This window comes from Anopheles stephensi, chromosome 3, assembly GCF_013141755.1.
Source record: "Anopheles stephensi strain Indian chromosome 3, UCI_ANSTEP_V1.0, whole genome shotgun sequence".
NCBI lineage: Eukaryota > Metazoa > Arthropoda > Insecta > Diptera > Culicidae > Anopheles > Anopheles stephensi.
The window spans coordinates 13,812,021-14,245,857 of NC_050203.1; the positions used below are offsets into that span (position 1 = coordinate 13,812,021).

The 433,837-nt window shown below is 46.4% G+C and overlaps 40 protein-coding genes and 1 long non-coding RNA gene across 76 annotated transcripts; 19 read left to right on the plus strand and 22 right to left on the minus strand.

Annotated features, from left to right (window-relative positions):
- The first annotated feature begins 2,074 nt into the window (after positions 1 to 2,074).
- Positions 2,075 to 50,499, plus strand: LOC118514339. Of its 3 annotated transcripts, XM_036061155.1 has the most exons (14): positions 2,083 to 2,168; positions 2,278 to 2,425; positions 3,968 to 4,854; positions 37,177 to 37,338; positions 37,426 to 39,505; positions 39,573 to 40,031; positions 40,106 to 40,238; positions 40,314 to 40,685; positions 40,756 to 41,079; positions 41,156 to 41,342; positions 41,462 to 41,621; positions 41,688 to 41,814; positions 42,822 to 42,976; positions 43,111 to 50,499. In XM_036061155.1, the coding sequence occupies exons 4-14, from the start codon at positions 37,232 to 37,234 to the stop codon at positions 43,309 to 43,311; spliced, it is 4,305 nt and encodes a 1,434-aa protein (XP_035917048.1). In that variant the 5' UTR covers positions 2,083 to 2,168; positions 2,278 to 2,425; positions 3,968 to 4,854; positions 37,177 to 37,231; the 3' UTR covers positions 43,312 to 50,499. The 3 variants fall into 3 exon arrangements, with proteins under 3 accessions (XP_035917049.1, XP_035917048.1, XP_035917047.1); XM_036061156.1 differs by lacking the exon at positions 2,278 to 2,425 and having other exon boundaries at positions 2,075 to 2,168; positions 4,419 to 4,854; XM_036061154.1 differs by lacking the exon at positions 2,278 to 2,425.
- Positions 50,500 to 52,161: 1,662 nt separating this feature from the next.
- On the minus strand, positions 52,162 to 52,873 carry LOC118514345. Its single transcript, XM_036061164.1, has 3 exons — positions 52,651 to 52,873; positions 52,378 to 52,464; positions 52,162 to 52,293 (listed from the first exon to the last, which is right to left on the minus strand). The coding sequence occupies exons 1-3, from the start codon at positions 52,747 to 52,749 to the stop codon at positions 52,267 to 52,269; spliced, it is 213 nt and encodes a 70-aa protein (XP_035917057.1). The 5' UTR covers positions 52,750 to 52,873; the 3' UTR covers positions 52,162 to 52,266.
- Positions 52,874 to 53,119: 246 nt separating this feature from the next.
- LOC118514342 (regulator of G-protein signaling 7) lies at positions 53,120 to 56,793 on the minus strand. Its single transcript, XM_036061159.1, has 5 exons — positions 56,295 to 56,793; positions 55,467 to 56,185; positions 55,060 to 55,173; positions 54,835 to 54,960; positions 53,120 to 54,733 (listed from the first exon to the last, which is right to left on the minus strand). The coding sequence occupies exons 1-5, from the start codon at positions 56,748 to 56,750 to the stop codon at positions 54,406 to 54,408; spliced, it is 1,743 nt and encodes a 580-aa protein (XP_035917052.1). The 5' UTR covers positions 56,751 to 56,793; the 3' UTR covers positions 53,120 to 54,405.
- LOC118514346 lies at positions 56,794 to 61,647 on the minus strand. The gene is made up of 4 exons (XR_004906594.1): positions 61,412 to 61,647; positions 60,262 to 60,709; positions 59,973 to 60,185; positions 56,794 to 56,890 (listed from the first exon to the last, which is right to left on the minus strand). It is a non-coding gene; the product is annotated as an uncharacterized LOC118514346 (long non-coding RNA).
- An 829-nt stretch (positions 61,648 to 62,476) lies between these two features.
- LOC118514343 (islet cell autoantigen 1) lies at positions 62,477 to 64,722 on the plus strand. 2 transcript variants are annotated; one of them, XM_036061162.1, is made up of 5 exons: positions 62,477 to 62,609; positions 62,670 to 62,835; positions 62,927 to 63,444; positions 63,524 to 63,802; positions 63,866 to 64,722. In XM_036061162.1, the coding sequence occupies exons 2-5, from the start codon at positions 62,772 to 62,774 to the stop codon at positions 64,463 to 64,465; spliced, it is 1,461 nt and encodes a 486-aa protein (XP_035917055.1). In that variant the 5' UTR covers positions 62,477 to 62,609; positions 62,670 to 62,771; the 3' UTR covers positions 64,466 to 64,722. The 2 variants fall into 2 exon arrangements, with proteins under 2 accessions (XP_035917055.1, XP_035917054.1); XM_036061161.1 differs by having other exon boundaries at positions 62,524 to 62,835.
- Positions 64,723 to 65,514: 792 nt separating this feature from the next.
- On the minus strand, positions 65,515 to 70,030 carry LOC118514341 (armadillo repeat-containing protein 8-like). The gene is made up of 8 exons (XM_036061158.1): positions 69,776 to 70,030; positions 68,883 to 69,303; positions 68,111 to 68,796; positions 67,741 to 68,040; positions 67,423 to 67,605; positions 67,216 to 67,359; positions 66,976 to 67,133; positions 65,515 to 66,896 (listed from the first exon to the last, which is right to left on the minus strand). The coding sequence occupies exons 1-8, from the start codon at positions 69,797 to 69,799 to the stop codon at positions 66,851 to 66,853; spliced, it is 1,962 nt and encodes a 653-aa protein (XP_035917051.1). The 5' UTR covers positions 69,800 to 70,030; the 3' UTR covers positions 65,515 to 66,850.
- Positions 70,031 to 70,347: 317 nt separating this feature from the next.
- LOC118514344 (coatomer subunit epsilon) lies at positions 70,348 to 71,748 on the plus strand. Its single transcript, XM_036061163.1, has 4 exons — positions 70,348 to 70,623; positions 70,700 to 70,974; positions 71,058 to 71,223; positions 71,294 to 71,748. The coding sequence occupies exons 1-4, from the start codon at positions 70,525 to 70,527 to the stop codon at positions 71,666 to 71,668; spliced, it is 915 nt and encodes a 304-aa protein (XP_035917056.1). The 5' UTR covers positions 70,348 to 70,524; the 3' UTR covers positions 71,669 to 71,748.
- On the minus strand, positions 71,693 to 75,127 carry LOC118514340 (valine--tRNA ligase-like). Its single transcript, XM_036061157.1, has 4 exons — positions 74,930 to 75,127; positions 72,670 to 74,855; positions 71,950 to 72,606; positions 71,693 to 71,866 (listed from the first exon to the last, which is right to left on the minus strand). Exons 1-4 carry the CDS (start codon positions 75,027 to 75,029, stop codon positions 71,816 to 71,818), a joined length of 2,994 nt encoding a protein of 997 aa, XP_035917050.1. The 5' UTR covers positions 75,030 to 75,127; the 3' UTR covers positions 71,693 to 71,815.
- Positions 75,128 to 75,404: 277 nt separating this feature from the next.
- Positions 75,405 to 78,536, plus strand: LOC118514348 (vacuolar protein sorting-associated protein 53 homolog). Its single transcript, XM_036061167.1, has 4 exons — positions 75,405 to 76,315; positions 76,389 to 76,899; positions 76,969 to 77,247; positions 77,326 to 78,536. The coding sequence occupies exons 1-4, from the start codon at positions 75,526 to 75,528 to the stop codon at positions 78,458 to 78,460; spliced, it is 2,715 nt and encodes a 904-aa protein (XP_035917060.1). The 5' UTR covers positions 75,405 to 75,525; the 3' UTR covers positions 78,461 to 78,536.
- A 1-nt stretch (position 78,537) lies between these two features.
- LOC118514354 (calmodulin-beta-like) lies at positions 78,538 to 79,605 on the minus strand. The gene is made up of 2 exons (XM_036061176.1): positions 79,476 to 79,605; positions 78,538 to 79,391 (listed from the first exon to the last, which is right to left on the minus strand). Exon 2 carries the CDS (start codon positions 79,029 to 79,031, stop codon positions 78,579 to 78,581), a length of 453 nt encoding a protein of 150 aa, XP_035917069.1. The 5' UTR covers positions 79,032 to 79,391; positions 79,476 to 79,605; the 3' UTR covers positions 78,538 to 78,578.
- Positions 79,409 to 85,758, plus strand: LOC118514355 (serine-rich adhesin for platelets-like). Its single transcript, XM_036061177.1, is given in 4 exon segments — positions 79,409 to 79,770; positions 81,405 to 81,830; positions 81,940 to 82,862; positions 82,864 to 85,758. Coding segments are annotated over 3 exon segments (3,927 nt in total). The 5' UTR covers positions 79,409 to 79,770; positions 81,405 to 81,721.
- Positions 85,759 to 87,088: 1,330 nt separating this feature from the next.
- On the minus strand, positions 87,089 to 88,836 carry LOC118514352 (telomere length and silencing protein 1 homolog). Its single transcript, XM_036061174.1, has 4 exons — positions 88,578 to 88,836; positions 88,399 to 88,513; positions 88,173 to 88,330; positions 87,089 to 88,110 (listed from the first exon to the last, which is right to left on the minus strand). The coding sequence occupies exons 1-4, from the start codon at positions 88,703 to 88,705 to the stop codon at positions 87,624 to 87,626; spliced, it is 888 nt and encodes a 295-aa protein (XP_035917067.1). The 5' UTR covers positions 88,706 to 88,836; the 3' UTR covers positions 87,089 to 87,623.
- A 95-nt stretch (positions 88,837 to 88,931) lies between these two features.
- LOC118514353 (protein FAM207A) lies at positions 88,932 to 89,802 on the plus strand. The gene has a single exon (XM_036061175.1). It carries the CDS (start codon positions 89,024 to 89,026, stop codon positions 89,741 to 89,743), a length of 720 nt encoding a protein of 239 aa, XP_035917068.1. The 5' UTR covers positions 88,932 to 89,023; the 3' UTR covers positions 89,744 to 89,802.
- LOC118514351 lies at positions 89,753 to 91,322 on the minus strand. Its single transcript, XM_036061173.1, has 5 exons — positions 91,214 to 91,322; positions 91,034 to 91,152; positions 90,780 to 90,967; positions 90,076 to 90,713; positions 89,753 to 90,004 (listed from the first exon to the last, which is right to left on the minus strand). Exons 1-5 carry the CDS (start codon positions 91,249 to 91,251, stop codon positions 89,824 to 89,826), a joined length of 1,164 nt encoding a protein of 387 aa, XP_035917066.1. The 5' UTR covers positions 91,252 to 91,322; the 3' UTR covers positions 89,753 to 89,823.
- Positions 91,323 to 91,468: 146 nt separating this feature from the next.
- On the minus strand, positions 91,469 to 93,629 carry LOC118514349 (armadillo repeat-containing protein 6 homolog). 3 transcript variants are annotated; one of them, XM_036061168.1, is made up of 4 exons: positions 93,311 to 93,629; positions 92,937 to 93,240; positions 92,399 to 92,870; positions 91,469 to 92,329 (listed from the first exon to the last, which is right to left on the minus strand). In XM_036061168.1, exons 2-4 carry the CDS (start codon positions 93,219 to 93,221, stop codon positions 91,695 to 91,697), a joined length of 1,392 nt encoding a protein of 463 aa, XP_035917061.1. In that variant the 5' UTR covers positions 93,222 to 93,240; positions 93,311 to 93,629; the 3' UTR covers positions 91,469 to 91,694. The 3 variants fall into 3 exon arrangements, with proteins under 3 accessions (XP_035917061.1, XP_035917063.1, XP_035917062.1); XM_036061170.1 differs by having other exon boundaries at positions 92,937 to 93,230; positions 93,311 to 93,624; XM_036061169.1 differs by having other exon boundaries at positions 92,937 to 93,255; positions 93,311 to 93,624.
- A 209-nt stretch (positions 93,630 to 93,838) lies between these two features.
- Positions 93,839 to 97,204, plus strand: LOC118514347 (presequence protease, mitochondrial). 2 transcript variants are annotated; one of them, XM_036061166.1, is made up of 2 exons: positions 93,839 to 93,982; positions 94,049 to 97,154. In XM_036061166.1, the coding sequence occupies exon 2, from the start codon at positions 94,057 to 94,059 to the stop codon at positions 97,102 to 97,104; it is 3,048 nt and encodes a 1,015-aa protein (XP_035917059.1). In that variant the 5' UTR covers positions 93,839 to 93,982; positions 94,049 to 94,056; the 3' UTR covers positions 97,105 to 97,154. The 2 variants fall into 2 exon arrangements, with proteins under 2 accessions (XP_035917059.1, XP_035917058.1); XM_036061165.1 differs by having other exon boundaries at positions 93,926 to 93,982; positions 94,023 to 97,204.
- Positions 97,205 to 97,648: 444 nt separating this feature from the next.
- LOC118514350 (peptidyl-prolyl cis-trans isomerase FKBP8) lies at positions 97,649 to 100,826 on the minus strand. Of its 2 annotated transcripts, none has more exons than XM_036061171.1 (7): positions 100,714 to 100,826; positions 99,896 to 100,297; positions 99,442 to 99,822; positions 99,142 to 99,309; positions 98,991 to 99,080; positions 98,785 to 98,925; positions 97,649 to 98,718 (listed from the first exon to the last, which is right to left on the minus strand). In XM_036061171.1, the coding sequence occupies exons 2-7, from the start codon at positions 100,271 to 100,273 to the stop codon at positions 98,638 to 98,640; spliced, it is 1,239 nt and encodes a 412-aa protein (XP_035917064.1). In that variant the 5' UTR covers positions 100,274 to 100,297; positions 100,714 to 100,826; the 3' UTR covers positions 97,649 to 98,637. The 2 variants fall into 2 exon arrangements, with proteins under 2 accessions (XP_035917064.1, XP_035917065.1); XM_036061172.1 differs by lacking the exon at positions 100,714 to 100,826 and adding an exon at positions 100,404 to 100,661.
- Positions 100,827 to 101,032: 206 nt separating this feature from the next.
- Positions 101,033 to 102,305, plus strand: LOC118514358 (transcription factor BTF3 homolog 4). The gene is made up of 2 exons (XM_036061180.1): positions 101,033 to 101,144; positions 101,231 to 102,305. The coding sequence occupies exon 2, from the start codon at positions 101,273 to 101,275 to the stop codon at positions 101,768 to 101,770; it is 498 nt and encodes a 165-aa protein (XP_035917073.1). The 5' UTR covers positions 101,033 to 101,144; positions 101,231 to 101,272; the 3' UTR covers positions 101,771 to 102,305.
- Positions 102,306 to 103,338: 1,033 nt separating this feature from the next.
- Positions 103,339 to 105,723, minus strand: LOC118514357 (eukaryotic translation initiation factor 3 subunit J). Its single transcript, XM_036061179.1, has 6 exons — positions 105,472 to 105,723; positions 105,156 to 105,241; positions 104,796 to 104,900; positions 104,392 to 104,704; positions 104,176 to 104,315; positions 103,339 to 104,087 (listed from the first exon to the last, which is right to left on the minus strand). The coding sequence occupies exons 1-6, from the start codon at positions 105,485 to 105,487 to the stop codon at positions 104,025 to 104,027; spliced, it is 723 nt and encodes a 240-aa protein (XP_035917072.1). The 5' UTR covers positions 105,488 to 105,723; the 3' UTR covers positions 103,339 to 104,024.
- Positions 105,724 to 105,907: 184 nt separating this feature from the next.
- On the plus strand, positions 105,908 to 106,722 carry LOC118514359 (60S ribosomal protein L29). The gene is made up of 4 exons (XM_036061181.1): positions 105,908 to 106,057; positions 106,132 to 106,191; positions 106,306 to 106,370; positions 106,482 to 106,722. Exons 2-4 carry the CDS (start codon positions 106,155 to 106,157, stop codon positions 106,608 to 106,610), a joined length of 231 nt encoding a protein of 76 aa, XP_035917074.1. The 5' UTR covers positions 105,908 to 106,057; positions 106,132 to 106,154; the 3' UTR covers positions 106,611 to 106,722.
- LOC118514356 (E3 ubiquitin-protein ligase TRAIP) lies at positions 106,707 to 108,437 on the minus strand. Its single transcript, XM_036061178.1, has 2 exons — positions 108,051 to 108,437; positions 106,707 to 107,981 (listed from the first exon to the last, which is right to left on the minus strand). The coding sequence occupies exons 1-2, from the start codon at positions 108,161 to 108,163 to the stop codon at positions 106,754 to 106,756; spliced, it is 1,341 nt and encodes a 446-aa protein (XP_035917071.1). The 5' UTR covers positions 108,164 to 108,437; the 3' UTR covers positions 106,707 to 106,753.
- Positions 108,438 to 109,198: 761 nt separating this feature from the next.
- LOC118514389 (glutaminyl-peptide cyclotransferase-like) lies at positions 109,199 to 111,814 on the minus strand. The gene is made up of 3 exons (XM_036061266.1): positions 111,176 to 111,814; positions 109,602 to 110,391; positions 109,199 to 109,520 (listed from the first exon to the last, which is right to left on the minus strand). Exons 1-3 carry the CDS (start codon positions 111,257 to 111,259, stop codon positions 109,333 to 109,335), a joined length of 1,062 nt encoding a protein of 353 aa, XP_035917159.1. The 5' UTR covers positions 111,260 to 111,814; the 3' UTR covers positions 109,199 to 109,332.
- Positions 111,815 to 115,601: 3,787 nt separating this feature from the next.
- Positions 115,602 to 131,232, minus strand: LOC118514374 (organic cation transporter protein). Its single transcript, XM_036061236.1, has 7 exons — positions 129,922 to 131,232; positions 122,796 to 123,027; positions 122,463 to 122,721; positions 118,048 to 118,240; positions 117,546 to 117,979; positions 117,120 to 117,468; positions 115,602 to 117,042 (listed from the first exon to the last, which is right to left on the minus strand). Exons 1-7 carry the CDS (start codon positions 130,413 to 130,415, stop codon positions 116,838 to 116,840), a joined length of 2,166 nt encoding a protein of 721 aa, XP_035917129.1. The 5' UTR covers positions 130,416 to 131,232; the 3' UTR covers positions 115,602 to 116,837.
- Positions 131,233 to 138,349: 7,117 nt separating this feature from the next.
- LOC118514365 (uncharacterized protein K02A2.6-like) lies at positions 138,350 to 143,429 on the plus strand. 3 transcript variants are annotated; one of them, XM_036061208.1, is made up of 3 exons: positions 138,500 to 139,253; positions 139,325 to 142,349; positions 142,436 to 142,664. In XM_036061208.1, the coding sequence occupies exons 2-3, from the start codon at positions 139,373 to 139,375 to the stop codon at positions 142,513 to 142,515; spliced, it is 3,057 nt and encodes a 1,018-aa protein (XP_035917101.1). In that variant the 5' UTR covers positions 138,500 to 139,253; positions 139,325 to 139,372; the 3' UTR covers positions 142,516 to 142,664. The 3 variants fall into 3 exon arrangements, with proteins under 3 accessions (XP_035917102.1, XP_035917101.1, XP_035917100.1); XM_036061209.1 differs by having other exon boundaries at positions 138,350 to 139,253; positions 141,294 to 143,429; XM_036061207.1 differs by lacking the exon at positions 138,500 to 139,253 and having other exon boundaries at positions 139,325 to 142,261; positions 142,436 to 143,429.
- A 1,745-nt stretch (positions 143,430 to 145,174) lies between these two features.
- LOC118514372 (ankyrin-3) lies at positions 145,175 to 150,744 on the minus strand. 2 transcript variants are annotated; one of them, XM_036061231.1, is made up of 8 exons: positions 149,233 to 150,744; positions 148,275 to 148,438; positions 148,089 to 148,204; positions 147,649 to 148,011; positions 147,418 to 147,571; positions 147,155 to 147,333; positions 146,972 to 147,075; positions 145,175 to 146,905 (listed from the first exon to the last, which is right to left on the minus strand). In XM_036061231.1, exons 1-8 carry the CDS (start codon positions 149,407 to 149,409, stop codon positions 145,892 to 145,894), a joined length of 2,271 nt encoding a protein of 756 aa, XP_035917124.1. In that variant the 5' UTR covers positions 149,410 to 150,744; the 3' UTR covers positions 145,175 to 145,891. The 2 variants fall into 2 exon arrangements, with proteins under 2 accessions (XP_035917124.1, XP_035917125.1); XM_036061232.1 differs by lacking the exon at positions 149,233 to 150,744 and adding an exon at positions 148,532 to 148,707.
- Positions 150,745 to 150,993: 249 nt separating this feature from the next.
- LOC118514391 (eukaryotic translation initiation factor 3 subunit I) lies at positions 150,994 to 152,729 on the plus strand. The gene is made up of 3 exons (XM_036061272.1): positions 150,994 to 151,149; positions 151,377 to 151,603; positions 151,669 to 152,729. The coding sequence occupies exons 1-3, from the start codon at positions 151,147 to 151,149 to the stop codon at positions 152,420 to 152,422; spliced, it is 984 nt and encodes a 327-aa protein (XP_035917165.1). The 5' UTR covers positions 150,994 to 151,146; the 3' UTR covers positions 152,423 to 152,729.
- A 383-nt stretch (positions 152,730 to 153,112) lies between these two features.
- Positions 153,113 to 156,620, plus strand: LOC118514390. 5 transcript variants are annotated; one of them, XM_036061269.1, is made up of 2 exons: positions 153,113 to 153,450; positions 153,650 to 156,620. In XM_036061269.1, the coding sequence occupies exon 2, from the start codon at positions 153,989 to 153,991 to the stop codon at positions 155,045 to 155,047; it is 1,059 nt and encodes a 352-aa protein (XP_035917162.1). In that variant the 5' UTR covers positions 153,113 to 153,450; positions 153,650 to 153,988; the 3' UTR covers positions 155,048 to 156,620. The 5 variants fall into 5 exon arrangements, with proteins under 5 accessions (XP_035917162.1, XP_035917160.1, XP_035917161.1 ...); XM_036061267.1 differs by having other exon boundaries at positions 153,113 to 153,398; XM_036061268.1 differs by having other exon boundaries at positions 153,113 to 153,398; positions 153,653 to 156,620.
- Positions 156,621 to 158,269: 1,649 nt separating this feature from the next.
- On the minus strand, positions 158,270 to 167,626 carry LOC118514371. Of its 3 annotated transcripts, XM_036061229.1 has the most exons (6): positions 167,458 to 167,626; positions 166,116 to 167,027; positions 161,482 to 161,832; positions 161,093 to 161,404; positions 160,369 to 161,010; positions 158,270 to 159,857 (listed from the first exon to the last, which is right to left on the minus strand). In XM_036061229.1, the coding sequence occupies exons 2-6, from the start codon at positions 166,191 to 166,193 to the stop codon at positions 158,967 to 158,969; spliced, it is 2,274 nt and encodes a 757-aa protein (XP_035917122.1). In that variant the 5' UTR covers positions 166,194 to 167,027; positions 167,458 to 167,626; the 3' UTR covers positions 158,270 to 158,966. The 3 variants fall into 3 exon arrangements, with proteins under 3 accessions (XP_035917122.1, XP_035917123.1, XP_035917121.1); XM_036061230.1 differs by having other exon boundaries at positions 161,482 to 161,826; positions 166,116 to 167,626; XM_036061228.1 differs by having other exon boundaries at positions 166,116 to 167,626.
- Positions 167,627 to 168,587: 961 nt separating this feature from the next.
- Positions 168,588 to 169,345, plus strand: LOC118514410 (U6 snRNA-associated Sm-like protein LSm5). The gene is made up of 3 exons (XM_036061291.1): positions 168,588 to 168,760; positions 168,873 to 169,069; positions 169,164 to 169,345. The coding sequence occupies exons 1-3, from the start codon at positions 168,715 to 168,717 to the stop codon at positions 169,203 to 169,205; spliced, it is 285 nt and encodes a 94-aa protein (XP_035917184.1). The 5' UTR covers positions 168,588 to 168,714; the 3' UTR covers positions 169,206 to 169,345.
- Positions 169,330 to 170,238, minus strand: LOC118514400. Its single transcript, XM_036061280.1, has 2 exons — positions 170,101 to 170,238; positions 169,330 to 170,019 (listed from the first exon to the last, which is right to left on the minus strand). Exons 1-2 carry the CDS (start codon positions 170,119 to 170,121, stop codon positions 169,390 to 169,392), a joined length of 651 nt encoding a protein of 216 aa, XP_035917173.1. The 5' UTR covers positions 170,122 to 170,238; the 3' UTR covers positions 169,330 to 169,389.
- Positions 170,239 to 171,259: 1,021 nt separating this feature from the next.
- LOC118514397 lies at positions 171,260 to 172,406 on the plus strand. Its single transcript, XM_036061278.1, has 3 exons — positions 171,260 to 171,630; positions 171,708 to 171,794; positions 171,876 to 172,406. The coding sequence occupies exons 1-3, from the start codon at positions 171,362 to 171,364 to the stop codon at positions 172,300 to 172,302; spliced, it is 783 nt and encodes a 260-aa protein (XP_035917171.1). The 5' UTR covers positions 171,260 to 171,361; the 3' UTR covers positions 172,303 to 172,406.
- A 1,089-nt stretch (positions 172,407 to 173,495) lies between these two features.
- Positions 173,496 to 197,942, minus strand: LOC118514363. Of its 6 annotated transcripts, XR_004906596.1 has the most exons (10): positions 197,767 to 197,924; positions 195,561 to 195,684; positions 178,935 to 182,145; positions 178,284 to 178,838; positions 176,839 to 176,898; positions 176,299 to 176,571; positions 176,035 to 176,214; positions 175,543 to 175,951; positions 173,954 to 175,441; positions 173,496 to 173,872 (listed from the first exon to the last, which is right to left on the minus strand). XR_004906596.1 is itself a non-coding variant. In XM_036061201.1 (9 exons), the coding sequence occupies exons 3-9, from the start codon at positions 182,004 to 182,006 to the stop codon at positions 175,437 to 175,439; spliced, it is 4,554 nt and encodes a 1,517-aa protein (XP_035917094.1). In that variant the 5' UTR covers positions 182,007 to 182,145; positions 195,561 to 195,684; positions 197,789 to 197,942; the 3' UTR covers positions 173,496 to 175,436. The 6 variants fall into 6 exon arrangements, 5 of the variants coding, with proteins under 5 accessions (XP_035917094.1, XP_035917096.1, XP_035917093.1 ...); XM_036061201.1 differs by having other exon boundaries at positions 173,496 to 175,441; positions 197,789 to 197,942; XM_036061203.1 differs by having other exon boundaries at positions 173,496 to 175,441; positions 178,362 to 178,838.
- A 639-nt stretch (positions 197,943 to 198,581) lies between these two features.
- Positions 198,582 to 199,541, minus strand: LOC118514403 (uncharacterized protein KIAA1143 homolog). The gene is made up of 3 exons (XM_036061284.1): positions 199,321 to 199,541; positions 199,131 to 199,251; positions 198,582 to 199,058 (listed from the first exon to the last, which is right to left on the minus strand). The coding sequence occupies exons 1-3, from the start codon at positions 199,423 to 199,425 to the stop codon at positions 198,868 to 198,870; spliced, it is 417 nt and encodes a 138-aa protein (XP_035917177.1). The 5' UTR covers positions 199,426 to 199,541; the 3' UTR covers positions 198,582 to 198,867.
- A 253-nt stretch (positions 199,542 to 199,794) lies between these two features.
- Positions 199,795 to 204,998, plus strand: LOC118514364 (dosage compensation regulator). Of its 2 annotated transcripts, none has more exons than XM_036061205.1 (5): positions 199,795 to 200,553; positions 201,148 to 201,321; positions 201,401 to 202,941; positions 203,009 to 203,505; positions 203,581 to 204,998. In XM_036061205.1, the coding sequence occupies exons 1-5, from the start codon at positions 199,958 to 199,960 to the stop codon at positions 204,760 to 204,762; spliced, it is 3,990 nt and encodes a 1,329-aa protein (XP_035917098.1). In that variant the 5' UTR covers positions 199,795 to 199,957; the 3' UTR covers positions 204,763 to 204,998. The 2 variants fall into 2 exon arrangements, with proteins under 2 accessions (XP_035917098.1, XP_035917099.1); XM_036061206.1 differs by lacking the exon at positions 199,795 to 200,553 and adding an exon at positions 200,572 to 201,021.
- A 1-nt stretch (position 204,999) lies between these two features.
- Positions 205,000 to 292,229, minus strand: LOC118514368. The gene is made up of 11 exons (XM_036061223.1): positions 292,077 to 292,229; positions 290,173 to 290,656; positions 266,400 to 266,475; positions 250,389 to 250,406; positions 217,995 to 218,578; positions 211,368 to 211,563; positions 208,228 to 208,372; positions 208,033 to 208,146; positions 207,509 to 207,957; positions 207,264 to 207,436; positions 205,000 to 207,200 (listed from the first exon to the last, which is right to left on the minus strand). The coding sequence occupies exons 5-11, from the start codon at positions 218,127 to 218,129 to the stop codon at positions 205,386 to 205,388; spliced, it is 3,027 nt and encodes a 1,008-aa protein (XP_035917116.1). The 5' UTR covers positions 218,130 to 218,578; positions 250,389 to 250,406; positions 266,400 to 266,475; positions 290,173 to 290,656; positions 292,077 to 292,229; the 3' UTR covers positions 205,000 to 205,385.
- A 2,010-nt stretch (positions 292,230 to 294,239) lies between these two features.
- On the minus strand, positions 294,240 to 295,986 carry LOC118514388. The gene is made up of 5 exons (XM_036061265.1): positions 295,810 to 295,986; positions 295,452 to 295,704; positions 295,291 to 295,388; positions 295,103 to 295,228; positions 294,240 to 295,031 (listed from the first exon to the last, which is right to left on the minus strand). The coding sequence occupies exons 1-5, from the start codon at positions 295,924 to 295,926 to the stop codon at positions 294,279 to 294,281; spliced, it is 1,347 nt and encodes a 448-aa protein (XP_035917158.1). The 5' UTR covers positions 295,927 to 295,986; the 3' UTR covers positions 294,240 to 294,278.
- Positions 295,987 to 296,669: 683 nt separating this feature from the next.
- LOC118514384 (sialin-like) lies at positions 296,670 to 298,766 on the minus strand. The gene is made up of 5 exons (XM_036061262.1): positions 298,590 to 298,766; positions 298,344 to 298,518; positions 298,151 to 298,270; positions 297,540 to 298,086; positions 296,670 to 297,444 (listed from the first exon to the last, which is right to left on the minus strand). The coding sequence occupies exons 1-5, from the start codon at positions 298,616 to 298,618 to the stop codon at positions 296,849 to 296,851; spliced, it is 1,467 nt and encodes a 488-aa protein (XP_035917155.1). The 5' UTR covers positions 298,619 to 298,766; the 3' UTR covers positions 296,670 to 296,848.
- Positions 298,767 to 302,808: 4,042 nt separating this feature from the next.
- LOC118514381 (sialin) lies at positions 302,809 to 308,253 on the plus strand. Of its 2 annotated transcripts, none has more exons than XM_036061255.1 (5): positions 302,809 to 303,389; positions 306,169 to 306,346; positions 306,514 to 306,633; positions 306,716 to 307,262; positions 307,327 to 308,253. In XM_036061255.1, exons 1-5 carry the CDS (start codon positions 303,361 to 303,363, stop codon positions 307,938 to 307,940), a joined length of 1,488 nt encoding a protein of 495 aa, XP_035917148.1. In that variant the 5' UTR covers positions 302,809 to 303,360; the 3' UTR covers positions 307,941 to 308,253. The 2 variants fall into 2 exon arrangements, with proteins under 2 accessions (XP_035917148.1, XP_035917149.1); XM_036061256.1 differs by having other exon boundaries at positions 306,172 to 306,346.
- A 7,461-nt stretch (positions 308,254 to 315,714) lies between these two features.
- On the plus strand, positions 315,715 to 321,748 carry LOC118514396 (dual specificity protein phosphatase 18). The gene is made up of 3 exons (XM_036061277.1): positions 315,715 to 316,341; positions 320,272 to 320,518; positions 320,596 to 321,748. Exons 1-3 carry the CDS (start codon positions 316,115 to 316,117, stop codon positions 320,923 to 320,925), a joined length of 804 nt encoding a protein of 267 aa, XP_035917170.1. The 5' UTR covers positions 315,715 to 316,114; the 3' UTR covers positions 320,926 to 321,748.
- Positions 321,749 to 372,366: 50,618 nt separating this feature from the next.
- On the plus strand, positions 372,367 to 406,203 carry LOC118514366 (PR domain zinc finger protein 1). 13 transcript variants are annotated; one of them, XM_036061212.1, is made up of 6 exons: positions 392,527 to 393,080; positions 398,524 to 398,748; positions 398,815 to 398,931; positions 399,853 to 399,891; positions 399,993 to 402,606; positions 402,691 to 406,203. In XM_036061212.1, the coding sequence occupies exons 1-6, from the start codon at positions 393,051 to 393,053 to the stop codon at positions 403,119 to 403,121; spliced, it is 3,456 nt and encodes a 1,151-aa protein (XP_035917105.1). In that variant the 5' UTR covers positions 392,527 to 393,050; the 3' UTR covers positions 403,122 to 406,203. The 13 variants fall into 13 exon arrangements, with proteins under 13 accessions (XP_035917107.1, XP_035917106.1, XP_035917108.1 ...); XM_036061222.1 differs by lacking the exon at positions 392,527 to 393,080 and adding an exon at positions 394,305 to 394,644 and having other exon boundaries at positions 398,527 to 398,748; XM_036061214.1 differs by lacking the exons at positions 392,527 to 393,080; positions 399,853 to 399,891 and adding exons at positions 372,367 to 373,846; positions 382,098 to 382,134 and having other exon boundaries at positions 398,524 to 398,931.
- Positions 406,204 to 415,669: 9,466 nt separating this feature from the next.
- Positions 415,670 to 420,036, plus strand: LOC118514402 (protein lin-28 homolog). Its single transcript, XM_036061283.1, has 4 exons — positions 415,670 to 416,307; positions 419,311 to 419,414; positions 419,482 to 419,657; positions 419,729 to 420,036. Exons 1-4 carry the CDS (start codon positions 416,223 to 416,225, stop codon positions 419,862 to 419,864), a joined length of 501 nt encoding a protein of 166 aa, XP_035917176.1. The 5' UTR covers positions 415,670 to 416,222; the 3' UTR covers positions 419,865 to 420,036.
- Positions 420,037 to 433,837: the final 13,801 nt, after the last annotated feature.

Consider the following 433,837-nt stretch of genomic DNA (forward strand, 5'->3'; position numbering starts at 1 on the left):
TGATATTATTTTTCAATTAATTGTGAAAAGCCTGTACAACCAGGCCAGGCCCAAAGCGCCAGGCTGTCCACCGTCCGACCATAGTTTGAAGGCGTGCACCCGTACAGTACAGTGCATCTACTATTTTCCCTGAATCGCGTAATCTGCCTTCACTGGCCTTGACACTTCTCTGGCGCTCTGATGTCGGTTCCTGGAAAATGATGCTTACCATTAGCAAAGCATTGCTCCGAGCAGAACAAGCCACAATGTACCCAGCGTAGCGCCCATCAACCGCCCAGCGGTTGCAGCGAGACATAAAAAATCCGGTACAAATTCTTGGGACATTCGTACATTAAAAGCTCTCCCCCCCATCCGTAACTTCCAGCCCCACACAACCGCACAATCATCAAGAGCGGTGAGTACGTCTAAGAAACTCGAGAAAAAGCAAAGTACCATTCCATGATTTACGCGCATACTTTTACTACTACCGTGTGCCTCCACACAAGTGCCGAAGTTGCCGATCCAGGCTGCAGAACGAAACAGCACGGCCTCGGCGGTGTAGTAAAACGCGAGACATTTGTATCGCTCAATTTTTGTACGCTAAAATTGTCGTAATTTGCCGCCCGGGCCGGAGAACACCATCCCGTTTGCCGGTGAAATCATTGAAGGACATTAATCACACGCCGTTGAGATGCGGTGGCTTTCTTCCGAAAGGAAGCTCCATTGCTTGGAGCCGGCTGTGTCTCCGGCTCGTTGTAGGTAAATGTTGAGACAAACCGACCCGCACTGTTTATCATTTGCACCAGGAAAAAGTAAATATCTTGCTTGGAGTCCTCAATTAAAACAAAAAGTCGGGAAAAAGAGAAACTTGCCTTAAGTCGCTACCCTAAAACGGAGAGTAAAATATTGCAACAAGACAAACATTGTAAGAGGAATCCTTGCTCAACCTTACTATTTTACATCATGGTCTTTATCTTCCGAACTCGTTCCCACGTAATCCCTTTTCACAAACGATCTATCATCGGTGGAGCGCCTAAGAGCGCCGGGAGCGCCCAGAGCCCTGCATGCTCCATCGCAATGTTTGCAAAGACGCACCAGGCCGACCCAGCACCGATGTCTCGCAATATCTGTCTGGTGCAGCCGTGGGACGCCGACCGCCATTCTAATCGACGGAGAACAGCCGATCACCACACAGAACCCCCGTTTTTATCTTCTTCCTCACACGGAGGAGGCGCTGTTGTTGTTGAGGACTCACACCGGCAGTGAGTTTGAGATGATAAGCGAGAAAAGGCGAAGGAGAAAGCTTTGCCAGCAGTAGTGGTGGTGGTAGTGGCTGGTCCCAAACAGATGCCCCACCGAATTCGCGACCCATGGCCACTACCACTGCATTCTGACAGTTATATTCCACCATTTGTTTTCTTTTCCACCTTCGCTTCTGCACCTCTTACCTTCTTCGCTTAGCCTCGAGCTGTGCCTCAACCCCACCGACGAATCTCTGCGTGGTGCGTGTGTGTTCACCATTTTTCCCGGGCCGGTATTTCTGCGAACAACACCACCGAAAAAAGCTTCGCCGTGGAGTGAAAGCTTTCGGGAGCGCGCGCGCACGCTCCCCATTTGTGTGACCGAGACAACGCATCCCCGACTGTTTTCTTCCGTTTGAACTTGACGCTTCAAAGGCTTTGGGTTGTGCAAAGCACGCACACACACACACACACACCACTGGAGCGGACGGTGATAACACAGACTGTTGGCTGTGTGGGTAAAAGCTTCCTAGCCTAGCCGGATGAAGATGCCAGCTGTGGAGACGGTACACGCTACTACTACACAATAGTACGCACACTCTAGCACACACACGCACGCACACGCTCGTTCGCTTTTCCGCTACGATACCGCGTCTGGCCGAAAGGTGTACCGAAAGTGAAAGCCAAAGCGAGAAAGGCTTGTCCGGCGAGATTGCTTGCGCCGCCAAAGCAGGACAGCATGCGCGTCCCGAACGCAGCGGGCACGAACGAGCCCCCGAAATCGATCGTCAGGCTGGCAAGCGAACCCCGAACCCGAACGGCGACAGGACCGACAGGACCGAGAGCGCGTCAGAGCTTTGTACGAGGCACAGCCGCTGACCGAGTGCAGTGCGTAGGCGGTTGTCGTAGACGTAACCACCACGTGCTACGGGTCTGTCTGCACGCACGGTAAACTACTACTATCCCTCCCCTTCTCTGGCCTTTTGCTGCTGGTTGTGCTGGTGCTTGCTGTGTGTTTCTGGCTGGCTGCAGCTGCGTTTTCTTACTACTACTACAGAGACCACCGCCATCGCCGCCATCCTGTCGACCCGTTCGGTTCGGTCCGTCACCGAGCACCGGGAGCAGCATCAGTTTTTGGGGCCCGATCGCGCATTAGTGCTGCTGCTGTGTGCTGACCAGAGAACACTTGCGAACAGGATAGATTGGTGTGATGGATTTGTTTTTTTGTCTGTGTGTGTGTGTGTGGCTGTGTTCTTTCCGCCAGCGATTCTCGCGTACTTGTGATGTGAAGTGGACCTGACGGAATAAGGAATAATTGCAGCTGTGTTGTGTCTATCCGGTTAAGAGAGCACAGTGCTGGACATTACTTTAATGGCGGTGACTTTCAAAGGAAAAATGTATCTTAACTCACAAAACAAAAGTTTGACTAATCTCTTAAGGGTGTTAGTATACAAAATAGTAGAAATTCTCCACATCTTGCCCATCTTCTGTGTGTGTGTTTGTGTCTGGATTTTAAAGTGTGCATACGTGTGTATACAACTCCAAATACCAGCTCTGCTACACCTGGCCACCAATTTATCGACCAACTTAACCTCCGACGGCCGGGGACGATAGTGACCTTCTAAATACGCTGCTGCTGCTGCTGCTGCTGCCGCTTGCACGAGATGCTTCGATCCCGGGGAACTTTAATGGGGCGAGATACTCGCTGGCCCGGCTCGGCTCGCCTCGCTGGCTTTTGACTGTTTGCCGTTTTGCCCGGGGCAACACGTGCACGCGCGCCATTCGTCCTTCGGCGATGGGCAAATAATGCAAATGCAGCAGCAGTGTTTCTGTGTGTGTGCGTGTGTCTGCAAGCGCCAGATGCTGCCCAGTTGCATCGGGCTCGCAATGTCTCTCGGAATCGGATTATTTTCATTTAACCGAGATCACACTCATTTTGAGCTTATGTCCTACGCGTCCGAAAGCTGGACTAATTTTTCCAATGTTACATGTATAGGTGAAATGATTTTTTTTTTCGCAATCTCTACAAACGGTTGCCATCTAAACACCCGAAAAAATCCCCCGTTTACAGCTATTTTTACGTTCACCGACCGACCGATATTCGCCGCTCGCCTCAATGGTAGAGCAAATATTGATTTTTTGCCTTTGCTTTTGCTGCCCTCACAGCTTCCATGGCAATAGCCCCGCGAGAAGTAGCTTGCTAGATTGTTTGTCCACCTGACGAGGATCGTCAACTCGTCAAGGTGTGCGATGGTGTGTGTGTGTGTGTCTACGGATGAGCGCGAAACAGAAGGTTACTAGAAAGGACAAACAAAACAAATCGATAACAATCCATTCACAACGCCAAGCCCGGTACGCCGCGGTCCAGAGGGAAAAAGGGCTGCTTCATGCGGACATTCCCGTTCATCATCAGGATTCGTTCGTGCGTTCGTTAGCTAGCCCTACGGTGCAGGGACTGAATGGAATAACGACCTGACGGTGAAGGTGGACGAAACCGATCACCGCCATTGTTAGGTCGGAATGGGAATAGGAGCACAAAAAAAAGCACTGATAATAACACATTCGTTACATCAAGCACGCCGACACACACTGCTTCGCGAACTTCCAGTGACAAATAGTGAATAGGGACCGAATAGGGATTTTCGTTTGTAGATGAACGTACGGATATTCAATATCTCATCTTGTTTTTATCAGCAACAACTCGTCAACAGTTTTCTAACGCAAATTTTTCCTTCACTTTTCCACAGTTTTAGTGCACCGATTTTTTTATCTCGCACATTGCACATGCCAGCCCGTATTTGCATCCGTGTTTTGTTGTGTACACTTCGGTCGTGTTTTGGAGCGTTTTGTGGCGAAACGAATTAACGAAGTCAGGAAAATAAACCCCCCTCATCCTAAATGCTAGTTTGGTAAAAGGCTCGCACAAAGTCCCTAAGCATTATTGTCACGAACCGGTGTGAGGTTGGAGCAAATCACGTCACGCACCCAGCTAGTATCCTTCCGCGCAGCGTAGGTCCGGAGTCCGGCCGAACACCAGTATTGGTTGTGAAATCGTGTGAGTGTTTTTGTGTGCTTTAATGCTTGTGTGCGTGTGAGAGTGTGTAAGTGTGCCTCCCCTTTCCCAAAACCACCTGTCCGTGTCTCTACCCATACATAGATATATCTCATGTGAAAACCATCTTGTGTTATGGGAAAAAGGTGTTAAGAAAGTAGGATTTTACATTGCGGTTTGTGCGTGAGTGTTTGTGCTTTTAAGAAGAAGAAACCAACGACAGTGTGTGACAGGCAAGTAGACAGGTGAAGTACCGCCACCACCACCAGCGGCTGCAGTTGCCACTTTTCAACGGAAAAACCTCAACAACAAGGCCTCAACGACAACAACTAACCACCCGCACCACGGCCCACCTTCCGCTCAGCTTGCGCGATAAGGCTGTAACATAACGAGCTTTCGTTGGAAATGAGTCGAGTTTTTGCCACGCACCCAAACTACCGATCCGTTAGTCGATTGTGGCTGAACAGAAACGGCTGAAAGGGGCGGGTGCGGTTTTTTGTGCGACAAGCTTTTGTAACAACGGAGCATCCCTTGGCAGCAAACAAAAAAAAAACAACAACCTCCCCGGGAAAAGAAAGAAAGGTAAGTGTCACCGTGCACCGTCATCGAGCAAATGATTAACCGGAAAACAAACCGCGTCAGCAGGAACGTGTGAACGATGGGAGGGAGAGAGAGAGAGAGAGAGAGAGGGATATAGCCGAAACCGATTGACGTTTTGATGAAATGAATGGAACCGATGGAAGGCAAGCAAAACAAATGCCTGCCTGCAAGATGCCAACAGCACAACAACAACTACGGTGGCCAAGAAAAATGGCAAGCACCGGGACGCGGGTGGTTTTTTTTTTGGTGGCCCACTATTATGTAATGACTGTACAAGGGAAGCCTACGATGTCTTGAATTTTTGGCTGGTCCATTGTTTTGTTGGAGCTTGGGCCGAAAGATGGAGCTTTTGCCTGGTCTTGGAGTGAGCCGGTGAAACTGAATCCTTACCAACAACTTTTTGAACAATGCATGAGAGTGATGGTTGGTTCTTTATTTGCACTGATGCATCCTACACAGCCTTACAATATCTGGTTAAGTGTATATCAATATTTGGACGCTCTTTCTAAGTTCAAATGGACATTTTTGTCTATGGGCTGCTCTAGTGAGCTTCTGGAACTACAGGCTTCAGGGATGAGACATTGCAGGCAAATCTGTTCATGGATCATAAGTCATACATACAGGCAGGAAGACTCATTCTTTAGGGTTACTCAAGCAGTAGATATCGCATCTCATGTATGAATGTAAAAAATAACCATGGATGGTATAGAAACTACATTAAGAGAACTACCTGATAGCTGAATTGGAAACCGCTGTTCTGGTGACCGAAGCGACAGCAGCGCCGGTCTTCACACGACAAGACTGGGATTTAAATCCCATCCGGACCGTCTCCCTGCACGCAGGACCAGGACTACCTTGCTACGGGTAAAATCAAGTCACAGAAAGCCAGAAACGGCAGGCCGAGACCTTTTCGAGGTTTTAGTGCCACCGAAGAAGAAGTTCCTGGGCAACCCTTGCACAAATGAAAGCTGAAGCACAAATGAATTAGCTGGGACAGAACACAAATTTGCGTTAATAGATTCTCATTTCTGGGGCTTCAGCGATCAGTTACAACTTAAGCTTGACTATCTCCTCCACTACAGGTTTCTCGAAAAATTCTATGGAAATAATATTGCGCCTCGGAGACCTCCTGTAGCGATCTCCACGATCTACGAGGCGTTCATCTTAAAAAAATATATTGCAATCAGGTACTAATGCTGAGTGATTGTCACATGGACTCCTTCGTATTAAACAAAAGCGGACAGTATCGTTTAACAATGTTATCCAGGACATCCTTTAGACCTTTAGACGAATGCTATGACCTCTGGATCCAAGTTACACATATATTAAGCCATCGTAAGATAAAGCCGTGGGTCCCCAACATCATAATCATTTCAAGGATTATCACAACACTGTTAGCTGCTGGAATTGGGTCCCTATTTTACGTCCTTAGAATCTTTACTCCTTACTCCGTACAAGAACCAGGGACCGAATCCCATACAGACCGCCTTCCCGTGTGAAGATCTGACTAACTAGCTTTAGAAAGTCTCTTTACCTTTCAAGTTTGTAGTGCTAAAGAAGAAGTAGGATACTCCCCACTTACTTACATGGTCCAAATCTTGAAACAATTGCATTGGACGGCCATGATGTGCCTCTCTTCTTCCAATGTTCTCGATGGATTAGGCTCATAGTTGTTCCAAATATTTTATTTTTTCCATATAAAAGACGCTGGATAGTTGGGTGGATCGTTAGGACTACAAATCACGAAAATCAATCAATTTTGCACACAATTGACACACGTTCACAAAAATACCCTGCAGTGAAGCTTCTTTCATTTGAAGACTACAATCTGAAACTGAAAATTAACACCGGTAAAGCACCGTTTGGTACGAGTGATTTCTTTCCTGGCACACTCACTTGAGCAAATTGAAACAATCGTACAAAAATTCCAAAACCCCCGTCGAATTGCTTTCTTATGTACCACTTGCATTTGTTTGTACCTTCTTTTTTTTGTGAAACAATCTCAGCGTACAGCAAATGGCCTACGGTTGGAAGGAATAAAATACCATTCCAGAGCATCCGACGGTTGGGAAACATTCCACCGGGAAACAATCTTCTCCACCGTTCCAAGTTTCAGCCACGACGGTGTGCCTTACTCCCGGGCACTGGAGTACACTCTCTGTGTGATGTGAAGCCTGCCAAATCGGATATCGGAAAAATCACACACACACACACACACACACACACACACACACACACACACACACACACACACACACACAGGCACATGTGTACTCCAGTGTGCTCAAACAATATGTGCATTTTCAAAAAACGAACCACCAACGAGTTGAAGGTACCTTGCGCCTGGTTAAAGAAGACCACTACGCGTACGTGTGCCCGGTATGCTCGGCGCAAGGTTCATTCTATCCTGTACGACTGCCGAATGTTCCACGTACACCGCCACCACCTAACCCGCCACCTCTCCCTACTTCGGACACGTTAGAACTCGATTTGGGGAAAATAAATTTCCCGAGCACAATATTAAGGCAGACAAAACGAGCAGCAAAACCACAACAACGACAAAGGCAAAAAAAATGCACAGGCACAACTAAAAGTACTAAGAATATTGCAAATACCCCCTTCTCCCCTTTTCGTTGCTGTTGCCCCACTTCCTTTCACTGCCCATTTTTCCTGAGCAGCCGCTTCGAGTATAGCAATATCGGGCCCGGGTTTTTGGCCATTTCCTGAACCGAACGGAACACACCAACACGATGTATATGTGTATGTATTGTGAAGCTACAAATGGAATTACGGAATTCGAACAATCCCAGGCGTTCCGAAGGGGTTTGCAGTTTGCAGTACATTTTATCGTGGAATTTGTACCCCGCAATCTCTCGAAACCTCCAAACCTCCATTAGGTAGTAGTTCGAGCGTGTCTGATCATACGTGTGCATACCGTACCACCATGCCGAGCTCTCTCTCTCTCTCTCTCTCTCTCTCTCTCTCTCTGACACAGGGAAAAACGACAACGGCATCTACCGGCATCCCGGTCGGATGCAGCCATTATTATTATTAACCAGAAAATGTTATTAGCATGCAAGAAGGTTGAAGTTGACTCAACTGTTACGGATCAATTAGGGGTTCGGTTGGCAGAAGTAGTAGTCACAACAGCAAAATGGATAATTTATTCCACCGAATGGCACATACATCACTACGCTCGTGACACAACGCGACACGTACCAATCAATGGTAGCAGAATCAGCTTGATTATTAGTTATTTCTGGGGAACAGAAACATCAGTTCGGATGCTTTTTTTTTCTCTCTCTACTCTCAAAGTCTCTACCTTCGTCAAATGCTTTCCCCCGAAATGCCCGGTTAATTTGAGGGGTTGACAATTTTTAGAATATTTTTGGCAAAAACTTTTTCCCTCCTCAATAGACCGAATTCGAGTCATTTGATTAACGACACATTACGACCCGAACGAGCTCCAATCGGGAGGGGTCGTTATCATCCCAACCGCAAACGGTGGTGGTTTTTGAGCTTTCTTTTTTGTGAGCGTCTACATCGGTTTTGGGCTAATATTTTAAGACGCTCGTTCTGGTGCGTGTTCGCAAGCAGCAGCAACAACAACGGCAGGCTCTCCGGAACCATCGAATAACAAAACGCTATGAATAGAATACCTTCTTTTGATCATACTGTGTCGAGGCGTTTGTTTGTTTTTTTTTTTTGTTTTGATGTGTGTTTCGAACCCACCCCGCAAAGAACGTCACCCATTGTTGGAAAAGACTTTTCATTTTCGGGCAACAGGCCTGCCTTATCGTGTGAAGGAAAACATAACCGAAGAAGTAGTAGTCGTCAAATATATTGCTATTCTGGCTCCTTCTCTTCACTCTCTCTCTCTCTCTCTTTCTTTCGAGAAATAGAGCGAGAGCGAGAGCTTTAAAGGCCTGCGCGACTGCGATTGCGAAGGGAATATGACCAACCTGCCTGCCTGCCTAAGATGATGGCAAGACAGCAACACAACATGACCTTCGCTAGCCCAATAACCCTAACCTTCAGCAACGTCCAAAAGCACCCATCGCTCGCTTGCCCGTTCCCTTGCCCTCCATCAAAAACCCTCCCAAACAGAACGAAAATATCGCCCAAAAACACGAGCAAACGAGAAGGAACGCTCGCATGAGCAAAAAGTGAGACCACAGTTCCAGTTGCCATTTTGCCCTGGAGAAGAAAGAGCGAGAGACCGAAACAACAACCCAAAGCAAAAAAAAACCCGAACAAAACCACCCGAAAATTAGGGTGCTTTTGAACCTAGCGCTAAAAATAGACACATTTTTAGATGTTTCCGAGCTTTTCGGGGTTTCGGCTTTACGTGCACCGACCGACCAGGCGTCTCCATCACAGGATTACTAACCACCGGGCGCCTCCATGTCGATTTTATGGATACCCGGGATACGCGTTCATGCAACGATGTGGAATCTTATAACTTTTGGGCCAAAACAGCCTCAGAGCGGAATGGCCGAATATTGGGAAATCAATGTGGGGAAAAGAGAAAAAAAAGACCAACACTTACCAAGGGGATACATTTTTCCGAAACAGGCTTTTCCTATCCCATTTCCTTTGGAATCGAAATGATGGAATGTGAACGAGAAAGGAGAGCTCGTTAACAGAGTGGTGCAGCTTAACAACCACCCGGCCGACCTCGTCTAGGTTGATGGGTTGTGCTGTCCATTCCGGTCTGGTCCCCGCGTTCGTTTAAGTGGAAAATCTTGACATGAATGAAATGAAGTGCTGTTTCCGCTTATAAACTATAAACATTACTAAGAGCATTGACAAACATTTCAGCTTGATGCGCAAACCAAACTTTAAACGCCTTTTCTTGAAGGCAAAATAAAATCCTTCTCAATGTGTGAATGTTTTCTACCGAAACCATTTCCCTACCAAAGACGTGTGGAAGCGAACGCCGAAAAAATGGACGTAAAACAGATTACTTCACCACGGTTGCATTCCGATGTCAGTTTAAGTGGAAACGAATTTTCATCATCCACTGTGTGGTATCTGTGTGCGAAAAAAGCGACCAATTTCAACTGAAAACAATACACTGTACCGTAACCGAACGAGAGAGAAAACCCGTGGGAAAACGCCAAAATAAGAAAAATATCATTAAACACATATCACAAGACACTGGCAGCATGAATTCGACCGGAAAATCCCAAAAACCAACCTTACACACTGACGGTTCTTTGGAGCGCTGTACCGTACGAGCCTCTGTACCGGCACTCAACAACTCAACAATTTCCCACCGGTCAGCTGGACCGCTACCTACACCAGGCCACCGAAAACGGTCCCAAGCGTGACCGCGCCCTTCTGTCTTCGTTGACCCCCGCTACGCCAAGTCCCAAAAGTAGCTTTGTTTGTAAATCTACGCATCTTCCGCGCCTTTGATGTAGCGCACGGTGGTCGGTGTCGCAGAACGATCCGCAGCACTTGAACCACGTCCGTAGTCCGGGGGAGCGCGAGAGCGTCGGGGAAAAGTTTGTTTTTCTTTTATGATTATTGCGTACACCATCACCACCGTTTGGTGAGGCGCGTTTGCCTCTTGCTTTGCAATTTTAAACATTTGCAACAAGCACGGCAGCCGCTGGCTGGCGCTCTGGTCTGGTGAACCGTGAAGGTGAAAAATTTCCTCCCCACCGAAGGGAAAAACAAAAATTCTAGAGTGAAGACGCGAATTGGAAAAGCAGATCGTGGTTAAACTTTTTTTTCTCTCTCTCCCTCCCAAAACAAGCGTAACCAAAACCGCCGGCACGTTCCGTTCTTTTTTCCACCAGCATAAAACACATTAACCAAAAAGCGGAGAGGCAAGCGAAAAGAAGCAGCACTCAGCGATCCTTTTTTATGCCTTTCAACACTGACGGGAGGCGTTTTGGATGCGGGGGGTAGGCTGGTTGGTTCAGTCTTCCCTTGCCGAAAGCAAATAACGAGCTGGAAACATATTTCACAAGCCAACCGTGCGTTTGATGGTGAAGAATGGCAGCACCCGGCAGCAGGCACAACCAAATAAGCGTACACGCACTCACACAGTGAATTCGCAGCACGCATACAGAGAGAGAGAGAGAGACTAGCCGCCATTGCGTGCCTATCGGTGTGTCCTCGGTGTGTCCTGCGGTGCGGTGTTGTAATTTGATGGGAATAAATTGATTTCGTGTCAATCGAATCAGACGCCGGTACGGATCGTGCGTGCGTGGACGGACCCGCTGCTGGATTGGGCGCATTGTACTAGTAGCAGATAAATTGGTTGATTATTTACTGGTGCGGTGTTGCCGTTCGGGCTGCTGGTGGAAGCGATAAACCACAGTCCCTTTATCGGTACCGAGCCGAGCCGGCCAGTCCTTCCGAACGCTTCTTAAACGAACCGATATTGTGTGCTCGATATGATGACATTACTTCCATCCATGATGATGGGGTTGATTTATACACTGGCTACAATTGTATTATCACTAAAGGATCTACTCCTTTCTAACAATATTACTACATTTACTACCATTTTCCCAACAATAATACACTCCTACAGACACTTTTGCTTGTATCAGCTCAAAAACATTCAACACTCTTCTCACGCACACATTCTGCCTGCCAAGCTTGACACACATCACACATCAATCATATTTACTTTTCCACTTAAATAAGCGAAAGGAACAAAAAAAACCCAGACTTGAACCATCGCTATTGATAATGCTTTACAATTTGGCTTTCCCGGGAAGCTGTTTTTCTTGGAACTGGCAATGATAACACTTTTGTCACAACACCAATCACACACACACATGCGAACGGGCCAATACACACTGGCAACAATCGAACAAATTTCAAACGCTGCGCTGACGGAAGCTGACTGCCGCCAGCTCTCGAGCATGAAAGTTAAAGCCACCGGTTGACCTTGAAGCTGGTCAACGAACTGTTTGCTATCTTATCTTTTGTATTGTTTTATATCTCTAAGTAATTATTTCGTCTCGCTCATGCGGGTCACGGCAAGCAACGCCGAAAGGGTGCGAACGCTGATGAGCTTTCGATGGAGACGCATGGTCGTTTGTAGTATTTTCGTGGAAAAACAACACAACACGCCTAATAGATTGGTCCGAGATATGTGAATGTGAAGAGACATTCATTATACCTAATCTGTCGGTCAATGAGTTTTATTCTTACCACACACCGCAATGGCGAATAAAATAGAATTGCTACAATAAAGGCCCCCATCTAACCAATAGAACTGCGCTCTGCAATATGCATAGGCTCTTTGTATTTCGTTAAGCTGCTTTCCATGGAAAACGCTCCCGCTGCCTTCTAAACCCCGAGTGCCGTTAATGAGCAACTTTTGAGCACATATTGAAGTACACATATTATTTGCATCGCACAAACTTGTGCCCCACAAACTACCCACACACACACACGGTACCGATAGATAATGCACATCGCAAACCGTGAACCTGCTCTGCTGCTGGTGCTGGTGCCCTGCTACCGGCTATGAAAAATTGATAAAGTTTTCAACACTCCAAAGTCACCGGGCCCATATTGCCTCGTGGACTGTGGCATTTGCACTGCAGCACGGTGCAAATGGTGGTGGAGTTTTGCAATTATGAGCACCGGCCAGTATTGGCCCTTTCGCCGTCGAGAGTTTTGTCGATCGTATATGAGGACGTCTTATGTATGTGGATCGGCGTGCAAACACACACACATACTGAATTGGTAGTTCTGGCTACTGACTTCTCACACCTTTCCTAGACACAAACCCACACACGAGTGTATGTGGTTCTGGGTTCGATAACGATGGTGGAAAGATTTATAGCATTGCAACATCGTCGCGCTTTGTGAGCAAGTTTTGTGCAGGGAAATGTTTGAACGCACGAAACTTACCCTTAGACAGCTTTTCATGTGACATTTCTACAGAACCGGAACCGAAGTTAAGGTTTAAGTTCAATAGCTGGAACGAATCTTGCCCTCACAAGTGTTCCCAAAGCCTCCACTTATTCAGTGTAACAGAGCATACTGCAGCTTTTAAAAATCTACTAAAAATTTAGAAAATATTCCCAAACAAAATTGCTTTCCTTTTCCTAGTGAAAAAACACTCCACCACACACTCGGTTGAGGTAAAGAAATCTTTCTAGCCCCGTTCCACACGCCACCATCGTGTATGGCGTGCTGTTGACAGGAAGGCATCCCACCACAGACAGCGAGCAGAATCACATCCTGTCGGTTTCCGTTTTGCTCTTGTAATGTAAGGACATCGCACGATATGCATATTGAATTTCGATACGTGCAGGATTACATTTTTGCCATCATTAGCATACAGGCCGATGGTCCCATCGGGGCGACACCAAAACCCGAACGCTCGCTTGCCATCGTATCGGCCGCGCCACGGCAAGCCACGACAGCACAAGACAAAGACACCAAAGGCTTAAAGAAGGTTAAGGAGGTCATCGCGAAAGGACGCGAGACCGCGTTGTCTTTCGTCTTTCGGACCACAATTGCCTCCCGGTGCTCGGGTACGGGTGAAATCCTTTTCCTCTGAATATCCCTCCTTTCGCAAGCCCTTGGCGTAAGATGCTGGTTGGTGCTTTGCATTTGCGATCGTCCTCCCCGATTTCTGATCGATCTGCGCGATTTCTATCCATCTCGGCTATCATGTTTCCTTATTTTTTGTTTCTTTTATGCGCCCTTTTGATACACCACAAAATGGCGACCACTCTTAAGTGCGGCGAACCGGCCCTTTTTTTCCCGAGCGGACGTCGTATCCGCCGGTTTATCTGACCTAAAGGATCGAACGGATTGGTAATCTTTTCCGCAAGCAAACAAGCGCCACGGACTGGAAAGATGAGTTATCCCAGACGTAGCGTTGAGAGCCATGGCGAATGTGCTCTGTTTGTTACTTTTACGAGATACACGCCATTTACGCTATTGGCTAACGAACGAATACAACGACACCAGCCAGGATGAATTACGACATCTTACGATAGGGAAGGATAGTAAGAGTAGGAAGAGCAACTGTAGTACGAAGAACAGGAGAATGCAAATTCAGTATACTTCACCACACGCCAGCTTCCAGCTGCATCCTATCGTATCCCGTGCTAGAATTGATTATCCTCGTTCGACGGGGCAGATGTTTGATGCACAGCCTTGATTTGATACTATGGATTTGGAGTTCTGTTGCTTCTTCTTTTCCCTCAATTCTTCTAGCCATCATCCTTCATGCGGTCTGCGAGGAATGTCGAACGGCTTTTTCTCCTTCCGGCGGCATACTACAGGAATTTCACTTTAATAGACTCAGCACAGTGAAGCTGAACTGTAATGCGATACTTTGTAGTGCATTCACTAGTGCAGTGTGAAAATACTTCGCAGAGACCGAAGGCAAATTATTCCACGAAAAGTACGCCACTCTGCTTTCCATCTTCGATTGAAATGTTGATACTGCCATTGGTGATTGATTGATGATGAATCATTGGTGAATAAAAAAATTTAAACATAAATTCCACCAGTATCAACCCATTGTCACTAATTTCACACTTAAAGTTCATTACTCTACCAAGTACCAGGCGCCTCCATCGATTTTTTCCATAGAAAAAATGTTTTTTTTTATTAATATCGTAACCGATATCTGAGGAATTTAAATAAATAATTGATTCTGTTCCCTTTTTTCCCCCTGGCAAGCTGGTTTTATCACTCACGAACCAACATTTTCATTAAGCTGATGGAATGCCGTCACTTAGTTGCAATGTTTCACATTCCAATCATACTTCTCATTTTTATTCGTTCACCCATGTCCACGACTCTTTTTGTTTGATATTTATCAATTTATTTAAAATAGAATCAAAAGGTTCGGTGAAATATTGCATCGGAAGCTGTATAATTTTTTTAATAGTTTAGAATACCATCACAATAAGGAAATGAAGTAAAAAACTGCATTCCAACGATTGATAATTAATATTGCAGTGGTAGGACGCTCGTTATTGCTTCAGAGTGACGGTTTCGATTTCAATGATGAAAAACTTAATCAAAAACTCGTTGTTCGGAATAATAAAGAACAAAGCTACAAATCAGTTGTTCACAGGCAGTAGCATCCATCGCAACATGATCGACTCAAAAATGGAATTTGAACGATCACCACTGTGTGTTTCCCGCTCGATATTAATTTCCCTTCAGGGAGACTACACCTAATTGTCATACGAAGAAATACATTACGAGCGATTCTATTGCAGTTGTACCATTGCTACAGCTGATTTGTCTCTGTCGACGTGTGTTTGTGTGGAGTTCATCATCGTCACCACCACCATCCCTTTCTAATTGCGATCGATAAGCTCGTTGTCGCTTTGTGTCCTGCAGTGCTCAGCCTGATCCAGTAGCCGATTATGCTTTACGCCGCGGCGATAAAGAGACAGTTTGTATGACATGGCAAAGGAACGGATCGATTGCACATATCCTTTTAACAAGCTCACATTTCTTCCAAATCCACTGTGGACCTAATTTTTAACCTAAAAGTTTTTTAAAACGACACCGTTCTCTAGACAAACAGAAAATAGCAATCACCCACAGCAATTCACTCAAACGCAGGGAGAGAGAGAGGGAGAGAGAAACGATAAACGATTCCGATTCAGACGAATAACTTTCATTCGCCATCACGCAAACCGTTTCTCGCTTCTGTTTGTTCAAACAAAATTACACTCGCTGCTGCTGCCACTGCCTTGGTTCTAGCTCATATTTACTGCTGCTTATGGGGGGATTTTAAATGCATTTTAATCGCTCAAAATCATCGTCAACACGAAGGCGAAGGAAAAATGGTAAAATAAAACTCCTTTTAATTTACTTTGAAACCGATTAACGATTTGTTTAACCGCGAAAAAACCCACTCTTTTCCCCATACGTAAGCACTACAATTTCATTACAATGTGACAGGGAAGAAAAATTCACACCATTTTCTTGGTAAGATTGAAACCTTACCAGTTCTGACCACAGCTCAAGTTCCCTGTACTAATTGAACCCTTTTCCGGGTAAATGCAAATACACACCAGCGAAAACGTGGCAACAACGTCCATTTCGAAAAAAAGAAAATGGTAAGCTCACTTCCCACTAACGATTTTAACCATTTGGGAAGTCCAGAGTGTTCATTCGAAAGCCGTTCGACAGTTCTACCCACACATTCGGCCCTTTACAGGTGCCACTTGTTGTGGGATTTTAAATACTACCACCGCAAAGATTTCTTGCGCACCCGAATTACGTCGTCATTTCGTACACTTTCGCACGACCAGAAAGCGCGCAAAATACGTGGGCTGAAAATGGGCAAGTAAAAGAGAGAGAGAGAGAGTGAGAAAAAGAACCATGCATCGGAAAACAAAATATTGACACTCTCTTCTCACAGCAAACCAGCTCGTGCCGTCCCACAGATTCTAATTGAATTGGTCTGATACGCAATTCATAGGCAGCATCATTCGCGTCACCAAAGTACGATGCTCCTCCTTGGGGGGAGTTTTTTTTCGCATAATTTTCCTTCCAAAAATTTTCCATCAAACCGAAACACCTACACACGTACAACAGTACGCGGCATACTAAATGTGCGCAATTTTCCTGCAAACCACCAAGCCGGGCAAAGCATAACAATCAAATGATTATGATTTACTTTTCTCGGGTTTCCGGGCGAGTGGCAGTTAGGGCCGCGGCCATCCTACAGCCCATCCAATGTCGATCAGCGGAATCAGTTTATTGTTGGTGGTTTCGCACGCGCCGTTATAGCGTGTCGGTGTCGACCGTTAAATCATTCGGAACATCGTGTTCAACTACTCCGCGTGCGTTCCGTACGGGTGAAGAATATGACACCACCGAGAAGGACCTGTGACAATTGTGCCGATCCAGGGGGAAGCATGAATGCACTGGAAGTGATTTATGGCAAACATACACACTCGAAAGCACGTGCACGTCTAGGAAAGGTACGCGGAATCGTTGGATGGGGAGTGGACGATTCATTAGACCGTTTTTCACTCATGTTTCTCATTTCACTGCAAGTGCGTACTTGGGTTTGTGTCTGTCAGAGCTAAAAGCTTCTGTCCATTGACACATGAGTCTGTGATATATGGTGGTGCGTTTAGTGGTTTATAGTTCTGCACTTCCTCTGAATAGAGTTAAACTCAATTGACTCGAAACGAGTTCTGTGTCGAGCTTGAGCATTTCACTTTACAATAGTTTGTTGGATTGTTTAAAGTGTCCTTAAATTATGGTGAAAGCTTATGTTAGGATTTTTAAGGTTCGTCAAAATAATCAGCGCTGGTAAAAAGTCTTGAAATAACTGCCTTCTTGCAAAAGGCCTTATTTGAGTTTATTATGACTTCAAGCCGCTCAACAATCATCTTCTTTTCTGGCTTAACGACCTCTTAGATCATGCTTACCATTTATGGCTTACTAGATTTGTTGATACCGCATAGCTGGATAGTCAGCCCTCACTATGGAGGGAACGGGCCAGATGAGATTTGAACTTTGGTCCTGCTGTGTGAAGACCGGCGCCGCTGTCACATCTACCATCGGGCCGCCCCTTATGTAAATTATGTACTAATTAATTGATTAATTAGTAAATGAAGTCAAGCTCGTAAGTTAATCGGAGACTAATTAATAGGAGACACTTCTCTCTCTCTCTCTCTCTCTCTCTCTCTCTTCTTGGTCTAACAACCTCTTAGGTCATGCCTGCCATTTCTGGCTTACTTGACTTAATGATACCACGTAGTTGCATAGTCAGTCCTCAGTGAAGACTGGCACCGTTGTCCTTTCTACCACCCCAAGCATATGTTTAGGCTCTTAGTTATTGTCCATTGCAGTAAATTTACCAGTCGTCTATGAGCTACTAGAAGATGTCACTAGAATGATACCGGGCAACCCAGAGCATCAATTCCCTTATATCATTCCACATCGGGGATGAAGATATCAGTAAAGTATCCAGCAAAAGCGATATAAGGACTTTAACTGGCAGATAAAGCGTAAGACTTGAACAATTCTAGAAATTGTTGAAAATAATAATTTTCCACAGAATATTCAAATTCCAATACGCACATGCCCAATCCAAACGCCCGATCTACCTGTTGATAGCTGCTTCGTGTGAGCAATGTTGAAAGTGATGCTTAATTGTGTTTCTGAACAGGACTTCTTCCTCAAAGGTTTTCGTCAAAATTGCTCTTTAAGAGAGAAAAAAAAAACCATTTGATTTCACTGGCCCTCACACTGTTGCTCGCACAACCGAGGCGAGCGCTCAGCAAAGCGCAAAGCAACAAACAAACAAACTTATTAACACAATTATTTTTCCACTCTTCGAAAAGTCTAATTGCAAGGGCTTCGGTTTCGCCCTGCGCCAAGTTTTGCACACCATTGACCTTCCACTCCCCCCATTCCACACCTGGTGTTCGAAAACTTCCCGACACACACACACACACCCGCCGAGGCGCTAACGCTTCTTCATTCCAGTTCTCACCGAACGAATAACTTTTCAATTATCGCATGCTTGGTACGATTCCGACTTTCGTTCACCTTCTGCGTTTGTTTTTGCTGTTTACCTCCTAGTCGCCACCGTTCCGCCAATTTCCCCACCCACCCACCAATTGAACTTTTTCCACCTTCCTCGCTTTTCTCCTTCGCACAGCCACATTTTTGGAACGTTCTGCCGGTAAATCACGCACAGTGCCACTCGACGGTTAAAGATGTGTTTCTTTATCTTGCGGAAATCCGGTAAGCACCTCGGATGAGTGTAGACCATTTACCAAAGTACCATTCGTTTTGAGCTAAAAGTCTTTGCAGTTTAAAAGCCCTGCATAGCGTACCTGTTGAGAGAGAAATAATTTAATCTCATTTTAGAACACGATTGTTCCTATCCGGTTTCTCAAACAATTTATCTGTACTTCCATGTAATCGGAGGAGCTCTAATAAGAAAAAGCCCCAGGCAGCATCGCCATTTACAGCTCTTAACCTCAAATTTTCTACTAACCTACGATAGGTAAGAGAGAACACTCCACTGCTCCAAAAAGCCTCATTCCTCCCCAAAACAAAACAAAACACAGTAACCTGAATCCACACGCCTTCTAATCCAATCCAATTAAAACGACTCATGCCGAAGCAGAACCAAAGAAAAAAAGTTTTCCGGGAGGCTCGTTCGGCGGACTGAGCCGGGTCATTGACATCGGTTCACTGGACGAAAACTAATACCGTCGGACTCGGCAGGGAAGACCGCACCCGGACTCGTTTGATTGATAGTACGTGACGTGATGGCCAACGAGGAGATGATGCGAAAAGGACCAGACACATATGCCGTCGGCTGCTGCTGCTGCTGCTTTGGAGGAAGCATACGGACGATTGGATATTGGAACAGGAGGTTGTCTGATGATAGATTGGATTCTATCATTCTTCCCATGCAAGCCGACATCAGTTGCGGGAAGGAAAACTCAACTACAACTGCTTCACAATTGCGCCGTACTTGATTTCGGTACCGCATGAAAAGCTTTGCGCGTGTGTGTGTGCTGATAATAATGTAGAATGCCTCTCGGCAACAATGCAAGCCGTCCCCGATGATAACGATGTTTCTAATGTGCCCCCGTAGCTTCTAATCTAACAGCAACCAAGCGAGCATCATCTGCGCACTGCTGCTCGTGTCCTTGAATGTTAGAGCTTTGCCGGCCAGGCAAGTGTGCGAAAAGCACACGCTGGACGACTCCAGGAATGTGGGCACGGGACAAGTGAATCCCAAATCCCAATCTACCCCGTCCAGCACTGGAACGAGACCAGAATGCAAATGTCGAGCTTTATCTACCGCTCGCCAGAAAAGAAAAGGGGTTCGCCACCAGTGTTCTACTGCTTGCCCCGTAGCTCAGCGGCAAGGATCAGCCGACATGGATCGTAGAAGAAGAGGCGAACACAAAAAAAAAGAGCAAAACCGCTCACAGAACCATGGACTATAATTGAAAAAGGTCCCGGTAATGCCTCCGACGTCTGAGTGGTGCTCGGTTTATGCACGGTCACTGTTCGCTTGTGCGAGTGCGTTCGGCCGAATTTTCAGAGGCTTAAACCCTTTTTGGGAAAACTACAGCCGGCGTGCTTGGGAAGGCGGGCGAACAACACAACAATGTTACGTACTTTCTTGGTTTGCAAATGGGTACGCTTTTAGTGGGTAGAAAATTTCAACAACCAACTTACCTTGCGAGCATTGAAAGGGAGTGTCCGATTGCGTGATGCATGGCTAACGATTGATCAATAGCGAGGGATTCCTTGTTAGACCATTACACTTGGTGGTCCTACGGCAAAAGCTGGCTATCGGGCCTGTGGCCCAAGTGAAAAAGCTAAAACGAAATCCTCATTTTTCGGTTACCTCTACAGATGTGTCCTTTTCGGTCGCTTTATACAAGCGCGCCAACATCAAACGAGTAGGGAGGCGCCTGTCGAAATTAAACTTTCTACCTTCGTTTGCAAAGAAAAGTAAAATAAATACACCAACAGGAAAGCTGACCAGGTACGCACAGTCGGTCCCAAAATAAAGAATCCGGTGGTTATAAATCTTCTGCAACAAGATGAAATAAATCATTCGGAGCTTATTTTGTCATGCTTATCATGCTGGTGACTTACGGATTGCATACTTTGAGGCGAATTTCTTGACAGAATAAAAAATGCTTCCCATGATCACGATCAGGTATAAAAAGAGTAAAAGAAGAAGGCTTGAAAAGTTCGAAAGACGTATTTGGCTCTACAACCCCGAGAGGAGTTGGTCTAACATTTCTGGCTTGTTTGACTTCAAATTGACTGAATCTGCATAGTAAGTCCCACATACTGAAGACCACCCAGTTGGGGAGAGACGACACCGGACCACTATAAGTTGGATCGCCGAAAGCTGGCATCAGAGGTGTTCTAGAGTGTTGGTCAATAATTGAAGTCATTAAATGTAGATTGGGTGAGATATCTGATCCATCAGAAATCTAAGGAATGTTAAATGACACATGGAGCTCAGGTGTTCACAATTAGTATAATTACTGTTTAATTTTATTCATCTCTACTGTAACTTCCACACAATCATTAAACCGAGACCTACTGTACTTTTAAGGTACCTAACCGCGTGCTGCCGAAAAAGAAAAGAAAACATTTCACCTCAAAAAACCCAAACCCGCTTTTCATGGTGCGCCTGACGAGGGACGCTCGGCGAAAGGCTATCTAAATAACACACATACATACACAAAAACCCCGGCAGGCTTTACCCCCTGATGCGGGCACCTTGACAGGTCAACAGAACATGCTTACCCTTACGCACCGAAATTCCCTCTCACACACACACGTGTCTACAAAAATCGCCCAAAACTCCATGATAACCTTATCTTTAATCTTTTGGGCTTGGGATCTGTGTTTTTTGGTCCCACGTTTTTTTTTTTAACTCTACCGGACACCTCAGCCGGTTCGTTACTCTGAAAGCACCTCGTGCAAGCACCCAAAGAAGATGGAGGGAAAATCAATGCTGAATAATGTTCGTTCCGGTCCGTTGCAGGACAGCACAGTAGCGTCGCGCCCGCCTCGATTTTGATGGTCAGGGCCAATGTCGAGCCGCGCATGTTTGCCATGGTGATGAATAGGTGACATTTTTCCCCCATTACCGGGACCGAGACCCCGGGGGGGGTGCATTTTCCTTTCCATTTTTTTTTCTTCGTTGTTGGTCTAATAACAAGGATTTTCGGTACGGCTATGCCCTTAAAATTCCATGAACCACGTTGACTTATTTTTGGGCACACGCGGCAGAATCAGATGTCGGTTTAATCTTATCCACCTTGCCTTTTGCGGATCTGCAGCCGGGGTCAGGAAGACCCGAAGAAGAAGAACAGCATGATGATGAGCATCATTTTTAACGGACACCATCCCAAAACCCTCGCCTCCAAGTTCCGTCACCAAGCGGGGACAGCTTTTCGCCCCAATCGTTAGCTTCCGTGCGCGTGATGACGCAAAAATTAGCTACCGATTTTTCTGGCCCGGTATATTCTTATCTTACCCAGCCGATCAGCACGCACACGACCATCGAACAATTGGGCCGAAGTAAACAAAAAATGGCGGCATGAAAAGAACATCCCAAACCGTGCAAGATCCACCAGAGAAGAGAACACGACAGAGAAAGTTTGTCTGAATAGTAACAATTATCGAACCGAGTAAAGCAGGTTGAACTATTCCACCGCTCATCAGGACTGCTCATCATCACCAACGTCGACGAGCACCGGTGACGGCAGCCAAGGCTCTCACCTTCTGACAGACAGCCGGACAAATGAACCTCGACAAATGGTGACCATTTCATCGAACCTCGGACAGTGCCGGACGCGAGTGCTTCGAGGAGAAAAAAAAAACCCATTCAGCCCCAATCATGATGAAACTTCGCCAATTTAACGTCCTGTCGAATTTGCTGCGAACATCACCGAGAGCACCATTTCATTTCATGAGCTGACATTCCGACTTCCGATGTATCCGGACCTCTGCCATTGTGTGTGCGGGGTAGGTTGCGTATTGAGGCATTATAATGAATGTGTAGGTGTGTGGGTGTGTGTGTGTTTTTTTTAGAAAATTAATTTCCACTCTCGCCCCATTGTTCTGTTCATAATCAGACGATCGTTCGACAAATTGATGCAAACTGTCACTTCCCGAGGGGAGGAATTGAATATTTCGCCTCCACAACAGACTGACTCATTTGTAAGGCCAAAGACCGCTTCTCTTTAAGTACGACCGGAAATGGTACGAAATCACACAGGACGTTAATATCCAAAATATGACCCAAAGTTTAAGCTTCCTCTGGGGGGGACCTCTCGGCTGTGAGGTTAAGTGAATCACTGACACACCATTGACCGTTCGCTTTTATAGCCACAACTTCCAGCACAAGACCGCACATCAGTAAGCCTGCATCTTTACACACACACACACACACACACACACACACAACAGATCGCCCTCATCCGACCGGTCAGAGTACATAAAAATCCTTTTCCCCGAGGATTCACCATGGAACTAACTTTTTTCATTTAACTCGGATTATGAAGCATTTAAAATGAATCCTCGCTCGCTCGCTTGGTCGCTGGTCCAGAGTTGAGGGAAGCTTTTCCGTGAGCACTTACTATACTACACGTGCTTTCTCTCTCTCTCTCTCTATGTCTATCTCTCTCGCTCTATCTCACCAGTCACACATCGAGCGTAACACTCGACTACCAATGCGATTGTTTCAAGTACGCGCGTGAGTGATTTGTCACACACACACAGATCCGCCGTCAGCGAGAGTCAATGTCGACATTTTACGACGTAATTCAATCAAACTGCGTCTCCATGCCGTGCGGTCTCAGGCGTCGCGCGAACGTTGCAAAAGAAGTTCAAAGTAAACGCGCGAGTACATAAACAATTCTGCTTTACTGCCGCACTGTATTTGCTCAACTTTGCTCGTTCGGTCATCAACTAGCGTACACACACTTTTTGGCGGACCATCGTGTGTTGGTCAAGGTGCCCATTGGATGGATGGAAGATGCAAGGCATCACGTAAACAAAACAACGCACGTGTGCTGTGTGTTTGGCCGACTGCGCAAATAGCTGACATTGAAATGCCGCAACAACATCACCCAAATGGTGAGGTCTTCCGGCAGTTCCCCTGTGCCTGCAGCGGTTAACCTCAATCCTTGTGACAAGTTTATCTACTCACGGCAAAATTTGATATAATTAATTTCGATCCTTCCATCGGAACGTTCCCATGGGTCGCCCAGCAAGCTTAAATCGAAAGTCCAATTTTCGACTTACGATACCCATGGATAGGTGGGGGGGTGTCCTTGGCGGTGGTGGGCCTCTTTTTCCTAGTAAATTTACTGCATTCAATTACAAAACCCCCCCTGCACATTCTGCTCATTTTCTGCGGATGGCACAGTTCACATGGCGGCCCGGTCCAGAAGGTTCCAACAACCCGCTCGGATGTGAAACGATAAGCCTTCCCACCACGAGAGCAGCTCGAGGTGACATATCCGATGGTCGTTCGCTCCGCAAGCCTTGGACACACTGCCCTTACACCAGGGAGGTGCATTTAGATGTGAAACTCGGTAATCCACACTGTAGGCGTTTTTGTTGGTGGAATTCAGGGGGAAACTTCTGACCCCCTTTCACCGGCTGATGGCTCACAGCATCAAGATAACGATTTCTAACTGGTCCCAATGGTGCACTCCGGTTCCAGGGGCGCCAGCCAGCCCTCACACTACTCATAACTCATCAACACGCTCGACGACTAGTTGGTGCTTGTTGTCTTTCCCCCGATTCGAACGAACAATGTCAAGGGTCATAGAATCATCGATAACCACACGGTACTTTGGGAACTTGGGACCCTTCCAGAGAATCAATCGACGTAACTTGTGGCTGCACTTACTCCTACCGACATGCATCCAGTTTCCGTTCCGACGATGCACCCCAAACATGGATTGGCAGTTAGCAGGTTCCAAGTAAACATGTCAGTAATTCCCTCCTGTACCACCAAGGGACAGGAAGTTGAAGAAAAGCTCTGGTAATACTTGTTCTTCCAGATGGCAGGATGTATGTTTCCACCGTGTTCCCCCCAGTTTCCCCGAAACAAATGTAGGACTTCCCTTAGCTGAAAACACACACACACACAGAGCTAGACTAACAGCTGATGTGAATGATAAATCCCGATCTGGACAAAGTAATTACACGCAACTCTCTGGCCCACAACGGCCCCGTTAAATGTCACGACCCAGGACAATTGGTCACGATAAGGTGATAATTACAGATTCTACGCTAAGCTCTCGATACTAATCACAAATTCTTAGTAATTTTGCTACAATTCTGTTGTGTGTGTATGTGTGTGTGTTACCCACACAAAAGCCCATACAGTCAGTGAATATACCAACCCAAACTTCCAACACACAAAAGTGGGCCAACCGGGGTGCCCAGTACCGAGGATGCAAAAAGAAAATTAAACCGAATTTCCAAAAGTGGGGTTTCACCTGTTTCAATTCGGTTCAAAAAGCTAAAACCCGACACAAACGATTCCATGGTTCACGTGCCAAAGATTCTTTTGGATGGCCTTTTCCCACAATGCGATTTCTTTCCGCCACAAAAGCGCCATTTTTTAATGAAAGCAAAGGCACAGCGTGGAAAGCGCGTAGCAGGCACGTGCCGCATCTTTCCTGCGGGAGCGGCGGGTCGCTTTTGCCCGGCGGTTCTGTAACATTCAACCGTATAGCCCTTGGGGATGCCCTTGAGGAGGAGAAAAAAGTTAATTTCTTTCATTTTGAAAACATTAAGATGGCTGGGAGTGTTATCCATCGCCCGGCCTGCGGAGAAGCTTTAGTAAAAAAAGAAAACGGCAAGATCTTAACAGCAATGCGAAGACGGCGTGTAAAGGTATATAGCTGAATTCCCTTTTGTAATTGTTAAAGCATGCAATGAAGCATTGTTAGCTTAATCTAGAACAGAAAGCAATTACTACACGTGTAAAAATCAACCAATAAATACTCCGTACAAGTCTCAAGGGATTGTCATATACATTCATAACGTGACGTATGTGAAAAGTGGCCTCCATTGTCACCACGAAGATACCTTCTTCTTCATGCAAAGATTTCGTGAACATACTTGATATGGGACTTGGCAAGCTACCTTTTTTACGTCTTAGCATGCAGTGGTCCTTAAAATTGCTCAGCTACAACTTTAGCCTTGTGCTGTATCCATATCTTAGAGGCGATTGAAAATTCTAGGGCTGAAAATGTTCTAGAGAAGCCCTAAGACCTAAAGCGATCTAAGATTAGTGAAATTTTAAACTACTTGAAAGATGCGATCCTTCATAGCTGCGGTAGATCAATACACTAAAGCGTTGAAAAAATGTTCCAATTGCCATAAAAATTGTTAGTAAAGGTCCTCAGCAAACCCTAACTGAAGTCACTGGATAAGTGTTTCTTTAGGTTCCATTTATTTTTGATCGATCATGGCACTAACTAGCCATTAAAATAATTATGAACTTGAACCAGCTAGTTCATCGATTTGTTTCTACCTCTATTTCTTCAACTATCTACAGTATAAGATACCGCCCTCCATTACCTGCGAAATAATGTCCATAATCCACCAGCAAAACCTACCTAGAGACGTGCACCATTTTTCACCAACCAACCATCCAAAAACCCAACCGAAATTCCTAAAACACGACATGTGGATAAGATCGTGATCCCGCTAAAATTGAATGTCACTCGACCAGGGATGCTCGGACGGTCATGTGCGATGAGTTTTCATTTATCCCAGGGATGTTATCCACCCGCGTAAAGACACATGCTCCCGGTTCCAGGTACGAACCGACCAAGCTGTCCAGCTACAGCTACGCCGCACACCCAGAAAGAAAGAACCCGCTAGACTCAGCCCTAAATCCCATCGTCGACCGGGGGGGAGGGCATCGGCCTGGCTAAACCAAACCAAACGTGACGTAATGAAGCGAACCAAAACGTCCCCAAGTTCGCCAGAAAAAAGGGTTCTCAGTGTCAAGGTACTACACTGGAACGCTGGGTGTGTGTGTGCTTTGGCCTGCCCTTAGATGGATGTTTCTCTGATCTTTTTCGCTTCAATTCACTAAGCTGGTGGGCTTGGTCATCATCGACAAATGGGGTGTTGTTTCGCGCTATCCTTTTTGGTGCTTTGCCTTCCTATCAGTTTCGTTGTCTCCGTTGCAGTTGTAAGCCGGTACTGAACTGAAGATTTTCTTTTGCAAATAAATTTAAACAATAAAAGCTTTAAAAGCCAACCTCACGACTAGTCTCGCCCAGATGACAGACCTGTCGCACTAGGAAGGCTAAATATCACCAGCAAACAGCCAATACCATCATGCATTCGTGCCCTAGCGTGGTAAGAAAATGTTGATCTTTCGCCATTGAACGCTCGACGCGTCTGGCGTACGACAGAAAACATCGATTCTGTTGACAGCGACAAATAAAACGCGAACGTGCAACCATTCCCGGACGTCAAACGCCGTTTGATTAGTCCTTGTACAGGTGGAGAAAAGCTCGCACACACACACACAGGAGCACACAAAGTCAGCCAGCATGTAACTGCCGTGGCCAATCACCTCAAGTTGACGTAAGCTGTAGTACTGTACTACCGGCATGGGGATGTTACTCGATATATTACCCACCCCGGGAGTTTCTGCCACGAGTTCTGAGTGCGAAGAATGTGCTTGTCCTTGCCAACCCACACGCCCGCGTGCCCGGAGACCGCCTGGATGCCGGCACGTGTCGGCCCAGCCAAAGGCGAGGTAAGATGCACCCCAGTTGCCAGCTTCCCATATTTCTTTAACCAGCAAAACCCCGGCACATACTATCAGGCTCGCTTCACAAACCACAACAAGGCGCCGCCGGGCGTCCGAAGGCGTACCAGGGACCGTGCCACAATTTCACAGCCTGGTGAGCTGGGGTTTTTTTTTTTCCTACGTTGCCGTTGTTGTTTTTATTCCTGGGGCGTACTTTATCGTACCCTCCTTACGTTATACTACAGCCCATTTTCCACTCAACTGCACTCGAGAAGCCATTTTTCATTTCCTACTCGACGGCACCCGGCGGGACATTTTTATTTTGCACCAACGCCGTTCGGTCGTCCGCATCGAGCTGTCGCTGTCTATTGGCCGGTGCGTGTGATACTCCACGTGCCTCTTCTGAGTACGCTATTGTGTACGCCTTGCTACGGGCTGACGTAACTGAAGGTCACGATCAACAGCATACGCGTCGGGGCAGACACAGCAGCCGGGAGACCATAGGGTGGAAATGTATTGGTCGTAAAGTTTAGTCTAACTGTACTACCCAAAAGCTGTTGTTTGGCTACTGGCTACCTACGCTAATGGTGGCGCTGATGATACTCCCCAAGGACCAAACAGTCATCCCAGTTAGCCATTTCCCGCCATCTTGTTCTTGCGTCTCGGATTTACGTGCTCAGCGTGGGTTTGTTGCCTACGGGCGACATGCCTACTTCACCGTGAAGTGTGTGAAGCAAGCGCACTCGAGCTGCTCCAGCACTACACCAACCACAGTAAATCGATCTTGTGATGAGCAAATGATGATTGTGATGGAAGGTGCTATACGATACCGATGGCACAGCTTTTCCAACGCTCATTTCTTATTACCGACACCTGCTCGAGTGGTTAAGTTCGATCGGATTTCCCGTACGAACCGACCGTACGGCCCGAGATGTCCCGAGATCAATTCGCGTGCGTGCTGCGAAAAAAGAAACATCTATAAATCTTTAAGCTCTATTTCGTTCGACAGCTCTGAACGCACCAAACAGGCCGGCCGGAATATGAAAGGCTTACTGATGGACTCTTCAAGTAAAAAACACGTTTTAACGAACCAGTCATCAGGCTGGAGTCCCCAACGGTACAGGGTTGGAGTAAACGATACGAACGATACATAGTGCAGCGAACGGTTTTGTAGTAAGCTCTTTTGATTGCACGCTGTTGGAACGATGTGCACCGGCATTAAGTGCATCGGCATCCAATACGTGTGTGTTTGTGAGGATGTTTCGAAGCGATAATGGGTTTCGATTGTTTCGTTTTCGTTGATTGTGGGAGATGGGTTTTTCTTTCTTCTTGCAGAGCAAAAATCGATAATGGTCTATTCGGAAAAGCAATATCGGCTTAGTCTGTGGGATGTTTTGAGCGTTTGGGGAGCAACCAACTTTGCTGGGGTCTTTTAAACAGCTTTTATACAGCTTCAGAGGATGAAATTTCACAGTTAGTACTTCTTGAAGTGGCCTTCAAGCCGGGTTGTCTTTTTCTTGTATCTGTACTAATACTAGGGGCGGTCCGGTGGCCAAGGTGACAGCGCCGCCGGTCTTCACACGGCAGAACCGGGGTTCAAATCCCATCCAGACCGCCTCCCCGTACGTAAGGCTGACTACTTTTCTACGGGTAAATTTAAGTCACAGGAAGCCAGAAATGGCAGGCCGACACCTCACGAGGTTGTAGTGCCAAAGAAGAAGAAGAGAAGTACTAATACTAACTTTTACTTGCAAGTCAGCTCCAACGAGTGCCTTGTGATTGTTAAACAGCTTTGAAGCTGCTATTACACACGATGCTCTATCTAAACAGTTATAAATATCAATTCTGTTTCAAGAAGCTGTCTCAAATAGAGATAAATTTCTTTATATCTGACTGACTTCAATTCAAATCGCTCGATACAACCAACAAACAGTACCATTCAAAATGATAGCCACCCCCCATAAAGCTCCTCCATTGATAGGAAGTATTTTCCCCTGACAGCGCAACAAATCGAATGAACAGAAAATCAATGAAATTAAAACACCTTCGTATCGGCGTACGATAAGCGTGCTTTGTTTACGCCTCAATGGAACACGCGCGTGCAAAAGTGCAAACAACACAGAAAACCGGTGGCAACAATTGCGGAACAGCGACTAACGACTTCTCTCCCGTTAGCTTCACTGTCATCGCTATCGTAGGTCCTGGCTGAGATGCCTCAATAGAACATCGATTCAACACGGGTTTCCGAAAGGGAACTGAGGCTCGGGAGCACGTCAGAGCGCTCACGTGAAGTGAAGAGTTATTTAAAGATTTCCCTCATGTTTTACCCTTTGCGTGATGTTTTGTCCCTTCCAGTCTAAACCACACACACACACACACTCACACGTCCGCACACACCCTCCATCGTCAACGTCAAATCAAAACGTCAGTCAACCGGCACCGACAACGACGATCACACACACACGCCCACTTCACGCCACAAACATGGCACACATGTTTCGTTCCCCGGTAAAACACCAGCAGCAATGGCGGCGTCGTCGGCAAGCTCCCAGAAATAACCTACAAAATTCATTGTTTCAGCGTCTGCCCGGCGGCTAAAATGGTGGCTGTGGTAGGCTTCGTTTTTGCTGAAACCCTTTCATGGTACCGGAATGAATGGTGCTTTCATCCGCTTGGGACTACATCTTGAAAGGCATTGTTGTACTACGATTGGGTTAAAATTCTTCCCCCGCCCTGGGACCGCCCGAACCACTCCCCACCAACACCAACCCTAGCGAGGGCAAACGTCACCCGGCAACCATCAACTTTGCGAAAGATCTTCATCAATTGCTACCGAAACTTCTAAGAAGAAGAAGAGTGCGTCTTCACAAGAACCGGCACTGGGGCTCCGAGGGGGGGGTTTTCCGGGATAGGAACAGCCAAACCAGCGGCGTCGTCGTATCGCTCTAAATCGCCAACTCCTTAACCTTGCGAGATTAAGCTCACCACTTAACTTTCGAAAACGAAATTATCCTAATTAAAACGACACTTCAGACCACATCGCCCGGGCAAGTTGTCCTGAGCTCTACCAGCCTGAGTTTCCACCGCTTCCACGGAAAGTTGCTTGCACACCCCACCAACCGGTACCCGCTTTCCCGGCAAATCAAGCGCTGATGAGCGTATTTGCCTCGCGACAGTTGGGCGGGCGGGCGCGACAATTACTTCCGAGGGCCTCATGCCGCCAGGGATGAAATGGGTGAGAAAATTTAAACTTTTACAGACTTGTGGACGTAGCCATCGGGTTTGTGGGGTGGCTTGGCGAATTGATACAGTGTCCGTGTCACTGGTGACATTTTAGTTCTTCAGGCTGATCGATGAGAGGGTGAATAGTGTTGGCCCGGTGCTTCCTCACGGGTACTGCCGCCATTTGTTAGGGATGAGCGGATAATTAAAGAGATTGTAGAGAAACGATATTTAATCATAAACTATAAGAATTATAGCCGCCAACTTCATTTACATACTAGGTAGAGGGCCAATATCGGGGGAAAATGGAGATTGTTGGAGAGATAGTTTAAATGAGCTCCAAGAAATGAAGAACCCAAAACAGGAGTTTAAACAAACTCCAAATCTTTAACAGGATTTTGGAAATGAACTTCTCGATGCCTTTCAAGACGAAGAGAACTCTTTTTATACTATCTCGGAAAATGTACTCCACCTATAATATAAACTAATTCCATCCGGTTAAAAACTTTCATTCAAATTAACATCTAAATATTCATCCAAATATTCATCCCCGCGAGGGTTTACCAAATTCTTACTCCAAATTATTATTAATTATTTCTCAACCACAAAACTAAGCACAAAAAAGCCCCGCCAAGCCCCTGTTTAGCCCCCTTGGCGGAGGGGACCAAATGTTAAGCGCTTTAAACGCAACATTTAATTACTTCACCCAGACCAGTCCAGCCCAGCGCACACAGTCCAGCACAGACGGTCGGTGTAGTCGGACGGTGGCGAAACGACAGCGGGTGCGGTTTACACGCTCCCTAAAGCATTGCCAGACATCCAGACCCATCCCCATTGGCCGGTTTCTGCACAGGCTAGCTATCATCGCCTTCCGTCCCACCAAACTCTTTCCAAAGAAGCTCAGTGAAATGTGAAATAATTTCAAATATTAACAAGGCTTCCGGAAGGCAAGCAGCCAGAGTGGAAGAAACGAAAATTATGATGACAGCGCAATTTGCGCACTTGTCAAGCTTTTGTAAGCGATTGACATGAACGGTGGCCACCACCATCAGCCTTCTCCATCCTCCGCTACAGTCCTATCGCTCGCTCGCCCCAAAGGTGGGCGCTCTGTGTGACCATCACGTACAACACGTACACCAGCAGCAGCAGCAGCAGCAGAGTGCTGGGCCAAGTTTCTCGAGGCACAAAGTTTGAGCACAGCCATTTCTGGCTACGTTTGCTAAACGCACAGCGCTTCCGACCGGCAAGTGGCAAGTCCGGCCAAGAATTTACTGTTTGTTTCTAAAAATGGTCCATACCAGCACACTCGGTCGGTGATATAACTCGTAAAAGAACTTCCCGCGCAGCATTTCTTCGTAAGAGTTCCTTAGGGCAGAACTGTCCATCGAACTTGGGCGGATAACTTCACCTGCACCATGTCACAGGGGACGAACGGTGGTGATAACGCATTCCGTTTTCGTTATGCATCCATGATTCCTGGGAAGGGTTTGCGTCGGTACAAGGGACGGTCTCGTATCATCCTATCAGCTGCGGTAACTCCACATACAGCAAACATCTGTCACTGTCACTTGACTACAGTCCGGGGTAAATTGGATTGTTAGCTAAATCGTGTACACGACAAGTTGTTTCTCGCAGCACACTTTTCCCAACACAAATTAGAGTAAATTTAAGAACTCTTCACTCGGTCCTTCAGGCATTTAAAACATATCGAGACTAACATCATCGCCTTTCGAGATATCGTGTACTTAAGAACGCCACCCCACTCACACACAATTACACACATTTTTGCATTACGCGATTCCTGTCCGGTGTAGCACGATTGATTCCTTCAGCGTACTCCAACTCTCCGCCATGCCGCCCCCGATTTGCCAATTGAAATCCTTCCATCCTGCCCGAGATGACAGTTATTGGAAAAAGGGTTTCAAGCACACGCGATTCGAGATATTGCCAAGTGCCTTTCTCTATCCGCTCAAGATACTTGCCCCCCCCCCTCCCTCCCGCCCCCTCGGGGAAGGCAGAACAATCCATCCCGACGACGGATGGCCCTTTCTCACTCACTCCTTCCTATCACAGGAATCGCGAAACGAGTGTCTTCGGATGCCAATTTCAAACCGATACCGGGGATCGTCGTCGTATCGCCCTTCTGCCCTTCATCATACGGTGCCGGCCCGCATAACGCAATTCAGGATTAAACCGTAACGCGATATGCTAAAATCTTCCCTCCCTCTCCCTTGTCCCCTTTCAGATCTTGCCCCTGCTTTCCCCCTGTTCCCCCTCCGCCACAATCCCAGCGCTGAGGAATGTGAAGCCCGCTTGGTGCACAACTCTCGAACTTTATCGCACTCGATGGGATGATGATGACAGCGCGTTATGTTACGACGGGGCGAGATCGGGTAGATTTTGCCGAGGTTGGAACCCGAGCGTCCCGGATGCCAGGCGACGATAATAATGGTGGTGTCTTCCCCGGGAGGGAACTGGTGGAAGACCAGTTACAGAGTTGGAAATGGAATTCCCTCTTCATTTTCGCCACACAAGGGTCACAAAATGGTGGCAGAGAGAAGACGCGAACAACAGCAACAACAAAAAAAGAACACACACACACACACAACACGCGATCCACTCAAAGATAATAGATTTTCTTCCAACTCAGAGGGCGTGAAGGAGAATCCTGGGAAGGGAATAGGTGGGACGGAGAGGTAAAAAATCAGATTCGGTTCCCTGGTTTTCCACACCCCCAGAACCAATCCTCCAAATTTGGTTTTGCCAAAAAAGCAAACGGAATCCGAACCGAAAAACACTCCTATCACTATCTTTTCCCGATCGTTTATTCGTGGGCATCATCACCAGGATTTTTTTCTTTTTTTTTTTTTTGGTTTGTGCCTCCATCTTGGACCAACCGCTAAATACCCAACCGACAAACCAACAACCAAACTGGACAAACAAAGTGGTCATAGAGAGGGAAAAAATTGACTTTCTCACCATCTCGCACCCCCATGCGATGTGAGGGACGAATATGAAGAACGCTAAATATCCTCCCCTTCTGCAGAAGGAACCTAGGACAACGGCATCAAATTAATATTTCCTTTCTTCCTTTACACGATGCAAACACTGGCAAGCAGTCGAGCGGTGGAAAAGCCCCACACCACCGAAAAACATCGATCGATCTGGCCAACGAGGGAAGGACAAACTTTGCTGTTGAAAAATACCTTTCCGTTCCGTTCCACTTGTTGGCCGTAGTCTCCATTTTTTTTTCTCCTCCCAACGATGATAATTTCCCATTTTTCTGCCTAGCCGAGTTTTCGATTCCGATACGCCGAAACGCAATGGACCGTATTACCAGCGCGCCCAGCGGTCTGCCTGGGGACCTCATTTCGATGCTGATTTATTTGCCGGCGCGAAAAGTTGTTAGAAGGCGCGCAGGGTGAAAACGTGTTGCATGCTGTCAAGACTCGACACGAGCAATTTTCGAGAATGTTTTCCTTTTTTTCTTCTTCCTCCCCAACAACTGTAGTGCAAGTGTGGTTGGAAATTTTACAGTAAGAAGAACGCTTCTTCATTCTCCTTCAGGTACGGCTCGGTTGTCTAGCAAAACGATGTGTGAGTAAATTTTAATTCCAGCTTCTGAGATGTAAATGATGTACCGATTTGCATATCACACACACGTACACAATCACATATTTAGTTCATTATCATCTTCCGATCGGATATCGGACCACACCTCGAACAATTTCAATTTGCACTTTACATCGCCCAACACATTCAAACCTTCCAAGGAATGTTTCCTGTTCTTAGTGTAAACATTATCTAACCCTTACTTCCCGGAATGTATCCTGTTGCTTTCCGGCAAAGCACGATGTCCCATTGCGTTCCAGACGCCGGTTCCACTTTTCCGTGGAACGAGTCCAAACGAAACAGATTCTGCTTGGGGACGAACGGCTGGCGTACGTTCTGAGAATGTACCATCCATGAAATGTATGATAATCCGATAAAGAGTTCCCACTAACGTGCATATCCTGCGTAGTTCTTCCGGTAGTGCTATGAAAAAGGGGGAAACAAAGATTGGACCACTTTATCGGTTAAGAATTAAGCATAACTAAGTGATTAAGAAGATCACCCCAGGTTATTTTATGTTTTCGGGGTTTGTAACTGATAGAATTCGGCACGTCTTTTCGCTGTAGGTAGATGGCTTAACTTGAACAGCCCGGAGCGTTCACAGGTAGTTATTGAGCAAGAGTACCTTCTTCAGGGGACAGTTCTCAGAGTATCTTTATTCCAGAAATGCATTCCGAAACAAAAGCGGTTAAGACCATTCTCAGACTTCAGGCATTCTTCTTACTAAGGCTCAGAGGATAGATATTCCAAAGAGATGTTTTACTAACGAACAACTCTTGTGGAGATAAGGAAGCTTAAAGCTTTTTTTCCAACACTTAAAAGCTTTAAGATTCTAGAAGAAGATCACTACATATTATCAATGTCTACACGTACGCGTTTCTATACGTCCTTGAAGCACGGTGCCTCAAATTGGCATCGAGACGTCAGACAATTTTAAACTACCAGACCTTGTCCTTGTTATCGTACACATCTGCCATTTCTTTATCCACATGAAATCCCTTAAAATTCGAGCCGCTTGGAGATGTCTAGTGTCAATCGCTCACTCATGCCCCGCAAGGGTCTAGCTAAGATACAGTACTGTCTCAGAACTCAGAATTAACCCACCTCTTCTTCTTCTTCTTTCTTGGTCTAGCGACTTCTGAGGTCATACCTGCCATTTTTGGCATAGCCTTATGGTTACCGCTTACTTGGATAGTCAGTCCTCACTATTCGGGGGTCGGTCCAGATGAGATTTGAAACCCAATCCTGCCGCGTGAAGACTGGCGCCGCCGTAGGCCGACCCACCTGTTATACTAGTTAATTATTTCTAAGGTCCGAAACTCCAGTTTAAAATTTTTATCTGCCCCTTTCTGACGGAAGACTTTCTAAATCATCTCCCGTTGTCTCTCACATCCATTTGAAGAACTCACAAGGAAACTATTAGCAATATCGCTTATCGGGAGTTGACTCATCATACTGCATAAGGCTATTTCAATTGTTCGTGTGTGTCAGAGCTCCACAATAGCTCATCGAGTTGTAACATCGATAACGCCATACGGTTCACGTACAACAAGAGCAAGATATCATCCTCTAGCCCCATATGTCATAACATAATCGATTCTTCGCTTGGGTGATTGCGATCGGCCGAAAACCCCGAAACAAGGAACCATAAGGTTTGTGAAAACATAAAGAAATATTAAACACACATACGGACTACATGTTTTTATATTGTCCTCCTCAGCACGACTCCCCAACGCCTAGTCCGGTGGTGGTAATTTGGTAGCCTAGTCGATTGATCCGAAGTGATGAAGAACAGAAGCGATCACACCAGACGAACACACCGAAGCAAAAAAGCTAGAGAGTTTTCCTCCAGTACAAGGTGTGATGTTGCAATCACGCCGGCTTGAGATTGGTGAAGCAAGCAAACGAAGCATTTCATCAGAGCGCAGCAAAAAAAAACCCCCAAGCATGGCATCATGTTTAAGTGTGCCTACTTACAGCCATGGGTGGATCGTCTCAATATGTTTCCCTTCATATTTTTTTGTTGTTCTGTTTGCTCTCCTCGATGTCTCTACAACGGGCGGTCTTTGAAAGATGCTTGTCAGCGCCACACTGCATGTGATAACTTTCTTTCGCTGTACAATGTCATGCTTTAAGCGACAGATTTCTCACTCAACGACAATGGCTGGTGCAGCAGCACAGCAAATCGTGCGCTGGCAAACATGAAAGCGAATTTCCAAGATGGAGAGGAGATGGGCCGGGCTCACTCACTCCCCGATTCGCCCCGTCGATTCGACCGCCAGATGTGACGATCTCGCTGCTCACCACTCATACAGCACACTTGAACGGGGTTTTTGCTCGCGTGTGTGTGTGTGTGTTTACATGGCGGGCCTATTACACAATCGGTTTCCATTGTCAAACATCATTGTCAAGGCTGCCTGCAGCAGGATGCTCGCTCGGATGATAATATTGTCCATAAAGGGGGTAAATGAACGTCGCGCGTATGTGTGTGTCGACGTACAAGATCCGTAATCTGCTTACGTTATGAAGTGTTATGGAACGAACCAGGATGAACATGTTGTGTCACCGGCAGTAGTGTAAATTTTAAACACAAAGGATCAGTTTTTAGAATCCTAGATAAATAACAAGCTTCGGTGCAACTTCAAACACACCTGCCGGGAAGCGTTATCGTCTTCACGCTTAAGCGGAAGAACTGGTTAAACCTCACACAGCTTCATAACTCACGCACAACGTACGGCGACAACAATTCGTGCCGCTTATGGCTTGATGGGAGTACAATGCACAATTGATGAACTGCCCAGCTCCGACCAGACGAAGTGTCTGCTTAACCAAGCCACGTTGGATGTCCAGCACTTTGAGTCAGCGCACCAATGCCTCCCAACACACTATCACGCGTCTCCTAACCGGACCGCATTCTAATCATTGCTAACTCACTCTCGGAGCTCGATCTCTTCTCTTTCTGCTGTTCGTTACGCTGCTCAAAACACCCAGAACGCCAGAACACGCCGACCTCAAAAGTCGTGCTACAGTGTCACGCTGTTTGCGACGCCAGTCCACTAAAATAACAATCTAGTAGCTGTGGCATTAATTTCTCTTTCACTCCTTCCTTCACACGCCATTTTCTCTTTCTCGTATCGTCACCGGATTTTACACCCTCTCCGCCCCCATCACCCGCGTGGAATGATCTTCATTAGCAGAATCTGTGATTCCCATTATCAACAGTAACAAACGACGACAGCGGCCTCTGCGATGGCGTCGTCGTTCGCTAATTGCTCCTACGCGCCCGATCCGAGCGGCAGTGATGCGAATCCATTCAACTACGGCGAACGCAGCCTGCTAGACGATCGGGACAAGCGGTACGTTAAAAATGTCGCACGATTCGCTTTTTCTGGCGATCCTGCATTAGAATTCTAACCGCATTCTAACCTCTCTCGCAAACGCAGCGGAGTGACGCGTGCATCCAGCCTAGCCCTTCCGAACCACACACTGTTAGATCTGTTGGAGCAGAAGCAGAAACTGTACGACACAATCCACCTAACGCCACCGCCGAAAGGCAATGGTACCCGGCGCCATTCGTCCGATTCGTTCCCGATGATCGAGAATGAAAACTTTCAAATCCCGCAGCGGCAGAGCAAAAAATCGGCCCAAGCACTAACGCCCGGCCCGCTCGTTCCACCGCCCGTTCCGAAGCGAACGTTTCAGGGTAACTTTCCCCGTAAGCCACCCGACTCTTTCGAGGTGCAGAAGCGAGCCTCACTACTCGCACTGGATAGCTATCAGCAGCAGCAGCAGCAGCAGCAGCAGCAACAACAGCAGCAGCAGCAACAGCAACTTCAAGCACAACAGCAACAGGTGCAGCAGCTACAGCACCAACTGCAGCTTCATCAGCAACAGCAAGCTCAACAGCAGCAGCAACAGACCTACGCACAGTTTGCCCGTGCCGAGCGTATCTGCAAGTCCGCCTTTGAGGATCAATCTTTCAGCTACTATCCGGCCCCGAAGAGTGCGAAGAGTAGTGGACCGAGTGGCAGTAGCGTCGGTGGCGGCTCCAGCAACGGCACCTGTCACAGTGTCAGTGCGACCAGCTTCGACGATCTGGCCGAACCGGATGACTTTGTGCTGTTCAGCAAGAAGATGGCCTCGATCGAATCGAACCGTTCGTCGAGCGATTCGAACAAATCGCAAACCACCATCGACACCGGGTACGTGTCGGCCAACGAAACCGATCGGTCCATACTGACCGGTGGCAGCTGCTCGTCGGCGAAGGGTGGTGCGTCCTCGTTTCGCAGCCGGTTCTCGTCCGAGGACACCCAGTCCTCGCTGGATAGTTTTCTCTCGTCCGAGTTACATCGTACCGATACGATCGATTCGCTACCGCTGAACGATTCACCCTTTAGCCTGAAGAAGAATGTGTTCAATTTCGATTTGAAAACGTCGTCGCTGATTCGCGGTAGCAGCACCGTTTCGCCGAACTCGATCGACGAAAAGCTGGACAACTGTTCGCCCAGAAGCATCGAAAGCAAGGGCTCCCGGAAGCTACCGACTGTGCCGACGCGCAAAGGTCCCGCGAGTGGTATCGTGATGCAGCCGAAGCTGCCACCACCGGGTGTTGCTGGTGGAGGTAGCAACAGTCGCATGACACCACCACTGCCACCGTCACGGTCCCAGCAGGCATTCGAAACTCGGAAGCTACAGAAACTACAGCAAGCTCAACAGCAGCAACAGCAAACGCAGCCCAACAATGTGGCCTCGGTACACAAAACGGCTTTGGAAAGTCTGCAGGAACTGTACAGTAGACCACTTGGCATACGGCGCAACATACACCGGCCACCACCACTAAGCCAGCAGCAGCAGATGCTCGGATCAGCGAAAGGATCGATGCTCGGTCAACGGCAAGACTCCACCATCTCGAGCGATAGCTTCTCCATTACCTCAAGTCCGGGCTTTCAGAACAAAGCGATGGAGAGTTCACTACTGCAGCAACACACCGCCTCCAAGTTTAACCGTTCGACGATTCGCGGAAAGGTCAACATGGACACACCGACCAGCAGTATGGGTGGCCCGAACTCTACCGCTCCCAACAATCTGACGGCGATACTCAACTCGGCAGGATCCACACCAGTAGGAACCAATGTGACTCCTGCGTCCATCACCCCGGGAGCGGTTGGTGCAACGAACGGCACCGGCGATGTCATGGGAAGCATCGGTGTTACCACCAGCACGATCCGATCCGTTCCGCCGCGTGTAAGCATGCGGCAGGACTCCAGCATATCCAGTGACAGCTTTAGCCAAACGTCTAGCCCGAGCTACAACTCCAAAATCATGGAAGCGCCACTCCTATCGCACGCTGCCAAGATGCCGAAGGTGTCGAAACCGATCGCGAAGAATCTGGACGAAATTACCAAGGAATCACCGGCGGACGTGAATGGGACGGCCGCGATCATCAAGAGTGCATCTACGCCGGCCAGCCTGCAGACGATCGTTCGTCTTTCCAACGGATCGAACGTTAGCCTACAGCATAAGGTAAGCGAAGATGAGTTCATCAATCTCGACCATCTAACCTCACCAAACTGTCCAATCCTCGTTACAGAAGTTTCAAATTTTGAAAGCACGCAAAAACTCCAACCCTTACGTCACTAGCGGACGGTTAAAGTTCCGCCTATGCCAGATACTGTTGAATGCCGTCGGATTGCTTGCGATAGCCGGTGGACTAGCGGCCTACTTTAACGCCTACCCCACGATCAAGTTCGTGAATCAAACCATCACCCGGACAGCCGTTCCAGCATCCTCGCCGGGAGGCGGTGTACCGGCCGGTCCTGGCGTGGTGTCATCGGTACCATCCTCAGGTTCTGGAGCACCAGCAGCTACCGGGACACCGGGACGAACCACCGCACTGGATCTGGCCGGTGGTTTCCGTGGTGATCGTAATCCGGCGCCCGGTGTCTGTTTACCGGTGATCGTGAAGTTTTGCCAGCAGCATCGGGTCCCCTACAACTATACCGTCTTTCCGAACTACATTGGACATTTCGGCCAGCCGGAGGCACAGATCGTAAGTAGCAAATATGTTGCGTGTCGTTGTACCTAGCCCAGCATCTGATGTAACCCTGTGGTTGGATGTTTCAGGAGATCGATCTCTTCGAAGCCCTGGTCGATGTGCAGTGTTACGAGCTTGTTCCACTGTTCTTATGCTCTCTGTTTGTGCCTAAATGCGGTAATTCCGGTGCAACCGTACCGCCGTGTAAAAGTTTGTGTACTGGTAAGTGAACCCCACCCAACATGGTCCGTGTCCGAACTGTAGACTATCACAATACCTCCGTCCTTCATCCAACAGAAACAATGCGTCGATGCAGTTTCTTCTTCGACGTGTTTGGACTGGAACTGCCAGAGTATTTGCGCTGCTCGATCTTCAACGATGCCGTATCGGATCAGGAGGAGTGTGTCGGGATGGCTGAGTACAAGGAATCGATTATACGATCCCGCCGGCCCATGGCCTGTTCGGGCTTTCTGTGCGACAAGCGCCGTTGCTTACCGAGCGAGTGGAAGTGTGACGGGCATGTGGACTGTCAGGATCAGACGGATGAGGCGCACTGTGACTTCTGCGGTGATGATGCTATCCACTGTGGAGAGGGACAGTGTATGAGCCAAAAGCAAGTGTGCGATGGTACGAAAGACTGTCCGTACGGACAGGATGAAAGGAATTGCAGTAAGTCTCGCAAGCGCTCCAAACGCTTCTTGGGGGAGATATTAATTATTTTCCATTTATCTATCTAAAGTACGTCTAAGCGAAAGAAATGGTGATCTTGGCCGGGGAACACTGGAAGTCTACAAAGCGGACCTGAAACAGTGGGCACCGGCCTGTGTGAAAAACTGGGATCCGGCGACCTCTCCTACCATGATCTGCTCCCTGCTAGGGTACAGCTCCGTCAACTCTAGCCGTACCGCAATGCGAGGATCGAACCGGACGCTAATCAGCACCAAAGATGCCTCGTCCATGTGGCGCATGTATCAGAAGAAGGATGTCAAACTGATCAAGGAGTTTAACAGCTGTGACATCAACTCACGGTATCCGGTGGCCGAACTGACGTGCTCTAACTTCGGTAAGGAATCGAAGACATCTTGGGGAGATAAACTATGGTTGCTCACTGTGCTGATTGATGTGAATCTTCAAAACAGAGTGCGGCAAAGTTCGGAACAGGAGAAACAATAAGGCAACGAAGCGAATAGTTGGTGGATCGACATCGAGCCCAGGCGACTGGCCATTCATTGCCGCTATCCTGGGTGGACCTGAGGAAGTGTTCTACTGTGCCGGTGTACTGATCGCCGATCAGTGGGTTTTGACGGCTTCGCATTGTATTGGCAAGTAAGTATTGTGTGGGCTTAGTCTATCTTTCACGTGATATTACAAGTAATGGACATTATCTAGAAGTTATCAGTAGTCTATATGCAATAGTGAGTTATATTGTACATATCTCCCACCAGTCACACGATGCGCAACGTCAACGATTGGACGATCCAGCTGGGTATTACGCGACGACACTCTCACACCTACTACGGCCAGAAGGTGAAGGTGAAGACGGTTATACCACATCCGATGTACAATCTGCACATCCCGCATGACAACGACATCGCACTGTTCCAGGTAGGTGATGTAATGCTCTGAAGAGCGTCTGCCACTCATACTGACCACTTACTTGTCCATCTCTAGCTTGCCACCAGGGTAGCATTCCACGAGCATCTGCTTCCAGTCTGCCTACCGCCACCACACATACGCGAACTACCGACCGGCATCAACTGCACCGTTGTAGGATGGGGCAAACGAGAAGAACGCAACTGTAAGTACAAAAAATCTTCCCTCTCAAACTGTCATCGCACAGGAAGCAACACAAAAGCTAAAAACTTTGATGTTTGCATCGCGGAAAATAAAGTTTTCCTTTGCTTTGCTCACTCTCTAAGCTGCAAGCGGGCACAAGTTCTGAGAAGCGTAAGCCCATCCCCAGAGCAAAAACTATCCCACAATAGAATGTAACTCATGGGCTCGTGTTACTCAATTGTGCAAAAGCATTTTTGCTTCCTATGCTTCCATCTTGGTCGTCTGTGGATAAAACTTTAAATCTTCCTTCCAGACTTGCGGTAACAGAATGCGAAGAAAGAAAACCAATGGGGTTTCTCCCATTGGTGTGCGTTAGCGCACAAAAAGGCAAACAAAAGAATCAAAGCTAAATATCTGGCAGGAAAACCAGCGTGTCCATTGATTGGAAACAGATGAATGAAATTCAATTTCCGGTCGATACATTTACCCAAACATTGTCCCGGCATTGTCGCCTAACACCGGAGAAAGGGGGACTGCCATACTGCCGGACACGGAAAAGTCAGTGGTTTTTGTAAATCGTGTGACCTGTGTGGCACGTTGCGTTTTGTATATCCCTACCGATTTTAAATGTTTTGAATTAAATGGAGAATAGATTTTCATATGTATTTTGCCAGATTTGTTAAGCTTTTTCCAAAGCTACAAAACTGTTTATAAGAATAAATAGTAGAAACCCCCAAAAGAAATACTTGGGTATCAAAGGTATCAGCAAAGTAAATCCATTTCACTCTCCTTATACAAGTAGCTAAGCTCCTATTCTTGCAGGAGGTGCGGTGGTAGATGTATTAGGGGCACCGACCTCTACACAGCAGAACCAAGGATCAGATCCCGTCTGGACCGCCTCAAAAAAATGCCAAAGAAAACCTAAAAAAAGACCTTCCGAGATTGTAGTGTGCTACAGAAGACCTCTTCTTACTCATAGCTCCAAAATCTGTATTTAGGTACTTACAGAGGTGTGTACTCTCTTTTCAGCAACTCCTAATGGTGCATCGTACGAACCAACGCTCAACGAGGTAAACGTGCCTATCGTAAGTCGAGATTTGTGCATCGATTGGCTAGAAACGTTCAACGTGACGGAGGGTATGATTTGTGCCGGCTATCAGGAGGGTGGCCGAGATGCTTGTCAGGTAAGTGTTCTTTTCATTCACTAATGTTTTATTACTTTGAAAGTTAAAGCATCTCTGTAACTCCATTTGTGGAGTTGAGGTTTTGTGGAATACATTGCTCACCTTTCTTACCACCCTCACCTTCCTAAATCCAGGGTGATTCCGGTGGTCCACTGCTGTGCCCGTATCCGAACGAAAAGGACCGCTGGTTCGTTGGCGGTATCGTGTCCTGGGGTGTCCGGTGTGCCCATCCAAAGCTACCGGGCGTGTACGCCAACGTGCCCAAATTTATACCATGGATTCTGTCGCAAATCAACAATCATTCCGTCTTGCAGACCGATACCATTGGGCGATAAGTTCCCCGTTCCCCAACGAGATGGTGATAGGAGTAAGTGTGTTTTTGCAGAAGGTATGCAAGAGACTAGTAGACTGGCAGGCAAACGGTTTTTACGTTGATGTTGTACAACGGCGCCGAAAGTTGCTAGTGATATTTGACCAACACTGGTATACTAAACCAGAAAAGAATAATAAATACGAACGCACCTACGCTACTTCGTAGTAAAAGGTCCTGTCCGGCCATGGTTGCATGAATGTCGCTTCAGGACAGAATATCCCACCGGAAGCAATGAATCATTTTCCCACTGGTCCGACGTGTTGCGGTCCGCTTTGTGACCAGCATCACTGCTATCCCTGTTACGCAACAACAATATCCGGCCACCGTCAACCGTATCTGTCAATCAATGTGTGCCATATCAAGTGTAAAGGCCATTCCGACTGATCGGTCGCCAAAAAACTTTTCTTTCTCCCTACTCTGTATATTGCTGTTGTTGTTCAAATATCACTAGCCACAAACGAGGTTGTTGAGTTTTTGGGGGAGGGGGGAATTTGGGTCCTTATATACGTTCTCACCAAAGCGAAGAACACACACAGGCAGACGGCACGAGTCAATTTATGGAAGGTGATCTTCGTTTTAGAATTGAGGCGGAAGGCAACACAGCAGCTCATGTGAAACTCAATGACAATAATAACGATACTACTTATACATTTTGCACACGTTAAAACAATGCACAGAGGATGAAATGGCGCAAACCGGTGACAATAATACAAAATACCTTTGGTGATAGAAACAAACAGAAGAAAGAAGAAAGAAGCACATCTATTTTGATTAGTAACATCCGTTTTTGGGTAGAGTGTGACAATAGAGACAATAAGCGTGACCGTGAGTTAAACTCGCCGGTAAGGAAACGTTGGACAACGAGGGTATTTTATTCATTTTCCCGCAGGTGGAAAAATGTGGTGGAAATATATTTGTAGTGCGTATTTAAAAAAATCCACACAGTTCTAAAGTTTTAAAACAACTAGAAAAAAGGGAAAGCGAGACTAGCAGATGGTTGACCACATTTGTTGGAAATATTTGTTAGCTTCGGTTGTGGAACGCATTAACTTACAAGAGTATAGTGTTAGAACATTAGACAGGTTCATTTTAGTTTTAGCCCTTTTTTTTGTTAAAGCCACATTTAATACCGTTGAACGTATTCCTAAGGATAATGATCCTGAGTCCTGAGAGCAGAAGGGAAAGGCATGCGACAAATACGATTATATTCTCTATACAATCTACAGAGCATCCCCAGCAGCAAGGTTACATACAGCCACATAGTTTTCACGCGTATTACAACTGTGCTGAAGCGTTACATTATTATAATTAACCATTATCACCTGCACCTACATTACTGCATAGCATTATCGACTGTTGTTGCATTTGGATGAGATTTAAGGGATGAGCAAAGAGGCGGCAGAAATAGATGAGGGCCATTATTTATTGGAATGTTGTACGTTGGCAGGTATGGCTTGAAGTTTTGCAGAGGATGAGATTCTTAGGATGGTTCCAGTTCAAGGGAGGTGATTTGGACGGTATGTCCCGTCAAAGCAGGGTGATGCGTGTCGGATAGGTGTGATATTTTAATCACCTAAACATTATTTATTAAACACCCATTTACCACACCGAATGTGTATGATTCAGCGATGAAGTGGTAACGTTCATCCTTGTGTTTAATGTTTATTGGAAAATTATTTTTTTATTTCACTTAACCAATGAGCTAAATATTTAAGCAAAGAAGAGAACGCCCATTTTGAATGTCATTCTGGTGGGTGTTTTAAAAATGAGAGAACTTCACATTGCAAGGTAGCAAAAATAGACATAGTGAGTTCCCCTATACTCTATGCCATTACTAAATGTTGTCCTTTGTTCGTATATAAAGTGCATTTATTTACAAAATGCTTCAGCTTTCCACATGTTTTTATTGTTCGGTAGACTTTATGCACAATAGTGAACCTGGGTGGAGTTAGCTGATGTTTTATGATGGCTAGAGCTGTGCGTAACCCACAAATTTATTCCTCAGAAGGCAAACCGAATAAAGTTCACCATGGACAATAAACTACTAATCAAATAATCGACTTACTAAAAACTCAACAAGCTGCAAGTTGCAAACAGCTCAAATGTTGCGAGTAAGATGGTAGAGCAAGGTTTTGGAAGGTTAAAAAGGTATTGACAATTTAAAGAAGCAGAACCATAAGCCAGGATTTGGTGGATAAATATTTTCCTTTTATATGAAACAAACAATCCACAAACGCAGGGACAATAAGCACACCGGAACGAGAGAGAGAGAGAGAGAGAGAGAGAGAGGCACAGAGAGAGAGACAGAGTATAAGTATTTATGGAAGATGAATTTAGCATTATTCAACCGAGTGAGTAGCATTAATTAAAGTAATATCCGGTTCCACCTAAACACTAAACCCCAAGCAGTATTTCGCCCGGCAAAATGGCAAACCACCTGGTCGTGTAAGAAGCAGTCGCCAAAAAAACCCCCCATTTGTGCTTTTTACTGATTCCCATAAGAACGAACGTAACGTACACCATTGACGGGGCAGGAAATTGAAACTTGAAACATGTTACAATTTAGTAATATTGTCGCCTAGTGATGAAGACTCGTTTTTTACTCATATATATATACATATACATACTCTCCACAAGCGATGGTCAGTAAAGGAAATAGGCGGCCCAAACCATGTGCTGCATATAGTTGTGCTTTTCCTCGGGTAAGCTTTTGTGTGTAGACAGACAGAGTCCGGGCCGGGAAAAGTGTCCTCACCACGCACGCACACCCATCCACAACACTCGAAATTAGTGTGAATGTATGCAACAACAACAAAAATTGAATGTGTAAGCTAGTGTGCGAATGTGTTGTGCAAGTCGCTTAGAATTATGTACAAATTTCGAATTAATCATATCCGTTAAGCAGGTGTAGCTTTAGACACAGGAATCTATATATATACATATTGGGCGAATTAAGGCATTTGTAGCGAGTGATATATTGCGAAACAAAACCACACACAAGTAGACCTTTTATCAAAACACTGAATGATAGAACTTTATGGTAAACCAACACACACACACACACAAAACGAACAACTTAATGGCCCTTAGAACCCAACGCAGAAAAGAACCCCCACGAAAACTCTCCCACTCTCTCTCTATCTTAAGCAACCCCTACAGTAAGGACAGTTGCGCATGTGTACGTGAGTGGGCTGCTAGCTAATAAATACATCATAGGACAGCTCAACATAATATTTGCATAAAGGCGGACTGCATATGCGTGGCTTTTCGACTTATCATCGGCTAAAATGGACGAGAGATTCTCCAAAAATTTTATATACACACCCCCCCAACCACGCGCAAACTTAAATAAGGACAAGCAAATTAAATATACTAATGGTAACACACACACACAACCAACGGAAAAACAAAAAAGAGAAAAGAGATTTTAAAATTTTTCTAGTATCGCGCACACGAACTCATCATTTGAACTGGTATACCTTATATCACCATACCATATGCATGTGTGGAAGGAATTAATCGTACCGCAAACGACATGGAGAAGATGTCATAGTGTGGTTTTGGGTTTTGTCGTACAAATCTACCAAACCGTGTGAGTGTATGTGTAGGGGAGGAAGTGAGCAAACTTATGCCAACTCTTAGTAGCGTAGTAGTTAAGTAGTTGCCATTTATCCGTTAGCTAAGCGTAGTGCAACTAAAACACAGCACCTTTTTACACCGTGGCTAGGAGAACGCTTCCTTTATTCTACCACACCTTAGGTCCTGAGCATCTTAGGCAACAACAACAAAAAAAAACGAGGTGGAGATGAGACAATACAAACTAGCACACGTTTTAAGGACAAGCACCGACAGTTTCACCTAGGGCTGAAATAATGTAATGGCTTCCAACATTTTAAAAGAGATTTTCTTTTACGACTACGATAAAACGGGGAAAACGTTTGACTAGAGGCATAGTGCAGTGCTAGAGATAATTGGAAACGAATCGAAGAGATTAATTATCAATGTTAGAATACAGAAAAACAAACAACAAACAGCAAAACCCTCAAATTGCTCCGATAGTCAACAGACAGCAAACATCAATACGCTCAAAGAAGATAATGCACCATGCACAAATAATAGTGACAATAATGTAAAGCTTTTTTGGTAAAAAAAAAGGAGAAACCATAGATCGGTGATTGATTATTTTGTTTATAACAACGCACAAGTTCAACGTCATTTGTACTAAGTTTAAAACGAACTGTCAAATGAACTGTCAAATGAAGTGTTCCGCTTCTTTGCTATGCATGATCCGTTTATATTAGGTTGTTGGGTGTAGTTTTGCTTAGATGGCCGTAGCCTGGTGTGCTTTTATTACAGAACAGAAAGATTCAGCAGTACAGCAGAAAAACCTAACTAACCTTATTACTTGATAAGAGTTAATAGTAAAAACACACACAAAGCACAGTAGATGGAAAACCATAATTAACGTACCATATATATATATATGCGTGGGTTTCAGCTTTAACTATGTCATAGAGCAACAAATAGGACAGATAGATAAAATCGGCCGATCGTGGTTCACCGATTGACTGTTTGTAAGACATGTACATCGCCTGCCGAACACAGATACAGAATACAGCTACATCAATAGCTCAATAGTAATTTAAATTTTCACCTAGTCTAACACAATAGGAACCAAGGGGTTTTTATGTTTTAGCTATCTATCTGAACGCCCTCGGTACATATCATGGTTGAAAAAAACAACACGATGTAACACGTCAGGATTGTATTTTTTTTTTTAAATAATTTTTCCCTTTCAAAAACATACATACAAAACAATTCTGCATATCCAGAGGAATGGCATAGGAAGTACTAAAATACTAAACTCCTCAAATCGAGCGTGTAAACTGTACGTTAGTAGTGCGGTAGTGTTAATACTACTACTAATACTACTACCACAAATTCCAAAAAAGTGCAGCTAGCTAACACAACCATTATGAAAGAGAGAAGGAGAGAGAGAAAGAAAAAAGCTAACACACACACACACACTAAAAAAAACTATTCATGCGAATCAAATAGAGAGAAAAGAAAATGATAGATTTTATGTATTTCTTCATATACAGAGAGAGACAAAAGCATATCTTTTTAATAACAAAAACAAAACGTTTAAAAATTTAACGAAAACCACATATATGTATAAAAGAAAGTGAAGATATATAAAGAGAGAAATCGAGAAATACAAAACAATATTCCCAAATGAAGCAAACAATTAAAGTGGCGGAAAAGATGGAGCTGCACATGCGCGTGTTGCACCGAATGGTTCCTCATATAACCATTGGGTTTGCGTACGCGCACATAAATACAATATATACTTATACATATACATATATACATATACATACATATAGGTCACTGTCCTGTATTGGAGGTTGATTAGGGTCTGAATGATAAGTATAAAAAGGTTCCATAAAAATATATCGTATATCTATACATATATATCTGTCATACAGAGACTCGAGAGCGCAACATACCCAAATGGAAGACCCTCTTAGAAGGTGTACCTTGCCGTTAGCAAAATGGACAATACTTGCTTTTGTGTTTTGTAGTACTGTTTAGTGTTAAGTGAGATTGGGGAATGGTTTAACACAAACGCAAACAAAATCCAATATCCCAAAACTAGTGAAAAAGTGTGAGTGTGTGTGTGCAGATTAGAAACTACCCGGTTGTACCTTTGTACATCCTACCATGGCAGTAATGGGGTGAGGTGGGGGGGCAAACTTTTGCTACAGGATCATTATTTGAACGCAACGCAAATACACGAAATAAATCCAATCGGATCAGTACAATAAAAGAGGCTTATTGAGGATGAGATAGGACAAAGAACGAGACGTGTACTAACTGTGCGCCATAGTAAGGCTACCACTAAACATTGCTCCAATTACCGATACACAGCGTTTAATCACGGGTTGAGTGAGTTTTGTACATATTTGTTGTGCTTTTGTATTTGAAAATAAAAAAAACAGCAAACAGCAGCTACAGTGAAGAGCAGATTGTTCCCGCGTTAACTAGGGGTTATCCTTTTCTGCTTGCTGCTTTCTAGCGTATCCGTGCTAACAACCACCATTAAGCGCAAAATTGTAACGAAAAGAAGGATAGTCCGTTTATGTGTGAGCATATCATGCTTTGCTTTACGATTGCTTATAGGTTGTTATGTTACAAGAACAATACTCTATACAGTGCCACGAAACGGAAATTGGCACTTCTTGAAGCCGAACGATCGAACTAGTTTAAGGTCGAATTTTTTTTAACCTGGGGTTTGAAAATCTAGATTATTTTTTTACACACATTTTTTTCCATCATCTTATCAAAATTTGTCGATTTAACTGGCCCAAATAAATAAAATAAAAAAACAGCTGATTTTATGGAATTTACCATCCAAAGGGAGAAGTAGAGTGACATTGGAGATGGTTTTTTTTTCAAAAATAAATTATTTTAAAAATCCATTATGGTTTTAATTTATTTAAACTTCTAATGCGATTTTCTGCTGTTTTTGATTTTTTTTTCTAAACTACTGTTTTTAATGGTTAAAAAATTAAAATAAATTTACAGTATTTTTCACATAATTTTAATAATTACCATCAAAGTCTAATTCAAAATAATGCCAACAAGTGGTCCGGATTAGTAGCTTAGTAGAACATCAAAGTTTTGAGAGAGAAATGGGGAAAAAACGATTGTCCAGCACAAACCTAAGAAAAACAATTGTTCATTTTCAGAGTGTTCTGTTTGAGGCACTGTAGATTTTGTTTTAATAGCGGTGTACTAAGCATGTGCGCCTGTATGTGTGCTTATTGTGTAGAACAACCTAGGTTCAAAGGTAGAACAGCGTTCCTTTCCAACTAATAAAGAGATATCAAACGAGGAACTGTTTAAAACTTCCCCGAAAAAATGGTTTTTATACGAAGAAAAGCAACGCACACACATACACACCACATTTAAAATTGTGACAGGAAAAAATATTAAAAATCACAGATAGTCTAATTTGCTTATGGGGGAAAAAAGGAAAGTTCCGGCAAAAGCAGACACGTGACGGAATTTGATTTTCATTTAACTACTTCCCTATCAGAACATTAAAATAGCTTCGTTCGTAAGTTAAAAAACAAATAGCAAAAAAGAAAATTATAAATCTTTGTGTGTTTGAGCGTACGTGTGCATATAGATCGGAAGAATGATGAATGTGTATTTCCGTTCCTTCGGTATCTTTCTACTTCCGGAACAAAAACATTTAGTAAGCCAAGTACTATTCGCTTTTCTTTATTAATCCTGTGTAATTGTATTCCTGTCGGTGCGTGCGAGTGAGTGTGTTTGTGTATATGTAAATGGGTGTTCATCAACTCTTAACGAACCACGTGTCAATTCTAGTGTGTGGTTAAATGCTCTACACTCACACACACACAAACATACAGATAGTAGCCTGTCGGCAGGAAAATCCATTTTTGGCTGGAAAAAGCATCAATAGACAATAGTATTAGGGTACAGGATCACGCCGGGTTGCCGCGCCGAGAGTGTTATGCTTCCTACCCCGTATAGCGCATCTTATGTACGAACCACGAGGTTTTCAACTTTAAAATAGACAAGTGAAAGGACAATAAATCAATTATCTAACTCATTGCCGGAAACACCTAACCACCGGAGACGATGGCGAATTCGATTGCAACGTGTAGCTACTACAATCATGAATTTAAGGCCAGTAGAGCAAGTAATTAAAACCGTTTTTGTGTTAAGGCACACACCAGAAATGATTGGTGATGTAGGGATGTAGAGGGATTACCAGTAAGCTGTTGGATGGATGGATTCATTATCCCAAGGACAGTGTAACTGTTTAGAGAACGCGTAGTAATACAAGGGAATGCGGATGAGAGAGAGAGATTGGTTTTACGCCAAATAGGATGATTATATTATATGAAAACACAGAAAAAGAAACACCCTAACACATACACACACCTCCTCCAGCTAATTATGATGAGGATAGTAAGATTAATAAGGCGAAAGTGTGTACTGCCCTTACCTAAATGTGTGCGTGTTGCCAAAGCAGAAACAAACATTTAAAAAAATTTAAATTAAAAAAAATCACACACACATACACACCACTAAAGCAGTTCATTAACCGCTTTCCCCCCACAGTGAGAAACAAATAAGAAAACAAAAGTAAACTTACCGCTATTGGAGTGTGGTGGGGAAAAACACGCACACACACAGTAGAATGCTACTTGTATACAAACTAAACTAAAAAGCCTAGCAAAGGGCACGAACATGAGAATGTATGTAATGTTTAAAACAAAGTAAGCCATCACAAACAAAAACTAAAACAAAAAATGTGCAATGACAATAGACACGAAACAATTGAAACAAAACAAAAACTAATGAAAATAAAATTGTAGAACGCTTTTTATGTAAGAAAACAAAACTGGCCGCGCGCACGTCGTCGTGTGGTGTCTTTTTGTGTTCTGTTTTCTACCATCGAAGTATATCCGAAACGGTAATTTAGTATACGCGATGGGACTACGTTCTTCTGTGCTGTTAAGCGAATGGCAGCTACGACTAGACTAAATTTAGTGGCCAATTTGATTCTTTCTTTATCCGTACTAACAGCAAAGCTGTATGTGCTGCTGTTTGCTAATAGCAATCGTGCATCAAAGGAAGCCATCGTTGATCGTTCGCCATTTTTTTAAGTTTCAACTGTCAACCGTCATGCCTGGCGGACGGGCTGGTTTCAAATGAGAGAGGTCTGCTCCATCCACAGTTTCTTTGCACCTTTTTAATAACGACACTCAAATTCCGGGGATTTAACTGCGCTCTGCGGTTTTTCAAACGATTTATTCTCTACACCAAGTAACGTTACATTTGCACCACATCTTTCCACCATTCAGGATACTTTTCTTTACTTATCCGAAATAGATTCAAGACCCTAAAACAACGAGAAAAACAAAGATTAGCAAACGATATGTTCTGACTGGAAAGAGATAAAACCCCCGGACTCCGCTTTACTTACGTTACACTGGTACGGGTTGCCGGTCAGTCGCATATCCCTGGTGTACATGAGACGTTCCCATCTTTCATCCGTATTACGCCGGTACGCCTGCAAAATAAGCATAGATGTACGAGTATTATTATTTTAAACTCGCACGGAATTCTGCGTCCTCGTCGTCGACCAGCTCCGGCACTCCGGAGGGCATGTTATGTAAAGCCCCATTCAGCACCCACACCAGGGCGAACCGCTACGAAAGAAGGCGCAATTCTACGACCGCTGCACCCATTTACTTACATTATCGAGTGTCAGCTTGTGCAAGCCGTACAGAGCGAACCCGGGAACGGACAGCACGGCCGTAATGATCCCAAACGAGGGCAAAATTTCGAACCACATCCTGTGTTTTGATTGCGCTTCACACACACAAAACTTCCGTGGAGTCGAGTTGAAAAGCACAGATTTTTTTTTTTTTTTTGTTCCTTCTGTCAAACTGACATCCCGTGCCCAAGGTGGTTAGAGAAACGTAAGGCGTACCACGATGCTGCATGGGATTTTTTCAAGCGTTTTCAAGGTTTGCTGTTGGTAGGAAAATAGGATCCCAGCCGGCATGCCTTGTTTACCCTAGCGAGAAGCCACTATAAAGCTATTGACGAGCTCATCCACGACAAAATGAAAGGATTTAAAACAAAAATTAACAATTTATTTTGTGTAGGCATTTTTCAACTTTTTCATCAAAGTAAAATCACACAACGCCGAGCATAAAACATTCAGTTTCTCATTCTCGTTTATTCCATTATAATATAATGAACTGTTTTCGTGTTCCTGTGTTCTAAACGGGGGTTTGTAATGGTATTGTAACATTTTCTTCTATACTCCCTCGTGTTCGGGTGTTATTGTTTTTTTTTCTTTCTTCAATCAATACTATAATGCTACTACAGTTGCTAGTTTTTGCTATAATCTTCTCACTTATGTTTCCACACTGTAAACTCCTGCCGTCCTCCCGTCGGACCGCATCTGGACCTGCTAATGCTTTCCTTTAGGAATGTTTACAGTTCAGGCTATGTGTGTGAGTGTTTGGGTGTGTGATTGTTTGCTGATAATGCTTATTGGATTTCTTTCTATGCTTTGCCATGGTATTTTCGTTTAAACCTCGTATCCTTCTCATCGTTGGCAGGCTTACCGATGTTTGGTTGTGGATGGGTGGGTCTGTTGGGGTTAAGGGACGATCCATCGATCGTGTGTCTATGTGTGTATATATGGTATATATGTATATATATTTTTTAGTATAATAATATTTGCTCTTGTCTTGTTGTTGCGTTTCCTTTTTATATCTATATGCATTGTATCTGTTGTATAATTCTAATGGCATTGCTACCCGTTCTCACTTCCAGTTTCAGCTAGCGACCGACCGCTCCTTCCTCTTTCGTTTGCTTGCTCTTTCCTCTTACATACTACAAGTAGTTCACTAGTTTCCTCTTTACCAACTACATGAGATACATCATTAATGCTAAACGCATCTGTAATCGCGATGCGTACGAAATATACGCTATCGGTTCGATGAAATTCATCAACAATTCCTTCGTTTGGTTGTATTTGGTTGGTTGGTTGCTTTGCTAAATGGTATCGCGCGAGCGCGCGCCCGCGCGGCCTGCCCCACTGTCTGGCAATTCCGTTTACGGTAAATGGCATCAATCAAACGCAACGCGTGTCGCGCATCGTAAATGTTCTCGGGGAGAGCTTTTTGCTTTCTGTGTTGCACTTAAACTTATCAATCAGCTATGGCGCGGTCACACTGAGACGCTAAAACAATCGTTCTACGAAATGCGACCGTCTTCGATCGGTTCGCAAAATATAAAAAGCCCATCGTCTCCATTCACCGGCTATTACACTCTATTCTACTTTAACCTATTCATTCGAGGAGTGCGATATCTGCTGTACCGGAACACGTTCCACGCTCAACACATCATTAAAACTTGGCTAACGGAACGCCTTTTGTCGCCTCGAAGAAAATTTCCCCACCCGGGAAAGCCTCGCCCATCCACCAGCGGGGGTTTAGCGCTTCACACCGAACAGGTTCGGTATGGATTTAATCTTCTTTTTCGATCCGTTCAGATACTCCTTGTACATGTCGGAGCGCAGGTAGCGTGAGTAGGAGTCGCTCTTCATCAGATGGTACACGTGGGCGGCAGCGACGTCGAAGCACCAACGATTCGGTGGTGCCGTGCTGCTCACCGCTTCCCGTGCCAGCTCCATCGATTTCGAGTCCACATTTACCGGGCACGGTGCGTCCGGTGCAAGAAACTCGAGATAGATGGCATGGGCCGCTTCCTTCACTTTGGACTGTGGTTGTGCCTTCATGCTCTGTACCGACTCCCAGAACCTGTGGCAAGGTGGTGGTGATGAGCAAAAACCGAAAAATATTAGTACATCGTGCATCCCATCCATTACCGGCTACAAACGTCTGCATTCAAAGGTGCTTACTTTAGATTTTCACCACTAAATTCTTTATCCAGGAACTTGGAAAACTGTTCCCGACCGACGGGATCGTTCAACAGTTCGCGCAAGCTAAAGCCCCACCGCTTTACGCGCTTTAGCGATACGTCTTTGCTGTAAAAAGAGAGAAGAGAGAGAGAGAGAGAGAGAGAGAAGACAATGAGCAGGATAGAAGGAAGTTCACACCATCGAAGAGCACGCATCCCAACTTACGCAGTTCGATCGGCGTCCCACATTTCGGTATTGTCCGTAATCCAAGGGTTCGGTTGATCGGGCGGGTTCAGAAAGCTGTCGTAATCATTGTATTGCTCAAAGTATGAAGTGTAGCTGTAACGGAAGGAGGAACACCAACGAGAAGCTTATTACATCTGCCAAATGTTACAGTTACAGCGACAAACTGTCGCGCAAAGTTAACACGGAAAAGAAGAGGGAAAATATGAAGCAAAAGGATAGCGAAAGGGAAAGGAACCATCATACAACAAAAACCATCGTAACACATTCAACCTTAAAAGTAGAAATAAAAAACAGAAGAAAAAAAAGCATATGAAAAACGGCCTTCATTAATTTTCGCCGGCAACGGCCTGCCGGCCCGACACCCTCATGCATGCACACACACTTACGATTCGGCCACTTTGGAGATTTTGATCGTGCGTCGCTCGAGCTTCAGCTTTAGCAGCTTGATCTGGCGCGTCAGCTGCTCCACCGGATTGCTATTGCCGGCGGTGCCGGACGAGCCCGACCCAAGGCTGGACGCACCACGCCGGTACGCCTTCTTGATGTCGACCTCGGTCGTGTTGACGCAGCCCGGCATCGGTCGGTGCACGTCCCAAAATGCACGCTCCTGCGAATCGAGCACCTTGCGCTCGAGCTTGTCCCGCTTTTTGTCCACCTTGCTTTGGGCTTCCGCCTGCATGAAGATAAACTCCCACTTGCGGGAAAACATTTTCTGCAGTTTGGCCAAATTTTCCGCCTCGTAGTCGGCCAGCTCCAGGCGCGTTTTGTTCTGCATCGTGCGCTTGCACAGGTACACGGCGTAGTCGGTGTTTTCCGGCTCCCAGCAGTTCGAGGGCCAAAAGTAGGGTGTCTGGAAGCGGTAGAACGTACCGTCGTTCTTCACCGTCAGCTGGTGATCGTCGATCGGGAAGAGGTAGCCGTGTGAGGCGAGCAGATGCGCCAGGTGCAGTGCCTCGTTCACGTCCTCTATGCTGAGATTCTTCATGATCCACGCTATCAGATCGGCACCAGTGAATACGGACGGTACTTTGCTCATGAAGGCTTTGATCGTGCGTACCGAGACGCCACCCTCCTCACCCTGCATCCGCTCAACGATCGCTTCCATCTGGTGTGTGTGTGTGAGAGAGAGAGGAAGAGGACGTCCCCAAAAAGAAAATGGAGGAAAGCACCGAATTAGTAATACTCTCCCCGACAACGGGCAATTCCTGTCTTACCTTCTTATACACTAAAATGTTCGGTGCATCCTGATTCAGTGCCGCCTGGGTTGCCTGAGCGTGGGAAGGTTGACCGCTAGCCTTACCGGACGACCCACTCGTACCAGCGACACCCGTACTGGTGGCCGCAGTAGTCGCTGTCGTCGTCGTCGTCGTCGCCGTCGTCGTCGTTGTTGATGATGTTGCCGTTGTTGCTGTTGCATTGCTATTACTACTGCTTCCGGTGCCGCCACTACCAGGTGGACCCGCTCCCGTACTATTACCCGTACCACCCGGTAACACCGGTGGCACTACCACACTAACTGCCACCTCACCCTCACCCTCCCCGTCCTTTGCTCCCTGCTCCCGGTCCCGATCCTTGTCCTTTTCGTTGCCGTTAACGTTCATCTTTTTCGGTGCACTTATCACTACTGTCACTGCCTTGTCTTTATCAACTTCCGTGGTCATCGTTACCATCGTCCCCCTCTCGCTTCTCCCCCCCTCTCTCTCTCTCTCTCTCTCTCTTTCCCGTTCCCGTCCTCCCCGCCCTGACTGGTTTAGGTCGCCAACGGTCTGCCGAACCGGATGTGCTTAATCAAATAATGCATTTTTTGAATCTGTAAACGAGGAAATGGAAGTTTTAGTTGGGAATTGGCCTTTCTGTGTGCGTGCCTTTTCGTGTGCGTGTGTGTGCGTGTGTCGAAGAGGAAAACATGTAACTCTCGGATAAGTGAAGTATGGAAGCGAATAGGTAAAACAACCCATCCGCCACCGCAAGCACCCAGCGTCGACCAATTACAGCACACACACACACACACTTGCAAACAAACACACCATTCCTTCCATCTCTTCTTGATAATGGCTGGACCACTTTCCAGTTCTACAGCTGGTACAGCAATCAAAATATGGAAAAACCGCGCCACCGGGCCCGGCCATTTGATTGAGGTGAAGTTTACGATTGTTTTATGGTCTCGCGCTCGAAATTGGTGGTTCGATAAGATTCACCGTAAAACCGACCATCCACATCCAACCAACCAGCACCATTCGTTCGATCGTTCGGAAGCTGTGCCGATCGGCGCACCATGGACCGATCGAACTGGAGTGCACTTATAAATAACTCATGACATAATTGCTACAGCACGCCTTTGCTGAACAACATGCGACAAATTCCAATAGCCCAGTTTTTTGTATGAAAAAAGGCAAATGTGGTTTATTCTGTACATGTGTTTTTAATTTCTAGTTCGAATGCATACGATCAGCCATACCCGTTCAAACGATGGACAGAAGGTTGATAAGCGCAAGGAATGAAATCATTGAGTATTTTTTTGTTGGTGTTCATTCTTAAATCAACTTGGCCGAATGATTGTACAGAGCAAAATATTAAATCAATTTGATAAGGCTATGCATCAACAACCCGTTGCTTAATCACGGGTTTGACGCTATGGTGGGAAAGTGAAGGAACTTAAATGGTTGATTGGCTTCTCTTCCGACTTCACTTTCCTCCATTATTTCGAACAATTTTAGATCATTCGATGTAACTCGTAGTACAACATTCTCCATGGGGATCCTTTCAGGGGTGTGAGAAGATTAAGATGACGTCCAAGCGAAGATTTCGGCTTCGGGAAAATCGATTCCCCACAGCACTGCTGATTCTTCTTCTTTTATGTTCCTTTATCTTCAGATAGTTTAAGCATTGAACAACAAATTAAACTCGTGGGACGGCTTTGACTAGTAAAAGTCGCGTTATGAGAATGACGGCAGACGACCTTCGCGCTCTGCTCTTTTAAAGTACCGTCCACCGTGACGTCCGCCAGATATAGGCCGGGAGGATACTGGATTGGCCAAAGCCATCGCTAGACTGTGAGTGTGATTGACTTAAGTAAAAGAACGCAAAACCTTCTGAGTAAAGCAGCTCCAAATAAAGTTACAAGCTACTCCACCACCATCAATCAAACATTGTCATTCTTTGATCTAGAAAGATTAATCAAAGCAACCATAGCAACGATCGTCTTTCCATTTATTCCCCTGAGCAAACGGACGCGTCAAGTCGTGAGGTCGACCGGTCCGTTCTTCGATGTCCAAGGAATGTCACAAAACACTCCCACTGCCCCCAATTCAGGGAGGAAAACAATTTCATTGATGAGGAAGAGATAGAATGCCTTTTTGCAAATGAAATCTGTATTACATTCCTGCCAATAAGTTGCTGTACGGGTAGTAATTGCTCCAAGAAAAGCGTTGTACTGGCGGCACGAGTCTAATTATCACCGCGCCAAGATCTTGCACCGCACCAAGACCTCCCAGTTCGTTTGCATTCTCCAGCTCTTGTTGTCGGTCTTTACTGTATTTCCTTAAACAAGCGCAAGATTTACGTTTCGCTGCTGTTGCTGCTGTGTAATCAATCATTCCCCGCCAATCTTCAGTGATGACTTCGCCGATGACACGCGGTCACCGGCAAAAAGTCTCCTCGCGTCGGCAGCAGGTCCGACGATGACTACAACGGCGACCAAACAAATCGTTGGTGGTTTTGCCGCGGGGCCAACAACATACACCGCACATGTAGTATGCTTGTGTGTGAGCAGAACGCTCGCTCGAGTGGGCAGTAAAATCAACAACTTCGCTTCCTGACTTCCCTATCCTAGCAACTGCCTAGTTCCGCCGTTGTTTTTTTTTTTACCCATGCGATCCTTTTGATGCGGTCACATAAAGGACTAGTGCTGGGCATGCTAATGCCACCTACGATACTACCACCGGCGGCTAGACTTGGAGTCGCCAGCTGTGTGTGCGTCAACGCTGTACGGCGGCGGGTGGGTTGCCTGAATCTGACAAGGTGGACAAAGGTTAAATTGCCGAACGAAACGGGGACAGCGAGACCACCTCCCCCATCCAAGAGGGAGATTTAAATTGCACCACCTCCACGCTTCGTCCAAACACTTCCGGGTGACTCCCGTGTATGTACGAAAGAGGCGAACGAGGTCCTGTCAAAAGTTCACCCACCATCATCAGGCTGCAGCAAGCGGACTGGTTTGCGGCTTCGGACTTTTCAGTGTGGTCGGTCGGGGTTTTCTCTCTCCATTTTCTTTCTCGGTCCAGCAGGGTGAGGGGGTCAGAAGCGGAGAAAACACGCTCCCGGGAAGATGATCCCCTACTACCTATACACACACATGAACGGTGATTTTTTTGTTGCTCCCCCCTTTTCTTCAACGGGAAGGTTTTCCACGGACGCAAACGCTCGATGGATACTACTTGGATACAACAACAAATGCGATCTGTGAGCATTTGCTTCTCTTCGCTACGACGGCGTACGGATCTCCGAGGTGAGTAAAAATCCATTCTACGGTGAGCGAATTCTGTTGCTCACCTCACTCGCTTCTCACCAGCATGCAGCCAGCTCGAAGGAAGCGTGCAATAGCTACTCTCGTCCTTTCTGACGTCCGTCCGTATGTACAAACTCCTCCTGTGCTAGCGCCTCAATAGCGTTGGGGGGGGGGGGTTAGTTTGCTTTTCCTACCGACCGAATCTTTTCAGCAAAACCGTTTTATAGCTGTGCTCGCCTTTTTTTTTTTTGTGCTGCCCAGATTCTATAGGCTTTGATGGTCGTCAGCGGACGTCCTATCTTCTCTCGGTCCTATCTCTCTACGAGCACACATACACAAATCGTACACACTCCAGCTATAAAGCAAGAACCTGATTTATGCTTACACATCCCGCGTTTGGGTCCTCTCCGCGACCAATATGACCGATTGCCTGTCGGCCTTTTCTTGGATGGGTGGTCCCCTCTCCCATCTGCCCCATAAGCCGGAGAGCAAATCGTTTTCCACAGCCTGCCGCTTTTCGTCCTTTTGATTCCCAATTCCATCCCATTCATTTGGGATTCCTTCCATGCCACGCCGTGGGTGTTGTATTATGTGTGTACTTGTAGGATTTTTGGTGGGATGAAGGTTCGAAGGATTTGGTTTTTTGATTTGATACTCTACTTTTCCATACTCACTTTTTTTGTGTGTCACTTTTCCATGGCAATCAAACGATGCTGTTGCTATCGTGCCTCTCGCTTCCCCTCTCTCTCTCTCTCTTTCGCTCTCCCTCTCTGTCTCGTATCCTGGGACGCGCGTTTAATCGTCCTCGCCTGCTTCGCTACAACTTCGATGCCGATTGGAAAGCGTCGCTGCCCGGTGTCCTTGCATACCGATCGTCGTCGTCGTCGCCGTCGTCTGGGTTGAATTATTTGCGCTTCGATGCTCACCTTTTTGCCGTGGCGCTTTTCACTTATGTACTAAACACACACACACAAGCACGAATGTGATATGGAAGATTTCTCATTAACACTTTGACTTTGCACGTTCCGGTCTCCGGAAGTTATTTGCGGCAACTTTTCATTCGCCCATCGCACCACTCATCGCTGCTCCATTCAAGAGGCTGCCTGCTGCTGCTGCTGCTGCCTGTTCAAACACGACCAAAAATGAACCTCACTTAAGAACTACTTTTCACACGGGTTTTCCTCGCCGATCAGAATTTTACCACCCACCCTCCCCCCTATACGGTTTTCATCTCAACCCCGTCGTGCCCAGAACCGAGTCGTTCCTTTCACTTTCTTAGAACGATTCATCACGTTCTGCTTGGTTTTGGATCACTTGAGCAGCATGATTTTCTCACTTTCCCCTCCCCCCCGCCTAGAATTTCCTTCCTTCTCTCCCCTCCCCCAAACAAGATCTTCCTCTATCCGTTTGGGTTCACTCGGAGGAAAATTGAAGGTTCACACTGCACCGATCTGGGGACAAGGTTGAGATGAGTTTTCCACATTCTCACGCACTTACACACGCTTATTACACATTTCACGGTGGTCGCTTGACGCTTTTCCTCACCGACCGAATCGCCCCAGCGAGGTCAGCGAAGGGGTTGCCAATAAACAATGATCACTATTAAACCATAAATGCACACCGCATCGCATTTCACGTCCAGCAGCGAGACCAGCCAGTGTGTGCATTCAAGCGCGGCACGAAACATGAAACGCTCCTCTTATCGCACACCAACAGCACTCCGACGGCAGCCAAGTCCTGTGGACCGACCGAACCGCCCGCGTCCTGTTTGCACTTCTTGCGCTTTGCGCTGGTTCGTTCGCTGGCTTGCGACAGATAACTTACGGTAACCTTGCTGGCTGGCGTAGATTTAACCGAAACAAACGAACGATGGTAGAACTGATTAGAAGTCACCAGCAGAGACAGAGCACACAAACAGTAGCACAGGTTGAGAAAGGAAAGCGAGGAGATAGTTTCGTTACAAAATGTACATTTACGAAGGAAATAGTGAATGCGTGAACTGCATTCTGTGCTCTCCCGTGCACAACACAACTGGAAAACGGGGAAGCGTTTTTCTGCAGCTGTCAACGCGGAAACGCATCCCGGGGACCCAAACAACAGAAAAGGGACGACGTTCGGGCGGGTTGTTTTCGTACCAACGAACGTCATTTAAATGTCTGATAGCTGGCCTTGTTTGGCGCAATGTGCTGCAAGGGCGCAATGTTTGATGCAACAGGGGTGCGGTTGGGTTTTTTACCGTATTTTCTTACAAGCTTTGAGTAATTTGACTGAGTCGAGTATTTCGGGTGAAATTTGGTCAAGTAAACCTGAAATGAAATTATTGTTCTGATAAGATTTTACTTACCATTAATTCTACTTCTCTGTGGCTTGTTGCGAAATGATTTACCTGGAGATAAACAGGGACAGCCCGAGGCGGCGCCCGGTGACCGAGGCGGTAACAGCGCCGGTCTCCACACAGCAAGACCGGTTAACGACTTTCCAGACCTGCTGCGCGAATGCAGGAATATCCAGCTACGGCTAAAATAAAGTCATGGGAATACAGTACAAGGCAAGCGCAGGCCTCTCGAGCTTGTAGAGCAAAATAAGAAGAGGAAAAACAGCGGAGGTTTTTGAACAATGATCTTGATGTGGGAGATTATTCTTTTTGGGGGATCGCGTTTTATTAATTCATTTGGAAAGCAAGACGCTTCTTTCTGCATGTTCTAGTGAGTGCGTTGCACAATCTGAATGATGAGCGATGAGCCACAATCGTTGGCTTTTCATAACAAAACCAAGCTATTCCAACAGCCCAACGCCAGTTGTCATGTCAACGACACGTGCTCTTCTGATTCAACGGTTCAATTCAAATTTGAAAAATCAACCCAACAGTTCGGTGCATTTGCGCATACGCAAAACTCTCCTCTTATCAAACAACGTATTTTCATCCGAACCTACGAAAGGATTTGGAGGGAGGAGGAGGAACCCTTATTGCAACCTGTCACATATTGCATTGTGGTGCTGTGAAAAATCGATATTTCCGAGGGTAGGAAAAATGAAAATAACATCACACTGTCAGTTCGGAGCGTACTAAGTTTGCAAACAGCTTTCACCATACAAGAACAAACAACAGGCGGACCAGCAACTAAACGAGAGTGAGAGAGCGTGTGGTTAACGTTTTGCGAAACTCCAGTCACAGCATTCCACAATGCTAAAGTCCGAATTTCAGCACCAGTTCTGGGTGACAAAGAAAGCGGTACAAAGGAAATTAGGTGCGGCGGCATATGAAACAACACACGTCATGCTGAAAATTTATCGCATGTCTGTATACTAAGGTAGATTCCCTCTTTCCACTCTCCGTAGGATCTAAGGAGGATGAAAACATTGTGGCATCCGATGGGGAGCTGGACTCGAAGATAGAACTGTTCCGGTCGGTGGCAGAAAGCTGCAGCAAGCTGTACCGTATAATCGATCAGTATCAGGAGCGGGTATGCATACTGGCCCAGGAGGAAAATTCGCTGGGCAAATTCTTGCGCGAAGTCAGCAAGGAAAGTCCCACCACCGGCAAGATGATGTCCACGACCGGGAAAGCGGTATCGTACTGTGGACAGCAACGCATCTCGATTCGTGTCCCACTGTTGCGCCTGCACCATGACGTACACACGTTCAAGGGACGTGCGATTGCGGACACGCACCACACGATACAGCTGATGGAGAAGGAACGGACCGAGTATCGGGCAGCGTTGAGTTGGATGAAGTCGGTTAGCATTCAGCTCGATCCCGACACTGGCCGAGGGTTGGAAAAGTTCCGCAAAGCTCAGCGACACGTCAAGTCGGCGAAGACCAAGTTCGACAAGTACACGCTGGACTGTTTGGAGAAGGTAACTCCCGTCGAGGTTACAAGGCCGTTGCAGTATGACGCATTTCACTCCTTTCCCATCCCTTTTGATTCGCGTGTAGATTGACCTTTTGGCCGCGGCAAGATGCAACATGTTTTCGCATGCCCTCGTCGGATATCAGAATGCCATCCTGCAGTTCGCGAAAAAGACGGACGAAACGTACAAGAACACGCTCAAGAACCTAGCTAAAGATCCACACTATAGTTTCTCGATACTGAAGGAATTGACGCAAGCAAACCCAAACGCAGAGGAGGAACGGGAAGGCGATGCGCCGGGCGAAGCTGTTGAAACTCAACCCGGCGAACTACCGGCCGATGACGATCAGATGCTTTTCTTTAAGGTACTCCAACCATGGAATGGAACTGAGGAAGAGGTACAATTTTTCCCATTTTTCCCTCCCCAGGACGACTACAAGGACGACGTGGGGACGACAGTGGCGTCAGAAAAGGAAAACGTTCTCAAGGATGTAGCATTAGAAATCGATGCGCTGCTGTCAGGCGTTCCGGACCTTACTATCGGTGCAGCTGACCCAGCACTTGCGAGCAAAACGCAGGACACTACTACAGCCGCGACGGACCTTCTCGGTCTTAACCTGGATGATGAGTTTTCCGACTTTATGTCGGCACCGGCACCATTTTTGCCTTCGGCGCTACTAACGAACTGCATCCTTACCGATGAGGGTGGGTTCGATTTTGGCGCCAGTCTGTCCGAGCCCGCGGCCGACCCTTTGCAACCGCTGCACGATCCCGAAACGAACGGTGGAAAATCGTCCGAAAAGGCGTCCGACATTTTTAGCAGCCTGTTACAATCGTTCTCCAAGCAGGGTGGGACCGATTCTAGTGCCGCCGGCACGGTGAAACAGAGCAAGCCAACCGGTAGCAACAAAACGGCAGGAAAAGATCTTAGCGGCTGGTATCAGCTGTTTGCCGAACTGGATCCACTCTCCAACCCGGACGCTATCCCGTCGAAATCCGATGCACCCAACAACAGTATGGCCGCTTGAGTGCATCTGCCGCGTTTGGGGCGTGTGAGCGTCGTGCTTCATTTCTTTTCCACCTGCATTGTGTTACTCAGCATTCGTTCCGTTTCGTTGTCCGTTTTGTACCGTGTGTTTGCTTGTTACTCGTCGGGTCGGGTGTGTACCTTTCGGTAGAAGTACTTTCCGTTCGATCGCATTACATTTACGATTGCTATACTTGGCTGTACTTTTATCCGAAGGTGAAAATAAAACAAAGTGTCTACTTAAATACAAACAGAAAAGTACTAACCGTCTTACGGAACTGGTTCATAAGCACAACAGATAGTTCAAGGTTGTGAAATGGCGGAAGAAGATGCCCCAGAACTGCGCGTAATATAAGCTTATAAAATCGGTCTCATACGAAGATCTTTCCCAACAAATTCCCAGCTTTAACTCTCAATGTATGGTAGAAACTGTAGTAAAACACGCGCACGTGGTCCTTCCGGCTTTGATAACCGTCAGGATGTCTGCATCGCCAAACAGCTCAGCTAGCTCGGGGTTCATTATCCTTCTCCAAACGCCCTGCACACACACACATCGCCAAAGATAGTCCGTAGCACTCGCCGCTTGAAAATGTGCCAGTGCATTGGTGTCCTCCCCAGCATAGTCCAGGACTGATGCCCTTAGAGGACTATCGGCTGTATCAGTGTGCGATATATGACGCATTTCTTGCGGTGTAAGAGTCCTCTGGATCGCAGGAGTCTGTGGAGCCCGTAGTAGGCACGATTCCCCTGTACAATGCGCCTCTGGATTTAGCTGCTTAGGGTGTTGTCCGACATTTGAGGCGGTCTGGTGTCCGAGGCGACAGCGGTGCCGGTCTCCACACGGCAGGATCAGGGTTCAAGTCCCATCCAGACCGCCTCCCCTTACGTAAGGCTGACTATTTTACTACGGGTAAAATTAAGTCACAGAAAGCCAGAAATGGCAGGCCGCGAGACCTCTCGAGGTTGTATTGCCAAGGAAGAAGAAGAAGGATTGCACATACCTTCAATAGTCCGCGTCTTCTTTCGGTTCAGCCTTGATCGTTTCTTTTGATGGTTTCATCTGTTTTATTGTGTGTGTGTGTGTGTGTGTCTCTCCTTGCTTTTCTCCTGTTCGCGTGACTCTCTTCCTTCCTCCCTTCTCCTCCTCTTCTCCTTCCTTCCTATCGCACCTTACATGGCTCACCCTCCACCCCCCCCCCATTTTGCTACACAAACAATCGTTCAATGTTGGGTGTATCGAAATGGAGGGGGTGGGTGGCATGTGTTCCCTGCTTCCTCCTACAACAACGAAAACGAAAACAACGATCACATTCATTCCATATACACCATATTACACCTGGAAAAAGTTTTGTTTTTTTTTCGGTTGGGCTTGCCAGTAGCCAACACAAAAAAAACCAACGCACACCACCATTCCTCTACACATCGAGCTCGCTTGCAAAGTAGTTGTAGTAGTTCTTGCAAAGTAGTTGTAGTAGTTTTTCCTGTTTGAATGAATCGATCTCGATCGCGTTTAGGGGAAAAAAAGTGCTGTATGTTGAGCGCCACACCGCACATCCTTTGCGTTCTCTGTCTCTCTCCTTGCCATTTAAAGAAACATGCTTCGCCGTTTAAATTCACTGGTTTGTTTCTGTTGCCCGGTTAATTTTTGACACCGTTTCCTAAATAAATTAATAAAATTAGAGTAAACTTAACAAGCGCTCGGCGACATCGTATTCTACTCTCCTGTTGGCTTAGCTTTTGTGTGTTTGTGTGTTTGTTTGTTTCTGTTTTTAACCATATTTAGCTCCTAGTGTCGACTTGCTTCTTTCTTCGTTTTCTTTTGGCCGTTTTTCTACACCGGACTCTTTTTATATGGAAGGAGCGTGTGTGGCGCACGTAAAACGTTAAATCTGCGGGCGTGGCGGATAGCTGCGGAAGGAACCTATCGCTACACGCCGCTCGAATATCTTTTCCGGTAGTAAACAAGGTGTCAATGCATGCATGTGTGTTTCTTACCACCTTACAATCGTTACTAGAAAACTGTTCCTCCTCTCCCAGCTGAGCAGCGCTCCCCGATCTGTTTGTAACCATTGCGAGAAAGGAAAAACAAAACGCTGCGAAGAAAAATGTCTCACACAAAGGAGGGCTATTACAAAAAACCTTAATGTCCGACGAAATGTCCCACTAAAATGGTCACCACCCTAATAAAGCTTTTCGCTAGGCGAATGGCGTATGGTTCAATTGTGTTGAATGGGTGGGGGTTGGATGGGTGCGCCCTGTTTTGATGTGGGGAGCGCCCAACTATTAAAAAATCTACCCGCGCGAAAACAAATCAGGAGACGACGACCGAAGGCAAGGAAGGAGAAACATAATAGCAGTAACAAAACGATAACAAAACAAATAGCTTTCAATGGTCTTCGGAGTAGTCAAACCTTAAAATTTCATCCCGTATGCTGTGCAGAAAAGAAAAAAGAAATAGGAAAAGCATTAAATTAGACCTTCGTTGACGCACAAGATGGCACATCGCCTTACTCCTCATAGAACTGCGAGTGTTGCGGTGTCATGTGTAGCAGCTGTTCGAGATTTTCGAGAAAACCCCACTGTCGCAGTATATGCTGCCGGCCGCTCTTGCCCAGAAGGTTTCGCACGACAAACACGGCACCCATCTGCAGCTTATTGTCGTTGGCGACCTGGAGGAAAAGCGAACGAAACCCCGTTATCGTTAGATTTGCGGGAACCACCCAAATTGGGTCTCTCGAAAAGCTTACTCACCAAAAAATCCCTAATCTTTTTGACAATCTTTTCATCCTGCAGCACATAATCTTCGTCCCGTGCGCCGGCCGTAATGTTTCCGATGATTATTATCGCCTGCTCCTTTACCTCCGGCGGGTGTGGATCATCCAGCACGAGACTCACCTGTCCGAGGGGGATAAAAGGATTAGCATTTTGCTTTCGTGCCCATCCGCCGGCGATACTTACCGCCCGCAAAACTTCACTCGAATGTTCCGACATGATCGTTTCGATGTGGAGCGTGTTGCTCAGCAGGTTGCGCAACAGGCCGAGCGTTTTCATAATGACACGCTCATCCCGATCGCCCAGCAATTGAAATATCCTATCCGTTCCTAGTGTGTTGATGATTTTTGTTTTAACGTGCTGTTCGGCCTGCAACGACAAAGCAAGAACCATTTACTATATGGACCGGTGGTACTGTGATGGTTACCATAGTGCAAAATAGTCTCTAAACTGAGCCAGCGAATCGACCGAACGAAATCTAGTAGGCTGCTTCTGGTGACTTACCTGAAAAGCCATATTCATCAATGCCCAGCTTCCGTTCAATCGGAGCGCCGGATCGGGATGTTTGGTAAGCTCGCACAGCATCTCGACGGCACCGGATTCAAGCATTGGTTCCTTGGCAGGTGAGAATTCTAGTAGCAGATTGCAAATCGTCGATGTGACCACCGTTTGCAGCTCGAGCGAGGGTTCGCCGGATAGCAAATCCATTAGCGGGCGCCACACCGAATGATCCTGAAACGTGGTTCTAAGTAGTTGCACCGAACGGGAAAGCGAATGAAGACATCGTACCGCTGACAGTCGAACCTGCAACAAACAGCCATGTGAACAAACAATGCCTTAGCCTATCCATACCACGACGACGGGGCCCACATACCTCCGGACAACCATCCTTCAGCCCATTTAGCACCTCCTCCATCAATCCATCCATCTCGATGATGCGCTTCCGGATTTCTTCGTCGTTGGCCGCCAAAGAAGCAAAACACCGGAACGCACCCTGTCTCGACAGTACCGACGGACATTTGATCAGATTCGCGAGCGACGCTATCAGATGATTGCTGATCGCCGCCAACCGCTGCAGCTCGGAATCGATTTCCGCCAGATAGGCGAGTGTTTCGGCCGCCGTCGCCCGGATATACTCGCCAAACTCGTCCGAACAGAGCCGGGCCAGGCAGGGCAACGTTTTGTACACGATCCGATAATCGTCCGCCGGCAGGGAACCGGCCCGGTGCAGATACGTGAGACACCGGCTGGCGGCCAGCTGTACCTCGATGTCGCGCGTCCGCGAGAGGAGCGCGGTCAGTATGTCCAGGATGGAGCGTTCGGCGTGATACGTCGAGTGTACCAGGCTGGAGACCGATTTGTTGGTGAAGCACATCGCTGCCAAACATTTCAGTGCAGGTACTTGCAGCGTCGTGTTGTCGCTGATCATGAGCCGCGCGAGAAACGGTATCACATCCGCCTGGCATAGGTTCTTCTGTTGGTGCGAGGAGTGGCAGAGAGGAACGAAAATGTTGACCACGTACATCTGGCACGCAAAGCTGCTCCGGGGTGAAGCAATTTCTAACAAAATAAAGAAGACTAATCAGTGAAAACGGCTAGGAAACAAATTCCGACCGCAGCAGGGGGCCGGCACACGGGCTACTTACGAATCAGGCGCCTAATGTTGTTTATGTCCGAGTGGAGAAGATCCAACGGCGCGAAAGGATACTGCACGATCGTCTGCAGTGCACCGAGACACGTTTCCATCAGCCGTTCGTTGGTGCTGGGATCGAAGATGATCGTTATCAGCACGTCCACCGTGTTGAAGCGCATCAGCGAGTGGACCTGCTGCTCGGTACCCTTGGCCAGCGAACCGAGCACGATGCCGGCATCGATCCGCAGCTGCAGCGGCTTCCCGGCATTGCACAGCAGCGCGATCAGCCGCGGCACGATGCCCTGCGATATGATCGATCCCTTCTTTTTGTTCGATCCGATGACGGCATTCTTCAGACAGACGATCGCCTCCTGACACTTGCAGTTTTCCTCCGAGTACAGCTCATCGATGTAGGAGCGCGAATTTTCCACATCCTAGCGCGGTGACACGGTTGATAGAAAGCAAAACCAGACAATATAGCGCGCGCACACACGGACACAGATGTTTCTCGATAATTCTCGTACGAACTACGAGCATCCCAAAGAGAAAGTAACGCAACCCTAGCTGCGTTTGTTTATGGGCCAGTCAACCTCCGTGTATTGCGCTGGGTGAGGTTATAAAAAAGCGAACTAACCATCGCAGTGCACTATGTTTTTGTCATTTTCCCTCCGACATACCCCACCCACCCATCCTCCCCGGTACCTTCTCATCTTTCAAACAAGAGCAATGAAACTTTTCAACCTTCTACCCGCCCAAAAGCACTTCGTAATCACTAGGAACGATTCGTCAGCGCGGTGCCCGAGCACCGCACCGTGACCGCAAACGATTTGCCAAGCGGCCGCCGCGCGTATTACGCACCAAACAGAAAGACACCGGAACCGCGGAATTCTCGGGTGCTGCACTTACCATGAAGCAGGTGAACGGTTCCATTCTGGTGTGTTGTGGGCTGATTGAGTGCACTCCAAAACCGTGCGTGAACCGGGAGCTTACGGCCAGAACAGAAGCCGGACAGAGCAAAACGGGGCCGCTGCTGGTGGTGCTGCTGCTGCTGCAAAATATTTTCTGTTGCGGGTTTTACAAGGGAAAAGAAATCCAAAACACACGCAGTTTAATTTTTCACATTTCTCGTTTGACAGCCGACACACAGCATTCGAAGGAGGGGTTGGGGTACAGGTGAGTGCGAACGGGTCGTGACAGCATCCGAAACCGACCGCCATTTCGGTGTTGGAGTTTGACAGCCGTAGCCGGTGTTTGTGTTTGTACTAAAAAAGTGGAATTTTTAAGTTTTTTTTATTGATGATGGAGGCCTGATCGTATTGCGGGAATTTTTAAGTTGATGGTGATAAATTTTATCTTCGGTTCCTTGCTTGGAAAATCTTTCCGAATATCTCTTGTTTGGTTGCCCGCTCATTGCCTCTTTTTGATAGGCTTATCCCTATAATGTGACTAGTGTGAAGTTTTGCTAATTGGGTCATTCGTGTCAACAACGTTGGTCGACCAGTTTTATCACGGCCGTCACAACATTCTACGCGACCCCACCGGAGCTATTCCATGCCAATCTTTCCACGTCATTTTCAACCAGAATTTTGCTAAAAATTCACCAAAACTTTTGTTTAAAATAAACAACATTCCCAGCGCTCTACAGCAGCCTCAGCATGAACCGCAACAACGAAGTGTCGGAATTGATCGACGTGGAAAATGCATTCTACATCGGCAACTACCAGACGTGCATCAATGAGTGTAACAAAATTTCGGTGCGTGTAGTAATACGGTAATGTCGGCAGGCTCCCACCCACTAATACTGCTCTTCACTCTCGCTCCTACCCGTAGAAACCGTCGCTCGAGAAGGATATCTACATGTACCGGTCCTACATAGCGCAGCACAAGTATCGTGTGGTGCTGGATGAAATCAAACCCGGGAACGAGACGCCACTCCTGGCGCTGCGCTATCTGGCCGAGTACCTGTCGAACAGTGGACGGAAGGAAGCGATCGTGTCGATTTTTGATGAAAAGTTCCAAGGCGACATCAACGAACTGCACGTCGTGTGGATCATCGTTGGAGCGATCATCTACTGCAACGAGGAAACGTATGAAACGGCCATGAAGTAAGTGTGTGTGTGTGTGTGTGCCGCCGCTATTTGTGGCATCAAATCCGATTCTTCTAACTACTGTTTTTTTCCGTCCCCAGGATACTGGTAGGAAACTTCAACCTCGAATGTCTTTCTCTGCACATGCACTGTTTGCTGAAAATGTCGCGTGTCGATCTGGCCAAGCAGGTTGCCACAACGATGCAGGAAAAGGATGACGATGCGACCCTTACCCAGCTGTCCCAGGCCTGGCTTAACATTCAAATCGTGAGTATGAATGTTTTGGGCTGCAACGTAGCGCCCCGCTCACCGTTCCGATCCGGTTAATTGTTTTCAGGGTGGCGAAAAGCTGCAGGATGCATTCTTCATCTTCCAAGACCTGTGCGACAAGTTTTCGCCCACTCTGCTGCTGCTGAACGGTCAGGCCGTGTGCTACATCGGACAGCAAAAGTATGACGATGCAGAGCAGGTGCTGCGCGAATGTCTCAACCGTGATCCCAACAACTACGACACGTTGATCAACCTGCTAGCACTGTCCCAGCAAAGGGACAAAAACAGCAGCCAGTTCAGTCGCTATCTGGCCCAGCTGCTGGACGATCACAAGAGCAGCAGTTGGGTGGCGGCCTACAACAAGCGGTCGGCCGAATTCGATCGCCTGGTGCTACAGTTTGGACCGTCCAATACCAAATCGATCGATGAAATAGTCGCTTAAAAGTGCACCACCTGTAATCTTTTGTTATCGACACGTATAAATTTAAATGTATTCCAACACTTTACTGCCACTAGGCACAATCTACCACTTTTGGCGTAACTGCACCATCACTGACTAGAGTACCGGGCTTTCGAGAACACCCAATTTTCAGGACACCATTTTAAGCAGCTCTTCCTTCTGTTGCTGCAACCGGTTCAGCTGGGACAAAACGGAACAAATAAGGCGTACGTTAATACTGGCAAACAACAACCAGAAATCGAACCTTCGCCGAAATCAATTACCTTCTCCTGGTGGCGTTTCTGTACACTTTCGCTGGCCGATTTTTTGTACCCTTCATTCCCGATTGTCCTCAGAAGCTTCTCTATTTCCGCGTCTAATTTCGCTAGCATCTTTTTGCTTGCCTCTCCAGCAGCAGCAGCAGCAGCAGTGGGTCCTTTGATCAACGATTCAGCCACAATTCCAATGATGCAGTGATGGCTTGGAGCACACTTGGCCACAAAGTGTGCATCGTTGAAGGTGCGTTCGTTGCCATGCAACACGATACCATTGCAGTGTGTTAGCTGCTGTATCGTGTCCCGTTGGGTGTCCAATAGATCGGCAAGCCCTCGTTCCTTTGCGTGTACGTGTACGATCGGATTGTGCTTCCGCGCGATCGGTGGATTGTGTTCGTTTTTCGTCTGTCTAACGTGCTGACATATGTTCAGCAAAGCATCTATACTTTCTTCGAGCGACGGATCTATCCAGCTCGTAACGCTCGCCAGCTCGTTTGCCACCGTGCTCGATGGGGCTAAATGCTTCAGCAGTTCCTGCGCTAGGTACGGAGTGAATGGTTCCATTTGAAGTAGACCAACGGTAAGGCAGTATTTGAGCACGGCACAATGCAATAGAGCTGCGTCGGTTGTAGCGCAGCCTTGTTTCATGTTGATCTTTGTCGTTTCCTGAAAGATACATTTTTAAGATTAAGACCCAACAATAAGACGCACTCGATTGATCGTACTTACCAGATAAACGTCACAAAAATTGGTGTAGAAGAACGTTTTCAATGCCGCTGTAGCCAGATGAAAGTTGTAGCCCTCGAACGCCTCCCGACACTGTTGCACCGTATTTCCTAGACGGCTCAGTATCCAGCGATCCATTAAAGTTAACCGGTGTGCCTGTTTCCGCAATGCTTCGCACGTTTGTTCGACCCGGTTCAACGTCGCATCGTACCGTTCCGTACAGGCCAACGTGTATCGGGTGGCTTGCCAGATTTTGTTAAAAAACAGCTTGTTCGTGTACGCTTCCTGCACATTAAAGTGTATGAAATGATTTTTTACATTCGATGAACACAGCGTAAAGCGTAACGCATCGATACCGCACTCCGGTATACCATTTGGGAACATTTTACGCTGTCCAGCGATTGATTTGGACAGCTCGCTCTTGGACAGAATGCCTTGCCGGTGTGATGCTTCCGCTTCGGCTTGTAATTGATCCAGCGAAATGCCATGTATGACATGATCCGGTTTTATCACGTTCCCCAAGCTTTTGGACATTTTCCTTCCAGACTCGTCGCAAATGATGCCGTGAAGCAGTATTTTACCGAACGGTAACGTTCCGGTCAATTCCTGCCCGAGCATTACCATACGTGCGACCCAGAAAAATAGTATATCATGTCCCGTTTCCATCAGCTGGAGTGGGTACAAGTGTTGGGAAGGGTTTTCGGGCCATCCGGTCGATGAAAAGGGCAGCAGCGCTGAAGAAAACCATGTATCGAGTACATCGTGATCCTGCTCGATGGTAATTGCGTCCTGTGGGACGTTCGGTAGCATTGTGGCACACTTTGCGCGCGCTTCATCCATCGATCGTGCCGCTATCCACTGCTCCTGTGCCTTGCCGTACCGAACAACGAACGCCGGAATGCGGTGACCCCACCATAGCTGCCTGGAAATGCACCAATCGTGACAATTTTCCAACCATCGGAACCATTCCCTTTCGAACGCTTTGGGGACTAGCGCGAGCTGGTTATCGCGTACCGCTTCCATCGCTCGCTGTGCCATCGCGTGACACCTTACGAACCATTGCGGGCGCAGCAGTAGCTCCACCACATCTTTCGACCGTGAGCACAGTGGCAAAAGCATCGCGTGAGCCCTTACACCACGCACGAGCGACAGTTTCGTTAGATAGTCCATTAACGCTTCCCGCGCCTCGTACCGGGGCAGTCCCGTGAATGGGCCGAAATGTTGCTGCACAATGCCTCGCTCATCGATCACCTCGACCGTTGCCAGATGATGTCGGCGGCCCATCTCAAAGTCGAACCGATCGTGGGCCGGCGTTATCTTGACCGCGCCCGTTCCAAACGACCGATCGACCGCACTGTCGAAAATGAGCGGAATTTCCTCCTTTCTTACCGGATGCCACAGGAAGGTTGCTCTGTTTCGTAGATGCGAATAGCGACCATCATCCGGATGTACGGCAACCGCCACATCACCGAGAAACGTTTCCGGGCGTGTCGTGGAAACGACGATCTCTTCCGTCGATCCTTGCACCTTGTACGCTATGTCCACCATACGGCCGAAGGTGATGTTTTTTCCGTACCCCGGTACTGCTATTTCTGTGGGACCGGCAATTTCCACATTTTCTACCTCCACGTCCGAAATGGCGGATTCCAATGTGCAGGACCAGTTGACAAGCGATCGATCGCGGTAGATTAACCCTTTCTCAAACAGCTGTACAAACGCTTCCTTTACCGCTACCGACTGGTGGGCATCCATTGTAAAATACTCCTTGCTCCAGTCCATCGAACAGCCAAGCTTCTTCAGCGCCATCCGGATGCTTTCTTCCTTTTCGCTTTTCCATCGCATTACTTCTTCCAGAAACTTTTCCCGCCCGAGCTCGTGACGGGTAATGTTCTGTTCTTTGAACAGGCGTTTCTCTACGACCACTTGCGTTGCAATACCGGCATGATCCATGCCCGGAATCCAGGTTGCCCGTGCACCCAACAGTCGTGCCTGCCTGGTCAATGCATCCTGTACGGCGCAGGTCAGTGCATGGCCCAGGTGAAGATCACCGGTTACGTTTGGTGGTGGTAGAAGTAGATTAAACGGTGTGGTTGTGTGCCCTTTTGGTCCATATTCAGCCGGAAGCTGCGGAACTGTGCCGGATGTACTGCTTCTTTCTACGTGCGCCGGTTGATAGGCGGAAGCAATATCTGTGGATGAAGGAAGATCAAAATAAAAGCACTTTACAAGAAAATTTTGGGAAACATTGCGTTGTTTTTCTCACCGTGTGCAGATCCGTATCCTCTTACGATAAAACCTGTCGTTGTGCGACGACCACCCGTCCAGCGCAGCACCAGATTTCGACGACGCAACACACGGAGCATTGTAAGCTCCGAAATAGTTATCTCATTCGCGAAGGCAATTGCGGGTGTCGGCGCCGAAAAGACCGGCCCATATCAAAACATTATCCTTGTGTTTACACATTTTGACAGTTACGGCATGCGCGTTCCCGAGTGATAAAATGTTATCATGTTGTTGAAATTATGCAACTTTTCTTTTTATTTCTTATCTGTGAATGATGACCTCATTATTCTCTTTGATAGTATTTACACTTTTCATAACAAATCGGACACCTCCCAGCATAATCGTTTGGCAAGATCATGATCAAAGCAAAAGTAGGTAGGCTCTCCTTATTACTAACCTTGGATCACTGGTGCGCACCCTCTCTCTAGCTACCTTGGTCTGTGAATTGCATTTTGTTTTGACAGCAGCACTGTGTTGATATTACGTGTAGTTTCAGCTCCTCCTGCAGTGGAACGGCACTCAATTAGCTGGGAAAGAAAAAACAACTGCAAATTACAGCAAAACACACATTCCAGCATGAATTTGGTGGAGGAAGAAAGCGATCCGAAAAAGGATCACATTAACGAGATCATCCTTTCGGAAGATGTGCAGCGCGCCATCGAACAGGTGCTGCAAAGTTCCGATCCGCTCGACCAGCCCGATTTCAATCCGACCGATTACATCAACCAGCTGTTTCCGAACGAACAGTCGCTGTCCAACATCAACGAGGTGATCGCCAAGATGGAATGCGACATTAGCCTTATCGACGACAATATCCGCAGTGTGGTGCGGGGTCAGGTGAACACGGGCGAAAATGGGCGGGTTGCGCTGAAGGAAGCGCAACAGTCGCTGACGCAGCTGTTTTCCCTCATCACCGACATCAAGAGCCGGGCGGAAAAGACGGAAGACATGGTGAAGGAAATCACGCGCGACATTAAGCAGCTCGATTCGGCCAAAAACAATCTTACCTACGCCATCACCACGCTTAACCATCTGCACATGCTGGTGGGCGGGGTGGAAAATTTGAAACGGCTCTCGGAACGTCGCCAGTACGGAGAAGTGTTAAACCCGCTGCAAGCCATCATAGAAGTCAACCAACACTTTCAGCAGTACTCGGAGATATCGCAAATTCAAACACTCTCCGCCCAGGTGCAACAGATTCAGTCGGAATTGGCTACCCAAATTACGGATGATTTTAAGAACTTCTTCTCACCGACGAGCCACAGCAATGCGAACCGGATGACGCTGACGCAGCTGAAGGATGCGTGCCAGGTTGCATCGGTGTTGGATAAACCGGTAAAGAAAAACATTCTTAAGTGGTTTATAAGTAAGTGCATGCTTTAAGTTTAATTCGTGCCCGCTTTGTTTGAAATTTGATGTCCTTGTTTTTTTCGTTGCAGACCTTCAGCTCCAGGAGTATGTGCAACTGTTTCACGAAAATCAAGACATCGCTTGGTTGGATAAGATCGACAAACGGTACGCCTGGGTGAAGCGTCATTTGTTGGATTTTGAGGAAAAGTTTGGTACCGTGTTTCCCACCGATTGGGAAGTGTCCGAACGCATTACGGTACAGTTTTGTAGCGTAACGCGCGACGAGCTGTCGAAAATAGTGGCCCGTCGCCGGACGGAAATCGATGTGAAGCTGCTGCTGTTTGCCATACAGAAAACGGCCAACTTTGAACAGCTGCTTGACAAACGCTTCAACGGTACGACGCTCGTTGAGGCTACCAGCGAAGAGGTGCGGCAGGAGCGCGGCTCATTCACCAATCTCATCGGTAGCTGCTTTAAACCGTATCTGGATATATACACCGATAGCATCGATCGGGAACTGGCCGCACTGATAGAACAGTTCGCACAGCAGAACCAGCAGATGGTTGTACCGAAGGAAATTAATCCAGGCATCATACCAAAGTAAGCCATACAAATCTCTGACCAGCAATCAATCGATATTAATCGCGCCCCTCTCTTTGGTCTTTGCAGCTGTGCAGATTTGTTCGTGTTCTATAAAAAGTGTATGGTGCAATGTATGCAACTAAGCAATGAAAAACCGATGTACGATTTGGTGCTGCTCTTTAAAAGGTATCTCCGCGAGTATGCCATTAAGGTTCTGGAGGCACGCATACCTAAACCGCAGCCACCAAACTCAACCACATCGTCGATAAGCTCCAGCATGTCTCTACTGACGAAAGACTTCCAGAATCTGTCCACTGCAGCGGGGCAGGTGATTCATAATTTCCTGAAAGAAGGTGAAACGCCCAGGTATTATTCTACACACAAAAAGCACATATCGCATGAACAATATTAAACAGCACAACACCCATATTGTTTCGGTTTTAGATTCTCCTCGGAAGATATGCGCAAGATTTGCTACATACTGGCCACCGCCGAATACTGTCTCGAAACAGTGCAACAGCTGGAGGACAAACTGAAGGAGAAAATCGACAAACAATACATAGCGAAGGTGGACCTATCGGATGAGAAAGACGTGTATCATCGAATAATTTCCAACTGCATCCAGCTGCTGGTGCACGATCTGGATGCAGCGTGCGAACAGTCGCTCCTGCTGATGACCAAGATCGCCTGGCACAGCATCAGCAACGTGGGCGACCAAAGTGGCTTCGTTAATCAGATCATCACGAATCTCAAGCAAACCGTGCCGGTGATTCGCGACAACCTAGCCAACAGTCGCAAGTATTACACCCAGTTCTGCCACAAGTTTGTAAACTCATTCATTCCAAAGTACATCAACACACTGTATCGGCTGCGGCCGACCTCTTCCGGATCGTCGTCCGCTTCCGGATCGGCGGCACTCGTGGCAAGCGCTTCAAGCTCCAGCATTTCCGAGGGAGCAAACGGCGCATCCACCGGTGGCAACATACTCGGCTGTGAGCAGCTGCTGCTCGACACGCACAGCCTGAAGACGGTACTGATGGATCTGCCCTCGATCGGATCGCAGGTTCAACGGAAACCGCCCGCCAGCTTTACGAAGGTGGTGGTGAAAGGCATGGCCAAGGCGGAAATGATAATTAAAGTCGTGATGCAACCCATCCATCCGGCATCGCTCTACATCGAGCAGTACTTAAAGCTGATGCCCGAAAGTAATGTGGTCGAGTTTCACAAGATACTGGAGATGAAGAATGTGCGCAAAATTGAGCAGCAGCAGCTTGTCGAAGCGTACAAACGGGCATGTCCGCAGCACCAGCAGCAGCAGCAGCCGCAACATCAGCAAACAACTGCGTCTTCCTCTGCTTCCGGAACGCTCGGTGCGAGTGGTGGTGAAAACAGTGGCAGCGCTCCACAGACAAGCGAAACAATTTCCGGTGGAAATTCAACGCAGTCGCAGCAGATTGCTGCTGCCGCCGCCGCAATCAGTGGCGCCGGTTCCAGTATTATGGCGTTGGGTGACTCCCTGATGGACAAGGGAAGAATTAAGAAGATAGAAAATTTAATCAAAAATCGGCTACCCAACTAGTGCGTGACCGATGTATTTATAATGATTAGATATCGGCGGGATAACCATAGGCTTAACCGGGCTCGATGTTAATAAATTAATCAAACAAGAAACTCGTTTTATTGCCGCCTTGTATCGTTTACTTCATCAACATGTAAACGAACTCTTCGTAGTTGATCCTACCATCCCCGTCGATATCCGCCTCAGCAAGCAAATCCTGCAACTCCTGTGGTGTTAAACGTTCGCCAAAGTTTTGCATCACATCGGACAGTTCCTCCACCGACAGGAAGCCGTCCCCGTTGCGATCGAACACTTTAAAGGCCGCGTACAGCTCCTTCTCGTCGACCGGTTCACGCGATTTCCGTTTCATCAGCGCCACAAATTCTTCCCACTCGATACGCCCATTTCCGTCCGAATCGACCTCGTAAACCATTTGTTCGAGTTCAGCCATCGTGGGGTTTAGCCCGAGCACACGCATCAGATCACCGAGCTCGGTTGTGGAGATCGACCCACTGCCGTCACGATCAAACATTTCAAACATTTCGCGAAAATGTTGTCCTTGCAGCTCGGAAAACTCAGAATCGGTCATCATTGTTGGGAAAATTTGGAAGTGTTCGAGATAATTTAGAATTTTGTGAAAATTAATCAAACCAACTGATTGAGATGGAAAGCCGGAAAATTTGATTTCTTGATGCCAATGAAAACAGCCTACCTAAATCGTGCTTCGTTTCGCTTAGTTCACATTAGTTCTTTATCATTTAGCGACGATACATTCATACACATTGGCAATAATAGTCATCGAATTAAAAAAGGATAATTTTAAAATTTAAAAAAATGCTACGTGTCCACGAACCCACGCGATCTCTGTCCATTGTATGCTGGCTTCGTTAAAATCCAAGCCCCGCACGAACGACTATAAACAGGCCGGGGACGGTGTATATCGCAGTGACAGCTGAAAATATCAACATACAAAAAAAAACATCACACACACAGAACACCAGGGCCAGAGCGTGGTGAACTCGATCGTCTCTCGTACCAATTTTAGAGATGGTAAGCGCACTGCTCTGATTTTTGTGCCCGTTCCGGAACGGGTTGAGACTGCCAGGAACTCACACACAACCCTCCGAGCAAACCGTGCATACCTCGCGAACCGCCGTCGGACAGCGGATTCGATGTACTTTGCTGCTGCTATACACATCCGAAAAGAAGTGTCCGCGGTTGTCCCAGCAACCCCCTTCTTACGAGTTCAGCACAGCCGTGCCAGACAGACGGAGTGTTACGGAGCCAGCATACAGTGTGTTGCAGAAATAGTGGCCCAACATCAATAATTGGTGCGTGCGTAGACTGACCGTAAGCAATATGTAGAGGGGATGCGTTGGTTAAAAAGGGGTTCCGAACGGGTGATAGTGCGATAGCCGATGTCGTCTGCTGTCTGCTGCTGTTGTTGCTATTGTTGGCGATTTCTTTTCGCGTAACGTCTTCTCGCTCTGAGTTGCTCAATGCGATGCTTCTGCACCAACCCACCCCCCCGACCATCTCTCTTGCTTTCCGTTATACTCTCTGTTTCGTCCTTGCAAAACCCCATCATTGCACAGCATCCCCATCGTGGGTGTGAATGTGTATGTGTAAAGGTGAGAAGATGGAAGGGGGGGGGGGGTGGGGGATATCGAGCGTACTGACCTATGCTCCGAATGTCAAGTTTTGTTTAGAGAGAGCGAGAGCGACGTTTCATCTCTGTTTCGCAACATAGCCGCCGCCGCATATGTGGACCACCGTCCATTCGCGAACCCGAGAACCCGAGAAACATACCGTGTACGCTTGGGCAATCGTATACTCCGGTTTTGTCATCAAGTCCCCAGTTAACCTTTGTCGCAAGGCACAGTCGGGACAGTGTGCGCCGTGGGATGCGTCTACCGTAAGGGCAAGGATTTTGCAAAACGGGGTACGGAGCATAATTCGTACGCCAGTACGGTTCGCGGCGGTGGTAGTGACATATGTGTGTGCAGCGGATGTAAGCGAGTCCTACTTAGCATGAACAAAGGAGTCGATTGAAGATCTCAGTAGGCAGCAGCACTTGTGTCGGTTGCATAGCAATCAGATGATCAGTGGATTATGATTGAGACGTTGAGTTTTCGAAGACGGTACGGTAATGTGCAAGATGCCAACCTTCCACGGGGGTTGGAAAATTTAATGTTCCGATTCAAGGGTAAAAAGTGTTGAAACCACTAATCTCATTTCCGTTTCGGTGTGCCACGACAACTTCCGTACCGTTTTCCAACCAAGCATGAGAACATAATTGAACGTATCTTAATTGAATTACTTATCGTGTTTATCTTGTCCCACCATTCTTCCATGCTGCGGCAAGAGCATCGCTTCCCCGTTGGGTCAAACACAGAAGCAGCACGGTGTTTCTTCAGCAGAATGGTTGTAAAGCAAGTGTAACGAAAGTTGTGTGAAGCAGTAGCCTTCGTTTTCTTACGGATTTCTTGCGAACGAAGAAATCGTTCGTTCGTTCCCCTAGCAAAGCTCTTCTACTGCTCGCCCTATTGTTCTACGGGGCTGCTCGTGAATATATGAGTGTGTGTGTAGTGGTAGTAGTAGTAGGTTTGCCGAGGGTGAAACAATCGGCAAGGTGGGCTCATTCTCACTGAGCATAATTTAGTAGCACGAGAGGCTAAACACTCCACCGCCATACTTCGTTCATTCATGCGTTCGTTCTGCGTTGTGTGCGTCGTTACGGCGTAGCCTTGCGCTCCTACGCCGCCGCGAGAATTGTTCTTTTGCTGCTGCTGCTGCGCCGGTGTGTGCGTGACTACACTATCAGCTGATGTTTCGCTCCGGTGAAGCTGCTTTTTCTAATTTCAGACAGAAGCGAAGAAAAATGTGTAACCCCAAATCTAATGTAAATCCAATTTCTAGTTTTTACTGTATTTTTGTAATAGTTTTTTTTAAATTCTTTTTCTAGAAATTCACCTTCCGCCACTGACCGATTCATAGCGAGCTGTAGTGCAAACAGTCCATGGCATTCGCGTTGCGACGTAACTAGTGAAAGAGAAGAAGACATCAAGGAGAAACCCAAAAGTTCATGGACGATAATCCATTTTTGTAAAAGAAGACAGCGAATTTGAAAAACACCACTGTTCACCATACACACACAGCTTCTTCGAACACCGCTAGAAGACGACGCAAATACACGCGTACAAAGGAAAAAGATACAGGTAGTGTTTGCAATCGAAGCATCTCAGTAGGCTCCGGGCGGAACACGGCGCGCAACTGCTAACCATGAATCGAGATTGCCATGCATCGTTCGGTGGAGGGCTGTCCAGACTAAAGGGACAGGCATGGAAAATATTTATCGACAGATCCGCCAACGGTTCGTCCACGCTGGATGGTAAGTATATGCGACGGAGCTCTTCGTGCCTTCGTGTTACTCATATGTGCACCTGCATGTACTCATACGTGTAAATTACATCTTTTGCGCACTCAACGTGCCTGTGTAGCGGACGATGACGACGATGGTTTAATGGGTGGCGAGCTGCTTGCGAAGATGGCGAAAACGTTCGCCGGTGTTTCGGGGCCAAACAATGGGCCAGCATATAGCAATAGCAGCAACGCGAAACATGCCGTCACCGCGGTCGAATCTTTAATTTCTCGACCACTGACGACGGCCCGGCAGCGGGGAAGTGTAATGCGCCTTGACAAAGCGGATATGGGCCTGTACGGCATCTGCCCCGAGACGGACCCATTCTACGCGGTAATCTGTGATATCTGCAACAGTGTGGTCAAACCGCAGGGTTTACAAAAACACATGACGAACCGACACCATTCGCTTATCAACCACACCGCCAAGCTTAACGCCAACGGGAGCAATAGTGCCGGCACGGTCTCACTGGCAACTGTTGGTGGTAGCAACAGCAAGGGCAGTAATTCCCTGTCGGAACAGCAGCATCTAAGCAACAGCTACGCAACGACGGACAAGACTGAAGGCATGATTCGCACCGGTAGTGACGCTTCGTCGGGTGGTCGCACGGACAGCAAAGCAAGTTCCTACGGTTCACAGCAGAGCGATGATGGAGCAACGACGCTGCACGAACCATCCTCCAGCGGCTCCGTAGTGCCACCGGTAAAGATACGGTCGTCGGGCAGTGGAAAGGTGAAGAGTAAAAACGCAAAGAATGCTTCCACGCACGGGGCCGGAAGTGGTTCGTCCTCCTCCACCTCCTCCAAATCGTCTGCCGGATATGCTGCCAACAGCAACAACAACAACAACAACAACAGTTCCCTTTCGTCCTCGTTTTCGAAAGCATCCATCTCGACCGGGAGCGAAGGCAATGCCGAGTTTGGGCGTGAATTTCCGGCCGGTGGAGCGATTGGTAGCAGTGGCGTTCCGCTGGTGCTGATGAGCAACTGTTCGGGAATGCTGGAAAAGAAGGCAACGTTTGCGATCGGTAGCAATCCGAACGTGCCTGGTGTGGAAAGCCAGTGCTTCCGGTGCAGCAGCAACAGCCGCAGCAGGGGTGGCGAATCAGTCGACGAAATCATCCTCGAAGCGTGGCTCCAAACAAGCGTCCTCTTCCTCATCCAGTTCCTCACCATCGTCTTCGTCGTCGTCGTCCTCATCTTCCTCGTCTTCGTCGAGCTCTTCTTCCTCGTCCTCGAGCAGCAGTAGCAGTAGCAGTAGTAGCAGCAGCAGCAGCAGCAGTAGCAGCAGCTCTGCCAATGTCCCACAGCAGATCAAATCGTCCTCTGAGCGGAAGAACGATACGCGGGCACGCGAGTTCGATCCGGATCGACATTGCGGCGTTGTGACGCCAGACGGTAAACGGCACTGCACGCGTCCGCTCACCTGCAAATCACACTCCATATCGCAGCGCAGAGCAGTGCCGGGCAGGAGTAAAACGTTGGACAAACTGATAGCGGAAATGCGCGGACATGGCATGGCAGCTGGCAGTGCTTCTTCTTCGACGTTAAAGGACGACGCGGGTCCTGCGGCTGCGTTCCTGGATATGATGGAAACGAACAGCAACAGTTCATCTGCAGGATTCGATGCAGCCACAGGTGAAAGACGTGGCCCTGCGCCAGGAGAGCACCCCGGACGAGGTCCTGCCACTGCGGCGGCAGGAGGCTCTGCCGGTGTTGATTCGTCGTTAGGCCGTGGGCACGGCACAGCGACGGGCGAAAGTGGTAAAAGTTCGCATCACTCGTCCTCCGCCGCCTCGTCGTCGCACGGAACGTCCAGTCAAAAGTTACCATCAAGCGATCGTTCCAAGCACAAAACATCATCCTCATCCCGCTCTCACAACAGCAGCACGTCGACCGGCAGTTCCCAGTCGAAATCGTCTGGCGTGGTGCATCATCGCACGAGCTCGCTCAAACATGGGCAATCGCGCGAAACGTCTGCACAACCGGCGCTACCACCACAACACGCCCAACAGCAGCAAATGATGATGCCGAACAGCAATGCCGATATGCTGGGCGCGCAATTTCCCAGCGAAGAACAACCGGTCGGAACAACGGGTGCGCACGATCACACTGCTATCGTGATGGACGCCAATACGAATCTCCTGAAGCTGTCGGTCGATGGTGGCGATGGTACGCAGCAGCAGTACGGCACGACCAATCTTATGCAGGCCGACGGGCTAACGGTCACCCTTCCCTTATCTGTGATATCCTCAATGAATCTGGCCGGCACCAGCTTGGTTAACATGGCGCACGGTGGCACACCCGGTGGCGTTGGCGACGTTGGTTCTGGTGCCGTGGTCAGTGCTGGCAATGCGACAAACGCGATGCTACCGCCCGGAGTTGTTGATTGCGGTGGTACGGAGCCACAAGCAACCGCGTTCATTCCCAACGAGCTGATCGATCAGCTACCGCTCGTTGCGTCGAATGGGAGCGAACTGCACGATCCTAGCGCTGCTTACCGGTTAACTACCCACGCGCCTACGGGCACGGTTACCGGGCAGAGTGCGAACGGACTACCCGATCTGAGCATGCCGCCGTACAGCGATCAGATTAATTACACGCTGCAAACATTTGCCCACAATCTGGCCCAGTCGGCCGACGCTGTACAGCAACAGCCGCGTCAACACCTACCCGGTGTGCAACCGCAGCAGACGGATTTGGTGGACAGCATCGACGACATCGTGCCGACCATAAATCTTCTGCCGGCGGCGTCAAATCCGCTAGTCATACCGCAGCTGCAAGGCGATCTGGCCGATTCCATCATACTAACGCCCAACCAGCTGTCCAGTCTGTCGCTAGTCGAGCAACACTTTATCGACAACATTTCGGGCCTGAAGGCGGTGTCCGAGATTGATCCGCTTACCGTAAACGGTCCGGTCGACATATCGAAGCTGATGCTGCTGAAGAAGGTCGACGAAGAGTTCCTTAAGGAAAGGCAGCTACAGAAGCAGCAGCAGCAGCAGCAGCAGCAACAAGCCTTTCCCCACACACCGGAACAGCACGATGAGGCTCGCGGCGTTAGGATGTGGTACAGTGCGCTACCGAAACCGCTGCACGTGAACAACTTTCAATTGCGCCGTCTTGCCGGCGGGTACGTGACGAACCGGAAGCTGCTAACGATTCGCCGTAACCTGCTGCACGAAACCGTCAGTCTGGATGGTAAACGATTGATGTCACCGAGCGGCACAACCACATCCGGCACCACACCGCATTCCCCGCTCGGTGCTAGTGGCACGCGACCGGCTGGCTCACTGATTGGGGGTCGCACCGGGAATGATATCTTGCTCGCTTCGCTGGCATCCCCGACCGGAGCTGGCAAAGGTAAGCTTGGAAGCGATCAGACAGGCAGCAGCATGAACGGGAGCGGCATCGGTAGTCCTACCGGTGGAGGCATCGGTAGCGCCGGTACGGCGTTGAATCGCAACAACAGCTCATCCAATCGTGGTCAGCGTCGCTTAATACTGACACCCCAGCAGGGCGGCCGGTCGGAAAAGTTGTCCTGTCTGCTCAGCAACGCTTACTTCAAAAATCTCATCTCCTCGATGCAACAATCGAAAGAGCTGCAACAGCACAACAATGCTGCTGCTGCTGCTGCTGCAGCTGTTACTGTCGGCAAAGCTACCGACGAGGATGGCGGTCCCGCTGCCACCAGCATCATAACGGCGCCGACAGCGGACCAGCGGACAGCGATGCATGCGTTGAAACGGAGTGCATCATCGCTCACAGCACTGTCGAACAAAAGGATGAAGATTATCAACAACCTGCACAACTCCACTGCACCTCCGTCGATTCTGCTGCAGGCAAGTGGTGGTGGTGGTGGTGGGAACGGTGGGAAAAACAAGTCTAAAGTATTATAATCACTACTCATGCTGATCCTTACGATGATGCGAACCAATCGCGCTGTGGATGGTTCCGGTGGCAGGACAGGACAGGACAGAACTGTTTTCTTACGTATGCATTAAAAGAATAGACTAATTCGTGATGCCTGGACGTCAGAGTGAGAGGGTCCGATAGTCGCTAACTGAATGGTGGAAATGATCCGGGAGAAGAGAGGCATTCTTATACAAAGATCCTAGTCGTAGCCATCTCAAAAATGTGTCAAAAAGTACTTTGAAAGGATGAGCTGGAAGAAACTCCTAGCTTAATTGAGAACATGGAAATAGGAACAACTTTTCCACTCATCCTACAAGTTAGCAGCCGATTCGATTCGAGCCAAGCAGGATTCGATATACTCCCAACATTAGTCTATTCGTTTAATGCAGGCGTCAGTATGTCGTTGCTGTTGTGCGTGTCACAAAACCCAAAGAGGGAACGGAATGGAATGCTTAAAATGTGGGGGGAGAGAGAGAGAGAGAGAAGACATTAGTGAATTGTGCAGGAACTATTGTAATTGTTCTTACTGAAACACGCTTACACCCTCGTCTAAGCTATCCAGCCGCAAAACACACCAAACGACAGACATATATTCGCTACTCAAGGAAGAGCAGGATGAACCATCTTCCTTCTCACTCAAAATCTGGTTACATATACAGTACCAGGATAATATTACCCCCCGCTAATGGCTTTGGAACACTGAATCCTTAAGAAAATCGATCAAATGTAAAGGGGAAAAACAATACTTCGCTCCTTCCGGCGTTACAACACCACGTGTTACGTATAGGTGTGTCTGTATTGTGTTTGTGTTTGTGTGTGTATTGTGGAAATAATGACTGTAACCAAGAGGAAGGAGGGACAACTTTCACTGTGTTTGTTGGCATGTACGTGTGTGTGTATGGCTGTAAATAGCATATCGCCAACGCAACGCAGCGACTACTGGGCTACCAAGATGGTGGTTGGTGTACACGGTTTGTCCTGCAAACCGTAGACCTGGACGAAAAGTGAGGTTCGCTGCTTGCTTCTCGCCTCGGAGAAGAACGTTTCAAGGGAGTGTGATAGTTAGATTCATATAGGATACGTAGGATTCACTGTAACGTACTTTAGGGGCTACAATGCGCAAGACTACATAATTATTAGGTGTAAGTAACGATTTAAAAACAACAACTTAGTTATCAAACCAAACACAGATACCTAGACTACGAAGAGAAAACCATAGACTGTGGACACATTCTGTTCTTTTAGCATTGGTTGAGAAAATTGCCTGATGATTGGATAATGGCAAAGGAAAAAGGGAAACGTTTCAAAAAAGGGTAGTGGCACATGTTGGTGTGTATTGAATTCTTCTACAGTTGAGCTTTGGAGTGGAGTAATCACATGACAGTGAAAATGGATACCACAACGAAACGGGGGAAACATATAGCCTACAGAAGGAGAATAGGAGTTAAAGGTCCCCTGACGATTCTCCCGTTCCTAGTATCTAATACGCACGTACCGTATATCGAAAGACTTCAACGCAGGGCATGACACGAAACTGCGGATCGGAATAGGGAAAAAAGACCTGCGGTATCTAATCTAATTGGCTGTAAGTGAAGATGAGAAGCACTTCATTTGCGTCTGACCTGCCTCGAGTATTGGCTACCCATTGCTGAACAGTCAGTTCCGTTTCCTTCATACGGATTTGAAGTGTGCAAAACGTTACATGTTCTTTGGCAAATTCATCTTCAAAGTGTGTTTCAATCATCTCAACTTAAATGCTATTAATAAACGGTGGTTCATTATAAACTTTAACCATGGTGTGCGTGTGTGTCTGTGTCTGTTTATTCAACATCCACGACTCTTTCTTCCCTCAATGACGTCGGTATTGCTTTTTAAACTTATCGAAATGATAATCGTCGGTCGCTTTTTTCGGCACACGATCCTCACCACGCTGATCGCGATGTTCCTCCTGGTAACGGCGCTTCGTCGGGGCCGGATTCTCGATCCGGTAACGGTTGTGCTGCATAAAATTAACGGCCATATTCGACGGGACAAAGTGCGACGGTAGATCTTTCTTCCTTTGCTGCTCCTGCATATACTTGAGCTTGGCTTCTTCCGTTGCTTCAATGTTTTTAATTTTCGCCTCAATGCCAAGATCGATCTCCGGAATGCCGCTCAGCATCTGGTTCGATAACATCTCTTCCGAACGCTGGGACGACGTTTGGCTGAGATGGGCGGGCAGCGAAAGCAGTGCGGCCTCCTCCGGGCTCAGATACTTGGCGGAAGACTCACCCTCCGCTAGGTTGTCCTGCTCTTGCGCGATGCCCTTCCGTTTGCCCAGCTCCTCTTCAATGTACCTGAAAGCAGCATGCAGAATATATGTTGTTTCGTGTTCTCGAACAGACCCGATCAAACTCACTTCATCATTTCCTCATCCTCGTCGCGTTTGTTGGTTTCCGCCGAGAACTGGGTACCTATGCCCGTGTCGTACGGATCTTCAACGGCAGCTTTCAGCTTTCCAGCCTTAAGCGCTTGCATATTCACCATACCGCCAGTTTTGATATTGAACGGATCCTTCTGCAATATGAGACATTTTTTATTTTAATACCATGAACGTAAAAATGTTGCTGAAAAGTGCGACGTACCACTGTCACCTCTTCTTCGATTGATATTTTTTTACCAGCGGCCAAGCTGAGAATGTTAACACCATTTCGTCTGTTACGTAGTCTCTGTCGTTCTTTGGTTTCTTCCAATTTTGACCTACAAATAATGATTAAGTTACCTTAGCTCTACGCATGATTTTATAAGCGATATGGCTCCGTACAAAGTATTCGTTTCCGTGTCTTGTTCGTACTCATCGTCCTCACTGTTGGATGGTTTCCTTTGGCGGAGTTGTTTCTTGCCCTTCTTTTTAAATTCCACCTTCACCTGCGTGTCTTCACTTTCAGACATTTTTACTTAATCGGTCGTCAATACTTAAAATAGGCGGAAAATATTGCGATACAGGAAAATTCTCTGAAAGAAGCGCAATATAAACAAAACCTTCGTACTTTTTGCACCAAATCCAAACAAAACAAAGCTTCGTTTTGACAGTTGGCGACCAAGGTTTGTACACGCTGTCAGCTCGGTGCTGTCAAAGTTTCGCTTCATAGCCACCCTGTACTCTGCCGATCAACAACACGCATGGTCCCCGTTGCAGCACATTCAAAACAAACCATTTCGTTCTCTGCGGGGTACTAACAACGTGTAGCACAGCCGATCGCTTGCAAAATGGGAAAACTTAACAAAAAGCTACCGAAACCCAAGCTGCCTTCGAAGCCCACCGACGATAGCAGCAAAGTTAAAGGCCCTTTTCCCATCTATCGTACAACACCGGTGCAATTAAACGGTCCCGAAACTACAAGCTTTAAGATCATAGAAAGCAAACCGAAGAAGAAGGTCAGTGCGGCGAAAACCAGCGCACCACCGGCAGATAAACCGTCGAAAAAAGCCGCCCCATTACCCGACGAAGAGCCCGAAGATAATGGAGTGAAAACAAAAAAGCTTCGCAAGCTAACCATTTCACGTCTATCCAAGAAGGAAAAGAAACAATTCCGCAAGGAGGAAATGCTGAAAAAGGTCGAGCTCACGAAGCAAGCCTTCAAGCAGGATAAGGACCGTAAGAAACGGGAACAGACGGCTATCACCGGCGATTTGAAACCGTTGCTGGATGCGCTACCCTCGCTAGAATCGCTGTTTGAGGTAAAATCGGCCGCAACGCTCAGGACGGGTGTGCCCAAGTACGACAAGAAGACGGAACCCAAAACGAAGAAGCAGCGCCAAACGGAACGACGAAATCAGAGCAAGCGTGAGTTTATGAAACGCTGCCGCACCATGAAACGAGTAATGAACGATAAAGCGTTCCAAAAGGATCCGAAAAAAATGGTCGCTGCGCATATCAAGAATGTACGCAAGGAACAGGTGGAACGGTTAATGAAAAGTGTTTCGTGACCGGCGCTGTAGTGTAGTTGTAAGGCACTGAAATATATATAAATTCGTTATAATACAAACTTTTGTTCTTTTTTCGTTTTTTATCTCGTTAAATGCTCATCCGGCAAGGCAATGATATTTCGAGCAACTTTTCGAATATCGTACAGAAAACAGTGCACTGACAAGCTTTCCGACACGAGCATAAGCATCAGCGGAATTGGTGTCTTCTGTTGCCCGAACAACCTTTGCAGTTCGGTAAAGTGGGGCATTGGTTGAGATGATCTGTGTAAGAAAAAAAAAGGATTTTATGTTAAACACGCACTATTTTACGACCGTCCCGTCCGTTCCATTACCTGCGCACAATAATTCTAGCAATCGGCAGAGGGGGAAGAGACTTTTTGAATGTTTGAGACTCGGTGGCGAACAGATCAAACGCGAGCCGTAAACTACATTCTCCTTCCGGCTCAACAATGTCCGATGGGCCTTCCTCGATTAAACTGCGCACAATATCAAACCGGTCAAACATCCGGCGAAATTGTTCGATTCGTTTAAATCCATCATTTTCTCTCTTCGTCGCTGTGTTTTCTGACCTTTGTCTCTTACTGGCCGGTTCGTCCCTATACTGCTCTTGGTAGGACGATGGCGATGGCGGTTTTCTGATAATATTAGAGTATTTTTTCATCGATCGCTTTACCGTTTCGTACAGTTTCGAGTCTTCTTTGGGAATTGTTCCACCGTCACGTGGATTTGATTGATTCAGCATTTCGAACAGATTTCTCCACACACATCGTTCTTCGGCACTCGGTACATCCGATTGCACAGCGGAATACTTACGCGCTGGATCGTACCGTAGCACGTAATAGCTAGCCCGCACTAGCATGGAATAGATTTGATACTCTTCCAGCGTGAGTGTTTCGGGATGGCCAAGAAACAAGCTATAACCCTGCTCGATGGACACCACCATGCTGTTCCATCGGACCATCAATCGATTCTAAAAGTAAGCGAGCGACACAATCAAAATTAAACCGTTTTCCCAAGCACCCGTGACGATTCTTACCATTTCCATGAGGAACAATCCTTCGTGACTGTCCACGTACTTTCCTGTGGCGTCTTCATATCCAAACGATTGCCATTTGCCTTCTAGCTTCGTAATGCGGATCCGGCGTTGATCGTTTTCCCAAACCCCTTCCGAGATGCAGCCCGATTTATTCACCCTTTCCTGCAACAGTAAGCACCGGAACTGGTCTGATAAGAGGAAAAAAGGTCCTAACTATAATAAAATTGCGTGTAATGGTTGTTATTCTGCATTACCTTTCATTCGCTCTAGATCTGCTTGGCGCGTTTCATCAAACTCTTCCAGAGAGACGAGCCGATTAAATTGCGCCTGTACTTCATAGATTTCGGTATGATGCTTAACCATCTCTTTTCCACTGAAAAAGTTCGAAATAAAGGCTCAAACATATGCTTGCATCGCACATTTGCGTATGTTACCTCAAGAGTCCTTTTCTTTCTCCGCTGGGGGAATCCATTCCTTGGCCGTGAAACCCGTACGGAGGGTCGCTTGGTTATGCAGGCGCTTGCTACGATCATATGTGTTTTTGTAAACAAACGATGACATTTACTCTCACGCACACACGCAAAGAGCTTTTTTTTAAAGCGCATTTCCAAAACACACAGAGGACAAGAACAAGGACTCCTTGTTTCCCAATGGTTTTCTTTCAACATTTTAATTTAAAACTCAAGCTCTTTTAGTAGACCAAACAACTAACACGCATTATTATTTAAAAGGCGCTAAATGAAACAAAAAATAGTACGATGTTGTGAGTTAATTTAGAGAGTGAGAAAATTTACCTTTGCAGTGGCAGTGAAAGCTTTAACGATACATGGTGCATGGTGATTAGATTGCTTAGTACATAGTACAGTGTATATGCTTGATGAGTGATAAACCAAGAACAATTTGGTAGCACCTAATTTAGTCATTCTTGATCTGAATGTCCGACGTGGCTTTCCATTCTTCGTTCAGCAGCACCTTGCATCCCAGATCCCGCAGCGCTGACTTCACATCGTGCGCAATGCTCGGATGATCGACGAGCGCCTGATTAAGTACGTCCTCTACGCCCTGTGCCACGAACGTGTCGCACTGGTCGCGGGATCGCGACACCATATTACGCACCGCCCAGGCCGCATTACGCTGAACAATCTTGCTCGTCGGATGGATTTTCATCGTCTGAATAATTGTCTCCGAGATGCCCGTCTCAAACAGTGCCTTACTATTGGCAGGCTCTCGCAAGGCCAATGTCGAGATACAGGCCAGCGCGTGCCGTGCAAATGTTTCATTATCCTTATGCCGGTTCAGGGCCGATTCTAGCAGTGGGGCAGCACCGCACTGCACGATGTGTTGCTTTACCGCGTCATTGCCGGCGAGCGCTTTAAGCAGCTTGCACGCTTCGCGAATGATTTTGATCGATTCGGGAAACTCTACCATCGCGTCCAGAATGAACTGTAGCCCACCGGCTTCCTCGACCGTTTGGCAGAACTCGTTGCGCACCGTTAGGGAGGCGATAGTCAACATCAAGTCACTGATCAAATCGGGGTCCGATTTGCACTCTACGAACGAGCAAGAGAGAGAGGAAGAAATACAATTTCAAAAATACAATGCTTTATCCCCACACTTACTGGTGAGTAGCTGCGTGATCTCCGTCAGTGCTTCGGCAGCTAGCTGGCGGGCATGTTCGTGCGCCTTGCCAAACTCCACCCGTATATCGTCGTCCAAGATCAGGTAACGGAACAGCGTGCACGTGTTACGGATCACTTCCGTTTCGGGCCGGCTAAGGAACGGTTTCAGTGTTGGGATGGTTTGATTTTCTTCCATAATAAGCTGACGATTCATTTCGTGCAGTATGCACGCCTTTTGTAGCCACTTCATCAGTTCGCATGCGACTTTTGGCTCCGGGGAGGCTTTTAAAGCCTTCAGCACAACGGCCAACGATTCGTGGTTGAACACGTCCGGCTGTTTGTTGATGATTGCGTTAGCGGCAGTGAGTAGTTTCAGCAAAACGTCAGCATCTAGCTTATCTTCACCGTTTAGCTGCTTTACGATCAACTCGTAGGCACCTAGTTTCGCAGCCAGCACACGATGGGGAACGCTCTGTAAAGAAGACGATTGCGGGGATTGCATTGTGTGTTTGAGTTTTTTTTTCGGTTGGGGTGTTACCAGCTTGCATTCTTCAGTGATCACAGCTAGAAGCTCGGATACTTTTTCCGCATTAGCATCCTTCTCTTCGGCAAGTCGTTTCAGCTCCTCCACGCTTTCGTTCAGCAAAGGCACACCCGTGTCGGGATTAACGTTGAGATCCTTAATAATGTTGCCCAGATGAATGCCTTGGGCTTCAAACTGTTTAATCGTTTCCTCTCTTGCTTCCTCGATGGACATAGAAAACTCCACAATGTTCTCCTTTACCACATCGTCGAATGTTTCCTGCGTGATCACCTTAGCCATTGGAGCTGACTGCAAAAAACTTCAATCGAGAAAGCTGATCATTGGATAAGTAATCGACCGAGGGAAGAAACACCCTCACTACACCTTACCTTTTTAGACGCAGTCGAAATCGGTGCACAAAACGAAATGAGAAAGCAAACTGGAATGACTCAGTGTTCGCCCACACACGAGCCTCGAGCACTCTGGCGGTGGTGATCAATGTTTCGGCAACAGCTGGTTAGGGAAATGTATTTCTGTGCCTGTAAAATCGTCAGCTGTGAGCCGTGCACAACTGGCGACACATTAAAATTGTAAATTTTGTGAAAAACACACGGTGTTTTACTACCAAACAAAGGCTCACTACAACTTTCACTCTCTCGTCTGCTGCGTACGAATGGACGAAATGGGAAGAAAGGAAGAAACACGATCAAAACAATGCAACAGTGACAGTTTGCGTGGATGCATTTGGAACAAATGCGGTTTTGGAACACGTTGCACTATGTTTTGACGAAATTTGAATTAATGGGACGCGGAACAGCAAACAATTTCCTTTTCTATAAATTTGAGGCATTCATTGAAATTGAATCATTGTTAAAAAAATAAGAACTACTAGTTTTCATTCAATTTTCCTCTAGTAAAAGAAAATGCCCAAATTTGAATCTCATTGTGGCCCAAAAGTGACAGCTGCATTCGCATTCTCACCTGTCAAATGCGCAACCTTCCAGTCTTGTTATGAAATTGCTCCGTGCACAACTCTAGCAGGTTGCGTGCGAAAGAAAAACGTAAGTAAAATCCTAATTTCTCGTGCCACTCCCTATTTAGTTCCAATTGTATGCCCCCGAATACAGCGCCCACAATGCTGAGACAAATATCATCGATGAAGCGAGCTTTTTCCAGCCGCCGGTGGCTTTCCTCGACACCGGCACCGAAAGTAAATCCGGCCATCCTAGCGAACATCAAAGCTTCCGATCGATACAAACCGGGCAATCGGTACAATGGGTTTGTTTGCACCCAGGCACAGTATATTGCCGATTTCAACATGACGGCGTACATGTTTCAGCATGAGAAAACCGGCCTCCAGTATCTGCACATTGACCGGCAAGACACGAACAACGTGTTTTCGATCAATTTCCGTACAACCCCGTTCGATTCCACCGGACTGCCCCACATCTTGGAGCACAATGTGCTGTGCGGGTCACAAAAGTTCCCGGTGCGTGATCCTTTCTTCAAGATGTTGAACCGTAGCTTGGCTACGTTCATGAACGCTATGACCGGGCCGGATTACACGCTGTACCCGTTCAGCTCGACAAACGAGATTGACTATCGTAATCTGCAGACCATCTACATGGATGCCGCCTTTCGGCCCAATCTTAAGTATCTGGACTTTCTGCAGGAAGGATGGCGTTTAGAGCATGCCGAGCTGAACAACCCAAAGTCGGAGTACGTGTTCAAGGGAGTCGTGTACAACGAGATGAAGGGAGCATTCTCGGAAAATTCGGCCGTATTTGGGCAAAAGTTTTTCAACAAAATTTTACCGGACCATACGTACGGATACGTGTCCGGTGGTGATCCGCTCGATATACCGCAGCTGAAACACGAAGATTTGGTAAACTTCCACCAGAAGTACTACCATCCAAGCAACGCACGCATCTTTAGCTACGGTTGCTTCAATCTCGACAAAACGATGGCATTTGTCGATGAGCAGTACCTGCGGGATTTCGATCGTATCGATACACGGTACAGTGTGATACCGCCCCAGAAACGTTGGACCAGGGCGAAGAAAGAGCATGTACGGTGTCGGTATGATAATATGGGTGCACCGCTAGAAAAGCAAAACCAAATTGCCATCGGCTACCTGATGACGGACATAACCGATGTGTACGAAACGTTCCTTATGCACATTCTCACGGAGCTGCTGGTGAAGGGACCGAACTCGTTCTTCTACAAAAGCCTCATCGAACCGAACATTTCCGGCGGATACAACCAATTGACCGGGTTCGATTCACACATCCGCGATACAATGTTTGTGGTGGGGCTGCAGGATCTGGCGATCGATGACTTCGAAACGGTCACCAACATATTCGACCGCACGGTGGAGGAAATCATCGAGAAAGGATTCGACCCGTCACACATCGAAAGTGTCCTGCACAGCATCGAACTCTCCATGAAGCACCAGACGAGCAAGTTCGGACTCGGGCTGCTGTTTAATCTTACCCCGCTCTGGAACCACGATGGCGATTTGGTGCGTGCAATGAACGTTAGCGAATCGGTACGGCTGTTGCGTGAAAACATTGCCAGCAATCCGAAATATCTGCAGCACAAGGTGGAATACTATTTCCGCAACAACAAGCACCGGCTTACGATGACGATGTCACCGGACGAGAACTACGAGAAGCAATTTTTGGATGCAGAAAGGAAGAATTTGCAGCACAAAACTGCACAGCTCAACGAAACGGACAAGCAACGTATCTATCGGGAAGGAATCGAGCTGTCCGAGTCACAGAAAGCACACCCCAACACGGACATTTTGCCCTGCCTGCGGTTGAACGAAATCGAGCAAAAGGTGCCGGAAACGAACGTGGAACAGCAGCTCGTCACGAACGTTCCGACGCAGCTGTGCCGGGTGGACACGAACGGTGTCGTCTACTTCCGCGGCATACTGGATGTGAACGGGTTAACGACGGAACAGAAGCTGCTGCTTCCGCTCTTCAACACGATCGTTACCCAGTTCGGCACGAAGGGCATCGACTACCGGGCGTTCGATCAACTGATCAGCTCCAAAACGTCCGGTATCGGATTCTCGACCCATCTGGTAGAAAGCGTGCACAGTATGCAGCAGTACGAGTTTGGCCTTTACTTCGGCACCTACGCACTGGACAAGAACGTACCGGACATGTTTGACATCTTCCGTCGCATTTTCAACGAGCTCGAGCTGACCGACGTCAGCCGGTTCGAGATGTTGCTGGAAAACTATCTTTCCGAGATGTCGGTCGGTATCGCACAGTCGGGACACATGTACGCGATGCAGAACGCGAACGGTTTGGTAACCGAGTCGGGCCGACTGCGGGAACGGCTAATGGGCATCGAGCATTTGGCGTTCATGAAGGATCTAGCCCAACGCCATTCGGCCGAAGAAATACTTAACAAATGCCGTTCGATTACGAAGCTTTTCGAGGAATCGGGCATGCGGTGTGCGCTTAACTTCACGCCCACATCGGAAGAGCCAACCGTGCTGAGCTACCGCACGTTTGTCGATAGTATTGCACTTCGCAGCTCGGCCAAAGTTTGGAACGTTTCCGAACCGCTCGAACAACCGTCCTCGTCCGCTACCTGTCGCCATACGATCATGAACATTCCGGTAAATTACTGCGCAAAGTCGATCGTGGCAGTGCCGTACACCCACCGCCATTACGCACCGCTGAAGGTGCTGGCCAAATACCTGTCGGCGAAATATTTGCTACCGGTGGTGCGGGAACAGAATGGTGCGTACGGTGCGGGAGCTAAAATCACGTCCGACGGTTTGTTCAACTTCTTCAGCTACCGCGATCCCAACTCACGCACGACGCTCGATGTGTTCGATGCTGCGTACGGCTGGAACGTGCAAACTGTACCGAAAATGGATGAACAAACACTGTTTGAAGCGAAGCTGGGTGTGTTGCAGCAGCTGGACGTTCCGATTGCCCCGCTCGAACGTGGTATGGATCTGTTCCGGCAAGGCCTTACCGACGAACTGTTCGGCAAGCACCGGGCTGCTGTGCTGGATGTGAGCAAGGAGCTACTGCTGGAGGTGAACGAACACTATCTGAAACCGGGCGCTGTAAAGGTGGTTGGAAAGTCGGTACTTGGCCCCGACAATAAAACGCTTCCCAAGGACGGTGAAACGTGGACAACTTTTGCTTTGTAAGGCGTGCGGCGCCAAACGTGTATAGCTTGTAACATTGGAGTGAAAGGAAAAAAAACAATATGAAAATAAAACTGTTATAAACAGACTCGATAAATGGAAACTTGCGCGAACCCATTCAACATTCAACATGTTTTCTAAAAAACAAATTGCAATCCTATCCCAGGCAGCCCTTTCTTCTTCCTTGGCACTACAACCTCGAGAGGTCTCGGCCTGCCATTTCTGGCTTTCTGTGACTTAATTTTACCCGTAGCAAAGTAGTCAGCCTTACGTACGGGGAGGCGTTCTGGATGGGATTTGAACCCAGGTCCTGCTGTGTGAAGACCGGCGCCACTGTCACCTCGGCAACCGGGCCGCCCCAACCAGCCAGCCCAGCAGAAATTTAGGAGGATGCGCCTTTGCAACAGAGTTCCCCGAGAAGAAGTTTGTTCCAATAATTCTAATGATCCCTTCTACATACAGAGGGAAGAAGACATAAGAGGAAGAGGAACGATAGGATGGAGAGCACTAGGACGGAAATTGAAAAACAAATTTAATTTTTACATGGGTTGATTTTGTTTTTTTTTTTTTTTGCATAATTTACTTTCATGGAAACAAACTAAAGAAAACACTAACAAAACTTTGCAGACAAAAAAAAACCGCTCTTACCGCTCGTGTAAGACCCTCTACACGTCTCGCTGAAGGGGAGTATATATATGTATATGTACGTAAGGTATGTATGCTACCGGAAAATCGTTGCTAATTTTACGTAGAAAAAAAACACCACCCTTCCCTCCCGCCACCGTTCCGCGTCGTGTTCCATAAATGCAGGATACAAACTGTGGAATGATGTGTGTGTGTGTGTGTCGTAGGTTTTATGTTATTCGCGTTTCATACTTCCTCGGGAAGAGGTACGAAGATTGGAAGAATTTTGCCCTAAATCTGCACGATCGCTGCGTGTCCGTGTGTGTTTAAAAAAAGGAGGGGGCATTGAAGACGGACAAGGTTAGCCCAAGGAGGCTGGCTTAAAAATCGTCAACTAGTGTGTGTGTGTGTGTGTGTGTGTGTGTGTGTGTGTGTAAGCATTTTTGTTCGCATTTTCTTCGCACCGAAACCAGCTGTGTTGATTAGCTTTAGTTTAGTAAATCGTCTGCTTTCTGCTGATCGGTCCCAATAACAAACAGCTTCACGGTCATATCCTTCTTCCAGTAACCCAAAAAAAAGCTCCTAATACCCAGCAATGTTTTAGGTTAATGTGCGCCATTTAAATGCTGCTCCAACCCCGGGGAACCGACACCCTTCCCTAACACGCTCCCCCAATTTTGTCCCATATTTCAACACGTTTGTTCGGGAAGTGAGCCGTCTCGTACGCTACCGATTGCTAGGTTAGAAAATCAAGCTAGCGCACGTTTGCCCTTCCATCGATGACGCAGGTCCCGGATGTAGTGTCGCGGTTGCACCTTACTCTTACAGTAACTCTATAATGCGCATCTGTAGCTTCTGGATAAAATAGTAGCTGTATAGGCGTCGGGGCACGTTAGCGTTAGCGAGTCGTGTCTAGGGATTATTGTACCGGAAGATCGCGACACCGACCACACCGATCAGGATGGTGCCCACGAGGTAACCCCACATCATGATCTGAGAAGTTGAAGGTGAAATGAAATGGTTTTGTTGCTTCTGCTACGATAGTTTCCTTCCCATTACCTTGGACGATTCATTGCTTTGCACGGTTGGTGCAGCTTTTGTCTTTTGCTCTAGCTTCTGCGCCTGGCCCAACATCTTCTGGTACAGGTCCCGCTCATTGCGTGCTTCGCGCTTCGACTTTAGGATCAATTTGGATAATTCCTGTCGGCCAAGCATTAGGGAAAGCATTAGGAGCATTCCGAGGATGAATCGATCGTCTCACTTACCGACTGTATTAGCTTATCGTCAACATCGATCGTTGCTGCTTTTTGCAGCAACGTTATCGCACCAGCAGTGTCTCCTTTTGCATCCAAAATCTGTGGGAAAAAAGCGTTGCACATTATATGCTGTAGGGAGCTGTCCCGCCATCACACTTACCTTGCCCTTGCGAAACAAAGCCTTCGCATTGTTTGGCTGGCATTTTAGCACATGATCCACCGACTTGAGGGCAGCTTCGTGGGCCGAGATTTTAAGCTGAGCCAACGCGAGGTTATTGTACACTTTCATACGATCTTCCAGCAAATCCTGCAGCTCTGCGGTGGACAACTGATAAGAAAGAATGTAAGGGTTAAAAAAAACGCGGCTCTTACAGCGATCTTACAGAGCATGTAGGGCTTGCTTTCACAGCGATAAGCGAAAGCGAGCTGGGTTTGTTGTTTCTCTTTCCTAGCCCCTTACCTCAACCGAGCCTGCGCCCGATTCCATCATACCGCCGGCACTGACCGTATCGTCCAGATACTCCAACGCTCGCCGGTAGCTCTGTATTGCCAGATTGTACTCCTGCCGCTTCATCCAGTAGTTACCGCGTAATCGCTTCTTGTTACCGATCTCCTTTCGGGACGTGTACGTTCGCGCTTCGATGTCGCTTTCTTCTCGCATCGACACGAGCGTCACCGTGTAGGTAATGGTTGCATTTGGCGGAACTGTCCGTATCACCGGATCCAGCTCGGTAGGGTCTTTCAATCCGAGCTCGCCGTACGCGAAGCGAGGATTTACAATCACTTCCGCCACTTCTCCCTCGTTCATTAGCTTCAGCGCCATATCTAACCCTTGCACCACCTACGACGGAATTAATTATCGTTGTTAATGCGTAGAATGCGTTTTGTTATCATTCATCGATAATCCCACATACCTCTACGTCGTCGATTTGCACAACAAGATTAGTTTGCTCCTCCACCACCGTTCCATCGTCTAGCCGCCCGGTATAGTTGATCGTTACCAGGTCTTTACTGTCGGGCCTCAGCTCCGAGTGTCCCTTTTGCAGCACCTTCTTCAGCAGCGTTCCATTGCCCAGTATGTCCATGCATTCCGATTCGGGTTCGTTTTCTTCCGCAGCCGGGTTCGCTTCACTCTCAAGCTTTCGTTCTTGGTCGGTTGCCGCGTGCCCTGTGCCGGGTTCTTTGCTTTGTGCAGGTGCGGACACCACCGAGGAAGCCAGCTCTGCCCGTTCCTGTTCGTTTAGGTTCGAAAGGTCTTCGAAGGAACTGCTGCTTGACTTTTCCGCATCCATGATGACTCACGTAAAGTTGACTGGCTGTAGGCAAAAGGGGAAAACATGCATAGAGTAAGCACGGTTTAGAAAGCTTCACCAAGTGGTCACTATTATCACGGTAATCTGTAGCCACAACCACCGATCGTACATTCGAGAAAAAGATAGAAGGCCTTCACTTCAGATCTAACAAACGAACTGGACATCGAACGCTATTACAACAGCTTGGGCAAAACAGGCTTTCGCTGGCCGTGGCCTCTATCGAACATTCTCTGCGCAATGACGTCGTCAAAAAATGGCACTCGAAACACGGATGGGTATGGTGCAGAATGATCGTATTGAGGAGCACCAGCAAAACATGCGAATAACCGTAATCTTTCTCTCGAACACTCAGTTCACTCTATTTGAGCTGATGAAAACACGCAAAATTAGCAAATAATTAGCACCGAGTGCCAACATACCTTCTACAAAACGAAAGTTTTTCTGTCCGCAGTGTTTGAAGAAAAACAAATGCTAATAATGGTGCAGGCTTGACATACTCGATGAAACAGCAAAACAGCAATAATCGACGAAAAGGAAAATCGATTAAAGTTTCGGGAACAAATTGAAACCGAATTCTCGCTACTTTTTGTGTGTATTTTATCACAATATTTTTTCTTGATCATACAACTGTTTTTCTGATGAAAAAATCTTTCAATTGATGCATAAAGTAAAAAGTATAACCCCAAACGTGAGTAAATTTAAAACCGTCAATTTTCCTATCGTCTGAATCGGAAGACCAAACGTCTGCCGTGTCCCAAACGTCTGCTGTCAAAGTAACGTTTGTGCTGTCAAATTTTTCCCGTAGCTGCGGTTCTGTCTCTTTCGACGGCAATTGCCTCAATTTTCACATGTGCGTTTCTGCTGCTCCGACCGAAAAGTACAATTTTCATTGATTAATTGTTGTTCCACCCTTTTCCCGCATATCGTCATCTGTAGAGTGTAAAAGCGACGCGCCGGCAAGTGGTATTGACTGCAAAGATGAATCCGGAAAAGCTGAAGAAAATGCAGAGCGAGGTGCGCATCGGCGGCAAGGGCATGCCCCGCCGTAAGAAGAAGATCGTCCACACGAGCTCGGCCGTCGACGACAAGAAGCTGCAGCTGTCGTTGAAGAAGCTCGGAGTCAACACGATTCCCGGCATCGAGGAGGTGAACATGATCAAAAACGATGGTTCCGTGATCCACTTCAACAACCCAAAGACACAGGCATCCCTGGGCACCAACACGTTCGCCATCACCGGTCACAGCGAAACGAAAATGATCACGGAAATGCTGCCCAACATCATCTCCCAGCTCGGACCGGAAGGTTTGAATCAGCTGAAAAAGCTGGCCACGGCGGCCGCCGCCGAGGAGGATGACGATGTGCCGGAGCTGACCGAAAACTTTGAGGAGGTGTCGAAGAAGGAGGCGGAGACGAAAGAAGCTGCTGCTGCCGGTGCATCCAGCACTAAGGCGCCAGAGGTTCCAGCTTCTTCATAAGCACACAAACACACAACCCTTACACACACACACAAACCGATAGGCTCGCTGCTCTTAAGTAATACAACCTCCCCCTTTTGCTCTAGTATAACCCGTTTCGTTTTCTTTCCGATGGGTGCGCGCCACTGGACACTTGCAAGCCGAACGAACAAGCCCGCGCAGTAAACAAAACACATCTCTTTGCTCGCTTAAGGTAATGAGCCTTCATCTCCCATCACAGAGTAGTACATGGATTGCAGTTCTCTTAAAAATCATCTTCGCAATGTGTATGCTTAATAACACAACACCTCCCCCCCCCCAACACACACACACACGCACTACGCCTAATTATATTTTGGATAGTGTTTTTCTCCTATAAGCCATGGTAATGGAATTGCTTTGTTGAACAACCAAGTTGTAACGGACGGAGTTCCGTGGCTGAAATGTGTATGTTCGTCGAAAGTATGGTGACATTTTAAGAATTAAAAAGCTAATGTGTAACTATCTCCTCCGTCCGTCATGTGACGACGAGTGTTTCGAGGTAGGGTAACTGTAACCGATGGTATTTACTGTTCATTTACTATGGAATAGGATAATGAGAAACGGTAGCGAATAAGTGCGCTGACTGCCAAACACTAGCACCTTGTCGGGGATGGTGTGGTGGAAGGCGTTACCCGCGAGCGATCTCAGATGCTGGAGTCGTTTTGGCCGAGCCTGCATTGGATAAAAGCATCGAGGAACTGGTATTTCTATTATATACTTTTCCGCCAGGGTATTGCGGATAGAGAAGAAATGGGGATAAATGATAAAAAAGCGGTCGAATTGTAGCGTGCCAAAAAGCTAGGTTATGTTGCGAAGGTGGTGAGGCGCACTATAAACAAAGGATTGTTCCCTGAGTTGGTTTGCTGGTAGATGATAACGCTATATTAAAACTTTAAGAAACGAAAGGACTAGGAAATTATGCAGCTGTCGATAGTTAAAACTGTTGCTAACTCTGGCTAGCTTTGCTGCATTAAACACATTGCATTCCCCCAGCAGAACGATCTGTCAACTCGCAGCATGGAGGTTATGTACACCCGGCAATCAATAATGCTAAAAATAGTTTGCTTACTTTGCAGCGTTCATTCCATTTACTATGGTAAAGCAGATTGTAAAGCGGTAAAGAAGCTGCACATTTGCACCGCAATCGGAAATAGCGGTTAACCACCAATCCGAACTACGATGAATGTTTTCTTGATAAGAACAACCACAAACATACGAGCGATGCTGATTGTTATGATTGTTACGAATATGTGTACGAATGCGTGCCTGACTCTATGTGTGTGTGTGTGTGTGTACTTAGGAGCAGAAGCTATTACTTCCGCATTGGGACTCTGCGCGCGTTCGCAAAGGCTGGAAAAGAGAAAGGACATGTGGTCCGACCCATATCGATTTAGTCTGCAACATGCTGCAGAGTAAATCTCCCTTACACTTCCGGAAAAAGATTCAGAGTCTTCGTTCGTATGTTGTTTTCCAAACCCGCTCATGGTCAATCCCATCGCCGCTCGTCATTAGTCATCATCTGTAGAATAATGCGCTAAAGGAACAGGTCGCATGCGATCTCCTCCGTTTTATTTACACTTCAAATTGGTCGTCTCTGAATTTTCAGCAGCGCTTTCGCAAGATTGTTGTTGCGTACGCTAATGCAATGAATGGAACCACTTACACACTTCATCTAGAACGAATCCTACAGTAATTGCCAAACGTGAAGGTAAGTATAATTCTGGCTGCGGTTGATTAGTATCGGTATGTAACGGTATCAATGACCCCCTTCATTATTATTATTTTATCGATGCGTCTTGGTTTGCTATCCATTCACTATCCTATTTAAGAGGGGTGTGTATCCTGGGTGCTTCCCCGACTTGCTCTGAGACTGTCATGCAATTAGTTATCAAAAAACGAGTTGAAATGTAACAAGACTGTATCGAGTAACACTGAGGATATACACAGCTAATGTAAATAGTCTTACCCTTATTACCCCCTACAGTCGTGTAGTTCTTGTGTAGTTTCATGTATGTGTGTGTGTGTCTGTTTGTATTTTCAAATTCTCCTAGCCACGTCTCCTCCCCCCGCCTCCCCACAACACAGCGAGGGGTTGCGATCAACTTCTTCCACGACATTCCGACTCCGAGACCCGCGGCGATGATGGCGATCGTGTGTTGTTGTTTCTGATGACGACGGCGTGGGCATTATTGATGCTGTAGGTTCCAACCGACATGTGCACCAACATGCACCGTTACATAAAATCATCGTAGTCATCGTAATCATCATACTTTGTGGCATATTCGTTCAGCGTGGACTGAAAGGGCGAAAAGGAGAATGGCATCGTTAGTAGCCGGTTTCCATGGATACGCACTGCTGGGATGATGATTTTAGAAGCTACTTACATTCTCGCCTTCCACACGCAACTTCGCTTTCACCTTAATGCCTTTGGTCTTCTTTGGCTTGTCACCTTTTTCGACCTTCTGCTTTTCCAAGTACAAGTTGTCTAGGGTAGTTTTAGCTTTCCTGATGTTGTTTGATGATACTGTAACAAAGTGGCAGTGAAAAACGAGACAATTCATCAAACATTCACCATGCCCCTCCATCGCGTGCATACTTACAGCTGGCAAAAAGTTTAAGCAGGAGCTCTTCTAAAAATCCTTGATACTCGGGGTCCGCACGGTAGTTGGAAAGCTTTTTGCTAATCGCTTCCGCTAGTTCGCTAAATTCCTCCTTTGTGGTCGGATGCATACCATCGATACCGTTGCCCGATGACATCGGCCCAATGCCGAGCGTTTCCATCGCCGTTTGAAGGTCATTCTCTTCCTGGAGCTTCTGCAACCTTCGCTTTTCGGCCAATCTTTGTTCCGGTGTTAGGTTAGCTTCCTCCTCCTCTTCGCGTTGAAGCCGTTCCAGTTCTTCCTTTTTTAGTTTCTAAAACGAAACAACATCAAACAAAACGCGCATTAATGCACTGAACCCAAGGCGCACAATTGCTTATTCAATTATTGTTTTTTTCGAGAACCTTCTGTGGGGCAGCTTTCTTCGGTTTGGCATTTTTAGTAGGTGTATCTTCCAGCTTCGGTGCATCCTTCTTCTCCTCCTCCTCGTCGTCATCCTCCCAGTTGTCCTGTTAAAAGTGGAAGATAAATTACATCAAACAGTTCGTTGAATCACAATTTTCGAAAGAGTGTGATTTAGTGAGCAGAGCGACGAACTAACTGCCGCCTGTGTTGGTACTTCTCATAGGTAGTAGTAGGTAGTGGGGCAACCCATTGCTTAACAGTCACGGTAAACTGGAATGCAGCTCCCAATTTACTTTCTACTGGACCAACATGCCACGCATGGTACTACACGCATGCACGTTTGTGCCAAATCCACATACCTTTACATCATCCTCGTCCTCACCAGCCCACTTGTTCACGTCCGCCTTGGCAAACAGCTGCTCGGACTTCTGTTCCGCCAATGCTTCTGAAAAGAGGATGCAAGCCACACGTTACGTTTGAGGTGATGTATTTATAGTCGCGCCACTACGGATGCACTGTCGCATTGTGTGCCATTTTCAAACATTGCCACCGTCGTCGCACAATTCGATCCTGTGATATCACCGTCGTGGCACACTGGTGAAAGCACGGAAAAACAATGCACGTAGGATGTGGAAAACGCAAAAAGCACGAACACGAACACGACTCTGAACGTACCCCAATCTTCCTCCATCGTGCGACAAGGGTTAGCAACTCGGCAGTTGAGCTCGGGGTTACACACTATTATTCGCCAGCGAATTGTTGTATCTTGTCCTTCGAGAAAACCCTTCTCCAAGCAGAGCAAACGTCGTGGATAACTTTGCCCTTCTTTTTTCGATTGTGTATTTTTTACATCTTCTTGACAACTGTCGAGCGGAGCAGAATGCACGCGTTGGAACGGTTCCGTCGATTGTCGCGTGGTGCTCTAAAGTAAATATTCAAATGAATCATTTCTATTGGAAAAACGTATTTCAATCCATTTTTATCGATCTTAATTAGAACAATATGTGTTTCATGTAGCGAAAAACTACCAACAACTTACAAGGCAAACTCGTAATATATTCAAAAAGTTGTTTATATTTGTCTTCCAAGTGACCAAACATGCGCGAACAATATTTTGTGCCAGAGTTGAAGTGGAAACTGACAGTTCAATTTCCGTGAACGTGACGTTTGAAACGTCAATCGTATCTGGCTCTCTTTCCGGTTGCCAGCTTTCGCTTGGAAGGTTGTTTTCGGTATCATCAAAAAGTATTTTTTGATCAAGGTACGTGTAAAATAGCGCAATTCTCGTGCCCCTTGTACCATCTGATCATTAATGAACCACTCTTCTTCCCGTAGGTGTAAGTGAACAGCCAGCCAAGATGGCCAAGTCCAAGAATCACACCAATCACAATCAGAGTAAGTGAGACGTCCTGCCGTCTGTGTGCCTTTCTGACGATCGGTGCCGGAAAAGCGAACTCCCGGCGTATCGCTGAAAAACACATTGCATTAATTGCTGTTTTTATCTTACAGACCAAAAGGCACACAAGAACGGTATCAAGAAGCCCAAGCGCAAGCGTCATGAGTCGAAGCGTGGTGTAAGTAAACCTTGATTAGCAGGATGTGTGGTGGTGGTGTACACGATGCGTCGTGGAAGATCGCAGTGTTTGTAATCCTGTACCCGATTGTTTTCTTTTGACGTTGAACAGATGTGCCAGAAGTTCCTGCGCAATCTTCGGTTCTCCAAGAAGGGTAACGTTTCGCACGAGGAGTCCCTGAAGCGCGCCGAAGAACGTAAGGCCAAGTTCGCTGGTCAGCCCGCCCCGGTGAAGCTGTAGAAAGTACGGAGAGCTGTGTATCGTACAATTTTCCATACAAATGCGAACGACATGGGCGGAGTGATTGTGTGGGCGTGAAGAAATAAAGCGAAAGCGTTAAAAGGACAACAAATAGTTTATTAAAACACTCTTTAAAGACGCGCTTACTCAAAAATAGAATCTAGCCCATCTAAATTAACTAAGTTAGCTCCCTTCTCGGGGCTCATCACCGCTGAAGGATGCCTGGTAAGCTTGCCAGCCTTAAGCCGTGCCGTAACGGTCGAAGAAGTCAAGGTAAATCGTGGTCCAGCCAGTGCGGTGCTTTCCTCCTCTTGCTTACTTACGCGACTGTTCTCATCTTGCATGGTGCTGGAAGATTTGACTATCGAGGCAAGCCCAGAACTTGACTCAGGTATTCTCTTTTTCGAAAAGATGGAGTATTTGACGGTAAGACCACCGCTCAGCTTTGGTTTCTCCGTAGCACTAACACTGGATGAGGCAGCGCCGGCCGGGTTGGCGCTTAAACCACCGCGCATGAGTGGCGCAAGCCCTATGCTGCTAGTCTTAACACGAAGATACGGTGAAGTTGAGTCTATAATTTTACGAACCTTCTCCGACAAGGGCGTACTGTTGTTGAGGTCCGGCATTGGACGCTTCCGACCAACCTTCGGCCGTTGGTCTGGTGTGTTCGGTATGGTATCGTCCGGCGAACCAACACTTTCGGTCGACGTATTGACGCATCTTTCTGTCGCCTGTTGTTTTAGCAGATGCTCCAGGCGATATATCTCACTATCGGACGTGGCTAGCTTATCTTCCAGCGCTTTGTTTTTTCTTCGCTGCTCTGTTATGCTATTCTGAAGATGGCTTATACGCTCCGATTGAGATTTTCGCTTCATCTCTTGCGCTTGTAGCTCACGTTTCAGCGCTACGGCTAGTGTGATGGCTGCCTCACGGCTCATATTATTCGTGAGCATCTGTTCCACCTCTTGGACGGTATCGTCGAGTACTTGCTTTACCGACATGTACAGTTCTAGCTTCCTTCGCATGCCCTCCAGCTCCTCCTGCACCTTTACCAACGTTTTTCGATCGCCTCGCATCATGTCCAGCTCGTGCTTCAGCGCAAACATAGCCGTATTTTTGCTCCGTATCTCTTCCTCCAAGCCCAGTAACGTTTTTCGCATCTTTTTCTGTTCGTTTTTATGTTGCGCTGCATTTGTTTCATAAGTTTTTAGCGATTTTTCCTGCTCGCGTATTTTCAGCGTAAGATTGTCCAGCTTTTCCAACAACGAGGCACTGTCTTCGGTCGTGTCAAGATTGGCCGTTACATTGAAGTACACTTTGATTAGTCTAGCGGCTGTGCAACGATCACGGCACTGGGGACAGGTTTTGGATCTAAAACGGACACGGTTTGAATGAAACAGAGAACCTTCCCGCCGGCTTACAACCTTCCGAGTCTCTTACCTTTCAAGCCACTGTAGCAGACAGATGTGATGGAACATGTGGCCACACGGTGTTATATTTACTTCGGCCGATGGTACAAACATATCCGAACAGATGGGACACACTAAATTCATCTTAAAGCTTTTAATTCACGGTAAAAAATAAGTAAAAAAGATAAACACGGCATTCAAGCGCGCGCGCCCGTTTCGTTTGGAATAAACAAAGTTTTCTTCTTCGTGTTCTTCTTTACAAGCTGACGAGGTCCCGTGAGTGCTATAGCCTGCTTTGCTTGTTTTAGATTGAAGGTTGTTTGAGGTTGTATGAAAGAAAACGTAGCATATGATAATAAAGTTTATTTTCCAACAGTTTGAACACATTTATTATCATATTTTATTAAAAATAAGAATTTAAGCACGGCTAGCAGCCAATGTTTTGAACAACTGACAATTTAATTTTAATGTTGTGTCATCGCCGGTTTACAGTGCTGTGCCCAATTCTTCTCATCCAGATGCGAAGACAACAAATCCGTGTGCGTTCACAGGAAACACTCAGCGCTTCTTGTTTGTTTGCCGGTAATTTTAATTGTGATAACTATTTTTCTTTACGTACTAATCGAAATATGTACTGAAGTGTGTGCAAGTGAGTGTGCTAAGCAAAGTGAATAATATTCAACGGTGGAATGGAATGATGTACCAAGCTGCAACAGACGGAGTCCCGTTCGTCCTAGATCCGCGATAGTAGAGGTATGTGGTTCTTGGAAATGAAAGCTCGAAACAAAAGGAATGCAAAAATGATATTAATGAATATTCATCGAGCGAAACAGCATCCAGAAAGGGTTGTGCTCTTTCAGGACGAATGATATGGCGATATTGATCCGGGCGGTCATTATGCAAATTAGACGAGCATGATAAGGCTAGGTTATGGCGACTTCAGGCTGACAATCTATAATCGTCTTTTGTTGTCTGCTTTGTGAAACACTCCTCGTTAAATTAACACACTATAACTTCCAAGAACCGAACATTCCCATAAGCTGCTGAGGACTTTGGACTACGACGTGCCTTACTACGAGGTCTACTGGAAGGTATGACCGAGGTTTGCGAGCTCCTTTGAGCTTCGAAACGAAGGTCTTGCAAGAAAACGTACTAAATCATTGAAACAGTAACCAAGGGTTGGACAAACACACCAAATAAACAGACTAGTTTATTGAACTTCCACAAAACAAAGCAAAAACGTACTTTAAAGCAATGCTACTAGACACGGTGAGATCAAGTTGTACACTGTGAACGGTATGTGCGAACAATCGTTACTGCAAGCATGTTTGCACCGATCGACCATATTTACTGTTACAGAACGTTAAATGTTCTAGCATAAATATTCGCAAAATAGCATTCACGTTCTTGATCGTCGGCCGGCTAAGGTTAGCTTCGTTGTCTTCCGGCTTATGCCAGTGCTTGGGAAACGGAACTGGAATCAGATGTAGCACTGGGATATCTAAAAGCAAGTAAGAACATTAATTGGGATGAGTTTTAAAGACCTTTAGTTTCTTAAACACTTAAACCATGTGCGTCGTACTTCTCTTCAGGAACGGCAGATGATCATCTTCGATGCGATTGTAGAGCGTTTGGTCGAGAAACATCTCGCTACTCTTGGGATCCTTCACCAGCAGCTTGTTCTGTCGCAGGCTGCTCTCGATTTTGCTTAACCGCCGGTGGTAGTTGCGCGTGTTGGGAAAGAAGTTGTAGAACTTCGGATCTTCGCTTCCAATCAAATCCAGCAGCACCAGCAGCTGGACGCGATCAATTTCACGCATCGATTTACCCAACGCCTTCGAAACGTACGGAGCCGTCGTCCATTTGGTTGCCAAGTGCTTCGATCCGTACAGCGAGTCCGTTGCGGACCACTTGCGGAACGCTTCCTCCCCGTCGAAGAACAGCAGCATCAGGCTGAGGTCCGTATTGTTGCGCAGAAGCTTCAGTGCCGATTCGGTCGTTTTCGCTAGGTTCAGCATCATCGCACAGGGTACGGCCGAATCGACGGCACCGACGAATGCATGCTCTCGGAAGTACTTACTGTCGTAGTGGCAGGCGAGCGCCAGGTACTTGTCGGCCGCCGGGTTCAGTTTGCCCACGATGTTGGTGAACTTGAGCATTCCAAAGTGGGGCGCTTTCTGGTTGAACTCGTCCAGCTCCACGGTGAAGCCGAGCGCTTTCAGTTCCTGGACGATGCTACGCCTCACCTCGCTGTGCGTGGCGGTCCCGACGATTCGGGGTTTAAGGATGCTTTTGAGCATGCTGTCGAAGTGCGATTCATTCGTTCGGGTCGACACGATTCGCATCTGTTCGAGGGTTAGCTGACCATTGCTCTGGAAAATTGTGGCAAAAGTTACATTTGGTAAATACATTTGAATTAATAACTTCGAATGAAAGGTGCATCTCAATTGCACCATTATTAAATGTAAAGCTACTGCAGCAGAACGGTGCAGTATCACAACAGTTTTGAGTGCATTGAACTCGTTTGTTGTGATAAATAGCAATTGTTCAGAATAGCTATTCAATTTATGCATTTTATTCTATGCTAATAGCACCGGGAAGGTGGTTGGGCCGCCTTTGTGTACGAACCGAACAAAACAGTACCGGAATACTCGGACATACTACAATTACATCATGCTGTGCCATTCTACTTTCACTGCAACAGTTTCCCATTTATGTTATGTTCAATAAACTCTTGGAACTACTGGTCACATGCTGTCGGTGCCGGAAGAAGGATTAGCTACCTCTGCTGCAGTCAACCCGAACAGCAGGTTCGAGACTTAACTGCCCTCCCCAGTGGAGCCTTTTAATGATGATGCATGTATCGGTTGGTAAATCTTTGCGGGTGTTCCCTTTATCAGCTGCAAACCAGCAAGCTTAAGGTGGGATTATTTAGCAGAAAAATAAAAGGTTATTGATTTGAAAAATAGGTTATGATGAAAGCTGTTAAGAAACTAAACTAAACAGCTTTGCCATCTACTGGGACAAAGAACAGTGAAGCACCACGGTGAGCAGGTTGATGAAAGTGAAACACGGATCTATATACTGAGCTGCGCAAACTGGCTCAGACCTCGCTCCCCACCAGCAACAACAACGCCACCTAGAAGCTGTACCTACCTGTTGAATCGGCAATATCGTGAAGGTCACTAGAAGGCAGGAAACGATTCGTAGCCACTCCATTCCGCTGCTGGTGGTGAACATTTTGGCCGTTCGATTTGATGTCGGTGTTTTTTGTTGGGAGTCTCTGTGGAGACTGTTGACAAACTCTGATAACGCGCCGCTGGTGCTAGTTCGGTCAACAGAATCTTCTTCAACACCGTCACTTCACAACTCACTCCTAATCTATGCTGCTCATTGTTTGTTTAGTTGTAACTAAATTTTAAGCTAAAAGCTCCCTTTTCTTAGACTGATGTTCTCCTCCCAAGACTTGTGCTGTGTGACGTAGCAAAACTGGTACTGGTACAAAAGCACACAAAAATCACCGACCGACTGACGATCGTGACTCGAGACTCACGAGTGAAAGTTACCCAACACAACCGACCGACCGACCGACCGAGCGCGATGACGTGCAAACAGTGAATGGAGCACACTCGTACAACGCCACCACTCCATCGCACGTACGGTCGTGCTACGGTGGCATGCTGGCTTTGCTGGGGTGTTACTGTAATACCGTACCACCCCCGGAAACCCAAACCCCAAACCCTCGGGTGGACACAGTTTTATGTCTTGCTTCGTCGCTGTGGGGCCTGCCGGGTGGTGATGCATACGAGGAATTTCCAGCCGCTTCACCAGACACAGCTTCCCATCGTTCCCAGCGACAGTGCGGGATAATTTTTGTCAGCAGATCTGTTTTGTTAATTATTATTTTCTACCGTAAGATTCCGTCCATTCGTTTGGGAAATATTACAGCAACAAAAAAAAAAAAAGGTGCTCTGAAAAAAAGGTGTCTGTTTGTTGCAGAACTCACACATCGAACAGCACGCATATAAATGGGCACGCACTGTCAAACCACATGGGACACGTGGGTGCGCTCAGCCATGCATTATCACATTTTAAGGACTACAAAGTGATAACGAGAAGAGCAGAGAGCGGCGACCACGACAAATAGCGCATCCGTGCGGGGCAGAGAGAGTGAGAGAGACGAGATTATCTTGCAGCGATTGAAAAAGCAGGAACTTCACAGAAGCAAACCTAGAGGCAAACAGGCTTAGACGGGAGAGAATATCGGAAATCAAGACGCCAACGCCGTCCCGGCCGGGGCAAGGACGATATCATGGTATCTTAAAATCGAACATAACAACACGCGCCCACCGCTCGCTCCGTGTGTCGCAAGGATGATGAACTGGGGCAAGGACCGATAGTTCCGCCAAGTTGACCAAGGAGGCGACGTGGCGTGGGCCTAAAGAAGGCAGGGACGATGTGGAATTGTGGAAAACAGATTAAAGGACGATTCAAGGATAACGCCAACCATGTCGGTCGGAATGTGAAACCGGGAGGCGGAGCGAGATGAGAGCTGTTGTTGTGGTCTTGCTGCTGATGATGGACGGTAATCGGTGTTTGGAGCAAGTTTCGCCAACTGCTCCACACGCCGTTGGAAATCCTGGCAAATCATCTGTTATCGATGCAACAAGATGAGCCGGTTTCTATGTGATAAGATTAGTATTGTAAGAGGTTCGATCGTGCAATTTTGTTAATTGTTCGAGGAAAGGGATAATATGTCGCACAATTTGGAAGGATATTGTGGGGTGGGTTGTTTTTTATATGATTGTAAATAATACAGGCAAAAGTAAGCACCAGCTAATTAAGTTGATTCGCAATCAATTTCAATTGCTTTCCATGGTTTCGCTAGCGATAGCGCCGTTATCGGTTTGAATGTCGATAACGATAATGGAGGTGGTGGCACGTGCTGTGGGAGGAGACTGGTTGATTTCCGCTTCGTTTGTGTGCTCCAATCAAACGACTACCACCTACCGTTTTACGACAAATTAAATGTCATATCCATTACTTTTGTATTCCTTTATATTGCCTGTCGCGAACACACACAGATGGGAATGGGCGGCAACATTGGGCAGTTTGAACTAAATGGGACCCATTTTGCTATTGATGGCACGCACAGGATGCATGAGAAATGTGTCTGCTGTACTGTCGTACACATTTCTGACGATAACAGCGGAAAGAACCGGGATATTGCATACGTTTAAGCTGCAGGATTCGAGAAAAGTATGCCTAAGTGTGGGGGATTTCCAGGACATGTCTCAATTATGCAACACAAAATGGAATCTTCGTATGCGTAAGTCCTCTGGTGGATGGTAGGATTAAAAAGGAATTATTTACTATGGATCTTGCATTCGGTTGGAGCGTCATGACCTATTTGACCAATCATTTTCGGCACTGAAAATATGGTACCTAGCACGCAGAAATATGGAGTAAATTCGTACCTAATGCACCGAAAGTTTTGAGTGTTAACATTATTTTTATAATAAATAATTTGCAAGATGATTCAGATGTTTCCATAGTTTAGAGCAGAACAAATTGCTTTATTTTAGATATTCCATGGAGCAACTATATGAAAGTTGTATAATATTTTGTCCACTCTGGAAAGAATAAATACGTACGAAAAATCGCACATCTCATTACAAAATTTGAACGGATGCACAGTCCCACACAGACCTCGCCCCAGTTGTGCACGGACCGGTACATAATTTGTTGACCAAAAATTGAAATGATTGTCAACAAACCAAAATGCAGCTTCCCGAAACCGAACCGGATGTAGGTGGGTGGCGTGTGATGTTTTGCGTGTGGAACTTGTAAAACAAAAGACGCATTTTAACAGCGACATGACTTTGCAACCAATGAAAAGTGTTATTCTCCCTCCCTGCACCCCGCAACGATTTACCAGAGGGACCGTTGTGCGAACTATCCGTTATTTGCACCCGAGACGGTGTGCAACGAACTGTAAATTTATGTAAATGCTTTTCTCCCTTTGCTGGACGGGCCCAACTGATTTTGTTTTTGTTTTGTGTGGCTGTGGCCAAATGTTTGACACACCTGCCCATTAACGGTGGAACGGTTTCAAATTTCTGTGAGGGCTGAGAGATGAAATATTTTGTAGAAGATGTATTTTGTAGATACGGGGCGGTCTGGTTGCTGAGGAGATAGCGGCGCTGACGCTGGATCACGCGGTAGGATCGGAAATGAAATCCAGCTAAGGGTAAAATCCAAGGGCTTGCGCCCGGGAGATGGACTTGCCTGTCTCCTTTTCAACCTGGCGCTAGAGAGAACCATCCGCGACTCGGTGGTGGAAACTTAGGGGACAATCTTCTATAAGACAATCCAGTTCCTGGCATACGCTGATGACATATACATCATTGGTTTGAGGCTCGCCTATGTAGCAGAAGCTTATCAAAGGATCGAGCGTGCGGCACAGAACCTCGGGTTGGAGATTAACGAGGCGAAAACCAAAATGATGGTGGCTTCACCAGCGGCCCTGCTAACAAACACTGATTTACGCAGGGGTGATGCACAGATAGGTGACCGCACCTTCGCAGTCGACCAAAACTTCACCCATCTGGGGTCAAAAGTCAACACCGACAACAACATTGATATTGAGTTACGCGCAAGGGTGCTGGCTGCCAACCGGTCATACTACAGCCTGAGGAAACTGCTCCACTCTAAATGCCTGTCGCGACGGACGAAGCCGGGATTGTACAGAACATTTATAGTCCCAGTAATCACATACTTCTGAGACATGGACTCTGTCCAAAACTGACGAAGCCCTCTTAGCCGCGTTCGAGAGGAAGATGCTCAGAAGGATTTTTGGCCCCGTATGTGTGGAAGGACAATGGAGGGGCCGCTACAACGATGAGCTCTACGAGCTGTACGATGATCTTACCATCGGGCAGCGAATTAGACTCGCCAGGCTCTGGTGGGCTGGTCATGTCATGCGAATGACACCGGACGACCTAGCCCGTAAAGTTCTTATAGGCCGTCCACACGGAGGCGTAGTAGGCCCAAATTGAGATGGAGTGATGGCGTTGATGCGTCCGCCAGAATGGCCGGGATAACGGATTGGCAGACGACGGCGCCAAACCGTGAGTGGTATCGAGAATTGTTGCAGCAGGCCAAGACCGCAAAGCGGTTGTAGCGCCTGATAAGTAAGTAAGTAAGTAAGTAAGGGTAAAATCAAGTCACAGAAAGCCAGAAATGGCTGGCCGAAACCTCTCGAGTAGTGATGGGTCATTCGACTCTTCGGACGGATCGACCCGGAATCGCGGTCGTTCCTATTGGAATCGAGTTCGACCCGTAGGTTCAGGAAGACCCATGGATTAGACCGAACTGGCCAAACTCACGGGTCGACCAGAATTCGTTGAACCCCCGGGTCGACCGAACTCGTTGCACCCATGGGTCGACTCGAACACGTTGGAACTAGGAGTACGACCCGAACGATACCGGGTCGTTTACGCACGGCTCCGACCCGGTAGGTTCGGGTCGGCCCGCCCATCACTACTCTCGAGGTCAAAAAAGAAGATAGAAACGTACGGCATAAGTTTCTCTTTTGACATATTGTATTTTCTTGATACGGTGATCGATTACATTGGATAAATTACAACAATTTTACCTTCACAACCTGGTTTTTGTTTGTTTGTTTTTCTAACTGTTTGCCCGAATCCTCCGTATCACATTTAAAAAAAGCGTCGTTCCACTTTCGGAACGTTACGATTTCGAACTGTAACGACGATTGGTTTAAGGATTACCGAATAAATAAAACTTTTCGCAACATACCCTAATGTCTGTCGGCCCCCTCTGTGGGAGCATCTTTTTGTGAAATCTGTATCTGTTCACGTCTTTCTCACGTCTACCGTGTTCCGTAACGCGTTTCGTACGTAGACGGTTGAAAACTTTCTTCTTTAAAACATCTACTTTCCTCGCACTCGACAAGGATTAGCTTTTGTTTTGCCGTTGGATCCAACAGCCTTACGACTAACCCATTTTCCGTACATGATTTCGCTACCCTAAATACGTATCTGTATCATAAATTAGCTTTTCTATTCCCTAGTCCCTAGATAGTGAGTACTCCCCTATCAACGTTAAATACAGAGCGGCGATCGCGATCGATGCCACCGGGAAACTCGTAATACTTTGCTCGTTTAGTGAAACAGTCGTTTCCCTGATGATCGATATTCCCCGGGGGAGGGCAGATTGCGTTCCGTGGTGCCCTAGTGGAGATGCTGCAGCCCTTCCCTACGCTGCTATCGGCGCTTGCAACAAGTAGAAAAAACAGTAAAATGGTCGCTTCGCTATTCTGATGTGACGCGTAATACTTTTCGATGCAACAATTTTGGCCACTCTGTTTGCTTCTTTTATGGCGGTGTTCTCTCTTTCTCTCGATAGAAGTTGAATCGTTCTTGGTTCTTCGATGTCCCGAAATTAGGAACTGTTTCGCGTTTGCTTTCTTCGCTGCTTCTGACCGTAAGCAGCAGCACCTCGCACTTGTTCCCACGACCTGGGCTCCAATGCTTACATACCAACTATTGTGTCAAGTGTGTGTTACTTCTCTCTGAAAATCATCCGATACGGTTGACTAGAATTGTACCACGACGCTGACGCTTTTTAAAACAAAACACAATACTAAAACATATACATTGCTTCAGACAAACTACAATTAGCGATCCGCGTACTCCCGGAAGCGGAATGAGCTTTAAGGCAGGGCGGCCCTCCTCTTCTCTACCATTAGAACAGTTCGGTAGATTCTCGAGGACGGGTAGGAACCGTACAGCTTCTACACACCGGCCGACATCTGTTCCTCCTTGCATTGGGCCAGCGAGCGAACCGATACGCGCGATCGTATCGAACGGTTGAGCATGCTCGACCGAAGTTCTCCACGAGTCGACGCTCGCAGCGAGGCTCCAATCGAAGTCTTCGATGTGGCACGGGTAAACCGTTCCACGGGCAAATCATCACAGGTATCGACGTCATCCACTTTCCTGCAAAACGAAACGATCGTTTACATTAGAATTGTTGCGGCATTCGGTCTCTGGTAGTAGCCGGGTCGGTCACTTACTTCGTAAGGCAGGGGAAGTCCCAAATCTTTTGCCCACGTCCAAATTCTTCACCATCGGCAAGCGTTTGCGGCAGGTCGTGTCCGAGTGTTTCGGGCAGCAGCAGGGAAAGCAGTCCCCCGAAAATACCCAAAATGCCCAGCACGATCAGTGGCAGGGAGGGCGAGATGTTGGCCAGATACACGACGAACGGTGCCACAATGCTCGCCACGTATCCCATGATGTGGATGAACGCGACACCCTGTGCCCGGACGACGGTGGGAAGCAGCTCGGCCGCATACTGTAGCCCAATGTTGTACGAAATGTTTACGCTGAAGCGTCCCAGAATTGCCAATGTAGCGGAGTATGCACCTGAGGAAGGAGAATACGAATGAGAGGATTGTTCAGTATTACTGTGAAAGGCAAGCAGTGGAGCGCATAAAACCTACCCATCGGTACCATGGTGGCAAACAGACTGAACAGCCCGCTGGCGACCATCGTTCCGCAGGCTAACCATCGCCGTCCCCAACGATCCAGCGTCAGAGTGAGGAAGGTATCGGCCGGCAGCTCCGTCGCGGCAGCCACCGTGAACGTAAAGAACAGATCGAGCCCGAGCGAGCCGACGTTACGCACGTGACCATCGAACACGAGCGAGATGGCCATCCAGATGACAATCAGCAGAATGGTGATGTTGCGCAGGCGCGGCGTCTTGAACAGATCCAGTACAGAGTAGTTGCTATTCGCAGCCTCTTCCTCCTGAAGCCGCACGCAGCTGTCACTGAACTCCTGATACACCTTGGCATCGATCGTCTTCTTGTTGATCGTTTCAAACTTCTTAAGGATTCCGATGGCTTTGTCAATCTTACCCTGCGAAACGAGCCATCTGGTGGGGCAGCCAAGAGCGGGGAATTAGTATACCGGCAGTTGAACGAGGAGCTGTGCGGAGCTTACCTTGCCGATTCCGGTACCAACAGTGGGGTAAGGATGGCCAAAGCTAGCGGTGCCGATGTGACAATAGCGAACGTTTTCCAATCTGCCAGATAGTACGCAATCCAGGGCAATGCGCAGGAAGCGGTCGTGAAGAACAGCGCGATCGACATGTTTGCGACGAAGGTGCGCCATTTTGGGCCAACGTATTCCAGAACTGTAACGAGCGAAAGGGGGGATTTTTAAAGCTGGGATATGCACAAAGAGGGAAAAGCTCACAAGCCAGCAGCCGACAGGCGATTAGAATGGCCTACACCTACGGCAGTGCAACCCATTGACCATTTCCTACTATTTGCTCTGGATGACAAATTTAATCGTCGACAAGTGCGATAAACCGGGACATGCAATATTCATGAGCGATACACCTTTCCACCGCACGGTGTATGATTGATTGAGGGCAACAGGTGTAACCTGTTTAACGGCACGCAACGGTCCCACATCTGGGCAAATGAATATACATCATACACCGGCGGCGTCGGCATCCATTACTATCAGCGAAGGTGCAACTAATCACAACTTTAAACTTTTGTGCCCGCAGCAACAGGGCGCACTTTTTGCTTGGCATTCAGGAGTGACAAACAGACTCCCGCTCCTGTTTGAGTGAGTGATCTCGGCTGCAAAATAAGTACCCAGCGAGTCATTCGCTCCCGCCGGTCACCGTTTGCGTGGGCAGTGTGAATAAAATGTTAAGGAAATGCTATTTCGCACACGCACTGCTCCATCAATTAACATGTTTATTTATTCCGTCACATCATTCGATGGAAGGTCGGTCTGTGAGCTGTGTGTGTGTTTTTTTGGGCCATAGCGTATCCGTGTTACTTAAATGTTCATTCAGCGTTAATAATTCGCACTGACGCGGCGAGCCTGTTGTGGTGGACTGCAATCTGCTGCTGACACTGGCAGGCCAAACTTGCTGGTGAGGGCGACCGCGGCTGATGTACTTAAGCGGGCTGGCAAAGTAACGTCCAGAGGCGTTATGCTAATTGGAGCAAGAACAACACCATTAGAATTAGAACTTGCTCGCTGGCAAGTGCCATTACCAGGCAGGCGGAATAATATGGCAATCCGGAACTGCACACCTGTTGCCGATGCTCGGTGGATCATCAAGCTAATAATTGGTTGCCCGTGCGACCTGTGCTAGATTCCCGTGTACCGGCGACTGCTCGCTGGGTGGTTTTATAATCGAACTCGCTCGGTTTTTAAATTGGCAATTCAAACGCACGTTTTGCTACAAAAAAAAAAATGGGATGTAGAATTATGGATGATTGCAAGCGGCTGACGGGGTTTCATTTCTGTTGCTAACGCCGATCTATGCGGTGACCTCAATCAAGAACACAACTTGCTCACAGTTGGACATCGAGAATGAGGTTGCGCTGGTTTGCTAGAGACCCGTGGAAGGATGAGGCTGTTGGATATTGATGTTGGATGAGGCTGTTGGACGGTGCAGTTAAAGATCAGTATTCGCACTGTGGCTGCAGAGTGCTATAAACTAGGCAGGATCATACTATTAGCATGACAAGCGGTGAAAGGTGGACACCGAAGGACAGTCCAGCCCGCTGTCTAGATAATCTAGACAAATAATGACTTCAGCAACGGCCAAACGGCAAACAAGAACGGTTTCCGATCGTATCTGCTTTAAGGGTGTGTCAATGTTGGAGGGTTTAAATTTTAAACTTGAAACAATCAGGGTTGTAGTACCTAAAAAAATCCTCCCCAAAAATCTACGTTCGTTTTGTACTGTTTTACATCATAAATTAGAATGGTGCTCGCTCGATACTCAAACCACTCACCGACCGACGTTCTTTGTCTTGACTCGGTCGTGCGGCGCCCGCTTCTTGTACGGCCTTCGTGGTGGAGCAAGAATTTAGCACCAGGTTTTTCCCGCCACACCAAAGAAAAATAATGAGGTCGCATCAGATGTACCGATGCAAAGGAGACCAATCACGCAAGAACCAATGCTTCAATGAATGATCAAGATCAAGTAAATCAAGTGCCACCAGGGGCGGCCGCCTGGTGGCTAGTGAAAGGATTGTGGAGCGGGACAGAAAATTTAAATGATCATCAAGAAGACCCCCCCCCCCCCCCCCCAAAAGCTGCATGGGTGCAATAATCGAAGAAGCTAGCGGCTCCAAGTAAGCCGCTACGTGTAACCTTCCACGAGCGCGATCACAACGTTTTGCACTTGGCACTGGTGGACGGCCTACCAGTAGCTACAACCAACCAAACGCTGCTGCCGATGGCCTTGAACAAGGCAGCAGCAGCAGCAGCACCGGCTCCAGTCTCCATCTGGCGGTGTTTTTACGAAAAAATTCGCGGCCACCGAAACATTCACATTCGAAAATGGAGCGGAAACCATAAAACCGGAACGAAAACCGACTCAACAAAATGGCTGGGACACAGTACGATCAGATCTGCTAGCCCACAAAATCGAACAACGTGAGGAACAATTTGCGATAAATGGTGTGTGTGTGTGTGCATCAGAGGAAAAGGCGCCAACTTCAGGCCATAACCCTGCGTTGCCCTGCGAGGCTTTAAACGGTCACCGAAAAAGCAACCCCGCGGGGGTTAACCTGCCAACTGCTGCCGGATAACCTTGGTGAGATTGTAAGTTACGGCGTTGACATTCCTTTAACTGGGACAGATGTAACCGCCTTTTTTTCTCTGAACGTTCGTGAACTTGAGCGTGCAGAGGTTTAGGTTAGTGACCGCAGGTTACCGTGCAGATACCTCCGTAGACATGACGGAGACATTCGTGCCAAGAGGTGTGCGCTCCGGAAATTGACCAACGCACACAGTCGCAGGAGGACAGAACGCAGGAGGCTCCGGAGTTCCGTAGAGCCACTGATGTCTGCTAAAAAAGAGATCATAAACCGATGCATGGAACGATTATACAATCGTGACTATTACGTCGCACTGTACCCCTGGGAGGCCCATGCGTTGGTAAAGCTTTCCGCATCTGCTGACCGGCGGCAGCAAGTGGTCGCGTAACAACGCTACGTAGCATGGCCTTTTTCTTATAAAAAAGGGCTATGAGAATGGGATTGGTTGGCTGCCCGTTCTTGGCATTGTAATTATCGCAAACTTATCTTACCGTACGATGATGAAGTCATAGCTACGCTTTTAAAACATGTGTGTGAGTTGAAGGCATCGGTCGCGAGATAAAAGTTTTGCACTTTGTTCTGTCCATTTACATTGCGCTTACGGCGGGTAGTAATGGAGATGTAATGTTTCCACCATTCCCATTCCATTCCGTCAGATCCACTCAATTTGTCGTTAAAGGTGGCCATTTATAATAAGTTTGGTGTTATCATAAATCTACCGAACGGTGTAAACTACCGCAGCGAATTAGAAGTCAGTTCGTGCGGCCCTTTTCTTCACTCATGGCCCTTACGTTCGTGAGGAACAACACAGGTGTAAGAAATATTTATTACCTGCTTCATTTGCTACAAGTCTCCCGACTCGAGTCGTTACAGATGATCAATTAGGTTATCGTTAAGCGCAGCTTAGCAGAGATATTGTACCGTCGCTGCGGGACGATTATCACCCTTTCATTAGCGATTCCACGCGATCGTGCCCGTTGTTGCGATTTACAATCAAAAAGCGCTCACGATTTCGATTTCTATCGTCGGTAGCATTTAGGTGTAAAATTGTAAACCTGCGGTGTAATTAATTGCTCAATAGCACACGATCGTGCTACTACTGACTAGGTTAGATCAGAGAGAGAGAGAGAGAGGGGGGGAAAACCACTGTAATCAGGTTAAACACATACTTCCGATCACATTCTTGGGCATGATCAGTGTACGTTGTGTGCTAGTTCTGCTAATCTTAACAGGCCAGCACGGGGTGGTGAAAAACGCTACCAGCTCTATATCTACGATACGAGAACCAATTAAATCTTGTCGTTATGATTCATTTATATGATCAGAATTACAACGTGACATTTTTATCATAATACATATTTCTGGCCAATGGTACTCCACACAGGCCGGTCCAGTAGCCACACATTGGTATGCTCACTAGCCACCATCTACACTGTTGCAAACAGTTCGTGTTTCCATAAATCCTCCCCATTCCAAGGCGATCGCCTTCAATTGCCCACCGCACTGCCACCACCGCGTTGGCGCTAGATCCCCGTAGCGGATGAGCATTTATAGGCTCCGCAAGAATCAGGGGGGCAGAGGAAGCTAAATACATATAATAAGGTCGCATCAAAGTGCAAACCGTATGCGATGTGGTGGCGATCAATCTCACGCGACTGTTTGCCGTGGTCAGGTTAGAATTAGTTCGGACAAGCCGGCCCCAGACTATTAGTATTCAACGCCACAAGCATCAGGATACGCGTGCAGGTATGATGGATGGAAGTATGGAAGACAGCTTACCTAAGATGTACATCATGGTGAAGCAGTTGTCGAAGGCGAATCCGACCAGAAACCGGCACAAGCTGAACTGCCAGAAGTTGCCGACGAATGCCGTAGCGACACCGGCTACAAAACCGACGATATTGCACCCAGCCAGCGCGGGGATGCGTCCGTAGCGATCCGCAATCCAGCCGAACAGCAGACCACCGACGATCGCACCCAGGAAGAAGATGGACTGGGCCAACGTCGGAAGGTAGGCATGGTCACAGACCCACTCGAACTGTGTGTGTGTGTGGAAGAAGGGAAGAGAAATTAGTTTGACTCACGCATGTTGCTAGGCCCGCTCCTACTTACATCAGTCGCTGCCGTCTGGTACGGTACATCCGTAAAGTTGTACTCCCATCCGTTCCGGCAGGGTTGCGTCGGCCAGGACGGATCTGCCTTGCGTATGTTGTTGGCAAGCACCTCCGTGAAGTTAACGGCGTACATCGTACATTTGCTGTAGCTGATCGGTTCGCTTCCATCGCCGACACCCGGATCCAACCCGGACCCGAACGGTTCGTCGACGGGAATGGCTAACGCACGTCTGTGGAGAGGAAACGATGAATGGCAGGATGTTAACGAACAGGATGCTAGCGGCGGGACAGGAATTATACTGGTTACTAGCGTTGGTCACGCGTGTTTCTTCCTCCCAATCATCGGTTAGGCATACGAAGATGATGGTGATGATCATTGCGGACCAACCAATTCGCAAGAAACGTTCACTTCTAGCACCCGTGCGCTCTGTGGCCCCGAACAAAGAAACCCGACCGTTGGCCATGTTGCTTGCCTGCATCCTTGAGATGCTACGAAAGTCATTGATCCATGGACTCCTATACACGGTGGCTCTCCCGGCGGGATTTTCGCGCCTTCCCTTCACTACGTTCTAACCAGTCAATGAACCATGAACGTGATGGTGTGTTCCAGATATGGGATAGGTTGGGAGGAGGATTTGTTAGCCAGCCAGTTGTTTTTGTGTTCTTCTGCAGGCTCACCCCAACGTTTGCTCCTCGTCAAATCGACAGGACGGACAAGTTTTATTATTAGAACATAAAGCTAACCAGAGTAAAAAACAAAACAGAGCGGGAACCTGTTACAGACGTTTCGGGAAGCATGCCAAATTATAGTTATTGAATCCGCGTTTTTTTTTTTGTTGGGCCAATTGATTTCGCACACAAGTGATTGAAAGCTTCCTCTCGATTGCTTGATGATGATTCAAATCCGTTTGTCTTCCGTTTGGCCCAGTGGGTAGTAAGTCACATTGGAATGATTCATTCCATCATCAGAAACCACCATGAAACAAATCAAACAAATCCAATCAATGCTCACCTCCAAGCGCCATCGCATGACCGTGTTCCGTTTTTGCCATTATTTCTCGCAAACCGGAGACACCCGGTAGCACCCGGAAGTGTGGAAGAGTTCTTCGCAACCACCGGGGCAGCAGCAGGCAGATCCGTAGAAACGGGCACAAACGCCATTTTAAGGTTATGGCGAACTGGGTTTGGCCTGGCAACAAACGCGGTTTATGAGCGTCGGATAATTAATGTTCCTTTGTCGCTGATTTGACGGCGACAGTGCACCCAAATGGCTATCATTTATGAAAGCCTCACACGAAATTTTGTGGGACCGAATGTGCGAGAACACTGTAAGCCGTTAAACAGGTTTAGGATGGAAGTGTTTGTCTCCATCATAATACTTTTTTTTTGTTTCGTCGTTGGACACGTTATTAATCCTTAATCTCCCGTATCGAGGGAAAGGGAGCCAGGAAGCATGGGCCTTTTTAGTATGACAAATGTCGCACGTTGAAAGGCGCGATTGACAGGCAGCATAAATTAAAGGCATGGCAAGTGTGTGTTTTGTGCCTCCAATTAACCAGTTTACTGAAACTGTCTGTTAGATGTTTGTCTAGTTTTTTTCTTCTAAAAGGCTCAAATTATCCCCAATTCGTGACTCAAGATCATCAAGAAGTGGGTAAATTAAAAAAGTAAATGAAACTGGTTGAAAGAATCAATTTTTTGCGTCCCCGAAATCCCTCCCGGCACCTTGGTCAAGATCATGCACACAGAATCGTGATCGTGATTGAGATATGATCCAACACAGATCATCAGTAGACACCTGTTCCCACTTCACAGTAAATCATGCCCTTACGCAAGACCAAGAACTCATAGGACACATTGGCACAAAACACGGAATTGAATTTGAAACTTATAAAAAAAATAAGCTTGAACCGGATTCTCGACAGGGAAGTAAGCGCGCCGACGACAACTTCCGAAACAAACGATTTGCTTCGTCCAGCCGCCGGGGAACACACCATTGCGATCCCTGGCTGGTGGTTTTGGTCCGGCTTAAAACCGCTGCACGGACACCATTATTGAGGAATGGATTTTAATCGAATTTCAAGGTTTATTAGCACAGAACGGACGGCATTACCGCAGCCAGCGGAACAACCTTTGAAGGGAAGCCCTTTTTCACGGCTACGGTCAAACCATTAGGAGCGCGGTGCTGGTGGTCGTTCGCGGTCGGCGCGATTTTTTTTTCTCCTTTCCGTTGTGCCTGTGTGTGTTCGTTTTATTTCCGCATATTCTACTGCACGTTGCGTGTCCGTGTTCTCTGAGCGGAGGTCCGCTTTGTGAGACGTTGGGGCTGGTTGGTTGGTACAAAGTGGATTGTTGGGCCGATTGTGTGCTTCTTTTTTCTTCTTACTTTTGTTTATTAAATTTTATGCTACCGGTTTCGGTGTCATAGAACAGTTCTATTGACACCTAATGCTATTAGCAGCCCTTACAGCATAGCGCGATCAAGCAGCTAGATATGGATGATTTATCATATCCGTTGCAAACGGCGAGCTGGAACCTGCCGATCATTCAGACGAGATTGGTAATTGTTACGAAATTCAACCGTGCTCTTGTGTTTGCGCTTTCGGCGAAGGAATACAATTTGCATTTTTTTTTTCAAACACCATTTAAATGGTGGACGCAATGTCACAACGATCTTTGCCACAACAAAGAGCCGAGATGATGTTGTTTGGACTTGGACCATCGCCAAAAAAAAAAAAAACGAAAACAGTTTTTGACTGCCGAAAACCTCGTACCGCTAACTTGTTTGGTGGATCTGGTAATCAGGTAGAATGTGACTTTGGGGGACTTACATGCCGCTCAATCGAGACGAGTCGCATTTTTTGTTCGGCTTGAAGACATACGCCAGCTTAAGAGCAATCCTTCAACGACGGTTGACAATGTTTTTTGAGCCAAACATGAATATCCGGTTTTGAACATTGTTCTCGTCACATCCATTTTAACTGTTTGTTATTCTCGTTAGGACGTATGCTCGTATGTCTTTATCTATATGAACTTTAACCGAAAACAGTTTCTGTCAAACATACCATTCATCAGAATTGTCTTAATTGTCGCGAGTCCTGATTTGCCACAAGGAAGAAACACATTCATCGGCGTTCTGACCTCCGGAGATGGTTTAAGGAAATCACGAAGTTCACGACTCTCGATCATCACCTGCTGTCAATCAAACAGCATTCATTTTTGAGCGTCCTTTGGTAATGAACTTTCGGGCACGACTTTACTGACGCACGCAAAGCACGAGCAAGGTTTCCCCAAAGCTGATCCTGTAACCGTACACCTCCGTATCCGGGGCAATGCGTTGTTTGAATGACGTCAGCCCAAGCAGGGGATGTTGGAATGCAGGATACAAGAGGAGAAAAAAAAAATTATCTAACACCCTGAGTGAGTTACCGGGGCATTCCATCAGGTCAGGCCGTTATTGCCCGTCAATCGATTCCGAGCGAATACCTTTTACCTGTCGGTCGCTGTCTGCTTCCTGTTGCCATTTCCGGGACGTTCGTTTCGTGACCGGGTGGTGTACTAATGGATCGATCTCGCGCGCTTGGGTGATCCGCAGCTGTTCTATTATGACATCCATCATTCTTCGCCACCCGATATGTCAGATGCTCGTGAACCAATTTCGATCTAGCACTTCCTAGTGGATGAGCACCATTCGCCAGTGTGCTTTACCTTTACCACGTGACCGACCATGACTCGGCTGGGTTGGCTGGAGGTAAGCGCTAAATAGACCGATTGGACAAAGTTCAACTTCCTTGTGTGACCGGAATTCCACCAGCACCTCGCGTTACGTCATTACGAGGGCGCTCACAGTGCGCTAACCCACTGTGGTTCATGTTTACATCGATTACAGTAAATTGGCCGCTTACAAAACCACGGGTGGGGGGTCACGTACTAGAAGGGTTCCAATTCTAGCGGGCCCGTACTACTACTGGACTTGACTTACTCACCTCGGACTTTCACTCGCGCGCGCGCGCGTTCGCTTAAGTGTGGTAGCTTGACCCTCAAACCGCAACACACAACTCCTGACAATGGTCCGGATTTCCACCGGCATATACCGGGGGGGGGGGGGTACGGTGTGGCCGGTTTTTCTACTCCATAAAACATCGCACATTTCAACGGTCGACGCCACGAGCGCTCGGCAAGTTCTGCGCACTGCAAACATTCTCACACACACACACACACACCCAAGTAGTGGTGCACAGTTTAATTGCGACCTTCAGCCTGGCGCACGTCAAGCCGTTCTCAATTTTTCGTCTTATTCTACCAAACGCAAGCTCATCCATTTATGAGGCGTATGCTTGCGCAGGCTGAGCGCATTGGCAAGAAGCGAAAAAATGCAACCATGCAAACAATGTAGAAGGCGTAGTAGCACTACTGGGCTACTGGTTTAGCTGCACATTTGCGCTACAACATAAACACCACAGCGAACACACACACATACTCTGTTGAGGTGGAGTTCTTACATTGCTTTAAGAAGGATTAGAATTGAAGTCTTCTAATTTATGCGCACAAGAACAGTGGATTAAACAGGGGCATAGCATTGGTTGACATTGAAAATTCTGCCGCTAGAGCAAAAGGCTCTTGACTTAACTCCTGCAGAGTGTGCCTGTCGCTTTTTTGTGTACGGCAGCTCGAAATTTTGCAATAATCTCCTCAGCTAACGCCGGGGGTTTTCTAATACCCCGTGGGGAGGACTGTAACACGCTTGCTTGCAGTACACTTGCGAAATGTCTATTTCACAACGAGCATAGATAAATGAGGCCATCTTGTTTCTGGTGGGGACTTCGTCCACGCGGGACTGGAGCGTAGCAGTGGTCAGTATGCGCTTTTACCTATATATCGCGATAAAATCAAGCAAACCGTGGTGGTGCTGGTGTGGTGGCATTCGCCGCCCATGCCTACAATTTAGCAGTCAGTTGCACCGGCCACCGTTCTGGCCTTAACCTGGGCGAGGTGGTGGATTCAAGCAATTCGCGGCACGCAATTCTGTAGGAATTCTGTTGGGTTCAATTACGCTCCCGAACGACCACCTGCACCAACACTCCTTAGATGCTGCTGCACCTGTCACCGCCGAACGGTGGTGGAACACACGCGCTCTCGACTAATCCAGTTGACCTTTATAATGCGTCGCGTAATGGAGCAAACAAGCACATCCGAATGGGGGAAATATTAGTTAAGATGATTCGACACTTATCGCAAAACCGCAAAACAAAAACCCCCTCGTTTGAGGAAGGCTTTGTCCATTGATCGATCGACTCAATCAAGCCTTGACGGGGGACGGTATGGCTGTCCCCGCACTGGCAAAATGCGTCTTTGAACTTCAATTCTGCGCCAGCCTAATTAGCGTGATCCGTTGCAATGCTTTACCGCACCAGCCGAGTCGCACATTTTTGTCGCGCCAAGTTACGCGGCCGGCCCCCTCGGTGTGCGTTGTTACCTCGAATTTGGGTCAAGTTGAAGTTGAAACTTTTCGAGTAGAGCACGCGCGCGCACAAGCGGCATTCGCCTTTGGGCCTTTTCCAGCGGCTTCTGCTGTTGTTGTGGTTTGGAAATTGGAAGAGCCACCGCTTGAATGCTACTTGGTTGCCGATCATCGCGATCGATCATTAATCGACGCACACACAGCAGCTCGATAGAGCAACTGGTGAAGCTAATTGCACTGGGCGATCATGTTTGAAGAGTAAACGACGCATATTGCGTAAAGTGGACAACCCGAAATATTGCAATCGGTTTGGTTGGGGAATAATTGCGGGTTCATCTTGCGCGCGCTATTGACACTTCAGGGTCAATGTGTGCATCTAGCGATCGTAGACTCATAAGCTGGGACATTCATGTAGAATTCGAACCAAAGCAAAAAAACAAAAACTGTGACTAAAATTGTATCATGTGTCTAAAGTGTCACGATGTACGATCGCATCGGTTGGCTACTTACATGGGTCAACTATTTGTAAGCACGACGACACGACGATCGCGTGTGTTGTACTTCGCGCCTCGTCTTCACAACCCGTTGCACTACAACCGGCAGCGATGGCATTGTCCAGCGTGTAACGATGTAAACCGATACACTAACTGCGGTACGAACTGTAGCAAAAAGGAAGTACGCACCGACTACTCCACAAGGGCTCCCCCGTGATCAATGCAACTGTTTGTGCAGCATGCGGTTTTACTGTTTTTACTACCTCTGCCGCTAGCTAGCTAATGTCGGATGCATTTCATTCTTGAAGAATCGTTGCAGCTAATGTACTCCCTAGTCCTTGCTTTGCCTGCCACTGAATGAGGAAGTAAATTAAGCATCTGCTCCGAACGGGGGTTTACCAGCCGTCTACCAGTCGAGGTAATAATGAACACTCGCCGTGTCAGACTCGTACATCAGCGTTCACACTCGGAAGAAGGTTCGAATCATCAGAAACATTTTATTCCGCCTCATTGCCGTTTGTACAAGTGTTCTAGCAAGAGAACAGACGGTCGATGGTTGGTGTTGGTACAGCTTGGTCCAAATCAGTTGTGCCGTTATCCTTCGATCGACCGAAATCGATAGAAAGTGAGGCGCTTTTTTCTGCCATCATATGGCGCATGCAATTCCGGGGCATTTTCTGAGGTGGAAAGAAAAAACCCAAAACATCGTAGTGTCCAAAAACCTTGACAGAAAACCAACGCCACCCCACTGCCACCGGGCGTCTTTCTTCGCTTCGCCACGCTCTAGCGGCTCAGTTCAAAGACGCGCTACGATTTTATGGTCAAAACACAGCGGATCGCGTCATATCGGAGTTCGTATGCGATCGCTACTAACATCACACCTACTGTATTGGTGTGGCCGGGTACTACCGAAAGAGGTGAATCGGTACAACGTGTGTACTTCGGCAGTGTCGGGCCCTACAAAACCGTGAAGATGTCTTAGTGTGGAGGGTCGTAATCATCACCATGCCGGATTTCATCGAACCATAACCTATTCTCGGGTGGTGTAGTAGTGGTACACCGCAAAAAGGAAACATCTACTACTAAACCACTAAAGCGGGTCTAGCCAGCAACACAGGCTGCTACCACGCGAGGACACACCCATACAGACGCGCATCTCGGCCACCTACCTTTCCTCCACGGACAGGTGCTGCAGTTCCGGCACGTAGCACCAATGCTCCTCTGGCACGAGGGTGATGAAAATCTGCGAAAAGTACACGAACGCCACGAAGAACGCGAACGGAATCATCAGCAGGAACAGAATCTTCTGGTACCGTCCAAACTCGCCGACGTGCGGCAGCAGATCGTCAAAGTCTACGACCGGTTTTTCGGCTACCGTTGCCGCACTTCCGCCGGTGGCCATCAGGACGCCATGCTGGTTCGCGTTTTTCGTGTCCTTGCGCAGCTCATCCTTGCCACCGTGCAGCTCCATCGCGGCTGCGGCGGCGGCCAGCTTCTCGGCCTGGGCACAATCGCTCACGAAACCATTGTTGATGAAGGCGTTCAGCTTGAGGTTGGCGCTGAGATTGCTCAAGCTGGCACTGTTGTTTAGGGCCGATTCGCCCAGCTCCCGGTCGTCGCCCACGTGGACGACGGGAATGCTTTCCTCTGGTTTGGGCGTCATTTTGTTTTACTGTTTTGTAGCGTAAGCTTTTAGTTTGCTACGAAGAGAGCTTTACCGGCGGTCTTCTGCTTCAAGTTCACTTACACAAAGACACACGAACACACAGGTACAGCACTTTTAACACCAAAATCAAGAAGAACTAGAAGCCAAAAAGGACAACGCCCCTTTTTTTGCTCACACTTTCTCGAACTCGTTGCACTGCGGACTGCTGCTAGTATGCTTGCAGGTGCATATTTCTTTTTTCCTTCTCGTTATAGCCGCTTCTGGATTATGGCACCAGCACTCGTACACACGGGCAGGCACACTTTTCGTGATGATATTTCTCGGTCTCACTGGTTCTGTGGAGGCCTATCCTATCCCAGTACGAAGGAGTTTCGCGGTGCGCTGAACCTTTTACTTTCCCGCACGCGATAGGTAGAGTGGGTCTCGTGTGCTTTTCACCACGCAAGTGCGCTGCTCTAGGCGGGGGCCCCTAACTCAAAGCGCTCTACTGCGGGTCGATCTGGTAGTGTGCGGATCGGACGTTTAATTGAGTCCGGTTCGATGCCGCACCGAGGATATATAGGGCTATTAGTGGCGACCGCCGGAGAGCGAGATCTAGCCCGAGAGCAACGGAGTTGTCGCTGTTGTCGCACCAGGTGCGTGAGAGACAGTCGACGCCGTTGACGAGCCGATGATCTCTCGAATCTCCCCGGTCCGTCGCGTCTAGACGCGGTGCGATCTCGCTCCGAAGGATACGCTTTTCCGAGATCGACCGTCTCGGTCTGGCCGCTGGAGAACACGCACGTTTACGGGACAGCTACTCGTCGAACACCGTTTGCCAGCAACGCGTGGGCTCTTCTGCCCGAGGCTTTTAGCACCTTTGCCGAGCTTACCTTAGTGTGTGGTGGGCCGAGCCGAGCAGCAGGTAGACGAGCCATTCTTCTATCGGCCAAAGGTGTACTTGTTCGTGTGTTGCGTACTGTCTTACACACACCCCTACCGCCAACACTGTTGCTCGCACGACACGATCGACCATCGCGAATGTACTTTGCACGATCGGTTCAATCCGGCTTACCTCCACCGGTGCGTTTGGTTCTCTCGCTCGCTCTCTTGCTCTCTTGCGAAAACAAAAACCAGCTCGCTGGCCGCACCAAGCACCCAGGAAGGTTGATCCTGGGGAGGATCGGTTCGGGGTCGGGCATCGGGACAACATGACCCTACACGGAGACTTGCTGGAATATGGCTGGATTTTCCCAGACGGTTGCAACTGACCTGCCCGGCGGGGAATGGGTTTAACAGGCACATAATAGACTTATCTGTTGTTCGGTTGACGGCATCACATGACTCACCAACACGATCACAACACAAGCGTCGCGGGAAAATCGTTTCTTTAACGAAAGAGAAGGGAACGAACGGAACGGTGCACAGACAAGTTTCCTTCTGTAAATCCCCTTCTGGCTTATTATTTTAGCCAATTAGGGATGGAAAGTACTCTCGCATCGATAATGGGCAAACTATTGGCAAAGGTCGCTCTCATGATGTACTCCAAAATTTTAGTTACAGTTTGCCGGTGTGATCTCACGGTTCAGCACATGTGCCCGAAACACGTGTGGCGATGAACGATGGGCGGTTGCGCACTCGAATCAAGTACAAGTATTGTTGCGTCGACCAAACCACTCATTGTTTTGGTCTTGGAAACGAATTTCCCATCCTGGTTTGAAACATCACTACGCGCGCTCGGGCAAATCTGGGTTCGATTAGGCCCGGCCACAGCTCGCTCGCACGTGGCATGTTAAGGGGGGGTCGAAAACATTAACGTTTGTTAATCTAATTGAGACCGGGCAGTCGTCGGAGAACTGTACTGGTCTTGTCTCAGAAGTTGGAACCCCTTAGTGAAGGATTTCGATTCTCTGTGCTGTGTCCGTATGGTCAAATTACTGCCAGCGACTGCATCCGTATCTACATTTTAAAAATTGTGCCTTATTGTGCCTTTGGATCCTTTTTTGTTGTTAATCTAGAACTACACGCATCCAGCACGTTGTTTGCCTATACCTTCCAACACTCGACAAAAAAACACTCTTCTCATCGCATTCTCCAAAACGGCTTCGATCTTACGATTTTCCATTCCGTCCACCGAACAAAGAGCCAAACTTGACGCGTGTTATGCACGGATGAGCGTTGTTTCGGTTGCAATTTCCTTGTTTGCGTTGCTGGAAGAGAACGGTTGAACGCGGTCGCTGTTTTTTTTTTGGTTTCCTCCTCTGCTGTTCTGTTCTGTCCAGGCCCCCCCCCCCCCTGACTCAGGTTTGCCGTGTACGTGCTGATTTTTTGTTGTTGTTCCGGCCCAAAGTAGGTAGGCTTTTACTACCTAGCCAATTTCATGCTCGGTTTTCTGTAAAGAAACTCAATTTTTGTACATTAGGATTGGGAACTGCAGAAGGAACAGGGGGATGGGAAAGGCAGGGATGCAATTGAAAGTGTATTTGTTTTTAGAGGTCAGCGAATGGGAAAATTTGCTGTTCCACGTTTGTTTGCCTCATTTAGATCGACTGTGCAAGCTAATTTGTTTGCTAAAATGTCTGCATGAATCACTCTTGGTTGGGGAATTATTAGTTCCGTCTGTGTGTTTGTGTGTGCGGAGCAGTGTGGAGCTATAGTAAACACAGATGCATCCAGTTTGCATAGAGAAGCGTGAAGTGTTAAACGTTCGGCGGAACACATGATCGTGGAATAGAATCTAATAATGGGTTGTGATTGATTTTCTGTGTACATGGTGCGTCATATAATTCTAGTCAAATATTCTAGGCACTTTGTGGTAGCTGGGAAGTCCTACAATATCCAGCAAACAGATGTCCAGAGCAAACAGAGCAAATAATATCCAGCAAACATCCATAAAAGATAGCCACATGAGAGGTAAATTATCTCCTTTAAGCTACTAAACCCAACACCAGAAATCCTGAACTAGAGAGGGTGATCATTTAGGATGATCATATTTTGTTTATGTTAGCTTCATAAGAACCTTCGACGATATTGATCTATACCATAGCTAATTACTAATAACCCAAAGAGCTGAATATGGCGGTCCGGTGACTGAGGCGATAACGGGGTCGAGCTTCACGCCGCAGGACCGGAGTTCAAATCCCATCCAGATCGCCTACCCGCCGAATCGCCTAATGACCTTGCTTACGGCTAAAATCAAGTAGGCCTGAGGACCTCTTGAGATTGTAGTGCCAAGAAAGAAGAAGAATAGTTCGTCATAATAGAAGCGACGTAAGTCTTTCACTCACCCAGGAACAACAGGTACATAATCCTATCAGGATCGTATCCCTGTACCCTGTACCCAGCACAGAATGTCCATCAACGAGTACATTACGTCAACGATTTCAACCTCTTGAGGATATGGATAACCATAGTTATAGCAATAGTTCTGTCAATGGTGTACCTTGGTCCTTCTCTGCTAGGAATCTAAGAGAGCACAGTTTAAAATAGGAATCAACCTTTTTTGTTCTTGTACATCGTAAGTCTACTTAACGAAAGTAATGATTTAACGCATAATGATCAGAAAAAAACGCTCTCAATCTTCCCCTACTACTACGATTCATGGACAAAGTAAAACGATCTCCTGCTAGATGAGACTCCTTAAGGACACCGACTTAGACAGGTTAAAAGCAATATGAAAATGATCTTCTGACATTGCGAAGATCGCGAAGAGTGAGTGAAGAGTCCAAAAAGAAAGAAATAATAAGCGATCGAGTCAGCCAGAAAGTCGTTAGAGTTCTGATCGCAGATCATCACCTTCACCTTCAGAACCATGGATGGATCAAGGTAAGCATGGATCAAGAACTAATCCTATAAATGGTCAAATGCAGATGGATTGTCTGCTGTAGGAAGCATCCAGTAATGTGTTAGCTGTTCCTTCCAAGCCAATAAATACAATTTCCAGCTCCAGCGGATAAGCCCTTTGTGTCTCCGTAATGAACGTTAATTGTAAATGTCCTTAACGTTTTCGTTCCGAAATGACCCGACCGAGAGACACAACCTCTGCCTTCGTTCGAGGGTCTGTTCTCTGCTATACGACTGCGTGTAGAAATGGTTTAACTGAGTCCCGCAGCCTCTTACCTTCCAAACGCTCGCTGTGCTGTCGGTGCATGGTGCTAACCATAATCAAACTTCTCACCAACCGGAGAAACGAATGAATGGATGCAGCACAAAGCTAGCCTGTCCTCCTCCGATTGCCAATTGCTGTGCCCCCAAAGCATCCGCCATGTGTCTCATTAACGAACGCACCCGGAGAGTTCGATGCAGCCGCCAAAGTCAAATCGAGCGATCTTACTCGAGGACAGAACGAACTGAAATTCATGCGGTGGTGGCCGGTTCGGCGGCCAGCGCAACGATTGTCTCGCGCTTCTCCTTCCGGTCTCCCTTCGCTCAGGAACCACCATCGCCACCGTCGCTGTTCTTCCGCTCCCACGTGGCACGTCCATTCGAGGCCGGGTGACCATGTGGGGGAGGACACGGTCCTGACATTATTATGAGTTCATTCGGTGTGTGTGTGTGTGTTTTTTCCTTCTTTCTAACGCTCATTCGAATTTTGCTCAAGCTAATCGTCTCGAAGCACCTGTTGGACGGTTTTTGAAGTGTGGAAAGGGAGCTTAGGAGAGCACTGAACAAAAAAAAGCTTAAGTCGGGCCCGGAACATGCTTAAGCTGACAATCGGAAGGTTAAATAGTTGTCCATTGGGCATCGGGAACATGTGACAAACACGTGAGAGAGCATATTTTGGGACTCTAATATCTAATATGTATTTTTTGCTTACTTTATCTGCATTAGGCGGGTGTATTAGGACAAATTTATCCTACACATCTCACACTGATCCTCGTGATCTCGTGAGGCTTGAGATCCCCTGAGTTTGTCTTAGCGGGCCCGTTCAAGTACCCAGAGAAGGTCACCTCTCTGCACGCAAACTTTTATAGCCTAGCCTAAAGAATGAGACTTCTTGAAGCACTTTCATGGCTAAGCTTACTGAGCTTGGAATGGGAAAACTGACCGACGGCAGGTTCACACGACAATGACTCCACCGCCTGTTCTATTCCCTTGGTACGCATTTCCTTTTTCCGCCTGTTTTTTTCGGAACCGTACGTCCCCACGGTTCCCCATTTCGAAGGCCTCGAATCTCACCACGAACCTCGGTCGTTGGCCATCGTAGTAGCCAAGACGCCGGGAAAAGAAGGTACAAAATAGTTGGGTGCTTTGATTACTCACGAATTTCGGACGGATACCGATCTTTTGTGAGTGTGGAATCCATTTCTGCCCGAGTCTGTCTGTGGTCCATTACTTCTTCGTCTGCAAAATTGTGCCGGAAGCTTTGTCAAGGTCTCCGATTGTTTGGTGGGACGTTTTGGGGGGCTGGAGGATTTATCTGAAACCCCCATTAATATGCAGAAATGGTTCAGCCATGTGCAGCGCGGGGCAAGATTTCTCGCGTCAATGGCGCGCACCTTGCCAAACATTACCGTTACTCACGAACTTTGTTGCTTTTTTTATGTTGAGCGATCGCGAAACGAATTTACTGTAGCCAAAGTGTACACAACCATAATCTATTAAGAATGGAGTAAAGATTCGCACCACCGGTTGAGTAGTGATATGCAACACCCGAGAAACTATTTTAAGGTGAATGTAAACTGCTGTACCCCGAGCACCAGCAACTATAAAACCAAACAGCTTAAAAGTGTGCGGCACCGTTAGTGCCTATGCCTCTATATTGCTTAATAGCTATCGTTATGTCAACAAGCGCGCTAATAGGACGAGAGAGTTTCCCGTGCGGCAGCTCGCTGGGCCAAGCATTAATTAACTTCTACACACCTACAGGTATTCCTATCGATTCCGTTCCGGTTGACCGGCGCATGACCGCCCGGGCTCGCGGCAGGAATGTGTCGACGAAGCGCACAGCTCTACTGCCCGGGTGCTGAAATTCGATCGTTAGCACACGGCTGGTGTCTAGCCGTGTTAGAGCTCTCGTGATCTGTTTAGCGGTGTATCGACATCGCACCGGCAATAATGTTCAAAAACTAACGATATTACCACCGATCGATCCGATCAATTACAGAACAATTAGTCGTCGGTATCTCGTTGGTCACGGTTGATTGAAACACCGCGTGTTCCGCTACTATGTTTCAAGCTATCGATCGCTTTTCGATTCTGATTAACATGATTATCACCTGCAAATGGAAGGTATACAGAAGGGAGAAAAAAGGGTAAAAGACTCGAGAAGGCCCCCCCCTGACAAAATTTGTTAGGCGCTGTAGGATTTACGCCTAAAGGTATGCAATCCGCAGTACACGTTGCGAGAGCTTCACAGTGAGCTTTCAGTGTGCTTTCAGTGTGGTCAAAATTGGTTGAAGAAAGTCGAATAAATTATTGTTATTATTTGATTAAAATCCCCTCTCCGCTAACCCTACCATTCAATTTTGGGTTACAGGAGCTTCGTACTAGTTTTCAGTCGCACTAGGGGTGAACAATCGGGCCTAAAACATGCACGGCGTTCTCGGACGGTAACGGAACAGTAATTCGATGAATACTTGTTACCTTGCATTGATATTCAGCAAAGGAGGAAACATAAGAATATCATAATCTCAAACCACTTGTTACAATGTATTGTATCAAGTTCTACTCGCTGTCTGTAAAAAGTATTAAGGAACAATGCACAATGTTTACATCAAATGGGTTTTGACCATACAGAAATCCCACTGTACAACAAAAATGACAGGCCACAGTGCTGCACACAAAAGATTCTAGGGGGGGCCTTCTCGAGTCTTTTACCGAAAAAAGACAGATTAGTCAAAAATTTACAGGCCATTTCTACGCGTGTTCGGGAACGCAATCGGTCCGTCCCCCGGGGGCGACAATGTGCGAAAGGTGCTTCATTAGGTTCCTTTGTGCCCGGAGTGTAAAATTAATTTCCTGTCCCACTGGAGGGTGTTAAGTCTTTTGTTTCGAACTGGTTCATACCTGCACTTGCGGTGCCTGGGTGCCTACATAAGGGGGTTGTGTTGCTGAATGCTTGGGAAACGGAAGGGCTTATTTTTGCTGTCGCAAAGCAGTTAGCATCCGCTTCCAGCCAGGGGAAAATGTTTTTGTTGTGAAGCTTTACCGCGATCGTTTTCCCAGCGTAACAGGGGTTTTCAATCTAGGGCCCTTTTGGCAAATGTTATTCGATTTAATTTAATGTTTTAATTATAAACCGTTATTAAGGGCATTATTTGATGATCATTTGTCCTAACGATCATGCATCATTATCAGTTTGCATTTGGAGCAGTTAAAATCGAAGCCGGCACACAGAAATGCAAAGGAAGATTTGTTCATACTTTTGCTTTTTATCTGTCGCTAAATAAGACAAAGTACCAGCTACCGGAGACTTGGCGATCCTCTGAAAACCCGGACCAAATGAGAAAATTTATTTTAAGAAGGTACATTCACAATATTTTTGGGTAAAAGACTCGAGAAGGCCCCCTCCTGACAAAATTTGTTAGGCGCTGTAGGATATACGCCTAAAGGTATGCAATCCGCAGTACACGTTGCGGAAGCTTCACAGTGAGCTTTCAGTGTGCTTTCAGTGTGGTCAAAATTGGTTGAAGAAAGTCGAATAAAATATTGTTATTATTTGATTAAAATCCCCTCTCCGCTAACCCTACCATTCATTTTGGGTTACAGGGGCTTCGTACTAGTTTTCAGTCGCACTAGGGGTGAACAATCGGCCCTAAACCATGCACGGCGTTCTCGGACGGTAACGGAACAGTAATTCGATGAATACTTGTTACCTTGTGTTGAGTGTATACTCGACCAAGCAGCGGAGGCCCGGACCGTAACGCCGTTACTCGGTCCTGTCAACGGATGACAGCGATCGACGTGCCATGCGGTTCATCCTTCGTGTTCGGGCTTCGGGACCGATCGGCCTCTTTCTTGATCCAGCCGCTGCCGAGACAGGACGCGTTAGACGAGCGAAGTTTTAGCGTGTGTGTGTGTGTGCGTGTGTAATAAGTGTAATGTAATAAATAAGTTTCAATTTGTTGTAAACCGCAATCGTCCGCGTACCGGCATCATTGTCTCCCCCGATATCACCAACATAAAAGTGGCGACGAGGAAATTTGGTAAAAAAAAAAAGTGATACACACGCAGAGCAACAATTCCTTCCTCACGCAAACGCCGTCGTACGGACTCATCGATGGAGGAAGAGCAGCGCCGTCTCTCGCAGCAGTTCGAAACCCCGGGTACTGCGTTACTACAACCCGGATACGGCCAACCGCTCCCGCCAAACGCTCCAGCGGTCGAGCAGCAGGGATCTCAAGCGTCCTCGGTACATTTTTCGCCATCGCTATCATCAGCGCCCACAAGCCTTCATCCGCCATCGCTCGCTCCAGCCGCTTCGATGCAGCACCCGCCATCGCTACCAGGCGTGTCACAAAACGGTGAGCCAACAATGTATCAAATAATGCAGCTTCTACGCCAATTAATGACAAAAATTGAGCAACAGCCGCCAGCATCACTGCCCACAAACGCATCGCAGCAGCAGCTACCAGTAGTGCATCCGCCAAGTGCATCACAGCAGCAACCACTAGTATCGGAAATCGCGTCGCAGCCGCAGCAGCAGCGTCGGTCAGCTCCAGCCAATCCGGAGCAAATCCTGGACTCGCTGGCGAGAAACATCACCGAATTCCGCTTCGAGGCTGAAGCCGGTCTAACGTTCGAGGCGTGGTACTCGCGCTACGAGGATCTGTTCGTCAGTGATGCAGCCAGGATTGACGATGCGGCCAAGGTACGAATGCTTATGCGGAAGCTAGGATCAATGGAGCATGAGAGGTTCGTGAATTACATTTTACCCCGTAATCCCCGCGATTTAACATTTGAGGCTACCGTGAAAAAAATTGAAGGCCATTTTCGGCAAGGCAGAATCCCTTTTAACTAAACGCTACAAATGCATGCAAATCGTCAAAACGAAAGCTGAGGATTTTTTGGCCTACGCATGTCGAGTCAATCGGGCATGTGTTGATTTTGAGCTGAACCGCATGGGTGAAGAACAGCTCAAGTGTCTGATTTTTGTATGTGGGCTGAAAGAAGACACGGATAGAGATTTTCGGGTAAAGCTGCTCTCGCGTATCGAGGAACATGCTGAAATCACCCTCGAGCAATTATCGGCGGAGTGTAGTCGTCTGGTGGCATTAAAGAAGCAAAATGCGATGATCATTGGAGAAAAAGAGGAGCGAGTGTTGGCAATTCAAAATGGCGCGCGCCGTAGCCATCATGGGTTTCGCGGCAAAGGATTGCGCTCGCGTCCCATACATCGTGATGACCGGTCGGGAAAACCAAGTAACCCTTGTTGGTTCTGTGGAGCTTTGCATTGGGTGAAGGATTGTCCGCATACTAACCATAAGTGTCGTGAATGCGGTGAAGTTGGTCATCTGGAGGAACGCTGCCGCAAGCAGAAGCATCGGGCTGGCCGAAAGTTTTATCGCCCAACGCGATTTGCTAAAACCGTCACGGTGTGCAGCGTACGGGCTAGTCGCAAGTTTGTGGAAGTTTCCATCAATGGAGTTGGCATCCGGTTGCAGCTAGATACGGGTTCAGATATATCGGTCATAGGTCGTTCAGCGTGGGAGAAAGTAGGGAAGCCGTCATTGGTGCAGCCTACCGTTTGCGCAAAGACTGCCTCTAATGAGAGGCTGGAGCTACTTGGCGAGTTTAGAGCAGAGGTTGCCATTTGCAATGCTACAAAGCCGGCGATCATCCGTGTGGCTCAAGTCGATTTATTGTTACTGGGAGCAGACTTGATTGACCTTTTTGCTCTTAGCGCCGTTCCAATGGATGTGTTTTGCGCCAAAGTTTCGACGACCGCACAGATTCAGATTCTCTGCAAGGAGTTGCAGAGCCGTTTTCCGGAAGTTTTTCGTGGCACAGGGCTTTGCACGAAAGCGCAGATCAAGCTGCAGCTTAAGGATAATTGCCGTCCAGTGTTCCGCCCGAAGCGACCGGTTGCATACGCAATGCAGGCTACAGTAGAGGAAGAGCTCGATCGCCTGGTCAAGATGAATGTGATCACACCTGTTGATTACTCGGAATGGGCGACACCAATAGTCGTCGTACGCAAAAGCAGTGGAGCTATTCGAATCTGCGGCGATTATTCGACGGGGTTGAACGATGCGTTGCGTCCGCATGAATATCCGTTACCGCTCCCCGATGATATTTTTGCAAGATTGGCCCATTGCGAATTTTTTAGCAAAGTGGATTTGTCAGACGCATTTTTGCAAGTTGAGATTGAAGAGCGTTACAGGCCCCTTTTAACGATCAACACGCATCGAGGTCTTTACCTTTACAATCGTCTGCCTCCTGGATTAAAGGTTGCGCCAGCCGCGTTCCAGCAGATAATGGATGCGATGCTCGCCGGATTGTGTTACACTTCTGGCTATCTGGACGACGTTGTTGTCGGGGGAAGAACTGAAGAAGAGCACGATGAAAATCTCAACAAGGTGCTTCAGCGTATTAAAGAATTTGGGTTTACTATCAAAGCTGAGAAGTGTGCTTTTAAGACGCATCAGATAGAGTACCTCGGGCACATAATTGATCGTACTGGCCTTAGACCAAATCCAAAGAAAATTGATGCTATTGTAAACCTACCAGCTCCATCAAATGTGAATGAAGTCCGCTCGTTTTTGGGTGCCATTAATTACTACGGAAAATTTGTGCCTAACATGCGAAATTTGAGATACCCCCTGGATAACTTGTTGAAAGATGGCAATCAGTTTGTATGGACGAAGCAGTGCGGAGAGGCCTTCAGAAAGTTCAAGGAAATATTAAAGTCTGATCTGCTTCTGACACATTATGACCCTACGGCTGAAATCATAGTAGCCGCAGACGCCTCATCGGTTGGGCTCGGAGCCACCATTAGCCACAAGTTTCCGGATGGATCAATAAAGGTGGTGCAGCACGCGTCACGGGCTCTAACGAAAGCAGAAGAGGGGTACAGCCAGATTGACCGCGAAGGACTGGCTATCATCTTTGCAGTAACCCGATTCCACAAGATGCTTTATGGCAGGCATTTCCGCCTCCAAACCGACCACAAGCCATTGCTGCGCATCTTTGGATCAAAAAAGGGAATTCCTGTGTATACTGCCAACCGGCTGCAGCGGTTCGCTCTAGCGCTGCAGCTATACGACTTCGAAATCGAGTACATACCCACGGATAAATTCGGCAATGCAGACCTGCTGTCGCGGCTCATCAGCAAGCACGCGAAACCGGAGCAGGAGTACATGATCGCGAGTATTGAGCTTGAGGAGGCTGTAAATCACGTAGCCATACATTCGCTAAAAGTCTTTCCGATTCATTTTGAAGAGGTTGCAGCAGCTACGAAAAAGGACCCTCTACTGCGCGAAGTGTACCGCTACGTCCAATCGGGTTGGCCAGGTAAGGTCAGTTATGGTGCGGAATTGGCCCAATTCCACAACAGAAGGGAAGCACTGACGACCGTTGGCGACTGTATCCTCTTCGGAGAGAGGATTGTGATTCCCGCAGCTTTGCAGCAGAGATGCCTTAGACAGCTTCATCAAGGGCATCCGGGCATCCAGCGAATGAAGGCGATTGCACGCAGTTTCGTGTATTGGCCATCATTGGACAGCGACATCGCCGATCGAGTTGCTTCATGCGAAGCATGCCAGGCTGCGGCGAAATCACCACCATCCCAGATACCATCATGTTGGCCGAAGCCACCTGGGCCTTGGCACCGCGTACACATCGATTACGCTGGACCTGTGGAGGGAGCCTATTTCCTGATTGCGGTAGATGCCTACTCCAAGTGGCCGGAAATCATTAAAACTGCAAGTATTACCTCATTCGCTACAATATCTATTTTGCGAGGAATATTTGCCAGATTTGGACCGCCAGTTACATTGGTCAGCGACAACGGTACCCAGTTCTCCAGCGAGGCCTTCAAGGAGTTCTGTGAGTGTAACGGCATCGACCATGTTCGCACACCGCCTTTTCATCCACAGTCCAACGGCCAGGCAGAGCGATTTGTGGATACCTTCAAGCGATCACTGAAGAAAATACGGGCGAGGAACGTGTCCCTTGAAGAGGCCCTGGACTTGTTTCTTCTCACGTATCGCTCAACACCAAATCCTGCTTTGGACCAGCGCACACCAGCCGAAGTGATGTTTGGAAGAACGACCAGGACAATTCATCATCTATTGCGCCCTCCTGCAGCATCGGAGTCTACAGCGAAGGATGACTTTCGTGAATACCAGCCTGGTGATTTAGTGTATGCCAAGGTGTATCGGGCAAACTCTTGGAATTGGATAGCAGGGAGGATTGCTCGCAGAATTGGCAACGTCATGTACGAGGTTGTGTCGCACGACCAGAGAAGACTTCGGCGTCATGTGAATCAGCTCCGCCGCCGTGTCGCTAGCTCATCAGAACGGAACGAGATGGATCAGCACCAATTTCCCCTTAGTTTACTTTTAGATGAGATGAGTTTGACGTCTCGTCAGCAGTCGCCGTCCGCTTCGCTGCCAACGGAGCCAGCCTCATCTTCAGCAGCACCGGCGCTGACAGGGGTTCAGCGAGCACCGGCATCATCGCCAGCATCATCCGTGCAACCGGAGGTACAACGAGCGGCTTCGTCTAGTGGCAGCAGCAACACCCAGCAGACACAGCTACCACGACGATCTTCTAGGACTAGAAGACTGCCTCGTAGGTTCAGCGCGTATCGGCTGAATTAAAAGGGGGAGGTGTTGAGTGTATACTCGACCAAGCAGCGGAGGCCCGGACCGTAACGCCGTTACTCGGTCCTGTCAACGGATGACAGCGATCGACGTGCCATGCGGTTCATCCTTCGTGTTCGGGCTTCGGGACCGATCGGCCTCTTTCTTGATCCAGCCGCTGCCGAGACAGGACGCGTTAGACGAGCGAAGTTTTAGCGTGTGTGTGTGTGTGCGTGTGTAATAAGTGTAATGTAATAAATAAGTTTCAATTTGTTGTAAACCGCAATCGTCCGCGTACCGGCATCATTGTCTCCCCCGATATCACCAACATAAAACCTTGCTTTGATATTCAGCAAAGGAGGAAACATAAGAATATCATAATCTCAAACCACTTGTTACAATGTATTGTATCAATTTCTACTCGCTGTCTATTAACAGTATTAGAAACAATGCACAATGTTTACATCAAATGGGTTTTGACCATACAGAAATCCCACTGTACAACAAAAATGACAGGCCACAGTGCTGCACACAAAAGATTCTAGGGGGGGCCTTCTCGAGTCTTTTACCTATTTTTGCTTGTTGAATATTATATGGCTTCGAGCAGAATGTTATCAATTAAGTTATCTATAGTAAATTTATTTTAAATCCACAGGCGGTTAAAGGCTCGAGAAGCACTCCCCCCATCCCTGGCAAAATTTGTTAGGCACTGTAGGATTTGCGCCAGAATGTATGCAAACTGCAGTACACGTTGCGAAAGCTCCACAGTGTGCTTGCAGTGTGGTCAAAAATGATTAAATAAAGTCGAATGAAATATTGCTTATTACTCGATTAAATCCCCCTCCCTCTATCCTGACCATTGATATTGGCTTACAGGAGCTACGTGCTAATTTTTGGTCACGCTAGGAGTGACCAATCTGGTTTACAACATACACGGTGTTTCCGGACTGTAACGGAACATTGGTTCGATGGATACTTGTTACCGGGCATAGATATTCAGAAAAGGAGGATAAATTAGAATAATAACATTTTAAATCACTTCTTACAATGTATATTACCATGCTCTACTCGCTGTCCAATAACAGTATTAAGGAACAATGCACAATGTTTATATCAAACGAGTTATGACCTTAAAAATCCACTGTGCAATAAAAATGACAGGCCACAGTGCTGCCCACCAAAAGATTCTAGGGGAGGCCTTCTCGAGTCTTTTACCCTCTAATAAAACGCTCCAATTTTTTCATTAACCGTGGGGCAGCTAAACAAAATGGAAAAAAATATCGGAACGCAAATTTAAATGCAAGAGAACCATCCTGCTACGATATGAAAATAAAATTAAAAAAACAAAGCCACTTATTTCATATAAACAGCCATCTCGTTCAGTCCTGACACTAGAACCGCCGTTTGGAAACCCCTGCCTTGTGGGTAAAAAAAATGTTCAAGCAAAAAAAAAACGATGTCCAGACGCATGGGTACAGATTATTTTGTCGCGCCGGAAGAAGACCGGTGGCCCGACAAATCCCTTGGGTCTAGTAGGGGTTCTGGCGCCACACTATGAAAAATATTTCAAACATAAAAATCTCAACAGGCGCCATTATGAGAAAGCGGATTACCTGATTCTACAGTTGGTAAACAGGTATAAGCAAAACTAGAAAAAACACACACACATTTCACAATGTTCGTTTTTGTTTTGTTCAACGTCTTTATTTACTTCCACATCACACCCGCAGGATATAGTCTGGTATGGTGCGCACGGAACGGAGTATTCCCCCTTCATCACGCATTGCGGGGTTTTCGCGCACAAAATACTTTCTCTTACCCAGCTTAGTTGTATGCCGTCAACAGCTTTTGTTGCTCATCGTTTTATGTTTGATTTAGTTTGGTTTTCAGTCCTATCTCTGAAGTGAAGTGAAGAAATTCGGTGTTTTCGACGCAGTGTACTTATTTAGCAATGATAACCATGCTCTCGCGCGGTTTCCACCTTTTTAGTTGTTTGTGATATTTTTGTTCGCTTGTTCATGACTCTTGGGATTGGTTGATGCGCGCGTGTTACGCAGGATGATGATAATTTCGTATTCCATATCTAATGCATACTGAGTTTTCTCGTTTGTTTTTCTCGCCCGTCTCGCCTCAAGCGCCCTTCCGGTTTATCTATCTCTGGCTACCTATAAAAATCGGATTCTCAGTAAACTGCTACAACATATGTACATTATACACACACACACGAAACACATTTTACATACACAGTTTGTTTCATAATTCAGCTCAGTGCGAACCTTACAGCTTTACGTTTACGATTGTTCGTTTAGGGGGCGTTTAGCTTAGGACACATCGACTCTAGTCATGCATAGGGAGGACGTTTTTGCTCCCGCAAACGTGCGTTCAGTTTTGTTTTTTTGTCATAACTACATTCGAAGGAAAGATTAAAATGATAATTTCAGATCAAGAGGCATAGAAATATGATTAAAAGAACAGTTAGATGGAGATTTCGTTTAATCGACTATTTTAAACCAAAAAAAAAAGCAAAAATTAGAGAGAAATACAAGAACGAGATACACGCCTATCGTTTGCAGAGGTGGACCGTGCCACCGTGGGACCGTCTTTCGTTTACCTGCCAGCTCGAACGGTTCTTGCGGCGGCGGCGGCGGCACAATAACAATATAAACACAACAAACGTCTACAGCATATCGCAGCACCTATACGATAGAGATCATCTCGAAAAAGGATACGCGCTCTCCACGCAATCTCCTACTTATCAAAGTTCATCACGTACTCCTTCAGCGGGCCCGGCAAATTCAGCCGGTTTATGCTCGGTGCCAGCCGCTTGTCCAGGCTGTTGTAGATGCACACGCGGCACAGCTGCTTCAGGCTGCGTGGCTTTTTGTACAGCGTAATGATCAGGTGGCGCAGATTATCGATCGACCGGTGCGGTACCTGGGCGATGAGCAGATTGTGCAACGTTTTCAAACAGTTAAACAGCGGCTCGTGCTTCATCGAGTAGTAAAACAGATAGATGATGCGTTGGTACGTCTGTTCGCGATCGAGCAATATAAACTCCTTGCGCGTGATCAGCATGATGTAGTAGAAGAGCAGATAGTTGCGTGCATTGTTCCGGAACGAGCTGCGCAAATTTTCGTTCCCATTGGACGTGCCTGCACCACCCCCCGATCCGGGACCACCTGGGCCGTTTGCTACTGAAGAACCACTTCCGCTGCTGCCAGCAGCGCCACCCGAGACACCGTTGGTAGCACCACCACCACCACCACCACCACCGGCACCACTACTTCCCGAACCACTGGCCGTGGACGGGTCTGCAACAGCCGGTGCCGCACCGCGAATACCTCCGCCAAAGTTGATGAAATCGTTTACGAAGATGATCGAAGAGTTGCTGCTGCTCGCCCCGTTCGCCATCAGCTTGTTGCTGAGCGAAACGTTCGGATCGGTGCCGTACTGGATCAGCAGCAGCAGCAGCTCGTACACGCACAGTATGTCCGGGCAGGTGCGCACGTTCACGATCATGTCGATCACGGACTGCAGTATGTGCTGGGAGGTAATGTTACAGTCGAGCCCGTACTGCAGCAGTAGCAGCAGAATGTTTTTGATGAAATCAAAGTTGGCGCGCTTCTGGATATCACAGTTGAGCGTGAAGTTCTCCGAGACGGTAAAGATGAGCACGTGGAGCGGGGTCAGGTTCGAACGGTAGGAGCAGTTCGGATTGGCCCCGTTTTGCAGCAGTATTCGAATGCAGTTCAAGTAGCAGACCTGTTAAAAGAGAACCCTCATTAGCTCGTTGAAGAGGGAGAGGGCAGGGCCGATTGCGGAAAATACCTTCATCGAATGGGTGAAATGGTGCAAGGGGTCCTTGTTGATGAGCGGCACCAAGCAAACCATAATAGGAACGGATCCATCCCGGCCAACAATGTTCGGGTCACCTACACAGTTAAGAACGGGAAGGAGGTCCGTTATACCACCGGAGTAAAAAGCCATTGCTCGTAGGAGTTTACCACATACCTCCTTCCTTGATAAGCATGTTTAGCAGCTCGTAGCACACCTCCCAATCGCGAATGTGACGAAAGACGCATGCCAGCGCACTGTTGCCGGTTTGATTGATTGAACTCTTAGCACCGTTCTGAAGCAGAAAGCGCACCAGATGCAACACGTCCCACTTGTTCCACTTGTCGTATCCATACCTGCAGGCGAAAAAAAAAGGAGTACAGAGTTAAGCCAGCTTAAATTGACAGGCTTTAAGCCAAAGCTCTCGTTCCCATTCATACCTAGCCTCCTCTAGGGCGTACCGAACGATGATAGCATGCAGTGGCGTATTGCCTAAGGAATCGGGACTGTTGATAAGCTCCTTGCATCCTCGCTCCAGCAGTATGCGGATTGTATTGAGCGTATCTTCCGCTGACTTTCTCGCTGCCAATATCACTACAATTAATGCAGAGAGAAAAACGTTACGCATCAGTTGAAGGATGCGAGGCAAAATGTACAACGAATCTACGCACCAACATGCAGTAGCGTCATTTGCTGGGTGCAGGTTCGCACCGTCGTGATGGCACCGTGCTGTATTAACAGCTCCAGAAAGCGTCCGTCGTGCAGCACCGCCTGATGGATCGGGTAGTACTCGTCCTTGATCAGGTTGATCTCATCCGAGCGCGTTTGCACGAGATGCTGCACACACTTCCACGCGCCACGCTCGCAGGCAATGTGCAGCAACGGTTTGCGCACCCGGAATGGCATCCACGGTTCTTCCAGCTTTTGGGCCAAGATGTTCAGCACGTTAATTTGATCGCCATCGATCGCGTAGCAGACGGCGTTCTGGAGCTTTGTGTTTGGCCGCTCGCACACACCTACATCGTCGCCTTGGTCTGTGGTTTGGAAATGGGACAAACGCGATGAGATTGAAAGAAATCCCTTTTCAGTAATGCTACAGCAGAACCCTTACTTTTATACTTCCCACTCTCCTCGCAGTTGTGCGAGTGGGCACCGGGAAAGCACATCCTCGCCTCCGTATCTATTCGGGCACCGTGTTTCAGCAGCAGCTCTACGCATTCTTCGTAACTGTCGTAAATGAGAGGCAAGGGAGATTATAAACGCCGCTACAAACCAAATGTCCCGTGGCGCTTCTCACCCTTTCAAACAGGCTATGTGCAGCGGCAATGAACACGAGCTGCGGTTCACATCCGGACGATGTCTTTGTAGTAGCCACCTAGCTAATTCTACGTGATTAAGTCCTACGCTTTTCTGTAGCAAATTGTATCCCGTTTCATCGTGGATCGCAAGTATATTTTCGTACTGGGAATGAAAAAGGAATAGAAGAAAAAGGGTATAATTAGTGGTTTTGCTGTGATTAAAAAGCTAACATAGAGCAAGCCATTTGCTGCAGACCTTCGCACTGTTTCTAAAGCTTAAAATTATTCCTTAGTTTTGCCTTTCTTCCTGCACGTCCCTAGTTTCAGTTCTCACTTTGTAGAGCGTATGTAAAACGAATGCATCCACAGGGAAGAGCAGTGCAGTCCCTTTGCGGAAGTGAATCGTATTCACTTTGATTGATAATGAATGCACGAGAATTAGTTATAGATGCGTGTGCGTCATACTAATTCCCGCACCCACCCCTCTTGTGCCCTTTGCGAGCCGTTATTCCTAGCCATCATAGGCGGCGGCGGTGTAGGGTCAGGCTGGCTGGAATTTATACCACAAATCCCGGGTTCGATCAATCATCTGGGAGCGAACGAGAAGCAACGAGAGACAGATGCAAAAGATCGCTTCCATACTACGACGCGATTGACGCACGTCGGGAAGGTGGTCGGGGGGGAGCACTGTATGCTCCATTGCCCGGATGATGATTTCAATTTTGCTAATGATACTGCTGCTCGTGGCAGCGGCGCCCAGTCCGTCGTGTATTTGTATACAAATCAGTTCTGCCCCGTTTGTTGTTAATTTAGGCGAAGAATGCAGCGGCCGCTTTCATGGTCGCTCAGTTTAAAAGTAGGCCGTGTTCATAATATAATGTCGATTCCGCCTGAGCAAAGAAGGCAATGAAGAAAGCTTGCATGCAAATCTCTTCCAACAGCTCTCGTGATACGTACCTTCGGTATTTGTAGTAATAGTGGTTCTAACCGCTGAATCGATATCTTTGGATTTGCCCTGAGTGCGTCGAAGATTGTGTTCACCTTTTCAACGGTCGTTTCCGATACTTTGTGGCCGTCGCGGTTCGAAAGCAGCGCACTGCCAGAACGGAACACTTGGCTAACCGAGCCTCCCATGCCGCTGCTTGACAGTGAAGAAACGGTTGTCAAGGGAAACTATGCACAGGATACGACGAACACACGTTCGTCAGACTACTAGCTTTTGTACTATTCGATCCGAAAGTGGACAGGTTAACAACACAGCAGCACGGTGCTGCACATGACTCTCTTCGCTAGGAACGTTTCACGGCTCGCGATCGAAACAATATACGGTGACCATTTGCTTTCCCGGTCCTGTCCTGCCCTTCTGGAGTGGTGCTGCTGCATCCAGCCTATTACGGTAACACTCTATCCCACACTACGTCAGCACACGCACACACACACTTTGCAAGCTCGTGACGTTTGCCGCTGGCCACCGGGCATGAAAGCAGCGCCAGCTCGCAGCTGGGAACTGGAGTTGCTGCGGGTTTCGTTCGATTCCGCAGCTTATGACGCAAAACGTAAAAACACATCCACAGATTACCCCACTCTCTCTGATTGTACTGCGCGCTGCATTATCGATAGTATTACTACCGCTACCGCTGCTGCTACTAGTGTTGTCTCTGGCGGGTGCAGCTAATACTATTACTGTAACAATGACACGGGCGGCAGAACATAACAGCGAAGTTGACCTTTAGCATTCTTCCCTTGCGGCAGGCGTTCCTTGCGCTTTCTACAGGTTTCCCTCCAGCTTGCAGAACCCAAGCGCACGGATCCGTTTGCTCTTTCTACTACACCGTTCGCATTATGCAATTTGGTGCCTGTTTGCACTGGAAACAGCTAATAAGCAGCTTTCCGAACATTCTCACATTTGTTTTGATGCACTTTCGCACTCTGTCGTTGACGAACACGGTGGTGATGCGTACCGTGTGCGCAGATGGAATGGTATGAAGCGTGCGTGTGTGTGTGCACGCGCGAGAAGAAGCGAATCACATTTAGCTGGCTACCCCGAAATTAGCACTAAATGGACGAGCATGATGGATCGATTGGTATCTCCCGGATGCCAGCACACAGCCCTGGGCAGAAGCGTTTTTCATCGGCTTGCTTCGCTTCTTTCACAGCCAACCGTCGTAGCACAATCTGTCACCATGTTTGTTTGGCTGAAAATCGATACACCCTAGGCCGAGGTTCCGAATTTTCGTTCCGCGTACATCGCAAGAGCAGGGCCGTTTGCACAACATTCGTTCGATAAAAAGCACAGCCAGCTGATTTCCCGGAGCAATAATCGAGGCAACAAAAAAACGCAGAGTCCTATTTTCGATACACTGCTAATAATACTAGGAGAGCTCTCTTTACACGACGCGGTCTCAGTCTTTCAAGCGCCACTAATGCAATTGTTGCTTTCTTCTGCGTGTTTTTTTCCGCTTTTTTGCAGATCTTTGCATGTTTTGACGTACAGCTGTCCCAAAACATTCTCGCTCGATGTGTATGCCCACGCAGCAAAGTGTATTGACGTCACAGCTTGTCACATGCGCTCACTATGAAAACGATTTTGTACTGCATTTTCACGAGAGTTAGGCGTTTTATGTTGAATGTAACTTATTTTGATAAGAATAATTCCTAAAATGCAAAATATTGGTAAATTCCCAAATTGTTTTCGTTGATGCTGCATGGGAAGCGTCTGGGGCTGCGTTGACGTTAATGACAGCACGCTCATCGGGCGTTTGACAGTGCCAAAGTGCCAAAAATTCTTTCCAGCTATTCGCATTTTGTCGAACACCTCGCCGTCCTCTAGTTATTCCATTTTTCAACGAATAAAGGACGTGTGCAAGCAAAATGGTACGTTCCGGGGTTGTCCCGTTTGTGTGTGAACCAATTTTCAACCGAGAATTTGCTCTTGTTCCGCCTCGAAGCGGTAGTTCCATCTGGAAGAAGAAAATCTAACCTCACAAAAGCCGCAGGACAGCCGCTGCGCAAGAATGAAAGAGAAGGGGAATGGGGGGTTGAATATATGTGAACAACAGAGTGATTCTATCCGGGTTCTCATTCGATTTTTGTGCTTTTAGAAACCGTTGATGCTGCAAGGACATCAGCGTGCGATCACGCAAATCAAATACAACCGCGAAGGTGATTTGATCTTTTCATCGGCGAAGGATAGCAAACCGTGCGTATGGTACTCGCTGAACGGCGAACGTCTCGGTACGTTCAATGGACACATCGGAGCTGTCTGGTGTGTCGACGTGGATTGGACGACGACCCGGCTCATTACCGGCGCTGGTGACATGAACACATTGTGCGTATCCTTGCGAAAATCGAAGCTTCCCGGTAGCGCTATAATGTATCACCGTTTCTTTGCAGCTTGTGGGACGTTGAAACCGGTACAGCCCTGGGCAAGATCCCGTGCAATTCGTCGGTGCGTACTTGCAACTTTAGCTTCTCGGGTAATCAAGCCTCCTACTCCACGGATCGTGCTATGAACCATCCTTGCGAGCTGTTCGTCATTGACGTGCGAAACATCGACGCCAGCATCAGCAGTGCCGATCCAGTATTGAAGCTGACGATGAACGAGCAGCAAAGCAAGATCACCTCCATGCTGTGGGGTGCGCTGGACGAGACAGTCATCACCGGGCACGAAAATGGCTCGCTGCGCATCTGGGATCTGCGTGCGGTGAAGGAACTGAACTCGGTAAACGATCACACCGCCAGCATCACGGACATGCAGATGTCGAGCGACGGTACTATGTTCGTGTCGTCGTCGAAGGATTGTTCGGCGAAGCTGTTCGATTCGGATTCGCTGATGTGCTTGAAGACGTTCAAAACCGAGCGACCGGTCAACTCGGCGTGCATCAGCCCCCTGTTCGAGCATGTAGCGCTGGGTGGTGGACAGGACGCGATGGAGGTCACAACGACGTCCACGCAGGCAGGCAAGTTCGATTCCCGCTTCTTCCATCTGGTGTACGAGGAGGAGTTTGCACGCGTCAAGGGACACTTCGGTCCAATCAACAGCATGGCATTCCATCCGGATGGCAAAAGTTTCGCGACGGGCGGTGAGGACGGTTTTGTGCGTATTCAAGTGTTTGATTCTTCATACTACGAGCATACGTTTGAGTAGACGGTCGTCGTGGTGGGTCCATCCCGGTTAGTCAGTGCGCAGTGCATTAGGCAACACAGTGGCTGGGTGCTGAAGGAAGCGGAGTGTACGAAGAAAAAAATCGAACTAATAATCAAGCGACAGAGCGTGTGACGGTGTGACGTGATAGCGTAATAAGTGGAAAAGGTGTAGTCTCCCAGCAGCAGCCGGCGAAATTTACCATCAGGCATACTCCGACGAAGGCGACGGAACGATGTGCGTCGATGCTGATCGTTCAGGTTACTTGGAAAGGAATAAAAACGGGAGTGAAGAAGAAGGGGAGAGAAAATTTGTGTACCTTATTGTAAAGTAGCTGTAAGTTTGTAAAGAAGCTCGTAAAAGTGAATTGAACTAGTTCGCTATATGTCTAACTTCCTTTAAATTACAATTTGCAGCTCAGATACTACAATATGTTGATGTTTCTAGGTCCTGGGATGGTTATGTGGCTATTTGCTGGAATCAACCAGTTTACCACAGCACGAACAAGCATCAATTAATCATCTTCTTGACTCTCTCTTTAAATATAAAATATAAGACAATTGCATTCACTGCATTCAGTTTAACCGCTTTTGATCAAATATTTGATCTCATCGGCGATTTTGAGCCACCCTGTACCGAGAGTACTGAACCCGTCGCCGTAAACACACAAACGTGACAGCTAACGGCTCCGTTGAAATCAATATGGCTGTTTGGCAGAATGCACAGGTGCAAAAAAGTGCAACAATCTCGGACAAACTCCGTAAAAATGTGTGTTGTAACGTGAAAATCGTGACCTCCAGGCTATCGTTTAGGTACTTTCGGCACCGTAAAGTAACATACTAGGGAACGAGCTATAGTGTTTGCCGAAACTAGTGCTGAAAACTGTGCTGAAAGTACGCAACATAAGTACGTTAGCAGCAGCATCAGTGCCGTTTTTTTGTGGTTGGCTGTTTTTGTCCCAATCTTGCAGTGTTTTAAGGTATTTCATGCTTTAGAACTGTGCTGATGCAATCTCGTGTCCCTTGCCTAGAGTAAGAATCCTTGAACGGATCGTTTGGGCGTGCAGTGAAGAGGACAAACTTTTTATGTAATTATGTTAAAAACCGTTTTGACGCTTTTCCTTTCTCGCTCTTCCATTTCGTTCCATCCCGCTCTGGCTACGGTGTTGTGCACACGCACGTTCCATGCCGTTGCACTTCGATTACCTGCATGCTGTTTCGGGCACCGCAGCAGCGCATCATCATACTTTGATCGATCGAACGCAACGGGCACAAACGGACAAACGTGTGTGGTGCTGCGGTCATCGTGAGAGAGTGTTGCCGCTTTCGTTCGTTACACCACTTTCTATTCGTCCGCACGTGTAAAGAAGAGGCAGTAGTAGCAGCAGCAGCATTTGACCGATATTTATCTGTTGTGTTTTGCTTGGACAGCTCCATGCGTAACAGCGGAAGAGCAAGAGGCAGTGGAAGAAGCAGCAGTGCAACGGAAGTGGACCAACCGCATACGTAGTAAAGTGCGGCACAGAAACGTGAAGGAGAGAGAGTTAAACGGAACCAGCCCGAAGCAGCCATGGATTCCGGAAGCGGAGGTTTCATTAGCAGCAGCAACAGCAGCAGCAGCACCTGCCACAAAGCCGATCTGAATCTGCTGGTGAAGAATATCGTCAAGATACTGCTCACCACCTCGAAGTACCTGCACTGTCCGTTCTGTGCCGACGAGTACCTGTTCGAGTTTACGCTCAAGCACCACCTGCTGAAGAATCACGAGCGCGATCTGGAGAAGATTGTCCGGTCGCCCGATGCGAGCATACGGTTCTGCGAGAGCAACATCTGCCCGTACTGCGGGGCCCTGTTCTACTACATTTCCGCCCTGCCGAAGCATATCATGAACAGCCACAGCCGCGAGTGCCTCATGAAATGGCAAGCGATCGAGCAGGAGAATAGTTTGGTGCGAAAGCTGGCCAACGATCCAAGCATCCAGTGCGTGCCGTGTTCACCGGGTTTGAGCGACTTTTTCGACGAGCTTACCACGGGCAACAGTCGACCAAGCAATGGGGCGAACAGTGGCAGAAACATGATACAGCTAGCGAAACCTTCCCCGCTGCTGAAGACGGCCCTACGGAATGTGAACCGCATTACGACGGGCGCCCAGCCAAACGGTAGCTGTACAGGCATCGATGCGTCCGGTACGTCGGCCTGGTCTAGCTTTGGGTTCGACAGTTCCACCACCCAGCAACCACCGCGCCGCAACCTCACCAACCAATCCGTCCGGCGAGAGCTACACTTCGGTGACGGTGAGCGTGGCGGCCTGGATGGTGCCGGCGGCGGCACCACTGATTCACCGTCGCTCTGCAACCTTATCACCGGTGGCTGCTCACCGTCCTCACCGAGCAACGAATCGGTATCCTCCGTACGCAAACCAAAGTTCCAGCGGAAACGGTTCAACCTGCGGTCCATCAAGCCGAAGCTAAACTTCCGGAAGTATGTGCTGTCGAAGTTTTCCAAAAAATACCACTGCAAGATCGTTACCAGCACGCCGAACAATTTCCTGGACGATGGAAGCGGTAGCCGCGATTCGACCCGGTTCCTGCACAATCAGGAACGCTGGAACAGGATACACTTCGAATGACGAAGGTACGGGTCGCCGTTTTCGTGCGTCATCGAGTATCTGTGTGGATTGTTGTTCTGTTGCGTGTGAAGCACACTGCCCCGTGTACTGGGATGCGTCGATGCGTGTGGATAGTGTACGTACCCCCCGAAAAACAATGTGGCTGTGCAATCATCTCGGAGACATTCCCGTGTGGCGACTAGCGAAATGTTACAGTAATACAAAATGTTGAATATTCGTTATCTGTGATCACACGGTACACACGTAGGACTGGGAATGCAAACTCCCGCTAATCGGTGCAGTAGGCGAAAACCACGTTGCTAGCGATCGTAGTGGGCAATGGATATTTCGCGCGCTCTCCCCACACAGAAACGCAGCCAACAATATAGGACGATGTGATTGCTATGGTGAGGGAGTGCTACTAGATATGAACGTCACATTTTGTAATACTCGCAATTCTTTAGAAAGGAAGCAGGAACATGCCGGGAATGTATGTAGTTCCCGTTCCTGGGGGGGATTGTTTCTGCATTGCGCTCCTCGTAAACTAAAACACCAATACATAATAACTCTCTGGACCAATATAGCCAATATGCCACAGCACGAGGCATATTCGCGCGTGTACGGTGAAAAGCCCTAATATTAAAGCTCGTCGGAGATGAGCAAGACATTTTATTCTGAACGGAATATAGCAGTAGTAGTATCGCATTTGATTCACTCGTTAATTTATAACCTTCGAATAGCGGAATAGTGGATAGAGTTTTAAACATTTAGACCGAGCGTAGTGCTAGGAGGAACATCATAACGATAGTAAGCAAAACAAAACAAATGAACTTGAATCTCTCACTCTTTCCCTTTTGCCTTGTTCGACAACTAAACTCTACAAAGTAAATCGTAAATCGTAACAAAAGACACCAATCGTTTTTCGCCTAATATATATATATCTCGAATAATTAAAGTAATTATGATAGCAAAACGAAACGAAAACTCCAATATATTTAACCTACAAAACAAAAAACACTAAGTAAAAAGAGACAATTTTCTAATCGCTTCCCTTGCGCGCGCTTCCAAGAGAAACCTAAGGAGGGACTACAGCGAAGTAATCGAGCAACTTTAGCCTTCTTCCATGGGTCATTGTGAGAGGATGGAAACAATTCGAAATCGAAAAACGGATGATTTTTTAACCACAGCGACTAAAAGCATCTTACTAGCAGCCTTACGCGGGGAAGAGGTATATTCTTACTAGCTATACAGAAAACGGATAAGGAACCGATTCACAACAAGATATTAAATAATGTGCCCGTAATCTCGCCATGGAACGCCGAATGGAACGAACGGGGTGATTGAATCAGTTCATCCAGCGTAATAGTTATATATTTCGTAAAACGGACTATTTACCGGCAGGGGGGGTCTAGGAGGTGGGTTTATACCGATAGCCGACGATTTGTTGCAGCGTTAGTAGAGATAGCCCGTATCGAAGAGATAGTAATTTATCGCCAACCAAGAAGGGAATGGTAATCTCGTTAAAGTATTTCTGTTAATAATCAACAAATAATAAATCCATCATATTGCATTCCGTACCCGGGACGATTCTGGAGGTGTTTGCTGTGTTTCTGTGCGTTTATACCGAACGAAAAAAAGGTCCCCTTGGTTTGGATGATGCGATGAGAACTTTTGCGGAATCGCGACTGAGCTAACGAGGCTGGTTAGAATGGCCAAAGGTAACATCACGTCCAGGTCCAGGAAACCTCACGTCCAGGAAAAGGAATCCTATGGCGCTTGCCTGTCTTATTCTTAAATTGGCTCTAGAAGAGGACTATCCGAGACACCGGAGAGGGAAACTTCGGCCAACAAATTTTCTTTAAGCCAATCCAGATCATGACGTACGCTGATAATATGGACATCATTGACTCAGGTGAGATACATTTGAGAACCTTAAAATGGACAACTTCTAATCATCTTACTTGGGTCTGCAGCAACCACACACCTTATACCTGTTCTTGTTAATATACTGGTTGGGATCCTGTAGTAATAAGCATCCTTCAAGGTCCGTCAAGGTCCACAGGGCATTTTATAAGGGTAGAAGAAATCGTATGCATGGGATCTCCTAGAAAGAGACTTGCCAAAGTGGTCTACCCATTCCTATTTGTAAGAGGGTCAGAGATATCGAGAGGATGCCACCACTTGACTAGGGATGGGCAGATCCGACCATTTGCCGGATCGGATCTGCCCGGAGCGCTCCGCCGCCGGAGTCGAGTCCGGATCATCCGGGGTCGAGTCCGGGGGGGGGGGGGGGGGGGGGGGGATGGAGTTGCAGGGCTGGTTGGGGCTGTATGTGCAAAGCCATATGAAGACCGGCACCGCACCCTGTGGCAGGAAACATACTGATCCCGTATGACCCGTATGATCTGTATGACCTGTGAGGTGGGCGACCACCAAAGCCGAAAAATCATTATCAGGCCATGTTTTCACCTTTTTACAATAAATCAGTAAAAACTTATGTAGCAAAAATCAAGTATCAGTTAGAGAATCAAGAAGAAAAAAATCAGCATCAAAACAAACTCCGGACTCGTTTTGGTTCCGGACTCGTTTTGATTCCGGACTCGTTTAAATTCCGGATAAATTTGCAGCAGAACGGGAATCCGAAGCGCGGAATCAAAAACGAATCCGGAACTGGTCGGAATCGTTCTTTCGGATCGGATCGGACTCATTTATATGCTGGATCGAATCGGAATCGTGATTCGCGACTAAACACTTGTCGTCCAAGGCTAGTGTTAGGATAATTCAACACACTTCAAACGTTGTGACTAGTGTTGGGTCAAGTGGCTCTTTTTAAAGAGGCGAGGGCAACTGCCCACTAACATGTGAGATGGGTGAGGCTTCCGGTAGCTCCACCCTCACTGAGAGCGAAGAGGTCGTAGAGCGCGAAGAGGCCGAAGAGTGCGGAGCTACCTTGGAAAGTCGAAGAGCGCGCTCAGATTTTATTGAGGTGAGACCTCCCGGTAGCTCTCGCGCTCGCTACCCATCACTAGTTGTGACCTCCCTAGTCCTCAGCGTTCCATTCCCCCCTTCGTGTCAGAACATTGGACCACTTCAAGACGATCATTCTTCACCGTTTCCCACTAAAAACACCAAGCAACTCATACGAACCTGTGACACTGTGGACACTTCACCAAACTGTTAAAAATCCTTGTAACCGCTTTCGAACGTTTTGCACAAGTAAAGCAACCAACTATCGCGCTAAAATTTTGATGAAATCGTTAGCTCTGCAAGATTTATGTATTATCCTTAATCATAATCCTCACCTTACGTGGACGCCTGTCCCTACGGCAGCATTCGTTCACACGTTGGATCCTTTTCCACTGATCCCGTCCTTCCGCCGACAGCTTCTCTCCCAACAATGCGCTTCTTTACTTCGCCATGATATCTTCTTTAACTGCAATTCTGCGCTACTCGGAACAAAAAGTACTGAGCAAACCTGGTTCTCCTTCTCTCTCTCTCTGGTGTTAAATAGTGTGTCCACTATTCACCTAAGTCTCTAGGTAAGCGACGCCTTAAAAAAACAGCTCCATTCACTGTTAAGTGGTAGAGCCAATACGAACTTTAACACGCTGTAGCGAACACTCTAGCTAGGTGCTACTCTTCATCCCTGCGGAATGCTGGAAACGCAACTAAACGTTTCGAGAACTTGCGAGCATAAATCGGGAAAACCTGGTAACAAAAAAGGAAAGAGACCTGCTCGCTTTGTATCACACGGCCGGATGCAAAAAGCTTGTCTTACTTGCTGCTTTCTACTTCACGCAACGTTACCACAAAACGTTCAACATTTACCTCGCCCAAACAAAGGTAAATGGAGCTGAGTGAGCAGATCTGGAATGGGCTGGCCAGCTACGCACGCTACTCGCTCTACCTTGCCTACCACGACGCGCAGAAAGCACTGCTTCTAAAGGCGTGCTATTTCGGTCAGATTGGGATTGGATTTCTTTGTGCCACCGGAACTGCCGGCACCACCACCGCCAAGGCTCGAATAGTAGCCGGATTTGTCGGGCACGTGTTCGACCATGGTGCCACCGGTTAGCGGGGCCGTCTCGAGACACTCGCAGGACAGGCTCGAGTCGGACCGGTTGTACGGTGCGCCGAGCAGATTCTCCGTCGATTTCGTCGTGATTGTGGTGGTCGTTGTGGTGGTTTCCTGCAGGAACTGGGTCGGCGGTGGGGCATAGTTTTCCACGTCAACAAACGCCGAGTACCGCTCGTACCCATTTTTCTTCGGTATCGAGTTGCGGTGCTGGATGGTGATGGTGGTTTGGGTGCGGGTAGCGGTTGGCAGGTTGGTTTTGGTGGCCGCCGCGCCGCCTCCCGCCACCTCCAGATAGCCGTACCCGTACCCATACCCACCGTACCCTTTCATCGCGAGATTGTCCCAGGATTTGGGTTTGTGTACGGCGGGCAGGGGAGGTGGCGGTGGATAGCAGGCCAGCTGCTGCGGACCGGCCGCACCCGGATGGTGCTGCGGATGGACGTACTTCTGGATGTAGTAGTGGTGCTGGTGTGTGTGCGGCGGTCGGCCACCGATCGGGACGAGCGCACTGGGCGTACTGGTGGTGGGGCCACCGGCCGGCACCGGTGGCTTCTTGTGGATGGAGCCGGACGCGGACACGGTGGTCGTTTCGCTGTGCGGCTCCCAGTAGAGCGTGTCGGTGCTGATGGAGGTGCTGTAGGAGGCGGGCGAGTGCTCGGCCGCCGGGTTAAACTCGCTCGACGTGCACGAGTGCAGACTACAATGGCTGGCGAGACTAGCGTTTAGGTCATACACTTTCGAATGGTGATGATCCTGCGAATGGTAAATGCGAGAAGGGGAAATGGGGGGGGGGGGGGGGTGGAGCAGGGAGGTGGTGTGTGTTGTGGTGGGGAGAGGGAGAAGCGAAAAAGATGGCAGCATGAAGATTCTCACTGTTTCTAGCGTCCATGTACCAGGTACTACTGGGTGTGGAAGTACATCAGACGGTTGCCATACAATTTTCTAAACTATAAACTATGAACTATCAAAATTAAGAATTTGAACAAGATTAAGAAGTCTGATAGAGAAATAAATCCAATTTGGCAACCCTGCTACACATAATGGTTCGTGACAACGTGACAGAAGTATAAGGAACAGAAGAGGAGTTTTTAAACCCCGGGAAACTACTGAGAAAAGCCTTCCTTGGTATCGTTGCAGTATCCCTGCTACCTACACTTCGAAAACCCACCCAGTAGGGTGCGCTAATCCACCCGCGATTCTACCAGCCCGGACGACATCACCGAGACACCTACCACTAAGCCGTCACTAATCCATCGAAACTTACGTGCTTATCTTTGTGGCGATAGAGATAGTTTGACTGTGTGTGTGGCTGCGGTTGCTGCTGCTGCTGTTGCTGCGGCGAGATATGTGGCTGTGACTTTGGCCGTGGTATGCGATCCTTCCCACCCGTTTCCTTCGCCTCCCGGTCCCGGTGTTTGTGCTTGTGGTGATGGTCTTTGTGGTGTTTCGACTTGCGCCTCGATGGAACACACTGTGGATCACAGCACGGGCTGGCGAGATCGTACGCATCCAGGCTGGTGTTATCCTTCTCGCCGGCTCGGTTCTTATCGCTACTGCTGCTACGCAGAAAGTGCCCCATACAGGGATTGCACGAGTGTCCGTGCAGATGGCCAGCGCGCCGCGTGGACGACGATTTCGATGCTTTGGTGTCGTAATTGTGAAGACTTTTTGTTGGCGAGGCGGAAGACGCCGGTTGCTGCTGCTGCTGCTGCTGCTGCTGCTTGCAGCCCAGGGAACTACTGTCTAGGGAGGAGCCACGCATCATATGCTGATGGTCCTTGCAAAGTTTGGCCGCTGTCGGGTTGTTCGGTTGAGCACAGGAGGTTGAGTATTCCGTACCGCTCGCACTGTCGCACGCACCGGCTTGGGAAGGATGGATCACGTAACGATAGTTACTGTCCAGGCACTGGAAAGATAAAAAAAAAACGATGGCGGACACTTCAATAAAGCTCACCGATGAACGGCTTTCCGGAATCACGCAAACGTACATGATAGGCCAGCATAAATTGTGCCGGTGGTGGTACGATGTACGTTTTCTGCCGGAGCAACTTCTTCACGTCCTCGGTGGACGCTGCCGGACGGCAAAAGGATGGCCCGGTGGTGCCGGATTCCACGTCCGTCGTCGAACCCGGATCAATATCGTCGCCACCCGGTGCGTTCGTTTTCTTCCGGGCCGGTAAGCTGTGCGTTTTCCACTTTCCTTCCAGCAGTTCGCGTTCCCGCAAGCAAATCCGTTCCAAATCGGCCATCTTACTTTTGAGCAGATCCTGCAGCTGGATGTACTTAAGGTGTAGCTCCACCTGGCGGCAGAAAAGTGACGAAGTCGTAAAGATTAATAACAGTGAAAGGCACAATGTGTCAGGTCGCGTCGCCGTACCTTCCGGCAGCAATCCTCAAACAGCACCACCATGCGCATTCTATTATCACAGTTTTTGATAAAGTTGACCAGATCCTTGTGTTCGGCCTTCTCCATATCGTAACCGTTGATCGACAGGATGACGTCCCCTTCGCGCATCCCGGCCCGGTACGCAGGACCGTCGTACTCGACGTAATCGACGTACGTGATCACCTCGACCTCCTGCTCCTTCTTGTAGTGGATGCCGTAGCTTTGCAGCGTAAACCCGTACGATCCATTCTTCTTCTCCACGATGATCGTGCGGCGGCGTCGGTCTTCGTCCGGTTTGGTGGAAGTTACGCGGTCTGGTTTCACCTTCTCCAGCACCTGTGACTGGAAGTAGAGAGAGAGAGAGAGAGAGAGAGAGAGAGAGAGGAAAACCCGTATTTATTTTTAATTATATTAGCAGAGAACAGGTCTCGTCTAGAAAAGGAAGTCATCGAGGACCAATAATAATCGACAGCATTTGGTAGTAGCTTCGTACTATATTGGAGCTACTTATTCTTCTTCCTCTTTGGACTATCGACTTCTTAGGTCATACCTGCCATTTCTGGCTTACTAGACTTAATGATACCACGTAGTTGGTTAGTCAGTCCACGTTACGGGGGAACGGTCCGGATGGGATTTGAACCCTAGTCCTGTCGTCTGAAGACAGGCCTCGTTGTCGCCTCTAACACCGGACCGTCTCAACAGATGGCGCTAATGTTTTTTTTTTAGTAAATGTTATACACTATGAAACTATTGATAAGAAAATTGCCTATATTTAGGGGCAATGTGGCTATCTCCTTGCTTCGTACGAATCAAACACATACATTTCACTCTACTAGCCGCTTGAGTTATTCGGTGTTAGTCCTTAGCCATGAACAGTACACCTGAAGCTGGGCGAGTCTAAACCTCTGTATCATGTAAAGATAAAAAGCGAATGGAGCTTGTCTTTGAAAAGATTCCATCACCTATTTTTCTTTGGACCGACAACAACAACGTGGAAAGTTTTCGATAAATAAATTATTTTTAATCCCAGCTCCGTTCGCCGAGGGAGCATTTTATAGGACACCAGCGACCAGGACCTTGTCCGAACTTTTTTGAAAAAAGGATTTGTATGCTACGTATTGCATACTTGCACGAGTTTCGATCTCATCGATCGCCATCGCTGAGAGGAAAACTTTTTTCGCCCAAAATTAGATTTACCTTAGCGTTGCTACTTTTTCATGATTGGACTAACCGGTTAGGAGCCATTGACAGCCTGAGTGTATGCAATTCGCATAACAAACCTACTCCATTAACAGGCTAACCGGCTGTACCGGCATACAGCCGGAGCCTTCCAGGGCCAGAATTAACTTCAGTTTAGAATTTTTATCCAGGAAAGGAACAGACAAATCTATGCTCCTTTCGCCGGGCTTTTTAGCAAAGGAACAAAAGCAAACGAAACGGCACACGTGATTCCTTATCCTTCAAGGCATGCCTCCTGTACATTACACTTTCAATCAACTAATGCTTCCTCTAGGGGTGGTGTACCGCAATGCTCTCGATCCCCATTTTTTTTTTTTTGAAGCACAACACGTTCCTACAGGTGTCGTTTTATAATATGGCTAAAAAGAGCCTCCCGTGTCATGAAATGAGTGCTGACTTTTATGTAATGCTGCTGCTATCTGCCGGCACAGCACACCATCCCATTAACCGAGCAAAGGATCATCACAACACTCTCTAGTGAAGCGAGTGCATCGTGGCCGCATACATGGCCTTTGTTTTACCCCGTTCCTACGGCAGGGAGGGGCGGTGCGAGCATGAGGGACGTAGCTGTAAATGGGATGTTTTCGTTTGGGGGCCCCTTTTTATTGGAGTGGCAAAGGAAAGACACACTCCAGCTTATCCTCATCGGGAAGCAAAAGACGGGATAAGTAGCATCGCTTTTGATTATGAGCACGAACTTTGCGTCATTCGCTGACTATGCCTTCTTGAGTGAAGTGTCTGTTGTTTCGACCTACAGTGCCATTAGTTGGGGAACGATGGTCCCGAACGGCCACTTTTTCACTCTACTCATCAGATGAAAAATGACGTTGCTTGAGTAAAAGTTATGTGCCCTGCGGGAGTTTTTAATAGTGTAGGACAGAGCACCCACCTAGGCACCATTTAATATCCAGGAATCGTGTCACCATCATCGTAGCCCACACTAATGCCACTCCACCACCCTCAAGAAGGATGGGGGAGAGGATAAGCATTTCGTAAGCTATCGATTTCTTTACTGGCATTGGTGTTTCGCGTTCCTATATTTTTTTCGTTGGCTCTTGTTTCCTACGCTCCAAGACCGTTGGCGGCAACCACAACAATGTACTGCTGGGCCCCGGCTTATGTACGTGCCTCCGCCTTTTCAATGTGAGGCTTGAGACGACGACTTACGGGGGGTGGAAGCACAATCAACAATAATGGTTGCAGGCCACGTGAGCGTCAAGTGTGGAAATTGTCGGTCGGTCGAGCGCGGTCGTATGTCACGTGAACCGGCGGGCGACGCGTCACTCATTTCCCGGCCCCGGCAGCTCTCGCGTAGATAATGGAACTACGGAGCGAGGGTGGAAAATGACTCGAGACTTTCGGCACGCTAAAAGAGCGTCTAGGGGGCCGCGCTGGGATGTGGGAATAACCGGAACTAACAAGGATCTGAGCAAATAGAGGATGGTGGTTTTCGCGACAGTGAACCGTCCAGAAACCGCAACTCCTACAAGGACCTTTCCTGCAAGCAAAGGCGAAGGTTCACCCGGTCACACGTTTCTGTGACCGACAGTGTGAAAAGGAGATGGGCAATGGGAGTGGAGCGGAGCGAATGAGGGGTTTGGAAGGGTGCGGTAAGCCGTACAAACAAACACGGAAATGGTATTCAGGCATGTTTAAGACTTTCGAGACATCCATTGATGGATGGTGGCAGCAGCATAGTGTGAGAAAAGGGGAAAAAAAACGCCGGAGCGCGATAGTCAAGAATCCAAGAACGATGAACCGCTCAAGGGTGACTTGGAAGTAAAAAAGGAGACAGAGGAAATCTTCAATTCAACGTCATGAATGAAAGGTAGGCATATAGATGATGAGCATAAGAAGATAGGACCGTGTGGCAATGTTACAGTTATTAAAATAGACTCATCACCATAAAGAGGCGACGAGACACGAGAGGACGGAATTGAACATCTTTTTAATCTTGAAATATTTCCTTACGAACGCCCCCAAACACACACACACACCGACCGTTGCTAGGGGGATTATAATCTAAGCAAATGAAGCTTTTTTCGCTTACTAAGAGCAAAAATGAATCCTCGTTGCAAGCGAGCGCACAAGGACGAAAAGGTGGGTGATGGATTTTTTAATCTTTGCATAGTGCTGCTACTGATGGAATCTGTAACGAAAAAAGGGCCACTATGAGCTTAGGGGGAAAAAATATTAGCTGGATGGAACGGAGGTTGGTGGGTTAAGTACTAGATTTGAAGGAATTCAAGGATTTTAAGGAAAACCGGGAAATTCCTCTGTTAAATTAAAGTTCCTCCTCACTATCTTTCGGAAAAGCTCTCATAGATCGTTTGTACATTATGTATTTAAAAGACGTGGAAATTAAATTTGATAATAGTTCGTCTAGTATTTCTCTTAGCTACACGATTGTGAGGCCGAGGAGAAATACTTTAATGCAAAATACTTTAAAGAGACATTTTTGATGCTCTATTAACAATGAAAGCTTTGGACCAATCAAATATTCCAGTCGGTAAGGTTTGACTCATCAACAAAGCTCGGTGTTGGTTCAAATCTCGATGATACACATTGTGGATGATGCACAGTAAGACTAACATAATTTTCATATATGAGTAATATCAAGTCAAGATCAAGATCAAGAATCAAGATTAACCCTTAGGTCGTTATGTGTATTAGGGCGAACTACTACAAACTTTGTAGAACTCAATACAAAATTCGCATTCTTCTTTATCTTTATTACATCTTTGAGAGGTTTTTGTTATGAATTTCTGGTTTCCTTGACTTGATCTGGATGGGATTTGATACCGTCTCCCTTCCAGTTACCAACTAGACCCAAGTTTGGTTGAACTTTTTCAGAACAATTTTTTCCTGAAGTCTACATTTTCCTAGTCACCATTGGGAGACAAAGCATCCCGTTTTGGTGAAAAGAAGAAAACAAACGATGAAACACCTTTGAACAGTTCGCAAACTGTCCTCGCTCTAGTGGGTGCCGCCGTCGCCTCTCGAATCTTTCCCATATCGGTCAAAGCACAAAAGAAATCGAACGTGTGCGTGTGTCTCACCCACCTCAACCACAACAGACACGCTAGGTCTAAATGAGAATGTTAATTACATTTTTCTTAGCAGCACGTTCCCGCGTCTCCATTGGCAACACACGCAAACGCCCGGCGCATACTAATGCGGGACAGCCCGTGGTGATGAGTGCTGATCAAAAAAGTTTAACTACTGCATGACATCAGCCAGCTATGAAAACGATTTCCCGCGGTGGGGATGATGATGATGATTATTGTTTCCATGCCCAGCCAACCACCCTTTGGCACTGTACTGTGTGCAAATTGCTTCTGCCGTCTACACGCCTCCATCACACGTTCGATGTGCATCAAACTTACCGACGATAATTCCAGCTCATCGTCGCTGTACAGATTGTTTCCGGAGCGATACTTCCGGCTGTTCCGGTCGGGGTTCATCTTGATGATTGGAAGGTGGCACCTCACTACTGCTGCACTGCTGCTGCTAACCGTATTATCCTTACAGCAGCTACAGGATCCGCTGGAACGCGGTGGACGCTTCGACAATCGAATTGCAAATAATGTTTAAATCATTAGCACCAGCATCATCGGGCTTAATATGGCAGCGTTCTGGAGGCTGGATGGATGGATCTTGCACTGATGATTACACATTTGCTAGTTCCACTTCCCAACTTTTGGCACTTGTTTCGCGCAAGGATTCTCGGATGTACCATTTAAAATGCACACATACAACACACATACACAGTCGCTCCTACACCCACCAGCGCAACACACGCACTTGGTGGGAGGATGTGTTTGATCCTTTTGCTATCTTTTTTATCTCTCCCTCTTTCTTTCTTGTTCCTGCTCTCACTCTCTCTCGGTCGCTCTTTCGTTTGGCAGCCGACGTTTGAAGCGCGTGGCAGGAAGAATCGATTTTTGCCCCTTTTTTGCGTAATTTAAACTTCCCACTTGCCGTGCGGTGTGCTACCATCGATTTTTGCCTTTATCCCCCCAGAAGAAGAAGCACGCGCCACCGCCGCCTGCTTGGACTCGACGTCGGGGCACAGGTGACATGTGGGCTGGTTGTTGGCACACATGTCCTGGATTATTCGAACGGTGTGTGCTGTGAAGGACATGTTTGTATATTTGCACGTATAGGGGAGTGCGTGTGAGTGACAAAACAATGAAACACACACCTTTTGCTAAATTACACACTAAACTACGTTTTTTGTTTCACTATTTAAATACAAACGTACACACAGATAGCATCACGGATAAAGAAAGCTCGATCTAGGTAAAGGAGTAACCCCCACTTGAGAGATGTATGGAAGAAACAGCAAACACACACGCATGAAACTATTCACAGCTGGGCAGACAACAAAAAGCGGATAATTGTTGCTGGGGCACATCAATTACCACCGCTTCTCGACAAGCCAGATGCTCGGTGGAACCAATTTTCACGTTCCACACGCACTCGAAGGATTCGGAACAAAGCGATCGGTCGCCATGTTTTTCCAGCTTCGTTTTTATTTTACACTCTAATCACAAAGAACATTTTCACCAGCGACGCGAAACACAACGGGATCAATGTACCACACCGGGGAGAGAGAAAAAAACCGAACTCGGGTTGAACGAGTCGACGGAAGCAGCAGTGATGACCGGATATCTTATTAATCAACACACCCGCCCGATTCAAACCGGACGGAAAAGGGATACGCACGGATGCCGGGGACCACGGAAGAAATGGAAGAACAAAACGAATAACACCGAATACACAGCCACCCGGAAGCACCCGCACGCCATCCACTACTGTACGCTGCACGGAGCTGTAATGAACGAGCTATGTGCAGGACCAGCACCGATAGTAGACGACCGCACCACGGGTGTTATGGGGTTATTACACGAGGAATTTTTTGGTTGGTGATTTTCTGTCAAATAGGGCGTTTGACAGAAAAAAACCCGCTGCCCGTGTAATAACACAATATGCTGCACAGATATTTATTGCCATCATCCGAATTATTTTACATTTGAATTGTCCGTTATTCAAAAATGGAATGAAATATTTATCATTAACACGTATCGTACCCTGCCGGGCACCGACTGACGATGCCATTATGATAGGGATACTTTTTCGTGACCGACAGCACTTTGGTCAGACGAACATTCGGTTAGAGATTTTTCGGTTCAAAGTGGTCCCAAATCGCTCTCTATGCATTAACAAAATATCGTCATCAATATTCATCTTAAATCACACGAAATAAACTGGACAATAATATTCAATAAAAATTGCGAGGCAAAACAACGCTTCCAAACTGTAAACAATCCTCACTTTGACAGAAAAAAACCAGCGCGATCGAAATCTGAATTGAGCATGTCGAATTCATTTTTTCAGACCGGCATTTATCTGTCAAACGCGTTTTGACAGAAAATCACCGATGAAAAATCCCTCGTCTAATAACCCCATTAGTGGCTGCCTACCGTGCAACTAATGTGACAGCACCGATGCGAATGTGTTTTTGGTTCCACAATGAACCGAGCATAGTAATAGCACGCATGTGCTGAAAATTGCATCGAGTTTTCACTGGAAATCGGTCACCGCTGGTAGGGGGGAGTATATGATGGCGCATAGGGCATTATTTTGAATTTGCGCTCCATGTGCTACAGGCAAATCGTTCTCTCTTATGATGAACATGTGTAAATGTATGAATAATTATGTTTTATTTTACGCAAATCAACCCTTCAGAGAGCGAGTAAATCAATTCATAACGATTTTTTTGAGTTGCTACAGTGTATACGCTGCTTTAGCGCAGCTGTGTGACGTTTGAAACGTCAACGGACACTAACGTCATAATGGATGTAAACAAAACATTTTACCGGCGTTACGGGAACGAACGCGCTGCTAGCACAACTTGCAGTGGCATTTTCCGAAAGAAAATTGTGTTAATCACTAGAGTTCAACGTTTTCCCTCACTTCAACATGGCACAGACAGCTGTAGCGAACCAATCGACACTTTTACCACTCGGTATGTATCGTTCCTTAACACGCACAACCCAAGCACAGGTGGCGCATGGAAATGATACCCCATCGTTGTTTCTATTGTTTCCCACCAAAAAAAAAAACGCGCGGCCTCACAGAACTGGTGGATAAGTGTATCGGCTCACGGATACACATTATCATGAAGAACGATAAAGAGATCGTTGGCACGCTGCTTGGTTTCGACGACTTCGTCAACATGCTGCTCGAGGACGTGACGGAGTACGAAAACACCCCGGAAGGACGGCGGATAACGAAGCTGGACCAGATCTTGCTTAACGGTAACAACATCACGATGGTAGGTGCACCAAGCTTCGAAAGCTATAATTCATCAACCAGCTCGCTAATGAGTAGCTGCTCTGTTTATTGTTTTTTCCTCCCTCTTTCCGCAGCTCGTACCCGGGTCCAGTGGTGACCTTCCCGAGGCGTCCTAAACCAAACGACCGTCATCAATGTGTCGTTTGTGTGTGAGAAATGGGTGTGAATTGATATAATTACGAAACAAAACAAAACAAAAAAAAGTCGCGGACTGTGTAAATGATGAATATGTAACACGTATTCCAAAAAAACAAAACACCGGAAGCACAGATTTATTATTTGCAATGTAAGTTAGGTTCGCTATACGCCGGAAGTAAATATCACCGGCATTGCTTCCACCTCCTTAATATTCTCCTTGATTTCTTCCTCCTTTTCCTTGTCGACTTGATCGCTGCCCAGCACGGTAAGAACGGCGGCGGGCGTTGTGGACAGCACCTTGGGTGAAGCAGTTGTGATCGGTTCTAGCGTCGTCGTTAGGCCTTCGTCATCTTCCACCTCGTCGGTGGTGGTGAATGCTTCCGTGGTAGTAGTAGTAGCAGCATCATCGTCATCGTCCACCTCTACCTCCGTCGTGGTTGTATCGGTGGTGATTTCGTCCGAAATGTCCTCCCCAACAATGGTGATCTTCACAACGCCCTGCGCATCGGTATCGTTCGTGTAGACCAACTCTTCCGTCTCTGCCTTAATGTGATGCTCCTCCGGGGTGAGAGAAATGTGCACCAGCGAAGGTAGGGCATTGGCCGACTCGAGATGCGGTACGGCCGGTTTTTCCACATCGAGTCGACTATTAACGTTCGGTTCCACGTCCTCACTAACTACCACAAAACTGTTGGCAATGTTGGTGAGAGCTGCCCCAAGCCCGGCGGCGAACGACGAGGTTCCATTCTGTTCCACCGGTACAGCACCGGATGTGGCCAACAGAACACACAGCTGCAAAAGGAAAAAAGGGGCAGGCCAGTTTTCTAATCGGATCTTTCCGGATATACGTATGGGAGAATAAAGGCAACGCACCACAAAAATCACAGCGTTCATATTTCGCGCTTTGTCCCCTTTGCTCAGCCGTTCTCGAGCGGTAGAATCGTACTAAAATTCTGCCATCACCAAACCCGGACTCTACTTCAACGGCGCCTGCCTATTTTGTATGTGTGTCTGTGTGTGTGTGTGTTCACAGAAAGGACGATAATAGGTAGTGTACTCGGTGGGCAGTCGAGAGTGAGAGAAAAAAAGAAAAGGAAATCGGTTTGACATTGTCCCCACCGCGGTCCGGACATCCCCCCTCAACCCCCGAGACCTAGGCCAGCTCACCCGGGCGTTACTGGTTTGTCGTGAAAATTAGCATCTCCATTCGTCACATGGTCGTGAAGGACTAATTTCAGTGCTGGCTGCTACGTCACTTTAGCGCCGGTGGTGTGGTAGTTGCTTCACGCAGTTTTCTTGGCGCTTGCCGCCGCTTTGCACCGTGAGCCAGCGAGCGAGATATGCAATTTTCTTTACGATATAAAGAACGTACGAATTGTGATTCAGATTGCAATGATGGCGCCCAAAGATGGCCACCAAAGTACCAAGAGCGCCAGGGAAATGTTGTTCAGTGGCCACCACAAAGTTTTGCCACGGTCTATTAGTTGAGCAGCAAAATAGAGACTTCTGACGAGATGTTAATTAATTTCTAATGTCCGTCCATTAGTGGAAGTAGCTCACAATCCGGTGCTTTGCTCGGTTCGGGGCCGGTTAAAGTTTCCAGCCTAAAACCCAAAATATTCCACTCCAAAAAATACTCCAAAAACGCAATTCTTGCATTATGTTTTTGCGGAATAATTGATCAACATAAGTCATGATTCATCGATCACGAAAACAGCTGAGCATTGCCATGGACGAGAGGAATCCAGCCACTGAAGAACGCTGATGCGAATTGAATTCATCGATTTTCCCAACCAATAGCAGCACGACGACACCGACCACACCGGAGAATTCCGATCCCATCTATTCTGCTGGTGTGAATCTTCTCGACCTGATAATTAGTGACCCGTCCCTCGATCGGATCCGATCAGTAACAGCGTGCTATACACGCGCTGTTTCACCGCGATGACGACGCGCGCTAGGGCGACGACAGTAGTAGCTAACATCCGTATGCTAAAATTTGGTGCAACACACGTATATATAGACCTGACGGGCCACACCGGACAACGGTGTCATTCGCATGTGAACATCTGGCGGGTACGATCTGTCTCCACTGACCTACCATCATCACGACCAAGTTTACAAACCCTACGGAATGGTTGCGAAAGGAAGTTTGCGATGGCCACTGATGGCGGCCATTGTGTGCTGTGCTGTGTGTCAAGTTTACGTGGCGGCGGGACCGTTGCCCGGGGAACATCCACCACCGCCGCCCAACGATGGTGGCGAGTCGTCTTCGTCCGAGGAGGACGATAAAGGCTATCCGCTCAACTCTCTGTACAGTCCGGTCGAGTATGGTGCTACGATCGACAGTGAGGAGGCTACACTGATGGGCACGAACAGCTCACAAAACACCACCAAGGAACTGTAAGTTGGGGAGTTGGGGACTGATTTGAAGCATGGAGCACTTCTTGAACCCCCCTGCCTCCCGAATCTCGTTACAGATACGTGATAAAGGCGGTCGTTTACGAGATCGGAATACTGGCCGACGTTCCGGACAACGAAACGCTCGAGGGCGATGAACCAATCACGTAGGTATTCGAAAGGCCAACCGCCGCCGCGCTCCAACAAACCGCCCACCTTAACCTTCTTTGATTCGCTCCCAACTTCAGCCACCAGCAGGTCGATCTTTCCTTCTTCAGTCACGGTGGCAATGACACGCATCTCAACCTGGGCGACATTCCCGTCCCGATACAAACCAGCGTCCAGGGGCAGGTGTTTACGGGCATTGCACCGGTGCACGTCGGCACGGTACCGACCAATCTGAGCGAGCTCCTGTCGGCGCTACCGATTGCCGGCACGGTGGTGAACATTTCGCAAACGAACAGCTCGTACGTGGAGGTACACAAGCACAACATTAGCGATGCGGCCGTGCTGCTCGGGGGCAATCAGCAGGACCTGAACGGCTTACCGTTCGGCAGCTCGGTCAGCGAGCCGCTCGTGCCGGCGAGCGTTGATGAGACGGTAATCGGACTGACGACCAAAGCGAAACAACCGCCGGCGGCCCCCAGTGCGGACGGTGGGAAGGAGCATGAGTGAAGCATGGGGGGGGGGATCGGGTGGAGCTTTAGCCGTAAGCTTGTGTTTAATGTTGTATAAAGCGCGAGAGGGAGGTTATGAAATATAATTTTACCTGATTTGTACCTCCATTTGTTTCTTTCGCTCTTCGGGGACTGATTTTCAGCTTTGTTGGGGCCTTAGTCCTTAGGCAGATGTTCTTGGATGGATTACATCTTAAACCTACCCTGAAAAGCTGGGTTTTCCGGCGACTTTCTCATGACATGACAAGCGCACCGCTAGAGTCTGGCGATACTGATATGCTGTTTATACCATTATCCTTCTACGCATACTGGGAAACGTATCCTTTCTGGACCGAGTCAACACAAGCATCTTTGAAGCTAGTCCAAAGTAAGGAACTCTTCAACGGAAAAATTGGACATGTCCCTTCCAAACCCATAGCGATCAACCCAATATGGTCGTTTTTGGAGCTTCGTGCCTCAACAGCCTTATGAATCAGACAAATTTTAAACATTTTCAACTTTTTTGCAACTCGTCGGCAAGGTCGCATAGGTCTTATCGAACGTTATAGAAGCACAACAAACGATAGTTGGGTCCGTGTCCCAGTGGTAAGGGCGACCACTGTAGTGAGGCCTTGTAGTGAGTGACTCCCTCGTAGTGAGGATTTGACTATCGAACTACGTGGTATCAATAAGACTAGTCGCTAGGACAAGAAGAGGAGAAGGCTTACCTTGATTTACCTTGTTCCTGTTCTTTATCATGACTTTCCCATTCTGGCTCTAGGGCGGGCGGTCACCAGTAGCTCCACTTCCTTGCATCATGCCCTTCCGTCGATTAGTAACGGATAGTGCAAAAGATCTGTTTGCTGTCTTCCCAGCATCCGGTGTATTATAGGCTAAAGTTCTGTAAACAACACTATAATCATTCCGCTCCGCTTTACCCATCCACTCAATCACTCGTCACCAGTTACGAAGCTGTTTTGATCACCGCCAATCATTAGCACTTCCGAACAGTCGGGTCAGTCAATAGTTGGGGGGCCAGAGATTGAGAGAGCCGACCGTCGGGACATCACCATGAAGGTGTGACAACTAGACGCAGATACGCCGAGGTGTTTGTGGCCAATATTACTCACTACCAGACGCACCAACAAATCTTCGGATAAAAGCAATACTTAGTATTTGGGAACGAGAGAGAGAGGGAGAGAGAGGGACGACTTCAAGTATCTGGCTCAGTTTATTTGGATTATAAAGAATCTGTTTTTTTTTGCTCCTTTTTCCCTTCATACTACTACCACTACTTCCTCATCGTCGTACGTATCCTCACCGTGTATGGTTAGGTGAGTTTTGTTGGTTTGTTTGTTTGTTTTTTTTTTAAATGGTGCCTTAACTCTTCTCCGGGGTTTTTTTCCGCACCATACAACTTTGTTTTAACCCTGCGTTCTTTTTTGTTGTCTCTTTCTCGTTCCTCGTACTAACACAGACAGAAACGAACACGAGCTCGTTCTCTATAGGGGTTTTTGCTTTACTCTTGGCCTTCTTTCTGCTCTCTATACATAAGTCCTATCAATTCCCCTTCATGAGCCAATTCAAACCTGCCTAAGATATGGGAATTTGTAAGCTACAGCTCTCTATACATAAGTCCTATCAATTCCCCTTCATGAGCCAATTCAAACCTGCCTAAGATATGGGAATTTGTAAGCTACATTCCTCACTTTACAAGCTATCAAAAGGGTATAGGCGCCCCCCCGGGTGCTATTCTTCGGTTTTAACTAGTGATGTGCCAATTGAGTCAGAATGTGTGAATGAGTTAAATCTTACCCATGACTGAGAGTAGATTCAACTCACTTATGATTTATCGACTCTCCGTGCCGACTAATCCGCTCATATACAGTGAGTGAGTGATTAATCGGCACGGAGACTCACGCTTCTAACTCATTCACTCTGATTCTGATTCACGGTACAGGGTGGTTATTCCCATCACTAGTTTTAACGGGCTTTAGCAGCCTGTGCTGTCTGTCTCTCTGTCTAGAGTGTTGTGTTGCTAAGAGAATCGGGTTTACTTTATGCTTTACAGTGCGCTACCTTCTCTCCCGTGCAGTTGAATCGGCGCCCTTTTTCCTTATCCACTCAAATAATTCCGATTAGCCAGCAGTGGCGTTCGGGGTAAACGTTCTAGTAGTATACAATCTAGCGCTACAATCCACGTTCGTACTCAGTTTCCATAAGTCTGATACCCCCTCATTGCTCGTTGTACAAGATCCGTCCCATCATCCAACCTCTTTCTGTGTGCAGGGGACAATGGGACACCCACCAAAACCGCTGAGACGACGGCGAGTTGAGAGCTAACCTTACCAAATCGAAGTCCAATCCTGTGTAGACACCCCGAGTCCCGCTAAAAATCTAGGAACTTACTCAGATTGCTTTACCATAGCACGCGGGAAAGAAGAGTTTATGGGAGGTAAATTTAAAATACTAATTACACAGTCCACGCCGACTTGAACAAATACGAAACAAAAATGGAAACGAAAAAAAAAAAACGATATCGATAATGATAAACAAAAATGATGGACAAACGCGAGACAATGTTACACTCCGTTACTGGTTCTGCCTTGTTATTATCACTTACGTTCTATACACAACTTTGTATTTCGCATTTATTACATGGATTTTCTTTGCCGCCTTCTTCGCCACCCCTACGAAACAACTTTACACACACACACACACGCACGCAAGCCGGCGGGGGAAAAAATAATGTCGCGCGCGCGTCGTACTTGGTTATTAAATTACCTAAATGTAACGTTTATTTTTGAAGAAGAGCAAAATAATTGGTAAAAAAGGGGGTGGGCAATGCGCGGACACAACTACACAACTGGTGTGGTCACGACGGTCGTTGAACAACCGCAGGGATATTATGCACGATTTGGTAGTAAGGATTTGTGGGGGGGATTTGTGTTGGGGGGGAACAGCGACGATCGTGTGGCGGTCGAGAAAGATCACGAGGAGATCTCAGGGGTGAAGAAGATAAATTAAGGGAACGATCCAGGAACGATCATCTCCCCCGGCGTCCCAAAAGGTCCAAATAGTCCCCAGCTCTGGACCGGCTGTGATTTACAATGGCCTTACTAACCTTGTTTTTCTTCCAAAAATCCACAGTTTTTAATCTAAAATGGAGTCAAAGTTTTTCAGGGAGTTAGTTAGTTAGTTTAGTTCATGATTCAATGACGGTGTTTTTTTTTCTTAGCCCCAACAGCTCATTACTTACCTATGACATGACTTTCCAGCTCGATCGTTTTCGCCATCTTGCTGTTCGATGTCGGCTGCGGGATGATCGTTATTTCGTCGTTAATCTTCAGCGGTTTCAGCAGCGAATCACCACCACCGCCACCACCGAACGGATTCCTCAACCCGGCACCGGAAGAGGACGATCCGCCACCCATGCCCGATGAGCTCTGCTGCTGGCCGCCGCCGCCGCCCTTGCTGCTGTTGCTGCTTTTGCTGCCGTCGGTCGACTTCTTCGCCACCGTACTGTGCGCGGAGTAGACGTGGCTTTCGAACTGCTTGTACATGCCGAACGTGGCGGTACAGACGGTACACTTGTACGAAAGATGGGCAGGTTTCAGCGTCATGTTGTGGTCGCGGGACACGTGATTTAGCAGCTTCCACTGGTACACCTGGAGCAGCAACAACCAAAAAAAATGCCGAAAGTTAGAACCCCACTTCGGAGCAACAACATTCGCTTGATTGCGATTCTTACCCTGCCACACACTGGACAGCGACCAGCGTCCTTGCCCTTGTTGGCGGCCTCCTGCATCGAGCTAGTCACCAAGCCGTGCGAGCCTAGCAAATGCCTTTCGAGGCCCTGATCGGTGAAGAACCGGTACTGACACTTTTGGCAATTGAGTGGCGGCCGGTTGTAGATCATCTTGGGATGGATCTGAAAGCACACACACACACGCGAAAGAGATTGTTGTAGTCGGGGGGGTTTTGCGCGCTGCAAGCGTCCTCAAACACCGTTTACCTTAACTTTGTGTATCCACTGCATGTGGTTGCGCAGCTGGTCCAAATCCTTGATGTACCCGTCGCAGATCTCGCACACCACGAACGCCATCTTGCCACCGGTCGGATTTTGGCCGGGCTTCACCGCGGACGTACCCTGCGCCTGCAGCTTCGACAGGGCACCGGCAATGTTGGACATGTTGGCAGCGTTGTTCGAGGCCGACTGACGTGGCAGGGGCGTTATCGAGATGCTCGGTGCCTGTGCCGTCTTTGTCGCTTTCATGCTGGACGCATTCTGCACGCAACGCAAACAAATTGCAAAAACGGAAAACGTTAATGAAGTGTCGGAATGTGTGCAAGGCGTAATGGCGCGGAGAAATGGTTACGGGAAGCTTCTACAAATCCCGCCCCCACCACTCTTAACCATGAGTGGATGATTTGATGGGGAAAAGGAGTTAAGTTTTTCAGGAAGGCAGAACAACTAATTGCATCAAACCGAGGGCACCAACAAAACCGAACCGCAAACTAACGAACAAAAATGTATTAATAAACTAAAACCAACCTGAATTGTGATGGAGGCATTGGAATTGGTTAGAAGAGATCGTCCGGCGTTGATTGATTTCTATTCGGGCGTTTCGGATTCGTGTGCATTAGGGAGAAGGAGCAGGGAGATTCCGGACGAAGGATGATTTGAGCAGGATTTTAGTAGTAAGAAAATAGGGGAAAGGAAATGAAGAAGAATAGAAAGAAAAAAACAAGAAAAGGAATGAAATTAGTTGCAAAAATTAATGCAATCGGGTGCAAAACTAAGCTGAGAATCGAATTGCGGTGGGTTATGAGCTATTCAAATGTCGCACTGCTAACCACTCTTCCTAACTAAAGGTCGCCTCGGTGTTGGTGATAAAGTTTATGACTTGAGTCTATTGCTGAGGGATTCTTCTTCTTCTTCTTTCTTGGCACTACAACCTCGAAAAGGTCTCGGCCTGCCACATTTCTGGCACTCTGTGACTTGATTCTACCCGTAGCAAAGTAGTCAGCGACTCGCCAGGCTCGGGTGGGCTGGTCACGTCATGAGAATGACACCGGACGACCCAGCCCGTAAAGTCCTTTTAGGCCGTCCCACACGGACAGAAGAGGCGTGGTAGGCCCAAATTGAGATGAAGTGATGGCGTTGATGCGTCCGCCAGAACGGCCGGGATAACGGACTAGCAGACGATAGCGTTAAAACGTGAGCGGTATCGAGGATTGTTGGAGCAGGCCAAGACCGCAAAGCAGTTGTAGCGCCTGATAAGTAAGTAAGTATAGTAAGTCAGCCCTACGTACGGCGAGGCGGTCTGGATGGGATTTGAACCACGGTCCTGCCGTGTGAAGCCCGGCGCCGTTATCGCCCGGATTGCTGAGGGATTAGTGATGGGAATATCGGCTCCGGAGCTGGTTCCGTCTGTGGAGCAGCCCCGGGAGCCGACTCCACTCCGAACACGCGGTGCGGAACTGGTTCCGGGAGGAGGTCGAAGCCGGCTCCCGAGCGGTAGGGCCGGAGATGGCTCCGGAGCGCTATTCTTTTCTAGGTTAAGTATTATAGAAGCCAATGCGCGGGTTTTGCAACTTTGAGGGGTTCGACTGTTGTAGGAAGTGGTTAGCAGTGTATATTCACTCTTCTTCGAAACGATATCAAATTTCACCGGAAATCCCTTTTATGAATACTCTAAAATTAAATTATTTAAATAAAAGTTCAATACTTTCAAATCTACATCCTTTTACCATTATGCAATAAAGTAGTATAAAATGTACAATAATTCCTCGCTCTCTCTCTCTCCCTTTCTCTCGAGGACATTGACACGATTTTCCTACTCATGTCTTGTGTTAATGTCTGCTAAAACAATGTTCAATCGGTTATCATTAGTTGTAGGTTATGTGTGTGATAGGTTAGTCTCAAACCAAATTGTCCAACAAACGTAATAAAATCAAACAAAAACAAACAAAAGAAGAAACGGGATGGCAATTTACCGGCAGATATTTACTAAATCCTCCCGCAGCAGCAGCGGCCAAAGCCGATGCCGAAAGCTGAAGGTTATTGGGTATTACCATTCCTGCACCGGCGAGCGTGTTCCGGATGGCGGCGGCCGACGCGGCAAGCGCGTTCGCGTTCATAGTACCGACACCGCCGACGCCACCACCGGCCGCCGCTCGTACACCGCCGCCGCCGCCGCCGCCCGCCCCGGTAATACCCGTCGGCGAGGGAATGATGGCCGGTGCGCGGCCACCGGTCCCAGCAACGGACCCGGTCCCACCGACCGCCCGGGCCCGTATGGCGACGGCCTGCGCCGTTGGGGAAAGGTTTGCTAGCGTGGCAACGTTGTTCAGCGTGGCGGCGGCCGCATTCGCTCCGGCCAGTCCGAGATGCTGCTGCTGGCCGACGCCGGCAAGCTGCTGCTGCTGTATCTGGCTGTGTGCCAGGTGCTGTTGCTGCTGGAGGTGGACCGGCGATGAGACGACCTGCTGCTGATTGATGCGCTGCTGATTGGCAAGGGCAATGTTTTTCTGCTGCTGGGCTGTCATGGCCTAAAAATTGGGGAAAAGAAAACCCCAAAAAAAGGGATTAAAATCCAGCTCTTTTCTCTGGTGCTTCCGCGGTTCCTGCCTGGATCGCACACGTACCTGATAAGCCGTTGCCGTGCCGACCAGTCCGTGTTTCGGTTTGATGCGCGGTATCTTTGCGGGCGGTTCCCAGTCGATGGGCGGGTTAAGGTTCAGCTCGGGCCGGAACTTCTTCGCGCAGGCGACCGCATGCCGGGCCAGCTTCGACTTCCCATTATCCTCAAACGGACAGTTCGGACAGTGGTGGTACGACAGTGCCTTCTCCATCCGGCCCTTAATGTTGTGGACCGCCTCCATGTGGTACAGTATGTCGTGCGGGGGTCGCGTTTCGTACGCGCAGAAGTTGCACTTGAAGATGAAGTTGCGCATGTGCGGTGTTTCGTAGTGGTGCGCCATCACCAGCGCCGATTCCGACTTGAACGGGCAGTACTCGCACCGCTTCATCTCGAACTTGTACGGTTTGTTGTTTTCCTTGCTCTGCTCGAGATTCTTCATCAGCGAGTTGATGGCCAGCTGCGTGCTCGGCGACGGTTTGCCCTCCCGGTCGCGCTTACGCTTCTGCTGGCGCAACAGATCGGTCTGCACGAACTCCTGCACCAGGTTGATGCCGATGTTCATGAAGAACTTGCCGAGCGGATTTTCGAAATAGTTTTCCGACTTTTTCGGATCGTTCGCACCGCCGCCCGCGCTGCTGCCGCCACCGCCGCCGAGGTCGTCCTTGTCGGACGGCGAGATGATGTGCTCCTTGATCGCCTCGATGTCGGCCTTCGCCTCCTTGATCAGCACCTTCGTCTTTTGCTCCTCGTCCGACGCTTCGTCGTCGGTGGACGTTTCCAGCTCGTCCCAGTCGTCATCGTCGTCATTGTTTCGTTTCCGCTTTTTGTTGTACTTGTTTTTGTCCGCGTCCTTGTCGTAAATGGAGCCGGGCGCAGCATCCTTCTTACCGCTCTCGTCCGGCTGCTGTTGCTTCTGCGCTGCCGCGGACGTGCCCGCCTCGTTAGCCGGCTGGTCGGACGCAGGTGGAACCACACCCGACTCGACCAGCTTTTTGCGCATTTCCTTAATGCTTTCCTCCAGCTCGTCCACGATGTCGCGCAGATTGTCTTCCGGCGGTTTCTCGTAGATGTACGGCACGATGAACGATGGTGCCTCCAGCACAAACATATCGTCCGTAAGCGCGGGCAGCAGCGGTGTCACGGGCGTCAATGCCGATGCGCCCGCTTTCCCCAGCATAGCGCCGCCCTGATGGTTAACGATGCCTCCTCCGCCGGACGTTGGGTTGGCGATGCCGGGTGCATTGAGCAGGCTGCGCGAATTGTATTGCCCGCCGGTGTTGACGTTCGCGTTCGCCAGGATACCGGCATTGCTGGCCTTGGCGAGCAGAGTCGCCGCATTGCTGTTTACGGTGGGTGATCCTACCGCGCTAAGATTCACCGCCGAGGTACGCGGAGAACCGCCATTGTTTATCATTGCGTTGGTATCGATTAACACGAGTGTCGGGTCTTTGCCACCACCGGCAGCGCTGTTGCTCATGAGGAGAGACTTTTGACCCTGGTTCTTGAAGTTGGTAGCATTGCTCTGGTAGCCACCGATCGAGGAGCGTCCTGAGCTCATCGATAGATTTCTGGCCGAATTTAACGATAGAGGATCGTCAATGATTTCCTCAATATCGTCATCATCGTCCTCCTCATCGTCCATGGATCCCTGACCGAGCTGCTGTTGCATGGCGGCGATTGTAGCAGCATTCAGTGTTGCACCGCCCGTCACGAGTGATATTGGACCCTCGGACTTTCGTGCCTGCTGCTGCTGATGCGGCACAGCATTGCTTCCGCGGGTGGTGTTTGCAGCGGACGGCATGGACTCGTCCGAATCGCCCTCGTCATCCTCAATCACCACGCAATCGTCTTCCTTGTCGCTCAGGATCGTTAAATCCCCATCACAGTCACCGTTCTGGTTGCTGGTCGAAACGTTCGCAACACCGTTGCTAGGTACACTGTCGCCCGCGGTACTCTTCGCCCCGATCGGCGCACCATCACCTCCAACAGCACCGAGTTTCGCCAGTCCACCCTCATCCACCAGGATCACGTTGGATGGCGTTGCCGCTTTCGTTGCGGTGGTGGTGGTGACCGATTCCCGGCCTTGTTCTTGCCTGTGCTGTGGATCTTCCTCACATTCGGAGTCGGAGTTAATACTGACAGGTTTGTCGTCTTCATCGTTCTCCAGCGGAGCTTCCTTCTCACACTCCTTTCCGGCCGGTTTCTTCCGGGTCAGTTTTTCCGCCCGCTCGACCGCATCTTCTTCTGCTTCCTCCCGGACGGTGGTCGCTTCCTTGTGACCGTTGGTTGCGACCGATTCGTTCTCACCATCCACCTCCATTGGTTCGTCTTCGGGGATTTCCGTAACCTCTTCCTCCTCCTCCTTGGAAACGGTGGTCACTGCTTTGGAATCTTTGCTTGCCACTTTCACGCTCTCCTTACCGTTTTGTGTGCCGTTTGTAGCTTCCACTGCCACCACGGCGTCACTATCCTCGTCGTCCAAATCCATTGCTTCTGTTTCAGGTGCGGCAGGTCGGGACACTTTTTTGCCATCCGTATCCTGGCAACGCTTCGTTTCGCCGTCTGGGCGGCTAGCTAGATCAGATTTTCCTTCCGCCGACGTACCGAGACCGTTGCCACCACCACCAGCACAACTGTCATCGGTTTTGTGCGACTGTTCCTCGGTAGATGGCGCTACTGCTGTCGCTTTATCACTATTGTTCTTCTTTTTCTTCTGCTCGTGCTTCTCCCCCTCCTCTTCCTCCTCCCTCGGTTCAGTTTTCGCTTCCTGGGACTTGTTTGTTGCATCACTTTTTGGCGCTGCGGATGATGGTGACGGTTGTTCCTTGCCGGCCTCGGTTGCCTTCTTTTCTACGGCGTCATCCCCTTCGCTAACTGTTCCATTTGCTTCTTCTGCTGCTGATTTTTCGTCCACCGTTTTCTCCTGCTTAACAGTGATGGTTGTGTCTTCCTCTTGGGCTGCTGGCGCGGTCGCGCTCGTTCCATTTACTTCACCATTTTCCTTTGGCTCGTTGTTACTGTCTGCCGCCGTTGGTGCTGCAGTCGTTTCCGTGGCGTTTGCACCAACCTCGCCCATCTCCTCACCGTCGTCAGACGCCACTTTGACGGCGTTGCACTACTGCTGCTGCTGCGGGAGAGGGTCCTACCCAAGGATTATCCACGCCGGACACACACACCCACACAACAATCTGTCGCCGAGGGTGGGAGCAAGTGGTCTAAAAGTATAGAAATAAAGAAACAATTTGATTAGTAAACAGGTAAATCGACAGCAATTTTGAAAAAATAGATTGCTTAAATCAGGTTTCAGTTTTCCTGTGAGAATCGAATCTACCTCTTGAAGATCCATCTCTGGTAAAGTGGAGAAGCTGTCGTAACCTGACTTGGGCACAAAATCATCTAATCCTTTTCTTCTATACCCCTTCATTCCTTCCATAGCCCTGCCCTCGCCTCTTCATCGTCCGCTTCTTCTTCCTTTCGCCAACCAAGTCGACACCATCCGAAATATCGACCTCTGACGTACTGACTGGCTGTGTGCGTGTGTGTGTGTTTCAGGCTCGTGTATTTTATCAGTAGAAAAGGAACTTTCCACTAGGGGGAGTTGGGTAGGAAAATTGGCCAACCCAGTGCCAATTGTCGAGAACATGCACACCAAATCTCAACACACACACAAAGATAAGCCGGAGCTGGAATGTGTGTTTGTGTGGTACACGAGACACCCACCACAGCCCCAAAGACAGACACAAACAGCGCACACGAACCGTGTAAAAAAGCACACGATCCCCGCCTACCCTACGTGCATCACCTCTACCATCACCGCTGTTGGTACCTTTACCCCTGGAGCTTGAGAGAACTAATCGATAAAAAACCCCTTCCGCCAGCCATCATACAGGACCCTGGCGCGCCGTTGACCACCGTCGTTCCTGCCAGCTATTAGATCCCGGGGAAGGCCTGCCAGTAGAATAGGAATGGACCTCCTATGGAACCCTTGCATGTCCTTTTACTCTGCCTCTTGTCTCTTCAATACCTCCCCACCCCCCAACCCCCCTCAGTGGTCCCCAAAGCCTTCACACACACACACACCTTCATACTCCTAACCTAGAAGACAGGCAGCAATCAGAAGCAGAACCACCATCAAATGCCGGCCCTGGTATGTTCTGGTGTTGCAAAACGTCATCCCTTCTGCTTCTTCATCCCCTAGTTCCCACCTCATCATCACACCCCACACACACACACAATACGAATCCATTCCTCCCTTTCCCAATTCATCCACCAGCCGGCCCCCCAAATCACCTCCTCCCTCGCAGATCTTTGGTTCTTTGGTTATTCCTGCTTCATCACATCTCCTCCTTCCGTCACCCGTCGCCTCCCCCCCTCACCCACCATCATCCTCTCCTTCACCTTCTCCACCACCACCCCAAACCAGCCACGTGTCTGACAGTTTGCTCCATCCGTACGTCTCCCCTCGGCACCATTGCCTTTCACCCAACCCGCCCACCCACCGGACACACAATCCGATCCAAAAACCAACCCGGCAGCGGCGGCGGCCGGCTACCCGATCCGCTCTCCCACGTTCTCTTGCTCTCTTTCGTTCGCTCTCTCTCTCTCTCTCTCTCCCGTATCAACAGCAGCCCCCACAGCTCGTGCATCTCTCTCTCGCTCTAGCCTACTGCGCCTCAACAACTCGGGTTGTTGTTGCTGTTGTTGCAGTTGCTGGCTGCGTCAGAAATGTGGGATAGGCGGGCGGGGGATGTGGGGTCGGAGGGTTCTCTTTCTCTCAAAAATGTGCCCCGCAACACCACAGCAACCGATGACTTCAGTCCGCGCGCGTCCCACCCCTTCCGTACATACTTCTTCCCCGCTGACCCCGTTCATCCTTCACTGCTGCCTCACACTCGCTCTCTCTCTCGTTCGCTCTTTCTGTCATTTTAACGCATTCACCATTTTCTGTCTATGTCTATCGTTAGCTTACAGCAGCACACCCCGTGCCACCACTATTCCACCCCATCTACATCCGCCCCTCTCGTTGCTGCGATGTGTGCGCGGGGAAGATCCCGAACGCAGCAGCGCACACACAAAATGGTGGGCCCACAGACCGTCAACGATTTTTGCGAACCGGCGTCCGTTGGCTACCTGACGCGCGCGCCAATCGATGCAGTTAGTCATGTCCACAAACACAAACACTTTCGGGACATGAACGATCCTGACGAATGAGCCAAAGTTTACGATTCAACGCGCGATGTGTGGAGGTTTGGTTGAGGATCAATTTCTGTTGCTGATAAGCATCGGTGCCTCACACACCTGACTTGAGGTTCGGCGGATTAGGGCAATCGAGCATAATTGCTTTCATTTAAAGATTCATATTAAGATGCATGAAGCGTCCGGCTAATTCATCGGTGCCCAGCAATTCCTCCATTCATCTTCTTCCATGCCCAAGAGATAAGGAATTGGCAATTGTAGTTCTGTCAAATAAACAATAGGCTCGCATAATATCGTCGTTACAGACAAGTTTCTGGTAGCGGCACCAACAAAAAAAAATCGGTGGAAATCGTGCGCGTCATACGAACAGGGGCTCAATCGTACACACACACACACAAGCACACATACACAACGATACAAAACGCAGAGGAACAGAGGCCAGCGTGGCGGCCACCACAGAAAAGACCCGCCACATTTTATATTATCGCCATCTCCGTCGTTTCCTAAGTGCTTCTCGCTCTCTCTCTCTATCGCACGGTTCGGTGTGACCCGGGTACGGGAACGAATCCACCAACAGATGGCAGCACCGGTAGCCTTTTCTTCTTCTATGCACCACCGTCCAATCCACCAATCCGTCCTTTCCCGGGTTTCGCGGACCCATCCAGCAAAGACAGCAGCAGCCCAAGCAATCGAAGGGGATCTCTCTTAGCAACAACTACGCTGCCCCTTTCCACCCTTGACCATCTTCTTCCATAGCCTACCATTCTGACATCTTTCATCTGTTTTGCCTACGTTTGACACAAACGGAGCGCGGTTCGGAAAAGATCTAGTGGGCATCACCCCCCTCGGTTGGGATGGCAACGTCTTTTCCTCATTTTCCTGCTCCAACCGTCTGCTTGAGATCTTGCTTTGCTATTAGTTTTTCACCAACTTCCCAAAATTGGGAAAGAAGGGACAGCAAGACGAGAAAAGTACCACGGAAGAAGGTAAACGATCAAGAATTGAAATCACGTCGAGAGGAAGAGCATTCCATAACGGAGACAAAAAAGTATGCTCAATATTGGGAAAGATGAACAAACGATGGCGCACATAGAAGGGAAAATTGGTCGATTGGCGAAAACGAGCGCTCGGATGCTGCCTGACCCGGTCTAGTTGAGTGTGTGTGTGTGTGTATGTGCGCGCACGTGTATCTCTGTATGTGTGTGCTCATCGTCCTGTCCACCAAAATGTGGTCCTTCCTGACCCATCTCCATCGACCTTCCCTCCGTGTTCCAGGGTAAATCCTTTTGGCTATTCTGCACTGCAGCTGAGCTCTGGCTAATGCAGCACACGCACCGGGAAGCAATCCAGCAGATGGTTCCAGCTGTATAGAGGTAGGTTAAGACTTTTGCAGGAAAACTTGCCGCTTGCAAAACAGAAGTCCCTATGTCTCTTGTGTGTGCCTTCTACCATAGCTCCTACCTTGATTAATAGCACCACCGAAGAGGGAAAAGTGTAAGAGAGAGAGAGAGAGTGAGAGAGAAAGCAAATCCACACCGTGGTGGAGGAGATGTAGGCCACCCTGCTGCCTCAGTGCTCCTCACCAACCACCAGCCAGCCTCCGCCCTTCAACGGTCTTCTTCGTGGTCGGAAAAATCATGCTCCGCCATTTTGTACTCTTTAAATGTACAGTTTCTTCGCCGGCACAACCATTCTTCGTTCGTCGGCCCTGGTAGGGTATGGCTGTGTGCGTGTGTACTTACTTTAGTAAGCCGCGGTATATTATGCTTTGGAGAAGACGAACATCGGTTAGGGAAGGTTACTTGAGGAGGGAGCAGCAGCATATCGCTTTTGCAGCAACGAAAAAGGATCGATTGGGATGATCGACCAGCACTCCTATCGATGGCTCATGTCCTGAACCGTTGAGAACCCAAATCGTAACAACGAATGATAAGTTGAATTTTCAGAAGATACGTCTGATGGGTACTTTGGACCATATTGTGGATTTCCCCGTGAGGTTGGATACTCGTCAAGAATTCGTTTGGTTCGATTGCAGATGTATAACAGATCGCTTTGTCTAGATATTTCATTTTCAGATGTGTATTTCAGGACTAAACTAGCATTAATTGTTACTGAATTGTTTTCCATATTTCCTATTTCTTGCTCTACGCCGGACAAAAAAAAGACCAACCGTAATTGTGAGGATTCGCAGTGGAAAATCACTCCTGGCCGTAGCTGAAGTCCTTTTGCGTCCGGAAAATCACCTTCCCTTTCAAAAGCTTTGTGGAAAAGGATCTCCTCAAGTAGCAGCTTTCTAGAAAATTCAAAATCTACCGAAAATACCATCCCACTCACACACACACACACACAGATACAGAAAGAACGCTTGATGCGAGAGATATTCACACGCACAAGCGGTCTGTGTGTCCGCTTCCTTCTTCCTTTGACCCTCCCCTCCGCCAATCACAGTCCTCGTCTTCGGATTCGTATGTACCACGCATACACACACACACACGCACAGAAATACGTCATTCCGAATCGTGTCACCACACTACCCTTAGCTTTTCCCTTCACAACCCCCAAATATACCCCCCCTCAGAAGGCATAGAGCATTGCCCAAAAAAATACACACCCAGCGTGTCCCGCAAAATGGGCCTTGTTTTTGTGGATCTGCCAGAACCAATATAAATGTTCCTTGGCTGGAGGAAGCAAGGGGAGGGGGAGGAATAGGAGTTGTGTGGAGCAACAAACGAAGACGATGGCGCAGGAACTACAAGAGCACGGCGAAGTACCAAGTCACCGAAGGCAGAAGGAGGAGGTTGTGGTGGTGAGCCAGTCTGTTATCGAGAGACTAAAACGACTTTGCGCGAGAGACGGAGAGACACCCGGAGAGTGAGAGAGGTAGAGCGCGCACAGAAAGAACCAAGAAGTAAAATGTTGACGAAGCACACATACACAATGGGGTGAGGGTGGAGGGTGCTGTTAGTGTGCACGGACCCTCTATGTTCGCGGGCCGACCGGTGAGGGAGGGTTGCGCAGTATTGCGGGGATGAATGGACCACCCTCCCCCTCCCCCTTCTTTTCCCTTCAGTTGTCGTCTCTCGGTTGTCTGTCGGTGGTTGAGGCGGTGGATAAGGACGGGGTGGAGCGTTTCACAGGGTGGTGGACGAGTTGGCTGAATTGATTTTGAAACGATGCATGTGTGTTTGTGTGTTTGGTCCCCGTTTGGCCATAGGTTGGCCGGTTGCTAGTGTTGGTGTGTTGCAGAATTGGCCCTTCCACCGCCTCAGCACCCCCATCGTGACACACACACACACCTCCTCCTCCTCCGGCTCCTGCACAGCGTAGTATCTACCCCGTGAAGCCCGTGACCACTCTTGCCGCCGCTCCATCCCAACAACAACAATCGGATTGTGATTCGCCGCGTGAGCAGGTGATGGTGCTGCGGTGGAGATGCGGATGGTACACTTCCTAATCGCATCTTGGTACGATCGGAGGAAATCGGGGGGAAAGCAGGTCCGCAGTCCCGGAGACCACACGAAGTTTTCCATCGATCGAGTATCCCTGTATTTCGTAATTTAATTGTTAAATGGACGGAAATAGCGGGTAGACTCAAACGGAGAAGTGCGAGGGAAAAGAAATTTCCAACAGAAAGGAAACTAGTACACTTCTTATACACTTCTACAGATCTTTTCGCCATAATGGCATTAGGTTTAAAACACAAATTATTCCATCCTTTATTTGGACTGTATTGCCAGGAAAAACCAAGGAAACTACTCTGAAGCAAAAAGGAATCAAAATGAATATCCTGGGCAATAGATCCATCCTGTTCTGCGAGCCAAAAGACTATCGGGTAGTTTGACCTACCCTAAAGAACAGAACAGGAATATTCTTCTAATACATCTGAGAATCGTTCTGCCAAAACATTACACGTTGAGAGTTAATTGGAAACTTGATTGCTATTTTAAAACAGTTGTCATCCCATTCATGAAAAAATAAGCTTTTCCTGGATCTTCAACAGTCAGCTGTTACTCTGCCTTGGGTACAGAATGATGGGATAAAGCCGTGTCTTCGGTTGACAGACAATGCGCCCACCGTCAGGAAATCGTACTGTCCATCTTCTCCAACATATTCCAACATATCCTAACGAATTCTTTAACAGACGTACTATCACATCATGTTTCTTGAGAGGTGGAAGGTAGTTGTTTGCCCTAAGATGATCAGAATCGGTGGATAGAATGTGTCTGACTGCAATAGTCCGAGATAAAACTTGCTTTGCACGAACAAACCTTCAATTGCAGTTCTTGAAAGGTCCTGATCTTCCTTTTCTAGCTTTCTGAGACTTTACCCCTAACGTGCGGTACGGGGAGGCGATCAGGTTAGGATTTGATCCCGGATCCTACCTTGATGATAATCTTCGAAGTCTTTCGAGGACAATTGTCCTATTTGGTAGTGAACGCAACACATGTAAATCATCTCATAGGATCACTTGTTTAAAGTGACTCGTTTAAAACGATCTTCATACCGGGCATTCATTCGTGAAAGACTTTAATCGAATATTCAATTACTTTCCCCGAAAAACCTAAAACCATACCTGGAAGCAATGCTTCCAAAGAATATTGATAGCAGTTTTCCTGCTATGAATCGTGGGGGGAGGAGATTTGGGTGTTTTGCATGGTGGGATATTCACCACACCGGCTAATTATTTCTGGAATGGTTACTTCTACCAAATCGATTGGAAAACACTACTATATAGCGAGAATGGACCAGATTTCGATCGGAAATTCCAAAACATGATGGAACTCGTGACACGTGACTAAACAATCGGAGAAAAGTTGTCGAAGGTAAGGGAGACCCTTTTCCACAGAAGCTAACGCTCAAAGCACTTTAAGGACGTTTTGCGTTTGCGTTTAAAACTCTCGATATCCTCCACAGAGAATCAAAAGCTATACATTAAACCAAACCTTCCAGTCGGATGGGGTGCAAAAAGCTGGTGACAAAAATCGGTCCATTACCAACATGTTAATGCCTACCGAAGGAAACAAGCTACATTACACACACGTTAAACACAGCACAAGTGAAGCATATGTGTTGGTGGAACCTGTATGTGTGCGGATAGTGCCGCATTCACGAATAATAAATTCTACCCCACTTCTTGCCACTAACGCACACCCCATCCCCTACCACGTTTTCCTCATTAATTATATGATTTTCCCGACCACGCACTAACTAGGAAGAGATGAGAGAAGTGGGTGGTAAGTGGGGACGGGCTTCTGTGCCACGATTACCACCCCCCCCCCCCCCCATGCACCTCACCTACGGAAAACTACTACCCACCTTTGGCACACACACACAAAGACAGAGAGAGAGAGAGAGAGCAAGGGAGACACACACACACATTAAATGGTTCGCGTGGTTAAATGCGCAAAGTAAGCACACACGAGAAAGGTATAACTAACCCCTTTTTTCATGATCCACCCTCCGTCTTTTTTGTCCTACACCCAAATAACCCAATATGCACCTCAAGGGTTGGGACGTGTGGGGATTCAATCACCTCGTCATCCCTCTCTCCCGTCGTTTTTCTTTAAAACACAAAGCGGATTTCAGTGCTCTGCTATCACATACGGTGCAATAATTGCAATTGCTAATGATTTTGTCGATTGATTAACACCTTTTCCGCCCTTGTGTGTTGCAAAGCTTGCTTGTGGCCATCGTTCTTGCTCCACCATGAAAGTATGGAGAGGTAAAGAGAGGAGTACGGGTGCTAAAAATTGCACTAAAACTGCAATTATCTGTCTGTGTCTACCAAAACACTATAAATAATGCACTATTGCGGCATGTTCTATATGCTTTTGCAGACATTTTTCACCGGGAATGTGATATTTAGAAGGATCTTCAAGTACTAATACGAGGTCCAGAGTCTACTAGCAAATTCGTTCGCGATTTCTGCTCCACAGCCTACTAGGGTTTTGTGTTTTCTCAGCCCAATTTAAGGGAAAGAAATGCTAAGACTGATTTTGCCTAAAACATCGCCGATCCTCATCGGGAGTAGAGCTCGTTCTTATGCTTCCCTAAAAACTTTATTATAGTTTTAAATGATTTATAAAATGATACTCCCTTTCTTCGGTAATACAAGTTAGTTGTGTGGTTTTCCCCCGCGTGTGTGCCGTCTTCGTGTGTGCGCCCGTGTGCGTAGTCTAAGCACAAGGAAAAAAGCAATATGGCCGCCACCCCAACCGCACACCAACCATGCGGCCCCGTGTTGTGTACCACGGTGACGCAACACAGTGTGCTGTGTGTGTGTGTGTGCGCGTGGTTGTCAGCTCGTTTCATTGTGTGTAGCACACAAAACAAGGGTTGCCCTCCGTGGGTTGAATTACTTGTAGTGTGTAAGAAGAGATCTCTGTTCTTGAAGCTACTGCTTTTCACCATTGGAAATGCATGTCTTCGATCGTATTTGGTTTGTAAGATTGGTTTGAACATAAATTGTGCTTTCGCCGCTTGTTGCTCAACAAATGAAGCCAATTAAAGTTTTGAGCACTTCCGCCAGGTGGCGCCACTGCCGGGGCCTGGCGCTTGAGCAGTAGTCTCCTCCTCCGTAGCGCGCCCCCTGTGCTTCTGTGCTCCCGAAAAACTGTTTACGATCACTCATTATCATCGTGATGTACGAATGGATCACATGATGGGGGCTTCAGGCTTGAATTTGATGAATCCCATGGAATAGTAAAGAGCTGCGAAATGGTGCCATTCAAAAAAGGACGAACACAGTAGCGATATTAGATATTATTCTGCCTTGAAAACTAATATGTATGTACGGGATTTTAATAAGAAGGAACCCAAGAAGCGCGAAAACAGCTGTAAGGAAGAGATTGTGAAGGACAAACGTGGTACCCAAAAATGGCGTCCCGAATGAAGCCCAGATGCCGTTTTTTTCTCCTATGCTGAAGTAGTCTCTCCATGAGTCGTTCAATTTTTGGACACTCAGCATAATCGTGATACTGAACTGCTCCTCATCCTCTAAGGTCCCCCCCCCCACCCATCCATGTTCTTCTGGAGGAATTGCCACATAAAAACACACACACATATACAGGGACACCGGGTAAAAAGCACACCAACACAACAACCCCAAGCGCGCATCATTTGCCAACAAAACAACAAAGAGATGCATTACGAACATAATAATAATAATAATACTAATAGTAACCATACAACGTTCGAGAAAAATAATATTGGCATACAACCGGGGACACACAACACGGAACACACCGAAATTCGTGGCCTCTGTATGTGTGCCTCGCTGTACGTGTGCCGAAGTACCGAAAGCATAATACAATCCAACATTACCGAGCAACCGTTTGCAGGAGCTAAAAGCACTGCGAGAGAGGGTGGGACGCAGGGTGGAGGGTGTGTGTGTGTGCAAACTTCTTTCCCAACCAAACGAAAACAGTAGACCAAGCCGGGGGAGGGGGATGCAAAGGGAGTGTACAAGCATAGAGGAGGTGGTGCGCAGGGACAACGCAGGGAAGCCGGGTTAGAGGATCGATGGAAATGAGGATCCCGGGGAGGCGGGCGGGCGCAGGCAGCAGGGGACAGTGGAAGATGCAACGGCGCGACGATGACGAGATGAAAGTGTGGCGCACGGAGAGGAACTGCGCGCACGAGACGAACGGAAAGGGGGGGGGGATGGGGTGGATGCGAATCGTGCGAAAGAGAAGCATGGAGGAACGAAGCAGGCAACGCCACGAAGGGACGGGCGCGGAGGCAAAAAGAGAATGACGAAGGTATACCAAAAAGATAGGAAACAACGCGCGGTGTTAGGGCGAGAGCGAGAGAGAGAATCCAGCATGCGCCACCGGGAGAGCCGGTATTACACCGGCAAAGTGAAAGAGAAAGGACGCGGGCTGCGATGAGAGGAAAATCCGTACCGCGCGCGCCAAATTACGTGTGCGAGAGAGAGAGAGAGAGAAAGGGAGCGGGAGGGAGAGAGAACAAAAGGAGAACGCAGCAACAAACCCACAAAAAACAACCCCGCTAGACCTCGACGGTGTGTGGAGCGCGTGTGGATGGGGTCCACGGGTTGGGCGGCGGGCGGAAGTGAAGGGACGACCAGAGAGAACAACCAGCTCGCACACACACACACACGCAGAGTCTTTCTCTCTGTTGGAAGTTTTTTGGGATACTGCCATGGAGATGACGGGCCGCAAGCTGAAGGGTGCCCGGAGGGAACGAGTGGCCACAGGGGTAGGTAAAGCTGATGGGATGAAGGGGTGGTTCGGTGGTCGAAGAATGGAATAGAAAGGGAACCGGGAGTGGTGTAGTGCAGGACCGGGGGGGGAGGCGGCGGGATCGTGTGCAAGGAGAAACGCGGACACGCAGGAACCGTGTGTTAAGAAAATGGCGCGCGCGGTGCGTGCTGAGGAAACGGTTTAAGCAGAGAGGGAGTCATTCGGCGTGGAACAGCGGTAAGCGAGAGGAGCACGGAAGAGGTGTATCCAAAGCGGGAGTTTTGAAGCATCACAAGAAGCTGCCTTGTCCGAGAGGCACGGTAAAAGGATAAGAGAGTTGGTGAAGATGGACCTACCAGCAGCAGAACGATAAAAACGATGGACGACCGAAGAAATTGGCAAACCGGGGGGCTACCAACAACAACTTCCGAATCTGTTGTGTAAATCAACCTGTGCAAGGAGTTGAACATAGCAATTAGAAAGGTCATGGTTATACTTTCGCTCGCAGGTTTCCATGACTGCAGCGGGCATATCCTGTCCACATGAATATCAGATTCAGATGTAAACAAACAAACAGAGCAGTAGTACCGATGATGCACAGAGGAACCTAAAAGGATTCAATAATGAGACACAAAATCCCCGTTCCGAGGCAAACAACAAATCCATCCCGGACCGGTTAAAGATATCAGCCTCCCAACGCTGGCTTATAAACGCACAGTGTGCTTCGATCCATCATCGTCATGTTACCGTCATGGCGACGCGCAGCACCCCGAATGTTCATCATTAGAGCAGGCCATGGATGAGCATTTTCACCGGATAATGTTATCTCTTCCAGATGCTGCTGAAGGTCCTGCGTTTTCGTTTTTACACATGTCCAAAAAGGTTGCCGGTGCTATCTTCAAGCAAGGCAACGACTGATGAAGGTTTGTAGCGAAATGCGAAATGTTCTTCGATTTTCCTCTGCATCACCACTCTGCGTCTTGGGCGGTATTCGCTTCGCAACATGTGTGGGGAGTGTTTGCTTGCCGGCATAGGACGACGCGATGTTGCGCACATTTTGGTGTTTTGTTAGCAGGGATGATCAAAGCGAAGACTCCCAACAACATTCAAATGAAGCCGGGGAAAATTGTGGGGGGATCTACTTTTTTTTGCCTCACAACACATGAATATACATGTGTCCGCACTAATACTACTATACTAAAACCGTCAAACTGAGCCCGAGACGGTGTGTACTCTGCAAATAAGTCGATGTGTGTGTGTGTGTGTGTGTGTGTGTGTAGACTATGTTTGCGACCTTTGTATGTGTGCGTGTGCATGGCAGTAATTTTGATTCCTCCTTCCCAAACCTCACCATCCCCTACGCGTCTGCCTGGCCTGCCTGTACCTTATGGCACTCCTTTGCATGCAAGCCTAGGCTAACACAGCACCTACCGCCCTTAACGTCTAAGCATCTATCACCCAACACTAGGGGCCCTCTTTTCGTCTGCAAGTCCGTTTGGCTGGTGTTACAGTGTATGTGTCTCTCTGTGCCTTTTTTTCTTCTTGTCTTCTAACTCTGCTGCTGCTGTCTGTCGGTGTGTGCGCAGAACCCGTGTGCCAGTTTGCCTATGTATGTGTGTGGATTTGTGCGCGTGCTGCGGCCTGTTCACCAAACGTCACAGAAAAACGAAGAAAACACTTGGCAATGTGAGAAGCCGTGCGGTACATGCCGGCCGAGGAAAGGGCAGCAGGGCGGCGGTATACGGGGTTGGTATGGTGTGATAGCAAACGCACCGGGAAACGCACGCGAGGGGACGGGCGTGGGAGCGAAGGGACAGAGCGCGTACAACCAATAGAATGAGCGAGAGAAGATGACGTAGCGCGATCGCACAACATATCATCGGATGGACCACCATCAGAAGAAAAGGCGATGGTGGTGGAGGTTGGTGGGAACGCAGGCAAGCAGAGCGGAAGGGGGGGAACACCGACGTGGTCGATGACGAATCCACGAACGAAGGGCAGGAGGAGAAAGGTGAGGCGAGGTGCGGTGGAGAAGATCTTGGGCGCGATGAGTGTCGCCGAGCGTGATTAGGGACGATGGGTGCGGTTGATCCACCACAAGGGGGAAGTGCAGGCAAAACAAAGAAGTCAGCATCAGCTTTTCCTGCCAAAAACCTGGCTAAGTTTTCCTCCTTGGTAAAGCTGTTGCCTCTAAGACCGTAAAGGGAAAATGGTGAAGAATAGTAAGAGAAGAGTCATACAGATTAGAGAAAAAGAAATTGCATCAAAGTGGATCATGGATGCAGTGAAGGAAAAGCTGGGAACAGGCAGGCATGTGTGTGTCCCTAACTTATACTCTAACGAACTTTAAGCTCTGCTCATTATTATGATAAACTCAACCATAAGCCTCTTCCCACGCTCGCAAGAGCAATAGAAGGGTGAGTGAGTCATTGGAAAATTGTTAGTACCTGAGTACTATATACTGCTATTTGATCGGTCGCAGTCTTCCCGTGGTTGGAATTACCAGGACAGAGAATCAATCAGACTTAATCGACTCAGTACCCTTGTTTATGACATTTCAATCTCAGTCTACCTCGGATTGCTAATCTTAGATCCAGGATTGTTCGGTGTCATTCATATCCCGCCACTAGACCCCACCGTATGTAGTGGTCCAGAGAGTCTAACGCACTTCAGAAATCGCGAGGTCATTGAACAAGTGAGAGCTTGTCATTGTAGCCGTTTCGCTATGGACACAAATACACGCGGATCTCGTGTTGACGGACGAAACTAAGCCTTTGCCAGTCTCAAGACATTATCTATGTCATGTAACGCCCAGGGTACGACATTAGAACCCAATGAAAGGATATGACAGGAGTCAGGACCGAACGTGTCAATTACATCCTTGAAAACCCAGTAAGACCATGAAACATGATACGAGATGTCTAAAACCAGCGGAAATCTAGGATCATACGAGTTTTCAACTGCGTGTTTTCATGGTGATTCGTTTTTTAACAGAATGACAGAAGGATGTCAATTTTTTAGTTTTCCCTTCAGAATTTCGCTTCGTGTAGCGTGACTTCAACGACCATGCAAACGAGCGATTGTTCGATAGCACGACGTTTGAATAATTTATTCTCTGAACCTCAGGATTTCTTGCTTTCCTGACTCGATTTATCGATAACTATGAGAGAGATCCTTGGAGGATCATCGCCATTGAAACATTGAAAAAATATTGCCAAATTTATACTCACTTGGTTGATCTGCTTTGATGCGTGTTTAATTTCGGTTCTGCTAAGCTAAAGAATCACAGTGTCCAACCAGATGCACAACACAGTCACTGTGCGCGTTGCTGAAGATACTCTGCTTGAAACACCGCTGATGATTACACGTAGAAAGGATAAAGGAAAAATATTCTATGAATGAATATGTTTGCCCGTCGATCAAATTATCTACACATGGCGCCTGGCGCGCGGAAACAAGGACATTGTTTGAACAGTCGCTTTGATCAAATGCATTTCGCACCACACAATTCGTGGTAGAAGTGTACGGCAGCGCGGACGCTTTTTCCCAGCTGACTGGGGATATCACACATCACACTTCCACTCCATGCTTGCTTAGCAAACCGTGCAACAAACGTCATTCAACTCGTCGCGCGCTAGCCCACACACGGGTAGGGGTCGTTGTGCACACACAGCGGGCGAGGCGAGATGGAAATACGGGCGCCGGAACGAGCCGGAACGAGAGACGGCATGCACATTTGAATGAAAACTCTCCTAGCGTGTTTTTACTTTGGAAGCTTGCTCCACACGCGAGACGGCACACACACGACGACGACGGAACGGTGCTCGACGAACACATGTATAGCCCAACCAGCGCAGCAGCGAAAAAAAAACACCTCTTGTTGATGGCAGCTACTGCTCGTAAACAAACTATACGCGCGCCTACTATTGCTGCTGCGTGTTTCTTGCTCTTTTCTCACTCTCTCGTTACCTGTGTGTGTGCGTGTGTGCTGATGCACAAAATCACTCTCGCTCTCTCACACACTGTCTCCCGAACACGCCGATTTTTGCCAACAATGCACTGACACGAATGCGCGCGGCCCGCGATGCTGTCACTAATCGCGGCAGCCGGTCTAACGCACACAAGGTTTCATTTGTTTTCAAAGCTGCATATACGCGTTTTGACACAGCTCTCTCACCTGTGCATTCAGGCGCGTGCTTGATTGCAGCTGTTTTCCTAATAATTTTACAACTTTACACCAGCACACGCATCATGCCACCCATAATAGTGCGGTCGGTATGAATGAAACACACGGAGTCACAGGACGATATGTTTCAGCAGAACTAGAAAACAACTTCTTTGATGGCACGAATAATATTCTGTTCCTCTGCAACAATCCATTCAATGTTAAAGGTTGAAATCGTCTCTGTTTTTACCGGTTACCGAGTTCCCTTTCCTGCCTGTTTCCGCCGTTTCCTCCATCCATATGATCACGACTGACTGCCGACGACGGACGCCATATTGGATTTGGTCGGAAAATATTTGCGCTCTACCTCCCTCCCTCCCTTCGTTTTCGTTGCACACAATTTTCACCGTACGAAGACACTTTGCCGTTCAACACCCTCTCCGAGAACTACCCCCTTCATCAAAGGAACCAACGCTGAAGCAATGGGAAAAATAACACAGAAAAAAACAAACCCCGAGCCATTCGCTCGCACACACACACACCAACGGTACAGTGTTGGCTCTCGGCCCCACACAAACACAAACGCATCGACCCGATCTAGCGCGTTTTCCCTTCTTTACAGGCTTCACTGTACCGCATTCAACATCTCTTTAGACCACATACAAACTCACACACACACGCATCCGTACAAGCAATTTGATTGCTCTTTCTCACTACAGCTGAAAGCGTGACATTTGGCGTGCACCGTCCTGCTCTCACGCTTTTTTCCAAACTCCCCGAACGCCTTGTAGAAATAGTTGGTGCATACACACACACACACACACACACACTCACACACTAGTCACACATACACCCTGCCGCCATTTGTACTTTGCGTTTGGTTTTCCGTTTTCACATTATTTGCCTTTAGTGGAACGAGCTAACCATCACTTCCAAAGGGGAAAGCGGGTCGCAGTGGCTGGAGGAGTGGAGGGCGGTGTCGTGTTCCTTTTTTTTGGCGAATCATGCACACACAAACACACACGCGTGCTTAGCACGCACAAGAGAACACAGGCTTTCTTTCACAAATTTGTTGAAATTATTTAAAGCAAAACAGCACTTCTCGATAGCACTGAACAAATGTGGAACTGGAAGCACGGGAGAGCAGAAACACCTTTCGCTAACATACGTAAGGACACTAGAAACCGGCATGATGCGAAGTGATTATGACATTTTCAAGCCCGACAATTTAGATGGTTCGCTACATGTTTTGGCCGCTTCCATTTACTTACGCGCACACACACGCAAACGCACCTTTTCTACTTCACCACGCACGCTTGCTTCTTTTTCTTTCACTGTTCAGACCAACATCAGTGTACACGCAGGGATAGAACGTCACGAAAGCGTGCCCGCTCTGACGGTCGGTTCCTATTGAATTGAATGGCTTTGGTAGTTGTCTGATGTGTGGAACCCCACAAACACCAGCACTGCCGCACGGCTTTGCTTGTATTTTTTGCTCACAATCGTTTATAGTGGTTGGTTGAAGTTGTGTTTTTAGTACTGGTTTTAGTACAACGGGTAAAATGGGCATTAAAATGTGGTAAAACTTGCTGAAAAAGTTTGTCGATCTTTAATCAAAATAATTTTATCGACTGTAAATAATCTTCAGTTAAAATCTAGATTTTTTTATGTGTTTGAGTTCATAAAGAAACTTTGCCGGACGTGATCATCGAAGAATTGCAATGCATAATGTAAATAGTGCGCTGAATGTCAAATTTAAAGAGAGAAAAAATGCGAAAAGGAAAATAAGATAATTTCCGTTGGAGCGAAAAAGACGCTACCGTTCTTGTGTGAAAGAGAAGGAGAAAAGGAGGGAATGAGGCGTATGGAGTGAAATGAATTTTCATCAATGGAAGTGAAAATGTAATTTTTGGACTAAAAGTTAAGCCCACAGTAATAAATACCCACAGTTGTGGATCTTCAAAAATCCTTGCCCAGTACGACAAGTACCTTTTATGCAATGTGGCTCAGTGTAAATGCCCTTTTCTATACATACTGCGAAAGAAGGATCGGATGTGATCATCGGGATTTTCGCTGACAGGATTTCTTCATTGTTCGCTCCTTTCACTTGCTTTATTACAACGACGTACAATGCCATCGGTAGAGAACGGGGAGTCGAGACAGTGTGTGGGCTGGAAACGGAACGAGTACACGAAATGATCCTTGTAAATCATTTCTTTAATTGCTCAAAAACCATGCACACACTTTCTAACTGTTGCAAAGTCTACAACGGATCACGGCTAAGTATCATCATGAAGCATATTCTTCACCGACTCATTCCCATTTTGTTTTGTTGCATAAAACATTTTATAACTTAGAAAATTGTGCTAAAGCTAGTACTCTTCCTCATCTTCATCGTTGAAAGACAGTTTACTCTTTTCCTGCTTCTGTTTCGCCTTTTTATCCTTTTTATCCTTTTTGTTTTCTGGTTTTGGTTTTGGATTTTCTTCATTTTTCTCTGGTTTCGGTTTCCTTGATTTAAACACAACCTTCTGGTTGAGGTCAGCCGGTTTTTCACTCTCCTCTAGAAAGAAAATAGAGAACGGTTGCATGTACGCTTTCTATTTGTAAAACGGTACGAGATTGTAAATTGTACCTTTGAATGCTTGAGCAGCTTCCGCCTCTGTTAAATCGCCTTCTTTAATTACCACCACCTGCGGTTTTTCGTCCTCCTGTTCCTCATCGTCTGAGTCGTCAAAGTTTTCTATTGCTTCACGCTGTAAAGGACAAAGTGCGTATGCTTTAAGGCGGCTGATCTGATTGAGCACATAGTTTGTATGCCTTACCTTATCATCGATCGAGGGTCCTTCTCGATAGCCGATTTGTGCTTTCATTCGTTTTAGAAAATCTGGCTCATCTGGTTTAATGAAAGCTACATTACGCTTGGACATTTCGGCTTTGGAAGCGTTACACACTTTTAGTGAATATAATTAGGGAATTGATGCTTTGCTTCCCGCGCGCTACTGTTGCTTTCCAGCCTCTGTTGTTTACGAATGCAGCAACAATAACAAACGTATGACAGCGGTAACACTGTGCTATTGTGTGGAGCTTGTTGTCTGACCGCTAATGTACTTAAACTCGTTAAAAATTGGCATAATTAAGTAGAAATTGATACAAAACTGTTAGTTGCGTTAGGGAGATTTTATTGGAAAATATATAAAACATTTTTTTAAATTGTTTTAAAAAGTATTCTACAGAGTGTTCCGAATTTGAATGCGTTTATACTGGATGCGCTCACTACTTCCGCCTGTCCTCATGGCGAGTCATATTTTTTCGCTTGTAAACAAATCGCCATTGCAGCGGTAGAGGTGCAAAAAAAGGCTCGGAAAGGAAAGGATTTACTGTGCAGCTAGGCTATTGCAAGTGTGCAAAAAATCATAGTACGAACAAAGGAGGTGTAAAATACAGCATCGAACGGTAGCAATGGATAAGAAATCGTTTCTAATAAGCTGGTGCCAGAAGAACAGTTGCGAACCAAAGTTTGAGGTTCGTCCGACCGGCCCGAAGCATCGGCAACGTTTCCTGTGCGAGGTACGGGTCGCTGGTATCGATTACATCGGTGTCGGCAACTCGACCAACAAGAAGGACTCGGAAAAGAATGCATCGCAAGACTTTGTCAACTATTTGGTGCGCATTGGCCGCATCGCGGAAGAGGCGGTGCCGCAGGATGTTTCCAGCGCACCGCCAGCGACCGATAAACTGGACGCACCCATCGGGTTGGGTGGGCCGTCGGGGATGCGATCGGGACCGTCGGCCGGATCGGCCGGCTCGTCGAACATATTCATGAAGGGGTTTGTGCCGCAGGATCTGGGCCACGCGTACCGACCGTACGTTCCGTCGAAGGAAGATATAAAGCGGGAGCAGGATAACATGGAATCGGCCGAATCACTGGATGTGAACGCGTCGATCCATGGTAACTGGACGATCGAGAATGCAAAATCGAAGCTAAACCAATGGCTGCAGCAGCACAAAATAAAGGCCGACTTTAAGTACACTTCAATCGGACCGGATCATGCCAAGTGAGTATGGGGGGGCTGGGGCGCTAGGGTCGATTGGGGGGCAATTGATCGGGTTCACGCAAACGAGCACTAAACGGAAACTCAATTCTATCAGTTTTTACACGAGCTCGAGAAGTTGGTAGAAATGAGCTTCCGTATGCGTTTCATACTGTACCGCAAACCATCCCCCTAGCCCGAGGGTACAGTTTCGAATCATCACCAAAAGAGGAAACTCACCAATGGCAAGGGAAGGAAACGGCAGTCGATATGCAATATTGTTGAGGGATGTTATCATGTGCAAGATAGATCCGGTTGGCAGTGCGCCGAATGGATAGATTTTGCAAATGATGATCACAGGTGTAGTAGCCATTCTGTGCCATTCCTTCCCTTGCCGCTTCGTCGTGTAAACATATACAGCCCCAAGGCGCCTGAGATGATTTGAAAATGTACCCTACAGGCCGGCACGATGGAACTGTACGCCTGAAGTTGGTAAGTACCAATTTGTACCAAAAGTGTGCAAATTGACAAGTTCATGGTTACTAGATGTTTGTACCACAAGAACAAAAAAGCCCAATCTTTCGTAACGAACCAACGCCTACTTTTCGACAATTCAAGGAGTTTCATTGCGGAAATGACCGTCTACGTGAAGGAATTGAACCGCACGATTACGGGCCGTGAGTCCGGATCGAACAAACATTCGGCCAGCAAATCATGCGCCCTGTCGCTCATACGCCAGCTGTACCATTTGGGTGTGATTGAGGCGTTTACCGGTTCGCTGAAGAATGCAAGGTAAGTAGCCGGAATGGGACTGTTTTCTATGTTTAAAAGCAAAACAGCACCCAAATGTGGCTCAATTGTCGCATTTCAGCGCATCGGAGCAGATATCGGCTTATCCGGTGAAAATATCGCACCAGCTAGCGAAGCGCGTGCACGAATCGTTGATGGAGCTCGGCATACAACCGGTCAAGGTGAATGCGGCCCAAACCGGGCCGAAGGAATCGATCAGCTTGATGCACGCGTCGGACGACGTGCATTTTAAGCCCCAGTCGACGAACCTACAGCAGCCGGCCTCGGTCATCTCGTGGTCACCGCCGCAACCGAACTGGAACCCTTGGTTGGGCTGCAACATCGACGAAGGCTATCTCGCCACGGCAAGCCTCGAACGGTTGAGCGAGGATTTGCTGAACGAAAGTCGCGCCCGGCTGCGGGAGATGCCCGAGCTGCAGAAGAGCATGAGAGCGCGCGAAAAGCTACCGATTTCGGCGATGCGCCGCCCGATCATGGAAGCGATCAACGAGCATCCGGTCGTGCTGATCCGTGGCAACACGGGCTGCGGTAAAACGACCCAGATCGCACAGTTCATCCTGGAGGATTACATCAACTCGGGCCAGGGAGCGTACTGCAATGTGTGTGTCACGCAGCCGAGGCGCATCAGTGCGATCAGCGTGTCGGAGCGGGTCGCTAACGAGCGGTGTGAAAATTTGGGCGCCGCCGTTGGTTACTCGGTGCGGTTCGATTCTCAGCTGCCGCGTGCGTACGGTTCGATACTGTTCTGCACGATCGGGGTGCTGTTGCGCCGGTTGGAAGGAGGCCTGCGGGGTGTGTCGCACGTGATTGTGGATGAAATTCACGAGCGTGACGTGAACAGTGACTTCATACTGGTTGTGCTGCGCGATATGGTGCACACGTATCCGGATCTGCGTGTCATTCTGATGTCGGCCACGATTGATACGTCGCTGTTTTCGAAGTACTTTGGCGATTGTCCCGTGCTGGAGGTGCCGGGCCGAGCGTTTCCGGTGGAGCAACTGTTTCTGGAGGATTGCATTGAAATGCTGAAGTTTGTGCCGAGTCCACCGGAGGGTGGTGGTACGAGCCGAAGGAAGCGGGGCAAGGATGGGGATGAGGGGGACGGTGGTGGGGATGGTGGAGCGGAGTACGATCCGGATGTGCAGGAGAGTAGCAACATGAACGAGGTGATTGATGAAGCGCGCTATTCGCCGCAAACGAAGCAGGCGATGAGTATGCTGATCGAGGCGGACACACCGTTCGAGCTGATCTGTGCGCTGGTGGACTATGTAGATCAGCAGGGTAAGCCGGGTGCGGTGCTTGTGTTTCTGGCCGGGTGGAACATGATCTTTGCGCTGATGCGCCAGCTACAGGCGCGACCGAATTTGGTCGTTTTGCCGCTGCATTCCCAGCTGCCACGGGAAGATCAGCGCAAGGTGTTCAATCACTACGGGCAACGGCGGAAGGTGATACTGGCGACGAACATTGCGGAAACATCGATTACGATCGACGATATTGTGTACGTGATCGATACGTGTAAGGCGCGCATGAAGCTGTTTACGTCGCACAACAATATGACGAACTACGCGACGGTGTGGGCCGCCCGGACAAATCTGGAACAGCGTAAGTTGGGGCTATATGGCCGGGAACTGCCCAACGTAAATAAAATACTTTAATCTTCTTTGCACAGGCAAGGGACGCGCTGGCCGTGTCAGTCCCGGCATGTGCTTCACCCTCTGCTCGCGGGCCCGTTTCGCCAAGCTGGAGGAAAACCTTACGCCCGAAATGTTCCGCACACCGCTGCACGAGCTGGCCCTGAGCATCAAGCTGCTTCGGCTCGGTGCGATCGGGAAGTTCCTGTCGAAAGCGATCGAACCGCCACCGCTCGATGCGGTCATCGAGGCGGAAGTGTTGCTGAAGGAGATGCGCTGCTTGGACGAGGCCGAACAGCTAACACCGTTCGGAAGAATTCTTGCCCGGTTGCCGATTGAACCGCGGCTTGGGAAAATGATGGTGCTGAGCACGCTGTTCGGACTGTGCGATACGGTCACGACGATGGCCGCGTACTCCGGGACGTTTTCCGAGGTGTTCCAGCTGGAGTTGGGTCAGCGCCGTTTGATGAACCACCAGAGGGCACTCAGCGGTCAAACGTACTCGGACTATATGGCGATGCAGACGGCGTTTGAGGTACTTGATGGAAATTTCATTGGGATTTTATTTGAATATTACTACATTTTATCCCCTTTTTTCCCAACACCGCAGATGTGGAGCAAAAAGCGTGCCATAGGCGAGGAAGCGGAATATCGGTTCTGCGAATGGAAAGGTCTCCAGATGCCGACCCTGCGCTCGATCGCCGAAGCAAAGAAGCAGCTGATGGAGAACCTGACGCTGGCGGGCTTTCCCCCGGCCACGATGATGCCGTTCCGGTTCGACCCGGAATGTCCCGATCCGGATCTGGAGATGGCGATGGCACTGCTGTGCGTCGGGCTCTACCCGAACGTGTGCTTCCACAAGGAGCGGCGCCGTGTGCTGACCACGGAATCGAAAGCTGCCCTCATTCACAAAACGTCGGTAAACTGTACCAACACACCGACCACCTTTCCGTATCCGTTTTTCGTGTTCGGCGAAAAGATACGCACCCGGGCCGTATCGTGCAAGCAAATGTCGATGGTAACACCGATCCATCTGCTGCTGTTCGGCTGCAAGAAGGTGGAATGGTGCAACGGGTCGGTGCGGATCGATAATTGGCTCAATCTGAACATGGATCCGTACGATGCGGCCATGATACTGGCGCTGCGACCTTGCCTACAGGATCTGCTGGTGCAGATATCGGAAGCTCCGGACAGTGTGAGCGCGCTCGCACCGAAGCACGTGACGATGCTGCAGGTGGTGAAGGAGCTGTGTGCGTTCAGTGCGGGAGATTACGAAATCGAGCGTCCGGTGAGGGGTTCGTTCGGGCAGGGTGGTGTACGATCGCACCAGCCAAAGATCCCCCGGTACGGCGAGGATAGGCCCAACGTGAGCGGGTTTGTGCGGGTTGGTGGTGGTGAGGCGCCGGGAAGCGGTGGGCAGCAGTATCCGGGAGGAGCCGGTGGTCACTTCCGGAACGAGGGCAACCGTTACGGGTCATCGGGACGTGGTAACGGGTACGATGGTAATCGATCGGCAAACTATCGCTACTTCAATGCGATGGGAAACGCCAACTACGGCAACCGTTACCCGGGTGGGGATGGTGAAGGCGCCGGACAGTATGGTAGAGGCCCGCAAGGTCCTCAAGGTTTCCAAGGTCCGCAAGGTCCGCAAGGTCCGCTAGGTCTCCAGGGAGCTCCGCACGTTGGTTACCAAGGATACCAGCAGGGTTACCAGGGAGGATATTCGGTTGGAAACCGTGGCGGTTATAATGGCGGTGGAAGAAACTACGGACGTGGACGCGAGGCATGGTGAACATTTCCTGCATCGGCCAAGCCATTATCCATCCTGAAACTAAAGAAGCCATTTCAAGTGGGTCTATTTATTTCAACAATATCGAATACACCCAGTGCTGGTCAGAATACGGTAGCGAGGCAAGCAAATTGACTGCACATTTCATCTAACCAAGTATTTAAATAATTTGTATTGAAACAGACACAATTACTTGCAATAAATGTGATACCGTCAGGTAAATGCCTAAAAAACTGAAACTCCGAATTTCGTTGCTGTTTATTTCTGGTTTTATAGGTTGTCTTTACTACTATCGGCTTATACATGGGTGTCAGGCTCGAGTCGAGTTACGTTGTTCGTAGTTCGAGTACTAGTAGTAGTAATGCTGTTATGTGTGTATGTGTGTGCTTTTTTGCTGTAAAGACATTGCTTTATGCATGTATTACTTTCTTCTGTACAATGGGTTAAAATGGTTACGATTACATACACATGCACGCGGGCGAGAGCCCCTGGTGAAGCCGAAGCCTACTCCCGTCAAACCTCACGTAACGCCGCATGCTCCTACTAATAAGCTCCTAAGATATTGGCACTTTTTATAAATGTGTGTGTGTGTGTGTTTCGCTGTGTTTCTGTGTGAGTCGGTGCGTTCAAACCATCCCAAAGTCCGTCATCACCTTGGCCGTGTCCGGTTCGGCCGGCGGTGTCACGACGGTTTGCGCCAACAGCCGTGCATCGTTCTTGAGCCGCATCAGCGTTTGCTGCTTCTCCTGGTTAATGTTTAGCTCGACCAGCGTATCGATACTGTTCAGGCTGGCATCGCCCTGCAGAATCTTTTGCGCTGCCAGCGACGTAAAGTTGAAGCTCAAATCGGACAGGCTCGGGAACTCGTACATCTCCTCGAGCACGAGCGGTTCATCGCACGCGTTGCTGCTAAACCGTCGATCCAGCTCATCGTAGTGTGAGTAGCGTTTGCGCCCATCCGGATCGCCATTTTCCCGCTCGCCGCTCGACCCATGGTTCGGGCCACCATTTTCCTGCACCAGGATCGTGATCTGGGCCGCCTTGCTGTCACCGTTCGCTAGCAGATTCGGTTCACTCGACACGGACAGGCTTTTCTTCATTACGATCAGCCCGCTGAGGGGTTGGGCCGGTGGGATCGTCCGACCACACTTGGTGGGATCGTCCGCTTCCGCCAGCTTCCCTTCCCGGCCAGGGTTCGCGTTAAGCTTCTTGATCTCGGAGTTCGAACGGCGCAGATTACTCTGCAACCCGATCCGGCCCGATCCTTCGTCGTACGTTCGGGTCGGGGAGGTCTTCTCCATCGCTAGATCTCCGCAGATATTCTTACTATCGTGCTGGATGTTTTTGAGCACATTTTTGTAGAAAAAGTTTGCCGGCGGTTGTACCGGGGTGGATGCCATCGGTTGGAACGGTTTGCTGTTGTTCATGGTGCTGTTTTTGTTGTACTTGTTCAGCTCCGGTGTTCCGTTCGGTTGGACCGGAACGGTGTGAGTCGTCGAACTGGGCGGTGAAGATCCGGACGAGCCCGAGTTCGAGGTGGAGTCTCCGTTGAGGCGGAACTGTAGCAAGGATTCGCTGAGTGCGGTTAGGTGGTCGATCGGTTTGGTGAGACTGATGCCGCCGAGTCCACCTGCTCGGGTAGGGCTTTTCGGGGCAAGGGAGGGTGGTGTGTTGCCCTTAACACCCGTCCCACCGTTGGTGCTTGTGTAGCCGAACGTTGTCTCGAAGCATTTGTAGCTGTTATTGGCTTTCGTCGTCGATGCTACTGCCGTCATGACGGTTGTGACTGTTCCTTTGGGTGCCGAGGGCGAAGACTTCGGCGACCCATTTTGTGCTACCCGGCTAGGACTTCCGGACAGCGAGCTAGCGGAGGAGGGTGGCTTCGTATCGTTGTTCATAAACAAGCTAGAATTCCCAGACTGTTGCTGCTGCTGCTGCTGCTGCTGCTGAATGGCGGTTGTAATGGTGGAGGAAGACACGTGCGATTCCAGGCTGGAATGTGTGCTGGTGCGCGTCGAGGATAGCTTCTCGCTGTCGAAACTGGACGGTCCCGACGTGACGTACGTCATCTTGCCACTATCGATGCTGGATGGACCGCTGGCAATGCCAAGGCTGCGACTAGTTTTGTGTTCCATCTTTCCCTGACTGTCGCTGCTGTGCAGTTTGTCGGCGGAGGACAGTTGTTTGCTGCGGGACACCTTGTAGTAGCCCGAGCTGGCTGGTGTGGAGTGTATCGACCGCGGCAAACTGCCACAGTAGTAGGAGCCGGGGCTTTTGCCACGCCGCACCGGTGAGCAGTCGCGGGACGAGATGAAGAATGTGGACTCACTGGAAAGATTTCGTCGGTGGTGCCGTCGTCTCGGAAGCGAGAGGGACCGTTGGCTCACGTCCGAGCTGTCGTAGAAGGTGGAGTTGAGCAGGCGTGACTTGATTGGAAAGTCCTGGTTTGAGTGGAAGAAACCATTAGATATGTGTATACTTGTAGTTGAAACCCGGTGCCATACCAAATAGTCCGTCGTCTGTGTGCCTACGCTGTGCAGATGCGTGGTCTTCGAGTTGAACCACTCCGGTGGCGGGAACTGGGCCGAGTACGTTTCGATCTGCTTCGATTTGCTCTTGGAGCGTGTACTTCGTCGGAAAATCCTCGAAAGCAGTGATTGAGATGAGGCTTGTTTTTCTGCAGTGGAGAGAGACCGAGAGAGTTAAAAACGAAGTCCAGCAAACCGTCCAAGGAACCGTCGACACTTACTCGCATCCAATGCGGTCGTTGGCTCGGGTGTTGCCAACGGTGCCGTACCGTCTTTGCTGATCGTTTGCGCATAGTTCTTGGAAAGGCTTCTCGTAGAGGCAGACCGCTGGAGTCGCTTGGACGAACCAAAGAAGCGTAAACTATGGCGCCGTTCGAGCGTTTTCCCGTTGCTCGGGAACGAGGCACTGCGCTGCTTGCTGGCCGACCGTGGATAAAGGATCTTGTCGTTCGGATTACCACCGCAGATCACGTCGGCCAGATTGGTTTGGATGCACTGGTGCGTTTGATCGCCGGCCCGCACGGTCGAAATCTCCCCGTACAGACTGCTGAGCGCTTCGTGGCTGCTCATCAGCAACGTTTTGGACTCTTTCGTCGGTGCTGCACTGTCCAGATCGACACCGCCCGGGAAACCGTACTCGAGCGAACCGTTCGTTTTGTTGCGTCGTTTCCTTGGGGTGGAAGGAATTTGATTGATCAATTCAAGGTTCGATCGTAGACAATCATCCGGCGCCTGGCATACTTACTCTGGCGTGACGATAAAGTATCCTTTGGATGTTTGGTAGATTTTGATCTCTTGCATCAGCTGCACGAGCGTATCGTAGATGACTTCTACCGATGGCTGCTGCATGTGGGTGAACCTGGGGAAGATGTGGTGTGGTGACATTCACTGTAGTACAGGCGAGACTATCGTACGGTGAAGGAAAACCGTGAGCACTTACCTAGAACGCAATCGATTGCGTATGTTCTCGATGGTGGCGGACTGTCCTTGCGATGTTAGCTCCATGATCACGTCGCAGAGCGCTTCCGTGAGTGGTGTGAACTGTGTCTGTACGATCGGGGTCACAATACAATCATCGATGTCACCTGGATTTGAAAAGAAAAACAAGTTGAAGTAGCTCTCATATATCTTGAATATATCTTTAAAAGTTTGGAATTCGATATTTTTTATAGTAGCAGCTCATAATATAATACATCCAATTGGTCCCACCAAATAATTACAATGCTCTTCTTTTCTTGAACATGCTGCCTGACTTTCGATCCATACGTCTCGTATCTTCCATCGATACGAATCGTTCTTCTTCTTCCTTTTAATTCTAATTATTCCTTACCATCTGAATGACGTACTAGGCTAATTTATATCCAATAGTCATATCTAGTAAATGTCTAGTGTCAATTCTTGATACTAGTGAACAGCCTATACGGGAGTTGGCCTCTCCAAGATTATTTAATCGACTAGACCTGGTATTTCTTAGCCAAAAATTCCAAATCTAGCTGGGACAGCTTTGTAGATACTTAAAAGAAAGGTCTACCGATGACACTGTCTAGTAACGACATTTGTTAGAAAAAGTGTACACCGTAAAATCGCTCCAAACTTTCTGTAGATTAGCTACTTAACTTGCCTGAGTAATAAACGTCATTCGGGTTTATACTCTTGTGCTCGTGTAGCTACAATGATTGCAACCATGTAATGAACCTGCAAATTGTCGCTGGAAACACCCCTAGTTCCCTGAAGACCTTTTCCCTGCGCTCAGTCAAACGGGTAATCGGGTAGCTTTCGAATTGTACAACACAAAACGACGTCCTTCCCGTTCCCTTTAACCAGCCTCCGTTCTCCCAGCTTACCAGCCGACCCCATTCATCATCCGTGAAACGAAAGAGGCAGCATCCATCATCTGGTAACAACTTCATTAGCCGACTGTATGTTTTCGGTAGTCGGTCGGTGTCGGTCGTAAACAAATTTGTTGATTTACACTGCCTCTCTGTCGGTCGGGTTTATGGCCTCGGGGGAGGGTGAGATTTTGGTGACCATTTCTTTGTTGTTGGTTGACTTTTGTCACAGATTTCTTAGCATAGTAGCTTTCCCATAAAACAGATCGGCGTTGATCACTGCGTGTCGTCTGTCCGGATTAGTCCGTTCGAGTGTGTTTCTTAGCGGGTGTTCGGGAGTTCCAACGCGCGGAAATTACTGTAACGCCCAGACAAAACGTCCAGTAGAGCGTTGGTTAATGAATAATCGCTACTTGAGGTCAACGAGATCCACTAGACGGATGCCGGAAACTTCAGGTAACATCACATTATCCAATTTTGTGCGCAAAAAAAAAAACACAGAAGAGATTACTAATTTCACTGGCGGACAGATTCCGGTACTGGTCAGCTGACGATTGCTTTAACCTAACCTCGAGCTTGAACTGCAAGTGGTAGCAGCTCTCAGATAATCGGATTATCTTCACAGCATCAAGCTACAGGATAGAGACACCCTCGTTTAAGACTCGTTTCCCTCGGTGTTCATCACGGGAACAGTTTTCGATTGCGGTTAGATAAGCGGCCCAACCGGGCGAGTAACTCCACGTGACCCCCGGGAAGGGAGCAACCTTCATTCGGGAGGCTGGGCTTTCTGCGCCCAGCGATGCAGTTTATTTGCTTTAATTTTACACCCAGCCTCAGCACTACGACTGACTCGCCTGCGAGGGTCTCCCGGACCGTACGAAAGGGTCACGCCTGGTGACAACTTAATTTCTCCGCCCTCGGATAGTGAGCGGATCGAGAAGCTGAAATTAAGCGAGAGTGACAGTAGCGAAAGGCGTCAATCGTTCGCTGTCCGAGTTCGTGAGCGAAAGGGAAATTTCGTGACAGACAGAGTTTTGGGAGCTGGTGTGCGTCCAGGAGAAAAGGCCGTGTCGCCCATTAGACGTCAGGTGTAAGTTCCGGGCGTGCGAGTTGTAAAACTGTCGCAGCAGTACAGCTAGTACTACATCGTCTGCCGGATTCGGGTGATTTTATTTACTGGGAGCGCTGTGAAATGGAAAGTTTTTATCAGCTGCTATCGGATGTCATACGACCGCGGCCCAATGTTGTTTTGATTGACAGCAGTTTAACAAATATCACATAGCCGCAGGCGCTTCAAAGCCTTTTGGCGGTTCGGAACTCACCTTCGGAGAAGGAAAGTGAATCGAAGCGCATTTCCAATTAAGTCACAAGGATGTAACGGAGGGTCGTAAAATACACGCATAGCATGGCAGTATGTCTTTGAACAGTGAATTATCCCACGAATGCATACAGCCTCCCTCATCGTATCGCATTACGCCCCGCTTTTATTGCGCTGGGAAGCATTTCGGAAGGCTTCCGTGGGGTGGTGATCATATACAAATATTGATCCATCATTATTAGCGGACTTAATTTACCTAATCCACCGGTGTGATGAATATTTATTCGGTTTTTATCGCCCGTAAGCCGTTGAAATGGGAGTTCTATTTTCTAGCTAAGGAATGTCGTGATGAGGGCATGATGTCACTTCAAGTTGGGCGAGAGCTCAGCTGTTTATATTGCTCCCAAAGGCCATAACTTGCCCTGGGATTGAATGAACCATCTCGGGTGGTTAGTCAGTTTTAAAGTTCATATCTATTATCAGATGTGGTAGAAATCCCCCATCAAAACCTTGACGGTCGGAGACAGAACTCTTCTTGTATGTTAATAAGCATCACCATTTTGTCGATATCGGAAACCAATTTTGGAGTAGGATTATAAACGCATCAATGTCGTTTGTTGTCGGTCGGGCGGGATGGATCGTAAAAGTCTGCCTGTAAAGCTAGCCGCTCTGAATCGCATTATTGGTTTAGCGTAACGTTCGCTACGCCCAGAATGGGACCATACGGAAGGTACGCTGGAACGTGTTTGACAAAAACAAATCGGTTCCCCATCTGGACGTGTGTCGGATTCTTATCAACCATTTGGGCAATAAATATGTCCAAAAGGAGAAAAATCCCAAATCCGCTCACAGGATTGCGGTGTGTCAGATTTCCCCCAATTGCCTTTATGTTCGACAGTCGGACACCATTGGAAGCAACGACCAGGTACTTACCTACGGAGTTGATCAGATAGGTGGCCGGTGGTTTGAGGACGCTGCGAGCGTAAGCACTGCGGATGATTTCCAGCGCGCACGGTTCGGCCGTTATCAGCAGCATGCCGGGCGAAATGTGGCCCAAATATTTGAGGACCTTCGTCGCTGCCGCTAGCGGTGCGTTCCACCAGCACTGAAGGTTAGCTGATAGGAAGTTCTGTAAAATGGGGGAAAGAAATTTGGACGAAATTAGATGGCGTTTTATTTGAAGCGAACGATTTACCATACCACTAAGAGGGCCACAAAAAATCAAGATCAAGATGACTTTGTTGGATAAGCGACGAACGTTATGAACATTCCTTTAAATCTTCAAGAAATGGCTTCAAATCTCCAACGTGCGATCTCGTGAAGCAGAATATCATAATAATATGTTACGATCGCATGCTGACATGAAGACATTAAACCATTGCTGACCTTAAAAAGGGCACAAAACACCGAGTGGCCACGTGCGAGCCGTTAGAGAGCCGTGGAAGTAAAATACCACGAGGAACGACTCTATTCCCCCCCAACGATACCCGCTGCGAGCCCATGCAGTCATATTACATTCCACAAACATTCAGTCTGTCTGCGGTTCGGTCTGAAAGGTGCACAGACACGACGGTCATTCGGAATATGACGGGAGTCGAAACAGAAACCAAGAAACAAAAAAACCGTTGGCCAGGAAATGAAGATGATGTAATGTTAGAATAGGGGTGTGATTTGAATTCATAATCGTAGTGGATTGATGGAGACCGTGCGGTCGGTTGGGCGTAGCACGGTGGCACAAGACAACAAGGTTCATGCTCATGCCCGTCCCAAACGGAAACGATTTGTGGTAAGGAAAGAAGCGTCTTTATGGTTTTATTAAAGGAAGTTTAGTTTGATATTTAAGGTAAGAAAAAAAAGGTTTGGGTCAGCTGGAGCTGATAACTAAGGTAGAAAAACTATTTATAAAATTCCACCCTTTTTTCTTTTTTATCTTTTATTTTTCATTTTTCTGTCTTCTCTGACTTTTCATTTGTGTCATTATTTTAAATTAGAAAATAAGAAACGATAAATGCGTAATAAATTAGATAAATACTGTTTCTATTTTTCTATTTTTTTCTTTAGTTTGGTCCCCTTTTTCACTTTTTTTCTTTTTTAATTATTTGTTGTCAATTTTTCCTTTCATTTCTCAAGCTTTTACAGTTTTCCTTTTGGATGTTTCTTCTTTACTGTTTTTGTATATTTTTTCCTTTCTATTGCTGCATTTCTCTCACATTTTCTCGAATTATTCATTTTTTTTTGTTCTGATGTTTGTTTATTATTGGTAAGGTATTTTATGTTAAGTATTTTTAAAAGATTTTTGAAAAATTTAGTTTTTTGAAATTTTCTACATTTTGTTTCAAATTTTGTTATAAGTTTTATAGTAGAATCATGACAAAAATGAATCTCGTAAATTTGTTTTGACTTTCATAGTCATAGTCATGCGTCTGTCCCAGACAAACGTCACTACTGTCTATTCTCGTGTGGAAAGTATTAACATCTCGAACCCTTCACAACATGACGCTTGCCATAGCAACGGCATCAGACTAGTTTGCGCTTAGTAAAAAGGGAAAATACCAACATATGTCCCTGTTTTACAAGTCAAAAGAAGGAGAGAGAGAGAGAGCGAGCATCAGCAAGGATTTATTCCGCACGACGGTTTTTGGCAAATTATCTGTGTGGTTCGGTTGGGCTAGAGCAGTTGGGCAGCAGGAAGCACGAATGTCTGCGAATGGAATTAATCATCACGCACAGTTCTCTCGGTTTGGCTGACACGGGCACAATTCTCTACTCCAGAACGATATCGAGAAAGGGCAGGATGGGGGGTTTTTTTCGACGCCGATAATTCGTACTAGCTTTAATGGTAATGAAAACAGGACGGAAAACGTTGTTAGAGATTGTGATGGAGTTCCCAAATTCCCAGATCACCAGTCAAGATGAAGCCGGAGCATGGAACCCTCGGTTTTAATAAAGTTAATTTATGACTTGTAGCAGTTGGTGTTGCATGAACAGAAGGGCCGGATGTCGTTCGGTAATTGAACCAGTTAAAAAATCACACCATAGCAGGTATGAATGAATTAATGACCAGAAAGGGTTGAAAAATTCGGTTAAATTTGCTTGGAGTTGCAGCTTTAAGGGTTATAAGCCTGTCAATATTTATTGTTTTATATATAGTAACAAATTGAAAGAGAAGTATATTGTTCACAAGTGATTAAAGTTCGCCGGCAAAAAAACAAACAGAAGTTGTATTTTTGTAGAAAACAATCCCACCTGTCAACACCAACGTCGAATGTAATCAATCTTGCACATGAATCTTCCCGATTCCCTACCTAAACCATCGCCATCATCATTACCCGTTATCATCATCATCATCTACAGTGCATCCAGTTTCCCCCATCGAACTATTCTTGTGCACGTGTGTGTGTGATTTAATTCATCCCTTATTTAAAGCGAATGTACCATTTACACCCGACGGAATGGTTTCGTCGCTTAAGAAACGGTTTTGTCCCTTTCGACAAACCATATTCCGACGACAAATCAGGATATTCGTTAAACGCATCCAACGTACGAGGGGTTCAGTTTTGCGAGTTTTCCTCACCATTCGGGGGAAAATGCTGTAAGGCAAAAACAGCCTTCGATACGCTCGTCGTTCGATAAGATTCGACAGGGAATGACCATCAGACACACATCTGCAGCAGAGCAAGGCGTACATTGATGCTAACCTTGTGCACGTTCGGAAACAAAACAAGACAATTGGGTTCTGAGGGCAAAAGATAGTGGTGGGAGGTTGAAAATCGGATTACGGTGAAGAAAGCAGACGGAGAGTAGAATTTACACAGATAAAGCGCCCTTGTCTGTAACGAAACGGCTGTCGAATTTCCCTCGAAATTATCTCGGTATCGGTGAGCTCTGGGCAAAGTCAGCTTGAGTTCTGATGGGAAGTACACTAAAAATCAATAAATTCTGCAACTTGCCATTTTCCGGCCCAACAGCAGCCGCGTGTTGGTTGTTGTTGCTGTTGGCTGCGGTTCTGAAGTGGGGTTTTGCGGAGTTTGGCGGAGTTTTCGTAGCTTCGTCCTTGGTTCAATTTCCGGTCAGAAGCGCATATGTACTCTGTGCATTATTTGTTTGGTTTCCACTCGAGCGCGTTGGTGTACAAAACTTCTGTCAAACTGCTTTTTTTGGGGTGGGCTCGTTCAAATTTTCCCCCTATACGGATCTAACTATCGGAACTGTAAATGTTGAGGGTACATTTTCCAATTCTCATAGACACACGCACACACTTAGAAGGGCTTGTGGTTTTGTTTACTCTACAGGTCGTTCACAGCTGAAGCTCAGGAAGGGAACCGAAACCAAACCAAGTAACAGTTATTCATCTCAGTAATCATCCAAACCCGCAGGAGAAGTTCTTTACGGTTTCCCAAAGTCTCGAAGGACATTCTCTTAGGAATGGGAGAGAAAGACAGAGAAAAAAAATGGTACAGACGCAAAAGGTTGCCAGAATTAGCTACGGGCAAACAGGCCATGTATTTTACTGTGTTTGCTTGTTTGCACAAGAACTTGTTGAGACGCTTGTACCCGAGTGGCCTCAGGTGATGTCATACGATGTTTTATTTGATTGAACCGCATTTTGGGCCTGTTCGAACATGCGTGCCGACGGCTGTTTTGTTATAAGCCCTTAAATGGAATTTATTATTTTCCCAACGGTGCGTCGTGTGTTTATTTGGGGGAAAACACAGAAGAAATATGAACGTAATATCTGGTTTGTTTTGATTGAGCTATAAACCTATTTTTTATGGCCAAAATTTACATATTTTATTTATAAAATCCTATTGTTTTACATGTTTTAAACAGCTTTTCCAAGCCATCCATTTATGTGACAAACAATTAGCATCACATCGACATCATTATGCAACGGCCGATTGGCGATCAAACTACCATTCCACAGACTCTCTGTCTCTCGTAAAGAAAGCTAAAGTTGCGGCTCATTAAACCGCCGATTCCCTTTCGATCCCTCACTAGCGTGAAGCAATTAATCAAATTAGTGCAAATCAAAATGCAAAGCCAATGCGAGCCGAAGCATAAAAGTGAGATCCGAATAATGAACTGTTATTTAGCAATCGGTTTTAATTTCTACGCCCATCGTACAGTGCGCACGAGCGAGAGTGGGAATAGATGAAGCCGTGCAAACTGGCCATGACATCGGTTTCATGGAAAAACGGACGGAAAACTTTAATAGAACCATTCTTAGAACTGTTTAGCAGTAGAACAATTCTTTTGTGTTGCAAGTACGATCGAGAATTACAGGGCTGCGATGAACCCAGACTCGCCTTTACCCGTTTTAATCAGCAGCTCCGTGGGTCGGAAATGTGGTTAGCGGTGGAAAACAGACCGATGTAAAAGTACGATTTATTTCCACTGTCCGTCAATGCCAACTCGGTGGAAAGTGAGATAATTTCAGGGTTTAATGTGTACGTCCGATGGTGCATGTGCGAACAAATAATGACCTAAAGACCGGTTCGCAGACGGTCGGTGAAGCTGGTTGTGCTTCCTCCTTAACGATTAATGTGTTATGTTCATCGGTAATTGTTGTTCGTTTGCGTCTGGGCTCAGGGCGGAAGCGTTTTTTTTGCGCAAAACTTGCTACAAATCGGAAACCAAACCCATCGGGGATGTTTTTCCTATTTTTTCCGCTAGTGTGGGTTGGGTGGAAAATTTTACATTTAAAAATAGATAACTAGTTTAGTTATTAGTTTAGTATTTCAGTGATCACAAGAGAGTCAAGTGGTGAGAAAATCCCCTACCACGAAGGATCGTCAAAGGTTTCCCAGCTCAAACGACAAAAAAAGGCATCTCAACAAACAACATCAAACAGCTGCAATTAGCGAAATGGAAAAAAGAGTCAAGAAAACAAACACCCCATCAGCAGTGGTGTGAAAAGAAAAAGCACAAAACGGAAAACCCTAAAGCCCTCCCCGTAGAGGGTCGGCACAATAATGGTAAACCAACCGCAGGCGATTGAAATGCATCCCGGGCGCTGCAATAACTGCAAATAATTGCGTGTGCATTAAATTGCACGTAAAAGTGTGTAAATAAAGATCAGCTCGATCGGTGGAAAAATGCTCGTTTCGTCGACTCGGTCGACTTTTCTTTGTGGACTTGGGTTTATGTTGGTCGGTCCGTTTCCGTATCGTATCTGTCACCGTGCTTGCTAACCGTGCTGGAAAGAAAAACCTGCCCGCGAGTGATTATTGCGTGCCGACAGGGGTTTCGTTTTTCTTTTCGCTGTTCCCTCTGTGATGATAACAATGCTACCCCTTATCTTGATGTGCCGCGAGCTCTTACTTAATGATCGGATGTTGCAGAGAACGCCGAGAGACAAGAAACTAACGACACTGCTCGCCTTAGATCCGATGCATCCGGATGTGTGCAGGAAAATTTGGTGGGATGGGAAAAGGATCGGAGAAGCGGTCCGGAAACCGGATTGCATAATTTATTCTGTCACTTCTCGGAGGCGCATGCGAGATGTGTACGGGAGATCACTTTCCCTACGATGTGTGCGGAGAGGGACATACGTGTGTTTACCAAACCGCTGGGTGAGCGATTTGCATTCTTGATAAGCACGCTTTGCACACGGCGCTAAGGTCGTTTGGCCTCGGTCGCGGAAAACTCGTTTGGCTTTTCGCGCGCGCGCGATCTATTCGAGAGCATTCGGGGCGATCGGTGGAGAAAGTGAGTATCGATGGTAAATTAGTTGGAAAGGATGATTGTGGGAAGGGTTGAAAGGAATAATTAGTTTTAGTGCATGATGAAACAAGTTTACTGGAAAAGTGAAGTAACGTGATTCATTCAGTATTTTATAAGTTTGAAATAAAGTAGATGAGATAAAATAGATATAGATTTTTGGGATAAGTTGATACGCTTCTTCTTCATGGCTTTATTAACTGCTACGTCATGCCGGCCATATAATGGTTTACAAGACTCTTTGATGCAACGCACGACAGGACCTGGAATCGAACCTCATGACCAAAATTGAGGATCGAAATAACTAATTTAAAATAGATTTGGAGGAAATCCTTGCAATCTACTCAACGGAGAGTCACATCTAAATATCGAAATAACTTGAATAAGGCGCAAGTCGAGGGATACTGTAGAGATACCCGAGAAGATATTAACTTCACAACACTTTACCAATTTGCACTAACGATTGCTATCATCAAACTCATACTGCTCGCTAACGCTAGCTCTTCGACTAAAAAAATATATCACTAACCACTTCTATCACTTCTAGCCTTTCATTTTTTGTAGATCAAACATTCTTGCAGAGTCGCAATCTTTGATCGCACAGATAAATAGCGATCGTAACAAAAAAAATGTAATGATTTAACGTAAACGCGATCACTGCATTCATCGTGCCATAAATCTACGAAAGCATTCCACTCACACGTTCCGTATCCAATCGCATCCAATCGCACCGTATCCAATAATCACACAAATCATTTTGCCCGTGCAAAATAAGAGCCTATGTGTGCTGGGCACACACACTATTTTCCAATCCCCAATCCCTGTTTCCCACCCACTTACCTGAAAGATCGTGTAGCCACTGTCGTACATCCAGAAGTCTTCGGGCGGATTGCCCGGTTTGGTCAGCTGTATCGCGAGACATTGTTGCAGTATCAGCCGACACTTCTTCGGCGTTCCGGGCGAGTTCGTGCTCATCCTGGAGGCGATCGGCGTCGATCGGCATATATCTGGTTGCTCCGTTGCGCCCGTTCTAAATTTGTTCCGGGTCTCTTAACAGTGCGGGCGCTACGCCGCGCTCAGGCAGCTCTTACCCTCTCGCTGCTATCCTTCCGGAGCCGTTGCAAAACGGTTCGCTCGCTTTTACTCCCTCCAGGCTCGGCCGGCTTCGAAGGCAGAGCTCAGGTTCCGGATGATTAATGCTTCTTGCTGCGGGTTTTTTTTATTCGCTGCTATCAGCACGGTGATCCCTCGGCGGTGGTCGCGTTCCGATGCTTGATAGCGTATCATTAGAGCACACCACGCAAACCGGCACGGGTGCATGCGGCTCTCCGATGGAACGCTACGGTAAGGATCGAACGCTACTCCGCTGGTCGATCGCGATCGCCTGGGTCAGACCATGGGCACGGGTGATCGGTGGTTCGGTTCTGAAAATGGGACAGAGAAGCAATCAAAACGTTAAACACAAATGAATACCCTCTTTCTGCGTGTAATGGGTGTGGTGGATAGGGCGAACTGTGGGACGTTTCTTTGTTTTTGTGTTGCGCACTGAAATGGAGGCCAATGGCCTCATATCGAGCGATTGACCTACATCGTTGGTGGCACAACCACTAATCGGGATAGAGAGAAAATTCTTATCGCCCAACGCGATATGAACCACCTGTTTGACTTTATTTTGTACTCGGTACACTTAGCCTAATGGTCACCCGTAAGGATTACCTCGCTTTTTTACAACCGACCACACTCACGAGCCACCAAAAACTGAGTGTCGTACGGTGGCAAATTTGCTAGCGTACCGCCAGAGCATATTTCAGTTCCCGGTCGAAAGACCTTCGACGGTAGAAGCAGGCAAGCAGCATCACGTCCACCACCACCACCAGAATCCAATCCAGCGATCCTTTAGCATCGTTTTCGGTGACGTAATTTGTAGCAAACATTCCACCACATTAGCGCTGATAGACGCGAAACGATGAGAAGGCAGCGAATAAAAAAAAACAAGGAACGAAAGACTACAATGCTACTGGCAAACGAAAAGCGACGAACCTCAGCGTCGACGTTGAATTTTAGGATGCCCATTTCAGGTTTTTTTTCTCGTTGTTTTTTGTTGTTGCTTTGCATACGATCTTCAACCGTACCTGGCAACCTGTACAACCGTGTTGCTCGTTTGGGTAAATATTTAATATTTGCCAAACCGTCCATTCTGCACAGCATCATCAGCATCAAGTCTTCCGCGCGCCTGGTATCGGTAGAAAATCGATCAAGCGGTGAGTGTGTTTGTGTGTGTAGCTGAGACGTAACCATTAAACCTCACCGACACAGATTGCGGTGCGATCTTTGTGAGCCGAAAATAAACAAGAGAGTCATGAATATTAATTTTTGCGGCCACTTATTGCTGCCACGGTGCTTTCATTCGCCGAATGCGAATCTCTGTTTCCCATCCTTTGCTTTGGAGTGCTCCTGTGAGCATACATGTATTTTGAGGGCGAACAATCGAGTTTGTGTGTGTGTGTGTGGCATGAAAAAAAAAAACTATGCGATGATCAAGTGTCATACGTCGGGGTTCAGTACTTTGTTGCAAATGAGCAAATCGATGTGAATGGAAAAGCGAATTACTTCACGCTTGTTTACGCACACCGGCCATGTCAGTGAGCGGGTAGTCCTGTGATCAAAAAAGCACCTTCATAACCCCATAACTACCCCACTCAGTACGACAAGGAGGGAGATTGTGGGTGCTAGTTTTCGCACGGGACGAACGCAAAGTTTACTTTCGAAGCTAGCTCTTGTGAAACATCGCCGCCACGCGATATAGAACCCGACCGATCGTGGCCGTTGATAAAGCGAAGACTCTAGGCAAAGTATTAGCAAACAGTGTTTTCTTACTGTTTGATTAGTTCATTTGTACCCGCTGGTCGATGTACACGGTGCGGGACGACAAGGCCACCAGTGTTAGAGCAATGTCAATAGACGCGCAAGGCACGAAACTTTCAGATGACTCAGAGTGACCTTTTGGGCCGTTTGGTCTGACAAGGTTTTTTTGTGCCGTGTAGGTCAAATGTTGAAGCATGCATGATTGTGCGTTTTACATCCCAAAAAAACATATCATGCTAACAGAAAGAACAAGCGTGTTTGTTAAACATCAAGTAAGTACTGCAATGAGATTCTCTTTTAAACATTAGTACAGGCTCTCAAAAAAGCTCTTCTGGTGTTAAGAAATCACTTGTGCAATAATGCAAATTCATGCGCAGCGCAGTCTGGGAATGAAAATGTTTCGAAGATGACCTTCCGATGACCTCCAAAGATAGTCTGGAACCATGCCGACAGAGGTTTGCCCCGAGAGGAGTGTACCGACTTAATTCACCCGACATGCAGCAACCTTGCTCCATCTGGGCAAGTTGAAGTGATGAGAGCGGTAAAGTAAAGGAAACCGCTATATTTGGCAACCTTCCAGTCATCATTAGTGAAATCGTGCGATGGAAGGTGGCACTCTATTTATTGCTCTTCTAAACACAATTTTGCACCCAACAGGTTGCACTTGTCCGATCGTGCACAGTAAGTGGAACTCTCTTGGTCGGTACAGTATCCTCCAGTTTATGAATTAATTATGGATGTCGGGGCGCACCGACGGTGGCGTCAGACATGGCTCGAGCCGGTTCGTTTCACACTGCAGCCAGATCGCCCGAAATGGGGTGGCAGTTCAGTGAACGTAATGAACGTGTTTTTCTTCTAGCGCCTTGTCGCGCGTTTGATTGGCTCAACTTAACAACTGAGCGGCCGGGACTGCTGGGAAAGGACAACCATTAGAATATGTTTGGTCCTCGGGGTGTGTGTGTGTGTGGTGAAGCAATTAGGACAGCTTCACGGTTGGTTAGGGCGAGGTGTGAAATAGTTTCGCTGTTGTGGTAAAGAATGTATCACATAACCTATAAATTCTAATGTCCACAGGAACCAATATCTGAACGAGCGTAGCAGCGTGCTTTGAAGGTTTGTTTTGAAATTGAAATTAATTTCGTGTACACAACCTGGCGTTGGGGCCTTCTCGCCGGCCATTACACCCCGCTGGCTTTCCAATGCGGAACAACGTTCTGTATCAGGTGACTCTCCTCCACCGCGTGTGTGTGCCTCAAATGGTCAAGGAACCATAAATGGACTGCGGTTGCCTTGGGACTCGATGCTGTTCTATTGCTGAGAAAATCTGTCACCCCGGTGTGGCGTTGGAAGGCGAGTTTGGGTGCCGTCTGGTGATCACCAGCTGGACACGATTTGTGCTGTTGTGACCTTGCTGGCTGCACGATTTATGTATATGTTCGGAGGATGCTTCACCGTAGCGTTTGGAGCACGAGTTCCAAGCACTGAAAGGGGAAGTCAATCAGGTGGACAACCGAGATCAGTAAGGATGTGTCTGTGTGGTCTATCGCGCGCGAAAACTGATCCGATACCGTATTGGGCACACACGAAAAGGCCACACGATGGAATGGCAGTCTCGGCTTGAAATATCGGTATCGATCGGTTGTGGTTGGTGACTTTGCTGGACAATTCCGTGTACCGATCGGCCTACCGGCTTGTTATGGAACTGAAGAAGTAAGTGAGGTGCGAGGGGGAACAAAAAAGTAAACGTATCTGAACTGCCACATACTTTGCTAGCAAAAAGGGAAGGCTTGGCAAGGAAGTCGAGAATTACACATCATCGTTTGCAGCATCACCAGTCGCTGATGGGCTGCAAGACATGATCACGATCAGGTTTAGGTCTGCTGCTTTTTTTCTTGCTCCCTCTACGCTCCGACAAATCGGGCAAAACGGTTCGGACCGTCCGCTCGGTTAGCAAATAATTACGTCCGGAAGTAATCTACTACGATCATCGCCATCTGATCAGTGCGGAGTGAGCGTTGGGTTGAAGTGAGCAGCAGCAAAGCGAGTTTGAGTGACGAGATCTAGTTCAAGTATCGCCTCCAACCTGAATGGATCCGATTCAAAAGGGAATCCGTCTGGTGTGCTGTTTTTTTTGTTTTGTTTTGCAGCGAGTAGCACATTTAGGCTTCCCTTTTATAATGGATAGCTCTCGCCAACTAAACGATCGGTGGCCCGTAGGAACCGATTTATGTAATGATGCGGCGATTTGGGGTTGCAATCGAACCGTACGGCAGCAGCAACAGCAGCAGCAGCAACAAGTGGCCACTTAGGATGTAAGAAAAACGGTTTTGGTTTTTACTCGGTAGGTCACGGAGAAAGGGGAAGGTTGTTGAGAGAGATTTCCGTCCCTGCAGGCAGGTGGAAAAATGGTTCAATTGAGTTCATTTGATTAATGCTTTTTACTTAAAGTAAATTAATTCTTGTTGACACGAATATGGAAGTTGGTCGGGTTTTTATATCTTATGGTATTGGATTATTGAGGAGAACTATTCGTCTACTATTATTAACCAATACCTCTTAAAAAAAATGGGAGGAATTTTTATAGGTCTTCTGCCTTGGATCATCCAGTTCAAACATGACCTTTTTTATAGAAAAAAATATTTTATAGACTCTCGCAATAGTAAACTGTTCTTATGCTTGAAAATTGGTGGGACCATGTCTATGTTATTTACTGTGAACCGTTAAGTAAAAAGTAAAAATCTTTTCACAATTTTAGGCACGTACACTTTACGTAGATCCTTGTAAAAATTTTATTAAAAGGTACAAGGCAGAATATTTTTGGTGGGACCAATTTTATGTTATTTATTATGAGCTATTTACTTGAGATTTTTTTAATTAAATTACTTTTATAAATTTAAATTGTAAATAAATTTTCGAAAAGAATACAGTTTTTCCTATCACAACATAATTGGCTGGACCATTCATGAGTGTTTTATTGTGAGCCATTCACTCCAAAGATCATCTATTGATTTACAAATATCATGACCGGAAAAGTTGTAATGACATTACTGTTTCCAGTAGAACAATTGAAGTTGAAAAAGGATTAAAATTTTTATAATAATTTCAATAATTTTCCGATTAGAGAATTTATGGTAATTTTTCGAATTAATGTACTGTTCTGCCAGTCCAAATAAAGCGGTGGGAGTGTTTTTGTGTTGTCTACTGTGAGCCATTCACGCGATACCTGTTTCTTTTTTTCCCTGGTTTTCACTATTTAAAGTCGGTCAATTTTTTGCAATTTCCATCAAAATTGTTATCTCACACATCGTCGTCTCTCCTACAGCATGACAATTTCGCGCTTTTCGCTCTAATCAGGTGTGGAATTTGAAAACGCAAAACCAACAATAAAGGGTTCGGAAAACATGCGCGCCTCACACACGCGCCGATTGTTTGCGCACAATGCGGTGGCGCACTATTTTGATGCTCCCTTTTTTGGGCACTAGGGTTGTTTGGCACGCTGTTGCGTAATTTTGCGCACCAATCCCCGTGCGCACATTATAGGATAATGAGTTTGGAGAAGTTTTCCATCCGTTTCCACTGGCAGCCCTTCCCCTTTCTACCATCTTGCCTTCTATTATGTGTACGCCATTCAGTGGGTTTTTTTTTCTTCTGCTTCTGGCTCTCCTCACGATCGGGGAAGGAGGATCGATAAATACTTTCCAAATTATTAGTTTATTTCACCATTTCACACAACAACAACTTATTCGTCTCACACCTCACGGGGCCGGCAATGGGTTGGGTTTCGGTTACGGGTGGAAACAAAAAAAAAAAGGGAATGGGGGGTTGAGTGAAAAGACACGCGGAAAACAAGCACCCAAACTAGGGGAAAATGATGATGAAAACACAAAACAAAACATCAGCCTCTCTTTTTGCTTGCTGTCGTTATGGCGCTATTGGCAGAAAGAGTGTGCCGTATTGGGCGACGCGTGTGATTGATGGAACTGCAGCCACGATGCATTCCGGCGACCCGGTAACCAATTCATCAAAATATTCGTGTTCCCGTGCACGGTGTTTGATTTATGTGGGTAAAGTTCCAAAAACGGAGCAAAAACGCGACGCTCTCCATTGTAGTGGCGCACATGTAACGAAAGTGAAAAGAAAATTCGCCAGCTGAAAAAACAAAAACCCCAATCCAACTCGGGATTCAACCAGAGAGCAATGAAAAAAGGGTAATGAAAAACGTAAAGATCGCCCAGTCTCAGAATACGTCAGCCGGAACGATGATGATGGCGATGATGGGCAGTGCAAAAAAGCCGTAAGACGGTCGTTTGGAATTTTTGTGCAAAAATGGAATTTTGGGGATGGTGATTGTGATGGGGTTTTTGCATTGTTTTGTAATAAAAAAGCTTTTGACTGAATTGAAGCTGTATTAGCGAGAGAGAAAGAAGACAAGCATAAATAAAAACAGCACCTAAATGGAGAAGAAAACTGAAAGGAACGCTTGATTTACTTTCGCTCGTAGGTTGATTATTTGATTCGTTGCCTTTTTTTCTTACTGGACTTTTAGACTGCGATTTTTTTTTGGTTTACCATCTACATTAGTAGTGGTGTAATGCAAAGAAAAGGAAAACCATTTTTGTCTAATAGTAAGTGTTATGGTTTAAAGATCAGGTACCAACGTTATGGCTTCGGATGCTAAAGATAAAAGTTACGTTAAAAACAACTTAATCATTGCGAATAACTACGAACTTCAACTCGGCAGCTTATACTTCATAAAATCTAATGAAACATTAACCTGTGACAGATCTGCATAATGAGCGATTTTACTGTCTCCCCAATTTACACCTTTTGCACCGATTAATAACAATCCGTGAGACGATGATGATCGTCGCGCCATACCATTTCGGTTCCCCGTACGACCAACGGTTGCCAATTGTCCGTGTGAATTATTCCCGGGTATCGGATAAAATTAACACCTTTCCATCTCCGTGACCGGTGTGTACGAATATAAAAAACCCCGACCCGATCGCATAACTGAAACTGAAACACAAGCGACAAGAGGCGTCTTGTGTTAACTGTTACTGTGGCTTTTGGAAATTAAATCACCTCCCGCTTTTCTGCGTAACAATTTGCAGATGCGGGACGAGACAGTTTAATGCAATCGAGCCGGTGTGTGTGTGTGTTTCGTTTTAGTTATTTCTACTGGTATGGTATGGCATCGATCAGCCACTTGCAATGGGTAGAGTTGTGTAATGGCGAATGGCGGGAAATTACATTTTTCCTTTCGTCGCAAACGAATCGAACGCATACCGGTGGTACGATTTTGTGACTCTGAATGCAGACGCTTTTCCAACCGACAGTTGAGGAACAGTTTTACTGAGGTTGGAAAATTGTACAAACGGGTCCATATGGGGCAGCAGTTGTTGAAGGGAGGTAACATACAAAAATATTGATCCCCTTGAACGGTGGAGGAAATGGTGAAGCTTACAAGCATTGAGTAACAAGTGCCAATGACCTACAGCGAAAGGAAGTCAAGTGCGATAAAGCTCTTTCAACTACTGGTGAAGTAGTTTGATGAATAAATAAACGAAGAACTGCTAAGCTTGCTGTTGTGGGTTTTCAAAATATTATGGACTTCTAGCCTATTTTGAAGCTAAGCAATACTTCTTCAGGTGCTTTAATGTCCTAATTTGTTGAAACATTGCAGCTTATTCTTTGTGTTGGAAATTTGTTAGCAAAAGTTGCAAGAAAAAAAAAACTGTTTTTTACTAAAGCATTACAAAACTCAAATGAAAAAAAAATTGAAAAAAAATTGGCATCTGATGGGACCAACTGTAAGTTGTGTATTGTAAGGTCCTGAAGCTCGATAAATAAATTATATACATTGCCTCTTATCGAACCAGTAGGCTAAATAAAGTTAAAGGCTTTAGTTTCTAGGATTCAACCACCTTACAGCAGATATTTCCACTCTCTACAGTATCTCTCCCTGTCTGGAGCTTGGTATATCCTCCTATTTGGCACAAAAGATCTCAAGAGATCTCTTCCTGCCTTTTCTGGCTTTCTATGACTTGATTTTACCCGTAGCTGGATATTCAAGTCCTGCGTACGGGGTGGCGGTCTTGATGAGATTTAAGCCACGGTTTTGTCGTGTGAAACCCGGGCCGCAATTGCCCTGCGCTTGATATAGCATAGGCGAAATATTCTGGATATATAAGACTCAGAACACGCTGCATTGTTGCAACGGTTAGCGATTTCAGAAAAACTAGAGTGATGGAAGAGCTCTGACTCTCGAAACCCATTGAAGAACTCACGAAGAAACGCATCAAGTACTGGCGGGATGTGATGTCATCTCACGATAAAGAGCCTCATAAATAACATAAGAATCCCAACTAACGGTTTCGAAATGAAAATATTTCCTAATCAATGTGGATTGTAATCTGTTTGCAACTTAGTTTTAGGTATAAATTTAAAAAATATATATATCTCCTACTCTATCTTTCTATTTCTCCTGTAAATCAAGGACATCGCAAGGTCCTGGTCTACCAATGGACCGTAACTTGATAGTTCTACCCGATTTGATAGGAAGAACAAGTATAGGATTTGAGACATTTCTTGCAGTACGATGATTTCCTAAAACCTAACCTAAAAGCATTAGTTTTTTTTCCTATATAGTACCTAAACGATAAGTTTTTAGAATGACGTTCTCATTCGGTTCTGTTTTAGCTTTAATTAATATAATGCAAGTCTTGTTCCTGCTAGCAAACGGAAGATATAACAGAAACCCAACAGAAACATCAGCGATCATGCATTCCATTTCCTCAACAAGTGGGCTATTTAAGACAATTATTTAGCAAAGTACCGACCGATGTTATACTTCCATCACACCAAACAACAGCAAACTAAAGCAACACAGTGAGGAAAACCTAAACTGCTGATTTCGCTTGCCGGCACGAAACAGGATGTCACAACGCAAACACACACACGGTGTTTCCGTACAGAGGCGTACCGTTGGCGAGTTCCGCGCGCGCGAGACACACACTCAACGCCACCGTAATTACCGCCTTTCGGCCGTACGGTGGAGGCGAAATTAAACACGCTGAAGAAAAACAACAGCTGAAGACGTGAGTCGCGCAAACGTCGCCACACACTGCGTGGCGCGGCCATTTGCACTGGAAACCGGAAGGTGTGTGTGTGCACCGACATACAGCACGTTTTCGTAGGTGTCGTCGTCGGACGTCGTTCTGGCGTTCTCCGCGTGCGCTTGGTAGCCTGACAGAGTCATAATTTACTACCGCGCACAAATGGCACGCCGTGTAGGTGCAAGGTGCACCGAAACGACATGCGGTTGGAGTTCTTTTTTTGTTGTTGCCCTGCGCGCAAAACTCGAACCCCCAATACACAGCTGCCAAGTGCTTAAAATAAGGCACAAAGGTCTCCGAGACCTGTTGAATGTTCCGTACTCGAGGTTTTTTTGGAAGCTTATCGTAAAAGAGACTCTTAAGAAGAGGAGCTGCAAGTGCTTTTTGGGCAGCATTATTGTGCCTGAAGAAGAATTGCCGATGATTTGCAGCAGACGCGTCAGCGTTTATTGTAGTTCGCAAACGCATGACGCATGGTACGGACGGTGGAGCCGGTCAAGACATAACAGGTTCTGTTTAATGTATTCGGCGTCCCCTTTCTGGCGACAACGGCGAGCCAGCGCTGGATTGGTATGGTTATTTTATGGTGAAATTCTCTGCTCGTCTGCTTTCAGAGTTGCTGCCCTGGAGTGGTCATCTTGGGGCCCCTCCTGAAGGGCATGATGCGTTTATGATAGTTGGCGCGATACAGTGCGCCTCTCAGGAGATGGTAAGAGATTGGCACTGGGAGGCTGCAACACCCACAGATTGGCGAGTGGATGGTAGAAAGACGAAAAGAGAGAAAAAGAGAGAGAGAGAGAGAGAGAGAAAGGATGATGCGCCAACGAGCTCAAGGTCCAAGATATCAATATCACGATCAACTGAGCAAGTGAGATAGGTACTTTAAGTAAGGATTTTGCCTCTTTTAACGGCACAAAAAATGATGCTGAACAAATTAATCCATGCTCTCCGCATTCGATGGTCTTAGTGCAATGTCTTCGTGTCTGGAAGTGGAATTTCCGGTTTGCAAATTCCCTGTACCAAAAGGATCCCTTCGTCGTTGGGAGGCCCAAGGGTCATCGACCGGTTCGGAAGACGTCATCGTCAACGTATGCGTAGGTTTTGGTTACCGAGCGGACACAGATCACACAGCATCCTTTGGGGAGCTGTACTTTCTCGTCCAAGATGGAAGATCATGATCGTTACTATTTATAGAGACGTTTGACGTGCGGACGGTGGTGTGAGGTCGAGATACGCGAACGGTTCAATTAGTTTCTAGGGGGGTTGTGCTTGCATCATCACCTCGCTTCACCACGCGAAGTATCATGAAATTAATCGAAAGGTCACTAACGTGAGCGGTGAACTAATCACGATCATCCACAAAACTGTAAAAAAACAGGAAGACCGGCAATAAAATCAGCCGACGTGTGTTTAACGCTTGGAAAAGCGCTTCCGAAAACGGTCCATCGTCGAGGGTGAGAAAAATCTCTCGTCAGCTAAGCACCTCCATGCACCGGGTTTTTTTCGAAAGGTGTTTCGTGCACTAGAAAACGGGCTTACGTTTACCGGGAATCAAAGCTGAGAACCGATCGAGTGGTGAGATCATCCCAGCTCCCGAACTTACCGAAGGGATGCTTTTAATGAGCGTTCACACCTTTTTATCCGAGACCGCCTTTCTGGGCGAGACATTTAATCGCGGGAGAGTGGGGATGGGAGTAACGATTTCTTGTGGTCTCTCACGTGGCAGTTAATTCATCAGGAAACACCCTTCGCGGTGATCGATTTCGATCGTTCGTCTGTCACCGGAGGGCTTGGTTTGGTTGCCTCAAGGCGATTCTCTAATGTTTTGATTGTTTGAGTGTTGTGCGGCTGCTGGTTCGTTTGATGAAGCCGACGATTAGAGTGTTTGATAGAGTTTATTTTTTCCCCTATTCACTATGCTAAACGTTCAACACCTTTGGGTGGGACAGGTTTATTGGGATAATTGCAAAGAGTTGACCGTACTGTAGACGGGATATTTCTTTTCAATTAAACTTGAAGTAGGCAAACACTATCGACGCTTAGTCGTTTGATTGGATATCCTTTAAAAAAATCTTACAGGCTAGTAAGCGGTTTTTCATAGAAATAGAGCTAATCCTCCAAGGTATATTCAAGGGATTTTAAGAAGTTCTCGGAAGCTAATTAAGAAGTTAAGAAGAAGTCGATGAAGGTTAATCCCCATCTCAAACATTAATATTGTATCTCATCTGGGAGAACTCCAATAGTGAGGAGTGACTATCCAACTATGCGGTATCAACAAGTCTGGTAAGTTAGAAATGGCCGCCATAACCTTATAATAAGAGGACGTTAAACTAAAAAAGAAGAAGATGTTTTTGTCGAATGCTGACGTTGTGCCATCGAGTTGTTCTTGAGAAAATAATGTTGAAATACTTGCAAAATCTATAGAACAAGCAATAGGACAAAGTGACCGTTGTCTTAGAGGACTCTTAAACTAATTGGACCATTCGGCATAAGAGCTCTTGGTTAAGATTTTGATTAAGAGCATCATGCCTATGTTCTCCCTGAGATAGTCATGTCCTTGAGGCTTCCAAAACTAAACTATTGACGAGATGAGAAATATTTTCCACATGATTTAAGAATGCCCGATTAATTGTTTGCTTGTTAAAATATTTATCCCCTATTAACAACCATTCTGGCCATTCTTGATTTATGAATGAGCATGCTTCACTTACAACGTCGTGAATGACCATAACAATGAATCAACACCCGTAACACCCATCCAAAACGTCCCATAATATGCAGCCTCCTCGTGCACTCTGCAAACCTGCCAAAGGTACATTGCAAAAGGCACACACACGCACATTGCATACCCCGATCCTGCTTAACGATATGCTAAGCTCTGTAGCCAATATCTCGTCGTAGCTTAATTGAGCCCGACATTAATTGGCCTCGCTTCATCAGCGCGACGCCAAATCAAGCTCACCAAGAAGTTGAGTTTCACAGCACCGGGCGGCGGCTATTGAGCAAAATGCTCACATTCACCTTACACACTGCGACTCACACACACACAACGGAAAAGCGAAGGCTGGAAACCTAATTAAATTGCAGCAGAAGAGGAGAGAAAAAAAATCAGAATCGGCACGATTGCTTCACGGGTCCTCGGGAAAATCGAACCGAATGTAGGCCACAAGGTTGTTGTAACGCTGTGTGTTTCGTTTTAACCTTCCGTGCGCATGATAACGTTGCACCTTTATTCAATTAAAGTTTGGCCGTGTTGTTGGGTGGTTGTTGGTACATTTCATTTACTCATTATCCAATCATTTAATTACACCGCCACGGGGAAACGAGCGAGCGGTTGTTCATGAGCAGTGGAGAAAAAAAATCGATTTCGATAGGCTTAGCATTATTGTGTACTATCAGCTGGTGGTTTGTGTTTTTGGAAGGCCACAACCTTTGACTGTGCGTTATGCTGTGTCTTTTCTTAAAAACTCCTTTCACTCAAACGAGATTAGAGAGTTGATAATCATAATTTATGTAAGAATATAAATAACGATTTCGGTGCAAACATTAAGCATATGCGCGTGTACTGCAGAACGGTATTTAAAGAAAGCGATAAACACTATTTCACTAATGGGTGCCTCAGCAAAATCTGCGAAGCCCTAATGCAGTAACGAAAAGGGCAACCATTCACTTCGAACCGACGCCAGCAAATGACCGCACCGGCACGTTGAAGGCGAGGATGAATGGAAATTATCGCTTTATCAAATGTTTACGATCAATTCAATCAACATTATTAGCCCGCCCCATTATCATTACGATTTGTTCGATGATTGAAGGCAGCTTCGCTGGTGGTCGCTTCGTTGGGGCTTCAGTGCTGCGGATATCTAGCTTTGGGTTTGGGGCTAGTGTTTTTGGTGAGCTGCAAGTTTAAGGCATCTGTGCATCAGAGAGTGGGCACCTTATCGGACTACTTTATCGCGACTTCCGATCGTCGGATGTCCTACGTAGAGCAGACCAATGTCTACAATTCAGCGGCCAGCGATTCAAATCACCTCTCGAATCGGGTGGGTGGCTCTCGATAGGAACCACCATGTGGAGCACGCGTATCACGTAAGAAGGCAAGCCTTTTGGGGGATTTTTCTCATTTCCTCATAACTTTTCGAGGCTTCAGCATCCAAAACAAAAAAAACTTCCATTAAACGCGTTTCGGAACAATGGGATGGCGAGTATTTAAAAGCACGTGGCGTTCACCAACAGTGTAAGTTAATAATTCGTTTATGGAAGTGTTTCTTCTCTCTCGCTCTCTCGCATATGGCTGAAGGAAATTAACCGGCATTTTGATTTGAGCTTTATCTCACTGCTTTCTCAGCTATGCACTGTACAATTATATAATTTTGTTGATTATGAACGAAAGTGTTTTGGTGGGAAGGATAATGTGCGCGCCTGCATGTAAGAAGACTGCCAGTGTTGTGAGAAGAGTGTGGGTGGTTGGATGCTTGTTTTTGTTTTTCCTCCTTCCTTTTTTTTGCTTCCTCCCTCGTTTGCTCCACTTTTATGTTTATATTGTCTGTTTTGTGAATCGTGCTTTAAAGAACTGCTTCGGTGAAATGTGAGTCGGTATCTTTACGGTTTCCCCCTTTTTGCTAGCCTTGTAAAGACTTTACACTCTCTTTCGAGCATTTTTCTCATTGTGTTGCATGGGAAAAAACGGCATTTTCCTGGCAGGGAGGATTGGCGGATTACGGTGATTAATTGGATCTCGCCAAATGTCAGTCGCGAACGGCAACAACAACAGAGTACAGGGTAACAATCGGTGGAGTCGTTTGTACGTTCGATTTAAGTTTTGCATTGTTTTTTTTTTGTTCGTTGTGTCGCAAAGTTGCCCTTGCCGTTAAATTGTTGCACTTTGGGGTGATGGTGTGCAAGGTGGTTGGCCATTTATTTTAAAAACACCACTTGACTGTGCCTTTACTTTTTTTTTGCGTTGCTGATCTTATCCGTAGCTGAAGGGAAGTGTTTATTGCTGCTGGATGTCTAGGATGCCATTGGATTACCATTTACCTAGTAATAAGTTAATAGGTGCGTATTTTAAAGAGAGTGCAGTAACTATAGTTCGCCAAAAAAAAAAAAAACACAAGCGACTGTTAAGGAATTCAACTTCCCCCTCACCGCTAATCAAGCAAAATTGGGTTGGGAAATGTCTATTCCGACAGTGCAGATGATCTTGTAATTAGCAGCATTTAAATGGCAAGTTGGCAGTTTCGGCTGGAGAAGATGAATACGAATAGAAAGAGAAGCAAAGAAAATCGGGGAAAAACACAAACTAATGAGAGGTAATTTTCCAATATCGATTCTTCGCGCTTTTCCCAAACGACCCGTGCTGGGCTGATTGGCTCGTGAGGAGTATCGAATTATTTTGGGATTGTGCATCGCATTTTTTTTTATTCTGCGCAAATCTTAGCAAAGCTGCTATTAATCGGAGCTTGTTTGTGTTTGGGGGAAAGCTTTAGGTTAACGGGCGAATGAGTGTAATTTTTCCGGTTTCGAGGGAAAAAGTTGTTAAATTAACCATCAGTGGAAAGTCCGCTGTTAGTGATGAGATTTGTTTTTGCAACTGGAATTGATTAATGGAAAAACGTTGCAAAAAATAAAACAATTTTTTAACAAGTAAAGGCTTGATTAGGAAAAAGCTTCGAAAGTCTTAAATCAGGTAAAAGTTTTAGGTTCTCAAACCTTTAGAATTTCGTTGTAGCAATACGGCCAGTTGTTCCCGTTCTTGATGAATAAAAAAATTTCGTCTTAATCATAGGCTTGATTGAATTGCTTTAAGATATTACTTCAGAGTTTCAAATTAGGAAGCAAGATTGAGTATCTTGTGAGTTATTCTATCAGCTTTATCTTCAAGTTAAGAAGACCTAAGGTGATGGTAATTGATTATGGATTATCAAATTTTAACTTTTCCGACCAAATGCTTGACTAGGTTTGAGTCTTTTTATCAGAACGATCGTCAAATTGAGTCGCGTTTCTAGCTAATGAAGGCTTCTGACGACCTAATGGTATTGTTGCCTCGGACCTCGGATCGAGACATCTGGATAACTGTCAAAGAGATTCTCAACTTCCAACAGCAACAACCTACTACCTTTTGATTTGTGAAGAATCGCAAAAGCTGGACAAGTTTTAATTTGTTTCTTTGTTGGTTCTTCAATGCAGAGAAGATTTTTACCGTTGGAGGCTCCTATTTCTGGGCCAGAGTTATCTGAGAGGAAGAAGTACTATTTTTGTGATGTACTTATTGGACGAGTAATTCCAATAAAAAATTATCCGTTAAGTTAACTTCAACATAAAATTCTCATCGTCCTCGTTAATAAGTCTATTTTCAGGTAGTCTTACCGAATTGCGCAGATTTCATCTGGAACGCATTAACCGTGTTACGCACAAGAACATACATTACTCATTTCAAGTATCGTTTGTGCCTCATACGCAAATTTTCATTGAAGTACCGGTCACCAAAACAAACGAAGATTAGATTAAATTTATTGCTTAAATTATAAGCGTCGTGTGCTGGAGTTTACGAGACACCGTACGCCCCAAAAATGGGACTTGCTTACGTAAAAGGAGTAGTAGTGGCCCATTTCCGGTGATATTAAATTAAGCAAACATTAATTCCATGCCTGCGATGAAACAAAAAGGCCCAACCACACACAGGACTTGTTCTCATTATTACGGCAGCAAGCCATTAATTTCGTACACATACACATGCAGATGGCAGTTGGCAGATTACCAATTTGCGTATCCGTCATTGGATCCGTTCTCAAAATGGGCAATCGGTTGCGTACAATCTGCGGGTGTCCCAGCTTCCGGTGTTGCCGAAAATGCGAACTGTCCCGGGAATCACGAGCGCGTTTTCACCAGTGTGCCAGTGAAAATGATGGATCATAAATAAAGCTACCCCAAAACGAGCGAAAGCTGTCCGACCGTTACTGTCTCCGGGAGGGTAAGTGGCAACACCACAACATGTTCCCCGGGCATGTAGGCTGGGCACACATAATTCGTTTATAATTTGTTTTGTATTCAAATTTAAACGCGACCACAATGTGGGGGGACACCATCTGCTTCCTTTCTTGCTCTCGCTCGTTTTGCGCGGGATGGCCCCTGTTGGCCTATAGTAGTGGTAGTAGTAGTAGTAGTAGTTAATTTTTGATTTGGCAGCCCACTTCCGTCGCAACATTTTAACGCCACGGCATAACGCTAACACCCGCCTGCTACTCCGGCTTGATATTTGGGTGCCGTTTTTCCATTCGCTTCTGGCGCGAGAAGAAAATAGATTAATGGTGGTGACCCGTACGCTGGTGGTTCGATCAGTTGATTTACTGCTCACAGCTGTAGCTATGATGAAGGTGTGACAAATGTTGGGAACTTTCTTTATCCCGAGCAACGCACACTTCACTTTGGTGTGCCTCACCTTTGGGCGGGTGTTTCAAACGGGCCGGTTCAACTTTTCGGTTGCACAACGAGCAAATGATGACGCGGGAATCATGATTATTTTTTCTTACCCTTGTTTGCCCGTGTCGTACATACGGGCCCCTTTATGTGACGGGCCTCCCGTGACCGAACATGTAGTCGTTGGTGATTGAATTGTACTTAGCGGCCTTGCCTCTAAACAGTGTCCCAGGTCAATTGGTCTTTTTTTTGCTGTTAGAAAGTGTGTGTAGTTTCGGCGGTGTGTGTGTGTGGTATTGTTGTTGTGATGTCGCTTTTCTTCTCGTTGCTGTAATAAAATCGTTTAACTGGGTGGCCTCGGCACGATAATCGGACCGTTGACGAGCGGGCTTTCCCGATGAAATCAGATCGTTTTACGTAAAGAAAAAATTGGGTAGATCCATTGATTGCTCTGCTCGTGGGGATTTAAATAAGGATGGATGGAGTTAGATTATCGGAGAAAGAGAATTTGAATACATGCGTTTTAATAATAGAGAGATTTTGTCAATTATTTCCTTTCAAAACTAAATTATTCTTGAGCTTAAAAATGAGCTTTCCATCTAAGAAAAAATGATCCAACTTCATTAACAACAAATACCCGGAACGCAATAAACCGTTCAACTTTTTACACACAAGCAACATCATCTTTTCCAGCCTGATTGCTTGTTGGTTGCTTTATCGATACGCTGAATAGCCGGAGGGTTAAGCTTTAAAAATAAATCGCAACCCATCATCCACAAACGAAGACAGATGAAGCTGCGATAATACGAACCGCTCGTTTGAAGCTGGGACTTTGGGGCCTGTTTTGTGCTTCCTCGTTGTGATTCCCCCTTCCCAACCCCCCGTCATCTTGCACGCCATCAGGAAAACATCACAGTGAGAGTGACCCAACACATAAGTCGCGGTTTCACACGGATTATGCGCATCCAGTTCGTGAGAACGCTTGTGTGGCCGTTAGCGGTCCGGACCCCGAGGGGTTTTTTTTCCTCTCGCGCACGCTACTCCACCAGGGCACGATGCAATGCGTTCCTGTGTGTCGTTCGTACATGTCGTCAGGATCGAACAACATCGGGGCAGAGCATCGGCGCAGATCAAACCCCGACCGTATGGCCTATGTATGGAGGAAGAAATTATGCGCGAGCATAGGATGTTGGAAAGGAAAGTGCAGCGAGTGAATTTCGCTGCCGGAGCGCCAAAAAAGGCGTTAGAGGTTTTATTGCGGGGACAATTTATTATTTTGCTTGAACGAGGTGTAGGAAATATCTGTTTTGCTGTTGTTGCAGGAGAAAAGCAATGAACATAATTTGTTGATTCTTATAAATGTTTCAATCGTTTTCCTTTCATGGGTCGACAAGAAATAGTTATTGTTATTGATTTAATGATTCTTTGTAATTTATGATATAATTAGCTTTAAGTGAGCTTTTAATCGTTCGGCATCTGCTTCAAAAAGTGATGCAGAAACACGTCTGCAAGGACTCAAAATTATGCTCTGAATAGCATCAAATCTCGAATCAGAGCCTATATGCATCAAAAACGGAATTGCACAGTTCAAATCCCAAACGACAGTCTAAACAGAGACGAACATCGGCAGTCATAAGAATAGCACGAAGAATAAAAAATTAGGAAAGATAATTGGTAATATCAGTCTGCCTCCAGCTTCCGTAGTGAGAGCATGTGTTTCGCTCGGAAGCGTCCTTACGAATTATTTCTAAAGGCAGATAAGTGGTCATCGCTCTCGTGTGCTATTGCGTACCCAGCGCAAATACTCGTAGCGCACTAATCGGTGTTTCGTCTTCCCTCCGATATTCGCTCGGAGTTGTGCCGTTGCCTGTATCGATCAAGTGGTGATCGACGGTTGTTCTTAGTGTCGTGAGTGTGTGTACCTGTCTATCGTTGCGACAAACAAGCGTATCCACGCAGCGTGGTCGCATCGATCGACACTTGTACTCAGTGAGCGTGTGTGAGTGTGTGTGTTTATTTGTGCGTCGTGTGTCACGGTGAGTTATCCTTTTCACTCCTACCGTTGTATCCGGCTCTACCATGGGGGTAGAGCAGGATAATTCTGAGTCGGATCGGGAGGCTGAGCCCTGTAGAGAGGTGAAGAGAAAGCCAGGACGCCCTAAGGCTGCGCCTGCGACAAAAAAAGTGGCCTTAGAAGAAAGGCCATCTACTTCGAAGGCCTCGTGTAGTGCCCCGCTGGCATCTAGTGCCCCGCTGGCAAACAGTGCCCCGCTGACCCTGAATAATGAGCCACTATCCGAACACCGCGCGCGTGCTTACCCGCCGTCATGGGAGGGTAAGCCGTTTGTTTTCTTCATGCCGAGAATTAAACAGCTCGATGTAAGGACGATCGCGGCATCATTGTTCCGAAAATACCCAGGTGTTGCCGATGTGTTTCGGGTGCGCCCGAACAAGATTAGGGTCACCGCAAAGGACCGGGCTCAAGCCAACGTCATTGCGGCTGACCCAGATTTTACGGAGCACTACCGGGTTTATATTCCCGGTAGTCTGGTTGAAGTGACCGGCGTAATCGAGGATTTCGATTACCCGGAGGAGGATATTTTAAAATTCGGGGTGGGTGCATTTCTAGCACCAGATACCCCAAGGGTTAAAGTGCTTGAGGCAAAAAAGCTTTTTAAGCTAGACGCCTCATGCAAAAATGAGAAAAAATACATCCCGACCTCCTCCCTCCGGATTACGTTTGAGGGAACGGTACTTCCGCAGGCCCTCATCCTTGAAGGCCTCCGGATACCCATTGACCGGCCATACGTGCCAAGGGTGGCTACCTGCTCGAAGTGCAGCCGGATTGGACACGCCGATCCGTTCTGCACTCGCAAGACGTGCTGCGGGAAATGCAGAGGTGCGCATTCTACTGAGGAGTGCAAAGCTCCGTCCCAAAAATGCTCGCATTGTCGGGAGGAGTGGCATGAGGTAGTATTGTGCCCAGTGTATCGAAAACTCCAGAGGGAACAGACCAAAACGATAGCCGAGAGGGCACGCGGCTCTTACAGCGACGCCCTAAAAGGAGCGATCGCGTCAAACCCCTTTGCTGTGCTAGATAACACAGCTGCAAATGGCGAGGCCAATCCGACTGCACTCGAGCAGGTGCCATTGAGATCGGCAAAAGTACTAAGAGTGCCTTACAAAAAGGTACAAAGGAAGGTACTTAAAACAAAAAACAAACCTTTGGCACCACAGCGCCACGCTAAAGTTTCCCCAACCGTCCCGAAACGCGACGCTGAGCCCAAAACTCCCGTCCCACAAATTGCCAGGAAACAGCCCAAGAAGAAGCGATCTTCTCGGACCAAAGCTCCGGTGGAAAGCCTGGCTTTTCCGACGGAGCCCATGAGCTTCCCGAGAACTCCCACCCCGTCCCTGTCCGAGATCCTTGAGTCCCTCCTTTTGACCCTCAACCTCCCGCAGCATCTGCACATGATCGCAACTTGGGCCCTTCCTTTCCTGAAGGGGATGATCAAACAGTGGCTGGCTCAATGGCCATGCTTAAGTATGATGGTCCGTTTGGATGATTAATGGCTCCTACGGCTACTATCATACAGTGGAACTGTAGGAGTTTACTTGGCAAGCTAAACTCCTTTAAAGCATTAGTGGGCGAACACAACTGCGATGTGTTTGCCCTCTGTGAAACTTGGCTATCGGATGAAATTAAATTAACCTTCCCGGGATATAATATAATCCGTGAAGATCGCGTTACTAGGGGTGGAGGGGTACTGATTGGTGTTCGAAAGGGTCACACTTTCACCAGAATACCCACCCCTAGACAAGAAATGATAGAAACTGTCGCAGTTAAGGCAAAACTGGGCGTTCTTCACGTGACAATTGCATCCATCTATATCCCCCCGATAGCCAATAATGAAAAAGAAAAAATTGAAAAGTTCAAAGAGGATCTTGGAAATTTAGCAGCGGTCTTGCCTGTACCGCTTTTGATCCTGGGAGACTTTAACTCTCATGGAATCGACTGGGGGTGCGATAAGGATGACATTCGCACTCCTATCATCCGAGATTTCTGCGACAGATTTGGGTTTTCAATTCTCAACTCAGGAGAGGCAACTAGGATGCAGACACCTCTAAGTAGGGCGAGTGCACTGGACCTGTCTCTATGTCCATCAGCAATGGCCCTGGATTTTAGTTGGAAGGTGATCCAGGACCCTATCGGCAGTGACCACTTGCCGATAGAAATTTCCTACATCAAGGGAGGATGTCCAGTAGAAGGAATCCCCGTTAAATGTGACTTAACGAGGAACATCGACTGGACGAGATACGGCGAATTAATAGCCGCTTCGCTTTCACTTGACTTGGAAGATTTGTCTCCTGTCAAGGAGTACGAAAAACTTGTTTCAATCATAAACAAGTGCGCCCTTGAGGCCCAAACAAGGCGCTCCCACCAAGCAAGGACATTTAAAAAACCTCCCACTCCTTGGTGGGACAAGGATTGCCAAGCGGCTTTCACCAAGAAGCGTGAGGCATTTAAAGCCTTCCGGGACACGGGCTCGAGGTCTTTATATGAAAAATATAAAGGACTGGAGAGAACGTGCAAAAACCTGTTGAAGGCGAAGAAAAAGGGTTATTGGCGTAGATACGTCAATAATCTAGACCCTGCCACTTCACTTAATTCGCTTTGGAGAATGGCTAGAAGGATGCGAAACAGCAACAACATCAATGAGAGCGAAAGCTTTTCTGGCGAGTGGCTGTATGAATTTGCCCACAAGCTTTGTCCCGATTTCGTTCCTGCGCAAAGCTTTACACAACATGCGCCTGGTAGTGACCCTAGGATGGATTCACCGTTCTCAATGGTAGAGCTGTCACTTGCTCTCCTATCAAGCAAAAATTCCTCCCCAGGTCTGGATCAGATTGGTAGCAAATTGCTTCAAAATCTGCCCGACATAGGGAGGAAACGTCTGTTAAGCATCTTTAACAATATGTTGGAGGTCAACAGCGTTCCGCAAGAGTGGAGAGAAGTGAAAGTTGTCACTATCTTGAAGCCTGGCAAACCGCCATCAAGACACGATTCGTATCGGCCAATATCGTTACTGTCGTGTCTGAGGAAACTCCTTGAAAGGATGATTCTTTTTCGGTTAGAAGAATGGTTGGAATCAAACAACCTTCTCTCGAATACCCAGTTTGGTTTTCGTAAAGCCAGGGGTACTAATGACTGCTTAGCCCTTCTGGTAACAGAAATAGAGCTTGCTCGTGCACGCAAGCAAAACATGGGATCTATTTTCCTGGATATACAGGGGGCATTTGACTCAGTATCACCATACAAGCTGAGTCAAAAATTAGAAAATGTGGGGCTGGGTCCAAAGTTGAACAACTTTCTGTTCAACCTTTTGTCGGAGAAAGCTATGTATTTCAACAATGGTCATGTTCAGCTAAAGCGGACCAGTTTCCATGGACTAGCACAAGGGTCCTGCTTGAGCCCCCTGCTATATAACTTCTATGTCAGTGAAATAGATTCTTGCCTAGCTCCGAACTGCAGCATTAGACAATTAGCAGACGACGGCGTCATATCTTTTGCAAGCAGGGACGCCGCCGAAATACAACTGGCTTTACAAACCACTTTGGACAACCTTTCCGAGTGGTCTGAAAACCTTGGTATCAAGTTCTCTGCAAAGAAAACTGAGATGGTAGTCTTTTCTCCTTTCAGCGACACGCCGAAAAACAGGGAGAAAAGACTATTTGACCCGAAAATTGATGTCTTTTTGTACGGTGAAAAGATATCAACTACCGACAATTTTCGATACCTTGGTGTTTGGTTCAATTCAAGGCTGAACTGGAGTACACACATCACCCATCTGGTGCAAAAATGCAGTAAAAGAATCAACTTTCTAAGGACAGTCACAGGATTCTGGTGGGGCGCACATCCATCAGACGTCCTGCGACTGTATAAGACAACGGTACTATCCGTGTTGGAATATGGCAGCATATGCTTCCATTGGGCATCCAACACGCATATCCTCAAGCTAGAGAGGCTACAGTATCGTTGTCTTAGACTCGCACTAGGGAGCATGAAATCCACACATAACATGTCCCTAGAAGTGATGACCGGAGTGATGCCGCTAAAACTACGTTTTGAAATGCTGTCGCTTCGCCTTCTAGTCCGTTCTTCAGTATCAAATCCCTTGATCGAAGAAAATTTTAAAGCGCTTCTAGAGACAGGTTCTAAGAGCAAGATCTTGAAAATCTACGAAGATTTTGTTGCCCTACAAGTGCATCCTAGCGCTCCACAGGCATTAAACCGTGCTGCCCTTCCTGAGACCTACAGTTCCCTTTTAACAACAGATTCCTCGTTGCACGAGGAAATTAAGACCATACCGAATGATCTTCGCCCGATGGTAGTTCCGGGCATTTTCAGGGATAAGTATGGTCATTTAGACCAAAGAAGCCAGTATTATACTGATGGATCATCCTCTAAGGAAGGCACCGGCTTCGGCGTTTTTAGTGAGTCCGCCGAAGCATTTTTCAAATTGCGGGAGCCGTGTAGTGTCTACACCGCAGAACTAGCCGCAATCTTGTACGCACTATTGATTATAGCAGCGAGACCTTCGGATCAGTACTTCATCTTTACAGATAGCCTTAGCGCTATCGAAGCACTACGATCCCCGAAGGCTGTTAAGAGTCAGGATTTCCTGGTCATTAAAATCATAGAATTGCTTGGCTCCATGTTCGACAAGGCGTTCAGGATTTCGCTAATTTGGGTACCTTCTCATTGTGGAATTCCCGGCAACGAGAAGGCAGACTCACTGGCCAAAACAGGCGTCCAACAAGGCGCATTTTACGACCGTCCGATCTCGGCCCGAGAGTTTCTTCGCCTACCACAGCAACTTTTCCTGTCTCGCTGGCAGAGCATGTGGGAGGCGGATGATCTCGGGCGATTCCTTTTCTCGATCTCTCCGCAAGTGTCCCTGCGGCCTTGGTTCGGTGGGCTCTCTGTTGACCGGGCATTCATACGCATGATGTCTCGACTTATGTCGAATCATTTCGCGTTGAATGCTCATCTTCAGCGTATAACTCTGGCTCAGACGAAGGTGTGTGGCTGCGGTGACGGATTTCACGATGTGGATCACCTTCTGTGGTCCTGCGTGGAGTTTGAAACCGCAAGACCCTCCTTGTTGAGCGCAATCGAGAGCATCGGCAGACGACCGGGTATAGAAATAAGAGAAGTGTTGGCAACTAGGGACCTCGCCTACATGAGGCTCGTCTACCGATTCGCCAGAGACAACGGTCTTATCCTTTGATTCCACATCCCTATTATCCTTCCAATCCACATCCGCCACTCCTTTTGTTATATGTTGTGTTGTCTTTGTGGTATGTGTTTTATGTAGTGCAACGGGTATTGCGTTGACCGGGCTGTATAATTCGAGGGCGATGTCCATACTGCCGTAAAAGGAGGCAGGCTTTTTCGTCTGTAGCAGTGTGCTGCAAGTTAGCCCAGCTTTGATACGGCGGGTCCACCTGTGTTGGTGCTGGGCTCGGGAGTGGTCGGCGGGTACAGCCTCGTAAACAGTGGAGTCACTCCAGCTGTTGCGAGATGGAATCCGCCGATCGCTTTTGAGTCCGATGTTGACTTGGTCGATCATAGGCTGTGTCATGGCTGGGCTACTTGGAGAACATTGCACGCAGAAAAATTCATGTTTGTACTGTCCAAATAACTGTGCTTGTTTGTTTCAGTCCAGACCCACATCACACACTTCAATAGTCAACCGGAGCGAACCAACCCCCATCGAAGCCATAGCCACAGCAATAGAACCGGACCAAAAAAAACTTACAACACACACACATACCCTCACAATAGAAATGGACAGCAACCACCCATTTTCCCTGCACAACCGAGCATGCCCGGGATATGGCAAATAACTAGGAGGAAATGCCTAGTTAATTTTGTTAATTGTTTTTTCTGCGTGAATATAATTCACAGTCACCACATGCGGTGGTGACAATACGGCATCGGACCGTAATACTCAATAAATAAATAAATAAATAAAAATAATTGGTAATAGTTTCAATAATATTTAAACTAGAAAGCTTGTAAAAACTTGAATTAAAGTTTCATGAACTATGGAGAAATCATAATAACCTGATCATAATGATCTTTCCCACACGAAGAGACTCACAACCCTAGAAACCTAAAGGAACTTTACACAAAGTCGACCACCATTCAAAAAGGGTAGCTCGGATCGCTTCATCTAGGTTATGATTAACACTTTTATTTAGCCACCCTCACCTAAGCCACTTCGACCCCGGTACAATAAACATAACAATTTATGAGTAAAGCGTTTGTGGTGACGGTGCTACCAGAGCACTGATAACGCTTGAGCAGCACTACGAAGGTGATAGTTTCGTTGTGTTGGAAACGTTGGATGGTGGTTTGAATGTTTGCCGATGTCAGTTTGACCTAGTGCCCTAACTTGGTGGCTTGAGGTTTGTAGTGTTCGTGCTAAAAGCTGTGGGTAATTTGTGGTTTTATTCGATACCACAGCTCAAGGGCCCTTGCGTGCTTCGAACAAGGTGGTAGCTTCGATAGGAAGATGAGAAGCAGTAAAGAATGAAGTTAAAAGAGAGCGAACAGAGCTCTGTTGGGGTAATAAATTGAGGTAGGTTTATATGCTTGGTAGGAAGCTCGGTGGTCTAGTTTTATAGCAGTGAAATTATTTATTGCTTTAAATTAAAAAATACACCATTTGTAATTTTGACCTTTGGAATCTTATTTAACAAGAGCTACTTAGGCTAGTAGAGCTACTAAGAGCTACTTACTCGTTCAACTTCAAATGAATAATTCATCTACCTCACATGAGCTTCTGGTGAGAGAAGCTATGATTGTAGGAGCCATAGCCGTTCATTGTAAGCGTTATGGGAAACAAAATCCCCAGAAAAAAAGGCCAATAGGTAATGCAATTGCATAACTCTCGTTTCCGATCATCCCTATCCCAGCGCACTTCCACCTTCCCGCCAAACGAACAAAATCCAACGTGTGAGTAATTTCCGTTTTCAATTCACACTAACCTTGTGCCGTTCATATTAGGCATCACGGGGCGGATGATGCATGCGAACCAAACCTACATTTTCCGCGATCACCTGTGCATCGGTTTGCTGAAGGGCGCACACATCACGCACACACGGTACGCCCATCATCCGGGTGGCTTGTCGCCTGTCAATCAGAAGGAAAAAGCACACCGGGCCGCGTTGTGCGTCAAAGCTGGGGAGGCGAATAGAATCTCTCACGTTTCCGCGTGCACGTTGCACATCTCGTCTCGGAAACCATGCGCAACATTGCATGCATGACAAACGCTTCCGAACGGCGTTTTCTGCGTTTGCGTGGTTTGATGCATGGGAAGAAAAGGCGACCAGCGCCACAATCAAACCAAACACGGGATGAGCCGCCATGGTGGTGGCAGGCGCCACTGTGGCGGATGGTGCTGGAAAAGGAAACGGCAAATTTGATACCTTTCCTAGCAGGTGGTCTTTAGCAGCGCGGTGGTGGTGTTGTTGTTAAAAGGCACGGATGAGGCGAAACGAACTGGCGAATCCAAATGCTAATCGAACAGCGAGTCAGCGAGCGAGTTCGGAATGAGATTTGCACACGTGCGAAGCCTAGCGTTGCAGTGTTTGCTGATGATCAATCGATGATGCGAGGTGCGCTTCGTTGCTTGCCACTTCGCTAAACCATTAACTACACACAACCGTTTCGGGATAAATTGGCGTTCAATTTGCTTTGTGCGGAGTCTATCTTTACTAGCGTTTGGGGTAAGCATCAAGAAACGTTTCGATTGGCGGCTTGAAATTGATACAGACGAGATGATAATGATTGTTGTGCGAGTTAAGCTCAATAACTGTGCTATTTAATCATTAATCAAGCTGATCGACCATTTCCAATTAGTGAATAATACTTTTGTGGAGAATTTGATAGAAGCTCGCCAATTTATTTCAAATAATTCTCAATCTCCCTTGCTTATTAGACTTATTAATTAAGACCAACACATATTCAGGCTCTAAAACAAACAGAAAACTAAGCTGATGCTTAGGAATAAGATGCCTAAATAAGCAAGTAACAAATCTCTGAACGAAATACAAGAGATTACACCCACAAACAAGTCTCGTTCCCATATCTCGCACTCCAACAGCACAAACGGTACAAAGTAATCCCGTTGTATGTCGTGTCTCTCACACAGTCCGTTTTTAACTCAATTACACATCGGAGCAACTTATTTTGCAACCCCGAAAAAAAAAACCCGCACCCTGTAAGCTACCTTAGAGGTGGTCCACTACCCGTGACACGTAGGTGAACATATTGCGTGGAACGAAGCTGTTAACGCCACCCCAGCAACATGCTCGAAACATTCGAATTATTGATCCAGCAGACACAGTCTGAACCCGGGCTGCCACTTGCCGATCGATCGGTGGAGAGCAAACGCGAGATGTGGTTTTTTGTTGCTTTGATGCATGTGGGATGCATGTCACTCCGCGGGTAAAGGCCACCGGTTTCGGTAAATTCGCCATGCCGTGCACTCTCGTAAGGAATGCACAAATTCTTGCACAACATGCGTTCACAGTTGTGTGGAGCAGGTGGGACACACAGATCGATCGATCGGTTAAGAATCGGATCTCGCGTTTGTTTGTGCGAGAGTGCAAAAAGTGGTCCAAAAGGGAGGGTTCGTCGCTTACAGATAGAAGTCTTTCGAATGTAGTGCACAGCGATAGCTAGACATTTAGCTGCAGGTTTTTGGTTTTTGAGAGCCAGTGGTAGAAGATTTTAGATATTTCGCTCGATGGTTTGATAGATTTATTTGGTCCGCCAGGAAGGTCGACCGGGAGATTATGCTCCCGAACGCTGTGTGGGTTTCGCTTCGAGTTGACGTGAGCGCGTTGCCTGCGCGACCGTGCAGGCAACATAATAAATTCAGCAAAAGCACATACAAATGACAGCAACCGGTGGGTGCCTTTATTTTCAAAGGGTGGAGTACTCCAAATTTGTTGTCACCAGCAATGACTGTTTGTAGTGTTGGTGAAAAACATTAACAAACGCGAGACATTAACCGATTTCGGACTGTGGGTGGAATAGAGCTTTGAAAGTGCTAAAGGGCATTCGCTGTTCTGTATTGATTTACAGTGACTTATTCGCAGGAATGAATACCTTTTAGCTATCAGTTTATTAGCATTTCATTATGGAGGAATAACTATCGGGGGCAAATTAAACCTCTAGCAACCAAAATGACTATATTTAGAAATTGTCTCGCTGGTTTTCCTCCAGAAGCAAATGAACGCGACCGTGGTATCTCAGTGGGCTTTCCAACATTATGCTTAATACAATGATAAAAAGTAGCCACTAGCTCTTGCCCAATCATTCACCCGCGTTCGGTTGTCCTCGATCCAAATGATAGCCATTGTGCGTTGGTCAGTCACTGCGCGGCTTGACCTAGAGTCGCGAACCATTTTCACACGCCGGCTATCGCAGCCGCACAACGCTCATCATTCATCATCCATCATTAGCCGCTTCGATAGTGGTCGGTTTTATTTGTCGGCACTTTGCAGTTTGCCCATTCCGATGTGGCAATTTCTCGAACGACACTTGCAATGGGTTAGTAAAATTAAATTGTAAGCTACGGCGCACCAGCTTGCACACTGTCAGCGGGTATGCAAATGGCGATCTATTTCGCTTTCCGCCATGTATATCTTCTACTCGATCGAAATAATCCTACACCGGTGTTACGTGGCGTGTGGGAAACGGGCGGGCATTTGATCTGACAATCGAACCAATATGTAGCGGTGGAGGCCACCGTGTGGAGTGAGTGTGGAATTTGCAATCATAACTCACCACAGCTCGAGTGGGTAACGCGTTTTTTTGTGTGTGTGGAATGAAAACGTAAAGGGTTCCCGTATGACTTTTCTTCTTCTGCTAGCGCAACCGGCAAACAGGTGAAGGATATGTGTGCCCGGGTGAAGAACTAAAGTAGGTTACGCTCGATATCGTTCGGCACGTGAGGGCTCCCACCAAACCGTGTGGTTGTTTTAGCTGTCCTGTTGTTTTGGTCTGCCCTGGTTACGAGAAATGCCTCGGTAAGTGAGCTGGAAGTTAATTTTCTTTAATGTCGCCCGACCTCACTCACCGCTCAGAAACAGACACACAGGTGATGTGCATAGGTTTGGGGGGGCAGGTTTGTTGTTCGCTTCGCGTACACTCGATCAGTCTGTCACCGACAACCGTGTTCTCACTCGACCCTATAGAGTGGTTAAATTGAGCATATGATTTATGACAGTTTGCGGCCGAACGACTGGCGAAACGTCATAAGAAGATATGCAGTTATGCAATTTCACGGTACATTAAGCCCGGGGTCTGGGAAATGCACTCGGGATGACAGCCAGCCGACGATCGGAGGCTGGCTCGTAGGAGTTGAAGAACAATTCCAGCTCAAGGTATGTTTAATGAGCATTTAAATGGTCGGTCGCTAAACAAAGCGTACGGCGGCGAAACTGCGCTGAACTGTTATGGCGCGTAATTGACATACGGCTCAGTGTTGAGGGTTTAAAGAGGTTTTTATAGACAAAAAAAAAGGAGAAAACCCGCGGGCCGTAGGAACAAGTGGTACACGATGATTTAATTCACCTTGCGCGCTTAGAGAAAAAAAGATCATTTTCCTGATGGAAAATAAAATGATAGTTGAGCTAATTGTGAGAAGAATAGGGAAATATGTGGATTGCAAGCAGAATAGAAGCACAGATCAAGGAGATCTGTTTAGCCTTTTTGATTTTGGTTTTCATCACACTAATTGTATCGCATGTCTGGAGAGTAAAGTGTTCTGTTCGCTGAAAGAAAAGCGCGAAGGAAATCTTACACCACAAACCTGCATAGAATTAGTTCATGCGATGCGATTTATGGCTCCCAGTGACATCGTTTGACAACTTCAATTTATTTCACTTTCTTCCCGGCGATGGACAACGTGAGTAGAGGCTTTAGTTAGCCACAGAGGCGACAAGATCTGTTCACCTTATTGCTCATGGAAAAATGAGGGTTCGTCGCTTAAACTCACTCAACTGCTGCCTGTGCTGTCCCTTACGAATGCACGTGTTAGCCATTTTTCACCTTCTGCACTCGGTGCGGATCAACCGCACTATGCTTAGGCTCAAACCCATGCAACTACAGTTGAGCTTTATCGTTCACTTGTCCGCCTCGAACTACCGCCTTCCGTCCACATTTCGGAAGCTCGTTTCGCGGTTGTCAAACAATAAATAATGCCCGATGGTGTGTTTAAATAAATCATAAAAATAAATCAGTTTTTTTCATTCGTTCCCTTCTCGAGGGCGGTGAAGGCGTTGGGAAAAGAGGTACGGAAAGAGCGCCACTTTAGTAACCACTGTGCACTGAGCTCGCGGTTCGGGGTTCGTCGCTTGGACATGCAATCGCTAGGCAGGGATCAGCTTGTGAAGTGTTTTTCTGTGTTATTGTGGCCTCCAACGTTTGACTTGCGGACATCGGAAGCTTGGTGGATAATGCTGGCAGTTTACAAATGAAAGTAACAACTGCAGCCGGAGCATGATCATGGCGATGCTGCACCGGTCGCGTACCATTCCAATAAGGAAGGAGGTGACTCCAAAGTTGAAGGAAGTCAGAGAAGCTCCGGTGGGGGGGGGGGGGGGGGGATTTTCAATCCAGTTAGAGATCCGGACAGAATTTAATCTTCCATTCGGACAACGAAAGGTATAGGTCGTGCACCCGCTCGCCCCCCCCCCCCCCCCCGCAGGCTTTCGTCCTGACGGCCTGAATCTTGATGACCATTTTCAACACCCGGCTGACATAAATTTTAATCAACCGATCAGCGCTTATAATTAGCGTGTCTAGCTCGCAAACCCGCCGGAGGAACTAGCTGCTGCACGTGTTGTTTTCAACACATTTAGCTCACCGTGAGACAGGGAAGTTGAAACGACTCGAAGATCGTTGAATATAGTTTTCCAGCTTTAAGTGCAATATTTAATTTGCCTAAAAAAAAAAAACCGGAGACGGGTGAGCCTAGTTTTGGCGTGCTTTAAACGATGCTGATTGCATTATTGCAGCATATTTGCTTGCACACCTCCGCGTTTTGTTGTTGTTGCTGGCCACAACCTTGGATGGATTGGGGCGAATAGATAGTGGCTAGCTTCGAAAAAGTCGAACTCGGGCTGTTAGTTTGCTGGTTGAAAGATTTTCCACCACCGATAGACCGGCACACAGCACGAATCGTGACCGAACCAATGTCCGATTTCCACGAAACGGATATACGGCCAGCTCTTCACAATGGACAATGGTGTGTGTTTGTGTCTGGTGTTTGTTGCTGTAACCGGCCGTCTCCTTTCCGATGCGTTCGATCGTGCAAATCGTTGGGAAACTTTGCAAAGGTTCATCGGGTGTCAGCGATCGGAACCAAGCAAGCGCCGATCCATCGCCTATCTTCGTGGATGCTTTTTGGGGGAAGAGATTTCGCAGTACTACCAGCTTGCTCATCATCCGTGGTGCGAAAGGGTGTTAATTTTATTGCCCACATCAAAGTGGGTAACCGCACCGGTGTCGTAAAACTGATGAGTGATGCGAAGGATGAAGGGTGTGCTACAGACAGTATGGAATGCTGAAGTTGGTAAACAAATCGAGAGTCATAAATGACAGTGAGGAGGTTGCAAGCGGTGTTTTAAAAAAGTGGTGGTTTTGCTATAAAAAAAACTAGCTATAAAGTTATTTATAGAAGATGAACATTCGTTAGAAATAGTAATATTTTAAGTACAAACATATCTTCGCTTCATGCAGGTCATTTCTACCATTTTGGAGTTGGATTGACTCATCTTCCAAAACAACACGCAAAGACCATCATCGTAAAGTGCTGGGAAACCAACCAAATCTGGTGCCGGACAAATGAGCACTTAAGGGTGCGATTGCCGAAGGTACGTACGCGAAATTAGCATCTTCCTTCTGGTAGCTTAACCTTCCCGAAACGGTAAAGATTGTCATTTGAGCCGCTAGCTTGACATTTTAGAGACTTGGGACGGCACTCGGCACAAGTTCTTAACCGAATCGGTGAGAAACCCATCTCACCGCAACGAGTGTGAACCATCGAAGCGAGTCTCGGTTCGACCAGATAAACACCGCACACGTGACGATCCCGCTGAGCATCCGCTGGGTGTTTGATTGGATGCGTTTGTGATTAACACAATGCACGTCTCCGAAGATGTAGCTTCAGCGTGCTATCTGTGCGCCTTGCTGAGGTTGCATAATTTTGCGTGAAGGCGAAAATCTATGGTACGCTGTGGTTAAGTTTGATCTTTTCAATCGAAGCCGGTCAACCGATGTGCGTGAGTTCATTAAAGAGTGAACAGTGTGTCTTGTGTGTCGCAGATGAACGATAATCGATCTGAGACGAACTGATGCACTGTGAAGGTGATGTTATCGGCCCGTGCATTAGGAATTGAGGAGGTGTTTGATGAAAAAAATGGTTTTTAATGAATGGTTGGGGTACGCGTGTGTTTTTTCCTTTCTGCGGTAGCTGTCTTGTACAGCGTTATTCGCTGTCGTCAGCTTTTTCTTGCACAAGGTATGAAAATATCAACGTTAATCAGTGGACTGGTGTATTTTTTTTCAATAAACAGAGGGGCTGTGATGTATGTTAACAGATGCAAATTAAGTTCATCCGATGTGTTGAGGTCAAGTGGAGTTGATGACGGCGATTGAAGGATGATTATTATTATAGACAGCAGGGTTTGGTTTCGTAAACTCGCGTATGGATTTACACTCTTTAGTTTCGCATCGTAGTACACTTACATTCAATGTTGTGTTTGTCTGGAAATAAAAAGAAAAATGGAAAGTTAGTAAAATATATTATACATGTTTCTGTACAGATGAAATTTGTAGTTCAAACTTTAAATGTCAAATGAAACGTCGTTTGGTTTTGATATAGTTAACTCATACATGTGATGGCTCTATCATCATTTCCAAAGTAACAAAATCTTAACCAGACACTAAAAACTCAAATTAGTCCAAGGGGCCTAGTCTATGTCCAAAGGGTCTCGTTCAAGCGGCAAGCTCCCAGGGGTCTGATTGAAGGAGCACAGTCCAAGAAATCCAAGATCCAATCCAAGAAGCCTAGTCCAAGGAGCTTAGTCCAAGGAGCCCATTCCAAGAAGCTTAATTCAAGGGGTCTAGTTGCAAGGAGCCTAGTCTAAGGAGTCTAGTCTAAAGGGCCTGCTCCCAGGGGTCTGATCCAAAGACCTAGTCCAAGGAGCTTAGGTCATGGGGCCTAGTCCATGGGTCCTGCTCCAAGTCCACGGGGCCTAGTTCAAACGGTCTCCTTTAAGGCATCTGCTTCAAGGGCCTAGTCCATGGAGCCTAGTGCAAAGGACCTAGTCCAAGTGGCCTTGTCCAAGAAGCCTAGTCCAAGGAGGCTAGGCCTATTCCAAGGAGCCTAGTCTAAGGGGACTGCTGCAAAAGGTCTGCACCAAGGAGCCTAGTTCAAGGAATCTATTCCAAGGAGCTAAGTCTAAGGGGCCTGTTCCATACTACTGCCCAATATAAGAGGCCCAGTCCAAATCTTCGATTAGGCCGCTAGAACAAACTTCCGCTGTGCTCGCGTGTTGACTAGAAATGATCAGTCAACATTTTTGTGTTGTCAGTTGTGTTTTACTGTGTATTGCTCTCCAGGTTTTAATGCTGCACTTAGGCATTTACCTTCATGAAAAAGCTGTTGAGTAAATAATGTGTTTACCCATGCTCCACACCCAAATTTGTGCACCAATTAGTGCCAACAAATTCCGTCGACAACATTTGTAGCACTATTAAGAAAAACTTGCAGTAGCGTTACTAATTCCGGTGTTTGTTTTGGGCAGCATAGGCAGGAATGTGATAAATAAAAACAGCGAAACAATTGCTATGAATCAACCAAAGTTAACATGTTCATTAAAATGAAGTTATTTTTCATTCTTGTCCTTAACGGGGTCCGTAATTATGTAGTTCACCCCGAATGCTGCTGAAGGAAAAGTCGAAATCAAAGCTCACCAGGTCACCATTACCGCAACGAATCAAAGTAATGCGAAGTGGGCATTGTTTAGGGTGAGAAAAGTGCAGCAGACGATAAACAAGGTGGGTTACAATTTGTCATGTTTTTTTTTTCTTGACTCTGCCGTATGACCACATTTGTAGAACAACGATTTAAGTCACAGCATGTCGCTAGCGTTACGTAGAAAAAAAAAACTAACTGCAGCATCACATAACAGCACACTGATTGAGATACGACCGGTTAAGAAGTCTTGACATGCTGTGAAGAGCCACCGGACAGCTGGTGCTCTAGGTCGCGTAATGCATCTAACCGGGATGGGGTCAAATTTGGTAGATTTAGCCACCGCAACAACTCACCGCATGTCCGCGGGGATAGACAACAGCAACAAAAACTCTCAGCCTGCGATGCGATCAGAGTTTTTCCTATTTATTACGTTAGCATAATGGATGGGAGAGTGGAACTTTTTTTTTGTTTACCACGCCGGACAAGCCTCGTTGCTGTTTTTCGGAGACTAGGCAAATTTAAAATCAAAAGAAATAAACACACAACCTGTACACCTCGGGGAACGCGCGCGTGTGTTTGGCGCACGTTGTAGAATTTGTTTTTGCATGCACACCCACACACTGGGCGCCCCTTATCCGACCGATCTTTACGGATCCATTCATCAGCATCACCGGGAGGCGAGACACACTTGCAACAGAGCACATGCCGACACAATGCACATGCCGGAGCTGGCCAGCCGACAGTTCTCTACCGGCGGGGAGGGGAGGCTGCTGCGAGTGAGTAATGATGTAACATCGCGTCACTGGACAGCAGATGGTGGTGTATGCGGTTTTTCTTTTTGGCACGGGTCGGTTTTATGCTAAAAAAAACGTTAGCTAATAAAATAATGATCCTATTAAGATCGCGTTCACGATACCGAGCGGCGGGTATTTTTAGGGGTTGGGTGAGTTTAGGGATGGGAAATGGTAAGGGGAGAATGTGAAGCAGGGTAGGGAAAACATGGTCGGAAAATGTTGTTGGAGTTGTTGGTGGGTGATGCTGATGCTGCACATTTGCACCACGTGTGTACTGTATCGATTGCAGTTAATCGATTCGCGTACAAGTGGACCGACCAATACGCATTCCTGGTTGTGGTTGCTCTGCATTTTTCTGTATTTAGTAGGCCCGACTCTAGTCAGGTAGAAATTTCTGACTCTAGTCAGGTCTGACGGGAAAAGACAGTAACCGTCCTTAACGGCAAAATATTATTCCTGCTTCGGGACAACTACTCTTTAATTTTCTGGGAAGTAAGGGTCCTCCGTAAAATCCGAGAGGAAGTCTTTTTGATTATTGTTATTTCCTTCCATACTTCTAGTTTAAGTTGACAGTTTCGGTGAGGCAAATCTGAACATTTAGTCTGGTTTAAATAATTATATAGTACAGAATTCCAAGGACACACCAGATACAATGCAAGATCTTTTCTTACAGTTCTATGTGTTATTGTCTGCAGAAGGAACCATGGAGGATCGTTTCTTTGGAGTATGATTACGGTCAGTTACATAATGATGAACATTAAGTCGTTTTGATTTTAAAACCTGATAGCCTGGTGATAGAAGTTACAACGAAGCTGATCTTCATACGATAGGAGCAGGGTTCAAGTCTCATCTGGTCCGTTCCCCCGTAGTGAGGACTGACTACCAAACTACATGGTATCATCAAGTCTAGTAAGCCAGCAATGGCAGGATTGACCTAACAGCACGTTAGGCCAAAAAGGGGGAGAGAATTAACAAATGTTGGTTCAGATCCTTTCAATGTCTATTTATCACAAAAATCTTCTCAGCACTAAAATTTATCCTTTAGCTACGCTCGCCATTAGGCATTAATATTAAAAAAGGGTTTCTCTTGGTTTAAATGTCAAATCAAATAAAGCTGTTTATGTTTCGCATTTTTTGTTTGGCCTGCCCACGATATCGTGTCCAGCCATATTTGCGGTTAGGGATTAAATTACTATTCCTCCAGTCGCAGCACACGTCCGATTGCGTCCATAATAATGGGCATTTCGGGAAACGATTTACCCCTCAACACAACGGCTAATGAAATCATCAATCATGCTCCCCCGAACCGTCACCTTTCTCGCCGCCGCACCAAAGTGACACTCGCTGTCACACGATAAAGCTGCAGGAAAGCGGAATCAAATCGAATCACCAACCGCTCAAGAAATCGTTGTCCACGTTGACACAACAAACAAATCGTTGTCACACTCACGTGGCACTGTGTCTGTACTTCCGTTATGATTCTGCTGCTGCCGCTGCCGTCGAAAACCCTCTAATTTGGCTCATAATTCCCAACACCGTCCACATCCAAACCAACCAAACGTATGATTTCGTTCGTAATCGCATCCTGTGGTCGTGTGTGTGTGTGCAAAAATGAGCAGAAATAGGCGCGACAACCGTAACGCATCATCAACGCCACCATCATCAGCCAACGGCTCACAGGGTTTCCGTGACGTGTCATGGTTCTCTTCCGGGGCGGGCAGAAGAGGTTAAAACTCCCATCACACGAGGCACCGATGACATGCGTGCCGTCCCAACACGTGAATTGCTGGCAGAAGGTGTTCCGATCATGACGCTTTCTTGGAACGATTAAATGCTTTTGTTTTGATTAAAAGTTCTCATTCCCACCGGAGTTGTGCGTTTCGGTTCGGTAGGCTTGGAAGACGCATGAAGGAAACCGGTGGAAATCGCGAGAAAAAAACGAACGAACCCACGGGATCTGCGGTTGGAGTCGTGGTGCGATTGGAGTACGAAAAAAAAAATAGCAACAAACCGCGGAGGATGATGGATTTGTTAATTGAAAATGTCAGCGGTGAAGAAGCGTCGTTCCATCTTCTAATGAGGACACGTCTTCCGTTTTGTCGTACGAGACACATGCGATAAAAGCGTTGAAGATGCACCTGGGCTGTGGCGTGTCGCTTAGATAATTGCGGCATGCGAAATCAGTAAGTGCTCGGATAAAACTAGAATGGCGAGACGAAAAAGTATGTCAGAGAAAGCTTAGAATAAAAGGGGTAAAGAAGCTTTCACGATAAAAAAAGTTTTAATCATTTTAATCTTTTAAATGAAACAAAAAACTTCATGCCAGTACATGTAGGTGAGTTTGTACGTCCATTCAGGCAGATCCAAGACCGAGAGGTTCCCCGGAGAGTGCGCACCTAAATATTTCCGGAACTAATGCTTAGCAGATGAACTAAGCCAGACGGGAAAACAAAGTATAGGGCTGTAGTGAAGAAATAACTGTTCTTACTGCCAGGTGTACCCAGAAACTCTAGGTGGCCCCATTCGGCGTTGATAAAATTCCCAAAGCGTCTCCGGCATTAGGTCACACTGGCTGGCGCTTTTCGCCATTCTGACAGCTATTACACGTTTGAGGCACGCTCGCGTCACCAGATGCCGAATTACCGGAGAACACCGTCTACAACTTTGGTGCAGAGCACTGTGGCAGCTGTCGAAGCGTGCTGTGCCAATGACCCTTTTCTACAACGAAGCACGGAACAGCACGAGGTCTCGGGCTGACGTGCGATCATCTGCGTCAGTCACGATGAAGGAATGCTGCCGGTTGCGTAACTTGCCCGTGGGATCGTGGATGTGTGGTGATCGATGGGAATAGGGAGGCCGGGAATAGGAGGGCACATACACGCATATGCGAACATGTTGCCGGCTAAACGGTAGAGTTTAACGGAATCCAGCTTTGTTTGGTGGGATTATCCAAAAGGCAAAAAATAGGTCCAGAGAGAGCACTCTAATGAGTTGGGAAGCGTTCTTCTAGGGGCCCCCTTTTTTTCGCGGACAAGAAAGCTGGCTCGTCTACTGCCGTTCAGAACTGAGCAGTAAATCGCTTAATGAACCATTTAATCTTGCTTAATTTGTTGAAGCATACTTCTTCTGGCGTTCATGCTTTCTTCATCCCAACTCCCAACCCTAACGAACATTTATAGCCCGCTGCTCGCTAACAAACGCTGTGACATGTCACAATAAATTAGCTTGCCATTTTTAAACCGGGTATCGGTTTTGTTTATGTTTGACCCAGAAGCATCTTAAGAAGTGCTTCTATTTGTTTATATTTCCCCAAAGGGAAACCCTCATCCGAAAATGATGACCACTAAACGTTAATCATTGGAGGCTGGGAATTGGGTAGCTTTGGCGCGGGATTCGTTAGAAGATGAAATGATACCGTATTCGACCACCGCGGGGGGGCATACAGTTTGGGAATTTTTATAGCTCATCATGCTCCAACCTACGATTCGACGGATGGAGACTGCAAACTGAGTAAAACAAGTCAACAAATGAAGTGGGTTCATTGAAATGGTTTTTAATAGCTAGTAAAAAAAAAGATTAGGTTAGTGATTTTCATTCATTCATTCATTCATTCAAAGACATTAAATAGACTCCTACAGAGGGAGAGTTTTACTGCAAACATTTTAATTTGAATCAGAGTTTGGCAAATTGATGTGGGTTTGAGAAAGGGTTGATGGTTCAGCCTTTTTCAACTTGTCTAATTTAAAGTCAAATGAGGGTTAAAATTTATAACAGAGATTTGTTTTTATTCGTGAGTAACGGCCTGGTCGTATTGCTAGCAGAGTTATTTAAGGCTCAAACATTTAAAAGGAATTAAAGACATATTTAAGGCACACAAGTGCCAACGGCCAACAAAAAATAGGACACAAGATGTAGTTAACTGTATCAAAAACTGGATTTTATACGCAAAATGCTGCTTTTCTCTTAGCAATAAAAAGGGTAATTACAATTTAATAGCAATAAGCAAGAAATAATGATTGAAAATCCCTTTCTTTCCTTTTAACTATAATATTCTAATTTTTCAACCCTAATTCCGTTATGATTTAATTACGTTCAAAAGCGTATTGGCTCGTTAATGGCCGTTTCCACCATACATTAAAAGCAGATCATACAATGTACCAATGCCACGATGCCCTTACCGGTCGGTCACGGCTCATCTGTGTTCCGTAATCCGTACCGTACAATGGCGGCAGGTAAAAGGCAAATGGCTCGTTCAACATACGATCAGCATATCGGATCGAACTGCTGGAAAAAACACGATCCTCAAACACTCGTGTGGTCGTCAGCTTCAAGCGGAGGTCAAACAAGCCGGCTCGTGATCGTGCCAACTGGACTGTGATGTTTGGTGGGCCGAAGGGAATGCCGTCCTAGAGCTGGTGGCATACTAGGGCTAGCGAGATCTCACGGGAGCTGAGCGAGTAGAGTGGGTACCGTGTGGAGTCTAGCCGAAGCAAACCTACTCATTAGCATTGCTTTCAATTATACAACCTCGACATCAACAGCAGCAGCATCCCGGTGGAGAAATGTTTCGGTACATGCAATTGTTATGCAGATCGAGTACACCTTTCGGTAGGTACTCCAGACACCCGCGCATGGTCCTCCCCTTAGGCTGATGAAAGAGTCCAACACCCGTGCAACCGAAACGGTGTTTACCCAATTGATTAGGCCAGCCAGGTTTCGTCTGCCTGTACACGGAAGAAGGGCCACCTTCTGCGAGCGACAACCGGTGGTTTCGATTTCATCAAACATACACGATCTCACTTTCGAAACGCCATCCGCCAACTCAACTCGTAAGGCAGATGCGCACCGTCGCGTATGCGAAGGCTACCAGGCACTGTAAGGCCGACCGTGGTTCGATAGGAGCGCATCGATTGCGCCCTATTGGCACGCCAGCGCGCGCTTGCGGCTGTCCGAGAGATGAGTCCAGCAGCATTTGACCCGGGTGCTTGATGGTTGGCGTTTTGGCGGCTCCCGGGGTTTGGTCCCGGGTGAAAGGCATCAACTCGACAAGCCTTTGCCGGGGTCAATGGGAATTAACACCAGCCTGGCCAGGGGGGTTCGGCTAATGAGAGGATGGGCTCCGGAGGAGTACGCGGATCAGCGCCGATCTTCTGTTGCGCGTGCGCGCACGCGGATAATTTACGGGGTTCTTTAACTCACGGGTGTCGGATCACGGTTTGAGCTGGGAAGATCAAACCCCGAAAAGATTTATTGCCCGCGAGTGCACAAAATCGGTTTGCTGTCCGTCTGTTGGGTGGTGGGAACGAGACAATGAGTTGTTCGGCGAGGGGGGGGGGGGGGGTTGGGATTTCTTTATCGTGGTGCTACGGTGTTGTGTCTGGAAAATCTTAATTACCTCATTAAAGGATAGCTTAAGCGGCGCGAAAGTCCTGCACCGGAGCGTTTGAAACGGCTTCAGCCCTCACTGTCAGGGAAGTGGAGGAGAAAGTCTACCGCATTGCTAAATCTTCTCTCCTGGGGTGGCTTGTTTCGCAACAACGCGGTGGCGATTCAATTTCAGATAAAACTTCACCAACCTGCAATGAAGAATTGTATGCAAAAGTAACCTCCAGCGGAGCAAAATGGAGGCAGACGAAGGTGAGGATCGAAGATGCTACACTGTTGGGCGATGATTTATGGGTTAAAAAGTGCTCACCGTAACAACAATCGCGTCGGGTCTGGTGAACTATTTATCTTCATTAGGGATGGAGATGACTCCAACCAAGACCTATCCCGCGCGTCGGTCGGTAAGGTCTTTCGGCAACTTGATGTTGTTTCAATTCATCACGCCTGCCAGCGTGATTCACGAACTTTCAAATGAATTGATGATTGAGTTTGTTCGTGCGACAGCAACAACATCAATTTCGCCTGCAACGGATCAGCGATAGCCATGAAAGAATGATGCCAATTAGCATAAGAGTTCCTGCGAATTCTTGATTAGAAAACTGGAACTATGACAGCGCGACATCGCGCAGAGTTGTTGGAGACGCAAGACCTATCCATATGTCGACCATTCGTTTTTTGTTCTGCTCCAATTGTGATTGTCTGACTGGTGGGTCGCCAAGGATACTCGGGCCGAACAGGTACCGTTTTCTTAAGGGAGCGGGCAGGCAAGATTAATTGAGTGTAGTTTACACGCCTGTTGCAAGCAATAAATCACTTTCCAACCTGACGGGGATTAGGTGTCCCGTGTTCCGCCAGTTCCAGATTAACGCAACGGTTGTTTTCGTTGCGACGAAAGTTCACACCGATGGCGACCACTCGACGACATTCGGTGACGATCGGGGTGGTGTCATGGTCGTGGTGATCGAACCGATAGGCCGTTCTCGTTCGTGCTCCCGTGCGAGGGAATTTTCGTTCAATCAACAACTCCTGGCGTCCCGGTACGCGGTGTATCCCGGTGGTATGTACTGCGCAGGATCGTTGTGTAATGGAATCGCGTGCAGCAGCAGAATCCTCGTGCGTTGTATGCGATGCGTGAAGTACAGTGCACGATTAGGTTCACGTTCGGGGCGGACACTTGGGGACGATAAAATCTTGAAAGATCTTAACCCACAAGAGGACAACTGACAGCTGGGTTGATCTGACGATAGAGTGTGGCTGGGCTGGTAAGTGATTGGACGAGTGGTGTTGATCGTCCAAGCGGTGCGTATTATTTACCGACGCATGGTGTATTTAGATCTGAACAAGATCGGGTTGCGTGGATCGATTATGAAGTAAATCAGGGTGGGAATTTTACAACAAGTCACGATATTAGTGGTTGCTTCGAATTACACGTGTTAGTGTTGCTTAACTTCGAGGCGGGATATTTCATACGTAAAACATATGTTTTTGTAACCAATAATAAGGAAGCATTGTTCAAAAGCTATATTCCCCCCAAAAAAGCTGTCAATCCAGCTTAACTTGATATGCAGTGTTAAATAACCTTATTCAAAAACCGCAAGAAATTGCGTACAAACCAGAAGAAATGTAAAATTAATACATAACATTATGATCACCTTTTCAACAGTAACCTTCTCTCGTTACTATCATTGGACAGTAAATTAAATTTCTCTTAACGTCGTCCAACGATGATAGGTCAGAAAGCATTAAGTAAGATAAAAACCCCCCAAAAAAGCATGCTTTTTGAAAGTTGTCCACGGATTAACGCCCAAAAAAATGGCGCCCGGTAAAATCGAACCGGATGACATCTGTTTTCATTTTCGCCTTTTTTGTTGTTCCTTCAGCACCGTCATGCGAATGTGCGTTAATGTAAATCGCGACAAAACAGAAATTGATCCACTGACACTCTAACCCAATTTCATCGATAGCTCGACCCTCGTCAGATGCAGTTTCAAACGATGCCGATCCAAATGGTGGAACGTATGGGCAAACGCAAGCGTGTATATCTTCCTTGTGCTGCTGTATTGTTTGCGAACTTGAGAGCTCCCATTCGCCATGTTTTCTTTGGGTCACAGTCTCGTGGGGAGTAACGATAGTACGCATGGGGATGAAAACCCGCACACATGGTTAATTTACATTTGACCCTTTCCTGAACCTCCTCTTCTTTTCGACGCTCCCTCCCATTTCACTTTTATACTTCCGAGTCTCGTTTCCTTTGACCCTACCCCGTTGGAACCAGCGGAAGCATATTTACGCGATAAAGCCACCGCACCGAATCATAACTCTTGCTTCGCACTGTGCGATCTACTGACGCAAAACCGAAGGGCGAGCCGTTTTTGAAACGGAAATCTCCGCTGGAGGAAACCATTTTTACCGGCAGGGCTCGCAAAGATCCCATCATCCCATCAGCGATGGGGCTTCCGTCGCGCGTAGTGATCGTGTGCCGTGACGAAGAACTTTTGCCGTTTCCGGCGCGATCTCCAGTGTGTGTGTGGTTGGGATTGGAAAGGGCATTGTTTGATGGCCGTGTGTGTGTGTATATTGTTGGAGTCCCTGTGCGGTCGCGAATATCACACGTGTGTCATCCACACCGACCGGGAAAGCTTTTGTGTAGAAACCGTCGCGACGAATCGCGCCCCGGGCCAGGTGAGTAAGGGCTATGTAAATATCATTTGTGCCGCAAAGTGTTTTTGCTGGCCGGATGATGCGTACCGCCGCACTGAGCGAATGGCGACAGTTTCGCGTGTCAGGTTCTTGAAGAAGTTCAGGTTTTTCTGGTGGGTCGGATGTGCATGGAATTTGCTTACAAGCAGCTCATCTGTATGGTAATGATTGTGTTCCGAGGGAAGCGACACGCTGAGCTGGATGTGAGTTAAAATTCGCTTTGCTGGTTTAAAAATAGCTTTGGCACACTTGTCGCTCTCAATGACACTACTGTTGCACAGCACCAGGAAGCATGACACAGTGGTTGAAGCGTTCCAAATCGTGTAAAAAGTTGCAGCTTCTTATGCAGGGAAGCTTTCTTCAACTGTGAGATGTAATTTGCATAGTCATTTACATAAATGAGTTGTATAAATAGTGTTGAGGTGATGTCACTAGGACGGACACTAAGTTTCTGAAGATTACTTTGGAACCCACTCATAAGGTAAGCTGTTACAAGTACTAAAGTCACAAAAGTTACTAAAGGTACTGTTTATAGTTGAGCCTAAATAACTATGTGATTTCCCGGATTATTAGAGGAGATATAGAGACATTCGTAATTGGACAAGATCCAGCAAGGAAATGTATTATATCGATGGGTTTTGTGTCTCCAGGAATTTGAAGCTGAATTGCACAGTCATATCTATAGTTATCTGATCTAGAATTAGCAGGAACTCTGTGATATCTGACAATATCTTTTCATGGCTAGCACTATTCTCTGTTGTCTTAGTAGGTAACGTTGTTGTGTTTCGTTCAAACTTAATTTTGAATTAGAATAGTTCTAAATTTTAAGAAATAACTAGGTTTTGGAGCAATTCTCTAAAATATCTAGCTCTTGGATGACTCATTAGGTCATTAGTTGACTATTTTGCAAGCAATCGAATGATCACAACGATATAATATTTTTGTGGTAACTTTGTTATCAACTTAAAATACATTAATCTATAATAATTGATCATTAAAACGATGATTGCAAAAATAAACTTGACTATAAACCCTGCCGCAGACATACTTAACATCTCCGTCAGCAGAGACACGACCACTCAGTGCATCTTCACCGTACCCCATTAGAACCTCTCGGCGGGAGCATTCGAAATGGAACGTACACTCAGCAGTACAATTCTTGTTTTGCGTTTCTAGCGTGCGCCCATAAATTGCTGACGCAAACACGAGATCTATCGTTGTCTGCTCGGTCTGAAAGATGGATGCATTCTCTTCTCCGCAATGTTTCATTCTCGAAAGGCATCTTCCCTGACACGGGCATCACACGGAGCCCATCAGCATTACCGTTCTCCTCCAGCGAAACATTTGTGCAACAGACACACTTTTTTCACAATTTATTTCCGTTCCCTTTCGGTCCCACCAGGGTAGTGGGTAGCTTCCCCAGAGGAGTAGCACCGTGTCCTAAACAGCCTCAGGCCAAATTTATGATTCATCAACCGTTCTCGGGCTTGTTCTGGTTGCTACACACCACGGAAGAGATTGTTGTTTGGAAATTCATTTAGTTTCGATCGGAAAACATAAACCAGCGCAAAAGGTGAGCTATTCTGGGTTTGCAGGCTTAGCGTTGTGAGAGTATGGTGTAATTTTAGAAGAAGATGACATTCCTTCCGCCGTGCTACACAGCGGATGTTCGTGACAAATAATCAAACAAAAAGGGAGTGAAGGAAAAAAAATCCCCAAACGATAAAAATAGCGTGGAGATCATGGAGTGAAAAGTGAAATGAGTTTATTTTGGTAACCTTCTAAGTTCAAGAGCAATCCCACCCAAAAATGGGAACTCGAATTGATCTCCAGCTCGAGTTGATTCGAAGTGACACACGAAACCATGTGTGGGGGATGGATTTCGTTCAGTTGTTTCTCCTTTTCCGAGGCTGAGTTGTTGAAATGATAGGATTAATAGCTTAGTGTTTTTTGTTTTCAAAATTAATTTCTTGGGCTTTATGCAATTCATTAGCTGTTAAATGTGTCCAACCACAACATTTCCAGGTGTCCAGTTTCTTGATAGCCGTATCATAAATCCTCCAAAATTGGTTTCATTTCAAATTTGCACTCACATCATATGTATCACTGTTAGAAAAGTTCCATTAGAAAGGTGGAGAGTGATCCGTCCCACCAAATTAAATAAAGACTCACACCTCCGAGATGAAATGTCCATGATGCTATTGAGAAAGTTCGCCTGCAGGAGTTAGCGATCCGAGCCACCGCCAAACATTGGCCCAGTGTGTTTTGGACATTGATTTTAGTATCGGTGTACCGGGAGCGAAGGTATCGGTCGTTCGCTATCAAAAACTGTTCGACCGGCTGGAACCAGTGTGTAAGATCATAAATTATACGATTTGTGTTTAGCACAAAACCGATCACCTCCACGACCGCTCGATGGTCACGTTAACACTGGTCGTCAGCGAAGTTTGAGTGGCGTTGGGAGTCATAACCCAAGCAAGATCACCTAGGAAGAAGGAAACCTCACAAAACGATATCACGATCTTGCACTCGCAGGGGTTTGTTTTTCATTTTGCCTCTCCCGCTCTCTCTCTCTCTCTCGTTCAGGCATTCATTACGTTCTTCTCCCTTGCGGTGCAGCGGTTCCTTTCTTCCCTAAGGGTCTCCTGTACATCGCTGGCAGGTTTCGTGAAAGTGAGAGTTCCCGGTGTGGTGTTTATTTTCGGTACTACCAGCTGTATAGGGTCAGACCGCAGCCCGAAACCCAAACACTCCTTGGGGGAAACACGCTGGGGAACAAGTGATGGACGAACGGACGGACGTAATTAAGCATGCGCCACAAAACGCACTCGGTGTCGTTTTATGATGCGGCCACACCACACTCTGTGGCGACACTACGCGCCAACAGCAAAAATGGGAGATGAGGTGATTTGAGGGTTTATGGTTGAATGAAACAAAATCGAAAGTTATGGCCCGGAGATGGATGGGATCTATCCCTGCCGGATCGATCACGGACCGATCATCATTTCCTTCGGGGTGCGTGAACTTTCGGTACGGTAAAGGGAACAAGAGCGTTGCTTCGGTGCGTCCCAATGAAACACGCATCTCAGCTTCGTTTAGTAGTGTGGTTTTTGGTTTATTTTCTTTGTCGTTGGCGCGTCAAAACATGAATCAGTTGTGTGGTGTGTGTGGATAGCATTTCCTGGTGTTTTAGTAGATGTTTCGATCAGGCAATTTCGACGGAAGTTGTTCATTCGGCCTTTGGACATGGTAGTTGCAGAAAAGTTTGAAGCCAATGACATGAGAAATGGCGTGTTCAAGATCTCCTGAGACTTGGATGCAATATCCTTTAGTTGATGACTCAGAGTTCCTCGGACTGCAACAAATAGCCCAAAACACTAATTCGTAATAGATTAGATACCATCGGCCCAAGAGACCAATATAGATAATCAGTTCTAGGGGATTTTATTTGGGCCTTGTAGTCCTATGAAGATCTAGTAGAGTGGATATTGCTCTACATACCCATACAACAGTCATAGTCAATACAGACAGCCCCTAATAACATGTCAATATAGCAACCCAGATTTCCTTTTTTCTAAATTACACAATAAGGAGTGTAAACGATCCTCGAAAACAATGCCACCTGATATGATTGACTTTGATGATGAATAACAACCAAAACCTCACCACACGTATCCCGTATGGCACCGATGGCGAGATGCACGATCGGACGCTACTCTACTATCCATCAATCATGTTCACTCTCATTGACGAGCCCGGGAAAAACAACGAGCGTCAAAAATTGGGAAATCACAACATGATCTAAACACTAGCGCCGCTCACACAACTAGCAACAGCACAACAAATCTGTCCGAAAGATCTGTTTCCCTTTGCCGCTCCGTCTGTGGCAGTTGTATAATTTTTGGACAGCCGATCCCAGTCGGACCCGTCTGCCAAACGATCTTGCCATCAAATTTTATCGATTCTGATTAATGTATCGAAACGGTGCGGGGGAATCTTCCGAAAGGGCCGGAAGATCGTTGCATAAGCGATCGCAATCGTGCCCGAGCGTCAGCCTGCGTCTGCGGCGGCGGAACTCGATTGATTGGTACAATTTTATTCGAATTGCAGCGCGCGGACCCTTTTCTCTCGGGTGTATCGAATTGTTGATCGGGAGGCTTGTTTTCGGTTTGATAATTTCGTGGGCTGACTCGTTGAGGGCCTCGTTGAGGAGGCCTCGTTGCCTGGTCCGAGCGGTTGTAGAGAAATAAAATTAAACCACACAGAGGATCCTTCACTCACTTCCGTCCGTTTTCGATGATGATCATGTTTTGAGCCCCACGGCACGTCGATTTGGGTATCGGTGGGGATCGCTAATCTTGCGTGAATCTTCTTCCTTCCTGCCTGGGAAACCGTGTTCGGCGGGCGGCTTTGTTAGCGGTTTGCATTTCCGGTCCGTCCGGCGCTTGACACCATTTTGGCCGAGCGCTCTCATGGGAGGAAGAGAATGCTCCCTCCTGGCTGTCTAATCGTTTCGAACTATTAGTGGAAAATTTAGCTTCCCTCGACCGCACGACCAGCGGTGAAAATTGCAGAAGAAGACTGGGGCGAATGGGGTAGATCTCTCCAAGACCCGAACGACGAACGATTAATTGATTGCATGACAAATTACTTCCCTTTGACCAGATGTCCCAGAATGTCGGATCGATCGATGCCGACTGTTTTCGATCGGGCTGTGTGTGTGTGTGTGAGTGCGCGGTTTGGCAAGATTGAACCAAGATTGAGATATCGTTACATCCGGCTGGTAGGGTTTATATCCCTCGTATCTCTACTTCGTCTACCCACGGAAGGTGCGTTTTTTCTTTCTCTTCCCAGTGCCTTCTAACCAACTCTCCGGTGTGCTCGGCAAAACCTTCTCTCGCCGGCTGTGGTAAAGGGCTCCGGTGTAGAATTACCACAGCCGTGCATTCGCCGCTACAATCGGCGTTTCTAAACGTGACTTCTTGCAGCGAATGCTCTCACGGTTTTTGGTTCGCGGGTACGCGTTGCTAGTACGTATGCAATCCGATACTCTGGCACGCCTGTGGTGGAAATTCAATGCGGCAGTGGCGTAACGAGGGTTCGGAAATCGGGCGGGCGGTACGTGGGGTTGCGGGTGGTATTCGTCTTCGAGTGTGACACATTAAGGTCCGCCTAACATTTGTGTCCGATTGACGCACGTTGAATTAGAGCGGGGTGTACTCATGGTTGGTGTCGTGCGTTAAGTGTTTGTACTTGGAGTGTGAACTGGATTTACTTTCCAACTAGTTGAATGTAAAAACCAAAACGTAAGACTTTAATCTGAAGTCTCACGTAGAAAAAATAGGAGTTAAAAATTGAGGAAGCATGTTGCTTGTGTGTTGCAAACTAGGGAATTTACTGTTGAGGTCACTTTAATGAGGCAGGTATACTTATTAACCTCGCACGGTCGGGTGGCAATGGCGGTAACGGCACCCATACGCCGGTCGCCATGCGGAAGAACCGTGGTTCAAATCCCAGCCGGACCGTTCCCCCGTAGTGAGGACTCTGAAAATCAAACTACGTGGAATCATTAAGTCTAGTATACCAGAAATATTAGGCACGAGAAGAGACAGAGAGAGAGGGAAAGAGTAACTTATACACCTATGGCAGAGACGGAAACTGGCCGGGTATCGAATCCCATCTCGAGAAAACTCGAAATGCAATGTCTGGTCGAAAACTCTTGAGGTAGTCTTTACTGTCTATGCCTTATATTCTATGTCTATCGACTCTGTGGTCTATGTCTAATATTTTGATAAGGTCTCGGTGGGGGATCTCGTAGATAGATATAAATCCAACCCGTATTTTAATAAAGATTTACACTTCTGGTTCCTCCCAGTAATTTTGAACTGTTGCTCTTACCTTAAACTGTATTCACTTGTAGCTGTTTTCCGTCGTTTACAATTCGTTGGTGCTAAGACCTTCCATCCGCTTCCTCCTGAAAGAATAATAGAAAATCAATGACATAGATTAACACACTGAAATTTTAATCTAACAAGTTAAATTGCTTAAGAAATACAAACAACACAATAAAATTACGACAAAATTGCAAAACTAAAGCAAAAAAAAACTCGAACAAACAATAAGAGAACAGCCATAAATGAAAGCGAAACAATTTGGCAACAACTGCTGGGAACATAATGTCACAAAATGGGGTTCCTTTGTAAATCCGGTAAGTCGCACCGGGCCGGAATCTCCCGGCGGTGCAAAGAACAGTTAGCGTATAGGGAAAAATGGCCACAACGCCACATGCATTGTGGATTTACCGTTGCGTGTGGAAAAGGCAGCATAAAACGCTGGAAAACAATAGGAAACAATAAACCTTTTTTTCATCTTCTTTTACTTTATACGGCGAGGTGAAGGTCCGGTCCGGGGTCGTAACGATTGGGCCGGGTGGAGGCAGTACACCCTGGGAATAGGGTCTGCGTTGGCCGCAGACCGTGATGTAAACACTTCCAAAATCACATTTTCTGATTACTTCATTTACGGACGTGCGGATCAAGCGAGCGAAATTACTTGAACGGTGTTAGTTGGCGTCGGTGTTGGCCTAAAGAACTGACCCGTGGGTGTGAGGCCCTGTTGATTGCTGTGTGCGTGTTTGGAAATTATGGCCGATGGGAAATTGGGAAGATGGGAAATGGCGGGCGTTACACGACCGGGGAGGGAAAAACGATACAGAAAACCTTCACTTTCATCTTATAGTTTTTTTCTGCTCTGTTTTCGCTTCCTTACCGAACCCAGGTTTACGTGGGCCGTTGTCAAGCGCATGGAAATCCCTTCAAAGCAGGCTTGCGCGGGAAAGGAAAATTATAGGTGATACAGATGTGGTGAGTCTTTTCAGTTGCTTCTCGGTTCCGTTCCCGGTGGTAGCTACAGCTACTCCAAAACGTGAGGGGGTCTTTGTTTTGGGAGGGCCCTGTTTGCGAGCAGGTTATGGCACCGAGACACCGAAAGCAAAAGGGTGTTTAGGAGTTACGAACGATAAGTGGGCTCACCCTTTTGTGGGGTTTGGTAATGGGCGACCAATATCATCGATAAGCAACGACAAAGTGTTCGAATAAGTATAGGTGACGCAGGTTAAGAATATGGACCGAAATTGCATGCTTCACCATAGTGCACTGATTAAGTATGCTAAATCGAGATAATATTGATTTGCGGTGATCGTTCCAAGGGAATACCAGCGTTCCCTAACTTCGATCCTGTTTGTGGCACTATCACCGTGTCGATGGATCGCTACTGGAGGTCCACAATTTTCTGGAAGCCTTCAGCGTCAGCGATGTCTCTCGGTTCCCGTTCTCCCCGGGTGGGCGATAAGTATGATCATTAACCAGCTTGTTGATTACTCCCACAATCGATATTAGGGCTAGAGCATCCAGATCACTGCGGTGAGTCTCGTTAGCAGGAAGAGAAATGTGGCACCGAAGGCAACACGTCAAGCTTGCCGAGAGGGCGTATCGTAGAAAGGTGGTGCACGGGTACTTTTGGAGAGGTTAAGGGAACCTCAAGAAAGCTGGACGAATTATAGCTTTCAGCGATACTGGTTTGTTGTTACGCTTTAGCTAAATGATTGTTTTGATAAAAAGCTATTTTGGCGTCCGGGTTACATGGTTTGTCGTTTCTCAAAGTTGAAGCTGAAGTTTGTGAATTGGACGTTACATGAGGATTAAATTAATAGCTCATTTAAAGAAGAAATGTATAGACTTTTAAACGATATCGTAAGCTTTTATCGTAAGTTGGGATACACTTAGCTGGAGCTAGAGCAATGGATCTTATAAACGAGCGTGAAGTGTACACATTCCAAATGAAGTTATTATTTGTTCAAGCAATTACTTCAACAAAAACAAACACATCCATTCACGAATGAAGTTTCAGCTGTACATCTGTTGTGGTATTGTGAATTGAAGTAAAAAAAAATCCATTCTCTCACACACGCTTACGGTATCTACACGTTTTTTTGCCCTGATACGCCACCTCATCGTACCGTAACCGTGGCCAAATGGGATCTATTTTGGAATTTAATTCACCCATCCAAACTCAAACTCCGTACGTCCATGGGCTCGATGTCGGCCAAGACAATGTCCTCCCCAAAAACGGTACCCAGCAACATTAGGTTCCGGTTGTCCAGAATTCGATACGCGCACACGGTTGCCTCGGGTTTGATGAAAACTTCAAACTTTTATTGGAACCCGATGTCTTTTAGTGTCGTGAATTTTCGCTCTTTCACTATCCGGGGAGTTGTACCCGTGCAAAAAACTTGTCCAAAAGAAATTAGACTTCAAGATGTAAAAACCGCATAGACTATTCCCAATGGTGGTGCGTGGTTGAATCTACAATTTTTTGAATGTATTTCCCCCCATTGCGATTCTTCTTCGGTTAGTTGTGCCAGAAGAGAGAGAGAGAGAGAGAGAAAAAAAAAATGGCACTGAAACAAGACCTTCACCGTTTTCTCAAAGTTCGCGGCATACGGTCTAAGCCAGCGGGAGGGTGGTACTTTCGGAATCGACCGAGAGCGGTGAAAATTGTAATTTCATCCCATATCTCCGTGCCCGTCGCCGGTCGTCGCACATCATTTTCGGTTCGATTAACCGATAAACAAAGTTGTCACGACTTTGCGCCGTTCGGCAGGGCGAAATCGAATCGATCCTTCTATGGCAGAGAGACCAATGTGCCAGAGTGTGTGTGTGTGTGTGTGACGGGCGCGGCTAAAGTCAAGGCAAAGAAGGGGCGCCCTCTAGCTCCGAAAGCGTAGCGTGACATGCTCGAGGGAGGTGTCCTCTTAGTTCAGGGTCTGTCCCAACCGACAACAAAAAAATAGGCAGTTCCGGTGACGATCGTTCCATGCCAACCATCCCGGATGGGAGGTGTATCTCCGGCATTGTGGTTTATTGTGTGCGCAGGGTAATGACCATTTTTCCCCTAACATTGTGAACGTTGGAAAACTGTTTCCATGGAGGCAGTTCCTTCTTCTGCTCTGTAACCGATCCTTACGCTTTCCGTTTTCGGGAGGGGGAGTGACAGTTTAAAATTCATTACGGAACACTCATGTTTAGCCGGCAAACTTACACCGGAGGCTACGATCGAGAGCTCTCAGGGGTACCAAACCAGCTAGTAAGATCAATAAATTCGACGGTTTAATATTCGTACATGATTTAATTATGCGCCTTTACGGTGCACATTTCGTGACATGGCTCGGTGAAATGCCTATGAAGTGTGCTACAATTCCGATGGAATGTCGCACGACTCGTGCAGTCGACGGAGTAAGCCCCAAAGATGGAATAAGATAGTTTTTGATAGAAATGTGGCGTTTATTCCCTGCTCGCGGGAGAAAACGATCTCATTCAAATAAATGTGCAGTATTGGACATGTCCCGAAGCTGCGACCGGTCAGGATCTTCGCTCCGTAACACTGGTCCAAACACAAGGTGTAATTGAGAACAATGTGGTAAAGTCAAATAGAGACACGCTGCTTAACCGCTCGATAGTCACCGAAAAAGCATTAAAACACGAGCTCTAAGCAAATGCGTTGTGGGCTTACAGCTTTAACAATACTGTACTCGGGTGATCGGGTGGACAACAATGATTTCTTGTTTAAGATAATGTGTTTCCCTCCAATTGGGCGGACAGTTGGGCAAGCAAGGGCAGCGAGCGAGTCCGAAAACAGTGCCATTAAAAGCAACGACCTGCACGGAAGTTGGCCGCAGCGATTATTTTGCCCGCAAGGCGTTCGCGTGAAGCGGGAGCCTTTGTGCCCCGGTATATGATCCCGATGTCCGAGTGTGTCCGAAGTGAAGGAGAAATTGTCCGTGGAAAGGCTTTCACGCTGTGCCGCCGGCAAACAGCACGGCACAGTTGGCGTCGGGTAGCTCCACGCCTGTCGGAGCTAGATCTTTGACGTTCCTTTTCATGTGCTTCGGGAGGGGTGAGTCTTCTGGAGCGTCTCGTTGTTTTCATGCGTCCCCTAATAAGGCCACGCGGAATCAAGTACCATTACCTGGAGTCGCTATGGAGGTGGAGGCTTCGGTGGCAAGTTCGGAGACTTGCAATTTACGCGCCACCGTCTGTACGCCATTCGGTACGATCGTTACAGAAGCCGCCGACGACATCATCGTCAGGCTGCGTCTAGATGCGCGTATGGAGATGATGGGTCGACCACCTTCGATGCGTTACTTTCTACGTTCAATTTACGGACCCGATGGGGACCGGCGCACCCGATGACTTACAGGGGTGGACGATGGGAGTTGTTCCTGTCGTGATTGAAGCACGTGACTCACGGTGCTGTGGTGTTATTGGCAGCAGTTACCGAGAGTGTCCACAGGGCTTAGATCGGTCTGGAATGCACGCAACAAGAAATTGGTCCGAAATGGGGGACTGCCTGCGCCAAACATGATGATGATGATTATTAGCCTGTGCTCTGTGCGTGTTGAGTCATGTGGGGAGGATGTATGATTTTTTTTTCTTCATTTTCGCAAATTTGTCATTCATGTCGTGTTTGCAAAATCATAAATTGCACACACACACGATGAGTCTGTAATAATAATACAAATTTCGTACGACATAGAGGAGATGAGTGCGAAATGAGATTTCGGACGACGCTGATGTCCTAAGAGCTCTGATGCTTCCCAAAGGCCGCAAGTTACGCGGGTTGGTTAGCTTTTTATGGAGTGTAAGCATTAGAGAGTTTTATTTGAATTTTAAGCAGTTTCTTGGAACGATTTATCTCGCGCTGGCCGTCGGTGGAGGGCATGAGAAAGATCCCAAAGATCACAATGCTGATGACAGTCTGGATATGGTCATGTTTTCGCCACAGTTTGAGCAATCGGCAAACAACCAAGAGCTCTCTCGCGGTTCCCGCCGTGTCCGGGGCTTAGGCCATTTTCCCGATGACAAGCAGAAGGCGCACCCGGAGGGCATATCGAAATATGACACGGTCGACCCGAAACGGTAAGGCCCGCGCCTGTCAGCCCACCGCACGATCCGGACGCCAATGTCTAGACGAAACTCGGAAGTGTTTACCGACTCCAGGTGGTTACATATCGTCAGTGTGCCGCGAGTTGACGCAAACAAGACGACCCCCGGGGGCGGGAAAATAAAATGGTCTTTTAGCGTGCGACAGCCTCTCTGGCGTTCTCTTCGAGCGGGCTTTAAACCCTGTGCCGGTTGGGGTCAGCTAAACAAGCGCACCGGAAAAGCGGTGCAGAAAAACTGGGAAGACGATCGGGAACTTCAATCGGCGCTCGGTTCGGTTTTGCTGTGGCGAACGGCGGTCGTGATATCAATTTTGGTGTCGTCTTTGAGCTTTTGAATAATATTCAATTGAAAGAATGCACTCCCCGGCCATGCAAGGGTCGGAGTTGCCGTGGCCCATGGGAAACGGTGTGGGAAAATTGAATGTTTTCGTATAATAAGACGATTTGTTTAACATGGCGACATTAATCGGAGTGGGTCAGAGAGAACGAGAAAAAAAAATGGTTTGCCATAGAAAGGCGATTATTATTTTTGACATTCGAGCGAAAAAGGGTAAAGTTGAGCTAGCGGAAAACTTTCTACGGCAAAAGACTTTGAAAATAGAGTTTATTGCAAGAAAAATATGAGCTTAGTAAATTAATGTCTACTTAGAGGTCGCTTTGGACAACTACTAAATATTTTATAGCATCTTGCCATAACATTTGCTTCAGCCTCTGACGTATCAAAAGAAGATATTTGTTGATCGAGGCCTTCAGGCATGTCTTGCCACAGAGTAGATTTTAATGAAAAGATGTACCATTCTCTTTCTTGTCGTGCGCGTGCATGATGAATCAAGCCCGCACCGCAAGGCCATCCGTTTAGGCAGATTATTGAAAATTAATAGTAACCATCCTGCTTAAGCAATATTGAGTGCGGCTAATAAGAAGGTCAATGGAGCAGGCACGACGACCTGAATCGCCTAAAATTACTACCGTTCGTCATGGCGTGACAGGAAGCGATCTTATTCTTCTGTGTGTTCCCCCATGACTTAAATTTAGTGCGAGCCAGGCGTAAGTAAGCGTTCAATGTTTAGCTTCACTCACTCCCTTTTTTCACCACAGTACCGCCAGTTGAGTGTTGGGGAGAACTGGGAACGAACCTGTGCCGAAACATGGCGTATCGTGCCGCCCCGAAGAAAGGCGGGAAAAGCTGTGAAATCTAATTAAAGATCAATTATAATCCTCTTAGCACGGAGGTAATGGTGAATGTTGAGGGAATGGGAGGCTTTACGGGCATTACCTCCGGGCCTCAAATGAACCGACGCACCCTAAAGGCAGCGTATTGCGTGCGTATAAATTTACACGTTGAGCAGCCGGAATCGTGCCCGGGTAAAGGTCGATCGAATTTATTAAATTGCCACCTTTTTTCCGAGGTGCGCAAAGATTGTGAGATCGCGTACGTGGGTGATGCATGCAAATGACGGCACACGGAGATGCAATCACTTACACAAGGACGGCCTATATTTGGGTAAACGCGTGTACCGGAACAGATTCGCATACGATTTGCGCACAGGATGTTTGGGAATAGTAAAACGGCCGATCCAACGTGTGAAAATTGATCGAGGTCACGGATTAGCGCACGGAGTGCTGGTAGAAATCGAACGGTGCTATAAAAGTCACCCACTCGCGGGTGGATTAAGCACGATCCAAGACGGAAATGGGTTCGAGACAAATCGAGACCTTCGATGAAAGGCCGTACGGCCGATTTAGCAAACCATGGGCGAAAATTTCACTCGAAACGCCAAAATTGATGTCTAAATTAGTACTACCACCACTGGCTCCAGTCATTTCGTGCGTCCTACTACTCGACGATATCCTCATCAGGTTTTTTTTAGCCATTTTTTTGCTGTACGGTTTGTCTAAAAATACCCAAAAATCATTACATTTCTCCAGCGTAGCAGCAAAAATGTAGGGTTAAAATACATCAAAACACGTATCGGGTGTCATAAAGCGTCTTCCAAAATGGGCAAAAACCGCTCATTGCGGAGCAATAGGCCATGTACACGATGCGCATTACGGTGCGTAATCGAATCGGCTCATCAGGCAGCGTGGTTCGCCGAGTGGTTACGTGCTATTCGCGTGCCTGCCTATTTCGTTTGGACCTCCGGATACACTCCGGAAAGATCGATCGATCGAGACTGAAGCGAAACAGACAGCGGAAAGGGGGGGGGGGGGGGGGGGGGAGACAACAACACAAAAACCAACCACCGGGTTTTGCAGCCCGATGATGATGAGTGTTTTTGTGCCCAGTTAGCTTGTTTGGTGATTTCCTCTCTGACGGATTCTCGTGCGAACGGAGCATATGTACGTGCTTTAAAAGCCAGCAAAAACGTGCGTATTTATGGTTCACTTAGATTTGAATGATTGGTTGATTAATATTGATTACCGTGAGCCTTGAAGGTAGTTGGAGGATACAAAGGGTAATGGCGGAGGTTGATCCTGCAATGCCGCGGCAATCAGAGGTATATTTGGAAGGAAAAAAAATGTCGGTTTAATGGCCACTCAGAGACTACGGCAGAAGAGATATTGCAGGCTCACTGGGAAAATCTTCAATATTCTTCTTTGTTATTTGGCTTCGGCTAATCCTGGTCGGAGCTGAGCTAATAGCCTGGTCCATTTTGAAGTTGCTGTATAGCTTTTGAAGTCAATACAGAATATTGAAGTTATGTTCGGTAGATATATTAGTTTAAACAAGATTTCCAAGAATTGGCAAGGAGCACAATGCTAGGATATTTCCCAGAGTTATCGTGGCTTTAATGATCATTCCCGTAGTGAGGACTGACTATCCAACGATGTGAAACCAATTAGTCTATTGTGCAAGGAATGGCAGCCATGATCTTAAGAGGTCGTTAGGTCAGAAGAAGAAGATCATTCTAGACTTATTAGTGATTAGTAGGCCATTTTGAGACCCAACATTCTTGTAATCTATCTTCGAACATGCTATTTTTCAAAGCATACAATCCATGACGAATTACACATGCGTAGATAGAGTTTGGGAAGCAAAAAGCATCCCACAATCAACAACGTATTCACGGCTCACACACACGCCATCACATGCTCACCATCTAAGGAACTCACCACACAAAAGATACCGAAAGTTGTGCTATCCATTTTTTCCATCAAAGCTTGCGCACCTCCCGTGAGATTCGCCAGTTTGTTGCGATTGTTCTCAGACCAACCCAACATGCCGGTTAAAGGGAATCAAGAAGATGGGGGCGAGAAAGGTGGAGTACCTCCTGAAGCACGGTGGAAGCCCGCGCTCGCCGACAAACACGCAAAGCCCGCTCGTCGGTGCTTTCGTAATGATGATTATGAGGAAGATTATGATCGATTTACAGCTTTCTTCCCAGCTTTCTTCACAACGCGTTCTCCGTGCGTCTCGTGCGAGTCACCGTCGTCACCATTCGTCGGCGTGGCGTTGGTGGCCGTCTTCCGTCTCAGATTCCGTCCCATGCAATGAGCATTATGGAATTGTGATGCTACAATTTAACTCACGGCAAAGTGGCAGTCGGCAGGTTGGCGAATCAAAAGAGAAGGTAGCGTGGAGCGTGTGGCTCACAACACATCGGCGAGCGAGCAGGAAGGTTCAACGCGTTTCGAGCGTCTGAAGATGTGACCGGCGAAAGGAAAAACTCGACACCTTCCCGCCTCGCCTCCCGACGACGGAAACCGTCCCGAGCATCTCCGGGGGTCAGTCGGTGATTGGGTTGGGTAAGTGCACTTTACCGGTGCCATCCTCCTCCGTTTGCTCGGTTGGCTCCGGCAACGGCCTCAACAAATGCTCCAAAATGTGAGGCCTTACGGTGCTTAAGGAATGTGAACGTAAAATGCATTCCACCGACTCGATCGCAACTTAATCTGGGCTTTGGCTAAGCAGTGGCTACCAAGCGCGCGCGCGCGCGTTTTGCAGTAGCTTACACACGTGATCGCATCAGGGAAAAGGGCGACGCGTGACAAAATGGCGCAGAGGAAAGTTGAAGAGCAAAAGGTCGTCGGAGCAGGTGTAGGCGGGGTTAGTTGATGTGTGGTTGCTCTTCTGTGTTTTGTTTCGGGGGCAGTAAATCTAAAACCACTTAGCTCGGGACACGCACAAACAACACCAGCGAAGGGGGAGCTGGTTGTGCAATGTTTTGCAAGAAAGATTCACCGGTGGCAAGTTTGTCGGTGTTGAAGATGAAATGTGTGTGACGCAAAAAAAAAAATGCCCACGATGCGGCCGCTCGGAAGCAACGCTGGTGTGTTACGGCTGGGCGAACGATTTTTATTAAGGCGGCGCCCTGTTCCGACCGAGCAGGACCGATTAAAGTCACCGAGAGTGTTACTGTCTCGTCGATTTGGCGCTAATCGAAAGTTTGGAGCGAAATTAAGAAATTTCGCAAAAGAAACGCAGAGCTCTGAACCGATCAGCAAAAAGGGTTGATTATGCAACGTACCGCGGACGGACGGGGTGTAGGTTTCTTCGATCGGATGGGAAATGGTGGAAAGATTCCATCGCTAATCACCTGTCGCGGAAGGATGGGCTACGCGTTTGCCTTTCATTGGTGGTGGGTTTAATACAATTAATTATCGAGCAGCGGGTCCGTTGGATTGCAATCAAGGTGACGGTGTTTGGCAACCGCGAAGTAAAAGGATTTGTGAGGGATAATCGTAGTGATTGTGATGAAAGTTGGGATAGATTCGTACCGAGCACGGGTGATGTAGGGTGTCCGGGGAAGCAAACCATTCACCCTGCCGGCGGTGTCCCTCGAACGGCGATGGAGAAATGTATTGAAGATTGGTGTGGATAGAAAAATGTGTGGTGTCATAAGTTTTGAAGGGATCGAATAGGTTAATTAGTCATACATGTTTACGTGTAAGTGACAAGGTCATCGAATAATCTATCTTGGACAGGCTTTGTGATAGACCATCCTATAGATAGACGTTTATTATGCGAATTCATAAACCATGAATAATTTGACACTAACCTAGGGCTTTCTCTTTGACATTTCAAACAAAAATGTGAGGTTCAAATTGGATATTCATTGTCAGTAGTTTCCTCACCGAATATCTTTATACCGGATAGTATCTATATTTGGAGAATCCGGGAGGATACAGTTTCCTGGTAAATTCCAAATAATTCCACGATCAAACCGGACTTATAAATAGTCCAGATTAAGCTTATGAAACAGGCAATGGAAGTAAATAGATTTGATCGGCAAGGTCAAGTCACAGTCTTTAGCTAGCCAAGACGCTAAGTCATGGTCCAGGAACTAGAGTTGGAGATCTTTGGGAATCAAATTACTTCTCAGGTCCGTATGAAGATTAGTGTTATTTCCTCTTCTCACCAAAACCACATGATGGGACTAATCTTCGACAGTAGCCAGAACCTCAAAAACCTTCGGAACGAATCCTAGGTAATAAGGTTTACTAAAACCTCAAAAAAATGATGGAGGATACAAATTGTCCAAGAATCTATATGCGTGAAGCAGTAATATGATAACCCCAAATCAAGTTGCTTAACATCTTCCAACACAAAGTCCCATTCAAGTTTGTGGTTCTTTAGACACCGGTTATTGAATAAATAACTTCATCTTAATACGTATGATTTACGCTACAGCTCAACTGGCGTAAGCACAAGTGACAGTGACACAGTCGGCTTTGAAGCAATTCACCGGCCACCGGTTTCCAGGCTTCAAACTCCAGCAGCCATGATTGACCGCTTGAGCTTCAAAACTCCAAGCAGCTTTCAATCGGCCGATTGAGAGCGGTCCGCTCGCTTATGATTATAGTCTGTGCTTTGACTGGCGACCGGTGGCAGATAGCAAGGTCTTAGCAAAAGTTAGCAACGAACCAGCAATGGACCAGGTTTTTCGTTTTTGTTCGGCGACAAAACAATGGGCCAAGCGTTACAGAGCGACCGCGTCTTGAGGGCTCGGCTGATGCATGCGTTAATTTCGCACGATCGCTCTACGGCACACCGCACAACGGCGCCTGTGCCTTTTATCTCTGGGACCGTAGTATTTTGTCATGCGTTCGGTAGCGATCAAACCCGGGGAACCTTCACGTGAAGCGTGAACTATAAGATTAAAAACTTATTTCGAAACTCACGTCATGTTTGTAACCTCGTTTTGGTTTTTGAAGGATTGGCGTTGTGGTTAAGATCGGTGAAAGACGGTTTTTGGGAGTGTAATAATCGGTTCCAATGGTGGCCAATGTATGATCATGATCAATTGGTTCAATTGGAGCAGAGATCCGGCGTACCCGTCCTACGCGCCATTATTATGCAAACAGATCTGGTACAGACAATTGTCTTACGACGCGTGTGTGTGATACCTGCAGGCAAGCGGTAAGTAAGTAAGTGGATTGCTTAAGCACAGATCGTTATCCCAATACCCGAAAAACCGCAGGCCCGCAATCTGTTCCCCAACCACACTTCCGTTCCCGATTTGGCGCATTACCCAAACGAAGGCCACCCAGCCAGCCAAAGACGCGGCACGATAAATCTTCCCTGCTTAAGACAACAACCAAACCAATGCTCATTTGTATCTTTTTGGGTAGATGTTGGGTGCGTGCGCTTCAAGATTTACGGTAGGCATCATCTCTTTCATCTCAGGGAGGGCTTTCACCAGCACCACCTTAAAAGGGACGGTTGCACCTGTGCACCGTCTGAATCCAACACCCGGCACGGGTTAGGAAAAGTATAGTTTTCTGCTCCAGCCACGTACCCAGCCCAGTGAAGCGCCTCCGCGCTAATAAGCCCCAATAAAAGGTATCGAAATTTTCCGGTTTAGTTTTATCGCGACCGAGGGCCGATGGTGGGGGAGATCGCCGGGACTCCGGTTAAGTGCGTCGCCCGTCATTAGCAAATAGAAAGTGACAACTGGAAAATGGTCTTAAATTTATTGGCTCCAAGCAAATGAGGGAGTAGAAGTTGGAGTACAAGTCGTGAGGGTCACTCAATTAATTTCATAATATGAATGCCACCCGGTGTAGTTTGTTTTTGGTAAAAGCCTTTTACAGTAGGTGGCGTGGGAGTGTATGGGTCTTATCTGTTTTCTGGTGCGCTGTTGTAGGTGGACTGTTGACCTAAGACAAGCGCCACATATTAAAAGCTTTTCTGGAGAATCTTGAGATATTGGAGGTTATTGAACGAACCGGGTAGGATAGGTCTCCGGAGAGCTCCAACCGGAACGTAAGTAATTTCTTCCGGATCTGAGGCGAAACCACGTCAACGACACTCCCGGCGCCCTAAGCTTCTGCCCGGCAAATGCATTCTGGTTGCTCATGCTCACGAACGGGGCGAACAAATTACTGCGGACCTTGGTGCTTCGGCAAAGGTGGGATGCACCGATTCGCCTCGGGGAGCAAGATGGCCGTGCAGAAGAAGGGACTTTTATGATACTTCTTCATGACTTGGTCCATGTGGCTGGTGAGCAACAAGTTGTTCGTGCCCAGGTATGGGAAGGAAAAGCTTCCCGATGCGTCGGCGATAACGAAACGGCACTTGCAAGCGGGTGCATCAATTGCAACCATGGATGCGTGATGCGAGCGGACAAATGCTTACTGCACAAACCAGAGGAGTACTCCGCGAAGTGGAGGAAAGCATAGATGACAGTTTCTCATGCTGACACAGGCTTGGAGACATAAAAGTGCAATGTTTTCTTACCAATTACGTAGACGTAGTCGGGTGAAGGTACGTTGAGCGGGGAAGGGGAAGGAAGAAAGTGAGGGATTTGTGTGTACGCAACACACACACACACAGAGTAGAGTGTCTTTGCTTCTTCTTTAACTCACCCGCTGGTTTGCTTAATCATCATCGTACCGGTGGTGACACAGGAGACAACCGCGCTTCGAGCGCTTTTCTTCCGTGCGAGCGAGATTTTCTTTGAATTGCACGATGCCATCCGAATGGTGGCCGGGTCGTACGCGGTGCAATTATCCCGCCGGTGTGGACTCTCACTATCTTTTGAAATATTGCCGCCATGATGCTTTTTTGTTGTTGATGCGTGTCACAGCGCCGGTCCCGCATCTTCTCGTGCGGGAGATGAAGCGGGTACCGCGCTACGTCGCAAAAGCGAATGATCGATAAATCTCTAGTGTAGTCTGGTGGCTGAGGGAACTCTGGCGACCGGTAGGGGAAGGTCAATGATGACCGTGCGGGTTTGCTTTCTGGCCGATGAAAGGATAACGTACACGCGGGGCGATAATGTAAGCTTAGCGGGATGAAAACTCATCGTAAACATGTCAGCCGGGGGAGAAAACTTATTGGCCAACTGTTATCGTTGTACGGGGCACGGAGTGGAAGATATTAAGCGCCAGAGAGCTATGTGCGTGTGTGAATCTGTGATGGAGTTTTTAAAATGTAACTCTTTACAAATCGGTGAATTGCGTGACGTTGTTGTAAGCATCGTATTAGTGCATGGAGAAGCGGTTCTGAGAAGTGGACTCTGTCAAAAACTGAGGAACGAAACTAAGAGGAACTGAGTCACGATCGGGAGAAAGATGCTCAGTAGGATTTAAGGACCATCGCAATTGGACTCTCCAGGCTGCAGTGAGCTGGCAATGTATTGAGAATGACACCGAACGACTCAACCATTAAAATCTTTATGGGTAGTCCACATGGACGAAGGACTGACTATCCAGTTACGGATAAAATAAAGTAATTGAAAGCCAGAAATAGCAGGCCGAGACCTCTCGAGGTTGTAGTGCCAAAGAAGAAGAAGGCATGGGCAGAGGCATTTTTGGTCCAAGTTTAGATGCAGTGATGAGGTTAATGCTTCAGGATATAGAATTGGCACAGGACAACGCTAGATCTTCAGCAGTTTTGAGGAGTAATCCAATAGGTCACGAACTATAACTGTCGTGTTATTTATTCTGGAGTTATCCTCGAGATATCTTGAGTTGGAAAATGTTGGATACATCGTTTGCTCGTCTTATCTAGCTACCAAAGTCCTAAATGAAATTGTCATGACCTAGTAGCTTCTAAAGCCTTGAAAAAATCTATCAAATTCAAATTCGCGATACTACAAAAGATTCTATGCAAATACAGCCAAATGTCGGGACAAGTATTAGGAGGTGAACAAACAAAACCATAACATTAAAAATTCATCAACGCTCCACTTTTGCGGTTGTTCAATTTTCTTCCTGTGCAACATTTTTGTAGGCTAATTCCAAACCCATCTTCCCATCTTCGGGAAAGGCTCTTTTGACCTGCAGCCGTAGCATAAATATGCATGCTATTGAGCTACTTTCTCACCTTACAGTGTGTCACACTATCCACACAACCCCATCCCATCATACGGTTTGAAATTGGTTTGAATACAAACATTCTGTCGGCCTGCTTCTTTTTTCGCTTCTGCCTGGAGCAAAAAACCAAATCAACAACACAGCTTGGGAGGGGAAATCTTAGCCATCGCAGTAGGGTGCACAAGATGCAAGAGTTTTCCGCTCTACATACGCCCCTGTTTTTTTGGAATACATCTCGGAATGCATCTGTGCAGCCCGGTCTATGGCTATTGTGTCCCGGCGAAGGTTGAATGAAGTGATATACTTTTCTCATTAGCATACGGCTCACTCTCACTTAGCGTGTTCCGGGGCTTTCTTAAGATTGGGAGCTGGAACGAACGCATCGCATGAATGAAGTGGTTGAACTGTAGTTTAGGTTGGAAAAGGCATCTCAATTCGGCGGGTGTTCTTGCACACGGCAGTTGTTTCGAAGCGGAAAAAGAGCATCAAAGCTCGAACATTATTACCACTACAACCAATGCATACGTATGAGCGTATGAGAACTGGAACACGGCGCGATCCATTTTATTGCCGAATGGTGGTTATTCAATGACGAACGGTTACACATTACCGGCTTCAACAATTGCGAATTGTGCAAATGGATGTGGTGAAGCTGTACAGCCATAACACCGCTGGAAGTGCGTGAACAGGAAGAAGCTAATGCAATTATGCTTTTCGTTGCTTCTGCATAAGCGATGGAACTGGTGTTTGTGGACCATGCACACAAAGTCGAAACACTATCCGTATGGTGGTTTGAAAATGATAATTTAACTTTGATGATGATTCATGAATAAATAGTTGCTGCAAAAGGGTAGCTTGGCGACACGAGGTGTGAATTAGCATACCGCTGTGTGACATGCCGTCTTTATCGATTTTCGCCTTGTTGGGATGCGGTAAAGATTATACCCCGGTTGGAGCAAAATAAGGCAAACCGCGTGCGTTACAAGATTCGGTAGCTCGTTAATATTCTAAGCCATTGCGTTAGTAACCAAATTTATCTTCCTGGTAGCGGGTACAGCCGATTTGCAATTAGGTAACTAGCTAGAATGGTATTGCTTATTATTCAATTATCGGCCATAATCAGACGAGCGTCGTCACGAGTGACAAGACAACTCGATCCGGATGTAGATGGACAGATTTGGTGGATTTAAGCGATAGGGCGCTTCAATGTTGCATAAATTGTGTTTCTTACGGAGAACGGTTAGTGAGGTGCTCTAAAACCGAAACCGGATTAAATTTTGTAGAATTATTTTTCTTGAAGAATAGAACCGACAAAATCGATACATCATCCACAGCACGATCTGATTTTATGACGACTTTAAAATATTCGTCCTATCCTAAAGAACACAGTTTCCCTTTTATTTCGGTTACGGAGGCGTTCATGTGTTCCAGATTGATGGAACGAACCAAAAATGGTAGGCCCTCAGTTCCTCCCCTTCGTTGGACAAAATCCCCGGAATCGAATAAAAATGTCCTGGTTGAGAAAATATGAGTCATACGCCCTCTGCATGTCTAATTCGGGCGGGTAGAGCGTGCCGCAGCAACATAGCAATATGCCCGCCAGCAGCCAGCCATGAAAAATCATCCGGAAGGGACGATTAGAGTTTAGCTTTTCATCTCACTGCTCGGTAGACTACACGTGACATGCCGGTTGATAGGTTTCCCGAGCATTTCTTTAATGTGAGTGCTACCGGCTAGAAGGAGAAGACTTTAAACGGTGAAGTTAATTTTGGGTACAATTTATTTTGATGGGAATTTTCCCCCAGTTTTCAAGCATGGTAGAGATTTTAGAGGAAAATTATTGATTGAGATCTAAAGAATCATGGTAGAATTTAACAGCATCCTGACGTTGATGCTCGAAAACATGTTTTCAGTCGGAAAAGCTGTGAGTTTTTCGCCTGAAATTCTTGTTTTTTTTTACTTTTTAACGAAATATTTAGTTCACCTACTTTCTATAATAAATTTTGATGTGTGACTTTGCAAGACTTCAGATGAGAAAGAACTCCTTGAGAAAGTGTCTTTTATGTTTAAAAAGGCATTCTCTACGAACGCCTCGAATCGGGCCTACAAATAGCAATACTGAACTTTGGACCTTTTATTATTCGCACCAAGTTTGTCGGCAATCACCTCGTCAATTACTCGTATCGATCACTCCGTTCAGCCCTACGGTGACTTGCCGAGTCGAACGCGCCGAACTCAATGACTCGTGGCGCCATTCGACGAGGCTACGACTTTTCCCTTGTCGGCACGACGTATTATTACACTATTTCCACCTCAAACGAAGCGACCAATTGATCATGTCAAGAAGGGAGGAGATTTGCATATCGAGAGAGAGAGAGAGAAGTGTGCCTCGCGAGGTGTTCCAACCGAACCCGCAGTGACACGTGCACCCAGTTGCACTGAATTGCAACTTTCTGCAACCGAGACTGCATCATTCATAAGTTATTGCGTCTAATCACATCGCTGAGCGTAATGAGTATGCTAATAGAGATTGGCCTCACACACAGCCTTCGAGCCTTCGCGATTCGGTTGCAAATGGAGGGCCACTTCTTGCAGATGGGATCACCGCGAGTAACCTTTTCGCTGTGTGTGACACACGGAAGTGACAGACAAATTGATGGTAATAAAGAAATAAGTGTCATGCTCATCCACAAACTAGTTCGCAGATTTTTTTTTTTATACATAGGTAGAAAACCTCCCGGAATGAAACAGCTCTGTGTGTGTGTTTGAATCTCGTTTAGAACAATCGAGCATACATTATGCAAACGAAATGCTCGCTTAATCCACACTGCTCACTGCATCGGTTGGTGTGTCAGAGCTGGCAGGCGTTGGAGACAATATTTATGCGTCGTATTAAATTCTGTTCCCTGTTATGGGGTTAACCGGTGATTACGGTGGTGCGTCAGCAAACGTGCAGGTAACATGCTGCTCCCCATTAACACCTTTGTTTGGGAGCGAAACCTGCAAACACGCGGGCGGTAAGAGACGAACCCGCCATTCAGCACGAAAAGCTATCATTTATATGCAAATCTTCGCTGGATCATGGCGCGTGAATGTCAACGCAGTTCTTAGCACGAACGCGACGGCAGTTTTCGGCACTTTAGTTCTTTGATTAATTGTACCGCCGCACTGTATTGGGAAAGGGTAAATTAAAGGCGGTGCAAAATCAAAAGACTTCAACGCGTCTTAGGAAACGAGCCGGGTTTTATTAATCACACGTATGGCCACCCGTGCAGGCAGTTCGCTGTGGACAAACAATACAGTGCACCGAAAGCGAAAGGTTAAGCCCTTTTGTACGGTGTGAACTTTTCCAGACCTTCTCACCGTGGGCACACACCGTGGGCCAAATGACATTGAAAGATAATCGATTTTATCGCGCGGACAGGTGACGATGCTTTGCTGCTAGCCAAAAGCTATCCTTTCCATTTTTTTTCACCAACCGACTCAAGCTAGAGAGGAAAATGTGCTTACAGAGCTCTTTTCTTCTCGATCATGTCGAGCTCAAAACGGTGACCATTATCGGCCGGTAGCAATCGAGCGAGCTGGCGTGCTGGGGTAGTGAGTAAGACAACTTAGCAGAAGGGGGCAAGGTCGGTTGATTTATCGGCCGGGGCGCACAAGCCGCTCGGTAGTTAATTGTTTGCCCAGTTGGCAAAAGTGGTTAACCTTCCCGGTGGAGGAAAAGCGTCTGGAAGAATGTCAAAAAAGTAAAAAAGCACAGCCACACCATTAACCCACTTTCCGGTGGAGCATTCCTGGGGTGGGCCAGCTGTCGATGCAGCCCAGGCATGTGATTTTGTGTAGTGCAGCAGCAGCAGCAGCAGACGTCTATCCGGCTCGGGAAGCTCACATTTAATTTCGCCTACATCCGGACGAAACAATGGTGCAATAAGTTTGCGCCAATCCAGCGCGTTTGCCGTGTGACAGACGACTTATGATGGTTTGACATTTTGCCCGGTACAGAGGGAAAAAGGAAAAAGTTTTCTCGTCCGAGACGGGAATTTTCACTTCTTTCGGTACGGATTTTCGACACCCATTTAATTTAGCTACAGGTTGATTGTACGCACGCAGATTGATCGTTATCGCCACGAAAGGGAGAGCATTAAAAGCCACTGGCATGATTTTCCCAAGAAGCATTGCTTGCATGACAAGATAGAAAAAAAGAACAGTTCATCAAGGGAGAGAGAAAAAGTCATCATCATGACAAATTTTGTTGATGCTTTCTAAAGTGCGCACACGCGAGAGATAACTGCAAAAATGAAGGTACAAGAAAGATCTGATCCTAATTGAATTTTCCACACTTTCACTAGCTCATTTGCAAACGCGAGCACGGTGATGGTTTCCGAATTTTCATCTCCCAAACAAAAGTGAGAAAAATCGCACAAGAATCACACGACACACGGGGCCACTCGTTTTCCACCTTGCTTTCTTCCGGCCGTATGTGAGTGTGCGAACACGAAGAGTTTGGAGTTTTCGGGAATGAAAAGTTGTCTACTATCCTCTTCTCTTGTAGGGTGTCATTCCCAGTTCCTGCACTTACCACCCACCTGTTGTGCCTTTGGTGGGAAATGCGGAACAGAGTGTCAATCGAAATTCTCACAGTCTGCTTACGACTGAGCGTGCAGGGCTCCGCAAGCGACTGTGCGTAAAGGTATCGAATAAAATGGTAATTAAATTAGATTTCGCACCTTAAGACACTGACCGTGCGGTGCGTGCGTATGAGAAAAGCGTTGGAACAAAAAAAGCCAGGGTGACTGCCTGAAGCAAGCGGAAGGAAAAGACGCTAGACAACCCTGACGAATGCGCGAAAGTGAAGAAAGGAGTAAATTAGGTGATGACAAAAAAAACACACGCACGCATACTCCCGTGATGGTAATTTTCGGTTTTTGGAGGAAAAACTATCACTGGACAGAAGGAAAAACGTGTAGGGAAAATGAGACGCGTTCGGGGTAGGAAAGACAGAAACAAAAAATCACTGAACGCCACCGCTCGCACCTGAACGGTGGCGATCATCCATGTACGGAACGGATGATATTGTTTCGACCGTCGTTTGATAGTTGTTTGATAGTTGTTTTAGAAAGTTGCAAAGCTCCCCGCACACACACATCGATCGGTGGCCAGGCGAATCTGTGTCCGGCGCGGACAGCGAGGGTCGATTAATTCTCGTCGTTACGCCACCGAATCTTTGGCTCCGTACCGTTGCGGAAGCGATCGATTCCGTTAATACGATAACTGCTCTATTATTTTTCCGTGCTTCAAACACGGTTAAATGAGGTGCGATTTTGTTTGGCGAGGATGACAGTTTCAATTATAAAGAATGGGCATAAAGTCCGGAAACAAACAGAAATATATTTTTCTGTAAAACCTCTCGTGCTCGAAACAAACAGGTATTTTTGGCAATGCGCAATAACATTGGTTTAATTGAATTTCATTACAGTGATGTTCCAAATAGTAGCAATGACATGTAATTAATGATTAATAAAATTTCGAGAGGTCTTAGCATATCATTTATAGCTTCCTGTAGCTGGATTGATTTATGATAAGAAAAAAATGTATTTAAAATCATTTATCTGAAATCATTTTCAGATCCCTCCCCAGCTTCCTTTTGAAGTAATTTTTTTTGGCTTCAATAATAAAAATCTTGGAAAAAAACGTTAAAGCATAATAGTATTGTAAATTATAAATGTAAAATTTGCTTAAAAGAAGTGGTCTATAAATTTTAGAAAATGATAAGTCCTATACAGATTTTCTCTCCTCACGTTTTTACAGATATGTTGACCTTCATGGCAAGGATATTCTGACGAAAATTTAGTATACTGAGATACTAATTTGGCACCGCTGTTACTTTGAGCACAACTGTTTGTACTGTTTGCAAAAAGCTGCTCCATTTATAGCACAGTCTTTCCTCCAACACAGCAAAATAGCAAAGCGTTATTCCTAGCTTGTCTAGACCATTAAAATGCGTGTTTTTGGATCAACCGCAACATATTTTCAACAACAACAGCAAAAAACGGAGAAACGGGCACAAAGCAAAGATTGGGTGATAACTTTAAAACTATCACCGACAACCCATAAAGCTTAAGATTGTTTGCAACTTCTGCCGCTTCGCACACGCTTCGAAGGTGAAAATAAGCGAAGTCCAAGAAGGTCCACGAGCGGCAAAACATTGCCATCGGACAGGAAAGACATAAAAAAAGAGCTGAGGTATGCAAATGAACTACACATGTCGGCGTTCGGTGGAAGCTTTCGGGCCCCTTGCCCGAATCACCTCATTGACTCACTCACGGGGGGATGGCATTGAACTGCTTTTTTCGAACGACAGGTTTTGGCATGGCGAGGATAAGCGAGGGTGTGTAACAAACCATACTTTACTGCTAGATAATGAGGACGTTGAGGCGAGGAAGCGGGAGATAACAAGATCATGAAGATGGTCGGAGGCTGCGCTGTTTTCCACCATCTCCACCTCGACCGGGTGGTCATAAACGGTGCTCAAATACAGGTATTAGCCGCTTCTAGAAGAGTCTTGATGCTGAAGTTGGAAGATTTTGAAGATGCGTGCCCATGTCTTGGTTTTTTTTGGAGTCTAAGTTTGATAGCGCTGTATGGACAGGAGTATCATAAGCATTTTACTACTCTAGGGGTAGTATAAAAAGCTCCCCAAGATTCAGTATGCTCGTTAGGTGAAGTGGTAAACTCCTGTCCATCTTCCGGGAAGCATCCGGTCGAGGCTTTCACCGTCTAGTGTCTCCACTTGGTCCGCTTCTGCTTTAGATCATTCATTAGCCTTTCTTATGGGAGGAAGTTCCAATCGTTCGATTCCAAGATTTTCTGAAGGCTTTGAGCTCGTTTCACATGTTACGACTAGTTGCGAAATATGGTCCACTAGAACCAACATCCCAAAATTCGCCCTCATCAAGGAACTGGAGCTCATTTTGGCAGCTACCAAACTGTCCCGTTCTTGCTCCGTCCCATTCGTACGGGGATGGATCTTTTTTTTCGCATGACCTCAAGAAAATGTACAGGAAAAAGCTGTGCGCGATCAGCATCGAACACCGAGGAGCTGAAACGTTGCAGATCTCGCTAGTGGCAGCGCGCAAAACCGGTCTGAATGCGCGAGATCGCCCAGCTCGGTTGCTGCGTGAGAACCGCATGCGGAGAAGACGCGAAAAGAATTTCCAGAAAGTCTGACCACCAAGGAATGCGGCAACGTCGTCGTCGGACCGGTGTCCCGGTACGTTCTGGACGAATTTTGTGAGCTTGATAAGCGAAAAAGTCGGGACGAAAACAGTTTTATTCTTCAGTGTAGGACTGTTTTCTCGTAAGCCTTGAAGTGTCTTAGTCGGTGAGTGTCAAACGAATGGGACGAACAGTGGTTTGCGGTTGAATGCTAAAAGCCATCTAGAAGAAAAGCAATTTAAAAGCACTTTCATACTTATTTATTCTTCGTTTTATGAAGTTTCGATCAGATCCATATTAACGTATCGTATAATTAGTAATATATGGGAGTCTGATGCTTTTAAGCGATCCCAGCGTCAGTGTATATCATTCCGTACGAGATAAAATTAATCCCGAGAATGGAAAAAGAACGTTCCAGTCGTTACAAATTTTAGCCGGCAAGGGACAGCCGAGCATTGCAAAAGGTTGCATCGATTCGATTGCAGATTCAAAAGTGCAGATCGGGTGAATGTGTTATCGTCCATGCATCGCCATCATGCACCGCGGCGATGGAAGGAGCACGAAAAAAAAAATGGGAAGACAGCGAATGGAAAACTGGCAAAGTATCAAAAACTGGAAATCGGGAAGCCCTTCGGCCGCTGGGTGTGAGACGAGTTCCTCCAGCCTCCGTCAGCCGCCCTTCATCTCCCACCGAAAGGGGGAGAAGCAAAACTGGATCTCGTTTTTCGAAGTCTTAGGCGGAGTGTGTGTGTTTGTGGTGTGCTTTTTTTTAGTTTTGTTGCCGCTTGCCACTTATTAATGCTAGCGCCTTATGCTGCGGAGGAACGCCAGTAGAGCATACACACGGTGGCCTTTTGGCTCGTTGCCAGGGCGGTATGGACGAATTTATGCTATACCTTTTGCATGGGTCTGTGTGTGTGTGTGTTTGTTCGTCGGTGATGAGATGCTTCTCTTGTGCCTTCCGTTTTGCAAAAGAGCGCTCGGTTGGGGGAAGAAGCCTTGCGGTGTGCCTTTTGGGCGTCTTTGAGGGTTTCGAGCAGTTTTGCTCCTGAAGTTCTTCAGCGCACAGTGAACGAGTTGGTTCACGTTGTTTCGCGTTCCAACCGAAGGGGGAATAAATTTAGCGATCCGCAGGTTTTGACGGTATTTGTGTGTGAGTGTGCACACATTCAAGGAGGAAAAGTCGAGAAGTCAAACTCCGGTTTGGCAGCTTTTTTTCAGCGTGCAGCACTCTGGAGAGAAGTGTGTCTTCCCGAATGTGCGTTCACCGCCGTACAGAGTTCGAAACCATATCTCAAACATTTGCTCTTCGCCTTTGGTTGGAGTGAAGAAAATGCGGCAATAATTCTCTTGATAATTCGTTTATGATGTGGATTTGAGGATGTTTTTAACGAGGAGAAGTTTTGGGATTATAAAGAAGCTACTCTGTGATGAGAGCGTTGCATCTTCTAGTGAAAGAATGATGCCATAACCTTAGGTTTGGGTCCTAATGCCCTGAAGTCTTTGACTGTAGTTGGGATATTCATTTTAAGACGTCTATTCTTACATCTCTTTTTTAATTGAGCTTGTGTTCATTGCAATATTTTTATAAGAAATTTAATTGATGGTAGAAGAAAAAAAAATCTGGATTGCAGCCAAATTGATTATTCTTATTTGGGATCTTCTTTCATGCTCGGTTCTCAGGAAGAAAATTGAAAATGAAGCAATTTCAACTGAGCTCTATTTTTATTTGAATAATTGTAGGAAACAGAAAATAGATCGAATAAATATTAAGTTCCACCTTCAAATTTTAAGTTGCAAGACATGGATGTCTGGACTCCAAATTAAGGAACAAGCATGGATTTTTCCCACAGCAATCAAAAAGAAACAAAATCGCCTCTTAAGAATTGGATGACACGCAATTAATAAGTCGACAAAAGACATTAACCAGCGCAAGAAGAAGCGTGCGCAACAGTAACAACCAAAAATTGAACGAAATATTTATTCATGAGCCCGCTACTTTAGCATCTACCCGGATTGAAAGCTGCTGTCGATAAAATGTGCTAATTTGGTGGGATTTTGAGAAAAGAATCTGCCTCCCAGTAAAAAGCGCAACGACTACAATTACTATGGCAACCGAAAGTCGTTGAATGATGTAACGAAAATGATAGAAAATGTTCCCATCACCGATCCAAACCAGCCAAATCAACTTACGTTCTTGTGTAAGGAATTCGAACGAACGCCCTGTTTTTCCTCGAGCCAGCTAAAGTTCTGCCTGTTGTAGCACTGACACACACGCGCGCACTCAGCCTAGAGAGGCGTACTGTTGGATACCAATTTTTTGTTGTTGGTCAAAGAAATCGCCCGCTCACTCACAACACAACATCGAAACTCACAATTCGTGGCGTGGCCAAAGAACGGTTTTTCACAACACACTTTTTTTTCTACCACTTGCCACAAGGGTTGTAGAGGGCACGAAAAGCGCTGCTGCTGCTGGTAGGTAGTAGTCTACCCCGCCTTGTCTGGTTTATTTTTTGGATGCTAGTCCAAAAGGGGGGTCACACTGTTGCTTCAGCAGAGCGAAAATTTACAAACAATCCGTCATTAAGATAGTTTCCACCTGGCGCGGTCCCGGGACCGCACGGGCGGTCGTCTGTGCGATCTGTATCACTTTCTGGGCGTTGAAAAGCACTGCAATCTAGGTATCACCGGGAGGAGTTGAAGAAATGAAACGAAATAATGAAGCACAATAGTAATGGATAACGGGAAGCTGCAATCACAATCCCCTTGATTTGTAACAATTTTTTTTGTCTTGTGTTTTGGTTAAAAGAAGAACTGAAGTAAGGGAAATTATAATGCCACTTTGTTCACTTATAATAGCCGATAGAATATAACTTATTGAAATATCACACTATTACTTTTTAACAATTTGCACAAAAACACACGCACGCACGTTTAAATCAATCGACGAGCAATCGATGCTGTAAGCGTTTCGAGCCACTTTGACTGCGTTTGGACTGAGCGAAATGAGCGCACGACGAAACGAAAGACTTCAACCGTCTCCAAGGTAACGAGACGACGAACGGATTCCGGGAAGTTGGAGGTTATCTTAACAAGCCGCAGCAACCGTAGGCTGCTTCATGCACTTTGCACAACATATACACACAACCACACACACTCATATTCGCATGCTCACATGTTGGTTTCCCTTCCAACATCACATCCAATTCTACGCCGTACAAAGCGGAGAAGCCCAAAATCAAGCAAATAACCAAAAATAACAAGCAACCGCGTCGTGTTGCGTGGTCAGCAAAAAACTCTTGAAAGGGGTGTCTGGCGAGGACTTGAACCACCGAACTTGGAATCGAGAGTTGCTGATACCCCGTGAGACGGCCGGACGCTTGCTGGACCAAGAAAAACAACACACATACACTTGGCGTGGTGCACTTGAGTACCAGGGAACCTAACCTTCCCGAACCTGAGAGACCTGATGACGATGAGAGTTGGGCGCTGACGTATGATGGGTAAACTTACTGTTGCTTTCGATGCCTGATTTATTCTGCGTGTGTGTGTGGTTGTTTTCCCGCTTCGTTTTGTTCAGTAGTTGAAGTACGACGATTCTAGTGATATCTTGCTGGAGTAGGTTTCACACTCGGTGGTTTTACCAGTTAGTCAGCACTTTCCTAAACAGGGTTAGCTGTTCGAAGTAAACGCTTCAATGACACCTGCCTTTGGGTAGGTTGGCTGCCGTCCGAAGGGCACTCGACGTTGGCAAAGGTTAACTCCGAAAGGTTCTGTTTTTTTCTGAGGAATATCAACCTACTTTTCTGCCGAGAAAAATCACTACCGCCAACGATGCTCACACTCTGGCACGAGAAACAGGGTCTTCACTTTCATTCACTTGTAAGTTATCACCAATGCCTACTGCCATCAATTTTGGACCGAGAACCGGGAACGCAGTAGCAACGCATCGGTGTGTGAGTTTTTCTTTCACCGCGTGCGTATGCAAACCGCGAGACAGCCAGCAGCACCAACAGCGCTAACCGGTTCAGCCACAAACCGAAACCGGGGTCAGCGTTATTTTCCTCCTCGTCATTCCTCCACCCCACATTGCTTACCGCCAAAAACGCACCGCACGTGTAGCACAGACACGGAAAAAAAGGCACGGAAAAACCTGCCTCAGAGACACACGCACTGATGTGAACCGCTCGCACGGAACGAAAGAAACGAACTGCGGAGACGTTTTGTTTGTCGATGGTTGCTTGTGTCTCGCGCGGTTCGCGACCCGGGGTTTTGATGGCGTTGGTGGGTTTTTTTTTCTTCTGCTCGCGGCACAGTGGGCAAAACGGGGAAGGGTGTTAACAGTGAGTCTATTTACATATTTCTTGCTTAATCAGCAATTTTTTCATCATAAGTCTTGCAGTATTTTGTTGCAAATTCTTATTTTTTATTTCAGTATTTTATGACAATAAGAAAATAAGCATCAGTATGCAATAATTTCAGGAGTTAGAAGTTTTTTTTTAAATCGATTATCGATAAATCGATTGTCGAATTTATAAATCGATAAATCGAATTTATAATACAAAAACATTTTAAAAATTCAAATAAAATTTGCTGTCGTACACGTGCACGCTTTTCCCATTGTGCTCTGGGATGCGAACGTTGCTAGGGCAACAACATAGGGGATGAGCATCGCCGGTCAAAGAGGCTGCGTGAGAGCTGAACGAATGTTTTTACTCTCTTTTTCTCTCACTTTATGAGTCTCCCTCTCTCTTTTAACGAATATTTTTGAAACGTGAACATGTTGGATCATGTCGGCGGTCTCGTGAACTTGTCGTTGATTGATTCATTCCCAGTGCGTATTGTCTATTCGATTTTTATATTAAGATGTGAGTAGCTTATCAAATTTCATATAAACATTTTTTACTTTAGAATATTTTGAAAACATCAAACAAATTAAAATGATTCTTCACATTTCACCAGGAGTTGGAGATTTCTATAAATCTGCCTATTTTGTCTAATATTTTGTAAAATATTTGTATTTTGTATAATATTTTTGGGAAATCAATTTTATGGTCTTCAAGATTCAAACCGGGTGAAAATTTTAGAAGGTATGTTAATAAAATATGGGAGATATTTCCATTAAAATAATCCTATTTCCTATATTTGTTTTGTATTACTAGCCTTAAGAAGGGAAAAATTGTTCTATTTGGAGTGATTAGTGTTTGTGATGCACAATTTCGTTAAGTTTTCTCTCTCTGTCTCTGTTGATTTCAGTTTTATCCTCTGGGAGAGCAATTTTTCTCTCGTCGAGAGGCACGTTTAACTTCATCTCAACTGACTCTCCAAACCAGCATCCATACCGTGAAGTTAAGGACGTTTGGAACAATTGCTGTAGGCACCCGGACAAAACAGGCCCAATGGTTGGGGTTAGAAAATTAAACAGCTATTATTTTTGGTATTATTGCGTATTAAGTTATCAATAAATTTACTGTTTTTGTGACAAAAACCAAAACGTAATCATTAATTAGAATGGTTTATATAAATTCACACGGCATGAACTAAAAGGTTCATTCTAATATGTCACAATCATATCGCTTTTCTAAAATCTGTAATAATTAAAGCACTATGTCGTTCGTTAGCATCAACTTTACACCCGATTTAGAGTTGTTGTGTAACCCATTCCCTCGTAGAACTACGAAAGAAAAGTCCAAAACACCAACCTGCCGGGTGCTCTATTTGCATACAAATGCTCACGCAAAACGATGCCATTTGTAACACAGGACGCGGTTTTTGAAACGATGATGCCTACCGTGCGTTTGCCGAGAAAACCGAACCGAAAAACGTCAAGAAAATGCATCCAAAACGTGACGAAATTTAAAATAAATAGCTTGCTTAAGCTGACCAGCTGGGAGTAGCTGGTTCATACGCGTGCCAGCCCAGTGGCAGTGAAATGATGTGTGGCCAAAGTGTGCCATACAGATAGTGCGGGGTTTTAAAAGGCTTGAAGAATGTGCCGAAATAGGTGGTTAGTTAAAGTAATGCCCAGTTGACGACGACGGTGGTCACTGCTGGGAGTCATGTCAGATCGGAGCAGACGATGGGCATGATTTGTGTGGAACCGTCCCCGAATGGACACCGGATGTCGTCAGGTGCGTTATACAATCTAATGCTTAGGACGGCGTGATAAAGTACAGCACTATAAGGCGAATACTGTGTCAAATCTCCAGCTAAAAGCCTACACGCGTAAAAGTTAAGTGAAAATAAAGATAAAAACATTATTAAAAACGCACCCATCATCGGGGCTGTCCTAACTTGTTTTATTCACGGTTGACCGACGGGGGCACTACTTCATGGCCACACAGAAGCAACTTTTCCGGATCGGTGATTTTGTGCAGTCCACAGTAAGCTTTAAATTTCGTCTTGAGGGCCTTATTTTCGTCCCGCAAACGGGTTCGCTCCTCCCGCAGCACAATGTTCATCGCTTCTACACGATTGATTTTGTTCAGTAAGGTATCGTACGTATCGTCGTGCTCGCGCTGATCGAGTCGATCCGCCTCCTGCCATCCGAACCACTTGGCAGCATACTTTTGATCTTGTTCCGTTTCGTACTGCGTACAGATAAGACCTACCTTCGCAATTCTTTCACCCCAGGCGAGATGTTCCGCGAGTAGCTTCCTAAGATGCTCGGTAAAGGAACAGATCCACTTCATGCACTGCTGATGGTCGCGGTCCTGCTCTTTCTGCTGTTCTTTCAGCAGCTGCAACTTCATCTCAAGCAGCCGCCGATAGTTGTGGCGCGTACGCAACTTCCGTCTTCCGCCTATCCGTGCCAGCGTAAGGGTGTGTTCGAGCTGGGTTTTCTTCATCTGCAGTACGGCCACCTGACAGCGCCGCTGCTCGATGGCTTGCTGCTCCAGCTCGGTGTAGTAGACGAGCCGCTGGTACGATTGTTTCCGCTCCGGGTAGAGCACGGTTTGGAAGTAGTCGTCGAGCGTGGCCCGAAGCCGCCGGTAGAGGGCACTCATTTCGGCGTACTTTTTGTCGCGAATAATTTCACACTTTTCCACTTGCTGCTCACCAAAAAATAATGGCAAATTAGGGAGGGTTTTCCTGGGGCTAAAAGGGGCATGCAAGTGCTTACCGCGCTTATGTTTTGGTTGTTGGCTTCGAGCAGCCACTCGCGGTCGGCTAATTCATCCCGCTTCATTTTGGCCAGCAGTTCCGCCAGTGAAGCATCCAGCAGCTCCATTTCTGAGCTATTGAAGCTCTAAAATGAATGAAGGAAAAGGTAAAGCTGAACAAGATGGCTAAGATCAGCGCGAAAAGTACCTCTTTGCTTGCGACTTCTTCGCGGAACTCGTGGATAAGCTTCTTACTCTCGGTTTCATAGCGCTCTAGCATTGTTGCTGTAAGATAGTCCTTAAGACCTGCAAAATCGTGGAGGAAGAGCTGACTTCAATCTATCTCACCTGGACCTACGTAACACTCACGGATGTAGTAGTCGATGACGTTCCCTAACCGTGCAAAACATTTCGTACGCACTGCTTGTATCTCATCCCGTGCCCCAACCAACCGTTGGATGGTTTCATTTTTCCGATCGAAAACAGTTCCAAAGCATTGCTGCTGCTGGCGCAACTCTTCTGTCAGCTGGTCCGAGCGTACCTGAGCGCACAGCCTTTCCCAATCGGCAAAGAACGATTTTTCCGTCCGGTCTGTAAAGTCTCGCTCCCGTTTCAGGTGGTCCTGCCAGTAAGATGGGCAGTTAATCATATTTTCTTACCATCACTCACCCCATACAGGATAATTAGGGGAAACCGGTTTCTGGAACTCCTGCCGAATATTGCTTACCCGGTACAGTTGATTTTGTGCCTCCCGTGCAGCGGCCTTTTTCGCAAGCAGCTTCTCCTGCTTTTTGCGCCTCAGTTCCTCCTGCTTGGTATCGATTTCATGCTCCGCGTTGTCCATACCGGTTGGGAACGTTAATTTAACCACAGATTGACAGATGCACCAGGTGACAGAGCAACGCCTACTGCGAGTGGAGCTGGGAGAGTTTCATTAAAACATTAACATAAATGTATTCCTTTCAATTTGTCTGCTGCTGCATCGCATAGGAAAGCGAGTTCCGAGAGAAATATCCTGTTAGAGCTTGAGGACAAAAAAAATCCTCATTCGTTCGATAATTAATTATAAGCAGCAAGTGGTTATTAATATTAAAGGATAAAGTTTTTCCTCTCTCTTCTCTCAATACCCTTTGGGATAAGACTTCAAGAAGCAACTCGATTAGGCGAGTGATAAGCGATGGATGGATAGCGATCGGTAAGCTCGATGATGAACGTTAGTTCCGATGTACTTTTACGAGATTAATCGGTACGGTTGTGTCATCCATCTTGAGACGCTGGCGGGACCAGGCTGGGCGATGATTAGCGAGCTTGCTGATGAGCAGCTTTCGTCAGGTCGTCCGGATGACGCACCGGAAGGTACAAATAGCGCCTGTCGCGTGTGCTTCCGGATGTGGGAAATGTGTGCAATTTACCATACGCAGGAACTATTAGACGAGTAATTTACCTTTTATGCGTATTTTTATAGCATCGTTACGAGGTGCATAACCTTGGAAGATTGGTCCGGGAAAATGAGCGGAGCGAGAGAGTTGAAGTTTCGGAAGTTTCGTGATGTAGACATTTGAAGTCAATCGTGAGCAGGCCGTTAAGTTTGGTGTGTTGTATTGACGGCTATGCCTAAATCTGTTTGACATTTCTCAAGCTCAGCTCGACGTAGATAAAGCGATTCTAAAATTATCCCAATCATTTCGTGCCCTCGAGCCCCCGTTTTGAGCGTTAAAATTACACTCCGCTAAATTTCTAAACCCACCCCGAAACCCCCATCTAGCCTAGGACTTTTGATCCAGCACCAGCCCTTCGTTCGCGTACCCATTCCTTTCGTCGCCCTTTCGCTGGGTGCGTTCCCTTTCCTGGGCTTCGATCGACCACGGTTGCAGCTCGCCCGATACACCGAACCAATAGGTGACGCAACCGATCAGATAGATCCCGGCGGCAATGTAGAACACGGTACGCCACTCGTTCTCGCTCCCGCTCGCCGTCAGCTGCCCGGACACGATGGGCGTGAGAATGCCGGCGATGGTGGAGAAGGTGTTGGAAATTCCCATCAGCACGCCAGCACTTTTCGGCGACAGGTCCAGATGGTTGACGGCGAACCCGCACCAGGCGAAAGCACCGCAGCCGACCGCGATCGTGATGCAGGCGAGGGTTGGCCCGGGCCGTAGGATTAGCGCACCGACGAGCATGAAGATGGTTTGCACCAGGAAGGCACCACAGTTGAAGTACCGGCGGACCTGTGTGGTCGTGAGCCAGCGCCGGATCTGGCAAAGATCGGCCAGATATCCGGCGACGCTAAGCAGCAGCCCCATCACGAGGTAGGGCAGCGCCGAAAGGAATCCGGCCGCCTGCAGATCAAAGTTCATCGTGTCTGGGGACGAAAATGGAAGCACAGGAAAACGTTACGTCAGGTATTTGGGGGAGGGTGGGGGGTGGGGGGGGGAAGAACAAACAATCTGGCACAACCTCTCAGGAATGTGGGTAATTGTGTAAGCAGCGTGTAGAATCCCCAATTTTCCGAGAAACTCGACACGATTAGTGCCCAGACGGCTTTCGAGGTAAGGATACCGCGCCAGGGATGTTGTACTTTCTCCACCGGAGCAGCCGAACGTTGCAGTGTGGCCAGTATAAACTCTTTCTCCTTGGTGGTGATGTAGGGATCCGTTTCGGGGGACTTCTTCACGATCAGCATCCACGCCACGAACCAAACGCATCCGAATGCACCAAGAATGTAGAATACCCACTCCCAGCCGAGTGTGTCCGCGAGTATACCGCTCAGCAGCATGGATGCGACGGTACCGGTAAACACGCCGGAAAAGGCGATCGTTGCCATACGCGATCGTTCGCTCGGTGATGCCCAGTTAGACCAGATGGCGTGAATGCACGGGAAGGTGACTCCTTCGAAAAATCCTTCAACCGCCCGTACCGCGATCAACCATCCGAAGCCTCCGTGAGCAGCGAGAGGTGTCAAGAGTGTTAACGCAGCTGTCACCCCAACTCCAACACCAAAGACCTGTGAAGAAGGGGAGGCCTCGTGAGTGAGATATTGGTAGAACTCGGGGGATAAGGGTACGTACATAGTTTCCACCGAGTGCGTTGGAGATGTAGCCACCGACAAGTTGCGTGAAGATGTAGCCATAGAAGAAGGAGCTCAGAATGTATCCTTTGGTGGTGGAGTCCCAGTCAAATTCTTGTTCCTAGCAAGGCAAGGGACTTGATTATTAGAATTCTTTAGATATACCAACTGGGCGACTTAAGTCCTCCACTCACATAACTAACTGTTCCGTTAGGGTGTTCTATGGTACGATTCTCCGTCATGGCCACTATCGCAACACTCAGGTTCACACGCAGCGAGTACACATTAAAGAATCCGAAGAACGCCAAAAACACCAGCACATAGCGTCGTCGTCTCCAGAACATCCACATAGGCGCATCAATTCCATCGCTGTTAGATGCAGTGGTAGAAGAGAAGTAGCTTCGGCAACTTTACCAAAACCAACAACAGCTCCATCTTACCTTAGCTTGCTACTCTCCGTAGCATCCATGGCCGGCTGTTTGGGGGTCACCGATCACCTCAACGTCCGAAATCAGAAAGCACTTGCTGTTGCGCTGCTGTACGTACCGTCCGATGGACCAGTACGGAATGAAGCGTTGAGAAAACCGGACAAGCCGATTGGAACGGTCAACGGCAGTGGGAGAGATTGTTTATAAATGGGCATTAGCGTGTACAATCAACCCGCTAACCCTATGGACGCGATGACATTGCATTGTCGTGCGGTGTACATCTTGGTGCGTTACCTGGAATAAAGTGAGCCTGTGTCGTGCTGATAATACGCATATTGAGTAGCATGTTGTTATCATGATACTTGCATGTGTGAAAGCGTCAGGTAACGCAAGATTGCGATACGACACATTTTGTACAGTGATCGGTATGCGGTTGCATCGATGGAAATGGCGATAAATCGTCAATCGGTTTTTTTGCTTATAAAGAGAGGGAGATACTTCAACTTGAATTTTGGAATCTCAAGGTCTTCAGAACTCATAGAAAGGATTGTATCGAGGAGCCTTGGAAGAAAATGAAATTACTCTCAAGAAGTGTTTCTTGACAGGGAGACAGAGTGAGAGAAAGAGAGAGAGGCCAACAAAGCTTAGGAAATGTTTCTTCTTAAATTTTGGAAACTCAAGGACCTCAGAACTCATAGAGAGGATTGGATCGAGGAACCTTGACAGGAAACAAAGTCACAGAGACGTTGAAAAGGTATTACGCAAACGGAGCAAAAGACGAAACCGGATCGATACGCGCGCTAACAGCGTCCCTGCTCAGGGTGACGAGATTTTCCCTATTAACATGCTGCAATCGCTGCAAGGGCCCGGAAAACGTCACCCCTCGACGGCTTCATTAATGTGTCAAGGAAGCAGGTCCTGTCGCAAAGAACATTGCTACTGTAGCTTCAGTTAGTTAATCAAATGAACCATTTATGGGCATGATTAGTTAATCCATCTGAAATCATCATGCTCATGCACAGCTTTCCATCGCTACCGGTGCAACCCTTCGATAGGAGGTGCGTCCATCGAGTTCATTAGATGAAAGCTTCCATCAACGCTCACTTACTTTCAGATGTGCTCTGGAAGTATCCACAGGTACTACCCGGTACACCCTCCGCAGCAGAGTCAAGTGAAAAACAAACTTGAAATTGTCGTTAATGGTACGTTTAAGTGAAACCATTTTTTTTCTCCTCCTCACTCCCCGTCAATGGCTCGGTGCGTAACCTGGGACCCGGGAGGATACAACCCGATTCTTCTTGCTGCAGGTGATGAATCTGTCAGCGTTGTTGGTTTTAAAGCTCTGATCGCGGGCACAACATGACGTGAACGCGATGTAACGCGAAAGCGGAACAAAAACATAAGCAAACACACGTGGTCTTTAGCGATTAAACTGGTTTGCTAGGGCCGGTTTTCTAGCCCCGTGGGTTCAGTGTGGGGGTTTTCTCACTTCTTGTTTCTGTATTTAATTTAATTTCACCCGTCTCGTGTGGTGAAGTGAAGGAAGAAAGTAAAAGTGTCGTCTGATCGTTGTTAAACGGATTGTGGAGTAGGTGATAAGCGAGTTAGGGTGGATGCGAAAGGTGAACTTGAAGTGAGGTGTACGATGCTTATGGCCGGGTTTGAGAATAGTATTGAAATCCTTTTGGAGTTGTTGATAAAAAATAGAGTTTACGACCGATTAGGCTGAGCTAAAAGTGTTGGCCGGCCATTTTTTGCTTTCTTTGACTTGATTTTACCCGTAACTGGATAGTCACCTTAATGTCTGGAAAGGCGATCTGGAAGTGATTTGAGCTCCGGTTCTGCCGTATGAAGACCGACGCCGCTATCACCTCGGCCATTTGTTCCCAGCAAATATTGACGATAAAATGTTCTATTTTATATTCTTCTTCATCTTTTGGCACTTCAAGCTCGAAAAGTCTCGGCTTGCGATTTCTTTGACTTTATTTTGCTCGTTGCTGGAATAATAGTCAGTCCTTGTTATGGGGAGGCAGTCTGGATGGGATTTGATCCTCGGTCTTGCTGAGTGAAGACTGACGTCAGAATTGCACTTGTCACCGAATCGCGCCTTTAATTGTGTTTTGTTCGTATAAAACAATACTCATTATTATTATCTCATGCACGCATTTTTCGTAAAGTAGTATACTTAACTGAGAGTAGAATCTTGCCTTTCCTTGGTGGTTATGAAGGAATATATTTAAAAATGTTTTCTTACTTCTTCAAGGATGACTTTGTCGTTGCTATGTTACCGATGGTCATTTATATAAAACATTTATTCTAGATGGCAAATTGTGAAAGAATTTTACATGCTACACATTTTTGTTAGAATAATTTTTTATTTCAAAATATATCGATCAGTAAGATTCAATACGAAAAAATACCTAAAATAACAAAACAGATTTTTTTAAATATACATTCTTCCCTTATTTATTTCCTTTCTCAACATTCTAATTCATATATTAAATCCTCTTATTGTTCCTCTCTCTTAGCTAATTGATAATGCCCATCTTTTTGTTTCCATTTGCATCCCTTTGCTCTAGGTGGATACGTCAAACGATCATGTCAACTTTAACAAGACAGGTTGCAGTTATTATTTATTTCCACCCCGCCACATAAAACAGTCGTACGATTTGCTGACAACGTTTATTTTGCTATACCGCCCATGGTCGCGTACAGTTTGATGAGTTAATGCTCGAGCACACTTACAGCGAGCGAAACCCCACTATCGTGTCATATCAAACCAATAATCCGATTGCAGACAGAATGGAATCCAGTTCGTACACGGAGTGAAGAATGTTGGCCTTTTTTCATTGATTTCCGTTAGCGAAGGAAGAAGAAAATAACAAACGAGGAAAATCTACACACACGCAGCGTATACACTCCCCCACAGAGCGCAGATAGCCGGTATCTACGCATCACCGGGGTGGGCTGGCTTTAAAATCTCCACCATATTGCGGGCGGCAGCTTATCAAAACGAAAACAAATGAATTACGGCAAAAACGGTTGTCAATTTGGCGAACGGCAATGATGATGGGCAATAACAATGGGATTGTAAAGATATAGCGTCTGGCCGGCGAGGGAGCGAGAGAAGAAGCTTTGGACGTGTGCGCCCTGCGCCTGTGCGCGCTCCGGTACGTCATACGTTCCTGGCGGTTGGGATGTTTACGGCGGCAACCTGTTCAAAGCCGTACGTGACATAACCTGTTGCTTGCTTTTATTTCCATCGATGCTTTGCCTGCCTGCACTGTGCAAAAAAACGTTATATGATGTGATCTTTTTTTTGTGGTTGTAGTACTGATATCTCTTTGGAGGTCATCGTAGTACTTTGCATTCGCGATGGAATGCATTGACTAATTTAAATAGCCCTTCCAGGATCGTTCAATGTTAAATGTGATCTCCCCTGCATACGTGTGGGACGAGCCTCAGTCAATGAAGTCAACGGTGATAACGATGTTATCTACTGTCGTCGATTTCCTGCCATCATCTCGCGGTCGGTCGGAGATGGAGATGAAGTACGCCGCCAGCTTCACCTTCAAACTAAATTTGACGCTAATGGAACTAATATACCACTGATTGTGGGTATGGCAAGCTGTGTAAACACGTGCTTAGTTGTGTTGTGTTGTAGAACTGACAGTGTACAGAAATGGTGCTTTGAAGAACGTAAAACCTGTTGCTAATAGTGGCACGGTGGGAAGACCCAGATGCGTGAGGTATTAATTTTGGAACCGTAATCTTGGGGACGGAGCCATGCATCTGATTTCTGTTGAAGCCCGTTGATATCCGAAAGAAGGAGCATTATTGAACACGTGTGATCAGCTCTAATCCCACACTCCCAGTCCCTGGCCACATCCTTTCCCCGGTCGGAGTTATCACAGAGTCCATCTTCTTTGCTCCAAGATATCTCCATTTACGACTGTCCGCCAGCAGTGCACGCCGAGTAACGACTGTGGCAGTGCAATCTCAAGAGAGCAACTGATGAAACACGATAAGCCGAATCGCCGAATCGGCAACGAAGCAAGAGCGTGAGGAAAAGAGACGCACGAAGACAAGCTTCAACCGACCTAAGTTCTGGGATAATGTGGGCTGATGTGGGGGTTGTGATGAGTGCGGTGGGCGCTTCAATTTGATGATAATGACACCTACAATTTACCGATGCGAAACCACCGTACGGTAGGGGGCCCGAACTCAGCAGCTCGCCGTGCGCCTTCAGTCAGTTGGAGGAACGTGGTCAACTGGAACGGCTGCGTTATTCTCGGTGTGTGAGACAGCGTCCGAACGGCTCGTACTGGAACCTCCGGGTTTGCGAAATCCTCCACTTTCGCAAAGCGCACCACATTCGGGAAACCAGTTCTGCGGTGGCTTCGGTGGACCAGGCCGGCTAGCTTTCGATTGTTTGCCCCTCTTTTGCGTACGAGCACGAGCGTGTGTGTGTGTGTGAGTGGTGGAGCGAAGAAACTGGACCGTGTCCCAGCGTGCGCGTTTCCAGTTTGTGATCCGTACCGGAGGTGATCGGTGCGCTGTTTTGGTGCGGGTCAGCTGGTCGGCATTAGTGTTGTAGTATCTTCCTTAGCGATTGAATAAACTCAGACAAAGGGTGTGAAGAAGAAAACGGTAAATCTTCGTATCCTCCCTAACAAACGAGTGTGTGCCATAAAACCTTGCAGAGTGTAAGAAACATAGTGACGGTAAATCTTCCACTAACAAAAGACATACCATCCGGTGACGATTCACCCAGAGCCCCATCATGGATACTAAGCCGAGCAGTAAAGTGAGGTAAGTCTCGAGAAAATGTCTCCCGGCAGTGTTTTATTGTTACACCGAAAGTGTAAGAATACCGTACTAAAGCAAGCATTAGCTACCATGGTAACGGAAAGTGAAAGGAATGGGTCCAAAACCGGAGTCCCGCCAGGAATGTTGATAGCTGCATACAAAGTGGTAGGCTTGGCTGCATTAAAAGCTTCCGCCATCGGGCCGGGATGGAAAGGGATCGGGCCGGACTCGGGCGGTGGGGTTGATTAACGTCACCTAAGGTCGTTTGGTTTGGTTTCCACACCCAGCAATCACCAAACGGTACCTAGCCGGCTGAAAACACTTTCGATTTCATTCTCCTCTCCAATCGGGATCCCAACAGGCAATCACAGGGTGAAATCCGTTGCACGGTTCTCATGCTAACGAACGGTTCAATTTTTGAGTGGGTCAAGTTCAAACAATGAAGAGGATTACCTCGTACCGGTGAAGATGCACAGGGTCATCATCACACCGTCAGTGGTGGCAGCAACCATGGCAACCGGCCGGATCAGTATGCATCTCGTGTGTGCTGCGTGATGTGAAGGTCGGCGCAATAAAAAGTGTTGGGTCGGGGGAATTGGAGGGCTTTCGGATGCAGCCGCAACGATAAAAGTGAATCTGTCGTGTTGTTGTTGCTAGTGAACTTGGAAGGAAACGGTTGATTGAGTCGGCTTATCTTGGTGGCGAGCGATTTGTTTGATCAACTTAACCATGTGACAATTAAGCCGGGTTTAATTGGTGCTTTGGAAAATATGAAGGGTGTGAGATGTTTGATGGCGTGTTTGCTTTCTACTCTTCTCTTCGCTTCTTTTCTTGAGAGAAATGAGGTATGATTTGTGGATAAAGTATATGAGGTTTGAATATGAGGAAAGTTTTCGATGAGCAAAACAAAAAACCTTCTCCAGCGTATCATAATTTAACATTACTTCCGTTCCACTGATAACCGTTTTCGCCCATCAATAAAGGTAGATTAAGGGAAGGCTTCGAGCCCTGTCTACATACCAATCAGCTTGAAAATTATGAGCACCAATTTCACAGTTATTACCCAGTTATAATTTCACTTCAATTTTCAAAACGAACAAAAGGGGATTAACGTGGGGTCGGGCGCGTGGAAGCTAGCGCCGATAAGCCCGATAACGTGCCGCACTATAAAGCGTTTCCATTTATTGGATTTGGTGCGAATGTTTGCAAACAACCGATACCACACCAATACGGTTAGGCGTGTTGATCGTGCTGATAATGCTTTCTTTCCACTGGCATCTCAATCAATGTGAACTGTTCGTTTGACATGTGCTACTAGCTACTTGAAACGTTGGGGCGAATGCAATGTGGGTGGGTTGTTCCCGCTGCAGTTCCACGATAAGTGCACCTTCACGGTGGGTAATGAGTTGCAAATAAAGTAGCCCGTCTGCTATTGGAACCGGCATCGATCTAAGTGGGGATGTTATGGATATTGATAGAAAACAGGCATATTTTGCCATTAAGAGTAATTGAGTTGTTTCGCTACATTAAGTTTAATTTTATTTATTAAATTTTTTATTAAAAGATAGAGAAAAATTTTTAAAAGATTTTAAATTAAAATTGTCTTCTTGAGGCTTGAATTTAAAATTTTCTTTAGATAAATATTTTGTATAGATTTAAAGAGTGGTGAATATTTCAGCTTGATATCCTTATATTATTTATTTTGAATTGATCTGAATGAATCTTATCAAACCGATGTTTTAATTTTTTATTTTTTAAATTCGGTTACAGTAAGGTCCAATAGTCTATTCCAGTAGTCCAGTTGGTCCAATGTTTAGCCATCATTTTTTTTTAAATATGAAGTTATAGGATAAAAAGTGTAGACTACCTGCTTATTATTAGACTAATTTGGCTGTAAATGATTTTTGGTTTTGATTGATCGTCACATGGCAGGACCTGGGTTCAAATCCCATCCAGATCGCCCTTTGTCGTACGTAGGGCTGACTACTTTCTTCTTCTTCTTCTTCTTCTTCTTCTTCTTTTTCGTATGGCTGACATCCTCGAGAGGTCTCGGCCTGCATTTTCTGGCTTGCTGTGACTTGATTTTACCCGTAGCAAAGTAGTCAGCCCTGCGTACGGGCTGGCGGTCTGGATGGAATTTGAACCCCGGTCCTGCCAAGTGAAGACCGGCGTCGTTGTCGCCTAGGACACCACCGGACCGCCCTTCTAAAAAAATCTAATGGTACTCTCGGATAATTCTTCTTTTTATTAATTTACGTCCATTATTCAGTTCATTTGTCTAGTATTTAACTCTTAACTTCCCTTTTTTTTAAATAAATTTTACTCTCTGAGTTTATTGTTGGTCTTAACTTAAATTTCGATTGATACAATATTATTTAAAAATTTCATAAAATAAATATAAAGTCACATCGTGCATTGGATTAAAAAGACCAGCGAGCGATTACGAACTTATTTGTAGAAATAAAACTTTTAAAAACTCTTTTTCGTCCCTCTTTATGTTTACTAAAACCCAAAACAAACACCCTTGAAACTGCCGCGTGATTCAGCGCTGCAAATGATGCACCATTTGCACCACGAGATTTATGTGGTTGAAGTTCAGCCCGAGCTGCACTTCTATTTTTAGTGTCCGTCGTAGCACCGCCACACGCTGATTCAGTCCGGAATGCAGACCTAGCCTGGAAACGATTATCCATCATGCCTTACGAACACATCATCCTTACAGTCGGTGCTTCACTCTCCACTCAACCCGGTTTTCTTATCTATTTTCTTTCCGCTCCACCAGCAGCGATGGCATCGATGCTCCTTTATGGATGTTTTGGAAGCGACGGCGCTACATTGTGGTGTTTATGGCGTTTCTTGGTTTCTTCAACGTCTACTCGCTGCGGGTAAACCTAAGCGTGGCGATCGTCGCGATGACCGAGAATCGGACCGTACATTACGACAACGGAACCGTCGGATACGTAAGTGATCGGGGAAAAGTTTTTCTTTCACCCTCGCCCTTCCCCCTCCCGTTTTTATTAGTATCCTCGTGCCATAATTGCGCCAGTCCTTGGGTCGTCCTACGCGTCGGTGGCTGTGATGTGGCTGATGTGTTTGTTTTCTCTCTCACTGTCGCCCAACTTTCCAGGAGCAATACTTTGATTGGAGCTCCAGTCTGCAGGGTTACGTGCTGAGTTCGTTCTTCTACGGCTACATCCTGACGCCGTTCCTGGGTGGCTTTATCTCGAACCGATTCGGTGGCAATTATGTAAGTTTGGTTTGCGTGACAGAGAAGTTTGGTGTGCGTGTGAAACTAATTAAAACATTCTACTGCTGGACACTTGTGGCAGGTGTTTGGAGTTGGCATTGGAACGACGGCTGTCCTGACGCTACTGACACCGTTGGCAGCGAAGGCTGGAGTAGCGGTCCTGCTGGCGGTTCGTATTGTGGAAGGCATTTTCGAGGGTGTGACGTTCCCCTGCATCCATGCCGTGTGGTCCCGCTGGGCACCGCCAACCGAACGGTCGCGTATGGCCTCGATCGCGTTCGCCGGAAACTACGCCGGAACGGTTGTGGCGATGCCGATGAGCGGAATTCTGGCCAACGCTTGGGGCTGGGAGAGTGTGTTTTACGTGTTTGGTGTGATTGGATGCATCTGGTTCCTGGCGTGGATGTTCTTCGTGAAGACGTCGCCCGAGGTGGACGGGTGGATTAGCCAGCGGGAGAAAGAGTTCATACTGGAGTCGTTGGGACGTACGGAGGGTGATCAGGAGAAGGTGAAGCACCCGTGGAAGGGCATCCTGACGTCGGTGGCCGTATGGTCGCTGGTTGTGTCCCACTTCTCGGAGAACTGGGGCTTCTACACGCTGCTCACACAGCTTCCAACGTTTTTGAAAGGTGAGAACTCTTCACGAAAAGCCCAGCCCAGTATATTCTAATGAGTTTCTCCCGACTTTTCCAGATGCCATGCACTTTGAGCTAGAGAAGACGGGATTCGTGTCGGCCGTTCCGTATCTGGTGATGGGCATCCTTCTGTTCGTGTCCGGCTACCTTGCCGACTGGTGCCAAGTGAAGGGTTACCTCACGACAACTCAGGTCCGTCGGTACTTCAACTGTGGCGCCTTCCTCGCACAAACCGTGTTCATGATCATCGGCGCGTTCATCCTCGAGCCTGGACCAACGATCACCTGCATCACGATTGCGGTCGGATTGGGAGCGTTTGCCTGGTCCGGATTTGCGGTAAACCATCTCGACCTCTCACCGAAGAGTGCCGGAGTCCTCATGGGCATTTCGAACACGTTTGCCACCATCCCGGGCATCGTTAGCCCCATCATCACCGGGTACATCACCTCCAACAAGAGTGACAATGAGTGGAAAACGGTGTTCTACATTGCGGCGGGCATCTATCTGGTCGGGTGCGTTATTTACTGGTTCGGTGTATCGGGTGAGTTGCAAACGTGGTCCATCGAGGCCCAAGAACGACGACGAGAGCAGGAGAAGCAGGAAAAGCAACAATCGAAACCAATCGAAAGTCTTGCCTACACGAACAAAGTGAGCATGGAGGATGAGCTGTAAGGAAGGCGCTGTTGGCTGGCTGTGAGATTAGCTAGAGAACCCCCCGCCGGTGCAGATGAACCGTCAATAGCTGTAGTAGATGTATTATGTGTAGATGCAGCAGGCGTCTGCAATGCGGCCGGTATCTGGCTTGAGAAAAAAAAGAACTCCACTATTTACGACGAAGACGAACGTGTGAAACGATGCGCTTAAAGCGATCTAGCTGGAAGCTGGAACCTGTTTGCTCGTTTGTCGAGTTAAAAAAGAAATTATCGTATGTAAAATAATGTAAACGTAATTGTCAATAAAGTAAAGTAATTGTTTGAAAATGTAATTGAAAGGAAATGAGTGGCGTTTTGGGCCGGGCTTGAAAGGCATATTTCGAACAAGCTTGCATACAGCTTCTGGTGTTGCATACCACCGATTTTTTTATCGCGTGCCAGTCATCGTCATGGCAGCGTGCAGGGTTCTTCGGGTGGAATCGTTCACATTAAAAAGGGTGTTATTATTATGATAAAATATATGAATATAATATTATGTAATATGAAGTTATAAATAATATATTATTTCCGACTATTTAATTGCACCTTTGATGTTCGATAAACATTTTATCAATTTAAATAAAATATTTTCGCTTATTTTTCTTATAAAAAGGAATATTTCATGATTTTTTTATTCAAAATAGAGGCTGTTGGTGTTATATGAAGGCTCGCAGTATGAGGGCTCGCTGGAAAATAAAATTAAAAATAAATAATTATAGTTTTTCATCATTCAAAAAAACTTCATTTCATCAAGCATCATTCTTTCTTTTTTGCTCATTATCGATAGCCTGCCCGTACTGTTTTTGAGCAACATCGCGGCCGCACAAAATATCTCTTCTGCCTACGCAATATTATTGAACAACAAATCGCTTCAACAAGATGACGAAAGGTTCCAAAACAGAACTACAAACCTGTATTTATTACGCAACACGCCGTTCCAAAGCATCATCCTCTTTGACCTACGATCAAAAGCGCACCAAGCAGGTTGTAGTTTTTGATTGTTGTTTACCGTCTGCCAAAACCCGCGATGCGCGATGAAGGCGCGAACGCTGTAAACAAACCAAAACCCGCGGGCCCGCGGTTCTGCATCCTCTTCCCAACCCCGATGCGAAACCAATGACGACAGAGCAATCACAAGAGGCAACAGCCAAAAAAAAAAAAAAGAAAAGCGATCGACGACGCAAACATCTGGTTCAAATTTTGAATCATGGTGAAACAAGAAGCAGCAGCTACAAGCAACATGCAAATCAGAAAAAAAGCAAGTGAAGTTTGCAGAATGACCACCACCGGACGCTTGATGACGGTTTGAGCGGATGAGTGGGTGTGTGTAGGTGTTGTTGTTGGGGCCCGAAGAAAGGAACCGTTGTGAAAGTGTGAGTGAGTTGGTCAGTTTTATTTGATCGGTCCGGTGCGGTCATTTTCGCATGCTGAGTCATACGAAAGGGTGGTGGCTAGAGTTTGCCAATGGTGTGGTGGTTTGGCAAGATGAGCGACAACAAACCAGCACAAAACACATCATCGAACCGTTTGAGACTTCGCTTTTTGCACAAGAGTTATCTTTTGTTTAGCTCAACGTCGGATTGGGAGTCACGGGAAAGGTTCGACTTCCGTGGGACGCATATCGTACAATCGGTTGAATGAGTTACGCGCTACGGTTATGAGCCAAGAATAGAACCGATCGTGGCAGTGTTCCTAATTTATCGTCCACCGGCATTTTTGTTTTTTTATTTTCTAGAGCATGTCTTTCAAACACCCCAAACTGGCCAGGATGTGCCTTTTTTCACACATATGGTACGGTGAATGTTAAGAAAACATACCACGCAACCCTACAGTGGCAGCGCAATAATTGACAACGCAAGTCAATCGTTGAACTGATACAACCGTTTGGCACAAATAGCGCGGCAAGAGTGTGAAAGAGCATAATTGTACGGTCGTTTGCCTGTCAGAAGCAAAACGGGGTTGGGCGGAAGTCATCAGCATAACAAACAAATATTCCTACCACCCAGCGGTGTTTTTCATCGGAAAAATTTGGGTCTGTGTATCAACACACTCGACGCGGTGGGACAAATTATTGCGCCGCTCGTAGCGACAGGAAGCATAGGAACATGATAAGCCAACGAAAGAAAGCAAGGATTACGAGCGTGTGTGTGTTATTGCATTCTTTCCCCAACACGAGAACGATGTCAAGGATGAATGAAAGTGCGTAGAATCGTACAGGTCCTCCTGGCTTCCGGCTCGGTCCACGGCCGGACTCGTGGCAAGGAAGGGAAAATTTATGAGCATTTAATTCACCCGAAAGTACCGGGCATCAGGGGTTTGCAATTGAACAAGGCCACTTAGCGGGTGGCCTCACCGACTACGGGGTGATAAATTATCTGCCTAAATAGTGGCTGTGTGTGTGTGTTTTTTTGTTCGCTATCTGGCAGCAGGGTAAACAACCTGATCATGGTCAAGGTATCTGTCTTTCGTCGTGTGGATCATTAATCAAATATTTGTGAGCATAAGCACTGAGGTGGAAATAATTTGCAGTTTTTCTTAGGCGAATAATACGAGCCTCCTCGGGTGCTATATAAAAATGGCATGTTGTTTTAAGCATATGGCCCCTTGTTTTATTAATTAAAGCGCGAAATTTAAGCATAAATCCACCATTTTCAGTAAACTTTAAAATTTCAATCTCAAAAGCTCACGTACTCATGCTCTAATGATGTGCCAACGTCGGTAATGACGATGCCACGAGCTGTTTACATCAACTGATGGACCAATTTCGAAAATGGTTTAATATTGCACGAAATCAACACCATGACTTGGACGCTCAAGAATGTGGTCTCTCATAAACAGACGCTTTCGCCCTTTCGGCACCTTCCTCTTCATCATCCCGAAGCCACGCAAGCAAACACTACACACCACCCCAAACAAGCGAACGTGCGGCAAGCCATCAAAACTTGGTCGCTATGAAAAACACCAACATTCGTCTTCCATTTCAGCTAGATTAATTGACACTCAAACTGCGCGCCGGTACCGATGTTTGCTGTTGCCACGCTTGTTTCGCTCGCAACAGGTTCGCAGGGCGTTTCACCGTATTTTTTTTTTCTCCGCTTCATTTCCTAACGCTTGTCCTTGGTCCACCGCACGGGATTGCTGGAGTGTCCGGTGGGTGGAACATTCCGAGACGAGAGAAGACAGTAATTTATAACCACGCTAGCGCCATCCGTATGCAGCGCGAGTTCTTTGGCCTACCGAGGGTTAGCCGAGATGTAAACAAAGCTAATAACGCGCACCGGTCGCACGGTCCGGCTTCTAATTTATGGGTCTGTAAATGATGTAGCTTTTGGTCGGCACGGTACGGAGCTGCTGACACGTTGACAACCCCATTCGAGTTTGTTTTGCGGGAAGCAAAAGGCGCATAAAATTATGAAGCAGGAAAACTATATATTAGCGAAAGTTGGGTTTTTGTAGAGTGAGGCATAAAACTGTTCGGGTATCGGTTTCCGTCGTTCAAATCGTCTAACGGGTGATAAATGTCGGTTCGTCTCGTTCATTCATAAAAATTTGATACGACGAACCCGATGGAGACGCCTGGTGATTCACGCAAACATGCCAACGCAGAGGGTGTCATGGTGGGGATCGGGATGGATGGGAAGGAAACGATTGGCTAGTTTGTTATATCCTATCTGTTTGTAAAAGGCCAATCGCACAAACGGCCCTGCCTTGGTAGCACAAAAAAGTGACAGTCACATTCCACAGGCAACCAGGCGTCTCCATCGATTCGTACGCTGGGAAGCAGCATCTTCTTGAAGCTTCTACCAAACGCAAGACCAAAGGAACTGTCCGGCAGGGGGGTTAATAAAAATATTTTCTAAAAAGGTGAGCTGCTCGAGTTTTCAAGCAAGGTGATATTTTATTTGCTTCTCCCGCTGCCGCTCCCTTCGGGAAACGTTTTGCACTCGAGGCGGACAGTTAATATGGGCGAGATTTCCTCATTTGTTTCCCGTGCTGCGTAGCTCGACGCGTATGCAATCACCGGTACGCATCCGTAACGGTCAAACGGTCTGAAGCGAGCCACGGTTGCTTTTTTTGGTGCGTTATAATCTTCTTTGGTCCGATTACAATCTATTTTGAGTCGTAGCATTTCTTCACATTAAAATTCCATCCAGTGCGGGAGTTGTTTGGGTGAAAACCGGGGGAATTGTTGGTACGTGTGCCAGTAATGCGTGGCAGGGAATGAGAGAGACGGCAGCAGTCTGAGACAGAAAGGGAAGCAAACCCGTGTTATGAATGCCACTGGTGAAAAAGTCAAAATATTTTTGTCGATCTCAGCTATAGGAAAATCTAGCAAGGAATGTGCCTACGTGCAGACGCTGTAGATCAGCTTGGAACTGCAAAATTGCAGTCGCATTTAAATCTATCACACATGTTTCTTCACAGCTCAGCTACCATCGTACCAACAGCTGTTTTTCAATGCGGCACAAGTCACCGCCACTAAGCGTGCCACAATCGCCCCAGCCACATGCGGACGAATGTCAGAGGATGTCAGAGTTCATGTCGGACGGGCTCAGAAACGATCGTTATCGGCTGGGCCGGTGTACGATCGCCACCATCGCCACGGTTCGGTGTCATTCGAGAGCGTGTGCGCTCGCCATATTATTAGATGCCATCGTGGTAGCGGTTTTGAAAGATTCGACCACTCAACCGTCAATCAAACGTGATCGGCTTTTTATTTCATTTTAAGACCACCGATCATCGGGGTGTGAAGTATTCCATACCGTGTGTGGGTAATGTTCCCAAAGCAAAACGCGGGCGCATTTTCTTTCCTTTCTCTGGTGTTTTAAACGATCCGATTATGTAAACGGTAAGCAACCATTCATTTGTGACAGGATACTAAAAATATCGTGAAGTATTATTTAAACCCTGCTAACTACACTTATCCACCACACCAGCCGTTCGGTATGGGTCGGGTACCATATGTGGCGGCTGTAAAGGTGGATTTGTCAGTGCTGCGGTTTGTTCTAGTTCATTCAGCGAGAGGAAGGTGGGAGAAAAAAAGAGGAGAAGGAAAGGTGGGAAAGCATCCGACAACTTAAACTACCCACCATGGGGAGGGTTGGTATTTTATTTTCGTACCACGGATGTCACTTGTTTTTGGGGGTGGTCAGACAATCTTTTTTTAAAACAAACAAATAAAGGTGAGAGGGGTGGACGGCAAGGTGGACAGGATGGTAACCCACATCGAGACAAATAAAGATGGTAGAAAATAGAGCTAAACCGCATTGCGAACTCTTCCGATCTGGTTAGATCAAGGTTAATGAATAAATCGTGCCACGCTGAGTCGCTTGTTGGTGACGTTTACCGGCTTGCGTGAAGAGAGGATAAGATAGAGAAAGGGGACAGTTGACGCAATAAAAATTGGTGTTAGATTGTTAGAAGAAAAGGAAGAAGGACGCCTAGGAGCAAAACAATTCCTAGAATTGAGGCTTGAACAGCATAGATAATGGGTTTATTGTTGTTGCCCCTCTTAATGCTATATTCATAAGGGCGTAAACAACGGCGAAAAACATGTTTAATGAAAATCAATTGGAATGTGTGAAACGGTTTGAAATTAAAAACAGCCCCAAAAAATCACCCAAACAGCCAAAAGCGCTCTCAGGCCAGCCAAGATGCTGATGGCAACAAATACTTACCCGTACATTGACTTGCCGATTGTTGATATCATCTGCGATGTGAGCAGCAAAAGGAGAAGAGAAACGAAACCGCATTCTTGCATCAACAACCTCTGCCGCGTCGGATGCAAATTAAAAACACCCGCCTGTCTGCATCACCAGCTTTAATGCTGCATTATATTAGCCGAACGTTATGCAGCGAATTAATTTCTACCGAATGGAGCGAAGCAATTTATTGTTGTTGCTGCTTTATCGTCCGTCGCTTAAAAAAACGCATTCTGATCTTAAAACCATTTCCCATCGAAGCGCATTCTGCAGGGTCACGATCGTGTACAGAAAAAAAACCTCGGTTGTAAATTGAATCACGATGTTGTGTGAGTAAACAAATAAACTTCGCCAGCATGGTGGATGGCCGGTGGATGAACGGTGAATGGTGTGACGAATGCCAGGGAAAACCACATAATCGACTTTCGCTTTCGAATGTGTAGAAAAAAACGTATATTTTCGGTTTCCTTTGCTGCGAGTGTTAATGCATTTTGTTTGGCCGTTTTTCTCCCACAAGATCACATGCGATCGCGATAATTCATTTTACAACCAAAAAACAAAAAGGAAAACAAAGTGCACCGAGATTGAAAAATAAAATTAAAACTGCCAGTAAGGAATGTGCAGTGTAGGAAGAACGGTCGGCCCCCGGTACAGATGTTGGAGTAAATAAATTGCACTGCCCCCTGGCGCACTAGCAGTTTTGTTTATTTAATTACTTTTGCGTGCGTTGAGTGGGTGGAGCGGTGTGGAAAATGTGGAGGCAAAATTGCAGCTAAAAATATTTACATGATCTTGAACAGGGTGTAGCGTGTGGGTTTGCTGCGAGGTAAAGGATGCAGATTTTTAAGGGCATTTAAATTTAATTATTAAAATTAATAAAAGTGTGTTTTATTCTCGTTTATAACAGCTGCTCAAGAGCTTAAAACAATGTTAAAACACCAAAAATCCAACTCGCTCATGATCGTTCACATCCGCTGTTCGATGGATCGTGCGCGATCGAGCAGGAATGTGACCCTTTAAATTCGACCAGCTTCACCATCGACCGACCACTCAATCAACCTTCCACACACACACGCACGCCTAAGGTAAGACCTTCCCGAGTGCATTCCACAGAACACTGCGTGGTGGGATAAAACGGGATAGAACATCAAATTTGCAACTCAGTCTCCGTCTGCTGAAGTGTTGCATTTTTAACCTCAATTTCTGACACTTGGTGTTAGTTGACGGCTCGTAAACATTCTTGCTACTGCTTGATTCAGTTAAATTTTACCGCTGCTGGCTGTGATCTACCACCCATCCACCCTCCCTTTCCCACTAACACTTCGATCGATCATATTGATGTCTTAACCGTCGTCGTCATCGTAGTACGGGGGGGTAGCGCCACAGCGCGCTACCGTCCTTTCGTGCGCTTCGGTTCGGATAAAAATAGTGTATCGTTTCAGTTTCCCGCATACCAGCGAGGATGAGTGAGATGAAATGGAGGTGGCCGCGGGATGGAAGAGCGAGAGAGCCGAGTTTTCACGGTTGAAGCGAGAGTGTGCGTGGAAAATGGTGAGTTTAAAATGGTCCTAACGGCCGTTTGAAGCAATGTGAAGAAATGATTTAGAAAATGCATTATTGAAGGCTGTTTTTACTGAACCAAATGTCTAATAAAGACCCAGAAAGTCGCAATTAAAATAATGTGATTGAAAGGAAATGTATTTCCAATTTTTTACCCTCAAAAACCGATCACCTACACACAGCACGTCACCGAGAAACCACAAACGCTGTGTGAGATAAAACACATGTATCCTCTGTCTCGCTCGTCGAAAACATTCCGCTCATCACTGACAACAAACCGGGCGTGCAAAAAGGACCAACTAACCACATCCTCCCAACAGTGGCAACAGACGGCGGAGAGAAAATTGAGAGCGTGGTAGGTGAAAATTTACTCCGTCACTGCTCGCTCTTTCTCGTTCGCTCTTTGTCCGATGGTTTCCCACGAGGTAAAGTTGTTTCACTCTAGCGAAGAATTTTACGACCCCAACCGTACCACCCTACTATGACCATTCTGTCATCCAAGCTTGGCGGTGGCAAGCAGACGACTCAGACTGCGGCATTCGGCTTCAGCATAGCTAGGTTTAGTGTTTTTCCACCCTCTGACCAATTCGTACGCAACAGTAGCAGCAGCAGCAGCACTTGCTTGAGATTTTCTTGTCGAGACGAACGCATTTTCCTACATTCTTTTAAGGGATCCGACTGATGGTTGATGGTACGTCGGTGTGAAAGGGAATCGTGTGGTGTTTTTTAACCACGATTAATAGCTGCTTTCGAGACGATTAGAGAATCGAAATTGCTCAAGCTCGTTCAAGCGTCACCAGTGTGAAAAGACATTAGATACAATAAAAGGAGCGTGTGTTTGTGTGTGGTGAAGAGGTTTAGTAGTGCAAACAACAGCTTACCAGTGGACACCATGAAAGAGATAAACATAAACAGTGTGAATCATTCCGAGTTGCTAAGCGGCTGTCTGCAGCCTCCGGTACCGGCGACCGTTACCAAGGCGATGGAGGCGGACGGCGTAACGGGTGGTGCCGTGCTGGAACGGAAGGGCGGCAATCAAATTCAGGCCCTTCTGGAGCGCAATGAAAATCCCGAGCCCGAGGTACTGGCTGGCGCCACCCTTCACCGTCCAATGCGAACGTAAGTGTGAAAAAGTGGAGGAGGAAAAGAACAAAAGGGAGGATAGAGAGGGGGATGCAACAAAAAAGGACGAGTGGAACAAAACGGGAAGGAAGTGAAATTTTGTCTCGATGTGTCACGGGACGCCATTGCGCATGGCAGGGCAAACATCACAAAAACTCGTTCAGAAACAGGCGCGTTTTCAGCGTGACGGTCAACGGCGCGTTGTCGGACATTGTCCCCTTTTGGAATGGGTGGGCCGGTGGGTGGTAAAGATTCTTGACCTTCGCTTCCTTTCCCTTTCTGGTGAGTGGAATGCGCTGTGCAGCTGAAGCGAGACACCGCAATATCGGGAGGCCGGTAGCTTTAAATGGTATCGGTGAAACTTGTCACACAGCGGTTTGTGAGTGACAGAGAGATGGGTTTGTGTACGGAGGCGCCAACAAAATTATGAGCCGTGTTGAGTAATACAGGCTGCTGCTTTTCCTGCTTTCTTCTAGCGACAGCTTGTGTCACATGCCTACCGGCTGATTGTTTAGCGACGCTAGGAAGCGTCGCGCGATCTTGATGGCGATGGCGAAGAAGAACACTGAATGCACACGCCCGAAAGGAGCGTTTGGCCCTTTTGTTTTGCGGGAAACGATGCGGAATGGGAAAATCGAATAAAAAATCAACGATCGTTTGCAACATAGCTGAGAAAAACGTGAAAGGACAAGCGTAAGAAAGCAGCACATTCCAAGGGGTGTGCGTGTGTTTCGATCAGACGGCTTCGGTCGGTCGGTTGGAATAGGTCTGCCAATGGTGGTAAAACAAAAATTCAAGGTAAAAGTCAAATTGTCGCGACTGGGTAAAAATAAACCCCGTGGCACCGTCGAACAGCCGGGCCGGGTTGGCCCGCTGGCATGCGGCATCCGAGAAGGACATAGAGAGCATAGGAGCGATAAACGGATAGGAAGCGAATAAACGATTTTGCTCGTACCCGGGGTTTTTAGTGTCGAATTTATGTAATGCAGGAATTTATGAGCTATTTAGAGAGTGGTTTACCGGTGGGGGTAATTTACGAAGTCGGCTCGTGCCGTCAGGCGATGGTGGGATAGGAGAAAGAATTCCCACTGGGATGGGTGGGACGGTTGGATTGTACTACACGTGTGGGATGTTTTGTTTGAAAGAGAAGAATGGTAAGAAAGAGATTAGAGGGACCTGAAAAACGATTGAGTTCCTGTAGAGAAGCCGTTCGAAAGATTATTGTAAACTCTTGTCTAGATCTCATAGGTTAAAAAATTTAAAACAAAAAAATTAAATATTGAATATTTAAGATGGTGAGAATTGATTGTTCCGAGATTGCCTAGCGCTTATTTAGAGATCTGAAAGCATCCATGGACATCCTTCAAATTTGGAAAACATATGTTCATAACATAAGTTCTATTGATTTAGAAGATGACTTCTCACATCAGTAAAAGGCCGAAGAAAATGTAGATTAAGGCAACGAATAGCATATGTTCGGTTTGCTTTATTATAACTAATTTAATCGTTACTTTACCTAGATCTTTTACTTAACTTACCCAACGGATGGTGAAAATTATGAATTCCTTTTCTTATTTATAAGCTACGATCCGGTCATATTGCTTCTGAATTCCGTATAATATATTTCTCTTACAATAAGACTCAACCTTCTTAAACTTAAGGCAAGAGATTATGTGAACATCCTCAATTGTTATTAAAATTGAAAGTCAGCTTATTTAGAATTGAACCAAGATTGATTGATTGAATAATATAGTTATCAAATTCAGTTGCCCGAAATGCAGCCATCTGCAAGGACGTTCCCAGTTTTCGTCAATGTCCGCACGAGCGCTAATTACCTCATGTTCTGTCAATTTTTAAGCGACAGTTTGGCAACTGCAGCGCATTAAAGCGTACATGATGAATCGCCCTCATACACGTGTGCCGTTTGAAGTACCCGAAGGGTACACAACCTTTCGATGCAATCGGAGCTAAAAGCACATACGGCGCAAAATGTCGCCTTCCCCCCGGTGCAGATTGTTCTCAAAAGCGGACCGAAGTCGGCTCGTGAAATGTTAATACGCGTTACGGTTCGCGAGTGGTAAACAACAACTAGCAAATCGCCTACATCAAAGTGAACCTGAACTGACCACCGGCGCAACGACAAAGGAACGGTTTGATGCAGCTGACAGCTAGAGCTGAGTCAGCAGTGGGGAGTTTTTGCTGAAGTCTTTAGACAACAAAGGAATTTTCGGCATTGACGGTCGGGAGGACGTTGAGTGCAGTAGAAGCGCACTAGAAGCGTCGGAACACACCTACATTATTGCATTGGCACCGTTCCATCGTTGGTCGGCTGTTTTGGCTGACGATGATTGTGAGGTTTAGTGGTGAGAAATTGGCTCGGAAAGCATCAGCGAAACCGAACCTGCAACCGAACGATGCAACGTGAAGAAGGGACTCATTTTTCAAGTGGCCAAGCGATCTTAAGCAAGGAGCAGTAGTCGAGCACGCGTTGCTTGCCTTTTTCCAGCTGTGGTCCGAGTCATGTGAGGGCGATTTTTCATCACGCCCGCCGCTTGCTGCGTCCTCTCATGGTGGGAACGTGTTCGCGTGCGCTGTCGTGTCACGCTTCACTTTTGGCATTTCGGAATGTGGAAAACCTCTCGCGTCCCTTTGCGTTGCGCTGAGTTTGGGAAGACGCGCGCGATCATCCCAATCCGAGGAGGTTGGCTTGGTGCGTAGAAACGTTCAAAAGGGACCAACAAATGGCAACCTTGTGACGACCGTCTCTGTGAGTCTAACACACCCTCGGAGAGAGAGAGAGAGAGAGAGAGAGAGAGAGAGAGAGAACGACCGGGTAGGGGGAAGCATTTTTGGCCGGTCGGGTTGTTACTCATCGACCTAAAAATTCCATTCTTCAGCGCGCGTCGTCCCCAACACCGACGCCTTTCCGCTCACGTGATGGAGATCTTCCGAACGGTGAAAACGATCAATCGTCCGAGGGAAAACAAGTCCGGGGGCAAAAGGATCGCGGAGGCGGACGGTTTTTCACACAGATGTGATTTATTTTCGTGCCATAAACGATGAGTAAACAACGGCAACCGGTAAAACCAAGCATTTAGCGAGGGCTGTACGATTCATGGAGCGAAGGATCGAGCGACCGCTTTGTTGATCGTTTGCATTTGGTTTGGTCCGTTGGCATGGAAACCTGGAAATGCCCTGAGGGGGTGTTGATGCTGGTCAAGGATACATTTGGATGGGTACGAGCGACATTTTTCGGAGATGAGTATTTGGGTCGTCGAGGTTAATGTGCCATTTAATTGCTTTGTTTTTCGAAACGCTGCGAAAGTGATAGGGAGTAATGATCTTCACATTGTTTTGCTCTTGGTTGAAAAAGTGAATAGTGAACAAGGGAGCAAGGTTTATTCAATATTTGGCCTTAATTCCGCCTGAAGAAACTGTACCAAGAACAAAAAGAAATTTTATTTTCCATGCTATTTTCTTATAAAATGATGTATGTTTTATTTGAATAATATGTTCTAATAATATTATTTTTCCTTTAAATTATTTTACTCAAAAAATCGATTAACTTGTTTAAATAACTTTTAAAAATGGAAAAAATCTCGACTGTATATTATTTTTCCAATATGCGGTACCGTGCCGCTGTACAAAATCTGTCAACGTACAGCAACTGTGTGCGGAAGCAAGACCGATAGAGCGTACCACTGTGCACATGTATTGCGTATTGCATACATTTAGGCGCATCGAACATGATGCGGATGGGTAAATGGGTAAAATTTAAAGTTCGCATTTAAATTTTGTTTTTGTGAAACTTTAATGATTTTCTGAGTTTTTGTGAACAATACAAAAAATATTTATTAATTTTAGTTATGAATTAACTATCGAAATCAGTATATTGAAATATATGTTTTTTTTTAACTTTCTTTACAGGTTCTCACCGATCAGTGGCGTTTCGAAGCTGCTTAAGAACCTTTACCTGTGCGGCGGAAGTGCTGCCTCGGTAGCCATGATGCAACAGCTCGGCGTAACCTTTGTGATTAATGCAACCACCGTGACCGAGCTCACCGATACACCGCTTCCGGCGGAGGATACACGTTATCTAAGAATTCCGGTAAAGGATAACCGTGAGGCGAATCTGGAGCGCTACTTCCACGAGGTGGCGGACATGATCGAAGAGGTAACCACCAACGTGCTTTTATCTTATCTTCCGTTGTTTAATAACAATTTTCGGTTTTCCTTTCATGGTTTTCCCAGGAGTCCAAGGCCGGTGGCGTTGTGCTGGTACACTGTGTTGCCGGTATCAGCCGTTCGGCATCGCTCTGTTTGGCCTACCTGATGAAATACCATCGGATGAGCCTGAAGGATGCGTACAATCACATAAAGGACAAACGGCCCCAAATCCGACCCAACGTATCGTTCGTCAAGCAACTGATGGAGTTTGAGCAGAAGCTGTACGGCACCCGGACCGTATCGATGGTGTACTGTCACGCACTCGATCAAGAGCTGCCCGACATTTACGAGCCCGAGTTCCGTACGATGGAAATGTTGTACCAGAAGTTTCGGCGAAACATTGCACGGCGCTAGAGGAGAGCGGCTTGCAGTGCCCTCACATACTTGAAATTATTCCACTTATTCCCTTTTTAATCGCTAGAATATGCGCGTAAGATGAGGTGATCGTCTTCGCTACCAAAATACTTCGCACCGAAACCGAAGACTTAACCGTAGCGTCGAGGTAGCGTTAAGACATTTAAGGGGGCCAAGGCTGGCTGCGAAGCTGACCGGGTCAATATCTACTGATTTATGATAGTATTCTCCGTTTTTACAACTCGATACAATTCGCTCCCAAGAGCACCACCGAAGCAGGGTGGTTCTGTGACTAGGGGTGACCCGCATGCATGCACATTGTATGTACTAAACTATTAATCTTTTAACTACCTACTCTCTAACAGAAGCGACAGAAGACAGAGCAGTGTGAACAGGGATGATGAGCGTAGCGTTCGCTTATTTGATGTAGAATGGAAATTTCAAAATTCAATGCACAATTCTTCTTCGGCAAATACGTTGGTTCGAAATTATAGCAATGCTGCTAGAAAGCACACTACGTACACGCACGTACAGGTTATGGCATCCATTTTCCTTGAAGACAGGTCCCACTGATTCGAAACCACGTTAAAAATTGCTGTGATTGGAACAAATGATAAATGTTAGGCAGAAAGCAAAAGGATTTCGTTTCTGGATGTTAACTTTCTCGCTCTCTGCCGAAGCGTTTTCCGTCTGTGGAACTGATCGGTTGAGGTTAGACGGTGTTTTTTACGCTCTTAAAAAAACTGTAGGTTGTAAGCATTAAACTCATTTACAATGATGTTGTACTACACACTCGCAAATAAATATTATGAAGTACTATAAACATTGTTGTAGGATTGTGTTTGTGAGTAGATGGAGAAGTGAAGTAAATAAGAGTTGTGTCGTTCGGTCTATTCAGGCAGGAAAGTATGTCTAAGGGATGTACGCGTTCTGGCCTTCAACGCTCTCTTGAAACTCCATTTATACGCCTCAGTCAACACCTACCCTGTCCGCTTTAATCCAGACTATGGTCTCAGAGGTATTCGTTATAATTTCATCGGAATTTAACTACAGCGCTTGTGTTTAAATACTTTCTAAAGAAAGCAAACCTCCAACAACCTAAACTATCGTAGATTACACAATCGATTACAGTGGAGACATGTCCACGAACCAGCAAATGACAGCGTTGCGTCGTATAGATTAAGATAAGACCCTCCGTGAACAGTACGCTTTCAATGTTGTAGCGCCATCATCGTGCAGCGCCCGTTATCGAACAGATGTGCGAACAAAGATGGTGGAACAGACAAACAGCAAAAAAAAAAAACAAAAACAACCAAGAATGTCATCTCTAGGTTGGGCCAGCCACTGGCAGCTAAGGTAAAGTCCACCGGCAAAACGTCCAGCGCGATCTTAACTGGACAAACCTGACAATCCTCCTGTCCAGTGCGGAGGCGGGGGCTGTGAGGAATGGCAGAAGCGAAGGAAAGCAGTGACTGCTATCGAGCCTGCAAAGCTTTATGTTCGATGCGGCTCAGTCAATCACCTTTTCACCTACTTTTGACGACTCGACGGAGAACTCGCGCGCGCGCTCGCCACAGCGAAGAACAATAATCTTGCTTCCCTGGCTGGCATTTTGTGGGGGGATTTTGTGGGTGAGGTGTTGGTGTGAACGAAATGGAATGACCCTTTGCCTCCGTCCGCCGGTCGTCCCGTACGCATGCGGGGGTCCATTTTTCTTCGTACCGGTCGTACGGATAAAGAAGATAGATGTTGATTCTCTTTCACCGTATGGTATGCGTCAATAAGAGGTCTGAGGGGTGGAGAGTTGAAAATAAAAAAAGAAGAAAAAAACCAAACGGCCAACGTGATTCGTAAAGCAAACTGAGTGGACAGCAGACTGTGGACTGCGTGAACGCAAAGAACGGGATTTTGAAAATGAAAATGATCAAAAAGCGTGACACCGAATCCGGTGATGACGTGTTTGTTGTTGTGCTCAAGGCGGGAGCTTGACTGTGACAACACATTGGGAGGGTGGGTTTGGGTTTTTTTTTCCTCTGTGGGGGATGTTTTGATAAAGCTTTTTCGGTGGTAAGTGCTGTAAGTCTTCGGCTGCTTGCTTGGGCCAAGGTATTAAGCTGAGGGTTGATTCATCGGTGCGTCATTGACTGGTAGTAAAGAACACTAAATTTGTAAGAGTTGTCTGATGAAACGTCATGATCGATCACCTAGAAACCAGTAGGACGCGTGATACGTTTAACACCGTACGAAAACATTTAGTGCTTCAAAAGAAAACGTAAAGGGCAAGTTAAGACATCGTAGCCGAGTTAAGCTGATCTCGCATCGAAGACGACATCGCAGCATGGGCTAAAAGACGACAACGCAGAACGGCATCGAGCATCGAGAATCTGCAACGCAGCAGAATGCACCGAGCAAAGCGATGACGACGAAGACGCCGAGCAACGCGACACTGGCCACGCGCAGACAGCTCCAGAAAAGGACACCGCTGCACGTGGAGAGCCAACGTGGCCAAACCGTGGGAACCATCGTGGGTTCCCGACAGTAGGGCACAAGCTGGGCGATGATAAATCAGTTGTAATTAGGAGTTCGAAACGATAAGTCGAGTTGTAAAATTATCTCTAGGTTTAATAAAATTTTTTTTATGACCAAACGGTTATAAGAAAGTTTAACTGGCGCCCGAATAGGGACCTTTGGTGAGGAAAACCCAAGTGTTGTGAAGTGCAGTAACCGCGTTAGTGCTTGAGTTACGCCGACATAGACATTCGGAAGTCTATCCCGATCGCCTGTGAAAAGTGAAAACAAACTGATGTGCAGTGAACTTTAGTGACTGCGTTAGTGCTAGTGTCACAAGTGCATAGTGCAGAAGTTATCGAACACTTTAGGCAGCCGTGCGAGTTGGTACCAGAGTAGCCGATAGTTGCCAGCAACAGTCTATCGGAGGAAAAGGATTCTGCCGCCGCACCGAGAAGGAAGACATCACCAAAGGATTCCAAAACCAGCCCCGTCAGAGGAGGTGAAGAAAATCAGCCCCGTCAGAGGAGGTGAAGAAAGCCAGCCCCGTCAGAGGAGGTGAAGAAAACCAGCCCCGTCAGAGGAGGTGAAGGAAACAGCCCCGTAAGTGGAGGTGAACAATGCAACTGTTAATGTAAGTAATAATATTAAACATATTCACATCCGATAAAAGTGAGTGACAAAATCCGTGAAAATCGTGTGTCGGTATACGTGTCGATTAGTGTAATTCGAAATTTTGAAGTGAAATTCGTGAAAAAGTTAGGAGATTAGTCAAACTGGAGGAATTAGTCCAATCACTACGACAATTCTCAGTTTCAATAAAAGAGAAAGATAACGAAGGAAAAGAGAGTAATTACGAAATGGAGGCATTGATCAACAGAATCGCAGCCCTAGAGGCACGATTAGAAGAGAACAATATAACGGACGATTATAGAGATCCTCCACTATTTTTCGTAAAAAAGGACGGCAGCGCCATAAACCCGGAGACTTTCGAGAAGATCCCAGGTTTGGTGAAAGACCTTCCCGTTTTTTGTGGAGATCCAAGCGAACTCAACAGCTGGATCAGCGACGTTGATGGATTGATCAGGTTATACGAAACTACTCCTGGTCATACAGAAGAACAGCAAAATAAATACCATATGGTATGCAAGTTTGTTCGACGAAAGATTAGAGGAGAAGCTAACGATGCGTTAGTCGCATCGAACGTAGGGATCAACTGGAATAACATAAGGAGAACGCTTATCACATACTATGGAGAGAAACGCGACCTGGAGACGCTCGATTTCCAACTAATGAGCGCACACCAAAAGAGTCGATCTTTAGAGACGTACTACGATGAAATAAATAGACTGCTTTCGCTAATTGCGAATCAGATAAAAACGGATAGCAGATTTGCCCACCCAGAAGCCTCAAAAGCAATGATAGAGACGTACAATAAAAAGGCAATAGATGCGTTTATCAGAGGTCTAGATGGAGACGTATACAAATTCATAAGAAACTACGAACCGACTTCTCTAGCAGCAGCATACAGCTACTGCATAACATTCCAGAATTTGGAATGTAGAAAATTACTAACAAGACCAAGACAGGTAAACACACCCCCATCAGCACCAAGGAACCTAATACCACTCCCAACTCCCCATCCACCACCACGAGTATTTCAAAACCACCAAAGACCATTTATGACAAACAACACAAGACCACATTTTGGAATCAACCAGCCATTCCAGAATCATGCAAGAAATTTCCAGCGTCCAGCTTTTTATCAACCAAATCAGACACGACCAATATTTCAACGATCAAATTTTAACCGACCCAATTTCATGCAACATACGAACCAATTCCGCGGACCAGAACCGATGGAAGTTGACCATTCAATTAGGTCACAACAAATTAATTACGCGAATAGGCCCAATTCATCCAATGTAAGGCCTATGAAAAGACAACGAGCTTTCAACATAGAAACATTTCCGCAAGAAGGAAATCCATATGAAGACGAAACTGAAAGTCAGGCGTCATATGAACGATACATGAGAAATGTAGAGAAACAGGAGAAAACAAACAACACTTCATGTACAGCAGAACTAAATTTTTTAGAATGAAGTCTGCTTTGCCCTATTTTATATATCATGGTAAAGCAGGACAACAGATAAAAATTTTAATTGACACAGGATCCAATAAGAATTTCATAAACCCAAAACATGCGAAAATCTCACATGACGTAACGAAACCCTTTATCGTATCATCAGTAGGAGGAGACTTGCTTGTCACGAAATATTCACAAGCTAAAATATTTGCCCCTTATTCCGATGTAAATGTAAAATTTTATCATCTACAAGGACTGAAAACTTTCGATGCCATTATTGGTTACGATACCATCAAAGAAATGGGAGCATTCATAGATGCCAAAAGAGATTACTTTATTATAAAAGATAAAATAATACCTCTCTTACTATACCCGTTACAGGAAATTAACAGGATCGAAATAAGAGATCAACATCTTAACAACCAAGAAAAAGGAAAATTACATTCATTCCTTAACAAGTTTCAAGATTTATTTCAGCCACCTGACGAGAAATTACCATTTACAACAAAGGTTGAAGCAACCATATCTACGGATGACACCGAACCAGTTTACTGTAAGTCATACCCATACCCCTTGTCTCTCAAACATGAAGTGGAGACACAGATAAAAAAATTACTAAACAATGGTATAATTCGACCATCCCGCTCACCATGTAACTCACCGTTTTGGATTGTACCCAAAAAGGCTGATGCATCTAACGAAAAAAAGTATCGACTTGTGATCGATTATAGGAAACTAAACCTAAAAACTAAGAGTGATAGATATCCTATTCCAGACACGTCAACAGTTCTTTCGAATTTAGGAAACAATAAGTATTATACCACACTTGATTTAGCATCAGGCTTTCATCAAATTCGTTTGACAGAAAAAGATATCGAAAAAACCGCTTTTTCAATTAACAATGGGAAATATGAATTTTTACGACTACCTTTCGGTCTAAAGAATGCACCTTCTATATTTCAGAGGGTCATGGATGATGTTCTAAGGGAACATATCGGAAAAATCTGTCATGTCTACATCGACGATATAATAGTCTTTGGAAAGACATTTGATGAACATTTGAAAAATTTGGAAATTGTTTTGAACACATTACGCGAAGCCAATTTTAAAATACAACCAGACAAATCAGAATTTTTAAGAACTGAAGTTGAATTCTTAGGATTCATTGTCTCAGAACATGGTCTGAAACCAAATGAGAAAAAAATTCAAAGCATACAAAAATATCCCGAACCTAAAACTATCCGAGAGCTTAGAGCATTTCTAGGACTCTCCGGCTACTATAGAAGATTTGTTAAAAATTATGCTGCTCTAGCAAAACCTCTAACAAAACTCTTAAGAGGAGAGGATGGCCAAGGCCACTGTAAAATTACAAAAAATCAATCAAAAAATTTTCCGATTAAATTTGACGAAGACGCCACTCGCGCATTTAAAACTCTCAAGGAAATTTTATCATCCGAAGACGTTTTAGCGTACCCCGATTTTGATCATGGTTTTATATTAACCACAGACGCGTCCGACAAAGCAATCGGAGGTGTTTTATCACAAAAAATCAATGGTACTGAAAAACCAATAACGTTCATATCCAGAACATTATCGAAAACGGAAGAAAACTATGCTACCAACGAGAAGGAAATGCTTGCTATAGTTTGGGCTTTACATTCCTTGCGCAATTACATATATGGTGCAAAAATAACAATACTAACAGATCACCAACCTTTAACATATGCAATGTCGCCAAAAAATAACAATGCGAAACTAAAACGATGGAAAGCGTTCATCGAGGAACATAATTATGAGTTACGCTACAAACCTGGAAAAACTAACGTTGTAGCGGATGCGCTATCAAGAATCCAAATTAATTCTCTAACACCAACACAACATTCCGCTGATGATGATAGCAGTGAATATATACTGTCTACTGAAGCCCCCATCAACGCTTTTCATAACCAACTAATATTTAAAACAACTAACAATTCGTCCTATGAAATGATGACGCCGTTTCCAAAATTTAAAAGGCATATTTTTTGTGAACCAGAATTTACTAACCAATATTTAACAGACAAACTAAAAAGATTCCTCAATCCTAACATTATTAACGGTATACTAACCGATGAAGTAACTATGGGTCTTATTCAAAAAGTGTATAAAAATTTATTCAATCCGAAAACAATGCGATGTAGATTTTCTCAAATACAAGTTGAAGATTTAACAAATGAAGAAAAACAACTAGACGAAATTAAAAACATTCATAATTTTGCACATAGAAATTTGAAAGAGAATTCATTACAATGCATTAAAAGATTTTATTTCCCAACGATGAGAAAAGTAATAGAGTCATTTGTAAAAAATTGCGAAATTTGCAAAATGGAAAAGTATGATAGGAAACCACAACAATTTATACCAATAAAGACTCCAATCCCCAGATATCCAGGTGAAATTGTTCACATTGACATATTTGCGTATAACTCAAACTTGCTGTACCTTTCATCAGTAGATAAATTTTCCAAATATCTCAAAGTAAGATTCATCAAATCAAAATCTATTGCAGATATAAAAGAAGTAATGCAAGAACTTTTATATGATTGGAATTTACCAAAACATATCGTAATTGATAACGAATGCACATTTGTTTCAAATGTCATAGAGCAAATGATTAAAAATCTAGGTATATCTATTTTTAAAACTCCCGTAAATCGTTCAGAAACAAACGGTCAAATCGAAAGATGCCATTCAACAATTCGTGAGATAGGCAGGTGTATCAAGGCACTAAACCCAGAAATCACAGATAAAAATTTAGTGCAACAGGCTGTATACAAATACAACAACACCATTCATTCGTTTACGAAAGAGACCCCCAAAAACGTATATATCGGAGAACAATCGGAAGAAATGTCGTTTAGAGACAGAGCGTTATTAAGAGAAAAACTTGATAAAAAAATTATAAAACTATTCGAAGAGAAAAATGAAAAGATGAAAGATAAGAAATATAAAGACTATGAACCAAATCAATATGCGTACGAAAAGAGGAAAACAAATAATAAACGAGATAGTCGTTTCAATATGGTAAAGATTAAAGAAAATTATCCTACGTATGTAATCGATACACATAACAGAAAAATTCATAAAGTGAATTTAAGAAATCCGACTAATTGATTCATTATTCTTATCATTTCAGTACAATCCTTATCGCTATTTCATCGATAGAATCGAGTAAAATTAAGATACATAATGTAACAAATGATCCATTAGCCATAATACCGATAGGGAAAGCTAAAGTACAAATTGGGTACATTAGAACAATTCATCCAATAGATTTAGCCGATATCAACGAAACAATAGAGAAAACATTGCTAGATAGTCCAAATGGAATTTTTACTGAACCTATCGACAATTTAATTAGAATAAAAGCTAGCATGCTACAGGACACTTTGGCGAAAATCAAACCATTTGTGAAAAGGCAAAAACGATGGGACACGATAGGTAAAGTTTGGAAATGGATCGCCGGAACTCCTGACGCCGACGACCTACATGTCATTAACTCCACAATGAACTCCCTGATAGCAGAAAGCAACAAACAAATAATAATCAACCAAGGTTTCAACGACAGGCTGAAACAAATAACTGATGTCGCTAACCAAGTCGTAAATATCGAGAACGAACGCTATGAGTCATACCAAGTAGAAAATCGAAAACTTATTCTACTTCCCAACATAAATATGTTACAAGAAAAATTGGATGTCATAGAAGACGCTATACTGTTAGCTAAACACGGGATTCCGAGCAGTAAGCTACTATCCCTTGAGGATCTGACCTCAATAGAACAGTTCCTTGAAAAGAATAACATTAAATACAACACACCGGAAGAATTGCTAAGGCAATCAACTGCCCAAGTTGCAGTAAATGAAACTCATATACTATACATGCTAAAGTTCCCCAAACTATCTCCAAAAATCTACGAATACGACTATATCGATTCGATAATACAACACGATGCACGTATAATCGTCACACAGAACTATATATTACAAAATCAAACCCACGTATATTCCATGGCAGAGAAGTGCCAACAACAAGAAGACGTTTATATATGTCCGCAAATCGGCATACAACAACCCACAACATGCATTCAACAAATTGTGAAAAGAGAAGATTCACAATGTGACTACGAAAAGATTTATAGCCAAGGCTTCATAAAAAGAATCAAAGAAGACACAATACTAATCAATGACGTCATAGCAGAAATCGCATCAAACTGCAGCAAAATGAACCAAGTACTGAACGGTTCCTACGTCATACAATTCGAAAATTGTAACATCATCATTAATGGAGAAATTTATTCAAACAATGAAGTCACCATTCCTGGTAAACCATTTAAGTCAACAACAGGAATTAACATTGACAAAGGCGAAATCAAACATAGACCGCCTCTTCAACTGATACAAAACCTCACAATAGAACACAGAGAAAAGCTAAAAAGTATCAACCTACAAAACGACTCCTTGAGATGGAAATTTAACATATTTGGAGGAACATTTGCGTTAATATGCATATGCGCATGTATAATATTTCTATTCTTCCAATTCAAGAGAACTACAGTAAAAATAGACATGACTCAAGCGAAACAACTCGAAACCTTTGTCAGCCGACCTATCTCGTTCCACGCAGCAGCGAGACTTTGAGGGCAAAGTCACTTAAGAGGGGAGGAGTTAAGACATCGTAGCCGAGTTAAGCTGATCTCGCATCGAAGACGACATCGCAGCATGGGCTAAAAGACGACAACGCAGAACGGCATCGAGCATCGAGAATCTGCAACGCAGCAGAATGCACCGAGCAAAGCGATGACGACGAAGACGCCGAGCAACGCGACACTGGCCACGCGCAGACAGCTCCAGAAAAGGACACCGCTGCACGTGGAGAGCCAACGTGGCCAAACCGTGGGAACCATCGTGGGTTCCCGACAGTAGGGCACAAGCTGGGCGATGATAAATCAGTTGTAATTAGGAGTTCGAAACGATAAGTCGAGTTGTAAAATTATCTCTAGGTTTAATAAAATTTTTTTATGACCAAACGGTTATAAGAAAGTTTAACTGGCATATTAGCCATTTTTCTCATAAATCATTGTGTGAGATCAGTTGTAATCATTAAATAAATAATTTAAAACTTTAGCTGCAAAAAACCCTTTTAATTACGCTTGATTGCAGTATTAAGTTGAATTTGCTGCGCCTGAAGGTATGCAATGTAAGCGATAAGTTAACAGTGAGTTTAAATGTTAGAAGTCTTTACCCCCTGTTTTAGTTATATTAAAGTACATAACTAAAAATGATGTGTCTTTTTTAGTACCGGCTTTGGAGGCACACGGACCAATCAAATACGATGAATAAGTCTTTCGTGGACTTCGGCAATCGCAATCGGATATTATCGCTATAATAACCAGAAAATTTATATACAGGCATTATAAGAGCTGCGATTATCTTAAATTTTTGTAAGGGACCTGCAGATCACAACAACCAAAAATCATCCCTTGATGCTATCTAACATTAATTAGATGACTTTTCGGGCTTTCTCACAGTTCCATACAGTCGCTCCTTACATGCTTCGAACTGAAGTGCAGTGTAGGTTAAGTAATTGCCCGTAAGGCCCAACTTATAACTCTTGCGCTTCCATATGCAACAATTGCTTTCGCTAACCACGGCTTCACGGCCCATCAAGCGTTGACGGTAATGCAATTCAGATCTATCAACGAAATGCCGGAAGACGCTCCGGAGTGAATCAGAGTTGAAGTTTTGTTTCGTTTGAAATGAAAATGATTCGATGCGCTTGCCAACGGCCATAAATTACCTTCGGGTTCGGAGTTTGGCGGGGTTGTGGCTCCCGTATGCCCATCTCATCTTTATGCATCAGCAGCTTATTCATGGTCGCGCCAGGATCAGCTCAACCTTCCTGCTGCTGCTGGTAAGGGATGCCTCCACTTATAAGATGCATCAAGTGCAGATTAAGGCGCTTTTGCAATTCAAAAAAACCACGGTTTGGTAAATACGTTTACAGCGACCGTTGCCCTTTTGCGCTGCTGGCACACGGGTATGAAATTCATGCGAGCGTTCTAGGTCTGTGATCTTGAAAGACACCTTTGGCATTGCATCTTGCGCATTGGCCGATGATCGCGATCGGTTGTGCTGATGGACCACGGACCAGGCAGAGAGCTTTCCACCGGACAGTGTAGTGATTGCGCGAAAGTTGAACCACCTCGGCGCGAACCGATCGCTCGACTTCCAGCGCTCCGGGTGAGTTCAAGTTCGTACATTGACACCATTTCGGGCGCTACGGGTACTTCCGCTTGCCTTCTCCTGCTGGCTGCTGGAGTCGTTTGTGGGTCTTGGGTGTTTTTCTCGAACTGTGTTTTTTTTTTGTTTGGTTTTCTGTAACGTTTGGGTGAGAGAAGAAAAAAAGGCAAATTTATGCAACATGTTATGCTTGCCGCGATCTGTGAGTCGGCCGGTCGATGGCTTTTCGGTCGAGAGAGCGATACGTGATGTATAAATTGGTCGCATCGATGCCCTGGACGTTCGGGTCGATAGAAATCTGTGGGGCGTTGTTGTGGGCCAGCAGCACTAGGTCGAGTTTTTGGCTAGTTCGTCCAGCTATGCTACACGAATTAGGTGCAATAAAATATGCGAAATGAGAGCATGCGGCGAAGGAGATACAGTTATCACACTGTTTATGCTTTTATTGAACCCACAGCGTTGACAGCGAAAAGAGAAAACATCGTCCTGTGGTGTGGAATCACGAAACGTGTCATAATTATAGTGAATTTAAATATTAAATTAGTTTGTTTTGCACTTTTCCATAGCAAAGCAAACCGCTCAAGTGTGACCGAAACCGTTTGACCTAATCCCCAGAGTTCAAAATCGTAATCGGCTCGAACCGATCCAAGAAGAACCTCGACACGATCCTCATGTAATAGTTTGGCATGCAGCATTACAGAACACCAAGCACGTAGCGAATTATCCAACCACCAACTCGATTACAGCATCAAAACTTGATCCTAACCTTTTATGGCACTCGAGCAATGGAAGGAACCCGCGGCCGGGGCTTAAAAAAATAAAGATGGCCGTCCAACCACTAATCCGGGTACTGGTCCACCGATCCGGTTTTACCAGCGGAATTGTGCAGATGTTAGCTGGCCGGCTTGTCGCCTTCGGCCCCAAGCCGGGAACAGCAAGGCGTCACGGAGAAAGGTTGAAAACGGAATGGAGGAAAAGAAAAATCCCTTCTCTCTCTCTCTCGGTCTCTGTGCACTTTTCTGGACCTGGTGGAGGCTTGCCAATAAGAGAAGTTACAAGAAACGGGGTTGCAATGGAGCGTGTACGAAATAAAAGCTCTCTGTTGCGTGGATGTAAGCTCTCACCCAGCGAAGAGAATGCCACTCGAATGGGAAAGGAGCAGGGGGAGAGAGAGAGAGAGGGAATGGGGAGGGAGGGATGTCTAGTGCAAGCTATTCCGTTCATTGGGTCAACCGTCAGCGCGAGGTGAATGAACCCGCGATCGTCATCGTCTTACGCCTCCCAGCCTCCCAACGGTCGCCACCGATCGTCGCAACGTTCGCAATGTCACGGACGACTCGAGAGAAGGAGAGAGAAAGTGGTGAGGAGAGAGAAAAAGAGAGGACAAGATCCAAGAAAAAGCTGTTTTCTTAGTACAAGTGGCACTATTGGTAACGTCATTATGGGTACAGTGATGTACTTATATTTTATAGCATTATACTTGCCTTCTTAGCGTAAATGTTTAAAGCTAGTATCTTATAAGTACTTTGAGATTTTCCTATCTTTTTTTCTTAACGACTTGAGAGAAGATGGAGAACATTTGACATGCAATCCACAAAAAAGAATATTAGAGAGCTGATAGGTTACAGTAGAATCAACTGCCTGTTTGCTAAAGCTAGCTGATCTTGTACCTTCCGTCCATTAAGCAAGACGTTGGATAAGACAAATCTCGTTATTGTGTAGTGACTGTAAAAGCTTCTCAGCATTTTTGCTGGAAGAAACATACAAGTATGCCCCAAGGCTTCCTCTGTCTCTCTCTCTCTCTCTTTCCGTGCTAAACAACAACAGTTGAAGTAATATCACAAAAAAGGGGTGTAAATGAAATGCCAGCCTGTCAATTCACCGTACGTTCGAGCGAGAAAGGCAAACGTTCGTCGATCAAGATCAGCAATCCGGTGCTGGCGGACGGGCCGTGTAAAACACGGGAAATGCCACAGACCAGCGCCGTGCTTACGTAGCCGATCCGCGGCACCGTGGTATTGGTGGCAATGAAAATGGAGCGACCGGGTCCGTGGTCAATGAACTTCAAGGTACGGCTCTCCGAAGAAGAGCGGTGCCGGTGGTCAGTTGTGCACGATGACGTCCACACGCGGCTGTGGCTCTCTCGCCACAGCTGACGTCCACGGTACGGTTGCGCGATGACCCACTTCCAGTTGCCACAGTCGAACTCGCGATCTGAGCCGTGGTTTTTCGGACCCGCGGCCATTGGAAACTCTACCATACCCCCCTGGCACCGCTTCGGTGTGTCGTGACCGAAAGCGCGTGTCGTGTAGATTCCGTGATTTCCGGATTCGGGCGATCATCATGGTATCATGATCGCACCAGATAGGATAGACCGGGTAGAGCGCACACGATAAGGCACACGGTGCCAAACATGGACCGTACGGTGTTGCAACATTCCACTACGGTGCCATTCGGTGCAGGCTAAACCCCTTTAGGGTACGGCGTCAATTTTACGTCACTGTTTGCCGCTGCATTATCTAATGCGAGCGCTTTAGCAGATCGGCTAGGGGCTGAAGATCGTGATGGTGCCGCCGGCCAAATGCGGGATGTGCGGCGCGCTCGGGAGACTTTGGAAGGACACGATCGCGTTGTGAGGGAGAAACACCGGCAGGCTAAACAAAACTTCAGCCAAACAAAACTAGGACAAAGTCATTTGCAGGCCGTGGTTGCAGTTTCTCGGAACCTTTCGGAGGTGGCCGGCACAACTGTAGGGGGAACGCGAAATAATAATAAAATACCTCATCATGGGAAACGTAACACACATTTTAGTTGGCAGTTATGGCAGCGGCATAACTGCGAGTTATGCCCTTACGTGCCCTTGTGAGAAGCTATGGTACCGGGTCGGGGGAAGGAATTCTGGACGCGGAAGGAAGCACCATAAAGTATTGGTTGCTGAACTTTTTGTGGACATAATGTCCCAATTCCAGATCAATGGTGTATCGTGATGTTGATCATTGAGGTTATTCAAAATAGATGTTTAAAATACGAGAAAAAGGAGCATGTTGTGCCTAAAATAGTTCATGTTTTAGCCTTAATGGCCTCAAATTTCTTGAAGCAAAGTTGCTATAAAATTGCTGTAAAGCGATAAGACTTACTAAATGCTTTAAGTAACTGAGCTATTGAGAATGATTTTCAAACAAATATCTGAGCCTTCCTGAATCAAACCAGCCCGTAACGCAGTTCTACAAAGCCATATTCATTAGTGATTGACGTCACCGAAACTGCGCACAATTGTTACTTAGCTCATGCTCATCATGCTCTCTTCCTAGCTAAATGAGTTACTATCGTTTTTCGATAGAATATAACAAGCAACTCGTTGCAAAATGATAACGATGCAATGAACGGAGCGTTGCATATCGACGCCATGCAGTGCGCACGACTCAGAGCTGCAAGGTCAAGTGTGTTTGTGTGTGGCAAGAAATGGAGCGATCCTCTAGTTTGCAAAGCAGCTGATACAAACGCGAAGATGACACAAACGACGCTACGCGTAGATATGACATCCACGGGAACTCTTTCGCTCGCCTGCACTTGCTCTCGATTGTCGCTTCCTGGAAACGGAGGGGACGGTGAGGTAAGAGGCCGAGTGCAAACACGGATGGCGGACGATGCGCTCGGTCCGTGTGCCTGTGTGTGTGTGTGTGCATTGCAATTGACGGTTGAGTGAGCACAAACTTGAACTTGTAACTACTAATAATAGTGTCTAGAGCGCCGCCGGACGGTAGTGCGTTTCTGGTGTGCGCAAATGCAAGCGCGAGAAGATGCACTGCTGAGTATGTGTGTGTGAATGCGTATTTAGCTTGGCAGCTTAGATGCAGCGTGTAGCAAGCGCAAGCGCACGCGATAGAAATGACTGTAGCAGGTAGAACGGAACTCGTGCGGCGGAACGGGCCAATGTTCTGACTGGGCGAAGGGATAGATTGATCGAAGCGTAAGGCGCCGTCCGGTTGATTATGAGGAAGCGGCAGCAGGCATGATCATGAGGCTGATTTGATGGTCAAGGAAGTAGCGAGAGGCCGGAGTGCATTCGACTAGAACAGTTGAGCCGTGTGGTGCATCTGCTGCAGACACAGTGCAGAAGCGTGTGTGGTTCTTCCGCTCTTGGTAGCATCAGAGGGTAAGAAGGTTTGAAATTTATACTATCTCAAGGTCAATGATCCTTTCCGGTGTGTTGGGTTAGGGAAAGGTGATTGAAACTAAGGGCTCAAACTGATGAAGAATAGAGAAAAATGAACGTTAAAGTCGATCTACAATACAAATTTGCTTTACGATAAAATTTTAACTTAAATATCTAATGTTTCTAACTTCAAAAAGTTGGTGTGATAGACAAAACTGATAAGAAGTCTTAGTTCTCTAACCGGCAAAGGCTCTTAGATCATATGCCTGGTAGTATTAGGTCTAATGGCAAACATTCGTACTTTAAAGCCTTCTAGGTGTGTCTTTAAACCCATAATAACTATCCATAGTGTATAATTCGTCTTGTACTGCGTCAGTAATTAGCAATCACCTTTCAGAGTTCCCCGCCATTCCCGCAAATACCCCAGATAAGGCCACTCATTAACAGTCGAGTCTACATCCCGATAGAAGAGCAAGCAGATAATGTAACTGACCTTAATAGTAGTAGGCCCCCTCCAAACGCGCACTTATCACCCGTCCCGAGCGAGACATTACACATGTAATTCCGGAAGCCGCTCGTGTACGTAGGTACCGCGAGCACAATCACAGACTGTTGTGACTTTTCTCCACTCACACACTTTCTCACAGCCCGGTGACGCAGCGGGCTCGTCTGGGGGTGTATGTGAAGGGTTGTAAAAATATCCAGAGTGCATTAGCGCACGCACACGGTACACGATCGGGCCTGGGGAAGAGCATCACAAAGCGTTCCCGGTTGGCGCATTAGGAATGGATTTTACGGAAAGAAGGCAGAGAATCATTTGTCAGGTAGATGTGCATAAGTGGAAGTTTGTGGAGCTTATAATCATTAGTGGTTGAAGCATCAGATTGCGCATCGATATTGCTGTTTTTACTAAAATAAAGCATCTTTACGAATTTCAATTTATTCGAATAAAATTATAACGCAACTGTACATTAAAATTTAAATCTGCTATTTTTCCCTTAAAACAACCCAAAAAAAGTTGGAAATGTTAGTTTTACTAGGACTGTCTACTATATGTTACTAAGGTCATTAAAATATGCTATAATAATTTATCATCGTCATCTTGCTATAAAAAACCCCAAAATCCTTTAACCATCACCCATAATCAAAAGTTGTTGCAGCACACTTCCTCCCCGGTGCGGTCAGTGACTTTAACCGTTCGATGCATCGTCAAAGGAGGAGAAGCAAGGCAATGCATAAACAAAAAACACGCACATAAAAAAACAACAACAACACCACGATGAACCACTTTTCCCTCGTGCTCGGCACTCGGCCAACTCGTCAAGCGCGATCCGCGCAGGCATAGGGTAACAGATAGCCGGAGCCGAAGGCCAACGTAGATCATTGTACTGTTGCGTTTTCTATTACGAAACCGAAAAAAAGTATGTTAATGACCTCGGCCTCGGAGCATGGCCGGGCCACGAGGACCCTAGTTTTCGTCTCGCTCTCGCCGGTCTGCCAACATGATGGATTGTCGTCGCTGGACGGACGGAATAGAGCTTTGAGTTTCGTTTCCGATATGCGTTTCGTTCTGGAGTCGATCGTTGTGGGTGAGATCCGCTTCAGCTAGACGTGGGCTTGGTGTAGGTGTTTTTTTACGGCCTTTTTTGCGAGTCTCTCTATCTTCCGTTGTTCGAGATCGTTTGTCCGAATCGAAACAGCGGGAATCGCTTTGGTGACCAATTTTTGCAAACCGTTTTAGTGGTGATGGTGGAATTGGATTTTTATATGAGGTAGAAGGTGGGTTAAGTTTAGGCTTAATTTTGTGTTGTTTTCTGCACAGCTATTCACCTAGAAACGGTGGCCTTTCGGGCGAACTGGTTCTAGGCTTGGCAGGCCGGGTGATCGTGGGCTGTAGCCGACCCACCGAAATCTACCGTTAGCTGTGTCAACTTGTTCTGCAGGCTTGTTGTCTGTTTGCCAATCGAGCAGGATTTTGTCGAATGGGACACCGGTGCTAGCAAAGGAAGACTTCGATGGACAAAAGGCAAACCCATAAACGATAGTGGCAAGTGATGCAACAATAAAATGATTTAACACTGGAGAGTTGTTGACCCGATTGTTGGATAACATGAGATTGAATCGGCACTTGGAAGATCCTGATCAACATCCTGATCAAACTGGCTTCTGTGCATAAAATTAACAATAAGGTGTTTTGTATTTCAGCCTACAAATTTCTTAAATATTGCGTTATCTGCTCAAGTGTAGAACATTTCATTCTTTTGCAAACAATTATTTTATTTACCAATTTAAAATCAATTTTCAGAAGGTGCTTGATATCCACAGCTTAGATTGCTTAGGAAAATGGGGGGTTTAGGAAATTGGGCATTACAATCTCGAGAGGTGGGGGCCATCATTTCTATCATCAACCCTGCTAATGGGGAGGCGGTCTGGGAGGAATTTGATCCCCAGTAATGTCGTTTGAAGACTTCTTCTTCTTCTTCCTTGGCACTACAACCTCGAGGTCTTGGCCTGCCATGTCTGGCTTTCTGTGACTTAATTTTACTCGTAGCAAAGTAGTCAGTCCTGCGAACGGGGAGGCGTTCTGGGTGGGAATTGAACCCCGGTATTCCTGTCTAGTGAAGACCGATCCCGTTATCGTCTCGGCCATCGTTCCGCTTCGTACTAAAAAACTAATAATAATTAAAGTTTAATGGAAGATAATTATCGATTATTACACTATTCAAAGTATTAGTTCAGAATCAATTGATAAATTGAATTAATATTAAAACAGTTTTATTAATGACATGAACGTTTGACAAGAACTAGAACAATAATCGACATCACAGAAGCATTTTGACACCACAAGCTTAACACTTTACCTAACTTACAATATAGCAAGTTACATTCGGTTTCAAAATCTAAAACCCTCCGAACGTTATTCCTCGCCAATCCCACTCACCCAACGCAACCCTATATGGTAAGTCATTACTGATTCGAGACCGAAAGTATCAACCGTTATGACGACTTTTCGGTCACCAAAAAGTGGTAAACCGAGATGAAAGCAAAACATATGAATTAAAGAAATCCGTTACATTCGTGCGTCTCGCTTGCTGCCCTTGCCATTGCCTTACACGAACTTCGAACGTCATATTCTAAGCTCGCTGATTCTAGAGGTTCGTTTTCGATTTCTCCTTTCGAAAGCGTCAACGCCATCGGTCATCAGAGTTGAACGTCACGATGAAACCAAACCGTCCGTCCGTATGGAAATGATTAATCATCAATTTGCATCCGTGCTGTTGTGCCATGGTCGGTCACGTTTTTCTTCCGAACCTCCGTTCCGATCGTGCGATGGTTCTTCTTCGGGCGGAAGAAACGTTAAAGCAGCAATAGGGAATTTGCTAGGTTCTAGTATGTTAATTTATCGCCATTTGATTTCGTCTCGTCTTTTTTTGCGCTGCCTTGATACGGTAGAACCGCTTTTGCTCTCAAGGTTTAGAGGTGGTAGAATCGATCCGTGGGTAAGCACCGTTCTGTTAGAGCGCTCGGCTAGCTCCACTTCCCGGAAGGTTGTACCGGTTGGTGCTGAAATATCTCGACAGCAATCGTTTTCCTTGGAAGCCCTTGGAATCTCTCGTCTAGCCTAGGCCGGGGTGTTTCAGCATCCACCCGTCACGCCAGCGCCCTGCCTACGGATTTTGCAACCCTCCGGGAGACAACGATTTGATCCGAAAGTCAATGACCTGAGGTAGCAGAAATCGTCCAGTAGCTAGGCATCCCCGGTTTCCCTAAGCAGCCGTTCGCTGCTCTCCCTTGCATAAACTTCTAAGCCTATCTTAAGCACAGCTTCTCCGCTGTGTCTCCGATTTGTGTCGGTTGCGCGGTTGTAACGGACTCACAGGCAAAAAGAAAAACCGAAAGAAAGCAAAGTAAGATCCAATCATCTTCATGGTGCTGCTCGCGATCTTCAGCCTCCTCTAACCGGGTGAGGAAAAACTTGCTTTGCCTAAATTGTGTCTCTTTTCTTCTGCCCCGTGTGCGTGTTTTTGTTGTTGCTGTTGTATGCTGGTCTCCTCCCTTTCGCGCACACACACACACACACAGTCCGGTGGGGTTGAATGTGTTACAAAATTCACTGTTACATTACAGTTACTTTTTCGATGGCTTTCGTTCGTCGCCTGCTTCGTTCGTTGCCGCCATTCTTTCTTTCGCGTGTGACGGTGTGAGGCTAAAAGCCAGGCGCGAGGTGCGTGCGTGCTGGCCAGTTTAGCACACCAGCAGCAGGCAGCAGAATGGAAGGTTACACGGTTATTCTTGGGCTTTTGGGTGGAAAGAAAGAGTGAATGTAAAAGAACCGGGGCGTGTGGGCGCCTATGCGTATGCGTGGAGAAGTGAAAGGTTCTGGCGCGGTAGAAGCAACACGAGCACTTTTTTATAAAACGATAAGCGCGTGAAGCATTACAGCGGGGACAAAAGCGGGAGATAATTGCGTTTTCTCGTTTAACAAAAAGACCAACGACATCCTTTGGACTCTTTGGGACGGTAGGAATGATGGAGGGATACAGCACAGGATTGGTGAAATGGGCCGGAGGATGTAATTGCTTGCAATTTATAACAATCATGCAACAGGTTTGGCGTTTTTTAAGAAGCTCTGGACTTATTTGGATGCAAAAAAAAACATTGGGCGTCTCCACTGTGCAAGAGTTTGAATATATAAAACGGAAAGGAAAGATCAAAAGCGAAGAAAGTAGTTTTAAGTAATTACTTGAGAAGCGAAATTGATGATTTTATAATAAATTCACATAACTTGATTGTTTGGTGGAGTTTTAGTTTGTAACGAGACTGCCGAGGATAGCTGCCAGGCCAGGAGAGCAACATATTGTTTAGTCAAGTGTTATTGATCAGAAGAAATGATTGTTCTTAATGATACTTAAAAGAAGCGTAACGCAGAAGATTGGCTATCTAAGACACAAATGAAACTATAAGGAATAATGAAGCACCAAAACATAAGAAAGGAAATTTACACATAAGAACAAGAAAAAAACAGAATGAAAAAGACATGTCAAGAAATAGAAAATGAGCAAAACAGACATAAAATTATAAAACTATAGTTACAAACCGTATATAAAATTAAAAACTTCCAACAAGCGAATAAATAAAATCCAACAAAATATCCTCGTAAAAGCACATGACTCTATAGAGTTGAAGTCCAAAATGAAGAAGGATGAATGTGATATTGAAAATTAGTACAGAATCAAGTTACTGGATCAATTTAAAAGAAGTGTACGATCAATTTCGAAATAAGAGAAGAAAATAATCGAAATTAAACATAATATTAAACGCTCTTTTGATTTATTAGTTTTTAAAACGTCATTTTTAAATATATTGTTGCAACTGAACTGACAGAAATGTGCCTCAAAATCGTCAATGCACGCGCTAAACATCAATAACACTTTCCATCGATGCATGTGATTTCCGGCGCCCGCCTTATGCATCATCTTGTCAATCAAATGATTCATTGCGGGTGATAAATGTAAGCGACGAACCGCCCAGAACCAGTCAAACCATCAGCACACACGCGCACGCCAAAATCCCGTTGTTTACGTACATCGATCGCACTACGCACGTTTGTTTACGCGAGGGAACCGAAATTGAAATTGGATTTTCCATGCCTCCTCCTCTCTCGATGCGCCCCGCTGCTCCTCTGTACATTCCTCAAGTTGCTTCTCGATGTTTCTCTCTGTGCAGCTCTTTTTGTTTTTGGACCGCAATCGGGCAAGACTACATTCCCGACGAAGTACGTCGACGTCTATGTGGCGCTCACAAGAGCACATCCACAGGCATACGCCATTACGCTAATCGCCTCACCTTTCGTTTATTCTCATTTCGGTGGCGAGTTCATTGCTCCAGAAAAAAAAGAAAATTCTGTTTTGATTCCCAATTTCACCACCACTATGGGGTGGCAAGGTGGAAGATTTCTGCTTTCTTTATCACTTCCCGCAGCAGTGCTTCCGCGGGATCGGGAAAAACGGGAAGATTTTTCCCTGCTATCCGCCCCTCTCACCCCCCCCCCACCTCCACCGAGTGAATGATTTGTGTCCCGTTTGTTTGTGAGCGCTAAGCTTTGCCGTATGGAGCCGTGTCTCACAGCACTGTTTACCCTGCCTTCGGTTCGGTGGAAATGAGAGTGAGAAATGAGCCGATCGAGCCGGGCCGACCGAGTCAATGAACTGTCCGTGCAAAAATAGGCTAAATGCGGTGGCCGACGAGCGGCGAGCGCGCTCTATTGAAAACGAAAAGTACCGTAAGCTGGAAAACCGGTGTGGTGAGCCACGGGCTGTGGTGAGCTGCGGTGAGAACGTGAGCATATGCGGCTAGATCGCGGGATCGTTCCCGGAGCCAACGCCATTAGAATCTCGGCTATGCTCTCGTCTATGCGGAGACTGTGGTATTTTTGGTTTTCGGTCACACGTTGACAAAGAAGTTCACAGCCCGATGAGAGCGCCACGGTGAGCGAAGACTTCACGTCCAACGGTACTCTGTACGCTCGCGCAAGCGACGAACCTTCTTCGAACGACGATCGGTCGATGTCCCGCAACCGGTTGCGATCGCGCAAGTTTTGATAGTAAGAAGGGGTTCCGGCTGGGGGGGTGGGAGATGAAGCGGTTGCAGATGGGAGGGGGTTAAGAGGGTGACGGTGGTTGACAGTGCGGGCACAAATCATGATGGTATGACGCGGCAATATTATCGCATCGTGCATGTGTTATGTGCGGTTGCAAGTATGTTTTAATTCCGTACCAACTGCGACCAGCCCATGGATCGGATGCGTTCGCGCTGGATGCGGGGGCAATCAAAATTACTTGCAAGTGTTCTGGAACTGTTGTCGCCGTATCGGGCGTACGGAGGGGGGGGGGGGGGGGGGGCGCTTTATCATCCAGGTTGTTCCCCCCAGGGAAGAAAGGCTAAAGGTAAAGCGAGAAAGCACGAGGAAATAGAATGGGCCGCTTTGGGCCGGGGCAATCGTTATGGAGGCGCACCAGAACCTGTTGCCATTCGTTCTTAGTTGCACCGCAAACTGTTGGTACCGGAAAGATGATGATGATGATGATGGGCATGGGGTGATGGAACGTTACAGTACCCAGTAGTAGTACCCCCTGGAGAAGTGTGTAATTGCAGCCAGGTGTTTCGAGCTCACTGTTTGTGCTCTTTAAATATATGTTTTGGGGCAGGGAGTTTAATTGAATAAACATTTAGTGGATGCTGTTGTTTTTTTTTGTGAGAATATTGGCAATATTGTGTAAGCAGCAACTTGCACACGCATCCAATTAATGAGCAGTATTTGATCGGACGAGGTAAAAACGATTTAATTGTAATGTTGATTGGATCGTTTTTAGGGTGTATTTTTTATTGATATACTGGTTATGTGGAAGAAATGCCAATAGAAGTTATAAATTTAAAAAAATCGTTAAATAAGTCCTTAATTTGCAGAAGAAGTTATACGAGATTTATAATCAAATGTAAAATGTAACAAAAAGAGATAAATTATTTATTAAATATAAAATGAAAGTAATTATCGTAATATTAAACCTTAAATAAAAGAAAATTGCTAAAAGGTTCATAAACCCTGTTAAAACTTAAGAAAATAAAAAAAAGTCTTGAAATCAGAAAAAAGGTTATGAAAGGAGATGATTGGTAACAATTCATCGAATAGCGCATTGATCAGCAGTTGTTTTGTGTAATTGTTTAACAATTCAATTCATCCATAAGTAATAGTGTTCGTCAATTTATGAAACAAGTGTCTCCATGTGCTCCATGAGTGCTTTTTACTCACCAATTAGTAGAATAAATTTACCTAATATCATTGGTATGTTTAGAATCCTATATTGTTTTAATCTTTGAGGCGGTTGTTTGATGACCCGAGGGACTATGTTTTACCTATATAATTAATTAAAAAAAAAAATAGGACTAAGAGACCTGGTCCTGATCTATGATAGGCCTTCTATATTGTTTTTTCATGAAGACATAGATTTGACGTTTAAATTAGCTAATCAACAGCGACAAGAAACATCCTGACAATTTTTAAGAAGAATAACAAATATCCGATGCCAGTTTATGCTTGCTAATTTAATTGAAATATCTTGGAATAAATTAAAGCATAGGGCAGAAAAAAAGTTGGAGCTAAGATGACGCTGTAGTGTTAAAAAGTGTTAAATTACAACCCTTACTTAATATAGCTGTCATACAGACAAAAACAAATCTTTATGGTTTCTAGCGTCCAATAAATTCCCTTAAATTAATGCAAAGAAGATACAATCAAAGCTGTGAAACCCCCCCTCAAAAAATTAAACGTATCCACCAACTCTCCAGGCCACTGATGATTTATGTCTTCCACCCTTCAAAAACACGCGCACACACACACACACTTCCGATGACACAATTACATGTTTTCGATAAAGTTTCATCTGCGCTGCCACGCGATACAGGCCCGTGATTGAGTTCATCCCGTGAGTCCAGGCGACCATCTTCTCGCTCGCTCTCTCTCTCTCTTCTTCAAGACGATCGGACGAAAATGAGAAGGGGGATCGTGGTGGGGGGAAGAAATTTCGACCACGAAACCCATTTAAAAATCGCTCGCGAACCGCGGTCGACGACCTCGCGACCAAATGGTCTCATTTTCTTTCGGCGCTTGCTGTATCGGTTTTTCTCTTTCAGTGTGCTTTTAAAGGCGCACGCACGCAGCTACAGGCACACGTGCAGTGGCACGTTTTTTTTTGGATGGGGTTGTTGGTTGGTTTCTTCCAGGGGAGCGGTGAAGCAAACAGCAGAAAAAAACAAGCATATACCGCGCACTGGCCATCGAGCGAAAGGTGAATCCCGTTGTCCAAAAGATGGGACCGAGCGTACGCCTTTCCTTCAGAGAGCTCATTAGAAGGGAGAGGGGGAGGGTGAATAGGGGGAAGTATTCTGTAGGAGTGCCCACGGTATCCGAACGCACGGTTCTGCTTCTTCCACTCGATCATTAGCGAGTTTGGCTCGAGCTTTGACGTATCGAATGATTTGAGCGAAGGGAAAGTTGGGAACCTTCTAGGAGCGCTGGAGCACTTTTCGGGCTGCGGCTGGCCGGGGCGGAAGTCCACAATGCGCTACGGTGCCGTTATCTTGCACCGGTCGGCAAGTGTACCTCGGAACCATCTTCGTCCGTTTTTGACCAGCAATTAACAGCCATTATGGGCGAACGACGACGACAGCCATCGTTTTGCTACCGATCGGAGCGCGGTGCAATGTTCTCGCAGCTATTAGCATAGGGAAACCCCGAAAACTGACCGCGAATCGAAAGGTAAAGAACGAAAGGAAAAAGCCACATCGGACGTTCGGACAAGCAAATGGAAGAGAAATCTGTTTTTTTGCTCTTTCCTTCTGCGCCGTTGTGTGTGCAATCTTTAGAATTTTTCGCCAGAATTGCTGTGCACTTGTTTGCGGTGCTTTTAAGCGCGTTCGGCGCAACTGCGATGGTCCGTGCGGTAGTTCTGCGGAAATCGAAATTTCTAACCGTCGGTTCACCTTTCTCTTAATTTTCTCCCGCCGATATTCCCGAGTTCGGTCGAACGGTATTTGGTCGTGCGAACCGCGCCAGCAGCGCTCAGAACGGACGCCTTTTCGCTTTTGTTTTTGTGCAAAATTATAGTGGTGGCCACATTCGACAGGTTGATCGGTACAAGATGCCCAAAGATCCCGACAAATGGGCAGCGGGCGCGAAACGAGAGAGAGAGACGAAGAGAGGGAGAGAGCGACAGCATCACCGCGCGAGGTGCCGATGGCGTTTAACACCGGCTTTCGGCGATTGAACAGTGAAAATAACGAACGCGGTAATGAGTTCATCGACCCCAACGAGGGGGGGGGGGCGAGATTCGCCGGTTTTTGATCGCACCGGATGGTTTGTTTGTTTGTTTGCGGTGTGTTTTGTAACAGAGGGGGTGCATTTTTGGTGCCTATCGCGATGATAAAAGGACGCAATGAAACAGATCGATTGACTATTTGAAGGGGGAACATTAATTTTAATGAGGCACATGACGAAGTACGAACGAGCAATTATGTTACGAGCGGTTCACTGCTACCGGGAAGAATGATCGAAATTTACTAATGAATTCGTTAGAATGTTTCTGATTCCTTTTTATAATTTACTTGTTGGATAGGACTTCGCTTGAGAATTGCGGTAAGTAGTTTTATTATCATTTTAAGGAGGAGGTTTTTAAAAATCTGTCATTAATAGTAGGCACGAGGACTTTGGGCGGTCGGAAGGCCAAGGTGACAGTGGTGCCGGTCTTCACACGGCAGAACCGGAGATCAAATCCCATCCATACTGCCTCCCAAAAAAATAGTTCCAGAAAGTCAGAAATGGAGGGCCGAGACCTCTCGAGGTTGAAGTGCCAAGGGACAAAAAAAACTAGGACTAGGTATTCAAGGATTAAGTCTAGAATCTTTAGCGGGGCCGTTCCTCAGTAGCAAGGACTTTCTATCCTGACACGTGATATCAATAAGCTTAGTGAAACCATAATATGACCCAAGGGACTTAGCAGCTTTGTCAAGCTAAACAGAAGCTAAGATAATATTTTTAGTTGAGGAAGAACCATCCAGCCACATTGCTCAATTCTAAGTAAGGTTTATCTATTTTATTATTCCCTTTTAGCTTTTACATTTATTTTTTATGTTTTTATAAATGAAAGATGTATAAATACTCTTAGAAAGTCTATTGGGTGACTATCCAGCCAAGGGTAAAATCAAATCACTGAAAGCCAGTACTGGGAGGCCTGAACCTCTTAAGGCTGTAGATAAGGAAGAAGAAGAAGGTCAATGAAGGTGATATTCTATTCTCTAGTTAATTCTGGGACCACCCAAGAGCTTTCTTGATATAATTCACCACCAAAACACATCCCGTTCAGCACGACCGTGCCAAATTATATAATACACAAATGTTATAATCCCAATCCATCCCAACGCTTCTTTTGCCAGGAATACCAGTTTCCTTACACAGCCATCGCATAACCGGCTGAGATGCGCATACACACACACACAATGCGACACCTCCCCCCATCGGGTTTCGTACTTAGGTATCGTTCGAAAGCAGAAGCTGCACACAGTTCGTGCAAGCGCAATCCAAAGCCACCGTTCCGGAGGTTGATGGCTAGCACTCTGCTCTAGCCACCGATCTAGCTAACCTCGCTTCTAGTTCCCTTCGATGGGGTTTGAAAGGGGTATGGAGGACTTTTATACCGAAACGACCTGAACCTAACGGTACCACGATTACATAATGGAAAGTAGCTGGGTAGCAGTACCGAGCGAAGTCATTGCACAGCCCCGTCCCGGAGGGCTTGCACAGAGACAAATCACCCACCATGCCGGTGGGGGCGACACTAAGTGTGTGTGTGTGTGTGTGTGTGGAATGTAAGTCAACATGACAACGATCCGGGGCGACCGAGACCATGGACCATGAACTCCAGGCTTTCCATGGTTGGTGGTTGGTGGAGCCCAGGCAAGGCACAAGTCAATTTTCTACGCGTACCCCCAGTTTGCAGCCTGTGGTCGAACGTGTTGTCGACACGATTGTTTGCTCGTAGCTGCTGTCATCGCACGGTGCCTAAGCCATAGGGGTAACTACCAGAGGGAGGACGCAAACGAGGCAGCTCTTGGGGTACCGGTAGCTGATCGTCAGACGGAAACACGGCCGTCGAACACAGTACACGCGGAGTACTGCGTACGGCGGGAACCAATCTCTGCGTGTATCTAGCTCCCTCGGTGCTACGGTGAAGGGGGTGGAGAACTCGTCGCGCGAAACTGGAACAATGAACTCTGCACCACAGTCACTGACGACCAGTAAACACGGGGGTGCCGTGCTGAACCCGCCGACGACTATTACCGGTGGGTTTTGTTGCTGTCGTAATGGAACGTGGTTGATGGGGGTCCGGGAAAGAACCTAAGCAGTCGCTAGAACGGCTCCAGATAACTATAAAAGATCAATGGTCATACGATCGGGTTTCTGTCCCGGTGCGCATTGAAGTCTTTACCCCGTACCGAGCAGTGTTGATACGATTTGGGGGATTAAACTTCAATTTCATCAATTTCATGCCGTGCAAAAGGGAGGCGCTTTCCGAGCTTCCCATCACAGCCGGGTCGGGGTCGCGTTAGAAAGGAGAGGGCCTACGGGTAAAAAGGGTCCACCATTAGAGATGATGGACATGGGCGGACGTCTTCGGTCGGTGGTGTGTGTTTTTTTTTCTGCAGGGAAGCAAGACGACTTGTGTAAAGCTCGTGACATAACGGTGTGGTTTATTAGCGTGGAGCGGCTTGTGGCCCGTGGGACATCGGGTCATCGGTGGGGCATTAGCTCGAAGGAGGGACAGTTACACAACTGTCAAATTAGTTTAAACACATCCCAGGGACTTCAAAGCTGGATGATGTTCAAACCATTACCCTTGTTAATGACTATTTCGTTTAATATAGTTTTACCTGTGAAGAAAGACTTAATATAAGTTGAATGTATTATTTGGAAAGTTTCCCATCTCATAAAGAAGCAATCAAAACTTCGAAGCATCAATGCTTTCCATTTCATCAGAACAAAAATCTCTGTTAAAAGTGAAGTCCTTTTCGAGACCCTGTGTCCGAACACCCGATGGCCCGTAAGTCCAACCCTAAATACCGGTTCCGTAATTTGTTCCACTCATCCTTTCTAGAACATTTCTCCAATGCCCGCGGTTATCTTATCCTTTCCGTGGCTTAGGTGGCAATCGCTTGGTGAAGCGACCGAAACCGGTTTCCCGTTCGGAATTATCCTCCAATTGGGCCGTAAAGGTACACATCAAGTGACCAAAAAGGGAACGGGGAAAAGATTTCTCGCTACAGGGATGTTGTGTCCTAGAACGGTAAGAGAAGACAACATTCTAATAGCGCAGGGATTCAGAGAACGCAGAGGAAGAAAAAAAAAACACAATCATCTCTAGCCTGAAAGCCCATGAAACCTGTTCCACGGTTCCTGCTCTCGCGGTGCTTCCTAGCAATTAGATAACTACACAACAACAATGATATAAAAAAATAATAACCCTCAAAATCCTGTTCTCGGTGGGTTCCTTTCCCTACCGATCGCTATTTCATGTCCCTGAAGCTTTGCCTATTCCTTCACGTCGACACACACACAAAAAAAAAATAGAAACAAGTTCCACGGGACGTTTGATATAAAAACGATATCAAATCCCGTCACTCGAATGGATGCACGGTCCTTTTTTTCTGTTTCTTTTCTGTTTTTTTTTCTTTTCTGGGTATAATTCGTTTTCATTTCCAAAAGTGCTCGATACGAACGGCCGAGAAGGTGCATCGAAAGTAATCGAGATTCCTTTCCATCCTTCGGTTCGTGTTCGGTTCGTTCTGTGTCCCGCGGGTTTCTCGCCTACCGAAAAGCGTTGAAGTTTTTTGTTTTCCTTTTTTTCGTGTACAATTGCTTTTGGTCCTTCTCGGGGAAGGAGAAACGTTTGGAGAATGATGAACAGGGAGGTAGTCGGTGCGATGGTTGAGAGATGCGGTGTAATAAATTGTAGCTGTGTGAAAACAAATCCTTGGACAGGTATTTTTCGGGCAAGGAAGGATGAACGATCGAGCATTACGATGCGAAGGTGTGAAAAGGAAAGTTTGAAGGAATGTAACGGTACGTGATGTGGGAATAGATGTGTAAAAATTCAAATTTAAATATTCAGTGAAGCGTAGGGAATTTGTTTTGTTAAAAAAATTCCATGTTGTTAAAAGTAAAATTTGAAAATGATTCAAAATAAATTAAAGAAAAAATAAATTAATTTCTTTGAGCAAATGCTTCCTACATCTATTTATGATTCTGGAGTTTCTTCATTACTGTCTAAATATACATAGTTCTTTATTTTATTGCTTTATATTTCTGATTAAGTTATGTTTAGTTGTGCTTCTGCAGTGATTTGTTATTGCAATTAGAGACGAGTTTTTATTCATTTATTACGTTTCAAATATCTCTCTTTCTCTCTCTCTTCTTGGCCTAAACACCTTTTAGGTCTTGGTCTTGTCTGCCATTTCTGGCTTACTAGTCGTAATGATACCTAACAGTTAGATAGTCAGTCCTTACTACGGGGGAACATCCCGCATGTGATTTGAACCCCTGTCCTACCGTATGAAGACCGTAAGCGCTGTTGTAGCCTCAACCTTCTGGCCACCTTTTGAGTTGAGTTCAAATATTGTTATAAACTATCTGAAATTAAACTGAATATTAAACTGAAATTAAACTGTTGTATCTGAATTGAATATTATTACAAGTAAGGAGAGGACTGATAAAAATAGGGAACATAATTTTCAATGATCACTCCAAATACTAGTGAACTAGTGAAGGGAAATCGCTTAATCTTTTCTTCATTTTCATATCATTAACATTAATATTATTCTACTCTGCAACAATTTTGTCCGACTTATTATTCTATTCAACGACTTCTTACTCTTAGGACATGTCTGCCATTTATGGCTTGCAAGACTTGGAGTTGGATGGTCAATCCTTACTATGGGAGAACGACCCAGACGGGAGTTGAACCCTCGGTCCTTCCGTTTACAGACTGGCACGGTTGACGCCTCAGCTACCCGACCATCCTATTATTCTATTTCTCACATTAAATTATTGAAAAACAATATCTCAAAAAATTTGCGTTAACAACAGCAAAATAAAGTTGGTTAACTTTATTTAACTATCTGAATTTTTTGAAAAATTAGAATTTGCTCCTTACCGTGCTTGCTTTCGTATTTATTATACAAATATTTACAACACTTCCTTTCCGGAAAAAATCAGATAAAGAGAAATAAGAACAGATTTTCCACTGGATTAAGATTTGTAAAAAATATATTTGTTTTATTACGTCCTTTTTCAAGCTGCTTTCAAATCAAATCGATAGAAAAAAAAACTCCCGAAAGCTTGCTTCCTTCTTAAATCAACTCACAAAAGCGCACCCTCGATAGCGATCCGGACAACCGATGATGTAACGTTGATTCGGTTTTTTTTCGCCGATCAAGTTCTCATGCTTACCCATCCAATGCTGGTGGGAAAACGGATATCATTGTTGAATTGTTGTATCTCTTTTTTGCGTTTGGTACTCTCGTTCGATGTGGAGGAGTTATTTTTTCATACACTCCTTAGAACCTATCAACATATCACACTTCATGTGGACGAAACCCGGAACGATCGGTACGAGCAACATATGCGGCGATCAGTCGATCGTCAATTTCACACCCTCATCACAAACCCGGGTGCCGGTGTAACGAAGAAGGATTGCAACGGGATCAAGGATGTGTTGTGTGTGTGAACACGCATCCTTTGAACGCACACAGGACAGTAACACTTAGCGATACCGTTAGGAACTCGAATCCTTTTTCTCGGGCGTCCGGAGCAAAAAAAGGATACCGGTGTCGTTTCGTTCCGTTTCCCGCACAGGGTACAGACACATCAATATTTACAGTTGAAAGGGTAGTGGAAAATTGAGAAAAAGGGTAGCTTTCGATTTTTTGTCTGCCGTTGTTCGATCCTGTACGCAGTGTTGTGAATGTGCTTTTGTTGGTTGGTGTTGTAGCTTCTGTCAATTGTTTGTCGGCCATCCTTCTGGAGCGGTGTCGTGGGAAAGTCAAACGGCAATCGCACGGCGCCGTTAATGATGATGATGAGAAGGACGGTGTAGGAGAGGACGAAACGAGTTAGGTGGTGGAATGGAAGGGGTGTTAAGGAAGGTAAGAATTTGGTTCGAAGTAGTTTAAATAGTGGGCAAAAGGGTATGGCATCGAAACGCCGTTGGATTTGTGTTTAGGAAGTGGTGTGTTTTTGTGGGATTTAGAAAGGGCACAGCAATGGTCAGGATGGAAATAAAATGCATCCGTTTTGATATAAATGATCCTTTGAGTGGCTTTTAATCGCCCGTCAAATGGATCTCGGGGTGTAGCTGAAGCGGAAGGAAACTGGTAATGGTACGCTGGAAAGGATGTTCCCCTTTGTTTGAGATCATTTGATGTAGGGAGCATTAATTAAACAAATCTCGAGACCATGTTCATTCAGAACTACAAAGAGCAACCAAAAATTTTGTTTTTTAATTGGACCAATGTAATCTCTTAAAGCTCTCTTATTCCTTAATTATGTATTTATTAAATTGTTCATGTAATTCATTAAGTAAATCCCTCCAGCCTCCAGTCTTCATGAAGGCGACAATATTTTAAAGCTTCAAATCTATCTAATGAAAAGAGAATCGAAGGAGATTCTATATTTCAATTAATATTTATTCTAAGTAAAACAAGTCACATAGAATGTAGTTGGGGCCTATATCAGCGACTAATGGACCATGGCAACACTTATGTCATTGAAGCAAGAACTCTGACGGAAACTGAAGAACTGCCCAGACCTCACTATAATTCTGATAAAAAGGATTGCTAGGCTTCTGTGGGTGAGCTATATCTAAAGAAAGAAACAAGGCGACCCAGTCCAATATATTCGATTCGCGAACAACAGAACTAGACCATGAGTGGTGTTAATAATGATTGCGGAATGGATTGGAAAAATATAAATTTTAATAAAAATAGATTACTAGACAAGTGAAAGAACTTTTAAATTTTTTTCTTTTATTTTATTTAACAGGTTTAACATAATTTTTTAAAAAGAGTTCTTTCATGTTCAAGGCTTCAGTGTTATTCATTTGAATCCTCCTACTACTTCAGCAAAGATACAGTTAGATCATGCCAGCGGATGTTGGATTGTAGCATTATCACCAAGAAAAAAACAGCGCATCCAGATGTTGCTGATCATCTTATAACTCAATGCGATCAAATTCCGCGATCCACAGCAACGACAAAAAAAAAGGTTACGGGAAACTGCACCGTTTGACCCGGAGGAAGGATGCTGCACCAGGTTCGATCGCATGCACTTTGTTGCATCAATCAGAACGGCATAACGTACCTGCTGCAATCCCGCAAACCTCACAATCAAAAGAACGTTCTACACACTTGAGGCGAATATGATCCTTGCACAGGATGCGATTGCAGTGCAGATAATAAAATATTGAGGACTTGAGAATCCTGCTTTTCCTTACCGAACGGTATTTTTTCGCCCAAAATGCAGCTGTTAAGAGTAGAGATTACGGATACCGGTGAACAACAACCGGTGACGGTAGAGCAATTTTTACAAGCCAGCCTTCCTTGCGCTTAAAAAAACCACGCATCCTTATGAGATTCATTGCATAACAGCGGAATCGATCGACGTGTGATAGGAAATATTGAATCATTTGCCATTTGCCTGTGGGCAGGATGTCGGGTGAGAGAAACCTTCAATTACGTAAGCTGCCAAAAGTGGTGCAGCTTGCAACGGTAAAAGGTGCATCCAGTGCACCGTTCGCTACAACGGACACGGGAGAATAGGCCCATTGTATGCGGGGATACGAGATGCGGAAAATGCGGTGGCAGATGCTTTCTTTACGGTGGCTGCCCGACATCCTGCCTGCATTTGTGGACCGGAAATCAATCCTTTCGTGTTTGGGATTGGTCCAGCGCATGTGAATGGAATACAGAGGGTGGGTGCATCTAGACGTATCGCGGTGTGATGTTTAGAAAAAGGGTTTAGGATGCATCCATTTCCTGTGTCGGGGCTTATGTAAATAAGTTGTTGTGAGGTAACGGGAATGTAACGGTCGCACCAAGGCATTGAAGAAGAAAGCTCTTAAAATTGTTTTATGAGATTTCTTTATATGATCTGATCTTGGGGTCTTAAAAAATAGTTTAAATTACGGACCACTTTTTATCATAAAATCTTTAAAATTAGATGAAAAAAACTTCATTGCAGCGATTTAGGATAGAATTCGTTCGAAGAAACTTTGATGAATATTTATGAGATCAATTATCTCTATAAGTTATTAATTTATAATTCTAACAATATGGTCAGGCCATTGTATTTGAATAATATAAAATATAACTCCATGCTTTTGAATCCTCTTAGCTAGTTCTCGAATGATTACTTGCTTAATGAATTAACTAAGTCAATTGCTCTCTTCTATTTCGTCTAATCGATCTTCAATTCATGTTCAATAACATCCCCCCGCATTCGTAGTCAGTTTTTCCTCTCGCACTCCATTTCCACGCAACCCTCATCCAGGCCCGTTATTTATAGCAAAAACATAAACTCATTTTTCGCACCTTAAAATTCACTGCTTTACCGTTGCACTTTCTTTGCAGGAAGCAGCGCAAAACGAAGCGATTCTCCTTTGTTAGCCGCCCACCCCTGTGACACCCCCGTGAAGCTCCCATACTCCCATACTGATCGGTGTGCCCATTTTTCCGCTACCAAACAAAACCCGTACACTGTGGCACCGTAAAACAAAACGGCTTTGCTGGATCAATTAAGATCCCCAAGCAGTTGCAATCGAAATGAAGCGAAGGAAAAATGAAACGGAAACCGGACCGATCCGGCACCCCCCACCTCCCCTGTGGGAAGCTGTGTGTACGATTTTCCGGCGACCGGCCGGTCATTGACCGGCGGCTGTGGCTGTGTCCTAAAACCCACCGTCCACACCGAGATGGCAGCGAGAGTAAGCGAGAGGAAAATTCGAGGAAAAGTCTCACCGGGCGCTAGCGGTGCGGAAAATGTGCGGACGAATCCTTCACGGACGAATGGGCGAGGCTGGAAAAGTAAATAGGAACATCATCGGAAGCAACCACACGTCGGAATCGGAACATCGTCGGAATCGGGGGTGCCATCCCAGATCGGTGGTTCAGTGAAATTTCATCCACGTAAGGCACATGGATGTGGCTCGGGCAGCGGTCATTAACACTCAGCACAGTGTTAGGCTCAGGCTTCCGCCCAGCTTCTTGCAGCGATGCGCTTCGGCGCGTTCTGAACGTGCGCGCGTGTTGCATCTCGAGAAGGTTTCGCAGCTGCAGCGCGTTCCGACAGCGAAACTGTCTGATAGTAACTAGACTGTGCGAGCGTTCGATTTCGGGACGGGGGATTTGTTAGACTGTGTGTGAAATAGAGAGCGAAACGATACGAGTCGAGGAAAGTTATTTACTGATAAAGCTTCTTTTCTCTTTCAACTGATAGTTAAAAGTGTTCGAGCGAGATGTTACTTTGGATGATCTCTAATTGAAAAGGAAGACAAACTGAACTAAATGTATAAAATTTATAGTCCTAAATGCTTTAAGTATTTCTACCAGAGACTAAGGATCATTAGAACACAGAAGAATACAGTTAAGACCACATTGACGCCTTGTTTTTTATGAAGAATTTGAGTTTCTCTTCTGGGCCTAACGATCTCTTAGGTCAGAGCTGCCATTTCTGACTTGTAGACTTAGCGATGCCACGCAGTTGAATAGTCAGTCCTCACTCCGGGGTAAAGGAGTGGGATTTGAACCCCGATCATGCCATATGAAGACCGGCGCCTTTGTCACCTCTACGGCGCGACTTGAGCTTATTAGCATTGAAAAGAGTTCACAGAGTTAGTAAGCTTATTCGATCATGTATCAGACCTACAACTTATTGCTCAAGTGACTCTTTCGGCGATCCTTCCAAATCAAACCTTTGAATGCGTTGTCTTGATAACTTTTCTTGAATGGATTTCCTGGAACGCCCATTCTGTCTGTCCTTATCCTTATATCACTGACTATCCAGCTACGGGTAAAATTAAGTCTAAGAAAGCCAAAAGTAGTAGGCAAAGTCCTCTAGAAGTTGTCTAGAGCAAGAGAAGAAAAAGAAAAAGATTTTGTTTCTAGCCAGAACTTGTTCAGAAGTCCTCGGATTGACTAACACTGTAATCACCATCATGAAATGTCTAAATTTAGGACTTACTCAACTGCATGTGTCAGTTGCTTTCTCCTAAACTAAAAAAATACTTCAAACGGTGCATTCTCAATGCTTCTATGTGCCAAATAAAAGCATGGAATCACCCAGCCAATTTTTGAATGACCTTGACCACCACACACATACACCCATATATCCCGCAATGGACATGATCTTTTAATTTTCCTTTTTTTAAAAAGCGATCGTTAAAAAAGTTGCTGCCTGCCCTTCAAAACACTGGCCCACGGCTACAACTACCTACCTCGCTTGCAGCATTTTTCTGCAAGCTTGCTTTCTTCTTGCGACCGTAAGCAATAACAATTTATGACCAATAAATGTCATCGTTACAGTGTCATCGGCCTGTGGGCACGTCCACGGTTGTGGTAGGTTTTTTAAGATTCTCCACACACGAGTGTAGCGCTACGCACAGCACAAAACCCCGCAAGGACAGTGACTGATCGTAACCTTCAACTTTGAAGAAGCTAGTTTTTTAAGCCTGTTTAATGTTCACCGCCAATTCTGGGAAAGTTACAAAAAAAGTGTGAACGAGTCCTTTTAGTCCTTTAGCCACCCAATAACCTCTTTCAGCAAGCACACTGTGACGACTTTGCTTTTTTCGGGGAAAGTTTTTTGTTTTACAACTCTTCCCGAAATAGCATTCGCGCAACATTAAGGGTAGTGTAGGAAGAAAAAAGGGAAAAACAAAACGGTAAACCGATAACTTTCTCGTGGTGTGTTTGTGTATGTCTCTTTTTTTTCTACTCTTTTAACACCGTTAGGTTCTGTTAGACCGGACTATTCCTCCTAGCACGGCAGCAAAAGTGCAATTGGTGCACATGGATAAGGAAAAGCAGATGAGAACACAAGAGACAGCATGACAGCATAAATTACGTAATTGTGACGGATTGCTGTACATTTGGGTGCGCTCGGGCAGGAAGCAGGCCTGCTGGACGGGTGTTTTCGGGTGTATCCTGTTTCGATGGTGCAGCAGCAGCACCATTACATCATAAACCGTTCCGTTCGAGCCCTTCGAGGGGTTCGAGAAAACGTTTGAAAAGTACGAGAATGCAAAACGTTTGCAAATGCCGTTAGGTCGTAAGGAAGGGCTGCGAGCGATATATGCAATTGCATGCGTAAATTAAGGGAACAGGAAAACCGGAGCAGATGAGCGCATCAAACGACGGTCGGTTGGTTCGAAGAATTGTAGCCGCGAAGGACGAAAAAGGATGTGTTCCATGTGTTGTTCCAAATCCTTCAACCCTGAGAAACAGTTAAATAGGGTTATAAAGGAGCGATATCGGATGAAGTACAAGGTATTTTAAAATAATAGCTTCATTTTCTTGAAAAAGATACAATAAAACGATCGCTATGTGATCTTGCCTTTAGGGATATTCTCTGTCCCTTCTAATAACGTTTCTCCTAAACCTCTCCTATTTCCGATGTAAACAAAACGGGCATCAGTGCGTACTGAAGCACACAATTTTCCCCACCAACTGAGGCGACTTTCGCAATCGTTGGGTTCAATGTACGACCTCCAAAAATTTCCACCAAAAAGCTCCATCCAGCAGAAACAACCCCCTGAATTGCACCCGAAATAAAGCTTCTCATCATCGAGCATCAGCATCATGAGCCTCATGATGAACGTCGGAAGTATCCTTTTTTTGGCTCTCCTCCCCATCGCGAAGTCACCCCAATTCCAAAGCGCCGAGATGCGCACCACTATTTCAAGGTCTACCAAAACCCACAAAAGGTTCATCGAACCCGCGATGCGTGCGAGCGGCCCAGCTCGCTCGGTTTGGCCCGCTAACCGCGCCAGTGTACATAACGATCATCGGAGGAAATGACACAATTTTCTCCCCGGCACTACACTTACTCAACAGCTCGAGCTCAACGAGTCGTGGGGCTGTTGAGGGCGGCCAGGTGGAAAAGAGGTGGCTGGACACGCAACGAATAAGGGGAGAGAAGCTTCGGGGAGTTTTCTTTACTCAACCATCTACTGAAGAAGGAAGTAGATTTGTTGAGTGATCATTTCTTGTCTCTCTTTCGCTCTCTCTCTCCACCTCCCCAAAGCTTAGGATTTTCTTTTTTCCACCGCTTTTTTTTCTCTTTCACCTAAATCAGTTCGTCTTCACTATCGCGGCTTTATGATGCGTGTGTGCGTGCCGATTCCTTTCGCTGAGCATATGAGTACAGGCCACTGGGTGGGTATGTACGGTCGGTTGGCGAGAGCGTTCACCCACTTTTACTGCATTTAAGATTGGCAAACAAATTTGCAAAACTCACTTTGCAACGATTAAGTGAGCCTGATGGGGAAGAGAAGGAATTAAACACTGATGGGCTTTTAATTGATAAGGGTTTTGGAAAGGTTAACGAGGCAAACACGGTTTACTCGTAGCTATTTAAATAAATAATTTTGGCGAGGGAGAGATTCCGGGAAGTTTTGCTTAAAAACTGACGCTTTCATATCATTTATCTTTAACACAGGAAATTTTTAGGTAATGTCAGGAAGATCAAAAACTTTGTCATTTTTTAGGATTTTGTACAGTAATCTGGTAGATTATCAAACAAGCTTCCAGTTGTTTAAATCATAGTGCTGTTTTAGACTTTGAATATAAATCAAGGGTTGTTTAGATTATCCGAGAACTGGACATATTGTCTGCATATCAAACATGTGAACGATTGATTTTAGACATGGATAACCCTGTATAATTAGTATAACAATTCATTCAGTGACGGGCGATAAAATAAGATTGACTAAATGTGTTTAAAACAACAAGGGAATTATTAAATCATTGTCCAATAATAAATTAGTAAATTGAATTTAATCAACACATGCATTGTTGTCAATTCAGCATCAATCTGTTATACAAAATAATAATAATAAAATTATAATTATTTTATTTATTAATATTAAAATTACAATAATAAACATTAAATCAATTGAAAACTGAATCATCATTTGAACAATTCATTTACAAATATTTATACTGGAAATTGGGGACATGGCGAAGATAGTCGTCTCAAAAATCTGACCTTATGATTAAAATGTTTAAATAATGTTTTGCTTGTCACATATTTTAGGCGATAAATTTATTGAGATCCTCAAGTACAATTTACATCATTCGAAGACACAGTAAATTAACAAAACATTATTCTCTCATCTCTTAGTCTTATGACTCCCTGGGCTAAAAGCCCGGACCGGTAACAATATTACGTTCACTGTTGCCCGGTAACAACTGCTCTGAAACATATTGATTAATAATCGAACGCACCTATTCCTTTCCATGCACTCCGTTCTGCACAACGTTATCATTATGCTGGTGTTCTTTCTCGTCATCTTCATCACCATCGCACGGGCCTTCAGTTTCAGATTTCCCCGTGCGTCACCGTGAGTCGACGAAGGAAACAGGGAAGGGGCAACGAGGGATGGAGGGATTTTCTTTCACCAGCAACCAACGATAGCACCGGTGCGTATGCTTTCTCTGACACGCTTTCGATGGTCACCCGTTACAAAAAACACACACACAACCCTCCAACCAACAAACACTCTCCGAATGTGTCCGAGTGCGAGAATGATCGAACAAAATAAATAATGGCTGCTGAGGAAAAGCTCCTCGCAAGCTTCGTGCGATAAAGAAAACTACAACCGGTCACTGAAAATGACTCAAAGAAGAGAGAAAAAAACACTGGGCAAGCGAACGGCGAAATAAGCAGTGAATGTGATCGACGGAATTGAAGAAAACGCAACATAAACAAAGCCAAAGCTCCGAGCAGCGGTCATTGGCCTAACATACATTCTCCCCCTTAAGGGAGGCTGGGTCCGGGTTTGGGGAGACGTGGAAGCGAATGGTGGTAAAGCTTCCGAGCTTTGTCGTTTTTGGTCGTTTACGATCGTGCTGGATCTTCTCTTTCTCTCTCGCTTGTGCTTCGTGGAGAACGGTGTGCAAAAAGTTGCCAACCGGCAGCACTACTACCACATTCCAATGTATTACCAAAAGGCGCGAGGTACGAGCGGGCTAGACTCTTATTACGCGAGTAGCATTCCGGGCGTCTTCTTCGCGAGCGGATTGAGGATTGCGTTCGAGCCCGAACAGGTTTTTAGAGATCGTGCAAAAATATTCAAGGGAGCTTACTGTTCGATCGAGGGCGATCGTTTTGTTTTGCTAATGCTAATTAAACAAATCAGAAAAAAATTTTTTAATAAAAAACTGTTAAATTTTTTATATTATATTTTAATTATAAATGAAGAACAATCTCATTCGCCACTATGTTTAAAGACGACTCAGTAGAACACCCCCTTCGGGTGCCAATTCCGGAGCATCCCGTGAGCGAGTCTCTCGCGACGTTGCAAAACGATCCGCACGCGGCCACGGTTACGGCCATGACGGCCAACGAGTCGACGAGCGCGAGATGGCCACGAACTTGAAAACTGAGCCGCGGTTGTATAATAAAGCGACTTCACGTACGAAGGCGGACACAACGCAACCGATTGCGATTCGTGCAGCCCGTATGCTTTTCGCACCGACACACACACAGATAAAATGCCCCATGCTACGAGAGCTCCACCAATACCAGCTGAGTTGCGTGGAAGGGTTCGCAATGGGGCCCTTGAAGCACGAATAGAGACGGACGGATGATGGATCGCAGTGACAGGCTAATTTTCATCCCTTGATCGTGTACCGATGTACCGAGGGCAATGGTTACGTGTGTTACGCGGTTTGATTTTTCTCTCGTTTTTCGGCCAGAATGTGTAAGAGAAGCAATTTATCTTCCGGTTAAATTGTGTTTGACATCATTTGGGCGCCCGTTTTCCTGAGGGGGGTTCGGCTGTTTGATGTGATCGAGCGTCTTGAGGCCGATCAAAACATCATTATCAGGTCACTATCAGCGATCTCCCATGCTGTGTTTTTCGTTGTTGTTGATGCTTTCATCTAATTGGACTGATGTAATAAGCCTTACAGTTTGATTGAAATTGATTGATTTGAATTGTGCATGATTTTTTTTTTTTAGCTGAGAGTTGAAGCTAAGAGCCTCCTCAACTATGGGGAAACACGGCCCAGATGGGATTTGAACCCCGATCGTGCCGTGTGAGGACCAGCACCGCTTTCGCATCCACCACCTTAATTGACGATAACAAAAAAAATACTTTAGCTTATTTATTTTAAAAATATTTTTTAAATTAACTATATTTTTTAAAATTGTTATTTAAGCAACTACACAGCACATGATATTTTATGCTCATGTTAAAATAAACTCGCTCTCCATGATCGTTAGCCGTGTTCTTGTGAGCAACTCATCCAATTTGCGCATCTTGTTGTCCGACAGATTGTTTATCACTCATTCGCACCTTCCGCGAGCATGGACTTCCCCTAGGCCACTCATTTAACGTCCACTTCACTTCAATACTACGCCTCAATTTCTTACTCAAACGAGCCGAGGAGCATATTTTGTTTGTTTGGTTCGTTCAAATTTGTTTTGTTTTTCTCACACCGAAGCTTTCTTCGGCCTTTTCCGCGACACGGACCGTTTTGAGGACGCACCCAATTCGCGCCCAGATACGCACATTTTCTCGCCGGTTTCATTTTTCGGTAAGCACACGCACTCACACACACACTTTTTCCACAACGCACAAAACGAACCGGGGGCCATTGAACCCCGTTCATTCCATTTCGTTCGGACCGGGTTCGATTACTTTGTTTCACCTTCGATATCTGCAGTGTGCGGTTTATGTGTTTCGCGAACAAGTCTCTTCCCTCTCTCTCTCTCTCTCTCTCTCTCTCTCTCTCTCTCTCTTTCTCTCTCCTGCATTTTAGTTGGTTGGGTTTCTTACCTTGCCAAAAAACGTTCTTTGCATCTTGTGTAGTTGATGGTTTAAGAACGCTGCAAAAGATGAAATGTGGGATGAATGAACTGACCAATGGGAAAGGAACTTATCGGGTAGAATTTATCACTTTCACATTTTAGCATATACTTTCTTGCATTTTTTCTGCATGCTGCAAAGAACGATGAGTTGGAGATTTCTGTGCCTGGAATGGTTTGATGGAACCAAGAACAAGTTTTGAGCGAATGCCTCCTTCACGTGATGTTCAGCAGTGTTTTGTAGGATAAACGGTAAGGGCAATTGCTTGCAGAAGAAGTCTTGCGAAGGTTGAGCGAAGTGAATGAAATGATTTTTTACTGGTTATAATACTTTCAAATTTGATAAAATCACGATGAAAAAATACGAATACATTCTCCCAAAGTGTGTAAAATGTTGTGTTAAAAATGTTAAGATAAATTGTAAAACTTATTTTAAAATTCAGCTCCTGTTTTGATTGCTTTCTTTTTATTTGTTCTTTTATAAATTATTTGAATTAAATTTGTTTCTTTTACAGTTTTTCATTACTTTTTCTGCTTCTTATACACTTTTATTAATTATATTTGTTGTAATTTTTTAAACAAATTTTGTTACTATTTATTCGTTTTAATGTTTTATCAATGCTTTCTATTTTAACTTCTGTTTTTCTCTTACTTGTTCAATTTATTATTCTTCATTTTCACTTTAACTTATTAAAGCTTTTCCTGTAAATTGTTTTACTTCTTTAAAATGTCTTATGAATATATTGGCAATATTAATTTTTTAATATTTTTTTAAAACAATTTGTTACTGATTTATCGACCATTGATTTAATTTTCGATTAAGAAATATAGCACGCATATGACTTAATCATGAAAATAAGTGTTAAAAATAAAACAAAATATAGATAAAAAAGTCAAAGATAAGAAGTCAAAGAAATAAAAAAACCAGAAGCAGAAAATTGACCTCATTTTGGCAAATAAGTAACAAACTTAAGAGAAAATCATTAAACATACTACCAAACTACGTCAATCAAATCGGTTGAATCCTGTATTACCACCGATGCTTCAACCTACGATTAAACCTTCCTCTATTACGTGACGACTTCTGGTGAGAAAAGCTAGCCTCCAATCGTGGCAAACGAATTCGTTTCGCGTTTTCCAGTGGCAATCAGCCGCTACAGTCTCTGCCGTGAATCGCAACGATCGGAAGAAAGCAAATCACGGAAGGAGCGTACGAAGCGAAGAAAGCTGGCTCGGCTACGGCCAACATAACTGGCAACTGGCTAGGCAACACACGCACACACACACACACACGGACACACAGACACCGATCGAGGGACGAGGTTACTCGCGGCTGTTGAACCAGTTACCTAGTGCTAAATCTATTGTACATATGTAGCGCTTTAACCGCGCCTGTGGTAGCATTCATGTTGCGCGATCGCGCAGTGGCCACTTTCCGCGCTTTCTCTTCCCGTTTCCCATCGCTTCCTACACCCTAGTTTCGATGCCGATGCCTTTCTTTACCGTACCCTGCGTTGTGCACATACTTTCCAACCGGTGACGGGAGCGAAACACCCGTTGTTATTTCATCTTTTCCCTTCACAGTCCGGAGCCGGTTTGAAGAGCACTTGCTTCGGGCGACCAATTGCGCCATCAACTTCAGCGACCGCCCGGTGACTTTTTGCATGATCGCTAGAAGGTGACTTCCGTCAGACAGTGGGGATTAGTTTTTTCTGTCTCGAAAGAATATTCCTTGCTGCTGGGTTAGCGAACAGACAAAAAGGATGCCGTGTTTCAAGTTCACGATCAGGGGCAAATTTGTTTTCGGGCCTTTTTGGGACAAAAAGGGACCCACTTCCCCGTCAGTATGTGTCCTTCGAGGTTACAGGTATGGTTTGCAGATCCATTGTTTTTTGCTATCCCCAGGTCAATGACCTATCAGAAATCTAGCTTCACTGGAAGAGATTTCGCCACGGAAGAGACTTCTATGCTGCCGCAAGCAACGAACCCTTCCATGATTTTTCATTTCGCTTCGGATCGGATTATGTGTGTGTGTGTGTTTGTGTGTAAGTGTTTTTACCCCTTATTCTTCTTCCTCTTTTTCCGACTTGTCGTCCAATCCCCAACGAATGCTTGAAACCATTTATGAGGCCATCGCTGCTCCACTTCAGTTGCCCGAGAAGCGCGGATAGGCGAGCCGACTTGATATATGGAACAGCGCCATCCGAGTCAATGAACTTTTCTCTTCGCCAGATTTCGGCAAGATGGATGTCTCGCAAAGAGAAAGAGAAAGAGAGAGGCATCGAAAGAGGTGGAGAAATGGAAAAACAAAACTTGTACTTAATCGCAACAATTCAGTAGCTTTGTACCGCAAAACGATTGATTAGCCATTTCTGCGAGACATTTTGACCAGCCGCTGTCATGTCTTCGGTTGACGGAATATCGGCTTTTAAAATGCATTTCCGAGTGAGAAACTAGTGAGGTACTTGAGGCATGATTTTCTCGGCCGATACGTGGTCTAGTGCAGGCAAACCACTGGTGAACGTAGTCCAAAGGAGGATGGACATGGGCTCATAGCTTGCCCGTGCATGTGCACATAAAACAAACGGTAAATAGGGCATTACAATGAAACTATTGGTTTTTCTTTTTTTTGTGAGTGGTGTGCTGTGTGTAGGTTTCCGTGCTACTCTTTCCCTCCTGTACAGTAGAGTCTCTCCTAGGCTTGTACCTTCTCTCAAAGCGGGCTTTGCTAACTCTTTCTATTACGCTTGACGCAAGTCTGTCTCTCCAGTGCAATTGTGGTCGGTTTGACGCGTAATGTTGAGATTTTTTTCATTTAAACATATCTCTTCGCTCCTTTCCGTCCTTCCTGCTGTTGTTATTCGCGCTGGCCGTGTGTACGAGTTTTTCCACTGGCCCACTGCACGTGCATCCCCTACCACAGGGAAGGGAAGTCGGAAAATGTGCCCAGCCAGCTCACCGCGGGTACGAGGGTGCATATCATACTTTCGAAATGATTATTACGTTATACAGCCTAATCCGGTACGGAGAGGCGCATCACCAACACTACTAGCCTACTCTACTCAGCGAGTGGCGCGGTCAATGAACTTGGGGGCTTAGGAAAATGCGCCAAGCCAAGTCGCTTTGATCTGGAGCGTTTGCAAGGGCCGATGGGAGGGTAGTGCAGTGAAACCGTATGGAGCGAGGGATGGATTTGTGGTTTTGAAGGCGAGTTTATGAGGAAAAGTGTTAATTTAACTTTTGTTTGTAATTGAAGCGTTCCAGGAGGCTTGCAAGACACCATTTCCAATGAGATCGAAACATAGCAGAAAAAGGAGGATTTGTTTCTGAAAGTTTAGTATACAATTTAAGCTAGTTGTGTTATAAAGCTCGCCAATATTTTTAATATTATTGTTAATTTTTTAAATAAATAAGTTAAATCTAAACCAATGTTGATCACTATTGGTCTGCGTAATTCTTAAGAAAACGATTTGCCACTTTCAGCCAATAGAAAGGTCTCTTGCTTATCTGTCCGTTTAAGTCTTTTGTTTCTTCAGCCTTATCGATCAGTAAGCTCACTGGTTTTAGGATTTTATTGATTTGATTTAAAAAGATAATCCATTAAACTTATTATAAGTAAACGAAAGAAAGGTTTCGGTCTTGATTAGCTACTTAAGTCTATTGTAGCGAACGATTTGTTTTATACAAATGTTTCAATATAATAGGCAGTGAATTTTATAAGTTTTATTAAATAGCATTGGATTATCTTAGCAATAATAATTTATATAATTTATAATGAGGAAATTTACATAATAAGTAACAAACATTTAAATAAAATTACATAAAAGCAGACTTCTTTCTTGACCGGCTGTTGAAGTCTTTTGTATTTACCCAAGAGAAGTGATTTTCAATTTGGAGTATCACATTTATCAACACAAAGACAAAATTGAAAATAATTTGACTATTCATCTGTTCAGAAAAAAAGTGTTGTTAGTCACGAAAAACCAATTCCATTGCCTAAACAATACACAGTAAATTGCATTAAATTACTTTCCTGTGCTAGCTAGTACCAAATAAGTGCTACCCCATTCTAGCCGAAAGCCAAACCAGGAGAACGTTTAGACCCACAAAAAAAAACACACACACACAAGAAGTGCAGCAAACTCCTAGAGCACAAAGCACCGTCTATCGGTGGCCCACACCGTCACGAAGAACCGTCGAAGCAGCAGCAGTGTCGATAGTTGGAGAAATGAACACACCAACGGTACATTTTGTCTTTCTCCCGTGCCTTTTTCACGAGTTTTCAGCCGAGAGTCAAGACGCATTAGACACACACACACACTGGGCAGGGGAGAAAGGGGTGAAGCAAGGGAGAAAAGTATTGGTGGAGCGCAAAATCAGAGCAATACAAGCTTGAAGGCGCCTGCCGAGGGAAGTGGAGCTCGGGACGGGACTTGGTTCCATAGAGAAGTAGTGAAAAATCGTAGAGAAAACGCGTGAAGAAATGCGTTTGGATACGTGTGCGTGAGTGTGTGTGTGCGACTGTTGCGCCAAAGGAGAAAGAGACACTTCCCTCGGTGGGCAACGCTGAAGAAGAACCGATAAAGCGGATAGGAATAAATGGAACACACTGAAAAGAGAAGGTGAATCTAGCTAAAAAGTTCGTTGAACTCCCCGGTGTGCGGTGGCTCGATTGCGTTATGCTGGTGGTGAGCTGTCGTTCTAGCAGTTTCACCGTTTGCATAAACTTTGAAGGGTGAGTAGTAGATAAACAACATATGCATTTTAGAGTTTAAAATAAGAGAATTAATGCATAGAATAATTTAAAAATTTTCTGTACAAACGGTGACATAACTCTCTCTCGCTGGATAAGAACATTACCATAAGCACAGTAAAGGTTAAACCGTATTCCTTGCCTGAAGTATTTGGAGCTGCATGCGTCCATCGTAAATCTTGCGCTGTTCCACATCGCACAAGCAGCAAGGGCACTCTTGGACACTTTGGGAAAACGTTGCCAAGAGATGTCCATACGGGACAGCAGGCTATAGCAGCCAGCCTATGAGAGTTCCTCCGGTAGGTAAGTAGGTCTTTCTGTCAGCCACGATCGCGATGCCTGACATCCAGCCAGCCAGCCAGCCAGCCAGCCAGCCAGCCAGCCAGCAACTCCCGAGTGATGATGAGTGATTTTGCATTCCGAAAACGTAGCGCCATTTACAACCGCACGGATGCATAATGAATCCGTCGGACAGTGCCGTGCAGTGCGTGCGCTTGAGATGGAGGGAGTAGGAGCCAAACAAATCGGTCCGTGTGACGCAGCAGTTGTAAGCAAGTCTTTGGCCGTCCAAACTTCTGGTTGGCCGGGAGTCGGCCAACTTGCGACGCGGTATGGCCTAGATTACGACAGCAAATAATGCATAGGACGTGAGCGGTGAGTCAATCGTAATGGTTCCTTCAATGGGACGAGCACGATTATGGGGTGAGGGATTTGGAGGAAGAATAGACCGGTACCGGGTGAATAGTTCTTACTCAGTCAAATATGGAAATGCAAAGGGATTTGTTTTACCGAGCACATATTCATTGAATAAATCATATATGTGATAACAGCTGAGTGTGAAGTTGAATCAAATATGGAAAGTAAAAAAAAAAACTGAAGTAAAAATGAAATTTATGAACGAATGATTGTATAAAGGAAAAAGTAGCAAGAAAAATGAAAAAATAAAATAAGACACAAACTTATATTAAACATAATTTAAGTAATAATTTTTTTTTTTTTTTATTCATAAAGAACGGCCTGGCCGTATTGCTAAGTAATAAAATTATAATAAAATAAAATACTACAGTAAAAAATTCAGACACTACTTAAGGGATTCATTTGAAGCATGTAATTATAGCTAAAATAATTAATAGCGGAATAAAATAAGTACCAGTTGAAAAATAAAAACTCTAACAATTTCTATCATAACTCGCCCATAACAATATCATTTACCCATTTGTGTTCGACTGATTGAATAACACAAACATTCCTTCCCGCATCGTCGCTTTGTACTCACGCTGCCAGAGTTCTAGAACACGCGAATACAAAAAGAGAAAAGAACAACTGAGAAACTGCATTAGAATTGCAATCCTTTATTGTGGACTCCACGGCAAACGGTTTGACGCCTGATGCGACATTTGCACATGCAACGACACGCCGAACACAAAAGAGCGTCGGAACCAGTTTCCATTTCATTGACTTTTGCACAAAACCGCCACCGCAGCACGCCGACTCCGGGCTTGTGTTGCTCAATTTATGTAACACTTTGCTCCTAATTAAAATCGACAGCCGGTCGCATTTACTTACCGATGCATCATCGACTGTGGCATGCCAAGGCAATGCAGCTTGCTTCCTTCCTCGATCGCCGCTCGATCGATGCGTCCCGAGGAAGCGGTCGGTTGCGGACGGGCAAACATGATAAAACCTTCGTTCGGGTTCTATCGCCCGCTGGTAGTTGGTTCCGCTATCGCACTCGATCGACACGTTCGCGCATTCTCGATCGATCAACAATGCACTGGCAGCACGGTTAGCAGGCAAGGCATAACAAAGAATACGCACAGAAGAGCGAAGAACACACGGCCCCACAAATGCTACGATCGCGTGAAGTTGATCAGCAAAGAAACGATGCGGAAAAGTGAGGCATTTTTCTAACTAGTCTAACAAGTGGAAGTCCAAATGAAGTTTGTTCTAGCGATGGTAAGCTATAGGAAGTAGTGCATCGTTTAAAGTCAATCAACTCGCCTTTCGAGGTGGCCTTTCGATTAGCCCGCGCCCATGACGCACGGTTTCTCTCCTGCGCGGTCATTGAAATCTTTCGTATTTCATGAATGAATCAGGCGACGCACTGCCCTGGGTGGCGATCGTACCGATCGTGAAGCTGAAACGCTTTTGGGGTGAAAATTTATGACCTCTCTCTCTCTCTCTGTTCATCAACTCCGGGAAGCTTTTCCGGTGTTTGTACGCGGTTTGTTTTCGGTGTGTTTCGGCACGTACGCATCATAATCCATTCCACTCGCTGTACTTTAGCTCTCGTTAATGCTGTTGTTTTGTTGAGCCTCTCACATCGCTTTTCTTTGCGTGAAAACTTTTCCGAACGGTGGGTAAGCTTCTTCCTCCATCTTTTCTCAACTGGTGAGTTACTTTTATGTCACATCGGTTGTTTTTCTTTTCAATTTCGTATCACGAGCGTACCACCGATCGAGAGCAACGCCGTGAGTAAGATTTGGTATAGGCAGAGCGAGGTGAACGACCGCATCTTTGCCATCGGGTGGCTCAGTTTCCGATGTGCCGATGCTCTAGTTTTTCCTTACAGCGGGCGAGGTTGTTGAACTCTTCGTTCACCGCACTACGTTTTTCCTTCCTGGCTGGGTTTTGGGGTGTTTTTGTTTTGGTACACTTTCGGATGTGGTACCAGGCGAGAGTGCTGAAAGGCGGGAAAATTCAGCGAAGGAAAAATGATTGGCGGGTCAAGCGATAGGGGACTTTTCTCACAGCTCGTTCGCATGAGTCATTAGTAATGTGATGATGTGTGTTGTGTTACATTGGGATAAAAATGAGTGCCAGTTGATATTTGCACAATTGATTTGCTTGACTCGTCGATAAACATGATGTGTTTCAGGGCATTAGAAAATTTTCAAGGACTTTACAATCTTGAGAAGTGTTGGTTCTGATATTTATGATTTTTTTTATTCATTCCTTAACTAGACAGTGAATACTGCGTACAGGCAGACCTTGACGGTCCTGTCGTGTGACTATACTGTGTGTGACTAATATCTGACTATGGTTTCAGTGAAGTAGTTATAGTTATGGAGATTCCTCTTTAGTTAACTCCAGAGTTGTTTTGTCTTTTTTTATGCAAGACAATAATTTATTGTAAACGTTGCTTAAAAATGCATGCAATTATTTTTCATTTAAAATATCTCAATATAAAAATATTTTTGTAGTTGATTAGATCTATCCAAACCGACTGATTAAGATCATTTATGGGTATAGTAATATGCGTAATACATCTGACTGGCCTTCGAAAGATAAGCTAATTAAGTTTTAAAGTCAAATCCTTTAAGAGTCCTTTAAGATCCTTTTTGAATAATCAGTGGAAGATTATTACCTTGTGCATCTTGGTCATCTTGGATGTGATGGTATATTGCCCACGAAATTTGATCAATGTTTGGCATCATCGACTACACTATGTAGTTATTTTTACTATGTCTGGCTTAGCTCATCGGACCAAACATCTTTCCTAATGCAAATTTAATCTCGTCATAGCGTGAACGACATGAAATATGATTCTAATGACCCTAACGCACATTGTTAAGCGTCAATCAACAACCTATTTTCAATTTTTATTTTTTATATTTATTCTAATAGAACGTCATGGTATAGGTACTTAATTCATATAAAGGCTTTAAAAGTTCATGAAAACTTATTGCTATGCATCAGATCAATGTTTTCCTTTTGCATACGATGAAAAATTCTATTATCATATTATATGAGTACATTTTAATTTTAGTTATCTATTTCTTCTTAAAACAATTCCTCCAACATCATAAATTTATTAAGAAACACTGTTTCAGTACTAAAAAAGGCAAAGGAATATATTTAACCAATCACAATTCTATAGCTACAAACGCATGATTAATCTTTTAGCGATCAGTTATCAACTAGAGCTAGGATAGCTCAACAGCAAACCGTGCTTCCTGTGGCTAAAAATCGGGCAATCCACTTATCACATCGAGAATAAATCCATTTCAAGCTGCTAATCACCCTTTGGCGATCACACCGAAGCCACAGCATGCACAGATGACATTATCAATGCAATGATTAATCTCCCCGTACCGTACCATCGCTTACATCATGGCCTACTGCATCCATCGCACTGGCGCACTGTTACCGCAATGCTCAACCCCCTATGGCCAACATCAAAAGCAAGCCCAATTAGACCGAACAATGCCAAACATCCAGGTGTGACCGACTATTGGTGCACACTGTTAATCACGCCCAGACAGGCCAGATCATCTACGGCCGGCCTGGCACATCCAGAACTACCGTGCATTAGATCGAGAGCTTTAGATTGCTGGCGTGCCCCCCCCCCCCCCCCCCCCCCGGAGGAAGCGTTTGCGGATCTGATTTGACCATTGTTTAGACACCACCAAGGGCCACCCTCGGTGTGTTGGTGTGTCGGTGTGGCGAATGTGTCGCATCCGACACGGAATCGCGCATAAAGGTACAGCGACGCTTCTGCCGCGCACCCGCCGAACGGCCAATAATCCCGTTACAATAATTTAGATCCCTTACCAAACAACCCCCGTGGATGGGGTAACGTTTTAGAAATGGAGGGGCAGCTCCACTTTTGCTTCCACGTTTCGTGGCAGCAGCATTAGAACAGCTGTCGTCAAAGGGGGAGGGCATTCCCGTTCATTCACGGTGCCACAATTGCGATTACCGCATTGGGAGACAATGGGGAAGGGGGAGGGGGGGTTGTTTTCGGGCAAACAATGGATTTCATAATTCGAATCCCGGCCTTCCGGAACATGGGGGGGGCTCTCCCCATAGAACCGCGGACACGGGAGAAAGGTCATATCCACACACGTACAGGACCAACATGCACAACTACACACGATGATGCGGTAATTCCCATGAACTTCGGCACGGTCTGTCGTCATCGAGCATAACGGCGTTCGCTTCCGGCTGGGTCTGGTGGTAGCGGGGTCACGATCACGCAACATTCACTCCGATGGAATAATGGTCCATCGAGGGTCGACATCGCGATGCTTATGTTTGCTTCTATGCTGTGTGCGAAGAGGTGCAAGAGAAAGGCAAACACACAAACGCACTGTCACAGCGCGTTGAGTTGGTGGTGCGAGATGGGGCGACGGCCGAATAGGGGTGTGTATAGGGGGTTGATCAAGAACAAAAGAACCTCGAGCAACACAAACATAAACACGATTGCTGTGTACAGGGAGGGCCGAAGCGAAAAGACCCGGTCTGTACCGTTATTTTCAGGTCAGTTCCCGAAGGGAAAGAGATGGAGAATGAAGAGAGCGAGTGAGCGAGAGGTGATGAAGATCAGGGAAGAACAAGGGAGAAGGAAGATAAATGATGGTGTATTGGGACTCACACATAATAGCAATGCAAGTGTGTCGAGAGAGCTCAACATAAACGTATGGAGAAAAAGAGAGCGAGAGAGCGAGCGATCGTTTAGACACGATCGGTAGGAAAGAGAACGCCAAAAAAGGGGGTTGAAAAAATCAACCCTCCGTACACCCGCATACATACAAAAGCATGTAAAACGAGAGAGAGGGATAGAGACAGAGAGGGAAAAATAAACAAGAGAAAGAGAGCGAAGCTGGAGACCCTGAACCTGAACCTGAGCTACGCTCGTTCGGCGGTGATCATCTTCGTCGCTCATTCTACTACCCCTACGATCGTACCATGCTCGTGTGTGTGTGTGCACCTTCCAAACAACACACACACTCAAACCCAACGAAGGTGGAAACAGGTGGAAATAAGCTGGAAGCGCATCATTCTCTGTATTTCTCTCTCTCTCTCTCTCACTCACTCTGCTCATCACTCATCGGAGAGCTTTTCCGCTCGGCACGAAGAAGCTTTCAGCGAACGCTTCCATCAGTGTGTGAGTGTGCGGTGGAGGTTTTGCTCCGAGGTACCTTGACCGTCAAATGCCGGGCCTTGGCTTTCGGTGCGTACTTCGCGATTTAGTTGTATCCAAGACCAAACTCAAGCAGGACGTCGAGCGCCGGAGAATTCGTGCGCCGATCTCCATCTCCGTATGCCGTAAGCGTCCTTACACGAAGCAAAAGCTTACCGAGAGTTGTTTTTGGTTGCGTGCGCAGCAAGCAGTGACGAGTTGAACAAACTTTTGCGCGTGTGCACCACGGTCGGTTACATAAGTGCAGTGCGCGGCGTGTGGGTGCGAGTGACTTGCGCGAGCAGTTAGAACGCGAACTCGCGATCGCAGTTGTGCATCGAGCGAGCGAGTGTGATCAGTTTTGTGATGAGTTTGTGATAATGCAAGCGGAAGATTGTTTAGTGGCGGTTACTTGATGTCGATGCAAATAAAGCTTAAAAAAGCCGTCAATTAAATCCAATCAACTGCAGCACGGTCGTGATCCGGTGAGGTGGAAAATTGAAGTTCAATGTATAAAAAAGTAAAAAAAGGAAACGTTAAAAGAAGTGACATAAGTACAACAACAAAAAAGCCCAGTGGTGAAACTAAGTGGTGAAAACGGCAGTAAAATAAACAACAAACCTAACAAGAACGAACGCAAACGTATCTCGCAAGGATCGCATGGATTAGCACACATTAGCAGGAGACAACGAGAGCACCGGGGGCAGCACACGGTGGAAGCAGAACCGGGAACCGGGAATTTCTGGATTACCGTCCGAGAGAAGATATTGCGACTTAAAGTGTAACTCCCCACCGCAACAGAACGAGGCTGAGTCGTGATCCCGAGGGAACGGCAGAATTCACCTGCGACTTGTTTGACGGTGTAGTTATTACTTTGCCGCCCGTTTCCCTCGCATACTTCGGCACCCCCCTCGTGTGCGCGTGTGTGTGTGCGAGCGTGTATGTATCGGTGAGTCTGTATGATGTTGTGATCGGAAGTTGTGATCCAGCGGGAACTTGCGAGCGTTTCGTGTGCGCGAACGTCGAGCAAGGTTGTTTTGTATGTGACCGGGGAAGCTCCGGAGCCTGTACCACATCTGGTGAGATATTATTAGCGGCCGCCCGAGTGTATTTGTGCCTGTGTACGTGTGTGTGTGTGTAGGGGTGCGCGTGTTTTGTGACTCGGAAGGTTCCAAAAGCGTATGACGTTTGTAGCTGGAGGTTGTGCAACGTCAAGAGCAAAAAAAAAGGGCAAGCAAGGTGGTGAGCAAGTGTTGTGCAATAATACGGCTAGAACGCAATAATTGGAATCATCAGCCGATCAGCGGCAGCATCGTCGTCAGTTGTCGTCTAAGTTATCAATGCACAAAACGGGGTGGCCCTACTAGCCCTGCAACCTTCGGCCCCTGTTTACCCGGGCCTGGCTGTGACCCGAACGGAAGCGGAGGAAGCGTGCGAACATCGGCAATTAACATGTGCATAATAATTGCGCCCTGAAGGATTTACCACGTGGATGCGACTGATCTGTCCAAAACAAAATATTCCATCATCCCGTTGCGGGTAAGTGAACGCTCGACGCCTTAGTGGGTAGAAATATCAAACTACAACACGACAAGGGACGTGTACAAGCTGTTTGGTAAATAGTTGAGCTCATCACCTGGTGCTACTGGGAGCACTCGAGTCTCGAGGACTCGAGTTGCGATACGAGCGTCGTTCTAATGAGCTCGCTCCTCACCTCACCTTTCTGAAGGACGCGTTGGGCTTCTAGGCTCTTTTTGTGAAGTCGTTGTGTCTTCCCATCCCGCAACAGAAGTCCAATTCTCCATTGGCGCGGTCAGGGTCAAGTGAAGAACGACCAATAGCGCATAGACGTCATCATGATGATGAGCCGGCATGAGCCGTTCTAGGCTGCTCAAGGTTCTAGCCGTACGTGAAGAAGATGATTTGCGAGTTTGATGGTTATGCTCACATCAAAAGCCGACGTCATCGCGCGTCGAGAACACGTGGACACCTTCAGAATGGCGCACGAACTAGTTGGGGGGGGGGGGGGGGTAAATACTAAACATTGCAACTACAACGTGTATGATCGTAACAAGTTGTTGTGAATTTCCAAGCGGAGGGCGTGTAAATTCCAGACATTCTTTCTCGATGAGTCCCCGGATGACTTCCCCCATCATCCGGGGGAACCATCAGTGCATCGCCGCATCAGGTTCCCTGCATTCGATCCAATTCTATTCCAGTGTGTGTAATGTGATCTTCACGTGAAGTTCGTTTGCCGGCTTAGAACCAGCAGCAGCTCGGAGCGGGAACGAGGTACCGGGACGAAAAACTCTGTTTCCTTCCTCGGAAGGGGAGTCTCGGATATCACTTTCCGGTTCGGTTCTCACATTATACGCAGTAAGTGTTTTGGGGAGTTGCGCTGGGGAGCTGGATGCCGCCGGCTATTACGCCAGCACCTTTTCGACTTTACCATGCGCATTCGGAAATAGTTTCGTGCCTCTACTACTTCCACCCATTGGTTCGCCAGTCTCTGGAGGAGAGTCTCTGGAACAAACGCTGGATTGCAATCACTGGGTAGTAAGGTTCTTGGCCACAACAGATTCGTTTGCGCAACAGATAGTTATTAGCACCATCGGGTTACTCTTCTTCCGCCATTCTGGGTGCTACGGTGCAGTTCTAGCTTACGCGAGTCTAGCGACGGCGGGTGTCGGTAATGAGAGTTAAACACCCAGGTTAGAGGAGCGCTGGGTAACGCTGGGAGGTCTAAGAATCACTGATGCGCAACGGAGCGCAGGCAGGTGCAGTGGAAAGAGCTCGAGGCGCACATACACACACACGGACAGCGTTTTGATGAAGCTCCAACTCATCAAGAGCTGCTGCTGACTCATACGGCACAGTACGGGTGTCGGGTCCGACGCTGTTCTTAATTAAGGGTGGCATCGATGGTTGACTCCGGTCAGGTTGTACAACAGTATGCAAACTATGATTCTGAATGTGTACATAAAATTATGGTCTCACTACTCCATCGGTACATGATCACCCCGGTTCGTGTAGTTTTGTGGTGAGTTCCATTTTGCGTTATCGTCTCTCGAGGCGCGGGGTGCGATTCAAATTATAAGGTACCCGTGTGGTACTCGTGCAGTTTGCTCACCCCATGCTGATGCCTGTGTATGGGTAGGGAAGGTGAGGAAAATCCTTGACAATGACATTAAGTAACCGTTCCGGTGGTGAACCGTCATCATCGGCACTGATCGTCGCTTCGTGACATTGGTGTGGGCCTCCACGCCACGGCTCCGGATGACACGCGCTCATCTCGGCCGTTTTTTTGTTGTTGCTCATTCTTGGTCCCCCGTCAACCCATCTCCGCGCAATCCGCTCTTTACCGTCAATCGTGGCTGGCAGGTTGGCGTCATTGTGCTGCCTGCATTGTATTGGACTGATCATGAGATTTTTCGCAATTTAGCACGTTCGACTATTCTTGTAGGGAAAAGAGCAAAATGTGGGATCTTGTTTGCGAAATGAACTGGAAGTTTAATGATAGTTTGGTAGAAGATCTCTTTAAAACGGTTTTGGAGGCAAATTTATGGTATCTCCAAAAAAAAGAATCACCGAAAAAACCCCACAGTTGCATCTTGAAAGCATCAAAACGAAGCTTAAATTGCACCCAGTAATGTGGGAGGATTTTGTTGGTCTCTTGTCTCCTAAAAGCTTCTTCCCCGAAAAACCGATCTCATCTTGCCCACCAACTGAGGATAAAAGCCAACCCAGCACATTAACTTTATCTTTGCAGCCCGTTTGTATCTCAAGCATTCTGGGTGGCAAACGATACGACTCGTGATGTTGCTGAAAAAATAAAACCGCCACAAGCAATCCACCAGGTTCATCGAACCTGGGGGGGGAAGTTTGAAATGGGACCTTGCGTGACCTCATCCACATATTCTTCCCGATCATTGCTTGGCCGTTGCCTGTCACTTTCGTTTGACGTTTGAGCTGTCAAACGATTGACAGGTGAGGTAGCGTGTGGGGAAGGGAGAGAAGAAGGCAGAAGAACCTCATTAGCATTGGGAGGGTTTTGAAACGGGGCTGGGGGCGTGCGGATGGAGATCATTACGCGATCATTTCGTGCTGGCATCATCACTCGTATTGTACAGCTCGTATTGTATGTTCACCAATATGATTTGTCGATCCCAAGCGCTCCGACAGTTGCTGGGTGCTGTAATGGGATTACAGAGTAGGTTATGAAGAAGCCACCGTGTTCGGACAACGATAGACAATGATGAGCTACAAAATTTTGCAATCGCAATAGATCACCAGAAAAAGATTCTTATATGGGATGATGTGCCTTTTCTTTCCACCACACAAGAACCAACCAAAGCCCGGCACACGGGAATAGCACGTAGTCAAAGTCAAAGAACCATAAAACAAAATCTCATTCGCTGTACATTATTCTTATGCGCACTCGGGGGGTTGTTTAAGCACACTTACAGTTTCTGTTTCACCACATATACACACACACGCAGACACATTCTACTGCGCAGAAAACAGGCCCTTTTTTCCATTCTCACTTTCCTTCGGGCGCTCGGTTCGGTCCGGCCTGAAGAGTTCTTGCCATCCGCGGGCTTTTGCCGTGTGTTTCGCTGTATGAGGATGCGAGAATTGCGCAAAGCTCAACCCAACCCCTCCCTCCGACTAACTCACCCCCTTCATCCCTCAGAGTACAGGGTACGCGGTCACTGAACTCGGAGGCCGATCGTTTTGCAGAGCGTGTTATTCCAAGCAAGCGAATATGTGAATTTTTATTCTCTCGTTCTCTCTCTCTCTCTCTTCTTCGCTTCGCCAAATGGGGCGGTTTGGTGAGTTCTCGTTCGCTCACCCCACACTAGATGGGGTGGTAAGAATGCAGGGTGTGTTGGTGGGGCCGAAAGGTTCACGCACTCGTTTCGTTCGCCGTTCCGTTCTGGATGCGCGTTCTGGATGTGTTTGGGAGCACGTTAACATGCGAGCGCGCGCGTCGTTCTTTCGGTTCACGGTTCGATGGATTTGCTGGCGAACCACGAACGTGTACGCGATTTTGCAACTCGCTTAGAACCGATTTCGATTTCGTTACCTTTTTACTTTCATACGGAGCCTCCGCTCCCTGGAGGAAGGTTCATAATGATTTAATTGTGCGCCTCTTCATTCTTCATTCGGTTGGGGATCTTCGGTCGGTGTTCAAGAAGGAACGGTTGACGATACAGAGAGAGAGAGAGAGAGACAGTGAGCAACAGCATGAGAGCGAGTGAAGATGATTAGTGCTGGCTTAAAGGAAGCCTTATTAAAGCTTGCCGGGCCGGTGTGTTCTTTTCCGCCACGCTTCAGAATCCGGAACGATCGGAAGGAAGAAGCGCCAAGAATGGAGCGTAGCAGGCAGCCCTGCCAGCAGATTCCTAGAGCAGATCCGTTGCGCTAGCACTATGAATATACATGATTTATATCATCCTGCCCGTGCAGACGGCGGATGGCGAATGGTGGAGGTTCACACGTTTGCTCTCGCTAAATCCTGTTCCTCCATCGAGCATGCGGCAATTGCCACACATGCACACAATGTTCTAGCCAGCCTCAGCCAACAACCCATGCTAGACGCCTCCCTACTGCCTTCTGATCATTCGCTTTTTCGCACTCCTCTTCCTTCGGCGGATAAATAGATTCGAGCGAGTGATATTGAACTCTGGAACCAGCCCGGGCACATCACATTAATGCACGAAATTATTCGCTTCAGTGCCGGTCAACCCGGGTTCGATTAAATTTTATTTGACGATTTTCCCGATCGGAAAGATCGGGCGCGAGATCGGTTCTCGCGCGCTCGGGGTATTGCACGGCGGCCATGCTACAGCAGGAGTTAAATTAGCAGTACCAGCAAGAACCTTCTCCTTCAAGCAAGAGTTCATTTGCCCGTGATTGAAGAGATTCTTCAGCCGATGCTTTAACCGATCGGAACCAACACCAACACTACAGGACCATAAACGCGAAAAAAAAGAAACACTTTTGTTGCCTCTTCTTCACCTTTTTGCTTCTGGTTGGGGCAAGTCTTGCTTGGTTGTTTTTATTACCTCAACTGCAGTGGCTGCAGCGACTGGATTGCATAAAATCATAAGCAAGCATATCGAACCACGCCGGTACGGTAGCATATCGGGTTCGGTCGGCATCTCGCCACTCGAGTTGAGCGCGAGCACAACAGGCTGTCTAGGCACTAGAAATGGGAGAAGGAAGATGCATAGTAAAAAAAATCTGCCGAGGAAAAGCAACAAAAAGGAAGCAACAATTATTAGTAAGGGAAGCAAAACAGCGATCTGGCGCGGTAGTGGAATAGATGATCAGAAGATGGTTTGCTTGCCGTGGTTTTTTTTTGCTCCATCTATTCTATTCCTATTTCAAGATGTGCGGGAAAATGGAGCTAGCTAGAGAGAGAAGGACGGATGAAAAAGCAACAGCAGCAGCCAACCGGATAGAACATACGAGTTGAACGAACCCCAACCGCCGGTGTTGGTCGGCGGAATGGAAAATGAAAAGAAAATTTATTAAAGGGCATTGATTTTTTGAACGCTGCTAGCTTTTCGGCTTTTTGTTTTGGGAGGAGAGTTAAGAACAAGAGAACGAAATCACATAACGCATGACAGACGATCCATCATGCAAGTGTCAGCGCGTCACGGCCAAGTTGCGAAACACATCTCCAAAATTTGAGATCTTACACTTGCGGTGAGCAATGGAGTGATTCTTAGCACCAACTCACTCTCGTACTTGATCTGTTTGTATCATGTGGATGGGAAGGAGAAGGGGGAGCATGCAGTAGGGTGCGAGGAAGTTGAGGTGAAAAACCATTAAATACACCAAACACCAGTCTCGTCGTCCATTAGCACTTCCTGCGAAATGGAGAGCTTAATGTTGTGCGTTTTGTGTAAGAAGTTTTTGGTGATGTGATTTGTGATAAGAAAGCTGAAGCAAACTGGCAAGAACTTATTAAAAAATAAACTTTCATTTACTCGTGAAATGGAGTCCCGACATTGGGATTGGGAAACGCCTGCAAGTCCTTTCCATTTTCTGCACAAAACTCACACACCAAGGCAGCTCGATGTATCTGAAATCGTAAAAGCACCATGCGAGGTGTATTAAATGTTGTTTCGGAACCAAAGAAAAGTGACGAAATACAGTCAAAGCAAGACACAACACCCCGATGATGATGGTTGCCTCTTTGAACTCCAAAATACACGAAAACGGAAAGCAGGAACAACAACCAAAAAAAAAAAAAAGGCAAACAAATGACCTCGGCCGCCCGTGCGAGTGTTTTCAATTTCGTTCGAAAGCAAGCACACTCCCCTCCCCCCCCCCCTCCTGCGGAAAGCTTCCACCAAACCCTCCAACCTCACGCCCCCCTTCCCTCGTTTTCACCCCTCTCAGTGGGTTGGAAAGAACGCACTCGCACAGTTCGCAAGGGTTCAATGATCTTTCGGTCGACGTTCGGTCAACTTCCCACCGAGCCTCCTTGCTGGACGGTTTGCGGTGGGCCACGAGGGAGGAGTGGAAGGTGGGGGAAAGGGAGGAAGTACAGAACACACACATGGCACACATGGGCGATGGAGGGCCTACATAGTGAGTGCGAGTTCTGGCTCTCAACTACACGCGCGGTTTGGCAAAAAGCGCGCGGTTTAAAGTCACCCCAAAGCACATGAGAGCGAGAGAGCATGAAGAATGCATATGAGAAAGAGAGAGAGAGAGCGAGAAAAAGAGCTTAAAAAGGGGAAACGAAAATGGCTACCTCTGTGTGTGAGCGTAAAGATGGTGGTTCAACGTAGGCCTACTACGAATGAGCTAGCAAAAGAGGAACGGCCGAAGAGCGAGCTTTCGCTCGGTAAAAGCGCGCTCTCTCTCTCGGAGCGAAAGCTTTCGGTTCGATGGGAAAACAAAACACAACGGGCAATACGAAAAAACACCCCCCTCATTTGCATACCGTTATGTTGGGCGTCGTTTTTAATGGGTGTGAATGGGAGCGAGAAAGAGGGAGAAAGAGAGAGCGAGCGAGAGGGGTCGATTTTGCTCTTTTCTCTTCCCAGTTTCTGTGCATCGCACGTGCCTCCTTTGTCGGGTGGTCGCGTTCTCTATTGCACCGTAGAAGGGAATGCTATAAACGCATCAAAAGGGCTGCATTATGAGGGTTTTTTTCCTCGGGTTTATTGCTAGGTGTGCGTGCATGTTGAGTGTGTGTGTGTTTTTAAAGGTCCTTTTAAGTAGTGTAAACAACGGTTTATTTTTATTAATGTTCGTGTTTTTTGGGCTTTGTACAACCTAGGTATTTTATATGTTTTATGGCACCTTTGGTAAAAATTTGTTCTTCGATTTTTTTAAACTTATTCTGATGCATCAAATTTCCCAGTTCTAACTGGACACAATAACATCAAGAACCCAACCACATCGAACCGGTTCTTGATGGTTGATAGGTTATGGAAATGTTCTCCTGCTCGAAACCACCCAAAAGCTATGCCCACCCAAGGCAAGGCAAGGCACGAAAGCCGGTGAAAGGGCTCAGCATCCCGTACGGGACTTTGCGCTTCCTCGCTACGGTACCGTACGCTTCCGGACCGTCAGCAGATAAGCGGCACCAGCCAGCAATAAACCGATCACCTGAGCTTGGGACTGGCTGACTGGTTTTACGACATCACGGATCGGTAGCTGCGGGGAAAGTTCTTCCAGGGTCCACAGAAACGGGAGGAAAAGAAAGTAGAATGACGGAGAGAGCGAGAAGCATTCTTTCTCTTGTGGATTGTGCCCTTCACCGGGCAAGAACACCCGGTAGAAGATATTTCCTAGAGCGGTTTTGTTGTGCTTCTTCTTCGGGTGCGCCTACCTGCCTACCCGGGTGAAAGATGTCCCGTTAGACCGATGGTTCGGACACAGAACTATGAGCCATCCATGGGCTCTGTTTTTTTCTTTTCTTTTATTGCCCGGGTTTTTTAAAAGGCTCGGCTTCAGGTAGATCGGTACAAGATCGGCAGAGGATCGGCGTTAGATTGCACTTTATGCTAAGGATGAAAGCAAGGAACGAAAGAGAGAGAAAAACAGCCTTTCGAGGTTTTGTGGGCAAACGGAAAATTCTTGAGATTCTTCTTCGTCCACGCTGTGTTTGTAAAAAAGTGTGCAAATTATGTTTGGCGTGCTGTGTATTTTTTTACTTTGCTTTGCTAATTGCCGGTTTGCTGCCATTTCTCTTCCGCAGAATGGCAAAGCAATGAAACAATTAAGGGTGCATAATTTATGTTTGTTTTATTTTTTGCTTTCCTTGAGCTGGGCCAGACTGCATTCTAGCATTTTGTGGATAGGAATACTGTGACTTTATGATGTTTTTGAAACACTGTTCTGCCCCGGGGTGGATAATTGAGCGGCAAAAACTGTTGACTTGACCTTTTTTTAAACGGGATGGTGAGAAACATGACCTTGACGTTAAATGCAAAATATAAAGTGTCATGCTAATTTAGTAAAAAGCATAAAATACACATACTTTTTAAAATAGGAATTATTTGCAGTCCAAAAAGCTGTTAAGGTGGTACAGGAACGTTACACAGCCAGTTCTTTATTGTTTACTATTGTTTTGGCTGTTTTTATCCATCTTATCTTACTTTTACTTTAGTTCTCTTTCCTTCTTGTCTGTTTTTTCTTTTATTTTCTAATTTGCTTTGAGTTTTATTGTTTATCAACTTATTTTATATGTCTTTTATTATCTTCAATAACTTCTTTAAATTACATTTCATTTACACAGAAAATTTTCTTTTGCTATTTCTAGATATTTCAACTAACCCTTATGGAAATTAAATACTAAGGTAAGTTTAAGCATCAATTCCCGCAACCCTCAACCGTGTCCATTGCTTTCTTTCTCAATCGGTCAGAACTTCTCGTTGCTTTCGCAAGTCACTGACCTTCTACGGTCGGCCAAGCAAGACCCTGATCGTGTCGTTGACCGTAACCTACCCCAAAACACGGCTGGAAGCACTGCTCCAGCGCTGCTAGGCCTTTAACCATCCAGCCTACCAACACTTTAGCTTGGACCTGCCCCAAAACGCAGGTCCTGCACAGGTCCTGTTTCCGCAGCCACTGCTCGCTTATTATTATTTACCCGGAATAAACAATCGCTCCCTCTCTTCTTCCTCCTGTTGGGGAAACTAATTTCCAAATAAGTGAAACATTGGGTGAAGTGCAATGCAAACATCGCCAGACAGTTGCGTGGTGGAGGTCTTATCCTGCCGGAGGTCATAGAACTACTCGACGGAGAGCCTCACTTTTCACTCTCGCTAGCCGTAGAATGGTAGTGCCGGTGGTAGAAAAGGAAAACCTTTAACGCCTTTCCCAGAGTGTCAACAACCTTTAAACTTACGCCAGTAGGAAAGGAATTCTTTTGGTGCAGCTTTGAGGGAGTCCTGGAGAAGGGTGGGTTGGAGGAGAGAGAGAGATATTTTCTAAACAATTTCCACCACCGCAATGGGTCTATTTCTAACACGTTTCGTCTCGAGGAGGGGGAGTCCTGACAAAACCCAAGTGTCAAGTTACGATGGGGCAAAGGCTCCTCATTCTGCTCCCTCTAGCGCATCCCTATGACTTCAACTCTCCAGCGCCAGGGAAAACATATACACGCAGTGGGTTTTTTTTTGCGTTCTTTCCTCCCCCTTTTGTATGGCTACGATGTGTTTGCCATTTCAGCTCTCCCGGCAGCACTTAATCACCCCGGAGGCACTCGGTGCGGAATTGGTTTTTGTTTCAAGCGCGGTAAAGCGTTGAATGGAATGCAAACCAAAACCCCTGCCCAGGAAGAATGCAGTTCTGGCTGGGGAGGTGGGACGGGAAGAGGGGATTGAGTAGCAAAAATTGCAAAATAACAAAAAGGAAACGCGGTTCATTAACCCCTGGCCGTGACGGTTGTCATGAGGGGTTGGCGTTATTGTTCTTTCCTGCTGCTGCTGCAACACAAAAGCAAGGGGTTGAAACTGCAGTTGCACCGCCAGACTGTCCGGAGATTCAGTTTCACTTTTTACTGGAAAATTTTGTACCAGGAAAAACGCGAGGATGCTTCACACGGGGATGCAGTAGTCTGCTGCAGTCCTTTGAAGTGTTTCGTTTGATTGATGACGCGCACTGGGAAGCGATATTTGATAATAGCAGCCAGTTTTCCTCGTCCTTTTTTAAATAGTTATGGTAATAAAAAAGGAAAATAAAATAAAATAATGAAGCAAAATGGCACTCATTGTGCGCCACTACGCCCCTTTTTTCCATCCAACTTCCTGTTGCGTTCTCCCTTTCGGCGTGGCAACATTTTTGCGCTTCACCGAGGTCAGTGTTCGCTGTTCCAGCAAGAATCACTAACAAAGTCATGGTAGCCGCCAGTAATTGGTACCGAATACCGAGCTCCAGGTAGTTTCCGCCCGTTCTATCCATTCCCCCCAGCCTTCCTGTATCTGTAAACGAAGGAGAAGAAGTGGGAAGAGAGAGAGGGGGGGAGGGAAAGCATCACCACCCATGAAGTAAAATTGCGGCAACTATGGCGACGGGCAAACCAATCGATAATGCCCAGACGCGTTTTTCCTCGGCAGCCCGGCCCCATCCCTGTTGGGGGTAAAAGTTTTCCCTTTTGTTCAGGAACTACTAGCGTTCTCCCCCCCCCCCCAAAAAGGAGCGAAAAAGAGAGTGAGCGAGAGAAGGAAGCAAGCAGGTTGGATAGAAGGCCTAGTCGATTCATAGTATACAATGAAACCAAGCGAAACCCCAGACAGGCCGTCGTCACTCGTTTTTTTTGTTTTGTTTCTTTGCTCATGGAAAATTCTGTATGGAAAACTACAAAATTTTACGAGCGCTACGCGGCAACTTTACGTACGAGCGAGCGAGATGGTGGGAAAACAAACACTCGTACCCGATACTATGGGAGTAGTTTTTCGTGGAAATGAGGAAAAGCCTCTCGGTGTACTACACGGTACTGACCTCACCGAAAACATCCGAAAGCCTAATGCCGTGATGCATGCAGAAAGGGTTAAAGCTGAGGTGGAATAAAAACACAACACTTGCTTTGAAAAGCGATTAAAAGGTGAGAAGAAGGGACAAGAGTACGGGGGAAGGGAAGGGTTGGAAAGGAGGATGCTCATAAATAAACGTAAACCCATGCCCCCCCCTCTCTTTCCCCAATCATCCACATCAGTCTGTCCTGCGTGCGGGGACTGGCGAGACAGGTCGACTTCTCGGATACGGAAGTCTCGATTGGCGAGACGATGGTCGGTTCATCGACCGACCTACTCAACCCTTGCAATGTTGGCGTCGTCATTACCACCATCATCACCATCATCTGTTGGCTATCCTCTTGCCGCCCTTTAACTTGCCGCCGAACCCAGCGGTATCAGTGCTCAGTGGCATCAGCAGCACCCATTCACCAGGCCACGCGTTGTGGCGCTGTAATGTAAAATGCATGTGCATCTTCAGTGTTGCATTCAGCGCCTGGAAGCAACTGGATAGAATGGTAAAAATTCTGAACCGTTCCTTTTCCTTCGCCAAGCGTTACTCCAACCTCATTCCCTCCCCAAAAAAAAGGTGGTTTGAAAGTTCTGCACCGACCAAACCATCTGTCTGGTTGTGGCGGTGTTTTCTTTCACTTTTTCCGGCAACTCAGTGTCTCAACCACTGCACCAGGTGCATACGAAGCTCGTTGTAATGCAAAAATCTTTGGTGGTCGTTGTCGGGTGGTGGTCTAGGGAGCTGAAGGTAGAAAAGAAATGGGAACAAGCACCACACGTTCGAGCAGCAAAGAGGTTCTCTTGGAACATCCGGTGGAAAAACTGTGGTGGGGCGATGTGGGCCTCCCCATCTGTCGGTTTTTATGTTACGATTGAATGGGTAAGCGTAAAATTAGGTAGGTGTTGGAGTGTTACAAACGTTGGGTTACAACGAAGAGGGAGTAAAGCAGGGAACAAAACCAGAAAGGTGTCTTGGAGTGTCTTTGTTGGTTTAGCAGACGGCTAAGTGTTGGCGGTTTAAGATGTTTCATTGCAAGGTGAGCGATGAATAAGTAAAGCACTTCAGTTAAGGATAACGATAAGGAGCTATGGAGCTCAAAATTATTGTCAGATATTGGAGACTATCAATCAAGATTGATTATCAAGAAAATGCTCCATCTAGACTAGAGTCAAGCTGTAGTAATACCTCTTTGTGGCCATCAAAACCCCAATCCTCAATCTCTTCCACGATAGTCGATAAGTAATTGGCAGTAGTGTTACCCGGGACACCACAACCATAGTTACGGTGTTTATTGCTGGTTCATTATTAAATTGTCTTTAATTATCGTGTCTAGCGTTCCCGGCAATTGCAATCGACACCATCGTTGTGTCTGGATATGCCAGACGGAGGTTTTTTTTTGCACTTTGCATCGCTTCCTGCAATGTCTGAGCTCTCTAGACTCGGAGACTTCCTGCTAAGTGAGCTGTGACAGGATTTCAGGATTTGGAGCTTTTTCTTGGGGTAGGGGACACAACAACAATCGATTGCCTCAATAACAATTGTTTTGTTAAACAATCTGCCTTATCTGTCTTTCGAATAAAGAAAGGTGGAAGAACGTAGTGTAGCAGACAAAAGAAAAATACCGCACGCTCCAGTAGAACTTTGCTTCCCTCTAGTGTTCTGCACGGTGGCAACACAAACACCAGACCTAGGACAACACCATTCCGCTTGCGCAGATCGAAATGGAAAACGCTAGTTCCTGTGTTCGTGATGGTGGTTGCGGTCGGTCTTCCGCCCGGAACGACCAGAATAAAAGGCTGGGATTGGGGGGGAAGAAAAAGAGCGACCAGACGCGGTACTGCTCGAGTGCGGTTTTGGAACGCTGCAAGGAAAATGGAAAAGCGGATGCCACAGCTGCAACACACTGCAAGCTCCCGGTGCGTGTGTAGGCAATGTAAAGAAGCGTTAATTGTTGACGTTTCGGTATCAATGATTCTACCACGAGAAGGTGCCACCCATCTTGCTGATCAAGTGTCCCCAAATTCTGGGCTAGATATTGTTGAATCTCCTTTAGTGTTATAATTTGATGTGGACAGTCCGAAAAGCTTGCTTTCTCGCTCGCTCTCTCTTTATGTTTCCCCAAGAGGTCATGCGCATTCAATGTTTGGTAGTCGAGAAACAAAAAAGCTTCCGACTGTCTTACTGCGTCATTTGCGTCATTTACGCTAGGCCTTTCTCTGTCCCCAAAAACCACGAAAAAGGAAGACAGGAGCCCTACGAAGCCCATACAGTCATCGCTAAAAATCATTTACATGGCAAAGCGACCTGTCAATACCATGGCTTGGATAGTATCTCTACTGTGTGAGGGGTGAAACAAGGATGAGGACGGGAGACCTGAGGGAAAGGGACACAGACGGCTAGACATCCAGGAACCAGCCAGCACCGAAGTGAGCGAAACATCTCCCGCCCCACCGATGGTTAGCGACTAATTTGCCGACGGGAGCGAGTCGAGTCTTGTGTTTTCCGTACTTCTTCTTACCCTCTCCCCCCTTACAGCCCTTTTCCCTTCCCGACACCGACCTGACTCTTTGCAAAGGGACGCCCTTTTATGCCCCCGTGCACATGTTGGGATAGGTCCGGGAACACTCGGCTGGACTGGGAAACACGTCTGGTGTGTTTGTTTTTCCGTTCTTTGCTTCTTTTTTCGTTTCCCGCTCACTGCACACGACACAAACACTTGCGCACACATACACAAACAGAGACCGCCTGAAGGTTTTTCCTGCAACGAAGGTTCTTGTGGGCAGTCACCGAGAACGAGGAAAGCCAGGAGGGTTTGTAATGCATTTTTTAACGCTCACGCTCGTTTAGGGAATTCGGAGCTGGATGAAATGCACGAAATTGCTTTCGTAGCATTGGGCCGCAGTACTGGCGACCGTTGCTGCCCGTAGTAATTGCAATTTCGATGCAATTAAATATTGAGCTGTCGAGTTTGTTTGAGCGTCGTGCGGTGTTGTGCGTTGGTTTTGCCGATTTTTGTTTTTGTTTTTGCAAGTGCGGCATTTGAATTCGAAATTGAGAAAATATTGAAAACAAAAGATGGTGAGAGTAACAAAGTGCTGAAAGAAGTATACTAAATATGGTAAAAGTAATAAAACAAATAAAAAATCAAACGAAAACAATAAAATTTATAAAAAATTAGTAATAAAAAGAAATTATGAAAAGATAAAGCATTAATAATAATTAAATAATAAACTGATGAAAATTTAAAATAAATATAAACAGACCAACAAATTTAAAATAATCCTGAATTCTCAGAATACTGAAATAAAAACAAATTGTTAGACATAAGCGTTAAAACAAAGACCATTTTCAGTACTTAGTAATGCAGACACTTCTTCTTTTCGCATTCCAAACAATTTTGTGGCTACCATTCTCTTCGACAAAGCCACACAAGAAAAGTGTCTCCCTTTCTTGCAACAAAAAAAGCTACACAAAACAAACAAGAAAATTCAATCATTCTCTACAACGGAACTAGGAACGACATACCCAACCCAAACCAAGGACTGCCTCAACATAGACGAAAGCAACAAAAAAACAACACACATACACACACACGTTACAATGCGGAAAACGAAAGTCGCAGGAATCGTCAGGATATCGGCGTGTGGAGCGGATAGCTGTGCTGGTCCTGCCGGCAGGGTAGTGTAAACGAGGGACGCCGTGGGAAAATGGTACCCTTTTCCCTCTTTTTCCCCAACCCCAACCATTGGCTATGTGTTGTAAAAGAACCGGAAGACAAATCCCGAATCCATTCGCCAACCGGGGCCAAACAAAAAAAAAGCGTCTAACTTCATGGTGGCGATTGTTTGGGATGCGCAGCGCATCTTCGCTTGCCAATTTCGTTCGGGAAAGCACATCCGAGCTTTCGCCGTCATAGTCGTGCCGTCATTTGTATGTGCTTTCCTAGAGAGAATAAGACACACACACACACACACGCGCACCAGCCCACCGGTAGAACGAAACACACAGCCAGACGACATGTTGGCACGGTGGTTTGGGCACGAAAACCCGAACGAACTGAAGCCCGACAACGCTCGACAACCCCGTGGGGCCTCAACTTTGTATCGTGTGCGGTAGGTTTTGGTTTCGGTTGGCGTTCGCCCGTCAGTCGCATGCAGAACTTCCGATCCTGCTGAACCAACCTATACAGACACAGACACACACGCCCGAGTGTGGTGGTGCACTGTGCAGTGCCATAGCAAAAAGGAAAAACGGCAAGGGCGACAACACTCGCGCTCGCCGCTGCCAGCAGTAGAACTGTAAATATTGTTGTCGTAGGTCCGGGCTAGTGCGTCGTCGGGTCTGGCTTTTTTTCAATCTGTCCCAGACTCACACACATGGTGCATGGGTTCGCTTTGGGTAGATGTGATTTTCCTCGCCATTTTCTGTGTTTTGTGGTTAATAAGGTGCTATTACTGTGCGTGGGGAAAATTTTTGGTCGGTGGTGAAATGTGATTCTTTTCAAGCGTCCATTTTTTTGAAACAGTCTCTCGATTATCCCTAGTATATTTTGGGAACAAGAATCCTGCCCAGTGTGTGTGTGTGTGTACGTTTGTGAGCATGAAAGAGCTGTGCATGAAGCTGTGCATACCGGAAGTGTTAAGAACGAATAGGAATCGGATCGGATATTAGGGTGTGTGCTTCGTGCTATTTCCGGGACCGGCCGGCTATCCCTGCTCACCATTTGCCTCCTCACACCTACAGCCAACAGTCCGAGGACCAGTTACAGCCAAGCCCGCCGTTACACTCTATATATGTGTTTCGCGATTTGCGCTAGCTGTAGGTGCAGTGGTGTAAAGTAAATTTGCTGAAGCTCTCGGTAAAAGTGAAAACACTGTTTGCACGCATACATCGAGAGCGGGGATGACGTGTGCCTGTGTTTGAGTGTGTTCGATTCTGAGGGAGGGAAAAAAAGGATCGAGTGAGAGTGAACTAGAATGGAGTGAAGGGAAGTGTTGACAGAAGCAAAGCGAGGCAGAAGAAAAATCCATCCGAATCAACCAACACCAAGAGCCAGTACTGTTGGCTATGAAAGCAAGTATGTATTACAATTTTCTCGGCACTCAAATCATTCTTAAAAATGCTTCTATTATCAAAATATTTTCTATTTAAAATGAGTTCCAAAGTAAGAGCAAGTAACTGCAAAACTTTCATTACATTGCACCGTGCCTCGACGCTCGGTCGCTGTGTGGGAAAATCGATAATTTCCATTTAGTGCGCTCTGCCGGCCCACCATCCGCTCCATACTCCAAACAGCCCCACAGATTGAGGGTGTTTGTAAAGTGCATCCCTGTCTGCGCACCCGTCCGTTGGTCGGTTGTGTGTATGCGTGTCCGTATATAGCAGTAACCACCAGCCGTACACACAGACAGTGATGGAGCAGCATGGTGGTTCACGATAAAAACAAACCATTTAAGGAGTCAACGAGCGACACACACACACACTCTCCACGGCTCGTAGAGTTTTCCATTTACTTCCGGGAACTTTACAAAATTGCACTATGTGTTTTCGCTTTCAGCCAACGCGATGGTTGTAAATGTAACGTCGTAGCAAAGCAAGCAAAAAAAAAGGGAAACGCTTCCCCATGTTAGTCCCTGCCTTTCGGGAGAGCTTTTCGTCCTCACTTTCGCATTTGGTCATGTGAAAAAAGGGTTTAATTTTACACACAGACACACCAAAGAAGTGGGGCTTATATACACAACAATCCAAAAAAAAACATGTCCTGGATAGTAATATAAGCTTCTAGTAGGATCAACTGACAAATGCCAAGATTGTTTTTTTTTCTTCTTCACTCCAACCCTTATCACGCCATCGAAGGGTGTTGAAAGGGTTTGCAGTAGTGTGTAGCGGAGGCCTCTAAACTGGAGGATTGGTGTACACACCAATTAGAGGCACATTTTCGTTTGATTAATGTGCACTGATTAGATTATGGCATCGGATGCCGACTGCAGCCAGTGGCCGGTGGCTTGGCTTACACTCCAAAGTCCGAATGAGTTGAGATTTTAATTACTGTTTACCTACGGTGAAACAGTTGTTTTGCTTTGGTAAAGTGAGACGTTTGTTTTGAACAGTAGAGTTTTTTTTTGCAAACAGATTTGATTTCGCTTGAATATGATTTAGACTTGGATGATTTCGTGCAAGAAAATGAGCAAAACTAGAGATGGGTTTAGAATTATTGGTAAAATACTTTGATTAATTTATTTAGAGGGTTAATGAAGAGTAACTTGCTTTGGATTAAAATAGCTTTACAGGGATTAAGTAAATTTTTATAGCATGATGTTCATTTGAGCCAGAATTTCATAATTCTTCCACCCAACAACAATTTCTTAAATATTTCCCGAATAAACGATTCATCTTTGCAAAATAAACTCATCTCCTGTGCATAATGTGCTCCAGATCGATGCATTTATAATCGACACGTGCGGCACATTATATAAGGGCAGTGCGCCACGCTTACACACCCTCCAAACACTCGATCGTCGCTTCCCGCTGGATGTTCCCGTAGGGAATTGAGTGTTAGACCGAGGGCAAAATAATGCTGAAGTGAGGGGAGACCTCTGCTCGCACTTGTCAAACGGTGCGCACACCAACACAGATGTGAAGGCCACGCGAAACGCGCTCCCCGTGCGGCTCGAGTTCCAGTCGCTTCGCTTGGGATAAGGGTGCCACGCGCCATTCCAAAGATCGTGCAAGGAAATATCACCGGCGCAGGGGGGAGGGGGGGGAGGGCAGCGCGAGAGCGCAGCAACTGATGCCAATGGCTCACTAACAATTGGTGCTAAAAGGGTTCAGTGAGATTCATTAGAAACAAAAGGTGGCGTTAGGACACAACATTTGGGAGATGTGGTTTGAGTTGCGCGTTGTGACTCATGCAATTAATCTCTCATTATTTTCCCTTAGCAAACATGCTTCCAACGAGCTATATCTCGTATAAATGTATATTCTAAATATCTGAAAGACGATCACCGAGTGTATGGATGTGTCGCGTCTCGTTACGAGTAAAACCGATTGAGATTTACGGCAGTTACGACACCGACTCGCAGAATGGGTCTAATCAGTAGCTGGCTCGCTGCAGTATTTGCCGGGATTGCAACGGCAGTGCACTCTGCCGGAAAACAATGACTGACTACAACAACAGATAGAGATGACATTCGACGATCACGTGTAGGTCGCAGGAAAACGTGACCACCGGCCTGCACTGCTGCTGCCGATTGTCACCAATCAAGCGCTCGTGTCCATTGAGTGACGATCTGCCAGTGTACGGTGGTGTGTGTGTGTGTGTCCACATATTTCCTTATTGTTTGGATCCGATTGTTTACCTGCGGTAAGGGTGGTGATGGCGGTGACGGTAGCGACGACTGCAACTGCACCAACGCCTTCTGATGCAATGGGCCGGGAATGGTTGCGAGAAAAATATTTACTTTCGCTTGTTGCGCCCGCCTCCGAAGGCCGCCGCTTCGAGCGCTGTCAAGTGGTTGCCGCCGCTCGTGCAGGGAGAGCGATTCACTTCTCACCCGCACTAATCATCTTCCCACACCAAGCCGCTCCTCCCCCCCCCCCCCCTCGCTGGTTCCTCTTCTCGAACTTATTCCCGGACATCGGCGCAGTGAGGCGCGAGATGCTTCTGCTGATAAGAACCTGAACCGCTTTTTGCACGGTGCACAAAGGCGAACGAGCAGATAGGTGCTCACTGGCCAGGAGAACCGAACAAGGCAATAATATTAGAAATGCGCTTGTTGACATTGTGCCGCGTTTGCAAATCAAAAAAGTGCACGCTATCACCCGCGGCTCGGCGCATCAATTGCCGCACGGTGAGGTGAGCGATGCACGCGCCTGCTGCATTGACTAGTTGGTGGTGGTGTCCCATTGTCCGGCTTTTGTTTGCATTGGGTGGGCATTGGTTGGGGTAGGGGGAGGGGTGGTTTGCAAAAAAGTGAAACTGAACCGAGTAAATTTCCGTACCACTCGAGAGGATCATGGCATATTACTGACAACTGAGTTCGGTGCCGCTGAGTTCCTGCTCGCGCTCAATTTGATAACGCCATCAAACCGGGAAACCCTCAACAGTATCAGTATGTGTGTTTATATTTGCCTGTGCCTTTTGTAAATGCGACATAAAACACAGTAATAATGGGGACAAAACCGGGAAACCGGGTGGCTTAGTGTTTGAGCGTAGCAGAGTCACTCACCCTCCGGTTGGGCACTCACTCATCCAGACCGATATTGCGCTCGACACGCGCGGACGATCAGTTGCATTACGGTAGCGAAGATCGTTAGTTGGAAGCGTCGTATTAGCGTATTGAGCCCTTGTTTGGAATTTTTGGGAAAAGTTTTGCACTTTTAAAGCCGCCATTTTCCTATAATAGTTCTGCATTTTGTGAATATAAAAATGAGTACCAATCTCATCTAGTGGCTATTTTTAAGCTGTTTGCACTACTGGCGCTGCAATGTGGCACAGGATACATATGTTACGCTCGTACTCGCTCGGCGGACGATAGTGTGTGAGTTGCAGAAGCGCTTTTGTCGACGACGCAATTACGTACCGAAAGTGTTGACAGTGAAAGTAAGTGCATCATCGCCAGCAGCACCAACCTCAACCCTTAATCTTCAAGCAAATTGAGTCACGGTGTGCTCAACCGCACTCGAGCACCTACTTGGCCACTGGGTTAATCTCCCATCAACGCAGCCGGAAGCTAGTACCACCGAGATGGTTTGGTCGCGAGAACCGATGCTCAAGGTCAGTATCAGGCGGTGAGGGACAAAAAAAAAGTATCCGATATCTCGTATCAACCCGGCACGGTATCGGGGGCACCCACACTCCCTCGCGCGTTTTTTTTTTTTTGTTCTATTCCGGCCGACGCTCCGAGCAAACGATTTCCATTGTCACGTGCCCGCGGCTGATTAGACCGTCCAGTGGAATGCAATACTCTCGCTAGTGGGTGGCGCGTGGATGATGTGCGTTCAGTTTGGATGAAGGTCGTTCGACGTTGTGCAATGATAATGCACATCGAGCACAGTTGCATTCATTTCGTACACGAACGTTACGAAACAGGGGGTGCTGTGCGGAAACGTTTTCGAAACAAAAGGCTGGGCGCCTCCATCGAGGTTTGATCAAATGGAACACGTGGTCGGGTGTTTAAATATTTTTACAAAGTGGCTTTGGGTAAACGATTTTCCATTAAAAGTGCATTGCCATCCGACGTACCAACAAATGCCATCATTGACTGAAATATTGACGTATGCGAACACTTCCATTTTCGAATTCATTTGCAAACGAACAGTGACGCGATCGTTACACCCCCCGCTTCCCCCCCTTTTATCCCTTCCCAGCATCATCATGGGAGAGCGAAGTAAACTATTCGCGCTAGCTAACAAATTCGGGAGCGAGAATAGCGCGACCAAGCGACGGTTAACCTTGCGCCTAATTATAACCCATAAAAAGTGGCCGGTCGGCCGGACGGCTACCAAGCCCCGGCGTCTGGTCAGATTTGTGCACCATGCAAACTACCACTACTCAGTGGCCACACATCACCGAGGGTGCACTAAAACTGCAACGATCGCAAACACACCGATGTGTGTGAGAGCGTGCGCGAGATTTCCAATTGACATCGAAGTTACAAACAAACACCAGCGCGAAAACAGGAGTCGATTTTCCTGTGCTCAAGGTTGCACTTGGCGGCGGGGAAACATTTGCAAGACATTTTCGACCACTCTATTATTTGCTTTGCTTGCAGGCAGATGGGCCCGAAGGATTATTTGTTTAGGTAGAAACAAAAAGGGGTTTCTAAACCGGGAATGAACCGATATTTTGTGGACGTGAACTTGCTCAGTAATACGCATCCGGATGGATGAGCGCTTTTGCTAGTTTCCGCTTTGGCGATAGTCGCTTTTCCTCATCAGATCGGGTGCGTTTTCGTCGCCTAGCTCGGTCGTGTGTTTGTGTACGCAGGGGCGTTGAACAGCCCGGGGCCTCGATACGCTCTGCCAGTGCAGTATCGACTCGCGCGACGATTAGTATCGAGTGCGGTGCTAAACCGAACTGTCTGTCGGTCGGTCGGTGTGTGAGTGTTCGATCAGTTGCATTGGTGCAATGCCGGCACAATATACGTATGACTGCCGGCACGATCGTTAATTGCCTATGATTGCTAACCGCGGGCGACAAGTGGGTGAACCTGTGAACAGAAACATTGTTTTGGTTTTGTTTTTTAAGTGTGCAAACAGAAGCGTGTGATCGCGTTAAGCTGTGTGTCGGTGGAAAGAAAAGTGAAAACAAAATTTATTAAATCAAATCTATTTTTCTGGTAAGCAATTAAGAATGGGTTTCTTGGAAGATGTTATGGAAAGGTTTTTTCATATTTATGAAGATGTAAGAAAGTGATTATTTGCATTCATCTACAATTAATTCTATAGTTTATTGAATAAAATTGTTATAATATGATTCGTTGATTTAAAGGCCTTTTCTTTAAAGCTTTAAAGTTCGATGATTTTTCCTGGAAATTTTCATTCACAAAATTCAAAGAAATTATTTTTCTTTCAATAGTACCTCAAGTCGTCTGCCGATTTCGAAGAATTATTAATATACTGCTTAGATCATGAATGTGCTCGACGATTGCCATTCATCACAGTGCATCCGTTTCTAATCCACTGACCCTTCCCCCCCTCAATTCATAACGCAACCCTTCATCTCCAACCATTACGCTCACATGATTTATTCGCTAACCTTCACTTTTCGCGTACATTCAGCGTGCAAATAGTGTTCCGCCATCATCTATCTGTCATCCTGCCACCACCACTGAAGGGCTGAAAAGGGGGAATGGGAGGAGGGGAGGGCAGGAAAGATGGGAAAAAAGGGAGGTACAGGAGGTGGAGAACCTCACAGCAGCTTCAAACTTGAAAACGGTCATTCAACGATCGGGGGGCCTGAAACCGCCCTAACCTTGATCGTACGATTCCGTACGATCGTTTGCGTTTTTTGGCAAAGCTCACCCTCCTCACTCAATCAAGATGGCAGCCGGGTTGAGACAAACACCTACACACACACACAGAGTCACGCACTGCGAAAAGTCTGTCTCATGAGGGATGTGCCCGGTTCGCCGGACGGAAACCGTCCGACCGTTGTGGGGTTAAGAATTTTGCTGAAGGTTTTTCCTGTTTGGCTACAGTTTCGGGTGCATCGCCGGGTGCTTCCCCCGGGTTGCATCAACAAACCCCTTCCCTGCGTGTTGGCGCTTGCCAACCGCCACTCCCTAATTTTCCCCAACCTCCTTTCTCAACAGCCGTCGTCGTCGTTGTCGTCTACGTCGAACGGGTAGGCTGGTCGTGGGGTGTACGCTTCGCTACTCTCGTGCTTGCCTGTATGCGAATAGTGTGAATTGCATAGTGCACCCTGCAGTTTGGGGATGCTGTTGCCGGTGATGCCGGTCGGAAGAGGATTGTGTAGCTAAAAATAAAGTGATGAAAGTTTATTAGGAATCTCAATTGCCCGCTGACCACCGGTGGACGTAATTTGCATCTGTGGCGAGCGCAGTGTGCCCTCCCATTTACGACCCTTTAAATACGCACCCCGCTCTCTCTTTCTCTCTTTCTCCGCGGCTTCACTTCAGCCGGCTCAGATGAAAAGCCGACGGTGAATGTATTTTTGGGCCGCATGAACGCGAACCCGAAAAGCGGGTGAAAAGTAAAATGTAGCTTAGCAACAGCAAAACAAATGTGTTTGTTTTCCTCTGCATGCATTATCCAATTCCTTTGACTACCTCAATCGACCTCCCCCCCCCCCCCCACAGGCCCCCACCCTCTGCTGTTGTTGGTAACGCCAGGATAAAGCACACCACATTCCGCAGACACAAAGAAAAAGATTCACTCTTGACGGTTTTCATTTCAATTGCAACGGCTGCTGTTTATGCGCAAAGCACCCGCATCAACGCTGTTGTTGTGAAAGGAATCCTTCTCTCTCTCTCTCACTCTCTGTTATGGATACTGGCGTTTGGGGAAGAAAAAAAAAGTTTCACACCAAAAAACGAGAGTGAAAAAAGGATGATAAAGTCATTAGTACCGACAGGCAAGCAACAGCACAGTTACGAACTTCCTGGTGCATTTTGCGAGGAGAGAGCATTTTTCTGATGCATCCTTAGCTCTCAGGCAGTTTTCTCTCCAACTCGTCCACGGATGCTGCATCCCGAGAGAGAGAGAGAGAGAGAGAGAGAGAGAGAGCTCGAGAATCTCGTCTCCATATATCCTTCCGTTCGGGAGCAACTGTGCTAGCACGAGATAGCGAGCACGAACGGATGTCTGCATCCCGGACCTATCCCAATCTATTCCTGATAGTCGCTCTAGTAAACGAGACCGAGAGAGAGAGCGAGATGGTGGCGACACATGAGGCGGCATTTAGCAGAAAACGTATTTGCCCCATGAAAACTGGGTCAGTAGAGGAGTTTCGGCTCTCGGTCGGTCGGTCGGTTGGGCTCTGCACCCTCCTGCTTCCTTGCCGTCGTCCGCTTCCCGGTACTGTCAAAACGAGAGCAAGACAAGCTTCCGCAGCAAGCCCCAGCGTCGCAGCTTCCTGCTAGTAGCAACCCAGTCGGCAGTTCGGGTCGGGAAGGTCTTCGGGATCGGGTGGATCGATCGAATGGGTGGTTTAAAGCATCACGCGCCACTTCTTCCTTGTTCCTGTGCCAGATTTTCGGGCGCTCAGTTCAGTTTTGTATTGTGCGTGCGTGCGTGTGGATGCTGGCTGTCACCGCCGCTGGTGACATTTTTAAGCCCCGAACAAGCACGCAAGCACGTGCATCGTTGTGCAGGAATCGGATTAGTGCTTCCGCTTGTGTGAAGGATGTTAAACGGTGCTAGAGAGCTTGCAGGAAGTGTGTCCTAGTGTGTCCAATGTTTCTATCAACCGCACGGCACTAGGTGGGTACCGGTAGGACTCGGTGTTGAAATGTTGCTTGACTGCAGTATCGTTGCATAAGTGAACCAAAAATGGCATGACATTGCTGCTATTCTAGAAACTCCCCAAAGTTATAATAAAAACCCTCCACTCTTGTCTCGGGCGATAAAGTTAAAAAGGCATTGCAACCGGAAAATGTGGCATGGACATTTGCGTGCTAAAGAGAGAGAGAGAGAGAGAGAGAGAGAGAGAGAGAGAGAGAGAGCGGGTGTGTGTGATGACGAGTTTCATTCGAGCCTGACCTTTGATATTTCACTTTCGTTCGTGCTGGTGTAAATCAGTCACCTAGCAAAGGTGTAAGTTGCTCCGGCCTGATGTGAGAAGCGTGTGTGTGGCCACAGCCAACAATAGGAAGGCACCCTATAGGAACTAGCATTCGCAATGGTAATCTTGTTGGGAATGGACCCGTACCAGAATCGATAAATTACGCTTCTGCAGTAGCCGACACGACGTAGATACTTCGGCACGGGAAAATGGGGAGCCTGCTACGTAACGCCGAACGTCGCTACTGGTTTCTCCCCTGTCTGCTTCGCGAGTCCTCCATTCCCTGGCCCGGTCATGTGCACAGTCGCGACCACGGACAATAGGGAACGAGTAAAACTGCATTTTCCATCCACCCAAAGTTCCCCCCTCCCCTTATTTTCCGAAGGAAATAGTACGTGTATGGAGGACACATGGAACATTCCGAGCGTCACTCGAGAAGCGCATACGCGCTCACCACAGCGCTTCGTGTGCTGCTGCTGCATCAGGATTAGAGGGATTGCATAACTGCACTGATGCTTGCTCGCTCACACATACTCTCACTCGCACACACACACACACGCAGTTTGATGTTGTTTTCCTGCTCACGCACCCGGTGCGCTCGGTGCTGACCTTGAGTCGGGCTTTTTTCACTCCCACCCAAAACCCCGTCTGCGTGCCGCTCGGCAAGGACGCTTGTACGGGTTGGACACATCCGCATCGTAGCGCCATCATCGCCAATGCATCCTTTCACTGGCACTTCACCTTGAGACAACAAAGACCAGCAAACGGTGTGCGGAGGGATGGATGCTCGTCGCCATTTTCTCGCACACTGTAGGGGAGGGCGGGCAGGGGGCTGGATGACGTACAGGTGGAAAACTCGCCAATCGATTCTAGCTTCCTCTGGTGTGACGCCTTTTTATCCGCATACGTACACACGCACACATCCACAGACGTTTAATTAATTTGTGACGGTTTGCTTCCCTTTCTTTACCAGCAGCTAATCAAAATGTCTGGAGCGAATCCCCCTCGAAGCGTTACGCCAAACGCGCAGCAGGACTACGATGTTACGCGTATGCGAGAGGAAGACTTCGAGCGGCTGGCCGTCTACATCGTGCCGGACATGCCCTGCGAGAAGGGTGTACCGGGCCGGGCGGAGAAAACGTTACCCCGCAGCCTCACGCTCAAACCCTCCCTCGTCCTGTCGACGCCCACATCCACGGTAAGGCGGAAGCAGCCAAACGAGACCGACGACAATTCTAACTCCTCGCGCATTTCTCCCCCACAGACTGAAGGAGTGTGGAGCACAGGCGTCATCCCTCGGGGTACCAGATTTGGTCCGTTCGAGGGTGTCCGCACACCGAGCCATCCCAGTGACAAACAGCTATGGCGATACTTCTGGCGGGTAAGTGTCTGAAAAGAAACGGCTCTCCTAGACAAAGGAATCGGAATTTCGCTAGCCAGCTCCCTATCTTTAGGTCACTTTGTTTTTTCTCTCAAGACTTACTGGTGGTGGTGGTGGATATTGCCCTGTAGTCAAGCATTTCTGTCGAACTGGAAAGTTATACCTCAAGCGCACGCAATATACAATAGTTGAAGTATTTCCTATTCGCATGCACTTGGGAAAGCCCTTCAATACTCTGCTCAGCAAGAACTGCATCCAGTCGCTTCTGTCTGCAGCACTTTAGTTCGTGTATATAAAGCATCCCCAGAAGGACCTACCCCACGAGGAAAAAGCGTCAGGCTGGCCTTTATGTCGATTGATGGATCTCTTTCCCACACGCACAGCAGCTTTTTCCTCTCGCAATAACGCCAACCCCCATAAGGAAGCAATTTTCCGGCTCTCCCTTTAGGACTCTCAGAGAGAGAGAGAGAGAGGAAGAGAGTGAGTGTGAGAGACATATAGACATACGGCGCATTTTCTTGGGTGGACTACTGGTGGAGTAACTTTCGCCGTCATTTCTTTGTTGTCGGGACGGTTGATCCTCGGCCGAAGACACTTAAGGCTAAATATTAATGCTGACCTTAACTTGCGTCTTTGTCTCGGGGCTCGTCTGGGACTGGTGCACTTTTTTCTTAGCATAGCTCTTAGCCGTATGTAGTGGAATACCAATGCGACAACTTTGTCTATAATCTACTTTTTTCTCTTTATGTTTCTTTCTTTACTTCCATAACATCAACTTCCTGCTTCTCGTGTCAACTGACGTGTACAAAACCACACAAACCAAAAAACAATAAACTCTAATTCTGAAATCTCTAACCTTCAAACCAATCTCCCGGTCATCCTATCGCCCATCTAACACATCTAACTATAAACCGCGTGCAGGTGCAGGAACTACGACACGTTTCCTATGGGAATATCAAGGTACTTATGCAATCTTCCAATCTGTAAATAAGCTATTTGCTTCAATCCCTTTCGTGGGTAGACGGGCACTTAACTGAGTCTCTCTTCTCGCGCACTTTCAGATATTCAAGGACAGTGATTTCTACTACCTGGACGGGTCAGACACGGCCCAGTCCAACTGGATGCGGTACGTAGCGTCCGCGTACAGCTTCTCGGTGATGAATCTGGTCGCGTGCCAGCACCAGGAACACATCTACTTCTACACGATACGCGACATCATGCCGAACGAGGAGCTGATGGTGTGGTACTGTCGCGACTTTGCCAAGCGGCTCGGGTACGACATCGACCCGGAACGGGCGACCTACTCCATCTGTCGCGAGGAGGTCGTGAAGAAGACGTACAAACAGCCCGTCCCACCGGAGGTAGCGTACAACCACGTGAAGCACGTGATGGGCCTCTACCTGCCAGCGATGGTGCGCAGTACACCAACGCCGAGTCCTTCTCCGCCGGCCCCACCGACCAGTGGTCATGTTCCTTCCGCCAAGCATCACGCCCTCCACCAGACCGTTCTGAGAGAGCCTCGAAATGTTGGGCCGGTTGGTGGTACTGGTTCCGGTGCGGGTGACGAAACCCTGCGGGATCGATCCCCCATTCGCATTGTGATCCGAGAGCAGAGTCCACTGCTTCGGGAGAGCGTTAAGGAGGTGGACGCCGACTCACCAATCTCGCAGACGAAGGAAACCGCGTACGAACATCAGCTCACGCCGAACGATGGGTCGGTACGGTCGGACGAGGGCTACCACAGCAATGGGTACCATGAGGATGGGTTTACGCCACCGGAGGACTCGAGCGACAGCGAGAGCGAACACAACTACGTGCTGGACTGTTCGAAGAAGGCGATCGAGCCGAAGGAAACGAGTGTGGGTCAGCACAAGGTGAGCACAACGGAGCCGTGTGACAAGAACGAATATCGCAAGGTGAAGATGAAGATGCCGCTGAAGTACGAGTTCAAAAACAACAGCAAGAACTTCAAGGTAGAGCCGGAGCTGGAGATTGCAACCGAGCGGGAGGTTGAAGCGGTGGCAACGATCGGTGGCCCGGCGAGTACGGAACCGATTGTATCGGGAATGCGTGAGGTAACGCCTGCTACGAGTACCGTGATTGTGCTGGACACGACGCCCGAGACGGTTGTGGTGCCGCTGACGAAGAGCTACTACGAGGCAGAACCGACGTCAACGTCCCCGGCAACCTTCATCCGCTACACGCCACCAAGCTCGAGCTCGATCCTGGAAACCATCCTGACCGGCAGTACCCGTGCACCGTCGGTGGATGATCCGCACCGTCGGCAGCCGAACGCCACACCACCTCCAACGTCCCCGACCGAGATGGCCTACTCGTACAAGAAGTCGCAAAGGTACGGAACTGCCTGCAGTCCGGATTCGAGCTCCCAGAATCCGGCCCCGGAACCTACCGAGCCCACCTCCCGATCTCAGACTTCGCTCGAGCAGGAGCCCAAGGAGGCGGAACATGCGGAACTCGCGCACCATCATCATCCGCACCATCACCACCTCAACCATCATCACCCGCATCATCATCATCATCATCTGCCGCCCCATCTGCATCATGGGCAGCAACCGCACCAGAGCAGCTACCACCACGGACACGATCGGCTACACGATCGTGAGGAAGCCGGTGCCTCTCCCTCGCCCTCCCCACTCGTCTACCCGGGCGAACATCATCATCTGCATCCTCACCATCACGGTGCGCAGCATCATGCGCCGCACCTGCACAGGACACACTCGCCCGTACCGTACGAATCGCCGGTACCGAGCTACAGCACCACCAGCAGCAGTATTTACTCGGCCTCGAACGGGTCGGCCAGTGTGATTAACAGCGCTTCCAGCTCCACCTACAGTCCGCCCCTGAACGGTGGACACTACGAGAGACTGACGACATCGTCGACGACCCCACTGCGCTCGGTATCGCCCGGTGTCCCGAACGGGGCGCCCGGCGGTGGCCCCGCTCAACCGGCCGGCTTTGTGCAGCTACAATCCAAAGGTCAGCTACCTCTTGGACATCCGCTCATGCAACCGCTCACCCCGCTCACGCACATGTCCCCCGGGCGTGTATCTCCACCGAGCAGTCTCAGTCCGGACGGGGGTTCGTACTCACGGAGCGGCAGTCCCATGAGCCCGGGCAGTCCGAATTCGCGCGGCTACCGGAGTCTACCGTATCCGTTGCGTAAGCGGGACGGGAAGATGCACTACGAGTGCAATGTGTGCAGCAAAACGTTTGGCCAGCTGTCGAACCTGAAGGTGCACCTGAGGACACATTCGGGCGAACGGCCGTTCAAGTGTAACGTGTGCACGAAATCCTTCACCCAGCTGGCGCACCTGCAGAAGCATCATCTGGTGCATACGGGCGAGAAGCCGCACCAGTGCGACATCTGCAAGAAGCGATTCTCGTCTACGTCCAACCTGAAGACGCATCTGCGGCTGCACAGCGGCCAGAAGCCGTACGCGTGTGATCTGTGCCCGCAGAAGTTTACCCAGTTCGTGCACCTGAAGCTGCACAAGCGGCTGCACACGAACGATCGGCCGTACGTGTGCCAGGGCTGTGATAAGAAGTACATCAGTGCGTCCGGGCTGCGAACGCACTGGAAGACGACCAGCTGCAAGCCGAACAATCTGGAGGAGGAGCTGGCGATGGCGGCGGCGGCCACCTCCGAGTGTTTAGGTAGGTTTAGTGGACATCTATTTCCGGAACTTGTAGTCAATTCTAATGTCTATTCCCTCTCTCTCTCTCGCTCGATCGCAACAGATAAGGATGGCCAACCGGATGGTGAAGGTGGGCGCGAATTCTACGAAATGTCTCACCTTCCCGCATCGCACCACGGCAGTCCGGGTGTGGTGCAGACGGCCACGTCCACCTCCGCCCAACCGCACCATCCTCACGCCGGTCTGGGTCACCATCACCATTCCGAGCAGGTCATACACAAGGTGTCGGCGGGCAAAATTCAGCAACACTCAAACGGTGTCGCCAGCAGTAACGGCGCGTCGAGCAACAACAACAGCCCCAACAGTACGAACCACAATCTACCGTCACCGCACCTGCACTACGGTGGCCATCTGGTGCAAACGACCACCAACGGGGGAGCGGGTGGTTCGAGCAGTTCCGCATCACAGCACGAACCCACCAGCCGGCCAAGTGTGATCGAGTCTAGCCAACCGATGGTGATCGAGTGTACGTAGCCCGGTGTGATACGACTGTATGCGGGCCGTTCGTGAGTGAGGCCTGTCTGTCGAAACCGTCTTCTTGTTTTAAAATCTCCTCTTCACAACGGGGCACAAGGCGTGTACTAACTCTTAGGCTCTGTTAAGCAGATACTATTAAGTGGTCTTAAGAAGCGTAACTTATCTAGCTATATCGAAGCATGAAGCCGGAGCTGTAAATAATGGCTGTAATAATGGGGCAAGGCCGGCTAATGGTACGCCACCTAGGTTGGATATGAATTTGTGATCAAAATTGTCCCCCCTCCCCCTCCCGATTTAGTTGTGGGCGTCTTCTTTTCTATTCTCTCCAGTGGTGTGGCGCTTAGAAGCATAGAGACTAAGGCTTACCGGTGGCGCTACTTCCGCCGAAGCGGGAGCTACCGATATAGATTAACTAGGAACATAAAACATAGATCTTAGTAGCAACATTAGCAAACGAAACGCATCAAAGATCAAAATTGAAGTCTGATAGCAATTAGGAATATTTAGCGCGTGGTTCGTTTTCGTTTACAGATCGCTCGTGTGTTGTTTTCGTTACGAGTTGCGGTGGCTGGCAGCCACCAAAACCACAACCAGACTGACTGATAGTTTTCCTTTGGGGGGATGCCACGGATGAGGGGGTTTTTTGTTTGTTTGTAGCATTCATCTAACCCGTGACAGTGTTTTGACTTGCATTGTTCCGTTTCCCTTTTTTGGTATGCGTGTGTGTGTGTCCGAGTTCCCCCGAGGAAGGAAAACAGATTAGCTATAAGAAGGAAGGAGAGAGTTAGCATATAACATATACGAGTGAATTTATTGCACGAAGAAGAGTGGAGCGTGTGTAATATTAAGCAAAGAAAAAAAACTTAAACTAAACTACTCATACACACAGAAACATATAGACACGAAACACACACGGAACACAGTACACAGAGAGAAAGGGGCAGGTGTAAGGATGTAATTGAAAATTACAATACACGAGTTAGCTGAAGATCGGTGCTTTTTCAAACAACCAGCGCGTCCCGGCGGATGGGTCTCCACGGCCCGTCCGTTTTGTCGTGGATCGCCGGTTTACTAATAACTATTACTCAGAGTTAAGACGTTAGATTAAAAGGGAAAGTTAAAACTATATATCGAGAGAAAACAACACACCGCTAAAACGCAAAACATTGATAAGCTAAAACTTTACTGCGAGTGAACAAGAGCTGATGTGAAGAGCGGAGAGCAAAACAAAAGAAAAAAAAACTAATAAGCGATGAAACATACGCTGGTGCTATAAGTAGTAACAGAGAAACAATATTAAAGAAAAAACGGTAAAAAGAAAATGTGAACACGGAAGAAAAAATTAACCCTTAACAATTGTTGTTCTGCTAAGCCAACACGAACAAGAAAAACAAACAAATATCAACTAATGAAAGGTAAAGGAGGAAGTTTATACGAAAACGAAGAAACTAAACACAACAAAATAAAACAAATACAGCTCATAAGAGAGGTGAGAATGCTAAGAAAAAAACCACACACACACACATTAAAAATCTTAAATGGGAAGGGTTGCCTTGCTTGGAAACTTTATTCGAAATAATTGCAAAATGGAAGGCAATCAATGCTTGCAAAACAGTGGCCAAACCGATTCTAAGCAACACCCGTCTGTTAGCCGATCCTCTCCCGATAGACTGACTGATCCGCTTTGCTGTTCGTTAGCATGCTTTTCCCTTCTTCTGCTCCTCATCTCTGACACACCGCTTGATGGAGGCTGCTGGATGAATCTGTAACTGTCACCGACCGATCTCACCCGGCGGTGTTTAGTGCTTTCGGTTTCATCACACTTGTTTTTCGATTGATTTGTTTTATTTATCTCTTGTTTTATATGAAACTCCACTCGTTGATCTTTATTTTGTGTTTAGATTGTTTTTTTCCTTCCTCTCTCGCACGCTTGTTTTGTAGCGCGATAGCGTTTAAGCGATAGCCATTAAGTCTGCAATAGTTGCGATCTTGGCGGAGATCAAAACCATCACAGGATATTCTACGATAAGTCGAGCAGGATGATAACATACTATGATACGCGCACTATCAACCATCAACACATTTGTACATCGCACCGTGGTGGCGATCATGTGTGTGTGTGTGTGTGTGTGTAGAAAACAGAGAAATGTTGATCATTTTCCATCACGTTTTCCATGAGTTTTTTGTTGTTTGCTTATAAGACTATAAGGAGCCGCTCATTCGCGCGAGTGTGAGTGGAGAGAAAAAAAAAACACACACACACACCAACTGACTGATTAATTGAATTAGTGCGTTAATTTTATCCGCTTTTATGTTGCCGAGGTGACATGTATGGTGGCGCGCACGAGGCAAGCATTTTAATTCGTCTATAATGACCACCAAACAAGCTGCGCTGGTTGTAGAAACAAGGGAAAAGGGAGCGATCCTGAGAAAAAGAGTATGGCGTATTTTGTTTCTTTTAAAGTTAAATGGGCTCTTATATACACTAAATAAACGAATGCAACGCAAACGAGTGGAATATTAGCGCAATAGTAACTAGGCTAAGCTGCTAAACTGTAGCTGATAGGCATAGATCGGCAGGACCACAGGATTGTTTGTTTGTTGTCGTTGTTGTGCCGAGCGAAGGTGCGAGACAGGAGGCAGTATAGTGGATAAAGAGAAAACGGATGGAACGAAACCCCTAGCACTGAGCTTGTATAGTATGGAAGTGGGGTTGATAAGCAGCTACACAGCTGAATTTTTTTTTTCCGGGTGGGACGTTAGTGTATTACAAAAAGAAGGATAAGAAAAAATGAATTAAAAGCACACACAAAAATAATCCTTAACCGATACGCGCCGATGAAGCAGATACGAACGCTACCTAACTGATAATAATTTAAACAAAACACAACACAACACAACAACATATGAAGTAAGACTAAGTGATTATTATTAATTAACTGCTGTAGCCGTAAGATGAACTGCTAGTGCGGGTGTGCGTGTGTGTGTGAGCGAACGATGAGCGATGAGCTAATTGTGCGTGAATGGGAAACGAGTGGAACTCTTTATAAAAATACAGAAAATCTTTACTGAAAAAAAAAAAATCACGAAAACTGTGCTTGCTTTGCTTTCTTTAGCGTAGAACATCCGAAAGGGGAGGGTGTGTAAATATGAAACCGATCGGGAAATGGGATGCGTAAATATGAAACCGGTTTGGTAAGGGGTGCGTAAATATGAAACCGAAACTTAGGTGGAGTTTGTGCTTGGATGTAGCCGTGTCCGATTTTTGATTAACTTTTTTGTGGAGCTTTTATTTTAAATTTTATTTTATTCCTTTTTGTCCAAAATTTTTGGTAATAGAGCTCTTTAAAAATGTTATTACATGGTGTAAACCTCCATTTCCCTTTTAGCTGGTAAAGACTGTTAAGCTGGCCAAAATTTTCTTTTCTTGTTCTATGTTTTTTTTAAATATTGTCTCTTATCATGATAAACTTTGATATTAAATATTTGTTTCCATTAAACTTTTTCAATGCTTTTTCTTTAATTTTGCTGCATTCTGTTGTTACACCGTTTTGCACTTATTCCTATGAAGTGTTTTATTTGATATTGTCCGCCAACATTGATATAATACGACAGCATATAGATTATTGAATCGTTGTTCAAATAAGAAAGATAGAAAGTTCTGTATTAAAAGGATCTGTTAAAATCATTTCAATATCTAAAGTAAAAACGCACCGTCCAAGCTTGTTGGCTGAAGACAGAAAGGTTATTTCTACAGCCATGGACGCATTTATAGCAACGCTTTCGTTTATTTGAAATGAAATGGACTTTTATTTAAACAAACTTTTATTTATTTTATTTTATTTATTAATTATCACGGCAAGGAGCCGTATTGTCAGCACCGCATGTGCTGACGAAATACAAATGTCAAAAACAAAAAATTCACAAAGAAATTACCAAGGCATTTCCTCCCTGGTATTTAGCCTTATCCCGGGCATGCTCGGTTGTAGGTGTGTGGCGATTGCAGTGAGGAAATCCAGGTCTATTGTAGAATTTGTAGAAATGTTTAGGTCCGGGACTATTGCTGGCGGTATTGTGTTGATGGTAGTGTGGTGTGTAAACGGATCATCCTTCCGTGTATCGGATCTGGAGAGCGAAACAAAACTAAACAAAAAAAAAAAAACAGCGTTTTGGACAGCACAAACATTTGCCTCTGTATCTGCCCAGCAGTGATAGCCCAAGCTCGACCAAGCCAGCACCAAAATCAAAAGCTATCGGCGAGTTCCCCTCCGTAACAGCAGGGTTTCTGCTAATAACGAGGTAGGACCCGCCGACCACCTCCGAACCCAACGCCAACAAGGCCGAACTCGCTCCATCAAGGCTAGGCAGAGATGAAGAACACTATTGCAGAAAAGTCTGCCTCCCTTCTAACGATAGTGTCGACTTTGGTCCCGGATACTGTTGCACCGTCAACGGACCACCCGTGGCACTACAAAGAACAATTAAGACACGGACAACACAACGAATAACAAAAAAGGAATGTAGGGGTCTTAGGATTGGAAGGATAATGGGGATGCGGAATCAAAGGATAAGACCGTTGTCTCTGGCGAATCGGAAGATGAGCCTCATGTAAGCGAGGTCCCTAGTCGCCAAAATTTCTCTAATTTCTGTGCCCGATCGTCTGCCGATGCCCTCGACTGCGCCCAACAAGGAGGGTCTTGCGGTTTCAAACTCCACGCAGGACCACAGAAGGTGATCCACATCGTGAAATCCGTCACCGCAGCCACACACCTTCGTCTGAGCCAGAGTTATACGCTGAAGATGAGCATTCAACGCGAAATGATTCGACATAAGTCGAGACATCATGCGTATGAATGCCCGGTCAACAGAGAGCCCACCGAACCAAGGCCGCAGGGACACTTGCGGAGAGATCGAGAAAAGGAATCGCCCGAGATCATCCGCCTCCCACATGCTCTGCCAGCGAGACAGGAAAAGTTGCTGTGGTAGGCGAAGAAACTCTCGGGCCGAGATCGGACGGTCGTAAAATGCGCCTTGTTGGACGCCTGTTTTGGCCAGTGAGTCTGCCTTCTCGTTGCCGGGAATTCCACAATGAGAAGGTACCCAAATTAGCGAAATCCTGAACGCCTTGTCGAACATGGAGCCAAGCAATTCTATGATTTTAATGACCAGGAAATCCTGACTCTTAACAGCCTTCGGGGATCGTAGTGCTTCGATAGCGCTAAGGCTATCTGTAAAGATGAAGTACTGATCCGAAGGTCTCGCTGCTATAATCAATAGTGCGTACAAGATTGCGGCTAGTTCTGCGGTGTAGACACTACACGGCTCCCGCAATTTGAAAAATGCTTCGGCGGACTCACTAAAAACGCCGAAGCCGGTGCCTTCCTTAGAGGATGATCCATCAGTATAATACTGGCTTCTTTGGTCTAAATGACCATACTTATCCCTGAAAATGCCCGGAACTACCATCGGGCGAAGATCATTCGGTATGGTCTTAATTTCCTCGTACAACGAGGAATCTGTTGTTAAAAGGGAACTGTAGGTCTCAGGAAGGGCAGCACGGTTTAATGCCTGTGGAGCGCTAGGATGCACTTGTAGGGCAACAAAATCTTCGTAGATTTTCAAGATCTTGCTCTTAGAACCTGTCTCTAGAAGCGCTTTAAAATTTTCTTCGATCAAGGGATTTGATACTGAAGAACGGACTAGAAGGCGAAGCGACAGCATTTCAAAACGAAGTTTTAGCGGCATCACTCCGGACATCACTTCTAGGGACATGTTATGTGTGGATTTCATGCTCCCTAGTGCGAGTCTAAGACAACGATACTGTAGCCTCTCTAGTTTGAGGATATGCGTGTTTAAAACAAACTTTTAATGGTTTATTTTTTATTGAAAAAATGTTCTTTATAATAATCTCTATTAATAACAGAACAAATCTATCATGTGGTATTTGTATAAATTGGCTGTCGATAAGATATATCAGAATGACGTGATATCAATGCTCTGATTAAGTGTGTTCAGATCAGTTTCAAATTTTATTTGCCTTTTTGTAATTTTTATAAAAAATCCAACCATGTGAGATGCATAAGATTAAAATAATAAAATTAAAAAATATCGATCAAATTTATAAAATAATTAAACAAATCTATTTCTTATTTTTCTTCCCATATTTTAAGAGTAACTGGAGGGCTTACTAAAAAAATTGACTAATTTTGTACAAAAAGCCTCACAAACTCAGACGAATTTCGCTCAAGTAAGTCAACGATGCCTTATCGATTCGAAAATTTGCCAACAATCCTCGCACCCACATACGGTGCATAACGGTGGCATTAACCGCCTTCCCTGCCGATCCGGTTTCTCCCTCCCTTCCAGTGCTTCCGTCCACCGCCGAGCGTTCCCTTCCAATTTCATTTTCCCATTTTCCCCTTTTTCGTACGCTGCTCGCAAGGGTACGCATGCTATACGAGTGCAGCACCAGCCGACGGACCGATCGGCCGTTGCATTGGTGTATTTGCATCCCCTCTCGTGTTAATCCTCTCGGGTTTGCCATCGATTCTGGCTATTGTCGGCCGGCTGTTGACATGCGGTGCATTTTCCAAACTCTCTCCCCTAGCTTCAAGTTGCACCGTTGCACGGGTTTGCATTCGAAACAGGAGGGTGACGCTGACGCACCCTCGGCAGCAGAAAGACGCGTGTTCGAACGATACAACCAACGATTGCAGTTTCGTTACAGCGGTGACTCGCTTTTCGGAGGTGCTAAAAAACGACCAATCAACAACGGCCGATACTGTGTTTTTTAGCGACACAATTCAACGCCCATCCGTTTTTTGTAACGCACCACCGTGTGGGGAAGGATGCACCGAAACAAAATGGCTTCTGGTGGTTAAAAAGAGGTGTAATCGACTAGGCCGAAGAATCGACCAGCCCAAACCGATGACAGTAAGGACACGCTGAACGAAGGCTTCTGTGAAGTGTTCTGTTTCAGTGCCTAATCGAACGAATTTTGTCTTGTCAGCAGCAATCGAGCCGATTGTTTGCATTGAGGTCAGCGAAAGGTGGTGGTTCACTTGACGAAAGAAAACAACCGTTGACAGATTATGCAAGGGACACGCGACAGAAAGGAGATGTGAGAATGCGATGATGAGAGTCCTACTCGTGGTTGTACCATGGAAAGGAAAACAGTATGGTACGAAATGGTTGTTGACCTTATTGTTGATTGTAAGAGTGTAGAATGGGTCAAGATGGTGCTGAACAATTGTTAAATCATTATAAAGGACAGGAAAGGCATAGTAAATTGTACTCGTGAATAGGAAGGATGGCATTAACTCTTTTTATTTTTCAAAATCGCTATGATAAAATTTTATTATTTTACCAACACAATTAATTTTAATTTTAAGTTGCAATTTTATTTAATAATGTTAAATTTATAGCTAGCAATAAGACCAGGCCGTGTGTAATTGTGTTGTGGTTTGTCTATCAATTTTAAAGATTTTCTTAAATTGATTCTCTTCCTTTAAATTTTTTCCCTTCTCTGTTTATCCAACAATAATTTTACTGCTTACTTTCTTTTCAACTGAAGTCGAGTTGACCTTCTTTTATATCTATTGTTTATTAATTATGACTTCAATTGTCCTTATCAAAATATATAGCCCTGCGTTTTCAAGGCACAGTCCTTGACACTTTGAGATTTGAACCACTATCTCCTTTGCTTTTTAAGTTGTGTTTACTGCTCAATTAAGTAAAAAATTTGTCCTCAAAAAACCAATACGCTTTAATTATTTTAATGCACCTTGTATTCTTTATAAATGTTACGAAAGATTCAAATTGTATCTTAACAAATAATTTATCAAAATACACACTCTGAAAAAGCTGAAAATATTGAATTAAAATTGCATAAATTACCACCATTTATGATCAAAGCATTATTCAACTATGAAGATACCAGAAAATTGTACAGTTAGTTGTCTGATTTGATACAATTCCTAACAAACACTTTTTTGTTTCAATCTTTGAGAACCATGTCGCACTAACACTCTCAAACCAGCTTCCGCCATGTATGCTCATGCGCAGATCCTCCAACAAAAACTGGACCCAAAATGGCAGGACTCTTCAGATGCGTATCAGTATAAGGCCGTTTATTTTTACACAAACCCAAGTGCTTATCGCTGAATTTAGTGATATACGAATTTTTTGAATTTAGTGATAACGAGCAACAGCAAACGGAGTAAAGTTATTGCAACCAAACAGAAATGTATGTTTGTGCTAACTAAACAGTACAAGTGATAGCAAATTGCCAAAACAGTACACAACATTCCAGTTTTCAGACAGCATTGTAAATAACATCTAACAAAACGGAATAAAATCACACGGGAAATGATTCCCATGATCTGGTCGTTTGAAAGTGAAAGTTTTGCTTACTTGTTTTCCATTTTTCCGTGTTCCGTAGCCTGTTTACGGTCGTGCAAACCGACATTTCCGAAGGGATATCAAAAAGTTTGAAACGGTCAAAGAACTCTATGCCAATCGATGGACATCCCTAGCTCTGCACAACCACCAACGGTCGAATACCAGCTGCTGCATTGCTCGCGTGCCCATTGTCCAGAGTGCAGTGAATGCATTCATGCATCCCTACACCCCACAGCAACGGACGAAGGGGTCCCGAGAAGCGGATTAAATCTCCGAACCGTGTGCCGGTCAGAAGCAAATTGGCCCGTTGACCGATTTTCGATCGATTTGGTGTCCTTCCGGGCGTTTTGTTCAATAGCGGGCGTTAGGCGAGGCAGGCACCCTAAAAGGTCTATTTTACTTTTTGCTTTGTAATCTCTCCTTTTTTAGACAATATTTTCATATCATCGCATTAGCAAGGCATCTACAAAAATACCTTACGTTTTTATATTCTCCCCTCTTTGGGCAAAATGAGCGAAAAATCGCATCGAAATCGGAAGATATTATCGGATTTTTGGGACCCCCGCCTGGACACGAATCACGATTCGGACATTGATTGACAGCTGCCTCAGTGCTTGTGCTGTTCAAGTGTCAATTAGAACGAAGGCCCGTGTCGGTCCCGTTTCCTGGTCCCAAACTAGCCCGTGTTGCAAAGCTTATTTGCATGCATGCATGAATTAAGTTGCAACATTTTGACATGTTTCCCTGCAGTGTTTTTTGTTTTTTGGTGTGTTTTTCGATTGATTTTTTTTCCCCTAATCTGTCGGAGGTCCTGAACGGAGGTACACGTGTCGCCCTCAGGATTCGGGCAAATTAGGTCACGCGGAAAACAAAACCTTGGCGCGGGTCTCACGTGAAGCACGGGATGCGTATCAGCTTTCGGATGTGTTTTCCTATTCTATTCTCTCCCGGGTTACGCTTTTTTTAATCGATAGGTGTTTGATGCGATCAGTTTCGTTGCTGTACAAAGCCGGTTGACAATGCTGTATTGCACCAGTTGCACTGAGAAGATGCGTACGATCGGGTTGGGTTCGTTTAAGGATATCACTTTCCAGACATCCTCTTAAAAAGAAATATACAGAAAAAGATGTTGAGTGTCACTGTCAGAAGAAAAAAAAATAGTGCTGAAGGTACTAAACACACTCAAGCAAGAAAGAAATGTTTAACAGATAATTAACTATTTCCTAGCCAAAAACTTCCTAAATCCTCTTATGTGAGTAGCTTCAAAATAAGAGTGTTCAACAAAAATGCTTTGAGGAGCGGTTGGATGGGATCACGGCAAACATCTGAGGGCATTACCATTTTCCATTTCCTTGTTGCTTCAAATAATAAAAAATCTTTGCTTAAGTCTGAGAAATTTCCGGAAGTTTCTCTTTAGCTCATCAATCTGGTTATAGAGATCTATTGACACAATGCTTCGGACTCATCTCAAGCGCTTCTGCTTTTCGTAACATTAATGAGGGTGACACCTCAAGATGTCCCCGGCTCAGTAAACTATTAAAGCAAGAACATCCTTCTTGGGGAACTTGGTGCCGAACGCAGAATATTTTTCACCTTAACTTTGAACTTTGCTTCTTCTGTTGATTATGTGGTGTTTAAAACGTTTCATTTTCGTGGAGCTTATTCAGAACAAATCTTCGTCACTGTTAAGGTGTTTGCTCTGATTTCCTGATCGAAAGCGCCGCACAGACACAAGCTGTTATTCTTCCAGACATCTGGGGTTCATTTCAACTTTCACTGCTTTTCTTTGGTATAAATTTAGGCGTCGGAGAGCAAGCCTCTATTTATCGTGCTCATTCTGCAACAGTGGTGGCTCAATATATTTGTAGGCCCCGAGCGGAATGGCAGTTAATACACCTTTAATTGTGATATTAAAGGGAAGCAACAGGAGTTCCTTCGCCGAAGAGGCCCCCCTAAAAGACGAGGCCACGAGCGGCCGCTCCTTCTGCTCTTGGGTTGATCGGCCACTGTTCTACAAAGGCGAGGATTCAGTCAAACTCGGCAATAACCAGTGGATCAGCAGTACAATATAAGTTTCAGTTACTTTCCACGAGTTCCTCTACTGTTTAGATCTGTGCTTCAAACAAAATCAATTGACTACACAGTCAAATTTCAAATTTCACAGTCAAATGAACGATATTTAGCTTTATTTCCCAGATTATCTCCTATACTAGACCATCACTCCCTTTGAATATGATTCATGGACGAACACTCCATCACAAACCGCAGCCACTGATCGCCTGCAAAACAAAACCGTCCCGCTTCGTCTCTGTCCGCTGGCACACGATTAAAAACACACGAACGCATCATCACCGAAATCGTGAAGTAATCTAATTTACGTCCGCCCGAATCACGAAAACATCCCCCTTCCCCGGCACACCAGCTCTGCAAAACACACCTCCGATGCAGCCAAATCGTTCCCGTCTGTCTGTGTTTCGCTTGCGACACCAACCAACCCAGGCGACAACGGTCAGACGACAAATGGTGGTGAGTCTTCCGGGGTATTTCCGCCTTGCTTTCCAAGACGCATCAAAGGCAGCAGCAGCCTTGAGAGCACTGACGGTAGCCGAACGAACGCACGCAAACAGTGACGGCGTCAAGAGCAAAACGACGCGTGCGACGCAATAATGTTTAACAACAAACCAGTGACCGGGTTTGGAGCTTTGGAGTTGGCTGTCTATTTTGTGGCGGGCAGGAAGAGGTAATGGGGGGTTATGGGTGGTGGGGGGATCTTTAGATGCGGGTCAGTCAGTTGCGTGACGAATGTTTTTCTTCAAGAGTGTGTGTGGTTGTAGATGGGGATTTGATAGAAATGTGAAGCCGTGAAAGGTTTGAAGATGGATATGATAGAATTATGCGGTGAATAAAATCGATCAAACTGCAATAAAATAACACTTAAAAATGCTTTGGAATATTTTTATTAAAAAAAATACACAAATTGTGATTGTAAGATGATATTCTCATGGTAGCCGTTGATATTGCACGCACTTACCCGTGCGCTGAAAGGACGTGTAGAATATCAACGGCTACTACGACAATATCATCTGAGGACATCACTATAAAAGGTATTTGATTTTCCTGTCATTTGAAGCCGTTTCCATATCAACTAACTTTGTTTGCCATTACATCTAAGAAGCCTGCCATAAACATGGATGCTACTGCCTTATCAACTGAAAACCCCTGTATTGTAGATAGTTTAATGTTCTTAATTGTTTTCAATAGTAGCATAGACTTCGCCAAGCTTAAATTAAGTCTAAGTTTTTAACAAACAGATTTTTAAAATAATTATCCTGAATCAAATAATAAAAAAAATTGACTTTAATAATCCATTCAACAATTTTTCCTTGGCGAAAAACCACATCAAGGAGGTTCCAGAAGTATGAACCTAGCAAGTACCCTCCCAAAAACCATCCTGTTTGTGGCGCACGCACACACACAAACACATACGCACAATTCTAACGCCTGCACAGGCGCACTCGTCTTCAGTGACCACTTGCCAAACACGCACACACAAACCGCACCCCGCAATTCGTGCCCTGTGCAGCCCACCCAACCCACTTTGGAATGCGTTCACTTGTGTGGCGCTACTTCACGGGTGGGGAACGATGGTTGCAACATCAATTCCCCCGACTAAACCCGAAAAAAAGAAATAAAATATTGTGGAGGACCCAACGCACTCACGTATGAATCGTCCTCCCTCCCCACTCGCCTCCCCCTGAAAAAGGGCTCGACGGGCAAGAACGTTCGTCCGCATCCGATAACAGCAAAAACGGTTCTTTCGGGGTCGCAGTTCATCCCTTTCCCGTGGTGCAAGCAGGAGGATGGTCGTCGGTTTGGAGGGTCTCGCTCACGCTCAACCCATCGCGCCCGAATTTCAAACGGTACACTGCGCGCACACACATCATGCAAGGCCGCTAGACCACGTGCACTCGGTGCTGTTCGTAGGTTCGGTCTCTTGCGCGCGCGAACGCACTACACGCACAAAATAGTGCGTAGCACTGTTGCTCTGTCCCATTCGCACCAAGCATACACACACACACACACGATCACGCACGAGATGCCGCACCGACCGTATTTCCGCGAGCGACCCCGCGCGGCATTCGAATTTCACGCGCCAGCGTGACAACATCGTAGGTTTTTGGTGGCGTTTAGCCATAAGTTCTCCATCTTGTGATTTGGTAAGGAGGAGTAGTATAAGTTGGAAGGGTGAAAAAGAAGCTCCCTACCCAAACCTCCACCCCACGATCGTGCGACCGAGACCGAGAAGAGAAATGGTTTTTGTGAATGAACGGTGCCTGCTGCCCTGTTGTCAGACTGTGTGATGAAGCTGTTGAGATAGTGGTGTGTGTGCGTGTGCGTATGTGTTATGAAGGGTGCTGGGCCCCCACTAGAGAAGGGAGGCTTTGTTTACACTATACACTGTTGCAGTCGGTAGCGGTGGTGCATTCTTCAAATTCCAATCATACATTGACCCAGTGAAGCAACCCTCAACGGATACGGGGAAGAAGTGAAGAAACCGAGCGTTTCGTTTGTTAAAGGTGCATTAGCAGCACAGAGCGCCATGTAAGAAAGGAAACACTCACAGGGGTAGGTTTTCCTTTTTGCACCTCTGCACCAACAACAAAACAAAAAACAAAACCGAAAACGGAAGTACCTGAGATGGCGAGCGGATCATTCCATTTGGATGGTGTGCCTGACGGTGAAGTGCATCAGCAGGAAGCGACGGGGACGGAAGAGCAGGCAGGTAAGCAGAAGGTGTCACCTTCGGAGTCAAGGGTCAATGGAAGAACCGTAACCCCAATCTGCCCGAAGACGTCCCCTTCCGATTCGGATTCTCCAATTACTGGCACGTGGTGTACCGTTTGTGTGTGTGTGCTTGCTAGCTTCTTTTTGTTATTTTTGGACTGCAGCTCGCACTGCGGATGCATTCTTGGAAGGTTGATTTGACACTTTGGTGCTTCTCATTCGGAGGGGACATTTTCTTGACGATCTCATTTGCTGAAAGGTTGTCTCGAACGATTCTAAGGGAAGAATTTAATGAAGTTATGAGAAGGAAGTCTAATTGGTGATTTTATGATTTTTTCTCCACAACTTGTCATGGGAACTCCACGATACAAGTAAAGTTGGGAAATGCGGGACTGGGAAGATCCAAAGATCCGCTCCGTAGAATTATTCGAATTGGATTTGATTCTTAAGGATCCTTAAGGATAAGCAGAGTGAGTTGATATGGTACTGTAGTTTGCTTTCATCATTCTTGGAGAAGTCTTGGATGAAGTTAAGTTGGTCAATTGAGCGACACGGTGCAAGAAAGTTGAAGGAACAAGCAATATAATAAGCAGGATTGAAAGCATTTTGTTGCATCGCTCTTAGTCTTGATGCATCGCTCCTAGATTCTGAGATTGAGGTCCCTATTAGGATTCTGAGATTCGGATCCCTATAAGGGTTTGGCACTCCTAAGTTCAAATCTGCAATTGAGAGCATTTTTTAATGATACGGTAGCCCAAGTCTTGGAGTTTTTTTCAAGCTTATTGATGTGTCCTTTTATGTCACATGAATTTTTAATATAATATTTTATTCCATGTTCTAAATATGATTCCCCATATACAAACAATTACAATATTTGTAGCGTTAATCATCCTAAGGAGTTATCCAAAAACAATTTATCAACATTCTAATCGATGGTTTAGTGAGTTTAAATGTTATGTTATAAGTCGTATTGCTATGAATCAAGCCTCACCTACCCAGTCAGGTCAGGTCCGTTTCATCATTTGCAAATGGAAATCTTATACAAAATTGTAAAGCAGACAGCATTCAAATGCTCAAATTCATATTTGTAGCCGATCAAAATGAATCATAAGTAGTGAGATCAATAATTTTGTATCAGAACAACCTGATCTAATCGACCTGATGTAAAAATCCTAAATCATACCTATGAGCATCAAATCATAATCTATGAACATTATTATAAAAAACTCATGGAAAACTACCGCTCAGAGTTTCTTACATCCAAAGGATCCATGCCAGGCCAATCAAATGCTTGAGAAAAAAATGCCAGTCCTTGCTAAATAATTCCAAAATACCTCACAATAGTGATTTTTGACTATCCGATTGCATACTCTCATGCTGATCATACTTTGCATGAAATTCTGCCAAATCCACAAGCGCAATTGCATTTGTTTTTCACTTCGACATCAATAAATCTCAATTATTATACGCAGGCTGTACTACCTCTTTCTTCAAGCAAGGAAGATTAATTAACCTCACGAGCAAATGATACGCCTCGCACATTACCGACAAAAGGTGCAGAAACTACAAGTCTTTTTTTTTTCTACACATCATTCACCTCGCTTTTACTTGTTCTAAACATTCCGAACAACCCTTTTGCATCCCCCCCCCCTCCCCCCATAGGTGTATCCTTTTCCGAAACATAAACAGCTCAAATGGTCTAGCAAATAGAGGGTCTAGAAATGAAGCGAAGGAATCCTGTTTGCCCGAGGAGGATTGTCCAAGCAAAAAACCAGGAGACATTTGCACGCTGTCCATCGCGCAATTGTTACATGAAAAAGGGCTGGCATACCCCTCTTTTTCTGCTGCTGCCCGAAACGATACAATTGTGACCTCATTTAAATAATCCTTTATTAGGAAAAATTAGAAACCTGCTCCGGCGACGAGCAACGGAACGTCGAAAGGCAACCGTAAGGGGACCGCGAAAACTGGACCCCATGTTACACATCCATGGGCACGAGGTGCAAATCCTTCCTGTCACGGGGTACCGAGGGTTCGGTTCGGCAAAAATTTATGGACATGCCAACGTGCTACGGACAAGTTGCTCAAGTACGGACGACCTCCGCTGGTACCGAAAGCAGGAAAATCGAAAAGTGAAATCGTCCCTTTCCCTTGCTATGAAAGCTTTGCTTTCTTCTTGCTCGGGGTTACGCACTGCTTCGGTCGCGATCGGACTAATGTGTTTCTAATCATAATTTATTCACATGCTTGTAAACAGGCCCAGTTGGGGATGTGTTTTGTACGGCGTCGCGGGCAAAAATTAGTCTAATAAGCTAGGGCAAATGCAAGCAAGACAAACGCAAAGGACAAAGCAAGAAATCAGTTTCACGGTGGAAGGCGAACCGGTTTCTTTTCTACAGATTTTTTTATGTTGTTGAAAAGTCTCATTTCCCGGTTCGTTGATGAACTGAAGAAAATTTGGACAGCAAGGCAACCAAAAAAAAAGATGAAGCATGTTTTTTTGTTGCATGTGTTGTCTTATGAAAGGATTCCAGCAAACGAGATTCCGACCTGAGATTGCTGCCTGTCATAAATGACGTGGTTTCCACGTCCATGAAGCGCATGGGCCCGCCGTTGGTACCGTTAGGATTGGGGAAGACATTTTTGAGGAGGCAACGCACAACAACAGAAAGGATCTATTTCATACCGCGATCCTTGCTTCGCAGTTGTGCTTCCTTCTCGTCTGTGTCTTGAAGAAGGAAGGGAAAAAGAAGGTCTTTGGCGTTGTAAATGCAAATTTGAGCACGTGAGATATGTCCAGCTGGGTTTTTAATGAGAAAAAAAAAACTCTTGATGAATGGCCAATGCCTGTGTCCTGTCAGAGCTCGGTACGCGGATGGGTTGACATTAAGCCGCGATTTTGTGACCTCTGGGCGAACGACTTTAGATTCCTGAGATGTCCTTTATATATTTGATTTAAAATGTTTATAGTAACGGTTAATACAATCTTTCTTATTACCAGAACTAGTGGGACCACGAAGAGGACGCTGTAAATGGTTTAACGTGGTGAAAGGCTGGGGCTTCATAACGCCCGATGACGGTGGGCAGGAAGTGTTTGTGCATCAGGTAGCATTACGGACAACATCGGTCGGCTATTAGAAGAATAATCTAATGTGCGTCTTATACTTTCCAGAGCGTTATACAGATGGGTGGATTTCGATCGCTGGGTGAAAACGAAGAGGTTGAGTTTGAGTCGAAGCTAACGGGGAAAGGATACGAAGCGACCAGCGTTTACGGTCCATCACATGCAGAATGCAAGGGAAGTGATTTCCGACCGTACAGTAAAAAGCGAAGGTTCCGGAAAGTGAGGTATATGTGACTGATCGAATGTTGCGTTAATATATTTCACTAATCACCATCCTTGTTTCCCTCTACATTAGGTGCTACAATTGTGGAGAGTTTGCCAACCATATAGCGTCGAAATGTGCGCTGGGACCACTGCCAAAGCGTTGCCATAACTGTCGAAGCGAGGACCATCTCATAGCGGACTGTCCCACGAAACCTCCGGCAAAATGATTCTTCCTAGGCAAATGGCAGCTTTTGGTGGTTCAATTCGATTTTCGAAACACTTAGTTCTTAGTGGCAGATATCCTTTTTAAGCTAAAATAGAATTAATAAGCGGTAGCAAGTATGTGAAACAACGAGAGAGTAAAAAAATAAAGTAAATTTTATATGAAGTATCATCAATTTTTGCCTGTCGTCTGTTCACTTCTTTAAGGTGCATAATGTGATAAAATCAAAGAGCATCCAAAATTTGTAATTTTCTTATAATAAGAGCTTTTAATCTTCGAAATGCTATTTCTTTTCTTGAGTAGAAATCCCTTAGCTTTCGAAAAAATATCTAATGTTGTCAAATTTATATTAAAATAATTCAATTTCTATAAAATCTAATTAACCGTCACCTCTCATCATTCGCAATTTGGAGTTTGTTTAGATGGAGCGTCATCTGGTGGAGGTTGTTATAACTATCACAACGTTTGTAGCTTTCAATCCTGTCCAGATGAGGCGCTGTAGTCGGCTCTAACGAGCTTTCTTTATCTCACCACAGATGTCGCTGTTGCATGATTTTCAAATCGAACAATTTAGATCATGTTAGAATGGTTTGACACAGCGTTTTAGATTGGTTTGATTTGTTTTCGAAATTTTGTACATTTTGCAAAAAGAAATGCTTTTCATTTAGCACTAGTTTTATAATAATAAGTAAATATTAGTTCTGGTAAAATTAACCTTTCAGTTTAAGCCAACAAATTTTTAAAATACATAGAAATCAAACAGAATAAAACTTTACAATTGAATCATAATAAAACCGCCGCAAAATGTTGTCTGCAATTTTCGGCCGTTTTACTACATGCTACGTACACATTTAGCATAATTTATCTCATAAATTTATTTGACACCCAAACTCATAAAACACATTCACTCCGATCCTCTTCCATCATAACACTTACTTAGGCAAGTAAAGAAGCTATTGCGCTTTAAATTCAGCACCAAATATACCAACCAACGATGGACCATAACGCACCACCACGGAAGTTACGGTTTTTCATTACGGTAATGTGTCACTTTCGGGGAAAATTTTTGGACTAACCAGGCTCGCCCATCGATAAGGCTCGACATTTCCAATCACCATGATGAAGTGGGTTTTGATGCGAGCCCGAAGTGGTTCCTGTCTTCTTTTCACCCCTCTGGTAGGAGGAGAAGGAGGCAGAGGAGATGATGCAAACGGGGAGGTGCAGAAATAGCTTAAGGACCTCTTAGCGTCGTACGCTGTGAGAGGGGGAGCGATACTGTGCAAATTGTGGCAGGGAATCGAACGCTTCCGATGGCCATCTTAGCTGCGTACTTGATACTTGATTTTGTGGCTAAATTATCCTTAAACGACTGGTTCATTTAATTATAAATAGATTCTGTTTGTTTAAATAAATATGTTTGCTTAACCAACTTTAGGAGCGTTTTACGCCAACGCTATTAAGGAAGCACTCAAATGTAGAATAATTCATTCATCAAACTAGATACCACGTAAAATTGCAACTAAATTGGGTAAATTAAAAGTAGCTACAAACAGCACAATACCCTTTTAAATACTCTCAACTAAACACCACAAAACTGTGCTCAGTTTAGGATGAGGAAAAAACCCTTATCCTCTCGAAAAAGCACAGGTGACACCTTTCGTCGTTTAATAATAAATTTAGTTTGAATTTTTTACCCAGGATGCAGCAAACCATAAAATCCATCTCCCAAGGGATACCGATGAATGAATGCCCTCCACACGCTTCCAAGTTTCCCCCTCCAGCCCGCGGTAAGAGACCGCAATCCCTCCCAGCAGTCATAATTTCATCTCCAATTTATTATCCACGCTGCTCCACGAGACATGCCGCCGTGTGGAGTTTCGTGCGGTACGCCCGAACACCTAAGGAAAATAATAAAGAAGGAAGGAGGCGCGAGAGAAAAAAAAACAACATCACGTACGATAAGCACGTTAGTGAGGGGATGGAGGAGGGGAGGATGGAGCGGGAGGACGGGAAGCAAGACGAGAAGAAGGAAGAGAAAGTGATTCCGTTGTTCCTTGCTTGTTACATTCTTCCACACGGCTTGGTTTGTGGTTTGCTGATCGATTCATGATTCCTTTTCGCTACAGGGAGGAACCAAAGGGCATGCGGCGGGCATGAACGTGTGTGGGGAAGTTTCTATTCGATCCTTCACCCTTATCATTATCCTTCCGTTACGACCCTTTTGTGTGTGCTCGCGTACAACGGATGGCTTTTTTTCTTCTTTTCTTTTCTACTCTCTATATCATGTCTCTCTCGCTCTTTCTCTCTCTCTCACACTTTCTGTTATCCAAATTTTGTAACCATCCACCCCATTGTGGTGATGCTGAAGCATCCCGTTAACTCACGATGACACCCAATTGGATGGGGCTTTCTGCGTGCGGCGCACAAAGATTGAAGCGATGCATCTTGGGAGGCGTTTTGGGAAGAATAATTTGCTTCTTGAACGACCCATCCACCCAACCACCCACAGAACTAGTGGTCTAGGTAAGGAGGGGGGGGGGGGGTTGGGACAGGGAAAAGGAGATGGTTAAGAGCTGCTAAAGCCTTTTTCCTGATAGCGAATGAAGTAGTGTGTTAATGTTGACGATGAGGTTCTTGAAACTGTTATAGCTTCATAAGATATAACGAGCAATTTGAAAGTGATGCTTCTAGCAACTGTCGATACTGGGATGAGGAAAGGATATTGAAGAAATAAATTTTGCACTAATTTGGAAAGCAATATAAAGCTTAAGGCAATTGTAAAATGATAGAAAAAAATAAATCCGGTAACGACCGTTAATTCGATTAGTCTACTCTTCAACTTCAGTTCATCAAGAGAAAGAGTAGAAGTAGTAGTAGAGAGTCCTTAGAGCTTTCTATAGTCCATTTAATCTAATTGCTCACAATTTTGTCCTCATTTACAAATTTTAAAAGAGCAAAAGCTTTCATAAAATGAAAAGTTCGTCAAGAGCAGATGCAGAGCCGTTCTGCAAATAAGAAGCGTCAAACGAATCATCCCAATCATCTCGAATAGTTTAAGCAGTAAACAGTTTAAACCTTCAATCATGCTCATCCAACAAACGACAAATTAAGCAGCTTTCGCAAAACTCAGCCCATTTCCCAGAAGAATGCATGCGGGCCTCGAACCCAGCCGTGTAACAGCGGCGGCGGTGTTAAAACGGTCGCAGCCTCACCGAAGCCAGCTCAAGATCGGGATCAAAGGCCTCCGCCTCCGCGGCGGCTCGGTGTCGTGCGGCCCATCAGCGGAGCCATGACGCTGACAAGTACGGTCCTCTTCTTACTAACCCGTTCATTTGCCCTAGCCGTCCCGAACCGTTGTCGCGTTGGAATGCCGTCCGTTTGAAAGTTTCCGTAACGTACCCCAAAATATGTCTACTATGCCGAGATCGCTCGATGTTTCGTACGCGTTTCCACACGCTGGCTGTGCTCGAGGTGGGATGACACCCTCCCTCCCTGCACTGACTTTCCACTAGCTGCAGGATTTGCTATCCGGCCGGAAATGCGGGATCTCCCGCGAGGCACAAGATTGGGTTAAAATGTTGGACGCAGAAGGCTGACACACGGGAAGGGTGTTATGTAATTGAGTGTAAGTTAGGTGAGGGAAAGGTGTGAAGAGAGGGGTAAAGAATTTGTAAAAAAAAAATCGAGAAAAAACTGAAGGTCGTTAATTCGTTGCATAACGCGACAACGGTTCAGCTGCTACTATTTGGCAAGATGCACTTACCACGAGCTGGAAAATTATGAGGTACTCGTAGACCTTAGAAGTATTTTTTTCTGTAAAAGCACATTTTTATGATGTAGTAGATTGCGTGAATTATTATTCAATTAAGCATAAAAATTCAGCAAACTAAATGCTTATTACATCGAATAAATCTACAAAGTACCAGGCGTCCGCTTCACTGTTTACCCACGCAAAAGCAACGCTGACCTTTTCATGGCGCTTGGTGACAAACAACTTCATAAAAGCATCGTCAAATCGCTAACCGGATGCTGATTTGTGATCGAAAACAAACCTCGTTTGAAGAAATTCACGGCGTCTTCGAGCGCATCCGGATGCACCAGCAAACGCAGTTCAACTTCACGCTCAAGAAAACTCTCCGAACCGTACCAAAAGTCAGCCGCACCCGTCGAATAACCTACATACGGGCCTTAGTAGCGATGGTTAGGAAGTGGTACGGCGAGTGGCCGATTTTCCCTAGTATCCGATTTCGGTGATATTACATCGTCTTCGTCCGAAAGGAAAAACATCTGAAGAGAGAGAGAGGGCGAGCGAGAGTGAGAGACTCTATCTCTCCAATAGAGAGGACACTCAAAGTTCGGGAAATTCGGATGCGTTTTCGGGTGGACCCGTTCGAATGATAAAAGAGCCAGTGATAATAAACAGCGGGAGAACCGTCGCCGTCGGTTCCCTCTCGCAATTCGCTGTGCCGAAGCGATCGAAGCAGCGAGCGCCACCGTCGGACACGCGAATGATTACGCCAGCAGACGTGTCCCATCGTCCGGTACGGCGAGTGTTGCGAGCAGCACAAAACTACATAAATAAAACTATTTATACTCTCACCGTGGATGGACGCACCCAAAGGTAGTAGAAGTCAGCAGCAGCCGCAGAACTAACAGCAACCACCATCAGCAGTTAGAAGGCTGAGACACGCTGTGACTTTCGGTGTGTACACAGCATCGCCTCTGCTCGGTGTTTTGTTGTTGTTGTACGCTGTAAGTGTGTGACACCGTAAACGAGGTTAAAGTAGGCGGTGTACTTCATCTACGTTGTGTCAGTCTCGTGTGTTGCGTGTTTCGCAGTGTATCAATCGCGGCTGTCATCAACGGCGTTACGCGTGTGTTTTGGTTCTATTTTTTTTTGGGTCCGGGCATCGGAAAGAATCGTAAACCGTGGATGTAAAACAGTGCAAAGAAAACAGCCAAAGTGGTTCTATTAGTTGGAAAAGCGGAAATCGAGTGAGAGAGCAATCGACGCGATATAGTGGTGCCTCCTGTAGTAGGGCTATTGTAATGTGAGCATCGATTCCGTTTGCTGGAACTTCCGGATGCCTGTGACCCGCCCAAAACCGAAGACAAGCAAATGTGTCCGCGAGTGTGTGTGTGTGTGTGTGTATCCGCGTGCGCCAAACTAAAAAAGGTTCCTCTAAGAAAACGAAAACAAGTGTCCACTCTTCCTGGTGAAGGATTTTGTTGAAGTTCTTACGGAAGCACTTCACTGTAGATTGGGTGATTGGGAGCTCCAGCTGTTGACGGGGTTCACACGTCATTGGAGGCGTAAAGTTTCATCCTAGTGGGCGGTGGCTTTTGTGTCTACGTTTTGGGAGTTTTGACGAGAGGATGAGATATTTGTCAGATTTCTTATTACACCAACAAGTGGTAAAATTCTAATCTGGTGCGCCATTTTGTACCAAACAAGTATACAGTACGTCAAGATAAACATGACCTGCACCGCCTTGCATGCACGAGAGAAGAAATGAAATGTAGAGTCCTCCGCATTCTTTAATTGAATCGCTCAATAACGCTCTACAGAAATGAAATTATAATTTTCCCAACAATCTCCTCCACGCTGTTGGACAGCTTCCAGTTCACGTAGCGGAGTGGAGCGAGCTGTACCATGGACCGGAAACAGTGGAACAACCCACCACCTGGTTGATTCTTCGCTAGGGATGGGCCTCACGCGCGCAATATACTAAGCGATCCCGTTTTACGTTCGGGGTCGCCCATTTCGCCGTCTTTTCGCCCCGTTTCAGGCAGGCGTTGCGTTTTGCGGTGCGTGCGTGAGAGTGTGAGAGATCGCGAGATCAGAGATGCGATGAGCAGCATCCCTACGACGAGGTTTTTGACAGCAGGCGCCAACACCATCAGCATCACAACGGGCGGGAGGCAGCACCGGAGGGCAGAATGGAAAATCTGTTTCCACTCGCCCAGAGAGAAAATGGGAGAGAGCTAAGCGCTAACGGTACGCGAGGGAGAGAGAGAGAGAGACCACTCCAATGGCGTGGAGTCCGGGAGATGCGGGGTTTTTGTGGGAGATGAGAAAATTACATAATATTTTCGTCCTAATTGACAATTGTAATAAATTATACACAGTGCCCTCCACACGGTGTGTGTGTGTTCGTGCGTATCGGAGGCGCTTTTTTTTTTCGCTGCATCGTTGGAAAGCGGAAATAGAGTGTCAGGATTTGGGCCCGTTTTTGGGGGTAAGGAATATGGGAGGGGAGATATAGGAGGGCTAGTAGGTGCGAGGTGATGGTGTATGTGTGAAAATGTTCACGAAAGGGGGTGGTTGTGATATATTTTGAGGATTGAAGTGAGACTGTGTGCACTCGTATCGCTGGTCGGTTTGCAACTGTGTATTCGTTTGTCCATAATGATTTACATGTAATTCGAGTAGTTCGTGTAAGTGTATAACAGTCGAGTAGTCCTAATCTTAATCCTTAATTGTCTACTGTTTAATTCGTGAAATTTAAATGCATGCTCGAAAATTGTAATATTAAATCCTGTAGTTCAAATGCAGGCAAGATTATATAATTATTCTAATTCCCACATTCCCGGCCACCAAAGAAGGAACTTCTTTAAATTTCATGCAAATGTGAATTCAAAACTAATCGTGTACTCCTGACGCAATGCTTATCTCCTATCTGCCTGTTATCATGTGTGTGTGTGTATATGTGGGTGCGTGTGGGCGTGTGTTTGTTTATCTTGATCCGTGATTGACACTTGTGAATGTAAACAATGTAGCGTGGTTTACAAGTGCGCATTAATCAGTGCATGTGGTTTCCGTGGTTTCAAGATGACTTAGCGGGTCTGGATTTGGTAGAACAGCTAGACGATTAGCTGCGCGGACGATATGCTTCCCTGAAGCAGTGCGCAGTGTAACAACGCGAACTACCCCGTCCTTTCCTGGATGTACTGCAACGATGCGCCCCATGGGCCAAGAGGTAGGATGAACATTGTCTTCCTTAATAATCACCAATTGATTTTGTTGTAGGACGGCTGCTTTACCGGAACAATATTTGGCCCGGGCTTGTAACTGTTGCAGATACTCCGGATACCATCGGGCCCAAATCGATTGGAGATGTTTTTGTACCAATTGGTATTCCTTCAGGTGATTGCTCGGCGTATTGGTGTAATCGATGTCTGGTACCGCTTGCATATTGCCACCGACAAGGAAGTGGCCCGGTGTCAGTGGTTCTAAATCACACGGCTCATCGGATAAAGGTGTTATTGGCCGTGAATTTAAACATTGCTCTACCTGGGCAAGCAAGGTAAGCATGTTCTCCTGCGTGATGCTTGTAGTGCCGATGGTTCTAATGATGTGTTTTTTAGCTGCTTTCACCGCTGCCTCCCATAAACCTCCAAAATGCGGCGCTCTCGGTGGGATGAATTTCCACTTCATCTGATTCGTCGCGCACCAATCAAATATTGCAGCTCGATCGTGTTCGTCGCATTTAAGCATCTTGTAGATGCGATTCAGCTCGTGCGCGGCTCCCTTGAATGTGGTTGCATTGTCGGAGTGAAGTTCCCTGATTTGACCGCGGCGTGCAACCAAACGACGAAGTGCATTTATGAATGCTGTTGAGGTCAAATCGCCAACCAGTTCGATGTGTACCGCTCGTTGTGATAGGTAACACAGTTTGAGTTCTGCCGCCTTGAGTTCGTCCGTAGTGAGAGGTGGTATGTGTTTTGAATGTGCCGTATTTCCCTTGTGAAGCTTCGCGTTATGAATAAAGCGCAAGCCGTATGCAACAACCCTTTGCAGTGTGTGGTAAGCCGAAATTCGGGAAAACAACCTGTTCCGAAATTCGCAGATTGTAGATGTTGTTGCAACCCGTGGTGAAGTTAACCTCTCCTCCTCTGCGCTCTCAGCCTCGTTTGGTGGTGAAGTGTTTTGTGGCCAATCTTCAGCGTTGCGTGCTAACCAATGTGGCCCGTGCCACCAGCGTTCACATGCCAATAGTTTCTCTGGTGTTAAGCCACGCGAGATGTCGTCTGCTGGATTGTCGGTGCCTGGAACATGCTTCCAGCACTGTATGCCGGAAGTTTGCTGGATTTTAGCCACCCTGTTGGCTACGAACGGCTTCCAGCGATTTGGTACGGAGTTCAACCAGTGAAGTACAGTCATTGAGTCGGTCCAACAGATTGTAGTAGCAGAAACCTTCAGTGAATTAATCACCTTCTCGTGTAGGAGTGTGGCCAATCGCGCTGCACATAATTCCAACCTAGCTATAGAGTGTGAGTTAGATAATGCGACGACTTTCGACTTGGCTGTTAGCAGCTGTACGGTGACTCCTTCCAAGCCTTCAGCGCGGATGTAACAACAAGCGCCGTATGCTAGTTGTGATGCGTCAGCAAAGATGTGTATTTGCAGACTTGTGGCCGTGCGTTGAGCTATGTACCGTGGTATTCTCAGGTTGCGCAGTGAGGATAAGGTAGAGTGGAAGTTCAACCATTCTTGCTGTAGGTGCGATGGTAGCTCGCTGTCCCAATCCCACGATCTTCCGTTCTGCTTTAGAGCCCACAGTTGCTGCATGAACATTTTGGCGATGATGATCGTTGGACCCAGCAACCCGAGGGGATCGAATATTTTAGCTATGTATGACAAAACTAGCCTTTTTGTCATGCGGGATGGTGTAGGTGGTATATCGATCCGAAAACGTAGAGTGTCAGCAGCTGGTTCCCACATGATACCTAACGTGGAAACCTGCTTCGAATCCTTCCATTCATGCGTTAGTTGAACTGCTACATCTTCAGACGGCACGGTTTGCAATGCTTCGGTGCGGTTTGAAGCCCATTTCTTCAGTGTGAAACCAGCTGAATTTAACATGCCTGATATCTGCTTCTGCATTTCAATCGCTTCATAGATATCATCGGTACCCGTTAACAAATCATCAACGTAGAAGTCGTTTAGGACAGCGTTCACTGCCAGCGGGTACTCTTCCTTGTTGTCAATAGCAGCTTGTTTCAAGGTCCTTGTAGCTAGAAAAGGAGCTGATGCTGTGCCGTACGTAACCGTCTGTAGTTCAAAGGTTGAGATGGGTTCAGCAGGATCTTCTCTGTACCGGATGCGCAGATATCTACAATCATCGGGACTGTGTAAAATTTGCCGATACATCTTCTCTACGTCGGCAGACAATGCGATGGCACGAGAACGGAACCGAAGGATGATCGATAGGAGATCTTCTTGAACGACTGGTCCCACCATGAGTTTGTCGTTCAACGAGTAACCACTCGACGTTTTGCACGATGCATCGAACACGACGCGAACCTTCGTGGTTGTGCTCGACTCTTTAACAACGGCATGGTGTGGAAGGTAATAGTGATCTATCGAATCATCTGCAGGACTGGTAAGTCGTTTCATATGCCCCAACTGTTCGTATTCTCTCATGAATTTGGCATACTCCTTTTTCATTGTAGGATTACTGTTCAACCGCCGTTCCATACTACGCAATCTACGATCAGCTATTTGTTTCGACTCTCCTAAAACGACATTAGGATTGGGGTTAAAAGGCAAACGAACGACATACCTTCCACTTGTAGTGCGAACAGTTGTTGCAGCGAAATGCTTTTCGCAAGCATTCTCCTCGACCGATAGCACAGGATCCTCGGCTATGGTTTCGCTCTCCCAGAATCGATGCAGGATCTCCTCCAATGTGGCATCGTGTGCAGAAAGATGACACAGCCGCGGACCGGCTGATATATGATGAGAGATGCCGCTGACAACCCAACCGAAACGGGTTTCAATCAGCCACGGCTTGCCTCTGCCAATAGAGCGCTTGCGACCGGTGTGCAGCTCCCAGAACGTATCGCCTCCGATGACGATATCGACTTGCCCCGGATGATTAAAGGTGCTGTCCGCCAATGCCACATCCGGCATTTCCCATGAAGAGATGTCCGTTGGTGAAGTAGGAATGTTTGTACATGGCGTGTCCAGAACCAGGAACGCCATTTCCGTTGAGAAGGGTTGTGTCTTGGAGTGAACGGTGGCGACGATCGAACCCTTGACCAGCTGTACCGAATTGCCGATGCCCGAAACAGCGACGTTGACCCTTTTGCGACTGGTCAACAGCCTTCGAGCTAGGTCTTCCGCGATGAAATTCGATGTGGAACCCGAATCCAATAAAGCCCTTGCTTCGTGGATGTTGCCGTAGTCATCCTTGATTTGGATGTTTGCAGTTGCAAGGAACACATTGTCGTCATCCGTTTGAGCAGACATTGTAACCGTTGTGGGAGGAGTGTAGCGTGGAGTGTGATGCAATAAGCTGTGATGACGCTCCCGACATATGCGACACGAAAATTCCGATTTACACTCCCTCACCTGATGATTGCTGCTCAAACAATTCCAGCACAGTCGATTCGTTGCAACAATGTCTCGTCGTTGCTGAACTTCTTTACCTGTGAACACTGGGCAGTTGCGCAAAGTGTGACCTTCGGAACACTCCAGTGGACACTTTGGCGGTTGGATGAGGGCAGACGAAGGAACAGGAGCCGGGCGAGAAGTAGCTGCATACGCGATGAACCGTCGTTGCACTGGCTGCCGACTGTTGCCGGCCACCTTGGTACCACCAGCGCTTTGATCCATCACGAAAGTGTTGGTCGATTTCAAGATTTGGATCCGATCTTGAACAAACTCGATCACATCCTTGTATTTGTCCCGCGTGAAGTGTACCGAATGCTTTTCCCAAGCCAACAGCGTTTCCCGATCTAACTTCATAAGCAGCATATTCGACAGCGGTGTATCCCACGAATCTACCGGTTCCTTTAACTTCACTAATCCGTTCACGAAGCGCGTGAATTCATCCACCAAGTGGGAAAGCTTATCCACGCACACCGAATGCACTCCGGGGAGATAGTGCATTTTCCGATAATACTCACGGATTAGTAGACGCGAGTTGTCGTACCGTTTAAGCAGAGCAGCCCATGTGATTGCGTAATTGTCTTCCGTTAGAGGTGTGTGCTCGAAGGGTAGTGCAGCCTCTCCTTTTAGCGATGAAAGTAAGTACTGCAGTTTTGCGATGGACGGAAGCTCAGGCGAAGCGTCGATCATAGCAAGGAAGCGATCGCGGAACGACAGCCATTTCGTATGATCTCCATCGAACGTTGGAAGCTCGATTTTGGGTAAGCGTAGGTTTGGTGCGTGCGGTCGACCAAAAGCGAGTGTCGACGAAGCCAAACCTGTCGTATCGTTGACCGCTCCTTCTTCCTTGGGTTGATTTGCACGTAAAAATGATTTCAGCTTCCTGCAACGTTCCTCGAAGTGGATTCTCTCCATAATGCACGCTTCGATTGTTGCATCACTTTCGTCGAGTTCCTCCAGTTTAGAAATAGCGGCGAAGAACCCTGCCTGATGCGATTCCAAATTCTCTAACACCTCCGGAATCTGTTGGGCGTCGTTGGGTTGGAAATCCGTCTGGAACCGCTCCATGGATTTAATGCTTTCCACAGCAATCCTTTTCTTCAACTGCACTGCCTTGATTTTCTTATCCATTGCTTCTCGAAAATATCACACGAAATATCACACGACGGTAACGAACAACTCGTTGGCGCGAAATTCGAAATGGTGGAGTGTAACCGACCGTTGCCCTTGACGCGGGGCCGAATGCGATGGCGAATTTGTCACGTAATGACTTGCACAATTTCCGTATACCGAGTTCCACTCTTGGTTGCAGAATGAAACTTCCTCTCCGTATATCACTATCCGGTTCGAAGGACCAACAAATGTGAAAATGTTCACGAAAGGGGGTGGTTGTGATATATTTTGAGGATTGAAGTGAGACTGTGTGCACTCGTATCGCTGGTCGGTTTGCAACTGTGTATTCGTTTGTCCATAATGATTTACATGTAATTCGAGTAGTTCGTGTAAGTGTATAACAGTCGAGTAGTCCTAATCTTAATCCTTAATTGTCTACTGTTTAATTCGTGAAATTTAAATGCATGCTCGAAAATTGTAATATTAAATCCTGTAGTTCAAATGCAGGCAAGATTATATAATTATTCTAATTCCCACAGTATGCAAACAGGTGGGGCAGCAATTTTCCCAACCTGAGCTTTAATGGTTGAGCCAGTCGTTCGGTGCAGCAGGCGTCAAAGTAGGCACTGTGATGGTTATCGGTTCGGACGGTTTGGTTCAATGTCTAGGCACACTTTGATCGCGTGTTGTGTGCTCTGTGAGAAAGAAAATGGCGGTAGTGAATGGTGGTGTTTCAGTTTTGTAAAGTAATTTGACGTCGAAACATTTCATCCTCTTCCCAACCAAAAACCAGATAATCGTTGAGTGCAAAACAAATCTGTAAGTGTATAGGGTAAGTGTTTGTGTATGTGTTAGTGTGTGTGTGTGTGTGTGTTTGGTATGAGTTTAAACGGATAACAAAAAAGCGTGTAGAAATCGAGAAAAAGGGGTTCAAAAAACCGGGAAGTGTTCAGCTAACACACGCACACACAGTCGTAAGGTGTGTCCGAGCGGGGAAACGGAAATCCCAACCTCAAAACCAACAACTACCGCAAATAAATCCCTTAATAGTGCCGTGATCCGAGGGAGGGTTAAGGCAATAAGAGAAGGATAGAGGAACGAGCGAAGCACACGAGAAGAAGTCTAGCGAAGAAGCCTCGCACCGAGGTTTTGATAGTGTCATCGGAGTTATTTACCGGGCGGTTGTATTTCGACCGTGGCCAATAATCCAATTAACATACCACGCGTTGGCCAATATCGAATATTGCCTCGGCGAAGAAATAAAAAAACCCACACACATCAACAACGGGGGAGGGATTCGTCCTGTCACCCGGTTACGATCAAACGCGAACGCGATTTTCACTCGGTAACGGACGGGAACCGTAGAGGTGAGTGATACTACACTACCACAGTGGAGCCATTCAGTCTGTCTGTGTGGTTACTACCTTTTGTTTTTCCTCCGTGTTCTATCGCCCCATTCTCCCGATGGTTATTTGTTACTTTGCAGCATAAGGGAAATAAGGGAGTTTTATGGGTATGGCATGGCGACGATTAGGACTGCATTAGGGATTCGATTCCACCGGATGCTTCAGGTCAATGACGTGACTTCATGTAAGGGGAGGGGGGGGGGGCTGGAAGAAAACCAGTGGTCAGCGTGGTGGAGGGCTCTTTTGCGCCATTCGCTCCATCCATTTGCTGCTCTAGCGCTAGCAATCGCGGGCGAGAACTCGAGCACCTCACATTAGCATTCAGGATGTCGTTCGAGTTCTAGCAATGAAAGATACTTTCCTTTTGACCGATGTTTGTGTGTGAGTGTCGGTGTGTTGGTGGTGTGTACATTAAACTTTATTGCCCATTTTACCGATTCCAGTATTGGGTGTGAGGCGGGTAGGTATAGGAGTGGTATGTTGGGACTACATAATCAAGCAGTATCTAGCCTGGGTTTGGAAAGTCAGGAAAGGTAAATATGCATTAATGGATAGGGAAAGAGAGGAGTGCCAGCCGGAGAATGGAACTGAAACGGAATGCAAAAATCAAAGAAACTCATTGGTAAATCATGGTGAAATGCATGCCAAAGCGCATCGAATGGAATGGAGCCTGGGCTCTGCGATATAAATGATAGATATTGAGTGACTTTGTTATACATTTCGATGAAGTCATGCTAAATTATTCATGGATACAGATGCTGAAATAAGTAACCACAATTTTAAATGTCCACTAGAAGGCACTTAATTAACAAAATGTTTTAAAAGATTCCTTTTTCCGATTTTTAAGGCTGAAGTCTACTTGAGTAAAGTTTGAATTATGTTAGACAAATGATTAGTAGAAATTTTTAATATTACTATCCATCAACTTTGTATGGAATCATCAACTGCAAATAAGTTTTTACTGCTTTTGCTATTGACCACAAAAATAGTGCTTTTGACAAGAAAAGAAGTGAGCCCTGCAAAGGAGTAGACAGTCTCTGGATGGTAAATTGCTAAAATATA

Coding starts and splice junctions, on each gene's coding strand:
- LOC118514339 (XM_036061156.1), top strand. CDS start 37,232: ATGGCGTCGTCGTTCGCTAATTGCTCCTACGCGCCCGATCCGAGCGGC. Junction 40,686..40,755: donor ACAGGATGAAAGGAATTGCA/GTAAGTCTCGCA, acceptor ATCTATCTAAAG/TACGTCTAAGCGAAAGAAAT. Junction 42,977..43,110: donor GTGGCCGAGATGCTTGTCAG/GTAAGTGTTCTT, acceptor TCCTAAATCCAG/GGTGATTCCGGTGGTCCACT.
- LOC118514345 (XM_036061164.1), bottom strand. CDS start 52,749: ATGTGGTTCGAAATTTTGCCCTCGTTTGGGATCATTACGGCCGTGCTG. Junction 52,465..52,650: donor ACAAGCTGACACTCGATAAT/GTAAGTAAATGG, acceptor CTTATTTTGCAG/GCGTACCGGCGTAATACGGA. Junction 52,294..52,377: donor GCAACCCGTACCAGTGTAAC/GTAAGTAAAGCG, acceptor TCGTTGTTTTAG/GGTCTTGAATCTATTTCGGA.
- LOC118514342 (XM_036061159.1), bottom strand. CDS start 56,750: ATGGTAACGATGACCACGGAAGTTGATAAAGACAAGGCAGTGACAGTA. Junction 56,186..56,294: donor ACATTTTAGTGTATAAGAAG/GTAAGACAGGAA, acceptor CACACACACCAG/ATGGAAGCGATCGTTGAGCG. Junction 54,961..55,059: donor TGGGACGCCGATCGAACTGC/GTAAGTTGGGAT, acceptor CTCTTTTTACAG/CAAAGACGTATCGCTAAAGC.
- LOC118514343 (XM_036061162.1), top strand. CDS start 62,772: ATGCTAAAGTCCGAATTTCAGCACCAGTTCTGGGTGACAAAGAAAGCG. Junction 62,836..62,926: donor AGCGGTACAAAGGAAATTAG/GTGCGGCGGCAT, acceptor CACTCTCCGTAG/GATCTAAGGAGGATGAAAAC. Junction 63,445..63,523: donor CGCTGGACTGTTTGGAGAAG/GTAACTCCCGTC, acceptor ATTCGCGTGTAG/ATTGACCTTTTGGCCGCGGC.
- LOC118514341 (XM_036061158.1), bottom strand. CDS start 69,799: ATGGAACCGTTCACCTGCTTCATG. Junction 69,304..69,775: donor AACCGTTCACCTGCTTCATG/GTAAGTGCAGCA, acceptor TCACCGCGCTAG/GATGTGGAAAATTCGCGCTC. Junction 67,360..67,422: donor CGAGTGAAGTTTTGCGGGCG/GTAAGTATCGCC, acceptor CCCCTCGGACAG/GTGAGTCTCGTGCTGGATGA.
- LOC118514344 (XM_036061163.1), top strand. CDS start 70,525: ATGAACCGCAACAACGAAGTGTCGGAATTGATCGACGTGGAAAATGCA. Junction 70,624..70,699: donor ATGAGTGTAACAAAATTTCG/GTGCGTGTAGTA, acceptor TCCTACCCGTAG/AAACCGTCGCTCGAGAAGGA. Junction 70,975..71,057: donor ACGTATGAAACGGCCATGAA/GTAAGTGTGTGT, acceptor TTCCGTCCCCAG/GATACTGGTAGGAAACTTCA.
- LOC118514340 (XM_036061157.1), bottom strand. CDS start 75,029: ATGCTCCGTGTGTTGCGTCGTCGAAATCTGGTGCTGCGCTGGACGGGT. Junction 74,856..74,929: donor AGGATACGGATCTGCACACG/GTGAGAAAAACA, acceptor CTTCATCCACAG/ATATTGCTTCCGCCTATCAA. Junction 72,607..72,669: donor ATTTTTGTGACGTTTATCTG/GTAAGTACGATC, acceptor TGTATCTTTCAG/GAAACGACAAAGATCAACAT.
- LOC118514348 (XM_036061167.1), top strand. CDS start 75,526: ATGAATTTGGTGGAGGAAGAAAGCGATCCGAAAAAGGATCACATTAAC. Junction 76,900..76,968: donor AATCCAGGCATCATACCAAA/GTAAGCCATACA, acceptor TGGTCTTTGCAG/CTGTGCAGATTTGTTCGTGT. Junction 77,248..77,325: donor AAAGAAGGTGAAACGCCCAG/GTATTATTCTAC, acceptor TTTCGGTTTTAG/ATTCTCCTCGGAAGATATGC.
- LOC118514354 (XM_036061176.1), bottom strand. CDS start 79,031: ATGATGACCGATTCTGAGTTTTCCGAGCTGCAAGGACAACATTTTCGC.
- LOC118514352 (XM_036061174.1), bottom strand. CDS start 88,705: ATGTCTGAAAGTGAAGACACGCAGGTGAAGGTGGAATTTAAAAAGAAG. Junction 88,331..88,398: donor TCGAAGAAGAGGTGACAGTG/GTACGTCGCACT, acceptor CTCATATTGCAG/AAGGATCCGTTCAATATCAA. Junction 88,111..88,172: donor GAGGATGAGGAAATGATGAA/GTGAGTTTGATC, acceptor TGCTGCTTTCAG/GTACATTGAAGAGGAGCTGG.
- LOC118514353 (XM_036061175.1), top strand. CDS start 89,024: ATGGGAAAACTTAACAAAAAGCTACCGAAACCCAAGCTGCCTTCGAAG.
- LOC118514351 (XM_036061173.1), bottom strand. CDS start 91,251: ATGGATTCCCCCAGCGGAGAAAGAAAAGGACTCTTGAG. Junction 90,968..91,033: donor AGATCTAGAGCGAATGAAAG/GTAATGCAGAAT, acceptor TCCTCTTATCAG/ACCAGTTCCGGTGCTTACTG. Junction 90,005..90,075: donor GCTAGAATTATTGTGCGCAG/GTAATGGAACGG, acceptor TTTCTTACACAG/ATCATCTCAACCAATGCCCC.
- LOC118514349 (XM_036061168.1), bottom strand. CDS start 93,221: ATGGCTAAGGTGATCACGCAGGAAACATTCGACGATGTGGTAAAGGAG. Junction 92,871..92,936: donor TCACTGAAGAATGCAAGCTG/GTAACACCCCAA, acceptor TCTTCTTTACAG/AGCGTTCCCCATCGTGTGCT. Junction 92,330..92,398: donor GATCACGCAGCTACTCACCA/GTAAGTGTGGGG, acceptor GCTCGTTCGTAG/AGTGCAAATCGGACCCCGAT.
- LOC118514347 (XM_036061165.1), top strand. CDS start 94,033: ATGCCCCCGAATACAGCGCCCACAATGCTGAGACAAATATCATCGATG.
- LOC118514350 (XM_036061171.1), bottom strand. CDS start 100,273: ATGGATGCGGAAAAGTCAAGCAGCAGTTCCTTCGAAGACCTTTCGAAC. Junction 99,823..99,895: donor TGCAAATCGACGACGTAGAG/GTATGTGGGATT, acceptor ATTCCGTCGTAG/GTGGTGCAAGGGTTAGATAT. Junction 99,310..99,441: donor CGGGCGCAGGCTCGGTTGAG/GTAAGGGGCTAG, acceptor CTTTCTTATCAG/TTGTCCACCGCAGAGCTGCA.
- LOC118514358 (XM_036061180.1), top strand. CDS start 101,273: ATGAATCCGGAAAAGCTGAAGAAAATGCAGAGCGAGGTGCGCATCGGC.
- LOC118514357 (XM_036061179.1), bottom strand. Junction 104,901..105,155: donor AGGACGAGGATGATGTAAAG/GTATGTGGATTT, acceptor CACTTTTAACAG/GACAACTGGGAGGATGACGA. Junction 104,316..104,391: donor GCTTAAACTTTTTGCCAGCT/GTAAGTATGCAC, acceptor ACTTTGTTACAG/TATCATCAAACAACATCAGG.
- LOC118514359 (XM_036061181.1), top strand. CDS start 106,155: ATGGCCAAGTCCAAGAATCACACCAATCACAATCAGA. Junction 106,192..106,305: donor TCACACCAATCACAATCAGA/GTAAGTGAGACG, acceptor TTTATCTTACAG/ACCAAAAGGCACACAAGAAC. Junction 106,371..106,481: donor GTCATGAGTCGAAGCGTGGT/GTAAGTAAACCT, acceptor GACGTTGAACAG/ATGTGCCAGAAGTTCCTGCG.
- LOC118514356 (XM_036061178.1), bottom strand. CDS start 108,163: ATGAATTTAGTGTGTCCCATCTGTTCGGATATGTTTGTACCATCGGCC. Junction 107,982..108,050: donor CTGCTACAGTGGCTTGAAAG/GTAAGAGACTCG, acceptor TGTCCGTTTTAG/ATCCAAAACCTGTCCCCAGT.
- LOC118514389 (XM_036061266.1), bottom strand. CDS start 111,259: ATGTTCACCACCAGCAGCGGAATGGAGTGGCTACGAATCGTTTCCTGC. Junction 110,392..111,175: donor CGATATTGCCGATTCAACAG/GTAGGTACAGCT, acceptor ACAATTTTCCAG/AGCAATGGTCAGCTAACCCT. Junction 109,521..109,601: donor TCTGCCGTTCCTGAAGAGAA/GTACGACGCACA, acceptor ACTTGCTTTTAG/ATATCCCAGTGCTACATCTG.
- LOC118514374 (XM_036061236.1), bottom strand. CDS start 130,415: ATGACGCCCAAACCAGAGGAAAGCATTCCCGTCGTCCACGTGGGCGAC. Junction 123,028..129,921: donor CACCTGTCCGTGGAGGAAAG/GTAGGTGGCCGA, acceptor TCCTCTCCACAG/ACGTGCGTTAGCCATTCCCG. Junction 118,241..122,462: donor CACCATGATGTACATCTTAG/GTAAGCTGTCTT, acceptor CGCTCGTTACAG/TTCTGGAATACGTTGGCCCA.
- LOC118514365 (XM_036061207.1), top strand. CDS start 139,373: ATGCAAATCGTCAAAACGAAAGCTGAGGATTTTTTGGCCTACGCATGT. Junction 142,262..142,435: donor GGCCGGAAATCATTAAAACT/GCAAGTATTACC, acceptor TTTCATCCACAG/TCCAACGGCCAGGCAGAGCG.
- LOC118514372 (XM_036061231.1), bottom strand. CDS start 149,409: ATGGGAGGCTCGGTTAGCCAAGTGTTCCGTTCTGGCAGTGCGCTGCTT. Junction 147,334..147,417: donor TACGCCCTAGAGGAGGCTAG/GTATGAATGGGA, acceptor TTTCGCCTGCAG/GTATGGATACGACAAGTGGA. Junction 146,906..146,971: donor ATTTCACCCATTCGATGAAG/GTATTTTCCGCA, acceptor CTCTTTTAACAG/GTCTGCTACTTGAACTGCAT.
- LOC118514391 (XM_036061272.1), top strand. Junction 151,604..151,668: donor GCTGGTGACATGAACACATT/GTGCGTATCCTT, acceptor GTTTCTTTGCAG/CTTGTGGGACGTTGAAACCG.
- LOC118514390 (XM_036061269.1), top strand. CDS start 153,989: ATGGATTCCGGAAGCGGAGGTTTCATTAGCAGCAGCAACAGCAGCAGC.
- LOC118514371 (XM_036061229.1), bottom strand. CDS start 166,193: ATGAACCCCGACCGGAACAGCCGGAAGTATCGCTCCGGAAACAATCTG. Junction 161,405..161,481: donor TTGAGGATTGCTGCCGGAAG/GTACGGCGACGC, acceptor TTCTGCCGCCAG/GTGGAGCTACACCTTAAGTA. Junction 159,858..160,368: donor ATCGCCACAAAGATAAGCAC/GTAAGTTTCGAT, acceptor TACCATTCGCAG/GATCATCACCATTCGAAAGT.
- LOC118514410 (XM_036061291.1), top strand. CDS start 168,715: ATGGCACAGACAGCTGTAGCGAACCAATCGACACTTTTACCACTCG. Junction 168,761..168,872: donor ATCGACACTTTTACCACTCG/GTATGTATCGTT, acceptor GCGGCCTCACAG/AACTGGTGGATAAGTGTATC. Junction 169,070..169,163: donor ACGGTAACAACATCACGATG/GTAGGTGCACCA, acceptor CTCTTTCCGCAG/CTCGTACCCGGGTCCAGTGG.
- LOC118514400 (XM_036061280.1), bottom strand. CDS start 170,121: ATGAACGCTGTGATTTTTGTG. Junction 170,020..170,100: donor TGAACGCTGTGATTTTTGTG/GTGCGTTGCCTT, acceptor TTCCTTTTGCAG/CTGTGTGTTCTGTTGGCCAC.
- LOC118514397 (XM_036061278.1), top strand. CDS start 171,362: ATGGTTGCGAAAGGAAGTTTGCGATGGCCACTGATGGCGGCCATTGTG. Junction 171,631..171,707: donor CAAAACACCACCAAGGAACT/GTAAGTTGGGGA, acceptor ATCTCGTTACAG/ATACGTGATAAAGGCGGTCG. Junction 171,795..171,875: donor GAGGGCGATGAACCAATCAC/GTAGGTATTCGA, acceptor TCCCAACTTCAG/CCACCAGCAGGTCGATCTTT.
- LOC118514363 (XM_036061201.1), bottom strand. CDS start 182,006: ATGGGCGAGGTTGGTGCAAACGCCACGGAAACGACTGCAGCACCAACG. Junction 178,839..178,934: donor GCACGGCAACGGCTTATCAG/GTACGTGTGCGA, acceptor CCCAATTTTTAG/GCCATGACAGCCCAGCAGCA. Junction 175,952..176,034: donor GCTGTCCAGTGTGTGGCAGG/GTAAGAATCGCA, acceptor TTGCTGCTCCAG/GTGTACCAGTGGAAGCTGCT.
- LOC118514403 (XM_036061284.1), bottom strand. CDS start 199,425: ATGTCCAAGCGTAATGTAGCTTTCATTAAACCAGATGAGCCAGATTTT. Junction 199,252..199,320: donor GACCCTCGATCGATGATAAG/GTAAGGCATACA, acceptor TGTCCTTTACAG/CGTGAAGCAATAGAAAACTT. Junction 199,059..199,130: donor AGCTGCTCAAGCATTCAAAG/GTACAATTTACA, acceptor TTTTCTTTCTAG/AGGAGAGTGAAAAACCGGCT.
- LOC118514364 (XM_036061205.1), top strand. CDS start 199,958: ATGGATAAGAAATCGTTTCTAATAAGCTGGTGCCAGAAGAACAGTTGC. Junction 200,554..201,147: donor ATCGGACCGGATCATGCCAA/GTGAGTATGGGG, acceptor CGACAATTCAAG/GAGTTTCATTGCGGAAATGA. Junction 203,506..203,580: donor CGATGCAGACGGCGTTTGAG/GTACTTGATGGA, acceptor CCAACACCGCAG/ATGTGGAGCAAAAAGCGTGC.
- LOC118514368 (XM_036061223.1), bottom strand. CDS start 218,129: ATGAGCACGAACTCGCCCGGAACGCCGAAGAAGTGTCGGCTGATACTG. Junction 207,958..208,032: donor TACTTTATCGTCACGCCAGA/GTAAGTATGCCA, acceptor TTCCACCCCAAG/GAAACGACGCAACAAAACGA. Junction 207,201..207,263: donor CACAGACGACGGACTATTTG/GTATGGCACCGG, acceptor CACTCAAACCAG/GACTTTCCAATCAAGTCACG.
- LOC118514388 (XM_036061265.1), bottom strand. CDS start 295,926: ATGGACAACGCGGAGCATGAAATCGATACCAAGCAGGAGGAACTGAGG. Junction 295,705..295,809: donor CACAAAATCAACTGTACCGG/GTAAGCAATATT, acceptor TCTTACTGGCAG/GACCACCTGAAACGGGAGCG. Junction 295,229..295,290: donor AAGAAGTCGCAAGCAAAGAG/GTACTTTTCGCG, acceptor CATTCATTTTAG/AGCTTCAATAGCTCAGAAAT.
- LOC118514384 (XM_036061262.1), bottom strand. CDS start 298,618: ATGGATGCTACGGAGAGTAGCAAGCTAAG. Junction 298,519..298,589: donor ACGGAGAGTAGCAAGCTAAG/GTAAGATGGAGC, acceptor TGCATCTAACAG/CGATGGAATTGATGCGCCTA. Junction 297,445..297,539: donor ATTACCCACATTCCTGAGAG/GTTGTGCCAGAT, acceptor TTTCGTCCCCAG/ACACGATGAACTTTGATCTG.
- LOC118514381 (XM_036061255.1), top strand. CDS start 303,361: ATGGATACTAAGCCGAGCAGTAAAGTGAG. Junction 306,347..306,513: donor ACAACGGAACCGTCGGATAC/GTAAGTGATCGG, acceptor CCAACTTTCCAG/GAGCAATACTTTGATTGGAG. Junction 307,263..307,326: donor GCTTCCAACGTTTTTGAAAG/GTGAGAACTCTT, acceptor CGACTTTTCCAG/ATGCCATGCACTTTGAGCTA.
- LOC118514396 (XM_036061277.1), top strand. CDS start 316,115: ATGAAAGAGATAAACATAAACAGTGTGAATCATTCCGAGTTGCTAAGC. Junction 316,342..320,271: donor CTTCACCGTCCAATGCGAAC/GTAAGTGTGAAA, acceptor CTTTCTTTACAG/GTTCTCACCGATCAGTGGCG. Junction 320,519..320,595: donor TGGCGGACATGATCGAAGAG/GTAACCACCAAC, acceptor TGGTTTTCCCAG/GAGTCCAAGGCCGGTGGCGT.
- LOC118514366 (XM_036061210.1), top strand. CDS start 393,051: ATGGTTTGGTCGCGAGAACCGATGCTCAAG. Junction 393,081..398,523: donor CGCGAGAACCGATGCTCAAG/GTCAGTATCAGG, acceptor TTTCTTTACCAG/CAGCTAATCAAAATGTCTGG. Junction 402,607..402,690: donor GGCCACCTCCGAGTGTTTAG/GTAGGTTTAGTG, acceptor CGATCGCAACAG/ATAAGGATGGCCAACCGGAT.
- LOC118514402 (XM_036061283.1), top strand. CDS start 416,223: ATGGCGAGCGGATCATTCCATTTGGATGGTGTGCCTGACGGTGAAGTG. Junction 416,308..419,310: donor GGGGACGGAAGAGCAGGCAG/GTAAGCAGAAGG, acceptor TCTTATTACCAG/AACTAGTGGGACCACGAAGA. Junction 419,415..419,481: donor AGGAAGTGTTTGTGCATCAG/GTAGCATTACGG, acceptor TATACTTTCCAG/AGCGTTATACAGATGGGTGG.